The 474,738-nt window shown below is 43.5% G+C and overlaps 2 protein-coding genes and 1 long non-coding RNA gene across 9 annotated transcripts; 2 read left to right on the forward strand and 1 right to left on the reverse strand.

Annotated features, from left to right (window-relative positions):
- The first annotated feature begins 273 nt into the window (after positions 1–273).
- On the forward strand, positions 274–103,476 carry SPI1 (Spi-1 proto-oncogene). Of its 7 annotated transcripts, none has more exons than XM_073604358.1 (6): positions 432–447; positions 39,334–39,512; positions 84,702–84,792; positions 90,541–90,749; positions 94,486–94,642; positions 99,015–103,476. In XM_073604358.1, exons 2-6 carry the CDS (start codon positions 39,420–39,422, stop codon positions 99,329–99,331), a joined length of 867 nt encoding a protein of 288 aa, XP_073460459.1. In that variant the 5' UTR covers positions 432–447; positions 39,334–39,419; the 3' UTR covers positions 99,332–103,476. The 7 variants fall into 7 exon arrangements, with proteins under 7 accessions (XP_073460464.1, XP_073460465.1, XP_073460459.1 ...); XM_073604357.1 differs by lacking the exon at positions 432–447 and adding an exon at positions 28,851–29,101; XM_073604359.1 differs by lacking the exon at positions 432–447 and adding an exon at positions 28,852–29,101 and having other exon boundaries at positions 90,553–90,749.
- Positions 103,477–188,454: 84,978 nt separating this feature from the next.
- LOC141112027 (uncharacterized) lies at positions 188,455–233,622 on the reverse strand. The gene is made up of 4 exons (XR_012236498.1): positions 233,368–233,622; positions 225,832–225,942; positions 222,576–222,618; positions 188,455–188,558 (listed from the first exon to the last, which is right to left on the reverse strand). It is a non-coding gene; the product is annotated as an uncharacterized lncRNA (long non-coding RNA).
- On the forward strand, positions 225,596–435,018 carry MYBPC3 (myosin binding protein C3). Its single transcript, XM_073604365.1, has 32 exons — positions 225,596–225,752; positions 263,135–263,395; positions 285,116–285,235; positions 286,788–286,868; positions 288,845–288,993; positions 291,684–291,801; positions 295,886–295,934; positions 308,317–308,373; positions 311,457–311,459; positions 320,703–320,869; positions 323,914–324,046; positions 326,109–326,111; positions 327,886–328,010; positions 332,803–332,908; positions 342,905–343,071; positions 347,289–347,454; positions 350,973–351,079; positions 355,181–355,210; positions 360,464–360,600; positions 374,631–374,790; positions 377,926–378,030; positions 380,202–380,390; positions 389,956–390,090; positions 400,995–401,162; positions 401,910–401,998; positions 409,140–409,335; positions 409,442–409,581; positions 412,412–412,571; positions 423,321–423,457; positions 428,392–428,578; positions 430,203–430,235; positions 434,706–435,018. The coding sequence occupies exons 1-31, from the start codon at positions 225,728–225,730 to the stop codon at positions 430,211–430,213; spliced, it is 3,681 nt and encodes a 1,226-aa protein (XP_073460466.1). The 5' UTR covers positions 225,596–225,727; the 3' UTR covers positions 430,214–430,235; positions 434,706–435,018.
- Positions 435,019–474,738: the final 39,720 nt, after the last annotated feature.

The following is a 474,738-nucleotide window of genomic DNA, read 5'->3' on the forward strand; positions in this document are numbered from 1 at the left end:
TTCAAAGAGCTAGGACGCCGTAACCCATATCAACAATGATACATTGCTGTAGATTAACAAAATCATGGCAAATAAAGGTGATGGCTGATTGGTCATCAATGGGTTGCTGCACTTTTCTCCATGGCCTATTGAATACTCTTGTGCCCATCACACAATTATAAAGGTGTTACCTATACAGTATATAACACATCTGTTAGGACAGATTAGAATAATTTACAGCATGGAGAAGTTGTGTTCTGCAGCAGTATAAAAGAAGTCGGTAAACTTCCCCTTAAAAGAAGAGTTCATCGGAGAGTAACAGACAGGGAGCTAGATAGCTGGTCTGGGCCTTCAGCTTTACCTGGAGCACGCACAGATAGTAGAACAACAGCTGGTAGTCTACAGAGCCTGACCAGTGACCACCAATGTGCCAGGATGAGCTGCTCTTGGAATGTTGTCTCCTATAAAGTAAGTACAGAGCTTTTCATCAGTTTCTCTTTTTGCAAGTGGACAAATAGATTACACTATAAGGTGTCCCATTATAGATGTGTATAATTGGCATTTTTTTTATTATGTTGGTAGGGATGAGCGAATGATTTCAGCTAAAATGATTTCTCCTCCACCATCTGCCAATTTCCAACAAGGCGGTGATTCCATTTTCACTCACTAGGCTGCTTAGGTGAAATTTGCTTAATAAAACCAAAAAAAACCCAGACTTTTTATCTTTATTTAGAGAGTATTTTTAGTGTATTTAGGGTAGCTTAGTCCAATTCATTTAATGTTCTTTCTATTTGTGTTTTTTCCTTTTGGGTGTGTGTGTGTGGTCATTATTTGGTGTATTATTTGTGTATTGTCATGCTGATTTTTTTATTGTACTTATTTTTTTCTTTTTCTATCAGACTAAAAAGGGGCCTTTCTGGAACTAGAATGGGTTTAGGAGCTTTTTAAAGCCCCTTGCACCCTTACAAAGCTCTAAAATGACCTTAATTTTGGCTATCTCCATTGACTACAATGCATTTTGCCAAAAGAGAAATGTTGTTGAATTCCCACAATTTCTGCTGAAATTCTGAGAAAATAAAAACTCATAATTTTGCTAATTCCTAATTGTTAGCTTATCCTTTACACTAGATCCAATTGTGTAATCGGTTTGAACTCCTTCACTCTAGATTTGTATAGCAATTGAATATGAGTGATCAATCCATCTGCCATTCTTTGATAAGATATCAAGTTTTATAGGCAACCTAAAGCACCCTGCATGGGTTAACACAGGAATGTCTCAATCTTAGTACAGAAATGTCTCTAATGTTCAAAATTATATCATTTAATGTCAGTACCGAAAAGCAGAATTTGTATTCTGAACTGAGCTTATTCTTTCAGTTCATGAAAAAGTGTAAAAAAATTTCCCACATTAGGCCTTTCTTTATCATAATGTCCATAGTAGCGTCATATTTACCCTTTCATTCTTCTATATCGCACTATTGGCAGCTATGAAAGGAAAGGAGAGTAAAAAGGCCTTTATATGCACATCAGTTCTTAATAAAAGTTGGGGACATTCAAACTTTCACTGCAAAGTTGATGATGGTTGGTAGGAGCTGTAGAGCCGGTCATACGGTCAGGGAAAAAGGTATTTGATTCCTGCTGATTTTGTACGTTTGCCAACTGACAAAGAAATGATCAGTCTATAATTTTAATGATAGGTTTATGTTTAACAGTAAGAGACAGAATAAAAACAAAAATATCCAGAAAAACACATTTGAAAAAAGTTATGAATTGATTTGCATTTTAATGAGTGAAATAAGTATTTGATCCCCTATCAATCGGCAAGATTTCTAGCTCCCAGGTGTCTTCTATACAGATAACGAGCTGAGATTAGGAAAGCTCGCTTAAAGGGAGTGCTCCTAATCTCAGCTTGTTACCTGTATAAAAGACACCTGTCCACAGAAGCAATCAATCAGATTCCAATCTCTCCACCATGGCCAAGACCAAAGAGCTGTCCAAGGATGTCAGGGACAAGATGGTAGATCTACACAAGGCTAAAATGGTGTACAAGACCATCACCGAGCAGCTTGGTGAGAGGGTGACAACAGTTGGTGCGATTATTCGCAAATGGAAGAAACACAAAATAACTGTCAATCTCCCTCTGTCTGGGGCTCCATGCAAGATCTCACCTTGTGGAGTTTCAAAGATCATGAGAACAGTGAGGAATCAGCCCAGAACTATAAGGGAGAATCTCGTCAATGAGCTCAAGGCAGCTGGGACTATAGTCACCAAGAAAACAATTCGTAATACACGACGCCGTGAAGGATTGAAATCCTGCAGCACCCGCAAGGCCCCCCTGCTCAAGAAAACACATATACAGACCCGTCCAAAGTTTGCAAATGAACATCTGAATGATTCAGAGGAGATCTGGATGAAAGTGTTGTGGTCAGATGAGACCAAAATCGATCTTTTTGCCATCAACTCTACTCGCCATGTTTGGAGAATGCTACCCATGACCCCAAAAAACACCATCCCCACCGTCAAACATGGAGGTGGAAACATTATGCTTTGGGGGTGTTTTTCTGTTAAGGGGACAGGACAACTTTACCGCATCAAAGGGACGATGGACGGAGTCATGTACCGTCAAATCTTGGGTGAGAACCTCCTTCACTCAGGCAGGGTATTGAAAATGGGTCGTGGATGGGTATTCCAGCATGACAATGATCCAAAACACACGGCCAAGAGAACAAAGAAGTGACTCAAGAAGAAGCACATTAAGGTCCTGGGGTGACCTAGCCAGTCTCCACACCTTAAGCCCATAGAAATATGTGGAGGGAGCTGAAGGTTCGAGTTACCAAATGTCAGCCTCAAAACCTTAATGACTTGGAGAGGATGTGCAAAGAGGAGTGGTACAAAATCCCTCCTGAGATGTGTGCAAACCTGGTGCCCAACTACAAGAAACATCAGTGAGCCATCTCTGTCGGGAGAACACAGTGATTATTAGAAAAATTGCATAAAAATCTGACATGCCGATTGTACACAAGATGATACTAGGGTACAGTCAGCCTGCCTATACATCAGTGGTAGGCAACCTGGGGCCCTCCAACTGTTGCAGAACTACAAGTCCCATTATGCCTCTGGGAGTAATTGTAACTGCCAGCCTTGCAATGCCTCATGGGAAATGTAGTTAGAACCATCTATGGCTGGCTTAAATCCATAAAAATGAGGCCAACTGTAAAACCTCCCAGTTCTGAGATGGGAAAGATGTACAACTGGAGCACCAGACATTTCAAGAAAATTACTTTCCCTTCTCAGAACTTGTAATACTTATACCATTTCAAACATAGAAGAAAAATATACGATCAACCAGTGCTTAAACTGTTACTAAACCCAGGACCTGCATTCACTATATCTGGTCTCCCACAGTACACAGAACATGGAAATTCAATTATTTTAGTAAATATAAACTGCTAAATACCTTTTCTCATCAGCAGTATATACTGTAGAAGTCTTATGACTATCAGTGTCTGGTTAAAGCTTGTGGGGGGCGTTTTAATTTGCCTCTGACTGTCCTATGAGGCTGCAGGATGCCTGTCCCTCTGTCTGGACAGTGCTGATTGGCCCTGTGCTGATCACATGCACCCTTGCAAGAAAAAAAAACTCTCTAGCAATACACACCAAACTGAGCATGTGCAGAGTGCCCTCAAGGCTCTGTACTGTCAGGAGATAGATTGGGGACAGTAAAAGGAAGAGAGAATCAGAGGAGACAGGTTTAAAGAGCCTTAGCCACAGGATTAAACCCTTAGGTTCCACAGTGGGTATAACAAGCATGCGTTACTGCATATACAGACTGATTTTACTGTTAAGAGTTTAGTAACACTTTAAGGATCGAAAGATATTTTCATGCACTTGTAGATGCCTACAATGATAATCATGGGCTGCATTAGCACTGCCTGGAAATGCTGTTTAAGAGCCCCACTTTTTCCATTGAAATTATCAGGAACATTTGGCTGAAATTAATACTCTTATTCATGGAGTTTTTTAATTGCTATAAGTCAAATGTTTAATATTTCTATATACTAGTGCTTGAAATATGTCAGAAGTAATTTACATATTGGAGTTATCTACGTATGAGACCAAAAAAGGGTTGTTTGTGGAAACAAGAGGGCCAGAGGGATTTGTACCTGAACGATGAACCAAGCAATGAGGGATAATCTGCCAAATGCCAAATGCATGGTTGATCAGCCTAAGGAAGGAGCCAGTAGAGGCAACAAGGCAAGGTGAAACCTCATATCAAAGATGACTCTTATACTCCATTTTTGCAGCATTTCTCAACTAGCCTTCTATGGATCCAGTGGCATGTGTTCAGTGCATGCCCTGCATATGGGCACCAAGAGGGATGGGGCCCACTGTACACTCACTGACTGCACCCCCCACCAGTTTCCAGCACAGCACAGTCTCTGGTCTGCAGTCTTCTCTTTCCCCTTTAGGCCTGGTTCACACCTAATGCCTTTTTTTTTGTGTGTTTTCAGTTTTGCAGAAACACACTACAGTCCATTTAACGTGGTTTCCAATGGGTCATGTTCACATCTGTGCATTTTATGGAAAGGGCCAGGGACTTCTTTCTGGTTTTTAGTTCCAAAGACTTCAATGGATCAAAAAATGTGTATTGAAAAACGCAAAATGCACCTGGAATATGCAAACTGCAACCTACATACGTGTGAACCAAGCTTGAATCCTTGCTCGTTGTCAGGAGGTTGGTGTCCAACTAATGATGATGCCCAGTCACAGTATTCACTACATTCAGACCTGCTCCATCTCCTTGCTCCCAACTTCTGCCATGCTGTCAGATGCACTGTAGTGAAGAATCTATTCTTTCGCCAAAGAAGATTAATGAGAAAGGTATTCCAGAGCCAGATGCGGTGGGGGATAAAACTTACTAGTACAACGTGACTGGCATATAACCTAGGGGCTCAAGTTGCTCTGATTGTCCTGTCCACAATCACAAATATAAACTTTTAGGGCCTATTTGGGTAGAAGCTAGTTGAACTCATGCTTTGTTTTTGGATTGGGAGAAGGAATCAGATCAGAGCACCTAGAGGAAACCCGCACAAAAACAATGAGATAATACAAACAGCATGCCTCTTGGAAATAAAGATCAGAACCATAGTCACTTTCTTTTCTTGTGGAAGAAGGCCCATCTTATGATCTTGCACACAGGCCCACTGCATTCAGGAATTTTCCCTGTATGAATCCCTAGGGTTCCTCCAGGGGTTACTAGAGCTTCTTTGAGCAGTAAAAGGTGGCAACGGTAATATCCCACCTGATGGCATAGTTCCAACACCAATGTTACCCATCAGAAGCAGGAGAATAAGATTGGTAAAGCCTTTCATTCTAAATAAGTAGCCATTGACATCAATGATGTTTTAGCTGTGTAGTCACTGCATTTTTCCCACTGACCATGAATGTATGGGCACTTCTCAAATGACCACCAAAAAAAGGGGACACTTATCTGCTGACCACTATGGAAGGAGGCTCCTTAACCTCCCACCATCATTGTAAGAGGGCCCTTTTCCACTGACCAACAGTATAAAGGGGCACATCTCTACTTGCCACCAATGTAAAGGGGTTCTTCTCTACAGGCCACCAACCCAAGGGGGCCCTTCACCTCTCACCACTAAGGTAAATGGGCACTTCTCCACTAATTACCAATATAAAGGGGCACTTCTCCACTGACCACCAATTTAAAGGGGCCTTCCTCTACTGTCCACCAACATAAGAAGCTCTTCTCCCCTCACCACCAGTATAAGGGTACCTTTTCCATTAACCACCAATACAAGGAGAATTACCATTTAATTGTTTCCTTTTCCAGACATTATTATTATTCTTTTTTTTTCATTTTAATTAATACCAAAAATTAGGAAGGGGATGTAAAATACGCTAAATACACAATATTCCTCCTTCTTTTATTCATTTTTTTATGTACAGCTTACTGATCATGCTAATGTACCATGTAAATTTAATTTGTAGCAGATGTTCCCTGAAACCTAAAAAAAATTTTTTCAGGGTTCTTTTAAGGGAAAAATGTTAAAGCAGGCTGACCTATAGTGAAAAACATGTTCCTCCAACAGTGAAGGGTTAAAAGAAGGAGAGACATCTGGTTCCACATAGCAGGTAGTTCTTCCTATAATTACTCTTGTTCTGTATCAGTGGGGAAGTTGTGTGAAAGGCTGAGGTGCTACCTGTGTTTCTCGTTCTGAATCAATTACAGGTGATAGCAGGGAAATGAGAAGTTGTGGGCTGGTGGCCAGAACAATGCAATGAGAATAAGGAACTGTTCCATACACCCAGAATTATCCTATACCTCTAAATAGGAGAAACCCACGACATTTAGACATGACACAACAATATCATGTATTATGTAGATGTTACACCAAGATGGCACAGGGCAGCAGAACCACACAAAGATTGTGTCCAAGTTACAGACTTGTGTAATGCAGTTGTAGTATAGATCATATGACTGCAAAGATATGGGTAGCAGCATGATGCTTGTCAAAACAAAATAATCAGTAAATTTAAAGCTGAATTCGAGGTATGGCATAGGTACAATGGTCCGGCTTGGACCAATGTATTATTATTATTATTACTATTATTCAGGATTTATATAGCGCCAACAGTTTACGCATCGCTTTACAATATAAAAGGGAGACAATACAGTTATAATACAATACAATAGGATTAAGAGGGCCCTGCTCAGAAGAGCTTACAATCTAATAGGGTAGGGCAGGTGGTACAAAAGGTTGTAACTGTGGGGAATGAGCTGGTGCAAGTGGTAGGAGATTAGTTGGAGACGTGATAGGCTTTCCTGAAGAGATGAGTTTTCAGGGATTGCCTGAAGGTAGCAAGAGTAGGGGATAGCCGGATAGATGGAGGTAGTGAGTTCCAGAGGATGTAAGTATATACCATACCTGTGGGATCCCATGGAAGTTGGCATTGCCACTCCAGTGATTGTGACTATCTTTTAGGTCCCGGGCCAAGTGGCTGCACTTCTGCTTATTGAACACAAGAGTTCACCTGCTTGGTTCGGCAGCCATTCAGAGAACACTTTCCATTTTCTCAATTAATGCCCAAGATGGAGGTTGTGACATCACTGTCCTGCTTCTCCACCTTATCCAATCAGAGAATGCTTTGCATTCATTGAGAAAATGCAAAGTGTTCCCTGAATAGTGCCTGTGCAGTGACAGCGACTTTCTGTCTTCACGATGCGGCAGGGTTGCCGCTTGGCACAAGACCCAGAAGCTAGTGGAGATCACTGTAGTAATGTTACTACAGCGACTTCCAGCTTTTACAAAGATTATTCAGGTATGGCACATACATGCAGTACTTATATTAGTCAACAATTATCATACCTTGAATTTATCCTTAAATAGGAACTCTTACCAGAAATCTTAAGGCTTGGTAAATCAACCAGGGGATCCAATGCACCTAGCATTTATCCCCATTAAAATCTGTGCTGTGGTTTAAAAAAATGTATTTCTGTAAGTAATGTCTGTAGCTCCACCCCTGGCAGAAGACCAAATTATGGGTGTTCCTATTGGAGTCAGTCTTCCTTGCAGTTTAGCCCTGTGCCTCCTCTGCTTCCTTTGTACTGCAAAAAGACTGACCCTACAATCTCCTGCAGCCACCAGCTAGTTCTGAGATGACTACAGTAGTAGCTAGTGGCTTGTGTTGTGAATGATGATGGCAGCACTAATGTCTACAAAAACACAAGCTAACAGCCAATATACTAGTCTCTCTCAGACAAATGTAACAGCTGCTGGATTTTGTTGTGAAAGATGGTGACTGGAGAGTGGCTCGGTTACAAGCTGCTACAATTGTTAGAGAGAGACTAGTGTATTAACTGGCTTGTGTTGCTGTCGTCTTGTGCTTTTGTGAATGATAATGCTCTGCGGCAGCCACCGCCGTACGCAACACAAGCCACCAGCTACTATAATAGTAATCTCTGAACTATCTGGCGGCTGCGGGAGATTGTGGGCTCAGTCGTTTCACAGTACATTGGAGGGACAAGGCTAAATGGCAAGAATGGCTGCAGATGTACAGAGGGGGCAAGGGCTGTGCAGGCTCTATGTATCTGGACCACTTCCTTTCTCTTTGTGCTGTCACTCAGAAGTCTGTTGCCTTGCTTCAGCGTGGTTGAATAGAGGTGGGGGAAGGGTGCAGATAAACTATCCAACCATGCTGGAGCAAGGCCACAGACTTCTGAGTGAAAGCAACCCCTGGGTCCCCTGGGGGATTTAACAAACCTTTTTTGACTTCTTATTAGACTACTTCTTTAAAGTTTATCTAAAGCCATTTTTTTTAGCTTTGGAGTAGAGAAGCATTAGAACCCTTGTCAGGTTTTTATTGGGGTATATATGAGAGGCGCTGGATCTTAGGCTGTCAATCACTTAATGTTATGGAAAGTCAGTCCATTCCATGGAGCTAACTAATTGTGGTGAGACTTCTCATAAGATCCCAGATAGCAAGCAATTGTGCTGCAAGTTTGAAAATGACTTCAAACAAGACATGAGGGAACAGTTTGAAACTATGCTGTGTATTTATTGCTGTCAATGTCCACAATGGGGAGATTCACCCTTTGCTTGACCATTGTCAGACATTGATGGGAAATCCAAAATACTGCTGTTGTCATTAAAAACAATGTTAGGCTAAATCTTTCATTTGCATTTGAGAGATCCCCATAATGTAGAACCACCAGTCATGTAGGCAGGTGAAGAGTTACATCTTTACATTCCAAAACCTCACATGATACAGTTTGACTTCATCTGAATTATATTCTAATTGATTTTATAGCTCAATAATTGCACCTGTTTGAAGAACACAATCATTCCCAATAATAGTTAATTAATAGTTAAAAAAGAAGTATGGCCAAAATTTTTGTTCATACTTCTGTTGTGGGTCACAGGACTGCACTTACCTGTACTCTCCTTTGACCCAGGTTCAGCCATCATTGGCCTAAAGTCTACTGTTGGCTGATGTCACGGACCCAGTCCAGGTTCTGAAAGGATCCCAACCATATTGTTGGGATCCACCCAGATTCCTGATCAGCAGGTGGCTCAATTTCCCCCTCCTCAGCCCGGCGGTTCAGTGAACAGTGGGGGGGGGGGCAGAACAGAGAGCGGTGGCTGTGTTTTCTTAGAGCCGGTCTAGGACTGAGCAATCAGTGGTCATGTGATTGTTCAGTTCTTGGGCTTAGAGCTACAGGGGACATGCTGCAGCACTGAGGTGTGTGTGAATGTTTATTTTTTTGTGAACCCCAAACTGTATTTATATATACTGTAAGTAGCGCTACCCCCGTAGGGTGAATGTGGCTCGTCTCCCACCCCGCATAGCCAGGCACATGAATTTTCAGACACAGAGTCAAGAAGCAGTCTTTGCACTTTGTTTTTTTTTGTTTTATTAGGGGAATAGAACTTGGATGGGGATGGGGTACTTATGGAATGCACATTTGATTGAAGAAACTTGGTAGGAATTTAACTATATACACTTCCAGTATATATACAACCTCTTCTCCTTCACCTCCAGCACATACTTTTGCTTGCAGACTATCACTCCCAAGACCAGCTAGATCTGGCACTGGCTCTGTCAGACCGAAAGCAAATGCCCTTTGCAGGTAGGGATCGCGGGCCCCTATGGTGTAGCAAAAATATGGTAGTCCTTAGTGCTAGCTGTCCTAAATGTGGCTACTGCTCCCAGTACCACCTCTTCAGGCACTGACAGACCCCTTGGCTGCAGCTGCCCCTTTCCACTGCCCGTGCCACCACAATTCTCCTGACTGCCTCTGCACCCACCCCAGACTGCTCCATCCCAGTCCTCTCAAGCGTGCCTCCCAGTCCTGCCTGTATGTCACTCACCAGCTCTCTTGGCAGTTCCTGTTGCTCCTGGAGACGGCCACACCCGAGCCCAGGCCCAAGGTCACCCCCCCCCCCCGACTGAGGACCTCCCTCAAAGGCCACAACAGCCTAACACTCCATCTTCAGCTTCCACCTGAACTCTCCTCCCCAGCTGGGCTGACCCAGAGTATTTGTGGGGGCCTGCCCCCTGCCAACCCAAGTTGGGTATTGGTCAGTGCCCTCAGAATACTCCAGGCAGCTCCACCTTACCCCCCCCCCCCATCTTTCTAGAAGGTTCCAGCACATTCTAGAAATAAGGGGGGAGGTCTCAGGAATGTTGCCTGTGAGTCATCCAGCTCTCCCTGGATCTCTGCCCAATCCAGGAAAGACTTAGACAAGCTTGGCCTGCACAAATTTTCCTACACTTAACACCAAAAAACCTATCTACATTTCTAGCACTAGAGGGTGCTATATTTATATACATATATTAATAATTCTGATTAATTAGTCCTGTAATTCAGGGAGCCTTGACTTCCTTGCAGACTAAACCACAGTTAAGGTGGACCTTAACCCTCCACACCCACTTTCTGTCATCTCACTCCTACCTCCTTCCTCTCTCACAGTTTTGTTAATACTTTTTTCAGGAACTTCCCTCAACACTTCCTAGTTTCTTGCCTAGGCAAGAATGACATAGTTAGTTGCCTGCAGATTTCTGGGATACTCACATCCCACATCCCAGAAGGTCTCAGGGTACTCGATAGCGCAATACGCCACAGTGCGTCATCAGGGGTCGCCTGTCTCTTCCAGGTTCATGCAGCCAGTGCCCTGATGATGCACATATGTGTCATCAGGGGGCTGGCTGCAAGAACCTGGAAGAGACCACCAGCCCCCTGATTATGTCAGAGAAGAAGATAGCAGCGCGGGACCGGGTGTGCAGCAACAAAGCAGCAGATCACTAATAAACACTGCTGGACTTGCTGGACATATAAGTATGTTTTTGTACAAAACCCAGTAAGAGGTGGTAAGAGGTGGCAAAAAGGGTGTGGGCAGCACCTTAATCAGTACCCGTTGGAATGATATGCCCTCTGCCTCGCTTAATAGCAGATGCTGTCTTTTGCAATTTTGCATTACAAGGAAGCAATGTAGGACAGAGACTTTGTGAGTGCAGAGACCTGAGTCCTGAGTTAGCATCAGAATCATCCCTACCCACCTCTCCTCAGGGTCATAAAGGATTGCATCAAATTAAAGTGCCCCCATAAGATGAGATACGCTCCACTCTGCAATTTTGATCCCCTACCCTAGCCTTTCTACACAGCACTGAAAGTGTTGCTGCGGCCCTCCCTCAATTACAAAATACAGGTGTGCCACCAGGCTGTACCCTTACTCCAATTGAATCCTCCATGGCCTGGACACCCATCATGGAGGGAAGCCTAGCCCTCCAAAACCATAGTGGCCCCAAAGCTCCAGAGAAGTCCCAGATCCGGGGGATCTAGCATCACAGGTTGCACCCCAAACAAGCCAAAAGACAAAACTAGACACACCACTGCAATATTGTAAGCCCCAAAGAGCTCCCACTCCAGCTCCCATATTCATCCCATTGACACCGATGCAGTGGCATGTCTTCCTCTCACTTTAAGCCCCTTCCAATGTTAGAGCAAATTTGCTACACTCACCATTCAGTGCACGCACCACTATTGGCCCCATTCCCTACTTCATCCTCTGTCCCACCCCCATGAAATGTACAGTATCATTTATGCAACTAGGCTGCCCAAGGTTACCCAGTTAAAAAAAAGGTTGAGAACTACTGACCTAAAAGAATCCCTGAAATAGTTTTGAGGTCTCAGGTCAGTAGGAAAACTGCCTTTTACATTGGTAATCAGCTGGAAGAATGCCCCCATTACTGTGGTGATTAGAATGCCACCAATACAGATAGCTAAAATGTTCATTGCAGTCATGGCACTATCTCTGCCAAGTGGTGTTAGCCCTGGAACTATGCAGGAACCATCAAATGGAAGGTCAATCAGCCACAGCCCAAGGAACCTCTAGCCACCTCTAGGGGAGCCCTTGTTGAGAATGGCTGCTTTAGACTGGCTGTTCTTATGGGGCACCCTTCCTCACCCATCTTGAATGCTCCAGTACAATTGCAGAGAGCTGATTTCAAGGTAGATTTAGGCAATTATAGTATGTAGAATACATTTATTCAAGTAGAACTATAGGCAACATTTTTTCGTAATTTGGATAGAACAAACGAGTGTTATGACCCCTGTCAGTTTTTTTTTTACTATCTGTTTCCCATTGCAAAGATTTCCCTTCACTTCCTGTCCCATAGCCAAACAGGAAGTGAGAGGAAATCCCTGCATATTAAGGGAGTTCATTGGGACCCCCCAGGTCATCAGAACTAGCGTCCCCATTCCCCTCCATTTGTCACATACCAGGCTGGAGGCTGAGGTGAAGAGAGGGCTCCCCTTGCGGCTGAGTGCAAAGTACCCCTGGAGTTGGAGACAGAGGGTGCTATGCCCAGAGATGCATGGGTTGCCTGCCGGTGAAGCTGTCTGATGGTTCCAGGAGCGGACACCCATGAGCAGAGAAGTTGGTCACAGCCAATGAGTCCCTGGAGGTACTGGCGGATCTTAACAGGTGGAAAAGCAGAGACGTCATCAGAAGCCAGGCCGGGGGTCAAACACAGGAAGTCAGTCAGAAGCAGAGGCAGGAGGTGTAGTTGTGATCAAGCCGGGGTCAAACACAGGAAGTCAATCTGGAACAGACAAGAGCAGGTTGCTAATGTGCGTTCACCGTTACGCGACGATTGCTAATGCGCTTGCGCAGATTCTCGCGGCCATAATGGATATTGGCATATCTGCCAGTTCTTCCCTGGTTTCTTCCCTGATGCTATTACTTTTCCAAAAATTGTTCTGCACTCCTGTGACCTGTTTTCAGCAGACAGCGGGCTAAAGCTGATGTCATAGAGCCATCCCAGGCTCGGGAGAGATCGTGACCATATGGTTGGGATCCGCCCACATGCCTGGACTGACAACCAGCTCAGGCTCTCAGCCAGCTGCTAAGAGCCTGATCTGGCCACTCCCAACCCCTCCACAGCCCAGCAGCCAGTGAGCGTGCAAAGTGATCAGCGATGTTTTGATCGCTCGGTTTTCAGCCTTAGAGACGGCAGGATACAAATGCAGCATCGGTCTGATGATGCAACTACCAAAATAAGTGTGATTAAAAAAAAGATTCCCCTACTTCTTTTTTAAATGTTATTGTTTATATTAATTTGAAATCAAGAACATAGATGTAGCAAACACACAGAGACGGTCAAATGGGTAAAGTGTTAATGTTATACTGCAGCACAAGAGACCAGAGATGGAGGTTTTGAAATTCTGCTCTAGATATTTCGATAATATATGTGTACACGGACCCTGGTGTGATGTAGCAAATGGTATTTACAGAACAGTTGTTGCTGCAGAACTGGCCAAAAAAAGCTTTTCCTTCCTGAACTAGATGGTGATAGTTATAGTGGACAGTTTTAGCTACATATAGTAATGTCCTGTATACAGGGGTGTGCCATATTACATGACAAGTAATATCTCTTAAAGCCTCCATTTTTAAAGCCCCATACACACTATCAGATTTTCTGCTGATTTTTGTCTTCATATTTACCAAAACCATATAATATGAGGTCAAACCTTAAGAGTTTAAATTTGTATGCAATCAGGCAGGCCCTTGTACTACATGGTTTTGGTAAATCTGAAGACAAAAATCAGCAGAAAATCTGATAGTGTTTATGGGGCTTAAGGGTTGCAGAATTGCATGGAAGGAATCATGGAAATGTTATCTATCACATCCAATTTCTATCTTTCATTTGTTTCAGCTGCATTCCAAAAAATAATAACCGCAATCTCATTTGGCTGTCGTAGAAAACGTTTTTACTCGTTTTTTTTTTATTTTGACTTTTATATTTATTTTATATGATTTATATGATTTTTGATATGAGCATCCTGAAAGCCAAGGAACACACTAGACTAGTCAGGGATAAGATTGTGGAGAAGTTTAAAGCAGGGTTAGGTTATAAAAAAAAAATCCCAAGCTTTGAACAACTCACAAAGCACTGTTCAATCCATCATCTGAAAATGGAAAGAGTATACAGAATACTTTATTAATCCCAAAGGGTAATTGGGAAATTGTGACGACAAAGACACACTTAACAGAGACAACACAATAGACTGAACAAGATGCAAAAACACAACAAACTTACCAATAACAGCCATTAACACCAGGTAACAAAATTAAAACTACACTACCATTAAAACATCCATACAATTAAAATACAACATAGAATAAATAACACAGATTAAAATAACAGGCAAACTACCAAATACAAATAATACACCACTTTTTCTAACAGCACCCCAAATAATAACCAACACAATACCAACATACTATAAAAACCACACAAAATCCTCATCATAAACAACTAGAATTAAATGTTCCCCTCCAGCCCTATATATCTTGATCGCCACAGGCAAAAGTTATTTCCTATGTCGCTCTAATGTCCCGTACACACGGTCGGATTTTCCGATGGAAAATGTCCAATCGGAGCGTGTTGTCGGAAATTCCGACCGTGTGTGGGCTCCATCGGACATTTTCCATCGGATTTTCCGACACACAAAGTTGGAGAGCAGGAGATAAAATTTTCCGACAACAGAATCCGTTGTCGGAAATTCCGATCGTGTGTACACAAATCCGATGGACAAAGTGCCACGCATGCTCAGAATAAATAAAGAGATGAAAGCTATTGGCCACTGCCCCGTTTATAGTCCCGACGTACGTGTTTTACGTCACCGCGTTTAGAACGATCGGATTTTCCGACAACTTTGTGTGACCGTGTGTATGCAAGACAAGTTTGAGCCAACATCCGTCGGAAAAAATCCTAGGATTTTGTTGTCAGAATGTCCGAACAAAGTCCGACCGTGTGTACGGGGCATAAGCCTGCTTCTCCAGCATGCCACTGCATGCAGGAGAGCGCTGGCCACTCATAAAATATCTTCAGCATCGTCCGGCAGATGTTAAAGGACCGCAGTTTCCTCAAAAAGTAGAGGCGGCTCTGGCCCTTCCTATAGAGTACCTTAGTGTTCTTGCTCCAGTCCAGCTTATTATCTATATGCACCCCCAGATACTTGTAACTCTCTACTACCTTCACATCCACTCCTCAGATAGAGATTGGGGTTACTGTTGGCTTCCTCTGTCTGAAATCCACAACCAGCTCCTTTTTCTTCACATTTAGATACAGATGATTAACCTCACACCATGTGAGAAAGTTCTCCACCACAGTCCTGTACTCAGTCTTTTCCCCATCCCTGATACATCCCACTACCGCAGAGTCATCAGAAAATTTCTGAAGATGGCAAGACTCTGTCTGGTAGCTGAAATCAGGGGTGTAGACAGTAAGTGTCTGTTCACGACTTGGGATCCGACTTGTCAGCCCTCAAGTCGCCCCAAGTCGCTTGACATTGGGAATTACATTATAGTCAATGAGAGCTGTCTTAATGTACACTACTCCGACTTCAGAAAAGGTTCCTGCACTACTTCAAGGCGACTTCTAGGCGACCTGTACCCATAGAATTCAATGGAAGTCGCCTCCAAGTCGGATCCTCATCTATAGTGAAGCGACTTTACAGGAAAAAGAAAAGATCATGAGGGGGAACTCCACACCAAATTTTAAATAAAAAACCGGCATGGGTTCCCCTCCAACAGCATACCAGGCCCTTAGGTCTGGTATGGATGTTAAGGGGAACCCCCTACGCCGAAAAAAATGGTCCCCCCCAAAGTCCATACCAGACCCTTATCCGAGCACACAGCCTGTCCAGTCAGGAAAGGGGGTGGGGACGAGTGAGCAGCCCCCCTCCTGAACCGTACCAGGCCACATGCCCTCAACATGGGGGAGTGGGTGCTTTGGGGAAGGGGGGCGCCCTGCGGCCCCCCCACCCCAAAGCACCTTGTCCCCATGTTGATGAGAACAAGGGCCTCTTCCCGACAACCCTGGCCGTTGGTTGTCGGGGTCTGCGAGCGGGGGGCTTATCGGAATCCGGGAGACCCAGCCTCTTATGACGTCACGGTCCCGAGGTATGATGGGACTGTGACATCATAAGGGGCGGGGTCATCGGGTGACATCACATGGTGACCACGCCCCATGCCTATATAAGTTGTTGCGCACACGGCATTACAGCGGGAGAGAGCGTTGTGTCAACATCAGAAGAAGAGAAGAGGGAACAAGACAATGGAGAAGACTGGGCCAACGTTAGCAAGAGAGCGGCAAAAGAGCAGAAGATAGAGAAGAGGCCGGAGAGCGGGAAAAGAGGCCGCAGAGAGCGGAGAAGTGCATGCTCGGATAAGGGTCTGGTATGGATTTTGAGGGGGACCCCCACGCCGTTTTTTCGGTGTAGGGGGTTCCCCTTAACATCCATACCAGACCTAAGAGCCTGGTATGTCCCTGGAGGGGAATTCTCTCTCTCACTTGCTGCAATAGGAAAATGTCTACAGTACCCTGTCGCCAAGAACCAGCGTGATGGGATCGCGCTGGAAACACATTCTCGCGGGCAGGTACTGTATGTCACAAGAGCTGATTAGCTCTGATTGGCCACAGGCAAAGTCGCCTGTCCTGGGGGTGACTTGAAGTCGTGTTGTAAGTCGCTCATAGTCGCGTTGAAGTTGCGTTGAAGTCGCCTCCAAGTCGCCTTGCTAAGTCGTGCTGTAAGTCGTGTTGCCCCAGTGTGAACCGACCCTTAAAAGAAAGGGAGAGAGAGCTGTCCCCTGTGGAAACCCAATATTGTTGATTACCCTATCTGACACACAGTCTTGCAAACGCACATACTGTGGTCTTCCTGTCAGGTAGTCTATAATCCATGACACAAGGGAAACGTCAACCTGTATTGCTGCTAGCTTCTCGCCCAAAAGATCCGGCTTGATAGTATGAAAAGCACTGGAGAAGTAAAAAAACATGACCCTCGCAGTGCTTGCTGACTTATTCAGGTGTGCATACCTGCAATTTACCATGAAAATGATAGCATCCTCAACCCCCAGTCTTCCTTGGTATGCAAAGGGTCGAAACATTTACTAACCATGGGTCATAACTGATATAAAACAAGTCTCTCCAAGATCTTCATGATGTGGGAGGTCAAAGCCACTGGTCTATAATCCTTGGAGCCACAAGGCCATGGTATCTTTGACACAGGGACAAGAGAGGACATCTTCCACAACACAGGGGCCTTTCGTAGACTCAAGCTCAAGTTAAAGACCTGCTGAAGAACACTCCCCAACTGATCTGCACATGCCCTAAGCACCCTGGGGCTAACTCCATCAGGGCCTGCTGATTTTAATGCCTTAAGTCTCCTCAACTGTCTACTCACGTGATCAGCTGTAAAAGACATTGAAGCACTTTCCCATAAAAAAGTAGAGTTGCTCTTATAAAAAGATCAACCAGTAAAAGTATCCAATAGGTGTGAATCAGAACACACATTAAAGGAGGAAGGATCTAGTATGAGGAGAGTAAAGTACTTTCCGCAACTCTACTCTCCTACAGCTTTGTGTTGAATCTGAGGAAGTTAAAGCCAGGGCACAACTGCAAGTGCAAACCTACCAAGACATGGCCATCCACCTAAACTGACAGGCCGGGCAAGGAGAGCAATAATCAGAGAAGCAGCCAAACGGCCCATGGTAACTCTGGAGGAGCTGCAGAGATGCACAGCTCAGGTGGGAGAATCTGTCAACAGGACAACTATTTATTGTGCACTCCACAAATCTGGCCTTTATGGAGGGGTAGCAAGAAGAAAGCCATTGTTGAAATAAAGCCATAAGAAGTCCTGTTTTAATTTTGGGAGAAGTCATGTGGGGGACACAGCAAACATGTGGAAGAAGGAGCTCTGGTCAAATGAGACCAAAATTGAACTTTGTGGCAGAAAATTAACACTGCACATCACCCTGAACAGACCATCCCCACCGTGAAACATGGTGGCAGCAGCATCATTTTGTGAGGATGCTTTTCTTCAGCAGGGACAGGGAAGCTTAGCAGAGTTAATGGGAAGATGGATGGAGCCAAATACAGGGCAATCTTAGAAAAAAACCTGTTAGAGTCTGCAAAAGACTGGAGCGAAGGTTTACCTTCCAGCGGGACAACAACCCTAAATATACAGCCAGAACTACAATGGAATGGTTTGGATCAAACATAGTCATGTATTAGAATGACCCAGTCAAAGTCCAGACCTGAATCCAATTGAGAATCTGTGGCAAGACTTGAAAATTGCTGTTCACAGATGCTCTCCATCCAATCTGACAGAGATTGAGCTATTTTGCAAAGAAGAATGGGCAAAAATGTCACTCACTAGATGTGCAAAGCCGGTAGAGACATCCCCAAAAAGACTTTCAGCTGTAATTGCAGGAAAGGTGGTTCTACAAAGTATTGGCTAAGGGGGGCTGAATACCACACTTTTCAGATATTTATTTGTAAAAAAAAAATTGAAAACCATTTATCATTTTTCTTTCCACTTCACAATTATGTGCCACTTTGTGTTGGTCTATCACATAAAATCCCAATAAAATACATTTACATTTTTGGTGGTAACATGATCAAATGTAGAAAATTTCAAATGGTATGAATACTTTTATTGTACATTCACATGAGTCCCTGTCCTCATAGAGCTTACAGTCTATGGTCCCTATCTCACATGCATACATCACATACTAGAGCTAATTTTACACAGAATTAATTTAATCTACCAGCAAGTCTTTGGAATGTGGGAGGAAACCAGAGTACCTGGAGGAAACCCACACAGGCACAGGGACTATATGCAAACTCCATGCACATAGTGCCCTGACCAGGCTTTGAACTGGGCACCTTAGTGCTTCAAGGCATATTCAGCTTAAGTCCAGAAATTTTCCCCACAGTACTTTTTTTCAGCAGCTAGATGTCCTAGGTTGCTGACTGATCAGTGTATAGGCCCACTGCCAGTACCATGTTATCGCTGCGACCAATCACAGCAGATCACATGGCAATTGTAAACACTGGATGGCTTCCTTTCATGTAATCCATTGTGTATAATTGTGTTGCTAGCTGTGTTTGGTCACAGTGATCACATGGTACTGACAGGGCCAATCATAGCCCATCTGTACCATGTGATTAGCTGTGGCCAATCACAGCTAATCACAGCAAAACAAACTGAATGAGTCAATTTCATTCAGTAAAATGCTATATTATGGTAACATTACATTGCTCTGGTCACAGTGTGTTTAAAAAAAAAAGAGAAAAAATGTAATAAACAAGAAAAAAAAATGTAATACATTTTTTTTCTTGTATTGTCAACTGTCAGTATCCCTGATCCCTGCCACACCAGTTATATGATGACGCTGTACTGCAATGGTGACAGTATGTAAAAAAAATTAAAAATTGTGAATTTTTTTTCTTAATTTTCCAAAAAATTATAACTAAAAATTACAACTTCAAGAAACTTGCCATGCTTCTTATTAATTACCTTGGACCGTCTTCTTTCCAAAAAGGGGTCATTTGGGGGATATTTGTACTGTCCTGACCTTTCTGGACCTCAAGAAATTAAATAAGTCAGTACATCAGGAGTGAATACATCAGGAGTGAGTACATCAGGAGTGATCGATTTTCAGATATAAACCATAGTTTGTATAACTTTCCTACAGACTAATATGATTTGGGTTTTTTTCACCAACGAAATGTAGCAGAATACATTTTGGCCTAAATTTATGAAGAACGTTTATTTAGTTATAACAGAAATGAAGAAAAATGCTTGTTTTCAAAATTTTCTGTCTTTTTTAGTTTATTTAGCAAAATTTTTAAAAACCCAGTGGTGATTAAATACCACCAATATCAAGCTCTAGTTGTGTGAACAAAATGATAAAAATTTAGTTTGGGTCCAGTGTTGCATGACCGTTCAATTGTCATTCAAAGTGGGACAGCGCTGAAAGCTGAAAATTGGCCAGGGCAGGAAGGGGGTAAAATTGCCGGGTATTGAAGTGGTTAAGCAGGACCCACTTTGCACTGAAGCAGGATGCCTGAAGATCTATGCTATCTCTTCACCACAGGTGGTGTGGACAGCACTCTGCTGTTAGTCACAATACCTATGGGTAAAGGTTGGCCTGTCCTTCCACACTCACATAGTGGGTGGCAGGGTTATCAACAATGACAACTCCTCCTCAATTCACATAGGCAAGCAGCTTAGCAGCTACAGTAGCTGCACAGGGTGACAACACTGCAGTGAATTCACTGCTGGAGAATAAGTGTTGTCACCCTGTCTGTCTCCCTTGCTCTAACAAAGAGCATTTGTAATTTATTATTTTTTAATGCCTATCATTACAATTTGAAATTGAGCTGGGTATTAGAAGAGCTGTTGCTATAAATACCTGCCATAATCACCTTTGTACCCATATGCCTTCTAAGAACCCCAATAAACATTGTATCAACCTACAAGGCAGTTGTTGGGTTTTATCTAAAAAAGGCTAAAGCCTAGTGCAGTAAGGCATACCAAGGGCAGCACAAACCCGCCCACACCGTACTGCTGACTACCAATAACACATTCACTTGTATATGCACACTGTCACCTTTCTACTGGTGCCGCCCGGCCAGGTCCTCCTTGCTGCTTTCTCTGCAGTTTATGTACCTACTGTTAACCCACACTGATATGGTAACCCTAGAGAACTAAACACTAAGTAGAGTAGGAAAACAGTTTGCCGTAATCTTCTTCTTGTTTATTGTAGTTCTGTGGTTCCCAACCTCAGTGCATAAAGCAGAAATAAAGGCAAGAATACTCACCTATATTCCAATAGTCCAAGAGGTCCTTCACTGGTGCCAGCTTCTTCTCCCCAGTTTCTTCCGGGTGCTGGTCATCGTCCATCTTAATTGGCCATTGTGGGATGACGCCACTCCAGTGCATGAGTGGAAACCATTCACCTGGCAAACTGGCACTGTGCCAGAAATGTAAACAGAGCTGCACATGCATGTACATTTCACGGAGGATTAAGAACCAGTAAGTTTACTTTATTGCAGAAGAAAAATTACATGTCTCTTCTACATTACAGAACATGCCTGTTCACAATTTTAGTTCTGCTTCAAGTACCCCAGACAGCTTATGTTTTGTGAACCTCTCATAAAATGGCTGTCATAAATACCATGCCATTGAAATTGATTTAAAGCGTAGTCTTGCTTGACCCCTCCACGGGCCTACAGTGTTGGACTGAAGTAAGACCCATAGGTTGTTTGGTCTCTTCTTAGAATATAGCTAAACTTGTATTGCTATATGGGACGCTTCATGGCTAACCACATTGGCGCAGGTCTTTATATCTACTGATGGACTATGATGACAGTGCCATTCTGCACTCGCTTTTGTTATATTATAATTAAGTGTTCTTGCATAGCAAGACCACTTACTGTTATCTCACATATATATTATTCTTATTATTATAGCCAAATTTACCACCCTAACTCCTCCCACAGTTTTTACACTACATAGACAAGTAATATACCGAAACGTGCGGATTGTTCCCGAATGGTGTGCTATTACTTTGTGGAACGTTTCGCCAAATGGTTCACGAAATATCGTCATTTTTGCGGCGAAATTGGTCCCATAGGAATGAATGGGGAAACTAGAGTGGGAGATGACAAAAGCTGAAAAATCAGAACATGATTTCTAAACTGCCGCCACTCCCTCATTTTCAAGCCCACCTACACAAATCTTATATCAAAACGTTCAGCTATCCCTGCTGCCACTAAACATGTCCACGGCTAAGCCATAGTCCTGATAGTTTTCACAATATGACCATTTGTTTGTAACTCACGCCGTCCATTGACATTCATTGAAACTACACTCTAGCCCCCTCCAAATTTGAAGGGCAATTTCTAAACTGCGACTGTGCCTTCATTTTTAATTTTTTACAGACATACTATACATCAAAATCTAGGTCTGGGTCTTGTGATTCTCACAATATAAAGATCTTCGCTGTAGGATGTATAGTTTTTAAAATACGGCCATTTGTTTAGAGGTCATTTCAGGAAATTTTAGCCATTAATCAGAGTGTACTGTTAGTGTTTGTTTTTGTTGCCATGGTTACCAAAGCTTCTGTTATACACAGGGGGGGAGGTGGCTGGAGCATCTCAGCTCTGATTACAGAGCCCGGGGGAGGGGACAGACACACCATGTACTGATTTATAATAGAGGAATATGATGGAGCAGTTTTGATGGGGTAATTCTGATGGGGCAGATTTGATGAAGCAGTATTTGGGAAGCATAAACAGGGCATGAGCGTTGCTAGGAAACAGTGGTTGTAAACACAAGATGCTGAGACACCCCAAATGCATGTGACTTCATCTGCTAGACTTGATAATGCTTGTAGACTCCTCCCACAGTTTTTACACTACAGAGACAAGTAATATACCGAAACGAGCGGATTGTTCCCGATTGGTGTGTTATTACTTTGTGGAACTTTTTTCGCCGAATGGTCCACGAAATGACGTTTTTGCAACGAAATTTTTCCCATAGGAATGAATGGCGAAATGTTCAAAACTAGAGTGGGAGGTGACAAAAGCTGACAACCCCCTGATTAGCCAAAACATTATGACCACCCCATGATCAGCCAAAACATTATGACCACCCCATGTAAAAAAAAAAAAATATTTTTGAAAAAAAAAAAATTCATTTTTGAAAAAAAAAATATATTATTGAGAAAAAAAAAATATTTTTGAAAAAAAAAATTTATTTTAAAGAAAAAAAAAATTTTGAACCAAAAAAATTCATTTTTGAAAATAAAATTATTTTTGAAAAAAAAAAAATCATTAAAAAAAAAATAATTTTTGAAAAAAAAAATCATTTTTGAAAAAAATGTTCAGCTCTTTCAGCTAATGATGGGACTTCAACTGTTTTACTACTATTTATACTTTTTAAAATACTAAGCTTTTTAACACTTTTCACAGTTACTCCGCCCACTGCACCCAGTTACTCCGCCCACTCCAGTTGTAGAGGCAAGAACACTTTCACAATTTCCCCAGAAATTGTACCTTTTCTAGTTACAAATTATTATGTGAGCAGACTGCAATTCCTCTTTAATGACAAAGCAAAAAAAATCCAGGCAGCGGTGGGATTTGAACCCACGACTCCGCAGAGACTGGAGCTTTCTTCAGCGCCTTAGACCGCTATGGGATTTGAACCCATGACTCCGCAGAGACTGGAGCTTTCTCCAGCGCCTAAGATCGCTATGGGATTTGAACCCACAACTCCGCAGAGACTGGAGCTTTCTCCAGCGGCTTAGACCGCTATGGGTTTTGAACCCATGACTTCCGCAGAGACTCTTACTCCAGCGCCTTAGACCGCTCAGCCACGCTGCCTTCTGATTAACATAGACATGTTATCTCACATATATATTATGCTTATTATTCTTATTATAGCCAAATTTACCACCCTAACTCCTCCCACAATTTTTACACTACATAGACAAGTAATATACCGAAACGTGCGGATTGTTCCCGAATGGTGTGCCATTATTTTGTGGAACGTTTCGCCGAATGGTTCACGAAATATCGTCGTTTTTGCGGCAAAATTGGTCCCATAGGAATGAATGGGGAAGCTAGAGTGGGAGGTGACAAAAGCTGAAAAATCAGAACATGATTTCTAAACTGCCACCACTCCCTTATTTTTAAGCCCACCTACACAAATCTTATATCAAAATGTTCAGCTATCCCTGCTGCCACTAAACATGTCCACGGCTAAGCCATAGTCCTGATAGTTTTCACAATATGACCATTTGTTTGTAACTCATGCCGTCCATTGACATTCATTGAAACTACACTCTAGCCCCTTCAAATTTGAAGGGCAATTTCTAAACTGCGACTGTGCCTTCATTTTTAATATTTCAGAGACATACTATACATCAAAATCTAGGTCTGGGTCTTGTGATTCTCACAATATAAAGATCTTCGCTGTAGGATGTATAGTTTTTAAAATACGGCCATTTGTTTAGAGGTCATTTCAGGAAATTTTAGCCATTAATCAGAGTGTACTGTGTTTGTTTTGTTGCCATGGTTACCAAAGCTTCTGTTATACACAAGGGGGGAGGTGGCTGGAGCATCTCAGCTGTGATTACAGAGCCCGGGGGAGGGGACAGACACACCATGTACTGATTTATAATAGAGGAATATGATGGGGCAGTTTTGATAGGGCAATTCTGATGGGGCAGTTTTAATGGTGGCAATATGATGGGGAAGTTTTGATAGGAATTGTATTGTGTAGAAATTACATTGTGTTGTGTATTGAGCAGTGCGTGTGAAGCATAAACAGTACATGAGCGTTGCTAGGAAACAGTGGTTGTAAACACAAGATGCTGAAACCCCCCAAATGCATGTGGCCATACCTTCATCTGCGATGCTTGATAATGCTGATAATTTACCACCCTAACTCCTCCCACAGTTTAGAAATGAATGGCGAAATGTTCAATGTCATTTAATTGGTGTGCTATTACCTTGTGGAACTTTGTGAAAAGCTGAAAAATACCAGTGTGAATCCGGCCTCAATGTCATTTAATTGGTGTGCTATTACTTTGTGGAACGTTTCGCCAAATGGTTCACGAAATATCGTCGTTTTTGCGGCGAAATTGGTCCCATAGGAATGAATGGCGAAATGTTCAAAACTAGAATGGGAGGTGACAAAAGCTGACAACCCCATGATCATACCACCCTAACTCCTCCCACAGCTTTTAAACTACATAGACAGTAATATACCGAAGGTGAGGATTGTTCCCGATCGGTGTGCTATTACTTTGTGGAACGTTTCGCCGAATGGTCCACGAAATATTGTAGTTTTTGCGGCGAAATTGGTCCCATAGAAATGAATGGCGAAATGTTCAATGTCATTTAATTGGTGTGCTATTACCTTGTGGAACTTTGTGAAAAGCTGAAAAATACCAGTGTGAATCCGGCCTCAATGTCATTTAATTGGTGTGCTATTACTTTGTGGAACGTTTCGCCAAATGGTTCACGAAATATCGTCGTTTTTGCGACGAAATTGGTCCCATAGGAATGAATGGCGAAATGTTCAAAACTAGAGTGGGAGGTGACAAAAGCTGACAACCCCATGATCAGTCAAAACATTATGACCACCCCATGATCAGAAAAAACATGACCGCCTAATAAAAAAAATATATATTTTTGAAAAAAAAAAAAAAATCATTTTTGAAAAAAAAAAAAAAATCATTTTTGAAAAAAAAAAAAATCATTTTTGAAAAAATAAAATTCATTTTTGAAAAAAAAAAATAAAATTCATTTAAAAAAAAAAAAAAATTTGAAAAAAAAATCATTTAAAAAAAAAAATTTGGAAAAAAAAAATCATTTTTGAAAAAAAAAATCATTTTTGAAAAAAAAAAAAATTCATTTTTGAAAAAAATGTTCAGCTCTTTCAGCTAATTATGGGACTTCTTCAACTTTTTTACTACTATTGATACTTTTTAAAATAGTTACTCAAGCCACTCCACCCAGTTACTCCGCCCACTCCAGTTGTAGAGGCAAGAACACTTTTCACAATTTCCCCAGAAATTGTAGCTTTTCTAGTGTTTTTATTGTTATTTAAAAACAAAATAAAAAGATTGAAACAGAAATTATTTAAAGCACCTCTGCAAGTTGAAGAAAATCCTGAAAACATGACCTATTGGGGGTACTTGAGGACAGAGATTGACCATTGTTGTACCATTGAGATTGACCATTGTTGTAGATGTACTGCCACAAAATGGGCAAACTGTCTCTTTTAGCCTGTCCACCCCCAGCCTAGGCATGCCTCATGTGGCTATATGATGATCTTGTAAGGATAATACTAAGGCTAGCCAGTGAACTGGGGTAAGAAAGGGAGACACAACATAGTAGGCCTAAGAGCCCATTCACACAGGGACGACTTGTCAGGCGACCTAGTCGCCTGACAAGTCGCCTCCCGTTCTGTGCTATGGAACCGTTCTAAGGGGAGCGACGCAAGTCGCTCCTACTTAGAAAAAGGTTCCTGTACGACTTCGGGGGCGACTTGGGGCGACTTGCATAGACTTCTATACAGAAGTCGTTTTGCAAGTCGCCCGGGCAGTCGTTTGCAGGTCGCCTCGCTGAGGCGACCTGCAAGTCGTGTTGCCCCTGTGTGAATGGGGTCTAAAGGAGCAAGAACTATGAATACAGACCTACCAGTGCTTCCTATTCTGCCACCTCTCTTTCCATAGAGTCTAACTTTAAACTTGGGTAAGATAGTAGTCTTGGGCCACTGTAAGCTGAAGTTTTTGTCTTCATATTTAACCGTCCTCCTATATCTTCATATATAAACACCCTCTAAAGCTAGTGGTCAACAGATTGATAAAAAGAGGGGATGTTCCCTATTTCCAGCACTTCTTGCGATATCTAAACCTTTCCTGTGATACTGAGCACCTCCAGTGCCTAAAGGTGCTCATGGCCACCATGGAAGATCTTCTAAGTTGTTTAAGAATGTCCATGCAAGTGGGCCTAAGCATTTCCTCTGCACTGGAACAGAAAGAATTACCAAAGGACTCCACTTCTGATGCTGATACCAAGAGGCGAGCAATGTGGCAGTTTTTAACTCTTATACAAATCCTTCATCTATAGTGAGCCTTAGTAAAAACAGTTAAACCCATTACTGGAGAAAAAAACTTAAAACCCAATTTCCCCCAGATTTTTTATTTATTTATAAAGAATGGAGGGCAGTGAACAGTGAGTCAGGCTGCTGCTGAATGCCTGAGGGAGGGAGAGCAGGAGAAGCAGGGGGGAAATGGAGAGATAGGTTCCTCTCTATGCAGACGCCCCCACGCTCCTCCTATGCAGCTTCCTTCTGCTGCCCCCCTGTGTTCTCTCCAGCCCCCCTGTGCTTTTTCCTGGCCCCCTGTGCTCTCTCCTGGACCCCCCCCCCTCGTCCCCACAACAACTCAGAGTTCCCCTCTCCCACCAGCTGCAGGGTATATGTCATGATGGAGCCTTTTCTGAATGGAGAGTCAGTGATCCATACCGATCTGTCCATTCATAAATGAAACATCCTAAACTGTGTTTATTTTGCTTCAGTTTGTGAATGAACAGGAAGCTCTGTACAGAGCTATTCCTGTCTATTTATTCTGCGCAGCTGAGGCTGCAGAGATGGAGATTGAAGACTGTGTCCTTAATCTCCTTTCTCTGGCTCAAAAGTGAAACATCAGAGGTCTGTTTAGACCTTTCATTTCTCATCAAAGCCTCCCAACAGGGCCCCTAAAATACTGTAAAAAATAAAGTCACAAAGTCAAACTTGCGACCGGGCCCTGGCGTTTCGCCGCCCGGTTTGGAGGAAAGGGCCCTGGCCGGGGGGTCAGGGGGGCCCTTTATGGTTTTTCGCACCAGGGCATGAATGTTCTAGTTACGCCACTGCCTTGAGTGAAAAGAAATCTAATAAGGAGGCCTGTAATGCACAGTGAGGAGTGCTCTTGGACGACTGCTGAGGCCTATAATGCACAGTGAGTTCTCTGGATGGTCTGAGGAGGCCTGTAATGCACAGTGAGTTCTCTGGATGGTCTGAGGAGGCCTGTATTGCACAGTGAGTTCTCAGGATGGTCTGAGGAGGCCTGTAATGCACAGTGAGTTCTCGGGATGGTCTGAGGAGGCCTGTAATGCACAGTGAGTTCTCGGGATGGTCTGAGGAGGCCTGTAATGCACAGTGAGTTCTCGGGATGGTCTGAGGTGGCCTGTAATGCACAGTGAGTTCTCGGGATGGTCTGAGAAAGCCTGTAATGCACAGTGAGTTCTCTGGATGGTCTGAGGAGGCCTCTAATGCACGGTGAGTTCTCGGGATGGTCTGAGGTGGCCTGTAATGCACAGTGAGTTCTCCAGATGGTCTGAGGAGGCCTGTAATGCACAGTGAGTTCTCTGGATGGTCTGAGGAGGCCTGTAATGCACAGTGAGTTCTCTGGATGGTCTGAGGAGGCCTGTAATGCACAGTGAGTTCTCAGGATGGTCTGAGGAGGCCTGTAATGCACAGTGAGTTCTCTGGATGGTCTGAGGAGGCCTGTAATACACAGTGAGTACTCGGGATGGTCTGAGGAGGCCTGTAATGCACAGTGAGTTCTCTGGATGGTCTGAGGAAGACTGTAATGCCCACAGTGCTCCGGACGGTCGTCTGAGCCTGAAATGCTGCAAAAAGTGCTCTAGTCTCGGGCGGGGGGGGGGGTCGGGACTCGGAAAGCCTGTAAAGGCTGCCCAGTGCTCTGGATTGTAGTCTGAGGAGGCCTGTAATGCTGTGCTAAGCACGCCACGCCACTGAGCACACTACGGCCGCTACCTTGCTTGCTGAGAGGGGAAACACTCCCAAAATTAGAGGGGGAGGCTCCGAGGAAAGCGGAAGTTCATGTGGGTAAACATCCCTCCCTCACATTTTCTTTCCGTTTCCGTTCCTTGACAAAAATTGGAGTCACTTTTGTTTCGTTTTTATCACTGGAAAAGTACCGCTAACGAAAATTATGAGCAATTTTATTTTTAGTCAACCAAAATTATACTGATGACAACAAAACCAAGAAATAGGTGGTGTGGTTGTCACCAGCACAGACAGCAATAAAAATATTGTCAGAAATTGTAACTGTTCCCCACTCTACTAAAATGTGTACATGTTTTTGCTTTACAGAGACATTTTCCATCATTTTCTTTCCTCACAGGAAGTGAGGTCGAATCTCCTCAGCAGAAACACAGCCTGCAATAAAAACCTGATGTAGGCTCTAATTTTTTAATAATATAAACATTTTGGCTGGAGTTTGCTTTTCAAAGGGTATTACCTGACAGCATGTTTATTGTATAGGCTGTCTATAATGGTTTTAATCCATATTAGTTCAGCCTGGTATAGCTTAGCCATATACAGTAGGAGGAATCTATTGACCACAGGCCAAAAGGACATGTTTCCTGTGACGTGTCTAGAAGATTGATGCAATGACATCACGTATATTTGTGACCAACAGTGCTGTGCTGTAGGAAAAAGGAACTTGTGCAGAAAAAAGGAAAACTTCATTATCAGGGCCAGTGACAGCTTGTGTGCACCCTGTCCGATCACATACACCCGTAGGGGAAGTTAGCAGGTGACATCCTTCTCCTCTGTCTGCCTATCCTTGAGTTCTCGGGGTGCTGGGAGCCAAGGTGTGGGCTCCTGGATGTTTGGATGCTGCAGGTTGAAAGAATGGAAGGGTACACTCTTATCTCTATGGTAAGTTAACTTTTTTTTGGGGTCATGATGTGCCTCTAACCTCTCCTAATTCTTCTAGAATAATAAAAAAATTGGATTGGAGCGCAAACAGGCTCAAGAAGCACAATGGTGATGCACAAAGAAAATGCAAAGAAAATGCAAATCTATGGGGACCAAACAAAATTCATCTTTCTGCTTTCTGATTTGTTGTTTTTTGTACATTCTGATACATTTTTGAACATCTTTACCCAATAACCCAACTAATTTAGAACAGGGTGCGGCCAATACGTTACTGAAGCCTTCTAGTCACAGCTGGTATGTGCGTCTTTGTATATGTATACTGTGCTATTTTAGAGCAAAAGAAATTTTGTGTAAAGTAAACAAATTGAGATTTTGGACCTATTTTGGTCAGAGTAGAGACCAACACCTTTTTATAATTTTGTGTATGTCATACCTTTTGGGGAGCATGTGAAAATATGTGTTTAAAATGCATGCCAGCCTGCCTGCTTGGTAGATGGTATAGGAGAGACCAGGAGGCTGAATTTAAGCATTGAGCATCAACGTTTGAAATCCCTGTTTTTTTTATACTTTATTGGGTTGCCAAAGTAATTGTTGCCACTATTTTAGAATTTATATACTTCAAATTCAACAAGGAAATTGACTGCAGTGCTTCTTGTTTTCTTTGATTAAGTTTTTGCAAAATTAACCCCTTAGTATAAAAAAAAGCATGTTAATTATACATTATACCAGTGGTAGTCAACTCACTTTTTATAAGGGGCCCTAAGTGCAGCCCCTAAGATCCTCAAAGGGCCATACATAAAGTTCTGTGAATGTAACGCTACAGAAAGCTGTCTACAGACACGCAACAGGAGATGGTCAGAGGCTATGAGCATGCTACAGGAGATGGTCAGAGGCTATGAGCATGCTACAGGAGATGGTCAGAGACTGCAGACATACAACAGGAGATGGTCAGAGGCTATGAGCAAGCTATAAGGGATGGTCAGAGATTGGACATACAACAGGAGATGGTCCAAGTCTATTGGTATGCTACAAGAGATGGTTAGAGACCATGGACGTACAATACGAGATGTCCAGGACTATGGGCATGCTACAAGAGAGGGTCAGACACTGTGAATATGAAACAGGAGATGGTCATAGACTGTGGACATGCTGCAAGGGATGATCAGAGACTTTATACATACTATAAGAATTGTTGAAGGCTAGGTACATGCTTCAAGAGACAATCATAGACTGGAGACACATAACATGAGACTGCAAAAGATCACTGCTATTACAGCCCCCTTAAAAGTTACTTGTGCCACATTTTATATTTCTCTCAGCAAGAAGCAGTATAAAAGCTCTGAGGGAAAACTAAAAGAAAAAAAAAGAGAAAAGGGGTGGACAACACAGAAAAGCCTACGTAGAAGCCAGTCTAATAAAAATGTTCCTTCACTGGCTTGAGTAAGCACCAAAATACAGACTTCTGCCTGCAGGAGCCCCAAAGGCCACATAGTAAACGTAAAAGGGCTGCTTGTGGCCCCAGGGGCTGCAGGTTGGGCACCAGGGCACTACATAAATCTTGAAATGATATAAAGATTGTTTTCAATGACATAGTGGGGGAGATTTACTAAAACTGGTGCACTCAGAATCTGGTGCACCTGTGCCTAGCCAAGCAGCTTCTAACTTTAGCTTGTTCAATTAAGCTTTGACAATAAAACCTGGAAGCTGATTGCTTTCTATCCAGGGCTGCACCAGATTTTGCACCCTCCAGTTTTAGTAAATAACCCCCACTGCGTCCATAACAAATAATGAGTTATATGTCTGTTGAGAAATAGAAATTCTGGATGTCTTTCAGGATTCTGGAAATCTTTCAACATTTGAATATGTTTTTAAAGCTTGCAAAAAAAATAGTGATCAGATGAGAAAAAAAAAAGGTATCCTTTTAGGATGCAATGGGGTTCATTTACTAATGGTAAATGGACTATGCACTTTGCAATTGCTGTTGCTAAGGGTATTTGCTCCAGAGTTTAGTAAATGAGGTAAAGCTTCACTTTGCAACGAATACCCAATCACATGCAAGGAAAAAAAAAAATAATGCCATTTTGCTTGCACATGATTGGATGTTGGAAGTCAGTAGAGCTTCACCTCATTTACTACGCTCTAGATCAAATATCCTAGAAGGGTGCAACTGCACTTGCAAAGTGCACAGTCTATTTGCCTGTAGTAAATCAACCCCAATGTGTCTACAATAGCTCCACAGTAACAAATTGCTCAGAAGGAATCTTCTGTGTGGGAGTTGTTTTAAGAGATAGCAAATATGGTGGTATGGGCAGGAACCCATAGAGACCAGTCACAATTCACTTTACTGCACTTTACAGTATAGCAAAGAAACCCGAGTTATAATAATTGTTTGTGTGAGCATGGCATTAATAAAAAGGAACTTACAGTGCTGATTTAATGAGTCAGTTCAGTCTACAGGAAGAACAAATCCACCACTGAGTAGTCTGGAGGTGTCATTTATTAGCCAGATTGGCAAATTATATTATCTATCTATCTATCTATCTATCTATCTATCTATCTATCTATCTATCTATCTATCTATCTATCTATCTATCTATCTATCTATCTATCTATCTATCTATCTATCTATCTGTCTGTCTGTCTGTCTGTCTGTCTGTCTGTCTGTCTATCTATCTATTTTGTCTTGCAACTTGCTTTAGATCGATTTGCAACAATTAAATAATATTTAAATTAGTTATTTTAACCAGAATACAACTATTTTGTTTATACCTACCATACCTATAATATTTTCTATAGAGATGTGTAGATTTAAACTTTTGCCATTGGGATGTGTCTACGGTTAGATTACAATTTACAATGTCTGTCTAGACACAATGGGGTTGATTCACTAAAAAAACTAGAGAGTGCAAAATCTGGTGCAGCTTCTAACTTCAACTTGTTCAATTAAAGTGGTTGTAAAACCCTTACAGACCACTTTAACCTATAGGTAAGCCTAGATTAAGGCTTACCTGTAGGTGCAAGAAATATCTCCTTAACCTACACGGTTAAGGAGATATTTTCCTAAAAACTGAGCGTGCCGTTAGTGAAGGCGATCATGCCGTCACTGATGGCTCCCGCACGCATGCGCCGGAGTGACGTCATCGCTGCCCCGGCCAGTCACAGCGCCGGAGCAGCGATACCCAGAAGTCACTCCGAGTATCATGGCGGCAACGAAGGACGTGAATGAGGGTCGCTTTTGGGGCTTCGATCTCAGGTAAGTAATTCATAATGAGCTAGTATGCTATGCATACTAGCTCACTATGCCTTTGTCCTGCAGGGTGTTTTTTTTTTTTTTTTTGACAGGGTTTACTTCCTCTTTAAGCTTTGACAATAAAACCTGGAAGCTGATTGGTTTCTATACAGAGCTGCTCCAGATTGGAAACTCTCCAGTTTTAGTAAATCAACCCCAATGGGGCTGATTTAATAAAGCTGGAGAGTGCAAAATCTGGTGCAGCTGTGCTTTGTAGACAATTAGGGGTTGATTTACTAAAGTGCAATTGCTCCGGGCCTTAGTGAATGAGGTGAAGCTTCACTTTGCAAAGAATACCAAATCATGTGCAAGGAAAAAAAAAAAAAAAGCATTTTTGCTTGTACATGATTGGATACAAGAAGTCAGCAGAGCTTCTGCTCATTTACTAAGCTCTGAAGCAACTGCACTTTGCAAAGTGCACAGACCATTTGCCTTTAGTAAATCAACCCCTCAGCTCCTAACTTCAGTTTGTTCAATAAAGCTTTGACAATCAAGCTGGAAGCTGATTGGTTTCTGTGCAGAGCTGCGCCAGCTTTTGCACTCTCCATTTTTAATAAATAACCCCAATAGATACTTTAAGAGCCCACACAACTATAAGGGTAGTTCATTCCGTAAGTTGACTATTTTGTTGTCCTGACTTATGAAATATGAAAAAAATAATTGTTGCAAAGGTACAATAAGATGAAGTTGTGCTTTGGGGTGATTTACAATGGGTCCATTTAAAATGACTTCTATAACAATTGCCTGAATTGGCTCACAGGAACCAATCAAATTCAAGCTTGCTTCAGAAAATGATGACATTTGAATGTTGTTTAATATGGAACTTTACCAACAGATGTTATAATAAAAGCCAGTATTGAGGTTACTGTATGTCCTGAGAGGTTACAACACATTTCACACATCTCTATTATATATACAGTATACACCCATCCTGTGTCTTCTAAACCTTGGCTTTACATAGTGCTTCTAGACAGTGTTTTTGACACCTTTGCTGTTATACTAATCTTACATTTAGCTGGTATTGGTGATCACTAATGTAAAACTAGAAATACATAGGACAGAGGTGTCTATATTTATAGAGATCAGCTAAATACTGTAACTGTTCTTTGCCTTGTTGCCTTCTGCCCAATTTTGAGGTTATATTTTTGACATAAAGAGTTGTCATGGTAAAGTGACTAAAAGTAGACAGAGTAGAATAAATAAATAAATGCAAAACATCTAAAGATGCAAAAACCCATTAAACCATCTTAAAGCAGGACTAAACTCTTTCTGAATGCCACAAACTGAAAACGCTATTTAATTGATTTTACTATTCAAAGTAAACTCACTCATCCATTCATGTCTCCCTACTTTATTTTGTTGAGAGATCCCTTGGAAAAACACCCCCCAGCATTTTTAGCTGTAGGCATCTTGGGTAAGTAAGGGCAGATTCATGTAGCATTTACTTATTGAAATCCATCTGCCCTTAGCTTTGGCATGCAGGCATGAGGGTGTGGTTAGTCGAGAATGCCCCACCCCCTTCTCTATATGAAAAAAAAAAAAGGCAGATGAAGACTTCTGGGATGTATGACATCATTATGGCCTAGACCAGAAACCAGGAGGCAACTGAAGAAATGTAAAAAAAAAGTTTAAAATAAGTAAACATAATCTACCTTCCTATCTATTTACTAATGCTAACAGCATGCGGATTAAAAATAATTAATGTTGACTGAAAAAGTTAAGTTCCGCTTTAAGGCCGTGCATTCATTGGTGCTGTTACTGGGCATTTGATATTAGGTTATGACCCCCCCCCCCATCACCAAATGAATGGCAGGGTTTCCCAACGTAGTCCCAATGCATAGACAATGTCATTTGCTTTATGTCCTATGGCTTCAGTACGCACCAAGGCAATGTGTTAATGTTCGCAGCAGGTGTGACTCACTACACCCCAACACAACACGTTTGAGCGAGATGACATATTGGGGTTGATTTACTAAAACAAGAGACTGCAAAATCTGGGGCAGCTCTGCGTAGAAACCAATCAGCTTCCAGGTTTTTTTTTGGTCAAAAGCTTAAAACGGATCTGTATCCACCACCCCCAATATTTTTTTTTTTTTAAGCCTTACCTACCTGGTAGTAAGTTTTGCTAACCTTTGATTCTCAACCACCAAGCAAATCCAGCACTGTCCAGCTGAGAGCTTCTTCTCTTCTGGCAATGCTCGTTCCCATGCCGCCATGTTTCCGTGTGACGTCATTGCTAGGCTGACGGCTGTTCCGGGTTCAGCCGGTCCGCCTCCCGATGACACGCCTCCTGATGACACGCTGACAGGACCACACCCTCCTCCTTTCCTCAATAAAAAGCTATGCCTCCTGGGATATGTGGCATAAACATCCTGGGAGGCACAGTGGTCAGTGTGCACGTCATTCGCCTAAGGCAAGTGATGTTCATGGGGCGGTGGACATTCTATTAAAAAAAAGAAGTAAACATAAAAAAACCCTATTCCTGCAGAGGGTGGGAGGCAGGGTGGAGAGGCAGGATCATGTTTGGGAGGCTGAAGGTCTGCTTTCATTGAACAAGCTGAAGTTAGAAGCCGATTGGCTACCATGCACTGCTGCACCAGATTTTACTCTCTCTAGTTTAAGTAAATCAACCCCATTGGGTCATTTTAACCGATTGCCGACCAGTGCACGACGACAGACATCGGCACAATGGCACGGCATCATAAATGAGCGTACAGGTACGTCCCCTTTAAGATGCGGCTTTGTGGGCGCGTGACCGTGCCCGCGGGACCTGCGGACTCGATGTCCGCTGGTGTCCCGTGATCGTGTCACGGAGCGGCAAAACAGGGAGATGCCTATGTAAATAAGGCATTTCCTTGTTCTGCCTTGTGACATGACAGAGATCTACTGCTCCCTGTCATCGGGAGCAGTGATCAATGTCATGTCCTAGGTAGCCCATCCCCCCCACAGTTAGAATCACTCCCTAGGACACGCTTAACCCCTTGATCGCCCCCTAGTGTTTAACCCCTTCCCTGCCAGTGTCATTTATATAGTAATCAGTGCATTTTTATAGCACTGATCGCTGTATAAATGACAATGGTCCCAATATAGTGTCAAAAGTGTCCGATGTGTCCGCCATAATGTCGCAGTCATGATAAAAATGGGCAGCTCGTTGCCATTACTATTAAAAAATAAAAAAAATAATAATAAAAATGCCATAAATCTATCCCCTATTTTGTAGACGCTATAACTTTTGCGCAAACCAATCAATATACGCTTATTGAGATTTTTTTTTACCAAAAATATGTAGAAGAATACATATCAGCCTAAACTGAGGAAAAAAAAAGTTTTTTATATATTTTTTGGGGATATTTATTATAGCAAAAAGTAAAAAAATATTGCTTTTTTTTTTTTTCAAAATTGTTGCTCTTTTTTTGTTTATAGCGCAAAAAATAAAAACTACAGAGGTGATCAAATACCCCAAAAAGAAAGCTCTATTTGTGGGGAAGAAAAGAACCTCAATTTTGTTTGGGTACAACGTCGCACGACTGCGCAATTGTCAGTTAAAGCGACACAGTGCCGTATCGCAAAAAGTGCTCTGGTCAGGAAGGGGGTAAAATCTTCCGGGGCTGAAGTGGTTAATGAAGATTTAAAAAGTTAGAGCAGATCAGTGGGCATGTGCTATACAGAACATAAGAAGCTCCTGCTGATGTGAATAGGTTCCAAATGTTTGCATGTTAGCGGTCAGCAGACGGGGTACCCTAAAAGTTTTACATACCAGGTGAGTGTTGAACAGTGGGAAGAATATTGCCCCACAGATACTGGCGTGCCTCTATGTGCCCTAGCGGTGGTGTTTAACCAGTGTGGAAAAAACACCACTCGAACAAGCCCTTAGTCATTACCAAGTCTGAACTGTGGTCGGACACTGACAGTTTTGTCATAAATTTGTAATGCTGAGATAGAGCCGGGAATACCAGATTCTAATACTGCAGGAAATACAGATGCTGTCTTTGCATTAACAGAAATGCAATAGCTCTCTAAACAGCTCAGTTACACACAATCACATTACCCTGTTCACAACAGCAGCACAGTTTTTACTAGACATGTGCATTCGTTTTCGTCCGAATCCATTTTCGTCCGAATTTCAAGTATTTTCGTTATCGTTTGTTAGCAAGCGATAACGAAAGTGCAGAATCCGAAAAACGAAAGATGCGACATAAACAAATGCTTTATTTTCGTTTTCGTTGCTACAACAGTTCGATATAGATAGGAGATTCGACATGATGATGACAATAACAATCTGTGTCCATCAAACCTGTGGTCGAATGTGCCTAACCTTAACTCTATTAGTCCAAGATTATTCTACATAGAGAAAAGATTCGACGTAGGGGAGAAAAGATTCGACGTAGGGGAGAAAAGATTCGACGTAGGGGAGAAAAGATTCGACGTAGGGGAGAAAAGATAAATAAAAATAATGATGATGATGAATGTTATTGGCTGATTGTAACCAAAGAGGAGGAGCAGTAAAATAGCTAGAACTAAGTACACACGTACTTTGGCTTATGGTGTCTGTTGATAGTTCTAAGAAGATTCGACGGAGCAGGTAAACTATATGGCGTCGTACAGTTTAGCTGCTCCGTCGAATCTTCTTTGAACATTCAACAGACACCATAAGCCTTCAATGACAGATTCGACCTTAATTTGGATTTTCGGACGAATGCAATTTTTAACGAAAAACTAAATAAATAAAAACGAATTTCGGGAGTAACTAAATAAATTTATTTTTCGGACAAAAACGAAATTCCGAAACGAAATATTTCAGTGTGCACATGTCTAGTTTTTACTCCCAGAGAATATCAAAATCATGCTTGCTTCATAATATATTTGTCCTTCGCACAGGATTGCTTTTCCTGCAATAGAAAGCAAATATTTTACTGCATGAAAAGGCATTTTAAATAGTAATCCCATTCATTATGATGTATGGGGTTCTTACCTATTTTGTGCTATTTAGTGTATTTTTACAAAATAGGAAATGTAGCATATTTTTGGGGTGAGTGTTGGTAGAAAAGTTCATAACCCTTCAGTAATTGTCCACATCTGTATTGATATAGAGCAGTGGTCTCCAAACTGCAGCTCGGGGGCCAGATGTGGCTTACTTTTATCTGGCCCTTGAGGCACTATTTCATCCACTGATACCAGTACGGCATAATTCCCCCCCACTGACAAGAATGAACAGGCACAATTCCTCCCAATGGCACCAACAATGAAGCACAATTCTTCCCAATGGCACCAATGATGGGGCACAATTCCTCCCAATGACAACAACAATGGGACACAATTCCCCCCAATGACACTAATGATGGGGCACAATTTCTCCCAATGCCACCAACAATGGGACACAGTTTCTCCCAATTATATCAATGATGAGGCAAAATTTCTCCTAATGACACCAACAATGGCGTCCAATAACACCAATGATGGGACACAATTCCTCCCACTGATACCAACAATAAAGCACAATTCCTCCCAATGGCACCAATGACGGGGCACAATTTTCTCCCAATGATGCAAACAATGGGACATAATTCCTCCCAATGACACTAATGACGGGGCACAATTTTCTCCCAATGACGCAAACAATGGGACATAATTCCTCCCAATGACACCAATGATGGGGCACAATTCCTCCCACTGATACCAACAATAAAGCACAATTCCTCCCAATGGCACCAATGACGGGGCACAATTTTCTTCCAATGACGCAAACAATGGGACATAATTCCTCCCAATGACACCAATGATGGGGCACAATTTCTCCCAATGATACCAATGATGAGGCAAAATTTCTCCCAATGACACCAACAATGGCATCCAATAACACCAATGATGGGATACAATTCCTCCCACTGGCACCATTGGCATTGTATTTTGCCCACAAACATCAGGACCTTCCATTGGCCACAGTCTGGCCCTCCTAAAGTCTGAAGGATAGCAAACTGGCCCTTTGTTTAGAAAGTTTGGAGACCCCTGATATAGAGTATCAAAAAAAGCCAACGTGTTTTAGGGGAACTGATTCCCCATTCTTCCGGGATATTATACAGAAAATTTTACTTTATATACATAATTTACACAAAAGCAACCAGATTATTTGTAGAATATAAATAAAAAGAAAATATTATAATAAAAAAGGTCATAGTGCATATATTATTATATGTAAAAAAAAAATATATAGATCATGTTCAGGTAAAATCATAATAAGTAAATTGTATAATAATAATAATAATAAGTAAATCATAATAAGTAAATTGTATAATAATTGTATAATGCGACAGCCATAAGGCGGTCGCATAAACTAAAATTAATCAAAGAATATGCATGGGATGTAAAAAAAAACAACTGTATGTAAAAAGCTATAATTGAAGGTTATGGCAGTGAAAGAAACAGGACTGGCCTGAAGCCATGGATACAACTGGACTAGTGGTGAAAATGAATTAAGATACCTGAAGTGAGGTTTGATCTGAGCTGTGGGTGAAGGAACACAGGATGCAATGGGGTTGATTTACTAATGGAAAATAGACTGTGCACTCTGCAAGTGCATTTGCCCTCATTTTCCTTAGTAAATGTAAATGTGATGAAACTTCGCTTTGTAAAGTGTACCCAATCAGGTGCAAGAAAAACTTTAAAAAAAAAGCATTTTTGCTTGTAGATGATTGGATGATGAAAATAAGCAGAGCTTTAGCTCTAATGGAAATTAATGCAACTGTACTTGCAAAGTGCACATGGTATTTGCCTTTGCCCCAATGAATGAAGAAAAATTTAGCTTTTTTTTTACATTTAAAGCTGAAATCTTGGAAAACTAAAAGTCCTCCCTTGCAGTGGACCTGCTCCTGCACTGTAAGGGTTAACCACTCATTTATGCCTAGGGGATAAGCAGTTTTACTTACCTGATCCTCTGCTCCCGCAGGCTCTTCTGCACTACTAAAGCAGCCCTTGCAGCTTATACTCCCCTGAACTCTGGCAGTCAAAGGTCCTCTGACATTACCAAGACTGATGAAGAGTCCTACATTGGACATGAGGACGCAGAAGGACAGTCCACTGCTGGAGCAGAGGGGAGCGCCATTAGCCAGGGGAGCAGAAGTTCAGGTAAGTAAAAGTGCTTTTTCCTGTACTGTAGAGTAAACAATCAATTAGCCCTTGCAGTGTGGGAGGACATTTAATTTTACCAGGGTTTAGCTTTCAGCAGAAGTTTCTTCCTCACGATGCATAATCCATGAACAAATCGCATTTAACAAAAATGCTCAAAAATGCATGCAATGCACACCAAAAATGAGGAAGAGTAATATAAGGCTACAATAGGCCCAGGGTCACTAAACCTGGATGATTGACTTTTGGTAAAACATTTCCTGGTCTAGCCAGTGTTGATTCCTTTTGCCTAAGTTTAGAGGTGCAGTTAATCCGTGTCCCCCAACCGCATGTAGGGAGGTGCAGTCTATTTTCTCCAGAGCAGCTGGCGCTCATCTGTAGCGGCAGTGAAGGTTTGAGGAGGAAGTGGAGAGAAATCTAGTTCCTCTATGATTTCCTCGGTCACAAGGAGGCAGTGTCTGCTTGGTTGCTGGCACCCCATGTGACTTTGACGGCCATCTTGGGTCAGGCAGAGTTTATTTTAGTCCCTGACTCACAGGTTTTGCATGCATTTTACATTTGGCAGTAGAGGGACAGGATACCCGTCTGTCAGGGACAATGCTTACCGTCAGGGAAAGGTTTGCAGAGGAGTAGGGAAAGCGCCGGAACACGCCATCCTTCCTGGAAACCTCCCCATTTGGGTACGGACTATCCAGGCCGCATTCCGCTCCTCAAAACAGATCCTGTTGGCTTCCCTGAGACTTCCATCTACTGACACTTCGCTCTTACATCTTGTGATTGTACATGATTGGGTTGCCTTCCTGCCAGGTCTATTGTGTATTGCTGGACTTCTGTTACAATATATTCCTGTTTTTGCACCTGCACTCTGAGTGTTTTCTGACCACCGCTCCACGATGCACCTATCCACACATCCCCCTTAAGCTGAAATGGCAACGGATAGGGGTGATTACATGTCTTGGTTAAGGATGAGCTCCGATGTGTTCGCACAGTGCACGTGCAGAGCCCCCCAGGAAGTCGGCACGGCGCTGTGCTAATCACAGGCAGTGAGACATTTTCCCGATGTGCGGCTGCAGAGATTGGGAAATGTCTCACTGCCTGTGATTAGCGCAGCGCAGTGAGACTACCTAGCAGGCTCTGCACGTGGGCTGTTCGAACACGCCGGAGCTCATCCTAATGCCCTGTACACACAGTCAGACATTGATCGGACATTCCGACAACAAAATCCATGGATTTTTTCCGACGGATGTTGGCTCAAACTTGTCTTGCATACACACGGTCGCACAAAGTTGTCGGAAAATCCGATCATTCTAAAACGCGGTGACATAAAACACGTACGTTGGGACTATAAACAGGGCAGTAGCCAATAGCTTTCATCTCTTAATTTATTCTGAGCATGCGTGGCACTTTGTGCGTCGGATTTGTGTACACACGATCGGAATTTCCGACAACGGATTTTGTTGTCAGAAAATTTTATAGCAAGCTCTCAAACTTTGTGTGTCGGAAATTCCGATGGAAAATGTGTGATGGAGCCTACACACGGTCGGAATTTCTGACAACAAGGTCCTATCACACATTTTTCGTCGGAAAATCTGACCGTGTGTACAGGACATTAGTCTTGGTTGTAATGCTTCATGCCTGTGCCATCCAACATGTTGGGTATGGTGAGCAGCAAACCCAATGAACACGGCTACATGACCCATTCAGGTGAAAAAGAAAGTGCTGCAAACTCCTGCAGCAAACATGGGGTTTAAACCGGCAGTGAGGAGGTGTCACTTCACCTCCTCGCTACCTGTCAATCGCCTCTGAAAACCAATCCAAACGCAGACCGCTCTTCAGAGGAGCAGTGGGTATAGACCCTAGCCTTAGTGACATGCACTGTTAGAATTTTGCCACAGCAATAATATAGTAGCCATCCCTTTATAATGTCAATGGTTCAGGCTGAAGGCGGTGGTGTAATGATGTGGTTAATGTTTCCTTGGCACACATAAAGCCCTTAAAGTTGGCTATTCTCATTTGTAGCATCAGAATTATCCCATGCTATCTGTTATGCCCTGTACACACGGTCGGATTTTCCGACGGAAAAAGTGCGATCGGACTGTGTTGTCGGAAATTCCGACCGTGTGTGGGCTCCATCGGACTTTTTGAGTCGGAATTTCCGACACACAAAGTTTGAGAGCAGGATATAAAATTTTCCGACAACAAAATCCGATTGTTTAAATTCTGATCGTGTGTACACAAATCCGACGCACAAAGTGCCACGCATGCTCAGAATAAATTAAGAGACGAAAGCTATTGGCTACTGCCCCGTTTATCGATCGGATTTTCTGACAACTCTGTGCAACCGTGTGTATGCAAGACAAGTTTGGCCCAAAATCCGTCTGAAAAAGTCGGCGGATTTTGTCGCCGGAATGTCTGATCAATGTCCGATCACGTGTACAGGGCATAAGTGTTCCTTACAGTGCCAGTATCTCTGCAAAGATCTGTTTCAGGTTCCTGGACCCCCCATGGGTGTAGCAGCAGTTGAACCATAAAAAGCTCAATTACATGCACCATAAGGTGTCTAAACCTAGTTCCCTGACACGACACCCAACCTCAAATCCACCACTGCAACCACAAGAAATGCCTTGTACTTCCAAGTATGGGGAACATGTTACCTCTCCCACTTTCTCACAAGTGCTTGATGCCTGCTCTGCAATTTGCCAGGCCAAAGCACTGAAAAGTGGGGACAGGGAGGTGCTTTCTGCATCCCATTGCTGGTTTTGGTTTTCACAAAGTTGAAATTAGTACAGAACTCTCAGGGTGCTCTGGGAGATTTAAAAGCGAGGGTAAGGTCCTTAGGTACAGCTTTTGGCAACTGCAGCAACCTTTCTATTTTGCTCTGTATGGACAAAGCACAGGTTTGCTTTAATGCGCGATTCCACAGGACCGCACACTCACCTTTTCATCGTGTCCCCGCTGCTCCATTCAAGTGCGGGGAGTAAAGAAAATACCTAGTATTACTAGATATGGAGGAACATGTGACCCTCCCCTTCCCATCCTGGGACAGCACTGGTATTTGGTGACGTTGTTTAACCTCTCCTGAATGATTTAACTTGACAGCTAGAAAAAACAGTCTAAAAACAGCCGTCTAGCTGCATTTACATGCCACGTTTAGCCACGTTTAGCCGCGTTTGCGTCTAGAATCGTTTTTGTTTTGTTTTTTAAATGAAAAACGTCTGTAAACGAAATGCTGCTAAACACGAGTTACCGCATTTAGCAGCGTTCTCAAGCTGTTACAGGCATTTGGCGTTTCTAATGCCTCTGAACATCCGTCTGAACCCATTTTTTTGCGTTCCAAAAAATGCTTCTAAACTCAACTGCCTGGAAACTACTATAAACGACCCTGTGTACATGTACTGATAAGATAACATAGAGGAGAGTTTAGGGGCAGCTGAAAAAAATGCCCAACTGCTTCTAAACGTCCGTTTACCAGCAGCCGTGTACATGAGGCCTTACATGGGGGCTGGGAAAGAGTCTTCATCCCTGTCTAAGCTCTGCCTAGAGTGACTTGAATGTCCTCTTTTTCTCGTTTTCGGTGGTTGAACAAAAAGGCGGGGGTAAAATGGAAGGTGATTATGTCCTGCTGGGGTGGAAGGCCTTAAAGCGGTAGTAAACCACACAATTTTTTTTTAAACCCTGCAAGGTAAAGGCATAATGTGCTAGTATGCGAGAGGGCTTCCATCTTTACCCAGTCTTCCTTCCGGGTTCACAGGCAGCCACCGTTTGATTGGCCGCACCATGGGAGTCACGGACCGCAGCACAGGGCTCTGAAGGAACGCATTGCGCCAGTGACATCACCGACTGCATGTAGTGTGAATATCTCCTAAACAGTGCAGGTTTAGGAGATTAGGAGATATTCATGGTACCTACAGGTAAGACTTATTATAGGCTTACCTGTAGGTACAAGTGCAAAAATAGACTACTTCCACTTTAAAGTGATTGTAAAGTGAAAAGTTTTTTTTGTTAACCACTTGCCGACCTGCTCACGCAGATATACTGCCACAGGTCGGCTCTCCTGGGCAAATCTCCAAACCTGTATAAATGTGTTTTTTATATATTTTTTGGGGATATGTATTATAGCAAAAAGTAAAACTAAATGTTTTTTTTTTTCAAAATTATCGCTCTTTGTTTATAGCGCAAGAAAAACCCCAAAAACACAGAGGTGATCAAATACCACCAAAAGAAAGCTCTATTTGTGCGGAAAAAAAGGACGTCAATTTTGTTTGGGTACAGCGCCGCACGACCGCGCAATTGTCAGTTAAAGCCACGCAGTGCCGTATTGCAAAAAATGGCCTGGTCATTAAGGGGTCAAATCCTTCCGGGGCTGAAGTGGTTAAAAAAGAAACATGTTATATGTACCTGCTCTGTGCAATGGAACTGCACAGAGCAGCCCAGAGTCTCCACTTCTCAAGTAACCCGCTCACACACCTGGCTCCTCCTTTTTTTTGGTGTGCCACCATAGAAAGCCACTTCCTATTGAGGCACACCTGCGGGCTCAATTCTGAGCAGCACTGTCTGCGTTCATAGATACAGACAGTGCAGCTTGACCCCCCCCCCCCCCCGGTTCCCTTGTCACAGAATTTGACTGACAGCAGTGGGAGCCAATGGCTCTCGCTGCCTCTGCAAAGCCTGTAAGAGCAGGGAGAGAGGACAGAGGCACTACAGAAGGGCACAGCACTGGATCAAATGAAGGTTTAAGTAAGTAATAGGCAGGGTGAGGAGGCAATACTGCTACCTAAACATTTTTTACCCTAATGCATGGAATGCATTAGGGTAAAAAATGTTTAGGCTTTAGAACCACTTTAAAGTCAACCTAACACCTTGTCCTGCATGAACAAAGCACGGGTTTGCGTTGCTTAGTTTTAAAAAGGTAGAAAGATGAAAGCCTTGCTGGAGTTTTATTGCTGTCCAAGGCCCTGAGAGGAGATTTTCCTTTAATTTTTGTCCTTATGACACAATGCTGTCAACGTGACAGAAAGTGAAAAAAAAGAAACCATCAATGGGACATAAAAAACAATAAAAAGATATTGAAGGTACAATTCTTCCCCTAATTTATTATATACATTTCTGGGTGAGATTTCCATTCACTTCCTAGTGCTATTGACAATGTTGTCTTCAGGATAGGAAGTGGGGGGGAATCTCCCCAACACCGTTGCAAATTGCATTAAAAACCTTGTAGATTGTATTCCTTTTCTACTCAATTCAAAATGTAAAAAGAAAAAAAAGAAATTTGGTCTGGAGATATTCTTTAAGCCCTAGTTTCTCATTAAGCATGGAAAACCCCTTTAAACAGTGTTTACCAATGTATAATGGAATTATGGGTAAGCAGTAAAATAAGGAATCCATTCTCTGACCATGAAAGAAACGTTTTCACAGTACAGCAGGCAATAAATATGTTACATAGTCATACATTACAATTTGTGTTTGTTCCACATGAGTAGCATAACTGAGACAACAATGCGTGGATAGTTCTGTTTTTCCTTTATCAGCTTTGTCAGTTACATGACAGCTGTTTGCTCATTTCTGCATTATATTGTGTGTCTACGGTTTACTATGAGAGTAGTAGACTAAGATTCCATTAGTACAATGTCAGTTAGATGGCATGCAGTAACCAAGTCATTCACTGTATACTAAAGACTGAACTTGCATCCATTAGCTGAAACAGTTCTTTCCTTTATCTTCCTGCATGCTCCAAATTAGCCTGTATATGTCAAAAAAAGGTAGCATCTGCTTAACTGGGATACCTATTACATTACCAATTCTTATGCCGCGTACACACGAGCGGACTTTGACGGACTAGGTCCGGCGGACCGGACTGCGTCGGACAATTGGCCGGTGTGTGGGCTCCAGCTGACTTCTTTTCCCCAAAAGTCTGACGGACCTAGAAATAAAACATGTTTCAAATCTTTCCGACGGACTCGAGTCCGGTCGAAAAGTCTGTATGCTAGTCCGACGGACAAAAACCGACGCTAGGGCATCTATTGGCTACTGACTATGAACTTCCTTATTTTAGTCCGGTCGTACGTCATCACGTACGAATCAGTCAGACTTTGGTTGATCGTGTGTAGGCAAGTCCGTTCATTCGGAAAGTCCATCGTAAAGTCCGTTGAAAAGTCAGCCGGAAATAGTCCATCGAAAAGTCCGCCCGTGTGTACGCGGCATTAAAGTGTATCTCTAGGGAAAACATTTTTTTGGAGGTTTTGGATGAAGTGTGGAAGGATTAGATGCTCTGTCAAGTTTTTGTTGCTGCCTGTATCCCCGTTGGGAAGATTAACCCCTCTATTTGTTCTGAGGGGTGAATCTTCCCAACAGGGATACAAGCAGAGAGATAGAAGAAAAATCCTGCATAGAGGTGCCCCCATAATAAAAGGTAAGGGGAAAATCTTTCAGTAGGGACAATTATTCCCAGCTGACAGCTATCTAAGTTTGGAAATCCCCTTTTTTGGGGTCATTTGCTGTTACTTGGCATCTCTGAGTCAGGAAATGAAGGGAAATTTCCCAAATTGTATGCAATCAGCAAAAAATAACCCAATAGTTTTATTTCCTACTCTATTCAAAACTAAAACTAAAACTTACATGCCCATTTTTGTTCCATTGCTGATACTTTAGGAAATGGCATGGTGTAAAGGAGGCCTTATTCCTAAATCAGGCCCCCAAAATGCATTGTCTTTAACCAACACATTTTAAAAGGTGAGCCTAACCAAATCTGGTACTTTAGTATTGGCTGATCCTGAAAAGTTAAACTATCTGATGGTTTCTCTTGGGCACATTATTGGTGAACTTTCTGTGCTGAGTTCCTGGCTCGGCCCACTTGCTGTGGGCATTATGAAGGATTCCCACTCTCCCTGTTGGGCACTATTGGAGTATCCAATATATACAAGAAGCCAGGGGCTGATTTAGCCAACCCACTCAAACTATTATTTAAAAAAACATTTTGGACTTACATTTTAGAATTATTTTGAGTCACCGGGATATGTACTGTGCCTACACAGGTCAGTTTTTATAGACACACACCCTTCTGGTCCAGACTCACAACCCAACCCAACCTGCAGACCTTATGCCCATACCCATATTTGAAACTTGCATTTTGCTCCTTCCATGTTAAGAAAAGTAGCTTTCATTTTACAGAGACTGCTAAGTTACAGATAGACTGCTCAGTAAGGAAGAGATTACAAACACTGTTGAGTTAAAAAGTATTTACCCAAATATTGCTTGATGCTCAAATAAAGAAACACAAGTTAGCATGGAAAACTCCCACCTTGGATTCATTGCAAGTCAAGGCTCAAGTCACTTAGATGATGACCAGTGTTAAAATTATGGCTAATATAAATGATAAAATGGCACTTTTTGAAAAGATCTGGTCCCCTTGAATTAATTTTGATTACAGACTTTTATGCTGTGTATACATGAGCAGAATGTCCGACAGAAAAAGTCTGATGGGAGCTTTTCATCGCATATTCCGATCGTGTGTATGCCCCATCGGACTTTTTACGTAGAAAATTCTGACAGACCTAGAAAGAGAACATTCCAATCATCTGTATGCTGTTCCGACGTACCAAAAACGACACATGCTCTGAAGCAAGTACAAGACGGAAGCTATTGGCTACTGGCTATTGAACTTCTGTTTTCTAGTCCCGTTGTATGTGTTGTACGTCACCGCGTTCTGGACGTTCGGAGTTTGGTGTGACCGTGTGTATGCAAGACAGCTTGAGCGGAATTCCATCGGAACTCCGTCGGAAAAACCTTCAGAGTTTATTCTGACGAGAAAACCGGTCATGTGTACAGGGCATTACACGTCTAATTCTCCTGACTGTTCTCATGTGAACAGATGTCTGAGAGGTCCTACACTGCCCAGCCCTGGATTCCCCTTAGTTTCTTCCTCTTTCTTTTCCCCTCACTCTTCCTGTTACTAATCCTATTGTTTTTTCCCTTATTTCCCTCTTACATGTCCTAATGAATAATTTTATATATCAGACATCAAAGACGGAGGTTTCATTATGTTGGGTATCCTTTAATATGCACTTTGTTTTCTACTACTGTGTATTGTAATAGTACCATCACATCCCACTGCATTGGTGCATGTCTTGCTGTTTTCAATCCAAATAGAAACTATTGAATTGAGGGACAAGCTAAAGCTAGCCATATACTTTTGAAGTTCCTGCACTCTTTTCAACTATATCTATATCTTATTAAACATAAAAAAGTGTGGAAACTTTTTGAAGACCCCTTATACATACATTCATACAAAAATGCGTATGAAAATCCTCAGAACATTTGATGACTTGACAAGTGGACTTTTTTTTTCTTTGCACATTTATACTTACCTAGGTGGATGCAGCTTCGGTCCAATGCTGCATCTGTCCCCCGCTGGCTCTAACACTGAGAACCGAGCGATCTAACACCATCAATCGCTCAGTTCTCACAGCCCCCTGAGCAGAGAGCTGGTGACTGTCAGTCAGCAGCTCTCTGCTCTGCTCCCCGCGCTCACTGGAGTGCTAGGTTGTGGAGGGGTTAAAGTGGCTGGCTCAGGCTCTCAGCAGCTCGCTAGGAGGCTGAACCGGGTGCCTGGACCGGCTCTGTGACGTCAGCCGAAAGGGCGGTTCAGCCCGCTGTCTGCTGAAAACGGGTCACAGGAGTGCAGAACAAACTGCACTCCTGTGATCCACAGGAGAAGTACAGCCAAACAAGCTTTGGCTGTACTTCTCTTTTAACATTTGATTCTGGAATTAATAGTCTTTCCCTAAGGAAAGCTTCTTCAAATTTTCTCATCACTGCAGTCAAAAACGAACTTCCATTTGAACCCACTAATGATTAGAAAATCGAACAAACATTCTTGAAACAAACAAAAAATTCTAAAAAAAATGGCCAGTTTAAGAGATTGTTGGTGCCAGACAGAGAGAGAAAGAGACCCCAGACTTTCAATAATGGCATGTTTTTTTTATTTGTTTGCAGGATGTACTGATTCAAATGAGGTTTTCCCATAAAAACATGTTTTTTTTATTACAGAGAAAAATAGATAACGTGTTTACATTAAAAAGCTTCTGAAAACTGTTTATCTTCATTTTCATAATGATTATACAGTGATGATGCTGATATATAATTTTGCTGTGAAGCCTATGAGCTGGGCAACGGCTGTGACTCACACATCATCCATCCTGCAACCGGTCATAAGACACTGTGACTGGCACAAAGATTCCAACCATAAACCTGCCCCCCCACCCAAACACACACTCTTTCCATCAGAGTAGGTTAACCCTACACAATCATTCCATGTTCTCCCTTCATTAGTCATATTTTTTTGGGGGGAAAATTCTTGATTTACCAAGAGAAGTCCTCGAGATGATTTATAAGTACAATGTACAGTTAACATGTGATGCGTGACATTGAAATAATTGCCTAGGAGGTAATAATGAGGCTAGGTGAAGCCGAACCCAAGATACCTATACAGGAAAAAAATGTCATCTCTTAAGATAACATTCGAAAACTGAAAGAGAGTAAAGCCGGGTACACACAACCCGCTGGGTTGCATGAAAAAAAAAACCTGAGAGCTCCGGTTGGAGACGCTGTACTAACCATGCAAGGTTAGTCCAGCGATCTTCCCCGCTGAGCTGTTGTGTTCCACAAGGGGGATGCCCCTCCGCCAGAACACTCCGATCAGCGCTCTCTGCCATTGGTTGAGAGTGTTGACCGGGAGTTGGTTGGCTGCTGGTTTTCCAGCATGCACGTCCGACAGGCTGGCTTCTGTTGGACAGACCGACCTTACACATGGGTGAATGCCAAACGTTTTTTTTTTTTAACCCGCTGTTGTCTACCGACATTCAGCCTGTGTGTACAGGGCTTAAGGCTGGCCATACATGTGTACAATAATTTATGGTGGAGCTGCTGGTTTAAGCGGGTCTGTTACCTTCACTCTGCTTCCCTCTGTTTCACCGGCACCGGGTCTAGGGTTCCGTTGAGTTTACCTCTGGACGACACACGCACAAACACTGGAGTACGTTTTCAATGCTTTATTAAACACTTGACTTAGGAAATAGCAGGAAAGAGGCGGAAAGGAAACTGCAGAAGAAACTCAAACATCTTCTTGTAGGGTTCTTTTAAGAAATGTTAGGGTAGAATTCAGATATTGTATGGAATGCGCCCCCCTCGTGGGACACACTCCCTGGATAGGCCTCTCTCACCAGCCTAGCAACCAGTACGCAGCATGAATCAAAGTCTCTGCCACAGACTTGCTTGGGAACAAAATCCGTACGATCCTCTGCCACAGGATGTATCAGATTTTCTGTAATGAATGTCAGTCACAGTGTCTGAACCTTTAAGCCAACCCGGCAACACTATGCTGTATAGTTACTTTCGGATACGTCCTCCAACCGAGTCACCAGGCCCCTCTCTAGACCAGCATGCTGCCAGATCTCTACAAGACGGGTCCTCCCCTGGGATCTCCTCGGTTGTCCAGCCTCGTCACACAGGACCGACAGCTCAGGACCATTCCTCGGCCGCGGTGGTAGGCTCCAGACAAGCCTCTAGACCCACCCCTGCGCCGCAGTATCGTGGGCCTTCGGAACGGAGGACCACGAGGTAGCCCCTAATGCATAACTGTCGGCCAGGAGGGCCAGCAGGTGGCTGTAAAACGAACCCCAAAATATGGCGTCTGTCCCATAAATACCCTCGCCCAGAATGCAACTCGGAGGACCACCTCCACCGAGTTGTCTCTGATACAGAAGAGCATCCATACGCTTCAACACGTTGCCTTTCCAACACTAACCAGTGATAACAGCGACACCCACCGGTCAGCACGGAAACACACACAATGTCAGCCAAGCTGGAACAGAGGCAAACTTAACCTTCCTAACGAACAAGTTACTAAATTTACCTAACATGTGGTAGATTGCAAATCTACCAGCGCTACACATGGATTCCCCCATCAAAACAGAGTGTTGATCCGGGAATCCCTCCTGCTGAGCCATTGTCTTCTCCCGGCAGGGGGAAGAAAGTAATTTTTGCCAGCAGCTATCGCAGCCGCTAGCGATAATTGCAGGTAAAACCCAGCATGCTGGTTTTACCCAAGTTGATCGATCAGTCAACTTGGTACATTCAGTCTGCCCATACACGGTTAGAATCTTGGCCATTTCAGCAGGAACAGATTCGAACCGTGTGTGGCCTGCCCTACTAAAGACTAAAGGTTTCACACGTGTAGTAGTTGATGGACAAGAATGAAAAGAAATAAGGAAAGAAAACAAGTGAAGGCAGTAGTGCTAGCAACAGATACAAAGTAGTGAAGGGGGGACGGAGTGCATCAAACAGTGAAAGGGGCCAAAAATGAAGAGGGGTGGGTGGTTACAGAGGTAGGGGAAAGAGGTCTCCCTTGGGGCCTACAATGACAAGGTGGTGACCCTGGCATGAAGAGGACCTACCCATTGGGGACTTTACTCAGCAAAAATTTCCTTGGTCATTTTTGATAAACACACTACAGGGCTAAATGTGTCCACAGATCTTCCCTGTCACTCTACACAAGATGACTTCCAACTTGTAGATTTCTGATTACACACATGTATGGGAAAATCTCAGTGATTGTTAAATAATCATTCCAGTGTTAGACTGACTATTGAACTTACCAGAGAGCTTACTGGTGGACTCTGTAAATTGGAATATGCAACATAGGACCTTTAAACTAAATCAGTCCTATGTTCAATCAAGGCATTGCAAATGGTTTACTTGATAGCTTGCCCTCTTTAAATTTTGATACTAACCTTCCCTGGGCCCCTTAATTGCTTCGGTTGTCAAAGCCCCATGAAAAAGGCCCTGGGTAGATTCTAAGTCAGTCTGGGTGGGCACTTACACAATTTGGAGCTCTACCCCAACCAATCTGGCTATCTCCTACTCTGTCCACCTTTAGGAGATACTGTACCTGAAAACTCATCTCTTTAGGGAAGCCTATCCTGGGCTCTTAAGCAATCCTGTTGCTGTGACCTGGATAAGCAAAGTGCAGTCATCTTAAAGAGACTTTCACAACACAAAATTAACCAAACTAACACACTGGCATTATTGTAGGAACCATGTAGTTGCCTTTGCTTCCCTGTCTCTCCAATAAGAAATGGAAGCCTTTAAAAAATCCAGTGCAAATTACAACTCTCTGTAAGTTTGTATTTGCATAGTACTATAGGCATATTGGGGTGGCATGGAAAGTGTTTCTATTTTCCACATACCTTGAAATTTGGGGTTGGCACTGGAGAGGTCAAAGGCTTTGAATGCCTGCGATACAGAGTTGAGGTAACTACAGGTTTTTCTATGGTCACAAGCAATATGTCATGTTTCAGAGTTGGCTGATGAAGGGGACTCTCTGCCATCTCAGATTGCTGCATATTGTTTGTGACCAAAGAAAAACGTTTGCTGAGCACCTTTAGGTGTGTTGACGGCATAAACGGCACAATTTTAGCACCCAAGAAACACAAGTTGAATTGCGATATAGAGTTTAGCCGGAATCTCTTTTTCCACTTGTTCCCTGTCCATGCATGGCCCCACCTCCATTCATTCAATAGAAAACCCTTATACAGGTTTCCATGCTTTTGAGGGTTTTCCCATTAAACTCAGCGATCTCAGGCAGTGTATGCACCAGAAACAAGAAGTGAGAAGGGTTTGAGGGTTTTTTGTGCAGCACCAAGGCAGGACACACTATGAAATTTCCAGGTAGCTAGTTAGGTAAGTATACTCTATTTAAACTTTTAACTCCCTAGGCCACAATGCATAGATATACAGTGCCTTGAAAAAGTATTCGTACCTCTTGAAATTTTCCACAATTTGTCATATTATAACCAAAAACTTAAATTTATTTTGTTGGGATTTTATGTGATAGACCAACACAAAGTGGCACATAATTGTGAAGTGGAAGGAAAATGATAAATGGTTTTCAGTATTTTTTACAAATAAATATCTTAAAAATGTGATGTGCATTTGTATTCTGCCCCTTTTACTCTGATACCCCTAACTAAAATCTAGTAGAACCAATGGCCTTCAGAAGTTACCTAATTAGTAAATAGAGTCCACCTGTGTGTAATTTAATCTCAGTATAACTACAGCTGTTCTGTGAAGCCCTCAGAGGATTGTTAAATAACCTTAGTGAACAAACAGCATTATAAAGGCCAAGGAACACACCAGACAGGTCAGGGATAAAATTGTGGAGAAGTTTAAAGCAGGGTTAGGTTATATAAAAAAATATCCTAAGCTTTGAACATCTCAGGGAGCACTGTTCAATCCATCATCCGAAAATGGAAAGAGTATGGCACAACTGAAAACCTAACAAGACATGGCCGTCCACCTAAACTGGCAGGCCGGGCAAGGAGAACATTAATCAGAGAAGCAGTTAAGAGGCCCATGGTAACTCTGGAGGAGCTGCAGAGATCCACATCACAGGTGGGAGAATCTGTCCACAGGACAACTATTAGTTGTGAACGCCACAAATCTGGCCTTTGTGGAAGAGTGGCAAGAAGAAAGCCATTGTTGAAAGAAAGCCATAAGAAGCCCTGTTTGCAGTTTGTGGCAAGCCATGTGAGGGACACGGCAACCATGTGGAAGAAGGTGCTCTGGTCAGTTTAGATCAAAATTAAACTTTTTGGCCTAAAAGCAGAACACTATGTGTGGTGGAAAACTAACACTGCACATTGCCATGAACACACCATCCCCACCGTGAAACATAGTGGTGGCAGAATCATGCCGTAGGGATGCTTTTCTCCAGCAGGGACAGGGAAGCTGGTCAGAGCTGATGGGAAGATGGATGGAGCTAAATAGAGAGCAATTTTAGAAAAAAACTTGTAATGCCCTGTACACACGGTCGGATTTTCCGACGGAAAATGTGTGATAGGACCTTGTTGTCGGAAATTCCGACCGTGTGTGGGCTCCATCACACATTTTCCATCGGAATTTCCGACACACAAAGTTTGAGAGCAGGCTATAAAATTTTCCGACAACAAAATCCGTTGTCGGAAATTCCGATCGTGTGTACACAAATCCGACGCACAAAGTGCCACGCATGCTCAGAATAAATTAAGAGATGAAAGATATTGGCCACTGCCCCGTTTATAGTCCCGACGTACGTGTTTTACGTCACCGCGTTTAGAACGATCGGATTTTCCGATAACTTTGTGTGACCATGTGTATGCAAGACAAGTTTGAGCCAACATCTGTCCGAAAAAATCCGGAATTCCGAAAAAGGTCGGAATGTCCGATCAATGTCCGATCGTGTGTACAGGGCATTAGAGTCTGGAAAAGACTTGAGACTGCGGCCGAGGTCCACCTTCAAGCAGGACAATGACCCTAAACATACAGCCAGAGCTACAATGGAATGGTTTAGATCAAAGCATATTCATGTGTTTGAATGGCCCAGTCCAGACCTAAATCCAATTGGGAATCTGCGGCAAGACTTGAAAATTGCTGTTCACAGACGCTCTCCATCCAATCTGACAGAGCTTGAGCTATGGGCCAAAGAAGAATGGGCAAAAAAAACCTCTCTAGATGTGCAAAGCTGGTAGAGACATCCCCAAAAAGACTTGCAGCTGTAATTCCAGCAAAAGGTGGTTCTACAAAGTATTGACTCAGGGGGGGTGAATACAAATTCACTGCACACTTTTCACATATTTATTCCTAAAAACTTGTGAAAAACATTTTTCATTTTTCTTTCACTTCACAGTTATGTGCCACTTTGTGTTGGTCTATCACATAAAATCCTAATAAAATACATTTATGTTTTTGGTTATAACATGACAAAATGTGGAACATTTCAAAGGGTATGAATACTTTTTGAAGGCACAGTAAATTGGCCCTTACATACCTCCACCAGTTACACCAGTAGGTTTGCGATCAGCAAAGTTCAGGCTCCCTGATTAGAGTACTCTGGCTCTGACTCAGCTTAGAGCAGGGGTTTCCAAACTTTCTAATCAAAGGGCCAGTTTACTGTCCTTCAGACTTTAGAGGGGCCAAACTGTGGCCAGTGGGAGAAAAAAGTCAGTGGGAGTAAACAATGCCCTGTCATTTTTATTAGGGGGAGGAATAGTGCCCCATCATTGGTGTCAGTGAGAGGACTAGTACCCCATTTTTGGTGTCATTGGCAAGAACTATGCCCCACTATTCTTGCCAAACCAACCTACTAACCTTCTATGAGGAGGTGAGTTGCCATCTAGATAAAGGAAGGCCCGTAGACGTGGTGTATCTGGATTTTGCAAAAGCATTTGACACAGTTCCCCATAAACGTTTACTGTACAAAATAAGGTCCATTGGCATGGACCATAGGGTGAGTACATGGATTGAAAACTGGCTACAAGGGCGTGTTCAGAGGGTGGTGATAAATGGGGAGTACTCAGAATGGTCAGGGGTGGGTAGTGGGGTCCCCCAGGGTTCTGTGCTGGGATCAATCCTGTTTAATTTGTTCATAAACGACCTGGAGGATGGGATAAATAGTTCAATCTCTGTATTTGCAGACGATACTAAGCTAAGAAGGGCAATAACTTCTCCGCAGGATGTGGAAACCTTGCAAAAAGATTTGAACAAATTAATGGGGTGGGCAACTACATGGCAAATGAGGTTCAATGTAGAAAAATTTAAAATAATGCATTTGGGTGGCAAAAATATGAATGCAATCTATACACTGGGGGGAGAACCTCAGAGAATCTAGGATGAAAAAGGACCTGGGGGTCCTAGTAGATAATAGGCTCAGCAATGGCATGCAATGCCAAGCTGCTGCTAATAAAGCAAACAGAATATTGGCATGCATTAAAAAAGGGATCAACTCCAGAGATAAAACGATAACTCTCCCACTCTACAAGGCTCTGGTCCGGCCGCACCTGGAGTATGCTGTCCAGTTCTGGGCACCAGTCCTCAGGAAGGATGTACTGGAAATGGAGCGAGTACAAAGAAGGGCAACAAAGCTAATAAAGGGTCTGGAGGATCTTAGTTATGAGGAAAGGTTGCGAGCACTGAACTTATTCTCTCTGGAGAAGAGACGCTTGAGAAGGGATATGATTTCAATTTACAAATACTGTACTGGTGACCCCACAATGGGAATAAAACTTTTTCGCAGAAGGAAGTTTAACAAGACTCGTGGCCACTCATTACAATTAGAAGAAAAGAGGTTTAACCTTAAACTACGTAGAGGGTTCTTTACTGTAAGAGCAGCAAGGATGTGGAATTCCCTTCCACAGGCGGTGGTCTCAGCGGGGGGGCATTGATAGTTTTAAGAAACTATTAGATATTAGATAAGCAACTGAATGACCGCAACATACAGGGATATACAATGTAATACTGACATATAATCACACACATAGGTTGGACTTGATGGACTTGTGTCTTTTTTTTAATCTCACCTACTATGTAACTATGTAACTATTGCTGACAGGGGGGGAATAAGGCCCCAAAGGGCTGGATAAAAGCAAGCAAGGGCTACATCCGGCTCCCAGGCTGCATTTTGGAGACCCCTGGTTTAGAGCATGTCAGACTTCTGCAGAGAGATGACTGTTTCCACACAGAGAACAAGGGTCCATCTCTGTAGCATGCTGGCAGAGGACAGGCTTTTTTACTCAAGCTGAGGCTTTGCATACCTTTTGCTTTGACGCTCCTGGAATGTAGTTAGCTGATTTAAACTGAAGGTTAATTTGGGTTTAGAACATACAGAAATTCTCCAGAAGATCTATCATCTGCAAGTGCAGCCATAACCTTTGTGTTATAAATGAGGATAGCTGTGTGGTATGCAAACACGGGACATTTACTCTTCTCGTGGGTCATGCAAAGTGCTATTTTTGCTGAATTGTCTCTAATTTATATGCAAACTCCAGCACTGCTGATGTGATTCAAAATATGATTACATAGACACATTTTCTTTTTCTTTTTTTTTTTTTTTTTTTTTTTTTTTACATTTTTAATTTTGGCAACTAGCAATGCATGTAGCTTCACCTTTCATCAAATTTCTTAAAATGCTTTTTTGTAAAACATTCTACCTACCCATGGCCACATATTTGTAGATACCTGGCGTTCACAATAATATATGATTGTTGGACATTCCATTTGAACACTGTTGCCATTACTATGGAGTTGCCCCTTTTTTTCGAGAGTGTGTCTAGGAATTTGTGCCTGTTCAACCAAAAGAGCAATTTGTGAGGTCAGGTACTGATGTTGGATCTGGCCTGCAATAGTTTTTCCAATTCATCCCAAAGGTGTTCAGTAAGGTTGGGGTCACTCAAGTCCCTCCACACCAAACTGACCCAACCATGTCTTTATGGAGCTGGCTTTGTTCATAAAGACACAGTCATGCTGGAACAGAAAGGGGCTTCTGCAACCTTGTTAGCGCAAAGTTGGAGATGCACAATTGTCTTAATTATCTTTGTATGATGTGGTATTCACAGTCTTCCTAACTGGAGATACCTGAACTCAATAATTTTCTAGTGACAGCTCTAAGGCTCCATGCATGTGGGCGATTAAGCCCATACAGTGTAAAATCCTGGTGTTGATGCATAAGTGCAATGTACAGCCCACCACCAGCAGCCTATCAATATCGAATGCAGATTAAAGTGTTATTCACGTTTCACACCCCATACATTCCGGAAAGTATGCCCCGAATGCTAAAATTCTGCGTTTGGGAGAGACTGATCATGTTACAACTGTGACAGCCACTCATAGTGATCACATGGTCAGGAAGCCACTACTTGGCCTCTGATGTAAAAAAAATCCCTTTAAAGGGCTGGCAGGAGCCAGCTGTGAAAGGTTAAAGAGGAAGTAAACCCTCTTGCAAAAAACCCCTAAAAACACACCCTGCAAAATAAAGGCATAATGAGCTAGTATGCATAGCATACTAGCTCATTATGAATTACTTACCCGAGAACAAAGCCCCCGCAGCCGTCCTTGTCTCCCCCTCAGGCCGCCGATATGTCGCCCGGGGCTTGCTTCCGGGTATCACGGCTGCGGCGCTGTGATTGGCCGGAGCCACGATGATGTCACTCCAGTGCATGCGTGCGGGAGCCGCCGCAAACGGCACAGTACAACTGAAGCAATGGCACGTGCGTGCCATTACTTCAGTTGGCTTAAGTGCGCATGTGCCGCATGACGTCGGCACATGCAAATACAGGGATATCTCCTAAACCGTGCAGGTTTAGGAGATATCCAGTGCAGCTACAGGCAAGCCTAATTATAGGCTTGCCTGTAGTTTAAAGTGGTTGTAAAGGGTTTACAACCAGTTTAAGCTAGTTTGTTTGTTGACTTTGTCACATATTGCATGAATGTCAGATACAGCTAGATACAAGTATGAGCATTAGTACTGTTACTATCAAAAAAAACATTTCTAGGCATGGGGGCGGTTGGGGGTGGTAAAAATAGGTGAACCGAACCATCTATATAGTGCAGCTCAACTAGCAACAAATTACCAAATTATCACTGAATAAATATACATAACAGTGTAATGCCCCGTACACATGGTTGGACATTGATCGGACATTCCGACAACAAAATCCTAGGATTTTTTCGGACGGATGTTGGCACAAACTTGTCTTGCATACACACGGTCACACAAAATTGTCGGAAAATTCGATTGTTCTGAACGCGGTGACGTAAAACACGTACGTCGGGACTATAAACGGGGCAGTAGCCAATAGCTTTCATCTCTTTATTTATTCTGAGCATGCGTGGCACTTTGTCCGTCGGATTTGTGTACACACGATCGGAATTTCCGACAACGGATTTTGTTGTCGGAAAATTTTATATCCTGCTCTCAAACTTTGTGTGTCGGAAAGTCCGATGGAAAAAGTCCGATGGAGCCCACACACGGTCGAATTTTCCGACAACACGCTCCGATCGCACATTTTCCGTCGGAAAATCCGACCGTGTGTACGGGGCATAAGGCCTCATTTACACTGCCGCTGGTAAACGGACATTTAGGAGCAGTTGGGCACTTTTTTCAGCCGCTCCTGAACTCTCCTCTATGTTATCTTATCAGTACATGTACACAGGGTCATTTACAGTCGTTTCTAGGCAGTTGAGTTTAGAAGCATTTTATGGAACGCAAAGAAAAAAAAAATGCGTTCAGGATGGATGTTCAGAGGCATTTGAAAGGCCAAATGCCTGTAACAGCTTGTAAAGGCGTGTAAACGTGGTAACTCGCGTTTAGCCGCGTTTTGTTTACAGGCGTTTTTCATTTTAGGCTATTTGAAAAAACGCTTCTAAAAGCAAACGCGGCAAAACACGTCATGTAAGCGCTGCAAAATGGACGTTTTAAACGTGGGTTACTATCTGTCAAGTTAAATCGTTCAGGAGAGGTTGTAAAAACGTCCCATGTACATGAAGCCTTTTTTCATCCAAGAACAACAATTGCTGTTCATAAATGAAAACAGTGAAAGTGAGTCCAAAAAAGAAATGGCGAGTAGTTACAATAACTCAACAGTTCATTGTGCTATTAGTCCAACTGGAAAAAACGCCAAAATACTGTGATCTTCCACCTCCATGTAGAATAATTTAAACAGTACTCATACGCAATCCTCCACCAGTGATTAGATGGCAGCTCACCTTATACTTATGCCACGTACACACGATCGGACTTTACGGCATACTTGGTCCGGCGTACCGGATTTCGTCGGACAATTCGATCGTTTGTGGGCTCCAGCGGACTTTGTTTTCTCAAAAGTTTGACGGACTTAGATTTGAAACATGTTTCAAATCTATCCGACGGACTCGAGTCCGGTCGAAAAGTCTGCTCGTCTGTATGCTAGTCCGACGGACAAAAACCGACGCTAGGGCAGCTATTGGCTACTGGCTATGAACTTCCTTGTTTTAGTCCGGTCGTACGTCATCACGTACCAATCCGTCGGACTTTGGCTGATTGTGTGTAGGCAAGTCCGTTCATTCGGAAAGTCCGTCGAAAAGTACCCCGGACAAAGTCTGCCGTAAAGTCCGATCGTGTGTACGCGGCATTAGACTACTGTTTTACCAGTGAGTCCAAGTAAGTAGCCCCCTAATGGGGATAAACTCGGGTGTGTGCTCTGCTTTTAATCTCCAACACCTCCTTTCCGTGATATATACTCTACTCTCGTACAGCAGTATATGTAAATAAATTAAATATTTCTAGTGCTATCTGTTAAAGCTTTAATAACAAGCAAAATAGAGATAATGCAGCCACATAAAAGGCACTCAGCCGTGCCGGCATATCAGACAGGTAGCATAATCCCAGCGTGCTTCAACATGGGTGGCGGTGACCGTAGGATGATAACCGAGGGCACGGCTCATAATCCAAGATGCTTGTCACCTGGGTGTGGCCACACTAATGAAGTTTTACAGGTAAATGGCATGCATAAAATATGCCAAAGCAGAACTTCACTCTCTCAATTAACATGAACTATTTTTAATTTGTATGCTGCTAGCATTAGTAAATAGATATTGAGGTATTTTATATTTACTTGTTTCCCACTTTTTTTTTACGTTTCGTCAGTTACGTTCTGGTTTCTGGCCTAGTCAAATGATGTCATACATCCCAGGATGCTTCAGGAGAGGAGGATGGGCTTTCTCAGCTAAGCAGGGCATGCCAGGGCAGATGAATTGCAGAAAAGTTACATTTAAAAAGTTAATATTAAAGTTAAAGTTAATAAATATAAAAAGTTATATTTATTATCTTCTCCTTCTCAAGATGGACATGGGCAGAAATGCTGGGGGGGGGGGGGGATTGGGGGGGATGGGGGGTTCAAAGTGATTTCTTAACAAAATAAAGCATGGATTGGGGAGTTTGCTTTGAATATAAAAACGAATTAAACAGCATTGTTGGTTTGTGGTGCTCAGATGCAGTGTAGTTCTGCTTTAAGTACATATATAATCTTACGAAAACATTTTGAAATGACTTGTGGGTCTTGGGGACAGAGTCTCTTTAGAATCCTATGTAGAGAAATAACAAAGAATAAGTGTAGCGCTAAATAATAGTGACAAAAAAATATAAAAATATAAATAAATAACTATATATATATATATATATATATATATATATATATATATATATATATATATATATATATATATATATGTGTGTGTGTGTGTGTGTGTGTGCATCCAAAACACCTCAAGTGCAAAAATGCAAAACAATATAAAAAGTGAATATGAGACAGCAAAAATGAACCCCAAAAGGTTATGGAGTAATGACAAAAAAAGTCCACATAAAAAGTGTCCAATGGTTGGGGAACTTTATCTTCAATCTTCAACTGGAGAAGACAATAAACCAAAAGGCAGAAAAACATTCAATAGGGAAGATGGGTACTCTTACCGGATCTGTTGGACGCACATACCATACGGCAGTGCGTCTAAAGTGCTTTGGGATACTGGATCCCCAATGGTGAGGTGATGCCAAGGCTTGAACGATATCTTGCAGGTCGCAGACTCCAATCTATACGAGGTTGGGAGGTGGTTTCAAACAAAGATTCCAAAGCTGTCAGCCGCCAAACTGATCCAAAGGGGAGGTGGTCCAAGGATGGTCATCAGTAATCAAGCATAAGAAAACAAGAAAAAAGGGGGCTCCACATGGCGCAGGTCAACCAAAATAGGTTTATTAGGATAAAATACCATATGGTATAAAAATTTAAAAAGTAATCACAAAAGTAAAAAATGGCAATGTGGGAAGCAGGAGGTGCTGTCCCAATGCGTTTCGACTCACAAGTCTTCAACAGGGGAAGACTGCATTGCAATATGGCAGCTTAGCTCAACTACGACATGCTAAGGAGGAGGAAGAGTAAATACCTTTAAAAAAAAAAGGAGGAGGAAGAGTGGTCACACACAGGAAAACCCATATGGTAGTTAAGTCCGTTATGTGCGGTGATACTAACTCTATTTCCAGCAACCCTTTTGTAAGAAAAAGTCCAAAACGTATCACCCCTATGCTAGGCCCGCGAATGGAGGCTGCACTTAGCTTCCCTACCACTGTGCTACAGTTTTCATCCCTGCTTGGAAATAAATTGTGCCTTTTTTTACCAGTCCGGAGTTCAAATTTGTGTGCATATTCAAATAAGTTTGACACTTTCTGATATCTATTACCCTTCACAGAGATCACAGATCTCTTTCTGACCATGTGTTCATCTGCTTTTCGCAGATTCCACATCTTTATTCAGCCATTATCCGTGATCAGCAACTACTTAATGTACTGACAGGCTAGGTTCATAAAAATTGCGTATTGAGCATTTAATGACACCCCCGTGTGTCTTCAAAAGAGCAACACGTTAGAAAATCTTCAATTCAAAGTGCAAGTGCAAATGACAATCAATGTATGCAAATGTGTAAATATTCCCACAATAAATAAATTGATAAAATCACAATATAAATGAGATACACAGTGACTTAGTGAAAAACGTGATGTGCAAGCAAACAGGAAAGTGAATACAGTGCAATGAACTCAAACTGTCCCATGTGCCACCTTAGGCACAGATGGCAATCAAAAAATGGTAGTTCATAGAACAATCAAAAGATGATGGATAAGTGATGATACCCTTCACCATAACCAGTGAATAGATGGCTGATGCCTGGCCAATCCAATACAGTGACACCTCAGTATGCACCAGCCTCTCACCTTACTGCTGTAAGGTAACAGCATAGAACTAAGTCAGATGCTTCACATGGCCTGCGGGGGTTTTCTGGGGGTCCCTCTCCAGTGGGTCTGGCTGGTAATGCCTTATGATGGGTAAAGCCTTCTAAATGGTTTCCTCTGTGCTAGTAATAAAAGTGGAAGGAAGATCCCAGATAGTGTAGTAACATTTGGTAAAAGATTTATTAAAATAAAAAAATTGGCTGATACACTCAATTTTAAAATTGGCTCACAAACAATCCACGAGCAGCGAGCTCGTACTCCTGCGTCACTTCTGGTTTTGCCTATTACTCAATCCCGGTGCGTAGCGTCATGCCCGCGTCACTTCATCAGGGGAAGATTATACCAACCCTTAGGGATGGTATTATAATCAGTTGAATTCTGGTGCTTACTTACTACATAGTCTGATCAACTGGGAAGAGAGGACTGAGGAAATGCTTCCTCCTACTTGCAAAAGAGTGACAACATCATCTCAGCCTAGGCAAAGTCACTAGACTTTTTATTGATGAAAGGACAGGCTTTTTTTATTTTTATTCATTTTTTTATTACTTTTTTGTTGTAAGAATGTATTCTTGAAAACTAAAATTTACTTAAAAGATCACTTTAAGCTAAAACCCCCAAGCATCCAGTGGCCATTACTTTTGGACCTGAACTGTAATAGAATTTTTCAGCGGTCCAGGAGCCCTAAAAACAGATCCTGAACACTATCTGAAGTCATCTGGTTGTTGCACCAGTTGAGCTCTTATGACTTGTTGTTTTCTATATACTGGTCTGTTGCTGGCCCTGCATAATGTCCACTGTTTGTTACTTTTTTCAATAAAAATTGTTAATTATATATATATATATATATAAATATATATATAAAGAAAACAGATTCTGGAACCTATTTGAACTCTTAAATCCAAGGATGTGCACCTCTTTCATTGTAACTGCATAAACAGTAAATTCAATTTATGTAAATTGTAGGAATTTTGTAAAATGATAATGGACTATGTTATACGCCATTTTAAAAATTATTATTTTTAATTGTTTGATGACATTCATCATACTGACAGATTGATAGAATCAAACTGTTAATTGGTGCTTTCATAAAATCTAGTTATCCTATTATTCGTCCCAGAAATGACTGTAATTAGGTCTCTTTTGTAGATTTTGTTTGTAGCATTCATTATATTATAGTATTATTATCCTGCTAGGACAGTGTTCACATATGCTCTTTGCTTTATATACTGGTTTTGTTTGCCTTGCACTATGCATACAGATATCGTTTGAGTTCCCTGTAGCAATATAATATTCCAACAAGTGATTGCTGTGTCAGCTTGTGTTAACATTTGACTGATAATGTTTCCTTGTAAAATACTCTATATTTAGAAGGTGTTGTATGCGACTCTCAAAGCTGTAGGTACAGCTGGGCTGGGCTGTGGGAGGAAGTAGCAGTAAAAGGTACAAATAAGTTCACGTGCTGACAAGGAGCATTTTCATAGGAGGAGACAGAGAGATGAGCTCATCACTGTGCTGCTTCTCTCTTACTGTCCAATCACAGCCTGGGGGTGGGTACAGAACAACCTGGATTCAGACGGAAATTAGTTAAAAGAAAAGAAAAAAAAGAAAAAAAATACTGGGGAGAGAATCTTTGGGTTGAAGGTGGATATTGTAGTAAAAGGATTTTTTAAAAATCTTTTAGCCCTAGTTCACACTGATGCAATTTTGGATGCGTTCCATTGATTCGCATGGCAAGTGAAATAACATGTTTTACTATGGAGGGTGTTCACACATTTTATGTGATTTTAAAAGGATCCCATGTGCGTTTGATGAGAGAGAGAGAGAGAACAAAATTGCAGCTGCATCTAAATTACATTGCAAACACATTGGAATCACAGCTGTATCCTCATGAACTCATACTGGCTGTAATCCTTTAACTACAAAACTCACTAAAAATGCACCACAGCGGTGTGAACCTAGCCTTAGGAGATATTCATTTTTATCCTGTAATTATTTGCTGGAATTCTGCTTTAGCTTGTTTAGGTGTAAACACAATGAAGTATGATTATACTGTGGAAAACAGGTGTATAGGCGCTGCAACCTTCCCACATAAAAGCTCTGCCCAGGGCTCAGACCTTGAGGCTGCTGACACCTCCAATGTACCAGAGTAGGGAAAGGGATGGTCAGCACTCAGGATGACATCCAAAATAGTATTTCTTTATTAGGTAAACATGTACAAAGCTCTAAAATAGCCAACGTGTTTCGGACGTTAGTCCTTAGTCATGGCCATTAGTCATGGATTAACGTCCAAAATGCATAGGCTATTTTAGAGCTTTGTACATATCTATTTAATACAGAAATACTATTTTGGATGTCATCCTGAGTGCCGACTATCCCTTTCCCTACAATGATTATACTGTGCCTGCTCTCCTTCTTAACACCACCCTCACCCCGCTGTGCCATGACAAGAGCAGCTGTGCTGTGATCGGGGAGAGGTGCAGCTGTGCTGTGATCGGGGAGAGGTGCAGCTGTGCTGTGGTCGGGGAGAGGTGCAGCTGTGCTGTGATCGGGGAGAGGTGCAGCTGTGCTGTGATCGGGGAGAGGTGCAGCTGTGCTGTGATCGGGGAGAGGTGCAGCTGTGCTGTGATAGGGGAGAGGTGCAGCTGTGCTGTGATAGGGGAGAGGTGCAGCTGTGCTGTGGTCGGGGAGAGGTGCAGCTGTGCTATGATCGGGGAGAGGTGCAGCTGTGCTGTGGTCGGGGAGAGGTGCAGCTGTGCTATGATCGGGGAGAGGTGCAGCTGTGCTGTGGTCGGGGAGAGGTGCAGCTGTGCTGTGATCGGGGAGAGGTGCAGCTGTGCTGTGATCGGGGAGAGGTGCAGCTGTGCTGTGATCGGGGAGAGGTGCAGCTGTGCTGTGGTCGGGGAGAGGTGCAGCTGTGCTGTGATCGGGGAGAGGTGCAGCTGTGCTGTGACCGGGGACAGGTGCAGCTGTGCTGTGGTCGGGGAGAGGTGCAGCTGTGCTGTGATAGGGGAGAGGTGCAGCTGTGCTGTGATAGGGGAGAGGTGCAGCTGTGCTGTGATCGGGGAGAGGTGCAGCTGTGCTGCGATCGGGGAGAGGTGCAGCTGTGCTGCGATCGGGGTGAGGTGCAGCTGTGCTGTGATCGGGGAGAGGTGCAGCTGTGCTGTGGTCGGGGAGAGGTGCAGCTGTGCTGTGATAGGGGAGAGGTGCAGCTGTGCTGTGATCGGGGAGAGGTGCAGCTGTGCTGTGATCGGGGAGAGGTGCAGCTGTGCTGCGATCGGGGAGAGGTGCAGCTGTGCTGTGATCGGGGTGAGGTGCAGCTGTGCTGTGATCGGGGAGAGGTGCAGCTGCAGGCTGTGTGTGATTCTCTGTGTGCTCGTTCCTCCACCCTTTCCTCCCCACTCTCTGGAGTTATCTGCAAACAGGGGAAGGAGGACTGATGAAACAGTCACTCATTTCCTCTCTCCTGAATGATGCCATTAATAAAGTAATACTAAAATCTTGTTTGTTTGTTTTTTTGTTGTTGTTAAAAATAACAAACATGTTATACTTGCCTACTCTGTGCAGTTGGTTTTGCACAGAGCAGCCCCGATCCTCCTCTTCTTGGGTCCCTCTTCGGCTCTCCTGGCCCCTCCCTCCTGTCGAGTGCCCCCACAGCAAGCACCTTGCTATGAGGGCACCTGAGCCAAGCCACAGCTCCCTGTGTCCATTCAAACATGGAGCTGTGGCCCCCCTCCTCTGTCCCCTCATTGGCTCACTGACTTTGATTGACTGCAGCCAATGGTGCTTCAGTGCTGTCTCAGCCAATGAGGTGGGAAAGTCCCGGGCAGCCGTGTCTCTTGTGCAACATTGCTGGATTGAGATGGGGCTCAGGTAGGTATTAGGGGGGCTGCTGCACACAGAAGACTTTTGCATTAAGATAAAAAAACCTTCTGCCTTTACAACCACTTTAAGCCTGGGATCATGGGACATGTGGTTTACTGGATCAGTGAATGGGCTGGAAACCACATTAAAGCATGAAACATGAAGCCATACCTCCCAACTTTTTGAGACGAGGGACAACTATTAGCAAAGGTATGTAGACATAGGACACACCCCTTCCACAACCCATTAAAAGGAGAATTATACAAAAAAATATTAGCTAAACCCACGAGTGCCTTTTTTTTTTACCACTACTATTCGTTTATATTGGCATTTGAAATGTACAAATGCAGCAATTTAGAAATTGGATGAAAGGTTTAGCATTTGGAAATACTTTTTAAAAGATAAAAAGTGCATTTTATATATAACTATATAGATCAGACCAAAATGAGGGACTAATGAGGAGGAAAGAGGGACACAGGGACTTCTTTCCAAATCAGGTGATTTTTTCCTTCATATTTACCAAAACCATATAATATGAGGTCAAACCCTAGGAGTTTCAATTTGTATGCAATCAGGCAGGCCCTTGCACTACATGGTTTTGGTAAATCTGAAGTGTGTATGGGGCTTAATGCTGCGTACACACGATCGGACATTCCGACAACAAAATCCTGGATTTATTTCCGATGGATGTTGGCTCAAACTTGTCTTGCATACACACGGTCACACAAATGTTGTCGGAAATTCCGAATGTCAAGAACGCGGTGACGTACAACACGTACGACGAGCCGAGAAAAATTACGTTTAATAGCCAGTGCGGCTCTTCTGCTTGATTCCGAGCATGCGTGGAATTTTGTGCGTTGGAATTGTGTACACATGATCAGAATTTCTGACAACGGATTTTGTTGTCGGAAAATTTGAGAACCAGCTCCCAAATTTTTGTTGTCGGAAATTTCAACAAAAAATGTCCGATCTAGCCTACACACGGTCGGAATTTCCAACAACAAGCTCCCATCGAACATTTGTTGTTGGAATATTCGATCGTGTGTACGCGGCATAAGACTGTACGGAGGCTAAGGTGCTATTGCTGTGCTCTGCGTGTCCAGAGAGCCAGAAGACACTGAGACACTGAAAGGTTGCTTCCTGTTCTGGGACCATTGCCATGTGTATGTACAGCAAAGGAGTATCGTGAGAGCCTGAGTGCTGGAACTGAGCCTTATGAAGACTTGATTACAGGGGGTGAGCCCCTGGGTGACTGGATTTCTGAGGTCAACAGGTCTCCAAGTGTTCTGGACTGGACTTGTTTACCAGGAGTGATGAGTGGAATCAGCTGTGCTCATCCAATCACTGTCAGCAGTTTAATGCCCATTTGTCTAGAAGCCCTATGCCTGACCCCCCAAAGCTTGCTCTCTGCATGCAGTTCAAAGAGACAGTGACATGTGCACCACCATACAGACAGGCCTCAATGTTAGCCAGCTTCAATTTGGTAATCATTTGACAAATACTTTACAGTCATTCCCAGTGGTACCCCTCTCAGAAATGTGTACACCCACCTGCTCTTAGGGGTGTATGCGCAAAGTGCACTCAGGGAAACGATTTGACTAGTTATTTTCGAGAGTTACAGTGAAACATTTCTTTGTTTCTTAGCTACGACTAAGGCTATTGCCGAAACGCGTCAGCTTTATTGTTTTATTGTCACTCTGATGTACCAGTAAACGTCACTTCAAGGATTACAGTTTTGCCGGCTCTCCTTATTACTGTTCTTAGTGCTGTGCATACCAGTTTAATTTGGTTGAGCCTTATTGCAGTTTAACCTCTTCCCGCCAAAGGTACATCATATGACATCATTGAATTTTTACGGGTATATCTGAATGATGCCTGCAGCTACAAGCATCATTCAGATATCGGCTTTTTCAGCCGGCGATTCCCTACACCATACGAATGATCATAGCGGCTGTTCCGCCGCTTGATCGTTCTTACAGGTGGTGAGAGGGGACGCTCCCCCCTCCCGCCGCCCTTCAGTGCTTCTACCGGTTCACCACTTCCATCGGTGAGTCGGAGACAGGATCCGCCGGCCCCAGTTGGTGACCATAGAGATTTCCGGTGGACCAGATGTTATCGTTCGAAGGCCGGGCGTGATGTTATGACATCACACCCAGGATCTGCATTCAAACGAATGGCGCCGCCTCAGCTGGGCAGCTGAGATTGTTTTATTTATTTTTTTGATTTCAGGCTTCCCAGCCTAGAGGTGAGATGTGGGGTCTTATTGACCCCATATCTCACTGTAAAGAGGACCGATCATGCCATATTCCTATTACAAGGGATGTTTACATTGCTTGTAATAGGAATAAAAGTGACCAACTATTTTTTTTTTAAGGTGTCAAACTAAAAAAAAGCAAAGTTAAATTAACAATAATAAAAAAAAAAATTTAAAGCGCCCCTGTCCCCATGTGCTCGCACGCAGAAGCGAATGCATACGTAAGTCCCGCCCACATATGAAAACGGTGTTCAAACCACACATGTGAGGTATCGCCGCGAACGTTAGAGTGAGAGAAATAATTCTAGCACTAGACCTCCTCTGTAACTCAAAACATGTAACCAGTAAAAAATTTTAAAGCGTCAACTATGGGGATTTTTAAGTACCGAAGTTTGGCGCCATTCCACGAGCGTGTGCAATTTTGAAGAGTGACATGTTAGGTATCTATTTACTCGGCGTAACTTCATCTTTCACATTATGCAAAAAAATTGTGCTAACTTTAATGTTTTGTTTTTTTTAAAGCATGAAAAAAAAAATTTCCAAAAAGAGTGTTCGAAAAATTGCTGCGCAAATACCGTGAGAGATAAAAAGTTGCAACGACAGCCATTGTATTTTCTAGGGTCTTTGCTAAAAAAACCTATATAATGTTTGGGGGTTCTGTGTAATTTTCTAGCAAAAAAATGATGAATTTTACATGTAGGAGAGAAATGTCAGAATTGGCCTGGATGGGAACTGCAGAGATACAGAATGGCATGAGTGCCTGTATGTTTTGCTAGCAGCAGGGCAGGTGTCCACTTTGGGCAGATGAAGTTTTCAGAAAGCTCCAGTAAGCAGGCAAGCTGGTAGGCAGTAGACTGAGGCAGGCTGGTACTGGTGACAGCGGGCAGCTGAGGCGGTTGCTGGTAGCAGACTATAGATCAACCAGGAACAGCAGGGTGGAAGGCAGCAGGCAGAGCAGCAGAGTCAGGCAGGCCAGGTCATACACAAACAGGATAAATCAGGTACAGGGCACAGGCAGGATCGTGGTTAGGAAACAAGCTGAGTCTGGAACCAATCAGAGAAGCAGGAGCCAATGAAGCAGACAGAAGCAGAGGTCAGGGGACAAGCCAAGGTCAATGCAGGCAGAGTTTAGAGAGTAGTCAAGACAAGCTGGGTAAGCAACTGGAATCAGGATACAGAATCACAGGATACACGGGTGGCTGAAGACAAAGCAGCACTGATCCTGAGCACTGGCCCAGTTTAAATAGCCCGTTTAATGCCAACATCTGTCACAAGTACACGTGAGCGTTGGTGCGCATGTGCCCAATTCTTGCCTGCACGAGAGGTAACATATATTAGCCTGTGCACAGAAGTCTGTCTAGAGGAGCCATCTCATATCATGAAATTGCTTACAATAATAATAATCATAGTATCCCTATCAGTCTAATGCATCCTAATGCATTCTCTGACCTATTTATTGGTTTGTGTATTGTGTTTATCCTACCTTGCTATAATATACTTACTTTATCTACCATCAAGTTGCCTGTGGCCTATTTCCTGCATGCTAACATAGTGTGGTAGTATACTAACACCTAAGTCATACAGGTATGTGCGACCTCTAAATTATATATAACCAGGTGAGTCAGGGGGACCAAGCAGTTTACAGAGTCATGGCAGAAGAGAGAACCCATGAATTCGCCGGACCCATAAATTCGCCAGATCCAGGTCAAACCTCATTATCAACAACATGCTTTGCTCATTCTCTGATTACAATTGCTAGTAGACATTAATCACAATTTAACTGGACTTGCTCTGAAATGATAAAGTCAATTTGCTACATGTCCAAGTAGTTTTCTTGGTTTAGTTATCAGGTTTTATTACTGTCTGTGTCCCCACTTGCAAGGTTTACACTTACAGGGTTTATTTGTCTGGTGATCATTATCATCCACTTTTGATACATTTGTTTAGCGCTCTTATATGCTCAACTACACAAGTTTTCTTGGTTTTGTTATCAGGTTTTTATTTACTGTCTGTGTCCCCACTAGCAAGGTTTACACCCTCTATTTGTCTGGTGATCATTATCACCAGGACAGAAAGTTATGGGAAATCCAAAGTCTTACAACCGTCACCAGAAGAGAAGCTGAGGGAATGGCCGTTCTGGAAAAAACTCAGTAGCACAGTTTTTCCCTTTACTTTGGAGTGATTGTCTCTGACTTCCTGTTGCGTCTCAGGGACATGAAGTGATGAGAGATCTCTCCAAAGTAAAGGGAAAAACTGTGTTAATGAGTTTTTGCCAGAACAGGCATTCCTTCAGCTTCTGTTCTGGTGACGTTTGTAAGACTTTGGATTTCCCATAACTTTCTGTCCTGGTGGCAATGATCACCAAACAAATAGAGGGTGTAAACCTTGCTAGTGGAGACACAGACAGTAAAAAAAACCTGATAAAGAAACCAAGAAAACTTGTGTAGTTGAGCATATAAGAGCGCTAAACAAATGTATCAAAAGTCCAAAGTAATTTATTACAACTAGTATATTACCTTATTAATCATCCTCTAAAATAAGCAGTTAACCCTTGCAGTGGGAAGGGGAACATACTGCAAGGGTAAAGATTTTTTTGTCCCTGGAGTTCAGTTTTAAGTTATCTAAAAAAGAGAATAACCTAAACTTTCCTCCAAGTCTTGGTGATACCCAAAATATTTTTTGCATTGGGTGTTTAAGGGCTAATTCATATAGAACGGATAGCTGTCAGAAAGGTAAAGTTTCTTCTCTAGCAGTTGTCCATTCCGGCTGTGGTAGTGGGTGGAGTGATGCGCGATTCAGCGCATCACACAGCTCCATTTTTTTTCTTACTGAACTTTATTTGAAGTATGCAAAAGTATACTTCATTCATGTACAGCATTCACACTGTATTGTACAGCAGCGCAGCTCCAGGCTGGCGTTTTACAATGCAGAAAATTGCAATTCACTGCATATAATGTGGATTATATGCAGCCATGGTCGATCTGTTCTTTCTAGATATCACTGACAAGGCTGTGGAGGGGGGTGGGTGAGAGCATTTTAATATTGGCAAATCCTGTGGGTGCGAATTTCACACCTTTCTTGTAAGAGTGCTTCACAGATGTCCATCACACTATTTGTGTGACTGATGACAGACAGCCTTGTGAAGCTGTGGACCTTTTACAACTTACAATATACATATATTTTCACAATGCAGACTCCAGGAAAACTGCTAAATATACAATTCTGAAATACATACCATAGCCATTGTTGAAAGAAAGACATAAGAAGTCCTGTTTGCAGTTCAGGGAAGCCATGTGGGGACACAGCAAACATGTGGAAGAAGGTGCTCTGGTCAAATGAGACCAAAATTGAACTTTTTGGCCTATAAGCAGAACGCTATGTGTGGCGGAAAACTAACACTGCACATCACCCTGAACACTTCATCCTCACCGGGAAACATGGTGGTGGCAGCATCATGTTGTGGGGATGCTTTTCTTCAGCAGGGACAGGGAAGCTGGTCAGAGTTAATGGGAAGATATATGGAGCCAAATACAGGGCAATCTTAGAAGAACACCTGTTTGAAAAAGACTTGAGACTGGGGCGGAGGTTCACCTTCCAGCAGGACAATGACCCTAAACATACAGCCAGAGCTACAATGGAATGGTTTAGATGAAAGCATATCCATGTGTTAGAATGGGCCAGCCAAAGTCAAGACCTAAATCCAACTGAGAATCTGAGGCAAGACTTGAAAATTGCTGTTCACAGACGCTCTCCATCCAATCTGACAAAGTTTGAGCTATTTTGAAAAGAAGAATGGGCAACAAATTTCACTCTCTAGATGTGCAAAGCTGATAGAGACATCCCCAAAAAGACTTGCAGCTGTAATACACAATTATGTGCCACTTTGTGTTGGTCTACCATATAAAATCCCAATAAAATACATTTACGTTTTTTGTTGTAACATGACAAAATGTGGAAAATGTTATTTTAATACTTTTGCAAGGCACTGTATACTATTGTACAGTATATTATTTTGTCTATCAAGCATTAAAGGAGATGTAAAGTCAGAAGGTTTTTACCTTAATGCATTCTATGCATTAAGATAAAAAGCCTTCTGTGTGCAGCAGCCGCCCCAGCACCCCCTAATACTTACCTGAGCCCCATCTCTGTCCAGCGATGTCCATAAGTCCCTCGGCCATCCTGGACTCTCCTCCTGATTGACTGAGACACAGCAGCGGCGCCATTGGCTCCCGCGTCTGTCAACCATAGTCAGTTAGCCAATCAGGAGAGAGAGGGGGCTGGGCCGAACGGCAGCTCCGTGTCTGAATGGACACACAGCGCTGCAGCTCGGCTCGGGTGCCCCCATAGCAAGCTGCTTGCTGTGGGGGCACTCGACAGGAGGGAGGGGCCAGGAGCAGCGAAGAGGGACCCGAGAAGTGGAAAATCCAGGCTGCTCTGTGAAAATCCACTGCACAAAGGATGTAAGTATAATATGTTTGTTATTTTAAACAAAAAAACAAAAAAAAAACGAGACTTTACAACCACTTTAATTGTAACCTTCCTTTGCTGTATAACAAAGGCATTTTTTATATACTACACACTGAACTATGCTGCTTCATGCAAGTAATAACACTTCATGACAACCTTCATATTTATACAACTTTTTGAGGATAAAAAAATATATATATTTAACAATGTTTATTGGATAGTACTTTTTCCTAGTACTTCAGCAAAGATCTAAAATGGGCCATACGCCAGTAGAATTTTGTTCAAAAAAGTTGTTTTTGAAACTTTTGCTCAATTGTTGATTCAGTAATGGGGTAAAATCGGCCATCTTTTTGGACCATACTGATAAGAAAAATCAAAGGTGATGGATGGAAATTCTTTCTCAAATACATATATATTTGTAAATGTTGTTTTCATTCTGGAAAAATCAGACTTTTTGTAATGTGCATCCTGAAATTAAACATATGGTAAAAACATTGGCATGGCAATCAAACGAAAATGTGAAGGGTTTACTATAGAAAGACAATTAAATGCTCTGATGAATAATTTTTCCGAATTTCCATACAACCTTATGGCCAACTTTTAACTCCCTATCATCTCAGTTTAGCCCCACTGAGACAGAACACACAATACCTCAAAGAGTGACCTCCAGCACCTGCTTATGAGTCTTATTTAGCAGCGGTTTGGAAACAAAGCCAGACGTGTAATTTCAGGATGTACAGTGTGTACCCACATGAAAGTAAACCTTTCCTTTTCACACCAAACCACATGAGCTTTTAAAACATCTGACAATCATGTATTTGGTTGATAACAAAGGTGTAGCTACAGCCTTGGTAGTGGTAGCGTGTGGCTGCTATGGGGGTCTGACCACATAATTATTCTGTCCAATTTATTTACAGTTCAGCCAACTTTATCTGTCAGGGGACAATAGATACATACAGTACCTGCCAAACATCCCCAATGAAAAAGCCTGGACTTTCTGTCCCTTAAAATCTCTGCTCAAGTCTGACCCACAAAAAAAAAAAATTCTAGTTGCAAAATTGAAACTATAATAGCTTGTTCCCATATTTTTAGATATGTGTATGACAATAATGTACAATATGTATAGCCAAAATTTTCTTACATTTTACATAGCATAGGGAAGGGAGACACATCAGGAAGAAAGATAAATTCTCTCTAATGTGAGGTTAATTCCCTGATAGAAGTCATCACTGGAACAACTGTATTGGAAGAGTTCCCCTCTATTCCTGTTCTGCTGAAAACTCAGAAATGTGGATTTCCCACCACTTTAATTTGATGACAATGGTTACTAGGACAAATAAAGAGGGTGAATTTACCCAGCGGGGACACTTACAGCAATAAAAACCTGGTGTTCAAAGAGGAAAGCACCAAACACATTTAATACATTTCAAGGGCTATATAGCAACCCTTTGACCCCCAAAGCATGTGAGGTACCTCAAAGTCAAGGTGTTCTAGCATTTTACCTCAGGGTCCAGTCCTCAGCACTAGTGTAGCAATGTGGACAGATGGGGACCAGTCATTTTTCGATACAAGAAATGCATACTCCTGTGAGAGAGGGTTAGGGTACAGGACACCCATGGACTAGGCATACTCCAGGTGATGGTCAATAAATACTTACAGCCTTCATATATAGAGAACCTTCGAGCCAAACTAGCTTTCTGTGAAATCAGCTCCTGACTGAAAGACCCTTTTTTGGTTTAGCTACCGACTTCTTTGGGCCACCGCACTTCAACCAAGGACCAAGCCTTACCCAGCTTCCCAGGTACCCCAGTCCAGCTTAAGTTCCTCTATGATTTCAATCCCCTTTCCAACATACTGAGCCTTGAACCTAGGTCTCTATCCAGGCACATGGTCTCCTTCCTCAGGCAGCAGGTCTGAGAGGTGGTGACAGCCACCTACATCACTCCCCCCAAGCCTCCTGATTGGGGGAAAACAGACTACACAAGATGCCAAGGTCATACAGTATCTCACAAAAGTGAGTACACCCCTCACATTTTTTTAAATACTTTCTATCTTTTCATGTGACAACACTAAAGATATGACACTTTGCTACAATATAAATTGGTGAGTGTAAATTTGCTGTCCCCTCAAAATAACTGAACACACAGCCATTAATGTCCGAATCGCTGGCAACAAAAGTGAGTACATCCCTAAGTGAAAATGTCCAAATTGGGCCCAAAGTGTTAACGCTCTTGGGCATGGAGTTCACCAGAGCTTCACAGGTTGCCACTTGAGTCCTCTTCCACTCCTCCATGATGATATCACGGAGCTGGTGGATATTAGAGACCTTGCGCTCCTCCACCTTCTGTTTGAGGATGCCCCACAGATGCTGAATAAGGGTTTAGGTCTGGAGACATGCTTGGCCAGTCCATCACCTTTACCCTCAACTTCTTTCGCAAGGCAGTGGTCGTCTTGGAGGTGTGTTTGGGGTCGTTATCATGTTGGAATACTGCCCTGCGGCCGAGTCTCCGAAGGGAGGGGATCATGTTCTGCTTCACTATGTCACAGTACATGTTAACACATTCTTGTTTTAAAGTGCCAGGGACTCATGAGGTGGTGCCTGGTCTTCACATTGTGATGTGAGTAAGTGTAATGCAGCAGACTGGGTGGTCATCTTTTGTGTAGGGTTTTGCACCCCATATGATATAAAGGGTGACTGGCTAAGAAGTTATTCAGTACTTAACATGCAGAGATCTAATGAGCCCTTGAGGTATAAAAGGCACATTAGTGGTTCCTTGGAAGTTTGTGGGATCAGCAGGTGGTAACCATGGCTGACCACTTCATGAGGGTAGAGCATGGGCCATGCTTACAGGTGGGCAAAGAATACAAAGATGCAATGTTATCAGTACCATGACATCAGTCATTTCTACCAGAGGCATTTAGGATGGAGAGGCTCTGTGATTATCCTTTAAATCTTGGTATTGTTAAAAAAATCTAAACACCTGATATACAGATAGTCACCAGATGTATCATTTCACATTTCATACCCAAAACAGTGAACAACATGCAAGTAAAATAAAGTTAAAGTCAAATAAAAAATTGACTTTCAGAAAAATTACACCATAGCTTCTTTAAATTCAGCTTTTATCTGCCATTAATATTAGCAAACTGTTTCCTATTATTTGTCAAAATATTGGAACCATGGCTTCATTATTTCTTACCATCTTTAAACTCTTTTAGGCTGAGTCATCTATACTTTACTTACCTTTTAACCCATTGGGGACATATCATGATGTATCCCTACTTTGTTACTCTTTCCTCTGTGTTGTCTCTGCTTCCCTACCCAGATTTTCATCTATTGATAACCTTCCATGATCTCTTTTTCCTACAGTGCCATTCTCTTCCCCATATCAATTTTCACTGTAAGCCCGGACATACACGGAGCAAATTTCTTCTTTGCAACCACAGGTTGCAGGAAAGAAAATCACTCGATTCCCCTATCAACACATACAGTGTTCATGCAGGAATCCCTCCTGCCGGGCCATGGTCTTCTCCTGGCGGGGGGGGGGGGGGAGCCATACCGCCCAGAGAAGACAGTGATTAATTCTAGTGGCTATAGCAGCCGCTAGCAATAATCGAAGGTAAAACGCACCATGCTGCTTATACTTGGTACATTGAGCCTGCCCATACATGGTCTGCTAAATTTACTGATGCAAATGTTTGTTCATTTTATCCTGATTGTTACCTCTTAGAGGTTTAGAGCCTGCATAGGCGTCACTGTTGTCAGCCCTTCTTAACTCTTTCACTGCCAAAGTAATTTTTGTGTTTTTTGCACAAGGAAAATCATTTTTCCCTGAAGATTCCATAAAACCCCCAAAACATGATATATTTTCTGAAAGCAGACACCTTTGCATGTCACTTCTGGGTTAGCAAGAAGAAAAGGAGGAGAGTGAACTCCCTCCTCTCTACCCAGCGGCACCCACTATGCTGGTCCCAGGCTCGCCAATGGCAGGAGCGTGCACAGTGAGAGGACGAAACTGTTACTGGGAGTGTTTGGAAGCAGTCAGGCCTTGCCCAGCCACTGGATCGCTTCCATCTCACAGCTGGCAGTTGGCTTGTCAGATATACACACACCCCCAGTTGCTGCTGTGTAAAACTCCCCACTGCTACTGATGTGGAAGTGAAAGAGTTAAAACCAATAAAATTATTGTAACAGAAAACAAATCTTTGACGGACTTTCATAAAAATGTCAGTTACAAAGCGTTTAATGGTATTGCACCAAAATTGCATGTGAATAGCACCTAAAATGCAACGCACAGGGGTGTACTAGCCCTACGGTTTCCATGTTTTCTGGGGAAAAAAATACCAAAAACCAAAATACACCAAAACTTTCTTTTAGTTCTGGATAAAGTACGGAGGTACCGAAACCCTGGTCAGATTTTGAGTACTGTTTTTGTCACCTCTGGGGAGATTCCACCTCTCCATTTGTCCTGGACATCATTGTCACCAGGATACGCAGTGGTGGGAAAAAACGTTACAGTTGTCAAAAGAACAGGAGGAGAAGGGAAACCATCCAACTTGGGACATTGGTTTTGCTAACAATGCTCTTAACAGGCATATTTTTTTCTTGTTTTAGGGCTCATTTACACCTTGTCATCAATGCAGGCTCAACACAAATCCGACTGCTGTCTATGTGCCCAGTTCACACCAAAGCATTGTGTTGCTTTGTGCTAAGGAAAATGTAGACATGCTGCAAAAAAAAAAAAAGAAGCAAGTACTGTAATGCGGTTTACAGCACATCGCAATGCACAGCAGTGCATGTTCACACTGTACTGCATTCACTGCACATGCATTATATGTAGAATAATGCTTGCTGTGTGGTATGAATGAGCCTGAAGGGCTTCCTTTTGTATCTCCTGGACAGGAAGTGAAGGGGAATTTCCCCAACTATGCACAGCAAAAAAAAAAAAAGATTGATCTTTTACTCATTCCCTACTCTATGAAAATCTATAAAAAAAGTCTAACTTTGGATATACTAATATTAGCATAAAGTCCGATTTTTATTAGTCGTGCTGGCAAAACACTGCCACAAGGCAACCCTATGCCTATAATTTACTATATAGTTATCTGAATGTCCTATTCTTGAAATACCAATCAACTTGAAATCACAGGCAAATTTTTAATCCTCATAAGCACCACTCCCTGTTGAACACAGAGGCACAGCTCCATGGGCACCGCATACAGCATCAGTGGTTGTTTGGAATGTTGTAATGGTCACATGATCAGGATGTTTAGCACAAGGAACAAAATGCTGAGGCACTATGGAAACCTATAGGAGGGGCTTAATACCTTCCCAGTAGGCAGCATCAAGAAGTGTCTAATTGCGTGGGTCTGTTGGCCACTGGGAGACACCTACTGGTGGAAACTGGGACTACACCATTCAGATGCGGGAACCACAGTACCACAGCAGGTGATCCAGTTCTTGACAGGAGGATTAGTTCTGATAGTGTCAGTTTCTGTGCAAACTTCAGAAGAAGGTTTCTCAGCACTGAAGCAGACTTCAGCAGCGTGTTCAGCAAGAAAGGTGAAAAGTTATTCCTTTTCCCTTTACAGGTATAGCCTGCTATGAATATTTTGCATATTTTAGGGTTGCTTGACCCTGGACTATATGATGCAGCTGTAAAATGTTAGTTTCAGCAATAATGGGTCTGCTTTGAGTGCCTCTGCACATAGTCACAGTCACTGTCAGTCAGAATGAGTAGCAATCACTGTTTTTGATGACAAGCACAAAAAGCTGCAAAACAGCTAACATAACTGTTTTAGACACATTAGCATAGCAACATTTCATGGCCTACAGTAATAGTATGTTGCAATAGTTGGCCGCAGTTCTTTGTCAGTAATATAGCAGGAGAAATATGATATTAGTCACTTGATATTGTGTGAGATTTAAGCAATGCTCCAAGGAGGACTGATTCACATCTATGCAATGCTTTTTTTTGGTGCATTGCATTTTAGGTGTGCTATTATAGAACTCTATAGAACTTGCATTTTAATGAAAGAGCACCAAAGATGCAGCACGCAGGACATATTTTAACGCATTGCACACAGAATGCACATAAAATGCACAGGTTTAAACTGGGCCACCTAAACATCACAAATCTTTAAAGCCACATGCACACTGTTTTACAGGTATTTGATGTTTTTTCTGCCTCTAAATGCCCCTCTGTGTTAGCCTATGTGTCCATGCACACATAGGCATCAGGTGTTTAGAGGCAGGAGCATTTAGGGGCAGAAATCTAAATTCACCAAAATTGTATTCGGGTGAGGAGTGTTTGGGCAGAGAAACCACCCGATGCGCCTAAACGTCTGTAAAGCTGCCCAGAAGCTAGGCGTGTTTAGTGCTTGAGTGTTCATTTATTTCAATGCCCAGAATAAATTAAAGGAGAAGTACAGCCAAAGCTTGGTTGACTGTACTTCTTTGGATCACAGGAGTGCAGTTCGTTTTGCACCCTTGTGACATGTAGCTGATCCACCCACGTGCCTGGACCTGGCTGCTCCTGCCCCCTCCACAGCCTAGGGAGCGGGAGAGTGGCAGAGCAGAGAGCCGGTGTTTGATTGCTTGTCTCTCAGTCTAATGCCGCATACACACGGTCTGACTTTTCGGCTACAAAAGTCAGACAGCCTGTCCGACAAACTTTTGACGGACTTTTGTCAGACTTTTGGCGGACTTTTGGCGGACTTGCGGCAGACTTTCTTACGAACGGACTTGCCTACATACGATCACACAAAAGTCCGACGGATTCGTACATGATGACGTACACCGGACTAAAATAAGGAAGTTGATAGCCAGTAGCCAATAGCTGCCCTAGCGTGGGTTTTTGTCCGTCGACTAGCACACAGACGAGCGGATTTCTGGGTCCGGCGTAGTTACGACGTAAAGATTTGAAGCATGTTTCAAATCTAAAGTCCGTCAGATTTGCGGCTGGAAAAGTCCGCTGAAAGTCCGCTGAAAGTCCGGGGAAGCCCACACACGATCGGATTGTCAGCCAGCTTTAGTCCGTCGGCGTCCGTCGGACTTTTGTAGATCAAAAGTCCGACCATGTGTACGCGGCATTAGAGCCAGTGGGGGTTCGATGCTGTATCCACCTAGATAAGTATGATTCTGACAAAAAAAACAAAAACATTCCAATACTTCTCTTTTAATATTCTGACTAATTAAATGAATGAATGGCCAAAATGCTTGACACACCTGAATGAGTACAGCCTGAAGCAAAAAAAAAAAAATAAGTGTAGGGCTAGCATGACTGGGGACACGGTAAGCAGGGAGAGGCAGGGTTAATTGGTATGCAGTTTGGCCACTTACCTAATTGGTGTGTTTAGCAGGGAGGAGGGGCTGCCGGGGGGTCATCCTAGATGTGTGGGTCAGTTCCCGGCATGCGGTGAAGACACGTGGGGAGGGACGTTCCCGACCGCCTGCCCTGTATCGGATCAGTTCATCGTTATGTGTTCTTAATGATCTGGGGTCTTTGGAGGCATTTTTAAAACCTGCTGTGCTTACCATATTAGGGACCCATCTAAGGTAAGGAGTCCCCGGTGGAATGCCAGTTAACTGGTAAGTTAAAATTGTGAGGTATCTGCTGTATGTGGAGGTAGTCCCCGAGCCGGTGTGATGTGGCTGGGTCCATGTAAGTAAGTAGTTATGCAGATACAAAGTGGATTATTGATACTTGGTGCCTCCAAAGATTGGCAACCTTATCTTATTTTCTTGTTATTGTAGTATTATTTTGGTTTTCTGTTTTAAGGAATGTTTGTTATGTTTTGTTATTGGTTTAATAAATGGCCGCTACGGCCAATTTTACATTAATTGTGTCATGGTATTTCTTACAGTTTAATTTGGGTAAAGGGTGTTGGGGTTGATTAGCAGTTATTACAAGGGTGAGGATTACATCTGATGTGCCTTAGTCATGTCTAAATATACCTAAATGTGCCTAAATGCTTTTGAATAATGAAGCTTTAGGCATACTTTTAATGCTGCTTTTCTCCTGCAAGAAGAAAGGTGTTTAGAAGAGCTGGACAAACGCCCAGTGTGCATGGGGCCCTACTGAATGTGAGACACACAGAGATCTTCCCACTGTTTAGGAAGTGATCACCAAATAAAGGAAGTAAAACCGTTATCAGTTTACCAAGATAAAAAAAAAAAACAGATTCCTTCATTATTGCTACATAGTGCAGATGGATGGATCATCTGCTGTGGCTATTGTGTTCTGACAGCCAGCCTGCCCGCTGTCAAAATACACATACAGTGGCTGCATCTGATTGGATTCAGGCTCTGTTTGGCTGACAAGTTTCTGCCTTGCTCCTTTGACTTTTCAATCAATGGATGCTGGGCAGAAGGAGGCCTACGTTGCTACTCATGGAGTGAATGTCGGCCTGTTCATCATGAATCAGGGGTTACCAAATTCATAGAGAGTCCTCCAGGCACCATGTACTCCAGGTTAGGAGCTAAGCAGGCAATTTTAAGAAGTCGGTGAGCATGATCGTGGTATTCCTGTGATTTGTAGTGATAAATATGGAAGATCATTCAGCCTTTAGCCCCATTCGCACTTGTGAAAGTGTTAGTTGCTATAATAATTGCTATTTTCATCTTTGTGACCTTTATTTGTAGTTGATGTTGGCTTGTCATTGCCGATCGCAAATAATGCGGTTCGCATTGAATCGCTTATGTAGCGATTACCCGCAGATGATCAGCCCTGGACGCAGACCACATAAACAAGAAATGCCAAACTCATTGGATTTCTGGCAGGATCAACGGTTATTTATTTGCATTTATTGAACGGATATAACAAAATGCTTTCAAAAGTATATTTAACAGACACAAAAGGAGCAATTAAGAGATGCTCATTGTGAGGTTTACATATAATTTAATGGTAACTAAGAACATTTTGCATTGGAGTGATAAAGTGATAACTAATTCTTGTTAGTTCTTGAAGTGTTTGCGCCAAGCTACACCAACATCCGATGATTAGGTTACAGAGGTGTGGAGGCACTGCATAAATAGATCCTGTAGGTGTCTGTTATACTTCTGTCATGCAAGTGGCATAGAAATGACAGATTGTGTGAAAACAAAGCGTGAAGAAGTATGCGTGAAATGTTGGGCAAGCAAAGACTTCGACAGGCAACTGAATATTCTTCTGACCACAGGAAATGCCCTTCCTCATTGAGCATCATGCAGATATGAGGACTGAGCACATTGACACTAACAATGTCTCTTGCTGACATATTGCTTATTTAACAAGGTGTTGTGATTAGTCTGATTGAATTATAATGTAAACTTTAAAGCAGAACCCCAGGGAAACATAACAAGGCAAAAACTAATAGCCCCTTAAAAGCTAAAATCACAAAACCAGCTTTTGCTGTAATATTCACCTTCAATACAGAGATTTCCCCTACAGTAGTTTTTTCTGCTGCTAGATGTCCTTGGTCTGATGGCCTGCATGATTTAACTCACTTCCTCTGAGCCCAGGTCATCCTGGCCCCACACCCAGCTTATGACTAGGCAGTGAAAGGAGAAGCAGAACAAGGATGGGCTCGCTCATCCATCTCTCTCTCTCTCTCTCTCTCTCTCTCTCTCTCTCTCTCTCTCTCTCTCTCTCTCTCTCTCTCTCTCTCTCTCTCTCTCTCTCCTTTTTGTAAGCACATGAACAGACTGGCAACCATGACAGAGGTTCATACCTTAAAAAGAATAAAAGATTTTTGGTGCTGTGTCTATCCCCACTGGAGCTACTTCCATCACTTCATGTTCTAGTGATACCTTGTCAGAAGGACGGGAATTAAAAGGGACACGGACAGCGATGAAACCTTGCTATATGTCTAACCTTGTATACTCTGTCCAAAGCAAAAACACATCTTGCTTGTATTAAGCTTTAGCAAAGCCAAAAAAGGATTTCCCATCAATGTACATTATATTCCCAAAAGTATTGAGACGCCTGCCTTTACACGCACATGAACTTTAATGGCATCCCAGTCTTAGGGTTCAATATGGAGTTGGCCCACCCTTTGCAGCTATAACAGCTTCAACTCTTCTGGGATAGCTGTCCACAAGGTTTAGGAGTGTGTCTATCAAGCTGCAAAGCCACTTCATGGCACCCCGGTATTATCTGCAGTCCTAACTCTATACATTTTTGAGAGCCTTCATAGTAGAAGCACATGCATAATAATGGAAAGATAGAGGGCAGGTGAGCCTGGAAGGAGCCCATCCCTCCTTAAAGACACAGGGGCACACTGGACACCCAGCATATAGCATAATGGCAGCAAAGGTGTACAGTGCGTCCACATGAGAGGCCTACTCTGGGTGGATTCTTCTTGGCTACGCTAGGCACCTAACAGAATCACTTTACTACACATGGTGTACCTTTACCTATGTGTCATTTCCATCAATGCCCTGGGACAAGACTGAGGCTGCCGTGGGGGAATACTCAACCTCAAGAAAGACCTCTGTGTTTAGAGATGTACGTACACCGTGTACACTTGCACCATAACTGTTCTCCAGTAAAACCTTGGATCCCCAAGACAATGTACACCTCCACTTTAACTTGCATTTAGGAGGGACATGCTGAGCCTTGTATCACTGCTACCTCACTCCCAGTAACGTTATGGGGTCCCGCCATGCACATAGCGCGGGCTTCATGCGTGCACTTCACTTAACTCTTCCATACCTGGGCACAGGCTGGGGAGGTCTGTGGCACATGTCTGTTCCTGTTGCTATGGGAGATGGACCGCTCACAGAGAGAGTGCTGAAAACAACTTCCTCCTGCAAGAGGCTGTCCCACCTATCTCAGGCACATGCTTATCCACAGGCTGCTTGTAACTTCCGTTACCTTAGGTCAGTGTTTCTCAACTCCAATCCTCAAGGCGCCCCAACAGGTCATGTTTTCAGGATTTCCCTCAGGTGAAACGGATGTGGTAATTACTAAGCCAGTGAAACTGATCAAATCACCTGTGCAAACTAATGAAAAGCCTGAAAACATGAACTGTTGGGGTGCCTTGAGGACTGGAGTTGAGAAACACTGCCTTAGGTAACCCTTATGTCTTTACACTGTATTGCTCTTGTACTGATGTTTTCATACCCCAAAATACCTTAGTGACCTGAATTATGGAATGGTGCTGGTTACTTGCTTTACACCCCTTCCAGTAAGTTCAGACCAAGCGGGAGCAACGTTTCAAAACTTTACTTGAGAACGTGCCCAACATTACAACATGTCCAACATGCAGAACATTATTCCTTCCTACGTGTCTAACCCTTACCCTTACTCAGGCTATGTGCTGCCCTGGCATACGTGCAATGGTAGAGTCTATCAGAGGCATACTCCAGCAGCTGGTGTCTTCGGGGCGAACCCCAAGTTCTGATGACTTTTACACGTTGGCCATAGTAGGTGACATTCTCTCGCTCCTCCAGGGTGCTGTTCTTCATCTCTTTCCTTTATGCGCACTGATCTCTTCTCTCTCTTGGGCCTAGAGGGCCTCCCTTCTGGACCACTGTCCCTCTTTTTATAACACAGGATCCAGACCCAGAGAAAAACCTGTCAAAACCTAAGAAAGTATTAACTCTTACCCTCCTGTCCCGAGGCAGCATCTAACTTGCTTTTTCCAACCCACTTACATGTAAGTAGCAAGGGAACCCTAATCCTACCTTTGCTTATTTTGTTATTAGAGCACCCATGTATCTGAATGGTTCAGCTGCAGTGCCATATTTTACCAGAAGTTGGCACTGTGGGCAAACTCCAACATAGCATCTGTTACAACTGCACCTATATAATAGTGGCAGCAGTTTGTGCTCAGAACTTCTTTACTTCTTCACTCCAATTTACTGTGGATCACACTTGCATTGGATGACTTGATTGATTACATTCTTTTAAATGCAACCAATAAAAAAATAAAAATTACAATATAAGCAGATGCTTTTTTGTAATGAAAATCTGTATTCAGTTATGTGTGTTCTTTCTTGCAGGCTCACCCAGAAGAGCTGGTCACCTATGATCCAGAGAGTTTGCGTGCCCACCATGAATACTACCCCTATCTCAGTGACAATGAGAGCCACGGTAACTATTAGATACTTCCACACTTTATTGCTTAGATTAAATGGGACATGTGAACCCTCATATCATCCTATCATGCCTAATTTAATATGTGCTATATGCAGATTATTTTAATTCAGTTCAGGTGTTTTTGTGCTGATAATTTGGCACATTGTAAAGCGATGACAAAACTTTTTTTGTATGGATTTTCTCCAAGGTGGAATTTTTGCCACAAGTATATTTGTGATATTATTTATTGCTGTGAAAACACAGTATAACCTCCATAATACAGTAGCATACCTTTTGACTGAGGTTTTAGGTTAGGGCCAACAAATCTACTGAGGTTAAGGGTTAACAACAGGGAATTTAAGTTAAGGGTTAACTTTATGGGTTCAGTACCATAAGAAGAATAAGAGTAAGGTTTATTTTTTAAAGGGGAAATGTACTTTTAAACAAAATACACATATCCCTAGGCACACTGGCTGACTGAAGAATTCTAGCTCTGACTTAGCCAAAGGTGTTTCAGACCTCTGCAAAGAGACCTCTACTTCCACAGAGAGCAAGCATTCTTCACTGCAGCATGCTGGCAGTTAACAGATTTGCCTAGGCCACGGAAGCCTTTTTGTGGTCATGACCTGCTCTAAGAAGATTTTTGTTGCTGGGATTCCCAGAAAATTAAGAACTTGAGGAGGACCCAGCCGTGGAGTTAAACAAAATATGTATATGATAAAAGAGAAGTATGGGATTCTCTTTTTTTTTTTTGTTAATCATATTTGCCTAGCTGGATGCTGCATCTGTCCCCTGCCAGCTCTAACATTGAGAACTGACCGATCAAACACCACAGATCGCTCAGTTCTCAGAGCTCCATGAGCAGAGAGCTAGTGACTGTCAGTCACCGGCTTTCTGCTCTGCCCCACTCCCAGCCCCTCACTGGCTCAGGCTTTCAGTGGTTTGCTGAGAGGTTGAGCCGGGTGCCGGTACAGGCACATGGGTGGATCCCGACCATATGGTCACGATCGTACCCAGTCCTGGACCATCTCTGTGACGTTAGCTGGCAGCAGGCTTCAGTCCTCTGTCTGCTGAAAACAGGTCACAGGAGTGCAGAATGACAATTGCACGGTCATGCGACATTGTACCTAAATTAAATTAAATTAAATTTTGATATTTTTTTTCCCCACAAATAGAGCTTTCTTTTGGTGGTATTTGATCACTTCTGCGTTTTTTATTTCTTGCGCTATAAACAAAAAAAGACCGACAATTTTGAAAAAAACACAATATTTATTATTTTTTGCTATAATAAATATCCCATTTTTTTTTTTTTTTTTTAAACAATTTTTTTCCTCAGTTTAGGCCGATATGTATTCTTCTACATATTTTTGGTAAAAAAAAAAATCACATATTTATTGGTTTGCGCAAAAATTATAGCATCTACAAAATAGGGCATAGATTTATGTCATTTTTATTATTAACTTTTTTTTTACTACTAATGGCGGCGATCTGCAATTATTATCGTGACTGTGACATTGCGGCGGACAGATCGGACAATTTTAACACTATTTTGTGACCATTGACATTTATAAAGCGATCAGTGCTATAAAATGCATTGATTACTGTATAAATGTCACTGGCAGGGAAGGGGTTAACACTAGGGGGCGCTGAAGGGGTTAAATGTGTGTCCTAGGGAGTGATTCTAACTGTGAGGGGAGGAGACCGATCGGTGTTCCTATATACAAGGAACATACGATCAGTTTTCCTCTCCCCTGACAGGACGTGGATCTGTGTGTTTACACACACAGATCCACGTCCCTGCTCTGTGATGAGCAATTGCCCGGTGCCCAGCGGACATCGTGGTCGCTGAGCACACGCCCCGGGTCCCCAGTGGTGCGGCGAGCAAGCTCTCCACAATGCTGGAAAGACAAAGACGTCTGCCCGAAGGAAGGAAGGGTTCCTGCCACCGTCATTTTACAATACGGTGGTAGGCAAGTGGTTAAAGAACGATCTGAACTCTACTATTCTATAGAGAACATCTAGAAGTGATAACTATGCCCAAACAGTACACTGAAAAAGGTACCTTTGGCCTTGAATTCCTCCTGAAATACAGCAGGGTGCTTCCTGGTATGCGAGTGTGCCTACAGCCTCATAGCCTCATGTCTGCAGTGTGAAATCTACGTCACTGCTACCTCTGGTCTTAAGAAATTTGAAGTGAGATTTGGTAATGTCACTACTCTGCTGCTCACTGTTCTCCTTGCTGGAGGATCTAACACAAGGAAGCAAAGCCCTGCCCCTTCCAAGATGGCCACCTCCACACAGAGATACAGTGCAGAAAAAGTCAGTATTGGGAAAAGATCGGCTATAGGGAGACCAAAGGCAATACTGGTGACTAGTCCTTTGCCTGGCTTTTTTGGGGAACTGCTTCCAATGTTCAGTTCTTCTTTGAGACGAAATTAAGGGTAAAACTTAAGAGTTATGTTGAGGTTAAGGATTAGCTTCTATTGTAAAAAATTGATTATTTTATTTACTAGAAAAAAATTCAATGTACAAAGGAGTTTAAAATATGATCTCTGGTTAATACATATACAGCGGGGTAACCAAAATTGATGGTGACACTATACATCATAGGGACAATGTGTTACAGATTACGTTACACCATAGGATGCATGAGAAACCTCGATGCATTTTGACCCCTACATTCGTGCCTCCTAAGTGTCCCTCCAGGTGAGTCCCCAATCTGCAGGGCTTGCAAGGATTCACGTGTTATAACCCCAGGGGGGAGGGAGTAAGAGTGGGGGCACCTGCAATTTGTAATTAAGGCAATCATAGTAGGCTAGGCAGAGATCAATTTCATAAGGGTGCTTGTAATGGTCCTGGCTGTAAGTCCCGCTGAGTGTAATAAATCAACTACTTAGAGTGACTCTCTATTATGGTGTGTTTGATGTTTTAATTGAGTGTTCCAAATAATAAACCTCTGAAGTCAGATGTTATATTATACTGGCATAATTAAAGTGATAGTATGTGAGAGTTAAGTGTATAAACTAAAGTGAGGAGGATGAGTGGATTATGGGAGTGGCAAAAGAAAAAAGGGGGATGTGTGCATTGGCTGGAATGCTTAAAGTGGAGTCCAGTTATGTGCAGAAAATGATATGACATAAACAAGGAAAAAAGTGAAACCAAATGTGAATGATGTGAGAAAAAGGATATGTGCCAATGATGGTGCTGCAGTGAGTGAGCAAAAACTGTGCAAGAGTAATAATTATAATTTTACCTTTGGTCTAAAGGGTGTAGTGCAAGATGCCAAACCCGGCACGGGTATAGGCGCTCAAATACAAGGTTCAAGGTGAAATATTGGGAAGCCAATCTATATGAAAAGATTAGTGTGAGGTATGAGTAATAATTAGTATGATGTCCATTCAGCCAGTGCATCAAAAGTAGTACTTACCAATGTGCCTTCCTCTTGTGGTGTGAGTGCTGTTAATCCTCCAGGGATCACCTGAAGATCCACTGGGAAGAAATGGCTATTAAATACCCTACCAATCAGTATTGATTGGATAGTAGCAGGTGTAGGTCCCCTCTCCTCCCAACCCTCCCCCCCCCCATTGTGGTCCCTGCCGCCTAATGGCGGCATTGACATAGCCCCCGGAAGGCCGAAAGGCCCCGACGTCTGCCGTCGCCTTTGCCACAAGGTGCGTGACTTCAGTGCATCACGTGCATGCGTGGCAGAGAGCCGTGCACGCGTGTGACATCATGAACACGTCCAATAGCGATCATGGGACGCCGCCAGCACAGTGTGGGCTCCCCCCAGTGGCCAAAGGAGGGGGGAAAAAAAAAGGAGAAAGGGTTTTTTAGGGGAAGTGTATTTTGTATAAGTGTCTGTGCAGTCCAAGGACAAATTTTCCTGGGCTGAATTTATTTTTAATTCTACATTTATCTTGCCCAAAAACCTAGCTAGTTTTTCCTGATGCAAAACCTTTAAGGAAAGGTGCATAGGAGATGGACTAATTTAGACCCAGAAAAATGGTAGCCTGGAGTCCAAATATCCATCTTTGTTCGCACTGAAGTAATGTTTTGTTCCAATCACTGCCTCGATCTGGAATATGGATCCGATTGAGAACGGTGAAGGAAACTTTGGGCATCCTATAGTTGTGCTGTAGGACTACATGTCTGCCTAGCGGGAGATGCCTAGTTCCAATTTCCATACAGTAGACATGTTTCGAGGTTCTACATTAAAATTTCTGCTTGGTTTTGCCTATATAGAAGGCCCCACATTCGCATACCATCATGTAGACAACTCCACGCATTTGACAGTTGGCAAAGCTAATCCTAACACACTTCTTGTTCTACAGTGGGGGGTCTCCAAACTTTCTAAACAAAGGGCCAGTTTATTGTCCTTCAGACTTTAGGGGGCTGGACTGTCATCAGTGGGAGGAGAAAATGCCTCAGCGTCAGTGGGAGGAAAACAATTACATAGTGTCTATGGTCATTAGGAAGAGGAATTTGTGGCGTATCATTGGTATTAGTGCAAGGAATATTATCCCATTGTTGATTACAGTGGAAGGAATCGTACCCAATAGTTTATCTTGGTGGGAGGAAAAGTGCTCCATTGATGATGTCAGTGGAAGATGCCCCATTGTTGGTGTCAGTGGGAGGAATAATGCTCCATCATTGATGTCAGTGGAAGGAATAATTCTCCATTGCTGGTATCAGTGAAGGTAATACTGCCTCACTTTTGGTGTCAGTGAAGGGAATAGTGCCTCATCGTTAGTGTCAGTAATGCCGCGTACACACAAGCGGATTTTCCGTCAGAATAGACTCTGACAGTCTTTCCGACGGAATTCTGCTGAAACAGACTTGCCTACACACGATCTAACCAAAGTCTAATCGTTTAGAACGTGATGACGTACGACGGGACTAGAAAATGGAAGTTCAATAGCCAGTAGCCAATAGCTGCCCTTGCGTCGTTTTTGGTCCTTCGGACTAGCATACAGATGAACGTTTTTCTCGATATGAATTGAGTCCGTCGGAAAGATTTGAAACGTGTTCTATTTCTAGGTCCATCAGAATTTTCGAAAGAAAAGGTCCGATGAAGCCCACACACGAGCGGAATGTCCGACGGAATGATTCCGTCTGACCTTTTCTGACGGAAAGTCCGGTCGTGTGTACGCGGCATTAGAGTAATAGTGCCTCATATCAGTGGGAAGAACAGTGTCCCAAGGGCCAGATAAAGGCAAGTAAAGCGCTGCATCCAGCCCATGGGCTGCAGTTTGGAGACCCCTGTTCTACAGTGATAACACTGTTTCTCCATATACAACAGTGAGTAAATGTTGTCACCTTAGGACATGACGTGTGTTACAAGTAGAATCGGCAGGTGAAAATAAAGGACAAAAACTGAGAAAAGAAAACCATTGCAACCATCAATTCTTAGAACCCGTAAAGCTACAGTCTATTACATTTTTGTTCTTGGGTTTAGATCCACCTTAAAATTGAAATATCAATAGGCACGATGGAGCTCTTTTTTAATTTAAGACAGCTTAGTTGATAAAGGGCAGAGTAGCACAAGTGGGGTTTCTGAATTTCTCACAGAAATGTCATGCCTCTATCTCAGATGATAAAATCTTTTTTTCAAATCTGTGGCAAAAGATAATCAGCTTGGCTTGAAGGTGATAATAAAATTAAGCAATCTATGGTGATACTATTCATTATGTCACATCTCTTGATGTTTAACCCTTTTCTAGAGGACATTATTTAGTTACTGAACAAGTACTAACCCTTCATTAGTTTCCTTTTTAGAGCATTATTGGGAATACCCAATATCTTCTCACCTGCATGGCGATCTCGATGGATTCCCCGACTCACAGCTCACAGAGCTACAGAGCGTACAACAACCACAACTGCAGCAATTGTACAGACACATGGAAATGGAACAAATGCACGTCTTGGAGCCTGGACTGGCTGCACAACATCCACATCTCCAACTGACACACCAGGTAACTGCTTCATAGGGCTCATTAAGCAGAGCAATCTGCAATCATGGCGTGCAAAAGACAGTCACATTTTAAAGCCCAACACAGATAGCAAGCAATTGAGCTGCAAGTTTGAAAATGACTTGCTAAGCTATTACTAGACTTGCCAGGCTTCACAAGTTTGTTGCACAATTGCAGCAAGTCCACATTGCATGACTCCAGATTAACTTTCTTTGCAAACATTCTGCAAGTCTGCTGCAAGTTCTTGTTCAGCTATGCTGTGCAATAGTCATCCCACCAAAGGGGTCACTGTGACTAGCAGAGCTCTTGCTGTAGACTCACCGCTGCAACTTTGCTCTTGCTAGAGAATTGCCATGCAAATTTGCTACAAATTGGAAAAGTGTCAACTAGAGCTTGTGCTTCAAGTGCTCTGCAAGTGTACAACTTGCCAGTGAAATTGTGCAGCAAGTTAACAGACTTATACAATTGAACACTGCCACAAATTTGTGATTGGACACAGCGGGAGCCAATCAGTCCGGCAGATAGTTCCCGAGGCAGACAGAACGGTGGTTTGCCTGTGTAAACAAGGCAGATCGCTGTTCTGTGACAGGAGAAGACAGAGATCTTGTGTTTCTGTTAAGCAGGCCCCTCACCTCAGATACTCGACCTGAAACAGGTCACACAGCATATATAGCATATCCTGGATGGATCAATCCTTATAGATGGTGGTATCTCCTTCACTTCCCAGCACTCAGCATAATGACAGATGATGTATATGTAATGAGAAGGCAAACAACATAGTGCTCTCCGTAGCTAATTTATTAAATAATTAAAAGATGAATAAAACACTCACAAATACCGGCACTCAGATCCGAGTGCCAGCTAGAAGGCTTGTGATCGTCTCTGCCTATGGCCGCGGGTGACGTCATGCGCTCCTGACCCCCATACGCGTTACGTCCTATGGGCGGGACTTCATCGGCGTGGGGCGGGATGCGCAATGACGGCCCGCATTGTTTATGTATTGTGCCATGGTAACGGCGGCGCCAATCAGAGGCGCGGACGTACTGATCAGGGAATCTAGCGCCTCCCGACCGCTGCATCTGAACTCATAATTAACATTACACTCACCCTATGTACGGGTAACGAAAAATAGACGCTACTGACCATTAGGCAACCAGATAATAATAGTAAACAGCTTATTTGCAACCCCAGGATATAAAATCTCATTGTACAGAGTTGATTAGCTTAATCTTAATTCCAAATATGGAAATATGACAGTATTATTCTTTAAAACGCATAGGTTCATGCTACAAAGTCGCATATAAAAAATAAAATATATGAAACATATAAAAAGAGGACGTCAGACCACGGGCATAGGCTAAAAGCGATCACATGTACAAAATAAAATTTAAAAAATTTTTTAAAAAAATTAAAAGAGGTAAAAAAAGGCATCCCGCCCCAGTGCCGGTATTTGTGAGTGTTTTATTCATCTTTTAATTATTTAATAAATTAGTTACGGAGAGCACTATGTTGTTTGCCTTCTCATTACATATACATCATCTGTCATTATGCTGAGTGCTGGGAAGTGAAGGAGATACCACCATCTATAAGGATTGATCCATCCAGGATATGCTATATATATGCTGTGTGACCTGTTTCAGGTCGAGTATCTGAGGTGAGGGGCCATCCATGTCCGGTGGAGGGATATTAGTCACCATTCAGATATCGGTTCCAGCCTGTATTGTTTCACTGGTGGTTCCTGTCTTCCAATCCTGTCACCACACTTATATATGTTGATTTAAGGACTTTTATTTGCGCAGCACTGTTTTTATTATTTATGTCTTTGAGGTATTATTTGAATTAGCCTTAGTGCCTGCTTGCATTTATTCTTTTGTGTCCGCCTATCAGTCAGCGCTGAATTTGTATATACCAATTTTATTTCTGTTAAGCAGGAACATGGATCCCTGTCTTCAAACAGTACAAGCACCCCCCCCTTTCACAGTTAAAACCCTTTGATTGCCCCTGATGTTAACCCCTTCCCTGCCAGTGTCATTAGTACAGTTACAGTGCGTATTATTTAGCACTGATCACTGTATTAGTGTCACTGGTTCCCAAAAGTGTCACTTAGTGTCCGATTTGTCCGCTGCAATGTCACAATCCCGCTATAAGTCACTGATCGCCGCCATTACTAGTAAAAAAAATAAATAAATAAAAATTCCATACATTTATCCCATAGTTTGTAGACGGTATAACTTATGCGCAAACCAATCAATATACGCTTATTGGATTTTTTTTTTCAAAAAAGGTAGCAGAATACATATTGGCCTAAATTGATGAAGACATGTGATTTTTAAAAAAAATTTATTGGATGTGTTTTATAGCAGAAAGTAAAAAATATAGTTTTTTTTTTCAAAATTGTCGGTCTATTTTTTTTGTTCATAGCGCAAATAATAAAAAAATCGCAGAGGTGATCAAATACCATCAAAAGAAAGCGCTATTTGTGGGAAAAGGGGACATCAATTCTATTTGGGTACAGCGTCGCAATTATCAGTTAAAGTAACGCAGTGTTGTATCACAAAAAATGGCCTGGTCACGAAGGGGGGTAAATCTTCTGGGGCTGAAGTGATTAAAAAAAACGAATTGGAATAATTTACTACATCAAAGGAGTTAAAGCCCTACTGAACTTTTAGTTAAAATCATCTACATTCGATACAAAAGGTGTGTAAGGCTCCATTCACATTAGCACATCTCCAAAGTCACACAATTTCCAGTGCAACTTTGAAGCGCAACTTTAACGTGAATTTTGATGCAACTTTAATCCGACTTTACATTCTCTGGACCAAAGTCGCATCACACCAAAGTAGTGCAGGCAGGGCCAGGACAAGGGGTGGGCAGGAGGGATGGCTACCTTGGGCGCAACGGTTTATTGCAGGGATGAAGGCGCCTTGACCCTAACCCTAAGAGAAAGGGGGGGCACAGTTTGGCATCTTTGCCCTAGGTGCTGGATGTCCTTGTCCCAGCACTGAGTGCAGGCACCTTTTTAAAGTTGTTGCGACTTTAAGTCACACCGATTTTAATGGGTGCCATTGAAAAGAATGGGCTGTGACTTGTCTTGCGACTTTGATGTCCAAAGTCGCATGACAAGTCGCACGGGTGTAAGTGGAGCCTCAAGTCTAAAGCTGGCCATGCACTGATCAAAATTTGGCTGGCCCAGAGGGACTCCATCCACACAGTCAAGGTGGATGGAGCCCATGGACTGCTCAAAAAAAAATAAAAATACTGTGTTCTAATTTTCTTTGGAAAACTGCCATAGCCTGAGCAGAAGAGCCTGCCACCAGCATGCTGTAGAGAAGGACCCTTGCTCTCTGTGTGGAAGCTGCGGTCACTCTGCAGAGGTGTGACACACCTCCTACTTAGTACTAGAGCCCTCCAATCAGTAGGTAGCATGAGATTTGCTAGTTGTAAAGCTATAGGTCTGAATCATTCAAAAGTCATACTTTTTTTTTCCTTGCACATTATTGAGTAGTCTTTCCATTGTGAACGTTAACCTTTTTCACCTCATTTATTAGGAAATGTGCTCACTTTAAGTGAAAATTCATTTTGAAAGTGAACACTTTTTACTCCTTTAGTAAATCAGGGTCATTGTTTGCTGTCAGTTCATGGAGGCACTTCTGACCAATATCTAGAGACCTGGTCTTTATTATACCGATGGCCATAAACAAACTTTTTCTAAATATGCCTTGATTATGGTCTTTTGCAGGTGTCCTATGTACCTCGTGTATGTCTGCAGTTCCAATCGCCAGCAGCACCCAGTTCAGAGGATGATGACCATGAAAGACGAAGCCCCCCTCTGGAAGTGTCAGATGGAGAGCTAGATCCGCGAGACTCAGGTTATGGGACACTTCTAGGAGAGCCAGGTATGCCCTGTAATAATTAAATATCAGTAATTGTTGCTAATGGAAATGAATAAAGTGTTTTATTTCAGATAAAGAAAAAATGTATAAGATTTTAATATGTGATGTCTAAACATACCCTAGATTTTACATAATTTTTGTGGGCAATTAGGATGTTGGTATAAGGGTTTATTGTTGGTATAAAAATTTATTTAGTGTATGTAAAGTCAAAATCTTTATTTTTTATTTTTTTATACATCTTTTGGGGTAGAACCTTAATAAATTTAATAATTTAAATAATGTTAATAATTTTCTAGGCTAAAAAAAAAATAGATTTTTTGCCATCTGTGTGTAGCACCCTCCTAGACAGGTGCTGCTAGGATTAGATAGATAGATTTAGTGTTGGCTCACTGTGTTTTGTGGAGCTGTGTTTTTGATAGGTACATTTATTTAGCCTGCCGCACTGTATTGCTGTGCTAAATTTAGTTGCTCACTATACTGCAGCTGCCATTGACTAGTTAGGTCTGCTCAGTGTTTTCAGCTGTGGCTAGTCTGTTTACTCCCTCTGCTGTCCAGAAAAGCTGTTAGAACTTTCTGGATCATAGGTGTGGAGTTAAAGTGGGGTTCCAAAAAAACGAAAATACCTGAAAAATTCTAAAAAAAAAACAAAAAAAATTTGGATTTTTTTTTTTTTACTTACCTCTAAATGCCTGTTGCTAGGGGGTCCCTCGTAGTCTGCCTCTTCCAGTACCTGGGCTGGTGACATCACTTCCCCCTCGGCACAGGAAGGGCTCGGCTCTGCTCCCTCCCTCCTGTCAATCATCTGGGACCCATTACAGGTCCCAGGTGATTGAGCGGCCAATCACGGCGCGCGGCGCCGCTCACGCATGCGCAGTGGGTGCCAGGCTGTGAAGCCACAGCCCAGCGCCCACAGTTGAAATGCCGGCGCCGACGAGCGGAGGGGGGGGGGACGAGCGGGGCTTCGATCCCCCGCATCGCTGGACCCAGGGACAGGTAAGTGTCCAATTAAAAATCAGCAGCTGCAGTATTTGTAGCTGCTGACTTTTAATTTTTTTTTTTTAATGGACCCCCTGGGTGGAACTCCTCTTTAAGCAGATTGCAGTATGAATTTATACAGCCCTGGCCAATCTCAGTGAGCTGGGTCCTGATGGCATGCTGGGTAACTGTATATATTCTCTGAGCGCATTTCCTGGAGAGGATCAGTCCAGCCTGGAGGGCTTGGATTTTCCCTGGATCAACTTTACCCATAAATGTTAGTACCCAGTAATATTTTGCCCCTTTAAGAAAGAATCCAAGCCTTTCTTAAAGCAATCTACTGAGTTGGCCAGAACCACCTCTGGAGGGAGTGTATTCCACATTTTCAGCTCTTACTTTGAAGAAACCTCTCTGTATTTGGAGCCAAAATCTCTTTTCCTATAGGCGTAAAGAGCGCCCCCTTGTCCTCTGTGTTGACCATAAAGTGAATAACTCAACACCAAGTTCACTATATGGATCCCTTATATACTTGTACATGTTGATTATATTCCCCTTAATCTCCTCTTCTCAACACAGTTGATTGATAATAAATGGCTTCAGCCAAACACTAACCATGAGTGAAAGAAATGTTTTGGTATTATCATTTATATCATGAAGCCACCATATCTGAAGGCTGGTATGCTGCAATATATTAAAATATTGGTCTTGGGTTTAGATATCCTTTAGTTTAGAGTCATTAAAATGACCAAGATGGTTCCATAGTGCTATGACAGGATACCTCCCTAAGCCTGGCTTGTTGTTCTCTTCACACAACAGCATTCACTCTTCTGGGAAAGCTTTCCACCAGATTGTGAAGTGCATCTGTTAGAACTTGTGCCAATTCAGCCAAATGACCTTTTGTAAGGCTAGGTACTGATGTTGGATATGTTGGTCTGGATCACAATCGCCATTATAATTTATCCCTAAGGTGTTCAATAGGGGTGAGGTCAGGGCTTTGTGCAGGACACTTCTAGACTCATCAAACCAGGTCTTTATGGAGCTAAAACTAGTCAGGCATTTCCTATTTTGCCCTGCCTCCTCTCTGAAAGTCATTACTATGGACTGGGATTGTTAAGCATGTATGTTTTCTATCACACCGCTCTACTACTATTCAGATGATATATACAGACACAGCCTGATTATGGGTCTTTGTGTGGCGAGTATATTTTTGAATGCCTGGTTGGATTCAAGTATTAGTGCGCAAAAGTTGTTTCCTGTATGAAGGGCTCTTTTCATCATTTGTCTACAGCGCTCTGAGTGGACTCTATTACACTGGTAGGGGTGAGGTTTGAATGAAACAGCTGCATAATACACTGGAGCTTAAAGTATTGACAAATCCTGGTCCCCTTAAGCGATATACAGATTTATCCACCTCTGAACCCTTACACCTCATATGATTGCGTTACTATGCCAGGTGTTACCAGTAATATGTTGATATGGGAGTCAAGATGGGAGATGCAAAATATGATTTATAAATGGATATATAGTTCCAAATATTGAGCCATCTGTTATTTCCAAGCATTATTCACTCATCATTACCAAGGTCTACTTGAAGATTCTCACCCACCCCATGACTACAGGTGCTATAAAGAATATTAAACTTAGTGTGTGGACCACAATTGTCCCAGGTCTAGGATTAAAGCCTCGCTCTTATGATTTACAAACGTCAATTATTGGGACTGTTAAATTTTATACATTTATGAATCAGCCTCTATTCTAAGAGGAACTGGGAGAGGAGGACAATTTGCTAGTCATTTTATGTTTGTTTTATGTGTGACTATGTGTTTGGCCAAAGATTTTAAATGTTAATTTTTAATACATTTTCAATAAAATATTTGTGGTTTGTATCGCTCAGCTGAAGGCATTGGATGACATATGTGATAAAAAAATGTTTTCATAATACTTTTTTTTCATTAATTTTTTTATGGTTTGAGTTTGAATGAGGATGTTTATGGTAATTTTGTGTCTTGATTGTGACCGGTGAATTCCTTTGGTTATCACATATGGGGGAGATTTACTAAAACTAGAGCACTCAGAATCTGGTGCAGCTGTGCATGGTGGCCAATCAACTTCTAACTTCAGCTTGTTCAATTATACTTTTTTTATTTTTTTTTATTATTTCTCTTTGTTTAGTTTCACGTAAATAAGTACAAAACATAGCCATTGGGGCATTCCCTGGCTCTTAAAACAGCAAACACCTTAGTGAGATACTTCTAACAAGTTAAACTGCAATTACCTGCTATCAACCTGATAGCTTGTTATCTATCTATTGCTCAGGTCTACACCAGTAGTATAGGAAATAACAGGATAAGTAAGTCTAAAACATTCATCCCCATCAGGTAAACGTGTCAACAAACCATAGATCTTATTTAGTCCCCAACATTGTAAAATGATGCATGCATATTAAAAAAAGGAAGGGAACCCTCACTGGGGAGGGGCCAGGCCCAACAGTATGAATTAGTTAGTTACTGTTTTTTTTTAGATTGTAAGCTCTAACGAGCAGGGCCCTCTGATTCCTCTTGTACCAAATTGTAATGTAACTGTAATGTCTGCCCTTGTAAAGCGCTGTGCAAACTATTGGCGCTATGTAAAACTTGTATAATAATAAAAAAAATAATATTGTTACTAGGAAGTGGGGGGTCTCCCATTAATTTGCGTGTCAGTAGTAGACTCAGATTCCACCCTGATATTCCACACTTTCTCAAATTTTTTTGGATAGCCTCGGGACAAGTATCTTGCATTATTGAGAGGGGCTACTGAGTTTACAAGATGTTTTCAAAAAGATAGAGTAGGGGTCCTATCCAATTTCCTCTTAAGCACTATTGCTTTTCCTGCGTAAAAAGGTAATATGCCCAAAAGGGTCCACATAGCCCTGGCAAAGGCCAGAGAGTCCACCAACCCCAATAAGCATTTGTTCAATTATACTTTGACAAAAAAACCTGGAAGTAAGTGGTTTGTATGCAGAACTGCACCAGATCCTGCACGCTTCAATTTTAGTAAATCTCCCACGAGTCTGCAGGATGGGACTTTGAGGAATTTCATTTGGTTTTTGCTTTGTACACAGAGGTACATTTATGCTGAAACAAAAAAAGTCCTTCACCAAACTAATGCCACAAGTTTAGAAGTGCACAGTTGTCTGAAATGTCTTCGTATGCTGTAGTATTAAGGACAAACTCCAAACCTGAATTCAGTCATTTGGAGGGCTGTCCATGTTTGGCCATATAGTGTATATTTTTACAAAATTATATATATTTTAACAGTGATTCCAAGCATATTGCCCGAAAAAGTGAAATACATTTTATAGCTTACAGTTGATTTAAGAAATGCAAAAATCTCTAATCCTTTGCTTGTTTGATTGCAGGCAGTAAGAAAAAGATCAGATTATACCAGTTCCTTTTAGAGCTACTTCAGAGCGGAGACATGAAAGACAGCATCTGGTGGGTAGATAAAGACAAAGGGACATTCCAGTTCTCCTCCAAGCACAAAGAGGCCCTAGCCCACCGCTGGGGTATTCAGAAAGGCAACCGTAAAAAGATGACCTATCAGAAAATGGCTAGAGCCCTGCGTAACTACGGCAAGACTGGAGAAGTACGAAAAGTCAAGAAGAAGCTGACCTATCAGTTCAGTGGAGAGGTTCTGCATAAAATGTACAATTCAAGAAAGCACTTTCATCACTGAGCCAGTCCATACATTTTACTTGTACATCACAGGAGTGCCTTTTATTACAATTTTGGTACAAAAGACTCCAAAGCATTCATAGAGGAAGATAAATACTCTGTAAATAATATTAATATTATAGTAATTATTCTATATTTTTGGAAGACCTGTGGTTTAGTGGCATACAAACACAGTACCACTAGCTGAAATGAAGTATGGACAAGGGATCCAGTAGTGTTATACAAAAGTTCAGCATTAATATGGAAATAGACTGTGTTTAACATTGACCTGAGAAAACCAGAGACTTTGCTAATAACCAGCCTGACTAAGCATTTCCACATAAGTGAAAATGTAAAATTATTTAGCGAACTGTTAAAGCCCCATGGAACTTTGAGTTTGAATAAGCTAAACATAGTCCAGGTGTTCAAAGTGATGCAGTAGTTCATTTTCTATAGAAAGAAGCCACATCCTAAGTAGAAAATCCTGTGTCTTGCCAGCATGCTGCAAAGAAGGATCCTTAGTCTTTGTGTGGAAGCAGTTGTCTCTCTCCAGAGGCCCAACACACCCCTGCTGAGTCAGACCTATGGTTCTACAATCAACATGACCTTTGCAGAGAGACTACTGCTTTCACACAGAGAGCAAGGGTCCTTCAGCAGAATTCTGGCAGAGCACAGGCTTTCTATTCACGCTGTAGCTGTTTTTAAAAAAGCAACAAAAAAAACTAACTGTTATGCCGTATACACACGAGCGGACTTTCGACGGAGTGAACTCTGAAGGACTTTCAACGGAGTTCCGACGGAGTTTCGACGGAGTTCCAACGCAACGGGCTTGCCTACACACAATCACACCAAAGTCCAACTGATTCGAATGTGATGACATACGGCCGGACTAGAATACCTAAGTTCATAGCCAGTAGCCAATGGCTGCCCTTGCGTCGTTGTTCGTTCGTCGGACTAGCATACAGACTAACTGATTTTTCGACCAGACTCGAGTCCGTCGGAAAGATTTGAAACATGTTCTATTTCTAAAGTCCATCTGATTTTTTGACAGCAAAGGTTCGATGAAGCCCACACGCGATCGAATTGTCCGGTGAATTCGTTCCGTCGGACCTTTACTTTCGAAAAGTCCGGTCGTGTGTACACGGCATAAGACTTGCACACCTTTGGTTTGATGCACCAGAAGTGTATTTAGCTAATTTATGCCTACAGATCAGTTGGGCTTTAATTCCATCCAGGAAATCTTTTTTACTATGCTGAAGGCAAGAGGTCCTCCACAATCCAGGTTTTATGAGATGACTTTCTGCCAGCTCAAGTTGCCCACAAGGCATAGGTGTGTGCAACCTATTGCATTCGATTGTGCACCCCAAAAGCTCAAATGAGCGTGTGTGTGTGTGTGTGTATATATATATATATATATATATATATATATATATATATATATATACACACACACACACACACACACACACATATATATATATATATATATATATATATATACTATATATCATTTTAGCACACACTCCCTCTGACTTCTGCTCAGGGCACATGTGACACACCACAAGGAGAAGGCGGGCCGAGTGCGATCTCCAAGCCCAGGGCATCCCCATCCCGCTCACTCAAGCTTAATTACAGGACTAGAAGAAAGCAAGGAGGATGCAGGGTCCATCTTGGGGATGTTCCTGCAGTCCTCCTGAGAGCCAGGAGCGCCTGAAACTGCTCAGGGAGGAAATTTGTCCTGATAATGTACATGTCATTAAAGACAGTTGGCAACTATGTGTGATTAGGGTGTGCCTAGGCACACCTTGCACACCCTGTGTGCACATCTATGCCACAAGGGTTCTGAGTGAAACTTTCGCCTTGATCTATTTTGATCTTATACTTTTCAAAGGTGCCAAAACTACCAGTTTCTAATGTATATATTTATAACAAACATTCTAGACAAAGTGTCAAAGGGATGTTGTCGGGTTCTTATTGCTGTTTGGGTCCCCTATAGACAGAACTACCCTCACTTCCTATTAGTGGTGTCATTATGCCTCGACACCAGAGGTATGTTCTCCACATCTCTTGTTGAGTGCCCCAGGTCTTTGGACCTGCAACTGCTGCTCCTGTAATGCCTTTGTTGTACGGCCTCTCCTCCGAAACACCTACTTTTGTTGCTGATTAGTTACCACCTTCTAAGCTAGGTCTACTGTCTACCAGTCTTTCGATTGGCCACAAATTGCTGTCAATCAGACATTAGGACATGGGCAGGCTGACAGTTTATATCTGAATTCAATCATGCAAAGAAGAGGTAGGAGGTTGTAAAGGTAAAGGTGTGTATTGGGGGGGTGCAGGGGGTAGCATTTGTGTGCATGTATAGTCTGATTTGTACTCCATATTAGAAAGTGTTTAGCTGTGCTTACCTTTAATCTTTATTGTATATTACAAATTAATTTGAACTGGTTTTACTGATCTCTGTTCATTATTATCCATCGTAAAACATAAAAACGTTTCCCAATTAGTTCTACAATAGTATTCCCACTGTCTATATATATTTGAATAGAATTCTTCTTAAAGCTAAAGACCCGAGGCAAGCAGCTAGGTACACCAATGAAATATATATATATATATATATATATATATATATATATATATATATATATATATATATATATATTGTATATGCTCTTTTTGCTTGCTAAACAATTTGTGTTTTTGACCATTTAGTCCTGAGATTTTTTCAGTTCTGCCACACATCACAATCCCATTGGGTAGGGCAGTAAACTTAATTTTTCTCTGCTGCAGTTAAATAACACTTTCAGATCTTGTCCCACCCCCAGCCTGTAACTGGACAGTGAAAGAAGAAGCATCGGACTGATGAGCTCATCTCTTTGTCACTTTGCTCTCTCCTCCTATCAGCATGTTGCTTGTTAGCACCTAAGCAATCCAGCACAACTTTGTATTCTATCCCTTCCCCTCCTAATCTGAGCTCTGCTGTACAGGGACTGCAAGAGGATGATACCAGGTCAAATTCAGGTACTGTACTTATATTGCATACATTAAAAATACATTTAATAATATATTAATGAATGAAGAGCTGCATTTATTTGTGCCTTAATATCTCCCTGGAGTTCAGTTTTAAAGAAGACCATACAGCCTTTTATTCAATCCAGAAAACATATATTATGATGAAAAAAGGTTCAGTAATACAAGTAGAACATGAGATTATGTGACTCAGCAGTGTCCCAGGAAATTACCTTGGTTACTGTGGTGTGATGTGCCAAAATATGTACTATAACTGTAACCGTTAATACCAACCTCTTTTTGAAAACTTCAAGTTGTCTGGTTTCATTACCTTTGGAGTCAGTAACCCCAAAAAAGCATGTGGGAATTTAATTCAGGTCTATTGATTTTCTTAACACTTCCAGAAAAGCAAGCCAAAAAAGTTACTGTATCAGCATGACACCCAGGCAATTAGCATTAACAATGTAAAAAGAGCTCATCATTGGCAGCCCATATATTTCTCTTACTGTAAAGTAGGTTTCCTTTAAGGCTGGGTTCACACTATTGTGAATTGGATGCGGGTTTCGCTGCATCCAATTCGCATGTCATTGTGACCAGCCCTCTATGGAGCTGGTTCACACATCTCAGGAGCAGCTCCGGTGCGAATTGCACAGGAGTCCTGTACATCTTCTGTTCCATTTCAGGTCCGAATTCAGCCAAAAATTCAGACCGAAATCAGACCTGAAACAGTGAACAGGGACACACCGGACCCTTGCTGTGAGCCACCCCATACAGCAGTGTCAACCCAGCCTATCGCAACTCTTTAGATTATACAAAAAAAAAAGCTAGCAATATAGCTCTTCTCTGTAATACTGGCCATCTGTGTAATATGGCAGCTCTTCCTTGCTATATTACACCTTTGATGCTACCATCTTACAGGACTGGGCTACAATTTCCATAGGCATCGCATGCCAAAGTATAATTTTTTTGTTTTTTAGTTCTTCTGTTGCATGAATGACAGCCTCTTCTAGAGGTTTGGTCAGAGTCTGGTACTGTACTAATCTTCGGATCTTTTTAAAGTCTGCATATTATTTAAAGCACTGATCAAGAAGATTTAACTGCCCCGAAGCGGGTTGAACTTTTAGTAAACATGACTTAATAAAGCATCTACCAACAAGAAAATCCTTGTTTTGCGTCTAATTTAAGATAGGTGTTGCCCCTGTAGACCGCAGTAGTGCTTTACATCTCTTCTCTTCCAATCTTCAATCAATGTACTATGACAGGTCATCCTTGCAATGTGATCTATCTTGACAATATTACACATTTCTTGGTGCCATCTTCCAAAACTATGCTAAATGTATCCTAAGCATGTCTGCCATAATGTCATTTGATAAGTTTGGATACAGCGCTGCTGTTTAAAAGGCTATTTACCACGTCTCCCTTAATCCCATACATAGTACTCATCTTCTGTTGGGTGTTCCACAACTTTCCATTCTCAAAAGGTGCCCAGAAGTAGTCGAGTCTTTAAGGTTCAATGAACCCCCTGCTTGGTGACTGGAGAGTGTCCATGAAACTGTTGCAGCATCACTTGTAAAATGTGGGTTCTCCTCTTCATGTTGCCTGAGATTTCCTTGAACTGGGGAAGATATCATTAAAACCTGGTTGAGGTTCTAACCTTTCTCTACTCCCCCAAAACTTTTGGGCCAAATTTTTACTCTAGCCAAAGTGCTAAAGTGAAATCAAATGAGCAACATTCCAAGGACCCATGTATACTATGAATCCCTAGCAACCTCTGGAGAAGCCCTTTCTCAACCTTTTCAACACAGATGAACTCTTGAAATAACTATCCAGTCCCAGGGAACCTCTGCTAAAAATGACCATATCTACAACTCATGATACATTAGTGTGATGGTCAGTGAGACGAATGCTCCTTACACTTGTGGCCATTGGGAATAATTCCACCTTACAGATAGCTAAAAAGATCAGCAGTGTCATTTGGAACTCATCTAAGAGGCAGAAATTGCTCATTGCTCAAGGAACCCCTAGCAACCTCTGGGGAACCCTAGTTGAGAAAGATACCATAGGAACTGGAAGAGTGAAGGGACCTGGTGAACAAAATCATAACCATTGTCTGATTAAACTGACACCAATTCATATCAATAATAAAAGCTGAGATGAGCTTTCGGTTGTGACTGGTACACTTCTGTGATAGAAAAGCCACAGAATAATACTTCTCAAAATTTCTCAAAACAGCTAAATAATACAAATGCACTGACTCTACGAATTATACTTAAGTTGAACCCATCACTTTGAAGCAGACATTAAATTGCATAGAAAGTGGTTGGAAAGGCAGACTTTCAACTATGAAAAATTTCACCATGAATTTCAGGATGAAAATTAAATATTTTCCAAATAAAATACTTCCTTGAAATTACCCTGTCACAAAATCAAAAAGTAGTAAAGAAAATTCTCCATGTAAAGAAGACACATTTGGGTTGATTAATAAAACTGGAGTGTGCAAAATCTGGTGCAGCTCTGCATAGGAACCAATCAGCTTTCAGGTTTTTTTGTCAAAGCTTAATTGAACAAGCTGAAGTTAGAAGCTGTTTGGCTACCATGCACAGCTGCACCATATTTTGCACTCTCCAGTTTTAGTAAATCAACTCCATTATACCTACCTGCATGCAACCCACACTCTCTTCAAGAGCTACATTGTCAGGAGAATCCTCTTCATCCAACACACTCTCTGGTGTGTTGGATGCCTAGTTCTCCCCCGTTGAGTGCTGTGGTTTCTTCCAGTACCACTGACTCCTATGTATCTGCAAGACACAGTAGAGATGTAAGGGATGGTGGAAGGAACCACAGTGCTCAGCAGTGCATCATATGAATAAACCTGTAGTCTGCAGACAGAAAAAGAGCCAGGGATTTAGTTACCAAATGCCCAAATAAAAATTAGAGGCTGTGCTCTCCTTCACACTTATGTACACTTTTTCATGCATTTTTTTAAGTTACTTTTTATATTCAATAAGTTCTTATTGAGGATTAATGTCATTACAGTATAAGAATTTGTAACACTTAGGAAGCGTTGAATGATATGTTGCCATGAAATGAAGACATAAAACCATGTATCTCTTTGCAATCAGTACAACTTTATTGGACAAGCAGCATTAGGACATAAGTACATAGCTTTACCTGTCGGTAGTTGAGTTTGACAGACAGGGGCCTTCGTTAGCATGTAGAAATATGGCACTTATGTAGGGAATAGTATTGTAATGAAATCTAGAGTTGGGCTTAGATCTGTTTAGTGTCATAGTGATGAGTTATTGAGTGAGTAGCCTTTAAGCAAGGGCCTTGTGTAGGGGAGATTATGGTTGATGATGCAGTGAAGAATAGTCAAGATAGAAGAGTGGAGAAAGGAACTGAATGTGGGTTTGGGGGGGATTGATGGGGGTATCAGGGTAGATGGTAGAAATGGAAAGAAATGGTCAACAGTTCTTTTTTTTTAATTGATTTTTCAAGCTACCAAAAGTTCAAAAACTGAAAAAAAAAAATGTACAAAAAGTATAGCATACACATACATGGGTTGGGAGGTCAAAAGGGGCTATCCAATACAGTGTACATAAGAAATATACTCTATCAGTTGTACAATACAATATCAATGAATAAAAGTGATTTGTTACATCTTCATGTGTTGTTGGGTTCTGTGCGAACAGTGGACAATGCAAGTAAAACAGAGGATGATAAAAATATATGTGTTGGTGATAGCCAAAACTTTAAAATGGGCGCCAAGGAAAGAGCAAACTAATCAGTAGGGTGTGAGTGATTGCTCCAAATAGACCATATTGTTTTTTCAAATTTAGCCAGGCATCCTTTACTCATGAAGGTCAGTTGGCACAGTGGGAGGACACTGTTAATTTCTACGATAGTGGGTAAAGCCTAGTACATACTAGTAGTTTTTTTTTCCTTCAATCCAGCAGGGCTGAATGAGTAAAAACTGCCAGCAATGTTAGTACAGTGATCTCCCCTGCCAACAGAGGGACCACCAGAACACTGTGGTCAGCACTCTCAGCCAGATCGGGAGCCGATTGGCAGACCTTTTGGCAGACCTTTTTTGGGCATGCCCCATCGGCAGAAGCCGGCTTCTGTCGGACTGGCTGCAGTACACATGGCCTGAATGTTGGCCAGTGTCTATTGAACTGGCCGATGCCACCCGACATTCAGCCCGTCTGTACTAGGCTTAAGGGAGGAGTGGGAGTTTACAATCTCCATTTAGGCAAAATTACCCTTCTAGCATAAAATATGACATAGAAGATAAACAGATATCAAAATGTAGATATCCCAGGGTTGGATTGTATGCCAAGATGTAGGAGTAGGGGGTCAAGGCCAAGTGAAGGCCAGTAACTCTATTGATTTTGGTCCAGAAGGTGAAAACCATTCGACAGCCCCACACTGCATAGAAAAATAATTTCTATTAACAAGTGGTCCCAGACAAGTGTCTGGAAACTTGAGATTGATTATGTGCAACCTTTGGGAAGTATATTAGACTTGCTGCAAAAATTTTACGTGTTTAAATGTATCTTTTGCTGAGATCATTGGTGTGGAGTGAAGTGTAACCATCCCAATCTTCCCTGAATAGCATAGGAATATCAACTTTCTATTTGTGAAATAGTGGTGTAGTTTCAAGATACTTATTCCCATGAGGTGTATATTCACACCTACAATTTTTGGGATATCAAGGCACATTGACTGGCCAAAAAACATACCAGCCTTGATTTTTGCATGTATGTTTGTGGGCCATTAAAAAGCAATGGCAACATGCTGCAACAAGTATACACAAGTGCGTTGTTGTATTGCCTGTTGACGCAAGATAATGCGAAGTACAGAGCCTATGCATACTTGTTTGCGTGTCTGGTCTATATTCTGAAAAGTAAATTGTACTGAGCTCAGCTCTATTGATTTTCAGTAAATTGTTGCAACACATCTTTGCATAAAAATAACTGTTTCACCACTTCGAAGACACCAGAGGAAATTAACACAGACATAAAAAGCACAACTGTTCAAACCAAATGTTTTATCTTTATAAGTCTGGCCCATTTGAAAGGATGAGTCTCTATAAAAAGGCGATTAGAAGTTATCCAACGTAAAATCTGAAAGCAAAAAAAATATTTGAATGAATGGAAAAAAAGTAATTTTTTTATATATATTTTGGTTGTTTATGTGTAATATGGACAACATTTTATACCATTAAAGATCTCTGTAACTTTGTTTATCAGCTTGTTTCTCTACATCATACTATGCTTAAGATGCAGAATACGTTTCTAAGGCTCCTTTTACACATGAGGCTTATTCTGTTCTGGTCAGCAGGGGTTCAGCTCACAGATTTCTTTTTGATTGGAGCAGAACGGGTGGATGACACTCAGCCTGCTCAGTTTCTGTAGAGTGGATGCCTGTTCTGCTCTATGGGACATCCTAAAGCCCTGACACTGCTGCTGGAAGCCATTATCTTGGATGTGATGTCAGCAGCCCCAGCAGACCCAGAGTTGACATTCAAGTGACACCAGGCCCTGACTGACCATCGGGCGTACCGGGCCGCATGCCAGAAAGATGGATGATCAAACAGCCCACAATGTCCCATCCCCTACCCCGCACACCATCACACACACGGCAGGGATGGACATGGAGTGGTGCCTGTGCCGTAGTCAACTCTCAGTGTCTGCTAAAATACAATCTTTATAGGTGGGCAGTGTGTGTGTTCTTCAATTTCTCCAGGGCAGTGAATGAAGTGTAGATGTACACATGCCCCGCCCTGCCAGGCAAACGGTCAGCCCGCTTCTTGCATCTCCCTATTTAGCATCCTCCATCCCTGGCAGTGATCTGAGGTATGCACAACCAGTTGAGGGCAGTATCACCTCCCCTCCATCTTTGTGTGACCAGCCAGAGCATAGCCAGCCATGGAGGACATGGAAGAGGAGCTGGGACAGAAATTGTATACAGAAAACAAACATACTGATCTGATCATCTGATGATTGCAGAGCCTGTAGTGTCTTTGTTACTTATTGGAGAATTGTATCCTTGAGGTCAGTCTATTCTCAGCTGTGGGGCTCAATCACACTTGTATATATATATATATCTATATATATATAGATATATATCTATATATATATAGATATATATATATATAGATATATATTTATATATATATATGCCTAAATATCAAAGTAACTAAAAATAAATCCTCATAAAAATAAATACATGATTAGCCTGCAATTAGCAAGATACTTGGTGCATAATCAGATATTCGTGTTCAAAGATTGGGAATACCAAGTGCAAAAAAAAAATATATATATATATATATATATATATATATATATATAAACAAAATAAACACAGTGACAGTGAAATGAAAAATCCAAACTAATAAAAAAATGTGATTAAAGTCCTCCAAACTCTTCTGAACGACTTTCACACGACAAAAAAAAACACCAGGTGCAAAAACTTAGTAAGTGCTAGTGCTCTCCTCCACCTCAATATCCTAGCCGCTCACCTCAAATTCTGACCCCTGTTTTACCAGCAGGTCAGAAATGGCAGGTTCTCTCTCAGGGGTATAAACGAGTCAGCTGAACAAGGGGCTTCTATTACATCCGTACTGCCACGAGCTGATTATCTGGATATCAGACCATACACATTCCCTTGATAGGGTCTGGTGAACATAGCAATTAAAAAAGGCAAATCTAGTGTTCTCTGTATATCAAACGGTTTATTTCATTGGTAAAAACAAAAAGTATTACTCACAAACGCAGCACTTAAGCAGTGCGGGCTCAGGATGCATAAAAAATGTCAAGATGCTCTCGGGATGACGCCACCACTGCGACTCCTCCCCCTATACGCGTTACGTCAAATGGGCGTGACTTCTTCAGTAAGGGCTCACTTGTATGTAGCCAATTCTCAGGAATTTTTAATTGTACACTTTTTTTTCCCACATTATTAATTGTAAAGTGCCATACAGGAGCTTCTAAGGGGCAGAATTGCTAATTTTCTTTTTCACGTTCTCCTATTGAAGTCCATGGAACCAAAAATACCCCACTCTGCTTCAAAATAATCCATGTATTGTTTTGAGATTCAGGTGTTGAGCTACAGAAGACTGAACACTCAAATGTGAACAAGGACCATGGGATCTGGGTAGCTGAGTGTTTTGAAGCTTTAAGTTATGAAGCACTCAGGTGGGAATGAGGCACTACATGCTGATTCACACCAGATGCATTGTGCTGTGCTGGGCAACCCTGTCTAATGCAGGCGCAATACATAGGCAAGAAAAAAACTGTTATCTATCATGGCAGTTCGTATCACCACATTGCTGTGGAATGTGTTGAAAAATATGTGCAGCTTTGAGGCTCATCAGGCCCAGACTGGCCATAGGGCACACCGCGCTGCATGGCAGGGGTGGACTGGGCTGGGGGGGGGGGGGGGGGGCAGGGTGGCAATTGCCCCCCGGACCACTCTGATGCTCCAAAAAAAGCTTCAATCACAGTGCTAGTCCCGGTCGAGACCCAGTTCTGCCGGTTCCACCACTGGCTGCCACTGCCCACTGTCTGGTTGCTAGGGCCGCCTGGTGTCTAGCAACCAGTGACATCACGTAATGCAGAGAGAGGCCCCAGCATTCAAAGCGGAGGAGGATGTAACTTCCTCCTCCTCCTCCTACTGGAGCCAGCAATACCTTGGAGTGAGCTCCATACTCAGGAGCCGTGCTGGGGAGAGGCGAGGCTGAGGCGCTGGGGTGAGCCAAGGGAGGAGCCAGGAATACTTGGGGGTGAGCTACAGAATCTGAGCCAGACAGGAAGGGAGGGGCGGAGGCGCCGGGGTAATCCCTGGGGAGGTGCAAAATTACATTGAGCAGCCAAGAGGGGAAGGGAGAAGGATCATAACCGTCCATTGGTCTCCTGATCCCACCATCCGATTAGCTGCGCTGACTCCGAGTTGCATTCTGGCTGGGGCGGTGACACCGCGCATTCTGCACAATTGTTAATTATGGTCAGTCCGCCCCTGCTCAGGAGATTTCATCTGGTGGAGAATAGGGAAGCCAGCGGCCGTGGCTGCGCCCTAGGCGGCAGTGCGCTCTAGGCGGCTGCCTAGTTCACCTAGCGGTAGCGCCGGCCCTGCCTCTTAGTGCTCAACTCCACCCACCTCCTCAAGCCTCTGCAACAGCGGCCCCCTACTTAGAAAGGGAAGGGAAGTAGAACTGAAAGTCTGAGGTGAGGCCGAGGATGGGCTTTCATGAGGGAGCCAGGCAGAAATACAGGGAAAGAGGAGATTACATCCTTAGATTACAGGGGTTCATGATGGGACTTATAGTCCTTCAATTTTGGGGATGTGACCCCCCAAAAGTGAAGGACTACAATTTCCAGCATGAACCCCCCAGAGATTAAGATGACACCCCCCAAATCGAAGGGATGCTGGCTGCCACAGAGAGGGCGACCCCAGGCAAATGTGGGGCAATTGCCCCAGGTGCCCAAGCTAGTGCCCCCCTGGCAGGCAAGCTAGTGGAGCCAAGTTTTCAGCACTGGGCTCCAGGACACAGGGCTGGTTCACACCATGTTCAGGGGTTGGAGAGGAGGCTGGTAGCCTAGACAACCCAACGGAGGAGGAATAAATATGTATTAGGCCACGCTCACCGCGTAGGATACGCAACGTGCTTAGGATACACTATGGGCTTAGCCAGATACTGTCTTTATTCTTCTTCTCTGGTGCTGTGCTGGTCTGCCACCCTCCAATAAGCCCTCAGGGGTCTTGGTCCTCTTCTCACAGTAAGGTTTTGGTTTAAAATGTCCGGGCATATTTTTTGTCCCAGTCCGCTCCTAAGTGACACAACTGCTTTGTGTGATGTGGTGCATTATGTTGCGAAAAATCTTGCAGGATCTGTTGTTACATGCATTGACAAGACATTCAAAAAGGCTCAACCAACTATTTTTACCGCTCCCAGGCTACAAGTGTGAACGAACCCTTACTGCTCCGGTACTTGCTTCAGGTACTCACTGTGGTCCCTGGTAAGAAGGTGGGTGGCCCCTTAGTGGTGACAGCTTCCCTTCTACCTCTGACCACGACAGGTTCTCCGGCCGGCAGAACCGTCACTTTTGGTTGGACTGAAAGCTGCAATCCCAACCCTGCGCCGCTTTGTTGCACTCAGACAGCCTAGCAGCCAGATGTGCCCAATCTCCAGCCTAGCAGCCCGGGCAATAGAAAGCATGTCCACCCAGACAGCCATCCAGGTGGCACAGAACATCGATCACCTGACTCCACCCGAATATATAGAGGCTCTCCCAGTAGGCCAAAGGTTTCAAGAAAACCCCTGCCTATTGGCTGAGACACCCCACATACCCATAAACTGACCTTGGGTTGCCCTTCTCATATCTAGTACCGCCAAGTACCCAGCCACCTAGCGGTAGAAGAGAAAAGTTGCAACAAGGCCAAACTTAGAAAGAAATTAATGGATCTCTAACAATCAACCAGGATAATTACTCCTGGCAAGTAAATTTGTGGGGAGAAACCCGGCCTTACTCCAGGGTGCTACATATGATTATCGCTAGTGGCTTGTATAGCCGCTAGCAATAATCACTGTCTTCTCCTGGCGGGGACGGCTTCCCCGTCCACCTGCCGGGAAAATACAATGGCTCTGCAGGAGGGATTCTCCTGTCCGTGGTTGCAAGAAAGAAATCCACTCTGTGTATGGCCGGCCTAACTCACCAGTCTTTTTCAGATCTCAGGAACAATCACAATATTTTATATCGGGGTCTCCAAACTTTTCCGTATGGGGGCCACATACAGTGCCTTGAAAAAGTATTCATACCCCTTGACATTTTTCACATTTTGTCATTTTACAACCAAAAACGTAAATGTATTTTATTGGGATTTTATGTGATAAACCAACACAAAGTGGCACGTAATTGTGAAGTGGAAGGAAACTTATAAATGGTTTTCAACATTTCTTACTAATAAATATGTGAAAAGTGTGGGGGGCATTTGTATTCAGCCCCCTTTACTCTGATACCCCTAACTAAAATCTAGTGGAACCAATTGCCTTCAGAAGTCACCTAATTAGTAAATATAGCCCACCTGTTTGTAATTTAATCTCAGTATAAATACAGCTGTTCTATGAAACCCTCAGAGGTTTGTTAGAGAACCTTAGTGAACAAACACCATCATGAAGGCCAAGGAACACACCAGACAAGTCAGGGATAAAGTTGTGGAGAAGTTTAAAGCAAGTTAGGTTATAAAAAAAATCCCAAGCTTTGAACACCACACAGAGCACTGTTTAATCCATCATCCGAAAATGGAAAGAGTATGAGACAACTGCAAACCTACCAAGACATGGCCGTCCATCTAAACTGACAAGCCGGGCAAGGAGAGCATTAACCACTTCAGCCCAGGAAGATTTTGCTGCTGAATGACCAGAGCATTTTTTGCGATTCGGCACTGCGTCGCTTTAACTGACAATTACATGGTTGTGCGGCGCTGTACCCAAACAAAATTGACGTCATTTTTTTCCAACAAATAGAGCTTTCTTTTGGTGGTATTTGATCGCCTCTGCAGTTTTTATTTTTTGCGCTATAAACAAAAGAAAGAGCGACAAATTTGAAAAAAACACAATATCTTGTACTTTTTGCGATAATAAATATCCCCATTTTTTTTAAAAAAAGCTAATTTTTTCTCAGTTTAGGCCGATATGTATTCTTCTACATATTTTTGGTAATAAAAATCACAATAAGCTTATATTGATTGGTTTGCGCAAACATTATAGCGTCTACAAAATAGGGGATAGATTTATAGCATTTTTATTATTATTCTTTTTTTTACTAGTAATGGCGGTGATTTACGATTTTTATCGTGACTGCGACATTATGGCGGACACATTGGACAATTTTGACACATTTTTGGGACCATTGGCATTTATACAGCGATCAGTGCTATAAAAATGCATTGATTACTGTAAAAATGTCCCTGGCAGTGAAGGGGTTAACACTAGGGGCGATCAAGGGGTTAACTGTGTTCCCTAGCGTGTGTTTTAACTGAAGGGGGATGGGACTAACTAGGGGAAGAGATAGATCTGTGTTCATACCTTGTATGAACACACGATCAGTCTCTTCTCCCCTCAGAGAACCGTGATCTCTGTGTTTACATACAGAGATCCCGGCTCTCGCCGTGTCACAAGCGATCGCGGGAGCTCCAGGGTTGAGCAGCGGGCGTGTGGCCGCCCCTAGTGGTCAAAAAAAGGAAGCGTCATAACATAACGGCAATTCGCGCATGTTGCCGCAGTACAACTGCGGCGGCTGGTCGGCAAGTGGTAATCAGAGAAGCAGCCAAGAGGCCCATGGTAACTTTGGAGGAGCTCCAGAGATCCAAAGCTCAACTGGGAGAATCTGTCCACAGGACAACTATTAGTCCTGCACTCCACAAATCTGACCTTTATGGAAGAGTGGCAAGAAAAAAGTCATTATTGAAAGAAAGCTATGAGAAGTCCTGTTTGCAGTTTGCGAGAAGCCATGTGGGGAACACAACAAACATGTGGAAGAAGGTGCTCTGGTCAGATGAGACCAAAATTGAACTTTTTGGCCTGAAAGCAAAACGCTATGTGTGGTGGAAAACTAAAATCACCCTGAACACATCATCCCCAACGTGAAACATGGTGGTGGCAGCATCACGTTGTGGGGATGCTTTTCTTCAGCAGGGACAAGGAAGCTGGTCAGAGTTGATGGGAAGATGGATGGAGCCAAATACAGGGCAATCTTAGAAGAAAACAAAAGACTTGAGACTGGGGCGGAGGTTCACCTTCCAGCAGGACAACGACCCTAAACATACAGCCAGAGCTACCATGGAATGGTTTAGATCAAAGCATATTCATGTGTTAGCATGGCCCAGTCAAAGTCCAGACCTAAATCCAATTGAGAATCTGTGGCAAGACTTGACTTGAAAATTGCTGTTCACAGACGCTCTCCATCCAATCTGACAGAACTTGAGCTATTTTGCAAAGAATGGGCAAAAATCTCACTCTCTAGCTGTGCAAAGCTGGTAGAGACATCCCCAAAAAGACTCGCAGCTGTAATTGCAGCGAAAGGTGGTTCAAGTATTGACACAGGGGGGGGCTGAATACAAATGCCTCCCACACTTTTTAGATTTATTTGTAAAACATTTTGAAAACCATTTATAAGTTTCCTTCCACGTCACAATTATGTGCCACTTTGTGTTGGTCTATCACATAAAATCCCAATAAAATTTATTTACGTGAGCCAGAGGCTCTAATAGGCTTCACAAAAGGGTGGCCTTGGAGCGCAGAACATTGCGCTCCGAGCCCACCCTGTTTTGTGACGATAGCGAATTAATTTTTGCTATTTTTCACACTAAAGTTCCTCCATGCCAATCAGGAGGCAGGCCATGAAACCTGTTTACCGATTGGCCAAAATTTCAGGCGATCCTATTGAATGCTTAGCGCTTTGCTGGAAGAGGAGACAGACGGCGGAGGAAGCTGGAGGAGCGTACACCGGAGCCGCCGCTGCCCGCACTCCAGGAGAGGACACCACAGACCCGCTACTCGAGCTACTGTCATAGCAGAGCCGCGCTGCCGGGGGGTGGGTGCTGTTTGTTTGCTGCCCCCCAAAAGAAGAACCCACCAGCCGCCACTGATGGTACAGGAGACACAAATCAGGAATATGAAGTGTTCTGCCGCATACACACGATTGGACATTCCGACAACAAAATCCTGGATTGATTTCTGACAGATGTTGGCTCAAATCTTGCACACACACGGTCGCACAAATGTTGTCGGAAATTCCGAACGTCAAGAACGCGGTGACGTACAACACGTACGACAAGCCGAGAAAAATGAAGTTCAATAGCCAATGCGGCTCTTCTGCTTAAATCAGAGTATGTGTGGAATTTTGTGCATCGGAATTGTGTACACACGATCGGAATTTCCGACAACGGATTTTGTTTGAATGGAGGAGAAGATTTGGATGCCGCACACCGGATGTAGTCAAAAAACTTCACTTTATTGAAAAAATGGGATCATCAAAATAACAAGACTGTCATGCAGAAAGTACAGGTAAGCTGACGCGTTTCGCACTCAGGACTTGAGAACCAGCTCTCAAATTTTTGTTGTCAGAAAATCTGATAAAAAATGTCCAATGGAGCCTACACATGGTTGGAATTTCCGACAACAAGCTCCCATCGAACATTTGTTGTTGGAAAATCCGATCGTGTGTACGCGGCATTCGGGTAACAAACCCTTAAATACCACTTTAAGGCACTGCTAGTATAATTTAATGTGTGCCTGTAAATGCTGGCGTTAATTGGCAGAATGTCTTACAAACATTTACCACGCTTCTTTTATTAATCTAAAAAGCACAAAGCAGCCTTCTTGGTGCTTTTTTGCCATCCTTCGGATCCTGACTGGGAGTGATGAATACAGATGTTAATTGGAGTCCTGGCCATGGTTTCAGTTGTAGTGGGCTTCAGCAGGAATTTAACAGGCCTTTAGTGAGCTCTAAGAGCCTAGGCTGAGCTATGCCAACATTCAAAGCTTAGCAAATGCCTGCTAAATCTATCTAAATGCTTGCTGAACACCAGGCTCTTGAAGCTGACATTTGTAAGCTAAGATAAAAAAATGCCTGACTCAGCTTAAATTTACTTTTGACATGCATAAAATATTTGTATATAAAAATTTAATAAACATTTAATATAAAATGGGGCATTTGTTTTTTAGGTATTGCAAACTACAAGAGTTGTATAAAATCAGGCTTACTCCATTAGACAATACCAAGAACTCATGGCAACCCATCTAATGTGTATTGTAGTTTTATCACTGATGGTTTCTCTTCTTTCTATGGATTATTGTTAGGAATGCACCAATACCATATTTTTTACAATGAGTACAAGTACCGATACTTTTTTTTTAGTACCCGCTGATACCGATTACCGATACCTACCGCAACTGTTTTGTTTACACTTCAGCTGTCAGCAATGGTACAAAGCATTGAAAAGTTCACAAAGGAAATACAGTTTTTTTTTTATTTTGCACTTTTTTTTAACGTGAAACGCGTAAATATATGTTAAAAGTATAAAAAAAAATGTACGAACAAAGCAAACAAAATAAAGTTTAAATTATTAATAGTTTATAAAAATAGAAATGAACAAAAAAAAAATCAGCAGGAAAATAATTAAATGGAGAAGGAGAATAGGGAGTTAATTAAAGTGATTGTAAAGTCTCGTTTTTTTTTTTCCTATAAAACATGTTATACTTACCTGCTCTGTGCAGTGGATTTGCACAGAGCAGTCCCGGTCCTTTTCTTCTCGGGTGCCTCTTCTGTGCTCCTGCTCCTCCTTCCTGTTCAGTGCCCCCACAACAAGCAGCTTGCTATGGGGGCACCCAAGCCAAGCTGCAGCTTCGTGTGTCCATTCAGACACACGGAGCTACAGTTCAGCCCCACCCCCCTCTCTCCTGATTGACTAACTGACTTTGATTGACAGCAGTGGGAGCCAATGGCGCTGCTGCTGTGTCTCAGCCAATCAGGAGGGAGAGTTCCAGATGGCTGAGACACTCGTGGACATCGCTGGACCGAGATGGGGCTCAGGTAAGTATTGGGGGGCTGAGGGGGGTTGCTGCAAACAGAAGACTTTTTTATAGAATACATTAAGATAACCTTCTTTACAACCCCTTTAAGGCTGAGTTGAGTAAATTAAGGGTTAATAAGGTGTTATCTTGCTGATTTGGTACACAGATGATACGCCCCTTTCTGTGTGCCAAACACTGCGCTTATGGGGTGAGCCCCTCCCTCTGAGCAGCTGCTTAAAATCAAAAACTCATGTGATATAAAATAAATGATACACTATATAATCGCCCTCACCAATAGTGTGATCAAATAGCAGCGCTGAATACCTAAAACATACCCTAATTCAAAAAAAAAAAAATTGTATATACAGTGATTGCTCAATGTGATAACTAAAAGTGATAATATTATGTGTCCATAATAAAGAACCAAACAGTGTTTCTAATGAACACTCCTCATGCAATTAATTGGTGTATAACAGCAAAAAATCAAAAAAATCAATAAAAAAGTCCAAACATAAATAGTGACATAGTAAAGTGGTAGTGACAATATCAAAATTATAATCTTCAATGATAATATCTTCCACCACACCGCTGTGAATGTGATTCCACTCCCCTTCAGCGAGCAAACTCACCAGCTTTTTTTGCCTTACACTCTCGTGTTTGGCTTGTAGGCTTTTCCCACACAGTGGGGGTAAAGTGATCACCTCCAATCAATATCCGTATGGTAAACCGCAGTATATAAGCAAATGCTCTCTCCACATGAAAGAAAGGAAAAGCGAACCAATAGTGCAGTAACGCAACACACTTTAATAAAAGTAACACTCTCCTTCACCATACAACTCACATTTTCCAATTTTCAATAACGCAAAACAGCACAGCAAAACTTGGTTATCACCAACAGCACTTCAAACGGTAACCTGGACGTATGGTGGTCACGGCGGACCCAGGTGCTCGGTGAACGTAAACACTCTCACCCGTCCCTTAGAGCCCTCCGTAGCCACTTCCCCGCTCACTCGTATGGCGCCGCCTGTCACAGCGTCCTACGTCAAGCTTCCTCGATTGCCGTATAGCCACGCCCCGACATGTTTCGTCACACCGGACTTATTCCCATGAATAAGTCCGGTGTGACGAAACATGTCGGGGCGTGGCTATACGGCAATCGAGGAAGCTTGACGTAGGACGCTGTGACAGGCGGCACCATACGAGTGAGCGGGGAAGTGGCTACGGAGGGCTCTAAGGGACGGGTGAGAGTGTTTACGTTCACCGAGCACCTGGGTCCGCCGTGACCACCATACGTCCAGGTTACCGTTTGAAGTGCTGTTGGTGATAACCAAGTTTTGCTGTGCTGTTTTGCGTTATTGAAAATTGGAAAATGTGAGTTGTATGGTGAAGGAGAGTGTTACTTTTATTAAAGTGTGTTGCGTTACTGCACGATTGGTTCGCTTTTCCTTTCTTTCATGTGGAGAGAGCATTTGCTTATATACTGCGGTTTACCATACGGATATTGATTGGAGGTGATCACTTTACCCCCACTGTGTGGGAAAAGCCTACAAGCCAAACACGAGAGTGTAAGGCAAAAAAAGCTGGTGAGTTTGCTCGCTGAAGGGGAGTGGAATCACATTCACAGCGGTGTGGTGGAAGATATTATCATTGAAGATTATAATTTTGATATTGTCACTACCACTTTACTATGTCACTATTTATGTTTGGACTTTTTTATTGATTTTTTTGATTTTTTGCTGTTATACACCAATTAATTGCATGAGGAGTGTTCATTAGAAACACTGTTTGGTTCTTTATTATGGACACATAATATTATCACTTTTAGTTATCACATTGAGCAATCACTGTATATACAATTTTTTTTTTTTTGAATTAGGGTATGTTTTAGGTATTCAGCGCTGCTATTTGATCACACTATTGGTGAGGGCGATTATATAGTGTATCATTTATTTTATATCACATTTAATAAGGTGTTAAACAGAGGAACATTCAATACATTTTTTAAAAAAAACAACATTTTTTTTTCCTTGACAGGTTGCTTTAAAGCCGACTTCATCTACAGATCGAAGTTCATCCCTTTGATCTGTAGATGGATAAATAGAAAGATACAAAAAAAAACAATGTTTCTTTTTATCTTTCTGTTTCAGCAGCTGAGAAATGTTGTTGATAAACATTACCCAGCTGCTCTTTTTTTTTTTGACAGCTCCAATTGCTTGGACTTTGTTTACACTTTAGTTGCCACCAGGGGAACCTCACTAACGGCTAAATGAGTCATTGGTTGTTAAGGATGCAGCAGCCCCGCTCCTTAACAAACGATAATTCATGTTTGTTTGTTTTTTACATTTCAGCTGTCAGTGGGGGAATCCCACTGAAAGCTGAAATAACTGAACATGAAAGTATCGGAGCATTTGCACGAGTACCAATACTCGTGCAAATGCTTAGTATCAGCACTGATACCGGTATCAGCGCAACCCTAGTTATTGTACTTCACACTATTTTTGTTCTTTATGCGTTTTAACTAAACTTTTCTCAAGGCTTGTACAGTTCAAGGTGACATGGGATGTGGAGAGAACGTTTAGGAAAAAAAGGGGCCTGAGGTACACATAACTAAAGCCCAAGTTTAAAGTGGTTGTAAACCCTCCTTCCTGACTTTTACCTATAGGTGAGCCTAGAATAAGACTTACCTATAGGTAGTGGAAATATCTCCCAAACGTGCCATCTCCTTGTAGTGCGCCGATGATGTCATCGGCGCATGCGCTGTGAAGAAACGGACCTCCGTGCCATTTCTTCCCCAGCGTGTGCTGTGACAGGAGTGACGTCACGCGGCTCTGGCCAGTCACAGAGCCGGAGTCCGCGGCCCTGGAAGGAAGAGGGGCGAAGATGGATGCAGCCTGCACAGGGGACATCACGGGATTTGTTTGCAGGTAAGTGTCACATAATGGGCTAGTATGCGATGCATACTAGTTCATTATTCTTTTAATTCGCAGGGTTTGCAGGGAGCAAAAGAGGAAGTAAAAGCCATTGGGGTTTACTTCCTCTTTAAAGTAGAACTATAAGCAAAACTTTTTAATTTTGGATAGAGTAAGGGAGGGTTATAACCCCTGTCAGATTTTTTTATTTTTTTTTGCCATCCATGTTTTATTGCAGAGATTTCCCTTCACTTCCTGTCCCATAGCCAAACAGGAAGTGAGAGGAAATCCTTGCAAATTAAGGGAATTCCTTGGGGATCCCCAGTTTACCAGAACTAGTGTCCCCATTGAAAGATTTCCCTTCTATTATGCCCTGTACACACGATCGCACATTCCGACAACAAAATCCATCTGATTTTTTTCCAACGGATGTTGGCTCAAACTTGTCTTGTATACACACGGGTCACACAAAGTTGGTCGGAAATTCCGAACGTCAAGAACGGGTTGACATACAACACTTACGACGAGCTGAGAAAAATGAAGTTCAATAGCCAGTGCGGCTCTTCTGCTTGATTCTGAGCATACATGGCACTTTGCGTATCGGAATTGTCTACACACGATCGGAATTTACGCGAACGGATTTTGTTGTCGGAAAATTTTAGATCCAGCTCTCAAACTTTGTGTGTCGGAAATTCCGATGGAAAAAGTCCGATGGAGCCTACACGCGGTCGGAATTTCCGACAACAAGCTCCGATCGCACATTTTCTGTTGGAAAGTCAGATCGTGTGTACAGGGCATTACTTTTCTGGGAACAACCCAAAATTTGTGATTTTCTTTGACTGAGGGACCTGTAGAGTGTAGAGACTCTGATTATCTATAAAACATTAAACACTTGCCCAATCCTTCCTTCCAATATGACCAGACGACACATTTTATTTGGAGTCGAAAGGCCATAGTGGGTCAAGGGGTGAGCTTTAAAGAGACCCTGTCACTATGCCCTAAATGGGAGAACCTGAATGGCACCACATGCACATTAGTTGCAGCAGTACACATGGAAATACACTGATATGCAGTGTGCTATGCTTCCAAAAAATAGTGCATGCACCAATTTTTGACAGTGCCCCGCAGCGCATATCCATTAAAGGTGTGTTGCCCTATCTGATGGTGCTGCTGGGCACCAGTGCAGTTTAACATTCATTGCTGCTCCTGCAAAAACATGGCATGCACTGGCCCTAAGTAAGTGTTAAAACACACAACTTGTACATTTCAAGTGCCTTTTCCAACAGCAATGGTAATTTATTGGGGTTACAAATAAATAAAATCAACACATTATAAAATGACTAACCATAACTTTAATAAAATGAATACAGGGCTCAGCAGTCTAAGCTTTTTCCCAACCAAACCAGAAAACGCAACAGCTTGAACATTAAATCTCAAACCCAAACTGATTAATGTACTAGTGATAGTGACTAGTTATTACTTGTCTGCCCACTTATTGAGTGACAATATCCCCGATTCAGTACTCAATATTATATATAATACTATATATTAAATACTCAATATCAACTTAGTATTGGCCCAATGACAGTTCCAAGCGATCCTTTGAGGAGAGAATATTTAAAGATGTCTCTGATTCACTGGGTGACGGCTTTTTCTGCAGAGAGAGAAAAACCGATCACAAGTTAGTGCAAGTTTTTCTATTTTATTTAATTTAATGTATTGCAGATTACTAGTCTAGATGTGGTTGCTTAGTTAGATTTTTTTGCTTAGGCGTTTCACCCTTTTTTTTAACCTTTCTTATGCCCCGTACACACGTTCGGACATTGATCGGGCATTCCCACAACAAAATCCTAGGATTTTTTCCGACAGATGTTGGCTCAAACTTGTCTTGCATACACACGGTCACACAAAGTTGTCGGAAAATCCAATCGTTCTGAACGCGGTGACGTAAAACACGTACGTCGGGACTATAAACGGGGCAGTAGTCAATAGCTTTCATCTCTTTATTTATTCTGAGCATGCATGGCACTTTGTGCGTCGGATTTGTGTACACACGATTGGAAATACCGACAACGGATTTTGTTGTCGGAAAATTTTAAAGCCTGCTCTCAAACTTTGTGTGTCGGAAAATCCGATGGAAAATGTGTGATGGAGCCTACACACGGTCGGACAACAAGGTCCTATCACACATTTTCCGTCGGAAAATCCGACCGTGTGTACGGGGCATTAGGCGTTGCCTGTCTTTTTTCTGTAAGCCTAGACTTTATTTTGTTTCTCTGTTTCAGAGCATCTCCAATTATTGTCTCCTCCATGCCCTCGAAGAAGGGATTTATCTTGAATATCCCAAAACGCGTCGGGTTACAGGAGAAGTGTTGTGTTGTTTTGCTTATATGCTACACATGGATACTGTATATAACTCTGTGCATCACTGTCATGTTTGTTTATGACAAGGTTTTTACTTAATAAATTTTCTATTTTTCGAAATATTTGTATTTTCTCAAAAAGTTCGCCTTTAAAGTCCCTTTTGTACCAGGGGGGTACTTACCTTTATATATAATATATTGGGATGATGGCAACAACAAATGGAGTCCGGTCTCCACAATGGTTCTTCCCAAAGAATCCTTTTTTTAAACTGGTGATCTTGTGAATAACACAAGATTACTGTCCCTTGGTGGCTACACTCACTTTTTCACTATAACTATGGAGGCAGCCATGGTTACCACCTAGACTGGACACATGTCTGCCTTTGGTCATATCTATTACATGGGGGTCATGGGATTAGTAGTTTACACAAGAAAGATAAAATAGTTTTTGCTTCTAGTCCAGCCCACATGAATTAACAAGGATAGTTAATCTCCATAAGGATCAACATGTATTTTCTGTACTTGCTGAAAATACCCTTAGCTTGAAAATTTTAAAACAAATGCAGCCAGCCAATCTAAAGGACTGGTAAGCCAAAATAAATATATATTTTTTTGTTCTTGGGTTAAGTTATCCTTTAAAAACTTTTGCATGATGGCCCCCTAACCTTTTACACTAAAGCAGCCGAAATTAGTCAAAAAGGCAAAAAGGCACTCCTTCAAACTAAAATGACCCAAATAAATGTAATTATGAAACCAAATAAAATAAATAATTAACAGAATCAGAGTGGGGAAGATAAGCAAGCCCATGGGCCCATCTTTGGTCAAAGACAAAAGTAGGTCAAATAAAGGACTTGGAGCTAAATATTCGGCAGATAAGAAAACAACGCAAAAGCCAAAATATAAAGAACAATGTTTTATTCTGAACACTAGCACACAGGAAAGTATTGTGCACACAATGGGGGTTGAGGTCACGTTGTTTATAGAGAGAGACGGCTAAGCTTCTCTTTCACAATCCTTCTTGAGACATCTGGAAATTCTGAGCACATTAGGCAATTTCCCCACCGCCCACATGTCATTATTTTTTATCATGGCAACGGTGAGCGCGGGTCATTGTGTGATTCACTGATCTGTTTTCAAGTGTCACCCTCCGATCTGAACAAACCACTGTGACAATTTTCCGGCCACCTTCCTGGGAGGAATGGCCCTCTCCAACTGGCAAGTCCTGTGGTCTGAAATGGAGAAAAATGGCAATAAGCTCCTAGCGTCTCCTGATATGACATAGACAACCGGCTAGAGGTTGGTACAAATACAGAAATACAAAGAAATGCCACTGCTGATCTCCTTTTTTTTAAATGCTAGCTTGTAGCAGGTATGGTGGTATAAAAGAATTAAGGCATCACAACTGTTTCATTAAAGGTGATTTTATCCAAGTAAAACTGGTGACCATGGCCTCACAAACTGCTCTACCTAAGCTGAATTTCTGAGCTGAATCTTGCCTCTCTCCCACCAGCTCCATCATTTACGTGAAACCTTAAGCAATTTGAGCAATTATGTGACTCTCAGATGCCCTTATGTCATGCTATCTCTTTGACATATCGACTACTCAATTCTCCCCTGACAGATTTCAATTTACGTTATATTTCTAGATGGGAACAGGACCTTATGCATAGTCTTCCAACGCACTATTCCCAACGCACATGTTCCTGTAAAAATGGATGTGCACATAGGTGTGCTCAGGGGGTGTTCCAGGTGCGCCTGGGTACACCCTAATCACTCTGTGCAGTGCTAACTCCCCATACTGTCCAGGCATCCCTCTTCTCTCTTCTCCCCTTGCCTGCTGCGGGGGATGTTTCAGGATGGAGAGCAGGGGAAAGGACTAGTCAATATGTCATTTACCGGCCCCTTCCTTTGCTAATTGAATGCAGTGAACACACTCATTCACTGTGTTTATTCACAAACTGAAGCACAGTAAACACTGTTTACTATGCTTTAGTGTGTTTGAGCTTTGGGGTGCTCACCCTAATGCAATAGGCTGCGCACCCCCAAGGCCTATGCCTTTAAGTGGGTGCTGAAGCAACCAACAGCTGGACCTGTGTCAAGTCAGAGCAGGAGAATGTCACCAGCACGCCAAGGATCTCCAGAGTGGGTCAGCGTTACAGCAGATTGATACGTTTCAGAGCCAAGCAAGAACCCTTTATTAGGCATGTGACCTCACATGCCTGATGAATAGATCCTGCCTGGCTCCGAAACGTTGTAATCTGCTGTAACAATGTGATCGCTGATTAAAGCTTTGGACCTACTCTGGAGATCCTTGGTGTGCTGGTGACATTCTCTTGCTTCTGCAGTTTCTCATGAAAACAGATAGAAAGGATACTTCTCTTCACGCATAAAACTTCTATTTGCTCCAAGTATCAGGAGTCTGGATTTAAAATTTTGCCTAGCTGGTATTATACTCCCTATAAACTACATAACATGTTTCCCTCAAAGCTTGGAGCACTCCTAGAGATGTGGAGAAGCAGTAGAGGATTTACTTCATATTTTTTAGTCCTGTATCAGGCCTCATACCCTTTGGTCAGAGGTGCATTGCATCACTAAGAAATGTACGGACCGTGAGCTGTCCCTAGACCCCTCTTTCTTTTTGTTGCACCATCACAGTATGCCCATGTAGTGCTACCCCTCATAGGAGCTGCTAAGTAGATTGCCCTGATCCTTTTCCCAGTAGTTTCCTCACAGCAAACACACAGCTCCGATCACTCTTCAGACTCATTAACCAGTCTAGGGGTATGTGCTTTTTATGATGCTTTAATAAGAACTTGGATAGGTAGTGGGTAATGGTAGGATACTTCAGTAACCCTTAGCAACGGCCTGAGGAAACTTTCTCCTGAAAAACTGTGAGCCAAGTCCTTGCATAAAGACCAATGGACTGAGCTTTGTTGTGAAATTAAAGCTGATTAATCTTCCTTTCTGGACAGTCCAAGTAAAGTCCTTTCACTAAGAATTAAATAGCTCTTCAGGACACTGGACACAATGTCCCCTTTAGACCTACTGACTCTAGCACAGAACGGATGGCCTCAGCACAAAGTCCAGTCTCTAGAAACTCTCTCACCAGTCTGTACTGTACAAATGTCCATGGAAAATAGGTTGCCTTCTTCCAATGTCCTCAAGACACTTTTACCCCGTTGCACCGGACTACATCCTTAGACGACAGCCCATCAGTCAGCTCAGACCTCTAGCTAGCCACACTGAGGCCTCGACAACCAGCAGGCGCATGGTAGACCCAGCTCTGTGTGTAGGAGCTTGATTGCGCCACTTTTGATCAGTGCAGTGAACAGGTGTATTCCAGTTTTCTGAAAGAAGCAACAGGCACCCTAGACTGTTACCTGGTTGACCAAAGTACAAGAAATTAATTAAATCAAGGATTGGTGGCTACAGATAGGGGCGCACGTGATAAATTCTGGAAAAATTGGTTTTATTTACTTTCATTGTCATATTCATCCGAATATACCACCTTTCCTGCTGGAAGAGACTACCCCAGCCACACAGGAGGGACGTAAGTGTTTTGGGGAGGCCCCATAGTGAGAGGAATGGACAACCCCCCCCCCTTTTTTTTTCTTCTCCTCCCCGAATTTCGAATTTACCTGGGGTTATGCATGTTGAGGTGTGTGTTCCTTACCGTTTTTTTCTTATGAAGGCTATCTTGCTATGCTAAGCTATGTTGCTGGATTTAAGCGCACCATATTTTCTAATTTAGACTTATGCCTGCCACTGGCCATTGGCTATTGTAGGATTTGTTTAGCTATCAAAGACAAGATGTGATTTCATTTTCTTGAGTGGTTGTTACCATGTAAACCATTTGTACCCTTTTTTTTTCTTTAACGTTGTATAAATAAAGAATTGATAAAAAAACAAAAACAAAACAACAATGTAGTGCATACAGTGCATACACTCACAAGATTACACAATGCTTGCCTTCCATCATAGCAGGAACCCCACTTGAACTGGATGGTCAGCTTTACCGTTAGGGGGAAATGGTCTAAATGTGCTGGAAATAGGCAAAATACAAAGGTTGATCCCTGGGCTTCAACCCACTCGTGGCTTGAGGGGATGACGCCTATCTGTCCTTCACCGATGGGTATCTATCTCTACCTACATGCACTTCCCACTACAAGGCGCTTCTTTCTTTTACTTTTTCAGTTTTAATGATAATGGTGTAGCACCCTGGAGTTTAGGCAAATTTACTTGCCAGGAATAGTTATCCTGGTTGATTGTTAGAGATCTATTGATTTCTCCCTAACTTTGGCCTTGTTGCACTTTTCTCTTCTACCACTAGGTGGCCAGGTACTTGGTGGTACTAGATACGAGAAGGGCTACGCAAGGTCAGGTTATGGGTATATGGGGTATCTCAGCCAATGGGCAGGGGTTTTCTTGGATCCCTTGGCCTGCTGGGAGAGCCTATATATTTGGGTGTAGTCAGGTGATTTGGTTCTAGGTGGATGTGTGTTGTATTGCCTGGGCTGCTAGGCCAGAGATTGGGCCTATCCTGGGCACATCTGGCTGCTAGGCTGTCTGAGGGCCTATCCAGAAGTAAGAGAGCAGCGCAGGGTTGGGATTGCGGCTTGCAGTCCAACAAAAAATGATGGTTCTGCCAGCCGGAGAACCTGTCATGGTCGGAGGTAGCGGGGAAGCTGTCGCCAGTAAGGGACTATCCAGCTAATTACCAGGGACCACAGTGGGTAACTGAAGCAAGTACCGGAGCAGTATTCTCACCAACCGGGGACGGTGAAGAATCTGGAAACTTCAGCGAGTATCAAGCCAGGGACCCAGCCAGCGAAGGTGACGCTTGCAGAGCAGCCTTGTGTGTCAAGCCTGGGACCGAGCAGGCCAGCGGGTGGTTGAAGCTTGAGAGGTATCTTGAGTGCCAAGCTAGGGACCCAGCAAAGATGGGCTGAAAAACTACAAGGAGTGGTTGTGGTGGAATAGAAAGGAACTGTTCAGTTTTGTGTTAGGAACTGTTAATGACTGTTATCATATGAGACAGCATTCCTACACATGCAGATGTGGCGTCCTGCTGGATGTCTTTCCCTGCATGACTGTCCTCCTAATGAACTCTCTGAGTCTGCCAATTGAACCTGCAATCACTTAAGGGTGTCCTGGCCCTAACCCTTTCTCCCCCAAAAGTTTGTTAAGAGAAATAAAATCTCTTTTGCGTTCAAGAAGTATCTGGCTCCCAACGACTTTAATCATCTTAAACCCACCATGCCTCACAACCCATTATACACAGAAGGATGTCAGCTATCTCTGGCCCTGGAGGTTCTCATTAGATCAAAGGAGGCCTGGGACCTTGCTACATTTGTAAGCAGGACAAATAGAGAGGGTGAATCTCCCTAATGAGGGCACAGACAGCCATATAAACTAACAGGTAGAATCCCTATCCACTCTATCTAAAACTGAAAAAAAAAAGTTTTGCTTTCGGTTATAGTTTAACCACTTCCATTTTCAGTGGTTGTGCCAGGATGATGTCAGCTGCAGGCATCACCCTGGTATAGATTTTGTAGCTGGCGCTCGGCTCCCTTGTAATAGCAATCAGAGTAGCTTACTGGCTGCTCAATTGCTATAACAAGCTGCGGGAGGGGAAGTCCCCCCACCCCCGCCCACCTAACGTGGCACTCTCGGGCTCTCCAGGCCCATGGGGTGACCAGACTGACCAACCAGGATTGGCTTTGATCAGCTGTTCATAACAGTAAACTGGAAGCGATGACATGACATCACTTCCTGTTTACTCAGAAATCAGTGTCAGTTTTTAAAAATCTAAAGCATTCAAAAACACTGATCTTGGTGGGGGGCAGAACTTCAAGGTGACTCCTTGGATTTTAGGGTGAGTTGAAATGGCTGATATGCCAAGGTTACCCTTAGTAAAAGCTGTAAATGCAAACAATAAATAGTCAGGGCCGTCTTTAATATTGACTGGACCCGGGGCAAACATTTTCTTGGGCCCCCTCTTCCATGCAATTTCGCTCGCCACATGCTTTGAGACATACAATAAATAGCAGCTAGATTTAAAATCAGTTTACTGAATAATATCATGCAGCAATTGCGATTGGTTGCCAGAGGTTACAGTGTATCATTACCGCTCACTGACTGGCTGCTAGAGGTTACAGCACACATTATGGCTCACTGATTGTTTGCTCGAGGTTACAGCACATGACTTCTGCTTGTTGATTGGTTGCTAGCGATTACTGTACAACAATACTGCTCACTGATTGCTGGATGTTACTGGACATCTATACCACAAACAAATTGGTTGCTAGGGGTTACTGCACATTATTACTGCTCATTGATTGGTTCCTAGAGGTTACTGCATATCCTTACCGCTCAATGATTGGTTGCAAGAGCTTAGTGTACAGCATTACTGCTTACTGATTGGTTGATAAAGGTTACAGCACATCATCTCCTCACTGCCTGCACACCATGGACTGAGGAGGTGGGGGTGTCCATCAATAGACAGAAAACTCCTAGGAATCCTAGGACTCCTGGGATCAGTGGCAATGCTGGGGGGTTGATGGGATCAGTGGCAGTGGTGGGGGGATGGGATTAGTTAATAGGCAGTACACTATGACAAATTCTGAATCATGTAGATCAAAGATGGAAATCTTTGGCAAGTTTATAGTGGGGGATTCTACCAATGTAATGGGGAATTTACAGTGACCACCAATGTGAGGGGGGGATTTGCACTGACCACCATGTATCGGGGGATTTTACGCCACCCACCAATAGAAAAGAGGGATTTCTACGCTGACACCAATGTAATAAGAGCATTTACACCAACCACCAGTGTAAGGGGGAATATACAATGACCTCCATGTAAGCGGGAATTTACACTGACAACCACTGTCGAGGAGATTTGTACTGACCACCAATGTAAGGTGACAATTATACACCGACCACCAATATTAGGGTGGATTTACATTGAACACCAATGTAAAGGGGGATTTACACTGACCACCAGTGTAAGGGCAATTCCGCACTTACCACCAATGCAAAGGGAAATGTACACTGATCACCAATGTTATGAAGAATTTACACTGACAACCAAAGTAATGGGGGATTTTACATCAACAGCCAATAAAGGGGGATTTCTACACTTGCCACCAATATAAGGGGGATTTACACTCACCACCAATTTAAAGGGGCTTCTACATGGACCACCAATGTAAGGGAGGATTCAAAACTGACCACAAATGCAAGTTTGGATTTTTTAACGATTACCAATATAAAGAGGAGTTTCTACACTGGTCACTAATGTAATGGGGGTTTACCCTAACCATTAATGTAATAGGAGCATTCACAGTAACCACCAATGTAAAGAGGGATTTACACTGACCACAAATGTAAGTGGGACCTTCACACTGGCCACTAGTGTGAATGAAAGGATTGTACACCAAGCGCCAATGTAATGAGAAGATTTACACTGACTACCAATCTAACTGAGACATTTAACCTGCGTTCACATTTGTGTGTGTCAGGAATACATGCAAAAATGCTTTCCTGACACCACAGAAACATGCTGCCCTTTAGCAGATACACAGAAGTGCCATTAATTGTTAATGACACCCTCATGCATCGGCAGAGATGTGTGTATTCACATGCACCAAAATTCAGGGTGCTGTGGCACCCCGTTCATTTGAAGAAGGGTTCCGCCTCCAATTTGCTTACCTTTGCAGAATAGGCTGATGTTAGGCTTAATGACTATAGTTGTAGGCAGGACTTTCAAGCATGCTCCTTTACCTCCCCAGTAGGCAGCATTCAGTAGAAGTGATGGTAGATATGACCTCAGGGGGACATGATATACATATGAATGCCGCTTCTATTTACATATCAATGCCGCAGTCCGTGACTATTTACATATTAATGCCGCCGCTATTTACATATCAATGCAGGTTATTTACATGTAAACACATGGGCTGCAGGTGAGTCATCTGTACATGGCAATAGGGCAGAGCTGGGCAGCAGCAACAGAACTTTACACTGAGATATCGGGACACAGCACGGGACTAAAACTTCAAGGGATAAGGGAATTTTTTTTATTATCCAAAAACGTTTTTATTGAAAAACGAATACATACAGTCCACAGATCTTCAGGTAAGACATACAAAATAAATGAGTACATTTCCTGAAATGGATAAGACATAACATAATACATTTTCATATTGATGCAGTCCCCATCACCATACAACATGTGCTCAATGTCTAGTTCCACAGCGCTCCCCACCCACTGTCCTAAGCAGCCTGGCCCATCTACCTTAGTTTGATACTAATGCAGAGTGCACAATGCATTCAGCCACTATTAAATCTCAATAGTCTATCCATGACTAGTGTACCGGGCACCTACTTTCATGTAGGTGACCTTTTTCTGTGTTTAGATTACAAAGTACAGTTTCAGGTAAAATTTAGGCAGGCTTGTGTTATTATAACAGGCCTGGTTGTTTATTTTGGGAACTGGGAGTGTCAGTGTAGTGTAGGGTGTGGCCACCTGTGCTTGGACCCAGAGATGCCTCCTCTTGCTTTCAGTGACATGGTTCTGGAAGAGAGGTTGGACTTGGGATCTGAGTGACAGGCAGCTTGTGTGTGAGTTCTGGCCAATCATTAATTTGTTTGCCAGGAGGCGGGACTCTCATAAAAGCTGGAGTCACGTGACAGAGAGGGGAGTCGGTAGTCGAGTCTGGTGCTCAGAGAGGGGAGAGGTTCCCCCGAGGGGGAACCGGGACCTGCAGAAAAGCTAATGACACCGGGCAGCATGTAGTCGCTGGTGTCACTGGACGCCCCTGCGGGGAAGGGAGCGTGCCAGACCGGAGAGAAGGGATGGAGAAGCCATTTCAGAAGAAGTAGCAACTAAGCGGAAGACAACTGGGCGATCGATCGTTTATGAGTGGCACATGGACTGTTGATCAAGTGAGTGAAAACCCAGGGGAAGGGTACTACCAGAGGCTGAGGGATGTTGGTACGCAAGTCAGTGAGACAGGTGGAGATGGCCTGTGACTTTGGGTTCAACAATACCCCGGGATTCCAATCAGTCAGGTGGGAGGAATTATTCAGAGTAATCTCTTCCTTAGCTAAACTTGGAAGTACCATACAGATGGAAAGTAGTGGTAAAAAGGCAGCAGTAAAGCTCCCAGCACAAGTAGAGATACAGACTGTTCTAAAAAAGTTCTGCAGGTGAAGAAGTTATTCAGAGTGACTCTTTAACATATATTCTCTAGTAAATCTACTTCCATCTTCCCCACTGAAGAAATCATTCAAAGTGATTTCTTATAATCCGCATTATTCTAAGTCTTTGCATAAGAAGGCAAAGAAAAGATTATGAAGCAACAAAAGAGCATCTCAGAAAACCCTTCTCCTATCCCAGTTATGATATATTAATAAAGCAAGAGAAAAGTACAAAATGGACTGTTTCTATTTCTATGGGCTAGGTGGAAAACGTGATTTACGGATATAATATCTTATCAGCAGCTCCTGCGGGGGTAAGTGCTACACTAGGTCATCCGGGGCAAGCCCAGGGGTACCGATCCAAGGCTCCCACAGTTTTTCAAATTTTTTTGAACATCCCCTGTGTTGATATATGATTTTTTCCATTCTCAGTATATTGCCTAGTGCAGTAATCCATTCCTTAATCGAAGGAGGTGCCTCAGACTTCCAGTGCATCATTATCAGCTTACGGGCCACAAAAAGGGCCCTGGTGAGGGCTTCTCTAACGTGAGGGTCCTATTTCAGTTCGTCTAACAAGTTCAAAATGCAGAGTCTAGGGTCCAATGGAATTGACACCTGAAACACCGCACCCAGCCAGGGCCGTCTTTAGCGCAGGGCAAACGGGGCACTTGCCCTGGGCCCAATCTTTGTTGGGGGGCCCGCGCTAGCCGTGAATTGGGCCCCGATCACAGCTTTGCAGAGCGCACAGAGGACACGGGAGGATATATTCCTCGCTAGCCAGCTGAGAGGGGGCGGGGCCGGGAGCTCCACTGACGCTCTGACCCCGCCCACGTGCAGCCTGTGTACTCGGAAAAGAGCTTCTGTAGTGAGAGCCAGTGATCGGAGTGGGAGTGTCAGTGGAGCTTCCGGCCCCGCCCCCTCTATACTGGCTGGTGAATACAGAGGTCCGGGGGCGGGGCCGGGAGCTCCAATGACACTCCCACTCCGATCACTGGCTCTCACTACAGGCGCTCTATTCCCAGTACACAGGCTGCACGTGGGCGGGGTCAGAGCGTCAGTGGAGCTCCCGGCCCTGCCCCTCTCAGCTGGCTAGCGCAGAATACATCCTCCCATGTCCTCTGTGCGCTCTGCAAAGCTGTCATCGGGGCGACCATTCGCGGGTGATGTGGGCCCCCCAACAAAGCATCAGTGGAGCTCCCAGCTGCTTTAGTGACAGCAGAGAGTGGAAGCCCCGCCCACAGTCCTGAATGTATATAGTAAGTTTGGCTGGCCAGGTATGTCCTTACAACCATAAAATGCCTGACTATTTAAAGCCTGAGCTGTGTTATTTAACTGTAAAGCTGTGCATTGCTGAAAGTTCTCTGACCATCCCCTGTATAATGTCTGCAGTCTCTGATTGTCTCCTGCAGTATGTCCGCAGTCTCTGATTGTCTCCTGCAGTATGTCCGCAGCCTCTGAGTGTCTCCTGCAGTATGTCCGCAGCCTCTGAGTGTCTCCTGCAGTATGTCCGCAGTCTCTGATTGTCTCCTGCAGTATGTCCGCAGCCTCTGAGTGTCTCCTGCAGTATGTCCGCAGCCTCTGAGTGTCTCCTGCAGTATGTCCGCAGTCTCTGATTGTCTCCTGCAGTATGTCCGCAGCCTCTGAGTGTCTCCTGCAGTATGTCCGCAGTCTCTGTTAATCTCCTGCAGTATGTCCGCAGTCTCTGAGTGTCTCCTGCAGTATTTCCGCAGTCTCTGATTGTCTCCTGCAGTATGTCCGCAGTCTCTGGTTGTCTCCTGCAGTATGTACACAGTCTCTGATTGTCTCCTGCAGTATGTCCACAGTCTCTGATTGTCTCCTGCTGTATATCCACAGTCTCTGGTAATCTTCTGCAGTATGTCCACAGTCTCTGATTGTCTCCTGCTGTATATCCACAGTATCTGGTAATCTCCTGCAGTATGTACACAGTCTCTGATTGTCTCCTGCAGTATGTCCACAGTCTCTGATTGTCTCCTGCAGTATGTCCGCAGTCTCTGATTGTCTCCTGCAGTATGTCCGCAGTCTCTGATTGTCTCCTGCAGTATGTCCGCAGTCTCTGATTGTCTCCTGCAGTATGTCCGCAGTCTCTGATTGTCTCCTGCAGTATGTCCGCAGTCTCTGATTGTCTCCTGCAGTATGTCCGCAGTCTCTAGCAATCTCCTGCAGTATGTCCGCAGTCTCTGGTTGTCTCCTGCAGTATGTACACAGTCTCTGATTGTCTCCTGCAGTATGTCCGCAGTCTCTGATTATCTCCTGCAGTATGTCCACAGTCCCTGGTAATCTCCTGCAGTATGTCCGCAGTCTCTGAGTGTCTCCTGCAGTATGTCCGCAGTCTCTTATTGTCTCCTGCAGTATGTCCGCAGTCTCTGATTGTCTCCTGCAGTATGTCCGCAGCCTCTGAGTGTCTCCTGCAGTATGTCCGCAGTCTCTGATTGTCTCCTGCAGTATGTCCGCAGCCTCTGAGTGTCTCCTGCAGTATGTCCGCAGCCTCTGAGTGTCTCCTGCAGTATGTCCGCAGTCTCTGATTGTCTCCTGCAGTATGTCCGCAGTCTCTGATTGTCTCCTGCAGTATGTCCGCAGTCTCTGATTGTCTCCTGCAGTATGTCCGCAGTCTCTAGCAATCTCCTGCAGTATGTCCGCAGTCTCTGGTTGTCTCCTGCAGTATGTACACAGTCTCTGATTGTCTCCTGCAGTATGTCCGCAGTCTCTGATTGTCTCCTGCAGTATGTCCACAGTCCCTGGTAATCTCCTGCAGTATGTCCGCAGTCTCTGAGTGTCTCCTGCAGTATGTCCGCAGTCTCTTATTGTCTCCTGCAGTATGTCCGCAGTCTCTGATTGTCTCCTGCAGTATGTCCGCAGTCTCTGATTGTCTCCTGCAGTATGTCCGCAGCCTCTGAGTGTCTCCTGCAGTATGTCCGCAGCCTCTGAGTGTCTCCTGCAGTATGTCCGCAGTCTCTGATTGTCTCCTGCAGTATGTCCGCAGCCTCTGAGTGTCTCCTGCAGTATGTCCGCAGCCTCTGAGTGTCTCCTGCAGTATGTCCGCAGTCTCTGATTGTCTCCTGCAGTATGTCCGCAGCCTCTGAGTGTCTCCTGCAGTATGTCCGCAGTCTCTGTTAATCTCCTGCAGTATGTCCGCAGTCTCTGAGTGTCTCCTGCAGTATTTCCGCAGTCTCTGATTGTCTCCTGCAGTATGTCCGCAGTCTCTGGTTGTCTCCTGCAGTATGTACACAGTCTCTGATTGTCTCCTGCAGTATGTACACAGTCTCTGGTAATCTTCTGCAGTATGTCCACAGTCTCTGATTGTCTCCTGCTGTATATCCACAGTCTCTGGTAATCTCCTGCAGTATGTACACAGTCTCTGATTGTCTCCTGCAGTATGTCCACAGTTTCTGATTGTCTCCTGCAGTATGTCCGCAGTCTCTGATTGTCTCCTGCAGTATGTCCGCAGTCTCTGATTGTCTCCTGCAGTATGTCCGCAGTCTCTGATTGTCTCCTGCAGTATGTCCGCAGTCTCTGATTGTCTCCTGCAGTATGTCCCCAGTCTCTGATTGTCTCCTGCAGTATGTCCGCAGTCTCTGATTGTCTCCTGCAGTATGTCCGCAGTCTCTGATTGTCTCCTGCAGTATGTCCGCAGTCTCTAGCAATCTCCTGCAGTATGTCCGCAGTCTCTGGTTGTCTCCTGCAGTATGTACACAGTCTCTGATTGTCTCCTGCAGTATGTCCGCAGTCTCTGATTGTCTCCTGCAGTATGTCCACAGTCCCTGGTAGTCTCCTGCAGTATGTCCGCAGTCTCTGAGTGTCTCCTGCAGTATGTCCGCAGTCTCTTATTGTCTCCTGCAGTATGTCCGCAGTCTCTGATTGTCTCCTGCAGTATGTCCGCAGTCTCTGATTGTCTCCTGCAGTATGTCCGCAGCCTCTGAGTGTCTCCTGCAGTATGTCCGCAGTCTCTGATTGTCTCCTGCAGTATGTCCGCAGCCTCTGAGTGTCTCCTGCAGTATGTCCGCAGCCTCTGAGTGTCTCCTGCAGTATGTCCGCAGTCTCTGATTGTCTCCTGCAGTATGTCCGCAGCCTCTGAGTGTCTCCTGCAGTATGTCCGCAGTCTCTGTTAATCTCCTGCAGTATGTCCGCAGTCTCTGAGTGTCTCCTGCAGTATTTCCGCAGTCTCTGATTGTCTCCTGCAGTATGTCCGCAGTCTCTGGTTGTCTCCTGCAGTATGTACACAGTCTCTGATTGTCTCCTGCAGTATGTACACAGTCTCTGGTAATCTTCTGCAGTATGTCCACAGTCTCTGATTGTCTCCTGCTGTATATCCACAGTCTCTGGTAATCTCCTGCAGTATGTACACAGTCTCTGATTGTCTCCTGCAGTATGTCCACAGTCTCTGATTGTCTCCTGCAGTATGTCCGCAGTCTCTGATTGTCTCCTGCAGTATGTCCGCAGTCTCTGATTGTCTCCTGCAGTATGTCCGCAGTCTCTAGCAATCTCCTGCAGTATGTCCGCAGTCTCTGGTTGTCTCCTGCAGTATGTACACAGTCTCTGATTGTCTCCTGCAGTATGTCCGCAGTCTCTGATTGTCTCCTGCAGTATGTACACAGTCTCTGATTGTCTCCTGCAGTATGTCCACAGTCTCTGATTGTCTCCTGCAGTATGTCCGCAGTCTCTGATTGTCTCCTGCAGTATGTCCACAGTCTCTGATTGTCTCCTGCAGTATGTCCCCAGTCCCTGGTAATCTCCTGCAGTATGTCCGCAGTCTCTGAGTGTCTCCTGCAGTATGTCCACAGTCTCTTATTGTCTCCTGCAGTATGTCCGCAGTCTCTGATTGTCTCCTGCAGTATGTCCGCAGTCTCTGATTGTCTCCTGGAGTATGTCCGCAGCCTCTGAGTGTCTCCTGCAGTATGTCCGCAGCCTCTGAGTGTCTCCTGCAGTATGTCCGCAGTCTCTGATTGTCTCCTGCAGTATGTCCGCAGCCTCTGAGTGTCTCCTGCAGTATGTCCGCAGTCTCTGTTAATCTCCTGCAGTATGTCCGCAGTCTCTGAGTGTCTCCTGCAGTATTTCCGCAGTCTCTGATTGTCTCCTGCAGTATGTCCGCAGTCTCTGGTTGTCTCCTGCAGTATGTCCGCAGTCTCTGGTAATCTCCTGCAGTATGTCCGCAGTCTCTGGTAATCTCCTGCAGTATGTACACAGTCTCTGATTGTCTCCTGCAGTATGTCCACAGTCTCTGATTGTCTTCTGCAGTATGTCCGCAGTCTCTGAGTGTCTCCTGCAGTATTTCCGCAGTCTCTGAGTGTCTCCTGCAGTATGTCCGCAGTCTCTGAGTGTCTCCTGCAGTATGTCCGCAGTCTCTGATTGTCTCCTGCAGTATGTCCGCAGTCTCTGGTAATCTCCTGCAGTATGTCCGCAGTCTCTGAGTGTCTCCTGCAGTATGTCCGCAGTCTCTGAGTGTCTCCTGCAGTATGTCCGCAGTCTCTGATTGTCTCCTGCAGTATGTCCACAGTCTCTGATTGTCTCCTGCAGTATGTCCGCAGCCTCTGATTGTCTCCTGCAGTATGTCCGCAGTCTCTGATTGTCTCCTGCAGTATGTCTGCAGTCTCTGTTAATCTCCTGCAGTATGTCCGCAGTCTCTGAGTGTCTCCTGCAGTATTTCCGCAGTCTCTGATTGTCTCCTGCAGTATGTCCGCAGTCTCTGATTGTCTCCTGCAGTATGTACACAGTCTCTGGTAATCTCCTGCAGTATGTCCACAGTCTCTGATTGTCTCCTGCAGTATGTACACAGTCTCTGGAAATTTCCTGCAGTATGTCCACAGTCTCTGATTGTCTCCTGCAGTATGTCCACAGTCTCTGGTAATCTCCTGCAGTATGTACACAGTCTCTGATTGTCTCCTGCAGTATGTCCACAGTCTCTGATTGTCTTCTGCAGTATGTCCCCAGTCTCTGGTAATCTCCTGCAGTATGTCCGCAGTCTCTGAGTGTCTCCTGCAGTATGTCCGCAGTCTCTGATTGTCTCCTGCAGTATGTCCGCAGTCTCTGGTAATCTCCTGCAGTATGTCCGCAGTCTCTGAGTGTCTCCTGCAGTATGTCCGCAGTCTCTGATTGTCTCCTGCAGTATGTCCGCAGTCTCTGATTGTCTCCTGCAGTATGTCCGCAGTCTCTGAGTGTCTCCTGCAGTATGTCCGCAGCCTCTGAGTGTCTCCTGCAGTATGTCCGCAGTCTCTTAATGTCTCCTGCAGTATGTCCGCAGCCTCTGATTGTCTCCTGCAGTATGTCCGCAGTCTCTGTTAATCTCCTGCAGTATGTCCGCAGTCTCTGATTGTCTCCTGCAGTATGTCCGCAGTCTCTAGCAATCTCCTGCAGTATGTCCGCAGTCTCTGGTTGTCTCCTGCAGTATGTACACAGTCTCTGATTGTCTCCTGCAGTATGTCCGCAGTCTCTGATTGTCTCCTGCAGTATGTACACAGTCTCTGATTGTCTCCTGCAGTATGTCCACAGTCTCTGATTGTCTCCTGCAGTATGTCCGCAGTCTCTGATTGTCTCCTGCAGTATGTCCACAGTCTCTGATTGTCTCCTGCAGTATGTCCCCAGTCCCTGGTAATCTCCTGCAGTATGTCCGCAGTCTCTGAGTGTCTCCTGCAGTATGTCCACAGTCTCTTATTGTCTCCTGCAGTATGTCCGCAGTCTCTGATTGTCTCCTGCAGTATGTCCGCAGTCTCTGATTGTCTCCTGGAGTATGTCCGCAGCCTCTGAGTGTCTCCTGCAGTATGTCCGCAGCCTCTGAGTGTCTCCTGCAGTATGTCCGCAGTCTCTGATTGTCTCCTGCAGTATGTCCGCAGCCTCTGAGTGTCTCCTGCAGTATGTCCGCAGTCTCTGTTAATCTCCTGCAGTATGTCCGCAGTCTCTGAGTGTCTCCTGCAGTATTTCCGCAGTCTCTGATTGTCTCCTGCAGTATGTCCGCAGTCTCTGGTTGTCTCCTGCAGTATGTCCGCAGTCTCTGGTAATCTCCTGCAGTATGTCCGCAGTCTCTGGTAATCTCCTGCAGTATGTACACAGTCTCTGATTGTCTCCTGCAGTATGTCCACAGTCTCTGATTGTCTTCTGCAGTATGTCCGCAGTCTCTGAGTGTCTCCTGCAGTATTTCCGCAGTCTCTGAGTGTCTCCTGCAGTATGTCCGCAGTCTCTGAGTGTCTCCTGCAGTATGTCCGCAGTCTCTGATTGTCTCCTGCAGTATGTCCGCAGTCTCTGGTAATCTCCTGCAGTATGTCCGCAGTCTCTGAGTGTCTCCTGCAGTATGTCCGCAGTCTCTGATTGTCTCCTGCAGTATGTCCACAGTCTCTGATTGTCTCCTGCAGTATGTCCGCAGCCTCTGATTGTCTCCTGCAGTATGTCCGCAGTCTCTGATTGTCTCCTGCAGTATGTCTGCAGTCTCTGTTAATCTCCTGCAGTATGTCCGCAGTCTCTGAGTGTCTCCTGCAGTATTTCCGCAGTCTCTGATTGTCTCCTGCAGTATGTCCGCAGTCTCTGATTGTCTCCTGCAGTATGTACACAGTCTCTGGTAATCTCCTGCAGTATGTCCACAGTCTCTGATTGTCTCCTGCAGTATGTACACAGTCTCTGGAAATTTCCTGCAGTATGTCCACAGTCTCTGATTGTCTCCTGCAGTATGTCCACAGTCTCTGGTAATCTCCTGCAGTATGTACACAGTCTCTGATTGTCTCCTGCAGTATGTCCACAGTCTCTGATTGTCTTCTGCAGTATGTCCCCAGTCTCTGGTAATCTCCTGCAGTATGTCCGCAGTCTCTGAGTGTCTCCTGCAGTATGTCCGCAGTCTCTGATTGTCTCCTGCAGTATGTCCGCAGTCTCTGGTAATCTCCTGCAGTATGTCCGCAGTCTCTGAGTGTCTCCTGCAGTATGTCCGCAGTCTCTGATTGTCTCCTGCAGTATGTCCGCAGTCTCTGATTGTCTCCTGCAGTATGTCCGCAGTCTCTGAGTGTCTCCTGCAGTATGTCCGCAGCCTCTGAGTGTCTCCTGCAGTATGTCCGCAGTCTCTTAATGTCTCCTGCAGTATGTCCGCAGCCTCTGATTGTCTCCTGCAGTATGTCCGCAGTCTCTGTTAATCTCCTGCAGTATGTCCGCAGTCTCTGAGTGTCTCCTGCAGTATTTCCGCAGTCTCTGATTGTCTCCTGCAGTATGTTCACAGTCTCTGATTGTCTCCTGCAGTATGTCCGCAGTCTCTGATTGTCTCCTGCAGTATGTCCGCAGTCTCTGATTGTCTCCTGCAGTATGCCCGCAGTCTCTGATTATCTCCTGCAGTATGTACACAGTCTCTGATTGTCTCCTGCAGTATGTCCACAGTCTCTGATTGTCTCCTGCAGTATTTCCACAGTCTCTAGTAATCTCCTGCAGTATGTCCGCAGTCTCTGGTAATCTCCTGCAGTATGTCCGCAGTCTCTGATTGTCTCCTGTAGTATGTCCGCAGTCTCTGAACCTCTCCTGTAGTATGTGTATTAATGTGCCCCTTTACTTGCTCAATTATTTGGGACTGCTCCACTGCTCAGTGAAAGGTAATGATGTACATGAACCTCTAGCACCCAATCAGCAAACAGTAGTGATCTGCTTTAATCTCTAGCAACCAATCAGTAAGTGCTAAAGATGTGCTGTAACCCCTAGCAACCAATTAGTGAGCGCTAATAATGTACATTAACCTCTAGCAACCAATCGGCAAGCAGAAATTATGTGTTGTAACCTCTAGAAACCAGCCATTGAGCAGTAAGGATAGGCTGTAACCTCTGGCAAACAACTGCAATCGCTGCGTGATCTGCTTCAGTAAACTGATTTTGAGTCTACCTGCTATTTTTTGTATGTCTCAGAATGGAGGGGGGGCCCCAAGAAAATGTTTGCCCAGGGCCCAATCAAAATTAAAGACGGCCCTGCACCCAGCGTATCTGTCACCCCCTTCCAGTATACATGTAGTCTGGGGCACCGCCAAAGCATATGTAGTAAATCCCCATGGTCCCTTTTACATCTAGTACATGTTGGTGTGGATAGCAACCCCATACTATGCAATCTGTGAGTTGTGTAATTAGAAGGAACTCGAGAAGAGGAAAAAAGACCTCTTGGGAGACCGGGCTCCTCCGCTAGCAAAAGAGCAGCAAAAGAGCAGAAGATAGCGGAGGAGCCCAGCCAGCAGAAGGAAGAAGGCACCGGAGAAGAACCAGAGAGTGCGGAGACGACACCGGAGAGAGGGAAAAGACCACTGAAGTCGGAAAAAGACCCCCGAAGTCGGAAAAAGACCCCCGGAGCTGCCTAATAAATCACTTTAAAAACCTGTCTACTGTGTTTTTTTTATTTGACACTTTTTTCCTAGGTGAATGGGTTGGGGTACCATGTACCCCATACTCATTCACATAGGGTGGGGGACCAGGATCTGGGGCCCCCTTATTAAAGGGGGCTCCTGGATTCCGATAAGCCCCCCACCCACAGACCCGACAGCGGCCAGGGTTGTCGGGAAGAGGCCCTTGTCCTCATCAACATGGGGACGAGGTGCTTTGGGGTGGAGGGGCCCGTAGGGCACCCCCCTTGCCTCAAAGCACCAACCCCCCCATGCTGAGGGCATGCGGCCTGGTACGGTTCAGGAGGGGGGGAGCTCGCCCGTCCCTACCCCCCTTCCTGACCAACGGGCTGCGTGCTCGGATAAGGGTCTGGTATGGATTTTGGGGGGGACCCCATGCCGTTTTTTTGGCGTAGGGGGTTCCCCTTAAAATCCATACCAGACCGAAGGGCCTGGTATGCTCTTGGAGGGGGAACCCATGCAGGTTTTTTATTTAAAATTTGGCGTGGAGTTCCCCCTCAAGATTCATACCAAACAGTGCCGGGCACTGGCGGGGATCCAAGTTGGATCCCCGTATATGTTGCCCATTGGGAAAGGAAAAAACATTTTTCCTTTCCCTATGAGCAGCTCAGCGCTATTATCCGCAGCCGACACAGTACACTGCGATTACCTGCGGTTATGTACGGATAGCTGCGCTAAATCGCTCCTGGATGCAGTCAATTCTATTTTTTCTATCCTCACGGAACCGCATGTAACTAAATCGTAGCTAAATGCAGTGTGTGAATGGGGCCATAGGAAAGCATTGTGTGCTTTTAAAAGAATATATATATACAGGGAGTGGCGCTGTGCATGAGGGGATAATTACCGTATATAATTATCTAATGATAAATCATATTATGAGAACCAACACAAAGATGTGAAGAAGTATACATAAATATCCCGCATAGGGATCGGTAGATGCTAAGAAGAGAGTATAGATGCAGATGGTTGTTCAATATAGCCTGGATACCATAACCCAATGACCCTAATTATCTCTAATGGTGCTATATAATGTGCAAATAAGTGCCAAAGTGTCAAGTGCAGTCCAATAAAACATACCAGCCCTTGCTGAAATAACCTACAAGTGATATGAAAAGGGGGTATCCACAACCCTCTAAGGTGCAGTGCTAAAAAATTAAGTGGCAAACAATTTTATAATGGGTAGATCTATATCTATAAGGGGTATCCACAACCCTCTAAAGTGCAGTGCTAAAAAATTAATTAATTAAATTAAATTAAATTGCAAACAAATTTATAAACAATTTTTAGATCTATATATATATATATGTAGGAAGTGATATTATAGGATTAGTAGTGATTAACAAATAAATTAATAATAGCACAATTAAATAGCAGCATGAGATCACATGTGAAAATGCAGAAAAAGGTAAAAATCCAGCAAATCGTTAGAAAGTTCATGTAAAGTCTTCCACCCGACAACTTCCAGATTCTATAAAGATACAATCCCCCTGTTGTGATTCCACTCACCGGAACGTTATACCCCTGCAGGGGTATAAGCATAAGATGTTTCCACTCCAGCCGGTCAGATCCGGATGTCGATCGAATCTTTGTGGTCACTCGTCTCTGATTGCCTAGTCCAGATCAGCCTCTCCAACAGAGCAGGGGGACGGGGGGGATGGATAATCCCCTAGTACGATCCTATCTCCAGCCGGACATCCGCTCCAATGGAATTATATGTAATAAAAAAGTTGTGTCCACATAGCGTAACTCTTTTTTTCAAAAAAAGTTTATTATGTAAAAAATACAATCCAATAAAGAGGAGTTACTCCAAGAAAAATAATAAGTTTAAAAGGAAAAGAATGGAGGAGCATACAAGCTCGCTGGCTCCCTTTGCTGTCCCGGGACGCAGCGTAGTTCGCAACTACCGCTTGCGTTCCACCGGTCAGCTAGCAAGAACCACAGCGGCAGGAAGTGACGGGACTATCTTGGTACGCACAACGTCACTTTCTGCCGCTGTGGTTCTTGCTAGCTGACCGGTGGAACGCAAGCGGTAGTTGCGAACTACGCTGCGTCCCGGGACAGCAAAGGGAGCCAGCGAGCTTGTATGCTCCTCCATTCTTTTCCTTTTAAACTTATTATTTTTCTTGGAGTAACTCCTCTTTATTGGATTGTATTTTTTACATAATAAACTTTTTTTGAAAAAAAGAGTTACGCTATGTGGACACAACTTTTTTATTACATATAATTCCATTGGAGCGGATGTCCGGCTGGAGATAGGATCGTACTAGGGGATTATCCATCCCCCCCGTCCCCCTGCTCTGTTGGAGAGGCTGATCTGGACTAGGCAATCAGAGACGAGTGACCACAAAGATTCGATCGACATCCGGATCTGACCGGCTGGAGTGGAAACATCTTATGCTTATACCCCTGCAGGGGTATAACGTTCCGGTGAGTGGAATCACAACAGGGGGATTGTATCTTTATAGAATCTGGAAGTTGTCGGGTGGAAGACTTTACATGAACTTTCTAACGATTTGCTGGATTTTTACCTTTTTCTGCATTTTCACATGTGATCTCATGCTGCTATTTAATTGTGCTATTATTAATTTATTTGTTAATCACTACTAATCCTATAATATCACTTCCTACATATATATATATATAGATCTAAAAATTGTTTATAAATTTGTTTGCAATTTAATTTAATTTAATTAATTAATTTTTTAGCACTGCACTTTAGAGGGTTGTGGATACCCCTTATAGATATAGATCTACCCATTATAAAATTGTTTGCCACTTAATTTTTTAGCACTGCACCTTAGAGGGTTGTGGATATCCCCTTTTCATATCACTTGTAGGTTATTTCAGCAAGGGCTGGTATGTTTTATTGGACTGCACTTGACACTTTGGCACTTATTTGCACATTATATAGCACCATTAGAGATAATTAGGGTCATTGGGTTATGGTATCCAGGCTATATTGAACAACCATCTGCATCTATACTCTCTTCTTAGCATCTACCGATCCCTATGCGGGATATTTATGTATACTTCTTCACATCTTTGTGTTGGTTCTCATAATATGATTTATCATTAGATAATTATATACGGTAATTATCCCCTCATGCACAGCGCCACTCCCTGTATATATATATTCTTTTAGACTTACTCTTTGAGGGTACACTTTGGTGCCCTCTACTTACATAGGGGGGCTGCAGTTGCAAATATAACCTGTAAGCGCGGATCTACTGTCTATAATAATTGTGTGCTTTTAGCTGCGGTAGAAAACGAGAAAATCCAAAGCTAAAAGCACCATTCTATCCGTCCGTGTGAAAGGGGCCTTATATGGAAGTGTCACCTTTTGCCATGAAAGTCAAGGCTAGCACCACCCCTGCCCATCCTTTTAGCCTCCCTATTGATCCATTCATATGATGGGTGTCTCACTGTCCAGTCGGGAGGAGTGGGAGGTGTTAGTAGATAGGACCAAGTGTGACTCTAGAAAGTTGCATACACATTTCTGGATCCATTATTCAACTTGTGGCCTTTAGTGATTGTAACTTCTGCTTTTGCATTTTGCATCATTACAGAGTTTAAGTTTGTCCAGGTTTGCGACAGGTTTACTTTAAATCTTTTTTTGCACAAGTTTAATATAGAGCCACGTCATACAGAACCCTATGCTGGACAGAAAAAGAGGATGTGGAATACAAAACACAATAATATCACATGGAAAGTACCTTTGTGTGAACAAATAATAAAGTAGGACTCAACATAAACTGGAATGTTACTGGAATTCTCTACTTCAGTGCAATGAAAGTTTAACTTTATACTTTATGGTCAGTGTATATCTAAAATTTTTGTTTCTTTTGTTGGGAAGACAATGATCCTTTACAAGATCTGATTTCAGATCCTAGTTGTGGCAACTTTGCTTAAAGTGTTACTAAACCCACAACAGTAAAATCAGTCTGTATGTGCAGTAAAGCATGCTTGTTATACTCCATGTGGACCCTAAGGGGTTAATCCTGTGCACTATATAAAAAGGCTGTTTTATCCTGTCTTCTCTGATCCCCCCCTTCTTACACTGTCCCCAATCCATCTCCTGCTCACATGGTCAGTTTGGTGTGAATTTCTAGAGAGTTATTTTTTTTCTTGGGAGGGTGCATATGATCAGCACAGGGCCAATAACCAGAGGATCCAGCCTCATAGGACAGTCAGAGGAGAATGAAAACTCCTCCTACAAGCTTTAACCAGCCATTGACTGTCTGGGCAGAGCCACTCTCTGACAAAGCAGCTCACTCAGATGGTCGAATCTCACTGTCCCCCATGTAACTACCCCAAGCCTGGGATTCTCTTGCTTTTTCCTCCTATTCAATTCCCTTTCCTCATGGTACTTGTAGTCCCATCCAGTCCTATAGCTTAATAGAGAACTGTCTCTGGGGACCACATCCATAACAATTCCAGGCAATTCTCAGTAGTCTTTATCATCTTCCATGCTGTGCAGCAGCCAATCACAATTCTGCTAAGGGTGGTTGGGAGGGCTCTTCCACGTTTGCAGCAGAGCCCTGCAAAACACGCACTCATTTTTTCTCCTGCTCTCCCCTCTTTTCACTGAGCTTCTCCTCTGGATCTCTGGTGGCATGTGAGAGGGAGAGGAAGTGCGGAGGTGGCAGCAGCGTCCACTGGGTCAGCTCTATCTGTACTGTATCCCAACAATCAGGGCTGGACTGGGACTAAAATTTGGCCCTGGACTTCCTCATGACTGGCCCACTTTAATTTTGAGTGTCCCCAACAGCGTCCCCCTTACATCAGAGTGTCCCCAACAGCACCCTCCTTACATCAGAGTGTCCCCAACAGCACCCTCCTTACATCAGAGTGTCCCCAACAGCGTCCCCCTTACATCAGAGTGTCCCCAACAGCATCCCCTTACATCAGAGTGTCCCCAACAGAGTCCCCCTTACATCAGAGTGTCCCCAACAGAGTCCCCCTTACATCAGAGTGTCCCCAACAGCGTCCCCCTTACATCAGAGTGTCCCCAACAGAGTCCCCCTTACATCAGAGTGTCCCCAACAGAGTCCCCCTTACATCAGAGTGTCCCCAACAGAGTCCCCCTTACATCAGAGTGTCCCAATCAGCAGCTCCCTTCACAGAGAGTCCCCACCAGCAGCTCCCTTCACATCAGAGTCCCCACCAGCAGCTCCCTTCACATCAGAGTCCCCACCAGCAGCTCCCTTCACATCAGAGTCCCCACCAGCAGCTCCCTTCACATCAGAGTCCCCACCAGCAGCTCACTTCACATCAGAGTCCCCACCAGCAGCCCACTTCACATCACAGTCCCCACCAGCAGCTCCCTTCACATCACAGTCCCCACCAGCAGCTCCCTTCAAATCAGAGTCCCCACCAGCAGATCCCTTCACATCAGAGTCCCCACCAGCAGCTCCCTTCACATCAGAGTCCCCACCAGCAGCTCCCTTCACATCAGAGTCCCCACCAGCAGCTCACTTCACATCAGAGTCCCCACCAGCAGCCCACTTCACATCACAGTCCCCACCAGAGAGCCCCCATCAGCAACCCTTCACATCAGTGTCCTCCCCCTCCCACATGTACTCACCGTTTTGAAGGCAGCTTCTCTTTCCTCTCTCCAGTCATGTGATAACAAGTGATAGGGGAGAGAGGAAGGAAAGTCTGCCATTGGTCTATCTCCCCCTGCAGGCTGGAGGGAGCATAACGCCTAATGGAAGGAAGCTTCTCCTCCTTACAGGAGTGAAATTGCGATCACTCACTGTCAGAGAGGAGCGGCTCCAGGACTGCATCTGACTGGCCCACTGAGCCATCAGCCCACCGGGAATCTCCCGGTAGTCCCTATGGCCAGTACAGGCCTGCCAACAATGATGACAGGCTCAGCCTGTCAGAGCAGGAACAAATAAGAGTTGAATGGTTCGGGTAGAATACTCAGCATTATGTATAACGCAAAAAGGACACAGCTTACTAACATCATGATTTGGATTTGCTTTGCTACTTCAGGGCCTGGACCACTTGCCATTATCGAGGGGAAAATTAATTCCCAAGTTTACCAAAATATCCTACAGGATAATGTCAGGGTGGCTATCCATTACCCAAAGCTTAGTAGAAGTTGGTCGATGCAGCAAGACCTTCAGGATCAAAGTAAATCCTCCACAAACTGGCTTTAGAAAAAGAAAATGCACCTTTTGGAGTGGCCCAGTCACAGCCCAGACCTTAACCCCATAGAGATGCCGTGGAATGACCTCAAGAGAGCCATTCACATGAGACATCCTACAAATACAGTGCCTTGAAAAAGTATCCATACCTCGTGAAATTTTACACATTTTGTCATGTTACAACCAAAAACGTAAATGTATTTTATTGGGATTTTATGTGATAGACCAACACAAAGTGGCACGTAATTGTGAAGTGGAAGGAAAATGATAAATGGCTTTCAACATTTTTTACAAATAAATATGTGAAAACTGTGGGGGGCATTTGTATTCAACCCCCTTTACTCTGATACCCCTAACTAAAATCTAGTGGAACCAATTGTCTTCAGAAGTCACCTAATTAGTAAATATATATTTGTAATTTAATCTCAGTATAAATACAGCTGTTGTGTGAACCCCTTTAGAGGTTTGTTAGAGAACCTTCGTGAACAAACAGCGTCATGAAGGCCAAGAAACACACCAGACAGGTCAGTGATAAAGTTGCAGAGAAGTTTAAAGCAGGGTTAGGTTATAAAAAAATGCACAATGGACTTACTGTAAGTAAAACATAATTTTATTGACAAAACATGATTAAAATAGAAGACAAACAAAGTATACTGTTACTGAGCAGTATAAGGTTATAAACATTTGGTGGTCAAAACTCATGTATAGGTAAGTAATGGATCGCAGCAGGAGATATTGCATATTAGCCCAACATGTTTCGCTATTTTAGCTTCCTCAGGGGATGTGCAAGCGGTTTATTTTACTGAGACCACTAAGTAGATAAAGAAAGACAGGGTCGTAACAACAATATTGTAAAATAGTACAATCAAAATATACATACAGAGTGTTGATTTAATTATGAATCTAGTTGCCTAAATAGATTGGTCACTTACCCTGTACACTATTTGCACCCAGAAACCACCTGGCCGGGCCCCTGACTAGGCCCCAAAGTGACCGAATCCAAGGGGGTCAATATGGCAAGACCATAGAGGGATGATAGGGGGACACTGGGAAACAATAAAATCACTGTAGGATTACATTGTTGAATGAATGACTTGATGTAAGAAAAAAGGGGGGAAGGGAAGGGGGGGGAGGAGGGGGGGGGGGAAGCAAATGTCTCCTGATAAGGAGTACACATATACTTACATTAAATTCTCTAGTGGTTTAAGTAATATACTGGTCCATATGGAAGATGATATTAAGATGGATTTAATCAGGATCTGTGTAGACTTAACCGCAAACGCAGACTAAGAAATGATAAAGAAGGGGGGAGTTGTTTTAATATGATATAAGGTAAGCTGTGTGATGAATATAGATACGAATGTGAATTTTGAAAACAGTGGGTGTAGTGTGAAGTGAAGCTCAAGAACCAATAGTGATATATAGGCATGATCAGAGAAATAGGAGCGTAGGTGACAGGGGGCGAACTCTCCTCACCTAAAGATCATAAGGCAAGAGGGGTTGTTATGCTCCAAATCAATACAGCAGAGGGAGATGCCTGTATCATGAATAATAGTAGAAACACCAAACCGTGATGAAGTCAGATATGAAGCTAAGGCTTCCAAATGAAGGAAGATTGGTGCAAAGTTTGAGAGTGCACAGAGATAGATTGGGGATGGTGAATCCAATGATATCGCGTCTTACCTCACAGCAGTGGTCACATAACGAGTGTCTCCCTCCGGCTCAGGCTGATCTGACAGCCTGATGGGCCAGTTTAAATCATCCCTCCGACGAGCCGGTGTGTGATGTCACCGGCTCAAGGTGGACGTAAGGACGCCTGCGCGCATGCGCACCGGCAATCCTCATACCTCTATACTACAATGACCATGAAGCCCCGCGGCGAAGGGGATGGTTCAAGCACCTCCAACTATGTCGGGAGTGTCCTGGAACACTCCATCCAATCGCCGCAGCGCTTGGGCTTGCAGAGATGTTAATGAGGGGGATAAAATCCCAGATGGCCAGGCCATCACAGGGTCTTATGGAGGCTGCCAGGGACACAGGGCAGCGGCCCGTACCGAATGGACGGGAGGGAGGTGAATAGAAGCGGTAGCAAATATATAGAGGAATTGGGGCAAGACCACATAAGGCTCCAAGTAAGTAAAGTGTCCTATAGGCAACTAAGTCCATTTACAAAGTTTAAAACACCAAACAATAATTTAGGGGGGGAACTTAGTTGTTATGAACATTCCCCAATACACAAATATGTGCCTGAATATTCTAAAAAAACGGAACTGGTATCGTCCCATCTCTAAAACTGTTATCAAAAACTTTGATGTTCAATATCGCACTATCATCTTTCGAGCCTATTGTCAGGGAGTCATAGACCAAAACACCTTAAATTTCTTAAATGTGAAAGATCCAAGGATCCCCCCATTTTACACACTACCGAAGGTGCACAAATCATTGACCGAACCCCCAGGACGTCCAATAATTTCTGGATGTTCAAGTCTTACTGAAAATGCCAGTTCTCTGGTAGATAGTTATTTACAACCCCATGTAACGGCACTCTCATCATATATTAAGGACACCATTGACCTCTTGAGAACAATCGAGGACCTGTCCCTTCCCCCCAACACCTGGTTAGTAGCATTAGATGTTGAAAGCCTGTATAATGCCATTCCTCTCAATGCAAGACTTAAAGTATTACAACAACATCTGAATGAGAGGGGACCATCTTTTGCAAAATACAATGTTTTTGTTTTGGAATTATTGGACTTTATCCTGAAACACAATGTGTTTGTCTTCAATTCCTCCCACTTCCTCCAGGTGCAGGGGGTCGCAATGGGGACCAAATGTGCCCCCCCATATGCGAACCTGTACCTGGGGGGGTGGGAGAAAGAAGTCCTTACTAGGGACGACCTTAATCATCTCCATGTCAAAATTCTGGCTTGGTATCGTTTCATAGATGATGTCCTTATTTTTTGGTCTGGAACTCAAAATGAGCTGAACGAATTTTTAAGAATTATTTCAATTAACAATTTCAATCTTAAATTTACTATGAATTGCAGTCAGAGCAGCATTGACTTCCTTGACTTGGTTATCTCCATCAATGCAAATGGGAAACTTGATTCATCTCTCTACAGAAAGCCCTCAGCAGGCAACTCTATCCTTCATGCCCAAAGTTTGCATCCCACTTCCTTGATCAAAAGCATTCCTTACAGTCAGTATTTAAGACTTAAGCGCAACTGCAGCCGAGACTCCGACTTTAAAATTGCTGCTAGGGACTTATATAATAGGCTGAAAACTAGAGGATATAGCCATGCCTGCCTCAAAAAAGCCTTTAATAGAGCGAATGAACAAAATAGAAACTCATTGATATTTTCGATCAAACAAATCAAAAAACCAAACAACGTACGAGTCATCACTCAATATTCCAGTCAGCATCAAGAATTTAGACGTATTTAAAAAAAATTCTGGCCCCTTCTAGCTGCAGATCCTACTGTGAGCAAATATATAAACAACAACGTCCCTGAAATTACTTTCAAGCGCGCCCCTTCCCTAAGGGACAGATTAGTTCGAAGTCATTTCAAAATTACACAACCATCATTAGAATTAACGAATTGCGGCACTTTCCCTTGTGGTACATGTATGTAAATATGTTGCTGCCAAAACCAAATTTAAATTACCCAATGGCAGCTGGCATTCTGTCCACTTTAAGGTCACCTGCCAAACACCTGGCATTGTGTACTTTGCTCAATGCCGGTGAGGTGGCTTCTATATAGGCAAAACAAAAAGACAATTTTTTAAACGCATACGTGACCATATCAAACCCATGATGAAAAATAAAATGGACACTGCCATCAGCTGACATATCGGCACATATCACAACTTTGATCCGCAATTCATCAAATTCTTTGCACTTGAGCATATTCCTCCAGACTCTCGAGGTGGCAGCGTTGATCGTACGCTGCTACAATTAGAAGCTCGTTGGATGCACAATTTAAAAGCCACACGTTTTCCTGGCTTTAATGAAAATCTGAGCTTCAAATCTTTTCTGTAGTCTCTCAGTACATAGATCTCCCTTCTTTCCCACTAGTTTGGGTTCTCATGTGCTATCCCTCCCATATCCCATTTGGGATCATTCCCCTTTCCCCTTCCCATGAGGAATCTAAATGTCATCAATCCCTTTTTTCCTCTCCCCTCTCCTTTCCCTCCATTTTCATCCCCAATCCCTCCATTTCCTCCTCCTACCCTTTCCCCATTCCCATGGACAGTCCATCAATATCGATATCCTATCATAGCCTGTCTCTATTATTCATTTTTTCCATAATTTTGTTTTATTTTTAATTTTAATTTTTTATTTTTTTCATTTCTTATTCTTCACTTTTGTATGGATTGTACTAACATTTTGTTTAACCATGGATAATTAATTGTTATCTCTCTATTAATATTTATTTATTATTTGTTTTCCCCTTGAAAAATGAATACATTTGTTTCTGATACTATATCTGAATTATTGTTTGGTGTTTTAAACTTAGTAAATGGACTTAGTTGCCTATAGGACACTTTACTTACTTGGAGCCTTATGTGGTCTTGCCCCAATTCCTCTGTATATTTGCTACCGCTTCTATTCAGCTCCCTCCTGTCCATTCGGTACGGGCCCCTGCCCTGTGTCCCCAGACATACCGCCCTTGGGCGTCTGTTCTGGCAGACCATATGGACGCCCAGGGCTTGCATTATCCACCATTAGCAGGCCCTTTTCCACGCCTGGCATCGCTTGGCAGCCTCCATAAGACCCTGTGATGGCCTGGCCATCCGGGATTTTATCCCCCTCATTAACATCTCTGCAAGCCCAAGCGCTGCGGCGATTGGATGGAGTGTTCCAGGACACTCCCGACATAGTTGGAGGTGCCTGGACCCTCCCCTTCGCCGTGGGGCTTCATGGTCATTGTAGTATAGAGGTATGAGGATTGCCGGTGCGCATGCGCGCAGGCATCCTTACGTCCGCCTCGAGCCGGTGACGTCACACGCCAGCTCGTCGGAGGGATGATTTAAACCGGCCCATCAGGCTGTCAGATCAGCCTGAGCCAGAGGGAGACACTCGTTATGTGACCACTGCTGTGAGGTAAGACGCGATATCATTGGATTCACCGTCCCCAATCTATCTCTGTGCACTCTCAAACTTTGCACCAATCTTCCTTCATTTGGAAGCCTTAGATTCATATCTGACTTCATCACGGTTTGGTGTTTCTACTATTATTCATGATACAGGCATCTCCCTCTGCTGTACTGATTTGGAGCATAACAACCCCTCCTGCCTTATGATCTTTAGGTGAGGAGAGTTCGCCCCCCGTCACCTACGCTCCTATTTCTCTGATCATGCCTATATATCACTATTGGTTCTTGAGCTTCACTTCACACTACACCCACTGTTTTCAAAATTCACATTCGTATCTATATTCATCACTCAGCTTACCTTATATCATATTAAAACAACTCCCCCCTTCTTTATCATTTCTTAGTCTGCGTTTGCGGTTAAGTCTACACAGATCCTGATTAAATCCATCTTAATATCATCTTCCATATGGACCAGTATATTACTTAAACCACTAGAGAATTTAATGTAAGTATATGTGTACTCCTTATCAGGAGACGTTTGCTCCCCCCCCCCCCTTCCCTTCCCCCCTTTTTTCTTACATCAAGTCATTCATTCAACAATGTAATCCTACGGTGATTTTATTGTTTTCCAGTTTCCCCCTATCATCCCTCTATGGTCTTGCCATATTGACCCCCTTGGATTCGGTCACTTTGGGGCCTAGTCAGGGACCCGGCCAGGTGGTTTCTGTATGCAAATAGTGTACAGGGTAAGTGACCAATCTATTTAGGCAACTAGGTTCATAATTAAATCAACACTCTGTATGTATATTTTGATTGTACTATTTTACAATATTGTTGTTACAACCCTGTCTTTCTTTATCTACTTAGTGGTCTCAGTAAAATAAATCGCTTGCACATCCCCTGAGGAAGCTAAAATAGCGAAACATGTCGGGCTAATGTGCAATATCTCCTGCTGCAATCCATTACTTACCTATACATGAGTTTTGACCACCAAATGTTTATAACCTTATACTGCTCAGTAACAGTATACTTTGTCTGTCTTCTATTTTAATCATGTTTTGTCAATAAAATTATGTTTTACTTACAGTAAGTCCATTGTGCATTTCTATATCTGACACTGTAAAAATCCCCCTATCCCCTCTTTCTTTGATATATTTGTCTTTATTGGGATGAAGTGTTTATAGAAAGGGTGTTCTCAACCAACCGGACCAATAAAATTAAAAAAATATCCAATGCTTTGAACATCTCAGGGAGCACTGTTCAATCCATCATCTGAAAATAGAAAGAGTATGGCACAACTGCAAACCTACCAAGACATGGCCGTCCACCTAAACTGACAGGCCGGGCAAGGAGAGCATTCATCAGAGAAGCAGCCAAGAGGCCCATGGTAACTCTGGAGGAGCTGCAGAGATCCACAACTCAGGTGGGAGAATCTCTCCACAGGACAACTATTGGTTGTGCACTCCACAAATCTGGCCTTTATGGAAGAGTGATAAGCATAGGAAGTCCAGTTTGCAGCTTGCAAGAAGGCATGTGGGGGACACAGCAAACATGTGGATGAAGGTGCTCTAATCGGATAACACCAAACTGTAAAATTTTGGCCTAAAAGCAAAACACTATGTGTGGTGGTGGAAAATGAACACTGCACATGACCCTGAACACACCATCCCCACTAAGAATCATAGTGGTGTCAGCATCATGTTGTGGGGATGCTTTTCTTCAACAGGGACGGGGAAGCTGGTCAGGGTTGATGGGAAGATGGATGGAGCCAAATACAGGCCAATCTTAGAAGAGAAAAGACTTGAGACTGGCTGGGGCGGAGGTTCACCTTCCAGCAGGACAACAACGACCCTAAACATACAGCCAGAGCTACAATGGAATGGTTTAGATCAGTGATGGCAAACCTTGGCACCCCAGATGTTTTGGAACTACATTTCCCATGATGCTCATGCACTCTGCAGTGTAGTGGAGCATCATGGGAAATGTAGTTCCAAAACATCTGGGGTGCCAAGGTTCGCCATTACTGGTTTAGATCAAAGCATATTCATGTGTTAGAATGGACAAGTCAAAGTCCAGACCTAAATCCAATTGAGAATCTGTGGCAAGACTTGAAAATTGTTCATCCAATCCAATCTGACAGAGCTTGAGCTATTTTACAAAGAGCAATGGGCAAAAATGTCACTCTAGATGTGTAAAGCTGGTAGAGACATCCCCAAAAAGACTTGTAGCTGTAATTGCAGTGAAAGGAGGTTCTACAAACTATTGACTCAGGGGGGCTGAATACAAATGCCCCCCACACTTTTCACAGCTTTATTTTTTAAAAAAAATTTGAAAACCATTTTTCATTTTCCTTCTACTTCACAATTATGTGCCACTTTGTGTTGGTCTATCACATAAAATCCCAATAAAATATATTTACGTTTTTGGTTGTAACCTGACAAAATGTGGAAAATTTCAAGGGGTATGAATACTTTTTCAAGGTACTGTATGTCTGAGCTGAAGCAGTTTTGGAAAGAGGAATGGTCAAAAATTCCTCCTGAATGTTCTGCAGGTCTGATCCATAGCTACCAAAAGTGCTTGCTTGAAGTCATTGCTGCCAAATGAGGTTTGACCAGCTATTAACTGCAAGGATTCACTTATTTTTTCCTCCAACACTATAAATGTTTAATGGACGTGTTCAATACATTTTTTGTGTGTTATCAGCTTAAGCACATTGTGTTTCCCTGTTGTTGTGACTTAGATGAGAAGCAGATTATATTTTATGGCAAATTACTGCAGAAAACTAGTTTGTTCCAGAGGTGTTCACATACTTTTTCTTGCCACTGTAAAAGCCATAACCTAGAACAGGGATTCTCAACCCGGGTTCTGTGTAACTCTAAGGTTCCTCCAGAGGGGGTTAGGGGTTCCTTGAGCTGTGTATCATTGACCTCCCATCTTATGGTGCCTCCATGATTCCAGGTCCAACACCACTACATGGTAGAACCGGTGGTATGACACCAATGAACATTTAGTTCTCTGTGGTATTCTGACCACCACTGTAAAGCTAGGTATATACGTGAAGTTTTTTTTTTCATTCAAGCCAATGAGCTGAACAAAAGAAAACTGAGAGGTCGCTGTACTATCTAAGCAATGTTAGTACAGTGATCTCCCCTGCTGAGCTATTGTGTTCTGATAGGGGGACTGTCCCTGCCAGAATACACTGATCATTGCTCACAGCCTGGCTGCGAGCGCTGGTCGGATGCTGATTCTCCAGCATGCTTGCTTGACAGAAGCCAGTCATGAGACTGGCTTCTGTTGGACAGGCTGCTGTACACACTGGTCGAATGTTGGCCGGTTTCTGCTGAACCAGCTGACACCGACTGAAATTTGGCCCCTGTGTACCAGCCTTATGGATTTAATTCTTTCTACTGACCACCAATGTAAGGGACATTCTTCCCACTACTGCCAGATGCATTCATTTTTGCAGGGGTTCCCCAAGACCTGAAAATTCCTCTAGGATAAAAAGGTTGTGAAAGGCTGACCTAGAATGTTGCATGATTTACTACTGAATCTATGCTGTTCTTCTTAGCTGCTTTATTGTGACATGCCACATTTAGTGCAGGTACTGCCAGGGCCGGTACAAGAGGTGGGCAGGAGGGGAAGCTGCCCTGGGCACTATGGTTTCCTGTGAGGTGGGGGGGGGCACTGCGAGAAGATTGAGGGGGAAGGGATTTATGTTGGGAGGGGCTAGGAGGGGGGATTTAGGGAGGATTGTGCTAGAAGAGGTGATATAGTGAGGGGGGGGGGGGATTGTGCTAGGAGGGGAAATTTTGGTTGGGGGGAAGGTCTGTGCTAGAAGGGGAAATTCAGAATGGAAATTTGAGGGGTAGAGGATTTGTGCCAGGAAGGGTGACTTTTTTGGGGAGGGGCATTTTTGTTGGGGGGATTGGGGGAATGGGGGGGGGCAAAGATTTGTGCTGGAAGGGGGGATTTCAGCAGGGGGTAGATTTGTACTTAGAGGAGGCGGGATTTATGCTTAGGGGGTAAGCATGCAGATTAGTGTTCAGGTTTTTTGGGGGGGATTTTTGCTGACACATAATGCTCATTTATGGTTGAAGCCCTATGGCCGATACGGACACAGGTAACATTTATAGTTTAAGATAAGACTTACCACCTATGATGGACCTGGGAGTTGTGGACTTACCACATGAAATGGACCTAAAAGTGTGCCTTGGTCTGATGGACGGTATACCAAAATAAGGGGGCATACCCTAGATTATAGAAATTAATATTCTGTGAAGAGAAATTAATATTTGAGAAATGCCCTGAAAAGGGGATGGGAGGGTGGGTATCGCGCACAGCAAACCGACAAATACCACAGGCGAGCGGGCTGGTTAAATACCCCCCAGGCTCCTCCCATAAATTCAGGCCACCATACTGGTCTTCCTACTTATGGTTGAAGCCCTATGGCCGATATGGACACAGGTAACATGGTAACATTTATAGTTTAAGATAAGACTTACCACCTATGATGGACCTGGGAGTGTGGACTTACCACATGAAATGGACCTGAAAGTGTGCCTTGGTCTGATGGACGGTACACCAAAATAAGGGGGCAAAAACATTCAGGTAGGGGTATAGTATTTTATTAGTTTTCAGTTGTTATTGAGCTAATTTAGTGAATTCCTGTGCCATCTCCACTTGAGGATTAGGGATGTAACGGGCGAAGCAGGCTGATTTCCACCTGCTGAGTCTTTTAATGACGCGGTCCGGGACCCCGTGGTGGGATGTCTCCGAGGCTGCTCAAATGCGGAAGGAGTGGCCGGAGTACTGGCTGGGATTAAGGCGAAGGTTGCGAAGTAGAATCCTTATGTGTTTCACGAACTGACTGGCACTTAAGGGTTTGACTGGGAACGGTAAAAGGGGACTGGAGTCCGGTTGTTCAGGCAGGAATGACAGAAGTTTATTGAGTACGGAGACTGGACACCAGCTATTATTGGTTTTGTAAAGGTGAATGTCCACTTGGTAGCGGACCAAGTGCCGTCTGCGTAGCACTTGGCCTGCGGGGTTGCTACAGGTGAATTAGCCAGGTCACAAGAACCCGTAGTAGGACAAGTATATGGCTGCTTGTAGGACCATATTGGGGAGAAGACCAAACGGAGAAGTAGTCAGGATAGTCAACATACCCTTAAAGATGGCCCCCGTTATGGGAAAGCGTTTGGCACTGACCACCGGTTGGTGTTTCTGGGTGCCGCGTAGGATGGCTCCGATAGCGTGGGATGTGAATAGGGAAGACTTTGCGGGGTCTTGTAGAGTCAATAAATGTTGTATGCCGGCTAGGTATAGCCGAATAGTGTTATAGGATAAGGTCAGCTGAGTATGGCAATATGAAATGAAGGCCAGTGCGTTCTTGACATCTGTTGTATCTTCGGAGCAGTGTGCCAGGAATTTATTGAACGCACTTCAGGTGGTCTGGTAGGCTTTTAGTGTGTTATGGGACAGTGAGCAGTTGATGAGCTGGGTCGCTCCTTGTAGATGTTGTGCTAGTCCAGGGTCAGCTGAGACCAGACAGGGATAGGGGCTGACACTGGATTGGCTCCGGGCACCTGTTTAAAAAAGGAAGTATAGTTAAAGCGTGACAGTGCGTCTGCTGCTATGTTGTACTTTCCTGGAATAAATGAACAGTGGATATTAAACTGATGTTGTAAAGACAGTTGTACCAGTCTGCGCAGGAAGGACATGACTGCGAGGGATTTGGACCTACCTTTGTTGATAATATCTGCCGCGGTATGATTGTCGGTGGTGAAGACCACAGTTTGCCCTGTCCAACGATGACCCCAGAACTGTGCTGCCACTATCGGATAGAGTTCGAAAAGGGATGATGTTCGAGTGAAGCCAGGTATTAACAGTATCTGTGGAGGCCAGGGTCCTGAAAACCATTGGTGGCCAAAAATTGCCGCGAAGCCTGTGGAGGCTGCAGCGTCTGTCACTACTTAGGGTGAAAGGGATGAGACTGTAGGTATGAATAGGGATATACCATTCCAGGCGGAAAGGAATACCTCCCACATGGATAGGTCTGCTAATGCTGCGGTATCTAGTTTGAGGATCTGATCAGGGTCCTGTGTTTGTGAAAGGAATACCAGCAGACGTGATACGAAGGTGCGACCCTGTGGAATGATTCGCATGGGGAAATTAAGCATTCCTAAAAGAGATTGCAGCTGCTTCTGGGTACACCCCCTAGTGTGAGTGAATTCTCGGAGGACTTCTCTGATGCAGGTTAGTTTGTCGAGGGGGAGGCTGGCCTGCATGGTGCAGGTGTCTAAGTTGATTCCGAGAAAGGTAATGGTGTGCACTGGGCCATCGACTTTATGTTCGGCGATGGGAACATTAAGATTTCCGAATACAACTCTCAATTTGACGTGGTCTCCTGGGGGCATGCCGGGTGGTTCTATAAGAAGTCGTCCAGGTAATGGATGACCTCTTGACATTGAGCTTTGTGCAATAGTATCCAGGTGAGGGACTGTGCGAATGTGTCAAAGAGCCAAGGGCTACTCTTCGAACCAAAAGTTAATTTGGTGGCAAAGTAGTATGCGTCCTTCCACTTGATGCCATGCCAGCACCAAAGGGACGGGTGGATAGGTAGGAGCTTGAAGGCGTCCGAGACGTCCTCTTTGGAGAGCCAGGTGCCTGTACCTGCTTTGATGATCGCTTGGATTGCCATATCCACAAAGCAATATTTCAGGGAGAACTCTTCGGAGGGGATTAGGGAATTGAGACTGGGGATGTGGGAAGAATAAGGCGCAGACAAGAGAACTTGCCCTTGACAAGCCCAATAGGGCTGACTCTCCAAGTACTGGAAGGGGGCTGAGTGAAGGGGCCTATAATGAAATCTCGGTCTATTTCTGCTTGTAAGAGGCGGTCTATGGCTTGCTCGTCAGTGGCAGCTGAGCGGAGATTCCTGCATTCGTAGGTAGTATGGGGCAGAGAAATGAAGCCGGTATGAAACCCTGCTGTGAATCCCTGGATAAGGTAGGTGGCCAGGGAGGGAGTGGGGTGTGAAGTGAGGTAGAACCCTAGCCACAGGATGTTGACTCGGCTTAGTCATGGCCTCTTCTGTTGTTTGACTTCGCACAAATTCCTTGGATGCGCCCTCTGGCATAGGGTGCATATGTGGAGCAGGCGACACTGACTGAAGTTGCAGGATCTGTAATTATATTTGTTGCAGATCGCTGCTCCTCCCACGGTTCGGACTGGGCGTCCGAATTTGTCCACCTGAGGCGTTTGTGCGGGGGCCGACTGGCCCTGAACTATACCGGAGGTAGAGGGGAACTCAAAGGGGCGTCTGATTGTCGCATTGGCGCACCAGGTGGCGGTGTGGGTGGAGGAATGGCAAATCGCGTACAGTGGTGAGCGCAAGCCAGGAACGTGGCGACAGAACAGCTCTGTTTCCATAAGGCTCCAATTTGTGGTTGTCTGAAATTGTGTGAGCCTGGCTGCTGCCTTTGTGGAAAAAGAACGGTGATAGTCATAAAAAGAAAAGTCCAGCTCTTCTCTCCTGCTGGGAGCGGATGAACATAGAACATCCCTCAGCATGCTGAAGGCCAATGTGAACTCTGGGACAGATAATTTCCAGTTGAGCCTGGGGTCTTTGGCCTTAAGGACCACTGACACGCCACCCCAGGTATAGGCTTTATTTTCCGCCAGATCGTGGACGGAAATAAGGAGAGAGGCAAGGTTGACGTCGCTGCCGTCCAAAATGTCCTTCCTGATGCTAGCTGGAACCAAATGGGAGGGGTAGACAATGGGGCTCCACCCTGTGGTACCTGCGGGAAGGGGTGTCAAAACCTGGATTGCTGTCGGGTCAGGAATGGCAGTGGCCAGGCGAGCCTCCAGGAGTGCCACTCTGGTTTGTACATCCGTGACTGAGGTAGACAGGGATGATACCATGGTGTGGAGTTGTGAGATGGCAGAAGATATTGACTGGAGGGACGCCTACTGGGTGCTGGGCCCTGCTGCAGCTGGTGGGGGGAAGAGGAGCTTGAAGAGCTCGCCTTTCCTAGCTGTAGCGGAGAAGGGCACACCTCTGCGTTTTAGTTCTGCCGTCAACTTGGGGATAGTCCATCCCCTGAGGGACTGCACACTGCCTCTCTTTGAGACCGGAGAAGGTGACAGAGGGGCCGTGAGGTCTTCGCTGCTGGCCTGGGACATGGTTGATCTAGATAAGATATCCTGTCCTTGGGGTCGTGTTTTGGTCGACTGGAACCTGTTGGGGGTGACATGAATTTCAAGTTTGCTTCTTTTCCCTAAAAAGGCATACGTACCCAGCTTGTGCTCTTTTTGTAGGTTTTTTTTTTTTACCTGGGGGGGATATCATCCAACCTGGTGCAGGGAGGACCTACTGAACTTGACTGACCTGGAGGAAAATGAAAAGGTTACAACTCGTGAAGGGTTTGCTTAACTAACTTGAAGAAGTAAACTGTATAGTGATTTAAACGACAGGTGTATGGAACAAAATAAATGAGTGAAATGTAACTAACTTGAAGAAGTAAACTGTATAGTGATTTAAACGACAGGTGTATGGAACGAAATAAATGAGTGAAATGCCTTGATGGTGGCACGAATCGGTATGCCGCGACAAGCTACGTATCGAACCGTGGGACCTGGCATGAAACGAGGCCAAGACTGTTGAGGCCTACCGGGATGAATCGATACCTCACGAATGCCCAGGATTCGAATCTAAGTGCGGTGTATCGACAATGAAAATGAATGAAATGTTTGCCTTGATCATGAAATGAATAAAACATCTTGCCATGACAGAGGCCTGGCTCGGTCATGCCGCGACTGTGACTGACAGCAAACCGGACTCTGGAGCATGTATTGAAATGAGGCAACAGAGAACATTGGTGCACACCGGAACGAATCGGGGCATTTTGGATGCGACTGGATTCGAACCGGAGCGCAGTACGTAGCAATGAAATGAATGAAGTGTTTTGCCCTGACAGAGGCGTGAAACGTTTGTGCCGCGACTGCGACTGACAATCAATCGAGCTCTGGTACAGGTATTGAATAAGGCCGAAACAACTGGGGCACACCGTAACGAATCGGTGTATCTCAGATGCGAATGGATTCGAAACGGGGGCGCGATATGTGGGAGTGAAATGAATGGTAATTAATTCCCATGACAGAGATGCGGATCAGTCGCCTGGCATCTGCGACTAACCACGATCCGGACTCTGGAGCATGAACTGAAATGAGGCCAAGCAACTGGGGCACACCGTAACGAATCGGTGCATCACAGATGCAACTGAATTCGAATCGGTGCGCGGTACGTGACAGTGAAATGGTTTTGATTTGCTATGACAGAGGCACGAATCGATCATGCCGCTGTTGCGACTGACTATGAATCGGACTCTGGAGCATGTACCAAAATGCGGCAAATACCTGGGGCATGTCGAGACGAATGGGTGCGTTTTTAATGCGACTGGATTCGTATCGGAGCGTGATACATGACAGTGAAATGATGGCCATGACAGAGATACGAATCGGTGAGCCGTAACCTGCGACTGACAATGAATCTGACTCTGGAGCATGTACTGAAGTGAGGCCGTAAGCAACTGGGGCACACCAAAGCGAATCGGTGCATCTTTAGATGCGGCTGGATTTGAATTGAAGCGCGGTAGGTGACTGAAGTGAATGAAATGATTCGAAATGGTTTGAAATGCTTGAAATGCTTACAAATGTTCTGAAACGGGAAATTAATTAGTATCGAACTCACACAAGTCGATATAGAGAATTTAGCGAATGACAACGGCTTGTCCTATGAAGCAAACAGTTTTTTAGACATGCCTGAATGAAGCGATGTCTGCGTCGCGGTGGGGTACAAATAACGAAATGGCTAACATAACGACGGTACGAGTGGTATGCATTACGATTACGTTGTGAATTTGCGAGTGGTTCGTAAGTTTGATATCACGGTTTAGTGACATGATATCTAACAATGCGTGAAAATAAAAACGTCAGCCGAAACCCTACCTGCGACAGCCGAGCCAGATGCGTTGTACGAAAATATGAATCGGTAACGAGGACCTTTAAACTCTCGAACACGGAAATTTTGCGAATATGGGAACTCATGAACACGAGAACTCACGGACGCTGAGTTTCGAATAGTCGGCCTAGTGACGTAGTATCGCGCACAGGAAACCGACAAATACCACAGGCGAGCGGGCTGGTTAAATACCCCCTCGGGCTCCTCCCATAAATTCAGGCCACCATACTGGCCTTCCTACATATGTAGCACCCTGGAGTTTAAGCAGGGTTGCTCCTCACAAATTCACTTGCCAGGAGTAGTTATCCTGGTTGATTGGTAGAGATCTATTGATTTCTCCCTAAGTTTGGCCTTGTTGCACTTTTCTCTTCTACCACTAGGTGGCCAGGTAATTGGTGGTACTAGATTTGAGAAGGGCAACGCAAGGTCAGGTTATGGGTATATGGGGTATCTCAGCGAATGGGCAGCAGTTTTCCTGGATCCTTGGCCTGCTGGGAGAGCCTATATATTCGGGTGGAGTCAGGTGATCAGTGTTCTGTGCCACCTGGACGGCTGACTGGGTGGACGTGTGTTGTATTGCCCGGGCTGCTAGGCCAGAGATTGGGCCTATCCTGGACACGTCTGGCTGCTAGGCTGTGTGAGGGCCTATCCAGAAGCAAGAGAGCAGCGCAGGGTTGGGATTGGGGCTTGCAGTCCAACCAGAAGTGCCGGTTCTGCTGCTCGGAGAACCTGCCGTGGTTGGAGGTAGAGTGGAAGCTGTCGCCAGTAAGGGACTATCCACCTTATTACCAGGGACCACAGTGAGTAACTGAAGCAAATACTAGAGCAGCATTCTCACCAACCCATTGACTATGAAGAATCTGGAAACTTCAGTGTGTGTCAAGCCAGGGACTGAGCAGTCCAGCGGGGGTGAAGCTTGAGAAGTATCTAGATTGCCAAGCTAGGGACCCAGCAGAGAAGCGGGGATGACCTTGAGGAAGATACCACTGTGAAGATTGGAGGAGCTCAAGGGATTCAGTGGCAGTGAATCAGTGGGTCTAGTGAGAGACCGGGAGCTCAGTAAGCTGAAGAACTACAATGAGCGATTGTAGTGAAGGAACTGTTAAGTTTTGTGTTTGGAACTGTTAAAGACTGTTACCATAGGGGGCAGCATTCCTACACATGCAGATGTGGCATCTTGCTGGATACCTTTCCCTGCATGGCTGTCCTCCTATTGAAGTCTCTGAGTCTGACAATTAATCTTGTAACTACCTAAGGGTGTCCTGGCCCTAACCCTCTCTCCCCCAAAACGTTTAAGAGAAATAAACTTTCTTTTGCAAGAAGTGTCTGGTGTAGGGTTGCCACCTGTCCAGGATTCACCCAGACTGATTTTTGAATCATTATTCAGACCATGCTGTGGCTTCTGTTGCGATCTGGGAATTGCGAGCGGCTGTCTGGGGGTAGGTATCACTTTGGGGGCAGGGAGATGATGTCAGTAAGAGCAATTTGGTCACACACATACTGTTTGCTGTGGCACGCTATGTGCACCGCATTACTACTCTACTTGGGGCACCCAAAGATGTTCCTGGCAGCTAAAGTGTTCGGGTTTGGCTTGAAGAAAAGGTGGCAGCCCTAGTCTGGCGCCCAATAACTTTAACCACTCTACACCCACCATGCCTCACAACCCACTACATACAGAAGGATGTCAGCTATCCCTGGCCCTGGATGTTCTCATTAGATCAAAGGAGGCCTGGGACCTTGCTACATATATCTTGAGGGGGGTGGGGGCAGTTTGGCATGTTCGCCCTGGTCTCTGGATGACCTTTTCATGGCACTTGGTACTGCCGAAAAGAACTAAAAAAAAGCACTGATTGTATGGGACCTGTTTTTGGTATTTGCTTTAAAGAATAAATACATCATTGTGATAAAGATAAAAATTACATTCCTCCTTATACTGCAGCTTGCCATCCTAAAATGATCATATATATTCTCAGACTTCTCTGGAAACAGCCGTGGCTGACATCAGAACAGTTTACTGCCGCCTTTCTTGACCTTTTTACTATGGAGGAACCATTGAAAAAGTGTCAAGGTCTCAAGAAACTACTATTAATAAATTAAAGAATAAAGGAGAGGCTGTATTCAGCCAATATGACACTCAGAATGAATCATTATGAAGAACCCCAGCTATACATAGCAAATTAATTTTCTGCATTTCTTCACTATTCATTACAAGAAATGGCCAGAAAAGACAGAACAGTAAAAATTGCTATGCCCCCTAAAATTGTTTGTCAGTGTAGTGCTTCTTTTACATTGGTGGCCAGTGCAGATATACCCCATCACCACCATACATTGGTGGTCAGGGAAAACTGATTCCTTTTACACTGTTCAGCCTATGTAGGGCTCCCTTATGTTTGTTGCCAGTAGGATAGATATCCCCTTACATTGGTATTAGGTGCAGAAATGGCCCTTGGTGGAGAAGTGCCCTCTTACATTAATGGTCAGTGTAGAAATGCTGCTTTACATTGGTGGTAAGTGGAGAAGTACCCCCTTCAATTTGTGATCAGTGCAAACGTGCTCCCTTACATTGGTTTTCATTGCAGAAGTGCACCCTTACATTTTGGTCAGTGGAGAAGTGCTATCTTACATTGGTGGTAGGTGAAGCAATCCCTTACATTCATGGTCAGTGGAGAAGTGGTCAGTGGACAAGTTGGTCAGTGGACAAGTTGTCGCTTACAGTGGTGGTCAGTGGACAAGTTCTCGCTTATATTGGTGGGCAGTAGGGGAGTACTCCCTTACATCAGTGGTCTCCAAACTGCGGCCCGGGGACCACATGCAGTCCTTTGCTGGCCTTTATCTGGCCCTTTGGGCACTTTTCCTCCCACTGATACAAGACACTATTCATCCCACTGACACCATCAATGGGCGTAATTCCAGCTACTGACATAAAAAAATGGGGCACTATTTCTTCCATTGACACAAACAATGGGGCACTATTCCTCAAACTGACACCAACGATGTCTCCCTCCTTATACCAAAAAAGCATTGTTTACTCCCACTGAAGCCAGGACAAATTTTACTCCCAATGGCCACAGTCTGACCCTCCTAAAGTCTGAAGGACTATCAACTGGCCCTTTGTTTAGAAAGTTTGGAGACATTAGGGAAGGACTGCCTTACATTGGTGGTCAGTGCAGAAATGTCCCCTTACATTGTGGTAAGTGGAAAAGTGCTCTCTTACTTTGGCAGCCAGTATAGAAGTGCTCTCTTATATTGGTGGTCAGTGGCAAAGTGCTCTCTTACATTAGTGGTAGGTAGAAAGTGCTCCCTTACATTTATGGTCAGTGGAAAGGTTTTCCATTACCTTGGTCAAATACATTGACACTCAGGGATGATTGGTGTGACTGCAGGGGAAGTTACAATCACAATCTCCTGTCCATTCATGTTCAGTGCAGCTGAGGCTACAGAGAAAGGGACTGGGGAATCTGTGTCCTCGGTCCCTTTCCATGTCTCAAAGGGAAGATATCAGGGGTCTGCTTAGACCCCTGACATCTCACCAAAGCCCCTACCCCCCAACAGGGTTGAATAAAAAAAAGTAGGAGACATTAAAATATTTATTTTTTACAAAGTAAAATTGTAAAAATAATAAAAAATTTAAAAAACACTGACACTGACACTGACTGTCCCCCCCCCCCACCCCCACCCAAAAAAAAGCCTTATAAAAAAAAATATATATATATAAGTTGTAATAAATAATAAAATAATATTGTAAAAAAAAAAATGAAAAACTACCTACACAGTCCACGCCTCATCAGTGCCCATCAGTGCTGCATATTAGTGCCACTGTCACATGACATTAAAAAAAAGTATCAGTAATCAGTATTGGCAAGTACTTGAAAAAAGTATTGGTACTTGTAAAAAAAAAAAAGTGGTATCAGTGCAACCCTAGTACAAAGCATGTGTAGATTACACCAAAAAAATGATTTAGTATACAGGCAAGAAATGCCTCCAATAACAACCAACATGTTAACACCACATTTTCTGTAACCAATAGGGAAAATAGGAACTATGAAACTGTAGCCAATAGGAAATATGAACCTAAATATACCCACTGAAATTACCAGTAGAAAACGTTGGGGACAGCAGGAAGATGGAAAAAAGAAAACTGTTTATTTTCAAACTTGCTTGATTCTTTTGGAAATACACACAGTGCTAAGGCATGTTAATGGTAGTTTAGCATTAGGGATGAGCCGAACACCCCCTGATTCGGTTCGCGGCAGAACATGCAAACGGACCGAAAGTTCATGCGAACATTTGAACACCGTTAAAGTGTATGGGACCTGAACGTGAAAAATCAAAAGTGCGAATTTTAAAGGCTAATATGCAAGTTATTGTCCTAAAAAGTGTTTGGGGGCCCGGGTCCTGCCCCAGGGGACATGTATCAATGCAAAAAAAAAGTTTTAAAAACGGCCGTTTTTTCGGGAGCAGTGATTTTAATAATGCTTAAAGTGAAACAATAAAAGTGAAATATTCCTTTAAATATCGTACCTGGGGGGTGACTATAGTATGCCTGTAAAGTGGCGTGTGTTTCCCGTGTTTAGAACAGTCCGTGCACAAAATGACATTTTTAAAGGTATAAAAGTCATTTAAAACAGCTTGCGGCTGTAATGTAATGGCAATATAGATGAAAATTATTGAGAAAAACGGCATGGGTACCCCCCCCCCCCAGCCCATTACCAGGGCCTTTGGGTCTTGTATGGAAATTAAGGGGAACCCCGAACCAAAATTAAAAAAAGAAAAGGTGTGAGGCCTCCAGGCCCTATATATTCTGAACAGCAGTATACAGGCGGTCCAAACAAAACAGGGACTGTAGGTTTGTCCTTAAGTTGAATCTGTTTGTAAATTGGACAGGTACATCTTGTAAGTGTAGCTCCAGCCAAAAAATCAATTTTCAAGCTTTTTGGATAACATAGGGAAGGGTTATAACCCCTGTAACATTTGTTTTGCTGTCTGTGCCCCTGTTCAGAAAATTTCACCTCACTTTCTGTCCCAATGACAATTGGATTTTGAAAATTTGGGGTTATTAGGGAAACAAGTATTGGCGATAAAGCATCAGTGGAGACACCTTTTTCCCATATTAACTCTTACAGGAGAGAATTTCCCTTCCTAGGGGTAGATTTCCTCTCACTTCCTGTTGTCTCCCTCCGTTTCTAAGTAGGAGTCGTTTGTAAGTTGGATGTTTGAAAGTAGGGGACTGCCTGTATATACTATACGGCCTGCCCTATATACTCTGCAGAAAATTGGGCCTTAGGTGTTGGTCTTACCAGAACACTGTAAGCCCTCACAGTTACTCTTGGTGGGCGCTGGAACAGGCCCTGCTGTGAAATATTATATCAAGAATTGTAATTACATGCACCTTTAGAACAGGGGCAGAAACATTAGGCCTTTGGTGGTGGTGTGGTGGTGATGCCACAACACTGTAAGCCCTCACAGTTACTCTTGGTGGGCGCTGGAATGGGCCCTGCTGTGAAATATTATATCAAGAATTTTAAATACATGCCCCTGTTGAACAGGGGCAGAAAAACTGGACCTTTGGTGGTGGTGTGGTGGTGGTGCCACAACACTGTAAGCCCTCACAGTTACTCTTGGTGGGCGCAGGAATGGGCCCTGCTGTGAAATATTAGATCAAAAATTGTAATTACATGCCCCTGTTAAAAAGGGGCAGAAAAATTGGGTCTTTGGTGGTGGTGGTGCCACAACACTGTAAGCCCTCACAGTTACTCTTGGTGGGTGAAGGAACGGGCCCTGCTGTGAAATATTAGATCAAAAATTGTAATTACACTCCCCTGTTAAACAGGGGCAGAAAAATTGGGTCTTAGGCAGTGGTGGTGGTGCCGCAACACTGTAACCCCTCACAGATTCTGATGTTGAGTGCAGGAACGAGCCCTGCTGTGAAATATTAGAGCAAATATTGTAATTACATGCCTCTATTAAACAGGGGCAGAAAAATTGGGCCTTATGCACTGGTGGTGGTGCCACAACACTGCAACCCCTCACAGATACTATAGATGAGCACAGGAGCGAGCCCTGCTGTGAAATATTACAGCAAAAATTATAATTACACGCCACAGGGGCAGAAAAATTGGGCCTTAGGCACTGGTGGTGGTAACACAACACTGCAACCCCTCACAGATACTCTAGTTGAGCGCATAAACGAGCCCTGCTGTGAAATATTACAGAAAACATTGTAATTACACACTCCTGTTGAACAGGGGCAGAAAAATTGGGCCTTAGGCACTGGTGGTGGTCCCACAACACTGCAACCCCTCACGGATACTCTAGTTGAGCGCAGGAATGAGCCCTGCTGCAAAATATTACAGCAAAAATTGTAATTACACGTCCCTGGTAAATAGGGGCAGAAAAAGTGGGCCTTAGGCACTGGTGGTGGTGCCACAACACTGCAACCCCTCATGGATACTCTAGTTGAGCACAGGAATGAGCCCTGCTGCTAAATATTACAGCAAAAATTGTAATTACACGCCCCTGTTAAACAGGGGCAGAAAAATTGGGCCTTAGGCACTGGTGGTGGTGCCCTGAAACAAAAATGTTCTTAGAAGCTATCAACATGAACATTGAGGAGGAACAGGATAGTTATTCAGCATAACAGGATAGTCACTCAGCATAGGCAGTCTTCAAGGGATCTCACATTCATAGAAAAATTAATCGGTTACATCAGCATCAGGTGCTTGGTAGCTGGTGATCCAAGACTGATTCATTTTTATGAAGGCGAGCCGATCAACTGAGTCTGTGGACAGGCGCACTCTGTGATTGGTTACAAAGTCTCCAGCAGCACTGAATGTGCGTTCAGAAAGAATGCTGGATGCAGGACAGGCCAGTAGCTCAATTGCATATTGTGCAAGCTCTGGCCAGTGATACAACCTCAAGAACCAGTAACCCAGTGGATTTTCGTTTGGAAAGGTCTCCAAGTCTGATCTTGCCCCTAGGTATTCCTGCACCATGTAAATCAGACGCTGGCGATGGTTAATGGAACCGATCAGACCTTGGGGCTGCGGACTAAAGAATTGTCTGAACGCATTGGTCAGATGGTCACCTTCTCCACCGCTCCTTCTGTGACTGACCGAAGCCTCAGCAACACGTTGTCCAGGAGGACCAGGAAATTGTAACCTCTCAGGCTCTGGAAACGCATTGCACAAACCTTTCTGCAAGGCCTCCCGAAGATGTTTCATCCTCTGCTCCCTCTGCGAAGGCTGGATAAATTCTGCAACCTTACCCTTGTAACGTGGATCAAGAAGGGTTGCCAGCCAGTAATGATCCGTCTCCTTGATACCACGAATCCGAGGGTCCTTTCACAGGCTTTGCAGGATCAGGGAGGCCATGCAGCGAAAGTTTGCTGAGGCATTCAATCCAGAGTCCTCTGGGTCACTAAGGATGAAATAATACACAGCCCCCTCCTCCCAGCCATGTATAAGTCCATGGGTTTCTTGGGACTGAAAACGATCCCTTGAAGACTGCTGCTGATGCTTAGTGCCAGGCTCCACCTCCATGCTAACACAATCCTCCTCCTCCTCCTCCTGCTCCTCTTCCTGTGTGATCGGCGGGCCAGCAGGAATACTGTCTGGATAAAGGGGGCCTTGAGAGGTAAGGAAATCCTCCTCTTCCTCCCACTGTTCTGCCTCAAGTGCCCTGTCCATTATTCCATGAAGCGTGTGCTTCAACAGGAAGACAAGAGGGACAGTATCACTGCTGCATGCACTGTTACTGCTCACCATCCTCATGGTTTCCTCAAATGGTGACAGGACAGTGCATGCATCCTTGATCAGTAGCCACTGGCGTGGTGAAAAAAAAGCCAAGCTCCCCTGACCCTGTCCTGGAGCCATACTCACACAGGTACTCATTGATGGCCCTCTGCTGTGTGTGCAGCCGCTGCAGCATTGCCAATGTTGAGTTCCACCTTGTGGGCATGTCACAAATGAGGTGGTTCTTGAGCAGTTTGCATTCCTTTTGAAGGTCATCCAGCCGAGCACTGGCATTATATGACCGGCAGAAATGCCCACAGACTTTCCTGGCCTGCCTCAGGAGATCCTGTAAGCCCGGGTACCTGCACAACAACCGCTGCACCACCAAATTAAGGATGTGAGCCAAACAGGGAACATGGGTCAAGTGTCCCTGTCGGAGGGTGGAGGGGAGGTTGGTGCCAATGTCACAAACCCCCATTTCTGGCTGAAGCTGGCGTGGTGTCAACCACCTCTGAGTCTGCCCCTGCAGAGCTGATAGAATCTCTGCCCCAGTTGTGGCTCCTGTCCTCTAAGCAGACCAACTCAAGCACCTCATGGTATCTTTTTGCCTGAGTGCTTGCATAGCCCCTTGAATGCCTACGGAGCACCGCTGGTTCTGAGGAGAATTCTGCAGAGGAAGAGGCCATAGAGGAAGAAGAAGAGGAGAGGTGGAGGAAAGTGGTGTGGCAGAATCACCACTACTAGCATTTTGGAGGCGTGGTGGCAGAACAAGCTCCAACAATACTGCACCCTGTCCTGCATCCTTCCCAGCTGCCAGCAGAGTTACCCTGTGCTCCGTGAAAGAAAGGCAACATCCCTGTCCATGCCTGCTGGACCATGAGTCAGCGGTAATATGCACCTTACCGCTGACCGCCCTGTCCAACTAGGCCAAGACATTGCCTTCCACATGCCGGTAGACAGCCGGATTGGCCTCCGTGAAAAGAAATGGCGTTTGGGAACCTGCCACTGAGGTACCGCACATTCCACAAATTCACGAAAGGGGGCAGAGTCTACCAGCTGAAAAGGCAGCAGTTTGAGTACTAGCAATTTAGCCAAGCTAGCATTCAGCCGCTGAGCATGTGGATGGCTGGGACCGAATTTCTTTTGATGGTTTAGCAACTGGGGTAAGGAAATTTGCCTGCTACGATCGGATGTTGGTGTAGCGATAGCAGATTGCCCGCAAGTACTTGGCACACCTAATTCTACACATTCATTCCTCTCAGTGCAGGTTTCTGAGAGGACTGAAGGTATAGTGGGGTTGGAGATCCCAGCTGATGAGGAGCAAGGAGAGGTCCGCCTTGTTCTTTGGTGTGGGTCTTTTAAGTACTGTTGCCAACGGACTGCATGGAAGGTCGACATATGTCTGGTCAAGTATGTGGTGCCCAAGCGGCTGCTGTTTTGGCCACGCTTGATACGCTTCAGACACATGTTGCAAACAGCAACGGTGCGATCTGCTGCACACGTATCAAAAAGGCCCACACCAGAGAACTTTTCAAAATACGCGGGGAGTCAGCAGCGCCCTGCACATGCAGAGCTCTGTGGTGTGATGCAGTAGGGTGGTTGCCCTTAAGCTAGCCCCTGGAGGGCATCCTGCCTCCTTGGAGATGTGCCTCCTCCTCCTCCCCTCTTCTATCAGGCACCCACGTAGAGTCAGTGACCTCATCATCCCCTCCCTTCTCATCACTGGAGCAAACCTGGCAGTATGCTGCAGCTGGGGGAACATGACTGCCAGTTTCTTGTCCTTCTTGGGCACCCCCTCTCTCTGGGCTCACGTTACTGCCGTCCTCAACCTGGGTACCATCATCGGAGCCTACAAAATGCTGCGCATCCTCCTGCAGCATGTACCTGACACTGTGGTCGAACAGTTCGGGGGACTCCTCTGTTCATAATGGTAAGGCTAGGGAAGGAGTGACTGATGACATTGAGCCGATGGAATAGGCCGCTTTTGGTAGCTGCATTGGCAGGCAAACTACTCTGAGCCTGGGTGACAGAGGATGAGGAGGATGAGAACGGCTTAGTTATCCATTCTACCAGCTCTTCTGCATGTTCTGGATCAACACCGCCAGCTGCCGAAAAAAAGGACAAGCGTGCCCCACAGCCACGTGCTGAGGATGCACTGTGTCCACGACCAGCACACTTGGCTGTAGACACAGAGCCTGCTTGCCCTCTTTTAGTGGCCTGTGAGCATCTGCCCCTCCTTGGTGGCCTTCCAGACATGCTGTAAACTTTTATTAGCAAAACACCGCCTGAAATTTACTAGAAAAAGTACACCAGGAATGGCCTGCAGTCGGATATAGGCTTGGCTAGACTGGACTGTAGTGGATATATATGTAGGAGACTGTATATATATATTATGCACTGCAGATCACTGAATCACCTGCCTGCCTGCCTGAAAGTGTATTTGAAAACGTACACCAGGAATGGCCTGCAGTCAGATATAAGCTTGGCTAGACTAGAATGCAGTGGATATATATGTAGGAGACTGTATATATATTTTATGCACTGCAGATCACTGAATCTCCTGCCTGCCTGCCTGCCTGAAAGTGTATTTGAAAACTTACACCAGGAATGGCCTGCAGTCAGATATAGGCTTGGCTAGACTGGAATGCAGTGGATATATATGTAGGAGACTGTATATATATTTTATGCACTGCAGATCACTGAATCACCTGCCTACCTGCCTTAAAGTGTATTTGAAAACGTACACCAGGAATAGCCTGCAGTCACATATAGGCTTGGCTAGTCTAGAATGCAGTGGATATATATGTAGAAGACTGTATATATATTTTATGCACTGCACATTACTGAATCACCTGCCTGCCTGCCTGAAAGTGTGTTTGAAAACGTACACCAGGAATGGCCTGCAGTCAGATATAGGCTTGGCTAGACTGGAATGCAGTGGATATATATGTAGGAAACTGTATATATATTTTATGCACTGCAGATCACTGAATCACCTGCCTACCTGCCTTAAAGTGTATTTGAAAACGTACACCAGGAATGGTCTGCAGTCAGATATAGGCTTGGCTAGACTGGAATGCAGTGGATATATATGTAGGAAACTGTATATATATTTTATGCACTGCGGATCACTGAATCACCTGCCTACCTGCCTTAAAGTGTATTTGAAAACGTACACCAGGAATGGCCTGCAGTCACATATAGGCTTGGCTAGTCTAGAATGCAGTGGATATATATGTAGAAGACTGTATATATATTTTATGCACTGCACATTACTGAATCACCTGCCTACCTGCGTGAAAGTGTGTTTGAAAACGTACACCAGGAATGGCCTGCAGTCAGATATAGGCTTGGCTAGACTGGAATGCAGTGGATATATAGTTAGGAGACTGTATATATATTTCATGCACTGCAGATCACTGAATCACCTGCTTGCCTGCATGAAAGTGTATTTGAAAACGTACACCAGGAATGGCGTGCAGTCAGATATAGGCTTGGCTAGACTAGAATGCAGTGGATACATATATGTAGGAGACTGTATATATATTTTATGCACTGCAGCTCACTGAATCACTTGCCTGCCTGAAAGTATATTTGAAAACGTACATCAGGAATGGTCTGCAGTCAGATATAGGCTTGGCTAGACTGGAATGCAGTGGATATATATATATGTAGGAGACTGTATATATATTTTATGCACTGCAGATCACTGAATCACCTGCCTGCCTGCCTCCCTGCCTGAAAGTGTATTTGAAAACGTATACCAGGAATGGCCTGCAGTCAGAAATAGGCTTGGCTAGACTAGAATGCAGTGGATATATATGTAGGAGACTGTATATATATTTTATGCACTGCAGCTCACTGAATCACCTGCCTGCCTGAAAGTATATTTGAAAACGTACACCAGGAATGGCCTGCAGTCAGATATAGGCTTGGCTAGACTGGAATGCAGTGGATATATATATGTAGGAGACTGGATATATATTTTATGCACTGCACATTACTGAATCACCTGCCTGCCTGCCTGAAAGTGTGTTTGAAAACGTACACCAGGAATGGCCTGCAGTCAGATATAGGCTTGGCTAGACTAGAATGCAGTGGATATATATGTAGGAGACTGTATATATATTTTATGCAAGGCTCCATTGGAGTTTACTGAGCTGTATATAAACTGCGTATAAGTTCACCCAGGCTCCAGTATATTATACTTACATGCCCTGTGCAGAGTTTTTGCACAGAGCAGCCCAGATCCTCCTATTTCTGGGTCCCTCTTTGGCTCTCCTGGCCCCTCCCTCCTGATGAGTACCCCCATAGGAAGCAGCTTGCTATGGGGGCCCCCGATCCGAGCTCTCTCCTAATTGGCTACCCAACTTTGATTGACAGCAGCGGGAGCCAATGGCGTCGCTGCTGTGTCTCAGTCAATCAGGAGGGGGAGGGCCTAGATGGCCGAGACACTCGTTGACACCGCTGGATAGCGGTGGGGCTCAGGTAAGTATTAGGGGGGCTGCTGCACACAGAAGGCTTTTTATCATAATGCATAGAATAAATTAGGTTAAAAAACCTTCTGCCTTTAGAATCACTTTTATAAGATATTGATTGATTTTTTTTTCTGCTTCCAGACACCCCTCCATGTTAGCCTACTCTATGTGTCCATGCACAAATAGCTGTTTATAGGTGTAATAGAAGAGGAGTATTCAGAGGCAGAAAAAAATCATCACCAGTGAGTTCAGGAGAGGAGCATTTGGGCAAAAAACTGCTGAACACGCCTAAACTCTGTGCGTGTTTAGCGCTTGAGAGTTCATTAAGGGCCCGTTCACACCATGTGCAGGGCAGTACTTTTTTCTGCCTCAAGAACGCATGGAATATAGGTTATATGGCACCCAAAGGCATAGTTCACACCAGTGCAGTGCATTTCAGTTACAGAAAAGAAAGGACAACATGATGCTTTTTTATCTGTACAGAATTGTACTGCAACATGGTAAAAAGCATCAAAAATGCATCTAAATGCACCGGATCCCAGTAAAAAGCATAAATGCATCAAAAAACACACCGGAGCCCAGTACAGTGGAAAAAAAACAGGACAAAAGAAGAAATAAAGCATCTGGAATGCACCTTAAAACACATCTAAAATGTGTTCAAGACATGCATGCAGAAACGCATCCATAATGGATCTGGAGGACGTTTTCGTGGTGCGAACGGGCACTAATTCCAATAGCCAGAACAAATTAATATTCTGACCAATAGAATGAAAGAACGCCCAAACGCCTGACACGCCTAAATGTAGCTAAATGCCTTTGCAAAAACACGGCTTAATCCCCCGTTCACATTATAGCAACTTGTCATGCGATTTGACAGATCAAATCGCATGACAAGTCGCACCCTATTGTCGGCAATGGCTCTGTTCTAATCGGTGCAACGCTGACTTTGCGGTGCCACCTCAATTTGAAAAAGTAGTTCCTGCCCTACTTTTGGGCATTTCGGGGGGTGACTTGCATAGACATCTGTGCATGAAGCTGCACAGATGTCTTCAAAGTTGCACCTGAAGTCACACTGACAAGCGGCTTTGAAAGCGTGAGATTTCAGATGAAGTTGTGCAATTTCAAAGCAGCATTCAATGTGCAGGCGCTTTTTTTGGGCTGTTTTTTTTTCCCCAAAGCAAAGCAAAGGCATTCAGAAGAGCTGGGCATATTGTCTGTGTACATGAGGCCTTATAATGTAGAAGAAAATCTGCACTATGAAGCCTTTACCTCTCCTATCCTCCGCTGTAGGCACATAGCACCAACTTGTGCACTATGAAGAGTAAGCTGGGTAATGTGTCATTGCTGCTATGGTCAGTTTATTGTACAGAATCCTTGATTGCAGGTCAGATGTAGACACCATTCTCCTGCGATCACATGCCGCTGAGCTGGAAGGGTGAGGGGTTGTGTGTTCTGTTCTTGGCAGGCTGGAAATATTCCAGGCTGCAGTTGGATCTGCGAGCAGAAGCCTAAATATAGAGGCCATAACTCAATCCTTAGGGAGCTGTGTGCAGCTACTGAAAGATGGCAGTTCGCACCAGGCGTGGATTTGTCAGGTGCTTCTCGACTCTCTTCGTATGCCAGATTAATCCCCATACATAACTCATTAACCACGGGGCTAAGTCTGGCAGCCATAAACTCTTCGCCGTGGAGTTTATCCAAAGCTGACTTCCGATCCGGGAAGAATGGACAGTATCTGCATCGCATACACACTGTATACCGCAGGGGCACTCGAGGAATGGCGATAATTGTCTAGCAATAAAGTTGGAGCCAGGGCCGCTTCGGCTACACCTGCTATATAAACGCATCAGTTAATAAATGTATTATATGGCAGCTTACCATTACACTGACCTACCTGACCCACACTGACCCACACTGACCATGACACTGACCTACCTGACTATTACACTGACCTACCTGACACACACTGACCTACCTGACCCACACTGATTATTACACTGACCCACACTGACCTACCTGTCCCACACTGACCTACCTGACCATTACACTGACCTACCTGACCCACACTGACCATTACACTGACCTACCTGACCCACACTGACCTACCTGACACACACTGACCCACACTGACCTACCTGACCCAAGCTGCTGGTTGCTGCCTGGCTTACCAGTGCCCATCAATGCTGACCACTAAAAACTGACCTACCTGACCCACACTGACCTACCTGACCCACATTGACCATTACACTGACCTACCTGACACATACTGACCTACCTGACCCACACTGATCATTACACTGACCCACACTGACCTAACTGACCCACAATGACCTTCCTGACCATTACACTGACCTACCTGACCCACGCTGACCTACCTGACACACACTGACCTAACTTACACACATTGACCTACCTGACCCACGCTGACCTACCTGACCCACAACGACCATTACTCTGACCTACTTGTTGACGCACACTGACCTACCTGACACACACTGACCATTACACTGACCTACCTGACGCACACTAACCATTACACTGACCTACCTGACGCACACTGACCTACCTGACACACACTAACCTACCTGACCCACGCTGACCTACCTGAACCACAATGACCATTACACTGACCTACCTGACGCACACTGACCATTACACTGACCTACCTGACACACACTGACCATTACACTGACCTACCTGACGCACACTAACCATTACACTGACCTACCTGACGCACACTAACCATTACACTGACCTACCTGACACACACTGACCTACCTGACATATACTGACAACATACACTGACCTACCTGACAACATACACTGACCATTACACTGACCCAGACCCACACTGACCTACCTGACACACACTGACATGCACTGACCATTACACGTGATGTCAGACTTCAGCTGACCGTGACCTCAGGCTCCTCCTGCAGCTCAGCCATAGTGTGCGTTGCCAGCATGCCCATCCCAAGAGACAGCAGGCAGCCAGAGACAGGAGAGGAGAGCCGCCCACCCAAGCGCCAAGTGGGGATCTTCTCATAGTGACGCCGCAGCCGGATTGTAATTCCTGCCTTCTGGAGCCTGCATCGCTTATGATGGACGTCACACGTCCAGCAGTCCCAGCATTGGAACAGTGGGATGTCCATCATAGGCGCTGCAGGCTCCAGAAGGCGGGACCTGCTATGTCACTCGGCTACGCTTCGAGTCAGATGGGTCCCCACTTGGGCTCGGGGGTAAGAACAGATTTGTGAATGCTCAAGACCTGGGGCTTTTTGGGGGCCCACTAGGGGCTCCAACCCCTTTTAGCCCCCCTCCCAACGCCACTGGTCGCAACCTTGTAACTGCTACATCTGCAGGACAACATGTTCTTTTGAGCCCTGGTTCATATTGATGCGATTTGGCATTGCAATGGCAGCGTCCGAATCGGTGCAACGCCGCATTTGCAGCGCCGCACCGATTCCCAAAAGTAGTTTCCCACAAAGATGTCTCTGAAATCACCCCCGAAGTCGGGACTGACATACAGGAATTAAATTGTGCGAGTTCACCTGAATTTGCACGATTTCATTCCCGCAGTCTATTTGTCACTCGGCGATTGATTTACCCTCACCTGACTGCAGATGGAAAGGCCACGCGCCAGCGCGTGACATCACATGTGACATCACACTTACGGAGCATGTATTGTGCTGTCGATGTGCAATGGGTATTTGCCCACCCCCCCACGTCTGAAAATAATTGTCAATATAATCTAATAGTTGGCCAAGGAGAGGGGGGGGGGGGAGAGGGGGAAGGGAATAACATAAAACTCCACCATTTTTACTTACAGATCAGCTATAAGTTCAAAATGTGATACTAAGAGCTGATGGCTCAGTACCACACTTTGAACTTATAGTTGATCTGTAAGTAAAAATGGGGGCATTTTCCTTTATTCCCTTCCCCTTCTTCCCCCCTCTCTGCTTGGCCAACTATTAGATTATATTGACAATTATGTATCTCATTGCAGATATGTTATATGCACTTTGCATCTGCTCCTGATGAGTGGGTTAATCCATGAAACGCGTAGAGATCTTTTGGATGCTATGTTTCTATAATGATGCGCTAATCATCAGATCACTTATATGAATTCTTTACAGTTATGATCCATCTCTATGGTGACAGTTTGATGTTAGACTAGAGAGGCATTTAGGTCACAAACAACATCATTACATACAATTGTATCATGCTGTGATGGAACATGTGGACATTTGTGAATCAATAATGTGCTACCAATGAGCATTACTTTTTATTACTGTAGTATGTCATGATGGAACATGTGTACATAGATGAATTAATAAATGTGACCCTATCTATTTGTATTATGTTGTGATTGAGCATATATACAGTACATGTATGAATTCATAAATGTGATCTTTATATATCTACCAATTTTACCAGATTGTAGCCATGTGTTTCATATAAAGTCCCAATTCCCCCCTGTTTTAATTATGCTGTTTAGGCTACAGGAGAGAAGAGGCACTTTTACTTACTTGATCCTTCCATCCAGCGGATGGCGCTCCCCCACACTCTGGCAGTGGACTGTTCCTCAGCAGGCCCGGGCTGGGACAAAAAATAGGCCCAGGCATTTTAGACTGAGCAGCGGCGGCGCTTCTCAGCGGGGGTTGATGATGGGATGTGGGGTTCCAGCACCTTGTACCTCTGGACCCCTTTACATTACACAGCACCCTGCACCTCTGGACCCCTTTACATTACACAGCACCCTGCACCTCTGGACCCCTTTACATTACACAGCACCTTGTACCTCTGGACCCCGTTACATTACACAGCACCCTGCATCTCTGGACCCCTTTACATTACACAGCACCCTGCACCTCTGGACCCCTTTACATTACACAGCACCCTGCACCTCTGGACCCCTTTACATTACACAGCACCTTGTACCTCTGGACACCTTTACATTACACAGCACCTTGTACCTCTGGACACCTTTACATTACACAGCCCCCCACAGCTCTGGACCCTTGTTTGATACACAGACACCCCCCTAACATTTCTGGACCCTCTGCATGTTACACAGACCCCCCCTACAGTGCAGACCCCCACCCTACAGTGCAGACCCCATCCCTACAGTGCAGACCCCATCCCTACAGTGCAGACCCCCTCTCTACAGTGCAGACCCCATCCCTACAGTGCAGACCCCCTCCCTACAGTGCAGACCCCATCCCTACAGTGCAGACCCCCTCCCTACAGTGCAGAACCCATCCCTACAGTGCAGACCCCCTCCCTACAGTGCAGAACCCATCCCTACAGTGCAGACCCCCTTCCTACAGTGCAGACCCCATCCCTACAGTGCAGACCCCTCCCTACAGTGCAGACCCCTCTCCCTACAGTACAGACCCCCTCCCTACAGTGCAGATCCCCTCCCTACAGTGCAGACCCCCTCCCTACAGTACAGACCCCCTCCCTACAATACAGAATCCCCCTACAATACAGAACCCCCTACAATACAGACCCCCCTACAATACAGACCCCCCTACATTACAGACCCCCCTACAATACAGACCCCCCCTACAATACAGACCCCCCTACTCTACAGAACCCCCCTACATTACAGACCCCCTACAATACAGAACCCCCCTACATTACAGACCCCCCTACAATACAGAACCCACCCTACATTACAGAACCCCCTACAATACAGACCCCCCTACAATACAGACCCCCCCTTCAGACCCATTATGTACCTCAGATCAGCGCGGGACTGCATGTCGGGTCCCCTCCCCCTGGGTAGACATAAAGGAGGGGGAGGCGGCTTCACTCTGCTCGGCTGTGTGAGACAGCCGAGCCGAGACTGATCAGAGCCGCGGCCACCCTGCCAGAGAGAAGGGGATCATTTCGGGTGTCACTCGAGTGCGGCTCCAAGGCTCACACGCACCCACCAACCACTGCAAAGCGCAACTACAGTTCTCAAAGCGCCTGTCACTGGCGGCCTGCCCCCCACTTAGTACGCCACTGGCGGAACATCAGTGGCCGGTGTTAGAACACCGGTCCTGCATGTCAGAACCCACGGCCGACTCTGCATGTCCAAGACATGCAGCCCATGCAGCCCTATGGCCAGTCCGGGCCTGTTCCTCAGCATCAGAGCTGAGACAAGGGGTGGGCAGGAAGGGCAGTTGCCCCGAGCACAGTGGTAGAGGGGCTCCCCTCACAGCACACATGCCCCAGATCAGTATCAGGCAACCAGTAGGCTGCAGCTTCATGTCTGCTCTGATAGCTACTGCTGTCATAGTGTGCTCCAACACGCCCACTTTTCACCCTATTCACCCAAAGCTGAAAAACACAACGTGTATGTGCAACTTACCTTCTAGCTGCTAGAAAGGAAGCGATTGGTCGCTTGTGTGAAGTGCACACTCCATGCCAAACATGAACAGCTAGAACAAGAGGCCAGAAAATGGGCACAGGGCGGTACATCCATTCTAGCCACTTGCCGACCGCCGCACGCCGATGTACGTCCAAAGTTTGGCGGCGGATATCGCTGTTATGGCAGCAGCTAGCTGCCATAACCCCGGTATCCCCGTTTTTGTGCGGTGGTCGGCTTTCAGATAAAAGTGGCGGATTCGCCGCGAGATCACTCTTATCGGTGGCGGGAGAGGGCCCCCCTCCCGCTGAGATCCGTTGCTGTGATCGCGTCTGTCTCCCTACTGTGCCTGGAGACGAGTGAGGCTAAGATAGCGCCCACTCGTCTCCATGACACTGCTGGGCGGAAGCGACGTCAAAACGTCACTTCCGCCCATACGTCTTAAAGGCACATTTTTTTCAATGTCATTTTTTTTAAATGACTTTTCTTTTTTTTTTATTCCATTTTAGTGTAAATATGAGATCTGAGGTCTTTTTGACCCCAGATCTCATATATAAGAGGACCTGTCATGCTTTTTTCTATTACAAGAAATGTTTACATTCCTTGTAATAGGAATAAAAGTGACACAATTTTTTTTTTTTTTTATAAAACAGTGTAAAAATAAATAAAATCATGTAAAATAAATAACGTATTTATCGACATATAACACGCACAGGCGTATAACATGCATATTCATTTTAAGAGGGAAGTTTCAGGAAAAAAACTTACATTCTAAATAAGGAACTTTGAAGCAAAATAAGGGTCAGTGCCCATCTGCAGCCTCACCATTGCCATCAATGCAGCCTGATCAATGCCCACCTGCAGCCTCACAAGTGCCATCAATGCAGCCTTATTAGTCCACATCAATGCAGCCTCACCATTGCCATCAAAGCAGCAGCCTTGCCATTGCCATCTATTGACTTCCTATTACAGAGGCCGCCAAGTAAACAGGAGATTCTCACTGTATGTAATCTGACGGCGCTCGTCCCGCCCCCCTCCCTGTCCCCTCCGAGGCAGCTAAAATTGAAGTATTGGCATATGACACGCACACGCTATTTGCACCCGATTTTCATGGTGAAAAAGTGAGTGTTATACGCCAATAAATACAGTAATAAAAATTTAAACCCCCCCCCCGTCCCGACGAGCTCGCGCGCAGAAGCGAACGCATACGTGAGTAGCGCCCGCATATGAAAATGGTGGTCAAACCACACATGTGAGGTATCGCCACGACCGGTAGAGCGAGAGCAATAATTCTAGCCCTAAACCTCCTCTGTAACGCAAAACATGCAACCTGTAGAATTTTTTAAACATTGCCTATGGAGATTTTTGAGGGTAAAAGTTTGATGCCATTCCACGAGCGGGAGCAATTTTGAAGCGTGACATGTTGGGTATCAATTTACTTGGCATAACATTATATTTCACAATATAAAAAAATGGGCTAACTTTACTGTTGTCTTATTTTTTTATTCAAAAAAGTGAATTATTTCCAAAAAAAGTGCTGCCATTTTATTCTCTAAGGTGTTAGAAAAAAAAACAATATATAATGTTTGGGGGTTCTAAGTAATTTTCTAGCAAAAAAAACTGTTTTAACCACTTGCCCACTGGGCACTTAAACCCCCTTCCTAACCAGACCAATTTTCAGGTTTCGGTGCTCTCACATTTTGAATGACAATTACTCAGTCCTGCAACACTGTACCTATATGAAATTTTTGTCCTTTTTTCCCCACAAATAGAGCTTTCTTTTGGTGGTATTTAATCACCGCTGAGTTTTTATTTTTTGCGTTATAAATAAAAAAATACTGAAAGTTCCGTAAAAAAAAAAATAAATTCTTTGTTTCTGTTAAAATTTATTGCAGAGTATTGGTGAGTATTGGAGAGTATTGACAGAGTATTGGCAAGTATTGACGAGTATTGGCAGAGTATTAGCGAGTATTGACAGAGTATTGGCGAGTATTGGCAGAGTATTGCAGTGTTGCAGAGTATTGCACAGTGTTGCAGAGTATTGGCAGAGTATTGCAGTGTCACAGAGTATTGCACAGTGTTGCAGAGTATTGGCAGAGTATTGCAGTGCTGCAGAGTATTGCACAGTGTTGCAGAGTATTGGCAGAGTATTGCAGTGCTGCAGAGTATTGCACAGTGTTGCAGAGTATTGGCAGAGTATTGCAGTGCTGCAGAGTATTGCACAGTGTTGCAGAGTATTGCACAGTGTTGCAGAGTATTGCACAGTGTTGCAGAGTATTGGCAGAGTATTGCACAGTGTTGCAGGGTATTTGCAGAGTATTGCAGTTTATTGGCAGTGAGCAGCGCTGTGGGCACTACACATCCAGTCCACAGCACTACTGCAATCTCCCCCCCTCTCCCCCTCTCCCCTCGCACTGTACCGATCGGTACAGAGAGGGGAGGGAGGAACTGGCGTCATGACGTGACGCTGGTTTGTTTACAAGTAATCGCTCCGTCATATGACGGAACAATCATGTGGTAAACGGCCGCGATCAGCGGCTATTTACCGTGACCCGTGATGCGCAGGGTCCTGGTCACGGATGTTCCCGGGTGTACGCTCCAGGGGGAGCGCAGGAGCAACATTCTGGAAGGACGTCCATGGACGCCCACCCAGAAAAACCTGACCGCGCTGTAGCCGTCTTTCGGCTATGGCCCTGTCGGCAAGTGGTTAAACATGTAAACACCTAAAATCCAAAACGAGGCTAGTCCTTAAGTGGCTAGAGTATGCATTAGCAGCGGGGGAGGGGGTGCAGCTCCGAATCCTCTCCCTGTCCCAGTGCTCAATGTCATCATGTCCAAAGCAGGGCTGTGGAGCCTTTTCTCCAATCATCCACCCTTAAAACATGGACATGTGACTCAAAAAGCACTTAAAAAAACGCAACCACAGTGCATTTTTGATGCATTTTCCATTTATTTCAATGAGGGGGGGGGGGGGCGTTATTGGTACGCTTTTTGAACATGCAACAAAAATGCAGCGTGCAGAATGCACCTCCCCCACAGCGCCTTGTTGTGAAGAGTTTGACAGGATTAAAGGCCGGTTCATACCATGAATTGCACAGGAACGCGCTGTGCATACTTAAACGATTCACATGTGATCCGGTTGCAGTGCGATTTCAGCCCATTTATTTGAATGACCAAAAGTCATGCATACAATACTTTATAATAAGCAAAGCAACCAGATTGCATGGTACCACAGTACTATACGATCCAGGCAGGAAAATGCACTGCGTTTTTTACTTGTGTTTGGGGTGTCAGTAAGTTAACGACACCAGCCGCAGATATCGCATGTTCAGGCGGTTTTCCCGCACCGCATTCTGGTGTTCCTTTAAAGGGACACATTTTTTTATACATTTTTGATCAGCTTTTTAAACAACAAAACTGATCCATGTGAATGGGACCTAAGTGTATGAAAACCCCAAATCAGTTATCGAGTATATCTGGCATCATATCTCATTGTATAAAAAAACATTGTACAGTGCATCCAAAAAGTATTCACAGCAATTCACTTTTTCCACATTTTGTTATATTACAGTGCAAGATGGATTAAATTAATTATTTTCCTCAAAATTCTACAAACAATACCCTATAATGACAATGTAAAAGAAAAAATATTAGCAAAGTTATTAAAAATAAAAAATGAAAAAAATCCCATGTACATAAGTATTCACAGCCTTTGCTCCATACTTTGTTATATCACCTTTGGCAAAAATTACAGCCTCAAGTCTTTGTGAGTATGATGCTACAAGCTTGGCACACCTATTTTTTGGCAGTTTCTCCCGTTCTTCTCAACAGAATGACGCCGGGGCCGGTTTTTCGTCACTCCGGGTGGACGCCATATGACGCGGGGCCGTGCTGCCGCGTGATCTGTCACCGACTGTGTCTACCACACACAGCTGATGACTGATCACTGTACCGGTCCGCTGTCGGTACTTTGTGGCCGCTATAACCAATCACAGCAGGTCACATGACAGATGATGGATGGCTTCCTATCAAGCCATCCATTGTGTACAATTGTGTTGCTAGCTGTGATTGGTCACAGTGATCACATAGTACAGACTGGGCCAATCACAACTACAACTAATCACAACAAAACAAACTAAATTAATCAATTTCATTCTTTATTCTTTATTGCACCAGCTGTCTCTGCAGTTAGCTGAAATCAAGCGTTTCCTCCTGCAACAACGTCATTTTGAACCTACCTGACCCACACTGACCTACCTGACCCACACTGACCCTACCTGACCCACACTGACCATTAGACTGACCTACTGACATACACTGACCTACCTGATGCACACTGATCATTACACTGACTGACCCACACTGACCTACCTGACATACACTGACAACATACACTGACCTACCTGACAACATACACTGACCATTACACTGAATGTGACCGAAACTGACCTACCTGACACACACTGACATGCACTGACCTACCTGACCATTACACGTGACGTCAGACTTCAGGTGACCGTGACCTCCGGCTCCTCCTGCAGCTCAGCCATAGTGTGCGGCGCCAGCATGCCCATCCCCGGAGACAGCAGGCAGCCAAAGACAGGAGAGGACAGGAGAGACGCCCGTCCGAGCGCCAAGTGGGGATCTTCTCATAGTAATTCTCGCCTTCTGGAGCCTGCAGCGCTTATGATGGATGTCACACGTCTGGCAGTTCCGTTATTGGACCAGTGGGATGTACATCATAGGCGCTGCAGGCTCCAGAAGGTGGGACCTGCTATGTCACTCGGCTGCTCTCCGAGTCAGATCGTCCCCACTCAGGCTCGGGGGTAATAACAGATTTGACGCCACTGGTCGCAATCCTGTAACTGCTACATCTGCAGGACAGCATGTTCTTTTGAGCCCTGGTTCACATTGATGCGATTTGGCATGCGATTTGACATGTCAAATCACATGCCAAATCAGCGGCAATTGCCAGCAATGGCAGGGTCCGAACCGGTGCGACGCCGCATTTTCTGCACCACACGGATTCCCAAAAGTAGTTTCTGTACTACTTTTAGCGATTTTGCCTGCAATTTCCATTGACATCTGTGCAGAAACCCACACATATATCTCTAAAATCGCCCCCGAAGTCGGGACTGACATGCAGGAATTTCCGCAGTCAGTGTGAACCTAGGCGGAAAAACCAGACTTACTGGCCAGATCACCAGGTGAAAATAAAGGGAGGAAAGCCTAAAAGGAAAACAAATGCAGCCACCACATCTAAGAATTGGTGAGCTGAAAGATAATAAAGGTTTGCTTTTGGGATTAATACCCCTGTAACATGCAAGCCCTTTAACACCTTCCTGCCCGGACGTCAATCTGCTTTAGGAATTTCCTCCTTCTGAGTGGACGCCATAAGACATCCTCTCAGAAGGGCCATGCAGCGGTACGATTGGACACAGCTGATGACTGATCAGTGTATCAGCTTGCTGCTGGTACCATGTGACTGCTGTGACCCATCACGGCAGATCACATGACAGTTGTAAACCATGGATGGCTTACTTTCATGCTATCCGTTGTGTACAATTGTGTTGCTAGCCTTGATTAGGTAATGTGATCACATGGTACAGGCAGGGCCAATCACAGCCCATCTCTGCTTAGCGCTGGCCAATCCCAGCTAATCACAACAAAACAAACTGAATGAATCAGTTTCATTCAGTAAAATGCTTGCTTATAGCAATAAAATTCACTGCTGTAAGCAATCAAAATGCGTTAAAAAAATGATGCCCTAACGGGTAGGCTTTTATGTTTTGATGGTATAGCATTGACATATTTGTCTGCTAACCTATACTATATTTACGTACCGTTTATTTTGTAGAATACAAAAAACAGTCACCCCGATGTATCTACTCGTGGGGGTGCTGTCCCCTCAAAATAACTCAACACACAGCCATTAATGTCTAAACCGCTGGCAACAAAAGTGAGTACACCCCTAAGTCAAAATGTCCAAATTGGGCCCAAAGTGTCAATATTGTGTGTGGACACCATTATTTTCCAGCACTGCCTTAACCCTCTTGGGCATGGAGTTCACCAGAGCTTCACAGGTTGCCACTGGAGTCATCTTCCACTCCTCCATGACGACATCACGGAGCTGGTGGATGTTAGAGACCTTGTGCTCCTCCACCTTCCATTTGAGGATGTACCACAGATGCTCAATAGGGTTTAGGTCTGGAGACATGCTTGGCCACTATGTTGGAATACTGCCCTGGAATACATGTCACAGTACATGTTGGCATTCATGGTTCCCTCAATGAACTGTAGCTCCCCAGTGCCGGTGTCTTGCCGAGAATGTTCCCTCGGCGGATAAGTTCCCCCCCTGTACTGCGCAGGCGCAGCGCCTGCGCAGTACATACTACTCTCAGCCGCCGGAGATAGCCGAAGCTCAAATGCTTCAATCAGCTGTACACGGCGCCTGCTCTCTGGGTCCAGGTTCCTTCCCCACCATCCAAGTGGACCTAGAGGGGGAATCTAAAAGTGCCGAGCGCAGCGAGGCCGTGCCCGAAGCGTGGCGAGCGAAGCGAGCCCGCGAGGGGCCCTCTTACAGGCGCCGTGTACAGCTGATTTTCAGCTGTTCTGCTTCAGCTATTTCCGCCGATACCTACTGCGCATGCGCAGTAGAGGGGGGAACTTATACGCCGAGCGGAACTTTCTCGGCAGAATACCGGCAGCACTCATGCAGCCCCAGACCATGACACTTCCACCACCATGCTTGACTGTAGGCAAGACACACTTGTCTTTGTACTCCTCACCTGGTTGCCGCCACACACACTTGACACCATCTGAACCAAATAAGTTTATCTTGGTCTCATCAGACCACAGGACATGTTTCCAGTAATCCATGTCCTTAGTCTGCTTGTCTTCAGCAAACTATTTGCGGGCTTTCTTGTGCATCATCTTTAGAAGAGTCTTCCTTCTGGGACGACAGCCATGTAGACCAATTTGATGCAGTGTAAATAAACAGCAAATTGGAACTTTAAATGAAGCATGGTTAATGTGGCCAGAAAATTTGTCAGGATTAAAAATATATATGTATTTATTATCCGGACAGTAAAACACTGTCTCATATTGAATACAACATTTGATAAACATACACAAAATATATACATTAAAGACCATTGTCCTAGAAATAGATCATAGCATAAAAGTACACTACACAATGTGGCATAAAATATCGTCCTTCATGTTTATGAGACTTTCGAACGGAGTGGTATAATAATAATAATAAATCCAACTGAGCTCAAATCAAATAGACCGTAAATATATATATATATATATATATATATATATATATATATATATATATATATAACATAAAATGCATCCAAATATGCCCAATTTGATGCAGTGTGCGGCATATAGTCTGAGCACTGACAGGCTGACCCCCCACCCCTTTACCCTCTGCAGCAATGCTGGCAGCACTGATACATCTATTTCCCAAAGAAAACCTCTGGATTTAACGCTGAGCATGTGCACTCAACTTCTTTGGTTGACCATGGCGAGGCTTGTCCTGAGTGGAACCTGTCCTGTTAAACCGCTGTATTTTCTTGGCCACTGTGCTGCAGCTCAGTTTCAGGGTCTTGGCAATCTTCTTATCGCCTAGGCCATCTTTATGTAGAGCAACAACTTTTTTTTTTCAGATCCTCAAAGGGTTCTTTGCCATGAGGTGCCATGTTGAACTTCCAGTGACCAGTATGAGAGAGTGAGAGCGATAACACCAAATTTAACACATTAAAAAAAAGAAGAGGAACAAACCATGGGACTTTTAAGACACCAAAAAGAATAGATTGATTACAATTGATAAGATTCAATACATTTTATTTTGACAATAAAAAATTGATAAAAATTCCTTGTTATATCACTTGTTCAATTCATAAACCGATACAGACATTACCGCTCTACATGTTTCGCTCCAAAAGAGCTTCTTCAGGAGACTGCTGCATGAATTAAATGCTATAAATGACAAAGAAACATAGGAATAATTACATAAAGTTTTGGACAGAGATTTTACATCTATCACAATATTGGTATACATATACCATACATACATACATATAGCAAATTTAACACACCCCATTCACACCTGAGACCTTGTAACACTGTAATGAGTCACATGACTGGGAAGATGGCTAATTGGGCCCAATTTGGACATTTACGCATAGGGGTGTACTCACTTTTGTTGCCAGCAGTTTATACATTAATGGCTGTGTGTTGAGTTATTTTGAGGGGACAGCAAATATACACTGTAAGGCTTCATGTACACGGGACATTTTTACAACCTCTCCTGAACGATTTAACTTGACCGATAGTAACACACATTTAAAATGTCACTTTTGCCGCGTTTACATGCTGCGTTTGCGTCTAGAAGCTTTTAAAAAAAAAATACCATATTTATTGGCGTATAACACGCACTTTTTTCCCCTTAAAATCAGGGGAAAAAACGTGGGTGCCTGTTATATGCCGATCCCCACTGTCTGTGCGCCGAAAAAGAGCGAGCGCCGCCGAAAAAGAGCGAGCGCCGCTGAAAAAAACCGAGCACCGCCAAAAAAGACCGAGCCAGTCCCGCCGTCCCGCCTCCCTGCTGTCTCTGAGAGGATGAGGAGGAGCGAGCGCTGCCGAAAAAGACCGAGCCGAGTGTACTGTGTACTCGGCTCGGCTCGGCTCGCAGTCCCGCCCAGTCCCGCCGTTGGACCTGTGTTATGTCAATCATAGGAGCTGGGCGGGACTCAGAGACCAGCCGAGTACAGCCGAGTACACAGGCTCTGTCTATCTCGGCGACGGCAAATTTAAACAATTACATGCTGCAAACGGCACTGGGCAATGCTGCAAATGGCACTGGGCAAGGCTGTAAACGGCACTGGGCAAGGCTGCATATGACAATGGGCAAGGCTGCAAATGGCACTTAGCAAGGCTGCAAATGGCACTGGGCAAGGTTGCAAATGGACACTGATTATTCTGCAATGATGGACAAGGCTGCAGATGGACACTGATAAGGTTGCTTTGATGGGCATTTAAATGTAAGTTTTTTCCTTAAACTTCCCTCCCAAAAAAGTTTTTTTCCTTAAAATGCCCTGCTAAACTTGTTATACGCTGGCGCGTGTTATACGCCGATAAATACGAGTCTTAATATTTTTTTTTTTAAATAGCCAAAAATGAAAAATGCCTGTAAACGAAAGGTGGCTAAATGCGAATTACCGCATTTAGAAGCATTTGGCACGTGAATTGTCTGTAAAGTCAGCTTCTGAACGCATTTTTTTGCATTCCAAAAAATGCCTCTAAACTCAACTGCCTAGAAACTACTGTAAACGACCTTGTGTACATGTACTGATAAGTAGGGATGAGCTTCGTGTTCCAATCGAACGCATGTTTGACTCGAACATTGCCTGTTCGGTCGTTCGCCGAATTCCGAACGATATGGGCCGTTCGCGCCAAATTCCAGTGGCGCGTTACGGCCCATAATTCACTGCGGCATCGCAGTGCATTGCTGGCTGATGATTGGCCAAGCATGCGGGTCATAGTGCATGTACAGAGAGCCGTAATTGGCCAAAGCCAGGGTGGCTGTGGCCAATTATGGCTCAGGGGAATTAGAACACGCCCCACACTATATAAGGCCGCTTGCACGGCGGCCCTGTGTAGTGTGTTCCGGCGTTGAGAGAGAGATAGATAGACAGAGAGACAGTGTCATTTGATTTAAGTTAGATAGAGTAGGCAGGCGAGTCAGTTAGCTGCACTTACAGTGTATTGTGTGTATATATATATACATCCTAGGTGTTGTATATATATATATATATATATATATATATATATATATATATATATATACACTGTATTTAGTTTAGCTTGATCCGTTCCTGTTATTCACTTCCTACTACTGACAGGCAGGCAGGTGTTTTTACAGTATTTACAGCTACCTGAAGAAAATTGCTGGTGTTATTCTGATCCTATTAGTCCTATTAGCTACAGTATTTACAGTTAGTGTAGTGTGTCCTCTGCACAGTGTGCACCTAAAGCTACCTGAAGAAAATTAGTGTTCTTCTGATCCTATTAGTACAGTACCACAGGCAGCTGCAGTATTTACAGTTAGTGTAGTGCGTCCTCTGGACAGTGTTCACCTAAAGCTACCTGAAGAAAATTGGTGGTGTTCTTCTGATCCTATTAATACAGTACCGCAGGCAGCTGCAGTATTTACAAATTAGTTTAGTGCGTCCTCTGCACAGTGTGCACCTAAAGCTACCTAAACAAAATTAGTGGTGTTTTTCTGATCCTATTAGTACAGTACCGCAGGCAGCTACAGTATTTACAGTTAGTGTACTGCGTCCTCTGCACAGTGTGCACCTAAAGCTACCTGAAGAAAATTGATGTTGTTCTGCTCCTATTAATACCACAGGCAGGCAGCTACAGTATTTACAGTTAGTGTAGTGCGTCCTCTGCACAGTGTGCACCTAAAGCTACCTGAAGAAAATTAGTGGTGTTCTTCTGATCCTATTTGTACAGTACCGCAGGCAGCTGCAGTATTTACAATTTAGTGTAGTGCATCCCTGCACAGTGTGCACCTAAAGCTACCTGAAGAAAATTAGTGGTGTTCTTCTGATCCTATTAATACCACAGGCAGGCAGCTACAGTATGATTGGTGTTCTTCTGATCTTTTTAATACCACAGGCAGACAGCTACAGCATTTACAGTTAGTGTAGTGTGTCCTCTGCACAGTGTGCACCTAAAGCTACCTGGAGACAATTGCTGTTGTTCTGCTCCTATTAATACCACAGGCAGGCAGCTACAGTATTTACAGTTAGTGTACTGTGTCCTCTGCACAGTGTGCACCTAAAGCTACCTGAAGAAAATTATTGATGTTCTTCTGATCCTATTAATACCACAGGCAGGCAGCTACAGTATTTACAGTTAGTGTAGTGCGTTCTCTGCACAGTGTGCACCTAAAGCTACCTGGAGACAATTGCTGTTGTTCTGCTCCTATTAATACCACAGGCAGGCAGCTACATAATTTACAGTTAGTGTACTGTGTCCTCTGCACAGTGTGCACCTAAAGCTACTTGAATGAAATTGGTGGTGTTCTTCTGATCCTATATTAATACCACAGGCAGGCAGCTACAGTATTTACAGTTAGTGTACTGCGTCCTCTGCACAGTGTGCACCTAAAGCTACCTGAATAAAATTGGTGGTGTTCTTCTGATCCTATATTAATACCACAGGCAGGCAGCTACAGTATTTACAGTAAGTGTACTGTGTCCTCTGCACAGTGCGCACCTAAAGCTACCTGAATAAAATTGGTGGTGTTCTTCTGATCCTAATAATACCACAGGCAGGCAGCTACAGTATTTACAGTTAGTGTACTGCGTCCTCTGCATAGTGTGCACCTAAAGCTACCTGAAGAAAATTGATGTTGTTCTGCGCCTATTAATACCACAGGCAGGCAGCTACAGTATTTACAGTTAGTGTAGTGCATCCTCTGCACAGTGTGAACCTAAAGCTACCTGAAGAAAATTAGTGGTGTTCTTCTGATCCTATTAGTACAGTACCGCAGGCAGCTGCAGTATTTACAATTTAGTGTATTGCTTCCCCTCCACAGTGTGCACCTAAAACTACCTGAAGAAAATTAGTGGTGTTCTTCTGATCTTATTAATACCACAGGCAGGCAGCTACAGCATTTACAGTTAGTGTAGTGCGTCCTCAGCACAGTGTGCACCTAAAGCTACCTGAAGAAAATTAGTGGTGTTCTTCTGATCCCATTAATACCACAGGCAGGCAGCTACAGTATTTACAGTTAGTGTACTGTGTCCTCTGCACAGTGTGCACCTAAAGCTACTTGAATGAAATTGGTGGTGTTCTTCTGATCCTATATTAATACCACAGGCAGGCAGCTACAGTATTTACAGTTAGTGTACTGTGTCCTCTGCACAGTGTGCACCTAAAGCTACCTGAAGAAAATTGGTGGTGTTCTTCTATTCCTATATTAATACCACAGGCAGGCAGCTACAGTATTTACAGTTAGTGTACTGCGTCCTCTGCACAGTGTGCACCTAAAGCTACCTGAAGAAATATGGTGGTGTTCTTCTGATCCTATATTAATACCACAGGCAGGCAGCTACAGTAATTACAGTTAGTGTACTGTGTCCTCTGCACAGTGCGCACCTAAAGCTACCTGAATAAAATTGGTGGTGTTGTTCTGCTCCTATTAATACCACAGACAGGCAGCTACAGTGTTTACAGTTAGTGTACTGCGTCCTCTGCACAGTGTGCACCTAAAGCTACCTGAAGAAAACTTATGTTGTTCTGCTCCTATTAATACCACAGGCAGGTAGCTACAGTATTTACAGTTAGTGTACTGTGTCTTCTGCACAGTGTGCACCTAAAGCTACCTGAATAAAATTGGTGGTGTTCTTCTGATCCTATTAGTACAGTACCGCAGGCAGCTGCAGTATTTACAATTTAGTATATTGCTTCCCCCCCACAGTGTGCACCTAAAGCTACCTGAAGAAAATTAGTGGTGTTCTTCTGATCTTATTAATACCACAGGCAGGCAGCTACAGCATTTACAGTTAGTGTAGTGCGTCCTCAGCACAGTGTGCACCTAAAGCTACCTGAAGAAAATTAGTGGTGTTCTTCTGATCCTATTAATACCACAGGCAGGCAGCTACAGTATTTACAGTTAGTGTACTGTGTCCTCTGCACAGTGTGCACCTAAAGCTACTTGAATGAAATTGGTGGTGTTCTTCTGATCCTATATTAATACCACAGGCAGGCAGCTACAGTATTTACAGTTAGTGTACTGTGTCCTCTGCACAGTGTGCACCTAAAGCTACCTGAAGAAAATTGGTGGTGTTCTTCTATTCCTATATTAATACCACAGGCAGGCAGCTACAGTATTTACAGTTAGTGTACTGCGTCCTCTGCACAGTGTGCACCTAAAGCTACCTGGAGACAATTGCTGTTGTTCTGCTCCTATTAATACCACAGGCAGGCAGCTACAGTATTTACAGTTAGTATACTGCGTCCTCTGCACAGTGTGCACCTAAAGCTACCTGAATGAAATTGGTGGTGTTCTTCTGATCCTATATTAATACCACAGGCAGGCAGCTACAGTATTTACAATTAGTGTACTGTGTCCTCTGCACAGTGTGCACCTAAAGCTACCTGAAGAAATATGGTGGTGTTCTCCTGATCCTATATTAATACCACAGGCAGGCAGCTACTGTAATTACAGTTAGTGTACTGTGTCCTCTGCACAGTGCGCACCTAAAGCTACCTGAATAAAATTGGTGGTGTTGTTCTGCTCCTATTAATACCACAGGCAGGGAGCTACAGTATTTACAGTTAGTGTACTGCGTCCTCTGCACAATGTGCACCTAAAGCTACCTGAAGAAAACTGATGTTGTTCTGCTCCTATTAATACCACAGGCAGGCAGCTACAGTATTTACAGTTAGTGTACTGTGTCTTCTGCACAGTGTGCACCTAAAGCTACCTGAATAAAATTGGTGGTGTTCTTCTGATCCTATTAATACCACAGGCAGGCAGCTACAGTATTTACACTTAGTGTACTGCGTCCTCTGCACAGTGTGCACCTAAAGCTACCTGAAGACAATTGCTGTTGTTCTGCTCCTATTAATACCACAGGCAGGCAGTTATAGCATTTACAGTTAGTGTACTGCATCCTCTGCACAGTGTGCACCTAAGGCTACCTGAAGACAATTGCTGGTGTTCTCATACTAATAATACTATAGGCAGGCAGTTGATTCTGCTAGCTGCAGTATCAGTATATATATATATATATATATACATCCCAGGTTTGTGCAGCTACATCTCACTGCAGGCCATTAGTATGTCTGGAAGGCCAACAAGGACAGGCAGACAGTCACAAGCCAATAAAAGAGAGCAAGCAAGCTCTGTGTCTAGAGGCAACAGTGCTGGTCGTGGAGACGGTGCATCCTCATCAGCACGTGGCCGTGGGACACGCTTGTCCTTTTTTTCGGCAGCTGGCCGTGTTGAGCCGCAAAATGCGGAAGACTTGGTAGAGTGGATGAGCAAGCCATCCTCATCCTCTCTCACCCAGGCTCAGGGTACTTTGTCTGGCAAAGCAGCTGCCAACGCGGCCTCTGTTGACCTGCCATGTAGTTAGTTGGCAAGCGTACCTAAAAGACCCACACCAAAGAACAAAGAGGACCTCTCCTTGCTCCTCATCAACTGGGATCTCCAACCCCACTATACCTTCAGTCCTCTCTGAGACCTGCACTGAAAGGAATGAAGGTGTAGAACTAGGTGTGTCACAGCCAAGTACTTGGGGGGAAATTTGCTATCGGTACACCAATGTCAGATTGTACCAGGCAAATTTCCCTGCCCCAGCTGCTGCACCGCCGAAAGAAGTTCGCTCCCACATGCCCAGCGGTTGAATGCTAGCTTGGCTAAATTGCTAGCACTTCAACTGCTGCCTTTTCAGTTGGACTCTGCCCCCTTCCATGAGTTTGTGGAATGTGCGGTTTCTCAGTGGCAGGTTCCCAAACGCCACTTTTTCTCACGGAAGGCGATTACAGCTCTCTACCGGCATGTGGAAGGCAATGTCTTGGCCTCGCTGGACAGGGCGGTCAGCGGTAAGGTGCATATTACCGCTGACTCATGGTCCAGCAGGCATGGACAGGGACATTACCTATCTTTCACCGCACACTGGGTGACTCTTCTGGCAGCTGGGAAGGATGCAGGACAGGGTGCAGTAGTGTTGGAGGTTGTTCTGCCACCACGCCTCCAAATTACTACTAGTGGTGATTCTGCCACACCTCTCTCCTCCACCCCCTCCTCTTCTTCTTCCTCCATGACCTCTTTCTGTGCTGATTTGACTTCAGAACCAACGGTGCTCCGTAGGCGTTCAAGGGGCTACGCAAGCACGCAGGCCAAAAGATGCCATGCGGTGCTTGAGCTGGTGTGCTTGGGGGACAGAAGCCACACTGGGGCAGAGATTCTGTCAGCTCTGCAGGGGCAGGTTCAGAGGTGGTTGACGCCATGCCAGCTCCCGAGGCAGGTATGGTGGTTTGCGACAATGGCACCAACCTCCTCTCTGCCCTCCGACAGGGGCAACTGACTCATGTGCCCTGTTTGGCTCATGTCCTTAACTTGGTGGTGCAGCGGTTCTTGGGCAGGTACCCGGGCTTACAGGATGTCCTGAGGCAGGCCAGGAAAGTTTGTGTGCACTTCCGCAGGTCATATAATGCCAGTGCTCGGCTGGCTGATCTCCAAAAGGAATTTAACCTGCCCAAGAACCGCCTAATCTGTGACATGCCCACCAGGTGCAACTCAACGTTGGCCATGCTGCAGCGGCTGCACACGCAGCAGAGGGCCATCAATGAGTACCTGTGCGACTATGGCACCAGGACAGGGTCAGGGGAGCTTGTTTTTTTTCCCACGCCAGTGGGCTATGATCAGGGATGCATGCACTGTCCTGTCGCCATTTGAGGAGGCCACGAGGATGGTGAGCAGTGACAGTGCATGCATCAGTGACACTGTCCCCCTTGTCCACCTGTTGGAGCACATGCTGCGTGGAATAATGGACAGGGCACTTGAGGCAGAACGGAGGCAGGAAGAGGAGGACTTCCTTAGCTCTCAAGGCCCCCTTTATCCAGACAGTGTTCCTGCGTGCCCGCCGATCACACAGGAAGAGGACGAGGAGGAGGAGGAGGAAGAGGAGGATTGTTTCAGCATGGAGGTGGAGCCTGGCACTCAGCATCAGTAGCAGTCTTTAAGGGATCATTTACACTCCCAAGAAACCCATGGACTTGTACGTAGCTGGGAGGAGGTGGTTGCGGATCATGTCGTCCTTAGTGACCCAGAGGACTCCGGACCGAATGCCTCAGCAAACCTACGCTACATGGCCTCCCTGATCCTGCAAAGCCTGCGGAAGGATCCTCATATTCGTGGTATCAAGGAGAGGGATCAATACTGTCTGGCAACCCTCCTTGATCCACGTTACAAGGGTAAGGTTGCGGACCTTATCTTGCTGTCGCAGAGGGAGCAGAGGATGAAACATCTTTGGAAGGCCTTGCAGAAAGGTCTGTGCAACGCGTTCCCAGAGACTGGGAGGTTACAAACTACTACAACGTGTTGCTGAGGCTTCGGTCAGTCAAAGAAGGAGCGGTGGAGAAGGTGGCCGTCTGACTGATGCGTTCAGACAATTTTTTAGTCCGCAGTCCCAAGGTATGATAGGTTCCAGCAACCATCGCCAGCGTCTGTTTTACATGGTGCAGGAATACTTAGGGGCAAGATCTGACTTGGACACCTTTCCCACCGAAAATCCTCTGGGTTACTGGGTCTTAAGAAAAGATCACTGTCCAGAGCTTGCACAGTATGCAATTGAGCTACTGGCCTGTCCTGCATCCAGCGTTCTTTCGGAACGCACATTCAGTGCTGCTGGAGGTTTTGTAACCGATCACAGGGTGCGCCTGTCCACCGACTCGGTCGATCGACTAACCTTCATAAAAATGAATCAGTCTTGGATCATCACCAGCTACCAAGCACCTGATGCTGATGTAACCGAATAATTTTTTTTGAAATGTCAGATCACCTTCAAGACTGCCTATGCTGATGCTGAGTGACTATCCTGTTATGCTGAGTGACTATCCTCTTCCTCCTCAATAATCATGATGATAGATTGTAAGAATATTTTTGGTTCTGGGCGCCACCACCAGTGGCTAAGGCCCAATTTTTCAGTCCCTGTTTAACAGGGGCGTGTAATTACAATTTTTGATGCAATATTATGCAAGGAGGGTTCGTTGCTGCACTCAACTAGAGTATTTGTGAGGGGTTGCAGTGTTGTGGCACCAGCACCAGTGCCTAAGGCCCAATTTTTCAGCCCCTGTTTAACAGGGGCTTGTAATTGCAATTTTTGATGCAATACTTTGCAGCAGGGCTTGTTCCTGCGCTCCAACTAGAGTATCTGTGAGGGGTTGCAGTGTTGTGGTAACAGCACCAGTGCCTAAGGCCCAATTTTTCAGCCCCTGTTTAACAGGGGCGTGTAATTACAATTTTTGATGCAATATTTTGCAGGAGGGCTCATTCCTGCGCTCCAACTAGTGTATCTGTGAGGGGTTGCAGTGTTGTGGCACCAGTGCCAAAGGCCCAATTTTTCTGCCCCTGTTCAACAGGGACATGTAATTACAATTCTTGATCTAATATTTCACAGCAGGGCCCGTTCCTGCACCCACCAAGAGTAACTGTGAGGACTTACAGTGTTGTGGCACCAGCACCACCACCACCAAAGGCCCAATTTTTCTGACCCTGTTCAACAGGGGCATGTAATTACAATTCTTGATCTAATATTTCATAGCAGAGCCCGTTCCTGCGCCCACCAAGAGTAACTGTGAGGGCTTACAGTGTTGTGGCAACACCAACACCTAAGGCCCCAATTTCTAGTATATAGGGCAGGCCCCTACTTTCAAACATCCAACTTACAAACAACTCATACTTGCAAACGGAAGGAGACAACAGGAAGTGAGATGAAATCTACCCCTAGGAAGAGAAATTCTCTCTTGTAAGAGTCAATATGGGAAAAAAGTGTCTCCTTTCCACTGATGCTTTATCACCAATCCTTGTTTCACTAAAAACCCCAAATTGTAAAAAAACATTTGTCATTGGGACAGAAAGTGAGGTAAAATCTTCCGAAGAGGAGCACATACAGCAAAACAAATGTCACAGGGGTGATAACCCTTCCCTATGTTTTCCAAAAAGCTTAAAAATAGATTTTTTGGCTGGAGCTACACTTTAAAAAAAATGTAACAGTTCAAAATTACAAACACATTCTACTAAACAACAAACCTACAGTCCCTGTCTTGTTTGCACCGCCTGTATACTGCTGTTCAGAGGGCCTGGGGCCCCACGCCTTTCCTTTTTTTAATTGCGGGGTACCCCTTAATATCCATAGAAGACCCAAAGGGCCTGGTAATGTAATGGTGGGGGGGGGTACCCATGCCGTTTGTCTCACTGATTTTCATCCATAATACCGTGACCGGACATTACATTACAGCCATAAGCAGTTTTAAATGACTTTTATTACTTTAAAAATGTAATTTTGTGCAGGGACTGTTCTAAGCACGGGAAACACGTGCCACTTTACAGGCATACTATAGACACCCGCCAGGTACGATATTTAAAGGAATATTTCACTTTTTTTTTTCACTTTAAGCATCATTAAAATCACTGCTTCTGAAAAAACAGACGTTTTTAAAACTTTTTTTTGCATTGATACATGTCCCCTGGGGCAGGACCCGGGTCCCCAAACCCTTTTTAGGACAATACCATGCAAATTAGCCTTTAAAATTAGCACTTTTGATTTCAAACGTTCGAGTCCCATAGACTTCAATAGGGTTCTAACGTTCGTGTGAATTTTCCGTCTGTTCGCAGGTTCTGGTGCGAACTGAACTGGGGGGTGTTCGGCTCATCCCTACTGATAAGATAACATAGAGGAGAGTTCAGGGGTAGTAGGGTAGACTTATACAAGCTGTACACTCACTACTTTACATTGTAGCAAAGTGTCATTTCTGACGTGTTGTCGCATGAAAAGATATAATAAAATATTTACAAAAATGTGAGGGGTGTACTCACTTTTGTGAGATACTGTGTGTGTATGTATATATATATATATATATATATATATATATATATATATATATATATATATATATATATATATATTTTTTTTTTTTTTTTTTTTAAAGTTAGCATGTTGTGACACTATAGCTATGATGTGCTATTGCATGATCACAAGAAAGTATTGTAAGCTTTTGTGCGTGTCATCTTCACTCCAATCTTTATCTTTCTCTGTCTCTTCTATATTTATACTTTAGAAGAAAAGCCACAATGCAGCTGCATAAGTTATAACCCATTCTACCTCCCTCTGCCTACACCACAAGGTCCAGGGAGGGGACAATGCACAAAAAAGGAAATACTGTAGCCAGCTCACCCACCATATGCCCCGTTCCGTTCTTTACCAATGGTTCATTTGATCAGTATGCGCCAACACAGGAAAAAGACAGCTTTTAAGGGGATAGATATGGAAATAAGATCAACATTTATTTAAAACTATTTTATTGAATAAAAGAAAAGAAGATAAAGAATAGGCACCACAGAACACTAGGACAAGGGAGCAGGGCCATCTTAAGAGCATTATAGGCCCCCGGGCAATACAGTGCACTGGGGCCCTGTCTACACAATCACGCACGAGAATAAAAATTATCCATAAGGCTATATTTATTGGTACTTTGAACAAAATCAGTGTTTAAACATTAACACAACGTTTGGACAATATAACACGAGTTTGATGGGCACAGTGGCAGCGTTTGATGGGCACAGTGGCAGCGTTTGATGGGCACAGTGGCAGCTTTGATGGGCACAGTGGCTGTGTTTGATGGGCACAGTGGCAGCTTTTGATGGGCACAGTGGCAGCGTTTGATGGACACAGTGGCTGCGTTTGATGGGCACAGTGGCTGTGTTTAATGGGCACAATGGCTGCGTTTGATGGGCACAGTGGCAGCTTTTGATGGGCACAGTGGCAGCTTTGATGGGCACAGTGGCTGTTTGATGGGCACAGTGGCAGCTTTGATGGGCACAGTGGCTGTGTTTGATGGGCACAGTGGCAGCTTTTGATGGGCACAGTGGCAGCTTTTGATGGGCACAGTGGCTGCATTTGATGGGCACAGTGGCTGCGCTTAATGGGTACAGTGGCTGCATTTAATGGGCACAGTGGCAGCTTTTGATGGGCACAGTGGCAGCTTTTATGGGCACAGTGGCTGTTTGATGGGCACAGTGGCTGTGTTTGATGGGCACAGTGGCAACTTTGATGGGCACAGTGGCTGTTTGATGGGCACAGTAGCAGCTTTGATGGGCACAGTGGCAGCTTTTGAGGGGCACATTGGTTGTGTTTGATGGGCACAGTGGCAGCTTTGATGGACACAGTGGCTGTGTTTGATAGGCACAGTGGCAGCTTTGATGGGCACAGTGGCTGTGTTTGATGGACACAGGGGCAGCTTTTGAGGGGCACAGACAGTGGCTGTGTTTGATGCACAACTTGAACTTACTTAAGTGTTAAGCCCCATACACACGATAGGACTTTGTACAAACTTTCCCTTGGATTTTTGTACAAAGGGCGTTGGCCAGAAGTTTGTCTTGCATACAGGCGGCAGGACTTTTCCAGCCAACTTTCACCAAATCACGTGGTTTTTCAACTCTTTACCACCACCCTTTGGTCAACTTCTGTATTGTTGTCTGATACTGTGTCAATCTCGCCACTTTTATCAGCGAGATTGACACCTTGCGAGCCGGGTTCACATTGGTGCGGGGATCCGACTTAGATCCCCGCCAATGCCAGGCACTGTGTTTGGTATGAATCTTGAGGGGGAACTCCACGCCAAATTTTAAATAAAAAACCGGCATGGGTTCCCCTCCAGGGGCAAACCAGGCCCTTAGATCTGGTATGGATTTTAAGAAGAAACCCCCTATGCCGAAAAAACGGCATGGGGGTCCCCCCAAGTTCCATACCAAACCCTTATCCGAGCACTCAGCCCGGCCGGTCAGGAAAAGTGGTGGGGACGAGCGAGCGCCCCCCCTCCTGAGCCGTACCAGGCCGCATACCCTCAACATGCGGGCCCCCCCTCCCCAAAGCACCTTGTCCCCATGGTGATGAGGACAAGGGCCTCTTCCCGACAACCCTGGCCGTTAGTTGTCGGGGTCTGCGAGCGAGGAGCTTATTGGAATCCGGGAGCCCCCTTTAATAAGGTCGCCCCCAGATCCCGGCCCCCCACCCTTTGTGAATGAGTATGAGGTACATCGTACCCCTACCCATTCACCTAGGGAAAAAAGTGTCAATAAAAAAACACAGTACACAGGTTTTAAAGTAATTTATTAGGCAGCTCCGGGGGTCTTCTTCCGACTCTGGGGGTCTTCTTTCGACTCCGGGGGTCTTCTTCCGACTTCGGGGGTCTCTCCGGCATCTTCTTCCGGTGTCTGGATCTTCTGATGGCTCCTCCGCTATCTTCTGCCGCTCTTTTGCTAGCGGTGGCCCGGACTTCTGGATCGTCTTCTTCCCTCTTCTCTTCCAGAGATGTTGACACGACGCTCTCTCCAGCTGGAATGCTCTCTGAGCGCTCCGCAATGGACTTATATAGGCGATGACCCCGCCCCCTTATGAGGTCACAGTCCCAGGGCATGCTGGGACTGTGATCTCATAAGGGGGCGTGGTCATCGGATGACATGACCACACACCCTTATGACCTCACAGTCCCAGCATGCCCCGGGACTGTGATGTCATAGGGGGCGGGGTCACCGCCTATATAAGTCACAGTGGAGCGCTCAGAGAGCATTCCAGCTGGAGAGAGCGTCGTGTCAACATCTCTGGAAGAGAAGAGGGAAGAAGACGATCCAGAAGTCCGGGCCACCCCTGGCAAAAGAGCGGCAGAAGATAGCGGAGGAGCCGGCAGAAGATCTGGACACCGGGAGAAGACGCCGGAGAGACCCCCGAAGTCAGATGAAGAAGACCCCCGGAGTCGGAAGAAGACCCCCGGAGTCGGAAGAAGACCCCCGGAGTCGGAAGAAGACCCCTGGAGCTGCCTTATAAATTAGTTTAAAAACCTGTGTACTGTGTTTTTTTATTGACACTTTTTTTCCTAGGTGAATGGGTAGGGGTACGATGTACCCCATACTCATTCACAAAGGGTGGGGGGCCGGAATCTGGGGGCCCCCTTATTAAAGGGGGCTCCCGGATTCCGATAAGCCCCCCTCCCCCAAAGCACCCACCCTCCATGTTGAGGGCATGCGGCCTGGTACAGCTCAGGAGGGGGAGGGGGCGCTCGCTTGTCCCCACCCCTTTTCCTGACCGGCTGGGCTGCATGCTCGGATAAGGATCTGGTATAGATTTGGGGGGGACCCCCACGCCGTTTTTTTGGCGTAGGGAGTTCCCCTTAAAATCCATACCAGACCTAAGGGCCTGGTATGCCCCCAGAGGGGAATTCCCTCTCGCACTCGCCACAATAGGAAAATGTGTTTTTCCTATTGCAGCCAGCGCGAGATGTACAGTACCCTGTCGCCGAGAACCAGCGCGATGGGTTCGCGCTGGAAACATTCTCGCGGCCGCGTACTGTAGTTTGTACAAAAGTCAGATGCTTTTGTGTACACACGATCGGACTTTGCTCCATCGGACTTTTGTTGCCGGAAAGTTTGTCCGTTCGCACGGCCAACAAAAGTCAGATGGAAACAGAAAAAGTTTGTCCGATGGAGCGTACACATGGTCGGATGTTGATCCAAAACAGCTAATTTGCATGTTTGTTGTCAAAAAGTCTGATCATGTGTACGGGCCTTTAGACTTACTTGAGGCCGCCGGCCTGGTGCAGTACAGTGTGTCACTCACAGCAGAGCAAGGCAGCGCCAGCTATCAAGGGCCGTCTTTCCGCTCCACTCCCTCTCCACGCTGTCTGAAGAACATGGCAGACGTGGGCGGAGCTTGTTCACTAGCATGCTATGAATGCTGGGGCGGCCGCGGCATGCTATGAATGCTGGGGCGGTCTCTAACTGACGTCACTGGTTGCTAGCTAGACGCCGGGCGGCCCGGCGATTCTAGCAAGTGAGCAACCAGTGCAGTCAGTCAACTTAAGCAGCAGATTGCAGCGCTGAGGATAGGCCCTGGATGGGGCCCTCCAGGAAAGTGGGGACCCCGGGCAACTGCCCAGCATGCCCAGTGGAAAAAACGGCCCTGCAAGGGAGTGGTTTTATATACTGTAGATCCAGCAAACTATCAGTTAGCCATACAAAGTGTAACTAGTAAATTTGGGTGGTTTTGTTGTCACTAATAGTGATACTATGGGCTTGATTTACTAAAACTGGAGAGTGCAAAATCCCCTGCAGCTCTGCATAGAAATTTTTTTTGTCCAAGCTTAATTGAACAAGCGGAAGTTAGAAGCTGATTGGCTACCTTGCACAGTTGCACCAGATTTTGCACTCTCCATTTTTAGTAAATCAAATCAATCAATCAGTCAATCAAATGTGACAATTACACATTAAAAGAACCATTAGGTGTTTTAGAAGAAAATATACCTGGTGGCCTAAAGTGAAAACTGGGAGAAACTGGTGGCATCAGCCCCCTGCTGAGCTAGCAGAGTCTGTCAAAACTGATCCGCCCCGTGTGCAAGGGGCCTAAAGGTTTATTTCTGCTGACACTCCCTACCCGTTCAGAGCTCCAATTTCCAATGCCATTGTGAATTTTTTATGTTCAAATTCCCTGTGCTAGCAGCATGATAAAGAGCCAGACCTCTGCTCAACACAGAGCACAGCACTCTGGGTTTCCAGTGGTCCAACACACCTCCACCCGGTGCTCCAAAAAACATGAGTGGACCCATTCCAGTTTCTAGTAGTTTGACATGTCCACTGCCCAGTGCACCAGAAAACACTGAGTGCAGCCACCCTGGTCTCCAGTGGTTTGACATGCCTTCTACCCAGTGCTCCAAAAAACACAGAGTGCAGCTGTCCAGTCTCAAGTGGTTCTACACATCCCCTGCCTGTGCTCCAATCAACAGAGAGTGCAGTGGTCCTGTTCTCCCATGGTCCGACAAGCCCCTTGCCCAGTGCTTCAATCAACAGCACCCACAAGATTCCCTGTTTGCAAACTTGTGATATGTCTCCACCGCACAAATTTTCGCCCGTATTTGGGCTACAACAACCTCATCTGCTCTGAAAGTTACAGGCAACATTAACCAGAACTACTAATTAATAAATATAAAATGATATACAATAAAATTATACCCTTGCCTATGGGGACAGCTGCAACAGAATAGTTCTCTACCAGGCGAGGTACAGGCTACTTATAAGTCTGATAATGCTGAAATACAAGCTTATCTACTTTTGGACCACAAAAAGAGATTAGATGCAAATGGCTCAACCGGTGATTACATGAAATATTCTCTAAACTTCCTTCTTCTGGTCATGTTCTGAGGCTTGCATTAGCTTACAGAGGAACTGCAGGAGGCAAAATATACTACCAGTCAATGATCTACTACTACTACTGCTGTCCAGAAAACATGGCAACTGTAGTCCACTTATGCCGTGTACACACAAGTGGAATGTCCGACAGAAAGTCAGACGGGAGCTTTTCATCGTATATACCGATCGTGTATATGCCCCATCTGACTTTCTACTTCGAAAATTCTGACAGACCTAGAAAGAGAACATGTTCTAAATTTTTCCGACTGAACCAATTCCTATCAGGAAAACCGATCATCTGTATGCTATTCCGACGCACCAAAAACGACGCATGCTCTGAAGCAAGTACGAGACGGAAGCTATTGGCTACTGGTTATTGAATTTCCGTTTTCTAGTTCCGTCGTACGTCACTGCGTTCTGGACGGTCGGAATTTGGTGTGCAAGACAGTGTGAGCGGAATTCCGTCGGAACTCCGTTGGAAAAACCTTCAGCGTTTATTTCGATGGGAAAACCGGTCGTGTGTACAGGGCATAAGTTTAAAGGGTCTTTTTTTTTTAAAAGCCTGTGGCGTGTGAAACACACCCAAAAACGCCACCAAGTGCCAAAAAAAGTGCATACACATAAAGAGTGAAATACAAAACATGCAACGGGTGTTACACTAGTCCTCCCTAGGAAGGACCTTACCCTGATCCCCCTTCACTTGGGTCTGTCTGGCTGAAACCAGACAGACCCCCTTTCTCTGGAGGGTCTGCCGAAACAGACTCACCCAAGTACTCGGTGGGACTCCCCCGAAGGGAGACCCCATGAGAGAGGGCGAACCAAGCCAAAAGGCCTATGTCCACCCAGGGCTGGTGCAAGAATTTTTGACACTCTAGGCGAAACCTCATTTTGCTGCCCCCCTGGCTCCACCCCTGACTCCACTTTCCCTACCCATGTATACCCCACCTTTTTATTGAAGTGCCCATCAAATGCAGCCTCTCCTGTGCCCATCAATGCAGCCTCACCAGCGCCCATCAAATGTATCCTCACCAGTGCCCATCAATACAGCCTATGAGCGCCCATCAATGCAGCCTCACCAGCGCCCATCAAATGCAACCTCACCAGCGCCCATCAAATGCAGCCTACCAATGCCCATCAAATGCAGCCTACCAGCACCCATCAATGCAGCCTACAAATACCCATCAATGAATGTTTGCTTGCTTCCATTCATTCGGGATTCGGGACACAGACACAGTCCTTTGCCGCCGCTGCACCTCTGACACTATGTGCGAACAGAGCAGCAGCTGCCTGCTAATGCTGAGACTTAGCTGCTTGGTGCAGAGAGAAGAGAGTAGGAACACCAGTGGCCGGGCGACCTAGGCAGCAGTGCGCCCTAGGCGGCTGCCTAGTTTGCCTAGTAGTAGCACCGGCCCTGTGTCCACCCCCATCTCAAGACGTTCAGTGTAGGCCCAGGGACCCACACCCTACTAATCACACAGTGACAAACGTAAATACCAAACAAAAAAATACAAAAAAGTGACAAACACGGGGTTCAAAATAAATATGAAAGTGGGGAGAAGGAAGTGGGAGAAGTGAAAGAGTGAAAATTGTGCAATACAATGGCCAGGCCCTAAGGCCAGGAATAAAATTTTCCCCTGGTCCTAGCCAAAAGGCTCGGCCCTAGAGGCAGGTGTGAAAAATGTGTGTATGGTGAAATGACCATGGTGCCATAAGTCAAAGTGACCCTCACTCACAGTGATTGTACGGCACCCCTGAACTAGCACTTCAGGGGCACATTCACCACAGGCTTTTCGTCCTAACTCTGACCAACAACCCAGACCAGTGCAGCCCCCACCCCAGGCAGAAAGGCATGAAGTTCTGAGAGCTTAGGGAGAGCCCTTGCCATCAGGCTCAACCGTCGCTCCCATCATTCCTACCTAATTACATTCGGGAAATACTAGCCGTTCCCCCAGTGAGAAAGAGGAGCCAGTGTTCGCTCCCGAAAAACTGACCAGAGCTAGAACTACACCAATCTAGGCCAGAAGGCCAGGGACCCGACCCTCTGGCCAGACCCGATGCAGCACCCATCCTCACCAGGAGCACTCTTCTGGATGGCTCAGACTCAACCCCGCTGACGTCTCAGGGCGCCCAGACACCGGTCACTACCGAAACCGCCCTTCCAGGTGCAATGAGACCACTGGATTTGCATCTGCCCTCCCCACACTTGAGAGTAGCATAGCGCCTCCTCTGGCAACTGATAAGAACAGATACTACACTTGATCTTAGCCAAAAAGCTCAGTTCACCCAAAACCGACCTGATACATTTTTGGACAGTTACTGGGACTCTATTGGTGAGACCTTGGGGCTGAGTTCCCAGGTCTGTGCACTTACTGTGGCAATTATGAAGGGCTCCCACAGTGCCTGTTGGATTTTGAATTTATTTTATATTATGGAGAACAGGAGAAGCTGGAACACACAAAGGTGGGCAGGGAGTCAGGAATTATGGCAGGGAGTATCTAAAGCAGATAAGAAGCCAAGCCCACTAGGCCCTACCTATAACTTAAAGAACCTTTGATTGACTGACCTTTTAAATATGTGTAAATTGTATTGGCTTGCAAGTATATTTAGCAGGCATCTCAAAGAATTATGTTTGAAATTGCAGACTCTTCAGTACTATTTATACAGATCTCTAAATTAGAACTGAAACAGGGACAGGTATAGAGAAACTAAGGACAGAATGATTCGCTTCCAAAATTCCTTTCAAGAGGAACATTTGGATTCCAGGTTTACACACACACACACACACATAGTCACCATTCCCAGGCAAAGTCCGTAAAGTGTTAAAGCAGACCCAAACCCTAACTGGATGACATTTAAATTGCTAAAACTTTATGTATTAAAACATTTTTTTTTTTTTTTGCATTTTAGTGATTTCCTATCTACATGTACAGTACTCTAGCAATGGATATATGGAATTTCTCAGGGCTGGGTTCCTGGTGGTAACAGCAAGAACCATACCTTCAAAAACTCATGTGACAAAGTGACAACACAAGAGCACAACTAAGAAATTGGTACAAAGCGTTCTCACCTTATAATAGAGAGCACCTAAACCAGGGGTAGGCAACCATTGAGAGGTGGAGATCTACCTCAACAACATGAAAAAGATCAAAGTTCACTGGGGTCCGGTGCCTTTTTATAAAATATATTAACTGGCAAGGCCTAACTAAATAGTAAGGAAAACTTAGGGAAATATAATAAAACAAATGTCACTGTGAAAATATATAAACGTAGCCTACCTGTGGACAGTGTCAGTCAGTAGAGCAGTGGACAGCGTCAGTAGGGCAGTGGATGGTGTGTGGACAGTGTCAGTAGTGTAGAGGATAGTGTCAGTAAAGTAGTGGATAGTATGAGTAGAGCAGTGGACGATGTCAGTAGGGCAGCGGACGTTGTGTGGAAAGTGTCCGTAGGGCAGAGGTTGGTGTCAGTAGGACAGTGGATGGGGTGAACAAATAGAACAGTGGACAGTGTCAGTCAGTAGGGCAGAGAAATGGGTCAGTAGGGCAGTAGACTGTGTCAGTAGAGCAGAGGATGGTGTCAGTAGGACAGTGGACAGTGTCAGTAGGGCTTCAGCCAAGGGAGTACACATGCCGCAGCAGGAAATATACCCCTGTTGCTTTCAGTGGGCCCTACCGACCTATTCAAATATATAGGGCCACTCTGCAAGCACCTGCAACTGTGTGCTTGTATTGAATCTAAGGAGTTATTGCAGGTGGTGAGGAGGCAATAAAACACCTTCTCATTGCCTGCCTTAACCCCTTTGTTAACCCCTTGATTGGTTACCATGCACAGCTGCACCAGATTTTGCACTCTCCAGTTTTAGTAAATCAACCCTTATGTACGAGGCTTTATGATTTCATTGGCACACTGTATTGCTGCTTTTTTCTTCTGCTTCAATAAAACTTAAGGCTGGGTTCACACTGTTGTATGGAGCGACTCACAGCAGGGGTCCAGTGCGTCCCCGTTCACCACTTCAGGACCGATTTTGGTCCAAATATTTGGCTGATTTTGGACCTGAAACTAACCAGAAGACGCACAGGACTCCTGTATAATTCGCTCCACAGCAGCCCCGGAGATGTGTGAACCGGCTCCTTTGAGAGGCGGTCACAATCTCCGGACATGCAAATTGGAGGGGAAAACCGCATCCAATTCGCAATAGTGTGAACCCAGCCTTATTCTTTAAAAAATATTATTCTAAAAAAAAATATATATATTATTCTCATTATTCTCATTGTGAAAAAAAAAATATATATATATATTATTCTAAGCTAGCTAAGCTAATAAGGAGGTAGACAGACTAATTAAAGATGCTTTCTGATTGGCTGTTAAATGTCCTGCACTTTGCTCTCCTTTTGTGGAATGTACTATTAACTCATTCCCCCAGGAAAAAATCCCCCATATATCCTACTATGCTGGAATTATTACTTGGTGCCATTTAATTTGGACAGTTTCTATTTCTTTACTTATTTAATGGCCTTTGCCTCTAGGGTTTCCTGCCTGTTGTCAAAACCTGACTATTTTTAGTTTGACGACATTTTAAAGACTCTATCGTATTGCACTTTTACTTACCTTCCCTCGTCAAGTTAAAGAAGCACCTGCTGCTCTACATCTGACACTCCAGCTTCACTGCAATAAGAAATATATCTGCCACCCAGTTGCACTTATAGGATTATTGGAGTGAACGTTTTTCAGGCACAGTTCCCAGCATGCCTCAACTATCGGTGCTCACAGCTTAGCACTGGTATTTTTTGGTGCCAAGGTATGAGGATCCACCACAGCTGCTCCTGGTGTATAGAGATAAACATATAGAACATAGGCTTGGTTTAATATTAGGGCTTGCTAAGGGTTGGATTTACATGTCTGCCTCCCCCCCCCCTCCCCGGCCACCTGTTTGTGCTGCCCCAGTTGCCTCCCTAGCCAAAGTATCATACTAACAAGATCAAACATAGCCACTCAGGGACAGAGAGGGTGAAGACTGTTTGTCCACTCTGCTTCTAATATCTGAGAACCAATATCCATAAAACTTTTGTAATTTGTCATCCTACTCTGCTAAAAGTATGGTTCTGGGTGAACAGACTGCAAACTGTGGTAGGACATCATCAACGAAGAACCATCTGGATGGCACTGGCAGCTAGGAACGATGTCTGGGACCTTTTATTATATAGAGAAATGTGTACAGACAGCTAGGAGAGAGAGAGATTGCTTTAGGGGTTAGGAGTATATACATAACCTTTTTGCCCCCCATCCCCGACCTAACTTAGCCTACCCTTCCCCACAGGTGGACACTTACCTTAATCTTGCACAGTGGCTTCAACTGTTTGTTTAAGGGCAAAGTTCTCCTTTTACGTAAACCAGTCCATGAGACAAGGAGCCCCAGTAACTTAAACTGCTCTGTGCCATTTGTAAAAATGTTATTTAGTACAAAAGCTATACCTGTAGGGCTTTTCTGTCACCTATGAAGCCTGGCCGAAATACTCCCAATGTTTACATTCCCACAGCCTAGCTATTTTCCAAGATATGGGCTACAACAAAATTGCCACTGAGCCTTCTTCTTTGAGGACAACCAAAGTGATAATCTCTTTAGCTGTCCTAAAAGAGGAAAGGTCAGTAACCATTTTGCTGTAGCCCAAGTCCTGAAAATAAACCAAGATGTGGGAATTCTTTGACTTAGGCCAGGCTGTGAGAATGAAAATGCTGGGAGTATTTTGGTCAGGCTTCAAGGGTAACAGAAAAAACCTACAGGTGTGACATTTGCATTAAACAATATAATACTGGCCCTTGTCTATATGGGCCAGTGTATGTAAAAGGTGAACTTATCCCTTATATCCCAAACCCCAAGTATTCAGTGACCTGGCCTTGCCCTTGCAGTAGTTCCCCACAGACCTTTATGGGGCTGTGTCTTAAGAAAATCCAACCTAGGAAGACTTCTCTATAGAGGTCTACAGCACCGGCAGAACCAGGACACTAGGGACAAAATGTAAAAATGCCTCAGACCGAGATAAGTTTACATCTGTGGAGGGTAAGTCATCAGGGAATTGGGGCAAAAAGAATTGTTTTAAAGTGGTGATGTGTAATGACTATACAGGTAAAAGCTACCTCTTTGCCTTTGTCACCTATAGGTGCAAGCCTACTGGACCTTATGGCAAATACGCCCCTGGCTATACAATACTTGCTCTGCCAGGCTACTCTTGTTCACCATCTACCACTGTTGGAAGGAAGGATAGATAAATAACATCAGCTTGCAGTATATACTATATATTGATTGGGACTCTGCTAAGGGTTAGCCTTTCTTTTTAAACATATATTTACAAACTACATACGCATGCTGCTGACAGAGCTGAGGCCTGAAGCATACCACTGTAAAACCAGGGGGAGAGAGAGCACTAGAGAGCATGGACTCACATCAAAGTGGTATCGCTGGGTGAGCCAGGTCATGAAGTCATGCTAAATTGGGGCAGAGGATTCCTCCTCAAGCAGTAGAAATTTCGAAGCTGGTTTGCTGAGTCTTGCGAGAGGGCCTTGTGGCCATGATTTACTGCTACTACAGAGGCTGAGCCTTTAGAAACTACAGACCCACTACCCACCTAGCCGTCCCATAGGATGCAGGCCTTGCTGTGGCTGTCCATATGTGCACCTATGGTATGATTGGGCCCAACACAAGCTGGCTGAAGATTCAGGAGTCAGGAGGACCAAAGACTATTTAGTTGCCACATAGAGACCTTTGCTAGTCACTTAGTTCAGAGGTACCACACAGGGGAGTCCCATAAGTCATAGCTTGGGCGCACCCTAAGTAGTTGCAATATCTTTATTTACACAGTAAATGTTTTTGTTCGCTTTTTATGATATTGCTGGATCTTGTGTTAATAACAAGCTAGTGGTACATAACTCTAACTTAAGTAGCTCTGGCATAGTGATTCTACTGTCTAGCAGATTGTGTCTAAAGCCTACCTTCTGTGTGTTCATGCTCATGCCTCTATTTACTCCAATTCATCCTAATGCACCACTAAGCGGTCTCATGTCCATTCTCTGGTACTAGCACACTACCAAGTCAAGAGTATCTTTGCTTGTGATTCCTTAAGTGTTTGTGGTGATTTCTATTTAACTAGCTGTGTCAGAGGGGATGAGAGGGTTACCCAAGTCGAGGTGCAGAACAGAGAACCCAGGTTAATAAGTGGCTGCTTTGGGGTGACGCTACATCTACATGCACACACTGCTTTCCAGCTTAGTGCCTGGTAAACTAAGAATATAATATTACCCATGCAGGATATTTGATAAACCAAGGAATACTTGGAAAGGAATACATCTGGGAAATCTTTCATGGCAATCTTGTTCCTGGCCTCCATTCCTGCTCTGCTGAGGACCTCAGCTCATGACATTTGTCACCAAAGTACTCATTTTCTGTTGACAGCAGAATGTGTTTGAAGTTGCTGGTCACATTGGAGACAGATCATCCCTTCAATAAACATTCCTCATTGCTGAGCAGTGACACTTCATAAGAGAACTTCCAAAGTTGCTACACTTTTAATATAACATGCAGGGTAAGCGTTGGCGAATATACAAGCCTTAAAGTATATCATGGGAGGAACTCACAAAAAGCATCAGTCAAGAGTCAAGTTTTATCTCAACTGGTGCCATTGCTTATATTAACCACCAATCAGCTTGTATTTTCAATTTTATTCCCCCACACAGCTCAGAAAATAAACATTTAACAGTGGACAGGCTGTGCTCCAGTTGAAGCAAAATTGTGACAAAGTTTGTCTCAGACACTTTTCATCAAAAGGAACTAAACTCCCCAAGATACTTACCTCCACCTTCTAGCAAAACAACAGTTACATCCTTCGCCAGCCAGTGATCCTGTGTTTCTGTTAAGCAGGAACATGGATCTCCGCCTTCCCACAGTACAAGCACCCCCACACAGTTAGTAAACACTCCCTAGGAACACATTTAACCCTTTGATCGCCCCTGGTGTTAACCTCTTCCCTGTCAGTGTTATTAGTACAGTGACAGTGAATATTTTTAGCACTGATCACTGCATTAGCAAAGCTCCAAACTGTCCATGATTTTGAGGGACTGATCCCTCTGTCCCTCGTTACATCTCATGTGTCTCTCATTTTGGTCTGATCTATATAGTTTTATATAAAATGCACTTTTTATCTTTCAAAAATTGTTTCCCAGTGCTAAACCTTTCCTCCAATTTCTAAATTGCTGCATTTGTAAATTTCAAAAGCCAATTTCAAAAGGAATAGTAGTGATTAAAAAAAAAATCACTTGTTGGTATAATTCATCTTTTTTTTGTTTTAAATAATTCTCCTTTAAGGGGTTGTGTGAGGGGGTGTGTCCTATGCCCACATACTTTTGTTAATAGGTGTACCTCGTTCCCATCTTAAAAAGTTGGGAGGTGTGCATTAGTGTCACTGGTCCCCAAAAAGTGTCAAAAGTGTCAGTGTCCAATTTGTCTGCCACAATGTCGCAGTCCTGCTATAAGTCGCTCATTGTCGCCATTACTAGTAAAAAAAAAAATAAAAAAATAAAAAACTCCATAAATCTGTCCCATAGTTTGTAGACAGAAGGAAACAGATAGTGTAGCGCTAAAAAATGACGTGACACATAGGCCAAAATAGAGGCAGTGAACCCAAATAACACTCAAATAAAACTAAACAAAAAATCATACCATATAAAGGGGAGGCTTACATATGTTCTGTGTGTCAAACAAGCTTGTGTTGTGAAAACAACCAACAGAGATGGACGCTGAAACCGTCAATTGCCTGGACTAGAAACTCATGACTCTCCTCAAGGTGAAGATGTCTGTGCAGGTATGTCTCATAAAGGACAGTGCTCAGACGTCCATGGATGTAATGGGAATGTTTAGGGAAGAAAAAACAAAAAGGACCACAGCGTAATTCCGTTAAGTAAAAAAATACATGTTAAATGGAAGTAAGGAAACTCACATTTTGGCAGGTAAAATCAGCGATTTTTAAAAATCAAATGGCGGCAGTGGAGACCTTCCCGACGTGTTTCGTCTCCAAGGACATCGCTGATTTTACCTGCCAAAATGTGAGTTTCCTTACTTCCATTTAACAATTTTTTTTTACTTAAAGGAATTACACTATGTGGCCCTTTTTGTTTTTTCTTCCCTAAACATTCCTATTACATCCATGGACATCTGAGCACTGTCCTTCCTGAGACATACCCACACAGACATCTTCACCTTGAGGAGAATCGAGTTTCTACTCCAGGCAATTGACGGTTCCAGCGTCCATCTCTGTTGGTTGTTTTCACAACACAAGCTTGTTTGACACACAGAACATATGTTCTTGTGTCTTCAAATGTTCCGGTAAGCCTCCCCTTTATATGGTGGTTGTTCCCTTCACTTCAACTACATATCCCCGTACACTGAGAGGATATCTATAATGAAGTTTGTCACAAGAAATTCTTATTCATTCACACAAAGTTTATGAACTATTTTGTTGAACATTGCTTGTTTTTGCTTCTTTTTTGGACATTCATCATTTATTTTGCTTAATACTTACATATGATTTTTTTGTTTAATTTTATTTGAGTGTTACAGTATTTGGGTTCACTGCCCCTATTTTGGCCTATGTATCACGTCATTTTTTAGCGCTACACTATCTGTTTCCTTCTGTTTGCCATTTATCCAATTTGCTCTGTTAGCTGCTATTTTTAAGAGGAGCGCTGAATTATTTGTTACCCCATAGTTTGTAGACACTATGGGGTTGATTTACTAAAGGCAAATAGACTGTGCTCTTTCTAAAGTACCCAATCACGTGCAAGGAAAAAAAAAAAAAAAAACAGCATTTTTGCTTGCACATGATTGGATGATGGAAGTCAGCAGAGCTTCTGCTCATTTACTAAGCTTTGGAGCAACTGCACTTGCAGAGTGTACAGTCTTTTTGCCTTTAGTATATCAACCCCTAAAACTTTCGCGCAAACCAATCAATATACGCTTATTGGGATTTCTTTTACCAAAAACATGTAGCAGAATGCATATTGGCCTAAACTGATGAAGAAATTTTATTTTTTACATTTTTTTTTTTTTTTTATTGGATATGTTTTATAGCAGAAAGTAAGAAATATTTTTTTGTTTAAAGCGCAAAAGATAAAAACCACAGAGATTATCAAATACCACCAAAAGGGTCGGGCAGTGCGTGACACATCCCTTCCGCCATCTCTCTGGAACGCAGATCGGCGTGCCTGCTTGTTTTTTTATGGGCTTTTAAAGATCTACTACATTGTAAGTTATATTTTTATTACAAAGAAAATAAAAGTTACAAACTGCACTATGAGGAGCTCTCTCTTTTCTCCTCGATATATGTGATTCCCTTGACCCTCGTCGGCGGGTGCTTATCAGTCTGGGCCGTTTCACTGGAAGATACATCTTTGCTACACATGCCTATTATGACTACCTGTGATGGGTGTCATATATGTCCGGTGAGTAGGATGTTTGCCTAGAGCAGGGATATGCAATTAGCGGACCTCCAGCTGTTGCAGAACTACAAGTCCTATGAGGCATAGCAAGACTCCGACAGCCACAGGCATGACACCCAGAGGCAGAGGCATGATAAGAATTGTAGTTTTGCAACAGCTGGAGGTCCGCTAATTGAATATCCCTGACCTAGGGGCTGGTGAAAGAAGGCACCTTTGTTTTTCTCCGCATTTATGAACTACTAAGAAGATTTACTTCACTCTCACTTGATTGGAGACACCTGGTAGTGGTGTATGGACATTTTACACACTACAATTCCATTTGTATTCAGCACCTAACATATGTTGGTTTGCACGTTTTGTTTATGAATAGGAGCGCGGTATGAAAATATTGTTTGTTTTTTACCACCAAAAGAAATCTCTATTTGTACAAAATTTTTATTTGGGTGTCGCACGACTGCACAATTGTAAATTAAAGTACCACAGTGCCGTTTTGCAAAAAATGGCCTGGTCATGAAGTGGGGTAAAACTTCCAGAGGGCAAGTGGGTAATGATCTGGCAGAGGAAAAATGCAACAGATACCCTTTTTACGATGTAGCACACCCCCATAGGGACTGCTGATGAACTTGGATCCCCCACTCCTGCACAGCCAGGTACACCGAATCTTTACAAACAGCCAGAGAACAGTCTGTGACTTTGTCTTTGTTATTTATTGAGGGTTAATAACTCGGATAGGGATGGGAGGTTATGGGATGCTCACTTGACTTCAGCAAACTCTCAGCAAAACTTCAGGGACATCTTCGTCCACAACAGTGTTGACTACGCACTCTGTCCTCTTTTGCTCCCATGCCTCCAGGAAATCCTGCTCCTGTGTGTTTTTTGGATCCTTAAGCACCCAAACACTGTCCCAAGGCAGGGAAACCCCCCCCCCCAAGACTAGGGGGTACCCCTGAGGGCCACGGACAGCCTCCTCAACACTGTATCTCCAGCTTCCACCCGACTGCCCTGCTGGCATGGCCCATGTCTATTTATGGAGTGGTCTCATCCTTATCTCTGAGGATTTGCTGAGGCTCCATAAATATTCAAGGCAGCTCCTCCTAACCTCCACCCACTAATTCTAGAAGATTCTCTAAATTTCTAGATGAGCCAGCCCTGAACCTTAGTAAACCCTGACCCAGATTCCATAGCTCAGGCTTAGCCCTGAGCTAAACTAAAGTTTCCTACTCTACCTCTATCACACGCTAACACTAGAGGTGTGCACCCCAAAGCTTGAACACATATGTGTGTGTGTGTGCATATGTATATATACTGACAGTGTCAGTAGAGCAGTGGACAGTGTCAGTAAGGCATAGATTGGCGTCAGTAGGGCTGTGAAGGGTGGCAGTAGTTTTTTTTTTTTTTTTACAATTTTTTTTTTTTTTTCAAATTTTTTAGGAGCCCCGTTAGGGGGCTTTGGTAAAATATCAGGGATCTATACAGGAGGGAATCTACTCCACATGGGGTGATTAGGGTGTGCCCGGGCACACCTGGCACACCCTGTGCTCATGCCTAGGGTCAAATGTAAAATCCTATATTAATTTCCACTTTGTATTTCAATTATTTCTAGCCAACTCCTATTAATCTGAACAACCCTACAGTTTGTAAACATACATTGTGAAGATCCCCACACATTTACTTCCTTGAATTCCATGACACATATTCACTATACCCTGTAAGTAGGCACCGCTGTGTCACACATATCACAGAGCCTGCCTCCTGAACTACAGAGGTGCTGAGAGGAGGAGTTTCAGAAGGAGGAGTCAGTGCAGGAATCACTGCTTGCAGGCAGCAAGCTACCAGGGGATATGTAGTCCTTAGATATTGAAAATAAAAAACAGAGGAGAAGCTGCAAAGCATGCGGAGAATCCAGGAAGTTGTGGAAAACAGATGGCCAGCAGACAGGCAGAACTCACAACATTTTCCAAGTAAGCTTATATTGGATTGTCAAAAATACCTATTATTTGTATTGCAATGATGATGTTGTAAAATGAAAGTGTATGCTGTGAACATAGAACAGCTTTATGGCAGTCATACCACAGCCTGATTGTCTCTCTTGGAGCCCACAGGCTTAAAAACAGTTGATTATCCTATCCATGCCAACAGCAGCGTGGATGGAGGGATCTTCACTGCCATCTATTATATTGATATTGTCATGACACCCACAGCTACTGGAATACCGTAGCACTGCTGAATGGTGGCTGCATCTGATAGGATGCAATCCGTGTTCAGACAATACTTTTCTACCCATATCAGCCAATTTTCAAATGGACTTTTTTAAACTGGATGATGCTTAAGCCTAGTACACATGGGCCGAATGCCGGGTGACATTGTTTTTTTAAATAAAAACCAGGCGACATTCGGCCTGTGTGTATGGCAGCAAACCAGCAGCCCACCGGCTCCCGATTAGTGCTGACAGGTAGTGTTCTGGCGGCGGGGGGCGGGGAGGCTGTCCCCCTGTCAGAACGCTGTCCCCCTGTCAGAACACAATAGCTCAGTGGGGGAGATCGCTGTACTAACATTGGATTGTTAGTACAGTGGCTCCGACTTGAGCTGTCGTTTTTTTTTTCACATGGAAATCAGCACAGTCAGAGTCTCCAGAGAAAACATTTGTCTCCTAATTGATCTGATTGGATCCAAGCCTTTTTGCCCCCATACTGCAAAGCTGTGGGTCCTTGCCATTTGGTGAGTGTGGCACACGGCACCATTTAATTGTGGAGCACCAGCAATAACATTGAAGCACATATGCACTTTTTGAACACTTTTTGTTGAGCACTTTATTTACATAGTTATTCCTGTAAATCATGTATATTATGGTGTATTAATTGTATTCATTCACGTTTTGCAAGTGCTGTTTATATTGTTTTTCCACATTTCAGTGTCTAGTACCCATGTGATAGCTGCTGCAAAATATTGTTTTTCATTGGTTTCACTTTTCTCTGCCCTAGGGCTTTGTTGTTTTATATCCTACGAGCGCTGTTTATTTCAATCTATTTGCATCAAATAGAAAGTGCAGTTGCTCCAGAGCTTAGTAAATGAGCAGAAGCCCAGGTGACTTCCATCATCCAATCATGTGCAAGCAAAATTCTTTTTTTTTTCCTTGTACTTGATTGGGTATTGTTTGCAAAAAAGTGTTATCTCATTTACTAAGTTCTGGAGCAACTGCACTTACTTACTTTGCCTTTAGTAAATCAAGCCCTATTTGTCTTTGGTAAATAACCCCATTGTGTTATCATATTTATTCCAGTGTGATTCACTAATCTTTATTTACCTTTAGTTTAATGAGGTGGTTGTGCTGTTACTTTTGCTTTTTATAAGCCCTGTCAGGTTTTTTTTTTTCACATCAGTGTCCTCTTAGGGAGATTTTCTGACACTTCCTGTCCCATATCCAAAACTATGTGCCCCCCATTTCAAAATTTCCCCTCTATTCCTGTTCTGGTGACAACCCAAAATGTGGGATTTTCTTTCACTTTTGTTTTTGATTGTAACAGTACAAATAGAGAGGGCGATTCTCTCCAACGGGGACACAGAAAGCAAAAAAAAATGCTTACAGATGTTCCAATCTCTCTTCATTCTATCCAAAACTTGCATGCGCAGCTCAGTTTACATTCCGGGGATTGCTGTGAGCAGGCAGGTAGGCATATTTTATCGCAGAAGAGACTACTTTAGATCTCCTATTCAAAAAAAAGACTGCTTACTCGCATTTTTTGACAGCGGAACTTTAATATCCGTATTGTTTCATCCTGCTCTGCAGCAATGTGATCTACACAAGCACTTGATTTAGAGGCATGCGTGGTTTGAATTGTTTCTGCATTGCATGGTGAATCTGATTCTCACTGGAAACCCTTTGCAAATTCAAACATTATAGCAAAGGATCAATTAGAAAACCTAGTCGACCAAGTCTGCAGATAAAATGCCTCCTATGCTGCAGAACAATAAGCAATGTGACCTGCAAGTCATATTAACAAGATGTCCCAGCGTAACCTCTTGCAAAAATGGCTTAATCCTTATAAGCAGGGGCGTCGCTAGAGGTGGCTTTTGGGGCTATAGCCCCGAATCTGGGGCCAATAGCCCAGAGTCTCTGCAGGGGCCCCCAAAGGGGAGGGGAGGCTCTCTGGGGACCCTTAAGTAAGTGGGGGGGGGCTCTCTGGGGACCCTGATTCAAGGGAGAGGCTCTCTGGGGACCTTGATTTTAAGGCAGAGGCTCTCTAAGGACCCAGATTTAAGGGGGAGGCTCTCTGGGGACCCTAATGTAAGGGGGGCTTTCTGGGAACCCTGATGTAAATGGGGGGCCCTCTGGGTACCCCGATGAAAGGGGGAGGCTCTCTGAGGACTCTGATGTAAGGAGGAGGCTCTCTGTGGACCCTGATGTAAAGGGGGCTCTCTGGGGACCCTGATGTAAGGGGGACTCTCTGGGGACCCTGATGTAAGGGGGACTCTCTGGGGACCCTGATGTAAGGGGGACTCTCTGGGGACCTTGATGTAAGGGGGCTCTCTGGGGACCCTGATGTAAGTGGGGGGGCTCTCTGGGGATATATATACACACACACATATATTACTGTATATACATGTGTATGCCCGCCCAAGCGTATGACTTTCTTTACTACGCTGCTATGGGCTCTAGCCCCAGATCTTTTGTAGACCTAGCAACGCCCCTGCTTATAAGTAGCATAAAATGTAAAAAAAATAAAAAATATCCTTTCACTTGCAAAATCTGTTATAATTACACACTTTATTTTCTGTGGCTTTCTTGCAAGCTTGTCTGTCCTCCTAAACATTTTACCATTTGTCACTGTCACCAAGAATGTGTGTGTTGTGCAGAACTGGCTACATATGTGCAGAAAGGGCTGCCAAATACACAGTCATGAATGTTACAAGCTCTTTGCATTAATCCTTTAGTGACAGTCCATCTTTTCCATTATTCTATTCATTGAGAGTTCAGTGTCAGATCTGAGAGTCATGAAGGTCATTGAAGAACACACAGGGAATGTGAACTCAGATAAGCTTCAAGGGTTCTTAGTAGCTGTTCCCTCATTACTGATAGGGGCCTGGCTGCTTAGTGGTGGCAGTCGGATGAAAGAATGACATCTCAATTACAGACGAGAAAATAATGGAAAATCTGCTAGGCACTGATTCAATGGAGTGGCCCCGTTATGGACGAATATTCACTTTACTTGGGGTAACAGAAAATTGGAACCACCTACCGGCTTGCTGTTATCTCATGGCACCTCTAATGTCAGCCATACATCCTATAATCAGATTGTACAATCGGTGAACGATTTTTTTAGTTGCCACACATATATCAATGTCATAAGTTAATTGTTTACTGCAGCAAATCAAAAATCGTAAAACAGAGACCCTCTGGTTTTATCTATATATAGAGCTTTAAGTTGACTTCAATCTTGCTATGATCGGCCCCGGCATAATTTTGTTGACCATTTGTGATAGCTTGAATGAATAATTGGGTGTGCCAGAGAACTGATCATAATACAGATTAATCAAACAATCTTTTTTTCATAAATTATTCATGTATGACTGATCAATTGTATTTTTGAATTAATATTTTTGGTCAATTGTGCAGAATAATACCATGTGTATTGCATCATTCAATACTTTAGGTTAAGGCCTACCTGTGGGACAGCTATGTAGCAGATTGTGAAGGCCATGCACACCCTAGTAACCGGGATACATGAGAATTGCAATTGTTTCTTGAAGGTTCATATATACCTCAGAATCCTTCTCAGAAGGGCTTCTAGAAAGTTCAATATAGGAGGGTTGGTAATCCAAGCCATAGCTATGGCTTACTATTATACAGCTGGACATCAGAGGAGGAACTTCTTGATTCGAGGGACCTCTCTGTTCAAGGCACTGTACAAAGGGATCAACTTTCCTGCAGCCCTGAGATGTCGGTCTGCTTCAACTAATGGAAGACCTAAGACCTTTCCTTCATCACGTCAATCTTGTACAAGCCAATTACTCCTCCCCCCCCCAAAGCTTATAAGCAGTCTCACTCATTCTTCATTCCAGACAGGGGCAGAAAGTCAAGTCGGATTTGAGTTTTAACAGTTTTACTTCAACAGTAAACAATATTGTTGTCATAACTATATGGTGGTTTTAAGAGAATAAACATTTTATACACCTTATAGATCTAAGGCCCTCACTGTGACACAGGTGCTCAGTTAGTCTCTGAAAAGATGGAATGTCTGTAAGGGTAAAGTCCTCCCCAGCATGGCTCCTCACATCACTTTGCAGTCTATATTCTGGTGTACTTAGGGCTCCTCTCACTTGCCCAAATGGGAAAGCCCTGGCGTAAGATATGTGTGCGCCTCACGTGTCCCCTCAGTCATGAAAGACTCATTATCAGGGAATATTCCCACTCCCTAGAAGGTGACCTGTGGGGAGTGGGACAGTGGGTGACAGGTGGGCATTCATATACTATGTCTGCACCAAATTGGCCACCAAATTTTGCGTTAATGTCTTAATAGGCCTAGGCTACCCCAAGATGGTGACCTCTAGTCCACTGCAGAGGGCAAGCCAGTCCTCTGTAGTGTTCCCTCTAATAGTCAGAGCACAGAAGATGTCACGTGACTGTTCTGTTCTCCTCGAATAGTTAAAATGGATGTAAACCCCATTCATGAAATCTGACCTGGGCACATATATCTGTAGTGTTTACTTATCTCACGCCAAAGCTCTAAGTTCTGTGTCTTTCTGCTGCGCCATTCTTCTGTTATCAGCATGATAACTTCTGACAAGCTCTCTGACACAGGAGATAAAAGCAGCTGGAAATTTGTGTTGGGGAGGGAGCTTAGAGAAAGATAAGGAGAGAGCTTGTCTATTCACAGTACAGCTCTGCAAGTTTCTTCATTCCTCTGGCTATGTGGCGTGGGGGGATGTGCCTTTCCTACAATCACCTGTCACACAGTGTATGCCCAGACTCCACAACTACTACTGAAACAGGAATAAAGATTTCTAAAACGGTGTGCAGTTTCTAAAGTTTATGGAAAGCTGAATACAGCAGATATACGTGCAAAACTTCTGTAGGTAGATTTGTTTCATCTCTGTGTATTATCTGAGGCTGTTCGCTCCACTCGGTATATGTGAGGGTTTACATCTACTTTAAATCTGTTTTTTTTTTTCTTTTTATCTGTTATGCATTTGAGATATTTCCTTTTGCTTATTTTATGGTAGCACCACAGGTAATAAGAGAAAATCTTTCCAAAGTGAGGTGAGGCATCTTGTAAACAGTTGTCAGCAGAGCAAGTGTCCCCATTGGAACATTTCTCCTCTATTTCTGTTCTGTTGACAAATCAAAATGTAAAAATCTCCTTCACTTTCAGTCCTGTGCCAGTGGTTAGCAGGACACATTGAGAGAGTGATTTGCTCTTGTAGAGACACAGACAGTACTAAAGACCTGAAACCTCTCATCACCCTATACTAACCTAATACAAAACAGTTTGACTCTTAAAAGTGGACTTTGCACAAAAGGCATTGCTCACCTATTAGTTCAGGCACCTCCTCCATGCCCTCCATGTATTATTGCTGCATAAAAAGCGAAAAAACACCTGTGAGAAGAAAACTAAAAATATAATTATTCTACAACCCCACACACACACACACACACACACACACACACACATACACACACACACACACACTTCCACCTGTGGTACCTAGGCCAGGATGGCATCACAATCTTTTGGACGAAGTCTACGGACTGATGAGTCCATACCCCACTCTCTCATTAAGTACCTCTCATTGGTGTCCACTTGTGTCATGGGTGGAGACCTCAAAGTTCTCCCATATAGAAGAGTGTATTGCTCTCATGGTTCAGAGAAGCAGGACATCTTTTGCAAGACATTGGGGTCAAATGAAGGAGCACTGTTGCCAGATTATCCATTAGGCAAATCTCGGGGTTTGATGAATGATTTCTAAGACTGACAGCCAGAAGGGTTGTATGGCCGGGCAGGCTCAAAATACATGCTAGTGTGTACCTGTGTTTGAGCCATAACGCCAACATAATTCACTCTGTTGCGGAGATAACTTGGTCAATGCAGAAGGCAGGCTTTTTGTACCATCTAGTGACAATCTTGTAAGATATCTCTTGGTACTATTACTAATCGAGGCCTTGTGTGCAAAGGCTAGAATCCTGTCCTGTTGATCTTCTGAATAGGTGTCTATTAGATTGCTGTATGCAAGAGAGCATATGATGTGCCGGCCCGTAGTGCTTTACGTTTTTTACAGGGTCCTTTCTAGGATCCTAGTAGATCCAAAGAAACCCTGTGCAATTAGATTAATATGTTGTAGGTTTTTTAGCATACTGTGTCAAATGGGTAAACCCATGTTATTACTTTCAGTATAATCTCTTCTTCCTCCTTTCTGCCTTGCCCTGCCTCCCTTTCCCCTTTCCTACTCTACTTTCCTGCAGTCATTAGTCCTCTGGCTGTTTGCTGACAGTTATCCCAAACCAAAGAACCCAGACTCACAAACAGTCCCCCAAAGAGTTCTCTGATTTGACACTGTTTCCATAATGCCTTAACTTGTGCACCCTAATTAGTCTGCATAGTAGTAAGCAGATCACTGGTATTATTCCCTTGTGATTACAATACAACTTTATAAGTTCAATGGTAAATTGCCCTTGATGTGAAAACCTTAACCTTGCAGCAGAGAACTAGGAATGTACAACGTCATTGTGCCATCATCACTAGTTAAAAGCAACAAAGTTCAACAAAGATTGATGTGTTTGTCTAAAGGATCATTTTTAGGGTGTCAATTACTGCAAATGAAAACCCAGGGCATTGAGTAGAAGACATATCTTTGATGCCAGGGTCAAGCTACTCCCCTGATCTTCAGTACTTTTATGCATACTTTTCCAAACACACGCTGGTTCCAATTTGTTATTCAGTTTTGTTGCTGTCTGTATCAATTTATAACAATTTTCCTTGACTTTCTGGCCCATAGACACAGCCAGAAGTTGGAGGAAATCTCTCCAAAGTGAGGGAAATGTAATTTTAGACAGTTGTCAACATAACACATGTCCCCATTAAAACAATATCATTATTACTTTATTACTATTCTGGTGACAATTCAAAATTTTGGATTTCCCACCACTTTGTGTACGGGCGACAATGGCCACCAAAACCAAACCATTTTTCTATATTCCAGTTGGTCTAAGCCTCTGTATTTCTCACAATGTCCTCTATTTTAGGCAGGCTATGCACCATTTGGTCTAGTTGGCCTAGGCCAGTGATGGCGAACCTTGGCACCCCAGATGTTTTGAAACTACATTTTCCCATGATGCTCTGGCACTCTGCAGTGTAGTGAAGCATCATGGGAAATGTAGTTCCAAAACATTTGGGGGGCAAAGGTTCGCCATCACTGGTTTAGGCCATTAGAATTTCATTCGAACATTTTCATTTTCAGAATGTTTGTTTGATTTTTTGTGATCTGTTATGACACCGGCCATTGGATGGTTTAACAGTTTGGTTGAGAGTACAACCAATGTGACAATTACATTTCCGGCACGCCCTGGGAATGTAACTTTTTTGAAACCGTTAAATCGATGGGTTTACTCCCGCTTTAAAGTGGATTGGTGGGTGATCCCTTATGATACTAAAGACATACAATATTTACTTTTTTGGTGCCAGGCTTTAATAAAATATTAAATACATGGTAGGAGAGTGCTACTACACTCAACAGACCTCACCGTATAGGTCCAAAATGTTTTGAATGTTTGAGTATCATGAAGAATATTTTAATTTGTAAAAATCTGTATCAATAAATATATATATGGTATAGAAAAAATGTGTTATATACTGTATGCCTGACACCAAATAAGCTATACTGCTGGTCTTTAAAAACAAAATTAAAACTGTAATATTTATATAGCACTGCAGCAAAGGTTGTAGCAGACCATAGAGTCCTAAAAAGGCTTAAAATAACTAGAGTGAGACTAAAAATATAACGCACACTGTACAGGCCATGCTGTAAATCTTCCACATTTTTTTTCTTTCTACCATAGATAAGTGGGAAGAAAACAGAGTCTAGCTGGAAATTGAAGTTTTACCTGCTTGTCTTTTTATTCGGATAAAACTTTTTGCTGGGGGTTGCGCTGTAATGTCTATATAGGTTGGGTACGTGTTCTGTATGTACACAAGGTCAGCTGCAAAATTATAGGAGCTATCAACACGGTTGTTTCAGTCAGCAAGTTACGAGGACGCACTGGTGACCAGAACGAATGAGAGTGGTGCTGGAAATGTATGATTATAAACCTAACCTAGGTGCTTATGTCAGACCCATGATGCCAGCCTTGATTGGGACAATGGTCCTCATACAGGCCAGAAACCCCCCTAGATGGCACAAAACCATAGGGGGACCAGAGGGCAAACTTCAATGCACTGGCAGCTTGGCTATATATATCTCAGCTGATATATCCTGTCAAGTGAGGTCTGCTGCTGAGAAGGTGACAGGACTGTGTGACAACAGGAGAGAGTGAGGGAGGGGTGGAGCACATTTGGTTTCTCTCTATCTTACTTTTTTAAGGGGGTCTGTAAATCTCAGTAGCCTCATTCCAGCCTCTGCTACGGGACTAGAGTGCTACTGCTGAGCTCGTTGACCTCTTTCTGGGTGTTCCTGTCCAGGCTGAGCAAGGATGCCAGAGCCTGCAAAGAAAACAGGTACATGGGACAAGTTGGGAGGCCACTATGCCATTTACAAAGAGGACATTCAGAAATAAGGACCATGGACTTAAATTACCTGGGATGTTTTGAGATGGAGAATTAGCTGTCAGTAGTTGCATGTTGCTCTGGACTTTGATGGGTCACCTTCAAACGACATTCGGGCATGGTGTGAATAGATATCCCAGGGCTGGGTTAGAGAAATCAGATTATATTTAATGAACTGTCACATTCCTATGTATTTCATTACAACAGCTGTACCAGCCTCGGCCATCTGAGACGTATATGTGTACATTGAGAGCTGTTGAATTAATGTGTTATTACAAGCATCATTTTATATTCCTACCATCTCAAGGATTAGCTGCTAGGATTAAATAGATAAATGGCCTAACGGTAAAGGAAGAGTTAGGGTGTACTTAGGGAATACTTACTATACTTAGGCATAGGATGGGGGATGTATTACTAAGCATCTATTGCAAAGTCGGATCAATGCTAGAAACAAGCTTATCATGCTTTAAGCTTGTAATGCTGATGCTACAGCAGAAACAACCACTTGACATTTCTCCAGGCTGTGAGAAGCCATTTGTGACTCGTTTGCCCATCTTGGGTGGTGCACAGATCTACCACATGGCATTCTGAGTGGGTGGTGAATGAAATACGCAAGGCAAAATATTATCATCATATCAGAGCCTTATAAAAGTGCTGATGGGAACTTCGTATGATCGTTCGTGCCAGCTGTTTGACGCCAAAGTGGATATGTGGTGGCCTTGAGCATCAGAAACAGCCTGTTTATGGGCACATTAGCATCCAAGGAAGTCTAACATTTCTTTGCAGCCAATCGTCCCGTGTAGGATTAGTTGTGGAACTAAATGACCCAGAGCAAACTGAGATGTGTAGTTCCTCAATATAGCTCACTTATTTCTGATGTAGATTAATTGAAAAGTAATCATTTGTTAGCTATTCTGTAATGTTTGAAGTCAGCATTTCATTTTCTAGTAGCTGGATAGGGAACAGTTTTGTGTTCAGGTATTTTAGTTTTTTGCCCTATGGGTTTGCATATTTCTCATACCCTTATTTATATGGGAGAGAGGGACATGTTATGGCACAAGGTATGTAGGCAAAAGACGCACCCGCCCCTGACATGCCCCCCAGTTACATGGACTATAAGGAATGAATACACATGCAGGTGCTTTTTCTAGGACGACTCTTCCATCCTACTGGCTTTTCAACAAGAGAGTTTGGGTGACAGCCTTAGTTAAGTAAATCACTTTTGCTAGATGAATAATACATTCTGTATATAGGTCTCTAATCTACATCATACGAAAAAGAGGGACAACTGGGCAAGAAAGAAGGGGCGAGGGATTTGATTCCAAATGTTGACCTACTAGGGGGATTTACTAAAAATGGAGCACACAGAATCTGGTGCAGCTGTGCATAGTAACCAATCAGCTTTTAACTGCAGCCTGTTCAATAAATCTTTGACAATAAAACCTGGAAGCTGATTGGTTTCCATGCAGAGCTGCACCAGATTTTGCACTCTCCAGTTTTAGTAAATCCCTCCATTGAGTCATCTACCTGAAGTAGGTGTGCAGATCAGGAGAGTCGAAATAAAAGTAGATGTCCTACATCTGTGACATCAGCATGGACGGGCTCCAGGTCTCTCTGTTAGGGAAGGTTGTCTTTTGTCTCATGGTAGGGGAATATTTTTTATTGCTAAATACTGGTGTTGGATTTGATGTTTCTTTTTTCTTAGTAAAATGTGAGGTTTGTGGCTTGGATCAAGACTGATTTATTTCTACCCCATGTCTGCACTGCTGTATTGGCTCATATAGGGACTTGGTTAGTAGTGATCACAGTTCAAACAGAAGAAAACTGTAGAAGTAATTAGAGTAAGTAGAATGAAAGTAAGTAGAATTAAAGTGTTTGTAAAGCTTGTTTTTTTTAATATTATTAAAATAACAAACATGTTATACTTCCCTACTCTGTGCATTGGTTTTGCACAGAACAGCTCTGATCCTCCTATTCTGGGGACCTCTCCCAGAGTTCCTAGCTCTACCCTCCCTATCCCCCATTGAGTGCCCCCAAGGCAAGCCACTCCTGAGCCCAGCTCTGTGTGTCCAGAAGGACACACAGAGCGGGGCCCTGCCCAACCCCTGCTCCCTCGTCACTGGTTCTGACTGGCTCATGGCTCCCGCTACTGTATCAGAGCCAATGAGGAGCGAGAGAGCTGAGAAAGCCTCAACTCTCGTGCACATTGCTGGATCAAGATCGGGTTCAGACATGTATTTAGTGGAGCTGCAGGGGGAGCTGCATGCAGAAGGTTTTTTTTACCTTACTGCGTAGAAAGCTTTCATGCTTCTTTCTGTCATAAGCTCCTGCTAAGTTCCTGTGTTTGGAACAAGAACACTATAGTTTATAATACATTTTGTATTGCATGCTCAGTATTACTTTTTAGGATTCAGAGAAAAGGGAAACGGAAGCCATTACAAATGTATTGATTTATTTATTTATTTATTTTATTTATTTATTTCCGGTACTTATATAGCGCCATCAATTTACGCAGCGCTTTACATATACATTGTACATTCACATCAGTCCCTACCCTCAAAGAGCTTACAATCTAAGGTCCCTAACTCACATTCATACATACTAGGGACAATTTTTAGACAGGATCCAATTAACCTACCAGCATGTCTTTGGAGTGTGGGAGGAAACCGGAGTACCCGGAGGAAACCCACGCAGGCACAGGGAGAACATGCAAACTCCAGGCAGGTAGTGTCGTGGTTGGGATTCGAACCAGTGACCTTTCTTACTGCTAGGCGAAAGTGCTACCCACTACACATTTATTAATTTATTACAGGTATTTTTATAGCGCCAACAATTTAAACAGCACTTTACACATATATATTGTACATTAACATCAGTCCCTGCCCTCAAGGAGCTTAAAATTTAAGGTCCCTAACTCACATTCATACACACCCATACCATGGCCAATTTAAAGAGGAGCTAATTAACTTACCAGCATGTCTTTGGAGTGTGGGAGGAAACTGGAGTAGCCGGAAGAAACCCAAGCAGTCACAGGCAGAACACACAAATTCCAGGCATGTAGTGCCATGGTTGGGATTCCAACTGATGACCCTAGTGGTGCCAGGTGGAAGTGCTAACCACAAATGTTATCCCACAACCCTCCTACTTTTGAGTTTTAGTTGGCGTGGCTCTTTAAGAAAGGAGTTAATCCATCCAATGCTTCTTGGGTTGACTTGTCCTAGTGATGTGTACAGCCTCGTAGGTTAACCCATACAGTGACCTCTTTGGTATCTTGGGAATTCAGTAATGAGACCAGCTCCCATCTGTTCCCTTCCCACCTAGTCTCATCCCTCCAACTGCAGCCCTATGCTGGTTGTACCTATGCCAATTTTCATGCAATCAACCATTTAGTATAAACATTTTAACTGATCAGATACCTGAAATTTGGAAAAAAAATGAACACAAACTAAAAATAATGATTGCAAAATCTATCAATTGCTCCACATATCACAGTCAGCTTCAAAAAAATTGACATTTTCCAGCCTAATAGCTGCCATCTTTAAATTAACACTACAATATCAGTTTAAATATATAATAAGTCATAATAATCAGTTTAAATGAGTTTAATAATATACTAGTAAAAATGATTGCTAAATGTTAGAGTCAGAATATTGAAACAAACCATTGATTGTTGAACAACCAAATCAGTATATTGACATAAATTAGGAATAAAACAGGAAGAGCAAGACCTTTGACTGCAGCACGTGGGTGGAGCTGGGAACCCTAGAGTCTCTACAAGCTATCTCATAAGGGTGAAAACCTGGACCGAATGACATTCTAATAATTCCCCTTATGTCCCATAGGGCCAGTGCTGCAAATCATGTAGCAGCTGCATGTCAGCTTGGGGAGAGATGAAAACGTTGGTATTTATGGCTCATGACATACAAGACATAGTAGGGGTTCTATATTAGAGGTTTGTCAAGCAAAGGAGCTAAAGGTAAAAAAGTTATGCTACGTGAGCCAGCCTATAATACCCTTGTGTGTTTGAAAATACTGCTCCAATCAATTCTTTCCTTTCTCAGTTCATTAAAGTTTGATATATTTATCTGCACATGTTGGAACTTTTTAACATAAACTAATTTGTCATTTATATTTAGTGGCTTTTTGAAGATTGTGGCCCTGTTCATTTCTTTCTTGTTAATACCGATACATTTTTTTTTTTACTTCCTCTAAACTCATGTTGCTAGAGTTGTTAAATGGTCAGTCTACACAAAACTGACATTTCAGTTGTTGATGCTGACTTTTTTTCATATCCCTTGAAGACTTTATTGGTAAGACCCCTGCACTGAGTTCCTGGGTCTCAATTCCCTCTGTAACCAATATAGGGGGTCTCAGTAGAGCTTGATCACTCATAAGACAGCCTAGCTAGTTGAACAGAGATCCATGTGAAAAAGTGTTTGGGTGTCTGTATGCTTTGAAGAATGAAGTGGTAATAGAGAAGGTTTCATTGAGGTCGGTTGTAATTGTCTTATCTTTTTGGAAAAAGTGAACAGGACATGCATGTGAAAGGTGGCCTTGACTGGGGGGGGGGGGGGGGGTGCATGGCTATTAGATTGCCAAGGACTCACTATCCTTTTTGGATTTCCAATGTATTCTATGAAGATTATACCAGAAGGACAGAGACACACAGAAGGTTGGTCAATACCACCCAACAGTCCCAAGTGGACAGGTACAGAGACAAAAGTTGGAATATTCGGGATACAGAAGAAAAGGTTGACTCAGCCCACAAGGCCCCACCTGGGGACCATTTAATGTAGAGTTGTGGTGTCACTATAAACTAATACTTTTACTGATCAACATGTGGTGCCAGTACACACCCTTTTCTTTTAACAGCCCTGGAGCTCCCTGAAGTTTCTGTGCAAATTCAGGAGCCCAGGCCCTGAGAATTGTATTGGGGGGTATGAGCATGGGAATAGTGTCTTTGATCTAGCGTACAGAAAGTCACCACAGAAGAACATACTGTATATTTCCAGCCAGGGCAGCTGATAAGACAGTATAGCCAGCCTTCCCGTAACGGACCTGGACCCATCAATTCAAAAGGGGGGCCCCGGCACCTGCCAAGCAGGAGGACCAACTGTACTGCCTTATCGCTGACACTGATCCTCTTGTGGCTTCCCCTGCAGAGTTGCTGGCTTCTCCTTTTCTCCCTTCCCTGTTTCTAGTACGTGCACCTCCCCCTCCCACCGCTCTGATCACACCCCCCCCCCAAGTTTTGTCCCTTTCCATTGCAGCGCTTTTGGCTTCCCTCCTCCTCCATCCTCCCAGCTGCTGAGGGTACACAGGGTGGTCATTACAGGATGGAGAGCAGGGGGCAGTAAATATGTCATATTTTCTGCCTTCTTCCTTTTGTGAATGAACATAGTGAGTGATTGGTACTGATCGCTCACTGTGTTCATTCATCACTGAAGCATAGTAAACTGTGTTTGTGAATAAACAGGAAGCCCCTGGGTGCTTGCTATTCATTCATCTGTGCAGTTGAGGCTGCAGAGAAAGGAACTGAGAATCTATCTCCCCATTCCCTTTCTCTGTCTCAAAAGGGAGACATCAGGGGTTTGTTTAGACCCTTGATATTTAATCAAAGCCCCCATCAAAAATATCTGAAAATTTGAAATTCTAAAAAATAATTAAAAAGAATTAAGGACTCGTTCACATGTGCTTTGCTCTCTGAAGAGCGGTCAGCATTTGGATCGCTTTTCAGAAAGCATTTAACAGGCGGTGAGGAGGCATATTGTATCCTCCCTGTCTGGTTTATCCCCACACTAGCCTACCACAACCGCGTGCTAATAATGAATTTAGTGTCTTTTTAGCAGATTTATATATTTTGCTGGGGGGGGCGTTCAGGTATGCTTTATGAGGAACTCCAGGGAGAGTTATTTAAGTTTAAGACATCCCTGTAGGGCTGGTTCCTGCTAAGTAAAATTCAGGGTTTTACTGTCCTGCCATTTATCAGGTGAAGGTCTTGGAATGAGTGTGATGTGCGTTTAAGCACACTGCACTGTGTGTTTTGTTTTTTTTGTCTTCCAACTTTATTGAACTGTAGCACCCTCTAGCATGCTACTAGTGTTAGTGCAGGCAAATTTATGTTATGACTCATGGTTAGTTTGTGAGCCAGAAATTGAGTCAGGGTTTACTGCAGGTCAGGCTGGATGACTCACAGAGGCAGGTCTCTGGTACCTCTCCCTGGATCTGGAAGTTTGGAGAAACTTCCAGAAGTTAGTGGGCAGAGGCCAGTGGGGTTGATCTGCATGCTTGAGGGAACCTGGCTAATCCCCCGGCAGAATGTCAGAAGTCAGCCGTTAAATATGGTGGAGCCATGCCAGCAGGGGAGTCGGATGGAAGATAGAGTGCTGAGGAGTCTGTCGGGGGCCTAGCAGGGACCCCTGGATCTGGAGGGGGCTCTGCTTTCAGGCTGGGCTCAGGCTGGCTTGGGAAGATCCTAACAGTATTACGGTTTGAAAGGAATCTTGCCTGAGGAGCAATGGGGAGCAAAGAGGACATAGTGAGTACATCAGCACACCCAGGGATTCACAAAATTGCCACATGTAGCAAGCCTTTCAGGAGGACTGCATTTTGCTTAAGCCTTCCTATCCCTTGTCCTGGGGGATCTTCGGAGCAGCCAGGTGGGCTGGTGGACAAGCAACCAGCAGGGCTGATACTTCCTGCAGGCAGTACAGCTAGGAGCTGTTCTACAAGAGAGAGGAGATACTCCTGAATGCAGCTCACAGCATATTGTGTTATTTTCTAAAGTGACTGAGAGCTCCTAGTCCTCAAGGGACTTTTGATTTTGATCACTAAAGACTGTTGGAGGCCAGGAAGGAGAACAGTCCAGGATTTTTGTACATAGGGAGGAAGTTGTCTCCATCCATTGCTTTCAGTCAAGTTGGGTATCCCATAACCCCTTTACCGCATTTAAGTTATTACCCCTAATAAAACAACAAAACCAAACAGTTTTTTATGTGCCTGGATGCAAGTGGAAAATACTTGTTGCCTGGCTGTGCAGGAGTAGGGGAACCATTCATCAGCAGCTCCTGCGGGGATAGTGCTACAGAAATGTCAAAATTACATCTCATTCATTTCTATCTACTGCAGCTCAGCTGAGGTGTGAAGAATTGTACAGTACATGGAGCCTTCAGATGAGCTCTGATTCATTGCATTTTTAGGCACTGCACTGCTTGGCACCCAAAAACGTCATCTCAGTGTGAACATAGAGAACAATTGTCTTCTGTGTGCCCTTGCGGTGACTGCCATTAATCCAATGCAGAAAAATACCAGTCACCGCACCTAGTGTGAATGAGCCCTTAACAAATTCTAACTGCTTGAGGAGAGTTTAGATATAAATAAATAAATAATAATAATAAATAATAGAATAATAATAGAATAATAATAGAAGAATAAATAAATTCCTAGACAGCTTTTTTAAAGCCCATCTCTGGCCGAAGCCCCCTCTTTCCACATTCCTTCCTACCATCAGCTCTCACTCATTCAGCCTCTTAAAAAACGAAGTATCTTCTGAATATTTTTAACTCACCTAACTCCAATGTCTGTTTTCCTCACTGGCGCTGTTTCCGGGAGTGATAACCTGGTGAATCCACAACAATATCTGTTCACGCCAAACAGATTCATATTTAGCTGTGCAGTCCAAGAGACCCACACTGCTAGAAAGTCACTGAGTAGTGTTCATACCACCCAGGCAGTAACATCGATACCAAGAGAAGGAGCCTCCTCCTCTGCAATAAAGACGATAGAAGACTTGTGTGGCACATGGACAAGGTGAGTATTTGAGGCTTTTAGCTTAGGACTTCTCAAAAACGAATGTAGCTACTAGGTATGGGTGATTGGGGGGAGGGTTAATGTCCCAAAATCTTTGGCACCCAAAGTAATGCCCTTCTAATACAAAGGAAATTTTTTGTTTAACTTGTTTAGCAAAGTCCTGGGGCCATACACCCTTTCCAAAGGGTTAAATCAACGTTATTGTTCAGCACATGCACAAACACAGAAACTCTACCCAGGATCCTTTCTCTAACATGTTTCGTCCCCTAGTAGGGCTTAATCTTGCAATTCTACAATTAAGCCCCAGTAAACATGTTAGAGGGAGGATCCTGGGTGTAGTGTCTGTGCTTGTGCATGTGCTTAACAATAAAGTGGATTTCACCCTTCAGAAGTGTATGATTCTAGGACTTTGCTAAATGGTGTATTGGAAAGACGAACCCTGCAGAAGTTAGCACCTGTGAGCTGAAGTTCAGAGGTCTTAGGAGCTGCTTCTTCTTTTGTGGTCCTAACCTGGCCTAAAATGTTGAAACTGCAAGTAATCTCCAAATAACTGTACAGGTGACTGCTAACCCACCACATGGCTGTTTGTGCAAAGGGAAGCAAAACCTCAATATAAAATTCCCCTGTATTTCTGTATTCCATGTGGTCGACTTGTTTTCATACCCATGGTCTTAAAGACAAGATATTTACATGAAACAATTTAAATAAAATAGATCCTGTAAACAGCTAAACACAAATTTAAAGGTCATAAAAAGAAAATGCAGTGTAGCGGTCTCCCCGACTTCCAAAGGCCTGATGGTGACCCCCAGAACCAGGGAGAACTGACATTCCTCAGGGTGCAGGTTACTAGGCATAGTGGGTGTGGTGCAAGGTGAAAAGATTGTTAATTTTTACAAAAAGTGACTGGCGCCCAAAGAGAGTTTTATTTCTCTTAACAGGAATGGTGGGGCGAGAGGGTTAAGTGCACAGGACACCCTTAGGCAAATGCAATAGCAATTAAGGCAAACTCTGCAGAGAAAAATAAACTAGGCAGCCAGCAATACAGAACGAGGACCTTTAAGCTGAATGCAGCAATCTGTATCCTGTTGCAACCGCTGTCTCCTATGGCAACAAATTCTCTCACAGTATCCTACTGTAGATCTTCCAGTTTAACTCACAGTAACCCACTGTAGATCTCCCAGCTTAACTCACAGTAACCCACTGTAGATCCTTAAGCTCAGCTCACCGTCTTTCACTAGACTTCTTGGACTCTCAGCCACCCGCTGGATTCCCGAGCTTCACCAACAGCTAATAGCTGTACTTTATCTTCAAGCTTTACTTACAGCTACCCGCTGCCTTCCTGGATGAGTCTCTACTGAAGCTTTCCCACTACTTCACTGTCCCCGGCTAGTGAAGCGTCTGCTCTGATACTCCTTCAGAACTTTTAAACGTGCCTCCGGTAACAGGAGTGGTCATCCCTTTGTGGCAACTGGGGATAAATGTTTTTACCATATCAGAAAAAATTGTGAGTTTGCCACATCCCTGTATATATATAGAGAAAATTTGAATACCCCCAATTGGGACTTTAAATTGGCGACAACACCAATGGAATATGTAAAAAGTTATTTTATTACAAATATGAGCTAAAAATCATCACACGATAATTGATAAAACAAAGATAAACACGAACACACATAATATAAATATCTTGCAATAGAAAACAAAAAGTACATATATGAAGTAGTCTCTCTCCAGTAGCCGAAAACACTTTCCGGTAGCCAACCTCCAGGAAAAGCTTTCTGGTACCCAACACGTTTCAGGTTCAAAGTCATTTCATCAGGGGTATTTATATAGGAGAATTTAAACTCGAGAAGTGGTGAATGGCACCGCAATCAAACACACAGAGTATTCAGGCAAGACTAAAGTTAGCAATGTCAGTGGATGGCGTATGTGGAGGTCTAGTTCAACCTATAGATTTGAAGTGTCACGGCCCACAGGAAAGGAACGTGTCAGTGGTCAGTGATCCTTCAGACAAGGGGATGTGCAGCTGGGAGGGATGGCTTAACCCCTTGCAGACCAGCCGCCGTCATTTTACTGCGGCAGGTCAGCACGATCCCGCGAACCGTCGTAGCTATACTATGGGATCGGGATAGCAGGCGCGTACACAGGCCCTCTGCACAGCGGGGTGCCGATGCTCGTGACCGACGGTCGCGATGACCGATGGCCACGAGCGTTCGCGAGCATGAGAGGCAGAACAGGAAAGTCTATGTGTAAATACACAAATTCCTGTTCTGTTCTGAGAGGAGTGACAAATTGTGTGTTCCTATTAGCTAGGAACCACGATCCGTCACTTCCTCTAGTCAGCCCCCCCTTCAGTTATAAACACGTAGCAGGGAACACAGTTAACCCCTTGATCGCCCCCTAGTGTTAACTCCTTCCCTGCCAGTGACATTTTTACAGTAATCAGTGCATTTTTATAGCACTGATCGCTGTATAAATACCAATGGTCCCAAAAATGTGTCAAAAGTGTCCGATGTGTCTGCCATAATGTCGCAGTCCCGATAAAAAATGCAGATCACCGCCATTACTAGTAAAAAAAAAAAAAATAATAATAAAAATGCTATAAATCTTTCCCTATTTTGTAGACGCTATAACTTTTGCGCAAACCAATCAATATACGCTTATTGTGATTTTTTTTGTACTAAAAATATGTAGAAGAATACATATCGGCCTAAACTGAGAAAAAATGTGCTTTTTTAAAAAAAAAATGGGGATATTTATTATAGCGAAAAGTACAAAATATTGAGTTTTCTTTTCAAAATTGTCGCTCTTTTTTTGTTTATAGCGCAAAAAATAAAAATCGCAGAGGCGATCAAATGCCACCAAAAGAAAGCTCTATTTGTGGGAAAAAAAGGATGTCAATTTTGTTAGGGTGCAACGTAGCACAACCTCGCAATTGTCAGTTAAAGCGACGCAGTGCCGGATTGCAAAAAATGGCCTGGTCATTCAGCAGCCAAATCTTCCGGGGGAGAAAAATTAAAGCTCATCTGGCAATCTCAGAGAGGGGAGTCAAATAGGACATTGGTCAGGGTCCTGCGTCAGTGATGACAATATATTAGAATACTGTTTGCCGTTCCTTAAGCTGTCTATAGGGGGTCCGTAAGACACGCCATCCAATCTGGCAAAGTCGGCACTGCAGACCAATAATTAGAAGGGTCGAAACGCGTAGGGATATCATGTGAAATACTATGTTAACACAATGGGTTTCATGTAATATGTATTGTTTCTTTCACCATTGATGGGTTGTACCTTTTATGTCTAAGCCAGTATTGTTTTTTACAACTTTCATGTATTTTCATGTAAGTACTTTTTGGTATAATAAAATAATTTTTTACTCGAAAATTGATCGCTACTCAAGTACTACTTTTTGTTGCTAAAAAAACCCTCGAGGTAACTCCCATTCTATATAATGTACTGGGGTGTGCAGCCCTACAGCTCACACACATGTGTTATCTATTCTACTGAGTAATTTATTACAATGTGATTACTGGTAATTATTACAAACAGAAAAGCCCGGAGCAGCAGCATGCAATGCGATAGGTGCAGGGCGTCCATGACGGGGGTAGCAGTGTGGGGAAGTGAGTGTTAAAATGGAGCCGAGGGGGAGGGACAGTAGGGGAGGGGTTATATAAATAAGTTAACTTATGGGGAGGGATTATCAGAAAAGTGGAGGAAAGTTAGCAGCATGGCCGAAGTGGAGCGTCTCATGGCCCAACTACGTGAGAAAGCGGCGGTGAGGGGTACGGCATGGTTGCAGGAGGCGATCGGGTCAGCTATAGAGAGAGCAGAGCAGCAGCCGAGTATGGGAGAGAGGAGCGGCGTCAGAGCACGCAGGTCACGGCCGCCTGAGCGCTTCTCACCGGACCGTGCAATGGCGGCACAGAGACAAGGGAGCAATCGTGGAGCGGAGCTCCCGGGGGGCCCACCGGCTAAGAGGCTGTCAGGAGGGACAAGCGGTAGAGACTACACAGCCCCGGCGGGACTGAACAGGGCGCAGGCGGGAACGAGCGGGAGGCCTGGCAGAGGAGGACGTGTGGGGAGCGCGAGCCCCGCCCCCAGGATGACGGCGGAGGGCTCCAACATTACTGTGACAAGTGAGACTGTGTTTGTCCCTGGGCCGGCTAATTCAACGGCAGGGGACAAGCGGAGGGAAGACAGAGGCAGACCTGGGCAGACAATAGGAGGAGTGGAGGCCCGCAGGACTGTGGTATCCCACACCGGTCCTGCCAAGGCTGTCCACAAGTCGGCGGGTGGTTACGCTGCGAGGAGGCGTGGGAGGATGGAGCAGGCTGTGGCAGCCAAGGTCACCAGGCCTGGCGGGCCTTCGTCGGCGGGGGAAGAAGAGATGGGTCCAAGAGAGCTGGATGGGACGTCCGGATCGGAAGAGGAGGCGGCCCCCCTTTCCAGGAGCTCAGAGGTGGAGAAGAGTAGAAGGTCGGCTGATGGGGCGACACCTGTGCAGCCCGGTAAGTCTCAGCACTTGGGGTCTGCCATGGGCAACAGGGTATGGAGTGAAGTAAGGATGCCTGAGGCCAGTGCGGGGGGGGTTGTCCCAGCGGTGGGGGGCTCAGGTTTGTTGGGTTTTTTAGAGGGCATCAAGGAGCTAGTGCAGAGGTTTGAGGTAGCGGAGCGTCCTGCGGGGGGCCCATCAGCTGCATGGGTCCCGCCAACAGGGGGCAACGGGGGGAGCGATAATGCAGCGGGGACTGGGACGCCTGCAGCGACGGCTGGGGTCACGGTTCCCGTTCAGGAGGCCACGGCTAGTGACGTTGCGCAGGGAAAGGAAAAAGCTGCGGTGTCAGGGGAGGCAACAGAGAGGCAGGACATAACCAGGCTGGCTGACGCAGCTCGTTGTGAAGTGTATGTTTGTTACGAAGGGCCTTTGGGAGCTCACCTGAAACAAGAAGTGCGTGAGAAATTGTGGAAGGGTGAGTATGTGGAAATTTTTTCACTGCTGCCTTTAGAGAAGCTTAACCTTGATAGAGTTAAACCAGATAGTTCCAAGAAGGAGGATGAAGAGAAGAGGAGGTATCGGTTGATCCCTAGGACATTTTCCAACTGGTTGCAGGCGTTTGCAATTATGGCAAGTGTTATAGGGGAGAAGCACCCGGAACACTGTTCGGCGTTGTTCTGCTATCAAGAGGCGATAGGGGAGGCGTATAGAGTGTATGGCGGCACGGCCTGGCTGAGTTACAACGAGCAGTTCAGACAGCGGAAAGCGATACGTCAAGAGCTGCGTTGGGACCATAAAGACATAAGCTTGTGGATGCGTTTGATGATGACGGCGAGGGCTCCGAACCAGTTTTTTCAGGGAGGACCGGTGGACATTCGGCTGGAAACAAAAAAGGGGCTTGTTGGCAGTATAACACCGGAGCCTGTAAGTTTGGTGCGTCATGTAAGTATAAGCACGAGTGCTCAGGCTGCGGGGGAACGCATCCCGCATCTAGATGTTTTAGGCAAGGAAAAGGTAGACCTGGAGACATTGGGAACAAAAGGGAGGACTCCGGTGAAGGTGGAAAGGATGCGGCCGTTTCTCGGTAAGTATCCTGACAAACAAGCGGCGCGGTTATTAGAAGAGGGCTTCTCGGTAGGCTTTAAGATCCCATGCAGGCTGACGGTTGTTCCCCCTGTACCCAAAAATTTACGGTCCGCATTGCAACATCCAGAAGTGGTTTCAGTGAAACTGGCGAAGGAAGTCGCAATGGGGAGAAAGGGGGGCCCGTTCCAAGCGGCACCGTTAGCCAATTTGGTGGTATCGCCGTTAGGTGTTGTGCCCAAAAAAGAGCATAACAAATTCATACTCATTCACCACTTGTCCTTCCCTAAAGGGGATCGGTGAATGATGCCATTGATCAAGAGGCGTGCTCAGTGACTTACAGTATACTTCATTTGATGCCGCCGTGGGGTGGGTGCGCCGATATGGAAAGGGAGCTTTGATGGCCAAGGCGGACGTGGAATCAGCTTTTCGGCTGCTGCCAGTACACCCGGAAAGTTTTCAGTTACTGGGGTGCCATTGGAAGGGTGATTTCTATGTGGACAAATGCCTACCGATGGGTTGCTCGGTATCGTGTGCGATATTTGAGCAATTCAGCTCTTTCTTGGAATGGGTAGTGAGGGATGTGTCGGGAGTGAATTCACTACCTGGATGATTTCTTATGCATAGGCCCGGCTTCATCTAGAATCTGCGCGGTGTTACTGGCTTCATTGCAACATATCGCAGACAGATTCGGCATTCCATTGGCTGATGAAAAGACGGAGGGACCTTGCACGGTCATCACGTTCCTAGGCATTGTACTGGATTCGGAGTCAATGGAATGTAGGTTGCCAGTAGACAAATTGGAAGACTTAAAAAAAGAAATTGCAGGGTTAATTGGTTTGAGAAAGGTGCAACTGAGAACGTTACAATCGGTTTTAGGCAAGCTGAATTTTGCATGCCGCATGAGCGGTATCAAATCACCAAGGCATTTCGTGCGATTGGTTAGAACACACAGGGAGGATTTAAGGGTATGGCATACCTTTTTGGAATCCTTTAATGGAAGGGCAATGTGGATGTCGGGACCAGTCAGTAATTTTGACTTTGAGCTTTTCACCGATGCGGCAGGGTCCACAGGTTTTGGGGCATTCTTTCAAGGGCGGTGGAGTGCAGGTCCTTGGCCTCAGTTGTGGATAGAGGAGGGCTTCACAAAAAACTTGGTTTTGCTGGAATTGTTTCCAGTAGTGCTAGCGGTGGAACTATGGGGCGCTTTGTTCAGGGATCTGAAGGTGCGTTTCCATGGGGACAATTTAGGGGTGGTGCAAGTGATAAATAGGGTTACGGCGTCATCTCCGCCAGTGATCAGGTTGCTGCAGCATTTGGTGTTAAGATGTTTGCAATTGAATGTGTACATTCATGCTGTTCACTTACTGGGTGTCGAAAACGTTGTAGCTGATGCGTTATCTCGCTTCCAGTGGGACAGGTTCCGAGAGTTGGCGCCGGAGGCGGAGCAACAGGGGGAACCTTGTCCCTAATGGCTGTGGGGGATACCTTTGGCGTCATCGCTGGATGGATTCGGCAGTCGGTAAGTGGGGTCACATGGGCAGCATACTCCAAGGTATGGAGGGAGTGGATGGTTTTTGTACAAGGGGTCGGTGAGGAGCCGACAGGGCAGTCTTTGCATTTGCTGTTGCTATATTACATGGCAAGGAAAATGGAAGAGGGTGCGTCAGTGTCTGTGGTGAATACGAATTTAGCGGGGTTGGCTTTCCTTTTTAAGTTACAGGGTCAGCCGGATGTCACAAAAGATTTTTGGGTGCGTCAAGCGCTAAAGGGGTATAGGAAGTCGGGAGTCAAGCGTGATTCCAGAAGACCGGTGACTTTTGAGATTTTGGGGAGTCTTGTAGTAAAGTAGGGGGAGGTATGCTCTTCTGAGTATTAAGTCACCTTGTTTAAGGTGGCTTTTGTATTGGCGTTTTTTGGAGCATTCAGGATAGGTGAACTGGTTAGTCCTTCAAAAACAGTTCAAGGGGGATTGGGCTGTCAGGAGGTTAAGTTGGAACGAGAAGGTTTAACGTTGGTTATAAGGAGGTCAAAAACAGATCAAGTAGGGAAAGGTAGGCTAGTGAGGGTTTACCCGATTCAAGGATCTCTACTGTGCCCGGTTGGTACGGTCCGGGAATTCTTGACAGTTTGTCCAGATTTTCAAGGCCCCTTTTTGGTGCATTTGGATGGGAGCCTGTTATCTAGGTTTCAGTTTGTAGCAGTTTTTAGAAAATGTCTGCATGGTTTGGGACTAGGGGAGAAGGAATTTTCATCCCACTCCTTTCGAATAGGGGCGGCTACAGAGGCAGCCAGAAATGGGCTAGATGTGGAGGCGGTAAAACGGATTGGACGGTGGGAATCGAATAGGTTCCAGTCTTATGTACGGCCTCATTTGGTGGTAGAGTTTTAGGGAGTAAGGGGGGTGTTTTTTTCATGTATTTTCAGTCATGAAAGTTTTTTCAGGATAGTGTTTGAGTAGAGTTTTTTCTTGTCTTCTTCTAATTACAGGTTCAGCGCCAGGAATGGTCTGGATTATGGGCCATTCTTATGTGTGTTGGGGGGCAAGAAGGGGGGATGCTCGTTGGGAAGGAAGACAGTTAGGCTTTGAAAAAAGGGAGGTTTATGTTAAGTGGTTGGGGATACTGGGTATGTTGTGGGGTAGATTGTTCCCGGAGGTGCAGCGTTATGCCCAGAGGGAAGGACCGCCTGATGTATTAGTCTTACACATTGGCGGCAATGACCTAGGACTCAGATCCATGGTAGACATCACGCGCGATATCAAATGTGATTTGTGGCGCTTGATGGAATTATTCCCCAAGACTATTATTATATGGTCGGACATGGTGGCTCGGACGTCTTGGAGAATGGCCAGGTCGGTGGAGGGTGTAAATAGGGCCAGAAAAAAAATAAATAGGGAGGTGAGCAAATTTATGGTACACAATGGTGGTTTGGCAATTAGACATCTAGAATTGGAATTTGAAACATGGAGGTATTTGAAACCTGATGGGGTCCACCTTAATGATGTGGGGATAGATTTGTGGGCTTTAGGACTACAGGATGGAATACAACGAGCTATTCGGGTTTGGAGGGGCACCCAAGAGTAAGGTATTACTTGTGGGGTGCGGTGGCGGGCGTTGGTCTGCGCAAGGGAAGGAAGGTGGAAAAAAGTAAGTGGGTGATCTAACGTTGTTATGGATCCGGATGTTTTGGTTCCCGGGTAACGGAGGTTAGCCGGGAAGTGATAATGGGGCACTGCGGGCATTGGCAGTCTCTGAGCCAGCTTGTCGGCTTGAGGCCTAGTTGAGACATTTGATAAGTACCGCAGTGCTACATGTGTGAGGACCATCAGACTGATTTTAAGTGATCGCGCAGATCAACGCTCTTTAGTTTAAGGTTTGCATTGAGTAACAGATGTTTGTTGTTTATTGTTTTTTGATGACAGATTTTATAGAAAACTTAAAAATATATATTGTTTTAAATAAAGTAGGCTGATACGGCCTTATTACTCCAAATATTGATGTGGTCTTATTTATTGGGAGTAAAAGTTAAGGGGTGTTTTAGATAAGGGTGTACAACATCTGCTATCCAACAGTCATGAGAATTTCTGAGAAGAGGGAATTAAATAAGGGATATCCCTATACAAACCCAACCCAAAAGGTCAAGTTTCTGGGTCATTTATTGTTAATAAGTTGAATCTGAATTCTAAGCAATTAGCTAAGCACACAGTTCAAAAATATATATGAGAGTCCTTATTCTGACTAACGACTTGTAGTTCTATTCTATTCAGCCAGTCTTGTCAGATGGTACAACCAAGTCACTGACCTCACTCCCCCCCACGGCTCTTAGGAAATACAGCTTGGTCAGGAACCCTCCCCCGGGCTATTGTATTTGAATGGATAATATCAATCTCAAAATCACCATTATTAGTTCAAGCATAGCAACCATAAAATATATATATATATTCCGTACACACACATACATTACAATATATATACAGTGGGGACAGAAAGTATTCAGACCCCCTTACATTTTTCACTCTTTGTTATATTGCAGCCATTTGCTAAAATCATTTAAGTTAATTTTTTTGCTCATAAATGTACACACAGCACCCCATATTGACAGAAAAACAAAGAATTGTTCACATTTTTGCAGATTTATTAAAAAAGAAAAACTGAAATATTACTAAGTATAAAATTGATGCGCTTTAAATAAATAGTGCACAATATGCTGCTGCGACTAAGCTTAAATCCAGGAATAAAAAATGCATACATGTGAATAAAATAGATAAATAATTATGGTGCTAATACATGTGTTAAAATTGCCAAAATGGACGAGGTTTCCCATAGAGAAACAGCTGCTGTTAACCTTCAGGTGTATTGCAGCACTGAACGTCCTAAGCTCCTCCCAGGAGCCGAATCACCAGCAGTATTATGGCTAAAGTGGGATGCAAGAAAAACTAAATATCCTGATACAAACGATCTAACCCAGTGAGTCAATCAATCTGGATTAAGGGAAGGAACTGTTTAATTATTTTTACTTTCCCCCACTATTTATCTCTGCCTGGACATTGTACTCAGAGTGTCATTATTATTGTATTTATATTCACCGTCACATCACCAATTTGAAGATTTATTTTGGCAATTTTAACACATGTATTAGCACCATAATTATTTATCTATTTTATTCACATGTATGCATTTTTTATTCCTGGATTTAAGCTTAGTCGCAGCAGCATATTGTGCACTATTTATTTAAAGCGCATCAATTTTATACTTAGTACTATTTGTTTAGTTATCTGATCACCCTATATTGATAGCAGCTTTAATTTACTGATTTTATCATAGCACTAACTATATTGGTATATATATATTTTTAAGCACAATTTATTTATATCACACATATCTATCCACATCAGCGCTTGGTTTTTATTCATTTTTTTAAAAACTGAAATATCACATGGTCCTAAGTATTCAGACCCTTTGCTGTGACACTCATATATTTAACTCAGGTGCTGTCCATTTCTTCTTATCATCCTTGAGATGGTTCTACACCTTCATTTGAGTCCAGCTGTGTTTGATTATACTGAGTGGACTTGATCAGGAAACCCACACACCTGTTTATTTAAGACCTTACAGCTCACAGTGCATGTCAGAGCAAATGAGAATCATGAGGTCAAAGGAACTGCCTGAAGAGCTCAGAGACAGAATTGTGGCAAGGCACAGATCTGGCCAAGGTTACAAAAAATATTCTGCTGCACTTAAGGTTCCTAAGAGCACAGTGACCTCCATAATCCTTAAATGGAAGACGTTTGGGACGACCAGAACCCTTCCTAGAGCTGGTCGTCCGGCCAAACTGAGCTATCGGGGGAGAAGAGCCTTGGTGAGAGAGGTAAAGAAGAACCCAAAGCTCACTGTGGCTGAGCTCCAGAGATGCAATCGGGAGAGGGAAGAAAGTTGTAGAAAGTCAACCATCACTGCAGCCCTCCACCAGTCGGGGCTCTATGGCAGAGTGGCCAGGCGGAAGCCTCTCCTCAGTGCAAGACACATAAAAGCCCGCATGGAGTTTGCTAAAAAACACCTGAAGATGGTGAGAAATAAGATTCTTTGGTCTGATGAGACCAAGATAAAACTTTTTGGCCTTGATTCTAAGCGGTATGTGTGGAGAAAACCAGGCACTGCTCATCATCTGTCCAATACAGTCCGAACAGTGAAGCATGGTGGTGGCAGCATCATGCTGTGGGGGTGTTTTTCAGCTGCAGGGACAGGATGACTGGTTGCAATCGAGGGAAAGATGAATGTGGCCAAGTACAGGGATATACTGGATTAAAACCTTCTCCAGAGTGCTCAGGACCTTCCAACAAGACAATGACCCTAAGCACACAGCTAAAATAACGAAGGAGTGGCTTCACAACAACTCCGTGACTGTTCTTGAATGGCCCAGCCAAGGCCCTGACTTAAACCCAATTGAGCATCTCTGGAGAGACCTAAAAATGACTGTCCACCAACGTTTACCATCCAACCTGACAGAACTGGAGAGGATCTGCAAGGAGGAATGACAGAGGATCCCCAAATCCAGGTGTGAAAAACTTGTTGCATCTTTCCCAAAAAGACTCATGGCTGTATTAGATCAAAAGGGTGCTTCTACTAAATACTGAGCAAAGGTTCTGAATACTTAGGACCATGTGATATTTCAGTTTTTCTTTTTTATTAAATCTGCAAAAATGTCAACAATTCTGTGTTTTTCTGTCAATATGGGGGGTGTGTACATAAATGAGGAAAAAAAATGAACTTAAATGATTTTAGCAAATGGCTGCAATATAACAAAGAGTGAAAAATTTAAGGGGGTCTGAATACTTTCCGTCCCCACTGTATATATATATATATATATATATATATATATATATATATATATATATATATATATATATACACACTCACCAACCACTTTATTAGGTACACCTTGCTTGTACCGGGTTGTGCCCCCTTTTGCCTTCCGAACTGCCTTAAAGTGTTATTAAACCCACAACAGTAAAATCAGTCTGTATATGCAGTAAAGCATGCCCTATTATACTCACTGTGGTACCTAAGGGGTTAATCCTCTGCATTGAGTAAAAAGGCTGTTTGATCCTGTCTTTTCTGAACCTCCCATTCTTCCACTATCCCAAATCCACCTCCTGATAAGACAGAGCCTTTGGAGTCACTCTGCACATGCTCAGTTTGGTGTGTATTGCTAGAGAGTTTTATTTTTTTTTCTTGGGAGGGTGCATGTGATCAGCACAGGGCCAATCAGCACTGCCCAGAGAGGGTCAGGGGTCATGCAGCCTCATAGGACAGTCAGAGTAGAATGAAAACTTCTCCTACAAGCTTTAAGTGGACACTGATAGAAGTCACGAGACTGCTATATACTGCTGTTGAGAAAAGGTATTTAGCAGTTTATATTTACTAAAATAATTACATTTCCATGTTCTGTGTACTGTGGGAGACCAGATATAGTGAATTCAGGGTCCTGGGCTTAGTAACACTTTTATTCTTCATGGCATAAATTCATATTGACACCACGTAGTTGCTGCAGATTTGTCAGCTGCACATCCATGATGCAACTCTACCGTTCCACATCCCAAAGGTGCTCTATTGGATTGAGATCTGGTGACTGTGGAGGATATTGGACTACAGTGACCTCATTGTCATATTCAAGAAACCAGCGGTGAGATTATTTGAGCTTTGTGACATGGTGCATTATCCTGCTGGAAGGAGCCATCAGAAGATGGGTACACTATAGTCATAAAGGGATGGACATGGTCAGCAACAATACTCAGGTAGGCCCGTGGCATTTAACCACTTGACCACTGGGCACTTAAACCCCCTTCCTAACCAGACCAATTTTCAGCTTTCGGTGCTTTCACATTTTGAATGACAATTACTCAGTCATGCAACACTGTACCCATAAGAAATTTTCGTCCTTTTTTTCACACAAATAGAGCTTTCTTTTGGTGGTATTTGATCACCTCTGGGTTTTTTATTTTTTGTGCTATAAATGAAAAAATACCGAAAATTTTGTAAAAAAAATGAATTTTTCTTCATTTTTATTATAACATTTTGCAAATAAGTAATTTTTCTTCATAAATTTGGGCCAAAATTTATACTGCTACATATCTTTGGTAAAAATAACCTAAATTAGTGGATATTGTTTAGTCTGTGTGAAAGTTATAGAGTCTACAAGCTATGGTGCCAATCACTGAAAATTGATCACATCCGATCACACCTGATGTACTGAGGCCTATCTCATTTCTTGAGACCCTAACAAGCCAGGCAAGTACAAATACCCCCCAAATGACCCCTTTTTGGAAAGTAGACATTCTAAGGTATTTAGTAAGAGGCATGGGGAGTTTTTTGAAGTTGTTATTTTTTCCCACAATTCTTTGCAAAATTAAGATTTTTTTTATTTTTATTTTTTTTCACACCAATTTGTCATTATAACAGGTTATTTCTCGCACATGGCATGTACATTACACAAATGACACCCCAAAATATATTCTGCTACTCCTTCTGAGTATGGCGATACCACATGTGTGAGACTTTTACACAGCCTGGCTACATACAGAGGCGCAACATTGAAGTAGCACATTCAGGCGTTCTAGGAGCATAAATTACACATCTAATCTCTCAACCACCTATTACACTTTTGAAGGCCCTGGAGCACCAGGACAATGGAAACGCCCACAAAGTGACCCCATTTTAGAAAGCAAACACCCCAACGTATAATCTATGAGGCATAATGAGTCTTTTGAATGGTTCATTTTTTTCCAGAAGTTTTTAGAAAATGTGGAAAAAAAATGAAAACCCATTTTTTTTTACACAAAGTTGTCCATTTCTAAGATATTTCCAACACATAGCATGTACACAGCAAAAATGACACCCCAAAATATATTCTGCTACTCCTCCTGAGTATGGCGATACCACATGTGTGAGACTTTTACACAGCCTGGCTACATACAGAGGCGCAACATTGAAGTAGCACATTCAGGCGTTCTAGGAGCATAAATTACACATCTAATCTCTCAACCACCTATTACACTTTTGAAGGCCCTGGAGCACCAGTACAATGGAAACGCCCACAAAGTGAGCCCATTTTGGAAAGCAAACACCCCAACGTATAATCTATGAGGCATAATGAGTGTTTTGAATGGTTCATTTTTTTCCAGAAGTTTTTGGAAAATGTGGGAAAAAAATGAAAACGCATTTTTTTTACACAAAGTTGTCCATTTCTAAGATATTTCCAACACATAGCATGTACATAGCAAAAATGACACCCCAAAATATATTCTGCTACTCCTCCTGAGTATAGTGATACCACATGTGTGAGACTTTTACACAGCCTGGCTACATACAGAGGCGCAACATTGAAGTAGCACATTCAGGCGTTCTAGGAGCATAAATTACACATCTAATCTCTCAACCACCTATTACACTTTTGAAGGCCCTGGAGCACCAGGACAATGGAAACGCCCACAAAGCGACCCCATTTTGGAAAGCAAACACTCCAACGTATAATCTATGAGGCATAATGAGTCTTTTGAACGGTTCATTTTTTTCCAGAAGTTTTTGGAAAATGTGGAAAAAAAATGAAAACGCATTTTTTTTACACAAAGTTGTCAATTTCTAAGATATTTCCAACACATAGCATGTACATAGCAAAAATGACACCCCAAAATATATTCTGCTACTCCTCCTGAGTATGGCGATACCACATGTGTGAGACTTTTACACAGCCTGGCCACATACAGAGGCCCAACATTGAAGTAGCACATTCAGGCGTTCTAGGTGCATAAATTACACATCTAATTTCCTTACAATCTATCACATTTTTGAAGGCTCTTCATATTTCTAACACATAGCATGAACATACCAAGAATTACACCCTAAAATACATTCTGCTGAGCAAAGGGTAAACAAAAGATTACCTGTGGTTTTAGTAGTGCAGTTGTCCACAGGAGGAGAGCCCTGATCCAGGCAGCAGGCAGGGACGTGGTCAGCGACAGTGAATGGAATTGTCCAGGCAGCAGGCAGGAATATTGTCCATAGTACAGGCAGGGATAATGTCCTTGTACAGTCCAGGGTCAGTGCAAGTAGAGACATTGCCAGCAGTGCCAAAATATTGGTCCTGGTAGTAAGCAGGAACATGGTCCAAGTAGCAGGCCAGGAAAGAATGGGGACAGGGGTAGAGGCTTCTCCCACCCAAATCTCTTTGAAGCCTCCGAGTCTCCAGACCCTAAATCTGGGAATGAGAAAACTAAAAAATTAGTTTTCTTCATCCAGAAAAACATTTCTGGAGCCCCTCACATATGTGAGACCCCTGTGTTCCCACTAGCATAGCAGGGTAAATGATCAGTCCAAGAGGCAAGCAAAAAACGTGGTCAAACAGTCCAGGGTCAGTTCCAGAGCAGGCAGAGGTAGGTACAGTTTAGCGTTAGGCATAAGCTTGGTCGTATAACAGGCCAGGGTCAGTTCCGGAGAAGGCAGAGGTAAGTTTATTGTTAGGCAGAAGCTTGGTCGTATAACAGGCCAGGGTCAGTTCCGGAGAAGGCAGAGGTATGTTTATCGTTAGGCAGAAGCTTGGTCGTATAACAGGCCAGGGTCGATTCCGGAGAAGGCAGAGGTAAGTCAGGTTCAGTGCAGTGGCATAAGGGGTGTGGAGGAAAATTACAGGAAATGAGAATTACGTTTACCATACTTCCCTAATAATGTAGAGAAGTATGGTAACGGCGGAAACATTCACTTATACAGAGGCCTGGTTGGGAAGGACAATCGGGACAATAAAATGAGGTGTCTCTTCTAATTCCTCCTCTGGAGCACACCCGGCATCTCTTCTGACGTCTCTGGCCTGTTTCACTGGGGGGGATTTTGTCAGGAAAGTGGCGTTCGTGGAGCCTGCTCACATAATCAGAGCGAATAATTTCTGGTGGGCTTTCAGGGTACAAAAAGGCGGAGATTACTTGTTCCTGGTAGTGCAGATAGGATACGGGGTTCTCTGTCGATTTTTGGTAAATAACATAAGTGTTATACATGGCCAAACTGAAAAAATAAATGGACACTTTTTTATACCAGTGACGGGATTTTCTTGTGGGAAGGTAGGGTTCAATCATCTGATCGTTGAAGTCCACTCCCCCCATCAATAAATTGTAATCATAAATACAAGCAGGTTTCTGTACTGGGCTGTTTCTTCTTGGGACTTCCACGTAGGTGTCATTATGGATTGTCGTCAGCATGTGGACATTTCGTCTGTCCCTCCACTTGACAGCTAATAGCTCCTGGTTCCGCAAAGACGCCGTCTCCCCTCGGCGTAGCCTTTCATTGACCAGTTTTTGCGGGAAGCCTTTTCTATTCGTTCTTACGGTACCACATGCTGGGGTGTCTCTCCGGTGAAGATTACGGAAGAGGGGCAAACTTGTATAAAAGTTATCCACATAAAGGTGGTACCCCTTTCCAAGCAGTGGATAAACAAGCTCCCAGACAACTTTGCCGCTGGCTCCAATATATTCTGGACATTCAGGGGGATTCAGTTGGGTGTCCTTCCCTTCGTACACCCGGAAGGAGTAAATGTACCCCGTGGCTCGGTCGCAAAGTTTGTACATTTTTACCCCATATCGGGCCCTTTTGCTGGGGATAAATTGTTTGATGCCGAGCCTGCCGGAGAATTTCACAAGGGACTCATCCACGGAAATATTCTGTTCGGGGGTATATAATTGGGGAAATTTTTCAGCGAAATAATTTAGGAGTGGCCGAAGTTTGAATAATTTGTCAAATGATGGGTCATTTCGGGGAGGGCACTGGGTGTTGTCGTTGTAGTGGAGGAAGCGCAAAATCATAAGGTATCTTGATCTTGGCATTATCGAAGAGAAGAGTGGCATGTGGTGGACGGGGTTAGTTAACCAATATGAGTACATTTCGTTTTTTTTTGTGAGTCCCATTGTAAAAGTTAGGCCTAAGAAAATTTTAAATTCCGCTATGGTAAGCTCTCTCCACTCAAAGGGACGGGCATAACTAGAGCCAGGGTTGCTTTCTATGTACTGCTGTGCATAGAGGTTGCACTGGGCCACAATGGACGATAGTAAGTCGTTGGTGAAAATCAAATAAAAAAAATCAAGCATCACAAAATCATCGGTGTTCACCTGGACACCTGGCTGGGCGGTAAAAGGGGGGATATTTGCTGCTCCGGAATGAGGGGGAAGCCACAGGGGGTTTTGAAGGGCATAGGGAAGGGTGGCATGGCCTCTATCCATTTGTGGCTGAGAGGACACCCTTCTGGTACCTGGCCTTTGTTGCGGTGGCACTGCGCTTGAGGTGGACGGCACTGCGCTTGAGGTGGACGGCACTGCGCTGGAGATGGACGGCACTTCGCTGGAGGTGGACGGCACAGCTCTTGAGGTGGACGGCACAGCTCTTGAGGTGGACGGCACAGCTCTTGAGGTGGACGGCACTGCGCTTGAGGTGGTAGTAGGCTGCTGCTCCACGCCAGAACGCCTTCTTTTCACGGGCACACGTTCCTCTTCCAAATCTGTATCAGACTCGCTGCTTGTCACGGGTTCATAGGCTGAATCCGAATCGGACAGAGACTCAGAGAGCTCCCCGCTGCTCTCATCGGTCATGCTGAGACGCTGGTAGGCCTCCTCGGCCGTAAATAATTTTTTTGCCATACTGGTGGCTGGTGAGGTTGATGTGGCGCAGATGAGCACTGATGGGCACAGGTGGCACTGATGTGGCACTGTAGTGGGACTGGTGTGGCTCTGGTTGCACTGTAGTGGGACTGGTGTGGCTCTGGTTGCACTGGTGTGGCTCTGGTGGCACAGAGGTGGCTCTGGTGGCACAGAGGTGGCACTGGTGGGCACAGGCGGCACTGGTGGGCACAGGCGGCACTGGTGGGCACAGGCGGCACTGATGTGGGACTGGTGTGGCTCTGGTTGCACTGTAGTGGGACTGGTGTGGCTCTGGTTGCACTGGTGTGGCTCTGGTGGCACAGAGGTGGCACTGGTGGGCACAGGCGGCACTGGTGGGCACAGGCGGCACTGATGTGGCACTGCAGTGGCGCAGATGAGCACAGTTGGCACTGATGGGCACAGTTGGCACTGATGGGCACAGGTGGCACTGATGGGCACAAGTGGCACTGATGGGCACAGGTGGCACTGGTGTGGCACTGGTGTGGCACTGGTGTGCACTGTGGTTGCACTGGTGTGGCTCTGGTTGCACTGGTGTGGCACAGAGGTGGCACTGGTGGGCTCAGGCGGCACTGGTGGGCTCAGGCGGCACTGATGTGGCGCTGATGAGCACAAGTGGCGCTGATGGGCACAGGTGGCACTGATGGGCACAGGTGGCACTGATGGGCACAGGTGGCACAGGTGGCACTGATGGGCACAGGTGGCACTGGTGTGGTACAGGTGTGGCACTGGTGTGCACTGTAAAATCACTGGTGTGGCACAGAGGTGGCACAGGTGGTACAGGTGGCACAGATGTGGCACAGATGTGGCACAGATGTGGCACAGATGACACTGTTGGGCACAGATGGCACTGTTGTGGCACTGTTGGGCACTGTTGTGGCACTGTTGGGCACTGCTGTGGCACTGTTGGGCACTGATAAAGGTAGAAAACTCACTGTTTGTCACTGTAAAAGCTCTCCTCTCCTCTCACGCTGCATCGGTGTGAGGAGAGGAGAGCTGTAACCTCCTGATGACCCTGCTTTGCCTTTTTGTTTATATTTGTGATCGCTCCGTCATTGGACGGAGCGATCACATGGTAAAGGGCCGCTGTCATTGGCCCTTTACCGCGATCCGTGTTGCGCCGGGTCCCCTGGACCCGGCGAACACGGATGTTCCTGTGTGCGTGCCCGGGGGGGCGCGCGGGAGCGGTTCTCCGGGATCACGTCATATGAGGTCCTCCCAGAGTTATCCAGCCGCCCTGCAGCCGTCATTCGGCTGTGGGCGGTTGGCAAGTGGTTAAACAATGCTCAATTGGCCCAAAGTGTGCCAAGAAATTATCCCCCACAGCATTACACCCCCACCAGCCTGAACTGTTGATACAAGGCAGGATGGATCCATGCTTTCTTGTTGTTTACGCCAAATTCTGATCCTAACGTCTGAATGTTGCAGCTGAAATCGAGACTCATCAGACCAGTCAATGTTTTTCCAATCTTCTATTGTCCAATGTTGGTGATCCTGTGCGAATTGTAGCCTCAGTTTCCTGTTCTTAGCTGATAGGAGTGGCACCCGGTGTGATCTTCTCCTGCTGTAGCCCAGTTGCTTCAAGGTTCGATGTGTTGTGCATTCAGAGATGGTATACTGCATACCTTGGATGTAACGAGTGGTTATTTGCGTTACTGTTGCCTTTCTATCATCTGGAACCAGTCTGCCCATTCTCCTCTGACATCAACAAGGCATTTTCCTCCACACAACTGCCGCTCACTGGATATTTTCTCTTTTTCGGACCATTCTCTGTAAACCTTAGAGATGGTTGTGTGTGAAAATTCCAGTAGATCAGCAGTTTTTGAAATACTCAGACCAGCCCATCGGACACCAACAAGCATTCCATGATCAAAGTCACTTACATCCCCTTTCTTCCCCATTCTGATGTTCAGTTTGAACTTCAGCAAGTTGTCTTCACCACGTCTAGATGCCTAAATGCATTGAGATGCCTAAATGCATTGAGTTGCTGCCATGTGATTGGCTGATTTGCAATAGGTGTTACCAAGCAATTGAACAGATGTTCCTAAAAAAGTGGCCAGCGAGTGTACTGTATATAGTTATATCTGTTTATTATGTAAAAAAATACCCATTGATCCTGCCAAAAATCGAATAACTTCTTGTGCCCTCTGCAGTGTTATCAGCCCTTTCCAGTTTTCTCTGTGCACTGCTGAACACATTCCCATATTGTTATAGTAGTCCTACCACACTTCCTGTCCTGGTGTGACAACGCTGCTTCTCCACAGATAGGATACGGTGAGTGAGCGTTGTCATCCTGGGGCTGGAACAAGAAGTACGTTGCAGGTATTAAATTATAGGGTAAGAAAGCCTGAAAAAAAAAGAAAACTAATGCAGCAACACATCTCAAGACGGAAAAACTGCTATATATTACTATTTTGTTCTTGGGTTTAGATACACTCTCTTACAGGAATCCAATGTAGTCACTGCTTTATCTTGTGTAAGTATCCAGAGCTGCTAACAGTAAGCATGCATTTCATATCAAACAGGAAGCTAATTCAGCTATTAAGTGGTGGATTTCTATTTCAATCTTTATGAAAAATAGATTTGTTTACTCAGTAAATGAGCGTATCCGTATATATAGACAACATATTTCTTTGTGTCGTGGGTGGAAAGCAGAAGCTGTGCTTTGTGTTCGCTGCAGTCAGCCACAGTTTCCCACTGCCAAAGATTCTCTGGCTCATCCACACCAGATATATATTTGTTAAAGCTAAACCCTGGGATAAGCCACTATTGTCTAAATACAAAAATAATTAGTATTCTTCCTTGAATCTCGGTGTGATTTGTGTATTTCTTCCAGGTCTGTGCAGTAATTGTCAGAAACCATGAATCAGACTGAGACATAAGTACAGCTAAATCACACTTGTTTAATAATAAAAGTAAATAGAACAAACGTAGTCAAAACATAGCCAAAGTTCGGTAACTGGAACGGATAGTCAGCCACGCCAGAAAGTCAGGGATCAATGTAGTAGAACAGCAAGCAGGATCTGGAGCCAGAACGGATGTCAGCCAAGCAAGTCTTTAGACAGGGATGCAGGAGATAGTCTCTGTGATGTTGACCAAGGCGAAGGCAGAGATCCCCTGGGCTGGACGTCTTAAGTAGGCAGGACTGATGAGCAGGATATCATTAACAGGTGAATAACTGTGGAGAGATAGGAGCTGGCAATTAGCCGACAGCTGAGCTGCCAGCTCAGAGAAGGAAGGGCTGAGCCCAGCCCTGACAGTAATCCAGTGTGAGACTTTGTGCTTCCTGTAATAAAGACCGATCCCTGCTGCTCTGTCTCCTTGTGCAGGATCACTGGTCTCGTCTCCGCCCCCTCCTGTAGATTTCTGCAGACAGTCTGTAGTGGGTGAGGCTTGCCAGGTACCTCCCACAGCTTTCTCTGCACAGGCTATGTATAGCTCAGCAATGATGTCATTGCTACTTTTACAGTAGTAATATCTGGACTTTGTAAAGGCATTTGGTGCACACATACTGGATTTATATACTTTGAGCCCATTTACCTCCATTCTAGTGGAAGGGTGTCACAAGAACAGGAAGTGATAGGATATCTTCCATGGTGAGAGAAACAGCAAAAAAGCAATTTATTAATTTGAGTGCGTAAGGTTTACCACATATGTTAGCAGAATGCATAAAAAAAAAAAAAAGACCGGAGTTACAGGGGGAAATAAGTGTCAATGCTTGACAGATGGCAGTGGTTAGCCTTGCAGTACTGGGGTTCAGGTCCCAACCACAATGCTACCTGCATGAAATTTATATGTTCCTCCCACACCCACAGCCTAAAAGCAAAGCGCTATGTGTGGTGGAAAACTAACACTGCACATCACCCTGAACACACCATCCCCACCGTGAAACATGGTGGTGGCAGAAACATGTTGTGGGGAAGCTTTCCTTCAGCAGGGACAGGGAAGCTGGTCAGAGTTGATGGGAAGATGGATGGAGCCAAATACAGGGCAATCTTAGAAGAAAACTTGTTGGAGTCTGCACAGACTGGGGCAGAGCTTCACCTTCCAGCAAGACAATGACCCTAAACATACAGCCAGAGCTACAATAGAATGGTTTAGATCAAAGCATATTCATGTGTTAGAATGGCCCAGTCAAAGTCCAGACCGAAATCCAATTGAGAATCTGTTGCAAGACTTGAAAATTACTGTTCACCCGCTAGAGTGGCAAAATATTCACCTAATACCTCAGCTCTTTGTTTTCGAGGATGCCCAGAAATAGGCACACATTTACACATATGGTGGACGTGCCCAGTAATCCAAACCTTCTGGAAGGAAGTCTTCGTGATTGCATCTAAAATATTTAAAAAATAATACAACAAGATCCATATATAACTTTACTTAATCTAAAACCGGAATGGTTAACACTCTCTCAATTCAAACTTATGATCCAACTAATAACGGCTGCAAAACAAACAGTGGCCAAGGCATGGAAATCTCCTACGTTGGTACTAGCAGAAACAATTCACAGAATGAATAATACAATGTCCCATGCTAAGATGGTAGCCATCAATCAAAATCAAATTCCAAAATTTGAAAAACTTTGGCATCCTTGGATAAAACAACAGTTCCTGTCAAACTTCAATGACTCTGTCCTGTTGCCATGGTAACAGATTAAATGACTTACAGAGACACCCATTCTAAGGCTTCAAAGAGAACTAAAAAGAATAATAAACTGACGAGCGGGACAACCTTGTGGACCATACCTCTACCTTTCAACCCTTTTTCTTCTTTCTCTTTCCTTTTCTCCACCTTACGATTAAAGCTCATTATCAGAATTTATTTGACCTATATACACTCTACCTGTAAACAATATGTATAGTAGGTATAAATCATTTAAATACCTACAAAAGTAACTAAGGAAATGATATATATCTTTAATTTAGGTTTACGTGAACCCAATGTTTAATATTTGAAATTTCATGATATTTACCTATATAAACCCTACTGTAAAACAATGAGCTTACTTTAAAGATCCTTGTAAACTTACCTTATGTATCGTTATAATATTGTATACTCAATAAACTTCTTTTGACAAGGAAAATTACTGTTCACAGATGCTCTCCATCCAATCTGACAGAGCTTGAGCTAATTTGCAAAGAAGAATGGGCAGAAATTTCACTCTCTAGATGTGTAAAGCTGGTAGAGACATCCCCAAAAAGACTTGCAGCTGTAATTGCAGTGAAAGGTGGTTCTACAAAGTATTGACTCAGGGGGGCTGAATACAAATGCACACCACACTTTTCACATATTTATTTGTAAAAAAAAATTTAAAAAATTAATCATTTTCCTTCCACTTCACAATTAGGTGCCACTTTGTGTTGGTCCATCGCATTAAATCCCAATAAAATACATTTACGTTTTTGGTTGTAACATGACAAAATGTGGAAAATGTCAAGGGGTATGAATACTTTTTCAAGGCACTGTAAATGAATAAGCTGCCAATGCACCAGAACTGGCAAAAAAAAAACAATTACAATTTTTTCTTCTGCTGTGCACGGCAAAGCATGGTAATGGTATTGTGTTGCTGTGTGTCAGAGTGCGCAGCAATGCATGTGAATTGGAGGTGTGTTGGGTTAGTGTGTTGTGGTGCTATTAAAAATCAATAGTATCGAAACAAGCAGATACATGTAATGTGCTTTGTGAAGTGTGAAGGTGCCATACAGACGATAATCATCCTTCATCAGTGGTACCATACTAGTGCTACACTTTGATACAGAGTTACTATAATCAGTGTGTGTGTATGTGTGTATTTATATATATACATATATATATATATATATATATATATATATATATATATACACACACTCTGTACCAATATATATATATATATATATATATATATATGTGTGTTATTTTAGTAATAAACACTGCTGACAATGACACTAGAGAGTGTATTTTCAGCATGTACACACATTGGGCTATTAGTATAACAATTTTCTGGAAGTAATTTCTGATGTGACCTTATTTATTTGCTTAATCATCAGTAATTTTTTCAAGATGCGTTATAGAAGTAGAATATTAGACTCTATTAGACCTATAATAGACATCTGTATGTATCACATTAAAAAAAAATATGCACAGAACATTAAGATCAATATGTTGGTTTAAGTGATACTAAAGTCTTGTTTTTTTTCTTGTTTAAAAATAACAAACATGTTATACTTACCTGCTCTGTGTAGTGGTTTTGCCCAAAGCAGCCCAGATCCTCCTCTTCTCGGGTCCTTCTTCTCAGGTCCTTCTTCTTGGGTCCTTCTTCTCAGGTCCTTCTTCTTGGGTCCTTCTTCTCAGGTCCTTCTTCTTGGGTCCTTCTTCTCGGGTCCTTCTTCTCGGGTCCTTCTTCTCGGGTCCTTCTTCTCTGGTCCTTCTTCTCGGGTCCTTCTTCTCGGGTCCTTCTTCTTGGGTCCTTCTTCTCGGGTCCTTCTTCTCGGGTCCTTCTTCTCGGGTCCTTCTTCGGTGCTCCTGGCCCCTCCTTCCTGCTGAGTGCCCCCACAGCAAACAACTTGCTATGGGATGTAAAAACAGTTTGCTGCACTTAGGGTTGATCACATTCATGTAAAACATGCAGAACACGCAAAAAAATTGCAGAACACACAAAGGGTTAATAAAGTCCCATAAGGTGATAAAAAACGGTGCTCGTGCTTAAATTGGCATCTCCTGTGCAGACTGGGTGCCCCACATAGATGTACACTCACCCTGGATGTTGACCAACTATCGCTAGTATGGTCTTTTAGGCATGTGGGGATACCCCTAGGGAGCCTATAGAAATGACGTCTCTTGCAAGAGTGCACCTCATAAGTATAGATGGAAATGACAAAGGAAAACCTTCATTGCGCAATGCCGTAAAACCAGGTTTATTGAATACACAGATTAAAATAGTTCCACTCACATTTAAAAGTGCCTTATAGTCCTGGCACCAGGCGTGTGTAGCAGGTGATTGTTAAGGGTAATCGGCCCTGATAAGGAAAGTCGCCATTTGCGGCGTTCTGCTCGACTCCCGGGTAGTTTCCTAAGAAACGCGATGACGCGATGTAACCTTCGACGTTTCGGCCTACCACAAAGCAATCATCAGGAAGTGGTCCCTTGCTATGGGGGCACCCGAGCCGCTGCTCTGTGCATCCATTCAGACACAGAGCCGCGGCCTGGCCCCGCCCCCTCTCTCTCCTCATTGGCTCGCTGACTTTGATTGACAGCAGCTGACAGTCAAATCTTTGGTGGAACATTGCTAGATCGAGATGGGGCTCAGGTAAGTATTAGGGGGGCTGCTGCACACAGAAGGCTTTTTATCCTAATGCATAGAATGCATACATTTTTTTTTAATGGTTTAAAAAAACCCTTAGATTGGCACATCTTGGGGCACTTTCACACTGGTTTGCTTCAAAACTGCCAGTAAAACTCCTATGCGTTACTGGAGCGTTTTTACTGCGCTTTTTGCAGTGTTTGAGGTGCATTTTTTAAAGGACCTGTGACTCAAAAGCTGCACCAAATACGCTTGGCAGGGGCGTTTTTAAATAGTTTTTGATGCAGTTCCCATGACGTCAGACATAAGCTGACGTCATGGGAACTGTCTTGGGTAGTGTTTGAGATACGTCATTTATGGTCAGCTGGAACGCAGGTGGAGAGCTAATCGGCGAATATATATATATATATATATATATATATATATATATATATATATATATATATACACAGGACTTTTTTCTCAGAGAATAGGTGCAGGAACTCCGCCTTTCGGAGTTAGCCCTTGTCTCTGCTCCTATCCACCTCCGAGCACCATTACTTGGTTCCACCCCCTATCCACCTCTCAATACTGCCCCTTTTAGAAAATACAGAACCAAGTAACATTTGTGGTACTTAGTAATTTGTATGGATCTTGTTAATGATAACAAGAAAAGCAGTAAAAAAGATCCCCTGCAGCCACTAATAGACCCCTTCCCCCCCTCCAGCAACAATGGACGACCTGCTAAAATTCCCCCTCCAGCAACAATAGACCCCCGGCAAAAAAAAAACAGATCTCCCCCCCACAGGCAGCATCAATAGACCCTCCGGCAGCCAGCTACAATAGACTGCTCCCTCAACAGTAAATACCCCCAACAACAACTGACCCCCCCCCAGCAACAATAGATCCTCCGCAGCAACAACAGACCCCCCCCCCGCAAAAATAGATTGCTTCCAGGGACAATAATCCCCTCCAGCAGCAACAATAGACCACCAGCAACAATAAACCCCTGCAAAAAATAGCACCTTCAGTAACAATAGGTCCCCCAGCAGCCAGCATCAATAGACACTGTAACACAATCCAGCACCCTATGCCATTATATACATTCAGTGCTGAAGGTGCCGGAACTGCGTTCCCCCGCGTTTCCGCTGAAAATAAGCCCTGTATATATATATATATATATATATATATATATATATATATATACTGAATGGATGACGGCAGCGGTTTGGATTTATTCCTGTGACCTTATGTATGACATCTTGGATTGTCCCATATGCGCAATTTGACTCCATGAATATTTATTTGTTTATTCACTATGGTGACTTATGATATGTAATTTCATGATATATGAGCGCGGCTCCTGAGTTTCTTTTTTAGCTCTTTGTTCTTGCCCATGATGGTGAGGTTTGAATGGAAGAAAGAGACTCTGTGGACAGGTGTCTTTTATATATGGTGTTAGGAGCACCTTCTTAAGGCTGGCTTCACACTGGCTTCAACATTCTGAAAAGTCCAGCAAGCAGCATCTTTGGGGCGGTTTGAGAGTGCTGTGTACAGCGCTCCCAAAACGCCCTGCCTATTGAAATGAATGGGCAGTGCTTCCAAAGCGCCTGCAAAGCGATTCGGAAGTGCCGCAACACAGGCACATTTAACCCCTTCTTCGGCCGCTAGCAGGGGTTAAAAGCGCCTCGCTAGCGGCTGAAAAGTGCCGCTAAAACAAGAGGCGCTTTAGCGCTGACACTCGGCAGCCCCAGTGTGAAAGTATCCTTAATTGACAGGACTAATCTGTGCACCACATGAGGACATACTGTAGTCAGTCTGTGGGAGCCAGAATTATTGTTGGTTGGTAGGGGATCAAATACTTCTTTTACTCACTGAACTGCAACCCAATTTATAACATTTGTATCGTGTGTTTTTTCTGTTTTTTGGTTCATATTCTGTCTCTACCATTTAAAATATACCTATGATAAAATTTATAGACCCCTCATTTCTTTGTAAGCAAGCAAAGTTACAAAATCTGCAGGGGATCAAATAATTATTTTCCCCACTGTGTATAAATACTGTACTCCTATCTCGGTGGTGTCACTGGAACTAAAAAATGCCCCTGCATTGGCAATGCCAGTGGGAAGAAAGAGATCCCGCTGTTTCGGAGTCAGGACAGTGGGAGGGAAAAAAGCAGTATGGGTGAAAAAAGGGGCAGCAGTGGGCATTTGGGTGTTATGAGTAGGTGGTACAGAGGGGGCACCAGCAGTCCCGAGTGGGGGGGGGGGAGGTAATGATAACCAGCAAAATCAATCCTGACTGAGCAATTACCAGGGGTATCAAGGAAGTTCTACAGATATGCAAATACCCCTAGGTCATTGGTATTGGATTGGTATTGATGTGCTGCCTCCGCAGTGTATGGAAAGTGCAGTTGCATCTATATGTATAGTCTATGTCAGTGGTCTCCAAACTGCGGCCCTGGGGGCCAGATGTGGCCCTTTGCTTGCTTCTATCCGGCCCTTGGAACACTATTTTCATCCACTGATACCAACATTTGCGCATAATCGCACTCCTTACTGACACCAATGAAGGGGCAGAATTCCTCCCAATGACACCAACAATGGGGCCCAATGACACCAACAATGGGACGCTATTCCTCCCACTGAAACCAAATTTGTTTATTTCCACTAACGTCAGGACCTTTTCTACTCCCAATGCCCACAGTCCAGCCCCCCCCTTAGGCCTGAAGAACAGTAAAACTGGCCCTTTGTTTAAAATGTTTGGAGACCCCTGGTTTATGTTGTTCTCTATTTAAAGCAGGGTTCCACCCAAATTTTGAACAATATCTGTATGTATTCTCTTCCTTGCCTAGATGCTGACATGCCATTTAAAAAAATTTAAATCGCCGTAAGTACCTTTTATTTTTCTATTCTTCTTTGCACTTCCTGGTTCTCCTCCTGTGGGAGTAGGCGTGTTTCTAGCCTCTCCCAGACTACTGGGAGCTAGTCTCAGGCTTCCCAGGATGCCACTGAGCATGTGCGGGAATGAGTAGTGAATGCTGGGAGCACAGCATTCACCACATCCAGGAAATAAATGCTTGTGGGCTTCAAATGCCCACAATGAAGATGGAAACCGCCTGCAGTGAATAATATAAGTTATTCTTTCCGACGAAATCTGACACAGGTGGACATATTACACACAATATGTAAGTATGTAATGCTGAGAAGAAAAGTTTGTGAATTAACTTAAAAAAAAAAAAAAACGATAGATAGGTGGACCCCTGCTTTAATTCTCTATTTAATTGTTGTTTATTATGCTGCCACGTTGTGACCATTTTTTTGTATTGCATGTTATTTTCTGTATGCCCATCCCCCTTCTGGTGAGGTCATTTCCTTTTCCATTGTGTGAGCTTCTCTAATCCTTCCTCCCTTACAAGACACACATTGGGGCTAGGAAAGCCAATACTCCTTTTTTGACCGCCTTAAACACTTCTATATCAAGCCTACTGCATCTTATTGTATTGCATCAGTGTTCTGCATCCAATAAAAACATTTGTACATTCTGAGTGTTTAGTGCATTCTGCTATCTGATGAATACTATCCATGGTGGGTGTTTGTGCTATATTCAGGCCAGGCATAGAGCATAGCTCCCAACTGTCCCTGATTTGGAGCGACTGTCCCTGATTTGGAGCAATGTCCCTCTGTCCCTCATTCCTCCTCATTTGTCCCTATTTTGGTCAGATCTATATAGATGTATATAAAATGCACTTTTTATCCATCAAAAAGTGTTTTCCAGCGCTAAACCTTTTATCTGATTTCTAAATTGCCGCATTTGAAAATTCCAAAAGCCAATATAAAGAAATAATAGTGGTAGAAAAAGCACTTGTGGGTTGAACCAATCTTTTATATAACTCTCCTTTAAAGGGGCGTGACAAGGGGTGTGTCCTATGCCTGCATACTTTTGCTGATAGGTGTCCCTCATTCCTATCTCAAAAAGTTGGGAGGTATGCATAGAGGTCTCAGGAAGGGATAGTCAAAACCACAACAATTGAAGTCACCGGAAAAAAAAATTGGTGGTGCCAGTGGGAATAAAAATCCTGCTGTGTCGGTGTCAGTGGAAATAAAAAATGCAGCTTGGTCGGTGTCAGTGGATGGGCAGTTGATGTTGGGCTCAGGCAGTACAGAAGTGGCAGTTGGTTGTGATGGGCAGGCAGTATAGAGGGGCACAGGCGTTCTCAGTGGGGAGGTAAGAGAATGATAACCATCAACCTACAAAATCAATCCTGACTGAAGGTCTACAGATATACAAAGTTTTTCAATGCTGGCCATAAATGACCCCATAGTCAGGGGATTGTTCTCCTATGCCTGTAGGTACTTTTAGGAACCGTTTGCTGTAATGTCATGTGATTTCCATCAGAAAGTCTAGGAGATGTATTCCGCAGTTTATGGTGTGGCTCTGGATGTCTACACAGAGTTTACTCTTGCACTGAATCCTTGCCTAATTTTTCCCCACAGCTTTCACCAAGAAGCCAAAGTCAGCTGAAGTGGTAGCTGGCGGCTCTGTCGTCTTTGATGCTGAGACTGAGAAACCAGGCGTTAAGGTGAAATGGCAGAAGAACAACGCAGACATCGCTGCTAGTGACAAGTACGTCATCAAGGCTGATGGCAAAAACCACTCCCTGACTATCAACAATGCAAGTGCTGAAGATGAGGTGGTTTATTCCGTTATCGCCGGGACCTCGAAGGTGAAGTTTGAGCTCAAAGTGAAAGAACCAGGTAAGATTAATTACAAAATCAAACATTGAGCCGAAGTGATACGCAATTTTTAATACAGCTGATAGAAATTGTACAAAATAAAAAAGAATTCCGGATTCAGCCAAGATTTCTTAATACTTTTGCATGACCATGCTAAAAATATCTGAAATTACACTGCGATAACAATATTTTGTAGCTGTTGAGATCTGACAGGTATTTAAAATGCAGTGAGATCCTCCGGAAAACCTGACAGCCAGAACAATTAGTTGTCCATATATTAGTCATGGCTGCTCTGTGGAGAGATGCAGGAAGGGAGTTTTATAGTTTTTGGAAGTTCCAGCATTACTAGTATATTATATTTTCTAATTGCTGATCATGCACTTGCTATATCCACAGCACCATCTAGTGGATTCAGAGGAGACTTTTGTAGGGAGCCAAGGGATGTCGTAATTCATCTTTTCTAGTATATCTAATGCCGCGTACACACGGGCAGACTTTTCGATGGACTAGCTCCGGTGAACTTTTCGACGGACTTTACGACGGACTTTCGAATGAACGGACTTGCCTACACACGATCAACTAAAGTCTGATGGATTTGTACGTGATGATGTACGACCGGACTAAAATAAGGAAGTTGATAGCCAGTAGCCAATAGCTGCCCTAGCGTCGTTTTTTGTCCGTTGGGCTAGCATACAGACGAGCGGACTTTTCGACCGGACTTGAGTCCGTCGGAAGGATTTGAAACATGTTTCATTTCTAGGTCCGTCAAACTTTTGGGGAAAAAAAGTCAGCTGGAGCCCACACACGATTGAATTATCCGACGGAGTCCGGTCCGCCGGACCAAGTCTGCCGTAAAGTCCGCTCGTGTGTACGCGGCATTAGAGCTGATGGTGGAGTTTCTCATGCAGTGGGCGGTGTGCAAGATCATAAGTTGGGTCCTCTTCCCTTTTCTGTGTCCAGACTTATTTCAATCAGTATACAGTATAAATAATATGCAATCATTAGAAATTCTCATCATTCAAAACAGCAAGCATGGGTAAGATAATAAAAGACCTGAGGAAGAGGGAGAGAAAACAAAAACATATTCTGGGGCTAGACATATATGTCACTGTCCTTGTACCCACAAAATACTGCTAGCAGTGGGGAAAGAAGAAATGTGCCGTCACCATTGCCTGTAAAAAATGTGTCAGTGGTGTCACCGAAAGAAAAAAATGCCCCACTATTGGTGGTGTCATTGGAAAGAAAAAAAAAGGCCCCTACATCGGTAGTGTCAGTTAGAGGGAAAAACCAGGGTAGGGGTGGGAGCAGTTGATTGTGGGGACAGGCAGTACATAACAGATGATTGAGACAAGCAGTACATGGGGGGCAGTTGATGGTGGGGACAGGCAGTACAGGGGGGCAGTTGATGGTGGGGTAAGGCAGTACAAAGGAAGCAGTTGGTAGTGTAGTCAAGCAGTAAAGAGGGGGGGCAGTTGTTGGTGGGGATAGGCAGTACAGAGGGGGCAGTTTGTAGTGGAGTGAAGCAGTAAAGAGGATGGCCGTTGTTGGTGGGGACAAGGAGTACAGATGAGGACAGTTAATGTTGAGGTCAGACAGTACAGAGGAGGGGGAATTAATTGAAGGGACATTCAACTGTCTAGTCAACCAGAAGGGAGGATCCAGCATCTTAACCACTATGCCAAGGCTGAGCAGTCCCAGTAGGGTTGCCACCTTTTCTTCAAGCCAAACCCGAACACTTTTCTGGCGCACTTTTTTTGTAGTATACACTATATAGTAATAGGATTGTAAAAGACCTCGGACACCTTTGGGTGGCCTAAAGAGAGTAGTAACACAGTGTGCTGTGTACGCCACGGCAAACAGAGGGTGTAGCCTTGTTGCACTAACCGCGCAAGGGGCCTAAATTAGCCCACCTTACCTACAACACCCCTAACTATCCACTGCACCCAAACCTTCCACTGACAGTTCAAAGTAGCCCATCCTACCTAAAGCAACCCACACTATCAACACCACACCAAAGTGGCCCATTCTATCTCAACACTCCAAATCAGTCCATCATATGTAAAGCACCCCAAAGTGGACCACCTTAACCACCGCACCCCAAAGAACCCCACACCAGTGGGATGCACAGGGGAAGGCAGCAAGGTGGGTGGGGGGACGACTGCAGAGTGGTCACAGGGGCAGTGGGATAGACAGGGGGACAGTGGGATGCACAGGAGGACAGTGGGATGGACAGAGGGACAGTGGGACGAACTGCGGGACTGTGGGATGGACAGGGGGACCGTGGGATGAACAAGGGGACTGTGGGACAGACAAGGGGACTGTGGGATGGGCAAGGGGACCATGGGATGAACAGGGGGGCCGTGGGATGGACAGGGGGACCGTGGGATGGACAGGGGGACCGTGGGATGGACAGGGGGCAGTGGGATGGACAAGGGGACAGTGGTTCTCAGTGATGGACTGTACATACCTCTCTCCTGCTGTCCCATTCTGTAAGCTGTGGGTTGCACTTGCTCCCTGTACTGAGGCTGATTGCTACACTGGCTGCTTCTTTCCAGTGCTAAACCTTTCATCTGATTTCTAAATTGCTGCATTTGTAAATTCCAAAAGCCAATATAAAGGAATATTAGTGGTAAAAAAAGCACTTGTGGGTTTAACCAATCTTGTTTTTTTTTGCACAATTCTCCTTTAAGGGGGTGTGGCAGGGGGTGTGCCTGCATACTTTTGCTGATAGGTTTCCCTCATTCTCATCTCAAAAAGTTGGGAGGTATGCGGTATTGCCCCCTGAACGTGACATGGGGGGGGGGCGCTAATAACGGTGCATAACTGTCCACTTGTTGTAACCTCCAAGCTCAAGTGTAAACTAAGCATTACAGCCATATGGACCGAAAGAATAACAAGTGATTTTACACTAAATACATTTCACATGCAACAAAACATCAGATATGCAAAGTCTTAGGTCACATTGGCATCGCATACAGCTGTGTGAGGGCCGTGTTTAGCCTGTACAGGATGCACTGGTGTTTCGTGCATCTGTGTGCAGGTAGTCCTATTCATGTCAATAGGGGTGGAGCAGCTGCATGGACCTAATTGACATCTGTGTGGGTGCATGCAGATGCAGGTCCCTGAATGCAGACAGTGTGCGTTCGGGGGCCTGCACAGATATCGAATTGGGAGCAGCCTCTGTGTCTGCCCAGCCGATGTGTCTCAATTGGCATGAATGCCATGTAAACAAGCATTTTCCCCGTTCTGCCTAGTGACACTGACACTGATCACAGCTCCCTGTGATTGGGAGTGGTGATCAGTGTCGTATCACACGTAGTCCCTCCCCCCCACAGTTAGAATCACTCCCTAGGACACACTTAACCCCTGCAGCGCCCCCTCCTGGTTAACCCCTTCACTGCCAGTCACATTTACGCAGTAATCAATGTATTTTTAATCGCACTGATCGCTGTATAAATGTGAATGGTCCCAAAATAGCGCCAAAAGTGTCCGATCTGTCCGCCAGAAAAATCACAGATCGCCGCTGTAACGGAACGTCCCTCACTCCGCTTGAGTGCTTCCGTCAGTATACCGCTCCCTAAGTTCTGGAACACAAGCCCAATGGATCTGGCTATAGGAACCCCCAAGAACTAGACAACACCAGTCTTGGAGTACATCAGAACTAACTCTTTATTTGAGATCTCACACACATTTATACAGCAGGCTGACTTAAAGCTAACCTAATTAACATGAGCTAATTTACTAAAAAATTTACCCAGACCAGATGACAGACTTGTGGGCACCGAGCTTCACACAGTAGTATAAACACAATAGCTGGAGCTAATTACAATTAACAATACAAACAACAATCTCCCCCCTCCTCAGCCTAGACTGTTCGTCTCCTAGCCAGTGCTGGTGGCTAATGTGATCAGCTCATTCAATTAACACACATTACCATAAACATCAACACAGGGTAATTAGAACAAACAACAATGAGTTGAATACCTTTAGAACCTAGACTAGACTTATTTACAATAAACACATTAAAGCTGACATCAGACAGGTGAGTGGAGTTGATGACATTAGCATCTTCTCACATTATGAGTGAGTCCCAACAGTATGGCTCAGTCACTATTGCTACTATGGCAAATACAGGGTCCCCAGAGTCTGAGTGTTTTGGGGGGACATGGAGCTGAATCCAAAGTAACACCGACCCCAAGGTCCCCAGGCATACAGCTCACAGAGAGCACCATTCCCCCAAATGCCAGGGCCCATAATCGGTGGGCAAGAGGCTAGAGGCTTGCGTTCAGTCCCCTCCAATAGCCTCTGTCCCGGGTGAGTCTGTTACAGCCGCCAAAATATGTAGAAGAATACGTATCGGCCTAAAACAGGAAAAAAAAAAAAAATTATATATTTTTGGGGGATATTTATTATAGCAAAAAGTAAAAATTATTGCGTTTTTTTCAAAATTGTCGCTCTTTTTTTGTTTATAGCGCAAAAAATTAAAACCACAGCGGTGATCAAATACCACCAAAAAAGAAGCTCTATTTGTGGGGAAAAAAGGATGTCAATTTTGTTTGGGAGCCTCTTCGCACGACTGGGCAATTGTCAGTTAAAGCGACGCAGTACCGAATCGCAAAAAACGCTCTGGTCTTTGGCCAGCCAAATGGTCCAGGGCTTAAGTGGTTAATCAGCAGAGAACATGAGCTTTGCTGATTGCAGGGTTATATAGGTCTGACTCAGAGGGGCATATCAGATGTCAGCAGAGAGACCACCCATTTCACACAGAGAGCAATGGTCTTTCTTTGCAGCATTCTGACAGGGAATGGGAGTTTCTTCTCAGGTTGTTTTCCAGAGAAACAAACTGTTATGCCGCGTACACACTATTGGCTTTTCCGACAACAAATGTTGGATGTGAGCTTGTTGTCAGAAAGTCCGACCGTGTGTATGCTCCATAGAACATTTGTTGTTGGAATTTCCGCCAACAAACGTTTGAGAGCAGGTTCTCAAATTTTCCAACAACAACACTTGTTGTCGGAAATTCCAAGCATGTGTACACAATTCTGACGCACAAAAGTCCACGCATGCTCGGAATCAAGCAGAAGAGCCGTGCGTGGCTTGTCGTGCGTGTTGTACGTCACCGCGTTCTTGACGTTCGGAATTTCTGACAACATTTTTGTGACGGTGTGTATGCAAGACAAGTTTGAGCCAACATCCTTCGGAAAAAAATCCACTGTTTTGTTGTGGGAAAATCCTATCGTGTGTACGAGGCATTAGACTTTGCACACCGGTTGTTTTGAGTCATCCTGGACTGGGCTCTATTGCTTTGAACTCTGTATTGTTCCACCAGTACTCCATTCCCATGTGTGGCAGTTAGAGGAAAGAGTTTGTAAATGTTTTTTGAAACTGTTAAATCAATGGGTTTAGTTCCACTTTAAATACTTGTCCTTTATGTTCTCGACTATATTTTTCTTTGTATAAGGCCCCTTTCACATGGGCATTGTCTGTGCAGCAAAACCAGATGCTTGAGGTACATTTTTAATGTGCCTCAGCCCGCTGTCAGAACCTGGCAATGCCCACTGGAAGGCCCCACACACATTTTTACTGCTGTGAGGAATTGCATTGTAGGATAGCAAAAAAAAAGAGAGCATGCCACATTTAGCAGGTGATACTGCCCACCAACATTCTCAAAAGAAGCGAATGGGGCAGAATTGCAACAGGGTCTATTGGATGCAGTTGGGATGAGGTGAAGAAGGATTTCAGTGTAAAAGCCCTCTTCAAGCAGGTGTGCAGGAGGTGGCATATGGCCTCCTGATTGCCTTCTAAACACTGACCAACCTCTGCTGGCAAAGCGGTCCACTACGGATCCCAAGTCAGCAGCGCTGCCCATGTGAAGGAGGCCTTATATTGTTGTGCAAAGATGCGCTAATCCAGATGCAGGCTTGGCAACAGGGTCTTTCCCTAAATTCCCTGTGGTATCCAGGGGCACTGCAGACCATCCCTTTTTTGTTCCTCCTCCTCAGGAACCTCTCCCTGCGCCAAGCTTATCTCTCTCTAGCCAGCATGTCTAGAGCGGTGATGTCACTGGAAGGAAAAAACTGCGCTGCATTTGTGGTGTCAGTTGAAGAAATAAAATCTTAATCCAAATAGAGGGAGCAGTTGATGGTAAGGACTAGCAGTACAGAGGGGGCAGTTAATGGTAAGGACTAGCAGTACAGAGGGGGCAGTTAATGGTAAGGACTGGCAGTGCAGAGGGGGCAGTTAATGGTAAGGACTGGCAATGCAGAGGGGGCAGTTGATGGTAAGGACTAGCAGTACATAGGGGGCAGTTAATGGTAAGGACTAGCAGTACAGAGGGGGCAGTTAATGGTAAGGACTGGCAGTGCAGAGGGGGCAGTTGATGGTAAGGACTGGCAGTACAGAGTGGGCAGTTGATGGCAAGGACTGGCAGTACAGAGGGGACAGTTGACAGCAAGGACTGGCAGTACAGAGGGGGGCAGTTAATGGTAAGGACTGGCAGTACAGAGGGGGCAGTTGATGGTAAGGACTTGCAGTACAGAGGGAGGAGATTATGGTAAGGACTAGCAGTACAGAGGGAGGAGATGATGGTAAGGACTGACAGTACAGAGGGGGCAGTTGATGGTAAGGACTGGCAGTACAGATAAAGGAGTTGATGGTAAGGACTGGTAGTACAGAGGGGGCAGTTGATGGTAAGGACTAGCAGTTCAGAGGGGGCAGTTGATGGTAAGGACTGGCAGTACAGAGGGGGCAGTTGATGGTAAGGACTGGCAGTACAGAGGGGGAAGTTGATGGTAAGGACTGGCAGTACAGAGGGGGAAATTAATGGTAAGGACTGGCAGTACAGAGGGGGGCAGTTGATGGTAAGGACTGGCAGTACAGAGGGGGCAGTTAATGGTAAGGACTGGCAGTACAGAGGGGGGCAGTTGATGGTAAGGACTGGCAGTACAGAGGGGGGAAGTTAATGGTAAGGACTGGCAGTACAGAGGGGGGCAGTTGATGGTAAGGACTGGCAGTACAGAGGGAGCAATTAATTGTGAGGGCTGGGAGTACAGAGGTGTAAGTTGATGATGGGAATGGGCTTCCAAAACTGTTTCAGTTTCAATAATTTTTAATGAGTTTAAATTGAAAGACAGTTTCAAGATACAAATAATTATCTAGACCAACAAACGGATGTGTAAATAACAAAGCTTTGTTGGCAAATTGCCAGTTGCAAGAAGCAGCAGACACAGTTTCACAATTAATCTACATTGGTCTTAAGGCATATAAGGTCAACATCCCCTGTTGGTCAAACATATGAGACTCAAGGCAATAAAAAGGGGGGAAATGGGGAGAATTGGAAAGAGAAAGAAGAAGGCTAGAGAGTGAAGAATAGAGAAGAGAGTAGATAACTGCAAGTGAGTTTGTAATAATAAGAGAAAAGAACGGGTCTTAGTAAGATAAGTCCCTCTGCCCAACTCGACGCCCAACCCCCTGATAGGCCACCCCGTCATATGGGTGGTTGTAAATATGTGATCTTCCAGATTTTATCAAATTTAGTTGGTTTATCACAGAGAATGCCAGCTAGTTGCTCATGTAACATTATCCAGGATAGCTTATGTTTAGTTGTAGTAATGGGAATGGGCTTCTCCATCTCAGTTGTCTCCCATCATTACCCCCGCACTCACCTCATCCTTGAGCTGGAGATCTCCCATCAAAGGATAGTCGATCAGGACTCCATTTCTGGCCTTTTAGCCCTGGTTCACACCGGTGCGATTTGTCATGCTATTTGACAGTTCTAAATCGCATAACAAGTTGCACCCCATTGCTGGCAATGGAACCGTTCAAATCTCCACAACACATGTCTCAGCGACTTTGAAAAAGGTTCCTCCAGTTTTATTGCACCTTGCATAGACTTTTGTTAAATGAAGTCACGAGCCACAATGAAATCGGAGTTGCAAATTGGACTGACCTGCGGCTATGAAATCACACTGAAACAGCACAATTTTGAAGCCTTTCTGGTGTGAACCAGAGCTGAGACTGCTCTCTCCTTCCTTCCCCCGGTTCTAGTGGGTCCAGGGAAGAAGCTAAAGTCTCTGGCTACCAATCCACCCAATAACATTGCAGCTTCCTCTCAACTGCCAGACTGCATTGTTCAATCATGCGTGGCTGCAGCTCATAGGACGAGGGGGGAAGAGCCCCAAATGTGTACAGGGAGTGCACATTGGCACAGTGGACTCCCTGAGCCATGGGGCCTATGTGTACTACATAGGTGTGCACAGCCTAGCTGTTTTGATTCACTCTGGATAGAACCTTATTGCTTCTAATTTCATATTCTTCCCCCCAGTATTCTATTCCCACATGTGGCAGTTTGAAGGGAAGGTATCTCACTGATTTAAAGGGATAGTTCACCTTTACCACAAAACTTCCTATGCAGATAAGGGGCATCCATAGATAAAAACAAGCTGTGCAGCTCTGACTAAAGTTGACTAAAGCCATTGCTATAGGTGTAGGCCATTTACATATCTTATGAAGCCTGACTGGAGTACTTTTTTACACCAATATAATGCTGCGCTATCCAAATGTATTTAAAACTTTTAGGCACGAGCATATGGGACGTGATGAATGCTAGCAGCTATCCTTTAATCCTCTCTAATTATCATTCGGATTTTCACATGGTAGCTCGCAAGATTCTGTTTGTTTTTTAGATTGACTGGAATACTACCAGGACATTGCTAAGTACTCCCAGGACGTTGCTACGTGAGGCCTAGTCGTAACTGCCCACCTCCACCATCACAGTAGTGAGCTCTCAAATGCTGAGCTCAGACCTACTGCGTCGGGAGAGAAAGAGTATGTGATGGGGGTTTGATTTAGAGAAAGGGCTCACTCCTGTAATGGTGGAGGTGAGCAGTGACAAATAGGCCTCACTTAGCAACGTCCTGGAAGTACTTAGCAATGTCCTAGGAGTATTCCAGTCAGGCTTCATAAGGTATGTCAATGACCTACACCTATAGCAAAGTGTATATTCATCTTTAGTCAGAGCTGCACAGTTTGTTTTACTCTACGAACATCCCTTAACTGCATAGGCAGGTTTTTTTTTAATGTTACTGGTAACCAGGGGCGTTGCTAGGTCTACAAAAGATCCGGGGCTAGAGCCCATAGCAGTGAAGTAAAGAAAGTCATACGCTTGGGTGGGCATACACATGTAGAGAATATACGTGTGTGTATATATATATATATATATATATATATATATATATATATATATATATATATAGGCCTGGATGGGGGCGGGAACTACTGAAGTTAACTTTTCACATTAACAGGCTGGTAATTGGTTACTAGGATTGCAACCAATCACCTGCTGTTTAATGAAAAAAGTTAACTCCTGCGGTTCCCGCCCCCATTCAGCCCTATGATAATGTCTGCGGGGTGCAGTGCCGACCCCTGCCCTAGAGACTCGGGGCTATGGGCCCCAGATTCGGGGCTATAGCCTCAATAGCCACCCCCTAGCAACGCCTCTGGTAACTATCCTTTTAATGCCTTCTGGACCACCCACGCAGATATACTGCAGGAGGGCGGCCCTCCTGCCTGAAATCACCTACCTACACTGGGTCTGGGCCGCACGCGCACCACCGACGACCTACTCCCACTGTGATTGGACACAGCAGGTCCGGCGGACCAGCGAGAACGCCGGTCTTCCTATGTAAACAAGGCAGATCGCTGCTATGTGGGCAGGGAAGATGGAGATCTTGTGTTTCTGCTAAGCAGGGACACAGATCTCTGTCTTACCCCAGTCAAAGCATCCCCCTCACAGTTAGAAAGCACTCCCTAGGGACACATTTAACACTTTGATTGCCCCTGATGTTAACCCCTTCCTTGCCAGTGTCATTAGTACAGTGACAGTGCATATTATTTTTAGCACTGATCACTGTATGGGGGTCACTGGTCCTCAAAAAAGTGTCAGTTAGGTGTCCAATTTGTCCGCCGCAATGTTGCAGTCTGGCTAAAATTCGCTGATCTACGCCATTACTAGTAAAGAAGAAATAAATAAATAAGAATTCCATAAATATATCCCACAGTTTGTAGACGCTAAAATTTTGTGCAAACGAATCAATATACACTTATTGTAATTTTTTACTAAAAACATGTAGCAGAATACATATTGGCCTAAACTGATGAATACATTTGATTTCTAAAATATTTTTATTTGATATGTTTTATAGCATAAAGAAAAAAATGTTGTTTTTTTTGTTTTGTTCTTTTTAAACTTGTTGGTCTTTTTTTTCTGTTTATAGCGCATAAAATAAAAACCGCAGAGGTGATCAAATACCACCAAAAGAAAGCTCTATTTGTGGGGAAAAATGGACATAAATTTTATTTCGGTACACCGTCACACGACTGCGCAATTGTCAGTAAAAATATTGAAATAAAAAAGATCCACCCCAGATTGCCAGTCAGCAGCATTGTCCATTTGAAAAGGACCTTATATTATGGAGATGGAAATAAATACACTGTATTTCTGGATAGACTGTATTAGTTCTGTTTTAGAGAACATAAGTGAAAATACACCACTTAGGGGAAGTTAAAATATTTTTAAATAGGGAATTTTTAAAGAAGCACATGGTGAAGATCGAATATATATAATGTAAATAATCTGTTGTACAGAAACATGGCTTTCATAGAGCTTCTCTATTATGGTAATAAGTGGTTAGCACTTCCACCTAGCAGCACTAGGGTTGTTGGTTCAAATCCCAATCACTGGACTACCTGCTTGGAGTTTGCATGTTCTCCCTGTGCCTGTGCAGGTTTCCTCCGGGTACTCCGGTTTCCTCCCACACTCAATTTACGAAGCGCTTTTAAATATATTGTACATTCACATCAATCCCTGCTCTGAAGAAGCTTACAACCGGTTTTAGTAAATCCCCCCACCCCCAATTGGTTACATTTTTGAGTATCTGAGGGGCAGAAATTTCTCATTGCTTAAGGAATATATAAACCATCACCTTGTAAAACAACCCATTCAGTCTAAAATAGATATGAAAAGCAAAGTGTTTGTGTATGTATAAAATAAACATTTTTTATACGGCCCCTTTCCAACTTGTGCGATTTTTCCTGCGACATTGGACATCAGAGTCGCATGACAAGTCATACCCCATGATTCCCAATGATAAGATTCATATCTGTGCAACTTCAAGTCGCTTTAAAGAAGTCCCTGTACTACTTTGGTCTGACTTTGATGCGAGTTGAGGTCCATAGACCTCAAGTTTACACAGGCATTCCCTGAAATCGCGTCCAAATCGCATCAAAATCGTGGCCACAAAATCGTGCAATTTTCAAGTCACGGCAGTGTTATAGGGGTCTAAGGGATCACATAATCTCTGTTCTCAGGTGGGGGTGGAGAAACAGCAGTACACTTTTCCCAGTGAATGGCTGTACAGGGAGGAGGGGACGTGTCAGCACAATTCTGGCTCATTGAAGAACAGGCAGGCTGAGCTCCCAGAACAGCCAGAAAACTGATGACGCTGGGATGGATGTGATCTCATGCTCAGCGTCAGTTTGAAATAGGAAAGCAGGAGGATTGGCAAGATCACCAGGTATTTCACACAAATTAAGCAATGCAAAGAGAACAGGATACTTCTTAACACAAGTAAATGATACAACAGACACATATCAGTAATATGAAATGTTGGGGTAACATACTCTTCAAGAAATCCCTCTGGGGGACCTCTAGGGTTCCACTGAACCTTGGTTGAAAAAGGCTGCTTGAGGCTTCAGCAAAGCTTGCTGAAACCTCTGCAAAAACTTAGTAAAAGCTTGCTGTACACACTGCTCTTATACAAGCTAATGTCCGTGTGAACAAGGTTTTAGAGGTCACAGAACTGTATGATCGGAGCTTCTGTCCGTATGTTCCAGTGAACCCTAAAAGCAGCATGCATGAGGGCTACTATGGGTCCCTCCAAGCATAGCCATAAGCAGACAGGACTCATTGGTTTACAGCACAAATGCAGGAGGAGCACAGGCCTATTTATCATTAGCACACGACTGTAATATGAACACCATGGAAATTAACCACTTACCTACTGGGCACATTCACCCCCCTCCTGACCAGGATAATTTTCAGCTTTCAGTGCTGTCACATAGTTACATAGTAGGTGAGGTTGAAAAAAGACACAAGTCCATCAAGTCCAACCTATGTGTGTGATTATGTGTCGGTATTACATTGTATATCCCTGTATGTTGCGGTCATTCAGGTGATTATCTAATAGTTTCTTGAAGCTATCAATGCTCCCCGCTGAGACCACCGCCTGTGGAAGGGAATTCCACATCCTTGCCGCTCTTACAATAAAGAACCCTCTAAGTAGTTTAAGGTTAAACCTCTTTTCTTCTAATTGTAATGAGTGGCCACGAGTCTTATTAAACTCTCTTCTGCGGAAATGTTTTATCCCTATTGTGGGGTCCCCAGTACGGTATTTGTATATTAAAATCATATCCCCTCTCAAGCGTCTCTTCTCCAGAGAGAATAAGTTCAGTGCTCGCAACCTTAATTCATAACTAATATCCTCCAGACCCTTTATTAGCTTTGTTGCCCTTCTTTGTACTCGCTCCATTTCCAGTACATCCCTCCTGAGGACTGGTGCCCAGAACTGGACAGCATACTCCAGGTGCGGCTGGACCAGAGTCTTGTAGAGTTGGAGAATTATCGTTTTATCTCTGGAGTTGATCCCCCTTTTAATGCATGCCAATATTCTGTTTGCTTTGTTAGCAGCAGCTTGGCATTGCATGCCATTGCCGAGCCTATCATCTACTAGGACCCCCAGGTCCTTTTCCATCCTAGATTCCCCCAGAGGTTCTCCCCCCAGTGTATAGATTGCATTCATATTTTTGCCACCCAAATGCATTATTTAAAATTTTTCTACATTGAACCTCATTTGCCATGTAGTCGCCCACCCCATTAATTTGTTCAGGTCTTTTTGCAAGGTTTCCACATCCTGCAGAGAAGTTATTGCCCTGCTTAGCTTAGTATCGTCTGCAAATACAGAGATTGAACTGTTTATCCCATCCTCCAGGTCGTTTATAAACAAATTAAATAGGATTGGTCTCAGCACAGAACCCTGGGGAACCCCACTACCCACCCCTGACCATTCTGAGTACTCCCCATTTATCACCACCCTCTGAACTCGCCCTTGTAGCCAGTTTTCAATCCATGTACTCACCCTATGGTACATGCCAACGGACCTTATTTTGTACAGTAAACGTTTATGGGGATCTGTGTCAAATGCTTTTGCAAAATCCAGATACACCACGTCTATGGGCCTTCCTTTATCTAGATGGCAACTCACCTCCTCATAGAAGGTTAGTAGATTGGTTTGGCAAGAACGATTCTTCATGAATCTATGCTGATTACTGCTAATGATATCGTTCTTATTACTAAAATCTTGTATATAGTCCCTTATCATCCCCTCCAAGAGTTTACATACTATTGATGTTAGGCTAACTGGTCTGTAATTCCCAGGGATGTATTTTGGGCCCTTTTTAAATATTGGTGCTACATTGGCTTTTCTCCAATCAGCTGGTACCATTCCAGTCAGTAGACTGTAAAAATTAGGTACAACGGTCCGGCAATCACTTGACTGAGTTCCCTAAGTACCCTTGGATGCAAGCCATCTGGTCCCGGTGATTTATTAATGTTAAGTTTCTCAAGTCTAATTTTAATTCTGTCCTCTGTTAACCATGGAGGTGCTTCCTGTGTTGTGTCATGAGGATAAACACTGCAGTTTTGGTTACTGAAGCCCCCCGATTCACTCGTGAAGACTGAGGAGAAGAATAAATTCAATACCTTCGCCACCTCCCCATCCTTTGTAACCAGATGTCCTTCCTCATTCTTTATGGGGCCAATATGGTCTGTCCTCCCTTTTTTACTGTTTACATACTTGGGATTTTTTTTGCTCTCTTCCGCTATGTGTCTTTCATGTTCTATCTTAGCCGTCCTAATTGCACCCTTATATTTCTTGTTGCATTTCCTTATAAAGTCTGAATGCTGTCATACGTTGAATAACAATTGCACAGTCATGCAACACTGTACCCATATGAAAATTTGTATCATTTTTTTTAGACAGATAGAGCTTTCTTTTGGTGGTATTTAATCACCACTGGGGTTTTTATTTTTTGCTAAACAAACAAAAAAAGACAGAAAATTTTGAAATAATCCCCTTTTTCTTAGTTTCTGTTATAAAATTTAGCAAATAAGTAATTTTTCTTCATCACTGATGAGGCTGCACTGATGTGCCCTGATGAGGCTGCACTGATGGGCATTGATGAGGCTACACTCATGGGCACTAATGAGGCGGCATTGATGGGCACTGATAAGCTGCGCTGATGGGCACTAATGAGGAGGCACTGATGAGGCTGCACTGATAAGGGGGCACTGATGGGCACTGCTAGACAGCACTGATGGGCACTGATAGATGGCACTAATATGTTGCACTGATGGGCACTGATATGCTGCACTGATTGGCACAGATCAGTGTAAATGTCACCTGTCACAGGATAGCTGTGACAGCGTTGAGGAAAGGAAATGACACTAACTGGCATTTGTTTACATGTGATTGGACACAGCTGATCACATAGGAAAGGGCTGCTGTGATCGTCCCTTTATCTCGATCTGTGATGAGCTGTATCTGAAAAACACAGCGATCACAGAGCACGCCCGATGTGCACCCCGAGACGCACAGAGAGGCAAGTTCTGGGAGGACATCAATAGACGCCCTCCAAGAACTGGATGACCGCGCTGTAGCCATCTTTGAGACAAAATAAAATAACCAATCACTGCATCAAAATGAACCAAACAGAATGCTTAAAGTGGTTGTAAACCCTTTACAGCCACTTTAACCTACAGGTAAGCCTAGATTAAGGCTTACCTGTAGGTGCTTGAAATATCTCCCAGACCTGCATGGTCTAGGAGATATTTGCAAATCGCCGTGGGGCGATTTCTTCTGCGCATGCGCCGGAGTTAGAAAGGGCACACTGTGCGTTTCTAGCTCGGGTCATGCCGTTTTTGTTGCTGAAATTGCTCTTAACATTTTGGAAATTTGGCTTACTGGATCTGTTTGTCCAGCCCTTTTTATGAGATGAATATACTGTAAACCATATATATATATTTTTTTGTGTTTTGCAAACAAGGAATGTTCTGCAATGGGGGGTATTTGTGAAATATGTATAATTAGCATAGAAAGTAAAAGGAATATTCTACAAAAGAGGAACTGGGAGATTTCTGATGGTGCAAGCAAGTTTACAGGTTGACACATTCAGTTCCTGTTAGGAAAATGGAAGTGTTTGTACTTTTACTTTGACTCTGAAAAAAATATTGGATTTCAGGTAAACAATTGATTATAGCTGGTGTCCGGGTGGATATAAAAGACACTGATTAATTCTGATATGTATTTCCTAAAGCGGATCTTCACTACATCTGAGCACCACAAACCAAAAATGCTATTCTATTCATTTTTATTATTCAAAGCAAACCACTCCATCCACCCATGTCCCCGTGCTTTATTTTTGTGAGAAATCTCTTTGAACCCCCCCCCCCACCCCCACCCCTAGGATTTCTGGCTGTGGCCATCTTGAGTAAAGGCAAATGATTCATGTAGCATTTGCATTCTGCCCTTAGCTCAAGTATAAATACAGGAGGGTGTGTTTAGCTGAGTAAACCCCTCCTGCCCTCCTGAAAACGCCTGGGATGTATGACATCGTTTGCCTAGGCAGGAAACCAGGAAGTAACTGAAGAAACGTAAAAACAGCGTTTAAAACAATTATGATATTCCTATCTATTTACTAATGCTAGCAGCATGAGGATTAAAAATAATCAATGTTGATTGGGAGAGTTGAGTTCCACTTTAATAAATCATTATTTTTTATTAATGCAGCCAGTGTAAGCTCCTTAATTTGATTTGGTATGAGCATGTTAAAATCCTCTGTACAACACCACTTCGGGTCTGGGGCGCGCATGCACACCACCGGCGACTGGCTACTGCTGTAATTATACAGAGCGGGATCTGATCTGTGGGTACAGTGGACTCGATGTCTGCCAGCACCAGCCGAACGTTAGGCAGAGAGCCAGAACAGCGGTCTGCCTATGGAAACAAGGCAGGTCGCCATTCTGTCAGTAGGGAAGGCATTGGTCCTGTGCTCCTGCTAAGAAAGAACATGGATCAATGCCTTCTCCTAGTAAAAGAACCTCACCCACAGTGAGAAAACGCTGGTTAGGCATACAGCTGACTCTTTAATCGCCCCTGATGTTTAACCCCTTCCCAGCCAGTCTCATTAGTACAGTGACAGTGTATATTTTTAGCACTGATCGCTGTATTAGTGTCACTGGTTCCCAAAAAGTGTCAAAAGTGTCAGTGTCTCGAATGTAATATTGCAGTCTTGCTATGAGTCGCTGATCGCCACCATTACTAGTAAAAAAATAAATATATATCCCATAATTTGTAGACGTTATAACTTTTGCACAAACCAATCAATATATACTTATTAGGATTATTTTTACCACAAATATATAGCAAAATTCATATTGGCCTTTTTTATTGGATATGTTTTATAGCAAAAAGTAAAAAATATTGTTTTTTTTTTTCAAAATTTGTTTATAGCGCAAAAAATAAACACTGCAGTGGTGATCAAATACCACCAAAAGATTTGTGGGGAAAAAACATTTTATTTGGGTACAGTGTCGCATGACCGCGCAATAGTCAGTTAAATTAACGAAGTGTCGTATCGCAAAAAAAATGGCCTGGTCACTAAGGGCAGTAAATCTTCCGGAGGTTAAGTGGTTAAATGAAAATCATTCGTTCTGGTATTGTTCGAGAAAATTTTTCGTGTTCTTCCCTTCAGATAATTTTGCATGACCTGTCTTGATCGAAAGCTGTGTACTAACACTCAGATCATTGTATGATCGCTTTGAAAGCCGTATTTTTTGTCCAATTTTCTCTTATCCCCCATACACACGGTCGGACTTTGTTCAGACATTCCGACAACAAAATCCATGGATTTTTTCCGATGGATGTTGGCTCAAACTTGTCTTGCATACACACGGTCGCACAAAGTTGTTGGAAAATCCGATCGTTCTGCACGCGGTGACGTAAAACACGTACGTCGGGACTATAAACGGGGCAGTAGCCAATAGCTTTCGTTTCTTAATTTATTCTGAGCATGCGTGGCACTTTGTGCGTCGGATTTGTGTACACACGATCGGAATTTCCGACAACAGATTTTGTTGTCAGAAAATTTTATAGCCTGCTCTCAAACTTTGTGTGTCGGAAATTCCTATGGAAAATGTGTGATGGAGCCTACACACGGTCGGAATTCCCGACAACAAGGTCCTATCACACATTTTCCATCGGAAAATCCTATCGTTTGGACAGGGCATTAGTGTGTACAAGGCATAAGACTGGAAAAGGGAAGGGCGTGAATAGGAGACAATCAGATCAGCTGCATGCAAATGCTCTGACAAGATACAATCTGATAGGATGAGTGAGCAGAATAACCAGAGGGATACTTTTATCAGTCTTCTTCTGATCTATTTCTGCCCAGTTAGCAGGCTGGGGGTGGGGAGAGGACCTCACTGTAATCCTTTAAACCCAGTTGACCTTTTGGTTTAAATAAGCTAAATACATTTCGGGTTCTTAAAAACAATATGGGGTTGATTTACCAAAACTGGAGAGTGCAAAATCTGGAGCAGCGCTGCATAGAAATGAATCAGCTTCCAGGTTCTGATTGGCTATCAGGTACAGCTGCACCAGATTTTGCACTATCCAGTTTTAGTAAATCAACCCCTATGTGTTTAAAGTCCCAGAGTTTGCTTTCTTTATAAAGCAGCCACAGCCTTTGTAGAAAAGTCTGCTCCTTGACAGCATGTTGCAGAGTGAGGCCCTTGCATTCTGTATGGCGGCAATTATCTCTTTGCAGAGGTCCAAAGGCGACCCCTGCTGAGCCAGAGCCAAAGCTCTTCAATCGGCCAAGAGCATGAGTTTTGCTGATTGAAGGATAATAAAACTAAATCAGTAGGGGGTTGTATTGTACCTCTGCAATGAGACAACTGCTTTCACACATAGAGCAAGGGCTCCGCTCTTCAGCTGCTGGCAGGGGACAGGCTTTTTTACTCAGGCTGTGGTTGTTTTAGTACTCTAATGCCGCGTACACACGTCCAGTTTTTCTGTCGGAATGAACTCTGGCAGTTTTTTCGACGGAGTTCCGCTGAAACGGACTTGCCTACACACGATCACACCAAAGTCCGATGGTTTAGAACGTGATGACATACGACGGGACTAGAAAAAGGAAGTTCAATAGCCAGTAGCCAATATCTGCCCTTGCGTCGTCTTTGGTCCGTCGGAATAGCATACAGACGAACGGGTTTCCCGATAGGAATTGATTCCGTCGGAAAGATTTAAAACATGTTCTATTTCTAGGTCCGTCAGAATTTTCGAAAGAGAAAGTCCGATGAAGCCCACACACAATCGGAATGTCCGATGGAATGATTCCGTCTGACTTTTTTCTGCCGGAAAGTCCGGTCGTGTGTACGCGGCATAAGCCTGTCATGGTCAGGGGTCAGGCTCGGAGGCCAGAAGCTATAGCAGTAGGGAGGCTCCCAGTGACCAGCTGGATAAGTACACAAGCAGGTCATCCTGGTGGATGATGCAGGCTCACCCGACGTGTCTAAACAAAAACCGGTGTTCACCAGAGCTTCTGATGGTGCAGATGGGTTTTGTTGCATGTTTTTACCAGGCTGCAGTCATCAGGATTGCCCCACCAGGAGGTGAGCATGGGGTCCAGTAGCAGATATAGCAGGCAGGGATCAAGCAGAAGCATAGTCAGTAAACAAGCCAAAGGTTGGTAACAAGTGGTCGTAGGTTGGAATTCAGCAGAATCGTAAGTGGTAGCAGAGATAGGAACAACATCAGGAGTGACAGCAAGATAATGTCTGAGAGAGCACAATAATCTGCCAAACAGGAATTTCAGAGGCATGGCAAATCAGGAATTTGATGGGAGGAGCAAGGAGTTCAAGATTCAGCAGAAACAAGGCACAAGGCAAGATTGTCCAATGTATCAGATAGGGTGCTATCCAGCATCTCAGGTGGCTCAGCAAGAAGAGGCATCACCAGACACAGCAGAGGACGCAGTCCCAGACCCAGGTCCCAACAAAGACATTGGGCACCTCTTGTTTTAATGCACAAGGACGATATTTATATGATTTACACTAAGGGATCAATTAAGCTTTAACTGTGAGTGATGCTATACACCTGGCTGTGCTACGTGATGAGGCTGTATTTTATAAAGTATAACTAAAGGCAAAACTTTTTTTTTTTTTAGTTTTCGCTAAAGTGGAGAGGGATTAGAACCTCTATCAGGCTTCATTTATGTCTGTGCCTTTGCTAGGGAGATTCAGCCTATTTGTCATTTCATTGACTGTTAAAGGGGAAAAAAATCCCACATTTTGGGTTAACATCAGAACAGGAATACAGGAATAATTTTCCAATGGGGACACTAGTTCTGGTGTCCCTGGTGATAACCAGGGATTCCCTCACTTCAGAGGGATTTTCTATCACTTTCCGTTTAGGCTATATGACAGGAAGTAAATGGAAATCTCCCCAAATCTCCCTAATAGCAAACAATTAAAAAAGAAATTACAGGGATTAAAACCCTCCCTTACTCTAAACAAAAATGAAAAGAAAATGTTTGGCCTTTAGTTACACTTTAATCTCAGAAAAACAAATCCTTTGGCAGGTAAACACCTCCTATTTATGTATTTTATCTGTTTATGTAGCTGTTTGCCTGAAGTTCATCCTTTCAGTGTATGTAGGGTTTGACCTTGTTCTGGTTCTTTATTGCTGCCTCTGATCATCGTGGGAAGATCTCCAGCACCTCTGGTCAAGCATTGTCACTCAGGGCTTTTAGGTTTTTCTCTAAAGAGCACACTACCTATATATTCCTAAGGAAAATCCAGTAGGAGATGGTGGACCTCAACCTCTTAGAAGATTTCCAATAGGAACATATATAAAATACATACTAGAAGGAGACGTGTGGGCAGGGCTGCTGATAAGGCAGTACTGGTCCTATTATACTGGGCCCAGGCCTCATCAGCTAAACAGGAGGGCCCAGGGCAGATTTATTGTTAATTTCTGCCTAAATTGATGAATTTTTACTAGACTACACCCCTGCTCCTACTTGTTTACCAGTGCTTAAATTACATTTCCCTGGGCCCCATCAGGTCAACAGAGGGGCCCAGGAGTTGGGACATTTTTTTCATTTACTGGGCGCAGGGGGATAAAGTCAGGGCCGCTGTTTTGCTTCACCCTGGGGGCGGGGAGTGTAGGCGGGGTTGGGGGTGGCTGTACATGGCCCCATGATTTCTAACAGCAGCCCCGTGTATGGGGAAAATATTGTGCCAGGGTCACGGACAGAATTTAAGAATTGATGAAGTATCAATAGTTTTCAAGTTCACAGAGTCTTTGGCTCTCACCAGGCATTGTAGATATTTTTTACCCCAGACACTTTAATCATGGCATAGATGGTCCTTTGCAATGTATTAAACACAATAAAGTTGTGTTGGCCACACATGTAATAATAAACAAATAATGGATTTTATATTCAATCATTTCATATTATCCATTGCTGGATACAATTGTTTGACACAAATAAGAAAAGGATCCAACTTGGTTGGATATGAAAGGGGTCTACCTTTTGATAAAGGCGACTGTGTGTTGGATAGACAAACTGCAATCATCAATCCTCATACTGAACAATTGTGTTGTTACATGTATGGCAAGAGATAGAAATCATCTGACATCACATGGGTGAGCTTTGGTTTTTATTTTCTAGCAGCTCTTTTTTTTTTTACTATACAGCATAAAAGCTGGAAACCCACATTACAATTTGATCATACAATCACATTACATTCTCCTTTAGATTTACCAACAACTATGACTTATGAGAGGCTATCTAAGCAATTTGTTCAATTTATTTCCAATCAGGTTGTTCCATGCACTACTCAATGATTACCTAATGGTTAATAACTGTTATACCCTGTACACACGATAGGATTTTCCGACAACAAATGTTGGATGTGAGCTTGTTGTCGGAAAGTCCAACCGTGTGTATGCTCCATTGAACATTTGCTGTCAAAATTTCCACCAACAAATATTTGAGAGCAGGTTCTCAAATTTTCCGACAACAAAACTTGTTTTTAGAAATTCCGAGCGTGTGTACATAAGTCAGACGCACAAAAGTCCACGCATGCTCGGAATCAAGCAGAAGAGCCGCACTGGCTATTGAACTTCCTTTTTCTCGGCTCGTCGTACGTGTTGTATATCACCGCGTTCTTCACGTTCGGAATTTCCGATAACATTTGTGTGACCGTGTGTATGCAAGACAAGTTTGAGCCAACATCTTTCGGAAAAAAATCCACGGTTTTGTTGTCGGAAAATCCTATTGTGTGTACAGGGCATAAATCTAAATTAGATTATATAACCAGATTTAAAGTATGGGGCTCTAAGAACATCAAGGACTGTTAAATGTTTTAAAATAAGTGAAATCACATACCAGAGCTTACCAAATGGGCTGCAGTCCACAAAGACTAGATGGGTTGTTGGCCCCTTGGGCTTTAACATTGACTCAGTCACGTGAATTCCTGGGGAAAAATTAGGGCTCAATGTTGAACTTTCCTTTAAATCTTGATATCAATGATATTTAAATGATTGTGTTTATCTTTAGAAAAAACAGAAGATGCCCCAGCACCTGTTCCGGAGGTCCCAGCACCTGCCACTGAGGCACCAGCACCGGAGGCACCAGCCCCAGCACCAGAAGAAAAGACAGATGCTCCCCCTGCTGATGGTAACTATACCTGAACATTCAGTGGTGGATCATACCCTTACCCCCATTTTTAAAAAATTATTTCAGTTTGGTAAGCCATTGCAACTAGTAGCGATGACTTATTGTACATCGCTCAAAATGAAAGAAACATAAAACCACTAATGAGTCAAATTGCTAAGTGCAAGTATACAAGTTTGAAGGATTCACCCTTCACTTTCTGATTGTTGATCATTGTCTATGGTGGGTCACATTCTTCTGCAACCTACCACAAACAAAAAACAACTTTCAGTTGTGGATTCTTATCAAAAATTGTAAAATTGCTGTCTCTGCCTGCGTTGGCTTAGGCCGGCCATAGAAAGTTCAAATCTCAGCCAGTTCAGCAGGAACCAGCCTGAGATTCAAACCATGTGTGGGCAGGCTGAATGTACCAATAAATCGATCAACTTTGGTACAACCAGCCTGTCGGATTTAGCTGCGATTATCAGTAGTGACTGCTACCCTGTTTCCCCGAAAATAAGACCTAGCGTGATTGTCGGTGATGGCTGCAATATAAGCCCTACCCCCCAAATAAGCCCTAGTTAAAGTCCTTGTAGGTCTTATTTTCAGGGTAGGGCTTATTTTCGGGGAAACAGGGTAGGGCTTATTTGGGGGGTAAGGCTTATATTGCAGCCATCACTGACAAACACGCTAGGTCTTATTTTCGGGGAAACAGGGTATAACCGCTAGCAATAACCTCTGTCTTCTCCCGGCGGGGACGGCTTCCCTCGCCCCTCACTGGGAGAATAAAATGTCTCGGCAGGAGGGATTGATGCCTGTGTTGATGGGGGAATAGTGTGAAGCCGTTGCAGGTTGCAGGAATAAAATTTGCACCGTCTATGGCCTGCCTTACCCTTTTTTTTTTTTTTCTTTTTTTTAGTATTTGTTTGCATCTTTTCGCCTGCAGATTACATAAAAATATAATTTTTTTTCATATTGCCAAAAGAAATCTAAATTTGTCCCCCCCAAAAAAGTGTATGCATCCTTTTGTTCTCTTAAGTAATGGCAAGGTTATCCCCAAATAAGTAGGCCCATAATGGAAATGTAAAAATTGTGCTGGTTCATAAGGGGTGTAATAGTACAAGATTTGAAGCAGTTAAATATACCCATTTGTCATTAAAGGAAGCCTGCATAGCCATAAAAGTGTTCAAACTAGCATTGCCTCCAAGTGTAAGGGTTCTTGTTAATCATTTTGGTATGCCAGGGGTGCCCCTTGATCCCAGGCAAACACTATAGAAGTGGACTTCAAATTCCACAATGACTAAAAGTGAAGCCCTGCCTCTGGAGATAAGCTTGAACTTACCATCTAGTAGGCCATTGCTGGAACTTTAGTGGCCAATTGGGTTACAATACAAATGTTTGCTTTGTTGTGGCTCAGCTAAGTGTTCTAGGTTGGTGTCATCAAACTGCTTGATAAAGTCATTATTTCTATCTATTGTCCTCTGAAATATGAACCTTTTGTTAAAAATAGATTGTCTGTGTGTAACAATTACATTTTTGTTTTGTTACAAACAAAATTTTTGTTTTGTTTCTGCAGCTCCTGCTCCTGAACCAGAGGCTCCACAGGATCCAATTGGCCTGTTTATGCAAAGACCAGTGGATGGCGAGGTGACTGTCGGTCAGTATCCTGGTTTGCACTGGTTATATAGAGGTTTAGGTTAACCTTTAAAGCCCAGCCCTAGCCAATATTGTTTTCTTCGTTTTCGATATAGAGATGTTAGAAGCAATGCATAAGATGAGCCAAATCTGTAAAATGTAAAATTATCAAAGCTAGTGTCCACCTCATCTGTCAAGCTGAATTGCTTCAGTAAGGCTGCCAGCACACAACAGGGTGTCCAATGCATAAAAAGCTGTTTTAAAATGAATCCAGATATCTAGAAAACAGTAAGGACACCACAACAATGGCGATCAAGCTCAGAATGATCTTTTATTGCATAATGAAAGGATTAAAATTGTCAAAATGTGTTGGGGGTTCGCATGTTCCCTCTTCATCAGGGCTTGACTACCGTATAGGTTCAACAAAGCCTGGAGATTTGGGGCGATATAGATCTCCCAACAACTATGAATAACGTGGGTGCATGCAGCCACACAGATGTTAATATTTGATAGAAGATCTATATACGCTTCCAAATCTCCAAGCTTTGTTTAAATTATTCAATAATCAAGCCTTCTTGAAGGGGAGTGTTTGAACCCCTGTACGCATTGGCTCTTTGATTCTTTTGATTATCCAGTAAAAGACCACTCTGGACTTAAGGCGTTAATGCCACCACTCTGGACTCAATTAACATTGTTGTGGTGCCCTTTATGCTTTTTCGTATCAGATTTTTAATGCCCTCTGTGCCCTCAATGGGGAGTTATCCCCTTACTTCCTATCCCATTAAAACAGGGTCAGAGGGACAGGAAGAGATGGAAAGTTTCTTTAATGGGGTTACCAAACGCACTTTTGTTCAGAAAAGTGGGGAAGGCTTAAACCCCATACACACTATTAGATTTTCTGCAGATTTTTGTCTTCAGGTTTACCAAAACCATATAATATGAGGTCAAACCTTAAAGTGGTTGTACACCCTTACAGACCACTTTTACCTACAGGTAAGCCTAGATTAAGGCTTACCTGTATGTGCAAGAAATATCTCCTAAATCTACACGGTTTAGGAGATATTTGCAAAAGACAGGCACCGATGTCTACAGCGCATGCGCGGTAGACAAAGGCGCGCAGGCGCACTGAGCATGCCGTCTATAACGGCGATCGTGCCGTTAGTGGAGGCTCCCACGCGCACGCGTGGGAGTGACGTCATTGCGGCTCTGGCCAATCACAGCGCCGGAGTCGCGATACCTAGAAGGAACATGGACGCTTCGTGGAAGAGGGGACAGCGGTGACATCGCAGGCTCCTGTGTCAGGTAAGTGACACATAATGGGCTACTATGCGATGTATAGTAGCCCATTATGCTTTACCTTTGCAGGGAAACAAAGCAGAAGTAAAACCCATCAGGATTTACTTCCTCTTTAAGAGTTTCATTTTGTATGCAATCAGGCAGGCCCTTGCACTACATGGTTTTTTGTAAATCTGAAGACAAAAATCTGCAGAAAATCGAATAGTGTGTATGGGGCCTTAGAATGTCTGTCCAACATTTAGTTGGAGTTAGGCTTTAAAGTGTCAGTGCACCCAATATTGATATTTCAGTTCTGAGTGATTATTGGAATATTGAATCATCTATTGCCCACACATCCCACCAGGAGCAAGTTATCTGCACATGTCACAGGCAATATAACATTGCTGTGTATACATTTTTTTATTACGTTTAGAGTATAGAGATTAAAGCTGGAGTAGTAAAACCTTACATGTTAGGCATCAAACTGCAGGGAAAAGAACCTCAGACCTAAAGAAAACTCAGCAAACGTCCCTAGTTTGCACACCCTCCCTGTTGGACCCTTCATTTATTAATAAAAAAGAAAGACAATTGGAATAACTTTGACATCCATGTGACGCCTTTAGATGTGCTGAATTAAGTATCAATTTTGGTTGGACTCAGTAACTTGAAAACTTTTTCTTTGGATAATTTATTTTCGTGCCCATTTTTTGCCTTTAATTTTAGGTGATAACATCAAATTTACTGCAAAGGTGAATGCCACCAACCTCATAAAGAAACCAGTGGCGAAATGGTTCAAAGGCAAATGGATGGACTTGTCTACCAAAGTTGGAAAACACCTACAGATCACAGAGACATATGATCGGAACACGAAAGTAAGTGGCCAGCGGAAGAGTCTCTCAAGAACATATAGAGGTCTTACAGAGACCATTTGTGGTGGAACTAGGAAATATACATGACCTGCAGGTTAAAAAAATGTTTGAAGGAAAGGTAGGATATATTTTTAGTGAGTGCTTATTTTTAGTTATACTTGAAGCAACTTTTACATTACTATGAGCTTGTCCTTGCTTTTTTTTCTTATTGTATTAAATGCAGGCATATGTAAATTAGCTTCTACAATGCCTCACAGTGGTTGAAGGAGTTAAAGAGAGTCATTTTGTCCATTCAAGGCAAAGTGACAGTCTATTACTAGTCCATCCCAACCCACCTATACTTTCCCGACACACTCTCCCTACACTCAGTTCTTACACCACAGCTATTGCAAGTATCCTGTTCTTCTGGATATGAGGGAGCATATGACCTTCTCCCTGGACACAATCACCCAGCTCCAGCATTGTCATGGGAGGGGGTGGATGCTAAGGTATTGAAAAGAAGGGAGTGCCACACTAATTAATACAGTCCATAAAGATTTTAAAAACAGTACAGTCCAGGATGGTATCCCTCCTCTTATGGTTATAATTCTACAAGCCCTGATCGACTACAAATTAGTTTTCCACTCCCATGTTTACAATATTTTAGCAAACTCCTCCAAGGGTCCAGCAGGACACCAAGGTTGTTGATGAGCAGCCTCCAGGACCACATACCGCATATTACGTTACAACAAACCACTATAGGGTTCAGCAGTCCTTAATCGCAAAAAGAATGTGAGGAGATGGAAGACAACTTCATCAATTTTGTGTAAGCTCCAAAAGTATCTGACACGAAGATCATACAAGGTTTGACTGTCAACGGAATGGAGACACGGGGAAGGTTGGAGTTAGTTGGAAATGTTGGAAACACCCCCCTGTTTGGTTCGCAGCAGAACTCCCGAACAGGGGAAAAGTTCTAACCCGAACGGCAAACCCCATTGAAGTCTATGGGAGCCGAACAGGAAAAACCAAAAGTGCCCATTTTGAAGGCTTAGAGCAAGTAACTGGCCATAAAAGGGGTATGGGGTCCGGGTAGTGCCCTGGGGGACATGTAACAATGCAAACAAAATTTATAAAATTATGTTTTTTTCAGGAGCAGTGATTTTAATAATGCTTAGAGTGCAACAATAAAAACGTAAAATTTATTTGAAATATAGTGCCTGGGGGTCCCCTTAGTCTGCCTGTAAATTGTCACATTTGTAGCCTGCATAAAACATGCTGCAGAAAAAATTACATTTCTAAAGAAAAAAAAGACGGGTCAAATCACATATAAATTGACTTGCTGTTGCAATTGCCGCCACCGGCTATTGAAAAAAATAAAGAAAAAAACTATGTTGGGCCCCCCCAAAATCAATACCAGACCCTTATCTGAGCAAGCAGCCTCCATACCAGGCCACATGCCCTTGACATGTGGAGGGTGCTTTGGGACAAAGGATCTAGATCTCACCCCCCCATGTGAATAAATATGGGGTGCCCATTCACCAAAAAAGTATAAAAAAGTAATAAAAACACAGAGACAGTTTTTGACAATTCCATTATTAAAAAAATAAAAATAAAAAAACAGTGTCCCCCGATGTAAATTCATCATCAATCACACCGCCCGCCGCACCCGAAAAAAAATGCTCCCGCTGTCCATGAAGGCTGGCCGCCTACTGCAGGCTCCGCCATTTGACAGCTCTTATATAGGTAAGGGCGAGGTCACCTGGCGACATCACCTGGTGGCACCGCCCCCCACCCTGTGACATAATGGACCGGTGCATGCTGTTAAAGGCATGTGGCCTGGTATGGTTCGGGGGGGGCACTCGCTTGTCCCCCTGTCTCCTGACCTGCTGGGCTGCATGCTCGGATAAGGGTCTGGTATGGATTGTGGGGTGGAGCCCACGTCGTTTTTCTTTTACCTGCCTTTTTTTAAAAATTTTATTCAGTTGTCAGCGGGGAAGCCCATTGACAGCTGATGACTTATCGGTTGTTAAGGACACCGCGGCTGTCTTAACAGCCCTGCTCCTTAACAACCAGTTTTTACAGCGCCCGCATTGGACTTTGCCCAATCAGGGCGCAGCGTGCACTGTGCTGCGCGCAGTGCATTGCAGGGCATTCAGCGGGGCGAACACCCTGCAAATTGGGTGTTCCCCGAACAGGGTGAACAGCCAATGTTTGGCCCCAAACTGATGTTTGGGCTGAACCGTTCGCCCAGCTCTAGAATTAGTAAGTTGGGGTATGTGCTTTAAAGGGACTCTGTCAATTCACCCTTAATGCTTCACTTAGCTTACTGAATAAGGTGGAACTGTTTTGTATAAGATATATGGTGGAACTAATCATGTCTACAGGAATATGAAAAATACATCAGATTTTTGCTTGCATATATATATATATATCTATCTATAATCTATATCTATATATAGATTTATAGCATTCTGAGATGGAGCGTAAAGTACAACTGCTAGGTAGCACTGCAAAGCTGTAAGGAAAGTCTGCCTATGGGATCAGCAAACATGGCTGCCCCCTTACACATACATAATTATGAAGTACACATACAAAGTAAGGTTTTAAAATACAAGCAGACACTGATAAAATTATATATAGCAAAGTGAAGTTTAATTAAAATCACTCCTAAGTAAAGGATCTCCTGTTCACTGTCTTATTGTGTTCTTATCCAGGTTTATACCTTTGAAATACACATTATCAAGGCCAAGACCACATATGCAGGAGGCTACCGCTGTGAAGTATCCAGCAAGGACAAATTTGACAGCTGCAATTTCAATCTGAATGTTAATGGTACTGCCATAAATCCGGTGTTCAATTGTGCTTTCATTTTTAAAAAGTTTTATTATCATTAACTGGTTTATGACTGCCTACAATGAAACCACATCAGGAAAGAAGGCGTGATCAGTAATGTAGAACAGGGGTAGATAGGGATTGTGGTCAGATTTTCATATAGGCAATATTATATATAGGCTTTGTATTCCCCAGAAAACAAGTAAAGCCAGAGTGTGCAAACTATGCCTTTCAGCTTCTCAACTCCAAGAGTAATGCCGCGTACGCACAAGCGGACTTTTCGACCGGACTGGTCCGACGGACCGAGTCCGGCAGACAATTCGACCGTGTGTGGGCTTCATCGGACCTGCAGACTTTTTCGGTCGAAAATCTGACGGACTTTAGATTTGGAACATGCTTCAAATCTTTCCAAAGGACTCGAGTCCGGTTGAAAAATCCGCTCGTCTGTATGCTAGTCCGACGGACAAAAACCGACGCTAGGGCAACTATTGGCTACTGGCTACGAACTTCCTTATTCTAGTCTGGTCGTACGTCATCACGTACGAATCCGTCGGACTTTGGTGTGATCATGGGTAGGCAAGTCTGGTCGTTAGAAAGTCCGTCGTAACTCTGTTGAAAGTCCGTCGGAAAGACCGTCGGACCTTTGTTGTCGAAAAGTCCGACTGTGTGTACACGGCATTAGGGTCAGGGTATTATGAACAAATCAAAATGATACTCTCCAGAGGCCATAATTGCTCAGAATCAAAAAGGTTCTTTATAGATACATAGTTAGTCTGATTGAAAAAAGACCATCTAGTTCAACCAATTTATACTAGGAGCTGAAAAATGTGGAATAGTCATCTCAGTAGATTGTGTCAAAAAAGTACTGGGTTTCCAACTGCACGAAAATATAAATGGCTACAAATATTTCTGTACGAAATAACAATGTAGAATATCCATCCAGGGAGTGTCCATTGGGGACCAGTAAGGGTTTTTTTAACCTGTTATGCCGCGTACACACGGTCGGACTTTCCGGCATACTTGGTCCGGCGGACCAGAGTGTGCCGGACAATCCGCCCGTGTGTGGGCGGCGGCGGACTTTTCCGGCGGACTTCTTCCCAAAAGCCCGCCGGACCTAGATTTCAAACATGTTTGAAATCTTTCCGTCGGACTCAGTTTCGGGCGGAAAGTCCGCTCGTGTGTGTGCTGGTCCGACGGAAAGCCCGCTCGTGTGTAGGCTGGTCCGACAGACCAAATACGACACGAGGGGATGGTATTGCATCTCGCGCTCGCTGCAATAGGAAAAACAAATCTTCCTATTGCGGCGAGCGCGGGGCATACCAGGCCCTTAGGTCTGGTATGGATTATAAAGGGGAACCCCGCTACGCCGAAAAAACGGCGTGGGGTCCCCCTAAAATCCATACCAGACCCCGATCCGAGCACGCAGCCTGGCCGGTCAGGAAAGGGGGTGGGGACGAGCGAGCGCCCCCCCCCCTCCTGAACCGTACCAGGCCGCATGCCCTCAACATGGGGGGTGGGTGCTTTGGGGGAGGGGGGCGCCCTGCGCCCCCCCCCCAAAGCACCTTGTCCCCATGTTGATGAGGACAAGGGCCTCTTCCCGACAACCCTGGCCGTTGGTTGTCGGGGTCTGCGGGCGGGGGCTTATCGGAATCTGGGAGCCCCCTTTAATAAGGGGGCCCCCAGATCCCGGCCCCCCACCCTATGTAAATGAGTATGGGGTACATGGTACCCCTACCCATTTACCTAGGAAAAAAGTGTAAGTAATAAAACACACTACACAGGTTTTTAAAATATTTTATTAAACAGCTCCGGGGGGGGGGAATCTTCCTCCGGCTTCGGGGGTCTTCTTCCGGCTTCGGGGGTCCCTCCGCTTCATCTTCTCCCGGCGTCCGGTTGGTTCTTCTCCGCTCTCCGGCCTCTTCTCCCGGTGTCGCAGGTCTTCGGCCGGCCCCTCCGCTCTCTTCATGTAGCTCTATTGCGAGCGGAGGTCCGGACTTCTGGGCTTCTTGGCTTCTTGGCTTCTTGGCTTCTTGGCTTGGCTTGGCTTCTCTTCTCTTCCCCCAGATGTTGACACGACGCTCTCTCCGGCTGGACTGGTTTCTGAGGGCTGCGTTGTGACTTATATAGGCGGAGACCCCGCCCCCATATGATGTCACAGTCCCTGGGCATGCTGGGACTGTGACGTTTTAGGGGGCGTGGTCGACCACGCCCCCCGACCACGCCCCCTAAAACGTCACAGTCCCAGCATGCCCAGGGACTGTGACATCATATGGGGGCGGGGTCTCCGCCTATATAAGTCACAACGCAGCCCTCAGAAACCAGTCCAGCCGGAGAGAGCGTCGTGTCAACATCTGGGGGAAGAGAAGAGAAGCCAAGCCAAGCCAAGAAGCCAAGAAGCCAAGAAGCCCAGAAGTCCGGACCTCCGCTCGCAATAGAGCTACATGAAGAGAGCGGAGGGGCCGGCCGAAGACCTGCGACACCGGGAGAAGAGGCCGGAGAGCGGAGAAGAACCAACCGGACGCCGGGAGAAGATGAAGCGGAGGGACCCCCGAAGCCGGAAGAAGACCCCCGAAGCCGGAGGAAGATCCCCCCCCCCCCGGAGCTGTTTAATAAAATATTTTAAAAACCTGTGTAGTGTGTTTTATTACTTACACTTTTTTCCTAGGTAAATGGGTAGGGGTACCATGTACCCCATACTCATTTACATAGGGTGGGGGGCCGGGATCTGGGGGCCCCCTTATTAAAGGGGGCTCCCAGATTCCGATAAGCCCCCGCCCGCAGACCCCGACAACCAACGGCCAGGGTTGTCGGGAAGAGGCCCTTGTCCTCATCAACATGGGGACAAGGTGCTTTGGGGGGGGGGGGCGCAGGGCGCCCCCTCCCCCAAAGCACCCACCCCCCATGTTGAGGGCATGCGGCCTGGTACGGTTCAGGAGGGGGGGGGGGGCGCTCGCTCGTCCCCACCCCCTTTCCTGACCGGCCAGGCTGCGTGCTCGGATCGGGGTCTGGTATGGATTTTAGGGGGACCCCACGCCGTTTTTTCGGCGTAGCGGGGTTCCCCTTTATAATCCATACCAGACCTAAGGGCCTGGTATGCCCCGCGACGGGGCTCGCAAGGTGTCAATCTCGCCGATAAAAGCGGCAAGATTGACATCCTTTTCTAGTCCCGTCGCACCTGAGTCACGTTCAAAATGAACGGACTTGTCCGTGTGTGGGCAAGTCCGTTCATTCTGAAAGTCCGCCGGAACTCCGGCGAAAGTCCGTCGGAAAGACGGGCGGACTTAGCCCGCCGGAAAATCCCGGCGTGTGTGGGCAAGTCCGTTCGTTTTAAAGTCCGGCGCACCTGGCGGACAAAGTCCGTCGGAAAGTGTGCCGGACCAAGTAGGATAGAAAGTCCGCTCGTGTGTACGCGGCATTACAGAAAATTGAACCATGCTATATAAGGGTTTATTCACAACAGCCGCTGCACTACAACGCAGCGTCTGATGGGTGGTGGGATCTGGCTTGATAGCTGCAGTGCCGATGCACAGAGATGCACAGCACTGTTCACACAGTGACATTTCATTAAGTTTCATTGGCTGCTGCTTCGTGCAAGGCGATGGATTGCCTTGCACAGTGCTGTGCTGGAAAAAGTATAGCTGGTCGTACTTCTTCAGTGCAAACCACCTGTGATCCAGGCACAAAGGAGATACGTCATTTTGCCTTGTCTTGCGGTGCAACTGCGCTGAAATAGCCACCCAACGCAGTCGCACTCCACCCGGTGTTAATGGGACCTAAGGGATTTTCTTTGCCTTTCTCTGGATCAACTGGGAAATTAGGGTTCTAAGAATGCAAGGGTTTTTTATTGTCTTTATTAATTGTTGGTTGATGGACATTTTCAACCAAAGTAACTATATGGTGGAAATGATCTGTCAAACAAGAGTCAACAGCTCAGGAAGGTTTAGTGGATTATACGTTTATGGGGATTTACCAAAGTTTCCATCAACTGTATTAGATGAAATTCATACATGTACTATTAATATTTTATTCCACTTGTACATTCTTCCTTATGCCAATATTTTCTTCCCCTTTTTTCTATGTGTAGAAGCCTCAAATGCAGGAGACATTGATATCCGTGCTGCATTCAAGCGGACGTAAGTATCTGCCCCAAATACATTCCTGTTTTACTGTCTGATTGAAGCTACAACAGGAGAGTGAGTGCCTGTTAGTTGAATGTGGCAGCTGAGTTATTTTGTTAAAGAATTTAAAAAGTCAGGGTAGTATATTAGTAATATTCTGAATGAGTTATAGAAAAAGACTAATTCCAAATATGAATAGCGGATGGAGGTTGGCTAATACCAATAGGAAAGCCCTTATCCTGCTACCCACGTTACCATGCATGGTCATGTGCTAAGAGTGTGCAGGTTAAAAGAATATGTCGGGCAAAACACCAAACTCAATAAAAGATTTGTAAAGGGAAAATATACTGTATGTATGTGTGTTTGCTTTTATTTTTTGTATACAATTTTATAGGGTAAAAAAAAAAATATTGTTGCAAAATTTTTAAAGCTGGCCATACACTATTAGAATTCTGTTCAAAATATTTTACTTTAAGAACATTCATTCTATTTTCTAATCATTAGTGCGGTCAAATCGCCATTTGTTTTTGACCGCAGTGATGAGAACATTAGAAAAAGCGGTATGGAAATTTTTTCAAGGAATGAATTTCTAAAAGTGCATGTGGTTTTCATTCAGGAAAGTCCAATCATTGCAAAATCACATGCTAAAAGCAAACAAATTTTGAAGTACTTCTCGAACGACATTTGTCAAGTCATCACATGTACTGAGAATTTTCATACGAATGTTCTTAATTGTGTTGTAGCATGGCTATACAATCTGTTGAGACAATATTTGCTAGGGGCATTGGGGGGAATAAAGGGGTCATTTCCAAGTGTAATTCAATACATGTATATCTCTAAAACTTGTCTCATACAACCAGGACCATAGTAGGACCAGCAGGAAGGAGGATATCCATCGCCAGGTAGACAAACTTTGCTCCAGCAACATTTCTAAAACGTCTCAATGAATGTCTTCCTAATATGAAAATTAAAAATCTGCCCTTATAATGAAACAGGGGGTAGGGGCAGAAAGGCTAGAATGATTCTGCCCTTTTAAAGTAGAACACCGCTAAACACTTTTTACATCCAATCTGCCCACATAATGCTACCAAGTGCAATTTCTGAAAATGACTATCCTTTGTGAAAAAAACATTGATTATGGTTTGCATGGGGCACATGTAGTGAGGCATGGTGTTGCTAAAAACCTAATGCATTAGGTTACATTCACACCTCTGTGGTTTTCTGGCAGAGCATTTTAGGCATTACCGTTCATCTCTTCATGTAGTCTTTTGGGTCATCTTGTGTTTATGGGTACCTTTAGGGTAGGCTTGGGACAACAGTTTGGCTCGAAATAAAGAATGTCTAAAGCCTAAATATTTTTGTTTACAAAGAATAGGGAATAGGTAGAACCCAAATTGGGATTTTTTTTCATCCCTCGCTTATTTGGGAGATTACCTTCACTTTGTGTTCTTTAGACACAACAGGAATTAAAAGGAAATGTCTCCAACATGAGGAAAATCCTCTATACCAGCTATTCTCCACCAGGATTTTGTGGAGCCTTGGGGTTCCTTCAGAGGTCGCTAGGAGTTTCTTGAGCTGTGGCTAACTGACCTCCCATGTGATGGTGCATGCATAGTTCCAGGTCCAACACCACTTGGCAGAGTCCGAGATATGTCTGTAAGGGGAGAAATCTTCCCTCTGACCACCACCAGTGGAAGTGACATTTTCCCCAAGACCACCAATTGATAAATTTTAGCAGAGAATCCCTTGGACCTGAAAATTATTGCAAGGGTTCCTTTGGGGTAAAAAGATTGAGAAAGGCTCTTCTATACAGATGGCACTGGAGCAATTGCACCAATTGGAAGATTTCTATTATATTCCTGCACTGATGACCACTCATAACGTGGATGTTTCCTCACCTATGACAGAATTACTCTGATCTATCCCAGAAGCCCTGTAACCCCTACTATTACAGCCAATCACATTAGATATACAGTGCCTCGAAAAATATTTATACCCTTTGAAATTTTCCACATTTTGAATGTTTCAACCAAAAATGTAAATGTATTTTATTGGGATTTTTTATGATAGACCAACACAAAATGGCACATACTTGTGAAGTGGAGAGAAAATGATAAATGGTTTTCAAAATTTTTTACAAATAAATATCTGAAAAGTGTGGCGTGCCTTTGTATTCAGCCGCCCCGAGTCAATACTTTATACAACCACCTTTCGCTGTGAACAGCAATTTTCAAGTCTTGCCACAGATTCTCAATTGGATTTAGGTCTGGATTTTGACTGGGCCATTCTAACACATGGATATGCTTTGATCTAAATCATTCCAATGTAGCTCTGGCTGTATGTTTAGGGTCGTTGTCCAGCTGGAAGGTGAACCTCCGCCCCAGTCTCAAGTCTTTTGCAGACTCTAATCGTTTTTTTTTCTAGGATTGCCCTGTATTTGGCTCCATCCATCTTCTCATTAACTCTGACCAGCTTCCCTGTCCCTGCTGAAGTAAAGCATACCCACAACAAGATGCTGCCTTCACCATGTTTCAGGGTGGGGATGGTGTTTTCAGGGTGATGTGCAGTGTTAGTTTTCCACCACACATAACATTTTGCTTTTAGCCCATAAGGTTACATTTTTGTCTCATCTGACCAGACCACCTTCTTCCACATATTTGCTGTGTCCTCCACATGGCTTCTCACAAACTGCAAACAGGACTTCTTATGGCTTTCTTTCAACAATGGCTTTCTTCTTGCCACTGTTCCATAAAGGCCAGATTTGTGGAGTGCACGACTAATAGTTGTCCTGTGGACAGATTCTCCCACCTGAGCTGTGGATCTCTTTCGCTCCTCTGGAGTTACCATGGGCCTCTTGGCTGCTTCTCTGATTAATGCTCTCCTTGCCTGGCCTGTCAGTTTAGGTGGACGGCCATGTCTTGGTAGGTTTGCAGTTATGCCATACTCTTTCCATCTTCGGATGATGGATTGAACAGTGCTCCATGAGATGTTCAAAGCTTGGGATATTTTTTATAACCTAACCCTGCTTTAAACTTCTCCACAACTTTATCACTGACCTGTCTGGTGTGTTCCTTGTCCTTCATGATGCTGTTTGTTCAATAATGTTCTCTAACAAACCTATGAGGGCTTCACAGAACAGCTGTATTTATACTAAGATGAAATTACACACAGGTGGACTCTATTTACTAATTAGGTGAATTCTGAAAGCAATTGGTTCCACTAGATTTTAGTTAGGGGTATCAGAGTAAAGGGGGCTGAATACAAATGGATGCCACACTTTTCAGATATTTATTTGTAAAAAAATTTTGAAACCCATTTATCATTTTTATTCCACATCACAATTATGTGCCGCCTTGTGTTGGTCTTTCACATAAAATCCCAATAAAATACATTTATGTTTTTGGTTGTAACATGACAAAATGAGGAAAATTTCCAGAGGGATGAATACTTTTCCAAGGCACTGTATGATCAGGAGCCTGCCCACCAGCTTCCAGCATTAAGATCTCTGTACAAGGGTGGCTCCCGTCAGCACAAAAGGGTTAAAATAATTCCTGGCGATCCTGCCATGAAGGTGCTTTTTCCTGTTGCGGGGTGAAAACTGTCTCTCTTGTGCTTCTGTATTTTCATCCTGTGACATGCACCCCTGGTAGACGCTATAAGTGTCCATGCCAACACATGGGAACTGCATGGGGATCATGCACCATTCATTGTCAGGAAGCCAGTCCAAAGCCTTGACATGCAGCTGATGCTTGAGCAAATGCAAGTCTCGTTCAATTTTCTAGCCTGCACTAAAAAAATAATATTGGCTACTGTGGGCTATACCAGTGATAGTGAAATATGGGGGTTATGTATGATGGGGGTAAACCCGGAATCAGTATCAGGGCAGATTTTATCACTCATTAGGAAGACTGCTTTTCATTGCCATTGGGACAGTTGCTGAGCAAATGATTATCCAGAATTCTATGTAAGCTGTCATGGAAGATCTGCTGCTGTATTCAGACTTCCGATGCAAACAAATTCTGTGATACTGGTCGGAGACCATGTGTTTCTAATACACCTGACACTTCATGAACCCCTGCAATACTGAGCTTGTTTTCTGCCTTCCTAAGACTCTGCTCCATCCAATGCATGTATAGCGTGTCCCCTGTGCACACAGCACAATGTACAGAATTTACGGCACTCTAATTCTTGAAGGCTTGTGTTACACCTGTCACTCAAAGATTAATGTTTCCCTGTAATGTCTATATATTACCACTTGCTATGTCTGATCCTTGCTGCACTAGCACATTTCACACTTTGTATTTGACTTCAGTCACCTGGTATATAGAAAATAGCATATAACATGATGTTTTATTGGAATTGATTGTACAGATATACATATTGAAAACATCCCACAAACATGCTCAATTACATCACACACATGCGATATACATGTATATATATAGTTAATAGATATATAAATTTAAATTTAAAGTGAAGTCCTTCGTGCTACTAATTAAGTGAATAAACAATGAAAACTAATAATGTGAAGTATGTGAAATCGCTGCAAGATCTGAAGTGTACACTAGACACAAAAAAAGGGTATATAATAATGAAAGTGATCTGCGCGGACTTCTAACACATTAATATTATAAACCCAAATAGTGTGAAAAAGTAAACACAATAGCTGAAATCCAAGAAAAAATGCGTATACATCAAAAAAGTCCATCAAAGTGATAGATTAGTGACAATAATCATGAGTGTCCATAATCCTGGTGAATCTTCTAAATAAACAGTTGTGTTGCAAAATTGATATTAATTTTTCGTGAGTAAATAGTCACATAATGCTCCCAGAGCCCTTACCTCCAAATGGAGAAAAATAAGCCTTAAGAGGATATCCTGGGATGGGATCGCCTATACGTCGTCCGTACTCCCAATCGATATCCGTATAGATCAGGGATCCTCAAACTACGGCCCTCCAGCTGTTGTGGAACTATGCATCCCATGAGGCATTGTAAAACTCTGGCATTCACAGACATGACTAGGCATGATGGGAATTGTAGTTTCTGAACAACTGGAGGGCCATAGTTTGAAGACCCCTGGTATAGATGGTTATCGACGAGGTTCGCGATCCGCTGAGCAAGCCCTCTCTCTCTGCTGACAGCTTGAATGGCCTCAAAATCTCTTGGTTCCGTTATGGACGTTCAGTGTTCGACATTAAAGGAAATAAAAGAAAACAGGGCCCCTATAGTGTAACATGTAAAGATAATACAATTTATTGAAAATGCCTAGTTGCCTCTTACATCAAACCTGAACCTGATGAAGTCACATGTTGTGATGTAACGTGCGTAGGGATTGGCCGGAAGTTTGAGAGACCGGAAGTGATGCAAGGAGTGTGTTTGACACAGGGCAACATACAGATAAGCTTGTTTTTAACTTTTTTTGATGTAAGAGGCAATTAGGCATTTTCAATAAATTGTATTATCTTTACATATTACACTATAGGGGCCCTGTTTTCTTTTATTTCCTTTAATGGCGAACACTGAACGTCCATAACGGAACCACAAGATTTTGAGGCCATTCAAGCTGTCAGCAGAGAGAGGGCTTGCTCAGCGGATCGTGAACCACGTCCATAACCATTTATACCAGGGGTCTTCAAACTGTGGCCCTCCAGTTGTTCAGAAACTACAATTCCCATCATGCCTAGTCATGTCTGTGAATGTCAGATTTTTACAATGCCTCATGGGATGCATAGTTCCACAACAGCTGGAGGGCCGTAATTTGAGGATCCCTGATCTATACGGATATCGATTGGGAGTACGAACGACATATAGACGATCCCATCCCAGGATATCATCTTAAGGGTTATTTTTCTCCATTTGGAGGTAAGGGCTCTGGGAGCATTACGTGACTATTTAGTCAAGAAGATTAATATCAATTTCACAACACAACTGTTTATTTAGAAGATTCACCAGGATTAGGGACACTCATGATTATTGTCACTAATCTATCACTTTGATGGACTTTTTTTGATGTATACACATTTTTTCTTGGATTTCAGCTATTGTGTTTACTTTTTCACACTATTTGGGTTTATAATATTAATGTGTTAGAAGTCCGCGCAGATCAATTTCATTATTATATACATATATAGAAGGATAGATACAGTATCTCACAAAAGTAAGTACACCCCTCACCTTTTTGTAAATATTTTATTATATCTTTTCATGTGACAATTACACTTTGCTACAATGTAAAGTAAAGTGCACAGCTTGTATAATAGTGTAAATTTGCTGTCCCCTCAAAATAACTCAACACAGAGCCATTAATGTCCAAACTGCTGGCAACAAAAGTGAGTACACCCCTAAGTGAAAATGTCAAAATTGGGCCCAATTAGCCATTTTCCCTCCCCGGTGTCATGTGACTCATTAGTGTTACAAGGTCTCAGGTGTGAATGGGGAGCAGGTATGTTAAATTTGGTAATATCGCTCTCACTTTCTCATACTGGTCAATGGAAGTTCAACATGGCACCTCATGGCAAAGAACTCTCTGAGGATCTGAAAAAAAGAATTGTTGCTCTACATAAACAGGCCTCTCCATGGTCGACCAAAGAAGTTGAGTGCACGTGCTCAGCGTCATATCCAGAGGTTGTCTTTGGGAAATAGACGTATGAGTGCTGCCAGCATTGCTGCAAATGTTGAAGGGGTGGGGGTCAGCCTGTCAGTGCTCAGACCATATGCCGCACCCTGCATCAAATTGGTCTACATGGCTTATCTCCCCAGAAGGAAGTCTCTTCTAAAGATGTTGCACAAGAAAGCCCGCAAACCGTTTGCTGAAGACTAGCAGACTAAGGACATGGATTACTGGAACATATGCTGTGGTCTGATGAGACCAAGATAAACTTATTTGGTTTAGATGGTGTCAAGCATGTGTGGTGGCAACCAGGTGAGGAGTACAAAGACAAGTATGTGTTGCCTACAGTCAAGCATGGTGGTGGGAGTGTCATGATCTGGGGCTACATGAGTGCTGTTGGCACTGGAGAGCTACAGTTCAATGAGGAAACCATGAATGCCAACGTGTACTGTGACATACTGAAGCAGAGCATGATCCCCTCCCTTCGGAGACTGGGCCGCAGGTCAGTATTCCAACGAGATAAAGACCATAAACACACCTCCAAGACAACCAACCACTGCCTTGCTAAAGAAGCTGAGGGTAAAGGTGATGGACTGGCCAAGCATGTCTCCAGACCTAAACCCTATTGAGCATCTGTGGGGCATCCTCAAATGAAAAGTGGAGGAGCGCAAGGTCTCTAACATCCACCAGCTCCATGATTTCATCATGGAGGAGTGGCAGAGGACTCCAGTGACAACCTGTGAAGCTCTGGTGAACTCCATGCCCAAGAGGGTTAAGGCAGTGCTGGAAAATAATGGTGGACACACAAAATATTGACAATTTGGACCCAAGTTGGACATTTTCACTTAAGGGTTTACTTACTTTTGTTGCCAGCAGTTTAGACATCAATGGCTGTGTGTTGAGTTATTTTGAGGGGACAGCAAATTTACACTGTTATACAAGCTGTACACTCACTACTTTACATTATAGCAAAGTGTCTTCAGTGTTGTCACATGAAAAGATATAATAAAATATTTACAAAAATGTGAGGGGTGTACTGTTGGATCATGAAGCCTCATAGTGTAATGTATATGGAGCCCACTATGACCTCCCTACTATCATTGCTCTTAACATAAAATAAAATCAAGGACAGGTAGTAGGAGGGGTGATGGAGAGGGCCGGTGCTAGACTATTGCGCCCTAGCTAAGACCAGCTACTTGTACCCCAACCCCCCCCCCCCAAAAAAAAAAAAAAAAAAATCAACATTTAAAAAAGAAAATAGAAAATAGGGTAGGGTGATCTAATTTTTTAATCTTTTTTTTACAATGGTACTTTTTTATTATTTCACTGTGTGCCATTATTAAAAAATATATTACCCAAGTCCAACTACTGATTACTGATACATTTCTTAATATATCGGCATTGGCAAATGCAGCCTGTTTCGTGCCAATGTTAGCTACCAGTGGAGACTGACTGGGGAGCTGGGAGGAAGTGATGTTGCACGCAGCTCGGCTTGAACAGCACCTCATTGGCTGGATACCTCTTCTTCACGGATTGGCTGAAATTTGCAAGAGACAGCTTCGTCTCCAGCTAACATCATCCAATCCTGCAGCAGTATACGGAACATCAGGGCAATGTGTGGGGAAGCCAGTAGAGTGTTAGGAAGCCAGCAGAGAGTAAATAACCCAGCGGCCATGGCTGCACTCTAGATGGCAGTGTGCCCTAGGCGGCTGCCTAGTTCACTCAGACCTATGTGTTATCTTTACATGCCGTCAGAGTTTCTATTTTTTATTGCCAATGGGACCCCCTGTCACCCCCAGGCCCCATAGCAGCTGTATGGGCTGCTATGACAATTGTTATGCCACTGCACCACACAGGGACAAATACAACACCACACACATACTGTATATAAACATCACTCCTACACAAAGATACAACATGCCATGCATAATTACTGCTGTGGAAATGCTTTGCACAAAGCAGTAGAAGAGGACACTTCCCCAGGGTCAAATTGTTCCACAAGACCAATAGTTCTCCAAAAAATTATAGCAGTTTAGACGAAAAAACTTAACGTGATTAATTATTGCTAAATATCAGAACATCAGCCAATAATTTGGAAAAGTTCTTCTTTCTTATTGTTCTCCTGATATATTTACTGTACATGCACTATACCACATTAATACTAGGTCTTATCAATGTGAGTTAACTTGAGCATGTCACAGTCGATTTAGGCTCCACTTATCCTACTGTTAATCAACTTTATCCTGTATGTGTTACGAGAACCTTCCTTGCTAGGAATAAAGTTTAAATGTAGCCATCATTTTTTTAATTTTAGATAGAGGAAGGAAGGTTTAAAATATTAACAAGTTATTTTGTGTTGTCATCTGTGTCCTCTTGGTGTCGTTTCCCTTTACTTCCTATCCCGGAATTCCCCTCTTAATGGTTAGCAGAACAGGTGTCCCCATAAGAAGATTAACTATCACCTTTTGGTCTGGTTGCAACTCTAAAACTTTGGGTTTCTTTCTATCTCTGTGAGAGTGGTCACCAGGACCAATTGAGAGGTGGATCTTCACACACTATAAGGGCAGGTAGCTTGCTAGATTCTGAGGATAGAAACCAGGTAAGTGATATTCTGGGTCTTTGAGCTGTTAAAATTAATAGTAATTATATTGCAATCCAAGAGGAACACTGTTAGTGCACTAAAGTCAACAGAGCATATTTATACAAGTGTCAGTGTCTAGATGCTGTATATTCCTAGGACAAAGCTTTGCCTCTCATTGCCAAACATTCAATAGCATTGTAGTGTCGATTTGTGGTGGCCAAATGGGGCAAATGCCAATGAGGATTTTACAGCTTCTTTGTGGACGCTACATGACTTCAGTGGTGCATCACTGATAGGATCAAAGATTTGCCATCTACAGGCAGGAAATCCCACAAGCAGGCCAGGGATGGTGACTCTAACAATCACCATATTAGAAGTATAGCAAATGTCACAGAAACATGGACCTCCCTCAAAGAATGAGTAATCCAGACTTGCATTAAAAGGAAATCAACAACATCAAAGTCATTTGATGGCAAATGAACAGCAAATGATTTTGCCAACTGATCATACTGTGCTTTTGTAATTATGCCCCCAAATATCCAACCAGTCTACTTTTATTTTATTGTTTAAAAAATCAATTCACAATTATTTTTTCTGATGAGGACCGTGGACAATTAATTCTGACATGTGCAATTTCCTCCTCTTTCTACATTGTATGTGGATGAGGCAAATGAATGAGGTTGAATGTAAACCATTGAACATGGTGGTTTTTACTGCAAGCTCAGTGCTATAAGCAGCTAAAGGAACCCTGTCACTAGACCATTCATTTCAACAGCAGTCTTCTCATAAAATTATACAGTATGTGCATTTAATGACTGTTGTTGGGCACCACCATCCTAATTGTGACTTCAGCCATTTCAGACCTCCCAAAATAGATATTTCAGTTTCTGGCAAATGCTGGAGACGTATATCAAAGAAACATTTCTTATATCTCTACTGGCACCTACTGTGGCCATTAAGGGGGTTTCCAATCTTCCTGTTGTACTATTTAATTACTTCATATTATGGAGAACATAACTAAAGGAGATGGGATGCACAAAGGGGTGCAGTATCACGCAAAGCTCTCAAGCGGACAAGAAGCGAGTCATGTATAATGTAAAGAAGAACCTTTAGCATGTGACACAGTTCCCCATAAACGTTTACTGTACAAAATAAGGTCCATTGGCATGGACCATAGGGTGAGTACATGGATTTAAAACTGGCTACAAGGGCGTGTTCAGAAGGTGGTGTTAAATGGGAACACTCGGAATGGTCAGGGGTGAGTAGTGGGGTCCCCCAGGGTTCTGTGCTGGGACCAATCCTGTTTAATTTGTTCATAAACAACCTGAAGGATGGGCTAAACAGTTCAATCTCTGTATTTGCAAACGATGCTAAGCTAAACAGGGCAATAACTTCTCTGCTGGATGTGGAAACCTTGTAAAAAGATCTGAAAAAATTAATGGGGTGGGCAACTACAAGGCAAATGATGTTTAATGTAGAAAAATGTAAAATAATGCATTTGGGTGGCAAAAATATGAATGCAATCTTTACACTGGGGGGAGAACCTCTGAGGCAATCTAGGATGTAAAAGGACCTGGGGGTCCTAGTAGATGATAGGCTTAGAAATGGCATGCAATGCCAAGCTGCTGCTAACAAAGCAAACAGAATATTGGCATGCATTAAAAAGGGGATTAATTCCAGAGATAAAACAATAATTCTCCCGCTCTGCCGCTCCCGCTTATGAGGAAAGGTTGCGAGCACTGAACTTATTCTCTCTGGAGAAGAGACGCTTGAGAGGGGATATGATTTCAATTTACAAATACCATACTGGTGACCCCACAATAGGGATAAAACTTTTTTGCGGAAGGGAGTTTAACAAGACACGTGGCCACTCATTAAAATTAGAAGAAAAGCGGTTTAACCTTAAACTACGTAGAGGGTTCCTTACTGTAAGAGCGGCAAGGATGTGGAATTCCCTTCCACAGGCTGTGGTCTCAGCAGGGGGACATCAATAGTTTCAAGAAACTATTAGATAAGCACCTGATTGACCACAACATACAGGGATATACAAGGTAATACTGACATAATCACACATAGGTTGGACTTGATGGACTTGTGTCTTTTTCAACTTCACCTACTATGTAACTATGTAACTATGTAACCTAATGTTAAAGAAGATCCAAGGGATTCAGCTACAAAATTGTTGGTTGCAGACCCTTGGGACGACTCAGAGTGTTCACTGAAAAAGAAAAGGAGGTGGGAAAAACCCTTATTGTGTAGCGAATGACTCAAATATAATGATTACCTCAAAATAGTTTCTCCATAAAATCAAAAAACACAAAAAGGAAGTAACTTACATCTGCTTAGGTTGCGGTGACTCCATAAGGTAAATACACACAACCTTCCGTGAGCACAGGTGGAGAATATTCTGTTCCCACGCAGTATAAGAAAGGTCACACTCAATGCCACATGGGTTCCTGGCCTGGATCCTCTGCAGGGTTTTCAGGTGGGTGTTGGATCAGGTGAGTTGAATTATGTTTAAAAAAGTCCATCAGTGGTCTGATTGGCAGAGGCGCCCATCGTGTGTTTAAAAAAGGATCAGGGTCGTCTGTTTATCAAAAAGTCATCTGGTTTATCATACAAATAATAGCTTTATTACATAATAAAGCTATTCATTGTACAAAAAACAGTCAACCCTAATCCTTTTTTAAATACACAACGACAAGTGCCTCTGCCCATTGGACCACCGACAGGTATTTTTAGAGGTCATCCAACTCAGCTGAAGACATACAAGAAGCCAGGGGCTAACAGAGCCCACTAGGCTGTACTGATAAATAAAATATCCCTTTTGGTTTGTCGTGTTTCTTTAAGAAAAAAATCACAGCTATTCAGCCAAGCTGATGGTGTCACTGACAAAAGTAAAAGTCTATAGTCTTTAGTGAATTCTCATTCGGAATAGATGAAAAACTGAGCTTGACCAGTGACGCTCTGCTTTTGGCTGTAAAGTGTAGTGTCACGAATGTGTTAAAGGCAGGTGGAGGTCTACCTTTGAGTTCTAGGAAGACCTAAGAGATGATCACACTGTGCCCACTTAGCTCAAAACATTTCTGTTCCAGTGTTATGCTTTTTTTGTGTTTGGCAGTCAGTTAGCATAAAACATATAAGAGAAAAAATTTTTGTAAAAATTTCTTAATGACCTTTTTCTTTTCATGATACTCTTTCTAGTGGAGATGGAGCAGAGGAAGCCGGAGAGTTGGACTTCAGTGCCCTTCTTAAGAAAAGGTTAGTATATGATGGCAGTACACCCCCTTCCACTGATCATAGTTCTAATTCCATGCTTCTTAGTGGGCAACACATCTATCCTCCCTTCCGGAAACACTTCTGTGTAGCCAACAGTCTGTCACTGATATAGATATTTATAATTCCTTGCAATCTCCCATCTTCCCCTCCATGTCATATGTAGAATTCCCATTGACATATGAGACATATATATAATACCGTTTATCACCTTACACGGCTTCCCTAAATTGATACAACATTCTATCTCAGCTATCTTCACACAGTATTCTTATCCGTGGCACAGAAAGTTTACACTGCTTGTAATACATGGGAATTGTAGAATGGTTTCCAGTCCGGGTTACATATCACAGTGTGACACCTGCCCAGATGGAAACTTATGAAGAACAGCCTAGGACATCTGTTGTAACTTGCTGGTGCTGGGTAATGCTGCCTTAGACTATATCGTACCTTCATTGCTGAATGGGTGTGGAAACAAACTGTAAAGTCCTTACCTACCAAAATAATTTATAAGATGATATACCCAGGGCAGTCGTTTTCACAAATATTCAACCATAAAGCTTATGCTGGGAGTTGTAAAAACACTCAGTTTGCCCATTTAGGGTCAAATGATAGGTTTGCTTGAAGAACCCTTAAGAAATAAAAATGCATTTATACCAATCTGCTATCAAATTAAAGCCCTACACAGAGAACAAATCTCCTGTTACAGGCACTTGATCCCCAGGTTACTGCCGATCAATGGAGCCGGCTCCTATAGCCATCAACTGCTAGCACAGTATCTATAAAGGCTCCAAAGGATTAGAGAGAAACTGCTCACCAAATTGAAAGCCTCAAAACATTTTATTGAGTCATCCAACAAGTAGACTATTCCATCTGATGTACAAACCCCTCCTTAGTGGGATTGTAAATCGGATGGAGTAGTCTGTTTGTTGGATGATTCAGTAAATCGTTTTGAGGGTTTCAATTTGGTGAGTAGTCCCTCTCTATTCTTCTGAAACCTTTGAGACAAATTAAAGCCTTGTCTGTCCCAAAGAAAGCAATATATAATGGGTCAGGGTAGGATACAACGACTAAAAGGCATCATTTGTTGAACTTAGACATCCAGGAAATTAAAAAAACACTCTGGGATTAAGGGAGAAAAATGCCCGATTCTCAAGTGGTCAACCTTATGTAAGCATCCAAAATGAAGATTACACAGGGTTTGGATGCCTGTCTCCAGGGCAGAAATTTAGTGGTGGGGAAGCATGGCAACAGTGAATATCATTGTTTGGGGGTACATTCCTTAAATGAATGGGCAAAATAAGTCTCTTTAGGGTAATTTCAACCTCTTTCCATCAAATAGTGTACCACCAAACCTTTTTGATCTTTTCAAGGTGTTGATAAAAAACGGTTGGTGAAAGGTTGTATTAATTTGGTCATTTTTGAAACCACAAGCTGGTTGGCCATACACTTGGCAATTTCTGGCAATATCATCTATTTGCAAGTAGCCATCAGTCACAAAGATATCCAAATAGAATGATTCAACCTTCTGCGAACAGTTTTTGTCATTAAGCAATCAGAATGTTTGGTGGTAGGTCGCCTTAAGCCACGTACACACGAGCGGAATGTCCGACAGAAAAAGTCCGACGTCAGTTTTTTATCGTCTATTCCGACCGTGTGTATGCCTCATCGGACTTTTTTTTTCGAAAATTCTGACGGACCTAGAAATGGAACATGTTCTAAATATTTCCAACGGAACCAATTCCTATCGGGAAAACCGATCGTCTGTATGCTGTTCCGATGGACCAAAAACGACGCATGCTCTGAAGCAAGTACGAGACGGAAGCTATTGGCTACTGGCTATTGAACGTCCTTTTTTTAGTCCCGTCATACGTGCTGTACGTCACCTCGTTCTGGACGGTTGGACTTTGGTTTGACCGTGTGTAGGCAAGACCGCTTGAATGGAATTCCGTCGGAGTTCCGTCGGAGAAACCTTCGGAGTTTATTCCGATGGCAAAACCGGTCGTGTGTACGCGGCATTATGCTGTTCAGTAGTTTTTGCCAAAAACTGGTAGAAAGTGGTTGCATTTGCCTGAACGATGCTATTTCATAACTTATTATACACTCTTGGAAAGTAGCTTTCCATAGTAAGCTGCCAGATGACAACAACCATTTTTCCAGTGCAGGATAGAAAAGAAAAACCAGTAAATGATGGATCATACTATATTGATTGTCTGTTCATTTCTCAATGATATTTGACATGTTTTCTATGCTTCATATCCATGTGTCTTTTTCCTATTTTCCTTATATGTATCTAGCTTTCTTGCAGAGCTTTCTCCATGTACACTCCATGCCCTCTCCCTGTTCATCTGTCCAATTGGCTTAGGGGCTGGTTGTGTTCCAGGCACCCCACACTTCTGCAGCCATTGTGTTTCCTGCAGCTTGCTTTCTGCCCCCTTTCGTACTATAGTCTTGCAGAGCTTGCAGTATCCTTCAGTCCTGCACTCTTGCAACACTTGCTGCTTCCGTCAATCTTGCTGCCTTTCAACACTTGCTACAACCTTAAGTCCTGCTGTCTAGCAATCCTTGTTGCAATCTTCAGCCCTGCTGCCTTGCAAAGCTTGCTGCATCCTTCAGTCCTTCTCTCTTGCAATGCTTGTTGCATCCTTTAGTCCCGCCCTCTTGCAATGCTTGCTGCATTTTTCAATCTTGCTCTCGTGCAATGCTTACTGCATCCTTCCATTCTTCTGCTCTTCAATGCTTGATGCATCCCTTGTTCCTGCTTGCTTGCAATGTTTACTGTATTCTCCAATCCTACTGTGTAGCAATACAAGTTTCTTCCTTCAGTCCTGCTTTTTATCAGTGTTTGCTGCATTCCTCTGCCCTGCTGTGTTGTAATGCTTGCTGCATTCTTCAGTCATGCTGTCTAGCAATGATTTCTGCATCCCTTAGTATATATTTTTTGTACTTATTAAGTAATGATTTATATCCTGTTTCCTTCTGTATTTCCTCTCTTCTTTTACACTATCACTTTTCTGTTCTATAACTGTCATTTTCTTATCTTCTTCTGTCCTTCATCCTGCATACAGAGAGTAAGTTTTATGTGATATGCACGATATGAGTGATTCAGCTTTACTGATGCTTTTGGCCTGGCGTAACAATGCGAGTGGCTCAGGCCCATGTCTGGTGACCGGTAATGCGCCTTAATGCTAAGCAAATAATGGCTACTCATTTTCTGCTTATTAGTTCTAACTTGATGAATCAACTTCACTGGTTCTGCTATTTTATTATCTATAGCAAGTGACCCCTGTGATGTCACTGTGTTGAGTGACCAGTCTGTCCATTCTTCTCACCAGTAAGTGGAGAGACTGTGGAACAGCATGTAACCCATCTGTCTATGTCTTGGAAGGAGTGACACCTCTTCAAGGAGGTGACAGCTGAACTCCAATGTGTAATAGGATAGCGTGCATCATAGGCTCAAGAAAGAGTTTTGTTACTATATTAAAACCTCCCTTACTGCTTTTTGAAATATATCCTTCATCACTAAATAGTTCAAGTGGGAAACAAATGTGGATGGCAGAACCAATGTTGAAAGAGCAAGTCATTCTGGGTAAAAACAAGTGTCTATTTACACTTTAAGTAGATCTAAACCTAATAACTAAAATCTTCTCTGTTAATGTCATTCCAAACATAGTTTTCTATTATTTTAACCCTGCAGCTTTCATAAAATAAATACCAGGTGATTTCCTGCTATGAAGGTCCTGTCTACCAGTTGTGCTCCTGCATTGTCACCATGTTACATGCACCACTGGTGAAGACTACAAGTGACTGTACTAATACACATTGGGCAGGCATGGTCCACTATAGTCTTCAGAACCCAGTCCTGAGCAATGATGTGCAAACAATGCAGGAGCAAGTGCAAGTGCATGTAGACATAAAGTGGTTGAAAAGGGGGTTGGGAGAACAGCAGCACTAAGACGCAAAAAAGGATGGCAAAAGGGCAGACATTGTATTTTATGAGAGCAAAACAACATGTCAGTTATTTTATGGTATACAACTAAATATCATCCAGTAAGGGTTCAGATCTACATTAATGCCAATATAAGAAAGGGAAATGTAATTGTATACCTAAAGCAGTCATATTTACATTTTGGGCAGCATGGGGAAGGGTTAGATTCTCTATCAGTTTTATTTTTATTGCTTTAGTGTTCATTTGGGCTTTTTCTTAATTTCCCTTCACATTATGTCATTGTGACAGAGAGGCCCATGAGGTCAGTGGTCCTAACAATATTTTTTACCTCCTTTTATTTAAGTCTCATTATATGCCATACTGAGTAAAATGGGACCTATTATTTATTCTTATCTTCTCATATTACTTTTTTTATTTGCTAGTTGACTCATAAGGATTGAAAAAAAAATCGCACTTCTACAATTTTTTTAATTAGCTTCTCAGAAGTTAGCAGTCAGTTTTCAGTTTTTTTGTGAGACAAAACACCATCATAACTTTGTTTTTGTTTTTTTTACGTTTGCTATAAACTATTTTTTGCTGTTTTCCAAAAACAGAGACTTGAAATCTGCCGGTAATTTTTGGTAGCTTGGCGGTTTCGTAATCCTTGAGATTAAAATGATGTAGCCATGAATGTTTCTGTGACAGAGACTGTTGTTTAGCCTCAAATCAGATTGACTAGAGTTAATTCAAAGAAGGTGCCATGTTTGCAGCCCTACTTCATGAAAGGTTGGGTAGTACATTTTGAGGGCTAGGGAATAGTGGTCTTAGGTAAGGTTTCATCAGTAACCTTGAGGGGCATTTTAACCTCTGGTAAACTGGTTAGATACAGTATGATTATCCTGTTGGAAGCAAAACTGTCATAACTTCTGCCAATGAATATAAGTTAGAGGGATATTTGTATGTGACACTATACTATGTGTATATGTTTTGTTGAGAGTTTTTACACAGATCATGTCATAGCAAACTTGTAGCTGAGACAGCAGTAACCAGAGCAAATGTGTTTATTTTACCATGATGACCCACTCAGGAAAATGTTTGTCAGCAACAGGAAATGTGCAAGCATAAGAACATCATGCTTGTGAAGTCTGGTCTGTACCAAGGCTCAAAAGTTCCCAGAAAGCCTAAAGCTATCCATTTATTTTAGGGAACAGTAAGAAGTGCTGGCAGGATTTCATTACCTAAAGCAGTGGTCTTCAAACTGTGGCCCGGGTTCAGATGTGGCCTGTGGCTTCCTTTTCTGGCTCTTGGGGCACGATCCTTCCCACTGACTGCATTGATGGGGCACTATTCTTCCCATTGATATCAACAACGGGGAACTAAACCTTCCAATCAAAGCAATGATAGGGCATTGTTTGTGCCCACTGATGCTGGGGCATTTTCTGCTCCCACTGGGTATAGTCCGGCCCCCCCCCAAATTCTAAAAGCCTGTAAACTGGCCCTTTGCTTAGAAAGTTTGGAGATGCCTGACCTAAAGACCTAATTGCTGCAGATCACTTCATAGACGTGTAAGTTCTGCTCTGCCAAGCATTTTTATTCCAGAGTAGAGAGACAAGTGGAGAAGGAGGGACTGCACTGCTGGTGCTAATCAAGGGAAGCAATGAGGACAGGCTTTCTAACCTGAACAGGATGTCCACCAAGGCACCCAGAGTCATGAGATCACTATCTTGTGTATAAAGGTACCTTAGAGCAAACCCATTTTTAAAATCCAAGGTTTGGCCCCAGAGTTTTAGAATTTATTAGTACCGTTTAATATGACAAAGCATTAAGTGAAAAATAACTTTTGCAATTGATTCCTGACTAGAAGCAGCAGAGCTTTTTTCCTCACATGAAAATGCTAAGGCAACCTTCATTCTTCCAGCCTTGCAGGAGCCAACCAAGAATTTGACTTCATAAGAGGCACATCCTGCCCAGTCCTGATTTTCACCCAAATTACAGTTATCAAAGAGTAAGGTTTAGGAACAGAATAAGCTATCTTATGATAGCTTGTACCTCCGCTAATATGTTAGCCTCCATGCAGCTCAACAGAAGAATGGATGACAAAGTAGACCTGAGCAAAAGAACAGTTGTAGAATGACTACTGTAAGTTCTACATCAGTCACAGCTGACTTGTCTTACACTGTTTAAAGGATAAGGTTGACTGAGTCTAGGTCTGCTTTAAGGCTTTGCACACATAACACATAGTGAAATTTCTTTGTGAGGGTCTTACTGTTGCCCTTGAAGATCAGTGTTCTTCTGAGTAAGGAAAGGCCACAAATGAATGAAACTGCGGCATCATACAAAATTGGATGCCACAAGCTCTGTCTATTTTAACCAGAGCTTTTTTTCTCAGAGAGTAGGTGCTGGAACTCCCACTTTTTGACTCACCCCTTGTCTCTGCCCATACCCACTTCCGAGCACTGTTGCTTGGTTGCATCCCCTATCCACCTCCATGTACCGCCCTTTTAGAGAATACAGAACCAAGTATAATTTTGTGGTTATGGAATTTGTTAATGATGACAAGAAAAGCAGTAAAATAGATCCCCTGCAGCTAGCAACAATAGACCCCCCCAACAACAATGGACCACCCTCAACAAAATATCTACTCAGCAACAATAGACCCCCTGCAGCAACAACAGATCTCTCTGCAGCCAGCATCAATAGACCCTCCAGCAGCCAGCAACAATGAACCCCCTTCCCAACAGTAGATTCCTCCCAGTAACAATTGACCCCCCAACAACATAAGCCCCACCTTCAGCAACAATAGATACCCCCACCAGCAACAATAGATCATCTTGATAAATATATCACCTCCAATGACAATTGATCACCCGGAAGCCAGCATCAATAGACTTTCCAGTGCACCCCAGCACCCCTTGCCATTACATACAGTGTTGGAGGTGCCGAAACTGCGTTCCCCCACGTTCCCGCTGAAAAAAAGCCCTGATTTTAACCCAACATAAAATTAAGCGAATTATTGTTATGGTTATTTTTTTAATAATATAAAGCAAAGACACAAGGAAATAATAACTTTTTTTTCTGCTCCAACTTGATGCTTTGGAAAAATCCACTTACCCCCAAGCATGATAACCCAATGGGAAAATTTTGAGACCCAGCCTGATTGAAAAGGCTCATACAGGCCTAAACTGTTAACTTTGATGTAGGGTATAATGGCTGGTGTGTGAAAGAGAACAAATAGATTTCTTTGAGCTCCTGTGAGCTGTTTATGGTTGTCACCTCAACTAGAGATTAGAAAAAATGTTGCAATAGGATCACCTGTTCTGGTGACATAAGTCTAAGATGGTATATATTAGAGAGATTTCCTCTCACTTCCTGTTGTGTCTCAGGGAACTTGATAGAAATATAATTGCTCCACTGGTTTAAAAATGACTCATAATGAAATATGGCTGGAATTTCAAGGATGCCGGTACTGGTAGCTAAGCAGCGCTTAGATATGTTAATGTGTCAGGGCATAACATTACCATCTTAGGCAGAAGTCATTGTCTGCATTTTGTGGTCACTATCTTAACAGATGTCCACAACCAGAGGTGCCAAACAGTTTTGCCATGCCTATGAGCCCTACAAGCTCTTTCAATGCTGTCACAGCTACAGGATTGCTGATGTCTAGAATTATTATCTGAGAGTAGTATAAACTACTTGCCTTGTATCACCTGCATAAGTTTCGGCTTTGCACCCATCTTTGGCTTGCACTGTTTTTTGAATGCCATATTTTCTCTTTGCATGCCATGGTATAGTTCTTTTCCTTTGCCTAGTGCATGTCCAAGAAGCAATGTTTACATTTTTGTCTACCTCTTGGCCTGGTGTCAGCAAGTGAATGTGATTGCCTTGGACTGACGTGTCTTGCTCTTTTTTGCCCTCGGTGATGTGGGCGCTGTCTTCCGATGCATGCTTTTTCTGAATACTTCTTTGCAAGTCCAGCAGTTTCCTGCGTTCTGTAAATCGGTAAGACCCACAATATATAATGGTCTCCCCATAAGGCCATAAAATGGTTTGTATGTACGGTTCTACAAATAGGAATACTAGTGTGTACCTGTGTTATATTCTCTAGTTCACTGACATATAAGAAATAGACATGCAAAAAACAGGGACACCCTGCAGTTAGCTAAAATCAAAGTGGTAAAAGAAACACATTTTAAACATACGTGGAAGGCATCTATCTTCTATTTATAAGGTGGTTCTTAACTTTAAACTCTACTCTTGTTAAAACATTGAAATTATATATATAATAGCCACACCAACCTAAACTCCTTTATTTGTTCCAGTTGAAAAAAAAGGGAGACAGTGAGCCTTTCCTTCAGGAATGAGGTTCTTTGTCTCATAAAGAGTCCATTACTTTCTATATCCAAGGCAAAGTGACTGGTTCTCTTGACAACCCCTACCAATTGATATTTATCTTCCCTGCACGACCTCCACCAAACCATTTGTCTTTACACTGAGTCTAATCCCTTTTTAAGCTTAATGTTAGTCTGTGTTGAAACTTATACAAGGTTATACAACTTCCTACCCTTCTGGACCTGGCGATTGGCAAGGAACTGCATCTTAGAAGGAAGGGGAGAAACTTACATTTCCTGGAAACCAGATATTTCCAAGGGCTCAGAAAGATGAATGGAGCAGCAGGGGAGCACAATAGGATAAGTATCAGTGGTTGGGGTGGTGACCTGTAAAGAGAACCAGCACCTTTGCCCTAAATGAGCAACGCGCTTGGTCCTCTTTAAACTGAATTATCAAGAGTGACTCTTTGAACAGAATGACTAAAAGAGAAGAAAAACTGAAATAGGTTGGGTACATTCAGACATATTTCGTAAAAAGACACAACTAGAGCTGGTGTGGTGAAACGCATGATAACTAGCCACAAAGCTCTTATGCCACAAACCACACAAAAAAACATACTAAAGCATCAATTCCAGCACTTTACAAATATCTAAAAACATTACAATCATTGGGGCTGCTTACCAGTATAGTAGGCCTGGAACCTGGTGCAGTATTTTTAATGATGAGCTTTCAGGTCTAAAAACCCTTTAATAGCAACACCTAAGGGTTAGATGGGTTATGATAATGAACATTTACCACCCAATTAGATTATTGATATTCAAAATGTCAGTGTACCAAAAATTAGTATTTTCTTTAAAGCCCAACTGGATTTTCAGCTAAATAATGTACTTTCCAGGCATGTCAAAACAAAAGCTTTGCAAAGTCTTATGCTGCATACACACGGTCGGAATTTCCAACAACAAATGTTCGATGTGAGCTTGTTGTCGGAAATTCCGACCGTGTGTATGCTCCATTGGACATTTGCTGTCGGAATTTCTGACAAAAAATGTTTGAGAGTTGGTTCTCAAATTTTCCGACAACAAATTTTGTTCCGAGCATGTGTACACAATTCCGACACACAAAAGTCCACGCAAGCTCGGAATTAAGCAGAAGAGCTGCACTGGCTATTGAACTTCATTTTTCTTGGCTCGTCGTACGCGTTGTACGTCACCGCGTTCTTGATGTTCGGAATTTCCGACAACATTTGTGTGACCGTGTGTATGCAAGACAAGTTTGAGCCAACATCTGTCGAAAAAAAATCCACGGTTTTGTTGTCAGAATGTCCAATCATCTTTACTCGGCATTTCAGTTAAAGTCTTTTAGAAAGCAGCCATAGTCTAAGTAAAATGTCTGTGCTCTGCCAACATGCAACAGAGAAAAACTATTACTCTGTTTGTGGAAACAGTAGTTTCTCTAAAGAGGTCTGCCATGCCGCCTACTAGAGTTATTCAACCAGCGGGGAACATGTGCTTTGCTGTTTGCAAAGCCCACTCTGACTTGGTAGAGGGCATTTTGGATAGACCACTTTTCCATACAGAAAGCAGGGGTCTTTCTCTACAGTATGCTGACAAAGGACAGACATTTCTACTCAGGTTGTGGCTGTTTTCTAAAGAGGACAAACAGCAATGCCGCGTACACATGATCGGACTTTCCAACGGGAAATGTTCGATGGGAAGGAAAGTCCGACCTTGTGTATGCTCCATCGAACATTTTCTGTTGGAATTTCTGCACACAAATGTTTAAGAGCAGGTTCTCAAATTTTCCGACAACAAAACTTGTTGTCGGAAAGTCCGATCATGTGTACACAAATCCGTTGCACAAAAGTTCACGCATACTCTGAATCAAGCAGAAGGAGCCGCATTGGCTATTGAACTTCCTTCTCGGCTTGTCATATGTCTTGTACGTAACTGCGTTCCCACGTTTGGAATTTTGGGCCAACATTTTTGTATGCAAGACAAGTTTCAGCCAACATCCTTCGGAAAAAAATCCACGGTTTTGTTGTCAGAAAATCCGATCGTGTGTATGCGGCATTAGACTTCGCACACCTTTTTATGCATATGGAATATAATCTCATGGTTTTATTTGGCTTTAATAAATTTTCAAATACTCTATATTACCAAAGGTATTGGGACGCCTGCCTTTACAGGCTCATGAACTTTAATGGCATCCCAGTCTTAGTTCATAGGGTTCAATATTGAGTTGGCCCAACCTTTGCAGCTATAGCAGCTTCAACTCTTTTGGGAAGACTGTCCACAAGGTTTGGAATTGTGTCTTCCAGAAGCACATTTGTGAGGTCAGGCACTGATGTTGAACGAGAAGACCTGGATCGCAGTCTCCACTTTAATTAATCCCAAAGGTGTTCTATTGGGTTGAGGTCAGGACTCTGTACAGGCCAATCAAGTTCCTCCACCCCAAACTTGCTCATCCATGTCTTTATGAACCTTGCATTGTGCACTGGTGCACAGTCATGTTGGAACAGGAAGGGGCGATCCCCAAACTGCTCCCACAAAGTTTGGAGCATGGAATTATCCAAAAAGTCTTGGTATGCTGAAGCCTTAAGAGTTCCCTTCACTGGAGCTAAGGGGCCAAGCCCAACCCCTGAAAAACAACCCCACACCATAATCCCCCCTCCACCAAATTATTTGAACCAGTGCACAAAGCAAAGTCCATAAAGACACGGATGAGCAAGTTTGGGATTGAGGAACTTGACTGGCCTGCAAAGAGTCCTGACCTCAACCCGATAGAACACCTTTGGGATGAATTAGAGCGGAGACTGCAAAGCCAGGCCTTCTCGTCCAACGTCAGTGCCTGATCTCACAAATATGCTACTCCTAAACCTTTTGGACAGCCTTCCCAGAAGAGTTGAAGCTGTTATAGCTGCAAAGGGTGGGCCAACGCAATATTGAACCCTACGGACTAAGACTGGGATGCCATTAAAGTTCATGTGCGTGTAAAGGCAGGCGTCCCAATACTTTTGGCAATAAAGTGTATGTCTTTATTCATTTTTTTTATTATTACAGCTACAAAACATTAACAAAACAATGCAGTGGTCATAAGTGACAATTTAAACAAAGAGGGAAGGGGGGGATGGTGGAAAAGGGAAGACATAAGGTAGGGAGAAAAAGGGAAAGAGAAGTGCAAAAGGAAAATTGTCAAACCCTAATGTACTGTACTTGCACATTGAGGTTGTAATTATTCAATGATAGAGTCATATCCTTTTAACAGAAGCCACAATAGTTGGATCATCGAAAAAGGTTGGGGGGGACAGGTGTGGAATGCCATCTAAGTGTATTGGAGAAAGATTTTAGTGTTTAGCGTCTCATCAAGGCCTTGAAAGAATTAGGTTCCATGTGGACCCAGCAGCAGGTCCAAGAGGTGCCATGAGGGCTTTAATATATTTTAATGTATTACGTTAATATGTTATTTCTTAACTATATTATAATTTAATATACATACTTGGGAAAAAAAAGACAGAGAAACCTAGAAGAATAGTTACAGACGCGTAGGTGTTCATAGAATGAGATTTTTAAGAGAGCCCTTGAGAGAAAGGTTCAAGCCTCTCTATATAAAAAGGATTTACTGTTCATAGCGATATGAAGGACTGTGAGATTAATACCCCCTGTAAACACGCACACGTGTTCTGGTTGCGTTTTACTATGTAATGTGTACAGAAGCACAGTATCAATTCTGCTCTGAGCACCAGCCAACACTTGATAGATTAAAACAACCAGTTTCTATTTGTGGGATCTCACTACTATTACTAACCAAATCACATATCTATTTCTACTGTATGGATATTAATTAACCTTGGCAGCTGAGAGGCTGGTATATCTGTGTGATGTAAAAACCCAAGAACTGTTATTACTTATCCCATTGCAGGGATGCAGCACATTAAGAATTATGTGAAGACCCTTGAAAGCCGGAATAATAGCCATGTGCTTTGGGGTCTCCAACCTCAAGCCTGTGTTGCAGGCTGGAGGTCAGCAAGGCTGCCTACTAACACAGTGATTTTTGACAGTAATGAAGCGAAGCAAGAGACCGTGCCGGACGTTGATGTCTGGGATATCCTTCGTAAGGCCCCACCATCCGAGTACGAGAAGATTGCCTTCCAGTATGGTATCACTGATCTGCGTGGACTGCTGAAACGTCTGAAGAAGATGAAGAAGGAGGAAAAGAAGAGCGAAGGTAAGGTGGCAGTGAAAGAACCCCACCTAAGCTATGTTTGTTTTTAGAGGCAGGGGAGGTCTAGGCTGGTTAGCATTTGACCCCCGAGTCTGTACAAATAATATATGTTGGGCAGGTGGCCATGAGTGAAAATACTCACCCATTCATACCATAGTTAGAGTAGGACCTGCAGTTAGCGACAGCTGCCGGGCGTTTTAAATCTATCTGCTTTCTGTCCAGATCTTCGATCTTCAAGCATCGACTTTCTTTGCAGCTCTGAGATTATATTTGACTGAATGCAGAGAGCTGCAAAGTAAGTCAGTGCTGGGAGAGTGTAAAACTTGGTTGTGCTATTATAAAAGGAAGCTGAATAATAAAAATGATCTGTGATGATGACATGCTATTTTATTTAGGTGAGCCTATGATTTTTTCAAAGAGTAGCACAGCCATCTTGTTTAGCTCATGACCTCCGGAAGATTTACACCCCTTCATGACCAGTCCATTTTTTGCTATACGGCACTGATATTTTAACTGACAATTGCGTGGCTATGCAATGCTGTAAATAAATTAAATTGGTGTCATTTTTTTAATCACAAATAGAGCTTTCTTTTGGTGGCATTTGATCACCACTGGGTTTTTTTTTTGCGCTATAAACAAAATAAACACGACAATTTTGAAAAAAAAAAAACAATATTTGTTACTTTCTTCTATAAAACATAGACAATAAAAACATTTAAAAAATCTAATGTCTTCATAAATTTAGGCCAAAATGTATTCTGCTACATAATTTGGGCTAAAAAAATCCCAATAAGCATATATTGATTGGTTTGTGTAAAAGTTATAGCGTCTACAAACCATGGTATATATACCGGAATTTTTATTTATTTATTTTTTATGCTAGTAATGGCGGTGATCAGCGACATAGCAGGACTGCGATATTGCGGTGGAAAATCTGACACTAACTGACCTTTTTGACACTTTGTGGGATCCAGTGACATCAATACAGTGATCAGTGCTTAAAATTTGCACTGTCACTGTACTAATGACACTGGCAGGGAAGAACATCTAAGGCGATCAAAGGGTTAAATGTGTGCCTAACCAGTGTTTTTGTGTGTACAGTGTGGTGCCTTTACCACAGGATGTGCTGGATTTTATTTCCTGCCTTGAAGGGAATAAAATCTAGCACATCCCCGCTGAGAGGACGGAGCTATGCATTGTTTACATGTGCAGAGCTCTGTCCAGATCCTCTCCTCGACGATCAGTGGCTGCCGGTGGTCATCCATGGACGGGCACCCGCTGATTGGCTTCTGCTGTGATTAATCACAGCAGAAGTGGCACACGGGCGTGTATATATACAGTACGTGATTCTGCACAGAACGGCTGCCCTGTAGCAGTAAATTTGCTGTAGGGCGGCTGGTTAGTGTCCTTCATTGTTTACAATTAATATCTTACAAAACATTTTACCATATACAAAGTACTGTGTAAAGATTTTAGGCAGGTGTGAAAAAATGTTGTACATTAATAATGATTTTTAAAAAAGTGTTAATAGTTTATTTTTATCAATGAACAAAATTGAAAGTAAATGAACAGAAGAGAAATCCAAACCAAATCAATATTTGATGTGACCACGCTTTGCATCAATTCTTCTAGGTACACTTGCACACAGTTTTGAAGGATCCCGGCAGGTAGGTTGTTCCAAAAATCTTAGAGAACTAAGCACATATCTTCTGTGGATGTTGGCTGCCTCAAATCTTTCTGTCTCTTCATGTAATCCCAGACAGACTCAATTAAGTTGAGATTGGGGCTCTGTGGAGGCCAAATCATCACTTCCAGGACTCCTTGTTTTTCTTTACGCTGAAGATAGTTCTTAATGACATTCGCTGTAAGTTTGGGGTCGTTTTCCTTTTGCAGAATAAATTTGGGACCAATCACACACCTCAATGATCGTATGGCATGTTGGGAAAAGTATCTGCTGGTATTTCGCAGCATTTCTCAGTCAAAGTCGTTAAGAACTATCTTCAGCGTAAAGAAGAACAAGGAGTCCTGGAAGTGAGGGTTTGACCCCCACGGAGCCCTGATCTCAACATCATCGAGTCTGTCTGTGGATACATGAAGAGACAGAAGGATTTGAGGCAGCCTACACCCACAGAAGATCTGGTTAGTTCTCCAAGATGTTTGGAACAACCTACCTGCCGAGTGCCTTCAAAAACTGTGTGCAAGTGTATCTACAAGAATTGATGCTGGTTTGAAGGCAAAGAGCGGGCACACCAAATTTTGTTTTGATTTAGATTTTTCTTCTGTTCACTCACTTTGCATTTTGTAAATTGATAAAAATACACAACTAAATATATATTTTTGAAAACATTACTGTACAGCATTTCTTCACACCTGCCTAAAACTTCTGCAGAGTACTGTATGCAAAATAAACTAAGCTCTCTACCTACGCTTACCATGGTCACCAATTACTGTGCACACTTTACCCTGGGGAAACTATCCCTAACATGAGAGAAGCAGTTGGTTGTATTTGCTTCTCAGGTCAAAAAGTTCCCTGTCTTCCCCACTTTTGAAGTCGTTGTGTGACATTTTCTGTTGACATCTGCGATTTTCTGTTGACATCCGATTATCCACAAAGGCTCTAGCAGTATGTGCAATGATAGGAAGTGATAGCCGGATGGACTCTAAAAGTCTGGATAATCACCCCAAGGCAGCCAAGGAAAGTATAGTTTTACACGTAACCTGACATAATCTCCCATCACCATGTTAGAACTAGTGTTTCTTTAAAGGCTCCCGGAAATTTATGCACATTACCAATTCCTGCATGTAAAAGAAGCCAATGTGTTGGAGAATGTTGATCGTGTTGGAACTTCAGAGCCTTGAAGACTAAAGTCTTTTGGTTTCTGGTTTAGATATCAAATAGTAGGGTTAGTACAAGTTCATCTTGCGTAGCAAAAAAATACAATTTCTGTCATCTGCACCATGGCAGATGGTGGAGGTTGTGTAAGGGGTCTTTGCACAGAAATTTTACTTTTTGTTGGCTGACCAAAGCTGTCTCATTGGTCCACTAGCTTTCCTGAAGAAACTAGATCCAGCCTACCAAATCGATAAGGGATCAAAGATGAAGCTGGTTGTGGAAGTGGCCAATCCGGATGCAGAAGTGAAATGGCTGAAGAATGGCCAGGAGATTCGTGTCACTGGAAGGTGAGTCTTCACTCACTATACCAATACCTAAAAATGTTCAGGAATAATGGAAGAAATTGTGCTTTTCCTGTGAGTGGTGTAGAAGATAATGTAATGGCGTCTGGGTATAGCAATATACATCAAACCAGAGGTAGATAATGCAGGATTTCTTGGTGAAAGTTCTGAGAAAGCCAGTTTCTTTTTTTTTCTTTTTTTTTTTTGTTCCATAAAGTTTTTGTTGAATTTTTTTCAAATATATAACATTATAACTCCAGAAAGAGCGGGAAATGGTATATTGTAAAAAAGAAGAAAACCAGAGGAGACAATTTTCACCACTCAAAGGACTCACAAAGCGCCAAACCTTCCCACTACAGATTTAGTAGAGGGCAACTCAAACTTGACACTAAGGATAAATGAAATTGAGAGGTTTTATTTCCATGAAAATATAGTAAATATTGGGCAATATCATCAAATTTTCACTTTTTTGGCAAAATACACTGTAGTCTATAAAAAAGGTTACCTTTATGTATTTTTTGGTTGTGGTTTTAAGGGTTAAGAGGTCTACAAAAATACCTTTCAACTATTCTGGACCTGTTCTTGTGCCAAAAAAGTCCCCCAATTAGACTCATTAACATTTTTTTCACAGAAAGGGAAAACAAAAATGAAATTAAAAAGTTGAAAGCGACAGCACACAAATACCCACAAAAGAACAGGAAGCAACACAATTACAAAGAATACTACATTAAATAAGCTAAACTACCAAAAATACATCCTGTCATTAAAGAAAAAAATAGATTTTATATAAGCAGCTCAATGAGCAAAACTGAGAGAATCCTCTTTAACAAAATTTTGCTGATGGCAAAATTGATAATTTTCCAGCCAAAAGATTTTAGCTGAAATCACTCTGTTCTTCCCTAAATAGAACATATACCATAACGTATATATCATAACAGAGTACAACACAGCAAGCAGAACACTTTTTTGAATATGTCATTTATATTACTTTTTTGGCACAAGAACAGGTCCAGAATAGTTGAAAGGTATTTTTGTAAACCTCAGGAGCCACTATACCCTTAAAACCACAACCAAAAAATACATAAAGTTAACCTTTCTTATAGACGCCAATGTATTTTGCCAAAATAGTGAAAATTTGATGATATCTCCCAATTTTTACTATATTTTCATGAAAATAAAACCTCAATTTCATTCATTCTTAGTGTCAAGATTGAGTTGCCCTCTACTAAATCTGTAGTGGAAAGGTTTGGGGTTTTGTGAGTCCTTTGAGTGGTGAATATTTCTAACAGGTAACATGACTTCATATCATACCTACCAAATCAGCAGATAAGTCATAATCAGTTCTTTGCTTTTGCTCACCCTCAAGTTGTCAAGATTCCAATTTATCATTATTTGCTTTTAGCAGAAAAAATATAGAACCCAATATAATGAGTCCTGGCATCGCAATGATCTGGTAATTTCAAAATGATTTTGGCATTTGGTTTGAGGTCCATACCCTAAGCGTCATGTCAATCCCAACGGTAACGGCAACTCGTCATTGTCAAGAGTGCTAATAAACCACTTGCCACTCTCTATGGAAACCTACCTCGCTAGCCAGGTCAACAACATGTTTCTTCCTCACTGGGGCCAGTGATTCCACAGAGATGAGTAATAGGCTCTCCTAGGTGACTTTGCTGCTGGCGTTGTGTCGCTAGTAGCAGATTTGCCCATATGACATCATCCTAAAGATGAATATCTTTGGTCTTCTGTCCTGACCACTATTCCTTGTGTAAAGACCCCCCTCTTAAGTCTTATATCCAAAACAATCGCCTGGTAGATATTGTATAAGTCAATAAAGTATGTGGATAAGAATGCAATGTTTGTTCTTATGTAGATACTTTCATAATTTGCATAATTTTGTATATACAAATATTACTATAACTTCACATGTTATGTTTCATATTTGTTCTGCATTTTGTCTTTTTTATATCAAGCTTTCACTCACATTTTCTTCTTTCCATGTATGATTTTTACCTACTATGTCATCATGAACTTTTGTGGACCTGGGGTGTGAACATGGAATCTTCAGCAAGTGAGTGTTCATAAATTTTCTTTATTTTTTAATTTGTGAGATGTGTAAAAAATCATTCTTAAAGCTGGATTTAATCCAGTAATAGGAATAAAAACATTAATCCCCCAAAAATGTTATTGTTCATATTATGTATTGATCATGCTATAACATGTTTTATCTGGTGCTTCTGGTCCCTATGTCTTGATGTAGAGATTTCCCTTTATTCCCTGTTCAAGAGTTAATAAAAATGATTACAATATAAGTAGAAATCCCATTTTAGAGATCAGACACCAAAACAAGTGTTCCTGTTGGATTATTCCACCCAGTCCCTGTTCTGGTGACAACTGTATATTTATATTTTATTTTTTATAACTTTCTGTCGTGATGACAATGTTCGCCTTATCTTGGCATGGGCAAAGACAAAAATAAAAACCTGGCAGGGGTTCTAAATCTCCCCTACTCTATGCAAAACCACAAAACACTGGTTTTAGATACTCTTTACAATATGTAGGTAACACTATTGGTGTTAAGAAAGATCTAGAAAGATTGATATCTATAAATGTATAGTTGATTAACTTTATAAATGTATTTACATTTCATTATTTCATTAACAAATCCAAAAAATAGAGGATTGTTTCGCTTCTAAGGATTGGGGGTTTATTAGCTCTCACATAGGAGTTGATTTACTAAAGGCAAATGGACTGTGCACTTTGAAAAGTACATTTGCCCTCTGCAAGTGCAGTTCCTCCAGAACTTAGTAAATTAGGTAAGGTTTCACTTTACAAAGAGTACCCAATCACATGCAGGGAAAATAAAAAAAACAGCATTTTTGCTTGCACGTGATTGGATGATGGAAGTCAGCAGAGCTTCTGCTCATTTACAAAGCTCTGGAGTAACTGCACTTGCAGGGGTCAACTGCACTTTGCAAAGTGCACAGTCTAATTGCCTATATAGTAAATCAACCCTATACAGCTTAATGTGATCCTGTGCTCTGGTCATGTAGGCTGTAGGACAAAGCAATAGGTTTACTTTAATGCAAGCCCCATCAGCTGTCTGCACATGCCTCTGGTATATTGCCTAAACTATGTATGTGGATCCTCCTCTATGTTTTTGAGTTTCGGTGTTTCCGTTAAAGAGTAATTGGTAATGCTGAAGGCAAACAAAGACATATTAGACAACTGTGCACTTCCAACCTTGAGGCAACAGTTTGGGGAAGACCCTTTTCTGTTGCAGAATGACTGTGCCCCTGCGTTCAAAGCCATCTCTATAAAGATGTGGTTTAATGAGTGGTGTAGAGGTACTTGAGACATCCAGACCTAAGCCCTGTTGAATATGTTTCGGAATAAAATAGAATGCCCTTTGTGAGCCATGTCTTCTCTTTTGGCTCTATATGAAAGGTCTACTAGAAGAAAAGGCAAAAGGGCCGTTGGTTTTAGAATGGGATGTCCAACAAGCTCACGCACGTGTGTTAGTCTGTTTCCTTTTGATCTTCTGCTCCTTTTTGCTGCTGGAAGCAAGGAGAAGAAGCTCTTTGTAAGCTCTAAGTTACATACAGTTTGGTTCAGACTTGTCCTTCAACAATGCAGTGTAAGGAAACCATTTATTTATATGGTTAATAAGAGTATAACCAGTCAGATGTTGAGAGAGGACTGACAAAATAGGTGGGATGACACTGGGTTTAAATGAAAGAACACACATTACTATGGAGCATTGTAAAATATTCAGACAAAGGTTGTGTTTTCCACATTCTTGTCAGTGAATTATTTACTCACCTACATTTCTTTACATTGTCAAGGTACATCTTTGAGAGTATTGGCAACAAAAGGATCCTGACCATTAACAACTGTTCCCTGGCAGACGATGCTGCTTATCAGTGTGTGATTGGAGATGAGAAATGCTTTACTGAACTGCTTGTCAGAGGTTTGTATCATTGAAAGATACATTTCAAAAGTTATTTTCTAATGGCTAGTTCACCAAAATACCAGTTGAATCATCCGTTGCCTTTATTTCTGTGGGAGTTTTAACTGTAGTGTAGAGACTTGGACCAAACGATTTCTCTCCAGGGTCGTGGGTCAAAGCCGTTCCTCACCAGGTGATGTGGCTTTAGCCTAGATTCCTGGCTGTATTGAGGATTGTGAGTCCAAACCATTTCTACTACAGAGTCTAGGCAGTAGTGTACTGTGTTGGACCAAATAACTTCTCTCTAGGAGTCAAGGGTGTAGTGAGGATTGTGGGTCCAAACCATTTTTTCTTGGCTGTAGATCAGGCTATAGTGAAGAACATGAGTCCAAAACATTTCTCTTTCAGAGCCTTGGCTGTAGTGTGGCATGTTGGACTATTTTCTCCATGTAAGTCATAGCTATCGTGAGAGGGTTGGACCCTGCATTTCTTCTCAGGAGGCCTGGTTGTAGTGAGGCATATTGTCTAAATTATAGTGTCCATTTATTTCTTGTTTAGCTTTAGGTTGAGTGAGTAAAATAGAAAAAAAAGTTGATGCAAATTATTGTAGTTTTCCTTTAAAATAATGTTAATATGGCTTTTTGGCTGACCTAGTTGTAATCATTTGTACCCATTTTACATTTTTTCAGCTGTTATATTGTATCTTAATCTATTTACTAGGCCACCTTACCTCATTAGAGCATTTTTCCAAAATGCATGGGGGTTGATTTCCTAAAGCAGGAGAGTGTCCAATCTGGTGCAGCTGTGTATAGAAACCAATCTGCATCCAGGTTTTAGCTCCCTGTTGCACCAAATCCGACTTTGAAATTGCTTGACTTCACTGGAAATCGCACAATTTCAAAGCCGCATGTCAGTGCGACTTCAGGTGTGACTTGGCTGACATCTGTGAGCTTTCATGCACAGACGTCTATGCAAGTTTTACTTGAAATTGGCAAAAATAGTGCAGGAACTTCTTTTTCAAATCGGTGCATCACCGCAAAGTCGGCGTCACACTGATTTGAACAGTCTTATTGCCAACAATAGGGTGCGACTTTCCATGCGATTTGACAAGTCCAAATCAACCGGGAGCTTATTGTCAAAGCTTGATTGAATAAGCTGGAGTTAGAATCTGAGTGGCAACCATGCACAGCTGCACCAGATTTTGCACTCTACAGTTTTACTAAATCAACCCCATACTGTATAATCATCATCTAAATTTATTTGGTTTAGCATTTTAAATTTTGTCTTGATATAGTGACGCTGGACTGAAAAAGGTACTCAAACCTATGTGGACATTGCTGGCTTTATAATTTACAGGAATGGCTCCAGGTTTTGAGATATTGGTGATAATGCTTGTCAGGGTGTCTGCTTTTCAAGACATGGCCATTGCATCAAGTCTCTTATATTGTTACATTAGTTAGTAGATGTTGTGTTTATTAAGGACAAGAATTTGCAATATATTAAGGCATTGTTTTATATATATATATATATATATATATATATATATATATATAGTCCAAGGGGTGAGGTGCACGCCAGTCACAGTAGATTGTGCTTAGCAATCAAGCCTTGCCACGGGCTTCGATATAGAGAAAATTCAGGTGGGATTGCGGCACAAAATATATATATATATATACTTATATATGATCATATATATATATATATATATATATATATATATATATATATATATATATATATATGAAAGACCATTTTTTTTAATTAAAAAAGTATCTAAAAAATTTAAGTATTAAAAATGTAAGTATCAATGTTAAAAAAGAAATATAAAAAGAGCGACACTGTCGCAAAACCCACATTGCCTTTATCAGACACCATATCACATCCAGTAATAGTTCATAGATAAATATGCGTGAGACTCCCAATAGCATAACATAGGCTGCCTGCACACCGCTCCAGCCATATATAAAAAAAAATCCCATTTACACTGTACAGGCCACAGCACCCTTATGAATGAGCCTCATTCACACACAGAGCTTTATACAATACAGTTTTATCTTTTAGATTTAGCAGGGACTTTGTAATTTATGTGCTAAAAATACACTCACGCCACCTCTGTGAATAAGTGCAGCTGCTGTCCCAAACCTATTCAGTTATGCAATGCTCAACAATATGTACCCACAACAGTAAAATACTTAGTATGTAAATAGGGCTTGCCTATATAATATTTATAATGTGACATACATAATTCAAAGAAACTTATAAGGCTCCATTCAAACTTGTGCGACTTGCCATTCAACTTTGGACATCAAAGTTGCATGACAAATCGTTCCCCATGTTTCCAATGATATCCATTCATATATGCAGGACTTAAAGTTGCAGCAACTTCAAAGTAGTTCATGCACTACTTTGGTCCGACTTTCATGCAATTTGAGGGCCATAGACTTCAATGTTAACCCTCAGAAGCTGCATGAAAGTCATACATTTACAGTTGTTTTTTGCAGCTATGTAGAATTGCCACACTTGTGAATTTAGATATATCAATGGGGGGGGGGGGGGGGGGGTTTAGACAGAAAAGAGGTAACACGCCTATATAAAAACTGACTTGTATTAGGAAGATTGTATTTAGCCAGCAAGGAATCTAATGGCTTGGGGGATGCTTTGCAAAATGCTTTGAGGATTTTTTCTTTAGCTTCAAAAAAGTGAATTCTCAGCAACATGTCTCGGGGAATCTCAGGGGGCAAGAAGGACGGTTTAGGTATTCTATGTATTCTGTCGATAGTGAGGTTGGCCGAAGACAATGATGGGAATAACTGCTTTAAAGAGGTCTCGAGCGAAGTGAGGAAGTTGATGGTTGATGCGAAGAAATGGATTCAGGGATCCCACAAATTTTTTAATTGTATTCGGCGGGAGTGATCTTCAAGGTCGGCCAATTTCAATTGGATTTTGGAGATGATATCTTGTTGTGAAGAATGAGAGTCCACAAATTCATTAAAGGAAGACGTGACTTTGCACATCCTTGTCTCCACTTGGTGGACCCTGTCCTCCAGGTCTTGCACTTCTGCTCTGCACTGTTGGATGCATGAGACCATGTCTGACTGTAGCAAGGATCTTAATGACATCAGCATCTCTTTCAGTGTGATATCTGATATGGGTTGGCCCATGGTTGGAAATTGGGCTATAGGATCAGAGAGGGAACAATGATTGACCTATGTTCAGTGCAGAGTAGCTATCGTCAGTGGCTTCAGGATTCAGCCTTGGCTTTGATTTTATAGGGCTTCTGGTTGATGGGGAAGCTGTAGGAGAGCTGGGGTTGTTTAATTGTGAGTCCACTGAAGCAGCAGCGGCGCATGCAATCCCCCCCTGTTGTGTCTGTATATTCCAGCGAGTCAGACACAAGAGAACAGGCCATTTTGTTGAAGCCCGCGGGACATTGCAGGGAAGAAGTCGGGCAATTTTAATGTGTGCGGATGGTCTTGGAAGCGCCTCCTCATGTTGGGCAGTGCAGCGGGTCAAGAGGAGGCCAGGGAGAGTGTCAGCAGTCGTAGATCACAGCCTCAGGCTGGTGTAGCGCTGTTGATTTCCCCGTACAGAGCAAAGCTCTCTGCTTAAGCGGCCATGTTGGTGGGCGGTCGCCATGCCCCCCTTATTTTTGGATTTTTTAATGTGCGAATTTATGAATTGCGATCATAATAAATGACCCGAAAAACAAAAAAAACAAATAAAATGAAAATGAACACATTTTTGGTCAGTGCACATGTCTAGTAAAAATGCCCACTCACCAGACAATATTGATGCTATTGTCTTACGACAAGCAGGAGTCAAAAATGCTTAAGTGGTCCCTGTGTCCCAGGTAGGCTCTCTCTATCATTCCAGTGGCAGAGTTTAGTGGAAAAAGCGAGAGAAGAACAAGCTCCTCATTGCGCAGAATTGTAAACAATACTTTATTGAACCCCCTTGGAAGGTTAGCATACATAAAACCCAAAAATGGTACAAAACTCAGACAAAAACAGGCATCCGTATCGTATGGTGGAAACAAGAGCCCACTGGGTGTCAGTGTGCGTTCTAGGAGTTACGCACCATGCATTCCATCTTTACGACGTTTCGTCATCGCGTGACATCTTCATTCACCTTGAAGGCGTCCATTGATGCATTGAGTCCCCTGGTGGGTGAGGAATATTTATTGGAGATGTCTGGATATACACCCAATGGCTTAAGGTGTATAAGCACCTTTTCCACACTCCAGGGCTGCTCCTCTTAAGTTATGTTGTGTTTGTGTCCACAAATAATGATTTTTGTGTATTTTTAGCTAAAATATTGTTTTGATTTTTTGGAGGGGGGGGGGGGGTACCTGTCAGGTAGGCTGTAAGGGGCACCATGATTTCTAACAGCAGCCCTGCCTGATGTCAGAAAACAATGATCACTGCTTCTGGCTATAGCTAGCCATTAGTGATTATATGAAAGAAAAACCAGACGGGCTTAAAAAATGTGTCCGGTCCCGCTGAACTTGCTTCATTTCGATCTGTCTATGGCCAGCTTAAGATTTTCTTGAGGCCATTATAAATGGTATGTTTTGGCAAACACTAGGAGCTAATACCATTCAACCAAGGCAACATTTAATGTGCATGCAGTTAAAGGATCTTCTCTTTTTCCCACTATAATGGCAATTAAAATAATACAGCTTTGTTACTAAACAAAAATGTTTCATCTGAAATTGGGCTTTATTTAAAATAGACATAAAGCAATTTCAGGAATACACAAACTGAACAGCAGCTTGTAAATTGTAAAAATTCTAACCTGTCCTTTTTACTTTCAGAGCCCCCTGTACTGGTCTTGCGACCACTGGAAGATCAGGTGGTGGTGGTGGGAGAGAGAGTGGAATTTGAGTGTGAAGTTTCAGAGGAAGGTGCACAGGTGAAATGGTGAGTTGATTACTATTGAGAGCAGAAACAGTTCCAAGCTGACCGGTAAAAAAAAATTATATAAATAAATAAATATATATATATATATATATATATATATATATATATATATATATATATATATATATATATTATAAATATATTTTATAAGTGGTCACATAATCTCTGTTCTCAGCTGCATAAGGGGCTTCAAGTGGGGTTGAGAAACAGCAGTACACTGGTCTTCCCAGTGAATGGCTGTGCAGGACTTCATGTGAGCACAGGTCTTGCCCATTGGAGGACAGGCAGGCTGTTCTCCCAGAATAGCCAGAAAACTGACCATGGTGGGATGGATGTGCTCCCATGCCTAGCTTTGGTCAGTTTGAAATAGAAAAGCAGGGAGACTGCCATGATCACTGGGTATTTCAGAAAATACATAGACAAGTAAGGCATACAAAGAGAACAGGACACTATTTAACACAAGTACAAGGTACAACAGACACATATCAGGACTATGAAATGTCAGGGTAACATATCCTTTAACTACTTCCGGACCGCCCACCGCACTTATACTGCGGCAGGGCGGCCCGCCTGCGCGAAACAACATACCTGCACGTTGTTCGCGACTTCCAGGTATGAGACACATGCGCCCCCGGCAAGCCACTTCTGCTGTGATTGAACACAGCTGGAGCCAATCAGTGAGTCCGGCGGCCGCAATGGCTGCCGGCCACCCGTGATCGTTCAGAGGAGAAACAGGACAGCGGTCTGGCTATGTAAACAAGGCAAAACGTCATTCTGTGAGGAAGGAAAATGGAGATCTTGTGTTTCTGCTAAGCAGAAACGCGGATCTCTGTTTTCCTCTAGGGCATCCACCCCCCACACAGTTAGAAAGCACTCCCTAGGAGCACACTTAACACTTGATCGCTCCTAATGTTAACCCCTTCCTTGCCAGTGTCACCTGACCATTCGTATCAGGTCTCTTATGGAGTTGATCTTTTCCTGAGGCAAGAACATCTTTTTCTGGGCTGTGTTTATGTGTTGCTATCTGGGTTATCCCATTTAGCATAAATAAGCTGTTCTAGTAATGCATGGACAGGAAATGCATGCAAAGGCTGTGACGGTTTTAAGGAACCCAAGGAAGAAACTGAGCTTTCAGGAGACTCCATTAGGGGTAGCATGAAAGTAGAACGAACCATCTCCGTAAGAGATTGTATCAGCAATTTCTCAGATTGTGAGGCTGAAAAAGGTTCATCTACCGTTGTTTCTTCCGCAGAGGAATCATCGGTTTGTCTTTCCTCCTGATCGCTTGAGGGTAACACCTCATCCTGTGCCCACTGTTCCTCTTGCACAGGGTCTAAAGTGGGGGAGGGGGATCTAGCACATTTCCTATCCATTTGAATGTAGGATGTGATTAAAGCCGCTAATCGTCCTTCCAGACTCTGCAGGGTGGAAGAAAAGACATCTTCAAGTCACGTATACAAGGGCTGAGATGTGAGAAGCAGTTGCACCATCAATTTGTTCCAATGTCTCAACCTGGCTTGCCATAATTGGTATTTCAGGCGAGGATGACAGTGTGGAAATGCAACTGGAGATCCTAGCGCCTGGGGGTGAAACCTTTGGTACCTTTTTGGTCTTTGTGGTGTCTTTTTTTGGTACGCATAGCCCTAAGCACAACAGCAGAGGCACTATTAAATTGCACTTAATCGCTGAAGATAATCATGACAGTAATGCCGCTATTAAGTTCAGCCTAGTGCTGGGAAAAAAAGTCCTTCCTGTATCAGGAATGCTACTTGCCACCCTTCCGTGCCCCACCACTCCTGTGTCCCAGTGTAGGCTGCTTGCTTCCTCCTCGCTGCTGAGGAGAGACTGCTCCAGCTGATCCTTTAAGCCTCCGTGCGTCCTTCGTAAACCCGCCCCCTCCTTTTCATTTGAAAAAATATTCCTGCGCTGAAGCGCGGGCGGCTTCCGGGTCCGCAGACCCAGCACGAGGGGGTGAGAGGCAGAGCCCATTTACACAGCAGGCAGAGGAAACAACTTTTGATGCAGAAAGAACGGGACCTCCGCACCCCCCCGCGGGGGGGGGGGGGGGTATTTACAAGGGGGGTACAACCACAGCTGTCTCCCTAACCCTTCTGGTCCCTTCAGGGGGGAGAAAAGCATTCGGCAGAATCCCCCTGCACAAGCTGCTGTGGCCACACACAGACTGACACTGAGCTGAAGTGAAGACAACAGATTAAGGTATGTGCATACACTCCCTCTAGTGGAGATTTAAGGCATAACAACACTTTTTCTCTTAAAGAAGAATGCATAGGTGGACTTTTTCATTCCTAAGTTTCTTCCCTTACCTTATCCCCGCCGCAGGATTTGCTGAATTAACAGACAATCCAACCTTCACCCATCACGGCGGGCTGCGTTTAGCAAACCTTCAAGGACCAGGTCCCTTTTTATCGGGGTTCCACTCCCTTGGACCTGTAAAAAGCACCCCGCCAAGAAAAGCTTTTAGGTAATGTAGCATGACCAAAGCCCTGGGCCCCGGGGTCCAGCCCTGCAAAGAGAGGCGTTACAGGCAAAACCTCGTGCCCAGGTACCATCCACTTTGGCCACATTGGCACTTTGGATGGATCTGGTCTATGGAGGCTATTTAAATCCAGCAAGGATCCCCCCTGGAGCTCCTCAGAGCACATCTTCACTCATGACCAACACCTTAGACACTGGCGAAAAAAACTGAGGTACTCCTGATAGGGAGTGAACTTCCTTAATTGGGTATACCAGTGTCCATCACCTGAAGGTGCCTATATACCCATTAAGTTATTACTTAGGCTCTGTGTCCCATGATGTACGATTTTTTTTGTTGCTCTTTTTCTTTTTATAGCACAAAAAATAAAAACCTCAAAAAGAAAAGCTCTATTTGTGGAAAAAAAAGGAAAAAATTAGATTTGTTTGGGTACAGCGTCACATTAACGTGCAATTGTCAGTAAATAGCAACGCAGTGCCGTATCACAAAAAAAAATCTGGTCAGGAAGTGGGTGAAACCTTCCGGGGCTGAAGTGGTTAAAACTGAACTCCAGTCAGATATAAAAGTCAAAAATGAAAAGCCAAGTCCATCCTTTTGACCATGTTTCATATCGGACTCATATTTTGGATGTAACCTGAAACATTGTCAGATTCTGCAGCCCACCCCTAATCTGTCCCCCTTATGGAACTGTGGGATTCTGTACAGCCAAATCATGAATTCATAGAGATGTGTGAATGAAAATTCTTCCCATCAGCCACCCCAGCAAATGGACTCAGTTCTCAATGCAGCACAAGTGCGGGATAATTGGAATCCACTGATGCTTTCTCTGGCTCCATAACTGAAGGTCCATACTGTACCTGAGCTGGAAGAACAGTCCACAGGAGCAATAGAGCATTGTTCCACTGATCATGGTCGCAACGCGTTGAAGGCTCTAATACAAAAAAATAATAAATGCACATTTTTGCTTTTTGTAGTGGCAAAAGATAAAATTTGCTTTATTGTATTAATTAAAGAAGTATTCCAAGTATGAATATTTTATACATAGTTACATGTATAGCTTGGACCAATGTAACTATGTACACTATATACCAGGGATATGCAATTATTGGACCTCCAGCTGTTGCAGAACTACAAGTCCCATGAGGCATAGCAAGACTCTGACAGCCACAAGCATGACACCCAGAGGCAGTGGGCATGATGGGACTTGTAGTTTTGTAACAGCTGGAGGTCTGCTAATTGCATATCCCTACTATATACCATACCAGACTGATGCCTCTGGAAGCTGGAAATCACTGAGATATTGCTCCTCCAGTGATTTCCACATGCTTCCGGGTCCCGTAGTGCCCTGCTGCATTCTGAATACAGGAGGTTGGCCGCTCAGCACAGGCCCCATTCAGAGGATGCTTTGCATTTTCCGAATGAATGCAACGTGCTCCCTGGTTGGACGAGGTGATGAGGCAGGGACGCAGGCCGGAGCCTGCTGGAGTGGGCATAAGTTAAATAATGCAGCCCCCCCCCCCAGACATAACAAGCATTTATCCCTTGCAGTGGGGAGGTCCCACTGCAAGGATTATTTTTTCCCCTGGACTTGAGTTGGACTTTAAGTTGTTTAAGTTAGTTCATCTTCAACAGTGGCTGTAAACATTGGCATTAGAAAAGGGTTGCTTTAATTAAGCTCATCATCATCTTGGCAATTGGACCCCCTGTGGCTTCCAACCGTCACATCCTCTTGACAAGCTGCCACTTTGCAACTACTGATCGTGTTTAAACCCTATCTCTTAATTATGACACTGTAGGACATCTCCCATCCCTTTTAGGCTGCAGAGCAGCGCTCACGTTCCAGAGAAAGAGTCGTACGCCTCTCCGAGGAAGTGCTGGCATTTTAACAAATCTTCTTTCAGCTTTATAATTACAGCAAGGGATAGGTTTCAGCTTTAAAATAGCAACTCTCCAGGGAGGCCTAACTGTTCCCAAACATAACTTGTAAAAGCGAGGGATGCAATCTCAGCTATGTCATGTCACAGCTGCCAAAGTGTGTCTCCAGGCATCATAGGCGCTAGAGTGATAGGTGCTGCTGTGTCAGCAAAGTCCCCTCTGAAGGGCACCTTGGATAGACCCCCCAGAACCCCCTTAGCCAGACATTCATCCAGCCAGTGCCTGTCACTGGACTTGAGTACTGATACATCATCTTTCCATGTCTGGACCTTCAAATAAGAACATTGTGTGCCCCCCTATGGGATACTGTGTCAGTATAAATTTAAAGCCAAACTCCAGCCAAAACATTTTAAAAGAGTTTTGATAGAGTGGGGAAGAATAAAGTGTCAGTCAGCTTTTATTGCCACCCAAGGCTTTATTTGAGAGATAATGCGTAGATTCAGGCTTAAGCCTGCCCATAGATGGATCCAAATGTGGCCGCTTTGCCAGGAACCCGGGTGAATTTTGATCCATCTATAGGCAGGCTGGTGGTACTGAAGTCAATGTTTCATTCAACTTCAGTACAACCAGCCTGTCCGTTTTTTTATATAACAATGAATGGGGACATTGCAAATGGATTCAATGGAGAAGGTACATCACCAGCACACCAACATGTGCGCCAAAAGTCTTTGTCACATCAAAAGCTGGGACATTTCTGAGTTACAGTTGGCAGCAGTAACCTTCCTGATGAAGAGGTTTGCTTTGGGCCCAAAACAGCCCAATTCTTAAAGTGGTTGTAAACCTAGTTACACCACTTTTACCTACAGGTAAGCCTATAATAAGGCTTACCTGTAGGTACTGGAAATATCTCCTAAATCTGCGCGGTTTAGGAGATATTTACCATATACACTTGCGCAGACGTCATCTGCGCATGCGCCGTCGACGTCGGTGCCAACGTCGTCTGCGCATGTGCCGTCGTCATCGGGGCGTGCGCGCTGAAAAAAGAGACGGCGCGATCGTGCCCCAAGGGGCTCGTGCCGTGACCCTTGGGGTCACACGACTCCAGCCAGTCACAGGGCTGGAGGCCCCGGAAGGAGGAGGGATGAAGATGGATGCGGTCTCCAGCAGGGACATTGTGGGCTTCGTTTGCAGGTAAGTGCAACATAATGGGCTAGTATGCGATGTATACTAGGCCATTATGCTTTTACTTTGCAATGGAAAAAAGAGGAAGTAAAACCCATCAGTATTTACTTCCTCTCTAAAGTGATTGTAAATGCTCACTTTTTTAAAATGTAATAAAATATGGTATACTTACCTGCTACCTGTAATGGTTTTGCGCAGAGCAGCCTGGATCTTCCTTGTCTCAGATCCTCTGTTGATTCTCCTGGCTCCCCCCCCCTCGCTGCTTGCTGTGAGGGCACTCATGCATGCTCGCTCCTGAGCCCTGCTCTGTGTGTCCATTGACACACGGAGTGCACCTCGGCCCCGCTCCTTACTGACCAATGGCTCCTACTGCTGTCTCTGAGCCAAAAAAGAAGGAGGGAGCCGTGAGAGACACTGCTCTTGTGCATTTTGCAGGATCGAGATAAGGTTCAGGTAAGTATAAAGGGGGGGGAGCTGCACCCAAAAGGTTTTTAGCTTAGTGCAGAGAATGCTTTTAGAACCACTTTAATGTAACAAATAAAAGGTCTTGGTGGCATGTCGGTGTGCTGGTGATGTACCTTATCTATTGGCTCCTTTGATGAGATGCCCCCTCACTTCTTATCAGAAGAGAACATGAAAGAGAGGAAGTGATAGGAAATCTCTCCAATAGGTACACAAACAAAAACAGGGACAGGAACTGAAAGAAAATTTTCCCAACGGGGTCACAGACAGAATTAAAAACTCAACTATCAATCTATCCAAAATTTTACCCAATGCTAAAGTAAGGTTCTAAAAATGTACTCTACTGAGCATTATTTCATGAAATCTGGCAACATAATAAACGCAGAGGTAGTGACATCACCCCCTTGGTCATGTGACCTGCTTCTTGGTGATGATGCCCATGCTTAGCCACTAGTCTCTGCCTCTGAGCCAGAAGCTGTGGGGGAGCGCAAGTAAGCTAAGTATGTGGAGGTGGAGGGATGCCCTTTCTACAGACTTAGAGATGGATTTACTAAAGGCACATAGACTGTGCATTCTGCAAGTGCAGTTGCTCCAGAGCTTAGTAAATGTACAGAAGCTCCGATGACTTCCATCATCCAATCATGTGCAAGCAAAAATGCAGTTTTTTTTAATTTTCCTTGCATGTGATTGTGTATTCTTTGCAAAGCTGAGCTTTACCTCATTTATTAAAGTGGTTGTAAACCCACTTTGAAAAAAAAAAACCTAACACCTGCAAGACAAAGGCATAATGAGCCAGTATGCATAGCATACTAGCTCATTATTTAATACTCACCTGGGATCGAAGCCCACGCTGCGGTGCCCGTACACAGCACCGGCCGGCGACATCACTCCCAGGGTTTACTTCCAGGTATCATGGCGATGTGATTGGCCGGAGCCGCGATGACGTCACTCCACGAATGTGCGGGGGCCGCCGGTAACGGCACACTCACTGAAGCAAACGGCACGTAAGTGCCATTGCTTCAGTGCGCATGTGCCGATGACGTAGGCACATGCAAATACAGTGGATATCTCCTAAACCATGCAGGTTTAGGAGATATCCGGGGTAGCTACAGGTAAGCCTTATTATAGGCTTACCTGTAGCAAAAAGTGGTCTGTAAGGGTTTACAACTACTTTAAGCTCTGGAGCAACTGCACTTTGCAAAGTGCACAGTCTATTTGCCGTTAGTGAATCAACCCCATTGTCACTTTGTCTGCATGGGTGACAGTGGTTCCTCAAAAAAGATAAGCATCTCTTAACCTCAGACAGTGTATAAAAGCTAAGCAGCTGTGTGGGGCCTGTCCATTTTCTCAGCATTTCCTAGCTTAGAAAAACTAAAGTGGAAAAAAAAAAAATCTTAGTTACCAGATTGAAATGGAAAATCCATATATTCAGCTCCATGTATGTTGCTCTATGTAGTGCATGCTGTTAATAAATATGAGAGGTGTTTAAAGAAACAAGTTTTTCACCAGACATTGGACTTTATCAGCCGTTCTGCAAAATCAAGGCAAGTAGACCAACATATTTGGGGCTTTCTGTGCCTTCCACGTTGCATCTCTGTCAACCTTTCTTCTCTTATTGATCTCAAAAAGACAAGTAGCATTTGTTATTAAACCTCAAGTCCCAATCCAATTGGCAGTTGATGAGAAATCACATAACCCTTTGCATCTGCACACAGAGCTGGATTATCCACAAGGCAAACTAGGCAGGAGCCTAGGACCTGGTGGATGTTCAGGGTGTCCAGGTACAACTTTCATGTTCCTGCAGTACAATTGGTGCACCTTCCTGTCACTCCATAAGGATGGCCCGTAGACAGTAGGTGTCAGATAGGACAGGGTAAGCTTAATAGAAATGGTCAGACTGCACATGTGCTGGTGAAGCTTATGTAAACTACATGAACTTCACCAGCACAGGTCCATTTACAGAAGTCTTTATATTCCTATAGGAAGCATTTACATGTTTTAATCTAAGCTCTAATGAAAGGGGATTGTTCAGCCCCTGAAATGTGTTGGCTACCTCCTATTTTCCTCATGTCAATTTTATCAACAGTACCCAGATAGCAAGGATAACTTTCCACAAATTTGGGGAAGTGTTGAATTGTAAATCTGTTAACTTGCTGCACATTTTCACTGGCAATTTGTACACTTGCAGAGCACTTGAAGCACAAGTTCTAGTTGACATGTTTCCAGTTTGTAGCAAATTTGCATGGCAAGACTCTAGCAAGAGCAAAGTTGCAGTGGTGAGTCTACAGCAAGAGCTCTGCAAGTCTACAGCAAGAAAATTCAGCCACAGTGACCCCTGTGGTGGGATGACTGTTGCACAACATAACTGAACCAAAACTTGCAGCAGACTTGCAGAATGTTTGCAAAAGAAAGTTGATCTGGAGTCATACAATGCGGACTTGCTGCAATTGTGCAACAAACCTGTGAAGCCTGGCAAGTCTAGCAATAGCTTAGCAAGTCATTTTCAAACTTGCAGCACAATTGCTTGCTATCTTAGTAAATAATGAAGACCAGCTAGCGATCATTTTGTCTATTTCCAATTAAAATGGGCAGCCAATGTATCTACCTTGCATGGGGTTCTCATAGGGATTCGTTTTCAGAGGGCGTTTGACAGGCGGTGAGGAGGCATTATTTCATCTCCTCACTGCCTGTTTTAACTGTTAAAAGCCTGCACTACTTCGGCGGAATCACATGCATTGCCATGGCGCTGCCCTATTTAGTACCAAACGTGACACAGAGGATAGTTTTTGCTGTCCTTCATAAACGTGGCATGTGTATACCAACGTATGGCTGTCTTTGCACCTTAGGGAGAGCGGTTGGGAACTGTGCGGTAAAAATGTGGTTCAGCTGCCTGGTTTTATTGCCCCTTAACCGCAAGTGTAAACTAGGCGTTAGGTCTTGTTTAAACGGGCATTGGCACCTGTACTGCTTGCAGGCAGTTGTGGTGCCTGAATCCATCCTAAGCTTTGTGCAGACAGCCTATGAAGGAGGATGCAGATGCAGCTGCTGCATGGACACAGCTGCATGTCAAAATTTGCCTTAAGCGCAGTGTGCATTTGGGGCAGTGCAGCTGCTTCTGCATGGCTGTTTTTCATCCACTTCTACAGGCTACCAGCATGCAGCTCAGGGCGGATGCAGACACCAAAAGAAAGGCAGACTGCATGCAGGACAGGTGCCAGTGCCTGTCTGAACAAGGCTTTAGTGTTCTATATCCGTTAATAAGTTTGCTTTTTAAACTACATTCCTTGCCATACCGAACCCGGTGACTTGAGTGTCTGGCCTTATGAAAATTAATTAATGAATTTCCCCCTTTGGAAAGATTTGTTTAGTATTCAGGACTTCTAAAATGAACACATGTAAATTCCATCTCTGAACTTTTGTTAAAACTGCTATTTATGAATATAATTTGAGCTTCTATTTAAACACATTCTAGTAGAAGAGCGCCATCTACAGGCAATAGTATAATATTGCATCTTCACAGCATCTGTAAATTTTAAATGTAGGACTTCCATCTAGAGGGCTGAAGAAAGACAATTGCATGAAATAAAGGGTGCTGGATTTTTTTTTAAATAACTCCTGTTTTTGACATTCCATGACATCTAGCCTAGGGATACATACAGTTCTGCATTTCAATATAAAAATGTGTGATCTTGAGAAATGTAAGCCAGTAAGTGGTGTTTGTGAATGTTTATGGAAATGACACCATACAGAAATCATGCTTACTAAGAAAAGTACTAACTAAGCCAGGTAGGAGTTTATATATTCCCTAGGCACAAACATACCTGAATTAACAAACAAGCATAGAGTACAACTCGGCCTCCTAAAACTGAAACTTAGGATTTAGGTGGAGGTGATTATTCGTGATGATGAGCAGAAATTGCATTTTATTCAGCAGAAGGTGTCACTGCTTCTTATGATGGAAATATTATAAATGTTTCCTACAGGGAGAAGGATGGAGTGGAGCTGACCAGAGAAGAAACCTTTAAATATCGCTTTAAGAAAGATGGAAAGAAGCATTTCCTTTTTATTAATGAGACCACACTGGAAGACAGCGGCAACTACACCGTCAAGACCAATGGAGGAGAGTCAGTGGCTGAGCTGATGGTGCAAGGTAAGTGTCAGTGGTTGGGGGTCTGGCTGAGTGTCAGGATCGGTGATGGTGGGTAAATATTGCAGGAGATGAGACATATAGAGGGACAATGGGGGCTGAGCCAATGGCAGGGAAGACTGCACAAGATGGATTGCAGGTAGCTAGTTTTTGCTATAAATAAAGGAACTCAGTGATTGTAGAGGGTACAATCATGCTACACCAAAACTGCTATTATTGGATTTTGTCAGATTCATTTTCAAGTGAACTTGTGATCAGGTTGTGGACATTCGAAGGTTGTAAATAAGCTTTAAAACAACCTCCCACCATGCATTGTACATTATTGTACCTTGGAATAACACAAGGTCGAATACTTGTTACTGTTCATCAACACAATAGTGTGAATGGGCCCTTAGTGAACCGATAACTGCTGTATTACTCCGCCTGCTGCTGGAAAAAGTTACCAAATAGCCATGTTGCACTCTGGAGCCAAGTGACAAATCCTTGTGTAGGGCTAGCTACCGCATGTGAGCCTGGCAAGTATCCAATAATGCATCATCAGTCACATACTTTTACCTACTTAGTAGCAGAAATCTCACTTGGTTCTGGCATGTTAATGGGTGTTTTTTTTTTGCAGTGAAGGTAAATATGAACAGGGGTAGGAGGGTGAGCTAACAGTTAAATATTAACAGGGGTAGAAGGGTAGGCTACCAGGTAAATATTAGCAGAAGCCAGAAGGTGGGCTACCAGGTAAATATCATCAGGAGTAGGAGGGCGTGCTACTAGGTAAATATCAACAGGGTAGGAGGGTGGGCTACCAGGCAAATAAATAATAGCAGAAGCCGGATGGTGGGCTACCAGGTAAATAACAGCAGGAGTAGGAGGGTGGGCTACTAGTAAATAGCAACAGGGGTAGGAGAGTGGGCTACTAGGTAAATATCAACAGGGGCCAGAGAGTGGGCTACCAGGTAAATGTCAACGGGGTAGGAGAGTGGGCTACCAGGTAAATATCAGCAGGAGTAGGAGGGTGGGCTACAAGGTAAATATCAACAGGAGCAGGAAAGCCGGCTACCAGGTAAATACCAGCAGGAGTAGGAGAGTGGGCTATAAGGTAAATATCAACAGGGGTAGGAGAGTGAACTACCAGGTAAATATTAACAGGGGTAGGAGAGTGGACTACCAGGTAAATAGCAGCAGGAGCAGGAGAGTGGACTACCAGGTAAATATTAGTAGGGACCCAAGGTGGGCTACCAGGTAAATATCAGCAGGAAAAGAAGGGTGGACTATCAGGTAATTATCAGCATGAGCAGGATGGTGGGCTACCAAGTAAATATCAGCATGAGCAGGATGGTGGGCTACCAAGTAAATATCAGCAGGACCTGGAGGGTGGCTGTCAGGTAAATATCAGCAGGAGAGTGGGCTACCAGGCAGGGGCGTTGCTAGGTCTACAAAAGATCTGGGGCTAGGGCCCATAGCAGCATAGTAAAGAAAGTCATACGCTTGGGCGGGCATACACATGTATATACAGTAATATACGTGTGTGTGTGTATATATATCCCCAGAGAGCCCCCCACTTACATCAGGGTCCACAGAGATCCCCCCTTACATCAGGGTCCCCAGAGAGCCCCCCTTACATCAGGGTCCCCAGAGAGCCTCCTCCTTACATCAGAGTCCTCAGAGAGCCTCCCCCTTTCATCAGGGTACCCAGAGGGCCCCCCACTTACATCAGGGTTTCCAGAGAGCCCCCCTTACATTAGGGTCCCCAGAGAGCCTCCCCCTTAAATTTGGGTCCCTAGAGAGCCTCTGCCTTAAAATCAGGGTCCCCAGAGAGCCTCTGCCTTGCATGAGGGTCCCCAGAGAGCCCCCCACTTACATAATGGTCCCCAGAGAGCCTCTCCTCCCCTTGGGGACCCCTGCAGAGACTCAGGGCTATTGGCCCCAGATTCGGGGCTATAGCCCCAAAAGCCACCCCCTAGTGACGCCCCTGCTACCAGGTAAATATCAGAAGGAGTAGTAGGGTGGCCTACCAGGTAAATATTAACAGGGGTAGGAGGGTGGGCTACCAGGTAAATAATAGCAGTAGTAGGAGAGTGAGCTATCAGGTAAATATCAACAGGAGCAGGAGGGTGGGCTACCAGGTAAATAGCAACAGGGGCCAGAGAGTGGGCTACCAGGTAATTGTCAACATGGGTAGGAGAGTGGGCTACCAGGTAAATATCAGCAGGAGGAGAGCAGACTACCAGGTGAATATCAGCAGGAGTAGGAGGGTGAGCTACAAGGTAAATATCAACAGGGGTAATAGAGTGAACTACCAGGTAAATATCAGAAGGAGAGTGGGCTACCAGGTAAATAGCAGCAGAAACAGGAGAGTGGGCTACCAGGTAAATATTAGCGGGAGCCCGAAGGTGGGCTACCAGGTAAATATCAGCAGGAAAAGAATATCATGTAATTATCAGCATGAGCAGGATGGTGGGTTATCAAGTAAATATCAGCAGGACCTGAAGTGTGGCTGTCAGGTAAATATCAACAGGAGAGTGGGCTACCAGGTAAATATCAGAAAGATTAGTAGGGTGGCCTACCAGGTAAATATTAACAGAGGTAGGAGAGTGGGCTACCAGGTACATATCAGCCAGATCCGGAAGGTGGTCTACCAGGTAAATATCAGTAGGAGCAGGAGGGTGAACTATCAGGTAAATATCAGCAGGGGGCCGGAAGGTGGGCTTCCAGGTAAACATGATAGAGGTTCTCTTTAAGGGCTCATTCACACCAGCACCACATTTAAATGAAACAGATTTACGTGCAGTTTAACAGGATGTATAGCTCTGCCAGTTTTGTTATAAGTACACCCTTTAGAGCAGGGGTAGCAACCTCAGCAATCCAGCTGTGGTGAAACTAAAAAAAACCCTCATGCCTCTACCACTATGGGTGACATGATTGTGATTGTCAGGGTCTTGCAATGTGTCATGGGACTTGTAGTTTCACCATAGCTGGAGGGCCAAGGTTGCCTACCCCTGCTTTAGAGTACACAGTTAAACAGTGTAAGGTCTTGGACAATATGATTGACAATACAAAGTATAAACTCTTGAGGCACATAGTGACACATTGATTAACACTGTAGATCAGCCTTTCTCATGCTTGGAGGAACCCATGAAATAATTCTCAGGTCTCAAGTAACTTTTGCTAAAATTAAGTCATCATGGCAAATGGGCTGCCCTGTGTTGTTGTGACAAAAAAGCTCAGGGACCAAATTTTGGCCCTGAGCCAGGCGTGATTTTACACGCATGTTTTGCTGTGATTCTTGCACATTTTGTAATGCGACAATTATGTCAAAATTGCATCGTGTTTGGAGTGTCATTCAGAATGAATGGAACCCAGGCACACAGTTTGCTGCGATTTTGAATCAAGGGCGTCATTTTGTTGGTTCTGCCTAATCGCCCAAAAAGAGCCTAAAAGATCATTGGCGTCATATTGCCAGCTCTGCCAAGATGCATTGGGCATGGAACCATCCTGGTACCACAAGAGAGGGAAATCCACCACAGCTCAAGGAACCCCTAACAACCCCTGGAGGAACCTTAGTGTTCCATGGAACCCTGATTGAGAGTGGCTGTTATAGAGTGATCACTCTCATGTGACACAGAGATGACACTATAGAGCAGTAGCCTCCAAACTGCAGCCCGAGGGCCTGGTGTGGTCCTTTGCTAGCCTTTATCTGGCCCTTGGGGGCACTATACCTTCCAGTGATATGAGGCACTATTTCTCCCTCTAACACCAACAGTGGAGCATAGTTTCTGCCACTGACACTAATGATGGGGGACTATTCTTCCCACTAATATCAATGATGGGGTATAATTCCTCCCACTGACACCAGAAAATCCCCCTGATACCAATGACGGGCACTGTTCCTCCTCCTATTGACAACCAAACCGGAGGCTATGTTTATTCTCACTTATGTTGGGTCCCCCCCCCAACATCTACCCTCACTGGCCACAATCCAGCCCCCCTAAAGCCTGCAGGACAGTAAACTTTTGTTTGAAAAGTTTGGGGGACCTCTGCTAATGAGGATAAGCTCTCGGGGCACATAGTCATTAACACTGTGACATATAAGCTATTGAAGTTCTATTAATCATCTTAAGCCATCAGAACACTTTTCCTAATCTGTATTGTCTGACACTGTATTATCGGATATCTGGTATTGGAACACGTGTCATTCTATGTAACCTCCTGTTGTATCTCCTTTCCAGCAAAGCAGCTGGAGGTTCTTCAGGATGTGGCCGATCTGACCGTCAAGGCCAAGGAACAGGCCGTCTTCAAGTGTGAGGTGTCCGACGAGACTGTCACTGGAATATGGGTAAAGAACGGAAAGGAAGTGGTGGCCAGCGACAGGATCAAGATCACCCACATTGGAAGGTTCGATCAAAACTCAGCGTCTGAACATTGGTCCAACATTATTATTTTTCAAATATGCTTGTAAAGCACAGAGACAGAGTTATCTGAATCACAAGCTCTGCATTATTCGAGAGACATGCAGGGACACGTTTATCATTTTGTGTGATTCGATTGCCTAGGGCAGAAAATTATTGATCATGCTGCATTGAATGACAGCACCAATATATTATGGTCATCAATCTGATCGTATTTGTTCAAACAGATTATGGGATTGCCTAGTACAACCCCCTCCAACTCTTTACCCAGAACCTAGTCCTTTGCGCGGATATTTTTCCTTTTTCTCTGCCTAGTACAGAGTTGCAATTGAAAATATACAATCATAACATATGATTGTATCTTAAATATTTATCCACGTTCCCGTGTGGCATATCGATTAAATGGGTTATTTTCTACTATTACTAATGATTACTCCAATAGTATGATTTTTTTTTTTACTATTTATTAAAGTGTGTATGGCCACTATTAGATTTACCAAACCTTTTTGAAAAGTAAGGGTTTGTTTATGCACTGCATTCAATTGCAACAAGTCATGATGGCCCTATGAAGTACTGTAACTAAACTATACAAGTATTAGTAGATCTAAGAGGAATTTAAGTAAGCATACAAACCAAGTATTACATGTAGAAAGAGGGGGGGCTGGGTGGGACTTTATATGAAGCACGGCTAGGTATTGAGGTATGCAATCACATGATGATAATTCCAAAATCCTATTTCACCTCCCATGTCATCCTTCAATAGGGACATGTATGTCTGCTGGAGAATGAGCTACAGAATGGGATAGAACCTGACAGTTCCTAGGCTACAGGCACAAAAATGGGTGCATTTCCCTGTACAGCGTAGCCTATTTCTAGTTTGCCGGATATCCTAGACCAGTACAGCCACCAGCATCATGTCTGTTCGTGTGCACTACTTTACGTAATGAGCGGCACATAGCTGCGTACAGCCACCTTCACCCATCCAGTGAAATACACTGCAGGGGCAAATACACACGTTCATGTAGCCTTCATATGTATTTGTGCCCTTTGTTTTAACCAGGGCTTTTTTTCGGCGGGAACGCAGGCGAATGCAGTCATGGCACCTCCAACACAGAATTTATGTAATGGAAAGGGGTACTATAGTATGCTGGAGGGACTACTGATGCTGGCTGCTGGGGGATCTATAGTCGCTGGGGGAATCTATTGTTGTGGGGGGTCTAGTGTTGCTGGGGAGGTTTATTGTTGCTGGTGGAGGACCTATTGTTGTGGGAGGGGGGTTACTTGTTGCTGGAAGGGATCTACTGTTGAGGGAGGGGTCTATTGTTGCTGGCGGTTGGGAGATCTATTATTGCTAGTGGGGGGTCTATTGTTGCTGGGGGTATGTTATTGAATGGGGGTTGTCTATTGTTGTTGGCTGCAGGGGATCTATTTTATTGCTTTTCTTGTTATCAGTGTCAAATTCTATACAAATTACTTGGTTCTGTATTCTCTGGAAGGGAGGGTACTGGGAGGTAGGTAGGGGATGGAACCCAAGTTTGGTGCTCAGAGGTGTGTAGGGTTCGGAGACAAGGGGTGATTCGAAAAGGATGGAGTTCCTGCACCTATTCCCTCAGAAAAAAAGCCCTGGTTTTAACATGGAATAGTGTATAATATAATTTATATTTATGATAATTAATATACCGTATGTAGTCAATGGTACTGTAAAAATCCCCCCAAAAAATATATTTGGTTTTGGCATTCTAGATCCAACACTAGATTCGTGTATGTACGGGTCGGGAACACGTGCATTATTGCACAAGTTCCCGACCCGCAGGTTAGAGGTGCTGCTCTTTGGCAGACGCGTTCTTAATGGCACCTCCATGCATTGGCAAAACACCCACATGTGCGATACCGCATGGTGCCGCAGGACTATGCCGTTCTGTACAGCATGTTTTAAAAAAAGAGGTTGGGGATTTTGTTATTGGTATCTGATCGAGGTCCATAGTTAAGTTGACACCTCCATCCCATGATTCAGTGAATGAGGGTGCCCTATAGAGCTTAGCTATGAAATAAAAAAAGTCTGACCTTAGCAAAGTGAAACTAAATCAGAGATGTGCTCAGAAATTTTTTTCCGGACTTATGAGGTAACAGAAGACATTTAATGGTGTAGCTGCTACTAATAGTTAAAAACAGAGTACAGGTTGACATTAAAGAGGAACTGCAGTCTGCTCACATAATTTGTAATGAAAACATCTGAAGCTTTCCTCCAACCACTTTGCATATTATTTTACTGTGATTCTGTACTTGCCACAAATATACTGCAGAAATCTCCCTCCACTGAGTATGGCTGCATCCATTTTAAATGTGGGCAGCTTAAGCTGCTGCCTGTTCACTTCCTGGATTTACACAGACACACAGAGGCACACCTCCAGCTATGCTGCTCTTATTGGCCCTCTTATAACTCATCCTCCCTCCCTTCCTGGCAAACTCTCACGAGAGTGAGAGAGAGAGCTGTGAATGATGTCATAAGCCTAGGCTAATGACCAGACAAGAAACAAGAAGTGGGCTGTATAAGGTATTTAGTGGCAGAAAAAAAAATGTTTTACTATCCAAAATTAAAACAACAAGGGCAGAAGATTTAATAGATGGAAAGATGAAAAAATGACTAAAGTTCCGCTTTAAAGGGGTTGTAAAGGAACTTTTTTTTTTTTTTTTAAGATAACAAACATGTTATACTTACCTCCACTGTGCAGCTCGTTTTGCACAGAGTGGCCCCGAACCTGGTCTTCTGGGGTCCCTCGGCAGCTGTCTCAGCAGCTTCCCGCAAGAACTAACCACCTTCATGCGAGCTCTCTCGCATGGTGTTTAGTTCTTGCGGGCGCGCTATAGCCGCTCACTGTATCACTCGGCCCCGGCGCGACACGTCATTAGATGTGATTGACAACAGCGCGAGCCAATGGCTGCGCTGCTTTCAATCCATCCACTCTAGCCAATCAACGGCCAGGCTGAGCGGCGAAGAGGACATCGGGGCGGGCGCAGGAGATTTAGGGGCTCAGGTAATACGGGGGGGCTGGGGGGGCCGGTATTGTCGGATGTTTTTTCACCTTAATGCATAGGATGCATTAAGGTGAAAAAACGCGAACCTTTACAACCCCTTTAAGTAAAAGTGAACCTGGCATAAAGGAAAATTGGGAGCTGCCATTGACTTTTTTATTTTAAAGTTTGCTAGTGCCCTGTCTGTCACGCTTATCATGTGGCTTTTCCTCCTACTGAGTAACCGAGATAGAAAAAGCATTGGGATATTTTACTTTAGTTGTCGCATACTTTTTGCAAATCAGTGACTTACTTGCTAAGAAATGGAGCCATTGGATGAGCATGACAGCCCCTAGCAACGTAGTGAAACATAGCCAGCAATGGCAGCTCCCATGTTTCTGTGATGACTGTTTTGATTTAAACATCATTAGAAGTTTTATAATGTTTTGTGAAAAGACTGAATCCTTAACAACGTGTTTCCTCTGTCTGCAGGGTACACAAACTGACCATTGACAATGTGGTGGCCTCAGATGAAGGAGACTATTCCTTCATTCCCAATGGATTTGCTTTCAATCTATCCGCCAAACTGCACTTTATGGGTGAGTTCAGCTATTGCAGTTCTTCCACTGGAAAATAAATATCTTTATAAAAGCGTCGACCTTAGCTGACCATTAATATTGTCAAAGTCTACAAAAAAACGAAAGCTTTCTTCTTAGGTCTCATGCACACGGGATGCTTCTCTATGTCTCCTAGACGCCTTTCCTCCTGACAGCGACATTTTGGCAGAAAAAAAAAAGATTGTAAACGCGTTTACCTCATTTAGGCACGTTTACCTGCGTCAAGTGTTTGAGCCTTAATTCATTTCATTGCCAGAGTTTAGTTTTTGAGCTACAGCTTCACTTTACCCAATACCCAATCACATGCAAGAAAAAAAAAAAAACAGCATTTTTGTCTGTATATGATTGGATGATGGAAGTCAGCAGAGCTTTGCCTCTCTTACTAAGCTCTAGAGCAGCTTCACTTGCAAAGTAATCAGTTTATTTGCCTTCAGTAAATCAACCCATATACATTATATACTATACTATATATATATATATATATATATATATATATATATATATATATATATATATAAACTGACAAATGAATGTGTCAAATATTATTAGCAAAAAAACAATGCACCTGTATGAACGTAATAATACAATTTCCATAACACTTATTGCACTGACATAAAGAATAAAAATGATGGGAAGTCACTAATGAACTGTCATACAGATTATATGCATCAAGGGGTAAAATAATTGCAGTGCAGGTTTTTACAAGTAACAAGTACCTGAACAAAGAAATAAGATTTTATAAAATATTAATGCATACAAACAAAATAATTTACATCAAGCTGATTTTTTTTATGTTTATCTAAAACAACATTGAAAAGACTTCACATTCCCTTTAATGTATTTGGAAGGAAACTAGAGCATACATGCATACACATAGAAAGTATACAAATTCTATGCTTATCCCTGCTGGGTTTGGAACACAGGACCTGGAGCTGCAAGTAAAGAAAGCTGTCTATTTAAGGGGGGCATACAATATACTGGCTGTGTTCATATAATGCTACTTTACTTTTTTGACCAGTACCAAATGTTAAAAAAAAAAAGAATTATCTCTTTTTGCTCCAGTAAATATGAAATATTACATAGAAATATTATATAGTCTTCTGTTCAGCCAGCAGGTGGCGCCCATTTTCCCACTTCCTTCTTTGCTCTATTGCTGTGAAAAGACCGTTGTTTAGAGATCCCAGTAGCTCAATCTGTAAGTTAAACACTCAAATGAATTCATAATCAGAGCATTGACTCATTTATTGTCATAGCACCTCAGGGTGAATCTATTGCTTCTTTAAATCTCAACTCTGGGCTCCACGCTCCCATCCTATCAGTGCACCTATCTGCCAGTATTTCATCCACTGGCTGTGGGCAGGCCTGGATGATGCAGAGAGTGGCAGTGGAGAGTGACATCAACGTCATTCTTTGCATCAATAGGCTGTGAGTGCACACGCCTTGCTTAGGGGGCAGTGTCATGACGCTGCACACTCACAGACTTTATTTAGTCTTCCAGGCTGAGTGATGCTGGGCATCATTCATTCTGGAAGACTGAGGACATCTTGTGGTGAAGAAAAGGTAGCGCAGAGAACAGTTCGGACATGGTCCCCCGTCCCCCTGGAATTGGGCTTTAAAGTGAGCATTGCTTAGAATTTTGAGGACATCTTATATGGATGACCCCCCAGAAGGATCTCTGGGAACTAATTCATGCATGTACAAATTATAGACAGACTTGAAACTTTGCTGAGAGATTATATATCTTATGCTTGGCCTGGAAATGCCTTGAAGTTACATAGTTACATAGTAGGTGAGGTTGAATAAGGACACAAGTCCATCAAGTCCATCAAGTCCAACCTATGTGTGTGATTATATGTCAGTATTACATTGTATACCCCTGTATGTTGCTGTCGTTCAGGTGCTTATCTAATAGTTTTTTGAAACTATTGATGCCCCTCGCTGAGACCACCACCTGTGGAAGGGAATTCCACATCCTTGCCGCACTTACAGTAAAGAACCCTCTAAGTAGTTTAAGGTTAAACCTCTTTTTTTCTAATTTTAATGAGTGCCCACGTGTCTTGTTAAACTCCCTTCCGCAAAAAAAGTTTTATCCCTATTGTGGGGTCACCAGTACGGTATTTGTAAATTGAAATCAATTCCCTCTCAAGCGTCTCTTCTCCAGGGAGAATAAGTTCAGTGCTTGCAACTTTTATAACTAATATCCTCCAGACCCTTTATTAGCTTTGTTGCCCTTCTTTGTACTCGCTCCATTTCCAGTACATCCTTCCTGAGGACTGGTGCCCAGAACTGGACAGCATACTCCAGGTGCGGCCGGACCAGAGTCTTGTAGAGTGGGAGAATTATCGCTTTATCCCTGGAGTTAATCCCTTTTTTAATGAATGGCAATATTCTGTTTGCTTTGTTAGCAGCAGCTTGGCATTGCATGCCATTGCTGAGCCTATCATCTACTAGGACCCCCAGGTCCTTTTCTATTTTCCTAGATTCCCCAAGAGGTTCTACCCCTAGTGTATAGGTTGCATTCATATTTTTGCCACCCAAATGCATTATTTTAAATTTTTCTACATTAAACCTCATTTGCCATGTAGTTGCCCACCCCATTAATTTGTTCAGATCTTCTTGCAAAGTTTCCACATCCTGCAGAAAAGTTATTGCCCTGCTTAGCCTAGTATTGTCCGCAAATACAGAGATTGAACTGTTTATCCCATCCTCCAGGTCGTTTATGAACAAATTAAATAGGAGTGGTCCCAGTACAGAACCTTGGGGGACCCCACTACCCACCCCTGACCATTCCAAGTATTCCCCATTTATCACCATCCTCTGAACTAACCCTTGTAGCCAGTTTTCAATCCATGTACTCACCCTATGGTCCATGCCAATGGACCTTATTTTTGTACAGTAAACGTTTATGGGGAACTGTGTCAAATGCTTTTGCAAAATCCAGATACACCATGTCTACGGGCCTTCCTTCATCTAGATGCCAACTCCTCAGAGAAGGTTAATAGATTGGTTTGGCAAGATCGATTCTTCATGAATCCATGATGATTACTGCTAATGATACAGTTTTCGTTACTAAAATCTTGTATATAGTCCCATATCATCCCCTCCAAGAGCTTGCATACTATTGATGTTAGGCTAACTGGTCTGTAATTCCCAGGAATGTATTTTGGGCCCTTTTTTAAACATTGGCTTTTCTCCAATCCGCTGGTACCATTCCAGTCAGTCGACTGTCAGTAAAAATTAGGAACAATGATCTGGCAATTACTTGACTGAGTTCCCTATGTACCCTTGGGTGCAAGCCATCTGGTCCCGGTGATTTATTAATTTTAAATTTCCCAAGTCTAATTCTAATTCTGTCCTCTGTTAGCCATGAGGATAAACACTGCAGTTTTGGTTACTGAAGCCCCCCAATTCACTCGTTAAGACTGAGGAGAAGAATAAATTCAATACCTTCGCCATCTCTCCATCCTTTGTAATCAGATGTCCTTCCTCATTCTTTATGGGGCCAATATGGTTTGTCCTCCTTTTTTACTGTTTACATACTTTCTTGGGATATTTTTGCTCTCCTCCGCTATGTGTCTTTCGTGTTCTATCTTAGCCGCCCCAATTGCACCCTTACATTTCTTGTTGCATTCTTTATAAAGTTTGAATGCTGATGTGATCCCTCAACCTTGTATTTTTTGAAGGCCTTCTCTTTTGCTTTTATATGCATTTTTACATTGGCGTTAAGCCGTCCAGGACTTTTGTTTGCTCTTTTAAATGTATTACCCAATGGGATGCACTTGCTAATGCCCTTATTTAATATGCTCTTAAAGCAAACCCATCTCTCCTCCATGTTTTTTGTTCCTAAGATTTTATCCCAATTTATATCTTCTAGCAAGGTTCGTAGTTTAGGGAAGTTGGCTCTTTTGAAATTCAGTATCTTTGTATTTCCCTTATGTTTCCTATTTGTAGGAGTTTGACTCTGTATTCTTTATGCTTGATTTTATAAAACTGATGGATTAATATAAAGCTGTTTTTATTACACATTTCATAATTCCATTCTTTTCTCTTCCTTTCTTTTCTCTCTGCTTTTTCCCCTGCCAGAGGTGAAGATTGACTTCGTACCCAGACAAGGTAAGTGAAATCTCAAATGTACTGACCTGTGTGTAAAGCCTCGCACACAACAACTCAGGTCGGAGCCGCTGTACTAAAAATCCGATGTTAGTACAACGATCTCCTCTGTTCTGACAGGGGGCGGCCCCCCACCAAATCCCTCTTATCAGCGCTCTCAGCCATTGGCTGAGAGCGCTTACCAGGAGCTGGTCGGCAGACCTTTTTCGGCCATGAGCATTTCAGACCAGCTGCCATACACATGGGCTGAATGTTGGCCGGTTTCTATTGAACTGGCCGATTTCGGCCCGTGTGTACTAGACTTAAATCCTTTTGTCACAGCCTGAGTAATGAGAGTGTGTGTAACAAATGAATAGAAAATCATTAACGTGATTGAGATCAAACTTTGTTGGCTGGAACAGCATTTCTCAACCTTTTTTTCAGTTGCGGCACCCTTTAAAACTTTGCAAAATCTTAAGACACCCAATCTAAAATGTAAAAAAATATTATTTATCAATAGGAAAGCCTGAAATGTTGCATGCAACCATCTTGATGAAATTCACTTTGCATCAGAAACCCCCCTTCCCATCAGACATCCCCCATATCACATCAGAGCCCCCCTTCCCATCAGACACCCCCCCCCCCATCATATCAGAGGCCCTATCTTCACATCAGACCCCTGTCAGAAACCATAAATCAGACCGAGACAGAAGTACAGTTAAAACATACTTGTTTAACAATAAAAGTAAATAGAACAAACATAGTCAAAACATAGCCATAGTTCGGTAACCGGAACGGATAGTCAGACAAGTCAGGAAGCCAGGGAACAGCGTAGTGTAACAGCAAGCAGGATCTGGAGCCAGAAGGATTGTCAGCCAAGCAAGTCTTTAACAGGAGCGCAGGAGTCTCTGTGATGTTGACCAAGGCGAAGGCAGAGAACATCTGGGCTGGACGGCTTAAGTAGGCAGGACTGACGAGCAGGATATAATCAACAGGTGAGTCACTTTGATGAGATAGGAGCTGGAAATTAGCCTACAGCTGAGCGGCCAGCTCAGAGAAGGAAGGGCTGAGCACAGCCCTGACAGTACCCCCTCCTCAATGACCCCTCCCCCTCAGAAGACCACCAGGCTTGAAGGGAAAACGTCTATGGAAATCACTGAGGAGGACTGGGACATGTACGTCCGAGGATGGGACCCAAGAGCGTCCCTCTGGACCGTACCCTTTCCAATGCACCAGGTACTGTATGCGCCCACGGAACCTACGGGAGTCAACAATGGACTGTACTTCATACTCCTCATGGTTCTCAACCTATACAGGGTGAGGACGAGGCACTGAGGTGGTAAAGCGGTTGCAGATGAAAGGTTTTAATAAGGAGACATGAAATACATTAGAGATACACATATTAGAAGGAAGGTCTAATGCGTAAGCCACAGGGTTAATCCTGCGAAGAATATGGAAAGGTCCAATAAACCGAGGTGCGAACTTCAGAGAGGGAACACGAAGTCGGAGGTTGCGAGACGACAGCCAGACCCTGTCCCCAACCTGGTAGGAAGGCGCAGGCAGGCGTCTGCGGTCAGCATGGAGTCTGTACCTATCATTAGCATGTCGCAAAGCCTCCTGGACTTTTGCCCAAGTGGAACGAAGACCATGGAGATGCTCCTCTAACGCAGGAATACTCTGCGGAACAAATGAGTCAGGCAACATGGAAGGTTGGAAACCATAGTTCGCCATTAAAGGGGGACAATCAGGAAGCAGAATTCAAGGCACTATTGTGAGAAAACTCCGCCCATGGTAAGAGGTCTGATGAGTTTTTATGATGGTCAGAAATATAGCAACGTAGGAATTGCTCCAAAGACTGATTGGCTCGTTTTGTGGCCCCATTAGTCTGCGGGTGATACACAAAGGAGAAAGCAAGCTGAATTTCCAACTGTGCACAAAAGGCTCACCAGAACCAGAAGACAAACTGATTACCCCTATCCGAGACAATCACCTTGGGTAGCCCATGTAAGCGAAAGATCTCCCGAGCAAGAATGGAAGCCAGTTCCTTAAAAGTGGGCAACTTCTTAAGTGGAATACAATGAGACATTTTCGAGAACCGGTCAACACCCTTAAGGATAATTGTGTTGCCCTGGGAGTTGGGTAACTCCACAATGAAATCCATGGACAGGTGAGTCCAGGGCCTCTCTCCATTGGGTATGGGTTGTAGGAGGCCCACTGGAAGGTGTCGTGGAGTCTTACTCTGAGCACACATGGAACAGGCAGCTACAAAGGCGGTTACATCAGCACGTAGACTAGGCCACCAGAATTGTTGGGAAAGAGTTGATCCTTCCCAGGGTGGCCAGCAGCCTTGGGAGAATGGTAAGTCTGGAGCACGGCAGTACAGAGACTCTCTGGGACAAAGCAGCGGTCACAAGGTTTCCCAGGAGGAGCATGGACCTGAGCAGCAAGAATTTTGTCACCCAAAGGAGAAGTGAGACTGGTGCGAACTGTAGACAGAATACGATCAGGAGGAATCACAGGAACCGGAAACGACTCCATCTTGGAAGTGGAGGAAAATTGTTGTGGCAAAGCGTCAGCCCTTACATTCTTAGTCCTGGGTAAGAATGAGACAATGTAATTGAAACTAAACAAGAAAAGAGCCCATCGCGCCCTTCTGGGAGAGAGTCGTTTAGCCTTAGACAAGAATGTGAGATTCTTATGGTCAGTAAGAATGAGAACCGGCACAGTGGTACCTTCGATAAGATGTCTCCATTCTTTCAGGGCTAAAATGATCGATAACAGTTCTCTGTCACCAATCTCATAATTGCACTCCGCAGGTGACAATTTCTTAGAAAAGTAGCCACAAGGATGCATAGCACCAACTCCAGTCTCAGAAGCATCAACCTCAAGGATAAAGGTAACGTAGGATCAAGATGTGCCAACACAGGAGCAGAAACAAAGGCAGCCTTGAGACTCTCAAAGACCTTAATGGACTCCAGAAACCGACTCTGTGGGTTACCATAATTTCTGGTCATATCAGTCAGGGGCTTGACCAGAGATGAGAAGTTATGAATAAACTTCCAATAATAGTTGGCAAAGCCAAGAAACGCTGCAGAGGACGTAAACCCACGGGTCGGGACCACTGTAGGACTGCTGAAAGTTTCTCTGGGTCCATTGAAAAACCAGCAGTGTAAATGACATAACCCAGGAATTTAACCTGTTCACAATGGAATTCGCACTTCTTCAATTTACAATAGAGATTGTTCTCTCTTAGTTTCTGAAGCACACGACAGACATCTGTGTGGTGGCTCTCCAGGAACTTGGAAAATATAAGGCTATCTTCGAGATAAACCACCACACATTACTGCAAGAATTCTCGGAGGACATCGTTAATAAATTCCTGGAAAACTGCCAGGGCGTTACAAAGGCCAAAAGGCATTACAAGGTACTCATAATGGCCTGTTCTGGTATTAAAAGCATAAAATGGGGTGTAAAAAGTCCTAGAATCCACACTCACTAAAGTTGCTGTCAGCAAATAGAGTACCAGCCGATTCGTCAATATGTGACGGGATACCTGCCCTATGAGCAATGGCACTATATCAAAAACAGAAAGAGGGGACAAGGGAGTCCCCAGAAAGCAAAAAAGGGAATGGTCAACAACGGCTTATGGTACAAAAATGCAAAAAAAGGCTTTATTAAGGGTGGGGGGTGGGGGGTATTTACATATACAAAAAATTCCAAATATATGTAAGGTAAACAACATATCTAAATAACACAGTCCGTCTCACTACACTAAACCAAAATTAAAAACCATGCTGCAACATATTCATCAATATTGCAGCATGGCTTTTAATTTTGGTTTAGTGTAGTGAGACGGACTGTGTTATTAAGATACATTGTTTATCTTACATATATTTGGAATTTTTTGTATATGTAAATACCCCCCCCCCCACCCCACCCTTAATAAAGCCTTTTTTTGCATTTTTGTACCATAAGCCGTTGTTGACCATTCCTTTTTTGCTTTCTGTGGACTCCCTTGTCCCCTCTTTCTGTTTTTGATACCTTCAGGAAGCATGTCTTACTGCATTGTGGCAACTCAGGAGTGTTTGTAATGCCATGGCAAACTGATCCATGTGGTGATCCTGCTCATCCAATCTGGAAAAAATATTACCAACAAGTGGATTGACTGCATCTTCTGAATTCATGGCCTTCACCTACTGTCAGAAACCAGGAATCAGACCGAGACAGAAGTACAGTTAAATCACACTTGTTTAATAATAAAAGTAAATAGAACAAATGTAGTGAAAACATAGCCAAAGTTTGGTAACCGGAATGGACAGTCAGACAAGCCAGAAAGTCAGGAAGCCAGGGAACAGAGTAGTATAACAGCAAGCAGGATCTGGAGCCAGAAGGAATGTCAGCCAAGCAAGTCTTTAATAGGAGCGCAGGAGATAGTCTCTGTGATGTTGACCAAGGCGAAGGCAGAGATCATCTGGGCTGGACGGCTTAAGTAGGCAGGACTGACAAGCAGGATCTAATCAACAGGTGAATCACTGTGGAGAGATAGGAGCTGGCAATTAGCCGACAGCTGAGCGGCCAGCTCGGAGAAGGAAGGGCTGAGCCCAGAGTCCCACCTTCATGTCAGAGCTCTTCCATTCCAATCAGAATCCCCCTATCACATCAGATGTCCCCCATCACATCAGAGTCCCCCCCATCACAGAGTATGAGTTCCCCCTATACATGAGAGCCTCAACATATCAGTTTCTCCATCACATCCGAGTATCTCCATTACCACAGAGTCCCCTGACCCATCTCTGATCTGAAGCAAACTGAGTCTCATGCCCGGGGCACCCTGGGGGAACCCAAATGGCAGTTGGTTTTTGGACTTGATTACCATGATAACTATAAATAACTAAGGGACCAAATTATAATGGAGAGCTGATACTTACCACTGCTGCATTTTACCTTTCTTTCCAAAAATGCGTTGCATAGTGAGGTGCCTGCAATGTCTTCCGGCTGTTTTATGCATAATGCTGCAGAACATTCTGTGATAGGGGAATAGTGTGGTCACTTTTTTTCACATTTTAAAAAAAATATACTTTTGGTAAGCACACTGCTGTGCCTTATAAATGTGCTGGAGGAGGTTTTATTTAAAAAGTATCAGGCCAGAGTAAGGCCCTACCACTACTATATAAATCGGCCCTTTTTGGGCAGCTGTATGCTTTATCACTGATCCCATTATGATAGTTCACACGTCTCTGATCATGCAGTTGATTGAACATATATCTCCATCCACAGAGCCACCAAAGATTAAACTGGACTGCGGGTCTGGAAATGCTGACACCATCATTGTGGTTGCTGGCAATAAACTGCGTCTGGATGTTCCTATCACCGGAGATCCGGCACCAACTGTGATTTGGAGCAAAGGAGATAAGGTTAGAACAGGCTATGTTTTCCTCCATATGTAGAGTGTACAAATTATGATTTATATAAAAACTAGGGAAAAAAAAGTTTCCACTTCAGCCATTCTGATGATCTTCAGGTAGTCCAGCTGGTTATTAGGGGTTGCTCAAACTACTGTCCTGTCTCGGATTTTCATAAAACAGTCTCAGCTCGTCTAAAAAACTGGCATGAGTGCAACCATTTAATTATTTCTAAGTTACAGTAACATGAGAGAAGCATTGTATACTGAAAAGTGGCATAAGAAAGATGCTATTATTCATTTTTAACCATAGCTGTCTACCACTAACCTCTCATAGTAAACTATCATATCAATTAATAACATTGCAGCAGGATACAGCAGTCAGAACAATGAAAGTTACTTTTTGCTTGGCTGACTTAATAAATTGAGTTTCACATTAAAGTGTATGCATAGCCCAACATTTTAGTTTTTGAGGGGTCATCCCATGTTTATGGATACCTTTAGGATAGGTTGAGACAACACAATGGCTTAGATTAAAGTACAGTGTATCTAAAGCCAAAATGTTCTTTTACGTAATAGGTGGGGAATAGGTAGAGCCCCTGTCATTTTTTTCCATCTGTTTCCCATTGGAAGATTTCCCTTGACTTTCTGTCCTGGACATTTAACAGGTAAAGAGAGAGCAGATCTCTCCAAAGTGAAGGGCATTCCCGTTGTAGACAGCAATAGGTGGTGGAAGATTTCCCCTTACCTCTTGTTCTGGGGACAACTGTAAAATGTTGGATTTTCCATCACTCTCTGTCCCAGTGATAACTATCACCCAGACAAATAGCAAGGATGAATCTACCCACACAGACTGCAATAACTTCTTAACATAAAGTCTAACCCTTCACTACTCTATCCACAACTAACATAAAAATGTTTTGGCTATACATACACTTTAAAGCTGAAGCTTATATTTTGCATTTCGTGGTTACTTCCTTTCCATCAACATGCTAATGAAATAAAACCTTTCCATTTTTATTAAAAACTTTATTGTACACCCTATGACATCATCACTGGTAATGCCCACATGTGATGTTGAGCCAATGAAAGGCATGGGCCTGACACAGTCAGGATGGGGAGGAAAGTACTAGCGGATCCTGGTGCAGTCAGGATGGGGAGGAAAGGACTAGCGGATTCTGAGGCAGTCAGGATGGGAAGGAAATGACTAGCGGATTCTGAGGCTGTCAGGATGGGGAGGAAAGGACAAGCAGATCCTGGGGCAGTCAGAATGGGGAGGAAAGGACAGGCGGATACTGGGGATGTCCGGATGGGAAGGAAAGGACTAGTAGATTCTGAGGCTGTCAGGATGGGGAGGAAAGAACTAGCGGATCCTGGGGCAGTCAGGATGGGGAAGAAAGGACTAGCTGATCCTTGGGCAGTCAGGATGAGGAGGAAAGGACTAGCAGATCCTGGGCAGTCAGGGTGGGGAAGAAAGTACTAATGGATCCTGGGACAAGTCAGGATGGGGAGGAAAGGACTAGTGGATCCTGGGGCAGTCTGGATGGGGAAGAAAGGACTAGCAGATCCTTAGGCAGTCAGGATGGGAAGAAAAGGACTAGCAGATTCTGAGGCTGGCAGGATGGGGAGGAAAGAACTAGCGGATCCTTGGGCAGTCAGGATGGGGAAGAAAGGACTAGCTGATCCTTGGGCGGTCAGGATGAGGAGGAAAGGACTAGCGGATCCTGGGACAGTCAGGATGGGGAGGAAAGGACTAGTGGATCCTGGGGCAGTCAAGATGGGGAGGAAAGGACTAGCGGATCCTGGGGTGGTCAGGATGAGAAAGAAAGAACTAGCGGATTCTGGGGCAGTCAGGATAGAGAGGAAAAGACTAGCGAATCCTGGGGCAGTCAGGATGGGGAAGAAAGGACTACCAGATCCTGGGACAGTGAGGATGGGGAGGAAAGGACTAGTGGATTCTGGGGCATTCAGATTGGGGAGGAAAAGACTAGTGGATCCTGGGGCAGTCAGTATTGGGAGGAAAGGACTAGCAGATACTCAATGAAATTGGAGGAGAAGCGGTTCAACCCTAAACTGCGTAGGGGATTCTAAGGATGTTGAACTCCCTTTCACAATCAATGGTGTCAGTGAGAAGTGTTGATAATTTCAAAAAACTGTTGGACAGACATCTAAGTGAATGCAATATATACTTGCACAGAAATATGGTAAATGGTACTGACATAAACACACTCTCACACACACACATACATGCACCCACACAGGTTGGATTAGATGGACTGGTGTCTTTATTCAACCTTACCAACTATGAAACTATGGATGTCCTCCAGCCAGGAAATAAGGCAGGTTTATCTGCAGATTCATATGCACACTATGGGAATCTCTGTGTGCCGTGAAATCAGAGTAAGCAATATCAGTACAGGAAAGAAGCCTGTACAGCTGTGCAAGACTAAAGGTAAGGCTGAAGCTCAGCAAGAAGTCATGGATCACCTGACAAACAATATATATCTCCATATCCCCACCCCCTCCCCTGATATCTATCCTTCCCTGCATCTCAGCTCTATTTTCCACAATCAGGTCATACAGCAGAAACCTGTCCGGGCTGACAATGAGTCTGGGGTGGAGATGAACGAGGATGTGGATGTAAGTGGAGGCACTCTAATGTCTCTCCAGTGCCTGGAAATACGAGTTACCACATCACATTTACTTATCCCACTTGTGAACCTTTCTTGGTGTGATCACGCGCAACTTACCACCACTTTTGTATTTCTGACTGAATTTATATGTATGTCTGTGTGTGTGGGGGGGGGCAGCACAAAGAATATTTATAACTCAGCATGTCACCTATGTATTATTGGTAACAGTTTTTTTTATACTGGGCTATCATGCAGCCTATAGTTCATTAGGAATAAGTGACCTCAGGGTATCATACATAGTTTCTTCTTCTACCATCTTTTTTGTTTTGTAAAATAAGGAGAATAGTTCACACTTCTGTGTTTCTTTTATCTGTAACCTCTCAGGGGAGATTTTTCCTAATTTCCTGTACCTGAGAGACTGGCCATCACTGGGACAGGAAGGCTGGGAGAGCAATAAAATCATTATTGGATGTTTTAAAGCTTACGTTTAGTGTGCTTATATTTTGCTTTCTCTGGTTTCTTGCTGCAAAATACATATGTTGTATGAAATTAAAATGCACATCAAGTTTAAATCCTGCTATAATTGTAGATTTAAGGGGTCTAGTTATAAAACATTTGTTGCACGAACATCAAAAGCATTCCTGGAAATTGAGCGAAATGTCACCCATAATTTTTCTAAGTGTTTGATTCCTGTATCATCAACACCATCTAGTGGCCAAAATGCAGTATAGTTTTCTCATTGAGGTATTTCAGAAACCTATACCACAATTTGGCCACTAGATGGAACTGATGATACATGCATTAATCCCTTGGAGAAAAATATTGTGACATTTCATTCAGCTTGCACGAATACTTCTGACATTTGTGCAATGAATGTTTTATGGATCAACCCCATAGTGTGACCATTTCACACCTATACAGTGTCAACTCCGGGCAAAAAAAGGCAGTGTAAAAAAAAAAAAAAAAAAAAGAAACGCTGCAGCTCCACTTTGCCGGTAGACATGTGCAATTTGTTTCGTTCCGAATTCTTTTTTTAACAAATTTCGACAAATTCAGAGATATCCGAATTAACGAAAACCCGTTTAACAAATTTTTCAGAAAATTCGGAAATTTGAAATTTGAAAACCCGAAAATTCGAAAATCTGAAATAATAACTAACTAATAAAAACTTAACCAATAAATTATAGGTATTGGAATTTCCTTTCAAATTTGGCTGTTAGTGAACGTACCGAATATGAATGTTATCCGAAGTTACGAATTATCCTAAATAACGAATGTCATATCTAAACGGATGGAACATAACAAATTAATAATAATAATTAACAATAATAATAATAAAAACTTTTAATTATTATTATTATTTTTTATTAATTTGTTCCGTTCCATTTGTTTAGATGCCTCATTCGTTATTTTGGATAATTTTCGGATAAATTCGTATTAGTTACATTCACTAACAGCCAAATTTGAAATGAAATTCCAGTACCTATAATTTAATAGTTAAGTTATTATTAGTAAGTTAATATTTCAGATTTTCGAATTTTCGGGTTTTCGAATTTCAAATTTCTGAATTTTCAAATTTACGAAGTTATTATTAGTTTGTTAGTTATTCTTTGGAATTTTCAGATTTTCTTTCTTATTTTTGGATTTTTGAATTTACAAATTAGCAAATTCGTGAATTTACAAATTTTCGAATTGCGGTCATAATGAATGACCCGAGAAAAAATGAAAAGAAGAAAAAAAAGGAATGAAACGAAAATTAATACATTTTTCGGGCAGTGCACGTCTACTTGCTGGTGCAGTATACTGCAGAGCCTCTTTTTCGCCACAAGATGTCCTCAGTTTTCCAAGTTGAATGACACCCAGTGAAGACTGGAAGACTGAGGACATACATGGGCGTCATCACAGCACCTACATTACTGACCTGAAGAGTTTAGAAAAAAGTGAGGGCAGAGGCTTGAGTTAGACTTTAAAATCTGGATATGGAATACTTTTGTGTATCTATAAGCAGCAGCTGTCATTGATCTCCTTTAAAAATATTCATTGCCTTGCTGTCTTGGACTTTGATTTTTTTTTGATCCACTAACCCAGAATAATAAGCATGCAGATTAAAATGTCAGAACTCCTTAATTGCATACTTGTTCCAGGTCTATGCTTTAAAAAAATCCTGAAGCCATGGGATTATCATTGCAGCCAAAAAAAAGTAGCATTTTTAGAAGGAGAGACTAGCAATGGCAATGTACTGTCAGTACAGATTTCCTAATTGTAAGGCTTGTTGATAGGTGGCAATCACAATAGCTAATCCTCCTCGCTCAGATGTCCAAGCAATCAGTTCCACCGGAAAAAACCTTCAGCTGCTGGAAACAAAGATGTCGCCCGGGCAAATGAACATATACAGATAAAACCAGCGCTTAATAGTTAATTGACACAATCTTGATACTTGCAGACATGCAGGTGCTTATAGCAATTCAAACGTTCATCAGACTGTGTGACCCAGCATATATAAGGGTCTAATAAAGCTCATATTTCCCAAACAGATACGTGGTGCCATCTTCTTTCTTCTCAAATGTTCGCCTTCAAAGCTCCAGAATGGTGTTCCCCAAACAACATATAAAAACTTGGAAGGCTTATTAGTATTTGGGTATTTTGGCATGTGGATGCCAAGGAATGGGGAGCACGGTATATACTTGCAGTGCACATATTCAAGTAATATTGATTATATGGTGTATTGGATATACTACACTTTATAGTTTTTATATATTTTTTGGGGAACACCATTTTGGAGCTTTGAATGTGAATATTTTAGAAAAAAAGAAGGCACCACGCATCTATTTGGGCAATGCAAGCTTTATTAGGCTGCATTCTCGTTTTCTTGTTCCTGCTACGCATTTCGCTACGCAATTTTTTTTTTTTTTACGCTATGCAATTTTGATGTAGCATTCCCGCATTGACAGGCGATTGTCACACGATTTTGCATGTCGCATGTGCATTTTTTGTCCGAAAAGAAGCTCTATCCTTTTCAGGCAACTAGCTTCACATGATTTTGAAAGGTGCGGTTTGCCGCTATTGGCCTGTGATCCCAGAGCATGACAATTGCGGCAGAGTCACATTGCGTTTGGGATTCCATTGAAGAATACTGGCACCCAAACACGTTGTGCTGCGATTGTCACACGATTTAGAATTGCAGCCCGAGATCCCAAGTCATGAAATGTGAACAGGGCCTTTATATATGCTGGGTTGCACAGTCTGATGATAATTTCAAATTGCTATAAGCACCTGTATGTCTGCAAGCATCAAGATTGTGTCAATTGTCTATAAAGCCTTGTACACACTACTAGTTTCTTTTTCTTTCAACCCAGTGGGTTGAATGAAAAAAACTGACAGGTCAGTAAGGAGCCTCTGTACTAACAATCCGATGTTAGTACAGCGATCTTCCCTGCTGTGTTATTGTGTTATGAAAGGGGGATGGCCCACCCGCCAGAACACTCCGGTCAGGGCTCTCAGCCATTAGCTGACAGCACTGATCGGGAGACGGTTGGCAGACCTTTTTTGGTCATGACGCTTTGACAGAAGCCGACAGGCTGCCGTACACATGGGTTGAATGTCGGCCGGTTCAATAGGTTCTATTGAACCGGCTGATGCCGCCAAACATTTAGCATGTGTGTACTAGGCTTTAAGCGCTGGTTTTATTTGTTAAAGGGTGGAACTGGATCAGTAGATATTCACAGAAAACAACAAAATCCTTTTATGTTGATTGCTGCCCACATAAATGCCAGGTGTCTAGGATAGCAATTTTCTTATTAAAGTGTTTGTGATTATGCCGCGTACACACGAGCGGACTTTACGGCAGACTTTGCCCGGCGGACGGGATTTGGTCGGACAATTCGATCGTTTGTGGGCTCCAGCGGACTTTGTTTTCTCAAAAGTTGGACGGACTTCAATTTGAAACATGTTTTAAATTAATCCGTCGAAATCGAGTCTGGTCGAAAAGTCCGCCATCTGTATGCTAGTTCGATGGACATAAAGCCACGCTAGGGCAGCTATTGGCTACTGGCTATGAACTTCCTTGTTTTAGTCCGGTCGTACGTCATCACGTACGAATCCACTTTGGTGGATTGTGTGTAGGCAAGTCCGTTCATTCAGAAAGTCCGTCGTAAAGTACGTTGAAAAGTCCGCCGGGCAAAGTCTGCCGTAAAGTCCGCTCGTGTGTACGCGGCATTAGTTGCAAGCAACTGCCAGACCCTCTATTAGAGCCGGGCATACCACACTTTGGAATTTATTTAAAAAAACAAGCGTTCTAAATACCTATTTACAGCTGTTTACAGCTACGAGACATTGCTTCTGCGGGAGGAGCCATGATCTCCCTCTGACGTCAGACGGGGAGATCACGTGGCCACTCGGCTCCTCCCGCAGAAGCCCTGTCTCGTAGCTGTAAGGCGGCCGTGAGTCATGTGACTGACCTGAAGACAGCTGTAAATAGGTATTTAGAACACTAGTTTCCTTTAAATAACTTCCATAGTGTGGTATGCCAGGCTCTAATAGAGGGTCTGGCAGTGACAATTTTAGGTTTTTAGTTTTTAATAATAGCAGCGGGGGGCGGGGGGGGGGTGTAGACGGAGACAGAGAGAGGGAGCTGACAGGCAGGAAGGAGGGGGTGAGGGGGAGAGAGGAGAGCAGAGGGAACAGCAGCGTATGACGGAGGGACGCACTCTGACCACGGTGGTCATAGCTCAATAGCCCTGGTTATCGTGGTCAGTATAGAGAGGGCATACAGAAAGTGGCAGGTTCAGGGAGGTTTTTTTTACAGTTTAGAGGCGGGCAAATTACACAGCACAAGCACTATGCTGTTTAATCTGCTTTAAGGAACCAGGATGTGTATTTTTTTGGGGGGGGGGGGGTAACAAACACTTTAAGGTTAATATGATGTAATAAAAAAGAACATGGAAGATGTGTTCAGAGTAGAAATAGCCCTAGACAGAGCAAACACAAAAAGTGAGATCTAGTGTGGGAAGTGTAAACTGATGGCGTTATAAGTAAAAATGTTTGTGTGTCATATAACCCTGCTGGGAAATTGCAGGGTGTATTTGTTATGGAGAGAGACTTGGTTCCTGTAGGCACTGAGCTCCATGACAGCATACAGTGTCAATCTGGAGCCTCTAAAGCATGAGTGCTCAACCTGTGGTTCTCCAGCTGTTGAGGAACTTCAAGTCCCATGAGGCATGGCAAGGTTGACTGTTAAAAGCAAGGCTCCCAAAGGCAGAGGCATGATGGGACTTGTAGTTCCACAACAGCTGGAGGGCAACAGGTTGAGCACCGATGCTCCAAAGCAAGCAAAATACTGTTCTGTCTTGTTGCAGCATTTGCTAGATGTGAAGAGTAAAAAGTTTTATTCATCTGGTAGTTTTGGATGTTCCAACTCACCTTTGTGAGTTGGGACATCCAAAGTTGGAAATATCAGGTTGATGGGGTGCCCTTCATAATGGTCAGGAACTCAGTGTAGAAATCTCTCCAACAGAGTCCTCGAGAGATAGATGGAAATATTGGGGTTTAAAGAGTAACTCCACTTTTGTTGGAAAAAAAAAGAAAAGAATCCCCTCTGGGTGATCAATGTATATTGCAGGGATTTTAACAAACTTTGTTGCAGAGTCGTTTATTGCTCTGAGGAAATAGCTGTTTCACTATGTCTTTTTCAAACTGTTCTTAAAAGGAGAGTTGGGTATATTATAATCACCTGGTGCACACTCAGTGTTTTCCTAATAGGAAAAGTACCTGCATTCCTTTAGAAGTATTTAATTCTTGGGGAGTACCTCACCAAATCTGCAGAGGGATGCCTAAAATTTGACTTGTATCTTAGTGCAGAGTTCTGGGAAAAATCAGTCAATCACACAAGCAGGAAATTACATTTCTGGCGGCATTCTGTACGCCAGCAATATATAAAAAGCCTCCAGGTTGCCATATTACATTAGATTTTTATTTATAAAGAAAAAAAAAAACATTTAGGCTTATGTAGAAATTGTATATGCTGTCCATCTGATTATATTAAAGCCATATAAATAGGTTGATTTATGTTAAAGTTGGTGTTCACTGGTACCTCCACATATACCTGATGATTTACTAACATGACCATCACCATAATCCAGCCTTTCTCAACCAGAGAAAACTTAGGCTGGCCATACATTATACAATTTTCTTACAATTTTCTGTACAATTTTCTTTAGATTTACCTTCAACTATATAGTGCAAGGGCCTGCCTAATTGGATTGAAAGTGTTTTTTAGTTTTGACCTCATATAATATGGTTTTTGGTAAATCTAAAGGAAAATTGTGTAAGAGGTTTGAACATGTATGGCCAGCCTTAAGGTTCCTTCAGAGGTTACTAGGGATTCCCTGAGAAATGCCTCTCAGATATGTAACCACTGACAGAAATGCAAATTTTGCCATTCATTAGACAGAAACTATATCTGGTGAGTGCGTTTTCCTGGCATTGGTGGAGGTCGCACTAAGTGATTGAAGCACTAGAGGACGGAGATCACCTGAATCTATTACTTGATACTTCTTCTTAGGATAAAATTTGAACTTTTTTTTTTTTTTTTTTTTTTAATATTTTTAATGTTGGACTCACTAATATAACACTTAAAGCGGAGTTCCACCCAGAAATGCAACTTCTGCGGTTTGGATCCCCCCCCCTCCAGTGCCACATTTGGCACCTTTCGGGGGGGGGAGGGTGGCGGATACCTGTCTAATCCAGGTATCGGCTCCCCACTTCCAGGGAAAGATTGCTGCAATATTGTGCATCAAACCACACAATGTCCGGCCCCTCCCCCCCCCGCTGTCTTATGGGAGACACACAGGTCCCAGAGGACAGCAGGGACCAATCAGAAAGTGCAGTGTGACTCGCGCATGCGCAATAGGAAACAGGCTGTGAAGCTTAAAGGCTTAACTTCCTGTTTCCCTTAAGGAAGTAAGGATGCCGACCCCTGCACCTGGAGCCAAGGAACGTGTCGGCTTCGGGTGCCGACATCGCGGGCTCCCTGGACAGTAAGTGTCCTTATATTAAAAGTCAGCAGCTACAGTATTTGTAGCTGCTGACTTTTAATTATTTTTTACCGAGGCGGAACTCCGCTTTAAGGTGTTTTGGGTTCTTTGGTATTGTGCTGAGCGCTGCAATTTTTCTTTGTTATTGTTATTACAGTGTTTTGTAAATCTACACTAATTGTTAGCAGCTATATACCATTAAGCGCTGAGGCCATTTTTCTCTTATTTCACTGTGCTTTATTGTAATTATTGGCAGGGGTTCTCTGAGGCTTTAACATTATTTCAAGGGGTTTTCTCCATGGTAAAAATGTTGAGAAAGGCTGCCATAATTAGTACAATGTTTCCATTTAACTTGTTACATAATATCTCTCTATGGATCAATGGTGGTCTACCAGCACTGCCCCATCAGATAGGGAATTGGAGATACTGACACCCTAAACTTAAAAGACTGAGTCAAATCTATTTATGCTTAAGAAGGGATACGATCATTATCTAAAAATACATAAATGGTGCATACAAAAACACTTAGAGACCAGCTGCTTAGTCTCACATCACCACAGAAGAAAAGAGTAAACCCTTCTCAGTCATGAAATAAGTCATTTGTTTTTTCGATCGATTTCTCTTCCTGTCATTTAGACCAGGAAGTGAGAGCAACTCTCACCAACAGGGCCTGCTATCAAGGGGGTACAGGCAATACACTTGTAAGGGGCCCAAACGTCCCAAGGGTCCTGGACGGGCCCAAGGCCGGCCCGCACCCTCATACAGCAGCCTAATGAATGAAACTGTTAGCACAGCAGGCAGCCCGTGTGGCGCCCGCAATGGAGTGTGCTCAGCCTCGTCAGTGGTGGGAGTGGACCAAGCCCTATGGGGTGCATGCATTGCAGATGCGAGAGAACAGCATGGAGGGAAAGTCACCAGTGTGCAGTGGCGTTCTGCTGTGCTGTAAATTGGGGTGGACCAGTGAAAATGGATGAGGATGATCTTGGGTGGGGATGAAAGTTACATTGTGGAGAGGCTCTTCACAATATAACCCTCATCCCCAGCCAAGATCATCCTCATCCATTTTCACAATGTAACTCCTCAGTGGCGGCCCGTCCATTGGGGGCACATGGGTGCATGTAGGACACATGTAGGGCGCTGGACGCATGGATTCCAATGGAAGGTTGTGTTTTTTTGAAGCATGTGATTAGAGCCAGAGGCCCTAATAGGCCTCAAAATAGGGTGGGCTCTGGGCGCAGAGCACGGCGCCCGAAGCCATCCCAGTTGTGTGACAATAGCGAATTAATTTTCGCTATTCTCCAACTGATCCTCCTCCCGGCCAATCAGGAAGCGTGTCGTGAGACCCATTTCCCGATTGGCCGAAAAGGAGTAGCGATCCCATTGGATAGTAGGGAGGAGACACATGGCCGAGGACCGAGAGACTGACCCACTAGCCTCCAAGTCCGATCCTCTGGCCCCTCCATGCAGAGTGCTGCCAGCTCCTCCTGTGGCTGCAGAAGAGAGGCGCACACACCGATCGCCCCTGTGACACTGCAGACACCTCATTGATCTACACCAGCATCAATCCCCCATGCCGTCGACCTCATCTGGCATCCCTGGGCATGAAACCCCCTATTATCTCCAACACAGGGTAAGAAAGTTGGCGACAGGGGGGGTGACTGGCGGGTGGTGGCGTGCTGGATCGATGGGGGGGGGTCATGTCCGTCTCCCCCTCCCTACCGATGAAGCATCAGCCATCACTGTACTCCATCATCCTCATCCCCACCCAAAATCATCCATCCCTCTCCACAATGTATCCCATCCCTGCCCTGAATCATCCATACCTCTCCTGGAGAGGGATGCGGATTCTGGGTGGGTATGGGAATACATTGGGATAAGAGTGTTAAAATAAAAGTGGGTGCACCGAAGGACTCGGTGGGATGGCCAGTGGGCGTATTCACTGTGACTGCCAGTGGGCGGGCTCTAGGGAATGTTGGCGGTCAGGCCCTGGGGGGCCCAGGCCTAAAGCTATGTAAGGGTCCCCCAAAATATCTGATGGCTGCCCTGCTCACCAATAAGAAGTAAATACCCAATAGAGGCTTTAACCTTTCATCATTCTTTCCAAAAGGAAATACAAAGTTATGGCTGGAGTTTAATTTTTAAAAAATAAATTCCTGAGGATTATGAGAGATTATAGATATAGAGGTACTTGGTTGGCACACCAAAGGATTTATACTGTTTTCTTGGCTTGTAACTGAGTAGATCTTAGATTTAAATGCCACACCAAGAATGAATTGTCCAGGTATAGATTTTTTCCAATATGACTTGGGTAAAGAGTGGAGCCAACCCATTTGGGGGCTCAAAATCACCCTCTTCATCAGGGCTTCAAAATGGGGAGCTGCTGCAACCAGCTGCTGAGGGACTTCACCCTTGTCTAGCCCAAATATTGTGTAACTTACTTCCCCCATTGGAGTTGACTTACTAAAATTGGGGAGCGCAAAATCTGGTGCAGCTCTTCATGATAGCCAATCAGCTTCTAACTTCAGCTTGTTCTATTAAACTTTGACAATAAAACCAGGAAGCTGATTGGTTTTGATGCAGAGCCGCACCAGATTTTGCACTCTCCAGTTTTAGTAAATCAACTCCATTGTGTCTAGCATATATCATTTTGAGGTCCTGGGAACATGTTGGCTCCATCCTTTTCCCTAGGTCATATTGAAATAAATCTATACCTGAAGAATTAATTCTTGGTGTGGCGCTTGAGTCTCAGATCAATTTTTTTCACCTTTGAAGCTATGTGAAACCAGAAATGTAGTGAGAGTGCCATCCGAGAAAGCTATGGGGTAGGAGAGAAATACTTACTGGTCGTAGACAGTTCGAATCTCGGATGGTTCAGCAGGAACCAGCCAAGATTCGAACCATTTATGGGCAGGCTGAATATACCCAAGTTTATTGATCAATTAACTAGGGTACAACCAGCCTGTCAGAGTTTACATTTGATTATTACTAGCAGCTCTCGTAGCCGCTAGCAATAATCACTGTGTTCTTCCGTCGGGGGCGGCTTCCCCCCACCAGGAAAACACAATGGCCCCACTGGAGTGATTCCCCTGTCAGCAATGTCTGTGTTGATGAGGGAATCAAGCTAATTTCTTTCCTGCAACCCATGGTTGCAGCCTTAGATTGGATGGAGAGAGATAAAGGTGGATGCCACTAGTGTAGTTAAGCTCACTAGAGGTCCAGACATCAGGAACGAGGTGGGGCAGTGAAACAGAGTCTGGAGGTCTGTTGGCTCTGGAAATAGTTTACAGCCTCCCTCTGTTCTGCGTCAGAGTCATGTACATTTCTTTTCACACCTTTTTTCATGTTATGGGTTCCTAGATATGTTTATACTGTATAGTTCAATGCCTACCCTAAAGCCCAAGTCTCACACCTTTGTTATACTGTACTCTGCATGTTAAGATTTGTGACTAGTTCTTGCCAAAATGCCTTTGAATACCTTTTACTTTCAATGAAAATACTGTGTCTAGTCCTCACACTGCAGTGTTTTGTGCTGGCAGAGCTGAGTAACAGCCATACCCCTCAATACAGGTGTCCTCACATAGACATTGGAGGAGGCGTGTCGGGCCATAGAAGGGGTGTGTCTGATCAGGTCTGTGATTACTAAGAGCACTGGGTCTAACTCTGGTGCCTATGAACCTGAACACTCATACAGTAAAACCTTGGATTGCAAGTAACCTGGTTTACGAGCATTTCGCAATGCGAGTTGTTTTTTTTTTTTAAATCCTGACTTGGTTTGCCAGCATTGTCTCGCAAGACGAGCAGGATTCAAGCCTCTGTGGTGTGCACTATTGCATTTGGACAGAGGTGCGGGGGTGCCGGTGATGCTTGGAGACACTCAGAAACACATTTCGTTCCTGAGTGTCTCTGAGTGTTTCCGAGCGTCTCCGAGTGGTCTCCGAGCTTCTCCGAGTGTTTCCAAGTGTCTCCGGCGCCCCCCACCTCTGGCAACATGCGGTACTGCATAGACAAGCAGTGTCTAAGTTTCTATTGATTCCTATGGGGAAACTCGCTTAGATATGAGTGCTTTGGATTACAAGCATTCTTCTGGTACAAGGTACTACTGTATTTAGACTCCCTGCAAAATAGCTGAAACAGGAAAGTGGATGTAACACTAGTAAAATGGGGGTTGTTAGTATCTGATTTTACATTTATTCGGCACACTGAAAGGTATCCCAGTTGATTTATTATTGCTCTTCACAGCTGTGCCTGTTTGTAGTGTACACCTTCCACCGTGTTCTTGTTGTGTCTGCTGTATGTGTTTTCCTCTAGTAGGCTTTTTCTGCAGTGAAGTCAGTTTAATGTCTGATGATCTGTGGACTAACACTCCAGAATCCTTCTAGCTCATTTCAGAAACTGACGGCAGAGTTCACGTGGAGACCTTCGCCGACCATTGCGTGTTCATCATTGAGGGTGCAGAGAAGTTGGATGAAGGTGCCTACACCGTGCTGGTGAAGAATGCCGCTGGAGAGGATAAAGCCACTGTCAATGTCAAAGTCATTGGTAAGCCATAGTCATGGCCCTAAAGAATAACTAAATCCTAAACTGGATCTCTAACTTTGGATGGAGGGTAACAGGGATTAATCCTTCATTAGCTATTCATTGTCACCTGAAACACCAGAAGAGGTCTTACCTCGCCATTGGCACAAGCCTAGCAGCCTGGGTTTAGCTTTTCAGTCAATTTACTGTTGTCACCAGTTTATATTTATTTTCCACTAGAGAGTGCAGGACATAGAAATGCTTTTTCATACTCAAGTGGATTCCCCAGAAAAATTCAAAAAGAACCTTCAGATACAAGAACTACTTTGTCTAAATGTACAGTCTTTCACAGTTATGAAACCTTTTGCTGGGGATAGGAAGATCATAGTGGAAAAAACAAACCCTCTACCTTGTTCTCCCTCAACGCAAAAGGGATAATATATTCGTTTTCAGATTCTGAAATCTCAGCACTAATAGTGTTTGTTGCTTGTGTGGTACAGTTATCATGCTCGAAAAATTATCACACACACTTTAAAGTAGCGTACCGAATCTTCATGTGTCTTTGGATTCTATTTACTAAAAACTTTGTAAGTTTAGAAGTGTCTCAAACATCCGCACAGCAGTCACAAATAATCCCTGTAGTTTTGTGTAATATGTTTACTTCCTATGATTGGCAGCTCCATCTAGTGGCCATATTGCAGTATTTTCCTGAAGTTAGGAAAACATATTAGACAGGAAAATACCACATTATGCCCCCTAGATGGTGATTATAGGATATAAACATATTACATACATTTATGGGGATTATTTATGCTGTGTGAATGTTTAAGACACGTGCAGAGAAAAGTTTTTATAAGTAGACTCCTTAAACCCAATGTAACTCCTAAACCTAAACCCAACTGTAATTGTAACCCCAAAATGTTAGTCTTAAGGTCAGCTTACCTATAACAGTAACCCTTAATCTTGCCCCCTAACACTAATCCCAAACCTTAAGCAAAATTTAAGATTTTAAGACAATTCTAGCTGTATAAATACTATGGGGATGAAATATATACAGTATAATAAAAGCTTTGGCAAAGCACCAAACTTGCAAATTTAAATTAAAGGAAACACTTTTCGGGTGCAGAATTTTTTAAGGGATATTACAATTTACTATTATTATTGTTAATATCTGCACCTAGAGTCTGCACCTCTAGCATGAAGCCCTCTGTGTGACATTACTGCAGTAATGAAGAAATACAGTTTCATTATTAGCATGATATATAGAGATCCTTTTAGCCTTAAAGTTGAAAAAACATTTTTCTTACATTTAACTAATGTAAATTTGTGAATTTGGCTGGATCTCTGTTCAGCATCCACTAGACTGGGAAGGGTGGGGGGAAACATTTGGGACCTGAGATTACATAGTTAATCAGGTTGAAAAAACACACAAGTCCATCTAGTTCAACCATAAAAAAAAAAAATAAATAAAAAATAATATCATACAATCCCATATACACAATCCTATACCCAGAGGAAAAAAATCCTTCCTGATCCCAGAGAGGCAATCTGATTTTCCCTGGATCAACTTTACCTATAAATGTTAGTACCCAGTTATATTATGTACATTTAGGAAAGAATCCAGGCCTTAATTAAAGCAATCTACTGAGCTGGCCAGAACCACCTCTGGAGGGAGTCTATTCCACATTTTCACAGCTCTTACTGTGAAGAAACCTTTCCGTATTTGGAGATGAAATCTCTTTTGCTCTAGGCATAAAGAGTGCCCCCTTGTCCTCTGTGTTGACAGTACAGTGAATAGCTCAACACCAAGTTCACTAAATGGACCCCTTATATATTTGTACATGGTGATCATATCCCCCCTTAATCTCCTCTTCTCAAGAGAGAATAAATTCAGTTCCTCTAATCTTTCCTCACAGCTGAGTTCCTCCATGCCTCTTATCCGTTTGGTTGCCCTTCTCTGCGCTTTCTCCAGTTCCCCGATATCCTATTTTAGAACTGGTGCCCAAAACTGAACTTCATATTCCAGATGAGTTCCTACTAATGATTTGTACAGGGACAAAATGATATCTCTCTCTCTGGAGTCCATACCTCTTAATACAAGAAAGGACTTTGCTCGCTTTGGAAACCGCAGCTTGGCATTGCATGTTATTATTGAGCTTATGATCTACCAAAACCACCAGATCCTTCTCCACTATGGATTGCCCCAGTTGTACTCCCCCTAGTATGTATGATGCATGGATATTCTTAGCCCCCAAGTGCATAACTTTACATTTCTCAACATTAAACCTCATCTGCCACATAGTTGCCCAATTAGACAGTGCATTGAGGTCGGCTTGTGCATTGGAGATATCCTGTAAGTTATGAGATATAACAAAACACATTAAATGGTACATTTCACAAACCCAAAGGGAGCAAATGAAATAACTTAATTCGTAGGATCTACATACACTTGAATGTTTTTAGTAAGAAAAAAACAGCACAAGGAACATACCTACTATCAATGTAACATGTCCCTTGTGCTGCTGGCTCCTGGTTTAGTTGAAACCCTCTGTCCTCCAAATTCTCCCGATCCCCATCACCAAACCCTTCTGGCGCAGCAGGGGTTTTTAGAGCTGAGGGACCTATCATATGCACTTCCTAAGAGTGCCGACTATCCCTGCCCTTTCCACCCCCTCCTCCATTCATAGAAGCTCTACTATAGGTTCCGTAAATGAAAAGAGCTACAGTATATAAATGGTAGATGAATGAAACTTTTATCCTTTTAATGATTTTGAAGAAGGCAGAAAGAGTGAGAATTATCGCTACTCTTGATGAGTGCATTTTAGAGGGCCCTTTTCTCTATTAACGCCCACCACACTGGAAGTTTAAGGTTGCGGAGGTGGGGAGGGTTGGAAGAGGAAAATCTCAACTAAACCAGAAGCTAGCAGCACAAGGGACACACCAAATCGATAATAGGTAATGTCAGTTGAGCTGATTCTTTTTTCTTTCTTACTAAAATGAGTCTTTAATGCCTTCTGTACAAACGTAATTCTGTACTTCTCAGATAACAACTTCTACGTAGCTTTATGTTGGGAGTGGACAATGTTGTCTCAGAAGTCATCCTATATACAGGATTTATAATGATATACTCTACAATGTTCTCCTTGCTTTTTCTTACAGAGGTTCCAGACCCTCCTGAATCCCCCAGGATCTTAAACATCGGAGAGGACTTTTGTACTGTACAGTGGGATCCACCCCAGTACAATGGAGGCATGCCAATTCTGGGTAAGGGAAATACCATCCATCCATAGTACCTGCCACTGCTTAGTGGCATTTCACTGCTCACCATTCAAAATACTATAATTTCCAAACTATTATTTATCAATTTGGAGAGATTACTTCTCACTGCCCGTTGTGTCCCTGGGACAGGAAATGAGGGGAAATCTCCCCAACTGGGCAAGAGGGAATAGTGTTAGGACCCATTCACACTATACTCTGCATTAATGCACGTGCATTACCACAACACATTGTTGTGCATTAATGTGTGCTGCAGTTATATTGAATGGTAAATATCTATTCATAGTCCAAAACAAGCACTAGACCAATGAGCAGGCCTGGCACTCTTTTTGGATATTGTATTTGTACCTTCCAAATCTGAGGTCCCCTGTTTATAGGGAGCCATTGTAGCCCATGTGAATTTGTTTGATCTTCTCCAATTGTGATCCACTGATGGGTCAAACCCAGGTCTCAGTTACACATATTCCATATTGATTGGTTGGCAGGGCACTTTAACACACTAGACAATGACCCTTTTTTAATTAAAAAAAATAACATGGCATACATGGTGTGGTGTGCTGCAGTGCTAACATTGTCCACCACTGCCATAGTGCATTGCGCTGCCATTTTCCATAATTGCCATGTCTACACACCGTTTTTATTTTTGCCATGTAAATGGGTTGGTAACCATCCCCTACTCTAGTCAAAACTTCAGGGATACTTTAACAAGCATAACCTTTTTAACCTGTGTTATTGAATTGGGTAACTATATATGTAAATATATATGTACATGATGGTTAGCCCTATTACTAGTTGCATTTGCATTAGTTACATTCTCTTTGGGTACCTAGATCCATCAATACCACTGATTTATTCAATGACAGCCATTGTTTAGGCATGTTGTTGATTAGGTTGCGTGACATAAAGATAACCACTAGAACAGCCTTTCTCAACCTTTTCAACACAGAGTAACCCTGAAATAACTTTCTGGTCTCAGGGAACCTCTGCTAAAAATGACTATATCTACACCTCAGTATACATTAGTGTGATGGTCAGTGGAAAAATGTTCCTCACACTTGAGGTCATTAGGGAAGAATTACCTCCTTACAGATAGCTAAAAAGATCAATGGTATAAGTGGGAACTTATCTGAGAGGCAGAAATTGCTCCTTGCTCAAGGAACCCCTAGCAACCTCTTGAGGAATCCTGGAACCCTGGTTGAGAAACCCTGCACTAGAGGGAAAACCAGCACATCTCCAGCATACAATTAAAAACCTAATTTTTTTTTTCAAATATGTATGTTTTTTATTAACACCCAACATGGGCAAAGACAGTGCAATACATGCATACAACGCCACTATAACAACAACATTACAGAGAGAAGGAATAGCAGTCAGGTTTCATATTTACAGTTGACCATACAGTTTAGTTACAGATATTGCCTCTTTGCTAGGTTAACGTTAGGTGGTAAGGTATACATTAATATGTACATTCTGTATGTATATTTATCAGTCTGAGGAATTAGGTGAGGAGCCCAGGGGTCCTTTCATCTTCATCTGCATTTCACATTTGCTTTCCTATTTTCCCCCCTTCTATTTCCATCTCTAACCTCCAGCTGCTGGACTAGTTGCATACTTGCACTAACAACAAAAAGAAGGGAAGGTAAGAAAGGGGAGGGGGGGGGGTAGGATGAATGAAAGGAGAACGGGGGGTAGATTATTAGGGTGGGATAGACTAGGGCCCTGGTTGGTCAAGACGGCCCCGAGGTACCAATTTCTAAGGTATCTGTATTACTGGGAAGCTCTGAGGGCAATGCCCTCTGGGGAGAGGATGAATTGTTTCCATATCGCCCATGTCTTGTTATATTTTTCCTGTTGGTGTCTCTCAGAAAGCACTAGGTCTTCCAGCTTACTGACATCTACCCTCTGGATCCAGCTCGCCATTGTTGGCGGTGCTTGGTTAAAACCTACTTTTTAACAAGCATTGCAGTACAACACCTTGAAATATGTATTTAATAAAAACACATAAGAGTTTCCCCTTAAAATAATTTTAGATGGGCCGCCTTCTGTTGCATTGTATGCTGTTGTTGCAGCTATTTGTATATTACAGAGAGAAACTGCACTTTCCCATTTCTTTACCAATGTTCTCAGTGCTGTTACTAACAGTGTCACTTCACTGACAGGTTATGTCCTGGAGAGGAAGAAGAAGAAAAGCTACCGCTGGATGAGGCTGAACTATGACCTGGTGAATGAACTAAGCTACGAATCTAAACGGATGATTGAGGGGGTCATATATGAGATACGTATCTATGCAGTAAATGCCATCGGTATGTCTCGTCCCAGCCAGCCCTCTCAGCCATTCATGCCCATTGGTAAGCGATTTAAATTATTCCTCCTTTTTACAAAGGCATGTATTCATAAAATCCTCAGGTCATAGGAATTACCTCTAGTACGTAGCATCATGCAGTTGCCAAATATGGTATTTTTTCACTATTTGAATTGCTATGCAGTTTTTTTTTTGTCTAAATACACCCCAACATGATTGCACAGCCTATGCAATTGCATGCAACTGTGTATTTCAATTGACCTCTGTAATACGTGAACTGCAAGTATACTGTCTGTGGCCAGTTTTCAGTTGGACAAGTTCTGTAACCCCTTTCCATATTCAATCGCTATATGAACATTCCACCAGTGTGCTGAGTATATGTTAAGGCAAAGAGGGGGAAGGTTGGCACAATTTATATCCCATTTTTTTGTCATTTATATGATTTATTTCATGGTTGAACAAGAGTGGTGTATTCAATGTTATGATATTGGGGTAGCGCAGTCAACACTATATTCTGTAAATGACATTGAATTATGGTCTGATCCATTAGGGTCAGCCATAGGAAAATGATCGGTCCTAACCACATAAAACCTCCATCCCTAATCTGTATGAAAAAAAGGGGGGGGGAACATTGGGATTTTAAATGGGACGTGAGGGAAGGTTCACGCTCCCACCCCTATACTATATGCAAAGAGGGGGAAGGTTGGGACTTTGAATGAAGTTTGCGTGGTGGAATCAAACAAATTCATATTAGGTATAAACATCTGTATGTTTATTGATAAACCAATGATTGGCATGACATAAAACAGTATAACATGCATGAAAGCATAAGAGGTATCAATATACATAGTAAGAAATATAACAGCATGGCACAAGCAAATAAAATTGTACATCATAATCCCCCATGTGCAGGTTGAACCATATCACAAGATGGGATCTAAGAGAGGGGAAAACCATCTAAAATTCTTGATGTATATTGGATGCATCAGAATGAGCTTGACACGTTTCGTGGACTTCTATCCACTCATCAGGAGCAAATGCATCGATGTTCTGTAAAGGGATATAGATAACCAATATAGTCTGGTGTAACTACTTACATGGGGAGAAGGGAGAATTGGAGATGACTGGCCATGCTGAAAAATACTCACGTATAATCTGATAAAGGGACCGTGCAATACCACATTCCAGGGGTCAGCCAAATGAGTCTAGCCCGGGAGCTGAGGAAGGGAACAAACAGGAAAACCGGGAGCACACACACCATCCCCCATGAAGTGTCATGTGTGAAAGATCTTAATATTGTGGTGAATGGGAATTCTGTAATGTATAAAATAAAAATAAGTGGTATGTAACCATGACAATGTAAGTCAATGGGACAATAATAAACGTCCCCTCCATTAGGGCCTCCAGCCAACATTTTGTGAGGGTGCTGGCTTTCAGTCCCAGGTGCCAGTGAAATAAAAAAAAACGTTCAATCACTCCACCAAATTGCCATGTCTAGTATATCACTGCCAAACATTGGAGAAAACGTGCGATCTGAATTTCATAGTAATACTAATGGCTTTCTGCCATCTTAAAGACTATCCTCTTCCCCCTCTAAATCATCCGTTCAGCTATTTTTTTTTATGGTAACAACCTTATAGAACTATTTTATACATATCACCATCCATGTCCCTCACTGGCACTGCTTCCGGGAGTCAAGAGCAGTTGATCCAGTGCTGCAGTAGACCAGTTGCCTGTTCCTAATGTCTTCAGCTGCTGCCATCTTCAAAGTAACCCGTGGATGGACACCCAGTAGGAAGTGTCCGTGTCACCCAGGGATAGGCATGAAAACCTGAAGGAGGACCATCCTCAACTACAAAGACTCAGGACCTGGTACATCATGTGACCACACATTTAGGCAAATGTTTTTCAGCATATTTTTTAAACCTAGTAATTAGCTAAAGAGGGGAGTAGGGGGTACCCAAAGTTCATCTGTAAACAGTTGGAGTGGAAACATCAGCTAGGTAACACCTATATTGCATAGCCAGAAAAGGCAGACACTATATTTATGACACCTTAGGTACCGTGATTTATAACTAGCTCAGGCTTCAGTCTGCGTCTAGTGATGTGCCGTCTACATGACGTTTACTGAAATACTTGAGACACATTTGTCAAAGCAAACTTCCAAACAATGTCAAAATTGTCCATCATTTTACCCTGGATCAAAAAGCTCAGTGAATTCTCCACATGGTTTGTATTTGTAGGAAGATAGTGTCTCACATAACAGCAGGCAATTATGATAAATGAATATACCTCTGTTGTAAATTACATGAATAATAGGATGTACTCCATGCATTTATATGGAGTCTCTGAACTCCTTATGACTGTTAAACTGTATATAAACCCAGAATGAAAAATATAATATATTTCAGGTTACTAGTCCTTTGTGTGGTGGCTGAATTCGTTTTTCAGGTTTTATCCTTTCATTTTCACCTTGTAATCCTGCAAATAACACACCTCCTGTACCTGGTTGGCTACGTCACTCCTCCACTGTATCTATGGAGGAGCCACGGTTGTCACCCTAGGCTGCTCTCCTGATACAGTCACCACATCTAAGGACTTTAAGCTGCAATAAATTTAATTTTTTGGGGTTTATTAATCCTTTAAAGCATAAATCCAACCAAAAATGTTTTTCTCTTCCGTTTATTGAAGGATACAGCTTTTCTTTGTGACAGATGAGTTTATATCAGGTGTATATCTACCTTTTTGTGCATTTTTTTACACAGCACTTTTGCCTTTTCAGTTTTTAACTTGAAGAAATACTTGTAATATCTTAAGTAGTTGCATCATAGTGTGATAAAGGAGGTGATTACTAAAACTGGAGTGTGCAAAATCTGGTGCAGCTCTGTATAAAAACCAATCAGCTTCCAAGCTTTATTGTTAAAGCTTAATGGAAGAAGCTGAAGTTAGAAGCTGATTGGCTACCAGGCACAGCTGCACCAGATTCAAAATGCTCCAGTTTTAGTAAATCTCCCCTATAGTGTTTTATATACAGGAATACATGATGACTGATATAGGAATACTCCTGTTTCTATCACGAATGGTTGTTGTATTTCTGAAATTGCATTGGGCAGTGTTATGTGGCTGGTTTGCATGTGTGGCATAGTTCTCCTATAATATGTCATACTATCTCTCATTCTTCCAGTTAACATGGAGGCTTCCAGTATTACACACAGCTGCCAGGGATTGTCAGGGGTTTGTTGTCCATGTAGAAGATATTCATCTGTCACCATTACTGCAGACGCAGATACAAAGCAGAAACCCAAGACATGCACAAGTCCACAAGTCTGACTTCTGTGTAATGGACTAATAGATGTCCTCACTTTTACTCTGATAAATTACACTCAAAGTGGGCCACAAAAGGCAGGATCATTTAGACCTATTTCCCCAAATGTTTAGGTATGCAAGCAGGCTGGACACCATATATTTCTTATGCAGGCCCATAAACCTGTTGACCAACTTACCATTAAAGTGACACGAAATACTGGTTTTAAAAAAAATTCTATTCAAGTATGTATTCTTACCGCAAAACTCTCTTAAGCCTCGTACACACGAGCGGACTTTAAACAAACTTTTCCGTGGATTTCTGTCCAAAGGGTGTTGGCAGTGAACTTGGTATGCATAGACACGGCAGGACTTTTTGGGCAACAAACACGAGTACTGATGACACTTCAAAAGAGGAAGTTCAATTCTCCGGCGCCACCCTTTGGTCAACTTCTGTATTCTTGTCTGAACTTTTGCATTGGTTTTGAGTATGCGTGTTTGTACTTTGGACTAAAGTCCGATGGTTTTGTGTACACACGATCGGACTTGCCGACGTAGGATTTTTGTTGCCGCCAAGTTTGTCTGTTCGCACAGCCAACATTTGTCCGATGAAAAACGAAAAAGTTTGTCCGATGGAGCGTACACACGGTCGGGTGTTGCCTTAACACAGCTAATTTGCATGTTTGTTGTCAAAAAGTCCTATCATGTGTATGGTCCTTAATATTGTTCTCAGACTCCTCCAAATCTCCAAACTCCTTTTTTTTTTGCTGCTGTGATCTGACTTCATGTTCATGGTCCTCCTGTATGTAGAAACATTCTCTTGTTCTCTTCATAGTAGGAATTATTTTTTTTCTGGGCATATAGAAAATGGTAGCACAAATTAAATTCATAAAAAGTTTATTATACAAATATTAAAATTGTATATAGCACCATATCCAGTATTTGCAAAGTAGAGTTCACAAAACTTATTTCAGTTCAAAATCTACATGTTATCTCAACGCGTTTCGAATGCTTCAAACATCTTCCTCAGGAAAACAAAAATTGTTCACTGATTAGCTGACCGGATTTATATTTATTGCTTTGAAGCATATAAATGTAATTTACAAATGACTGTCATCTAAGGCGCATTGCATGTGGATGGCAAAAATGCTGCAGTTAGCATTTTTTTTCACGGATCTGAACGCAGCTCTAGTCAATCCAATATGACCTTAAAGTGGAGTTCCACCCAAAAATGGAACTTCCGCTTTAAGGGTAGGTGACCTTGACATGCCACATTTGGCATGTCATTTTTTTTTTGGGGGGGGGGGGGGGCGGATACCCTCTTTTTTGACGGTTCCAGCTCCCATTTCCTCCCAGTGCACCACGGCACCAGAAGGGAGATCACCTTTCCCCCCTCCCTCTCGGCAATCATCTGGGACACGTCACAGGTCCCAGATGATTGCCGGTCAGTCGCGGCTCGTGCATGTGCCGTGCGTGCCCGGCTGTGATGCCACAGCCGGGTGCCCACAGCGGCTATGCCAGCACCGTAGAGAGGAGGGGGAGACGAGCAGAGCTTCGTTCCCCCACATCACTGGACCCTGGGACAGGTAAGTCTGACTATTAAAAGTCAGCAGCTGCAGTATTTGTAGCTGCTGACTTTTAATTTTTTTTTTAAGCGGAACTCCGCTTTAAACATGGAGGCATTTAACTCCATTTATTAGAGTAGCCTTCAGGGACATAAAACTGTAAAATCCTGAATTCAGGGAAGAGTATTTTTGTGGTTTTTTTTTACACATATAAGAGCCCTTTCACACTGGGGCAGCGGGTCCGTTAGCGCCGCTTTACCGTTGGTTAAAAGCACCCCGATAGCGGCCAAAGAAAGGGTTAAAATTGCCCTTGTTGCGCTTTGGAAGCGCTGCCCATTCCTTTCAGGGCAGGGGTGGTGTACACACCGCCCCGAAGATGCTGCTTGCAGGGCTTTTTTTCCCGTCCCGCGAGCGCACCACCCCAGTGTAAAAGTACTTGGGCTTTCACACTGGGGAGGCTTGAAAGGCACTTTTCAGGTGCTTTACAGGTGCTATTTTTAGAGCTAAAATGCCTGAAAAGCGCCTTGGTGTGAACGGGGTCTAAACACCTAAAATTTGTGTTAATTAGTGCGTCCATCTGCGTTTGCATGTAAATTTGCTCTTGTGTCTGGAATAAACACAAAAATGAAACACAAAAGTATGCTATGAGCTATTGCATGCATTTTACACTGAATCTTTCTGGCAGCAAGATCCAACTATATTAGTATTTAATTATGCCCACGTGCATGAGCCAAGTGACATTTTTAAGAGATCAAGTGCCGCAGCAGACACAGAGACTGTCTGTGCTACTTATTTGCACTAATAGTTACATTTCAGGACAAGCTTTCAGGGTATTCTACCTAGTTCTCAGTCCAAGGAGGGGGTAGACCACTATCCTAAACATGCAAGTCCAAAATTAAAAGAATCATGGACAGTTTTCAACTATGTTGTCGCAAGCGCACTAATATGGCTAGAGTCACCTTAAGTGTGATGGAAGGTTATTTTCATAAATCGTTATGTCACCTAAAGTCACCTTTCACACATACTCGGCGGGGTGACTCACTAAGAGGTAACTGATCCTCGTGTTCTCTTCTTTGTACTCAAGATCTATATATAAATACCATTAGGATGCCCTTGTTTTTAATGAGAATTGCGAACATCTCAGTCTTTTTTGTCATTGAACTCATTTACATTGTATTCTCTATTATGTATCTACAATTATCATTCACCTTGCCTGGGTTTGGTCTGGTAAATATGCTGATGGAAGTGTGCTGGCTATATTTAGAGGTGAGAGCATAAGGGTGATTGGGGATGAAGGCTCAGAGTACATGAAAGAAATGTTCTTAGCTATAGAGAAGGGGTGGGAGCAGGGTCTTGGTTAAGCTCATCCTCTTTCCCCCCCTCCCCTTCACTCATCCAGATCCTTAGTTCATAGAACTCTGCTTTCCTTCTACTATCCTTACACTTCTACGAGGAGTTTGGTTTCAGTATCTGAAGGCTCCATTTAAGCTTGGAGACATAGAGCCACCATGACCCGCGTGTCCGTTCAAGAACCTGTTAAAGTGGATTCCCCAAGAATGTCAAGAAGGAAAATCCAAAAAAAAGAAAAATTAGGTGTGGATGACCTCTGTTTTACTGGTTCATGGAATATTTAAGTGTATTATTTCGGTGGATGCTATCTCTGCTGCTTAGATGGTTGGCTTATCTCTGCTAATTGGTGGGAATCAAGTTGGACTACAGACACTAGCTGGCCTTTTCCAAAATAATCTTTGAATGTAGTTATACTTTTTTCATTCATTTTTAAGATCTGTGTCAAAAGGTTTCAGACCAGATCCTTTTATGGGCCACAATATTGTGGATTTGGGAAGGAGTTAAATGTGTGGAGGCCCATGGTTACCAATTGGGTTTCCTACAAAACAAGATATTTGATTGGCTACTGTGGGATATACTTTTGCACAGTATAGGTAAAGTTGTCATAACTCCGCCTCTTACTGTGTAATTGTAATCTTATGAAAGTGATACTTGTGTTATTGATTCAAAATGCTGTATATTGCTAGAAGGTGACCGTTTTCATGACAAATAGAGCAAGATTCCAGCACATTCTAATTTTTTTTTAGGAATAGAATGAAGCAAAACCTTATATTTTAAAAGTGTTACATTAATGTTTAGTGATTTGACCTGCCCACAATGGTAACCAGAATGAAAAACATGATGAAAAATGGTTTGATAGATTTACAAGATATTAAAAATTAGAAGTTAGCTGTAGAAAGCTGTGCTTTTGTTTGGTAATACGTTTTTTGCACGTACTATGTTGAGAATTTTTTTACATAGTTGATCCAGATATAAATGGTAAATGTGAAACTCCATACTGATGTATTCTCCGTGTTCAGGGGGATAGACGTATTTAATAACTGCTGTTACCCATAGACTCCAATTCATCTATAATTGATCTGCCTATAATCCAAGCTTCTGTATAGAGTTTTAGGCAGTTTAGGGAGTAAAATCAGATTCTAACGTTAGAAAGCCATCCTTTAACGTGAATAAAAGGTTCACATTGTGGGTGTCTTTTGCTTTGTATAAAGATATAATATATATATATTGCACAATATATTATTGCACATGTAATTTGTACTGTGACTACCCATAGCAAAGTCTTTGGTGAGTAAATATATATATATATATATATATATATATATATATATATATATATATATATATATAAATATATATATATATATATATATATATATATATATATATATATATATATATATATATAATTTCTTTTTTTTTTTCTGCACACAACAAAAAGAGGATTGAGAAAAATGTGCACATAACAAAAGAGGATTGAGAAAAATGTTAATTTGTTCAAAACTTATGTGTGGACCCCCCAGGTACAAAAATACCCTCTGCCGTTCTGCTCTAGACTATAGACACTTACAGCCCAGGACAATGTGACCTTTTTACTATAGTAACCTGCAAACAGAATTCATCAATTTGTGGAGATCTGTTCGGTTACTTTGGGTTCATTGTGCTTTGCTGCTTTATTATACACATAATTATGTCTATTGAGAGGGTAATGCAAAATATGAAATCTTATGCATCTCACTAGGTATCAGATAAGCTGATTTCCATACAGAACAAAAAAATACACAGCCGTCATACTCATTTTTATTTGCACAATTTATTTATCTATGTATATTTAAGTTCTTGTTGTACAAATATTAACCAGGACTGAGAGGACAGGACAATTAATTGAGATTTATAGATATTATGTATTGCAATGTTGATGATAGATAGATAGATAGATAGATAGATAGATAGATAGATAGATAGATAGATAGATAGATAGATAGATAGATAGATAGATAGATAGATAGATAGATAGATAGATAGATAGCTGGAGGCAGCAGAGGCAACACTTGTGGAGTGGAGATTATTGTTAGATTAGAGGTGATGGGAGTCGGACATAGCAGAGGGGACACTTGTGGAGTATGGATTTTTGTTAGAGCAAAGGTGGCAGGGGACAGAGGCAGCAGAGGGGACATCTAAGGACTTCGGAATATTGTTGGAGCGGAGGTGGCAGAGGACAGAGTCAACAGAAAGGATACTTATGGAGCAGAGGGAATGTTAGAGTGGAGGTGGCGGAGGACAGAGGAAATAGAGGGGACACTTGTGGAGTGGTGGAGATTGTTTGAGCAGAGGTGGTGGGAGAGAGGCAGCAGAGAGGACATTTGTTGAACAAGTGTGATTGTTAGAGTGGAGGTGGCGGAGGGCAGGGGCAGCAGAGGGGACACTTGTGGAGCAGAGTGAATATTAGAGTGGAGGTGGCGGGGGACAAGGGCAGCAGAGGGGACACTTGTGGAGCAGAGTGAATATTAGAGTGGAGGTGGCGGGGGACAAGGGCAGCAGAGGGGACACTTGTGGAGCAGAGTGAATATTAGAGTGGAGGTGGCGGGGGACAAGGGCAGCAGAGGGGACACTTGTGGAGCAGAGTGAATATTAGAGTGGAGGTGGCGGGGGACAAGGGTAGCAGAGGGGACACTTGTGGAGCAGAGTGAATATTAGAGCGGAGGTGGCGGGGGACAAGGGCAGCAGAAATGACACTTGTGGAGGAGAGTGAATGTTAGAGGGGAGGTGGTGGAGGACAGAGGCAGCAGAGGGGACACTTGTGGAGTGGTGGTGATTGTTTGAGCAGAGGTGGTGGGAGAGAGGTAGCAGAGAAGACATTTGTTGAGCAACAGTGATTTTTAGAGTGGAGGTGGCGAAGGGCAGGGGCCCTAGAGGGGACACTTGTAAAGTGGTGATTTTTTGATGCAGCTAAGTGCAGGGGGGACAGAAGCAGCAGAGGGTACAATTGATGAGAGGTGGTGATTGTTGGAGCAGAGGTGGAAGGGGACAGAAGCAGCAGAGGGTACAATTGATGAGAGGTGGTGATTGTTGGAGCAGAGGTGGAAGGGGACAGAAGCAGCAGAGGGTACAATTGATGAGAGGTGGTGATTGTTGGAGCAGAGGTGGAAGGGGACAGAAGCAGCAGAGGGTACAATTGATGAGAGGTGATGATTGTTGGAACAGAGGTGGAAGGGGACAGAAGCAGCAGAAAAAATACTTGTGGAGTGGGGGTGATTGTTAGAGCGCAGATGGCAGGGGACACTTAGGACCAGAATAATACAGTGAAGACAGACACAGATCACTGTCAGTGCTGTTTTGTGAAACCAATGATATCATATAAAAGCTCACATTATTTGCTTTGCTTCCCTTTAGCTCCTACCAGTGAGCCCACTCAGCTGACAGTGGACGATGTCAGTGACACCAGCGTCGTACTGAAGTGGAGACCTCCAGAGAGGATTGGTGCAGGAGGACTGGATGGCTACATCGTGGAATACTGCAAGGAGGGTTGTAAGTGTTACACTCCCATCAGTCCTAAGAATCTAAGGAATGAACTGTCTGGTCTGGACACTCTCAGGGTTTACACATATGTTACAGGAAATGTTTGTCCCTGGAAATGCCCCCAGTGACATTCTATACCATGACTGCCTCCTTTCCTCCATCCAATTACATTTGCCTTGTGTAATTATTTGTCAAGTGATAGAAAGATATGAGCACATCTCATCTATAAAACATAGACAGTAGAATAACTCTAAAGCTATGTACACACGATAGGATTTTCCGACAACGAAACCGTGGATTTTTTTCCAAAGGGTGTTGGCTCAATCTTGTCTTGCATACACACAGTCACACAAATGTTGTCAGAAATTCCAAACGTCAAGAATGCAGTGACGTACAACACGTACGACGAGCCGAGAAAAATGAAGTTCAATAGCCAGTGCGGCTCTTCTGCTTGATTCCGAGCATGCGTGGACTTTTGTGCGTCAGAATTGTGTACACACGCTCAGAATTTCCGACAACAAGTCTTGTTGTCGGAAAATTTGAGAACCTGCTCTCAAACATTTGTTGGCGGAAATTCCGCCAACAAATGTTCTATGGAGCATACACACGGTCGAACTTTCCGACAACAAGCACACATCCAACATATGTTGTCGGAAAATCCTATCGTGTGTACTGCCCATAAGACGTGTCTAAATCCACCAGAGAGCCCTAGACTTCAGCCTTGGAGCACGATAGGCCAACTTTTTTTTTTTTAGTTTTGGATATGGTATGGAAAGGTTTAAAACCCCTGTGAGGTTTTTGATGCTCTCTGTGTTCACACCTGGGAAGTCCACCTTTTTTATTGTTCTTGGGTCATGGGACAGAAAGTTATGGGAAATACAAAATTGTGTGCTTGTCACTGGAAGGAATGGAACGTGATGAGAAACCTGTAAACACCTCTTCCAGTGTAAACCTTGGGGAGATTTCCTCTCACATAATTTTGCTATTGTGTACAGAACAAAAAGTGAAAGGAAAACCCCCATAAGACCCAAAAACAAAATTGGACAGGAGTTTTAACTAAACTGTACTCTATCCAAAATAAAACAAAAAATCTTTGTGATACACTTTAAAGTAGCTATTATCAACCCTCCAACAAACTCTAGGGTTTCTCTTTAATCTAAAGGTTGCTAGGTTTTCCTTAAGCTGTAGCTGATTTCTTCCTGGACTAACGCCACTTGGCATAGCCAACAAGCATGACACCAATTACCTTTTTAGCTGTCTGTAAGTGTGGTATTCTTCCCACTTACCACCAATGTGAGGGGACATTTCTCTTACTGACCACCAATGTAAGGGGACATTTTTCTATTACGACATTTTTCTACTACCACCAATGTAAAGGTAATTTTTCTTACTGACCTCCAATGTAATGGGACATTCCTCCTACAGACCACCAATGTAAGGGGACATTCTTCTCATTGACCACCAATATAAGGTGAAATTCTTTCCACTGACCACCAATATAAGGGGACATTCTGCCCACTGACCACTAATAAAAGGGGTCATTCTTCCCACAGACCACCAATGTAAGGGGACATTCTTTCTACTAATCACTAATGTACATCAAAGAAAAAGGTGGTGTGGTTGAGCAATGGAATGGGCCCACATCCCAAAGATCCAAGAAAATAGAGTAAACTCTCCCTTACGGGACTTTAATGGCCATTATTATTCTCCATTTTTTTCAATCACAAACGTACAGGGCATTTTTCCTACTGCTCTCCAATGCGTTGGTTTTTAGGTTCCCCGAAACCATAAAAATATTTGAAAAGTTGCTCTGGGGTAAAATGGGTGAGAAAGGCTGCTTCAAAGGAAACCTGCACTGACAATATGTAGACTGTTACTGCTGCAGGCTACTTAAAATGCTAGTTGCCTGGCTATTATGATAATCCTTCTGACTTTTGATAAGTATTCAGATCAGAAGTTTTAATTTTACTCTGAGACACTGAACATGAACACAGATTAGAAAGTCATAGTACCGCTGAGATAGCCAAGCAACTAGCAGGAGTCAGCCATGGAAACCTCCATCTTTCTCTCAGTGTATCTAAATTCAAAACCTTTAGATAGTGAGAGTAGTAGAGACGTTTTGTTAGGTGTGTAACATTGGGAAGATTTTCCTTACTTGCTGTCTTAAGACCCTCATTGGAGAAACAAAGTCTTAATGGTGTATTGAAGAAAAAAAATCACAGAGCTATTTGTCCTGAGAAACTGCATGCACATTCATTGTGTTTATGTGCCTGGGGGCAAAAATCAAAGGTTATTAAGCTTTTTTGTTTCTGGGTCGAATGTTCCTTATTCATATAGTTGTCATAATATAGTATTTTTTTAATTACTATAAGGAGCTGATGATCATAGTAAGTGTGTTTATATTTCTCATAATCACTAGCCCCATCTAGTGGCTATAATGCAGTATTTTCTTAATTCACTCAATTCTCTATGACGAATACCATTTGTCCCAGAAAGAAAATAGTCTAATAACATTTGTTTTGGTCCAGATTTGCACAGAACAAATCTACATGCAGTTTTTACATGACAACTCTTTAAAAATTCACCCCTTGGACAATTGTCACAGAAACAGGTGTCCCCATTGGATGGGTGTGGGCATAAACAACAATAAAGACCAGGCAGATGTTCTAACCCACCACCACTCTACCAAAATGCAAACAAAATTGCCTTCGGATACTAGTGTTTTCGTGGTGGCTGATTTGTGAGTGACAGCACAAAGATCTGGAAAATAGACAGTGATGGATTTAGTGTCTGTCATCATTGGCACATTATGTGCTCCTTATGTAGGCACAGGATCATCCCAGACTGTCCCTGACACTAGAGATCAGATTAGAAGCTTATCCTTTTCAGTTCCTCAATGCCTCTTCAGAACTGGGTCCCTGCCATCCTAAGCACTCCAGCCTTATTGTAGCCTCCTGGGACCCAGGTTGATGCCAAGGATAAAGACTAATATAATCTAGGCTCACTAATCCTGTTATAATTAATCAGGTGCTACCTGAGCTCCTCGCCAATTATCCATTTACTGCTGGCCACCACCCAACTGATAATGATTTCCTAAGATTTGGGCAGGATGTTTGCTGGGCTATGTCACCAAAACCCTAGCATCTCTACGTGGTCCTTCAAGTCTGGTGAAGCATACAGAACTTGCCCGTGTGCCCAAAAGGCCACTAGGAGGATTTACAGTACACTTTACTGGAGGGTGGCACCACCTATCATCTTCTACCATCTGTAATAAAATAAAATGACTCAGAGAACCTGATATCTAATATCCTGGCTGCAGGAGTTGGGGTGAAGCATCAAGTGTTGCGAGATGTATGAAGATCAAGAAATGAAGGCGTGTGTGCATTCTTGGCGGCCGTGTAGGTTTTATTTATAAACATTACCCACTGTGCTGTGCCGATAAGCCCAAAGCAATTTGCCAACACATGCATTAATGTGCCAGCTCCAATCAAGCCAGTTGTCGGGTATTTTTATACAGTACAGCCAGAAAGTGCAAAGAGCATGGAGGGCACGGAACAATCTATTGAACTCTATGCACAGCAGTGTATTGTGATGTTATAGCATGCCTAACGGCACTGCACTGTGCAAAAATGCAACATGTCCTATTATTTTTTTCAGGGCGCACCAATGCAACATGTTGGTGTGAACTGAAGCAATAGGATAAGGCAAATTGCCCAATGGGCTGGTGTGAATAAGCCTTAAGCCATAGCCTCATAACTGCATCTACTGTAGGTAAGCTATACCTAAAGTCAAAACGTTTTTATTTTTTATTTTGAATAAACTAGGGGTTCCAAATCACATACATTGTCTCTCCTAAGAAAAGCGATCTGCGATGGATCACTTTTCAGTGGGCATTTGACAGGCAGCAAGGAGGCTGTGGGGTCGATTTACTAGAGGCAAATAGACTGTGCACTTTGCAATGTGCAGTTGCTCCAGAGCTTAGTAAATGAGCAGAAGCTCTGATGAATTCCATCATCCAATCATGTGCAAGCAAAAATGCAGGTTTTTTTTTTATTTTCCTTGCATGTGATTGGGTATTCTTTGTAAAGTGAAACGTTACCTCATTTACTAAGCTCTGGAGCAACTGCACTTTGCAAAGTGCACAGTCTATTTGCTTTTAGTAAATCAACCCCTATATATCACTTCCTCACCTCCTGTTTTAACATTCAAATTGCAGATCCATCACTCCGAAACTGCGTGCACAGCACATGGTTGCGGGGCGGTGGGGGTGGGGCCCTAGTCACTTGAATGAGTTGCATGCAGCGGCGGTAATGCCCGCCAAATGTGACATGCCATTTAATATTTGCCATGACATGTGTACAGCCCCGAGTGGCTACATTTCTGTGTTTAGCTGGGCGATTCGGAGCAATAAAACTGCGGCTCGATCTGCTTTTACTGCCAGACTGGCTACCCTTGTGAATAAACCCCTAAGGAGAGTTAGAACTGCTGTCAGGGCATTAGGGAGATTTCCCTTTATTTCCTGTTCTATAAGCTCAGCAGAAAACCAGTGGATAGCTTTACAATGTAAGGGCTCATTCACTCTAGCGGTTGGGGGTGGTAAAAACCCAGCGGTTGAGCCACGCTTTTACTGCCCCCAACTGCTACCCCTTTAAGCTGCAGGGACAGCAGCCTGGGGTGTACACATGTCACGGCTGCGATGGTTTGCTTGGTGACTGCAGCAGGAAACAGACCCCTGCTTTCAGGGGGCATATCACCTGATGAACGTGTCTCCCATTCAAGTGAGTGGGGCTGCTCTGCAAGCGCCTTGCCACTAGGTGGGATGCACACGATTGGGGTATGCTAGTACCGGGTTCAAGGGGTTAAAGCAAGCAGTGGAGAGGCAATACAACACCCCCTTAGGGCCTGTGAAATGCTCTCTGACGAGCGATTCGAACATGGGCACGCGGATGTAAAGGGAAGTGTGTCCATTTACATCCAACTAACTAGTCCATCTAGGTCCAGGAAAAAAATGGAAAAGGTTTCCGTCCTTTTCTGTTTTTTGGACCTAAACCTGGTCAGAGGTAAATAATGAAAAAGAGATGCATGCCCATGTCCATCTGCCTGCCCATGTCCATCTGCCTGCCCATGTCCATCTGCCTGCCCATAGACCTAATATGGGTCTGTTCAGCTCAGCAAAGGAAAAAAAAAAGCTGAACGTACGCCAATATCACAAAAGCAGCCGGAGGTCTGTTCACAGATTCAAAATTGGAATTGATTGGAACAGACATAAATTATCTGAAAGAACCCTTAGACAGCTGTCATGGGATCAAATGTCCCCATTAGACAATCTCTCCTCTATTCCTGTTCTGGTGACAACCTTTTAGGTTGATTCTAACTTCCTTTCCTGGTGACACTGGTGATCAAGGCAATGTCACCTTCATGGGGACATAGCAATAAAAACCTTACAGAGGTTCCATCCCCTTACCACTCTATCCAAATCTAAAAAAAAAAAAAAAAAAAAAGGGTTTCGCCTTTAGTTGTTCTTTAACTAGAATCGGTATGCAGTGGTCTACAGCACAGTGTACACCATCATTACCATTTGCATTGCTTTACTACATAAGCCTATATTTATAGTAGAAGTCTTCGTTATATATACTGCATTATGAGCCCAGTATATAAAAAGAAGCAGCAGCAATAATACATGAGCCATTCAGTGAGCTGAAAATAAACTCTGACTGGTTGTGTTGGGTAATTATGGGTACATGGGATTTACTCCTTCTAAATTTACTGGTTGCCTGGCTGTTTTTGGAATTGGTACTTCAGAATGCCAAGCCTAGAACAAGTATAGTTGGAGAAATTAGGTAATTTCCTGAGCTCTGTACTTGTCAATGTTTTAGAAGGAATTGAAGTAAAAGCAGCCATGCAATTGGCATTTTAAAAGAGGACACTATTAACAGACTACGTGTTTCTCTCGTGGCAGGGTTCCTTTAAAGAAGAATTCCAGGTATGGATATTTTTCCATATTTACATTGTTCCAGCTTGGACCAGGGCTGTCTTAATAGCATCATGGTCCCCTGGGCAAAGTACTGCTCTGGGGCCCTTACAATGGAGACAGTGCAGGTAAACAGACATCAAGTAGGTAGGAGGCAGACAAACGGAGCTTCCCCTTTTGGGTGGAGCTCCTCATTAACTACATGAACAATCATTCTGTACAGCAAAGAAACAGTGGGAAAATACTATGTACATAAAGTAACAAAGCTGTCCTGTGCATATAATATATCTGCTAGATTGATGCCCCCCAGTACTCTGACCCCTCTACACCCCAGATATCCCTCCAGCACACTGACCCCTCTACACCCCAGATATCCCCCCAGCACTCTGACCCCTCTACATCCTAGATATCCCCCCAGCACTCTGACCCCTCTACACCCCAGATATCCCCCCAGCACTCTGGCCCCTCTACATCCTAGATATCCCCCCAGCACTCTGACCCCTCTACACCCCAGATATCCCCCCAGCACTCTGACCCCTCTACACTCCAGATATCCCCCCAGCACACTGACCCCTCTACACCCCAGATATCCCCCCCAGCACTCTGACCCCTCTACATCCTAGATATCCCCCCAGCACTCTGACCCCTCTACACCCCAGATATCCCCCCAGCACTCTGACCCCTCTACATCCTAGATATCCCCCCAGCACTCTGACCCCTCTACACCCCAGATATCCCCCCAGCACACTGACCCCTCTACACCCCAGATATCCCCCCAGCACTCTGACCCCTCTACATCCTAGATATCCCTCCAGCACACTGACCCCTCTACACCCCAGATATCCCCCCAGCACTCTGACCCCTCTACATCCTAGATATCCCCCCAGCACTCTGACCCCTCTACACCCCAGATATCCCTCCAGCACACTGACCCCTCTACACCCCAGATATCCCCCCAGCACTCTGACCCCTCTACATCCTAGATATCCCCCCAGCACACTGACCCCTCTACACCCCAGATATCCCCCCAGCACACTGACCCCTCTACATCCCAGATATCCCCCCAGCACACTGACCCCTCTACATCCCAGATTTCCCCCCAGCACACTGACCCCTCTACACCCCAGATATTCCCCCAGCAATCTGACCCCTCTACATCCTAGATATCCCCCCAGCACACTGACCCCTCTACACCCCAGATATCCCCCCAGCACACTGACCCCTCTACACCCCAGATATCCCCCCAGCACACTGACCCCTCTACACCCCAGATATCCCCCCAGCACACTGACCCCTCTACATCCCAGATTTCCCCTCAGCACTCTGACCCCTCTACACCCCACATATCCCCCCAGCACTCTGACCCCTCTACATCCTAGATATCCCCCCAGCACACTGAACCCTCTACACCCCAGATATCCCCCCCAGCACACTGACCCCTCTACACCCCAGATATCCCCCCAGCACTCTGACCCCTCTACATCCTAGATATCCCCCCAGCACACTGACCCCTCTACACCCCAGATATCCCCCCAGCACACTGACCCCTCTACACCCCAGATATCCCCCCAGCACACTGACCCCTCTACATCCCAGATTTCCCCTCAGCACACTGACCCCTCTACACCCCAGATATCCCCCCAGCACTCTGACCCCTCTACACCCCACTTATCCCCCCAGCACTCTGACCCCTCTACATCCTAGATATCCCCCCAGCACACTGAACCCTCTACACCCCAGATATCCCCCCCAGCACACTGACCCCTCTACACCCCAGATATCCCCCAGAACTCTGACCCCTCTACATCCCAGATATCCCCCCAGCACTCTGACCCCTCTACACCCCAGATATTCCCCCAGCACTGTAACCATATACCATAAGATACCCCTTATATTGTGACCCCACTACATCCCTGATACCCCCTTCACTGTGGCCTCTCTACATCCCTGTTACCTCTAGCACTATAGCCACCCAAGATACCCCAAGCATTGCTACCCCCTATACATCCCAGATCCCCCCTCAGCATTGTTTTCCCCCATACACCCTTGATATCCCCCAGCACCATTATTCCATCCATGTAGTACCCCCTTTTCCAGTGGAGGTGTAGTTCATGTAAACTTTTGGCTCTGTGCCCACCCCCAGCACTGGACTCACATATACCAATCAACCAGGCAGAAGGAGGGGCAGAGGAGATAGCATCCCTCCGGGCATTCCAAGCCCTTCGGTGCAAACAGTGCTGGACAGCTGGGCTCACCATGACACCATCCACAATGCCACTTCTGCAGATGGGCTCTCAGTGTTGCCAACTCAGCAGCTCCCACTCCAGCTCCTACCCCTCCCACTCCTACTCCAGCCTCCAAGTTCCGAGCATTCAGGCTGCATGGGGCGGGGTCAGAGCATCACTGGCGCTCCAGCCCCACCCCTCCCTGCTGGCTATGAAATAATAGGTATCGTTCTGCACAGCACAGCGCACCGCTGCCAGCCTGCTTCCCCTGTGTATCCATCACTCTGAGTGCCATCATGGGGCCCCAATTTTGGGGCAGCATGGGCTCAAGGACCAGCTGCTTTGGGGAATGTGCAGGGGCCCCCATGCAGCTGGGGCCCCCTTGACAGTGCCCAGGTGTGCCCTCACATTAAGACAGCCCTGGCTTGGACCAATGTAACGTTGTATATACCATACCTATGGGATCCATTGAGAAACTGGAAATTGTTGCAGGAGACACCACTACTCCAGTGATCTCCATTTGATTCCAGGTCCTGTACGGAGCAGCTGCCCCGCTGCTTTGTGAACACAGGAGATCAGCCACTCGGCATGGCCGCCATTGAGAGCTCGCTTTGCATTTCGTCAATGAATGCAAAGTGTTCCGTGATTGGACAAGGTGGCGAGACGCAGTGGGGCTGTCAATCTCGTTCAATCAGAGAAATCTTTGCATTCATTGAGAACATGCAAAGCATTCTTTGAATGGTGCCTGTGAGAAAGCAGTAGGGCAGCTGCTTGGCATAGGACCCAGAAGCTAGTGGAGATCATTGGATTAGTGGTGTCTACTTCAATGGTTTCTTGCTTCTGGAGGGATCTCACTGGTATGGTATATATAGTAACTAGTTACATTGGTGAAAGCTGGACCAATGCAACTATGTAAAAAAAAGCCATACCTGGAATTCATCTTTAGGGCTGGGTTCACATATGCAAATTGGATGCGTTTTTAACCGTATCCAATTTGCATAACATGTGAAAGAACATTGCTTTCAAATGTTGCCCGTTCACATATGTCTGGTGCAGCCGGAGTGCAGACTGAAAATTGAGAGTCCTGTCAGTTTTCTGAGCAGTAGGGTCCAGCCCAGGTGCAAATTCAGGCCCATTGACTTCTATGGTAACGCTTCTGAATTGTGCATGTCATTCGGTTGTGAACGGGAAAAAACCCTGACCTGATCCTGATGTAAGCCTGACCGGAGCTTCAGTTTGCACCGCACATATGTGAACCGAGCCTTAAAGCGGAGTTCCAGTCATTTGTCTGTTTATTAAAAGTCAGCAGCCACAAGAAGTGTAGCTGCTGACTTTTAATAAACAGCCACTCACCTGTCCCAGGGTCCAACCGTGTACTCACCGCAGCCGTGTTCTCCCCATGTCCTCCCTCAGTGGCGCCAGCATCTCTACTATGGGCACTCGGCTGTGACAGCTTGCGACTTCACAGCTGGGTGCCCACTGCGCATTCACGAGCGGTGCTGCGGTCTATGACTGGCCACGAAGTCTTCTAAGACCCGCCATATGTCCCAGAGGACTTCGGGAGGGAGAGCTTCTGCTTCCGAGGAGGAGGCCTTAGGCTCGGTTCACACTAGGGGCGGCACGACTTGCAGGTCGCCTCACCGAGGCGACCTGCACACGACTGCCTGGGCGACTTGCAAAACGACTTCTGTATAGAAGTCTATGCAAGTCGCCCCCAAAGTAGTACAGGAACCTTTTTCTAAGTCGGAGCGACTTGCGTCGATCCCCTTAGAACGGTTCCATTGTACAGAACGGGACGCTACTTGTCAGGCGACTAGGTCGCCTGACAAGTCGTCCTAGTGTGAACCGAGCCTTAAAGCGAAAGTTCCATTCAAGTAGAATTTATGAGTCAGGCCACGCCAGGAGCTATCAGTACTTTTAAAACTAAAAGTGGGACAAATACAAGAGCAAGCTCTGCCACTGCGTTCTGATCAAACACAAATGCTAGTTGCTTGGCTGTCATTGGCAATCATCAATTTCTGAGTTACTTGTGCTGAACAGGTATACAGATCAGAGTAAGAATTTTCAGTACAGGAGAGCAGCTTGTACAACTGTGCAAGACTAGAGGAAAGGCTGGTGTTCGGCTTCAACCAGAAATAGTCATATACTGAGGAAATTCAGGATGCTGGGAGGAATGCTCCTTATATTGGCGGTCAGTTGGAAGAATATTCTTTATATTGGTGGTCAATGGGAAGAATGCTCCTTACATTGGTGGTCAATGGGAAGAATGTTGCTTATATTGGTGTTCAGGCGAAGAATTGTCCTTAGATTGGTGGTGAGTGGGAGGAATGCCCATTAGATTGGTGGTCAGTGGGAAGAATGCTCCTTATATTGGAAGTCAGTAGGGAGAAAGCTGCTTACACTGGTGGTTAGAATGCTTCTCATACAGATAGCTAAAAGAAAAACTAGTGTAAGTGGTTACATACCTGAGTGTCAGAATATGTTAAAGTAAGCCCTAGCAACCTCTGGGAAGCCTTGGTTAAGAAATCCCACTTATTTCTAGAAAGTATAATTTGTTGGAAACACTTTCTTACCTATCCATGCATTGTCCTGAAAAGGGGAGGGTTACACCAGCACCAGACATTTGTCTATCTATTGGTGGCTTGGTAACTTTATCTCCTTTCTTCTTGATCTCTTGGTTAGCTCTGTTCTCACTGTGTCTTTGTTGCCTTCTACAGCCTCAGAATGGGTACCAGCTCTTCAAGGCCTGACTGAAAGGACCTCAAGTCTGATAAGAGACCTGCCCACCGGGGAGAGGCTCACTTTCAGGGTCAAGGCCATCAACCTGGCAGGACCCAGCGAGCCATGCACCTTGAAGGAGCCTGTGACCATCCGGGAGATCATGCGTAAGTTCACTAAAATAAAACTAGATGGAAGATAAAGAAGAAGCCTAGCCAATCCTTTTTTCAGTGTTGGATAGTGTAAGGAGGGGTGTCAGGTTTTATTGCTGTCTAGTAGGAGGATTGTCACCTCTTCCAAGAAAAAGTGGTTGGATCAGGCAACAGATGTCCTGGGTCTATTTAATGAAATTGTCAGTAGATCGTTTTTAAGAAGGCCTGGATTTTTTTCCTAAATGCAATACGTTTATAGGTAAAGTTGATCCAGGGAATATCTGATATCTGATTGCCTCTTGGGGGTTAAGGAAGATATTTTTCCCCCACTGGAGCAAATTGGATCATGCTTTATTGTTTTTTTTTGCCTTCCTCTAGATCCACTGGGTATAGGATTGTGTATATGGAGGTTTTCTATTTTGTTTTGTTTTTTCTGTGTTGGTTGAACTGGATGCCTTTTTTCAACCATATTAACTATTTAACTATGTAAGAAAGTAAATTCCCTAGTACAGCTCATCCTAGGGAATATTTTTAAGTAGAACAGGCAGAGGCGTAAAACAGCTGTTTTTTTTTTTTTTTCCAGGGTCCTCATTGAGTAGATTACCCTCACTTCCTATCCATATGATAGGTGTTGAAAAAATGTAGTGAATTAAAAATGTCCCTAGCTGAGACAACAGTTAAAACCTGCCAGAAGTTGTAAACTCATTCTAAAAAAATCGTTTTTGCTGGAAACACTTTCTAACTTTGTTTCCTTCCATACAGAAAGACCAAAGATCTGGCTGCCTCGTTACCTGAGACAGAAATTTGTGAAGCGGGTTGGCGAGACGGTGAACATTGTTATTCCCTTTCAGGTATGACCAGAGACTAAATGTGATTGGATTGTTCCATGTACTGAGAGTTTGTGGCTGTATGTATAGGCATTGGGTGAACTCGGCACAGAGAGTCTTGTACATTGAACTCATTGATCTTTGGGCTCTATGCACACTAGCATTTTTTTTTTTAAGCAATAAAAAATGCTGGTAATAGCTTTTTGTAGTAGTGTTTTAGCAGTGTTTTAAGAGTGTTTAGGTGGGTTAGCGTTTTATTAGCATTTTTGCAGTAAAAGGAAAAAAAAATCTTAAAAAATGCTATTAGTATCATTTAGGAGCGTTTCTGATGGAAAAATGCTCCAAAAAACTCTTTTTTTTCTGGTCCTGGACGCTGAAGCTCAAAAAACGGTAATAACCTAATGTAGTGTGCATGAACACATAGGATAACACTATTTAGCTTCTAGGAGCAGAAAAAATTGCTAATAAAAGCTTCTAGAAGCTTAAAAAAACACTAGTGTGCATGGAGCGTACACACAGTCGGACTTTTCGACCGGACTGGTCTGATGGACCGAATCCAGCGGACAACCTGATCGTGTGTGGGCTTCACCGGACCTTCAGTGGACTTTTCTAGTCGAAAATCTGACGGACTTTAGATTTGGAACATGCTTCAAATCTTTACGTCCTAACTCCACCGGACCCATAAATCCGCTCGTCTGTGTGCTAGGCCGACGGACAAAAAACTACGCTAGGGCAGCTATTGGCTACTGGCTATCAACTTCCTTATTTTAGTCCGGTGTACGTCATCACGTACAGGTCCGTCAGACTTTGGTGTGATCGTATGTAGGCAAGTCCGTTTGTTAAAAAGTCAGTCGGAAGTCCGTCAAAAGTCCGTTGAAAGTCCGTCGGACCAGTCCGGTCGAAAAGTCCGCCCGTGTGTACCTGGCTTTAGGCTGCATTCACACCTGAGCATTTTGTTTTCAGGCAGAAAGTCATGCGTTTTTACAGCGAATTTGCCGCAATTTTGTACTGGTCAAAAGGTCATGTAAAAAGCAGAAAAACGTCTGTAATCTGCCCAAAAGAAGCTGTTGTACTTTTTTGAGCTTCAGGCATTTTGCTTCAGGTGACAAAACCCTTAGATGTGAACAGATGCCATTTAAATGAATGGGATTTTGCTTGTTGGGCGTTGTTCAGTTGTTTTTTTCCAGGCGTTTTACAAGCTGAAAACACTCAGGTGTGAATACAGTCTTAGGCTGCGCTACAGCCTACAATTAATGCTTCAATTTCGTTGGCAAAATCTTTCTTGCTATACTGAGCGAAGATACTCCCATCAGGGTCTATGGTGGGCTGGTGACATATGCTCTCTTGCACGTTGATTACCGGCAGAGGCGGCTCTAGACTTTGTGAGGCCTTAGGCAAAACTTAGACATGAGGCCCCACTCACTCCCATAATGGGAAAAATAATTCAAGGGATGAAAATGAACTGTATTAGGAGTGTACAGTATAGGGGAGTGGACAGTACAGGGGGTAGGTAGTGGGCATAATAAAGATATATTTTCCTCAAGCAGAGCTGCACAGGGAAGCTGCTCTCACAGATCCTACCTATTCTGGTAGGCTGTCACAAAGAGAGCAATAAAAGGGGAAGGAAGGAAGGAAGGAAGGAAGGAAGGAAGGAAGGAAGGAAGGAAGGAAGGAAGGAAGGAAGGAAGGAAGGAAGGAAGGAAGGAAGGAAGGAAGGAAGGAAGGAAGGAAGGAAGGAAGGAGAAAAAGAGAGAAAGAAAGATGGAAGGAAAGATGGAAGGAAAGAAAGAAAGAGAAAAAAAGATGGAAGGAAAGAAAGAAAGAAAGAGAAAGAAATATGAATGGAAAGAAAGAAAGAGAAAGAAAGAAAGAAAGAAAGAAAGAAAGAAAGAAAGAAAGAAAGAAAGAAAGAAAGAAAGAAAGATGGATGGAAGGAAAGAAAGAAAGAAAGAGAAAGAAAGATGGATGGAAGGAAAGAAAGAAAGAAAGAAAGAGAAAGAAAGATGGATGGAAGGAAAGAAAGAAAGAGAAAGAAAGAGAAAGAAAGATGGATGGAAGGAAAGAAAGAAAGAGAAAGAAAGATGGATGGAAGGAAAGAAAGAAAGAGAAAGAAAGATGGATGGAAGGAAAGAAAGAAAGAGAAAGAAAGATGGATGGAAGGAAAGAAAGAAAGAGAAAGAAAGAGAAAGATGGAAGGAAAGAAAAAAAGAGAAATAAAGATGGAAGGAAAGAAAGAAAGAGAAAGAAAGATGGAAGGAAAGAAAGAGAAAGAAATATGAATGGAAAGAAAGAAAGAGAAAGAAAGATGGAAGGAAAGAAAGAAAGAAAGATGGAAGGAAAGAAAGAAAGAAAGAAAGAAAGATGGATGGATGGATGGAAAGAAAGAAAGAAAGAAAGAAAGAAAGAAAGAAAGAAAGAAAGAAAGAAAGAAAGAAAGAAAGAAAGAAAGAAAGAAAGAAAGAAAGAAAGAAAGAAAGAAAGAAAGAAAGAAAGAAAGAGAAAGAAAGAAAGAGAAAGATGGATTGATGGATAGAAAGAAAGAAAGAGAAAGATGGATGGAAAGAAAGAAAGAAAGAAAGAGAAAGATGGATGGAAAGAAAGAAAGAAAGAAAGAAAGAAAGAAAGAAAGAAAGAGAAAGATGGATGGAAAGAAAGAAAGAAAGAAAGAAAGAAAGAAAGAAAGAAAGAAAGAAAGAAAGAAAGAAAGAAAGAAAGAAAGAAAGAAAGAAAGAAAGAAAGAAAGAAAGAAAGAAAGAAAGAAAGAAAGAAAGAAAGAGAAAGATGGATGGATGGAAAGAAAGAAAGAAAGAGAAAGATGGATGGATGGATGGATGGAAAGAAAGAAAGATGGAAAGAAAGAAAGAAAGAAAGAAAAATGGAAGGAAAGAAAGAAAGAAAGAGAAAGATGGATGGATGGAAAGAAAGACAAATAAATGGAAGGAAAGAAAGAAAGAGAAAAATGGAAGGAAAGAAAGAAAGAAAAATGGAAAGAAAGAAAGAGAAGGGGGTGGAGGAAGAAGGGAAGGAAGAGCATCCCCTACATCAGTGTACTCACTGGGAGGCAGGAGGGATGGATGGATCAGACTCCCCTTTTCCTTTTCTGTTTTCTTCTTCAGCTTGAATCTTCCCGCCCACACATCCCCTTCTGAGGCAGAACAGAGAACACTGCCGAGGAGAGTGGGCGGGGCAGACACAGGAGCAGAGGGCGGGAGGAGGAGGAGCAGAAGCTCTCTCTCCTCTTCTGTTTGGCTGTGCGGGCAGCAGGGGGAGGGGGGAGATCTGTCAGAGCAGGCTGTACTGAGCGTCTCTCTGGAGATGTAGGTGAGCTCCGATCACACATCTCACTCGTAGCCTTGTTATCTCTCCCTGTAACAAAACGAGGGGACTCAGGACTGTGTGATGGCGGATACCTCTGCTGCTGGAAGGGGCGGCTCTCTGATTAGGTAAACAATCCAGCTGTGCGAGGCCCCTATGACTGCGAGGCCTGAGGCCACCGCCTATTTCGCCTAATTAGAGAGCCGCCTCTGATTACCGGTCATTACATGATCTTCCAAATAAGGACACAGACAGTAATAAAAACCTGAGGTTCTAACCTATTGACATTTTATCCAAAGTTGGGTCTAAAGTGGTCTGCTATAAAAAAATTACGAGGTACCATCGTTTTTGGCTTCAAAGTTGATTTGGGCTCAGGAACTTTGGTGCCTAAAATTGACATGAATCATTTGCAATTTTAAGGCACAAGTCATTTTTACCAAAAACGTGTATGTTTTTTGGGGTTTGGGGTTGTGTGCAAAAACTTGCACAAAAACTGACCTTTAACCTCTCACTATGTTCCATAGCAAGCAAACTTATGACTTTTCTCCTGACCTTCCTGGTCTGAATACTTGTTCAGAAATATTGAAGCCATTAATTAGGCATCATAGCCAGGCAGCTAGCATTTTCGGAGAGATCGGAAGTGGTAGCCAACGTATTTCTCTTGTGACGAGTTAACTTTAATATCTCACTAGGTGTTTGTGATTTCAGTCTTTGTAGGTATTTAGGAATTCCTTTTCAGGTCCTCAGTTGTGGCTGTATTGTATATCTGTGCTGAGAACACAGCGATGAGTGATGTCGGGGTACACAGCGAGCAGAAGTATGGGAAGACGAGTGAGGGGAATGACACATGCAGGCTAGTTGGTACAATCCTGAGATGCTGATTGAGGATGAGGACAATGGCAGAAAATACAAGCCATGTGCTGGTTAAATTTAGGCAACTGTACTGATTTGAAATGCAAGAGGATAGGCAAGACATGTACATACAGGAGCTAGAGGCCGCCATTATCATTTTGCAACTGAAATAGAATGAGATCACAAATGAGGACATTGAAGGACATGGAAAAAAAGACCAACTAATCAGCTGGATCTCTATGTACAGAATTTCTGTTCAATTGGTGGCAGTTTCACGGCTGTTTCAAAAAATATGGAAAGACTCCCGCCCCCAAAAAATGTCACATATGTCCTTCAGAGATACAGTATACCAAGGAACATCTTCCACCATGTCAGATACACAAGGTAGTGCAGGTAGCATGATCATGGAAAAGCTTCAATTCGGAATACAAAATGTAGATTTGTTTTGTTTATACCTTTCTTTAGATATAATGTTTAGTTGACCACATAATGTGCATAAGCACCCACAAGAAGGGTGGCCTTTAATGCTCAGTCGCTGCTCATATATATTCATAGTGACATGAAGTTGTGTGCTGAGAGACCAAGCTGTCACCAACAGCTCTTGGCCAAGGCTTCTGATCGGGAGCCTGCGGGGCGGGCTCCTGGTCATGTGACAATTTAGAGCCAACCACAGAGTAGTCACATGATACAGAAGCCATGCGGTGTTAGGGGCTTAAAGATTAAACACATATATGTGAAATATTTTACTTGTAGCAGATTCCGACCTTAAGTCGCTGTGAAGAAATAGCTCTTTGTTTCACCAGACCAATTGCTGCTGAATCTGTGTTCTAATAAGGAAAGCTGCAGGGTCTGCATCCCTTTAAAAGTGATCAACTCTTGGGGAATATCTCAACAACACTTATGCCGTGTACACACAACCGGACTTTTCGACAGCAAAGGTCAATTCAATCATGTACGGGCATCATCGGACCTTTTCTGTCGAAAAATCAGATGGACTTTAGAACTAGAACATGTTTCAAATCTTTCCGACGGACTTGAGTCCGGTCGAAAAATCAGTTCGTCGGTATGCTAGTCCGATGGACGAACAACGACGCAAGGGAGGCTATTGGCTTCCTTATTCTAGTCCGGTCGTACGTCATCACGTTCGAATCAGTCAGACTTTGGTGTGATCATGCAAATAAAGAGAGAACACCATCCAGCTAGGTCATAGGAGTTGCCACCATCCCTAAGACAAAGAAATAAAAATTACCCCCTCAGATGGTTAATGGGACTTTAACGGCAACAGAGTAGTAAAAAAACAATTTTATTGGTACAAATATACAAAATAGAGAAGTCGACATATAAAGTAATATATAACAATAAAAGCTACAAAAGATATGCTGGTGTAACAGTAGAAAAAATATTGGTGCAGTCTTCCACTTGGACCTACGCGTTTCGGGACTGAAAAGAAGGTCCCTTCATCAGGGGAAAACTTGTGGGAAGAGTCATAACAAGCATATCAGTGTACGAAACTCATTGCCAAATCCCAGTGGCGAATCCGTCAAAACACCCCAAAATTCCAAAAGGAAGACTGGGTGTGTAACTGGCCCCGGCTTATCCACACTGGTCCACCCATATGACGCCAAAAGCGGCAAGGCTCACCCGAGAAAAAATGATGTCTCAGATGAAACCTAGGTATGTATCTGAATGGTAGCAACCCCCCCCAAGGTTGCCAGGAGATAAGAAAAAGACCAAAGGGAACAGGGACGGAGAAGTGTGCCGTCGGATGTCAGAAGGTAGCGCCAATGGATATACTTAAAAAAATTGTTGCTTCACATAAGCAGAATCATGATAATCCATAGTTGAGACCCATTGCCCTCCAGAGCACAGTACTCGTCCATGCACACAAGCCACCACCGACCAGGACAGTGACAGTGTGATCGTGTGTAGGCTAGTCCGTTGCGTTGGAACTTTGTCGAAAGTCCGTCAAAAAGTCCTTCGGAGTTCAGTCCGTCGAAAGTCTACTCGTGTGTACACGGCATTACAGTACTTTTCTATTACCAGGTTTGCCTAAAATCAGATTTTTAACTTAGTGTAGGCTTCCGGGAAAATCAGTGAGCCAATCACACAAGCAGGAAATTACATATCTGGGGGCGTTCTGTATATCAGCTGTCTACAGAAAGCCTCCAGGCTGCCATATTACATTGATTTTTACAGGAAATTACAGCACTGAAAAGGAAAGGTAATTTTTAATACTATTAAATTACAACATGAGGTGTGCAGCAATTGTATGTGCTATATTTTTTTATTTGCTATATTTTTTTCTACAAAAGTGGAGTTACCCTTTAAGGTTTACTATATAACAATTCGAAAATGATCATATGATCAACCCAAATACTTCTATACATTTGATTTGAGGCATCACTGAAGATAAAAGCAAAAAGTGAATAGATGGCTGCATTTGTATTTCGGTATTGAAGGAATGGTTCTACTGTTTGATCAAAGTGAGCTGCAATTTTTTCTATAACTTTATATATTATAGAAAAGTGCTATAATCGTAGAATTAAACAGGAGTGACATCAGAAGACCTAATATGCCCCTTGAGAATGAATCCCACTCAGTCCAGCTCACTAATTCCTTTGATTTTGATATACCACAGCCTGCATATGAATAAACACAAAAATTATTTATTAGCTGGCCACAAAACAGTAGATTTGAAAAAACTTGTTTTCAGAGCATTCTTTCCATTTTTGAATCTTTAATGGGGGTCAAATCAATTAACATTTTTGACCACAGTGATGCGGAAAATCAAGTGATAAGGCAAAACTATTTTTCTCAAATGAACAAAATTGTAACTGTGAATGTGGTTTCATTCGGGAAAAAATTGTACTTATTGCAATTTACCTGTGCATCCCGAAATCAAATGTACCATTCAAGACATTGGTATGGCAATGTCACAGGTGTTTGTTTATAACAATACTTTGGCTGTAATACAATTTTTTGGGGTGTGTTGTTATAGGGAAAGCCTCGCCCTGTGGTCACCTGGCTGAAGGATGGACAGCCCATTGATCCAAAACAGATCGGTATCAGGAACAGTGAAGCTGACACCATCCTGTTCATCAGATCAGCCGAGAGGCATCACTCTGGAGAGTACCAAGTTAAGATCCAGATTGAGAACTGTGAGGACTCAGCTACCGTCGTTATCCAGATTGTGGGTAAGTGGCTGTAATTTAGGAGAACGACGCAGGTACAGCTACAAGACTTAGCAAAACCATTGTCTGTGTTTCAAATGGATTTTTGTGAGTAATCCTTTTCTTCTAGACAAGCCCAGTGCTCCTCAGAAATTGAAGATTGTGGAAGTATGGGGATTCAATGTGGCTATAGAATGGGCTCCACCCCAGGATGATGGAAATACCGAGATAACGGGTTATACCATCCAAAAAGCAGATAAGAAGACTATGGTGAGTTCTGGGGGGGCATAGAATATTGTGTTGTCACACTGGGATCCAAAAGAACGCCTTTAATTTTTTGTCACTCTCACTCCATGTCTTTATGGACCTTGCTCTGTGCACTGGTGTGCAGTCATGTTAGAACAGGAAGGGGCCGTCCCCAAACTGTTTCCACAAAGTTGGGAGCATGAAATTATCCAAAATGTCTTGGTATGTTGACGCCTTAGATTTTCCTTCACTGGAACTAAGGGGCCAACCCAACCCCTGAAAAACAACCTCACACAATTATACCCCCTCCACCAAATGATTTGGACCAGTGCACAAAGCAAGGTCCGTAAAGACATGGATAAGTGAGTTTGGGGTGGAGGAACTTGACTGGCCTGTACAGAGTCCTGACCTCAACCCGATAGAACACCTTTGGGATAAATTAGAGTAGAGACTGCGAGCCAGGTCTTCTCATCCACATCAGTGCCTGACCTCACAAATGCCCTTCTGGAAGAATGGGCAAACATTCCCATAGACACACTCCTAAACCTTGTGAACATCCTTCCCGGATGAGTTGAAGCTGTTATAGCTGCAAAGGGTGGGCCAACTCAATATTGAACCCTACGGACTAAGATTGGGATGCCATTGAAGTTCATGTGTGTGTAAAGGCAGGCGTCCCAATACTTTTGACAATATAGTGTATGTGTTTGATACTGTATATAGCTGCAAAAAATTTGCAATGATCGGCATTTTTATTCTCTCTGCTTTATAAATATATAATACAGTATATTCTGCTTTTATATATAAAATATATAATTGTTTGGGGGTTTAAAGTAATTTCTACCAACAAAAAAAAGCTAATTTTAACACGTATGCAAAAAGTGTAAAAATTGTCCTGGTAGACAAGTGGTTAAATCCCAGCTCCAGGCAAATAAAAAAATGTATCCCATGCAGTACAGCTGCAATGATTGGAGAGGCAACCTCAGCCTGGACTCCGACCAGGCCACGCTCCCAATGTGTTTCACTTCGCCCCCCTGGAGCTTAGTCATTGGGACCTCCACTCCCTCAGCAGGCGGCACTTCCCTGCGATCCAGCAATGGACTGTCCCTTTGGGTCATCATGTCCATTGCAGGGCTATGGACCCTGCTCTGGTATTGATGAAGTCAGGAGCCTAGACCGGTGGAGTGTGGGGGTGCAGATGCTACAGAAACCAGGGGAGGAGCAAAGGATCAGGTAAGTAAACCTGCTTTTTCTTAGGCATAAATGAGCAATTAACCATTGCAGTGCGGACACTACAAGCGATATTTTTTATTTGTGTTTTATTTTTCCAGAGTTGGGGTTTAAGGAATGTTCTCCCCCACTCCCTTTAGAACAGTGTTTCTCCACCTTATTAGTGTCGTGACCCCTTGATAAAATTTCCCAAGTTGTGGGGACCCCTAACAGTAAAATTATTTTCTTATCGTGGGTTGTCAGCACCCAAGGCAAGACAAGTAACCTGCGCCCCTAACACACGGACATTTAGCGTTCCCTGAGTCCCTTCCACTCGTACAGTAAAAAAAAAACATTATACATTTTAGGATGTACCACTCTCTCTTTGTTCTCCTTTCTTTCCCTTTTATCCCTCTCTATCCTAATTTCTTGTTTTTTTTTCCCCACCCCTCTCTCTAGCCGTCTTTCTTGTTCTTTCTCTTATTCTTTCTCTCCATTTTTCTTTGTTCCCCCCCTCTTTTCCTCTCCCTTTCATGTATTTTCTATTTGTATTCCTTCTCTTACTCCTTGGTGGGGGAATGGGATGAGTTGCAGTGCTGGCAGAGAGATGGGATGAGGGGCAGTGCTGGTGGGGGGTGGGATCAGTGTTAGTGCTGGTGGAGAGTTGGGATGAGTGGCAGTGCTGGTGGGGGGTGAGATCAGTGTTAGTGCTGGTGGAGAGTTGGGATGAGTGGCAGTGCTGGTGGGGGGTGAGATCAGTGGCAGTGTTGGTGGGGAGTTGGGATGAGGGGCAGTGCTGGTGGGGGGTGGGATCAGTGGCAGTGTTGGTGGGGAGTTGGGATGAGGGGCAGTGCTGGCGGGGAGTTGGGATGAGTGGCAGTGCTGGGGAGAGTTCTGATCAGCCAACTTGGGTGCTCTTGATCAAGGTCATCTGCTGATCTGAGAACTGTAGTGGGGACTTTTAATGGCAACTATAATCACAGGTAGTGTTACTCACTGTGTCTCTGGCTTCACTGGTCTCACTATGACACTTTGTTGTGTCTTGCAGCAGTGACACCTATGCCAAAATCAGGAGATAGGGTCTTCTCCAGCCCCTCCCACTTCACATTCCTCACGAATCAGCTGACCTCTAGTCTCTGCCCCCAGCCATGCTGTGAACTTAATGGGCGGCTGCGAAGAGGCTGAGTGGGTGGCCGCGGGCTCCAGGAACAGCCCAGCTGGGCGGCCACAAGCTCCAGGGACAGCCCTGCCGGGCAGCTGTGAAAAGGCTGGGAGAGCGGTGTGGGCTTCAGGAACAGCTCAGGATTTGGTGACCCCTGGCAAATCGTCATTTGACCCCCAGGTTGAGAACCACTGCTTTAGAAGCAAAAAACAGATGCTGGAAGCAAAATCTATTTTAGAAAGATATTCATATACAAGAGCTCCATTTGAGTTCCATGAACCTAAATAGAATCTTCAAAGCTCCATACATGAACTGCTGACTTACCTGTACAAAAAGTACAGTACAGAGTGCCCTTTATGACTATAGGGTAAACTGTGACCACCCTGGAGAGGGCGCTCCAAACAATCTAAGCAGGAGGTAAAATTTGGATAGTTATTTCTTTTTACCATGATATTTATATTCTTTTCTCACCACTTACCCTCTCAGGAATGGTTCACCGTGTTTGAACACTACAGACGTCTGCACTGTGTAGTGTCTGATCTGATCATGGGTAATCAGTATCACTTCCGAATTTTCAGTGAGAACATGTGTGGACTCAGCGAAAATCCTATAACCTCCAAGGACTTTGCAACTATACTGAAGTCAGGTAAGAAGTTGACTTTAGGCAGATGACTATATTCAGGGCCATCTTTAATATTGATTGGACCCTGGGCAAACATTTTCTTGGGCTCCCCCCTCCATCATTACACAGGACTCCTCCCCCATACTACCCGCAGCATTGCCGATGACCCCCACCCCCATACTACCCCCTTTATTACACAGGACCCCCTCCCCATACTACCCTCATCATTACAAAAGACCCTCTCCCCCATTCTACCCCCATCCTTACACAGGACCCCCTTCCCCATACTTCCCCCATCATTACACATGACCCGCTCCCCCATACTACCCCCATCCTTACACAGGACTCCCTCCCCCATACTATACCCATCATTACACAGGACCCCCTTCCCCATATTACCCCAATCCTCACAGGACTCCTCCCCCATACTATACCCATCGCTGCACAGGACCCCCTTCCCCATATTACCCCCATCATTACACAAGACCCCCTTCCCCACACTACCCCCATCCTTACACAGGACCCCCTCCCCCATACTATACCCATCATTGCACAGGACCCCCTTCCCCATATTACCCCCATCATTACACAAGACCCCCTTCCCCACTCTACCTCCATCCTTACACAGGACCCCCCCATACTATACCCATCATTACACAGGACCCCCTTCCCCATATTACCCCCATCATTACACAAGACCCCCTTCCCCACACTACCTCCATCCTTACACAGGACCCCCCCATACTATACCCATCATTACACAAGACCCCCTTCCCCACACTACCCCCATCCTTACACAGGACCCCCCCATACTATACCCATCATTACACAAGACCCCCTTCTCCACACTACCCCCATCCTTACACAGGACCCCCTCCACCATACTTTACCCATCATTACAAAAGATCCCCTTCCCCACACTACCCCCATCCTCACAGGACCCCCTCCCCCATACTATACCCATCATTACACAAGACCCCCTTCCCCACACTACCCCCATCCTTACACAGGACCCCCTCCCCCATACTATACCCATCATTACACAGGACCCCCTTCCCCATATTACCCCCATCATTACACAAGACCCCCTTTCCCACACTACCCCCATCACTCAGACCAACCTCCCCTCTTTCTACAGACCCCTGCATTGCCCCCTCCCCTAGCAATCTCACATTGATAGTGTCCAAAGGATGTAAGGCGTACACCAGGCAAACCCAACTGAACCCTCCGACGAAGTAGTTCTTCTTCTTCCTTTAGAAGAGAAGCCATGTTTGGGGTAATCACAAGGCAAACCAGGTTTACAAAGAAGGTTTTGTTGAGAAGGTGGAGATGTTCCAGACACCAGGAAAAAGACTATTAGGTCTCGTTGAAGCAGAAGAAGTACTGAGTTAAGAGAGCAGTCCATTTGATGTCAAAGGTCTCATGTTTTAGGGGCCAGAAATGCTATAAAGAAAATACTCTGAAAACAACACAAGACGCAAACACCGGCAACAGTTGTAACCAAATAAGGGCCAAGCATGAACCTTATCACCACAAACATGACTGCATTTTCCCAGGATTCACATTAAAGTATAATAATACTTGGCAAATAGAGTTGCAATCACATTACAACTTACAAAACTAGAGGAACAAAAGCTAGCTTGTCTGTAAAACCTAGTGAGATTTCAGCTGTTAATAGCGAGGGTACAAATATAAAAATGGCCATGGGTGCCAGAAGAAAATTAGATGCTTTTATAGAATATCTCTTTAAGGGCTTGTTCAGATAGATACAGCTTGTGGCCCAACATTTACTTGTGTGTATTCTAAAAAATTGACAGGTCCTATTCATTACAGAGCTGTCATTCACTCATAGCACAGGCTATTGCTCTAGCAGTTATCAGCAGTCATAAAAGAAGCCCAGCAAGGCATTGTGTTTGAATGACAGCTCCGTTCATTATAGTGATGAATGGATTCTATCAAACAATCCATATAATGCCTGGAAACTCCAGGCGATGAGCTGCTGCCTGTCAGGCTTATCACCTGTCTGAGTGAACCATAAGTCTCTCCTTTCAATAACAATTATGTAAAATGAATTCTGCCCATAGATAGGGGGATGTTTTCACAAAGGACAAGGATCCAAGAGTCTCTTTGCATAATTTACAGGTTTACGAATGGTAAACAAGCTATTTCAAAGGAAAGAAATGACAAAAATAATAATGTTCCTGTGCAGGTGTTCCCAGTAAAAATAACAGCATATCTGCCTAAGGACTTTTTAATATTTCATCTCTATGCAGATATTTAAAGATGTATGGAATATAAAAAAAACAAAACAAAACAAACATAAAGGCTTACCTCTATGCTGCAGCTGTCCAACATCAGCTCGAGCGAGAACTGAGTGATCACTTGACCACTGATCACTTAGTTCTTGGTTTGATTAGAGAAGAGAGCGATGACTGCCAGTTACTGCTCACCGCATTGCCCCTCCAGTGCTCACTGGAGCACCAGGCTAGGGAGGGGTCCCTCCAGGGCCCGGGGAGGCTCTGTGATGTCAGCTGATAGCAGACAACAGCCCGCTATTAGCTGACTCTGGGTCACAAGAGAGCAATAGCTAGTGCACTCCTATGACCCACAAAAGGCCAAAAAAGCTTTAGCCATACGTGTCTTTTAGGAACACCAATAAATGCAAGTATGCTTTTATTTTAAAAAAGTAATAATTGAGGGGAAAATGTATAAAGTTGTTAATGTGACATTCACCGGGTGAATAATTCACTTTACATTAATACACATGGATCATGAAGATACACATGCGGTGAATGTTTGGTGAATGTGACATTCACTGCTTTAAAAATAGCCCCTAAATGTAATTTAAATGTATCTGGTCTAAATGTCTGACTTGGTATCAACCTGGTGTAATCCTCTATTTAACAGCACTTATTGAGTGAGGGGCAGCACTTGGGCATAGCTCCCAACTGTCCCTGATTTGGAACAAAGTCCATCTGTGCCTCTTTCTTTCTCATTTGTCCCTCATTTTGGTATGATCTTTATGTTTGTATATAAAATGCACTATTTGTTTCTCAAATAGTGTTTTCCAGTCAGTGCTAAATCTTTCACCTGATTTCTAAATTGCTGCATTTGTAAATTTCAATAGCCAGTATAAAGGAAAAGTAAACACAATTTCAGAAGATAGATCCGGCAACTCCAATAATCCTTAATCCATTTTATTAGTACATGAGAAAGAGTAAAAAAAATATACCAACAAGCAAAAGGAAAAGTATTGGTAAAAAAAGCACTTGTGGGGTTAACTAATAATTTTATTTGTATAATTCTCCCTTTCATGACTAAGCCTATTTTGGAAATTTGGTGTTTACAAGTTAAAATCCGTATTTTTTGCTAGAAAATTACTTAGAACCCCCAAACATTATATATATTTTTTTAGCAGAGAATCTAGAGAATAAAATGGCGATTGTTGCAATATTTTTTATCACACGGTATTTGTGCAGCGGTGTTTTAAACGCAAATTTTTGGAAAAGTGACACTTTCATGAATTTTAAAAAATTCAAACAGTAAAGTTACCCCAATTTTTTTGTATAATGTGAAAGATGATGTTACGCCGAGTAAATAGATACCAAACATGTCACCCTTTATAATTGCACGCACTCGTGGAATGGCGACGAACTACGGTACCTTTGAATTTCCATAGGCGACGCTTTAAAAATTTTTTACGGTTACCAGGTTTGAGCTACAGAGGAGGTCTAGGGCTAGAATTATTGCTCTCGCTCTGACGATCGCGGCGATACCTCACATATGTGGTTTGAACACCGTTTACATATGCGGGCGCGACTTCCGTATGCGTTTTCTTCGCTGCGCGAGCTCGCGGGGACAGGGGCACTTTAAAATTTTTTTTTTTTTAATTTAATTTATTTATTTTTGTACTTTATAAATTGTGTTTACATTTTTTTTTTTTTTTTTTTACTTTTATTGCTGTCACAAGCAATGTAAACATCCCTTGTGACAGTAATATGTGGTGACAGGTACTCTTTATGGAGGGATGGGGGGTCTAAAAGACCCCCCCATCCCTCCTTTACACTTCAAAGTATTCAGATCGCCGAAAACAGCGATTCTGAATACTGTGTACTTTTTTAAATTCGGCGCCATTGGCAGCCGAGTAAACGGGAAGTGACGTCATGATGTCGCTTCCGCGTTTACAACAAGAAGGCTGGAACGAAGCCGCTCGCAGCTTCGTTCCAGCCCGCCCCCAGCCGCCGAAGGCAGCCGAACGGACACCGGGCCTCCCGATCGCACGGGAGGCCCGGTAACAGCGGCGGGAGGCGGCGGGAGGGGGGGGATGTCCCCACCCGCTCCTCCGGTATAACAGCCGAGCGGCTTTTAGCCGCATCGGTTGTTATACACGGGTAGCCGATCGCCCGCTGTAAACAACGGTACCGGGATGATGCCTGCAGCTGCGGGCATCATCCCGGTATAACCCCGGAAAGCCGAGTACGCATATCTGCGTACGGTCGGCGGGAAGGGGTTAAAGGGGGTGTGGCAGGGGGTGAGTCCTATGCCTACATACTTTTGCCAATAGGTATCCCTCATTACCATCTCAAAAAGTTGGGAGGTATGCTTGGGGACAATCCCGTGTCCTGCATTCACAGAATCTCAAAGAATATGCTGTCAAGAGGAGAGAGCAGAGAGATGACCTCATCTGTCAGTTGCTTCTCCTGTTCAATCACAGGCTGAGTGCGGGGAGTTGACTAAGCTGAGTTGCTTAACTGCAACAGTAAAGAAGTCCGGTCACCAGCTTGGCTGTGTTGCTTGATATACAGCAAGGACGTGCGGTGAGGTGAGTGGCTGGTGAGGCACTGGCTAATATCAGAGCCAGATACACACAGGTTACATATGCCACGATCGTTAGAGCGAGAGCAATAATTCTAGCAGTAGACCTCCTCTGTAACTCTAAAAATGTTGAAAGCGTCATCTATGGAGATTTATAAGTACTGAAGTTTGGCGCCATTCCACAAGTGTGCATTTTTAAAGAGTGACATGTTAGGTATCAATTTACTCAGCGTACCATCATCTTTCACATTATACAAAAAAAATATTTATTCATGATACACATTTAAAAAAACCGCTGCGCAAATACCGTGTGACATAAAACGTTGCAATGACCACTATTTTATTCCCTAAGGTGTCTACTAAAACAATATAATGTTTGGGGGTTCTGAGTAATTTTCTAGAAAAAAAAAAATGATGATTTTTACATGTAGGAGAAAAGTGTCAGAATTGGCCTGGGTGGCAAGGGGTTAATTACCATAAGTAAGTAATATACAAATAATTATTCTATATTGTTTTTAAGGTAATTTACTATATTTTCAAAATCTGTACTCAAGCAGGTGGCTTAACGGACAAACTACTGAAGTTGGAAGTTATAACTTCCAACCAGTAATTTCACAGTAAATAAATTAATAAATTATTATGTTAAAACATATAGCATATAAATATATGATTTAGCTTGACTATAACAGTACCTTTTTAACAGAATCAGTTTCTCCCTCTTAACTGTGTGAGAAAAACATGGGATTATGGGTAAATCTTATACACATAAACACATGTTTTTTCCTTCTAAAAAGAGGGCTGGGCTGGAAGGGAGTATTTGTCTTTTAGACACATTCCTCCTTCTATGACACTGCAGTGAGAGGCGTGCCTCCACTGCAGCATTTTTATTGGACAGCTGGGACCAATGGTACTTTACCATTGGTCCAAGACTCCAAGCTGTTCATTGAGCTCAGTGCCTCTGACAAGAAGTGAGAGGCACTGTGAGCTCATCCTCTCAGTCTGCTGCAAACAGAGTGTGCCAGCTTGTATTTAAAGTGGCCGCTCTGTATTTACCTACTGACAGGCTGCACAAGGAACCCCATATCTCTGGAACCATAGGTCGTGGCGCCCCAGTGGTGGGGTAGGACTTAGGCTTCATACCCCCCAAATTTGGGGTCTCTGTGACCCCAGGTCAGCAAGCTACGACCTTCGAAGCTCGATTTTTTTAGCCCTGCCTCACCTGCCTCCCTTGACTACATGTTCCTGATATACAGTAGCTGTGTATATCTCAGAAATGGATAGAAAAAAAATACTAATTATTTTGTAGATAAGACAGGTCTCATATATGGCATGCATTTAACTGTTTATGTAAATGTTATCCTAAATTAATTGTAAAGTGCCACACCCCTATATTGTAAATTTCTAATATCGTATTGTAAAAGATGGGATTTTTGAGACACAACTATTATAAAATAAATTCAATTAAATCTAAAAACATATTTGTCACGGAACGTCCCACACTCCGCTTGAGTGCTTCCGTCATATATCACTTCCTCCCAGTCTGTATACAAATATCCCAACCTCTCTGAGCACAAACAAGGCGACACTTGCTTGTTGCTACCAAGAACTCACTTTATTTAGAATCAAAATTACAAGACTTTATATGCCATTGGAACCTCCTCTAACAATACAACTGTAACTTAATTAACATGAGCTAATTATCTAATCCTTTATACAGCCTAGGTGACTGAGACATGACCTTTCGCCCAGACTTGTGGTCACCGAGCTTCACACAGTTATATCAACACAATAGCAGCTCCAATAGGAGTCGTCCCGTCTCCTACATTGTATAGAGGACAATGTCATCAGCTCATTCAATTAACATAAACACAGGTTGATGACACCAGCATCTCCTCACAGGATGTGTCCCAACAGAATGAATCAGTCTTATCAGCAGGGGGCTGCTGGAGGAATCCCCCCTCCCTCTTCAGGGACACAAATCTACAGTAAGGAGTCCCCATACAATATATACATATATACACGACTGAGTCCGATTAGTACAGTTCAGCCTGGATTTCTCATTCACCTCACAAAGAGTATTGTTCCATTGAAAATCCAGGGCCCATAATCAAAAGGCAACAGGCTTGCATACAGTCCTCTCCAACAGCCTCTGTTCTGGCTAGGTCTGTCACATTTCTCCCCTTTCGGCAGGAGACTAACACAGGAGGAGACCCCAGACGGGTTGACTCCGAAGTTAGTCCATAGTTCCAGTCCTCTACTGCCTGTACCCACACAGTACCCCAAACAAATTATTCCAAACAGAGTATTACTCACCCAGCCAACCTCTGCCTCTCTCGGAGAACATATCTGCCGCTGGGGAGAGGCCCGGACTGGCCCTTCTCCCTGGAATCCTTTCTGCCGCTGGAGAGAAGACAGGGGGACTGGGCTCACTCCATCCTGCTGTTGGGGATCTGGGCCGACTGCCCAGCATCCCTGGGGTATACAGGTGGGGACTGAAGCCCCATCAACCGACACCAGATCAAGCTGCAGTTGTGAGGTGATGACTGCATTCTCTCCTTGGATCCTGATCTGCAGCTCGCGATAGACTGCCACCTCCTCACCTTGGGCCTCCACAATTGCTGCAGGTGTGGGGCAGAGGTCTTGGACCCTCTGTCCGGTTGCCAGCACTTCTGCTGGGGGTTTGCCAGGTGGTTCCTCCTCTACAGAAACCTCTATTAAATCCCCAGTCTCTGGAATTGGTAATAGTGTGGGACAGAGGTCTTGGACCCTCTGTTCAGTTACCAGATCTTCAGCTGGAGAAGTTTGTTTTAACTCCATAGATGCTGCTGGCAGAAAATCACATGTCCCTGTCAGTGTTGTGGGAGAAGGGCCGACTACCTCTTCTCTCAAGAAGGCCGAAGCCACTGTTGGTGCTGGGCAGAACACAGTGAACTTTGGCCCTGATAGCAGCTCTTCTGCTGGAGGCTCATCAGGTTGTTTTTCCTCAGCAGAAAAGTCTATAAAATCCCATGTCTCTGCAACTGATGTCTGGGGATAGAGGTTCACCATCTCCTGTCCATGGAACCCAGAAGATGCTATCATTTCTGGGTAGAGGTTAGCAGAGCTCTGCCCTGTTGTCAGCACTTCAGGTTTGGGGACGGCAATCTCCGGATTTTCCACTGCCGATTCTCTGGCATGCTGCTGAACTTGTTCTAGCAGTTTCCTGTATGCCCTTTCCAGATGCTGTTCCTTCCTTAGCAAATGGTCCAGATCAGGTTTGAGCTCTGAGACCCCTGCAAGACCGAGCATAGACTCTCTATATTCTCTCAGGTCCTCAAGGTCAGGTTCCCCTTCATCGCCAAACATAAAAAGATCTGTAAGGTTCTCCCACAGCAATCCAGGGCCGCCAAAGTCATATCCCTCTGGAGAGCATTCTGTCGTCTCCCCTAAATATCCCTCCTCTGCGTGCCATTGCAGAGCCCGATAACAATTGCCCAGCTCTATCTCCTGCTGGACCAACCTGTCCAACTCAGTCACCCATTGCTCCTGGGGCTGCTCTCCCAGGAATGCCATCCGCAATGCCTGTTGGTCACTGGCCCGTTGCTCTTGGGTTGGAAAGCACTTGCCCTGTTTCATACCAGCGAGACGGAGGGCTGCAATCCAGAGCTCCACCCGAATTTGCTGCCTAAGCTCCAGGTATTCATCCTCAGACACAGTCCTGGTGTATGTTGAAAGGATGATTCGCAGCAGCCCCGGGAATTCTGATGCCAGGTCCATATATCCGCTGGGGTGACTGAAGTCTGCTATCCTGATCTTGGATCCAGGTGGAGGTTTAAATTTCCCAGACTGCAGGAAGCTTTCCCGCTGCTTGTCACCAATGTCACGGAACGTCCCACACTCCGCTTGAGTGCTTCCGTCATATACCACTTCCTCCCAGTCTGTATACAGATATCCCAACCTCTCTGAGCACAAACAAGGCGACACTTGCTTGTTGCTACCAAGAACTCACTTTATTTAGAATCAAAATTACAAGACTTTATATGCCGTTGGAACCTCCTCTAACAATACAACTGTAACTTAATTAACATGAGCTAATTATCTAATCCTTTATACAGCCTAGGTGACTGAGACATGACCTTTCGCCCAGACTTGTGGTCACCGAGCTTCACACAGTTATATCAACACAATAGCAGCTCCAATAGGAGTCGTCCCGTGTCCTACATTGTATAGAGGACAATGTGATCAGCTCATTCAATTAACATAAACACAGGTTGATGACACCAGCATCTCCTCACAGGATGTGTCCCAACAGAATGAATCAGTCTTATCAGCAGGGGGCTGCTGGAGGAATCCCCCCTCCCTCTTCAGGGACACAAATCTACAGTAAGGAGTCCCCATACAATATATACATATATACACGACTGAGTCCGATTAGTACAGTTCAGCCTGGATTTCTCATTCACCTCACAAAGAGTATTGTTCCATTGAAAATCCAGGGCCCATAATCAAAAGGCAACAGGCTTGCATACAGTCCTCTCCAACAGCCTCTGTTCTGGCTGGGTCTGTCACAATATTAAATTACCATACAAAATAAAAAAAAAAAAAAGATTCATGATAAAATGGTATTCATCAGTTTTACCAAAACATATTGTAAAAGTGATATGCGTATATGCTGGACTTTTGTGGCCCCAAAAGTCCAGCATATATGTATACCACTTTTACAATATGTTTTGGTGAAACCGATGAATGTGATTGTATCATGGATCTTTTTTATGGAATTTTGTATGGTATATTAATATGTATTTAGATTTAATTGAATAACGGTTGTGCCTCAAAAATCCCATATTTTGCAATTACGATATTAGAAATGTTTATAAAGATGTTTGCCTGGAGTTTAGCTTTAAAACAAACCTAGCATGAGATAAGTATGGGGCATACCATTACTAACCTCCTTCTGAAAGTCCAGTTGTCTGGCGGCTAGCTCATCAACCCAGAACAAGTATACAGATCAGGTTGGAGAAAACATAAAAGTTCTTATATCTTATGTATACTTGCTCCAAATTAGTGACTCAAAGCACTGAAATCCAGAGGATCAGCATGACAATTGCCATTTTGAGAAGATGGTGAGCAAGATCAGCCTGTGTGTTTCCATTATGATTGGTTTAATTGAACAACAATCTATACTTATCATTTCTACAGGTCCCAACAAACAATAATCCCAATGTCAAAAACAGTAAGTTAAACACAAGATAAGCAGGGGATGACGCAGTAATTATAGAACAAGTTATACTGTCATAGCTTTTAATTAATACACTAAGGGATTTAATCACACAGTCATTACGGAATTATAATTCCCACCTTTAATTAATAGGACAGTAACGCCAAGTGTGAGCTGACATGTTTATGTGATGGTAATGTTGATAAATTCTGCTGAGATGCAAAGACTGTCATAGAGCAGAAATTGTTATTCAGGGTTTTGGACAATCTTGCTATTACCAAAACTAAGAAAAGTCTTCCCTCTGACCTTCACATGATACGTTTCTTTTCCCGGGAGGGATTACACAGTGAAGCAATGCTTGTCATAGGGTTCCACCTTATGTTTCCATTGAAGCAGTGTTTCTCAACTCCAGTCCTCAAGGCGCCCCAACAGGTCATGTTTTTAGGATTTCCCTCAGATGAAACAGCTGTGGTAATTACTAAGGCAGTGAAACTGATCAAATCACCAGTGCAAAATAATGGAAAACCTAAAAACATGACCTGTTGGGGCGCCTTGAGGACTGGAGTTGAGAAACATTGCATTGAAGCACTTCTGCAATGTTTTCTACATTGTATGCTGTATCCTGTGTTTTACATTACCTAGCTCATTGCATGAAACTAATCTAGTCTTTGTTCCACTAGAAGAAAATATATCTGGTGTAGGTACATAAGGGCATCTTAGCTTGCTAATCATATGCTTTTTTCTTTTCTTCCTTTCCCCAGGCACTGAATATAAACCCCCCAATTACAAAGATCATGAGTTTGAGGAGGCCCCCAAGTTTACGCATCCACTTGTGAACCGCTCTGTAGTTGCAGGATACAATGCGACTCTCAGCTGTTCTATACGTGGGACACCCAAGGTAAGAGCTTTGTCTTGTTTATATACAGTAAATACACAGAATTGGATACCAGTGGCTTACATATTGATTAAATAATATATGCACAAATGCACTGTATTTCTTATAGCAAACACATTTTAGCCTTTATCTAGTAGAACAGGGTTTCTGTTTCAATAGTTTTTATTCATTTTACAAAACAGAGTATTACAACATAGTAAGCGTTTTTACATGGTTGAGACTATGAAGAATGGTAGAAGCATACAGTAGTATCAAAATCGAGGGATTGCCAATATAGTCCCATATTTCCATCTGGTAGTACTCACAACCGTTGCGCTAAGGGGAAAAAACAGTCCACAGTTGCAATAAGGACCAGTCTTGACTCAAAAGGAAAAGAAAACATGCATATAAAAAGAGGGAAAAACAAACAAATGAACTACAATGAGGGCCACCTGAGGCTCTATGCAGAGGAGGCAGGCCATCTTGCACCTGTCCTTCAACCGCACAGTCCAGTGAGTATGACCCTTTTCCAGGAGTCGTCCAGAAGCAAGGGACTAACCCAGGGGTACAAACCCAGAGTGTTCCCAACAAAGATATGTAATTACCAATGTAAATTCTAAGTTTTAACTAATTCCGTACTGTGATGTAACATATATGATAAACAACTGATAGGACCAGAAGTCAGGATATAGGGCCCAGCATCATTATTGAGAGCAATTTTGAAAGAAAGTCTCAGAAGAGCAAAAGCAGGAAAGGAAGAGAAGGGGAACAGGAAATGTTTTTCCAGGGATCCGGGAATCCAACCCCATCTTGTCAAGGAGATCACCTCTAGGAATTTGATATCTGTAAATAAGAGAGCCAGGGGTTCCATATTTTTTTTCAAATAATAATTGTTATAGTAATAGTAATTGTCTCTTAAGACACTCACATCTTTTCGTGAAGTATAATCCAGGTCAGCTTACATTTCAACAAGGTGAGATCCAACATTGGACTTTTCTACGCAGTTGCTATTGCGATTTTGGTCACCGAAATAATAAAATAAATCAGAGTTTGTGTGAGTCTGGGGATATTTTCAACCAGTTTATTTAACAATGCTATCTGGGCATCTTTGATGATATTGACTGTGGTTGCACAATAAATTAATGAATGGATCTACATCCAGAAGCGTCTGGCTTTAGGACAGGTCCACCATAGGTGAAGGGCTGTCCCCACCTGCCCACAACCCCGGAAACAGGAGGATTAGGGGCCGGGTACATTTTTTTAAAGTTGTTCAGGTACTAATTAAGAACAGGGTTTCTCAGGCAGAGTTCCATAGAACCCTAGGGTTCCTCCAGAGGTTGCTAGGGGTTTCTTGCGCAATGAACAATTTCTGCTTCTCCGATACGTTTCCACTGACACCATTGATCTTTTTAGGTCTCTGTAAGGGGATAAGTCTTCCCAATGACCACAATTGTAAGGAGCATTCTTCCCACTGACTATCACACTAATGTATCATGAGTTGTAGATGTGGTAATTTTTAGCAGGGGTTCCCTGAGACAGGAAAGTTATTTCAGAGGTTCCTATGTCTTGAAAAAGGTTGAGAAAGGTTGTAGTAGAAGATACTGAAATTGTTCTGTAATGTTGAAGAAGATTCATAGCTGACCAAGCCACTTACTAGAGTGTCAGGAACAGCCTTTATTTTGTACGTTATACTGAGGGCTGAATTTTACTGTTACCACAGTAGTCTTGTCCTATAGGCTGCAGAGACAGAGGCAGCTTTTCCCTGTATTAATTGGCTGATCTCCATCAGCAGTGGGAGCAGCCATCTCATGTAAAGTTATTTACTCAGTATTACAATATTCTAAGTCAGGTTAGGACCTGGAAAAAAAAGGTCATCCAACAGAAGGGTGTTACTTAGGGTGCAAAAGCTGTGTTCTCAGGCTCCAGTAATGGACATCTAACCCTGGTTGTACTATACAATAAAAGTATTGTGTTGGAAATGAGTGGAGAGAAGTTTCTAGGTGGAAACAACATTGAGCACAACATTAATAAATGGATTGGCCAGCAGCTACATCTTGGTGGGCACTGTACCAATTAGTGGTGGAAAGTGTGTGTTGAGGCATTGGACAAGGCTTGTGCATACCCAATCTATGACTGTGTCCTCACAAACGTTCATTAGCTGTAGGTAATTATAGATAAAACCAAGGTTACAGGTTATGATGGGGGGAAGTTACATTTTTTGGTCCTTAATTGGAGTAGGAGCATGGCCATCCTGGAATTGCTGCTACTTTGAACAAAGAGGTGTCAGTTGAGGCGCTGTGAACACTCTGCAAGTATGTTCTATCATGAACTGTAACAGACAAGTGTAACTAGGAGGAGATGCCAGACCAGACACAGAACACAGGAAGGGTATTGTGAGCTCCCCAGAAAGTATCCTCCACAAGGACAAGTGTCAAAGACTGGGCAAAGAGAAGCCTAGACTAGTGTATCTAACCAAGGACTGAAACAACAAAATATTAATAAATGCAATGATATATATATATATATATATATATATATATATATATATATATATATACACACACACACACACACACACAGTATCTCACAAAAGTGAGTACAACCTCACATTTTTGTAAATATTTTATTATATCTTTTCATGTGACAACACTGAAGAAATGACACTTTGCTACAATGTAAAGTAGTGAGTGTACAGCTTGCATAACAGTGTAAATTTGCTGTCCCCTCAAAATAACTCAACACACAGCCATTAATGTCTAAACCGCTGGCAACAAAAGTGAGTACACCCCTAAATGAAAATGTCCAAAGTGTCAATATTTTGTGTGGCCACCATTATTTTTATGCACTGCCTTAACCCTCTTGGGCATGCCTCACAGATGCTCAATAGGGTTTGGGTCTGGAGACATGCTTGGCCAGTCCATCACCTTTAGCAAGGCAGTGGTCGTCTTGGAGGTGTGTTTGGGTTCATCATGTTGGAATACTGCCCTGCAGCCCAGTCTCCAAAGGGAGGGGATCATATTCCCCTTTAGTATGTCAAAGTACATGTTGGCATTCATGGTTCCCTCAATGAACTGTAGCTCCCCAGTGCCGGCAGCACTCACGCAGCTCCAGACCATGACCCTCCCACCACCATGCTTCACTGTAGGCAAGACACACTTGTCTTTGTACTCCTCACCTGATTGCTGCCACACACGCTTGACACCATCTGAACCAAATAAGTTTATCTTGGTCCCATCAGACCACAGGACATGGTTCCAGTAATCCATGTCTTTAGTCTGTTTGTCTTCAGAAAACTGTTTGCAGGCTTTCTTGTGCACCATCTTTAGAAGAGGCTTCCTTCTGGGATGAAAGCCATGCAGACCAATTTGATGCAGTGTGCAGTGTATGGTCTGAGCACTGACAGGCTGACCCCCCACCCCTTCAATCTCTGCAGCAATGCTGGCAGCACTCATATGTCTATTTCCCAAAGACAACCCCTGTATATGATGCTGAGCACCTGCACTCAACTTCTTTGGTCGACCATGGCGAGGCCCATTCTGAGTGGACCCTGTCCTGTTAACCCGCTGTATGGTCTTGGCCCCTGTGATGCAGCTTAGTTTCAGGGTCTTGGCAATCTTCTTATAGCCTAGGCCATCTTTATGTAGAGCAACAATTCTTTTTTTCAGATCCTCAGAGAGTTTTTTGCCATGAGGTGCCATGTTGAAATCCAGTGACCAGTATGAGAGAGTGAGAGCGATAATACCAAATTGAACACACCTGACTCCCATTCACACCTGAGACCTTGTAACACTAAAGAGTCGCATGACACCAGGGCGTGAAAATGGCTAATTGGGCCCAATTTGGACATTTTCACTTAGGGGTGTACTCACTTTTGTTGCCAGCGGTTTAGACAATAACGGCTGTGTGTTGAGTTATTTTAAGAGGACAGAAAATTTACACTGTTATACAAGCTGTACACTCACTACTTTACATTGTAGCAAAGTGTCAATTCTTCAGTGTTGTCACATGAAAAGATATAAAAGATATAGTAAAATATTTACAAAAATGTGAGGGGTCTACTTACTTTTGTGAGATACTGTGTGTGTGTGTATATATATATATATATATATATATATATATATATATATATATAAAAACCCATAAGTCCCAACACTGTTTAAGAAATTTACCAACATGCTTCTCGGTGTAGTGCAATGGGTAATAGCCCTGAAGTGGCATATTAATGCATATCTCAATTGAACAAATAAATCAGAGGATGAACACACTTCTAATAATGGAAGATATGGCCAGCATTACACAAGATACATTACACCAAATCCACACAAATTGGGGCCCAGTTAACCCTAAGGAGCCAACTGTAATACCAGTCTAGCATACTTCATAACTACCACCAAGACAAGTCCCAAGCTGACAAGGGGAAAACGTTTAGATGTGTGCACTTTTATATTTGCTTTCCATTTCCTTTTACTGATACTGATCATTTGTTAGTTTTAACTAGTCCTGTTGTTAATAACACATTTTTAGATTGTAGCTTGATTAGCTATCAATAAAAAAAAAAACATTGGTAATTAAAATATGAAATACTAATACAATACTATAGAACTCAAAGACAGAGAAAATGATAGAGATATTTTGTTTGGGTCAGAATATCACAGAGGATAGTGTTGCAAATGGGCCAAGAAATCTGTTCTGGGCTCCCTTGTGGGTGCAGGCCAACCTCAAATCATTCTGTTATTTCAGACAGTCATGCAAATGAAAGCTGCACTCTACATATTTCATACTGAAAATAAAGTTTATTGAATGCCAACTGTTACATTCCCACCACCTGAATGTACCTCTAATGGTGGCTTGTTTTGGTTTTGTCAGCATTCCTATGATGGAAGCATTATACTTTATAAGAGATGTAAAATAATTCTCACACTTCCTGACCTTTTCTACCATCTGTTGACTTTCTACAGCCCAAAGTTACTTGGTACAAGAACAAGATGGACCTGTCTGGAGAGGCTCGTTACAGGTCTTTCAGTAAGCAGGGAGTACTGACCCTAGAATTAAGAAAGCCTAGCCCCTTCGATGGAGGTGTCTACACCTGCAAAGCTGTGAATGAACATGGAGCAGCAGAGACTGAATGCAGACTGGAAGTCCGAGGTGAGTTTTGGATATATAATCTGTCTACAAGCATGTCTCTGTAAATATTCACATCATCAACCCATACTTTTACCATAAGACCATAAAAACCATTGGACTGGACTAAACCATCTTTAAGTTATATCATGTTCTTCCATTGAACTACTACTTCTTTGGAAGTGTGGCCATTTCACAAAATGTCAACCTGCTTGGTTTTGGCCAAGAATTACACTTTGATAATACCCCTTATACAAGTCAGGACTAATATGTGAAACAGAGAAATTCTATTTTAAATACAATCAACCTCACTGATCAATCTTTCTGAAATGAGAACAGTTCTTGGTGGAAGGAATCAATCAGATCCTCCAATTCATTTGCTGATATTTCTCTTGAGACATGAAAAGCAAAATGCTATTGGCTAGTTTGTTGTCTGTGTGGGTGGGCATGTGTCTGTTGTTGATACATAGAATTAACACACATTTGTCCACAAATGCAAATGCTGCAATTTAGGGGGCAAAGCTCCACCCCAGAAGCTAAGTTGTGATGATCCATCAATCACCTGTCCAATAGGAACAGTTTGGTGGTCACTTTCCTCTGTTAAGGAAACATTGGGTGGCCCATGTTTAGCTCTGGGGTTGTGGGTTAGCCCTACAGTCAGGAAATTAAGCAAACAGTAACAAAATGAAGCAATGGGTTCTGTCACCCAAAGACAGGAAGTGTATTATTGGCCAAATCATCAGGTGAAAATAAAAAAAAGCTTGAAAAAAAGAAAACGAATGCAGCCATAACAACTAAGGAATGGTAAGCTGCAATATATTACATTTTTTTTTTGAGTTGAAATACTTTTTAAATGATGCTTCATCTCAGAGAGTAGGAGTCTGTATGGGTGACAATGAAAAAGTGTTAGTTCACCTATACAGTCCATGAACACCATTCCATAACACTATACTAATCCTATTTTAAAGATATGTATTTATGCTCCTTCCATACCTGTAGGCTATTTATGCACAGAGCGAAACCTGCAAATGCTTCTGATAGTTTTCACAGCTCCATCCTGTCCTCTTTTCTAGGAAGGACCAGCCGTTAAGACGAGTGCCCCCTAGTGGTACAAGAGCGAGCAATGTTCTTCTGAGCCTTGCACATGTGCAGCACTGTCTCTTATTGCGGCATATGACCTCAGCAGCTGCAATGCTCTGTCTCCCTTCACAGCACAATGCGCATGTGCGGGGCTCAGAAGAAGGACAGCACTCACTTTTTTACTGCTAGGAGGCTCTCGCCCCAACAGCTGGCCTGGTCCACCCTAGAAAAGAGGACAGTGCAGAGCTGTAAAACGATCAGAAGTGTTTGAGGCAGACTTCACTCCATGCAAAAATGGCCTACAGGTATGGGAGGAGCACAAATGCAAATTTTTAGATTGTTGGATTAAATTTGTTTAGAATTATGGTGTTTGTGGACTGCATAGAGTATTGTTTTTTTCATAAAGGTAAGCTAACCCTTTAACAGTACTGTAAATAGCAAGAGACAGGTCAGGATGGGAATGTCCCTTCAGAATTTTGGGGAGGAATATGACTTAGGCCTGTGGGGTTGGAATTACCCTAACAAAGCTTTTAACCTTGTAAATAATGATTTCTGTTTTCTTCTGCAGTGCCCCAGTAAATGACTGGACGGTGGCTGGCAGGTAGGTGTCCTTTGGGTGCTTTATGGGGGCTGTACATCTATAATTTGTTCTTACACTGTGATATGGTGTCAATGTTCAGTTTTCAGGTAGAGGTTCCTACTAAGGATCTAAACACTAGACAGTTTTATAATGGTCTGTGTTGATGGGCTTTTGTTCAGGTCAGATGGGGTTTGCAGTCCCATACAAATCTATAGGATTGCAAAACCTGCTTGAAGCAGGTCAAATGCATGCGAGAAGCAGGTCAACTGCAGATCCAATGTATCCAATGAATTTATTATCTCAAATTGATGTTAAACTGATGCCATTGACACAAGCCCAATCTCACAGATACAGGCCCTAATAACTCTAACTGGAAGGATCCATGCAGGGAGGTGTCCCGAGGGTGCTCTACAGGGGCTGTATGTCTCTGATCTGTCCTTACATTGTAATATGGCACCATTGTTAAACTGGAACTGAAAGCAACATTTTTTTTTCCCATTTTTGATAAAGTAAGGGATGTTATAACCCTTGTGTGCTATCTTTGTACCCATTGGGTAGATTTCCCTTCACTTCATGTCCATAGCCAAACAAGAAAAAAGAAGAAATCCCCCAAAGTGAAAGAATCCCTGTTTTGTCTACAGGGTCACCAGAACTATTGCCCCCAATTGGAAGATTTTACCTTATTTCCTGTTATGGGAACAAGCCACAATTCTTGATTTTCCTTTACTTTCGGCAATAACAGTAAAGAGGACAAATTGGGTAAATAGGGTAGGGTCCCTGACAGCAATGAAAACCTGACATTCTAATCCCTCTCCTCTCAATCCAAAATTGAAAAAAGGTTTTGTCTTTAGTTATACTTTATTTTTTATGTAGAACTTCCTGCTAAAAAGCTGAACACACGACAGCTCTATTATAATTATAACTGGAGGGATTCTGTCATATGACAAGTGGTTGACAGATGGAGCAGGAGACACAAAGGTAGGCGCGTTTCGTGCAAATGTTAGCGCTTAGTCATTACATCTCATCACATAATTATAACTGAAGGGATTCTGGCAGGGAGGTGTCCTAAGGGCACTCTACAGGGGCCATATATGTCTGATCTGTCCCTACATTGTAATAGGCAAGAAAAGCCGCTCCAGGTGAGTGAGTCTCTGGTTAATTCCCACCCACACTAGTCAGGTGCTAGCTCAGCTTGCATGCTGTGTAACATAAGGAAATGATTCCGGGCGACTGCACTTCCAAAAATCCTTTTATTGAAGCTTCATATGACAAGTGGTTGACAGATGGAGCAGGGGACAAAAGGGTAGACGCGTTTCACGCAAATGTTAGCGCTTAGTCATTACATCTCATCACATAATTATAACTAGAGGGATTCTGGCAGGGAGGTGTCCTAAGGGCACTCTACAGGGGCCATATATCTCTGATCTGTCCCTACATTGTAATAGGATACCATTGTTAAACTAGAACTAAAGGCAAAACTTCCTTTTTTCCATTTTGGATAGAGTAAGGGATGGTTATAACCCCTGTAAGTTTTTTTTAGCCATCTTTACACCTATTGGGTAGATTTCCTTTCAGTTTATGCCCATAGCCAAACAAGAAGGAAGAAAGAAATCCCCCCAATGCAAGAGAATCCCTGTTTGTCTCGAGGGTCACCAGAACAAGTGCCCCCATTTGGAAGATTTTCCCTTATTTCCTGTTATGGGAACAACCCAAAATTTGTGATTTTCCTTCACTTTCGGCGATGACGGTAAAGAAGACAAATACAGAGGGTGAATCTCCCCTTAACAGGGGCACAAGCAGCAATGAAAATCTTACGTTCTAATCCCTCTCCTCTCGATCCAAAACTGAAAAAAAAGGTTTTGCCTTTAGTTATACTTTATTTTTTATGTAGAACTTCCTGTTAAAAATCTGAACACAAGACAGCTCTATTATAATTATAACTAAAAGGATCCAGGCAGGGGGAGGACGCTCTACAGGGGCAGTATATCTCTGATCTGTCCTTACATTGTAGGATGCATGGAATGTCCAGTTTCTATGTAGTGCTTCCCACTAGGAATGTGAACACAAGACAGACTTATTATATTTACGTATATATTATTTGGGCTCTGTAGTCATCAATGTGTTTAAGGAACCCTGACTGGTAAAAATAACTTGTCCAGAAGCCAGGGATTACATTTCAAGGATCACTGAGAACATGTCTGCCTGCTTACTCTGTGTCTTTAAAGGAAAAAGACATCTTGTGGTTCTTGGAGGTATATCCTTCCCTGTGACAGCTGGCAGCATGGCCGGATACAGGATTGTAGTCAGTGGAAGCTTGGCATCGTCTGCTCCTGTAAAACTAGACAGCTGTCAGTAGAGCTCAGCTGGGTCGTGCTATAAAGTGCCATAACTGTCACGTTTACAGGCAGGTTTTATTGGGTCCAGGAACACAGCCGTCTTCTTGGGTCCAACACAGTAATAGGGGAATTAATGTAAGCCATCTACGATGGCCATAAAACATGAGATAAGGAGAGTGGTGGGAAGGAGTCTGCTGCATGTATTGGGTGTAAGCCAAACCAAGTGGGGGGAGGGGGTTGGTCAGTATTGGGAATGCACCCACTACACGGCGTCACTCAATGGTATGTTATAATGGCCAGTGACCAGGATCCCTACTGACTGCAAGAGAAATATCATCGGCTTATTGTTAAAAAATTACTCCAAACGATTATGTTAAAAAATATATAAATTTTACAATAAGAGGGGTGACCAGAGCACCACATCCCTAATTGATCATATTTAAAAATACAATAATCCATTAGATATAGGAGTCAGAGAACGTATATTAAAATCATAGAATTGACCTTTTTTACATATACAAAAAAAATGAAGGCCCACAAGGTAATGCTACCCACCCCAAATGGTGTACTGTCCAAAAAAGAAACCATATTCCCCCAGGGGTTTTTATGCACCAAAGTCAAACAAATGAAAACATCCTTATACAATTTATGATTTTATTGTTACAAAAATTAAAACCAACGTATAGCCTAAAATATGAGCTCTGGCAACCCCAATATGACACAAAAAAACAATGATAACCCTGATAGAGGCAAGTAATTTTATTTTTATACAAGAAATGTCCTCAGTATTGATCCCATTCTTTAGGGACATTTGTTGGCAGGATCAATACTGATGAAATTCCTTGTATAAAAGTATATGTAAAGTGCTGCGTAAATTGACGACACTTTAAAGGACCTTAAATAATAATAATAATACCTGCCTCTATCAGGGTTATCACTGTTTTTTTGTGTCATATTGGGGTTCCAATATTACCAAAGCTCATATTTTAAGCTATACGTTGGTTTTGAATTTTGTAACAAAATCATGAATTTTATAACAATTTTTCTATTTGACTTATCCTTTGCTGCATAAAAAAAACCCAAGGGAATCCACTATCTTTCTTAATACATATACAAAAAAAAGATTTTTAGAAACCATTTGGGCTGGGTTCACACCAGTGCGAATTTGATGTGGGTTTCCTCGCATCCAATTCGCATGACAGGAGAGTGTGCCGGTTCTCAATGGAGCTGGCACACACATCTCTGTGGCGTCTGCAGAGCGGATTGCACAAGGGTTCTGTACGTCTTTGGCTCTGTTTCGGGTCCGAATTCAGGCAAAAATTCGGGCCCGATTTGTCCCCTGAAATGGAGGACGGGACGCACCGGACTCCCTGCTGTGAGCCGCGTCCACACTAAATGTGAACCCATCTGCAAAAACAATCATTATAGTTAAAAGCGGACCTTCAGTCATTATTTCAACTTTCCATCTATTAAATCTTCTGCCCTTGTTGTTTTAACTTTGGTTAGTAAAACATTTTTTTTTTCTGCCAGTGAATACCTTATACAGCTCACTTCCTGTTTCTTGTTGGGAAAAAAAGCCTAGGCTTATGACATCATGCACAGTTCGCTCTCTCACACTTGTGAGAGTTTGCCAGGAAGGGAGGGGGGGTGAGTCATAAGAAGCTCCAATGAGAGCTGCAGAGCTGGAGGTGTGCCTCTGTGTAAATCCAGGAAGTGAACAGGCAGCAGCTTCAGCTGCCCACAGTTAAAATGGATGCAGCCAGAATCAGTGGAGGAAGATTTCTGCAGCATATTTGGCAAGTACAGAATTACAGTATATATAAAATAATATGCAAAGTGGTTGGAGGGAAGCTTCAGAATGGCAAAGATGTTTTTATTACAAATTATGTGGAGTTTCTCTTTAACTCCACAATATATTTTGTGAATAGATCCCAACTAGCCTCTAAAACAACCACCTCTAAATGCAGGTATACAATGCATATCATACCCATATACGTAGCATTTAAAAATGTATATTGTTTATTGTTACTTTATGTATACAGTATGTACAACTATTACTATTGTTTGTATTGTTATTTATCCAGCTTGTCTATAAGTTCCTTGACATGCAATTTAGCAAAAGAAATTCATGTACCACTTGCTCTTTCCTCTGCAGGAAGAAGGAAATGATCTGGGAAGTCGCCATCCGTATTCTTCAGTCATTTTATAACAGACACACATACAACTCCCATACACACTACAATGTTCTCATTACTTCATATCCACAGATTGTATTGTACTGTCACTCTGATACTTGGCTTTGTATTCTGCAGAAGACCTGAGCTTGGATTGATGGTTTTTGTTGTTGATATTTTCTAGACTCTATGACGGGTAGGTGAAATAGTAATAATAGTGCCATAATAAAATATGTAAGTACATTAAGTGATTTTGGAAGGTGAAATAAAACAATAAAGAATGCAGAATATTTTTAGAGCGTGTTTTCATTGTGTGCGTTCTTCTCCAACACAGAGTGAGCAGCATCCATCCCTGTTTGGTGCATCGGTCAATCTCACAGGGCCCTTTAAAGTCAAAGTGAAGCCTCAGTTTAACCACTTCAGCCCCGGAAGATTTGGCTGCTGAATGACCAGCCCATTTTATTTATTTTTTCTAATTACGCGGTCGTGCGACGGTGCATCTAAACAAAATTGACGTCCTTTTTTTCCCACAAATAGAGCTTTCTTTTGGCGGTATTTGATCATCTCTGCGGTTTTTATTATTTGCGCTATAAACAAAAAAACAGCGACAATTTTGAAAAGAACACAATATTTTGTACTTTTTTCTATAATAAATATCCCCATTTTTTTTTTTTTAAAAGCAATTTTTTCTCAGTTTAGGCTGATATGTATTCTTCTACATATTTTTGGTAAAAAAAAATCGCAATAAGCGAATATTGATTTGTTTGCGCTAAAGTTATAGCGTCTACAAAATAGGGAATAGATTTATAGCATTTTTATTATTTTTATTTTTTTTACTAGTAATGGCGGCGATCTGCAATTTTTATTGGGACTGCAACATTATGGCGGACATATCGGACACTTTTGACACATTTTTGGGACAAGTGCTATAAAAATGCTCTGATTACTGTAAAAATGTCACGGGCAGGGAAGGAGTTAACACTAGGGGGCGATCAAGGGGTTAACTGTGTTCCCTGTGTGTGTTTCTAACTGTAGGGGGAGGGGACTGACCTAGAGGAAATGACAGATCGTGGTTCCTAGCTATTAGGAACTCATGATCTGTCTCTCCTCTCAGAACAGGGATGGGTGTGTGTTTACACACACCCATCCCTGTTCTGCCTGTCGGTCATCGCGACAGTCGGCCACGAGCATCGGCACCCCCACAGTGCGGCGGCGCGCGTGCCTGCTATCCCGCCTAAAGGAGCCAACATACAGCTACAACGGCACGCGGGATCGTGCCAACCTGCTGCCGTATAATGACAGCGGATGGTTGGCAAGCGGTTAAAGACCGATGACCATGGATGTTACAGGTTGAAAAGTCCCCTAGCGTAAAGCCTTGTACACACGATCAGATTATTGGATGAATTTTTGTCAGTTTTTTGTTGCATGCTAGTCTCCAATCGAAAGTGAAGAGGTTACTCACCATCAGAAAATTTTCGTACGACAGAATTCAACGTCAGATGTGACGTAATGCGTTGAATTGTTTTGTATGTGTTCTTTCATTTCTGAGCATGCCTAGTCTTGCTCTTCAGATTTTTTTGGGGGGGCCGAAAACGGTACTAATGAAAAGATAATCGGAAATTGTGGTCACATCAGACAAAAATTTTGGAGCCTGCACATCCAGTTTTTGTCTGACAAAAATTTGTAATCGGCTGTGAAAAGCAGCATACTAACGATCAGAAAATGGGCAGACATGTCCGTATTTACCCATTCTTGTTTCACTAAAGAGGACCTGAATTGTGTAAGTTATGCCTAAGCAAGGCAAACTGAGGGCTAAGAACTAGTCACTAGTATTGCTTGTAGTTTCCATGCAACTGGTCTTCCCATTACAGAGTTACCATGCCCTGTTCTGTACTGTTTTTCTGTGTGATAGAGGCCATCTTGGTAGGCACAGGGTTTCTTTCAACATGTCAGGGCTGCCCCAGATGACTGGTGGGGTATTGATAAGCATCAGGAAAGGTGGAAGAAAACAGTGCCACAAAATAAAGGAGGCAGAAGCAGGGAGATTCTTGCACTGCAGGTTCGTAGGTACAGCTTCCACTCCAGCATAGAGAACAGGAAGCAGCACAGCAGCGACATCACCAAATCTCACCAAATCTCATGAGCCCAGGAGTCATAGGCAGCAGTGCCTCTCAGACATACAGCTATTAGGCTGTAGGCACAGGCGTGTCCAGGCAACCTCATATACCAAGAAGTGCACTGCTATTTTTCAGGAGGAACTCAAAACAAAATAAACCTTTTCAGGGTCCTGCTTAGGCACAAATAACATTTCTAGATATTCCATATATCATACCAAATCTTCATTGTTTGAGTTCAGGTCCACTGTAAATCTAAACTCTGGGACGGGAAAATATTGTCTAATTCCAGGGACATGTGTCTTCTTCATTGAATCTTGGTGTTCTCTTCCAGATCTGTGCAGTAATCCAGTATGAAACTGCCTCTGTGTGCGGAGCCTCCTGTAATAAAGACTGGTCACTGCGGCTTTCTGTCCTTGTGCAGGGAGACTGGTCTCGTCTCCACCCCCCTCCTGTAGTTTTCTGCAGGCAGCTTGTAGTAGTGGGTGGATACCGCTGGGCCCCTCCCACAGCTCTGCTCTCTGCACAGGCTATGTACAGCACAGCGATGATGAAACTTTTTACTACGTAATATCTGGGTTTGCGATGACATTTAAATGCACATAAAGTGAATTTATAGCCTTTGTGGCGATGGAGGAATTGAATTGAATGAAAGTGTGGCTTTAATAGAAGTGGCAGGCCTTTCCAAGGGATGCAAGTGAACCAGCTTTGTGTTCTCCACATTGTGTTCTCAAGGACAAGCTGGAGGGCTCATTTTAAGTAAATACATTCCTGCCAGACTGAGCTAACAATGTGGTTTACAGCCCTGGGAGAGTGTTAATTGGAAGGGAAGTTCAATGCACGCTTGCTGTCCTTGAAATCTTAACAGGACATAGGTCATCTGCAGACATTGGGGTTGATTTACTAAAGGCAAATATACTGTGCACTGCAGTTGCTCCAGAGCTTAGTAAACGAGGTAAAGCTTTACTTTGCAAAGATTACTCACTCATATGCAAGGAAAAAAAAATAGCATTTTTTGCAGTCACGTGATTGGATGATAGAAATCAACAGAGCTTCCCCTCAGATCTGGAGCAACTGCACAGTATATTTGTCTTTAGTAAAACAACCTCACTGTCACAATTTGGTTGATTTACTAAAACTGGAGAGTGCAAAATCTGGTGCAGCTGTGCATGGGAGCCAATCGGCTTTTAACTTCAGCTTGTTCAATTAAGCTTTGACCATAAAACCTGGAAGCTGATTGGTTTCTATGCAGAGCTGCACCAGATTTTGCACTCTCCAGTTTTAGTAAATGAACCCCAATGTCCTCTATTTCACAGAATACATTCTTACACCATGCCCTTCTCTAACCAATAACCTGAACAACAGTAGATAATAGTGCAGCCATTTCTCAACATTTTTACACCAAATTAACTCATAAATTATTTTTAGGTCTCAGGGAACCCCTGCTAAAACCAATTAATTGCAGGTCAGTGAGAAAATTGCCCCTTATATTGATGACCAGTGGAAAAGAAAGCCCTCTAACAGTGGTGGTCAGAACATAATCCTTACAGACAGCTAATATAGCTCACTGGTATCCTGCAGCTGGTTCTGGGAAGCGATGTTGGCTCTGGATCTGTGCAATTACCACCAAATGGGAGATCCACCAGCCACAGCTCATTGATCCCCTAGAAATCTCTGGAGGAACGGTGATTGAGAATGGTTGTAATAGTGGGTAGAAGATATTACATAGGTGGCATTTTGCAAAGCATGCAAATAAATATGTGAAAAGTGTGGGGTGCATTTGTATTCAGCCCCCCTGAGTCAATACTTTGTAGAACAACCTTTCCCTGCAATTACAGCTGCAAGTCTTTTTGTGGATGTCTCTACCAGCTTTTCACATCTAGGAGAGTGACATTTTTGCCTATTTTTCTCTGCAAAATATCTCAAGCTCTGTCAGATTGGATGGAGAGCGTCTGTGAACAGCAAATTTTCAATTCAATTGGATTTAGGTCTGGACTTTGACTGGGCCATTCTAACACATGAATATGCTTTGATCTAAACCATTCCATTGTAGCTCTGTCTGTATGTTTAGGGTCATTGTCCTGCTGGAAGATGAACCTCCGCCCCTGTCTCAAGTCTTTTGCAGACTCCAACAGGTTTTCTTCTAAGATTGTCCTGTATTTGGCTCCATCCATCTTCCCATCAACTCTGACCAGCTTTCCTGTCCCTGCTGAAGAAAAGCATCCCCCAACATGATTCTGCCACCACCATGTTTCACAGTGGGGATGGTATTCAGGGTGATGTGCAGTGATAGTTGTCCGCCACACATAGCATTTTGCTTTTAGGCCAAAAAGTTCAATTTTGGTCTCATCTGACCAGAGCACCTTCTTCCACATGCTTGCTGTGTCCCCCACATGGCTTCTCGCAAACTGCAAACAGGACTTCTTATGACTTTCTTTCAGGAATGACTTTCTTCTTGCCCCTCTTCCATAAAGGCCAGATTTGTTATTTGATAATAGTTGTCCTGTGGACAGATTCTCCCACCTGAGCTGTGGATCTCTGCAGCTCCTTCAGCGTTACCATGGGCCTCTTAGCTGCTTCTCTGATTAATGACCTGAGATGTTTAAAGCTTGGGATATTTTTTTTATAACCTAACCCTGCTTTAAACTTCTCCACAACTTTATCCCTGACCTGTCTGGTGTGTTCCTTGGCCTTCATGATGCGGTTTGTTCACTAAGGTTCTCTAAGAAACCTCTGAGGGCTTCACAGAACAGCTGTATTTATACTGAGATTAAATTAGACACAGGGGGACTCTGTTTATTAATTAGGTGACTTCTGAAGGCAATTCAACTTTTAATTAGGGGTATCAGAGTAAAGGGGGCTGAATACAAATACACGCCAAACTTTTCACATATGTATTTGTAAAAAAATTTGAAAACCATTTATCATTTTCATTCCACTTCACAATTATGTGCCACTTTGTGTTGGTCTATCACGTAAAATCCCAATAAAATACATTTACATTTTTGGTTATAACATGACAAAATGTGGAACATTTCAAGGGGTATGAATACTTTTTCAAGACACTGTATACCATTGAAAGAGTCCTAACACACTTCCTGTTCTAGACTGTCAAAGCTGCTCCTCCAGTGATAGTCTCCATCAGATTTTTATTACTATGTCCCTGTTGTACCTTTTCTCCAACATCTCTGGGTGACAATGTTGACGCTGGGGCAAGAAGTAAGTGGAAATGATCCCAATAAATTCTACAGAAACCCAACAGAGATTTTAAACCTTATTCACTCCATCAAAAAATAAATAAATAAATGTATTGGTGTTACACTTTAAAGAGGAACTTCATAGAGCACCCTTTCTCAAGTAGGCTTTCTCCAGAAGTTGCTAGGGGTTCCTTGAGCAATGGGTAACTTCTGCCTCTCAGATAAATAACAACTGACCACAATAGTCTTTTTAGTTATCTGTATGGGGGAGGATTCCTCTCAATAGCCACAAACTATTCCTATTCCTGACATATTACTGATGTTAGGAAGCATGGGGGGACTTTCCTTCCTGGGTTCATGTCAGAAATGGTGATATAATGGTGAATGGTCAAACTAAGTTAACATCAGGGAGATAAGAGGGCTTTGACAAGAAATTCTTTTTTTTTTTGGTGCCACTTCATCAAGATAGACAGAAATATCAGCTGTTGAGCTTCGGTACCTAATATACTGTTCCTAATAATACCATTACGGCATCTATTGAAAAAAAAAAAAAACTACAGTTTGGCCGTAGCTTGTCATATGTATGCAGCACAGCGATGTTCTTTTCAAATGTGCATTGCAACCCGTTGGCTTTAGGAGTCCATAATTGTATGTGCACAAAATTAATGAATGCAAATCTAATCACAAAGAACTCTATTGAATGTCGCAAGCTGCATACCATTGCTCTCATTTTATGAATGGATGGTCCATGGTATTTAGTACTACTGCAGAGTATGACATAGAGCAGACCAGGGGCGGATCCAGGGGGGGGGGCAACGGGGCAATTGCTCCCCCCGAGAAATATTACTGACTGCTGAGTGTCTCTCTCACTGTTTAGAATCAGCAGCAATGCCGGTGTTGTTGCACGGCCACACTGCTGGCCTGGACTCTCACTGGCTGTGAACACCTGCCCGCCTGGCATGTAGCAACCAGTGATGTCATGTCCGAGCCAAGGAGGAGGAGAGGGAGGTCCCAGCTTTCAGAGTGGAGCGGAGGAGGATTTAACATCTTCCTCCTCCACGCCTAGTGTGTGAATGTTGGCTCCACCCACCTCCTCCCTCTATCTTCTCCAGGGACAGCTCCAGCGCGGCGTGAGTGAGTGAGGGAAGGAAAGGGAAGGGAACTTCCATGGCTGTAGAGAGGCGAGAGCATAGGTGTGCGCAGCCTATTGCATTAGGGTGTGCACCCCAAAGCTAAAACACATATGTGTGTGTGCATGTGTATATACTGTATACTGACAGTGTCAGTAGAGCAATGGACATTGTCAGTAGGGCAGTGGACAGTGTCAGTGGTTTTTCTTTTTATTATTTTATTATTTTTTACAATTTTATTCCTTTAACCACTTGACCACTGGGCACTTAAACCCCCTTAATAACCAGACCAATTTTCAGCTTTTGGTGCTCTCACATTTTGAATGACAATTACTCAGTCATGCAACACTGTATCTATATGAATTTTTTGTCCTTTTTTTCACACAAATAGAGCTTTCTTTTGGTGGTATTTAATCACCGCTGGGTTCTTTATTTTTTGCGCTATAAAAGAAAAAAGACCGAAAAATCTGTAAAAAAATAAAATTTTCTTCGTTTCTGTTATAAAATTTTGAAAATTAGTAATTTTTCTTCATATATTTTGGCCAAAATTTATACCGCTACATATCTTTGGTAAAAATAACCCAAATTAGTGTATATTATTTGGTCTTTGTGAAAGTTATAGCGTCCACAAGCTATGGTACCAATATCTGAAAATTGATCACACCTGAAGTACTGACGGCCTATCTCATTTCTTGAGACCCTAACATGCCAGAAAAGTACAAATACCCCCCAAATGACCCCTTTTTGGAAAGAAGACATTTCAAGGTATTTAGAAAGATGCATGATGAGTTTTTTGAAGTTGTCATTTTTTCCCACAATTCTTTGCAAAATCAAGTTTTTTTTTTTTTCTTTTTTCACAAAATTGTCATATTAGCAGGTTATTTCTCACACACAGCATATGCATACCACAAATTACACCCCAAAACACATTCTGCTATTACTCCCGAGTACGGCGATACCACATGTGTGAGACTTTTAGACAGCGTGGCCACATACAGAGGCCCAACATGCAGGGGAGCACCTTCAGGCGTTCTGGAGCACCCAGGCCAATTCTGACATTTCTCTCCTACATGTAAAAATCATCATTTATTAGCTAAAAAATTACACAGAACCCCAAAACATTATATATGTTTTTTTAGCAAAGACCCTAGAGAATACAATAGCAGTCATTGCAACTTTTTATCTCGCATGGTATTTGCGCAGCAATTTTTTTTAACGCTTTTTTTGGGAAAAAAAACTGTTTTGTGCTTTACAAAAACCAAAACAGTAAAGTTAGCCCAATGTTTTTGCATAATGTGAAAGATGAAGTTACGCCGAGTAAATAGATACCTAACATGTCACCCTTCAAAATTGCACGCGCTTGTGGAATGGCGCCAAACTTTGCTACTCAAAAATCCCCATAGGCGATACTTTAAAATTTTTTACTGGTTACATGTTTTGAGTTACAGAGGAGGTCTAGGGTCAAAATTATTGCTCTCGCTCTACCGATCGCAGCGATACCTCACATGTGTGGTTTGAACACCGTTTTCATATGTGGGCGGGACTTACGTATGCGTTCGCTTCTGCATGCGAGCACACAGGGACAGGGGCGCTTTAAAATTTTTATTTTTTTTTTTATTGTTCATTTTACTTTATTTATTTTAGTTTGATGCTTTTTTCCAAAAAAAAAAAAATTTGACCACTTTTATTCCTATTACAAGGAATGTAAACATCCTTGTAATAGGAATATGGCATGACAGGTCCTCTTTATAGTGAGATATGGGGTCAATAAGACCCCACATCTCACCTCTAGGCTGGGAAGCCTGAAATTTAAAAAAAAAAAAAAAAAACTATCCTGGCTTCGTTCTTAGCTGTGAGTCGGTAGAAGCATGGGAGGGGGGGACATCCCCTCTCGCCTCCCGTAAGAACGATCAAGCAGTGTAACAGCCGCTATGATCATTCTTATGGTGTAGGGAATCGCCGGCTGAAAAAGCTGATATCTGAATGATGCCTGTAGCTGCACCCATCATTCAGATATTCCCGCACAAAGTCAAGGACGTTGTATGACGGCCGGCGGGCGGGAAGTGGTTAAAACGCATTTTTTTTTTTAACACAAAGTTGTCCATTTATACAATATTTCTACCACATAACATGTACATAGCAAAAATGACACCCCGAAATAGAGCATGGCTCGGTATGGCGGGGTATTGCGGAGTATGGCGGGGTATTGCAGAGTATGGCGGGGTATTGCAGAGTATGGCGGGGTATTGCAGAGTATGGCGGGGTATTGCAGAGTATGGCGGGGTATTGCAGAGTATGGCGGGGTATGGCGGGGTATTGCGGGGTATGGCGGGGTATTGCGGAGTATGGCGGGGTATTGCGGAGTATGGCGGGGTATTGCGGAGTATGGCGGGGTATTGCGGAGTATGGCGGGGTATTGCGGAGTATGGCGGGGTATGGCGGGGCTTTGCAGAGTATTGTGGGGGTATTGCAGAGTATTGTGGGGGTATTGCAGAGTAATGTGGGCTTTGCAGAGTATTGTGGGGGTATTGCAGAGTATTGTGGGGGTATTGCAGAGTATCGTGGGGGTATTCAGAGTATTGTGGGGGTATTGCAGAGTATTGTGGGCTTTGCAGAGTATTGCACAGCAGAAGGGATGGCTGAGCATGGATGGATGGATGGCTGGATGTCTCTGTGCAGCGCTGTGGGCACTACACATGCAGCCCACAGCGCTGCAGCCATCCACCCATCTCCCTCTCCTCCACAGTGTACCGATCGGTACACAGGAGGGGAGGAGAGGAACCGGCGTCATCGGATGACGCCGGTCTGTTTACATGTGATCGCGCCGTCATTTGACGGCGCGATCACATGGTAAACGGCCACGATCAGCGGCCATTTACCGGTATCTGTGATGCGCCGGGTCCTCTGGACCCGGCGGTCACGGATGTGCTCGGGTGCGCGCCCCAGGGGGCGCGCGAGAGGGGAATTCCGGGAGGACGTCATATGACGTCCTCCCAGAGTTAAGCAACCGCCCTGAAGCCGTCATTCGGCTATGGGCCGGTTGTTAAGTGGTTAAATGTTTTCTATTACAAATTTTTTAGGAGCCCCGTTAGGGGGCTTTGGTCAAATATCAGGGGTCTAAACAGGGTGAATATGCATCACATGGGGTGATTAGGGTGTGCCCAGGCACACCTGGCACACCCTGTGCGCACGCCTATGGGTGAGAGGATTGTATGCACTATGCATGCCACTTTTCCTGAACATATGCAAACAGCAAATAAAATGGTTTGTGAATTACATATCTGTACTGTAAGTGTAATGGTTGTAAGTGTTGTTCAGCTATCCCTATACACCAAACATGGACACTTTATGCCTAGCAGAACCATTACCAATGGAAAAAGACTCAAATATTAATAACACTGTCATTTTTTATCATAGCTGGCCTGTTGGAATCTAACAACTTCATGTGTAATCAGACTTTTGCACAAAATAGGAGTTATCAGATATTACATTTTCCATAATCCTCCAGTATTGAATTACACATATTGGTTTTTAGAGGCTAGGTGAGAACTGTACACTAAAGCATGCCATAGATTATACAGTTTACTTTCACCCCACAACAGGTGGAAGGAAAGAAAATTGCTTGATCCCCCCATTGACACAGTTAGTGTTGATAAGGGAATTACTCACGCAGCGGGGTCGGCAGAACACAATGATCGCTGCTAGCGACTATAGCGCTGGCAATGATCGCATGCAAAAAAAAATCTGCTTATTAAGCTTCCACTTCACACCTTTTAGATTGTCCTAGTCCAGGACATGGCACACATTAACTGACATCTCTGCAAATGAGTAACATCACCTTTTCTATGTTGTCTTCATTTCTGATCAGCAGTCTGATCACTGGGCAATATTGGGTTTGGCATCATCCACATGTACACCTCATTCACAAATATGAACACAGGAAGCAGAAGTGAGCCCATAAGAATAAACGGTCACACCTTTTAGATTGCCTTAGTCCAGGACATGGCACACTTTGACTGGCATCTGTGCACACATAAACTGGAAGACATGCAAGTGAATTTTGATTCCTGAAAGGCTGCAGCAGGAAGGCGATAATAAACCGAAATTCAGTAGAAATCAAAATTTCTGTCGGTCAAAGTCTTTGACCTCTGCTGCAATCTTCTACACTGGACAGACCGAACAAGTACCAGGTAGCTTGTGGTCCACTGGTGTGAAACTACAAGTACCAGCAGACCGGGCTTTTGACACTCCTACCCGTTTTATGTGGGTGCAGTATGTCCTTTAGAATAAGATCTATAGTATGACACATCTAGTTAAGTTAGTAATATTACCAGTAATATCATTACTAATATTACTCATATTATTAGAAATCAGATTAGTAAATAAGGAAAGTGGTACATTCTGTCAAGGATTTTTCCAATCTATTCGCAGCAGAAAGCTAAAATAACAGAGCCACAAGATAATAGACATATAATCTGTCAGGAAAATAAGATATCATGCATCGATTTCAATTGGACGATTGTTTGATCATAAAATAGGTGTACTATCAGACATAGATACACAAGAGGATGCAAACTTCTCTGTAATAATACTATTATTTCCTGGTGTTGGGATTCCACATTCGACACATAGGACATGGGACATTCCAAGTAAACCAACAATTCTGTAAGCAACACGTTATTTTCTGCCAGTGCCCCTCCCGAGACTAGACTCTGGATCCGCCCCTGGAGCAGACAGTGGTATCCACTCACGTTATAAATCAGCCCCTAAGGGGTAATGACAGGCAACCTTCACATATACGTAGTGATGTTCTTAACTAGGTGACAAGTTGGCCGGCAGGAACCGGTACTCAACAGTGATTTCTATTTCCCTGTCCAGTGTTAATTATGAATATGAAGGTTGGAGGTTTCTTCACATTTTACAAATGAAACCCCATATCTGTTCAAATGAGTTTTTGTTATTGCAACAAACCATTTTATCAAATTTAAATTCACAGAAGAAATATAGATGAAGAAATATAGACAAAGAGCACATTACCAGCTGGATTTTGCAAAAATGTACAGAATGCATCTCCTACAATGTTCACTACATATACTGGCAGTCATGTATGATGCTTTAGCTAACTACTTCTGGTTAGGGGTTGCATCTACTTAATGTATAATTGCAGTACTTTAAGCAAAAAAAAACCCAATCCAATGTCCGTGATATACACTACAAAATAGGTTAGGAATAGTTACTACACAACCTTACCTATTGGTCTGCAGCATGCAGCAGTTCCAGTATAGCAAATGAAATGTCTGCAGTTTGATGCTGGCAAAAACAGTAAACCACTTAGAAAAGCAAAAGCATAGAAAGCCCAGGAGTTCCCTCTGCTATAATGGTTGCAAGAAACAAAAATTTTACATTGCAAGTATTAAAAAAAAAAAAAAAAAATAGTTATGCCATGTACACACGGGTGGACTTTTCGACCTGACTGGTTCGACGGGACGAATCCGTCGGACAACCCGACCGTGTGTGGGCTTCATCGGACCTTCAGCGGACTTTTTCGGTCGAAAATCAGACGGACTTTAGATTTGGAACATGTTTCAAATCTTTCCGTCGGACTCGAGTCCGGTCGAAATATCCGCTCGCCTGTATGCTAGTCCGACGCTAGGGCAGCTATTGGCTACCGGCTATCAACTTCCTTATTTTAGTCCGGTGTACGTCATCACGTACGGGTCCGTCGGACTTTGGTGTGATCGTGTGTAGGCAAGTCCATCCGTTCGAAAGTCCGTCGGAAGTCCGTCAAAAGTCCGTCAGAAAGACCGTGGGACCTTTGATGCCGAAAATTCCGCCCGTGTGTACACGGCATAAGGGCAAATGTAATGATGTCAAATACCCATAAGGCTCATCAAAAAACTCTATTTTAATATATGGTGGAATGTGAATCCTTTGTGATGTACACTTTTTTGTTCTGTTTTCCTTTGAAAACTCAATAAAGCCGATTACCTAAAAAATAATTTTATTTTTATGTTTAATTAGACAGGAATTTTTCATTATGTATAAAAACTACTTTTTCATTTGTTGTGCAAGCATAAGGAACCCCTCTAATTATTTCACCCATACTATCCATGAAGATTTCTGGAAGGCTAGTCTGGAAAACACTGCCAAATGCTGTGCATGAGATATCTGGTATTGTGTGAATTGTAGTACAGCTGGTTCAGATTGCAGAGGACTAGTAGCTGGATCGGGTGTGGGAACAAATGTATCAGCTATTTTACTAGCTCGCAGCTGACGTTTGCTGTATGGCTGCTGTGCCTTGGCACTGAATGGGAGCTGGCCATCTAAACTATTTGGGGCCTCTGATCTGGAGTGTATTGGGTGACTGCTGGCCTTGCTCTTGCAGATTGCTGAAAGCTCTCACAATATTGTGCCTGCCCGCCCTGTGAGAACATCCTGCCCTTATAAATAACATGTAGTTATGCTCATCCAGCCAGAGCTGGAACAAAGCAACCTAAGCAGAAGACTAAGGCCTGATGGAGGTCCAGGGGGCCTAGCTACAACAGTCATGCTCCTGAAGTTAACCTGGGAGATAATGCAATAGGCCAAAGCTGTACCTACTATAAAGGAGGAATGCATTTGTAGGAAGTCCGTGTTTGATAAAGCGGGGCATTAAACAGTGAAAACATGGCATCTTCTGTAAGCCCATTGCTACCTTGTTTAGGGTAATATACTCTCTGAATCCATCTCAGCATTCAGCCAAGGCAGAATCTTTAGTAATTGATGCTTGCATCTTATAAGTTACCTAGCTATTATTACTACCTTTATTTTGGCACTAAATTTGGCCCTACAGTATCTGGCTAACATCTTTGTCTGCATGTGGGGTACCTTTAGGGTGACCACATTTCCAAACTGCCATTCAGGGACCCCCCCCCCCCCCCGCCCAAAAAGGATGGTTTTTGATACTTTTTTTTTTTTGCCAATTTTTTTGCCAGGACGCAGGGGGGCAGCAGCAGAACGCAGGGGCAAACGGAGGAAGAACGGAGGGGGACAGCAGCAGAACGGAGGGGGACATGGAGGAAGAACGGAGGGGGACAGCAGGACGGTGGGGGACACGGAGGAAGAACGGAGGGGGACAGCAGGACGGAGGGGGACAGCAGCAGAACAGAGGGGGACAGCAAAACGGAGGGGGACATGGAGGAAGAACAGAGGGGGACAGCAGCAGAACGGAGGGGGACACGGAGGAAGAACGGAGGGGGACACGGAGGAAGAACGGAGGGGGACACGGAGGAAGAATGGAGGGGGACACGGAAGAAGAATGGAGGGGGACACAGAGGAAGAACAGAGGGGGACACAGAGGAAGAACGGAGGGGGACACAGAGGAAGAACTGAGGGGGACAGCAGGATGGAGGGGGACAGCAGCAGAATGGAGGGGGACACAGAGGAAGAACGGAGGGGGACAGCAGAATGGAGGGGGACACGGAGGAAAACTGTAGGGGGACAGCAGAATGGAGGGGGACACGGAGTAAAAACGGAGGGGGACATGGAGGAAAGATGGAGGGGGAGAGCAGCAGAACTGAGGGGGAGTGGGGGGGACAGCAGCAGAACTGAGGGGGATTGGGGGGGACAGCAGCGGAACTCAGGGGGAGTGTGGGAGACAGCAGCAGATCTGAGGGGGGTGGGGGACAGCAGCAGAACTGAGAGGGAGTGCTGTGTGGGGACAGGGGGGCAGCAGCAGAACTGAGGTGGGTGGGGGTCTGGGGACAGCAGCAGAACTGAGAGGGAGTGTGCATTGCTCACTGAACTAGGTAGGTAGTGGAAGTTACAGAACTGAGGGGGGTGGGGGTCTGGGCTGGGGACAGCAGCAGAACTGAGAGGGAGTGAGCAGTGCTCACTGCAATAGGTAGGTAGTGGAAGTTACACTAACCTGAAGTTTGTCTGGCGGTGGCGGGCGGACCTCGTAGGCGGGAGGGAGCCGGAGGGAGGACTCGGACGAGGCGGCTCAGTCAGGATGGAGAGAAGTTGGAGCAGCTCGGAGTCGGCCCGGGTTGCGCTGCTGGCTGGCAATGTGCTTCAAGTTCTGCTTCACGAATCACCGGCTGCAGTGCTGGAGTAGTCGGCTCGGCGGCTGGCAGACACCAGCCAGGACTGGCCGGGACTGGCAGGCACCACTGACTGGGGCTGGGCACAGGGCAGGGCAGGCTAGTAAGTCAGTGTGGCAGGCTGGCGGCTCAGCGGCTGCTCTCTCTCTGGGACTGAGGCGCGCTGCACTGACTATCACGTGAGGTGAGGGACGGTGCCAGCTGACGTCACTGGTTGCTAGACGCGGGGCGGGCGGCCCTAGCCTAGCAACCAGTTAAGCTGCATGGTGTGTGTTACATGTTACTGTGTACTACTGTATAAGAGTGGCGGACTCGGAGATGGAGTCGGACTGGTGCCAGCCCCGGCGGTGTGGTTTTTTTTCATTCCGGGACACTGTATTGTCCCGGAATGAAGGTACCCGGGACACGGGACAAAAAGCTGAAATAAGGGACAATCCCGGGCAATCCGGGACACGTGGCCACCCTAGGTACCTTTAGCTGTGCACATGCTCACCCATGCCGGGGAGCAGGCGGACATTGCGGTCATGTGAAAGTCTAGCATTAGGGCCTCATGCACACTGGATGTTTTTGCAGCTGCTTCTAGGGGCATCAGACATGTTTTTTTTTTTCCTGCTTCTAAACTCCCCTGCATGTTAGCCTATGTGTCCATGCACACATAGGCTTTTGACAGTATGGGCTTTGAGAGGCAGTAAAAAAAAAAGCCACTGCCAATGCGTCCAGGAGCAGCAGATTTTTGGCGGAAAGAAACACATGACGCAATTATTTATGTGGGAAAGCTGTAGCGCCTATACACCTGTTTTCCTTGCATTTATTTTTCTGGCCAATGAAATGAATTAACGCTTGCCACCTGTAAAGTGTTACACAGAAGAAGTCTGAATAGACAGCCGCACACCATGATGGGAGACCAATCATAAACTCCTTTATTGTATCATAGACAGATAAAATTACAGGAATCCACAGATAATTTTTCCAGCATCCGTGGATTCCTGTGATTTTATCAGTCTACACCAGTGGTCTCCAAACTGTGGCCCTGGGGTCGGATGTGGCCTTTTCCTTGCCTCTACCCGGCACTTGGGGCACTATTCCATCCACAACTTACACCGATGATGGGTCATCATTCCTCACATTGACACCAGTGTTGGGGCACTATTCCTCCCTCTGACACCAATGATGGGGCACTATTCCTCCCTCTGACACCAATGATGGGGCACTATTCCTCACATTGACACCAGTGTTGGGGCACTATTCCTCCCTCTGACACCAATGATGGGGTGCTATTCCTCAAACTGATAAACAACGGGGCACTATTACCCCCACTAAAAGGAATGACACATTGTTTACTCCCACTGAAACTGGGGCATTTTCTACTCCCACTGGCCACAGTCTGGCCCCCCTTAAATTCTGAAGGATAGTAAATTGGCCCTTTGTTTAGAAAGTTTGGAGACCCCTGGTCTACACTACAATTAAGGAGTATACGATTGGTATCCCATTACGGTGTGCGGTGCGGTGGTCTATTCAGAGTTCTTCTGTCTGTTGCTGTGGCAAGCCGGTGCAGCACCTGCGGGGTTAACTGTTAGAGGATTGATTTCCTTGTCTCACTTGGAGCAGTGATTCTTCTTCCTGCAAAGCGTTGCACACTTTTACAAGCATCAGGTGTTTTTTCTGCCAAAACACTGCTGCTAGGAGAGTTTGCAAAACCATGTGTGTGTGCATGAGGCCTAAGGCAGTTGCTTGACTTAGAAATTAGCTGTGGGTGCAGTAATAAAAAGTACAGAGCTCTTCTAAAAGAGCTGTCCTGTGTCATTATACACTGTTGCCTGAAGTGTGCTGCATTAGGAGGGATGCTGCTGAACCCACACCCTCTCCACCAGTCCAGCATACCTCGGTTACCTCCCTCCCAGTAACATAACGGGGTCCCGCTGAGCGCAGACCTCATGTGACCAGGTCATAGATCTCTGTAAGGGGGGGTTTGGTTCCTACTGCTGGGGAGGGAGCCAGATCACGACCCCTTAGTTACCGGTCTAAGAGTGCACTGATTACAGCACTTGTAGTTCATTGAAACTAAGTCTGTGAAGAGAGTGGGGTGATTAGGAATATGTGTTCCAAAAGATGAACTTAGCCTTTAAAGAAGCCCATAGATAACTCAAATGTCTTTCCTTCCACCATGAGTGGAAAGAAAGAAAATGGCTAGATTCCGCCATCAACACAGTCCGTGTTGATGGGGAATGCCTCCTGCTGGTAAGGGGGAAGTGCAGGGAGCTATAGCCACCTGCAGTAATCACAAATAAAAAATCCAACAGGCTAGTTATACCTATAGTTGCCAACAGTCCCGATTTTCCCGGGACAACCCCGATTTTGGGACCCTCGTCCCGGTCGGAGGCTGTCCCGAATCGGGATTTTCATCAGGAAAATCGGGAATGTTTGTTTTTAAATTTTTGGAGCAGCTGGCTTCAGCAAAATGGCCGCCGGCGCCACCGCTATATCTTCCCCCTTGTGTTCAGTGGAGAGAGGAAGGGGCTCGATCCGTGCAGCCAATGAATCGGCTTCTTTAGCTGCACGGATCGGCCCCTCCCCTTTCCACTGAACACACAGTGCCAGTATTCGACAAGACACCGGCCGCTCCTGGAGTTCCTGGATGTCTGCACTGGCACTGATGGAGGGGGTGGTCTGCAGTGAGGGGGGCCTGCACTAATGAGGGGGGCCTGCACTAATGAGGGGGGCTGCACTGAGGGGGTTCTGCACTAATGAGGGGGGGCTGCACTGAGGGGGTTCTGCACTAATAGAGATGGAGTCTGCACTGATAGAAGGGGGTCTGCACTAATTGAGGGGGGTCTGCACTGATAGAGGGGGGGTCTGCACTGATAGAGGGGGGGTCTGCACTGATAGAGGGGGGGTCTGCACTGATAGAGGGGGGGGTCTGCACTGATAGATGGGGGGACCGCACTGAGGGGGGACCGCACTGAGGGGGGTCTGTATTGAGGGGGTCTATACTGATGAGGGGGTCTGTACTTAGTGGGTGGTCTGTACTGAGGGAGGAGGATCTATATTGCTGGAGGGGCGGTCTGTACTTAGTGGGGGGGTCTTTACTGAGGGAGGGGGGTCTGTAGTGAAGGGGGACCATAGTTGGTGTAGGGGGGGTGACACCAGCTGTAGTGACGCCACTGGCTCTTGTCTCTGCAGCAATTTAACTTTAATGTACAGGAGGGGGGTTAACTATATACAGGAGGGGGGGTAGCTATATACAGGAGGAGGGGGGTTAGCTATATACAGGAGGATGGGTGATTAACTATATACAGGAGGAGGGGGGGTTAGCTATATACAGGAGGGGGAGGGTTAACTATATACAGGAGGGCGGAGGGTTAACTATGTACAGGAGAGGGGAGGGTTAACTATAGACAGGATTGGGGGTTAACTATATACAGTGGGGGGAACTAGTTACAGGGGGGGGATACTATGTACAGGGGGGGTAACTATGTACAGGGGGGTAACTAGGGGGAGAGGGGAAACTATGTACAGGGGGAGGGAGTAGCTATGTATGGGGGGGTAACTATGGCTCTGCCTGGGACATTGATTTAAAGGACCGAGGCTGGGAACACTGGTGTAAAGACTGACTCTGCTGGTGGCACCTGATGCAAGGAGGGACTCTGCTGGTGGCACCTGATGCAAGGAGGGACTCTGCTGGTGGCACCTGATGCAAGGAGGGACTCTGCTGGTGGCACCTGATGCAAGGAGGGACTCTGCTGGGGGCACCTGATGCAAGGAGGGACTCTGCTGGGGGCACCTGATGCAAGGAGGGACTCTGCTGGGGGCACCTGATGCAAGGAGGGACTCTGCTGGGGGCACCTGATGCAAGGAGGGACTCTGCTGGGGGCACCTGATGCAAGGAGGGACTCTGCTGGGGGCACCTGATGCAAGGAGGGACTCTGCTGGGGGCACCTGATGCAAGGAGGGACTCTGCTGGGGGCACCTGATGCAAGGAGGGACTCTGCTGGGGGCACCTGATGCAAGGAGGGACTCTGCTGGGGGCACCTGATGCAAGGAGGGACTCTGCTGGGGGCACCTGATGCAAGGAGGGACTCTGCTGGGGGCACCTGATGCAAGGAGGGACTCTGCTGGGGGCACCTGATGCAAGGAGGGACTCTGCTGGGGGCACCTGATGCAAGGAGGGACTCTGCTGGGGGCACCTGATGCAAGGAGGGACTCTGCTGGGGGCACCTGATGCAAGAAGGGACTCTGCTGGGGGCACCTGATGCAAGGAGGGTTTCTGCTGGGGGAACCTGATGCAAGGAGGGACTCTGCTGGGGGAATCTGATGCAAGGAGGGACTCTGCTGGGGGAACCTGATGCAAGGAGGGACTCTGCTGGGGGAACCTGATGCAAGGAGGGACTCTGCTGGGGGAACCTGATGCAAGGAGGGACTCTGCTGGGGGAACCTGATGCAAGGAGGGACTCTGCTGGGGGAACCTGATGCAAGGAGGGACTCTGCCGGGGGCACCTGATGCAAGGAGGGACTCTGCCGGGGGCACCTGATACAAGGACAGACTCTGCCGGGGGCACCTGATGCAAGGAAGGACTCTGCTGGTGGCAGGCGACGTGGCTAGTGACATGCTCAGGGATCCCACTGATTCGGCATTATGGTGAGTTGAACGATTTCATTTTATATTACAATGTAATAATAGAAATAATGCACTTCAATCATCCTGACACCATAACAATCATGGTGCCGGGATGATTGAAGCGCTAACACCAGGTGTTTGGAGTATCTTATCTGCTGATTGTTAAACTTTCTAGAATACACATATTTGTATTGTTGTGCAGGATCTGGGGCTGCTGTCCCCTCATTCCTCTCTCCCCCTTTCCCTCTCCATCCCTCATTCATCTCAGACTCTAACCACACCCCCTTTGAGCCACGCCCATTTAAGCCACGCCCACTATTCACGTAAACCACGCCGTATTTCGCCACGGCGTGCGAGGCGCGCCGCAGTTTTCTTTTTTTGCTATGCCACGCCTACAAACGCATGCCCCGCCCCCTAATTATTATACGGCTCCACCTACAGCCAAAAAAGTGTCCCACAAATTTTTTTTGCAATGTTGGCAACTATGGTTATACACAGTTAGATCAGCGGATTGACTTGGGTACAATCACCCTGCCTATACGTACCTAATCTCAGCCGGTCCATGCTGAACCCTTCAACTTTCAATCTATGTATGGTTGGCTTAAATCATTTGTTTAAGGCTCAGTTCACACTTATGCGAATTGGATACGGATTTCTCCACATCCAATTTGCACGGCAAGAGACTGTGACTGGCTCTCAATGGAGCCAGTTCATACACCTCTGGGGCGGTCTTTCTTTATCATTCCTCTATGCTTAAATGCCTACACATTCGTAACAAGAGGCCTTTACAATGTTGATTATCAAAAAAATGTCTAGTCCTTCCCCTAAAACAGCCGAAGGTCTGTTTCAACAAACTATCTGAGCTACACACATTATTACAAGGAAACTTTAACTGTCCATACCCTAAACAAAATGATTGGCTGCATTTTGACCAGTGTGTGGGCTCCCCCACACAGTAGAAGTTAATTGTTTATTCAACTTCTGTCAAAGGGACATACACTGTCAAAAGTATTGGGATGCCTGACTTTACACGCACATGAACTTTAATGGCACCCCAGTCTTAGTCTGTAGGGTTCAATATTGAGTTGGCCCACCCTTTGCAGCTATAACAGCTTCAACTCGTCTGGGAAGGTTGTCCACAATATTTAGGAGTGTGTCTATGGGAATGTTTGACCATTCTTCCAGAAATGCATTTTGTGAGGTCAGGCACTGATGTTGGATAAGAAGGCCTGGCTCGCAGTCTCCACTCTAATTCATCCCACAGGTGTTCTATCAGGTTGAGGTCTCTATGCAGGGCAATCAAGTTCCTCCACCCCAAGAGTGCTCCTCCATGTCTTTATGGACCTTGCTTTGTGCACTGGTGTGCAGTCATGTTGGAACAGGAAGGGGCCATCTACAAACTGTTCCCACAAAGTTGGGAGCATGAAATTGTCCAAAATGTCTTGGTATGCCAACACCTTAAGAGTTCCCTTCACTGGAACTAAGGGGCCAAGCCCAACCCCTGAAAAACAACCCCACATCATAATCCCTCCTCCTCCACCAAATGATTTGGACCAGTTCACAAAGCAAGGTCCATAAAGACATGGATGAGTCAGTTTGGGGTGGAGGAACTTGACTGGCCTGCATAGAGTGCTGACCTCAACCTGATAGAACACCTTTGGGATGAATTAGAGCGGAGACTGCGAGCCAGACCTTCTTGTCCACATCAGTGCCTGATCTCACAAATGTGCTTCTGGAAGAATGATCAAACATTCCCATAGACACACTCCTAAACCTTGTGGACAGCCTTCCCAGAAGAGGTGAAGCTGTTATAGCTGCAAAGGGTGGGCCAACTTAATATTGAACCCTACGGACTAAGACGCCATTAAAGTTCATGTGCGTGTAAATGCAGGCGTCCCAATACTTTTGACAATATAGTGTATGCTGGAAAATTTTCCATCAATTAGCGGCTGCAGCTAATCAGCCAATCAGTTTATTCTGACAGTAACAATATCGTCAGAATCCAATGTCCTGGCAGGGCTGGGGGGATTGATCCATCCACCTCATTTGTCTGGATGGAGGATTTTTTTTGTTCAACCATCTAATATACTACTGCATACATTAGCTGCATCACTGCTTGCCCTAAGATGTAGTCTACCTTATATCTCTATGTGACGGAATATGGAACTCTTTTCTGTGAATATCTTCAAATAAAAAAATCTTTATTCTTTAAAATGTCATTGCACTGTATGCTGAAGAATTAAAGTGGTTCTAAAAAGGTAAAAAAAACCTTCTGTACTGCTGCAGGATGCAGGATCCCCCCCCCACCCCACACACACACCCATATACTTACCTGAGCCTGATATCGATCCAGCAATGTGCACAAGAGCAGCCCTCTCTACAGGGCAGATTGAAAGCAGTGGGAACCATTGGCTCCTGCTGCTGCCAATCAAATCCTTTGACATGAGCTACTGTCACACAACTAAGTGGGCTCAGGGCGCAGTGCTCTGTGCCCTCCCTTTATTTAAGCCAATTAGAGCCTCAGGCTCTAATCATGTGCTTAAAAAAAAAGCCCCATTGAAATCCCTGCGTCCGGTGGCCTGCATGTAGATTAGGGGCCAGGTGCATGGATTAGGGAGGCGGCCCCCTGTATGGACGGGCCGCCACTGGGTACACGGAAGGGCGAGGCGGGCTGGCAAGGGACTCCAGAGGAGGAGGATCAGGGCTGCTCTGTGCAAAACCACTGCACAGAGCAGGCTAGCATGACATGTTTGGTATTTTAAAAAAATAATAATAAAGGTTTAATATCACTGTAACAGTAACATTCAACACCTAAACTCAGTCATTTGGAGGGGTGTCTGCATATTGTGGCCATATAGTGCAATGTTTCTCAACTCCAGTCCTCAAGTACTCCCAACAGGTCATGTTTTCAGGATTTCCCTCAGATGAAATGGCTGCGGTAATTACTAATGCAGTGAAACTGATCAAATCATCTGTGCAAAATAATGGAAAGCCTGAAAACATGACCTGTTGGGGGTAATTGAGGACTGGAGTTGAGAAACATTTATATAGTGGACATATGTGACTGAATTCTCTTACAATACTACACTTCAGTGTCCCACCCTATTTAATTCAACAGCCAAGGCTGGTCATAGTAAAGCTACCTCCCTCAGCATGTTTAGTTTGTAGACGCTGTAACTTTTGCGTAAACCAATCAATATAAACTTGTTGGGATCTTTTTTTTTAACAAAAATATGTAGCAGGATACATATTGGCCTAAATTGATGAAGAAATTTGATTTTTTACATTTTTATTGGATGGGTTTTAGAGCAGAAAAGTAAAAAAAAAAATAAAAAAAAAAATAAAATATATATATATATATATATATATATATATATATCTATATATATTTTTTTTTTTTTTCGAAATGGTCAGTTGTTCTTTGTTTCTAGCGCAAAAAATGATCAAAGCTCTATTTGTGGGAAAAAAAGGACATACATGTCATTTGGGTACAGTGTCACGCAATTGTCAGGTAAAGCAACGCAGTGACGTGTCGCAAAAACGGAAGGGGAGTAAACCATCCAGAGCTGAAGTGTTTAACTGCTTGCCGACCGGCGCACACAGATGTACGTCAGCAGAATGGCACAGGCAGGCAAATGGGCGCACAGTAGACATGTGCACAGCCAAAAAATTCGTTCATTTTCGTTTCATTAGTTTATTTCGTTTTTCGGGTCATTCGTTATGATCGCGATTCGTAAATTCAGTCATTCTTAAATGCATTCGTTCGTACATTCATAAATTCAAACATTCGTACATTTTTACATTTGTTCATTTATAAATTCATACATTCGTAAATTCGTAAAATCGTACATTTGTAAATTAGAAAATTCAGAAATTTGTAAATTCGAAGTTTGAAAATCCGAAAATTCAAAAATCTGAACTAGTAACTAACTATTAAATTATAGGTATTGTAATTTCCTTTCAAATTTGACTGTCAGTGAACGTAACAAATACGAATTTATCCGAAGTTACGAATTATCCAAAACGAATGCTGCATCTAAACAAATGGAACGGAACAAATTAATAATAAATAATTAATAATAAAACGTTGTTATGATTATTGTTATTTATTATTATTAATTCATTACGTTCCATTCCATTTTTTCGGATCATTCATAACTTCGGATAAATTTGTATGTGTTACGTTCACTAACAGCCAAATTTTAAAGGAAATTACAATACCTATAATTTAAAAGTTACTAGTAATTACTAATAGTTAAGTTATTATTAGTTAACTATTATTTCAGATTTCCGAATTTACAAATTTACGAATTCACTAATTTACTAATTTACTAATGTACGAATGTACGAATGTACGAATGTAAATTGCGAATGTACGAATGCCCGATTTTATGAATGTCCAATTTTATCGAATTTTACGAATATTCGGAAAAAATTCGTTAAACAAGTTATCGTTAATTCGGATATTCCCAAATTAACGAATTTGTCAAAATTCGTTAAAAAACGAATTTGGAACAAAACGAATTGCACATGCCTAGCACACAGGTACGTCCCTTTAAATTTGCCGCCTTTTGGGCACACGCGCCCGGGAACTCGATGTTCTCCGGCGGCCCATGATTGCGGTGTGGAGAGGAAGAACGCAGAAGTGCCTAGGTAAACAAGGCATTTCCCCGTTCTTCCTTGTGTTGTGACAGAGATCACAGCTCCCTGTGATCGGGAGCAGTGATCGCTGTCATGTCATAGATAGCCCCTCCCCCCAGTCATAAACCTACCCTAGGACACACTTAACCCCTTCATCGCCCCCTAGTGGTTAACACCTTCCCTGGCGGTGTCATTTACACAGTAAGCAGTGCATTTTTATAGCACCGATCGCTGTATAAATGACAATGGTCCCAAAATAGTGTCAAAAGTGTCCGATGTGTCCGCCATAATGTCGCAGTCCAATAAAAATCGCAGATCGCCACCATTACTAATAAAAACAAATGAATAATCAAAATGCCATAAAACCATCCCCTATATTGTAGACGCTATAACTTTTTGCGCAAACCAATCAATTTACGCAATTTTTTTCCCCAAAAATATGTAGAAGAATACATATCGGCCTAAACTGAGGAAAAAATTTGGTTTTTTTCATATATTTTTGGGGCATATTTATTATAGCAAAAAGTAAAAAATATTGCTTTTTTTTCAAAATTGTCACTCTTTTTTTGTTTATCAAATACCACCAAAAAGGACGTCAATTTTGTTTGGGTGTAACGTCGCACGACCACGTAATTGTCAGTTAAAGCGACGCAGTGCCGAATTGCAAAAAATGGCCTGGTCATTCAGCAGCCAGGGGCTGAAGTTGTTAAAGGAAACCCATAGTGATAAAAAAAAAACCCATACATGGTGCCTACTAGTGATGACCTCCTTTTGAACGTGATAGCTGCTTTCACTGGCTGTAAGAAAGCATGCAGCAAGTGAAGTCAGAATTCCTGATCTGCATACCCGTTTCATGTCAATGTATGCAAGTCCCCAGACCAGTTAACAGCTTGGCAACTAACATTTCTGAAAGGAGCAATCAGCAATTGTATCCTGTGTCTTCTCCCAGACTGATTTTAGTTTGGACATCTTCTCATCAGTAAAAGCTTCTTATATGGGGTTAGGTTCTACAAATGACAAATCTCATTACTGCTCATAATTACTAATGATGGTCTTCAAGCTGGATATATAAGACATAGGAGAAAGGCCGAGGTTATATGGCTGAAAAAACAAAGTCAACATTATGTTCTACAGTTACAGTTTATAAATGTCATTCACTGCCTGTCCCAGCTGGCCCTTTCCTAACACCTCAGGGATTATGAAGCCATTATACAGCAGGGAGTCACACGATCACTGTGAGTTCGGATGACACTAATTACTTATAACCCTCTATAAACAGGAACTCATTTCGCAGTGGGCACACTGCCCATTCCTGTAACAAGCAAACTGCATAAATACAACTCCCAGCCATGCTTTTCTTCTGAGGCCTCATGCAAGTCATCCTTTGCACCCACTAAGTCAGTGGTTCTCAACCTGGGGGTTGGGACCCCCTCGGGGGTCGAATGATGATTTGCCAGGGGTCACGGAATCCTGGGCTGTTCCTGAAGCCCGCACCGCTCTCCCACCCTTTTTGCGGCCACCCAGCAGGGCTGTCCCTGGAGCCTGTGGCTGCCCAGTTGGGCTGTTCCTGGAGCCCGCGGCTGCCCATTCAGTTCACGGCATGGCTCGGGGGGCAGAGACTAGGTGGTCAGCTAACTGGTGAGGAATGTGAAGTGGGAGGGGCTGGAGGAGACCCTATCTCCTGATTTCAGCATAGGTGTCACTGCTGCAAAACACCACAAAGCCAGAGACGCAGTGAGTAACACTACCTGTGATTATAGTTGACATTAAAAGTCCCCACCACAGTTCTCAGATCAGCAGATGACCTTGATCAAGAGCACCTAAGTTGGCTGATCAGAACTTCCCCAGCACTGCCACTCATCCCATTCCCCCCACCAAGAAGTAAGAGAAGGAATACAAATAGAGAATACATGAACAGGAGAGGAAAAGAGGGAGAGGAAAAGAGGGACAAAGAAAAAGGGAGTGAAAGAATAAGAGAAAGAACAAGGAAGACGGCTAGAGAGAGGGACGGGGGGAAAAAAAACAAGAAATTAGGATAGAGAGAGATAAAAGACAAAGAAGGGAGAACAAAGAGAAAGAGTGGTACATCTTAAAATGTACCATAAGGGGTTTTAATACTGTACGAGTGGAAGGGACTCAGGGAGCGATAAATGTCCATGGGTTAGGGGCGCAAATTACTTGTCTTACCTTGGGTGCTGACAACCCACGCTACGAAAATAATTTTACTGTTAGGAGTCCCCACAACTTGGGAAATTTTATCAAGAGGTCACAGCACTAAGGTTGAGAACCACTGATCTAAAGCATTTTAATACATCTGACACAGGCAGAATACTGGGAATAGTGCATGGACCTTAATAAAGGGGGCATATTCCGAAAGCTTCACCTAAAAAATTGGATGTTCGTGCAAATAAAAAAAGTTTTACAGACAGTACTCAATTATTTCTGAGCTCTAGAGACATATTGAATTTAGCATTGTACGAAGGGCTGTGTGTTACCATTTTGGTGCCCTAGATTAAGACGCCTATTGCCACCACCATGTATTTTACAAATATCACCACCAATAAATGGTAAGTCCACCCAACAGTGATATTGTAGGTATAGATGCAGCCAGGTAGGCAGAGGCAGCCTTGGGTCTTAGATCTATATCCAAAGGGGAAGTCCAAGAAGTTCAATGTTACAGAAAGTCAGTCCAATCCATAGAGCTACTAGCTCTGGAGAGGCTGCTTTTTTAGGACAGGGGGCTCCTAGCGGTGGGACCCAGAACAAACAGCAAAAAAAAAAAAAAATTGAATTTTTGTACATGCTGTGAAATACTTTTATCAGAATCTATTGAGGAACATAGCTTAATGAAAGTTAAGGAACATTGGGTTATACTGCAATTTAAATATAGTAGAAAACACCTGTAATAATTTCCTGAGGTGGTGAGCAGTCAGTGCACTGGCTTGTAGTGTACTCCTAGCAATTGAGCAAACATGTAGATGAAAGAAAGCTGGCAGCTCGATCTTACGCAATTAATGAGTTTATTAATCCAGGTGCGGTACAAAATACAGTGCTTACGCGTTTCAACATGCAGCCTTCATTATAGCCATATACTGCCAGTTAAGTTGCTTGGATATCATCAAGCTGTGGAAAATAGGATTTTACTCACCAAAAAATTATTTTCTCAGAGTCCATTGAGGGACTGCTTGATACTATTTTAGCAACCTAGAGTTATGGAACCATTCACGTTGCTTAATCATCACGTTACTGAAAGACAGAGAAAACTATTTTTGTAGTTACTATAAAATCATTTTCCTGCACTCTATTGAGGAACACAGCTCAATGATAATTAAAGAAGCTAGGTGTCAGTATAATCCTAGGTTCCTTAATTTTTTAGTGTTCCTCAAAGGCGAGAAAGAGTACCAACAGAAGAAAGAAGGGGGGATGGCACTAAGCAGACCATAGTGTAGTAACCAGATTTATTAAAAACCGTGAATAAAAACAGGTGTAAGTTGCACTCACGACCATAAAGTATTATATGCGTATCTCTGTGTAGTCGGCTGTAAGGATCGGTGGAGGTGGATAGCCAGTTCCCCATGGCCTCTATCCCTTCTACTCTGAAGGCGCCGGTTAGATTGCAGGAGCTGCCGAAGAACCTTGTAAAACACCGCTGAGAGAACTTGCTAGTGCTGTTGGGAAACGCATTTCAGAGGCCAGGACCCGCCTCCTTCCTCAGTCCTGTATAAGTGTAGGTTTCTTAACTATTATTAATCAGTGCAAGAAAGGGTGGCAAGACGAATGGTAAACATGACCAAAGTAACCTTAGTTCATAATATGGTCCAATAATACAGCCAATGTCTTTTGGGGGCTCAAGCATTCCCCTTCATCATGGCTTAACTGTTGTGTAAACTTGAATGGACTTTGATTTCAAAATAACCATAAAAAATTATCATGAATAGCAAATAAAGCATGCTGTGTCTCCAGTGTGGATACAGTAAGGGGAAAAAGTATTTGATCCTCTGCTGATTTGTACGTTTGCCCACTGACAAAGAAATGATCAGTCTATAATTTTAATGATGGGTTTATTTTACCAGGGAGAGACAGAACAAAAAGATCCAGAAAAACGCATTTCAAAAAAAGTTATAAATTGATTTGCATTTTAACCTCCTCCCACTGCATATAAATGCCCAGGTGGGCAATTTGTCCTTATGAGTGGGCGTTTCTGAACGTCCCTCAGAAGGGCCGGGATCGCGGAGCTGCGCGATCCAGATGCACTCGTGTCCCCCGGACACGCCGCATCTTGGATTCGCATGAGGGCTCTGTGATCGACTCTCCTGATCACATGATGGCTGTGTCCAATCACAGCCATCATGTAATGTAAACAGAGAGCGATTGCAAGGCAATCAGCTTTAATTCTCCTCATACAGAGCCTGTCAGTGAGGAGAAGGAGAACGGATCTGAGCTGTGAGCCAGGGATAAGTGTGTATGAGCTGTTTTTTACACACTGATCACCCAGCTAGTGTCCCCACACAGTAAAAAACACCTGTCCCACATCTATCCCAGTAAAATCATCTGTCCCAGTGAACATCTAGCGCACATCTGTACACATCTGTCCCAGTGATCAACATCTGTCACACATCTGTTCCAGTGATCAACATCTGCCACACATCTGACACATCTGCCAACATGGCTAAAAAATTATTCAGCAGTAAGGAGGCTTTCCAAATACTCCAGAGTATGTCGGATGAGAGTATCGGGGAACTCTTGCCATCCGCACTAGGATAGCGAGTAAGAGCCAGTAGAAAGCAGTGGCTCTGAAATGGAAACTGAGGACAGAATACTAACAAAGAGGCTCAAGAGCCTTCAAAAATGTGATAGGTAGTCAGTAAATTAATATGCGGCCGGGCTGTGGAAAAGTCTCACACATGTGGTATCGCCATACTCAGAAATAGCAGAATGTTTTTTGGGGCATAATTTTTGTTATGTACATGCTGTGTGTTAGGAATATCTTCTAAGTTAAAAGTAATAAGTTTTCATTTTCTTTACACATTTTCCAAAGACTTGTGGAAAAAAGTGACATGTTCAAAATACTCATTATGCCTCAGAATATACATTGGGGTATTTGCTTTCCAAAATTGGGTCATTTTGTGGGTAATTCCACTGTCCTGGTGCTCCAGGGCCTTCAAAATTGTGAGGAATGAAATTAGATGTGTAATTTATGCTCCTAGAACACCTGATGGTGCTCCCTGCATGTTGGGCCTCTGTATGTGGTCTGGCTGTGAAAAAGCCTCACATATGTGGGATCGACATACTCCAGAGTAGCAGAATATATTTTAGGGTGTAATTGCAAGTTTATCTATGCCATGTGTGAGAAATAACTTGTTAATATGACAATTTTATGGAGAAAAAAAACTTCTTCATTTTCCAAACAATTGTGGGCAAAAAATTGCAACTTCAAAAAACTCACTATGCTTCTTGCTAAATACCTTGGACTGTCATCTTAACAAAAAGGGGTTATTTGGGGGTTATTTGTACTGTCCTGACATTTTAGGGCCTCAAGAAATGAGATAGGCAGTCAGTACATCAGGATTTATTTATTTTCAGTGATACGTAGCATAGCTTGTAGACACTATAACTTTCACACAAATCAATTATCATACACTTATCAGGATTTTTTTTAACCAAAGACATGTAGCAGAATACATTCTGGCCTAAATTTATGCTGAAATTTGATTTTATTGGATATCTTTTAAAATAGAAAGTAGAAAATAATTTTTTTTCAAAATTTTAGCTCTTTTTTCGCTAATATTGCAAAAAATTAAAAATCCAGTACCGAATAAATACACCAAAAGAAAGCTCTATTTGTGTGAACAAAATGATAAAAATGTAATTTGGGTACGGTGTACCATGACTGAGCAATTGTCATTCAAAGTGCGAGAGCACGGAAATCTGAAAATTGGCCTGGAAAGGAAAGTGGTGAAAGTGCCCAGTATTGGTGGTTAATGAGTGAAATAAATATTTGATCCCCTATCAATCAGCAAGATGTCTGGCTCCCAGGTGTCTTCTATACAGGTAAACAGCTGAGATTAGGAGCACTCTCTTTTGAAGAGAGTGCTCCTAATCTCAGCTGGTTACTTGTATAAAAGACACCTGTCCACAGAAGCAATCAGATTCCAATCTCTGCACCATGGCCAAGCCCAAAGAGCTGTCCAAGAATGTCAGGGACAAGACTGTAGACCTACACAAGGCTGGAATGGGCTACAAGACCATCGCCAAGCAGCTTGGTGAGAAGGTGACAACAGTTGGTGGGATTATTTTCAAGTGGAAGAAACACAAAATAACTGTCATTCTCCCTCAGTCTGGGGCTCCATGCAAGATCTCACCTTGTGGAGTTTCAATGATCATGAGAACAGTGAGGAATCAGCCCAGAACTACACGGGAGAATCTTGTCAATGATCTCACGGCAGGTTGGACCATAGTCACCAAGAAAACAATTGGTAACACACTACACCGTGAGGGACTGAAATCCTGCAGAGGCCGGAAGGTCCCCCCCATTCAAGAAAGCACATGTACAGGCCCCTTGTGAGGTTTGCTAATGAACATCTGAATGATGCAGAGAACTGGGTGAAAGTGTTGTGGTCAGATGAGACCAAAATCAAGCTCTTTGGCATCAGCTCAACTCACCATGTTTGGTGGAGGGGGAATGCTGCTTATGACCCCAAGAACCCCATCCCCACCGTCAAACACGGAGGTGGAAACATTGGGGGTGTTTTTCTGCTAAGGGGACAGGACAACTTCACCGCATCAAAGGGACGATGGATGGGGCCACGTACCCTCAAATCTTGTGTGATGTGTGCAAACCTGGTAACCAACTACAAGAAACGTCTGACCTCTGAGATTGCCAACAAGGGTTTTGCCATCAAGTACTAAGTCGTGTTTTGCGAAGGGGTGTTTCACTCATTAAAATGAAAAACAATTTATAATTTTTTTGAAATGCAGTTTTCTGGATTTTGTTTGTTGTTGTTATCCTGTCTCTCACTGTTAAAATAAACCTACCATTAAAATTATAGACTGATCATTTCTTTGTCAGTGGGCAAACGTACAAAATCAGCAGGGGTTAAATACTTTTTTCCCTCACTATAAGCGGTATGTTTTATCAATACTAGAGATACCTCCTTTTTTTGTCATAGTTTAGTTTATTCTGCAATCCAGATCCAGTCAAGTATACACAAGAGTTAGACTCCAAGTTCTGAATTAAATAAAAGACATCAAAAGTGTATACACCCCAATATATGTGTAGATAGATGATGTAAGCTGATAAATCATCTATAACCAGACACAGCACAAGGACCCTGCTGTCCTACAGGGAATTCTGGGACTGCAGGGTTCATGAACCAGGTCTATATTTATCCCAGTTTCTTAGGAAATCTCATATTTTTTGGGGCTACTTGTAGCCTAGGAGACACAGGGTGTCTAACGCTCCTTTAATACATCTCATGACCTGGACAAAGTCACCCAAGTCATCGATCTGCCAGAGACGCCCTGCGTGCACCTAGGACACTATTTTGGGTGCAGCTGGGAGATGTATCCTGTCACTGGCCTGCTGTGTCTACATCAGCCACATATGTGCTTGAGCAGCAGTCTAAGCCGCTGACAGGTTTAGGAGAGCAGATTCAGTCCTGAGCTCCACATATGGAGGTTTGATCTTTTCCCACCTGCTGCTGATGACAGGCAGAGAGAAAGCAGAGAGTAAAAAAACAGCCTAGAGGGGGCAGAAAGGACAGCAGAGGGGACAGAAGGCAGCACGCACAAAGTCTAGGGATGACGCAATGACAGGACTGTCACAGGAAAAGTGATTTAAAGGGCTTGTCTGGTGTCATCTGGAGACACCAGACGGACTGGAATGCAAAACTCATTTTGAGAGCAATAAACCTGAACAGCACAGGAAGCTCTGTAGGTAGGGAGAAGAGCAAAGTGCAAGTAACAACCAATCAAAATTCAGTGAAAATCAGATCAGTGCATGATGGTTAGTAATGGATTAATATTTGTCAGGCTGGTGGTCCACAGCATCAGGATGATTCACTAAAGCAAAAAAACAAAACAAAAAAAACACACACACAGGTTAAAACGCCTATTGCATTAACCGAAAATTCATTAATAGAAGAAAAAAAAAAAGCTAAATGGATACTCACAAAAGGACATACAGTGAACAGCATAAATCAGTACACCCCAACAGATTTGTCAGAAAACCTTTACTTTCCTTTCAGAATCAACATTTTTTATGGGACGCTATACTACAAAATACTCCCACAAATTGGGCCTTTGATTGCAACCAAGATTTGTTAATTTGCACACACAAAAAAAGTCTGCTCACATAATTTGTAATAAAAACATCTTTGACATTCTGAAGCTTCCCTCCAAGCACTTTGCATATTATTTTATATATACTGTGATTCTGTACTTGCCAAATATGCTGCAGAAATCTCCCTCCACTGAGTCTGGCTGCAGCCATTTTAACTGAGGGCAACTGAAGCTGTTGCCTGTTCACTTCCTGGATTTACACAGATGTACAGAAGCACACCTCCAGCTCTGCAGCCTTCATTGGCCCTCTTATGACTCATCCCCCCTCCCTTCCTGGCAAACTCACAAGAGTGAGAGAGTGAGATGTGCATGATGTCATAAGCCTAGACTAATGACCAGACAAGAAACAGGAAGTGGGCTGTATAAGGTATTTACTGGCAGAAAAAAAAAAAATGTTTTACCATCCAAAGTTAAAACAACAAGGGCAGAAGATTTAAAAATGGAAAGATGAAAAAATTACTTAAGATCCGCTTTAACAAACAAAACCCCTCCCATTTCATGCTGTCAGCAATGGCACCACATGGAAGAGAAATGTCAAGGCCTGAGAAAGAAAATAATTTCTTTACACAAGAAAGGCGAAGGCTACAAGATCAGCAAAGCTTTACTCACCAGTCAGAACGCTGTAGCAAAAGTGAAAGAAAAATGTAACAAAGATGGAACTGCAACCATCTCACAGAGACATCCAGGCAATCCACGGCAGTTAACACCTCGACAGAAGCGTCTTCTGATGAGAAGGGTTGAAGAAAAATCGCCATGCAAGTTCACTACAGTTAGCTAAAGAAGTAGAGAACCAAACTGGGGTGATTGTTTCCCATGACACGATACGGCGTACACTGCAGAGGAATGGCATGCATGGGTGTCATCAATTAAGGAAGCCTCTCCCAAAGCCCATGCACAAAAAACGCCCGCCTAGAATTTGCCAGGGCCCATGCTGAAAAAGGAGACGACTACTGGGACTCTGTACTCTGGAGTGATGAGACCAAGATAAATGTTTTTGGAACTGATGGCTTCAAAACTGTATGGTGTTGCAAAGGTGAGGAGTACAAAGAAAAATGCATGGTGCTTACAGTGAAACATGGTGGTGGCAGTGTCCTTCTGTGGGGCTGCATGAGTGCTGCTGGTGTCAGGGACCTGCATTTTATTGATGATATCATGCATTCACAGATGTACTGCTGTATATTGAAAGAGAAGATGCTACCATCACTCCGTGCCCTTTGTTTCTCATGTTGGAAAAGTGCACAACGACCATGATCCAAAACACACATCTAAGGCCACTGTTGCACTTCTGAAGTAGAACATGGTGAAAGCGATTCAGTGGCCAAGTATGTCTAAGGTTCTAAACTCAGTCGAACACCTATGGGGAATTCTGCAGAGACAAGTTGAGCATCACTCTACATCATCCAGCATCCAGGCTCTAAAAGAGGTCATTCTAGAAGAATGGAAAAAAGATGTGCAATATGTCTTCAATTTGTTCATGCCATGCCTAGAAGACTTGGTGCTGTCCTTACAAATCATGGAGGTCATACAAAATTCTAGACGTAGTAGTTTTTGTTGTGGGGTGTATTCATTTTTGCATTAATTTGAGTAAAACTGAAGATTTTGTAATCTAAGTTATATTATTAACCTTACTTTCATGTAATGGAGCTAAACAAAATGTTCTATAAAATTAATTTTGGCAAAATTTTGGAAATTGTTCTTGTGTTCATTGAGATATTGATCAAAATCTTACTTTTCCAAAGGGGGTGTACTAATTTATGCAGAGCACTGTAAGTACCAACCAAGCATGACAACAAATCCAATGATCAACCAGTGTGGCAATGAGTGACCCATTAGTGTCTGCAAGCTGGCGTGTTTTTTAACGCATCCCCACATCCCTGTCTCAGCATCAGACTGAATTACTAAAGGAGTTAGAACTCTTCACTCCATTTGTATAATAATTAACTTTACTTTTTACACAAATGGACAATTAAATTCCAGCTGACTTCGATTACCCAATCCTGCAGATGAAATCGGCAAAGGGGAATTTTTTTTTTTCACACAATGTGAAAATTGAACTGATTGTTTGTTCAATGTGCCTTCAAGGGCTCAGGCACGCAGACCTAAAGAAAAAGAAATCTGCATTCAGGTCTATACTGTGCACAGTTTTTTACTGATCAGAATGCAACCAGTGTTTCTCAACCTTTTTCAGTCAAGGCACCCTTTAAAATTATTGACAATCTCAAGGCACCCCATTCTATACTTTAAAAAAAATATTCAAATAGTTTTACATGGGAGCATCAACACACGTAGGACACCCAACATTAGAGGTGATTTTTTTCTTCCAACGCAAATACACTTTTGCACACCATTACCAACTAGTATTCCAGTGTTTCTCCTCTCCCTCAATGCATAGTATGCATAGTAGCCCATTATGCTTTACCATTGCAGGGAAATAAAGAGGAAGTAAAACTCATCAGGGTTTACTTCCTCTTTAAATATATATAATTTTTTACACTGGAGCCAGTAAGGCATTGCACCCACGATCTGCAGATCATGGAAGCAATGTTAGGCTTCTGCAGAATCGCAGTATAGTTGATCTAATGACCGACTTCTGTTGAACAGGAATGTTGGAAAGATTTCATTCGATCAGCAGCTTGCAGCCAATCACCTGCAGTTGCTGATCAGTGTTTTCTGACAGTGGAGGAGTCCTTTGGTCAGAATACAATAGCACAACAGGGAATGAAACCTACATCCACCTCACTCGTGTGTAGATATGGGAACCCGGTCTTTTTTTTTTTTTTTTTTTTCAATCAACCAGCAAAAACAAAAAGTGGCTAGGGGCAGCTTAATTCTTTAATTGTTGCTTTAATTAGATACTAGAGAATGCAATGCATCGTCCTCATTTGAAATCTTCATACAGTGGCTGAAGGGAAATCACTTTTGATGCTCAGATAAATTTGGGACCATAAAGCTGGCTAAACATGGATCGAAATTCAGATGGTTGAGCAGGAACCAGTCGAATTTGGATGTACAGTATGGGCTGGCTGGGTGTACAGAAGTCACAGTGTTGGAAAATTTCTGCTCGAACACTGCAGCCAGCAGCACTGATCAGTGCATTCTAATGGCTCAGAAGTCTCCCCACTGTAAGAATACAAAGGCACAGCGGGAGAATTCCTTCATCCACTTCAAAGAATCCCCTATGGGCTGCCTTAAAGTGTTACTAATACCACAACAGTAAAATCACTCTGTATATGCAGTAAAGCATGCTTATTATACTCACTGTGGAACCTAAGGGGTTAATACTCTGAATTGTGTAAAAAGGCTGTTTCAGCCTGTCTTCTCTGACCCTTCCCTTCTTCCACAGTCCCCAATCCATCTCCTGATAGTACCACTCTACACATGCTCAGATTGGTGTGTATTGCGAGAGAGTTTTTGTTTACCTTTTTTTTTTTGGAGGGTGCATGTGATTAGCACAGGACCAATTAGCACTGTCCAGAAAGAGGGTAAGGGGTTAAGCAGCTTTATAGGACAGTCAGAGGAGAATGAAAACTACTCCTACAAGTTTTAACCAGTGTTCAGCCAGACACTGATAGAAGTCACTACATTGCTATATACTGCTGATGAAAAAAGATATTGAGCAGTTTATAATTTACTAAAATAATTGCATTTCCATGTTCTGTGTACTGTGGGAGACCAAATGTAGTGAATGCAGGGTTCTGGGTTTAGTAACACTTTAAGCTGCCATATAGCCTAAAATAATATTTTCATTTAAAAAAAAAAACATACAAATTCTACTGAACTTTTTACCAGGACTAAACAGTCTCTTTTGATAACTTTATATTTAACATCTAGTACTGTGGCTCCTACATCACAACAATTGTATTATTACCTTTACTGCAAATTTTATTTTAAAAAGAACATGCAAAAAAAAAAAAGAAAAAAAAAAGCATTTCAAAATCAGACATTTTCAGTAAAGTCTCTTGCAGATGGTCACCACATGATTTCCCAAAGCTTTTTTCACAAGACAGCAAAGTGAGTTACAAAACGCTGTGTCGTAAGGAAACAACTTGTGAAATGATCTGGCTTTAGGGTGGATTATCAAAGCTGCTGATACACAGATTTATATCGTCAGCCTCTCCAACAACCTTTCCACTTAATGACTATTAATTGAGAATCGAAGTGATGCAGGCCACATCAGCACTCCTGTAATGTCATCTCAAGGGAACCAAAAACCTTTTTGGTTCCCTTGAGATGACATTACAGGAGTGCGTCAGACTAGAAGGATTTCTAAAGGGAATGTCACCTTGGGTGAACAAGTCTACTATTGTGGTACTACAAGTCTCAGTGATCCTTGGGCAGGAGTGGTCTAAAACTCGAAATGATCAATTGTTAGAAGTCTGGACAATTCTAACTGTTCATATGATGAAAAGATACTGACTGTACACCACTGCTTATCTTACAAATATTAAAGTGGTTGTACACCCCCATTCATTAAATTTGACCTAGACACATATCTGTATTGTTTACTTCTCTCTCTCTCTCCAAAGCTCTAAGTGCCGTGTCTTTCTGCTGCTCCGTTCCTGTTATCAGCAGAGTCACTTCTGACAAATTCTCCAACAAAAGAGATAACAGCAGCTGGAAATTTGTGTTGGGGAGGGAGCTTAGAGGTAGATCATCTTGGTGTATCATCTGAGGCCATTCACTTCACTGGGTATATGTGAGGGATTGCAAGCACTTTAACAACTTTCCGACCGGGCCATAGCCGAAAGACAGCTGCAGCGCGGTCGGCTAGTTCTGGGTGGACGTCCATGGACGTCCTCCCAGAATCCTGCTCTCGCGCGCCTCCTGGCGCTGATCGCGGCTGTTTACCATGTGATCGCTCCGTCAAATGAAGGATCGATCACATGTAAAAAAAAACGGCGTCATTTCATGATGTCGGTTCCTCCCTGCCCTCTGTGTACCGATCGGTACAGTGCGAGGGGAGAGGGGGAGGGATCGGATGGCAGCACCGCTGTGGGCTGCATGTGTAGTGCCCACAGCGCTGTTCAGTGACAATTGCAGTCACATCCATCCCTCCATGCTCAGCCATCCCTGCAATATACCCTGCAATATACCCCTGCAATACACTCTGCAATACACTCTGCAATACATATACCCTGCGATATACCCAGCAATATACTCAGCAAAACTCTGCAATCTACCCAGCAATCTACCCAGCAATATACCCAGCAAAACTCTGCAATATACCCTGCAATATACTCTGCAATATACCCTGCAATATACCCAGCAATACTCCGCAATCCCTCACAATACTCTGCACTACCCTGCAATACTCTGCACTACCCGGCAATACTCTGCAATATACCCGGCAATACTCTGCAATATACCCGGCAATACTCTGCAATATACCCAGCAATACTCTGCACTACCCTGCAATACTCTGCACTACCCTGCAATACTCTGCACTACCCAGCAATATACCCTGCAATCTACCCTGCAATCTACCCTGCAATACTCTGCAATACCTTGCAATACTCTGACATACCTCGCAATGCCCCACAATACCCTGCACTACTCCGCAATACTCCACAATACCTCGCACTACTCTGCAATACTCCACAATACCTCACACTACTCTGCAATACTCCACAATACCCCACAATTTTTAACCAGTTCCTGCCCACCGTCATATGACGTCCTTGACTTTGTGCGGGGATATCTGAATGATGGGTGCAGCTACAGGCATCATTCAGATATCAGCTTTTTCAGCCGGCCATTCCCTACACCATAAGAATGACCATAGCGGCTATACCACTGCTTGATTGTTCTTATGGGAGGCGAGAGGGGACGCCCCCCCTTCCCGCCACCCTTCGGTGCTTCTACCGACTCACCGCTACGATCGAAGCCAGGATCGTTTTTTTTTTTTTTTATTTCAGGCTTCCCAGCCTAGAGGTGAGATGTGGGGTCTTATTGACCCCATATCTCACTGTAAAGAGCACCTGTCATGTCATATTCCTATTACAAGGGATGTTTACATTCCTTGTAATAGGAATAAAAGTGATCAAAATTTTTTTTTTTTTTGGGGAAAAAGTGTCAAACTAAAATAAAGTAAAAAAAAAAAAAAAAAATTTTAAAGCGCCCCTGTCCGTGTGCTCGCATGCAGAAGCGAACGCATACGTAAGTCCCACCCACATATGAAAACGGTGTTCAAACCACACATGTGAGGTATCACTGCGAACGTTGGTGTGAGAGCAATAATTTTGGCCCTAGACCTCCTCTGTAACTCAAAACATGTAACCAGTAAAAAATTTTAAAGCGTCACCTATGGAGATTTTTAAGTAGCGAAGTTTGGCACCATTCCACGAGCGTGTGCAATTTTGAAGGGTGACATGTTAGGTATCTATTTACTCGGCGTAACTTCATCTTTCACATTATGCAAAAACATTGGGCTAACTTTACGGTTTTGTTTTTTTTTAAAGCACAAAACTGTTTTTTAAAAAAAAAAAAAAAAACGCTTTCGAAAAATTGCTGCGCAAATACCGTGCAAGATAAAAAGTTGCAACAACCGCCATTGTATTCTCTAGGGTCTTTGCTAAAAAAAATATATATAATGTTTTGGGGTTCTATGTAATTTTCTAGCAAATAAATGATTATTTTTACATGTGGGAGAGAAATATAAATTAAATAAATATAAAGAATTGGCCTGGGTGCTCCAGAACGCCTGGAGGTGCTCCCTGCATGTTGGGCCTCTGTATTTGGCCACGCTGTGTAAAAGTCTCACACATGTGGTATCGCCATACTCAGGAGTAATAGCAGAATGTGTTTTAGTGTGTAATTTGTGGTATGCATATGCTGTGTGTGAGAAATAACCTTCTAATATGACAATTTTGTGAAAAAAAAAAAAAGATTAAAAAAAAATCTTGATTTTGCAAAGAATTGTGGGAAAAAATGACAATTTCAAAAAACTCACCATGCATCTTTCTAAATACCTTGGAATGTCTTCTTTCCAAAAAGGGGTCATTTGGGGGGTATTTGTACTTTTCTGGCATGTTAGGGTCTCAAGAAATTAGATAGGCCATCAGTACTTCAGGTGTGATCAATTTTCAGATATTGGCACCATAGCTTTTGGACTCTCTAACATTCACAAAGACCAAATAATATACACCAAGTTGTACTTATTTTTACCAAAGATATGTAGCAGTATAAATTTTGGCCAAAATTTATGAAGAAAAATTACTAATTTGCTAAATTTTATAACAGAAACAAAGAAAAATTCATTTTTTTTACCAAATTTTCAGTTTTTTTTTCTTTTATAGCGCAAAAAATAAAAAACTCAACGGTGATTAAATACCACCAAAAGAAAGCTCTATTTGTGTGAAAAAAAGGACAAAAATTTCATATGGGTACAGTGTTGTATGACTGAGTAATTGTCATTCAAAATGTGAGAGCACCGAAAGCTGAAAATTGGTCTGGTTAGGAAGGGGGTTTAAGTGCCCAGTGGTCAAGTGGTTAAATAAAGCCCACATGAGACATTCATTAAATCACCATCTTTATTTGGAACACTTCATGCTCCCTTCCAGGCAGAAGCTGGACATTTTCTTCATCTGTTTTTAACACCAACACAAATACTGTTTGACCGGGATGCAAGTTAGCTAAGAAATGTAAAGAGAACATGTCAGGTACAGAGCAAGTACCACTACATACTTACAGTTACCTGTAAATAAATCTACAATGTTCTTGTGAAACATGCCTGGTATGGACCCAAGAAGCCCACTCACAAGCCAGTTTGAAATTTTGGGTGCACACTGGTGCAGAGCTGAATATGTAACAAAATTGGGAGGATTAGCAGCACGCTGCATTTCTTTTGTACAGTTCTAATTCTTAGATGTATGGCTTAAGTGTAAAGAGGACCTGAAA

This window comes from Aquarana catesbeiana, linkage group LG11 (genome assembly GCF_042186555.1).
Source record: "Aquarana catesbeiana isolate 2022-GZ linkage group LG11, ASM4218655v1, whole genome shotgun sequence".
Taxonomy (NCBI): Eukaryota; Metazoa; Chordata; class Amphibia; order Anura; family Ranidae; genus Aquarana; species Aquarana catesbeiana.

Bases quoted from the DNA above. Each gene is read 5' to 3' on its own strand.
- SPI1 (XM_073604358.1), top strand. From the start codon at position 39,420: ATGAAGAGTCCTACATTGGACATGAGGACGCAGAAGGACAGTCCACTG. The intron at 84,793-90,540 runs GTAACTATTAGA...ACCCTTCATTAG, and splicing joins CAGTGACAATGAGAGCCACG to TTTCCTTTTTAGAGCATTAT. The intron at 90,750-94,485 runs GTAACTGCTTCA...GGTCTTTTGCAG, and splicing joins ATCTCCAACTGACACACCAG to GTGTCCTATGTACCTCGTGT.
- MYBPC3 (XM_073604365.1), top strand. From the start codon at position 225,728: ATGCCAGAGCCTGCAAAGAAAACAG. The intron at 225,753-263,134 runs GTACATGGGACA...TTTTCCCCACAG, and splicing joins AGAGCCTGCAAAGAAAACAG to CTTTCACCAAGAAGCCAAAG. The intron at 351,080-355,180 runs GTGAGTTCAGCT...TTCCCCTGCCAG, and splicing joins CGCCAAACTGCACTTTATGG to AGGTGAAGATTGACTTCGTA.